Here is a 554,428-nt window from a genome sequence, read left to right as displayed (position 1 = left end):
ACTGAGCACTTCCCATGGACCATGTGCCAGGCTAAGCTCCAATATTCCATGTTATCCTCTCACAGTCCCCTCTTTTTTAGAGAAGAAACCGAAGCACAGAGAGGTGAAGACACTTGCTCAAGTTCATCTGCTATTAAGTGGTAGGGCTGGAACTAGAAGCTGGGTGGGCCTGACTCCAGAGCTCTCAGAGCACTGTCATCAGTAAGTGGTGGCACCAGAAGTTAGAGCTTGCGACTCCAGAGGGCACAGGGCTCTGTGGCCATGACCAGATTTTTAGAGCCGCCCAGAAGATTCAAATTCAACTCAACTTCCGGTTTCCAGGAAGCCGGGGGCAATGTTGGGCCCTGAACTCCTTCAGAACTTTCCAAGGGGTGACATGAGAGAATCCAGAGACCAGGTTCAAATCCCACTTCAGACAGAGCTTGAGTTTTCTCATCTGCAAGATGGGATCATAACTATTCCTTGTGTACTTAGTCTCTTAAAGTGTGAGACCAAGCGTTTCCCCAACATGCATGGGGCTCCCCAGCAGCCCCGTGAAGTGGGGATTATTATCCCCATTTTCCAGATGAGGAAACTGAGGTCCAGAGAGTTTAAGTAATTTATAGTGAATTGTAGAACTGGGTTGAAACATAGATCTATCTGATGACAGAACCTGCACTTAAAAAAAACAAAAAACCTATTGAAGTACAAACTCGCTAGGGAAACGCCTGGAAAGGGTGACTGGACAGTCTGATGAATTTCCACAAGTGAACATACCTTCGCTGAGGCCCCCCTGCCACTTTCTAATCACTGCTTCTCTGCAAAGGGAATCGCTACCCTGACTTCTAACACCATGGATTCATTTTGCCTATCTCCTCCCCTTTCTGATATAGACTCTGGGAGGAAGATAGTTTGGATTAATTCCTTACTTTCTTTGGTTCTGTAAATGGTTGATTGTTTTCGATCTTGTTCACTCACTTCGAATGTGAAGGTTCAGTTTTCATTCTCTCTCAGCCACTTGTCGCTGAGGAGCTACACTCTCAGCATCACTTAATGAACTCCAGCCCCATCTAAATGTGGACCTCTTTGGTGTTCAGGTCATTTTCTTAACTTTTATTGAATTATACATTTTTTAAAATCACACATCATAATATACAGGTCCCAGATATTCCCAAAGTGAACATACCTGTATATCCAGCACTCAGATGAGGGACTAGAAGCTTCTCAGCACCCAGCCAAATCCACAAAGTAACTGCAGTCCTATCTTCTATTACCATAGATCAGATTATTCTGTTGTTGCTTTCTTAACTCAATGGAGTAAAACATGAATGGATTCATTCAGTGTGTAATATGTTATATGCTCTTTTGTACCTAACTCCTTTCACTAAACATTGGGAGGTTCATCCAAGCTGTTGTGTTAACAATCATTTGTATGTTCTTATTTCCCTTAATTTCATTGGTGAGGGGCAGCCCCGATGGCCCAGCAGTTTAGCGCTGCCTTCACCCTGGAGTGTGATCGTGGAGACTCGGGATCGAGTCCCGCATCGGGCTCCCTGTGTGGAGCCTGCTTCTCCCTCTGCCTGTGTCTCTGCCTCTCTCTCTGTGTGTCTGTCATAAATAAATAAATAAATCTTAAAAAAGAAATTTCATTAGTGAGTATACCGTAATTATTCATTCTAACGTCAGGGGCATTCAGACTCTTTTCTGGTTTTGGCTATTCTGAATAATGCTTCTCTAAACATTCTAGTTTGTGTCTTTGGGGGAACATGTATATGTGTATCTCTGTTGGGTGTATGCCTAGGTTTGGAATTTCTGGACATTGAACATATGTGCATATTCAGCTTTAGAAGATAGTGTCACACAGTATTCTGTTATATTGTCAATCCACACCAGTTTGCACTCCCACCCACAGCTTGGGTGACATCCCATTGTTCCATCTTCACCACAGCACAGGCTTGTTATTGCCTGGATTGTTTCCAGTTGAGCCATTCTGGTGGATGGAAAATAGTACCTCAGGTGGTTTTACTGATACTAATGAAGCTGAGTCCTTTTCTAGATGTCCATATGTCTTTTGCTCATTTTTTAGTTGAATGCTATGTCCTTTTAAAAACAGTTTGGAAGAGTTGCTTGAGTAGTTCAGTTGGTTAAACATCTGACTCTTGATTTCAGCTCAGGTCATGACCTTAGGATTCATAGATCAAGCCCTGGGATGGGCTCTGTGCTCAGTGGGGAGTCTGCTGGGGATTCTCCCTCTTCCTCCGCACCTCACCCTGCTCACTTGTGTGTGTGCACAAATGTGCGTGCACATTCTCTCTCTCTCTCTCAAATTAATAAATAAATCTTTTGAAAAAATAATTTGGAAGCACCCGGCTTGCTCAGTCGGTAGAGCATATAACTTAGGGTTGTGAGTTCAAGCCCCATAATGGGTGTAGAAATTCCCAAAATCTTAAAAAAAAAAAAAAAAAAGATTTGTAGAAAATGTTTATATAGGGCAGCCCCGGTGGCGCAGCGGTTTAGCGCCGCCTGCAGCCCAGGGCATGATCCTGGAGACCCTGGATCGAATCCCACGTCAGGCTCCCTGCATGGAGCCTGCTTCTCCCTCTGCCTGTGTCTCTGCCTCTCTCTCTCTCTCTCTCTCTCTCTGCATCTCTATGAATAAATAAATAAAATTAAAAAAAAATCTTTAAAAAAAAAGAAAATGTTTATACATACTGAATATGAGTCATTTGATGGATATATTATTGGAAATATCTTCTAGTCTATGGCTTATCCTTTCTCTTTCTTAATAATATCTTCTGATGGACGGAGTGTTATGTTTTAAGGCAGTACAATTAATTTCTCTTTGTGGTTTCTAGGGGTTTTTTGTACCTTGTTTAAGAAATGATTGCCTACTCTAAAATCATAAGATAGACTCCCATGTTTTCTTCTAGAAACCTTGTTGTAGGGGATCCCTGGGTGGCGCAGCGGCGCAGCGGTTTAGCGCCTGCCTTTGGCCCAGGGCGCGATCCTGGAGACCTGGGATCGAGTCCCACGTCGGGCTCCCAGTGCGTGGAGCCTGCTTCTCCCTCTGCCTGTGTCTCTGCCTCTCTCTCTCTCTCACTGTGTGCCTATCATAAATTTAAAAAAAAAAAATTAAGAAACCTTGTTGTATTACCCTTCACATATAGGTCTGTGGTCCATCTTCAATTAATTTTTGTGTATGTATGAACAGAGTTTCTTCACTTCAATGCAGATTGCTTTATAATTTTTCCTTTATGAGTCTTATTTAAGGAATCTTTACCTAGCTCGAGGTCATGAAGATAGTAGGAAACTTTAGGGGTTGTTGTTGTTGTTGTTGTTTTTTTTTAAGGCTTTTTTTTTTTTTTTTTTTTTTAGTAATCTCTACACTCATGACCCCAAGATCAAGAGTTACATGCTCCACCAACTGAGCCAGCCACGTGCCTCGACTTTTCTTTTCTTTCTTTTTTTTTTTTTTGTTCTATTGTCTCTATGCCCAAGGTGGGGCTCGAACTCACAACCCCAAGTCAAGTGTCACATGCTCTTCTGACTGAGCCGGCCAGGCACCCCCTAACTTTAGTTTTTTAATAACAGTTTTATTGAGCTACAGTTCCTATACCATACAGTATACCTATTTAACATAGATAATTCTGTGATTTTTAGTATATTCAGAGTGTGTGACTGCTACCATAATCAATTTTCGAACATTTTTATCACCCCAGAAGAAACTCTACCCATTAGCAGTCATTCTCCATTCCTCACTACCCCCCAGCTGCCACTAATCTATTAGGCTGCCACTAATCTATTTCTGTCTCTACAGCTTCACCCATTTGGGCTGAACATTTCATATAAATGGAATCATGTAATATATGGCCTTTTGTTTGGTTTTTCTCACTTAGCACAGTGTTTTCAAGGTCTGTCCATGTTGTAACAGGTGTCAATACCTCATTCCTGTTATGGCTGAATAATATTCCATTATATGGATAGATCACTTCTGTTTATCCATGCATCAGTTGATGGAAAGAGTTTCCACTTTCTGGCTATTATGAATAATACTGCTGTGAACATTAATGTATAATTTTTTATGTGGACATCTATTTCACTTCTCTTGGGAGGATCCTCCATTCTTAATCCTCTACAGATTCAGTGACAACATGTCTATAAGGCCCTGGTATATATGGAATGTTTACACAGTGACAGCTGTTTATGGATTAGGTTACATAGTATGGGACACACCAATGTCACTGTTAATGAAAGACCCTGTTATCCTCACCCAGACGTTGAATCCCCAGCACATGCATGTCTGCCCACAGACACTGTGAAGGGATAAAAATGTTTAGACAAGGCCCCTTGCTTTTTGCAGGTCAAAGCACACATAGCTAGTGGCATAGCAGAGGGGAGCAGGGAAGGAATCAGGAGCCCTGGGGCATGCTTCTGCTAAGCTGCTAATTTGAGTATGACATTTCCTCAGTTTCCCTACTTAGAGAGTGGGCATAGGGCAGCCGGTGGTTGTGACTTTTATGTGGGGCTCACTTAGCTGCTTCTTGTTTCCCAGGCTGTGGTTCTGCCAATGATCCTGTGAGTGCTGAGGAGTCACCACTGCCCCTAGGGGCCCCTGTCCTAGATCTGTCCATCTGCCTCCCCCAGCATGGCGTCTGACACCCCCGAGTCCCTTATGGCCCTCTGCACCGACTTCTGCCTGCGCAACCTGGATGGCACGTTGGGCTACCTGCTGGAAAAGGAGACTCTGCGACTACATCCAGACATCTTCCTGCCCAGCGAGATCTGCGACCGGCTTGTCAATGAGTGAGCAGGCGGGGGGCTGGGGCACGGCCATGAGTCTTAGCTTGACAGAATGTGGAGGCTCTGAGACCGTCAAGTGCACTAGGCGGGGATGTGGCTATGGATACACATGTGTGACAGGGTGTGCATGCCCTTGGGTATCAGTGGGCGCAGGAGAACACTGGTATATTCATAACCATAAAGTTACATGTGTGCATGTTGGTATGTGTGTGGAGGGGTGTGCGTGTTTAGGAATGGGTATATACACACATGGGCATCTGCAGCACGGGGTGTGTTTGAGTATATAATTGCAAGTGCGCATTACATCTATGAGAGATCAGAGCCTTTGGCTCAGGTCATGAACCCAGGGTCTTGGGATTGAGCCCCACAATGGGCTCCCTTGCTCAGCAGGGAGCCTGCTTCTCATTCTCCCCCATCCTTCCCCCTGGCTCGTGCTCTCTCTCTCACTTGCTCTGCTCTCTCTCTCAAATAAATAAATGAAATTTTTTTAAAGAAAATTAAAAGCAACCTGCATAATAAACAAAGGAGTTCTGTGCTGATCCATATGTGTGTATATGCCTGTGTGTGTACTGATAACAAATAATGGATCCATGACCAGGAATCAAATCATTCAGAAAATCTTTGTGTGGACCCTCCAAGGGACTCCTCACTATTAGAGGGTCCTAGCAATAGGATACACTTTCACTCACCTCAGGAAGTTCAGTCTGGATGCCCAGAAAGGAAATTGTTAGAGCAAACAGTTGCATATAAAAGTGGGAACTTGTGGGGTGCCTGGCTGGCTCAGTTGGTGGAGCGTATGACTCTTGATCTTGGGGTTATGAGTTTGAGCTTCATGCTAGGGGTGGAGATTATTTAAAAATAAAATCTTTTTTTTTCTTAAGATTTATTTATTTATTTGAGAGAGAAAGAGCATGAGCAGGAGGGGCAGGAGAGAGAGAGAGAGAGACCAAGCAGACTCCTCACAGAGTACAGAGCCTGACAAGGGGCTCAATTAAGCTACCCAGGCACCCTCTATTTTATTTTGTTTTTTAAATATTTTATTTTTAGGGGTGCCTGGGTGGCTCAGTCGATTGAGCAGCTGACTCTTGATTTTGGCTCAGGTCATGATCTCAGGACTATGAACTTGAGCCCCACATTGGACTCCATGCTCAGCAAGAAGTCTGCTTCTCTCCCTCTCCCTCTGCCCCTCCCCTTGCTTGCTCACTTTCTCTCTAAAATGAATAAATAAATCTGAAAAACATAAATAAAATAAATCTGAAAAAGAAAAGAAAAAAAAGTGGGAACTTTTATGTGATCTAAGGACAGAGCCCAACTTGTAAGCATGTTCTGAGCATTTAAGGTGGATCAGGCACTTGCTTGGATGCTTTGCAGACCAGAGTTATGTCCATTTTACAAATGAAAAAACTAAAGTCTGGGGAAGTTCCATGACTTGTGTGAAGTTGCCCAGGTAATGAACAGCCAAGCCAGGATTTAGATTCCAGAATGTTTGACTCCAAAACCACCAGACCGAGATTCTTGCATCAACTGTCATCTCAAACAGGGTCTTATTGGGCGCTTGTCCTATACCCAGCTGGAAGTGTTAAACCCCTTGGCTTAATCTTCCTGTTAAAAAGGGTCCTGGGAGGGGCTGATCAAGGAAGCTGGTTTAAAGATGAGGAGTATGGACGTGTATGTTTGTAATAGATGTGTACAGTTTGAGGAAGAAGAGTTTAGGATTTGCTCTTGATTAGAGGTCCCTTCATCAACTTTGCTCTCCTCGTGCCTGGGGCCACTCTTCGTCTTACCTGCAGGGAGATCAGGATCCACTCAGGTACTGTTAGAAAGAGGGGTAGGGGATGGAGATGGAAGTTACTGACTAGTGATGAGGGAAGGTTTCAGAGATAGGAGGGCTGGTGCCGAGCCTTGAGGATGAGGGTCCCTGGGCCCTTCCCACTAGCCAGGCCTTCTTCCCTCCCAGGTACGTGGAGCTGGTCAATGCCGCCTGCAACTTTGAGCCGCATGAGAGCTTCTTCAGCCTTTTCTCTGACCCCCGAAGCACCCGCCTCACCCGGATCCATCTCCGAGAGGACCTGGTGCAGGACCAGGACCTGGAGGCCATCCGCAAGCAGGTGAGACCTGCGTCACCAGCTAGTGGGGATGGGCATGGGGAGGCCAGCCTGAGGCAGTCAGTGAGTCCGGGGCCGGGGCGCTCCCCTCCAGCACAAGAATTGGGCGCTCCCCTACCTTGTGCATGCCCTTCTGCGAGCCCACCTGTGGTCTGGGGCCAGGCCTGGAGGGTGGGGAGAGGCTGTGGCAATAACAGAGCTGTGCCTGCTGCTAGGACCTGGTAGAGCTGTACTTGACCAACTGCGAGAAGCTATCCGCCAAGAGTCTGCAGACGCTGAGGAGCTTTAGCCACACCCTGGTGTCCTTGAGCCTCTTCGGCTGTGCAAACATTTTCTACGAGGAGGAGAACCCAGGGGGCTGTGAAGACGAGTGCCTCGTCAACCCCACCTGCCAGGTGCTGGTCAAGGACTTTACCTTTGAGGGCTTTAGCCGCCTACGCTTCCTCAACTTGGGCCGCATGATCGATGGGGTCCCTGTGGAGTCCCTGCTACGGCCACTTAACTCCCTGGCTGCCTTGGACCTCTCGGGCATCCAGACGAGCGATGCGGCCTTCCTGACCCAGTGGAAAGACAGCCTGGTGTCCCTTGTACTCTACAACATGGACCTGTCAGACGACCACATCCGGGTCATCGTCCAGCTGCACAAGCTGCGGTGAGCTGCTGGCCCAGAGCTCACTGGGGTAGGGATGGAGAGGTGGGGGTTGGCAGTCCCAGGAGGCTTGGGAGCCCCTGGCTGGGCAGGAGTGGGCTTGGAAGATGCAGTCCCCTTCTTAAACCCAGTGTTTTGGCTGCATCAAGGCTGTTCAGGGCCTTAGGGTGCCAGCAGGTTCTCCCCCAGAATGCCCTGGAGCAGTTGTGGCATGGGCTGAAGGAGCAAGGGTCTCTGAGGCAGCCCCAACCTGTGTCCAGCTCCTGACCTGTGACCCCCACTCCAATCTCCAGACACCTGGACATCTCCCGAGACCGCCTCTCCAGCTACTACAAGTTCAAGCTGACTCGCAAGGTGCTGAGCCTCTTTGTGCAAAAGCTGGGGAACCTGATGTCCCTGGACATCTCTGGCCACATGATCCTGGAGAACTGCAGCATCTCTAAGATGGACGAAGAGGCAGGGCAGACTAGGTGGGGACCCACCTGCCATGGTTGCCAGCAGGGTGTCCAACAAGCATCCCTATGCCAGGTCCTATGCTGGGTGCTGGAGATAAAGAAATGAATCAGGCCCTGCCCTTTTGAGTCTGTATGAACTAGTAGGGATAGAGGAGCCATTATTAGGACCGCAGTAGGGGAGGCACAGGGCTGTGGGTTTGCCCTGAGGATCAGGATGGAGGAAGGAGGAATGACATCCAAGCTGTCCTGAAAGCTCCTGAGTTTGCCAGAGGAAAGGTATCCCAGCAGAAGGAACAGCATACACAAAGGCTGGAAGGTACAAGCTTAAGGAGTGACCAGGAAATTAGGATGCTCAGACTGGCTAGAGATGGGTGGTGACTGGATGGGCCAGCAGTATCTGCCATGTATTAGGTTTCACAGCAGATAGGTTACTTCCTGGCTTGTTTGGTTGAGAGATCTGATTTAAACCCATCCAGCTATAATTGGCTATAAGCCGTACCCCCAGCCATACTTTCACAGGGTTTGGTTGATTGGTGTGTCTCTTCATGATTGTTGGTTGAACTTTACATAAAGGTAATAATACATCCTCACTAGAATGGTACATAGTATTTTCCAAAGATGGCTGCAACAATATCTCCCATCCCACATGTTATACAATGTGACCTTGCTACCCTTCCATCAGGAGGTGTGGATCTATGTCCTCTGTCCTTAAAAAGCAGGAAAAAAAAAAAGATGAGGCAGGAAGGCCTAGAAGAGGGCCCCAAGTAAATGCTTAGTTACCCCCAAGGAGAAGCTCTCCTAAACCCAGGGCAGCCCCAGTCCATACGCCACTGACCCTGACACCCTCTTCCCCCAGCATTGAGCCTTCCAAGAGCAGCATCATGCCTTTCCGGGCCCTGAAGAGGCCACTGCAGTTCCTAGGGCTCTTCGAGACCTCTCTGTGCCGCCTCACACACATTCCCGCCTACAAAGTGAGAAAGGGAGTCGGGGAGGGGAGGCATAGGGAGCCCTGGGACCAGGGAAGGGGGCGGGATGGGGGCCCCAAGGTGTCTGCCCTGGACCTAGAGATGGAGCTGGCATCTGGGGATCCCCCAGTTAGCTTCTTCCTGGTGGTTTTGAGCATGTTCCATTTCCAGGTAAGTGGTGACAAAAACGAGGAGCAGGTGCTGAATGCCATAGAGGCCTATACGGAGCACAGGCCTGAGATTACCTCACGGGCCATCAACCTGCTTTTTGACATCGCGCGTATCGAACGTTGCAACCAGCTTCTTCGGGCCTTGAAGGTCAGCCTCAGCCCTGGGGGTCCTCGGTCTCCTGTCCATCCCCACTTGGCAGGTGTTGGACTTGGTTGAGCTGTGTGCCCAGAGCCCCCATCTCTTCTCTGCACCTCTTCCCCAGGACAGGAGCAGTCCTACCCCCCTGAACCCCAGGCCTGCAGGGCCTTATTCCAGCACTGTCTTTTTCCCAGAACTGTGGCCCTGCCCTAGTCTCTGCCCCCAGCCCTCACTTCTGCTCTCAGAGAACAGGATTGGGGAAAGCTGTACCCCAGAGGACCTCTCCAGGCCCACTTGCAGAGCCCTAGGCCTGGCCTTGCACAACTCTAACAGGACTTGCCAACCCAGGCCTACCCTGTCTTCATATAGCTGGTCATCACAGCCCTCAAGTGCCACAAGTATGACAAGAACATTCAAGTCACAGGCAGCGCTGCCCTCTTCTACCTGACCAATTCCGAGTACCGCTCAGAGCAGAGCATCAAGCTGCGCCGACAGGTCATCCAGGTGGTGCTGAATGGCATGGAATCCTACCAGGAGGTGACGGTGAGCCCCCTGCCCACTATGGCCCTGCATGCTCTGGCCCAGCCACCCCTCCTCCTGTTCACCCTGTGTCCCAGCCTCACAAACCTAGTCCCTCATGAGGCCATGCTTGTTCGAACCCTTTTTTGCCTGGCTCTGTACTGCCCCCACCCCCACCCCTCTTACCCACTGCTCACTCCCAGACTCTGGGACCTGACATTCAAGACCCTGTAACCTGGCCCCACCTGACCAGTCCCCACCTGACCAGTCCATTACCCACTGCCACCCTCCACTCAGGGACCCTGTTCCTCTGCTCAGGCTGACTCCTCAGCCCTTCTGCCCAGTAACGCTCTGCTGGGTGGGGGATTGTTTTCCAATAGCTGATTTTATTATAAAAGTGACAAAAATTTTTACCTTAGAAAATTTATAATTACATATATAAAGGAAAAAAAAAATCCCGCCACCCAGAGATAGCCACTATTGATGTTGGATACCTGTTGTTCTGGATTTAGCCTGTGCATGTTTATTTAGTAGATGGGGTCATTCTGCACTTACTGTTTGCATAACATAGATTTTTATTTCATCGTGTCTTATGACTGTGAACATCTCCCATTTCACAAACGTTTTTACAACAGAATTTTTAAAATAATATTTATTTTCTATTTTCAAAAGTAAGACACCTAATGCTGAGAAAACAAATTCAAGTACCATTGACCCTTGAACCACATGGGTTTCAACCGTGCGGGTCCACTTAGATGCAGATTTTTTTTTTTTAAGATTTTATTTATTTATGTATGGTGGGGGGAGAAAGAGCAGAGGAAGGAGCAAGGAAAGGGACAAGTGGACTCCATGCTGAGCACAGAACCCAATGCAGGGCTCATCCCTAGATTCCTGAGATTATGACCTGAGCAGAAATCAAGAGTCAGACGCTCAACCAACTGAGCCACAAAGGCTCCGCCTGAAAAAAAAAAAAAGATTTATTTTTTTACTTGAGAGAAATCAAGCAGGAGCAGAGGGAGGGGCATAGGAAGAGAGTGTGAGAAACTCTCAGGCAGGCTCTGCCCAGCACAGAATCCCATGCAGAGCTCTTGATCTCATGACCCTGAGATCATGACCAGAACTAAAATCGAGTTGGATGCTTAACCAACAGCCACCCAGGTGCCCCTGGATGCAGATTTTATTTGACAATACAGTACAATGCCAATGTATTTTCTCTTTCTTATGATTTTCTCACATTTTCTTTACTTTAGCTTACTTTTTTTTTTAATCTTTTTTTTTTTAATTTATTTATTTATGATAGTTACAGAGAGAGAGAGAGGCAGAGACACAGGCAGAGGGAGAAGCAGGCTCCATGCACCGGGAGCCCGATGTGGGATTCGATCCTGGGTCTCCAGGATCGTGCCCTGGGCCAAAGGCAGGCACCAAACCGCTGCACCACCCAGGGATCCCTACTTTAGCTTACTTTATTATAAGACTACAGTACATGATACATACAATACACAAAATATGCTAATTGGCCATTGATGCTTATCAGTAAGGGGTTCTTGAAGTCCACAGTAGGCTATTAGTGGTGAAGTTTTGGGGGGAGTCAGAAGTTACAAGCGGATTTTCAGCTGCAAGGGAGTGGGTGGGGAGGAGGCCAGTGCCCCAACTGTCAGGTTGTTCGAGGGTCAGCCGTAATATGAAAATGTGTTAACTACAGAGTGAGAGTTGTTCACAGTCCAGCTCGCCTCCCCCTCACAGCTGGGTCTAACCATTGTTTTCTAGTTGTTGTTGTCAGCAGAGTGTTCAGTATCCTCACCCAGGGAAGGCCGCTCTGGTGCCAACTGTGCGCTAGAGCTGGGAGGCAGTGGCCAAGCCCTATCCCCATTGGCCCAGGCTCCGGTTACTGAATCAGCCTGGGTGGTTGAATATTTAGGTTACTTTCTTATTATTTGCTATTTCAAATAAGGTTTTGCTGACTATACTCCATTGATTATCCTTCAAATACATGACTAAAAGTGGAATTGCCCAAGCAATGAATGGATAGGTGTATTTTTAAAGCATTTGGGATGTATTCTCGAATTAACCTCCAGCAAGGCTTTGGTAGAGATATATAGCCTCTGCAAGGATGAGAAGACCTGCTTTTCCAATGCCTTTAAACTCCAGGGTTTAGAGTAGCTATTTTCTACGTTGAGATTGATTTTATAACCAGGAAAAAGGGGTGTCTTTTTTGGGGAAAAAAATGCTAGTTGAAGACTCCCAAACAAAATAATAAACTCTGTCAGGGGCGCCTGGGTGGCTCAGTGGTTGAGCATCTGCCTTGGGCTCAAGTCATGATCCCAGGGGTCCTGGAATGGAGTTCTGCATTGGGCTCCCCGCAGGGAGCCTGCTTCTCCTTCTCCCTCCACCTGTGTCTCTGCCTCTCTCTCTCTCTCTCTCTCTCTCTCTGTGTCTCTCATGAATAAATAAATAAAATCTTTAAACCCTATCAGAGAAATGAAAATTAAAATAATGATAGATCACATTTCATTTCAAGAGACCAATGGTCCCCAATATTGACGGGAGTCCGTAGAGAGCACTTTTGCCTACTTCCCACTGGTAAGGTATGAACAACTGGCAGAATTTGCCAAAACTGTAAATGCATTTATCTTTGGGCCTATGTATTCCACAATTCAAATGTTTTTAGAGGAAAAATATATAATACATCCACCTTTTTAAATTAAAGAAAATTAGAGAAAACCAGAATGTTTTAGCAATAGGGACCTGGAAAAGTAACATACAGTCCATCCACACAGTGTGAAAAAATGTCCACTGTATATTGATAAGTGAAAAGTTTTGGACCAATATATATAATATCTTTTTTTTCCGTCTCCTCTCCCCCAAGTATATATTTGCATGTGCATAATAGAAAAATCTAGAAGAATGTGCACCAAACTTTTAACAGCCATTACTTCTAGGGAATAAAGTGAGAGACTTTAACTTTTCACTCAAATACTACTACTTGAACGTTTATAGTGAATAAGTATTAGCTCTTGTAATTTAAAATACATTTTTTTCTCAAATTAAAAAATATATATATATTTTGGGGAAAAAAGAGATAACTAAGGGTGATACATCTCTAAGTTACATAATTAGGGATGCCTGGGTGGCTCAGCGGTTGAGCGCCTCCCTTCTGCCCAGGGCATGATCCTGGAGTTGCGGAATTGAGTCCCACATCAGGCTCCCAGCATGGAGCCTGCTTCTCCCTCTGCCTGTGTCTCTGCCTCTCTCTGTGTGTGTCTCTCATGAATAAATAAATAAATAAATAAATAAATAAATAAATAAATAATTTTTAAAAGAAATAAATAAATTATAAATTATGTAATTAATAAAATACAATGATCTCCCCAAATCTAACAAGAAAGGATGGAAAGAAATTAAATTACAGGCAAATGCTCCGAGAATACTTGAAAAAAAATTTAAAAGCCCACAGACAACACCTGGGTGGCTCATCGGTTGAGCACCTGCCTTCAGCCCAGGGTGTGATCCTGGAGACCTGGGGTTGAGTCCCACATCGGGCTCCCTGCGTAGAGCCTGCTTCTCCCTCTGCCTGTGTCTCTGCCTCTCTCTCTGTATCTCTCATATATAAAATCTTTTAAAAAATTAAGTGGCTATTAGGTCTTGGATGATTTAAAAAAAAGAAAAGAAATCAAAGATGTCCAGCCGTGTTAGGCCTCCTACTCTGCCACTGGGACCGTAAACTGGTACAGCCACTTTGGTGAACAGTCTGGAGTTGTGGTCAAGTTGAAGACATGCACGCCATGTGACCCAGAAGCCCATGTGCATGGACACCAGGATGCATGCATGAGACATTGAAGTAGCCAAACACGGAAGCCCCCTCAGATGTCCATCAACAACAGGATGGATGAATAAATCGAAGCACCTTAATGCAGTGCCAAAATGAATGCTCTTCAGCTATTCAGAACAACATAGTTGATCTTGCAAACCTATGGTTGAACAACAATAAGCAAGATGCTAAAGAATCTTTCATACAGAATAGCAGGGAGAGTAGTTCTCTATAGTGGAAGATGGGCTGATGATGACTAGGAGGGGACCTATGGGGACTTCCAGGTGCTGGCAGTATTCTATTTTCCTGACCCAGGTAGTGGTTACCTGGTTACTGAAAAGCTTGTTAGCGTCATAAATGCTCGTAAAACTACACATTTGTGTTCTATGCCCTCTTATGTATGAAGATTATATTTCACTCTTTTTTTAATTTAAAAAAAAAAAAAGCCTTGGAGTCTCCTCTTCCAGAAAGCCTTCCTAGACCACCACAGTTCTGGGTGATCTCACATGCCTTGAGAGCACCCCATAAAGCCCAGCCCCCAGTCTGACCCTGACTGCTTCACTTGTGTCCCGGCCCAGGTCCAGCGGAACTGCTGCCTGACCCTCTGTAACTTCAGCATCCCCGAGGAGCTGGAGTTCCAGTACCGCCGGGTCAACGAGCTCCTGCTAAGCATCCTCAACCCCACGCGGCAGGATGAATCCATCCAGCGCATCGCTGTGCACCTGTGCAACGCCCTGGTCTGCCAGGTGGACAATGACCACAAGGAGGCTGTGGGGAAGATGGGCTTTGTCGTGGTGCGTGCCCTCGGGCTGCCCTGCCTCCCCTTTCTCCCTCCCTCCTAGCCAGCCTTTTCCAGAGCCCTCTACTGCATGCTGGATTTAGGCTAGACCAAAGAAAGACTCTCCTCACCTTGAACCTGATTTATGTCCCTAGAGATTTGCTCTGCCTAGAGCACACTGGCACCTTCTCCTGGCCACTCCAGCTGCCCATTGGGTCTCCCACCATCCAAGCCACTCCTGGCTCCTCAGACCAGGTCCCCTGTTAGGTCTTTCTCACTAAGTGTCTGTTTAATATTGGCCTCCCCAGTGGGTTGTGAGTTCTGGAGGGAAAGACACCATCTTTGTTCCTTCTCCCGTCACACCATCCCCAGCACTTCCTAGTGTGCGGCCTAGGATGCACAGTGGAGAGGTAAGTATTTGCTGAAGAACAGAAGGAAAGAATGAGGAAGGAGTATCTAGCCTCCTCCTTTTACTTTGTCACTGGACAGGCTGGAGCCCACAGAGGGGGGGGGCCCAGACCCAAAGCTACACGGGGAACCAGGGTGCAGCTGGGACTAGCACCCAGGCCTTCAGATGCTAGGGACCAAGTCTATGTGGTTTGTACCTCTTCAAACAGCTCCCCCAGACCAGATAAGGCAGATTTGGTCTCGTCAGGATGCATTAGCCAGGAGTAGAAGTGCTGACTCTCCTCTCTCCATCTTGGTTCTTGGGGGACACAGTAGCTCTTGAGCCAAGCCCTGCCTGTGTCCCCATTCCCCCCAGCAAGTTTTCTTCTTTGTCCACAGACCATGCTGAAGCTGATTCAGAAGAAGCTGCTGGACAAGATAGTAAGTCAAGTCTTCATGAAGCCACTCTGACCTTCCCTAGCCTGAGAAGGGGTGGTTTGCCCCTGGAGGATACCCATATTTTGTCAGGGGATGCCCTCATGGGTGCCAGGGGCCTGCACGGCCCTCCAGGTGAACCATGCTGAGCACCCCCCACCCTTCAGTGTGACCAGGTGATGGAGTTCTCCTGGAGTGCCCTGTGGAACATCACAGACGAGACACCTGACAACTGCGAGATGTTCCTCAATTTCAATGGCATGAAGCTATTCCTGGACTGCCTGAAGGTACTGCCCATCTCCAGTGGCAGCAGCCTCCTTAACCACCCACATGGCCACTCTTCTGTCCTTAGGCATCCTACCAGCCAGATCTATCAGCAACCCCTCTCCCCCTGGTTCCCACAGAAGGGCGGCAGGGGCCGACTTACAGGCCCACACCTCCTTAGAGCCCTCCCTCCAAGGGAAAACCCAGTCCCATCATTCTCTGCACCAATTTCTCAGACTGCCCACAGTCTGGCCGGGGTCCACTGGACAGCATTCTGACCAGTAGGACAGTCTTTTAAAACTCATCCTTGGGGCACCTGCCTGGCTCAATTGGTAGAACATGTGACTCTTGATCTCAGGGTCGTGAGTTCAAGCCCCACATTGGGCATAGAGCTTACTTTTTAAAAAATAAGGAGTAGCAATTCTAAAAATAAATAAAACTCGTTTTCTTACTTTAGTTTTTATAAATTTTCCCTTAAACTAATATTTTGAGTTTTTGGCAAAGAGAACCACATTTGTCCTAGTTGGAAGTTTATAGGTCAGATCTCGACTCAGCCTTTGATTTTGTAGCAAGGAGTCCTCACCATTTTAAGCCATATGGTATAGGGGATCCCTGGATGGCTCAGTGGTTTGGCGCCTGCCTTTGGCCCAGGGCGCGGAGTCCGTGTCGGGCTCCTGGCATGGAGCCTGCTTCTCCCTCTGCCTGTGTCTCTGCCTCTCTCTCTCTCTTTATGTCTATCATGAATAAATAAACCTTTAAAAAAAAATCCATATGGTATATACCCAGTGCTGTACTAGGTACACTAGAAGGTATGAGGGCAGGCTGTTGCTCCCCCTCTTTGTCTGGTTGGAATGGCCAGATACCCATAAGGTTTCTAGGTTAACAATACCAGAACTTCAAAACAAAAATCAAACCAGACACTAAGTGCTAATTGAAGTGGCCCCATTGGCTCTCATTTTGCCAGGAATTCCCAGAGAAGCAGGAACTGCATCGGAATATGCTAGGACTCTTGGGGAATGTGGCAGAGGTGAAGGAGCTGCGGCCTCAGCTAATGACTTCCCAATTTATCAGTGTCTTCAGGTGGGTATTTCTTTCCTTTCTCTTTTTGCCTTGGCTGCCAGGATGTTCAGGGCTCTGGTCTGTGTTCAGCTGCAGCAACTGCTCTCTGCCTAAGTTTCTGTTAGAAATGTCCCCTTGCGTCCAAGTCCCTGCTCCGCTGTGTTGAGTATACTTGGACCCAAGCTCGAGCTTGTAAATAAATGCTCGTGTGTTTGCAAAAAAAAAAAAAAAGAAAGAAAGAAATGTCCCCTTGTGTCTACATGTGGTTTCTTTCAAGCCTCCATAAATGATCCTCTTGTAGCTGTGTCTTCAGCGACCTCAGATCTTTAGAAGTCACTTGGGTATGGATAATAGAGAAATCAGTGATACCTCTGGCATCTGGTCTATAAGCTGGGGTCCAGCAGCTGGGGTCTGAAGAGGGACTTGGAGGGATTTTTCTCTCTTCTTGGCAGCAACCTGCTGGAGAGCAAGGCTGATGGGATCGAGGTTTCCTACAATGCCTGCGGCGTACTCTCCCACATCATGTTTGATGGGCCTGAGGCGTGGGGCATCTGTGAGCCCCAGCGAGAGGAGGTGGAGGAGCGCATGTGGGCAGCCATCCAGAGCTGGGATGTCAACTCTCGGAGAAACATCAATTACAGGTGCGGGGTGGTGTGTGGGCGGGGTCCATGGGGAGACAGGTCACTCATGCCCAACGAGGCCTGGGGAGAGCCTCCTGCCTTCCTTCTAGTCCCCTTTACAGCTCTCGCTGAGGCACAAAGCTCACGCACAGCACACAGCACACATCTTACCCATAAGGCTGGGCACGTCTTTCACACACATCAACACCTGTGTGGATGCAAAGTTTGCCATTGACAAACATTTGAGACATGTTTACCTGTGGGAAGAAAGAAGAGGAAAATACAAACACACTCTAGGAAACAGAACAGAAACCACTCATGAGCTCGTTCCCGGAAAGAATCTCTGCTCACAGTGTGGCGCCTCCCTTCCCAGCAGTTTCCCTCTACTCTGATTTAATTGTTTACAATGCAGCTAGTGTCAGGTCTTCTAGGGCATGGGTCTCTCTCCTTGTTCTATGACTGGGTCACTTTCTGGGTGCGGATGAGCCATCTTGTCCTGATTGACATTGACATTGAAAACCCATATTGGGAGAATTGGACCCCTGTGGCTTTGCTGATGCTCTGGTGACAGCTGTTCCCAAGGAAATGTGAAGGGGAATCACTGGCCCAGGGGCTTTGCACTTACATTTTTCAGGCTCAGACCATGACTCCAGATAGCCTGCAAAGGCCATTATAAGAAGTACAGTCACACTTCTGTTTCTCAGGGTACTTCTCTCTGTCTCCCCAAGAATGGGTCTCTCGTCCTTGCCAAGCTCCCCTATTTCTACACCACCTGATCTATGTCCCTCCTACCTCCCTTACATGCCCATGCTCCTGACCTCTCTCACTAGCGAGCTCCCTCTGTGGAGCCTGAAGGCCAGATGCCTCTGCCTCTGCTGCATCCTACTAGCCTGCTCATGGGTGGCCTGTGGAACCCTCCAGGGAGGAGAGCCCTCCAATAGGAGAAGATGCACTCCCCCACCCCCTGGCATTAGAAGTGACTTTGATCTCTCTTTCTACAGGTCCTTTGAGCCAATTCTTCGCCTCCTTCCCCAGGGCATCTCCCCTGTCAGCCAGCACTGGGCCACCTGGGCCCTGTACAACCTTGTGTCTGTCTACCGTGAGTACACACTTGCCCTTTGTTCAGACACAGGGATGCTCACCTGGTTGCGAGCCAACTTGTCCTCAGGGAGCTCATAACCCGGGTGAGGAGTTCTAAGAGAGGTGGCCCCGGTGTCTGTGCCTAGGAGCACAGCCCTCCCCTTTCCAGCATCTGTGGCATGTCCAGCATAATGGTGGGGCCTGCCTCATCACCAGAAGCAAGCCTAGCAGACCAGACAGCCCATCCAGAGTTCCCAGACAGCTTTCTTAATGCCGCCTGCTTCCACATAAGTGAATAGTCAAAAATCTCCAGGCCTTCTGGAAGACAGAGTAAGACCAACTCAAAGAACTAACCCCTGAGGAAACAGACTTCCAAGGGAACAGGAGAGGACTTTAAAACAATTCTAACTTTTTTTTTTTTAAGATTTTATTTATTTATTCGTGAGACACAGAGAGAGAGGCAGAGACACAGGCAGAGAGAGAAGCAGGTTTCCCGCAGGGAGCCTGATGCAAAACTCGATCCCGGGACTCCAGGATCACACCCTGAGCTGGGTCAGACACTCAACCGCCGAGCCACCCAGGCATCCCCAATTCTAACTTTATTCCTCAAAGAGCATCCCATCCTCCCATAGAAGAGCCTGAACCATCCTCTGCCAAGTGGCTCTGGCACGGAGAGAAAGAAGGTAGAGCACCAGGAGAGCTTGATGGCAGGACAGGTTTGACCATCGTTCTCTCTCCTACTGGTTATGTGAGGTTATTTAACCTCTCTGGGCCTCAGTTTCCTCCATAGAATGGGGACAGGATTAAGGCCTACCTCATAAGATTGATGTGAAAAGAAAACCAGCATAAAGCGCCCAGCCTGGGGCCTGGATCCTGCTCAGTCCCGTTAACTGGCAGAGTGAATCGGAGTGCGGGCTCTGGGGGCAGATACCTGGCTTCAAACCATGGCTCTCCCACTTGCTGTGTTACTTTAAGCAGGTTTCTCAACCTCTCTGTGCCTCAATTTCCTCATCTTTAAAATGGGATAAAAATGGGATTTCTGTCAAATAAGGTATGTAAAGTGATTGGAACAGTGCTTGACCCATACCAACTCTTCAATAAGCATTACCCTTTTTCATTACTACTTGAGGTTAGTGTTACCAGACTACCAGCACCAGACCTCAGAGAGGCACTGTTGTAGTATAGACAAAAGAGCCCTGAGCTGAGACTCCTTTGGACAAGCACCAAGAATGACTTTGGATGAATTGCTTCATCCCTTTGAACCTCAGTTCTTTCATCTGTAAAATGGAGAGCATAAAAGTAGCTCTGACTACATAGGGGCAGGGGTGGTGGTGTTCCACTGAAATGCCCATGTTCTCCATGGAGCATAAAGCCCTGGATCCTGAGCACTAGAATGTGCTTTATTTGTGTGAACCGTAAACCACCCAATAATAGGAAGGAATGCTGGTTCCAGCCTGGCTGGCCACCAGAATCACCTTGTAGTATATTGTTAAAAATACAGGGCAGCCCCAGTGGCCCAGTGGTTTAGCGCCGCCTTCAGCCCGGGGTGTGATCCTGGAGACCCAGGATCGAGTCCCGCGTCGGGCTCCCTGCACAAAGCCTGCTTCTCCCTCTGCCTGTCTCTCTCTCTCTTTCTCTCTGTCATGAATAAATAAATAAAATTAAAAAAAAAAACAAATAAATACAGGTTCCTGGGTCTGTTGATTCAGAATACTTGAGGGCAGGGCTTGGGAATCTGTATTTTTACAAAAACTTCTCAGAGGATAGAAGCCACTAGTATGGCTGTTACTTCCCTTGGGGTGAGCTGTGGAAAGAAAGAAATGTGGCTGCGTCCCAAAGTAGCCTTTTTCAAGGACTCACCCCTTGTTCCCCCAGTGGACCCAAGAATCCCAACAGACGGTTCCCTGGTGCAGCAGCGCCTTCACTGCCCTCCCCCAGGCCTGTGTATCCACCCCCCTACTCCCCTCTCCTCACCCCCACACACCCCCACCCCAGGGCATCCTTCACAGCAAGGGTGGGTTCTGGGCCACAGGCTGCTGGAAGACCAGCCTGATCCCCTGTCTGCCCCTCCCTGCAGCGGACAAGTACTGCCCCCTGCTGATCAAAGAAGGGGGGCTGCCCCTGCTGAGGGACATGATCAAGATGGCAACTGCTCGGCAGGAGACGAAGGAAATGGCCCGGTAAGAGACAGCCAGTTTTTCTGCTTGCAGCCTCAGTGTGGGGGAGTGGGGGCCACTCGGGCAACTCAGGGTGGAGTGTGGAGGTGGATAGTGTACTGCTTTCCAGCAGGGGCCTCCCTCAGTGTCATTTGGCCACAGTGTGGCCAGAAACTAGCTCACCCAGCTCCATGAGGAGCATCACTGCCCTCCTGTAAACTTCGTTTTCTCTTACTCCCAATGATTTCCATCCTCTCCCCCTGGCCCTTACCAAGTCAGCTCAAAATTCATCATTTTTGGCCAAAGACCTTCCAAAGAAAGAGAATACTGTGTGATAAAGTATATTCTAGAGAACTGGCGGGCGAAGGCAAATGGGTTTGCACAGGGCAGAGTTGCCAGGGCCAGCTGCTATGCGGTTTCACTCCCGTGCCTGAAACCCCATCATCCTTGATCTCGCACCAGTCCGGGTATGAGCAACTCTCAGGAATGCTGCATGTGGCATCAGCAGTAACAACCTTGCTTCCTCCAGGATCCATTCCAGAAGGGAGCACAGTTACATTGACCCCAGTTCTGAGCCCGGTGTAGAATCAGGAGTATCAGGAGCAGGGATCTGGGACTCAGAAGCACCCAAACAGGGACTCACTGGGCTGTGCAGCATCTGCCGTTTCTGCAGTTCCTTTAGCAAAAGGCGCTTCATAAACAATAATTGACAGATTCCTCTCAGTTTGAGAATGGTAAAAATGAGTGGTTCTCAAATGTAATCTCCCTGAAGAATCACCTGAAAAGATGTTAAAAATGCACAGGCCCATCCTAGATTTTCTTTCCCAGTAGATCTGGGATTGGGGCCTGGGAATATTCATTATCAACAGGGATCCCAGGAGATTTGAGAAGCTGGGTAAGACTGACCCGTAACCTACTCCAGTTCCTCTGAACATCTCTGTAAGACCTGAGACGTATCCCAGCTGGCCGGCTTGTCTGAATGAGGTTGTGACACCAAGGGGAGCTCAGAAGTCATTCCGCCCATCCCACTCCTGTACCACTCCGGGCACCCCTTACTTCCTAAAAGGCAGTAGGCACCTCTTTAGCACATGGAGGCTACAGTGAACACCACTCCTACCTCCAACCAACTCAAAGGCATAGCGTTGAGCCGGAAGGCCATCCGAGGTCCCAGGTGATACCTAACTGCAGTAGGGCAGTGGTTCTCAAGGGTCAGTCTGGAGGGGGCACAAGACTGTGGCTCTGAGCACCAGTGGTGGTTCCCAAGACCATGGTGCTGGGCCTGGCCTGGCCGCGTGGAGGGTGTCAGGAGCCCTATTGCTGGCATGGCTGCCCCAGCCCCACCCGGACCTCCTCAAGATCGGGATCTCTGGGCAAATCTGACATGCAGGCAGTTTGGAGATCACTAGTAGGCTGCCTGGGTAGGTAGGGGGAAAGTGAAGAAAGCAGGTGGTGCTCAAGAAAGGAGCAGAGAGGGTTGTGAAGGTCAAGCCTGAGCCATTTCAGGGGAGCCCCTAGCCAGAGATGCCCTGGGGCTGAGAGGTAAGGAAGGGGGTCCCAGGGAGGAAGGAGGGGAGCACAGGGGCCTGATAGTATTGGTGGCCACAGGTGCCATTTCCTAGGCACTGGGCAGGAATCTCCTCAGTCAGTGTCAGCATTACTGTGGACATTTGTTAGCAAACCCATTGGCCTCATCAGCCAGGAGGGGCCAGGCCCACCCGACCCAAGACTGCCCTCTGATCCTCTCTCTCCTGTGGTCTCCAGCAAGGTGATTGAGCACTGCAGTAACTTTAAAGAGGAGAACATGGACACGTCCAGATAGAGGCCTCTGCCCCTACGGCCACCACGGCTCTGGACCACAAGGCCAGGAGGAAGCTCTCAAGCAGCCCAGCTGGCAGACCCCCACCGGGGAGCCTCCCGCTGGATGAAGGGACACAGGGGGACTTTTGCACAACCGACGCTTTTCCTTAACATTAGTGAGATATATATATATTATATATATATATATTATATATATATATATATATAATTTTTTTTTGGTTAGGAAGTGTGAAGTTTTGTGTGTATGATTTCTGTACAAAAACAAAAGAAACACTCCTTGAGTCCCCGCAGCTTCCTCGGCCACCTCAAGCCCCAACTCCAAGCCTTCATTGCTGCCACTCACTCCTACTCCCCTCAGACTAAATGCCTCTAACGTTGTGAGTCTGGTCCTTTCCCAGTGACCTCAGACCCTGGCCTCGCTTCCCATTAGGAGAGGCAGAGGGCTTTTGACAGCCCACTCCAGCACCCCAACCCACCCGTCAAAGCCTGAGAACCCCATCTGGGCTCCTGGGTATGGCCGATGGGGTTTGGGATGAAAACCAGCCCCACTGGGCCTCCTGAATGCCTTGGTGCTCCCAGCCACGGGCCGTCTGGGGCAAGGAAGTGAGTGCCCAGGCCCAGGCAGCCCCAGCCCCAGAGGACCCTCAGGAGCGGGGCTCCCAGGGGCCCCGCCGTTCTCTGGTCAGGCCTGCCTGAGGCCACGCTGCTATGGAGGCTGCCTCCTGGTCTCCCACCAGGTCCCAGGCTACTGAAGGCCCCAGCCCAGGGCTGGTCAGAACTCAGGCAGATTCCACTGCCCCTTCTGCCAAACATATTCAGCACCCACCCCGGCCCTGGAAGCCAGCACCGCCAGGGCCAGGGGCTTGTTCCTCACTCCCCAGCCCTTCCCCTGCCCGCAGCACCCATGGTGCCCCAGCACCCCACCAGCAGAACTGAGCCGGCCTCATTTGCCATGCCCCCTCACCTTCCCCGCTGCCCGGAGGACCCCACACTTCTCTCAGGCAGGAGGTCCCCACTCCAGCTGGACCTGCAGCAACAGGCAGCTGCCTCCAGACCAGCACTGGGCACAGCCTGCAGTGGCCCCACGTGGCCCTTCTGAGCCCCTCTTCCCTGCCCCCAGGCTACCTTGGGAGCCTCTGTGCTGTGTTTCAGAGAAGTATGAGCTACAAATGTATCTTGAAATATCTTGTGGTCCTCCCTTGACGTAACTCCGAATTGCTTCTCTGGAGACAGGCAGTGGTGAGGAGGCCCCTCCAGAACAAGGCACTAGGGAAGCAAGGCCGACTCTGCAGGCACCCCCTCGGGGATGACCTCTCTTCCTTCTTCTTTCCCTGGGCCTGCTTTTGGACTCTCCTGGCATTTCTGCCTCGTGACAGAACAGGCTGGATGAGCAGTCCAAGGGAGAGACACCAGGCCTTCTCCCCTGAAGTCTGTCCCTGCCAGCCCCGGGAAGGGGGCGGCTGCCCTGTGCTTCCCAAGCTCGGCAGACAGGCCACATCTGCCCCTCCCCTCCGTGTTCACCTGGCGTGAGCCAGTGCCTGGGCAGAGCTCACATCGCGTTGCTTTACCACCTGGGGCCTGGGTAAATGTACTTTGGGATGTCACAGAAATACATTTTTGTGCAAAGTGGAAAGAGCAGTGTCTTTTTTGCAAAAGGGGTGGGGTCAGGAGAGGGGCTGGAGCCATTTCAAGCACTGGGCCTTGAAGGAGGGGACCTGCAATGGGGAGCATGCATCGGGTGGATTTGTGTGCCCAGCTTGGGGACAAGCGGCAGATGGGGCTGAACGACCTGCCTCCCCTCATTCTCTGCACTCTCCCGTGCCCCGACACTGGGATACAGCTGCAGCAGCCCCACAGGCCACCTGCCTGGGGTGGTGCAGTCTGATGGTAGACACAATGTTCTGTGTGAGCACGGAGCAGAGAGAGCACCTCCTGGGGCCGGTAGGAGTAGAGTGGGGCCCTAGGAGACAGAAGTTAGTTGGACAACTGTTTCTGTGAGGGAAGGGCACCTTCAGCCTGGTGGTAAGAGGCGTGGTGTCCCTGAGCAGGCAGGGAGGGCTTCTCTTGAGCCGAGACCTGTGAGCTGGAGCCAGTAAAAGAAGGCTGTCAGGGGGTGCCTGAGCCACTCAGTCGCTTGAGCGTCTGACTCTTGATTTTGGCTCAGGTCATGATCTTGGGGTCGAGGGATCAAGCTCCAGTGGGGAGTCTGCTTGAGATGCTCTCTCTCCCACTCCCTCTGCCCCTCCTCTCTAAAATTAATAAATAAATATTAAAAAAAAAAAAAGACAAAGCTTCCAGGCTGGCTATGGGTAAGCTGCGGAAGGAACACTGTCGACAGAGGGCTCAGCTAGAAGGGCTTTACAGGGAGAGCGGTTAAGCACCTCCCTGCAGCTGTAGCAGAGCAAAGGAATTAAGGCACAAGCAGGGAGAGATGGAGAAGTAGCTGGGAGGGTGGCTTTGCCCTCCAGGCTCCTGAGGTACTTCCAAGGCTGCACCCAATTGAGGAGAGCTGTTCCCCAAAGATGCCAGGTGTGTGTGCCTTGACCAAATTCTAGCCACGCTCCCCTGAGGCATCTTCTCAACTAGGCCACAAACTTGGCCTATAAGAGCCCTACTACGGGCTCTTACCGCAAGTGATTTTGTCCATCTCCCTCCCCTACATTAAAACAACCACTTGGGCACCTGGGGTGGCTCAGTGGTTGAGCGTCTGCCTTTGGCTCAGGGAGTGATCCCAGAGTCCCAGGATCAAGTCCTGCATCCGTTCCCCACAGGGAGCCTCCTTCTCCCTCTGCCTATGTCTTTGCCTCTCTCTCTGTGTTTCTCATGAATAAATAAAATCTTTAAAAAACAAATTTTACTGTTTGTCTTAGCCACCACCTGACCAGAGGCCCCCCCACACTACCCTGTCTCTGAGCATTTACTAGAAGGGGTTTACAATTGTGAATCCTTCCTCTGTCCTTTAAAAATGTATTTGTGGGGGATCCCTGGGTGGCGCAGCGGTTTGGCGCCTGCCTTTGGCCCAGGGCACGATCCTGGAGACCCGGGATCAAATCCCACGTCGGGCTCCCGGTGCATGGAGCCTGCTTCTCCCTCTGCCTGTGTCTCTGCCTCTCTCTCTCTCTGACTATCATAAATAAATAAAAAATTTAAAAAAAATGTATTTGTGTCTCCTACAACTCAGGAGACCCGAAAGCCATTCCTTCAAAGAGGAAGGATCCAGAAGGATCAGGCCTCTGTCTCCCAGTCCCTATGGGAGGACAGGCACCTAACTTCAATTACTGCCAGCTGGCACACACAGCTGGTCTACTCAGCATTACACTGACCAACCTTTGGTGATTTTTCACTTCTCTGAGACACTGCCGTTCCTTCCTGCTCCCTTTGTTTATGTATTTATTAGATTTTATTTATTTATTCATGAGAGACAGAAAGAGAGGCAGAGACATAGGCAGAGGGAGAAGCAGGCCCCCTGCAGGAAGCCCGATGTGGGACTCGATCCCCGCATCAGGGATCAAGCCTTAAGCGGAAGGCAGACGCTCAACGGCTGAACCACTGAGGCGTCCCTCCTGCTCCCTTTAAAATATCCATTCAGGGACGCCCAGGTGGCTCAGCAGTTAAGTGTCTGCCTTCTGGCTCAGGGCATGATCCTGGGGACCTGGGATCGAGTCCCACATCGAGCTCCCTGCGTGGAGCCTGCTTCTCCCTCTGCCTGTGTCTCTGCCTCTCTCTCTCTGTGTGTGTCTCTCATAATAAATGGATGAAATCTTTAAAAAAAAATAAAAATAAAACATCCATTCACTTCTGTACACATCAGAGTTGAACTCACTTTACACTGCAATAGCATATTACTGATTAGAATCTGTCCTTACCACTTTAGTGTCTGACTTTGTCTTTCAAACCAGCACAGGGCCTGACACGTGGAAGCTGCAGAATGATTTAAGTGTTTCCATTCAGCATACTAAGTCATCCATGGCAGTAACCAAGACTGAGTTACAAGTGACTCAACTCAAATACCTACCCAGGCTAGTCAAAAGTGGGAGGGAATTCATCAAGGGAATCTAGAGGTTAACATCAGCTTCAGGAATAGCTGGATCTAGGGGCCAAGGCAATGTTACTTACACTCTTGCTCCTTCTTTCACTGCTACTTATCTCTATAACTCTATAAGTTGGCTTCATCCTCTCCTACCACAGTCTCCCTCCACATAGTGTAAAAACAGTTGCCTATTGCCCTTAAATCCTATCCCTTATGCAAGAGATGTGAAATAATGCCCCTTTCTCTCTCAGCATTTATACAGTAATCTTATAGAATGATTCTGATTGGCCCTGCTGAGTTACATGTCCACCGCCTAGGACCAATCACTGGAGACACTGAAAGAGAAAAGCATTGAAAGAGTTTGGCCCTCTGAAGTCGTATGCCCACATCTTGTCTCCTCTTACTCTGTGGAGTGAGGGACACAGTTCCTCTAGAACCATATGGGATGGGGAAGAGTCAGTTAGTTCTCCAACAGATAAGGGGATGCTGAGCTGACAAAACAGATATCAGAAGAGTGTACTGGAGGGGCCCATCTGTTGGAGAAAGAAGGTGGATGTTGATATCAGTGGGAAGTGTGGGTGGAAAGGCAGTTCTGAACGGGGAATGCCTCGGGGACACAGTTGAAGGAGTGTGAACACTGAATGATGATGAGATTTTGTCTCAGAATAGCCCGAAGCCTCTGGCGGGCAAGTCCTTCTGGCAGGGTGAGGTGTCGGCGTATAGAGGGGGAGAGGACAGTCCCATACTCGACACTGACTGTACTTGGCATTATTTAATCCTCCCAGCCACCTTGGCGGGGGGGATGCTATCACCAGTCTTCACTATATAGACAGAAAACAGAGGTCCGAGTGGTTCAGTAACTGGCCCAAGCTCACACAGGTAGGAGCGGGCAGAGCTGGTATTTCTGACTCTGACTCCTCTTGGGCCCCTGGTACCCAGGATCTGCACCACGGACGACCACTTTGCTCTCATCCGGTTTGCAGTGTCAAAAAATGAATAGCAAGGAAGTATGGGTATCACCACAGAGCAACCGCGGGCGGGACCTGCCCCCGTAGAGATCTCAGTCATCGCATCCTTGAAAGCGGCGCAATTCCCCGACCTGCAGCCACAACCAGACACCTTGAACATGGAAGCGCCCAGGGGCCTGTACGCATGCGCGAGCCGTAAGGCTGGGGAGGGCGGGGCGAGAGCCCGAGGGGGCGGGGCCGACACTCGCGCCTGCTCCCCGGCTTTCGAAACTTACCTGCCTGGCGGGTGGGGGCTGGGGTTGGGGGAGTTACCCGCTGCGCGCGCGCCGGCCCCGCCCTCCACCTCTTCAGGCACCTGTTGGCTCGAGGGCTTCCTCGGGCGCAGCTGCCATCCAATAGACAGCCTCCCCGACCCAGTCAGGCCCCGCCCACTCCCTGGCTCCACCAATCCTCGGGCGGCCGCGTCCCCTCTCCCTCGGAGGGCCCGCCCCTCCAGGCGCCTCTTCCGGGTGGGGCCCGGGGCGGAGGAGATGGCGCCCTGGGCGCTCCTCAGTCCTGGGGTCCTGGTGCGGACCGGGCACACTGTGCTGACCTGGGGGATCACGCTGGTGCTCTTCTTGCACGATACCGGTGAGCCGGACCCCGCGCGACCCCGGACCCACCCGATCCCGCGTGATTTCCCAGACGTTTGGGTCTCCTGCTGAAAACCCCAGAAATCCTGGGAGTCACCCCATTTCCGCCAGCTCCTGAGCCTCCTCCCCATCTATCATTCCAAGAGCCACCTGTCTTCTGCCTAGTACCCAGTTCATCCCTAATTAGTCCCAGCATCTTCCTGATGCCGCCAGATGCCCTGTGCATCCCAGGACTCGTCCCGCGCCCACCAGAGCCGACGACCGACCGGAGCCCCCGTCCCCCCTGATCCCGGGACCCACCCGACCCTTCCCGGGAACTGACACCCAACCGTCCCCCCGTAAGATTCCAAGGATCTAGTAGATCAAGGACTGGCATCCGGCCCACTTCAGGGGCCACCAGCTGCCCTGGTCCAGGCTCCCTGTCCTGAACACCGAGGGGAGTGGCCATACTCACTTCTTGCCCCCAGGTTCTCATCCACCCCACTGACCCGACCCCGCTAACATCTTCCCCCTCTTCCCCCCTGCCAGGCTGCCTCCAACCCGAGTTCTCAGCCACCCTCCCTGCCTGCAAGGGTAGCCCCACTCCCCTCTCCTTGCTCCAGCCTCAGCTCCTGGACTGGGGGGTGTTGTCACTTTCCTCCCAAGACCTTCTCGAGCTTCTTCCACCATCTTCACCCTTCAGCCTAAAAACCTGCTCCATCTCTCCATCAAAAAGGACCCCCAACCCATCTTTCCTTCTCTGCTGCTTTTCACAATCAAGGGGCCCCAGAGTTGTCCACATTCTGTCATCTAACTGTCCTGTGCGTGCCCCTCACTCCTCACCCCCGCCCCCCCCCCCCAAATCCTGATTCACCCCCATGAGCTGGGCCTTCCCTGGCCTGGCCCTCCTCTGTCTCTATCTCATACACATATCAGACCTGGCTGGTCTCACCATCATGGAGCCAAGGCAGGGACCCCTCCTCCCTCTCCCCTACATCCAGTCAAGTCTGGCCCCTTCACCGCCTCACCCCTTATCTACCCATCTTTTTGTCTCCACTATTCCTGCCAGTATCCCTGTCTGGCTACCCTCCTCTCCCTCCTGGATAGGCACTCTGTCTCCAGGCTTCCCCCTGCTCCCCCATCCATCTTTTCTCCAGCAGCAGGAGGGTTTTAAGAAACAGATCTGACCCTATAACTTTCCATGGTTCCTATTGCCCTCCAGATAAAATGCAGATGAATTTTTTTTTTTTTTTTTTTTTTTTTGGCTGGGCCCAGACTTCTCCCTCCTGTACCCTATGCAGTGTCCACACTTGACCACTCATTAAACCCCATCTCCAAGCCTTTGCTCAGCCAGGGACACAGTCCCCACCTCCAACTACACCTCCTACACACAGCTTCCTCCTGTTTGGCTCTGGCCCCAGACTCACTCTCCTCCTCCGGCCTCTCCAGCGCTGCGGCAGTGGGAAGAGCAGGGAGAGCTGCTCCTGCCCCTCACCTTCCTGCTCCTCGTGCTGGGTTCCCTGCTGCTCTACCTGGCCGTGTCGCTCATGGACCCAGGCTATGTGAATGTCCAGCCCCAGCCCCAGGTAACTGGGGTGGGGGAGTGTGTGCCTGAACCCTCTCCCTCCCACCAACAGGACACCCAAGACTGCTGTGATGGTCTCATGGCAGGATCTGTGCAGAGCGCTTTTCTGGGGGCACCTCAGTGAATCCTCTTAGCAGCCCTAGAACCCCATCCCCTACATCCAATTACCATGAGGAAATCGCCAAGGCCCAGGGAGCAGATACAAGTGGCAGAGGTCACAGGGCTTCCCTGGGGCTTCCCTGGGACCGGAGCTCTCTGCCCCACCCTACCACTCCATTATGCAGGGGATGGTTTCCCACCCATGCATACCCAGAAATGAGCTAGTCCCCAAGGAAAACCTGTGCATCTGTCTCCCAAGGGGACCCCATCTTATGCCCCATCTCCTACTTTCAGGAGGAGGCCAAGGAGGAGCAGACAGCCATGGTTCCTCAAGCCATCCCCCTTCGGCGCTGCAGATACTGCCTGGTGCTGGTGGGTGCAGGGACCTTCACGGGAGGGCGTGGGGACTGGGCCAAGACTCCCTGACCTCCTGCCCCCGTGCCGTGGCCTCATCCAGGAAGGCCTCCAGATTGAGGCCCCAGCCTCATAACTTCATCACTTCTCTCAGTGTTGGGCCCGCAGGGGAGCTGGCATTGAGCACACCTCCCTCCCTGCCCACAGCAGCCCTTGCGGGCCCGGCACTGCCGGGAGTGCCGTCGCTGTGTGCGCCGCTACGACCACCACTGCCCCTGGATGGAGAACTGCGTGGGAGAACGCAACCACCCGCTCTTCGTGGCCTACCTGGCGCTGCAGCTGGTGGTGCTTCTGTGGGGCCTGTACCTGGCATGGTGGGTTCCCCTACTGCCCTGGGTTTGGGGGAGGGCCGCAGCAATGTGCCTGCAGGGTGGAGAGAGCCAGGACTCCCTCTTCTGTCCAGGGCCTCCAACCTTCTCCCAAGAGGCCTGCCCGCCGGGGCTCCCTGGGGCCGCCCTGCCCTCCCCCAGCCTGGGTCCCCATCTCTATCCTGCCCTGCAGGTCTGGCCTCCATTTCTTCCAGCCCTGGGGGCTATGGCTGCGGTCCAGCGGGCTGTTGTTTGCCACCTTCCTGCTGCTCTCCGTCTTCTCTTTGGTGGCCAGCCTGCTCCTCGCCTCACACCTCTACCTGGTGGCCAGTAACACCACCACCTGGGAGTTCATCTCCTCGCACCGCATTGCCTACCTCCGCCAGCGCCCCAGCAACCCCTTCGACCGCGGCCTGACCCGCAACCTGGCCCACTTCTTCTGCGGATGGCCCTCAGGGTCCTGGGAGGCCCTCTGGGCCGAGGGAGAGGAGGAGGAGGAGGGCGGCAGCCAGGCTGTTTAGGAGGGCGTGGGAGGGAAGGCCACCAACTTGTGCCTGAAAACCAAACGGGCTGCACCCAGCTGCGGTCAGCCCTCGGAAAGCCTGGGGTTCTTCACTCCTGCTCGCTCCTCCCAGGCCTCAGAGCAGAGCTGAACGACAGAACCCCTGCCTCAGTGGGCAGTTCTGCCTTCCAAAGGAAGAAGGGGAGGCAGGGGACCTGTGGGGGGCTCGGGCACAAGCAACCTGGGCTTGGAGGCCCCCCACACACCAGGATGCCTCCAGTGCACAGTTTTATAAGTTTAATAATCCATAAAGCGAGTCAAGTATTAAAAAAAATACCAAACCAAACTGCTCCTCACTGCCTGCCCTTTCTGGTCCAGGTCTCAGTGAAGGAGGGAGCTGGGGTGGGGGTGAGGGAGGAGGGGACATTCTGCCCAGTGACCAAGCAACACCCCCCACAGCAGCCCCGCCGCTGCCACCTCAAGGCCCGAGACCCACAGAGAACCTGTGAGGCCCGGGCCTCCAGAGCAGGGCAAGCAGCTGGGCGGACAGGGTGGACTCGCCAGAGAGGCCGTCAGGGCCCCAGGAATCCCTCTGACACAAAGTCGAAGTCCCGGAAGGCGGCCTGCTGGCGGGCAGTCAGGGGGCTGCAGGGGTCCGGCGGGGTCAGGGCCGGTGGTAGCCCCGTGAACTCGCCCTCGAAGTAACGCAGGTCCGTAGGGCCACACAGTGTGGGCAGGAAGGGGGGCCGGACGGTACGGGCGAGCAGGGCCTGCCAGTCGGTGGTCTGGGGGCGAGGGCAGAGCTGCCTGAGATGGCAGAACAGCAGCCCACGTGGCCCCGCGCCACCGCCCACCGTGCCAGGCACCCAGGACCACTCACCCTGAAGAAAGGCTGGGTCTTGATCTCTTCTGCATCCTGCTCACCTGCCCCCAGGCGCTGCTCCGGGCACTTCTGGAGGAGCTGGGCAAAAGGACAGAGGCCCATGGAGGGCGCTTTTGGGCCCATGCACTGCCCGCCTCCCCACGTACCCCAAGTGAGCTGGGCCACAGGGCCCCCAAGAGAATGGGTGGTGAAGGGGCAGCCCGCGAGCCACAGAGCGGCAGCCCAGCCCCACCCTGCCCCTGCCCCTGCCCCTGCCCCTGCCCCTGCAGTGATTACCTTCTGAATTAGCTCGAGACCTTGCACCGATAGAAAGTGGGGATATGGGGCATCGGCATTGACGATGCAGTCAAATACCTCCTCCTCAGTGTCCCCGGGGAATGGGCACTGCGGGGAACAGAGCTCAGCAGGGTGCATGAGCCACCCCCGCCCCGCCCCAGCCTGCAGGCCCCAGCAGCCTGGGGCTGGCACTCACCTCTCCCACCAACATCTCATAGAGCAGCACACCCAAACCCCACCAGTCCACGGCCCGTGTGTAGGCCTCCTGGGTCAGCACTTCTGGGGCCAGGAACTCTGGGGTGCCGCAGAAGGTGCTTGTCCGGTCCCCAAAGCCGATTCCTGCAAACCAGCACCCACACTGATGCCGGCCTGCTGCATCTCATGCACATCACCTCAGTGGGTGTAAGAATGAACAGCCAACCCTTATGACCTCAGGTACCGAACCCCACACCGAGCCCTGCCCCATGTCCTCAGAGGTGGGAGCGGTTTCTATGCCACCCGACAGGAAGAAGTGGAGCCCCAGGCAAGTTTCCATGCTAAGGTCATGAAGGAAATGGAGAATCCGGTACCCTCTTCCTTTTTTTTTTTAATTTTATTTATTTATTCATGAGAAACAGAAAGAGAGACATAGGCAGAGGGAGAAGCAGGCTCCTCACAGGGAACCCGATGTGGGATTTGATCCCTAGACCCTGGGATCAGGCCCTGAGCCAAAGGCAGAGGCTCAATCATTGAGCCACCCAGGAGTCCCTGATGCCCTCTTCCACTCTGAGTACAGTCTCTCCCTCTGGCTAAGGGCAAGCTGTGGCTCTCTAAGAGGCTCTAGGGCTGGGCAGCCCAGGTGGCCCAGGGGTTTAGCGCCACCTTTGGCCTAGGGTGTGATCCTGGAGACAGGGGATGGAGTCCCACATCGGACTCCCTGCATGGAGCCTGCTTCTCCCTCTGCCTATGTCTCTGCCTCTCTCTCTCTCACTCTCTCTATCTGTCTCTCTCATGAATAAATAAATAAATCTTAAAAAAAAAAAAAAAAAAAGAGGCTCTAGGGCTGAGAAGGAAAAGCCAGCATGTCCAGCTGGTTCCTAGAATGAAGGCTGGGGTGGGGGCCACTCACCAATGACCCTGCTGGCCTGTGCTGGGCAAGATCAGTGGACAGGGGATCCTGGACGGGAGGCACTCACCTTCCTTACAAAGCCCAAAGTCCGCAATCTTCAGGAAACCCTGGGCATCCAGCAGAAGGTTATCCAACTTTAGGTCCCTGAGGGTGCGGGGGCAGACCAAAGGGGCCCTGGAACATCACGGGGGAAGGCAGCTGCTGCCCCTTCACCTATGCCCCCAGCACCGCCAGGGCAAGTTACCTGTAAATGATTTTCTTCTCATGTAAGAACTGCAACCCGAGGATGACACAAGCCAGGTAGAACCTGTGGGTGGTGTCGGGGGAAGCTCAGGCCCAGGCCTGCGGGGGCAGGGCAGGGAGACACCAGGATGGCCATGGCCTGGGCATCTCTGGATGTCCCAGCCAGAGTCAGACTGGATGAGAGACCAAGGGGAGCCCACACCAGGGGTGGGGGTTGCAGAGAGTAGGTGCTTCTCCAGACAGTGGCCTACCCTTCGATTATGCCAGGAATGATGCCATGTGTTCTTACGCCTTACTCTCTCCCACATCCTCCCAGCCACCTGCAGCTGATGCTTCTCACATCTGTTTCTAAAAAAGAGGAACTGACTCTAGGGCAGTGAGGCCCCTGGGGTCACATAGCTAGTGGCAGACCCAGACTCCAGAGCCTGCATTCTGGTGGGCAAGATAAACTCCAGCTGCCAGTCACTTACTATACACTGGCTCCTGTGCTCAACAATTTACAAACATTGCATCCATCTTACCCAACAAAGCTGCGAAATAGTTATCAGCCCCATTCGCAGTGACGTAAACTGAGGCCCGAGGTTACAAAGCTGTGACAGTCTATGAGAGCTGCCAACCAGCATTTGAACCGAGGCTTCCTTGACTCCACATGCTCCTCTGCTGCCGGGTACCCTCAGGGAAGCAGGATGAAGGGAGCGGGCAGAGGCAACCAGGGAAGGCTTGCTAGAAGAGGCGGCAAGATAGATGGGAACGCACCGGGCATGGGGCTCAGGGAAGACATCCTCATGGATCTGCATCATGAGGTCACCACCAGGTGCAAACTCTGTCACAAAGCATGCGTGGCTGGAGGTCTGGAAGCAGGCGAGGAGGGAGAGCAGGAAGGGGTGCCCCGTGCGGCCCACGGCTTCCAGGATGCGTTTCTCGCAATACAGGCTGTGGTGGGGGGGAGGGGGCATTTGGAGGGAAGGGAAGACCTCTGCTGGCTGTGCCCTGCCACCCACACAACACCCTCGGCTCTCTGGGCCTTCAGTCAAAGTGCCAGGCACTTTGATGAGTGATGAGTTCTCTCTACAGTGAGAGTGATGATTTCTACGTATCAGGCAGAGAGAAGAGGGGACCTGCCCAAGGGCACATGGTTATCTGCAGGTGCTAAAGACAGAGCCCAGGACTGGCCGGCCCCAGAGGTCACCTCTTCAAAGCCCCAAGAGCACTCAGCTGCCTTCCGGTGCCACTGGCCAGGCCAGCCATCCGGGGTCCCAACCGGGGCCGGGTGCCCACTGGCCCGACTACACACCTCTCCATCTCGTCCCGGCTCAGCACCTCCTGCTTCTTGAGCGCTTTGATAGCGTAGTATTTCCCCGTGCCCTTGAATTGCACCAGGAGGACCTGGGCACCAGAGAGAGCTTGGGCTTCAGGCGGACAGCACAGGGCAGCTTCCCCCACCCCACTACCCCATGGATCACAGCATCCTCCCAGCTAAGGTGCTGGGGCCTCCTCACCCCCCCACACAGTTCCCCACCTCAGCCCACTACCTTCCCAAAGTGTCCCCGGCCCAGCACGGCCAAGCAGCGGAAGTCCTGAAGCCGGGGGGGTTTCCTGCAAGAGAGGCATAGGAAGACAAGAGATGCTCCAAACTCTCTGTGCCCAGCCCCGGGCTGTCCCCACCAATGAGGCTGCAAAGCCTGGGGATGGGGGTGGGGGTTCCTGGGACAGTGGTTTCCTAGAGTCTGGAAAGCAGCTGGAGCTCAATAATGTGGGTTTAGTGAGTAAGAATCTGAGAGCAAGGAATATCAGATGATGTCTGAATGGACACACAAACACCCAAGTGAGTAGATAGATGTCTCAAGCATAAAAGTGGGCCTGCCGGGGGTACCTGGCGGCTGAGGCTGGAGGAGACGACCCAAGTTGCGTCCTGGGCTCCATGTGGGGGCGTTTGGTGCGCTGTGAGGGCAGAGGGGCTCAGAGCAGAGCAGGGCTTCCTTCTGTCCCACCAGCCCTGCCACCCTTATCCGGGCAGCCCCCGGGCCTCAGCACCCCCTCACCGGTATCTCCTCGGAGGTTGGCTCCCGGGGCAGGTAGAGGCGTGGGGGCTTGGGCGGGGGCCTCATCTCTTCTCCCAAGGGGCTCTTCTTGGGTGGGACATTACTATGTGGAGAAAGTAGACACATGGCAGGGCACAGGCAGATGGAATAGCCATAGGGACAAACACACGGTGATGCCAGAGACAGACAGATGGAGGATCAGAGGGTGAATGACGGGAACAGAACAACACCAATTGCACCTGGAGAGAGGCAGATGTGGCAGAGAAGAGGGCGGCTGAGGCGGGGTGGCTCCTCACCTGGGCGAGGCAGGCTCGGCAGCTCCCCGGGGTGTGGCTGGAGTCTGGGGACATGCTTTGGGGGGGCTGATTGTGCTTGGGGAGCTGCAGGGGGGCAGCAGGCTCATGACCAAGCGTCCCCAGGCCGCCATGCTGAGATTCATCTGGGAAGCTCTCAGAAAGTCCTGACCTGGGACAAAAGGAGGACTCAGTCCTGGGGCCCCCAATAGCCCCTGCCCTGCCCCCTAACTGCACAGCCCTCTCCTGGCCACACCTCTGCGTTTAGAGAAAATGCGTTTCTGCCTCTGTAGCCGGGGCCTCCTCTCAATGACAGGGTCACAGAAGGTCACCTGCAGGGGGCAGAGGGCAGGGCTGGAGACAGGTCCCTTCCCATCCCACCTGCCATCAGGGTACCTCCCTGGTTCCCAGGATCTCGGCCTGAGCCCCCAGCATCAATGATGCAAGAGCCAGAGGGGTCCAGAGAAGAGAGGCACTTGTCCAGGGTCACAAATGAGGCCAGATAGTCTGGACCAAGATGTGGGCCTCTAGATTCCCATGCAGTCCCCAGACAAGGGCTGGGAACCCATAGTCCTGGAGCCCTGCTCCCTCGGGGCCCCAGTTTCCACTCCTACGTGTGGATGGATGAGTCACATTGTTTTGAAGGCCCTTCTAACTCCGACGGAGCTGGGGCCTGTCAGGTCAGAGGGCAGGGTCTGGGGCACCTGGGCAAAGAGCAGCCCCTGTGGCACCAGACTGATGGAGAGCTGGTGACAGGCATTGTCCAGGAAGTCCTCCAGCCGCAGGAAGGCCACGCCACACAGCTGCCGCCAGTCCCGCCAGCGCACCCCGATCTCCAGCTCCCGGGCCTACGTTGGGAGGGCCAGGTTGAGGAGTGGGGCATGGCACATGCCCCTACCTGGCCGGCCTTCCGCCCCCTGGCCTAAGGTCATGCCTGCCCACCCCAGGGCTCACCCGCTCCAGGGGGACAATAAACATCTGGTCCCAGGACTGCTTGGCCACCGGCGCCCAGCCAGTCTGGCCCACGCCACGATTGTCCACTTTCAGCACAGCCATCACCTCACCTGCCAGACCAGATAGGGGGCTCAGAGCCAGCAAGGAGCGGAGGTCCTTTGCTGCCCCCAGCTCCCTGCAGCCCCTACTCACTGGCCAGATCTCCTCCTCCACGCTGAGGCTTGGCCCTGCCCCGGAGCCAGCCCTGGGAGGGGCTCCCGGCCAGTGCAGCTGCCGGGGACCGTCCGGGGACAGCCTTCAGCAGCTGCTCACAGCCCAGGAGGCGGACCTCCAGTGTCCCTGCGGGGAGCACGCAAGAAACACTGTCAGTGCCATTCTCTCACTGCCACAGCCAGGTCCCCTGGGACCGCAGGAAACCTACTTTCTCTCAATGATGTCTGAACCGAGACCTTGCCCACATTAGTTGGGGTATTTAGCCAGGTGACAGGATATAAGGTGGCCCCAAGTAGCCAGACAACTTCTAGGCCTTTTTAGCAAGCCATACCCCTGCCCCGCCTTCCCTAACTTGTCTACTTGGCCAACTCCCAGAAGCCCTTCAAGGCTACATGTAGACACCACCTCCTCCAGGAAGCATTCCTTGATTCCTTCTCAGCTCTGCTCACAATGGGAGCTGGCCCGTCCAACCCTGAACCAGCTCTGAGCAGGAAGGTGCTGGGCTCTCTGGCTGGCACTGTGTCCCGGGTAGGAAGTTCAGGGTTTCCAAAGTCAGCATGCTTAAATTATTTGTTGATTACAATTCAGCTACAATTCAGACAAATTCAGCTCAGGGATAAGGAAGAACTTTCTAGTCCAGACTGCCCAGGACTGGTTACCAAAGGCCTCCAGGGCTGTGAGCTCCCCTAACACTGGCACTCTTCACATTGTCATCATGGTTTCTCTTTTTTTTTTTTTTTTTTTTTTTTTTTTTTTTTTTTAATTTTTATTTATTTATGATAGTCACAGAGAGAGAGAGAGGCAGAGACACAGGCAGAGGAAGAAGCAGGCTCCATGCACCGGGAGCCCGATGTGGGATTCGATCCCAGGTCTCCAGGATCGCACCCTGGGCCAAAGGCAGGCGCCAAACCGCTGCGCCACCCAGGGATCCCGGTTTCTCTTTTTTATAAATTTTTTTTTAATTTTTATTTATTTATGATAGTCACAGAGAGAGAGAGAGAGGCAGAGACACAGGCAGAGGGAGAAGCAGGCTCCATGCACCGGGAGCCCGACGTGGGATTCGATCCCGGGTCTCCAGGATCGCGCCCTGGGCCAAAGGCAGGCGCCAAACCGCTGCGCCACCCAGGGATCCCGGTTTCTCTTTTTGATAACAGCTTCACCAACATGTTTGGACGATGCCGGCACTGTGCCTAGCACATCACAGGCGACAACTCACTGAATTTCACAGCAACCCTACAAAGTAGGTGCTGTTATCATCCCCATTTGACAGAACATTAAGCTGAGTCCAGAGAGTGGAAGTCTGTTGCCCGTGTTCACAGAGCTAGAGGGTGGTGGGACCAGAATCAAAACTCTCCAAAGTCCTCCCCCTCTGTGTTTCAGGGTACCCTTTGCAAGAAAAGGGGAGCCCTGAGGTGAGAGGGACTCCTGGCTACCTGTCATGGCGGTGGGCTTCACAAGCACCCCTGAAGGCTGAGGGTTCCCAGACACGGCCGTCCGCAGCTCCCGGGCCACCCGGCCACGCAGAGGATGAGCAGGAGGTAGTCCCTCCAGCAGCTGCTCCAAGGCCAGTCGCAGCAGGTCCAGTTTCTGGGAGGACTCCTGGAGCTGGGCCTGGGCCTGCAGGGCAGATACGAGGAGGGGGCACAGGCCCGTGACACACAGGTTGGGGTTGGGGACAGCAGCTCGGACCACCTGGAGACACACACATGCCCTGGCCGCCACGAGGTCTAGACACAGTGGGCTCCCTGTTCCCACCCGGCACAGCCATCCCGCAGTGCGGAGGGCGCAGAGAGGGGCAGTGGTGAGAGGGCGTCACGGTCTGACCTCGGCCAGGGCCTTCCGGTCTTGAGTCCGCTGGCCACCCAGTAGCTTCACCACGTTCTTGGCACCCTCGGCCACAGCAGCCTCAATATGCAGCCGATGTCTTAGCTCCTCTGCCAGCAGCTCGGGACCTGGGAAGAGGCAGTCAGCTCTGAGGCCCATGCCCTGCTCTGCCCGGCCCGGCCCGGCCGGCCCCTCCCAGCTTCTCAAAGCCTCACCTGGTTCAGGGGACCCACTGGCTTCCAGGCTGCTGATCTTCATTCGCAGTAGAGCCACCTTCAGCTGGCTGTCCCGCAGCATCTGCTGGGCAGCTGCCAGGAGCTTCCTCTCCTGTGGGGTCATGAGGTATGCCCTCGTCGCACCCAGGCCAGCCCAGGGCCTCCCTGGTCAGACCAAGGCTGAAGCCAAGCCTCCCTCATCAGCCTAGGTCTGGGGCAGAGCCTCCTCCACCAGATGAGACAGGGCTGGGGTCAAACTTCTCCAATCATGTCAGAGCCAAGCTCCCCACATCATGCTGGGAGTTGGGGCTGGGAGTGGACCTTCCCTATTAGACCCAGAACAGGGCCTGGGGTTTCCCCATTAGACTGAGTTGTGCCTTCTCTGTTAAATTAGGGGTCCAAGCCATGCCTTCCCCACCAAGCTAAGATTTGGGGCTATGGCTCCTCTATCAGACTAATAGTTGAGACTATGTCTCCCTTAATAGGTCATTGGCTAGGTTGCATTCCCTACAGGGGCTGGGGCAGCACCTCCCCTACTAATCCGAGAGCCACATCTCTCCCCACAGACCCCGGGTGCCTTACCTTGGGCGTGCCGTTGGCATATGTATGCGTCATATTCTCTGCCCCCTGCTTCACCTTCAGTTCCACCTGCAGCTGTCTCTGGAGAGCCTCCAGGTGCCGAGCCCTGGGCTGCTCTGCAGGTGGCTGGGGTCCCGGGGCCACAGGTTCTGTGCAGTGTGGGGTACATGAAGCCCTTACCCAGAGCCAGGAGCCCCCTACTCTATGGCCTTGCTGTCTCCTCCCCTCCCCTCCTGGGCAGGGGGACACCTGAGAAGGCTATGAGATTGGTCAGGACCAAGGTTGAGAAGCTGGCTGGGTAGACCTCCCCAGCACCTCCTGTCCCCGAGGGCCCGAGGGTCCGCTCAGACTCCACACTCACCAGCCTGGCCAGGCCCAGGGCCGGGCAGCAGGATGCGTGCATGCAGCGCCCTCAGCTCTCCGTGAAGCTGCTCCAGGCGGCGATTGGAGGAGCGCAGGAGCTGCTGCACATGGCCCAGGTGGCGGCGGTCTGTGGCTACCCTCCGCAGGTTCTCTACACCCTCCTTGATTTTCAGCTCCTTCTGGATGGCACGGCGGATCGCCTCTTTCTCATCCTCTGGGGGCTGCTGGTTGGCCCCAGGCTGTGGAAGGGCAGAGCAATAATGGTCCCGTCCCCAGCCACCAGCGGCCTCGGGTGCCCACAGATGGAAGGAGAGGGAGGCACGCCCAGCAGCCAGGGTGGACACCCGGGGCTTGGGAGGCATCTCTGACTTTCCAGCTAGTATCCCCAGGCCAGATGCAAACCCCAAGACTAGGCATCCTGCCCACGCTCCTGTCCTCTGCCACTAGGGAGGAGGGAGAGGGAGAAATTGTCAACATTTACAGGCAACTCTTGAACAACATGGGTTTGAACTGCACAGGTCCACCTTATAAGCAAATTGTTTTCGATCATACAGTACAGGGCTGTAAATGTATTTTCTCTTCCTTATGATGTTCTTAATAACATTTCCCTTTTTCTAGCTTCCTTTATTGTAAGAACACAGTATAGAATACACATAACGTACAGAGTATGTGTTAGTCCACTGTTGATGTTATCGGTAAGGCTTTTGGTCACCGGTAGGCTACTGGTAGTTAAGGTCTGGGGGAGTCAAAAGTCATACGCAGATTTGCAACTCATGGCAGGTGGGGTGTGTCAGTGCCCCAGACCCCTGGGTTGTTCAGGGTCTGTCTCAGAACTTTGCAGACACTGGTCTGTGGATCCTCACGACAATCCCATGAGGTTGGTATAGTTATGATCCCCATTTTACAAATGGGGAAGCTGAGACACAGAGAGGTTAAGCAACGTGCCCAAAGTCACAACACCGAAGAGGGGATGCCACCTTCCTTCCCCCTTGCCAGTCACGCTTAATCAGGATGCTCTCTCCAAGACTGCGATTCTGAGATTTGGGGCCAAATTTGAGGCCAGAAAAGAGGCTAGGGAACCCCCCAAGGTCACACAGAGAGGGCAGCCAGAGGCCTGAGTAGGGGCCAGGGATGTTCCCTCAGGTAGCCAAGCAGAGACACGGAGAGGGGCTGAGGAGGTCTCCGGGGGCCATTCCCAGCTCAGCTACTGGGAGGAAGCAGAGGCTTTCTCACTATTTCACCCCAGGTGGGAGCAAGAAACAGAAAAATCTCTTTCTCAGAAGCTAACATTTCAAACCAACCAGTGCCAAAGCTGACCTCTGTCCAGAGTAACCCACAATGCCCCCGACCCCAAGGGCTCCTGAGGGACTTCCACCTTACCTCTCGGCTCTCCATCTCCTGAGCCCAGTGTTAAAGGTTGTCACCCCAGTCTCAGGGCCCCCCCCTACTCCAGGCCTCTGTTGGCCTGGTAGTCAGAGGGCAGGGGCGGGGCTCAGGAAATCCTTTGAGGGCCCTAGGCCAGAGGGCCAGAGCCAAAGGCCTGAGCAAACAAAGATCCCATGGAGCAGGGGGCCTGGCCACCGGGGTCCTGAGTCACCCAGCTGCGCTGCTGGGCGGAGGTTCACAGGAAATCGGAAAATGTGCACAAGCTGCTGCTGGAACAGGCGGAGGGACCTCCGGAAGAAGGGAGTGGGAGGGGGCAGATGCAGTGCTTAGGGCTGTCTAGGCCCTTGGGGTGGGGGCACTCGAGCCTTGTGGAGGACACTCCACCCTTGAGCATACCCCCACCTCCTGTCTGCTCTGGGCGGACATACACACCTCTCCCTTGCTGCTGCTCTACAGCTGGGACCCCACCCCATTCGCTCTGAGTAGACCTCCACCCCTCCCTCCCCAATAACAAACACACGGCTTTGGCTGCTGTGTCCACCAGCACCTACTGCCAGCACTGGCAGGATCCCAGCCTCCCTGCCATTTGGACTAGAACCCTGTGTACGCGAAGGTTCCCACCCAGGTGCTGGGCAAGGCCCTCCGGCCCGGCCAAACCCCACATGCCTTCGTGATCCGGGTAGGACCACCCCCCCAAGAGCCCAGGGACTGGTGCCCCCCTGGGCTCTCTTCTCCCTGCACACTCGGATTCCTCTCCACGCAGGACCGGCCCCAGTGCGCCCCAGCGCCCCCCTTTGCTTTCTAGGTCGATTCCCATCGGCCTTCCAGTCCTACCGGGAAGAGCCGATTTTAGGCAACTTTGGCGCCCATGCTGGTGGCCCTGACTGCTGGCCTGACCAGAGGCTCTGAGTCCCTAGGGGGTGATCTGGGGGCGTTTTCAGGGGACATGAACGACTCACCCCCGTGCTCAGGTCTGCCCTGCGAGGTGCAGCGAAGCCCGGGGCCGGGACTGAGAAGGGACCCGGGAGGGGATGCGGGTCGGACCTGGGGGTCGCGGCCGGGGCTCGGGGTGCCCGCGGCGTGCACGAGGCTCCCCGGCGCCCTGGGCCCGCGCCCGCAGCCCGGCCTCCGCGGGCGCCGTCCACCTGCCGCGGCGCCCCCTCCTCCATGGCGCCGCTCCGGCCGCTCGGCCCCTCCTCTCGCCCACTGCGGTTCCGGAAGCCCCGGCCCCTCCGCCAGGACTTTCAAACTTGAAACTTCCCGGGAAGCGGAGCCCGAGCCGCGGGATCGGGCGCCCCCTCCCGAGGCCGGCTGGCGCTCGCGGGCCCCGAGATGAGCGCCGCCTGTCGGCCGCCAGGGTCTGCGCCCGGGACCCCAGGGCTCCAGCCGACGCCCCGCTGGCTCCGGGGCCCCGCGTCCGTCCTGAGGCCGCAGTCCCCGGCCCGGGATAGAAGTGCGGGGAGGGACACCTCCCGGGCCGGGGTTCGCCAGCTGCCCAGGGGGTCGGGGGCGACAGCGCCGCCTGCCGGCCGCCGGACACTGCCCGTGGGGCCGGCTCAGCCCCTTCCTCCGAGCCGTGCCACCACCTGGTTCCCGCCCGCAGCCTTCTCCTCGTCTTAGATCCTTGGTGACAAGTGGGTTAATCCCAAACCCGTCACCCTCACGGAGTCTTGTCCCTGTCTAGAGTCACTACTATAAGAACGTCTGCAACTGAAAGAAAGTAAAGCCTCCCCCAAACCCTCCCAAATTACAAACCATGGATGAATAAACCAAACATCTCAGGCTCCGCCACTCAACCAGAGTGGAGCTTTCTGGGTCGGCCAGGGCTTCCCTTGTCCTCAAGAATCCACCCAAACAGAAGACACACACCGTAGGAAATAACCACTATTTCAGGAAAGCCGACCAGTGGGCGCCAACTGACCTGGCAGCGGCTTGCCTGTATAGGAATTCTGGTATCCTGTGCTAACTGGCACCCTGTGCCAGGACTTCACTGGAAGGAGCCTGGCCCAAGGCTCTGGAGGTGAGTGGGGATCAAACATGGAAGGTGGCCGATTTGATGACTCGGAACAGGTGCCTTCCTGTACTTTTACTGAAGGAAATCATGTCAGTTGCACTTTGCTCTGACCACCCTCCCTCCCCAGAGTGGAAAAGGTGATACTGACAAGCCATGACAGTCCTGGGTTGTCCCGCAATGGGAAATCAAGCAGATGACACCAACGTATGCAAGAGCAACTGGGTTCAGTGGGGGGCATGCCTAAATTTCATAATCAGAGGCATGTCCAGGTTGCCAAGGGCTTAGACAACAGCACATAGTAGGCTCTTTTAAATGGGGGTTGAGGGGAATCCCTGGGTGGCTCAGCGGTTTGGCACCTGCCTTCAGCCCAGGGCGTGATCCTGGAGTCTCGGGATTGAGTCCCACGTCGGGCTCCCTGCACGGAGCCTGCTTCTCCCTCGGCCTGTATCTCTGCCTCTCTCTGTGTGTCTCTCATGAATAAATCAAATCTTTAAAAAATAATAATAAAAATAAATGAGGGTTGTCATCAAGTTGTGTTGAGTTGAATGTTTAAGCATAATTTAGAGCAAAAAAAGACAATGTTTCTGACTGCTAGTCATAGGACTGAAGGAAAGGACAAAACAAGCTAGTAAAGCTCCTCTTTTCAGCATAATGTCTCTCTCCCATCCTGAGGATCATTTATCTACTACAGCCAAGAAAGCTGAATTATGTGAAAGAAGTCAAAATGATTTTCCAAGTTTGCTGTGTGTTCTACTGCTTCGCTGGTCAACAAAGGAAAGGAAGTCAGAAGTAGCAGAATCCATGAACCCCAGGCTGGGCAAACCCACAAGGAAACCAAATCCTAGGCTGATGGAGAAGCCTGACCAAATAGCTTCATCCTTTCTGATGGTACTTCATGAAACTGCTAATTCTTAAGAAAATTGAAGTTCCCTTCACATTCAGCATCCAGTGGGTAGTGAATGGTGCAAACAACTCTCCAGCTAACTGGCGGCTAAAACTGTATAAATATCAACTCAAAGAAATATAAAACTTCCTAGCAGGGCACATTAAAAAAAAAAAAAAAAAACACACACAAAACACTTTTTTTTCCTTTCTATACTTCCCTTCCTGGTATGGCAAACATCCGTCTATGTTTAGATTTGCTGCCCTTGGGTAGTAGGGAGTATGCAATATCACCAAGTAATCAAGCTGGCACACTCCCCATTCACTATTCTTGTTCTAACCACAAAACTGCAGTCTTTTCCCTCGGACCTATTAAAAAGTAAACTTCTAAAGTCTTCATGAACACAGCCACGTGTTCAAATGGGAATGCTGGGATTGTGTGTGTGGGGGGGTACTTTTTCCTAATGTAAGATGTCCTCTTTATTTTTTTTTTTTTTTAAGATTTTATGTATTTATTCATGAGAGACACACAGAGAGAGAAGCAGAGACAGGGGCAGAGGGAGAAGAGGGCTCCATGCAGGGAGCCTGACGTGGGACTCGTTGCCGGGACTCCGGGGTCACGCCCTGGGCTGAAGGCGGCAATAAACTGCTGAGCCATCCAGGGATCCCCAAGGTGTCCTCTTTAAACAATTGGAATGGCTCGTCATTCATCTCCTAAAGAACTTGTCTTGCTCTTCAGAAATCCTGAGTCTTCACCTTCTATAACAATTCTGCCTTTTCATAGCAACCTAACCAAAAAGGTCAAAAGCCAAACCTGTTTTCAGGACCAAGTGAAACCCTGAGACTAGTTGTCGAAAAGCAGTAATGGTAAAAACTACCAAATTAATTCAGAAATACAACTGAGTAGGAATCCTCTGAAGCCCAGAAGGCCCCCCCAAATCCATCACGTCAAAAACCCATACCTGTTGGCAGCCAGACAGCTAACACAGGTGAGAAAACAGGCCAGATATAAAGCCCATGTCAGTCAGAGACAGGCAAGATTCTGGGGACATTTAAAACTCTACATTGTACAGCCAGAGCTGGGAGAAACTGCAGGGCCTGTCACAGAGGTCAGGGAACAGTTAAGTCTTAGAAATCAGAACATGTTGGAGAAACAACCTCAACTGCAGGGATGGGTCTAAAAGAACATTCCTTTAGGTTTGAAATTAACTCTAAGGATAGATTACCAAATAGATACATTATCTATACATTGTCCCCTGTGCCCCTATTCATGTAGTTACTCCCTCATAAGCAGTTTGGCAGTTTTGGAAGATGCCCTCCTCCCAGAGAAACTACAGCAGCCGTTATTTGCCCTTTTCTTTTGAAATGTCCTTGTACCAAAGGAGCTTTAAGCCATTCATTTGGCACTTTCCAAAACACACTGCCCAAAGGCCAGCCTGAGAACTCTTGCAACTGGGTACAAAGCACACTTGCTACTCTGTAGCAAGTTCCAGGACACTGACATTGCCACCTTCCTGTCTCACAGCCCAGCACTCCTTTGCACGATTTGCAGGCACAGGGCAATCTAAAAGGTGATCTCAATAGTTAAGAGAAAATGATCTTTAAGAGCTATTTGAGTCATTTTCTCAAAAGTAAATGTACATCTTAAGAATGGATTAAAGAGGACCTAGGGACGCCTGGGTGGCTCAGCGATTGAATGCCTGCCTTCAGCCCAGGGCATGATCCTGGAGACCTGGGATCGAGTCCCACATCGGGCTTCATGCATGGAGCCTGCTTCTCTCCCTCTGGGTCTCTGCCTCTCTGTGTCTCTCATGAATAAAATTTATAAAAAAACAAACAGGACCTATAACTGATGGTCCTCCGATCTCACCAGCCCATAAATCAGATTTAGTAAGTAGTAACTTTGAGAAACAAAAATTACAGGCCTACTTAATGAGTAATAATTCAAGCAACCTGGCGGACCCCTGGGTGGCGCAGCAGTTTAGCGCCTGCCTTTGGCCCAGGGCGCAATCCTGGAGACCCGGGATCAAATCCCACATCGGGCTCCCGGTGCATGGAGCCTGCTTCTCCCTCTGCCTGTGTCTCTGCCTCTCTCTCTCTCTGTGTGTGACTATCATAAATAAAGTAAAAAAAAAAAAAAAAAAAGGTAAAGATAAACTTAAAAAAAAAATTCAAGCAACCAGAGGATTTTTGCTAGCCAAGAGTCCTTTAAATGTTGAGACTTCAATAGGAAAATATTCGATCCCTTCAGGAACCAACTACATTCCAAAGAAGTTTCTTTTCTGTGATCTTTATACCTACCCTTTCATAGACTTCTCCCTGCTACACTGAATGATTTGAAGAGCAGTTTCCCCCATTCCCCAGTCACTACTAATGCAAATCAGACAGAAAAACTACCTTATCTATATCCAAAGGCAAGTAACATGTCTCTAGGAAACAAGGAGAATGACCCCAGTCAAAAAAAATCTTTATGTTCCTTTATTGGAGCAAGATTCCTGACCGGTATACAGTGATGTATTACTAAACAAGACCTGTGCAGAAATTACATACTATCCATCTAGACAGGTTTTCATTACACTTTGCCTATCGATGGAATAGTTCCGTTTATAAAGTTTTATACATCAAAAAGCTTTGAATTTGACCAGGCTGTCCATTAATTCATCTCTGAAAAAGTTAAGTGGCATTTAATTTTAGCTACTATAATTTACAGCATTAAAAAGCTTATGCATTAGGTAGCTTCCCAAAATGGTATCCTATGCACAACGGCATTAAGTAGAGCAGGGCCCGTCATCTCACCCGGATTCACACAGACAGGCGTCGCGTGAGAGCTATATGCTAAATAGCTAGTACTTCGAGACAAAAGTACTCCTGAGTTTCTTACCACCAATACGGACTTCTTACTCTGAGAGTCTGTCTTCTCAGCCACATTTCATAGTGCCAACGAAGACACGCCAGTAACTGCCCTGTGTGTAACTTGGCATTAGAGCACCAGGTCTGTCTGATGGTGGTGGCAGGCACTATTATTATATCCAGGCAATAAAGGCCCGTTTTTAAAAATGCCAATTTGAGACACAAATCAAGGGCACAACATAATCAGAACTCAGTTTTGAGCAATCTGGTATCACAACTGATGTGGGAGAGTTCAGAAATTGATGGCAAACTACACCTACGATGGCTCCTGGCTTTGAAGGCATTAATACATTGATTCAGATCCCTTTCTCAGTCCACACAGCCCTGAGGTCACCCTGCAAAGTGCGTATCAAATAATACGGAGTCAGGGTGACAGAGTTTGACAATACGTTATACAAGTTAAACTTGGAAAATCATATTAAATACACCTGTTCTGAGAGAAAAGCATCAAATCCTTTGTGTACACATTTAGTTTTATTGTAACAAAGCAACTTGTACACTTTTAACGTTTAAAACTGAGCATCTTTCCTTTCCAGTGAAACAAAAAGAAAATTTAAAAATAAACAGGAACAAAATTACAATAGAGAATGTCAATTCCAAATAAGATCCTACAGGTTCTGCTGATTCTCCCATCGAGTGGCAGGGCTCAAGTCATCATTAGGAGAGTTTTATTTTAAAAGTGTCATCTTAAACTGCAAGGATGTCCGTTAAACATCACAATTAAACATGCCAAAGGAGAAGCCATGTTGTCAAAATGCCCACTTAACCCACCCAAACATCTCAAACCCACCCTTTGCTGACCTTCTATAACCCCATTTTTTTAAGTTTTTTTTCTTTTTTTAAACAAGAGAAAGTAGACAGGTACATGTTGGTAAATGCTAACTGTCCATATTCACATAGAGACACAGTGTAATCTCTGAGCCCAATATACAGAGAAAGGAGGAAAAAAGCTAGAATTCTATGCACTACTACACAGGGGCCTAGCACCCTCCAGCTTCCAGCAGAGCTAAGGGAGCAGAAGGTTTTTCTTTTTTCCCACAGAGCACGGTGGTGTTGATTCCATAAAGTTTTTGTTGAGACAGGAAGGAATAAAAATGAATTTGGAACAGAAAGGGGTAGAGATTCTTTTCCCGCTGTATTCTGCTCAAAGTATTTCCCCCCAAAATAAGTTGAGAACAATGGTATAAAGGGAGAGAAAAGAGACTTCAAAAAACAGGGCGAATGAGCACAAGAGGAGGGGGGGAAAAAAAGAGACGCAACTTGCTCCCAGGGACTGGAGAAAATTAAAAAAGGAAGGTTGGAATCCATCAGTGTTCCATTAGTCATCTTCTCCTTCATCCTCCTGTAAGAAAAAAAAAGTGGGCAGTCAATCTTCAGGGTTAAATCGAAGTCATTCCTCAACATTCACACAAACACAGACCTCCAGAGAACATACTGCCACATTACAGGGACATATATTACAAATCTATAAATCAGTATGGATCAAATCTCAACTGAAAGACACAGTGACATGGTCTCAGATAAATTAGTTACCTTTCAGCACTCACCAAATTCACAGACCTTTCACACCAAATACAAACCAAAAAACCAACCTATCCCAATCTATGAGAAATTTCATGTTTGTCCAAAACACACAAATCTGCTATTTAGATTTCTCAGAATTTGACCAGCTACACTGTCCATATCACCCTCATTAATTACTGGCCAGGGAATGACAAGATAGAGTACTAACCACAAAATCAGAAGTAATTATATTTAAATCATGGATACAAGAAGTTTACTAAAGTCCTCTTCAATTGTGGACAACAAAATAGCTTATCTCCGTTGATCAGTTCTATTACACAATAAATGTAACCCACAAAATAACAAAATTCTTTTGAGATGATCTCTTTTGGACTTAACCAAATTTTTTTTTACCTCTCCTTCCTCCCCCTCATCATCATCTTCATCTTCTTCACCTTCATCCTCATCTCCTTCTTCATCAATATCTTCCAATCCTTCTTCTTCTTCATCATCATCATCATCTTCTTCTCCTTCTCCTTCTTCATCATCCATATCAGGAACCTTAAAAACAAAACAAAACTTACCTTAGGAACTCATTTTCAAACAAAGGAGACAAGTACAACCTTGAATAAAAAGTACACTCTCAGGCAGCCCCGGTGGCTCAGCATTTAGCACCGCCTTCAGCCCAGGGCCTGATCCTGGAGACCCGGGATCGGGTTCCGCATTGGGCTCCCTGCATGGAGCCTGCTTCTCCCTCTGCCTGTGTCTCTGCCTTTCTCCCTCTGTGTGTCTCTCATGAATAAATAAATAAAATCTCAAAAAAAAAAAAAAAAAAAAAGCACACTCTCAACTTACCAAGTAGTACTGTAACGGATTTGGCCAAATATCATCTTTGATGACCTCTCCTAACTCATCTGCACCTGCATCAGAATGGTCAGTAAACCAGGTGAAGAAGCTCTCTGGTTCCTCGTGCTGTCTCTTCCTGCTGGCTTTATTCTGCGTTTGACTTGAACGTTTCGTCAAATCCTAAATGAAGACAGAACTTTTGACATAGGTTCTCCATAATACCTAGATTCCCTGTAACTTAAGATCTTAACCCAAAAACAGGGTGGAGTAACATTAATATGTTAGCTACGCTTGTTATCTAAAACAAGTTATAAAGGTAAGCAAAAGTTAAATCCTCGAATTCTAGGTCTTCAAAGACTTGTCAAAATTGTACAAGTTTTTCCTGAAAAAATATCATGTGAATTTGGCTTTTTTTTTTTTTTTACAAAATTAGTTCCACTTTGACAACCACCACCATAATGCAGTATAATAAGTTAAAATGGGTTTACCACTTAAATGAAGACATAAATGCAGTTTGGAAAGTAGCAAGTCATTTGAAAACCTCAGTCCCCAATATGAAAATCAAAAAAAATTTAGCCTTAAAGCCTTGCACTAATTTTTGATAGCTCCATGCATTGTATTTGGCATAAACACACTAGATTTTCATACATTTTAAGGATCTGTATTGAACATATAGATTACCAAAGCAGCGAGTATTGGTAAGTGGTTCAACTACACCAAAAATACACAAAATGATACCTTCACCCAACAATTCCTCAAATACCTTTCCAGATTTCCATTTGATTTCAGTGGACTTTGACGATGGATCACCACTCTCATTCAGATGAAATTCTTTGGAGAGAACTTTATTTTCGAAGTAAGGGTTTTCATCAAAATACTATAATAAAAGATTGAAGAACTAGAAATCAATACAAACAGCTCTTCCAACCAAGCTCCAATTCATTTCCACAGTGGCAAACAAGGAGTTACTGATACTTACAAAATCTATTCTGTAACCTGATTTAATATCTTCAAATTCTGTCACTTCGACTCTTGTCAAATAATGCAGCGCCTCTTCATCCTCCTCCCCAAGCAGTGCAGACACTAGACCAGCAAATTATAGGTCAAATGAGTATCACAAACAAAGATTAACAAACAATTCAGAGTGATGCCTTTAAAAACTTTTCCAAATTTAGTGAACATCTTTGATTTCATAAATCCATTAAGTGCGAACCAGATGGCTCAGTGTCAGAGCTGTCACTATCTTTTAACCAAGAAATCAAAGAGAATCCCAACTTAGAATAGTCTCTTCTAAAATAAAACATTAAATGAAAGCCTCCTTTCTCTGATTGTTTTAATTTCTGCACGTAACCAATATGTTGGACTAAGTCCTCGAGCCAAGTCCCTCCACTCTCTCCCATATCCTGGAATAATGCTCTGCCACAACATACCTTGTGGATGGTTGACAAATGTTGTTACCCAAAAATTGGGGATTTTGGCGATCAATTCCGACCTCTTCTGAAAAAATGGTTGGCGGAGTTTGTTATATTTCTGTTCTACTTTCAAAATCTCCTCACTGGCTTGTTCATTAAGTCTGAAGCAAATGAAAAACCATGTTGACAATGATGGTATTTGACAAATAAAAAAATTGCCAAAAACCCAAAATATTTACTTATTAGCTACAGCAGAGTACAAAGTACTTATTTATAATAACCAAACCCCCTAGATTTTTGTCGTTTGAGACTCAAGTCAAAACTCGGATGGCAAAAAACAAACAAAAAAACTTGGATGGCAACTTGATCTGCTTCACCAATAGACACCCTCAATAACTTACAGTTCTTAAAGTGCCCAAACTGAGTCTTTTGGTAACATTGTATATTTACCGCACCAACTCTTATCACCAGGCTAACTCCAATTGTTTCAACCTCAAGCAGATTAAGCTTACAAAAGAAAAAAAGTTGCTAATAAAGTAACAAAGTTATAACTCAAGTGGAAGCAACAGTAATGCCATAATGCTAAACTATCAGAAGTCCAGGCACTGCAATTCAGACAACTTGTAGCCTTTGAGAGCAAACCCAAGCTTTACAAGGTCGAGGTACCTTCTTCAAAGTTTTTAGTAAACATAAAAGTATTTCACAGAAAAATAACACTGAACTTTCAAAATATTTCCAACTAGGTTATAATCATCTCCACTTAGCCAGTGGATACAGATTTGACCATAGTTTCAATTACTACCAGACTGTAAGCTACATCTTAAAGTCTCCAAAGTAAACCACAAAAAACTTTACCTGTCTATTTCATTTTGTACTTCATCAATATGTTCAATTGCTTCTTGCTGTTCTTTTTCTGCAAGAAAAAGGTGTATAGGACTCAATACTAGTTAGAATATAAAATCAGTTTTCCTGACATTAACAGGGTGTGTGATGTGACGTACCAATAAAGCAGTTATTAAAAAAGAAACTGCCTACTACAAGGCAAGCTCTCCACGTGTTCATGCCTGTAGTTGACACATTACCTTTTAATTAAAAGACTTTTCACAGGTCATGCAATCTGCTAGGCTACTCAAAATATTTGCAGCACTTTTTGAAGAGTTCCCTTATGAGAAGAAGACCAGTAGTAAAGTTTCTATCACGAAAGATTAAGGAATAAGCCTTATTCAAAAATTCTTACTATTATTTGTCACCTTACACACCTGTAAGAGAGTGATGCCAGCTGTTAACTCCAGTACGGACACTAACCCAAGACCATAACAAAAACGAGAACACCACTTAGTCTCAGGAGTAGGATCACTTATTACGCAAAGTTGAAAATACTGCTCAGCATCACATACAATTAAGACATCAGACATGCCTGACAGGTAGGGCCCTCGGATCCGCCGACCATCCTAAACATAGGACCTTACCATCTCAGAATAAGAACCCTAATGATTCTACCCTGACCTTTCTCTCCCCTCCAACCCAATTTCAGGCGGGCTTATCTCGGATGCGGCCCCACACGATTCTGGAGCACGCTTACAGGAAGCAAGCATGAAGTCTGAAAACTATGAACCACAGAAGGCAGAGCAGGAAAAGGGGGTGTGCGATGGAAGAGGTACCCTTTTGTCCGGTGAAGACTGCAGAACCTACAAAGCTAAGTGGGCGTGAAGGGGCCCGATCGCGCGGCTCATTTCCGGTAACCATCCCGGGTTTTGCAGCCCCCCTGCCGGGGAAGCCTTTACGGCCAAGGCTGGGAGGCTTGCGGAGAGCCATTGTAAAGCCCCTCCGCCGCGCCGGCCGCCGCGCCAGGCTTCACAGCGCTCTGCCGCGACGGGGTGGCCACCCCACGTGGGAAGTGTGCCCGGGGCCGGGCAGAGCATCCTCCCGGGCCGCCCGGGCCCAGTGCGAGGCCGGCCGCGTGCTTCCCCGCGCCCCCACCCCGCCCCAGCTCCAGGCGGAGGGCCGCGCCGGGGCCGGCCTGCGGGTGCGGGTGCGGGGGCGCCGCCCGCAGGCCGGGCGCGAAGGGGGAGCCGCGCGGAGGCCCGGCCGCGGGGCCGCGTCCGGCCGCACCATGTGGCGGCGGCGGCGGCTGATGGGAGCGAGGCATCATGGCGGAGCACAATAAAGAGAGGCTTCTCGGGAGGGAGGGAGGGGGAGGAGAGCGAGGGAGGGGGGAGAGGAAGGGGGGGTCTCCTCCGCCCGCGCCGAACAGGCCGCAGCGCCCCCGCCTCGCAGCGCCGTCCGCCGCCGCGGCGCCACCCCGGCCCCGGCCCCGCGCGCACAAAAAAGGGCGCCGAGGCGCGCGCCGGCCCGTCCGCCCAGCGCCCCCCGCGCGCCCCGGGCCCCGCCGGCGGCCTGCGGGCCGGGCGGGCGGCGAAGATGGCGGCGCGGGCTGGCCCCCGCCTCGCCTGCTCCTCACCTGAGGTCTCGTCGGCCCCGTCGTGGTTGGAGTTGAGCTCCTTTTTACTGACTTTGGCCGCCGGCGCCGACATGGTGCTGCTCCGCGGTCGGGGGGGGAGCGGGGAGGGGGAGAGAAGGGAAGGCGAAGGGGGCGGGCAGCGGCTTCCCCTCACGCCACACGCGCGGGCGCTCGCTCGGTCCGGCCGCCTCCTCCCGGCGCTCGCTCGCTCGCTCGCTCTCCCTCCCCCCGGCTCGCGCGCGCTGCCCTCGCGGCCTGACGACGAGGGAGGGGCTGGGGCGGCGTGCCGGGCCCCGGCCCGGGCTCCTGCTTACGGAGGGGAGGCGGCGGCGGCGGGCAGGCGGCTCGGCTCCCTCACTCACGCTCCGCGGTCCAGCTCGCTGCTCGCTCTCCCCGAGCCGCCTCCTCCTCCACCTCCTCCTCACGGCGAGGGGCGGGCGGCAGGGCGCAGGCGCGCCAGGCCCCGCGCGCACGCCCCGCCCCCGGCCGGAGAGGCTCGCGCCGCCCCGCCATTGGCTGGAGCGCCGGGACGAGGGGGCGGAGCCGCGGCGAGGAGACACAGGGCCCGGCCGAGAGGCGGGAGGAAGGAACGCCGCGACGTACGGGGCCGGCCCCCCGCGCCGCGCTCCCCTCCCCCGCTCTCCCCTGCTCCGGCCCGACCCGGGACATGGATTTGCGCGCTACGGGCGCTCGGCGGCCCGAGGGGCGGGGCCTCGCCGAGCTGCGCGCAGGCCCCCGGCGGCGCGGGCGCGGGCGCGGGCGCGGGCGCGTCACGTGGTGGCGGAGCGGCTTCCTTCTCCGCGGGGTGGCTCGGCGCGCGGGGGAGTGGGGTGTTCCAGCCCCCCCCGGGGTGCAGGCCTGGTTGTCGCCTCGCTTCGCAGCGGGGCCCAGAAATACCCCCGCCCTGGGGTCGCTGCCCTCGGGTGCCCCACTGGCTGGGGCATCCCTCCTCGTGGGTGGAGGAAGCCGGCACCTCCATCCGATTTTCCGATGGGGAAGCTGCCCTTCGGACTCACTCAGGCTTGTTTGCAAACCCTGAAGCTGTCCAGTCCACTTACAAGGCCTTTCCCTGGCTTCCAGTCCAAACCCCGCCCAGACGGCTGTGTGCACTTGGGCAAGTCACCTTCCCTCTTTGTATCTATCTCTGTCGTGAAATTCTACAATTCGAGAAAAGGCTGACAAAGGGGAACATTGTATGAGTGGTGACTTTTAGGCAGAGCCGCCCCGAATTGTGGAGGATTGGAAGCCTTCTGAAGGCAGGGAGATGCCGCACTCACCCGCGGGTCTTGTTTGCCCAACTCGGTGCCTAACGCCTGCGAGAAACAGCACCGAGGGCTAAGCGCCCGCGCCAGCCCCAGCCATGGAAGTAGATCTCGCTGAGACCCGCAACTACCCGACCGCACAGGCGGTGTTACATTCGGTTCACCACGTCAGAGTCAGGACCTACAAGACCTGCTTTAGAAGCCAAGTCTCGAACCGCCAAGTAAAGTCAAGGCGTTTCTGATTAAATAATCTTTTCCAGGTAATGCAAATGCACCACTGTTGGGATCCCTGGGTGGCGCAGCGGTTTAGCCCCTGCCTTTGGCCCAGGGCGCGATCCTGGAGACCCGGGATCGAATCCCACTCGGGCTCCCGGTGCATGGAGCCTGCTTCTCCCTCTGCCTGTGTCTCTGCCTCTCTCTTTCTCTCTCTCTCTCTGTGTGACTATCATAAGTAAAAATTAAAAAAAAAAAAAATGCACCACTGTTCTTTCTACTCTCCATTCCAGAGCCCCAGCAGGTGGACCACAAAAAGCCTGGAATCTCTCCGCGGGCCTCCGTAAGAGAAGTTGGGGTTGGATTATTTGCTTTCTAGCACTCACATTTTACTATCAGCTCTTAAAGCTCAAGCAGTATCTTTAATGCTCAAGACAGTCCATTGGTAGGTGATCGATAATGATAAATGTTAAATAAATGGTATACAGTCCATGGGTAGAGAGAATACAAATGTCTTCTTGGGACTCTTCCCCCAAACCCAGAAATCCATCTAATCCTTTCCCTCCAAAGCTTATTCTCAGTTGAGCCCAGCTCAATCCCACACCCGTCTCAGTTGGGACAGGCTTTTAAAAGGAAGAATTAGGGCAGCCCGGGTGGCTCAACGGTTGGTTTAGCACTGCCTTCAGCCCAGGGCGTGATCCTGGAGACCCGGGATGGGTCCCACAACAGGCTCCCTGCATGGAGCCTGCTTCTCCCTCTGCCGGTGTCTCTGTGCCTCTGTCTCTCATGAATAAATAAAATCTTTAAAATAAAAGGAAGAATTATTAGCATCAGTGATAAGCAGGTAAATGTTTGACAACTATCTCCCAGGAGAGAACACACACACACACACACACACACACACACCAAAACCCCTTATTTGTAGCATTTGCAGATTTCAGTGGTGTATAAATACTCTCCCCGTGGCCAATTTCCCGCCACCACTGTGATGTCACCGAACGGCGCTGAATTAAAACACCAGGCTCTAGCACACTGCTGAAGCATGCACTGTGGGCCACAGACTGTGATAAAGTACATGTGATTTCTCACTTAATCCTCACAAAATACAAGGTAGGTATTAATATCCTCATCTCACAGCTAAATCCAACTTTTTTGATGTGAGTGGCAGAATCACAAATTCTACACCATGCTAGTGGATAACAAGACCCCTTCCCTAAGACCGTTTTTCCAGTTTTTGACATGACATTTGATATGAGGATTCAGTATACACCCAGACACAAAATAATACTTACCCCTACAAAGTGTGATGTGCCTCTTAATTTTCTACTCTATTTGATTTTCTTTAAATGCAGGTCTCACTCCACTAAACTGATTTTGTGACCCATTAATAGGATGAAAACAGTCTGAAAAACATGGTGTGGAGGACTGCTGTTTTCACACAAAGCCTGCTTATAGGCTGTGAGTATCAGTGACCCAGAGCATCTCGAAAGTACCTGTGTTTCCCACTCATCCACAGGGGCTCCAGGTCTCCTTCTCAACTTCCCAGCCCTTAGAGCCATCCTGCTCCTCTTCCTGACCTTTCCACCACAGTTTTCAAGATGAATGCAGGGAGCACACACTAGGAAGTGGAAGAGAAAGAGAAAGCAAAAGGGCAAGAGTTTCAGTAAACAAGGGAGTGGCATGGACACACCAAGAGATAATTCACCCATGGTGAATTAGTCACTGTGGTCTCCCCGTCTTTAACTCAAGGAGCTCTGCATTCCCTCCTTGGCCTCTCACCTCCCTCCAGGAATTCCTCCCTCTCTTCTCCTCAGCTTCCTTTGGAAGAAGAGAGCCATGCAGCTTAAAGATTGGAGGAGAGATGCAAGCATTCCCTACAACACAGCAGTATCCCAAGATGACCAGGAAATCTTGGCTAGGATGGCCTTCAAAACCTACCCCCCTCCGACGTCTCTGAGCCTCTTTTTTCTGATCTGTGAAATGGGATTATCCACAGCTTCTGTTTTGAGAGCTGATGTATATAGAAGTGCTTAGCATCATGCCTGGCTGACTGGTGCCGGGGGAGTGGCACGAGCTGTCATTTGGATTTAGATGGACCACCCTGGAAAAGTTTCTAATCCCTCCTGGTCCCGATGATTCTCCCAAGGATTTAAACAGAAGGCGGCAAGGAGGATTCATCCACATTTTACTGCTCACAGTGGGAAGAAATTTGCTCTCTATCAAGAGCATTATGAGCTGCTCAATGTCTCGAGTGTGTCATATCTATTTAAGCCATACAGCAAGACTAACAAATGGGTTCTGTTGAGCCCATCTTACAGAATAAGGAAGCACAAGTCATGTCACTTGTCCAAGAAGATCACACAGTCAACCAGAGCCAGGTTTTTTGTTTGTTTGTTTGTTTTTAGGATTTTATTTATTTATTCATGAGAGAGGCAGAGACACAGGCAGATGGAGAAGCAGGCTCCATGCAGGGAGCCCAACGTGGGACTTGATCCTGGATCTCCAGGATCAGGCCCTGGGCTGAAGGCGGCGCTAAACCGCTGACCCACAGGGGCTGCCCTAGAGCCAGGTTTTGAACCCTAGCTACCCAGCTTTACCACATGGCATCAGATCTTTTGCATCTCACTTGGAAGGGGATGGCCTGGGATCCATTCAAGTCAAACTTGCCACGTCACCCAGCAGACCCACAGGAGTGCTAGATGTGGACTCCTCATCCAGTGCTCCTTCCACAAGCGTGGCTGGATCTCAGCCATGTCAGCAAATTAGGAAGATTTATGGGCTCTGAGGCGCTCCGCTCTGCACTTAGGCAGCCTGCTGTCACATTTTCCTAAGGCAATGCTTTCCTGTCTTCTACTTATCTAGACCCAACTCCCTCGAAGGCATCACTGTATCCCCATTCCATCGGAGGGGCCTAATCATGCAAACAAACCAAACCACCTTGTGACTGTGTCTGGAAAACACAGCCCTCACCTCTAAGTTAACAGTTCACACAGGGGAAGGGGCAGATGTGAAACAGACGATTACAGTGCGATGAGGTTAAGGGCTGGGCTGGGGGCACTCCGGGCACCATACGGGCAGAAGGGAGTTCCTAATGCCCGGCAGCTGTGGCTCGAAGGAGAACGCCTGCCAGAAGTGACTTATCAGCAGAAGGCAGCAGAAGGAGAGGAGCGCAGGTAAGGAGACAAGAGTGACCCAGGCAGAGGCAAAGTGGGCTTCCCGGCCCTGAGGTGAGGGAGGGGAGAGCAGTGAAAGGTGCCAGAGGGAGCAGGGACCTGGAGAGGTGGGCAAGGGCCAGGTGGACGGCCGGGCAGTCTCTCAGTCGATACCTCGAGGGCAATGGGGAGGGAAGGAAGGGTTTTAAGCTGGAGTCATGTGATTGGCTTTGCTCGGGCTGGAAAGGGGGTGGGGGGGGAGGAAGCTGGAAGCAAGAGGAGTGGCAGTAATCCGGCCAGAGTTGTGGGCAGGCAGCAGCCACAGGAAGGAAGTGGATGGATAGGAGAGATCCTGAGGAGGTAGAACCATCAGGACTTGGGGATTTGTCTGGATGAGGAGAGGTGAAAGAGAAGAAAAGGGTCAGGCATCGCCCAGCCTCACACTGGCTGGTGACACTACTCACCAAGACAAGGAACCCAGGAGTGAGTTTGGGGGCTGGGAGACAACCCAGTTTAGGTGTTGGGTTGCGGGCAGGGATGAGCTCCCATGTGCTCCAGGTCTCTCAATTTCTCACTTCTAGTTTTTTCTTTACATCAGCCTAATCCACTCTTCCACCTTGTGCTGAAACCCTTCAGGGTATTTGGGGTCATATCTCCAAAGGCATTTGGCGGGAAAAAATCCCTTAATTCTCCAATAAAGTGTACCGCAGGAACATACCTCCCTTCGGCAAGTGCTGAGAGGTCGACGTCTCCTCCGGCTTGGGGGCCGGAGGCAGCCTCGGTTTCTTCGTTTGAGGTGCGAGCGAAGACTGGCGCTTGGGGGTCATGCTGTGAGGAAACCACGAAAGCGGGAGAGGGGCACGTCAGGAAGAAGCTCCGACTACTGGAGCTGCCCCAGGTGGCAGAGGTTTAAATCTAGGGAGCCGTGGCCGGGACGGGATATTTACATGACAGTGGGACACCCAACCCATCCCCTCCTCCAGCCCCATCCCTCTCTCCCACCCTCCAATCAAGATCAGCTTCTTTTAGTTGCTCTCGGCAGTTCCCTACAGGGCATTCTCTGCACGGGGTGGGCAGGAGGAGGTATTTCCTGAGGGAGAAGTTCTGTCCTCTCTAGGGCCCTCTCGGTAGTGACTGGAAACACCAGCTGTCTTTCCTAAATCCTCCAGATAGGCTGACTTGCCACCATTGGGAATTTCTCCACCAACCCCCTCCCCCTTTTCTTCTTTTCTTCGGCCTCTAGATTTAAACACACCGTTGCCTCACCTCCACCTGGAACGTTCTTCAGGGCCAGTTACCCTCACCCCCTTCTCCATGTTGGGCTAACTCCCAAACTTCTGTTCCTCTCTTGGAGACATAAATTAACATTGAAATACAGGATTACCAATCCAGAGTTGCAAAGGAAGAGGGAAAAACAGGAGGTAGCCGCCCACCCCCCTTTTAAAGATTTTATTTATTCATTCATGAGAGACGTAGAGAGAGGCAGGAACATAGGCAAAGGGAGAAGCAGCCTCCTTGCAGGGAGCCCGATGTGGGTGGGACTCTATCCCAGGACCCTGGAATCACACCCTGAGCCAAAGGCAGATGCTCAACCACTGAGCCACCCAGGCATCCAAGAACAGTAGGTACCCTTGAGAAGACTTTGAGCATTTCATTCTACACTCATTTTGGAAATAGAAAGTTGAGTTTGAAGAACCTTTAGAAGGCATCTTGTGTGTGGTGGGGGGGGAGGGGTGTCACAAACTTCAGTGCCCTTTGCAGTCTGTCAGGTAAGAACTATGAATAAGCAAGCAACTGGAGTTCACCACAGCTAGTGGAAGGCGGAGTGGTACACCACTCTGGAAAACTGTGGCAGTTCCACCAAAACTGAACTTGTGTTCAGCATTTCTGCTCCTGGTTATATTCTCAACAGAAATGCATTCTGAAATGTACTTTAATATGTGTGAATATATGTGTATAAGAATGTTCATAGATTCATAAAAGTAAAAATCTGAAAACAAAACTGAATACTTGAATGCATACATTGTGAAATATTCACACAATAGAATGTGATAAAGCAATGCGAATAAATGAACCACAACTACATGCCATGATGTGGTTATAGCCTACAAATGGAATGTTGATTGAAAGATACAAAATAGGATAGGCTGTGTGATTTCATTTGTATAAAGTCATAAACAGGCAAAACTGATCTATGCCAAGGAGGAGTCCAGAGTGTGATTAACCTAGCCTTGAGGAGAGATGTCATGTAAAGGGGGCCTAGGGGCCCCATGGAGTCCTCTTGATGCCTGGTTTCTGGATCTCAAGCTTCCTACACTACTGTGTCTGATTTGTGAAATCTGTGTTCCCAGGCCTCCTTCATTCCTTTCTTTCTTTTATTTATTTTTTTTTTTAAGATTTTAGGGGATCCCTGGGTGGCTCAGCGGTTTAGTGGTTGCCTTCAGCCCAGGGTGTGATCCTGGAGTCCTGGGATCGAGTCCCACATCAGGTTCCCTGCATGGAGCCTGCTTTTCCCTCTGCCTGTGTCTCCGCCTCTCTCTCTCTCTCTCTCTCTCTCTCTCTCTCTGCATCATGAATAAATAAATAAAATGTTTAAAAAAAAAGATTTTTTTAATTCATTTATGAAAGACACATGAAAGAGAGGTGGAGACGTAGGCAGAGGGAGAAGCAGGCTCCATCCAGGAAGCCCAATGTGGGACGCAATCCCGGGACTCCAGGATCATGCCCTGAGACAAAGGCAGAGGCCCAACCACTGAGCCACCAAGGCGTCCCTCATTTTTTTGTTTTTAAAGAAATATTTTATTTATTTGTGAGTGACAGAGAGAGGCAGAGACATAGGCAGAGGGAGAAGCAAGCTTCCTGTGGGGAGCCTGATGCGGGACGCTCGATCACACCCCAAGCCAAAGGTGGGGTGCTCAACCACTGAGCACCCAGGCATCCTGTCCCTGGTCTTTCTAAAGAGAAGTTAGGGGGATCCCTGGGTGGCTCAGCAGTTTAGCACCTGCCTTTGGCCCAGGGCGTGATCCTGGAGTCCTGGGATCTAGTCCTGCGTCGGGCTCCCGGCATGGAACCTGATTCTCCCTCCTCCTGTGTCTCTGCCTCTCTCTCTCTCTCTTTATGTCTATCATAAATAAATAAATAAATCTTAAAAAAAAAAAAATAAAGAGAAGTGAGGACAGCCTGGGTAGATCAATGGTTTAGCGCCACTTTCGGCCCAGGGCATGATCCTGGGGACCCAGGATCAGTCCCACGTTGAGCTCCCTGCATGGAGCCTGCTTCTCCCTCTGCCTGTGTCTCTACCTCTCTGTCTCTCTGTTTCTCATGAATAAATAAATAAGTCTTTAAAAATAAAGAGAAGTGAGAGGTATACTTTTTATGTGAACTCTGGATTTTCTTTTTTTCTTAAATTAGCAACTAATTAAAAATTTTAAAACATGGTTTGGGTCAGCCCTGGTGGCTCAGTGGTTTAGCGCTGCCTTCAGCCAAGGGCCTGATCCTGGAGACCCGGGATTGAGTACCACGTCAGGCTCCCTGCGTGGAGCCTGCTTCTCCCTCTGCTTGTGTCTCTGCCTCTCTCTCTCTCTTTCTGTGTGTGTCTCATGAATAAATAAAATATAAATAAATAAATAAATAAATAAATAAATAAATAAATAAATAAAACACAGTTTGTGGACTAAATCAAACATGTTGGCCAGGCCACTTTCGTTCTGCAAGTCATGAATTTTGTAACCTCTGAGATAGTGTAATGATTTTTCCATCTTTAAAAAACAGCTTGTTTTTTTCCCATCAATTAATTTCTTAAAATAAATCTTAGGCATACATCTATGATGTTAATATTGATAAAAAGCTCAGCTCTCTCTGGTAGAAGACCCCCACTCCCACCACTACATCTTGCTCCCCTCCAGCCCTCCATTCTTTGTCAGTTTCTGAGGACTTTGGGCTTCCTCTAAGACATTTTGAAAGTCACAGTATGTTGATTTTACAGATAAGCAAGCTAAGACCTGAAAGAAGTGATTTGCCTAAGGTTGTGAGGAGAATAACTGAGTTTTAGCCAGGACCAAGGTTTTGGGTTCATTTGATCACAGGGATGCACCTTTTTTTTTTTTTTTTTTTTATGATAGGCACACAGTGAGAGAGAGAGAGAGAGAGAGGCAGAGACACAGGCAGAGGGAGAAGCAGGCTCCATGCACCGGGAGCCTGACGTGGGATTCGATCCAGGGTCTCCAGGATCGCGCCCTGGGCCAAAGGCAGGCGCCAAACCGCTGCGCCACCCAGGGATCCCAGGGATGCACCTTTTAACCAGCTTCAGTCTTGCTGTTTATACCTGTAAATTAGGTGATAATGATGCCTGCGTCTTTGTTTTAGGATTTTCAATTTGAGGACAAAGGGTCATCTTTTCACTGTTTATACTGCAGAAGTTGTCCAAAAACAGAAAGGGGAAAAAAATGAAAACTCTTTTGATGAAACTGGGAGCCAGCTAAACCCCAAACCACAGAATAGGTGGCTGGCTGGCCAAAGCAGTGGAAAAGAAACAGGATATGTGCAAGAAGAAAGGACAGGCACCTTAGCTACAGATTTCTGGATGTATTAGAAAAGGACACTTCTGGAAGCTAGGGGCAAACTCGAAATCCCTTGCTTGTAGCAACCACAATGGGTGTACTGACAGGATGCTGCACTGGATGGGTTCCTAGAACAAAGAAGGGGCTAAATGAGAAGTAGCCCAGAGGTGCCTCATTCACTCTCTCAAATAAACAAAATCTAAGAAAAAAGAAAAAGGAAAGAAAGAAAGAAAGAAAGAAAGAAAGAAAGAAAGAAAGAAAGAAAGAAAGAAAGAAAAGAAAGAAAGAAAGGAAGGAAGGAAGAAAGAGGGACACCTGGGTGGTTCAGTGGTTGAGCATTTGCCTTTAGTTCAGGTCATGATCCCAGGATCTTGGGATCAAGTCCCACATGGGGCTCCCTGCATGGAGCCTGCTTCTCCCTCTGTCTGTGTCTCTGCCTCTCTGCCTCTTTTCTCTGTGTCTCTCATGAATAAATAAATAAAATCATTGAAAGAGGAAAGAAAGAAAGAAGAAAGAAAGAACGAAAGCAAGGAGAACTAACCTGGGAGAGGGTATGAGGAGAGGCGCTCTCCTTACTAGTGGCAGCTTAAACAGATAAAGCTCCTTCGGAGGGCAATGTAGCCATCAGAATATCTATGGAAAGTGCAAAAGTACCTACCTTTTTTTTTTTTTTTTTTAAGATTTTATTTATTTATTCATGAGAGACAGAGAGAGAGAGAGAGAGAGAGAGAGAGGCAGAGACAGGCAGAGAGAGAAGCAGGCTCCATGCAGGGACCCTGATGTGAGACTTGATCCCGGGACTCCAGGATCACACCCTGGGCCACAGGCAGGTGCTAAACCATTGAGCCAGCCATACTCTTGACCCAGAAATTCTCCTAGGAATTTGTCCTACAGATTCATTGTAGTGCAGAGAGATGGCACCTGTATGAAGCAATTCATTTACAACATTGTTTGTGTTTTTTTGTTGTTGTTGTTTTGGAAAGCCTGTGTGTTTGTGTACATTTAGCACCCTTACTATCAAGGAGTGTGGGGAGGGGCAGGAGGAGAGGGAGGGAGAGAATCTTAGGCTGGCTCTACACTCAAAACAGAGCACTACTGGATTTCAGGATCCTGAGATCATGATCTAAGCTGAAATCAAGAGTCCCTAACCTCTCTCTGTATGACTATCATAAATAAATAATTTTTAAAAATTTTTTTAAAATGGGGGGGGGAGATCCCTGGGTTTGGCGCCTGCCTTTCGCCCAGAGCGCGATCCTGGAGACCTGGGATCGAATCCCACGTCAGGCTCCCGGTGCATGGGGCTGGCTTCTCCCTCTGCCTATGTCTCTGCCTCTCTCTCTCTCTCTGTATGACTATCATAAATAAATAATTAAAAAAATTAAAAAAAAAAAAAAGAGTCCCTAACTTTACCTCCTGAACCACCCAAGCACCCCTCCTTTGCAACATTGTAAAAGCAAAGTATTGGAAACAACCTAACAGCTTCTTGAGGCTCCTGGGGACCAAAGGATATATCCAAACCATGGAATGCCTTAAACTTTCAAAGCAAATAGGGAACCATAGGGAACCAGAGCTGTGGCTAAGTGAAATAAGCAAAATCCTAAACCAACAGTTAGTATGTTACCATATATGTTAAGGGGGGGATAGAAAAAAAGTACAAGTTCATTTATTTGCCTGTATGCCTACAATACAGCCCTTGAAGGACTCCTATGGAGCCATAACCCGCCAACCTTGAGGAGGGGACTGGCTGGTGACAAATGAGAAGATAGAGAGGGCAGCCCCGGTGGCTCAGCAGTTTAGTGCCGCCTTCAGCCCGGGGTGTGATCTTAGAGTCCCAGGATCAAGTCCCAGGTCAGGCTCCCTGCGTGGAGCCTGCTTCTCCCTCTGCCTGTGTCTCTCCCTCTCTCTCTCATGAATATATAAAATCTTTAAAAAAAAAAAAAAAAAAAGACAGGGATAAGAGGGGAAATTCTTTACTTTTTAAAAAAAATTTTTGTACCTTCTGAATATACTATATATTTTTTTAAAAAGGGGGTACCTGGGTGCCTCACTCCGTTAAGCATCTGACTTTGGCTTGGATCATGAGCTCAGGGTCCTAAAATGTAGCCCTGAGTTGGGCTCTGAGCTCAGCGGGGGGCGGGGGGGGTGTGTCTGCTTGTTCCTCTCCCCCACCCCTTGGCTCCCCCACCCCCATTTGTGCACATGGTTGCTCTCTCTCTCTCTCTCTCTCTTTCTCAAACAAATGAAATCTTAAAAAATAAATAAATAACAGGAGCACCTGACTGAGTCAGTAGAGCAAGTGACTCTTAATCATGGGGTTCTGATTTTGAACCCCACGTTCAGTGTAGAGATTACTTAAAAACTAAATAAATAAAATATTAAAAAAAAAAAAAAAAAGAAACCACAACCACCAAAGATTACCTGAGTCACTTAGATCACCTAAATACAGCACCTACTTGGTACATGTCAGCTTACATTCAAACATACATGACCCCACCTTTCCTCTCATCTACAGCTTCCAAATTTTAATTTCCTGGATTTCTAGAGGTGTTACTAGGCAACCGTGCCACTCTGCCTCGTTCCAGGACAGCTGCAGGCAAGGTAGAGGAAAGGCAATGGCCTCCCTCCAACCCACCCAAAGGTTGACAGGCTCATGATGTTCTGTAACCCTGAGTCCAGGTTCCTTCTGGGAACCAGGAGTTTCCAAAATATCCAGAACTCCTTATTGTTTAGTCATCTGTGTGCACCACAGGATAGCTGTAAATAGCTACCATTTGTTGAGCATTAGCGGTATGAGAGGTATTCACTAAGCATTATCCTTTTGAACCCTCCATCATCCTGGCCAGGATAGTATCATGTCCTTATTTTGCAGATGGGAGAATCAAACCAAAATGAAGAATCAACACTCAAGGAATCTGGTCCCAAAATCAAGGGATAGAAGAGTCAGGATATGAACCTATGTCTTTACAACTCCTCTATACCACTTTTGACATTGCCACCCAGATCCTGATTGCTAGGTAAAGCCCAGAACACACCAAGACCTGTCTCTGAGACTCATAGAAACTCTATGTATATATCTTTTTTTTTTTTTTTTTTTTTTATTTATGATAGTCACAGAGAGAGAGAGAGAGAGAGGCAGAGACACAGGCAGAGGGAGAAGCAGGCCCCATGCACCAGGAGCCCGACGTGGGATTCGATCCCGGGTCTCCAGGATCATGCCCTGGGCCAAAGGCAGGCGCCAAACCGCTACGCCACCGAGGGATCCCGAGAGGTATATATCTATATCTATCTATCTATCTATCTATCTATCTATCTATCTATCTGTCTATCTATATTAGATACTCAGGAGAGTATCTCTGGTCATCTCCTGGGAGATTTTCCTTCATACTTCTCAGCACAGAGGAGGCACTTGGATTAAGACAATCTTTTTTCTTTTCTTTCTTCATTTTCTTTTCTTCTTTTCTTTTCTTTTCTTTTTTAAAGATTTTATTTATTTATTCATGACAAACACAGAAAGAGAGGCAGAGACACAGGCAAAGGGACAAGCAGGCTCCCCACAGGGAGTCCATTGTGGGACTTGATCCTGGGACCCCCAGAGCATGCCCTGGGCTGAAGGTAGGTGCTAAACCACTGAGCCACCCAGGGATCCCTCTCTCTGTGTTTCTCATAAATAAATAAAATATGTTTTTAAAATTTTATCATAATAGTATTTTTATTAAATTTTTAAAAATTAAAATAAGGTGAAGTTATACACCAAGATATAGCAACTACTATGACCTACCTAGATAACATTTATGTCACATAACATATATTCTTGTGCATTTTTTTTAAAATTATTTTTATTTATTTGTTTATGATAGACACAGAGAGAGAGAGAGAGGCAGAGACATAGGCAGAGGGAGAAGCAGGCTCCATGCACCGGGAGCCCGACGTGGGATTCGATCCCGGGTCTCCAGGATCGCGCCCTGGGCCAAAGGCAGGCGCCAAACCGCTGCGCCACCCAGGGATCCCTTCTTGTGCATTTTTTAAAAATATTTTATTTAGTTATTCATGAGAGACACACAGAGAGAGAGAGAGAGGCAGAGACACAGGCAGAGGGAGAAGTCCCACAGGCAGACGTGGGACTTGATCCCAGGGTTCCAGGATCACGCTCTGGGCTGAAGGCAGACGCTCAACCGCTGAGCCACCCAGGCGTCCCTTCTTGTGCATTTTTTAAAAAGATTTTATTTATTCATGAGAGACAGAGAGAGGCAGAGGCACAGGCAGAGGGAGAAGCAGGCTCCCTGCAAAGAACCCGATGTGGGACTCGATCCCAGGATCCAGGGATCATGACCTGAGCCAAAGCCAAATGCTCAACCGCTTAGCCACCCAGGTGTCCCTTGTGCACGTTTTTTATTTAGATTTCATGTTTTTTCTTTTTATTATTTTTTTAAGATTTTATGTATTTATTCATGAGGGACACACACACACACAGAGGCAGACACAGAGACACAGGCAGAGGGAGCCGGCTGTGAGACTCAGTGGGTCTCCAGGACCAGACCCTGGGCTGAGGCTGGCGCTAAACTGCTGAGCCACCCGGGCTGCCCCTAGATTTCATGTTTAGGTAATTTCTAAACCCAGTGTGGATCTCAAACTCACAACCCCAAGATCAAGAGTCTCATGTTCCACTGAATGAGCCAGCCAGGTGCCCCTAAATGTGCTATAATTTATTTAAATGTCAGCAATGGAAATTTAAGATGTGCTTACTATTTTGTCTTAAGTGAGTTGTAATGAACATCCTAGCAGCTAAATCTTGGCACACATACATGATTATTTCCTTAGAATACATTCCTAGAACTACAATTGCAGAGTGAAAAAGTATGAAAAATGATAAGAGCTTTCTTTTAAGAGTGATTGTATTTATTTATTTGACACACAGAGAAAGCACAAGCAGGGGGAGCAGCAGACAGATAGAGAGAGGGAGAACTAGGTTCCTTGCTGAACAGGGAGCCCAACTCATGCATGGCTCATGGCTCTATCCCAGGACTCTGGGATCATGACCTGAGCCAAAGGCAGATGCTCAACCAACTGAGCCAACAAGGCTCCCCTAATAAGAGTTTTTAATGTGTTGCCCAGTTGTCCAGTAGCTGGGCTTTGGTGTTTGTCTATTTCCCTGAACCCTGCCTCATTCTTTGAAGTTCAGATTTGGTAGGGGCAAAATTTTATTTCAGAGTTCGTATGTTTAGTGAGACAGAACAGTTTTTCTTATATACTTTTTTTTTAAGATTTTATTTATTTATTTATTCATGAGAGACACAGAAAGAGAGAGACAGAGAGACAGAGAGAGAAAGGCAGAGACCTAGACAGAGGGAGAAGCAGGCTCCATGCAGGGAGCCCGATGTGGGAATTGATCCCGGGATTCTAGAATCATGCCCTAAGCCAAAGGCAGATGCTCAACTGCTGAGCTACCCAGGCATCCCTTTTAGTGACTTTTTAATTCTGGGGAGGACTCACTGAAGTATTTTATTTTTATGTAATCAAGGCTCTCAATTTTGTATTTTTTTCTTGTCCTCCTCTTCCTTCCCCACTCCTCACCCTCCCCTAATTTTCCACCATCCCTTTCCCTCCTCTTCCTCTTCCTCTCCCCCTCCTCCTCCTCTTCCTCCTCCTCCTCCTCCTCCCCTTCCTCTCCTCCTTTTAATGGTTTCTGCCTTTGGAGATGCTAAGAGAGACCCCTCCATCCCAAGATATTGCAAATAACCACCTGTGTTTTCTTCTTTTTATCTTCCTTTTTAATGCTACAAGTTATAACCTATCTGAATATATTCTGGAGTATGATGTGAGGCAAAGATATAATTAGATTTTTTTTTCAAATGATTGATCAGTTGATCCAACACATTTTTCTTTCTATTCAATACATATCAAATCTCTCTCTCTCTCTCTTTTAATGAGAAACCTCCAGTTAAAAGTGATGATGGCAGGGGCACCTGGCTGGCTTAGTTGGCAGAGCATATTTTGACTTTTGATCTTGGGGTTATAATTTCAAGTTTCAGGTGAGGCATAGAGCCCACTTAAAAACAATTTTTTTAAGTTTTTAAAAAGTGATAGCAAACATAAAGATGGATATAATACATACCATCCCTGTCCAAATAACTTTAAAGTCCATAAAGCTTAATGTTACCTGAATAGCTATTTATGTGCCACATTTCTTTCAATAGAACTAATGCTACAATTTCCAATGTTGACAAAAGAAATACTGGAATTGCCATATTTAGAAGAAAATTTGTGAGATGCCTGGGTGGATCAGCGGTTAGGCAGCTGCCTTTGGCTCAGGTCGTGGTGATCCTGGGGTTTGGGATCAAGTCCCACATTGGGCTCCTGTGATGAGCCTGCTTCTTCCTCTGCCTGTATCTCTGACTCTCTCTCTCTCTCTCTCTCTGTGTGTGTGTGTGTCTCATGAATAAATAAATAAATCTTAAAAAAATAAAATTTGCTTATATAGAACCACATTCATTCATTCAATCAATATTTATTGAGTGTCTAATACATGCCAGGTACCGATGACAATAAGTTCTCTGACAAAAATACAGATAATAAGGTAAGACCTTCTTGGGGCATCTGGGTGGCTCAGTCAGTTAAACGTCTGACTTCAGCTCAGGTCATGATCCCACAGTTCTGGGATTGAGCCCTGCGTTGGACTCCCCATTCAATGGGGAGTCTACTTCTCCCTCTGCCCCTCCTCCCACTCATGTACTCGAGTTCTCTCTCTCAAATAAATAAATAAATATTTTAAAAAATAAGGTAAAGCCTTCTTAATGAACTAGCATTTGGACAAAGACCTCAAGGTACACAACCGGCATTGTGAGTATTAGGGGAATAACATTCTAGACAAGAAAACAAGAAGGTCTAAGCCCCAAGGCAGGAGCATGTTTCAGGAGAACCAAGGGAGTCAGGTTGTTGGAATGGTGTAAATGGTGGGAGATGGGCTTAGACAATGTTGGAGACTTGTGGGGCTTATGGGCTGTGTAGGGCTTGTGGGCTGTATCAGGGTCTCTGATACATTTTTCTATACTGGGTATACAAAATTCAAAGCTGATTAAGACATGCCTGTGTCCTGAGTATCCATAGTTCATGTCAGAAACTGTAATAGATATGAACAGAATTCTATACGATTAGAGAAAATGGAACAAATCAATCCATCGGCAGAAATTAAAGGTGAAGTTTAAGCTGGGTCAGTAAGAATGAATGGGTACCAAGGGATTTCTTTTCTTTCTTTCTTTTTTTTTTTTTTCTTTCTTTTTTCTTTTTAAAGAATCAGCTTTGGGATCCCTGGGTGGTGCAGCGGTTTAGCGCCTGCCTTTGGCCCAGGGTGCGATCCTGGAGACTCGAGATTGAATCCCACGTCGGGCTCCCGGTGCATGGAGCCTGCTTCTCCCTCTGCCTGTGTCTCTGCCTCTCTCTCTCTCTCTGTGACTATCATAAATAAATAAAAATTAAAAAATAAAAATCAGCTTTATTTTATTTAAATATTTTATTTATTTATTCATGAGAGACACAAAGAGAAAGAGGTAGAGACACAGGCAGAGGGAGAAGCAGGCTCCATGTAGAGAGCCCGATGTGGGACTCGATCCTGGGATTCCAGGATCATGCCCTGGGCCAAAAGCAGGTGCTCAACTGCTGAGCCACCCAGGTGTCCCTCAAGGGATTTCTTTTGGGGTAATGGAGATGTTTTAAAATTGATTGTGGAGCACCTGGGTGGCTCAATTGGTTGAAGGTGCAACTCTTGGTTTTGGCTTAGGTCATGATCTCAGGGTTGTGAGATCAAGCCCTGTGATGGGCTCTGTGCTCAGCCCAGAGTCTGGTTCTCCCTCTCCTCCTCCCCCTTGATTGTTCACTCTCTCTCTCTCTCTCTCTCTCAAATAAATAAATAAAATCTTATTTTTAAAAAAATTTTATTTATTTACGATAGTCACAGAGAGAGAGAGAGAGAGGCAGAGACACAGGCAGAGGGAGAAGCAGGCTCCATGCACCGGGACCCCGACGTGGGACTCGATCCCGGGTCTCCAGGATCGCACCCTGGGCCAAAGGCAGGCACCAAACCGCTGTGCCACCCAGGGATCCCCTAAAATCTTATTTTTAATTAATTATTTATTTATTCATGAGAGGCACACAGAGAGAGGCAGAGAGGCAGAGATATAGGCAGAGGGAGAGTCAGGCTCCCCACGGGGAGCGGGGATGTGGGACTTGATCCCAGGACCCCGGGATCACAACCTGAGTCCAAGGCAGACCACTGAGCCCACCCAGGCACCTCAATAAATAAAATCTTAAAAAAAAAAATAGTCTCTAAATTTTTTTTCTCCTAAATTTGTGGTGATTGATTGCACATTTCTTTCAATATACAGAAAATAATTGAATTGTACACTTTAAATGGCTGAATTGTATGGTATATGAACTAAATCTCAGTAAAGTGGTTAGAGTTTATTTATTTATTTATTTTTAAAGATTTTATTTATTCATTATATATATATATATATATATATATATAGAGAGAGAGAGAGAGAGAGAGAGAGAGGCAGAGACACAGGCGGAGGGAGAAGCAAGCTCCATTCAGGGAGCCCGATGTGGTACTGGATCTCGGGACTCCAGGATCACGCCCTGGTCCAAAGGCAGGCACTGAACCGCTGAGCCACCCAGGGATCCCCGAGTTTATTTATTTTTAAAGATTTTATTTATTTACTTAGAGGAGGAGGGGGAGAAGAGGGGAAGAAAAAAATCTCAAGTAGACTTGGAGCTAATTGTGGAGCCTGACATGGGGCTCCATCCCATGACCCTGAGATAGTGACCTGAGTCACGAGGTGTAACCAACTGAGCCACCCAGGAGTATTCCATCCCACTCTGAAATGTCACCTCTGAAATACATTAAACATATAGTTACATATATCAGGTTCTGGGCTTGCTATTCCATTGAATAAGGTATCTATGATTATTTCACTATCAATTCCATTTTCTTCATATTATTTTTCTTGGACTATCTCTCTCTCTGACTTAAAAGATTTATTTAAGAATAATTTACATGCCACATATTTCAGTCAATTGAAGCATACAATTCAATGATTCTTAGTAGGTTTACAAAACTGTAGAACCACAATCTGATTTTAGAATATTTTCATTACCTCTAAAAGAAACCTCATGCTCATTCCCACCCCCAGCCCTGGGAAACCACTAATCTACTTTCCATCTCTATAAATTTGTCTTTCCTGAGTATTTCATATACATAGAATCATACAACATGTTGTCTTTTACATCTGGCTTTACTTTGTCTATTTCTTACTATGTGGTGGGGCCTGGCTTCTTTCACTATTCCGTAATTTTAGGAAATTTATTGGGCATTCTTATGGGTTTATTCTTCCCAATGAACTGGAACAGAAGTCATGTTCACAATCCATTTTATAGATCAAAAGAGAGTACTCTGCTATATCCCAATGTAATCATTTATTTTGTCTCTGACTGAATCTTGACTCTAAAAATCAAATCCAGGGATCCCTGGGTGGCGCAGCGGTTTGGCGCCTGCCTTTGGCCCAGGGCGCGATCCTGGAGACCCGGGATCGAATCCCACGTCGGGCTCCCGGTGCATGGAGCCTGCTTCTCCCTCTGCCTGTGTCTCTGCCTCTCTCTCTCTCTGTGTATGACTATCATAAATAAATAAAATTTAAAAATCAAATCCATCTTTGGGCCCCTGACTGGCTCAGTTGGTAGAGCATGTGACTCTTGCTCTTGGGGTTATGAGTTTGAGCCCCACATTGGGTGTAGAGATTACCTGAAAAATAAAATCTTAAAAAAAATAAAATCCATCTTCATTTTTTAAAAAGATTTTATTTATTCATGAGAGACACAGAGAGGGAGAGGCAGAGAGACACAGGCAGAGGGAGAAGCAGGCTCCATGCAGGAAGCCCAATGAGGGACTGGACCCGGGATCACACCCTGAGCCAAAGGGAGACACTTAGCCACTGAGCCACCCAGGCATCCCTAAATAGTTTTTTTTTTTTTTTTTAAGATTTTATCTTTTTATCTGAGAGAGCGCACACATGCACAAGCAGGGGGAGTGGCAGGCAGAGGGAGAGGGAGAAACAGGCTGTCCACCAAGGGAAGAACCTGATGTGGGGCTCAATCCCAGGACCCTGAGATCAAGACCTGAGCTGAAGGCAGATGTCCAACTGACTGAGCCACCCAGGTGGCCCTTTTATTTATTTATTTTTATTTATTTATTTATTTTTTTAATTATTTATTCATAGAGACACAGATAGAGAGAGAGAGAGAGGCAGAGACACAGGCAGAGGGAGAAGCAGGCTCCACGCAACAAGCCTGACGTGGAACTCGATCCCGGGTCTCCAGGATCACACCCTGGGCTGCAGGCGGCGCTAAACCGCTGCGCCACCGGGGCTGCCCCAGGTGGCCCTTTTAAACAGTTTTTTATTTTTATTTTATTTTAAATATTTATTTATTTATTTATTTATTTATTTATTTATTTATTTATTCATGAGAGAGAGAGAGAGAGAGGCAGAGACACAGGCAGAGGGAGAAGCAGGCTCCATGCAGGGAGCCTGACGTGGGATTCGATCCCGGGTCTCCAAGATCAGGCCCTGGGCTGAAGTCGGCACTAAACCGCTGAGCCACCCAGGCTGCCCTTAAACAGTTTTTTAAAGATTATATTTATTGGGGCACCTGGGTGGTTAAGTTGATTGAGTGTCTGCCTTCGGCTCAGGTCATGATCCCGGGGATCCTGGGATGGAGTCCTGAGACAGGCTCTCTGCCCAGGGAGTCTGCTTCTCCCTCTCCCTCTGCCTGCCACTCCACTTATTTGTGGGCTTGCTCGCTTTCTCTAAGAAATAAATACATTTTATTAGATAAAGTATTGTTTATTTTTAAATTTTTATTTATTTATATATTTTAAAGATTTTATTTATTTATTCATGAGAGACACAGAGAGAAAGAGAGGCAGAGACACAGGCAGAGGAGAGGGAGAAGTAGGCTCCATGTAGGGAGCCCGACGCAGGACGCGGAACTGGATCCTCGGTCTCCAGGATCTTGCCCAGGGTTGAAGGCGGCACTAAACCACTGAGCCACCGGGGCTGCCCTTTATTTATATTTTTAAGATTTTATTTATTTTTTCATGAGAGACACAGAGAGAGGCAGAGACACAGGCAGAGGGAGAAGTAGGCTCCATGCAGGGAGTCTGATGTGGGACTCGATCCCAAGACCCCAGGATCATGCCTGGAACCAAAGGCAGATGCTCAACCACTGAGCCACCCAGGTGTCCCAGTATTATTTATTTTTAGATAAATAAAATGTATGTATTTATTAATATATTTTATTTATTTATTAGGGAGAGAGAGTGGGAGAGAGTGTGCAAGCAGGGTGACGAAGAAGCAGACTCCACACTGAGCACACAGCCCTACTTGGGGCTCGATCCTATGACCCTGACATCCTGACCTAAGTCAAAATAAAAAAATCAGACACTTAAGCAACTAAGCCACCCAGGCATCCCTATAGCTATTGTTTAGCCCTTTCAAAGTGCCAGATACACTTAACTTTCACAATGACCAGATACTGTATCATTATCCTCCCACTTCATGTGTGTTCATTTCAGGTGGGCACATGTTTATTAATGACCTGCCGTGGGTGAGCACTGACCTGGCACAGGTAAAGCTGAGGCGAAGGTGGCAATGGTTGCAGAGCGTGGTGAGCGGGAAAACACACATAGCAAAGCAGGAAACAAACAGTGAATGTGTAATCCTGAGCTAAGAAGGCTGCCAAGAAGTCAGCCAACCAGGGGTGAGATGGGGAATAATGAGGAAGGCCTTTTCAATCAAATCTTCAGGGAAGTTCAGTCTAAGAAGAAAATCTTCACTCTCAGACTTATAACATAAAAAAATAAAAAGGAGCCAACACTTCACAGAGCAGGGAGACAAGCATTCCAGGCAGAGGATCCTGGGGCACAAGGAGGGTCAGGAAAGGCAAGGGACTACACTGAAGAATCAGGATTTGAGGGACACCTGGGTGGCTCAGTTGTTTAAGCATCTGCTTGGCTCAGATCATGATCTCAGGGTCCTGGGATCAAACCCCTCCTCGGGCTCCCTGCTCAGGGGGGAGTCTGCTTCTCCTTTCTCTGCACCTCCCTCCACTCCCTGTGCTCTCTCTCTCTTAAATAATAAATAAAATCTTAAAAAAAAAAAAAAAGATATGGGACACTTGGATGGCTCAGCGGTTGATCATCTGCCTTTAGCTCAGGACATGATCCCGGAATCCGGGGATCGAGTCCCACATCGGGCTCCCTGCATGGAGCCTGCTTCTCCTCACTCTGCCTGTGTCTCTTCTTCCCTCTCTGTGTCTCTCATGAATAAATAAAATCTTTAAAAATAAATTAAAAAAAAAAAAAGATTTGATGAGGGCACCTGGGTGGCTCAGTAGGTTACACGTCTCCCTTAGGCTCAGGGCAAGATCTCTTGGTTCTGGAATCAAGCCCTGTGATGGGCTTCCTGCTCAGCGGGGAGTCTGCTTCTCCTTCTGTCTTTCTCCCCAGTTCATTCTCTCTCTCACTCTCTCAAATAAACAAACAAACAAACAAACAAACAAACAAATAAGGATTTGAAATGCTACTGCCAGATGCCCAATTTCCTGTCCATGACACTGTTTTTGTTTTTTTTGTTAAAGATTTTATTTATTTGACAGAGCATACACAAGCAGGGGGAGCAGGAGAAGGAGAAGCAGGCTCCCATTTGAGCAGGGAGGCTGATGTGGGGCTCAAGCCTAGGACCCTGGGATCATGACCTGAGATGAAGGCAGATGCTAACGGACTGAATTACCCAGGCGCGCCCCCTCCTCCATAGCGTTCTAATAACCAGCCATTAACTGGCCACATACTGGGGCTCACCTACAGCAGGTCCTAAGAAAAATCACCCTTGTTTGATCCTGGGAGGATGGACAATTGCTCAAGACTGGGGCTCAACCTACAGCTATATTTGCGAGTGTGGGAGGATTGATGGTTCTGGGCCTCAGCTGGGAAAGGGGGTGGGAGTTTTACCCTATTGTCCTTTCCTTCCTTCCTGTTCGTCAACTCCAGCTCTGACAAAGCTGTTTTAATGAGTTTATTAGGGCTCCTTTGTCTTCCAAGCACCCTTGAGCTGGGGGCTTCTCCAGGGTTGGGTGGGTTGGGGCCTGAGCTGGGTGGAGGCAAAGGCAGAGGGACAGAGAGAGGGCCAGCGAGCAAGGATTAAGTTCACCTCTCAAATATCACCTCCTCCAGGAGGCCATCCTTGTCTGCCCTGGATAAAATGTTTGTTCCCAGATGCTCCCCTCTGCTTCTCTGTTCTCTTCCTTTGCTTTATTCCTCTTTGGGCACATGGCTCATCATAGTAGATATCCAATAAATATTTGTTGAATAAAACAGTTATTTGTGTTCTTCCATATGAGAGAAATAGGGTTTGGCTCTTTCTTTCTTTCTTTCTTTCTTTCTTTCTTTCTTTCTTTCTTTTTCTTTCTTTCTAAGATTTTATTTATTTATTCATGAGATAGAGAGAGAGGCAGAGACACAGGCAGAGGGAGAAGCAGGCTCCATGCCGGGAGCCCGATGTGGGACTCAATCCTGGGACCCCATCTTGGGACTCCAGGATCACACCCTGGGCCTAAGGCAGGTGCTAAACTACTGAGCCACCCAGGGATCCTGGGTTTGGCTTTTTCTCACCATTTCCTTCCCACCCCACTCTTCATCTCTCCAGTGGCGACCACCTCCTCACCATAATGACCTGGTGCCTCTTCCAAGCACTTTTCACCCTGTCATCACTTATGTGTACACTTATGTGTCAATTCATAAAGTATAGATTCCAAGAAAGCAGGACCACTTGGTGGTGCTGCTTGCACTCAAGCACAGTGTCTCACACTCAGGAGGTGCTAGAAGATAATCATTTGCTAACTGAGTGAATGAACAAAGGGGTAGAGTGGCTGGTAAGGGCTGAGCTGGGAAGCCTGCCTGTGTGACTTTAAGGCAGTGGCCACTGCTCAGAACTCCATGGGATTTTTCCTCTTCTGAGTAGCTCTTACTTCGCTGATACCACCTTTACTCTAAGTGGTTCTGAAATTCCTCTTGAGTAAATAGATCTTAAACTTCAGAGCACCGAAACATGGCCAGGGAAATCCCAGAACCCACCTTAAAGATGATGATTTAGTGGGACTGTCCTGGGAAACCAGGTGTTTACACTCCATTCGTCATTCTGCAGCCGGGCATCTTCTTCAAATATGTAAATCCAATTAAGTCATTCTTTTCCTGAAACCCATCAGTGGTTTCTTGGTGTCCAAACTCCTTGTACCTTTTTTTTTTTTTTTTAAGGATTTTATTTATTTATTCATGAGAGACATAGAGAGGGAGGCAGAGACACAGGCAGAGGGAGAAGCAGGCTCCATGCAGGGAGCCCGACGTGGGACTTGATCCCGGGATTCTAGGATCACACCCTGAGCCTAAGGCAGATGCTTAACCACTGAGCCACCCAGGCATCCCTCCTTGTACCTTTAATATATGTAGATCCAGCCCGAATCCACCTGCCACACATCAAGGCACCAGGTTCTCTTTTCTTGGAGACTTTATTTTTTTTTTTTAAGATTTTATTGATTTATTTATTTTTTATTTATTTATTTATTTTTATTTATTTATGATAGTCACAGAGAGAGAGAGAGAGGCAGAGACACAGGCAGAGGGAGAAGCAGGCTCCATGCACCGGGAGCCCGATGTGGGATTCGATCCCGGGTCTCCAGGATCGTGCCCTGGGCCAAAGGCAGGCGTAAACCACTGCGCCACCCAGGGATCCCTGGAGACTTTAGTTGAAGAGCTATTCCTTCCACCTGGAAAACTTCTGTTCCCACTTCTGTTTTCATCTTTATGTTGTTTTTGCCTGGATGACTTCTTTTTCTTTAGACCTCAGCCTAGAAGCCCTCTCCTTGCAGAGGCCTTTCTTTCTTTCTTCTTTCTTTCTTTCTTTTTTTTTTTTTTTAAAGATTTTATTTATTTATTCATGATAGTCACACAGAGAGAGACAGAGAGGCAGAGACACAGGCAGAGGGAGAAGCAGGCTCCATGCACCGGGAGCCCGACGTGGGATTCGATCCCGGGTCTCCAGGATCGTGCCCCGGGCCAAAGGCAGGCGCCAAACCGCTGCGCCACCCAGGGGTCCCCTTTCTTTCTTTCTTTCTTTCTTTCTTTCTTTCTTTCTTTCTTTCTTTCTTTCTTTTTTTTTTTTTTTTAAAGATCTTATTTATTTATTCATGAGAGACACACAGAGAAAGGCAGTCATAGACAGAGGAAGAAGTGAGCTCCATGCTGGGAGCCTGATGCAGGACTAGATCTTGGGATTCCAGGATCACGCCCTGAGCCAAAGGCAAATGCTCAACCGCTGAGCCACTCGGGCATCCCATTAATTAATTAATTCTTGGCTAGCTCAGTCAGAGGAGCATGTGACCCTTGATTTCAGAGTCATGAGTTCCAACCCCATATTGGGTGTAGAGATTACTTAAATAAATAAACTTTAAAAATAATTGAGAAGGGTCACTTGCATGACTCAGTGGGTTAAGCGGCTGCCTTTGGCTCAGGTCATGATCCTGGGGTCCTGGGATGGATCCTTGCATCATGCTCCTAGCTCAGCAGGGAGTCTGCTCCTCCCTCTCCCTCTATGCACCCCCCCTTGTGTTCTCTCTTGATCACTCTCTCATATGAATAAATAAAATCTTAAAAAATAAAAATTAAGAATTATTAAGTACTGATAACATACTAGGTACTGCCTTGTGCACTTGCCCTTCCAGTGTTAACTCATTCAACAATATTTCAACTCCAATGAGATAGAACCTAATGCCCCAAGGGTGGGAGAGGGAAGGGAGAAAGAGAATCTCAAGAGACTCCTTACTGAGCGCAGAGCCTGATGTGGGGTTTGATCTCAGGACTTTAATATTTCGACCTGAACTAAAATCAAGAGTCTGTTGCTTAACTCACTGAGCCACCTAGGCACCCCAAGACACAGAATTATTTAAAGGAAGGAGCATGGGCTTTTCAATCAGGAAGTTCAGGGTGTTAATCCAATCTCTATCTCACCAGCTATGCATGACCCTGGGCAAGTCATAAGGTTCTCTGAGCCTTTGTTCTTTCTTACCTCTGTGAAATGTGGATCATAGTAATACTTGACCTATCACGATGTTGTGAGAATTCATGCGAAGTGTTTAATACATGATTAGAACTCTATACACTAGAAGTGTTATTATGTTTGTTGTTTCATCCTTGGTGCATAGTAAAGACCTTCATAGGTTGAGTTGGTTTTTTTTTTTTTTTTTTTGGTTGAGTTGTTTAATAAATAGAACTGAATGTGGGGGATCCCTGGGTGGCTCAGCGGTTTGGCGCCTGCCTTTGGCCCGTGGGCTTGATCCTGGAGTCCCGGGATCAAGTCCTGCATTGGGCTCCCGGCATGGAGCCTGCTTCTCCCTCTGCCTCTGTCTCTGCTTCTCTCTCTCTCTCTCTCTGTGTGTCTATCATAAATAAATAAAAAATAAATAAATAAATAAATCTTTAAAAAAATAAATAGAACTGAATGTTCCTGAAATAATTGCCAACAGCATTTTATTTATTTATTTTTTTTATTTTTTAATATTTTTTATTTATTTATGGTAGTCACAGAGAGAGAGAGAGAGAGAGGCAGAGACACAGGCAGAGGGAGAAGCAGGCTCCATGCACCAGGAGCCCGACGTGGGATTCGATCCCGGGTCTCCAGGATCGCGCCCTGGGCCAAAGGCAGGCGCTAAACCGCTGTGCCACCCAGGGATCCCGCCAACAGCATTTTAAAATGGGGATGCTTTTTTTTTTTTTTTTTTTTGACTCTTTGCAAGGGTCTCTTTTATTTATTTATATCATTTTATTTTTTTAAAGATTTTATCTATTTATTCATGAGAGAAACACAGATCGACACAGAGAGAGGCAGAGACACAGGCAGAAGGAGAAGCAGGCTCTATGCTGGGAGCCCATTGTGGGACTTGATCCCAGGTCTCCAGGATCATGCCCCCGGCTGAAGGTGGCGCTAAACTGCTGAGCCACCTGGGCTGCTGGCGAGGGTCTATTTGAATGTTTTCTGAACAGATATTTACTGAACTTTTTGTGCTGAAAGAAGTAGAGGTAGGAAGAAGGAAGCTTCCTGGAAATGGCCTGATAGTTTATCTGAGATTTAAGAGGGTCTCTGTCCTCCTATGAGGCTGAAAACCGTATTTACCAATGGTAAGGCATTCCATTAGTCTATGCTGTATGCCAGGCACAGTGCTGGACTCTGGAAGGTATCTGTGGTCACTATGCCAATGGAACTGACTCGCTGGGACAAAGACAGGGATTAATAGTACCTTGCTACTTAATTAAAAGTTTGAGGAGTCCTCCAAAGCAGAGAAATTCTGTCCCCTGACAACCAGTAACAGGGGTTTGGGATCTGGTCCCTTTAGCAATTAACACTTCCAAGGAGGCCTAAAAGTTAGAACAGGGAGGAGCATCCCAGAGGCTGGGCGGAGGAGTTTGAGTTGCTGTCAGGGTAACTGAGGATGGGCCAGAGTGCCTGCTGCTTCAGGATGAGGGCTGGATAAATACCACAGGACCACTGGCTACCCAAGTGCTCTTCTCTTTGCCCTCTCCACTCCTCATCCAGTGAGCTTTGCTCTTCCTCTCAGACTCCTCCTTTCTGGCACATGTCTCTGCTCCAGACTCTCCCACTCTGGATACATTACCCCAACTGTCCTGCTTGCCCAAGGTATAATACTCCCCCCACCATAGCTAAGCATAGTCTTATTCATTCATTCACTCATTATTTGTGGCCTTCTTTTTACAAATAAGCTACATAAAACTTGAATGACACAAAGAGAAAAAAGAAATGTATTTATTTTTTTAAAGATTATATTTATTTTTTATTTTTTTTAAATTTTTATTTATTTATGATAGTCACAGAGAGAGAGAGAGAGAGAGAGAGAGGCGCAGAGACACAGGCAGAGGGAGAAGCAGGCTCCATGCACCGGGAGCCCGATGTGGGATTCGATCCCGGGTCTCCAGGATCGCGCCCTGGGCCAAAGGCAGGCGCCAAACCGCTGCGCCACCCAGGGATCCCTATATTTATTTATTCATGAGAGACACAGAGAGTGAGAGAGGCAGAGACACAGGCAGAGGAAGAAGCAGGGTCCACGCAGGAGCGCGACATGGGACTCAATCCGGAGATTCCAGGATCAGGCCTTGGGCTGAAGGCAAGCACTAAACCACTGAGCCACCCAGGCGTCCTGAAAAAAGAAATTTAAATCACCCATAGGCAACTGCTATCAATATTTGGATTTACAGACCTAGGTTTTGTGAGAAATATATATTACAATGATATATATGATATATAATATCATAAATAAAAACAGGATACACTGTACATAAACTTCAGTTTGTAAAAACTTTAATATGCTGCACATTTTGCCACATTTAAATATCTATATATAACAATATATGGGGATCCCTGGGTGGCGCAGTGGTTTGGCGCCTGCCTTTGGCCCAGGGCGTGATCCTGGAGACCTGGGATCGAATCCCACGTCGGGCTCCCGGTGCATGGAGCCTGCTTCTCCCTCTGCCTGTGTCTCTGCCTCTCTCTCTCTCTCTCTGTGACTATCATAAAAAAAAAAAAAAAAAAAAAAAAAAAAAAAACAATATATGGCCACTTGAGATTCTATACCATGTGTCAGAAATACTCAATTAAAGGCCTACTATACATTGTTTCTTCAATATTTAGTGAACACCTGTGGTGTGGCACGACTTTGCTTGGAAATTTAGGCTGACTCCAAGATCCTACTATTATCATAGTAATGTTATTATAATATATCTCTATCCTGGGTCTCCAGGATCACACTCCACGCTGTAGGCGGCAATAAACCACTGATCCACCCAAGCTGCCCCGGATTTCTAGATTTAAGAGGACACTTAAAGGTCACATTCCCCTCCAGTTAGGTTTTACCAATTTACATTCACACCCACTTCCTGTGTTTAACTGCTCGATAGATAATGTCCATTACTTACTTTCTCTACTTCCTTCTTTCATTCTTAAACTCTGCAGGCTGACTTTTGTTTCCCCTACTCCACTGCAATTGTTCTCACTAAGGTCATCAGTTATCATCAAGAGTGCCAATTTCAGTGATTGATCTATTTTCTGGCCTTATCTTCATTGACCTGTTTGGGCCATTTAATACCTCCATCCACTCTTCTCTTCCTGAAATATTTACCTTCCTTGGTCAGGTAAAGCAGATCCAGTCTTACTAGCTTCATTTTACACTTAGGAAAGCAAGGCGGGAAGGAGGTACCCAGTCTACTAAAGAGGAGGTAGCACCGTGCTGAGCCTCTTGACTCCCAGTGCCTTGAACTTCTTTTTGAGTGTTATTATTATTAGGAATCCTTGGTGATGTTTGCAAAGTCTTTAGTGTTAAGAGGGCCTCACAAAGAGAATTTTTTCTGGTTCTACTTTCTTTTTTAAGAGATTTCTTTTTTTTTTTTAATTTTATTTTATTTATTCATGATAGACAGAGAGAGAGAGAGAGAGGGAGAGGGAGGCAGAGACACAGGCAGAGGGAGAAGCAGGCTCCATGCAGGGAGCCTGACGTGGGACTCGATCCCGGGACTCCAGGCCCAGGCCCTCGGCTGCAGGTGGCGCTAAACCGCTGAGCCACCGGGGCTGCCCTTTTAAGAGATTCCTATTGCATTTCATAGCCGCCCGTCCCCATTGCTGCTAATCTAATCAGTCTTCACTGCCTTGCCCGGAGCAGGGTCCTAAGGGGGCCTCGGTTGTGCTGTGGTGCAGATGGGCCCCTAACTGGGCAGGTTTCCATCGCTGAGTTCAGGGCTCCGGGACCTGGTGGGAGGATACCTGCCGAGAAGCCCTCAACCAAGCAGCAACCTGCGGGTTCTTGGGCAAATGTGTCGTGGGCTTTCCCGGGTGACCTGGGCAGTTACTTGTCGGAGCAGTAGCACCCTCATGTGATGTAGAGCAGTTGCTCCTTCCTAGAGTTTTTTTGAGGATTTATTAAGTTCAATATATACATGTCTCTGGGCTCTGCCTGACACGCGATAGGCAATAGCTGGTAGTTATTTAGGCCTTTGGTTTCGATCTAACAGGCATTTTTCTCTATGTGACTTCATTTGGGCCTTCCAATTATCCAACCAAACTCTACCTCCGCATATGGATATTTTAAATCACCATTCTATAGAGGCGGGGACTGAGAATCAGAGGGCGAGCACTTGGTACTAGAGGTGGCTGCAGCTGGGGCCGGCTCTCTTGAGAGCACCCAGCTTCTCGGCGGGCTCTGCAACCCCCCAGACCCCACAACTCGTCAGCCCGCCGCGGTCCTAGCCTCGCGTCCTGGCAGCCTCTCCTCCCCGTCTCTGCGTCTGGTCGCTCATCGCCATCTTTGAGCCTGGCACGGGGCCGCACTTCCGCTCTACGCTCCCCAAACCAGGGGTAGCCGCGCATGCCCAAGCATGCCCCTACTGGGATGAGGTATCCAAAACTGGCCATGCTTGTCTCATCCTGGCCAAGAATAATAATTTATCTCGTTCTCCAAAGTCTTGGAGGAGGCGATCTGACCAATTCAAAAATGGTGCGGAGAGCTTCACCTCCCCTTTCTTCCGCTCCGGAGGCGCAGGGACGAGGGTCACGTCGCGATGCGCAGACGCGGTAGGGCGGAGCTATCTCCATGGCAACCCGCGCTCAGCCCAGGCAGCTTTACCCCGCGGGAAGCGCGGGAGCCGAGGCGCTGGCTACAGGCGGGGCTGCGAGCGCCGAGGGGCCCGGGCGGTCAGGGCCGCTGCAGGACGAGACCCTGGGCGTGGCGTCTGTGCCCTCGCAGTGGAGGGGCGTCCAGGGCATCCGCCGGGAGACGGTGAGGGCCCGGACCCGGCTCGGGGCGTCGCGGGCGGGAGGGCGGAGGGTCCGCTCGCGGTCTCCGGGCGGCCAAGTGCTGGCGAGCCACCAGGTTATTCCTGTACTTTCACCCACAGAGGCTAACCCTTGCGGTATCCTCGTGCCAGTTGCCCCAGACTCTGAACAATCACCAAAGCAGTTTTTCTTCAAGACTTCTGAAGACCTCATGTTTCGAAGGATTTAGTGTGAACAGCAATGTTTAGGCATTTCCAACGGACTTTGCTTAAGAAAAAGACCAGATTGCATTTCGAGGTCGAGATAATCCGGTTTTCTAGCAGTTTAATCAATAGCACGCATGGCGGGGTGTTTTGAGGAGGTGAGGGGCAGAGCTCCTGGGCACAGGTCTTCTCCAGAGGGGTCTTCGTGCAGACTTTTTTTAAAAAGATTTTATTTATTCATGAGACACACACACACACACACACACACACACGCAGTGGGAGAAGCAGGCTCCATCCCGGGAGCCCGCCGTTGGACTCGATCCGGGCTCTCCAGGATCACACCCTGGGCTGAAGGCGCCGCTAAACCTCTGAGCCACCCAGGGATCCCCATTTTTTTTAGACTTTTTTTTTTTTAAAGATTTTATTTATTTATTCATGAGAGACACAGAGAGAGGAAGAGAGAAGCAGAGACAGGCAGAGGGAGAAGCAGTTTGTGCAGACTTTGAAGGCCTCCTGTGTGCCAAGGGCTTTTTTGGCACTGGGACCCCCTTCCTGGAGCTGACATGGGGCCATTTGCAGGGTACAGCCAATAGGCAACTTATGTAATAAGTAAATTATGCTGTGTGCTCCCTAGGAGGTGAATAGTGCTATGGACAAAAGCAAAAGAAGGGTGAGGGATTGAAAGGCTGAATTGGAGAGTGAAGGGGTGGGTGAGCCTCACTGAGAAGGTGACATTTAAGGAGTGAGTTAGTTAGTCAACAAGATACCTAAGGTTGAGCGGCCAGGCAGGGCAAACTGCAAGTGCAAAGGCCCTGGGGTTGGAGCCGATCTTGCATGTTTGAGAGGGCAGAGGGACTGGAGAAGAATGAGGGAAGGGGAAGTGGTCCCCACTGAGGTCAGAGAAGATAAACAGAGGCAGGTCAAGTAGGGCCTTGCAGATCATTGTAAGGATGTTGGCTTTTCCTCAGTGAAAATGGGTGCATTGTAGGGTGCAGCAAATTTACCTGTAGAGAACTCTTAGCTTGCCACCCGAGTGGCCGAGGAGAGCTGAGATCCTCACCAACACTTGTGAACTGTCCATGAAATCTTACTTGAAGACAGATTTCTTGCTTTGGGCCAACAGTCTGCATGCAGGATTTGATCTGGCTTCAAAGTATTCCCTACTTACCTGTGCTCCCTAGAAAGCACAAATGGGTATTTTAATTAAATCTGTCCATCCTTATCACAGGTAGATGTATACTTCACATTTACTGGCTTTTAAGAATACTTGAAATAGGGCAGCCCGGGTGGCTCAGCGGTTTAGTGCTGCCTTCGTTCGGCCCAGGGCCTGATCCTGGGGGCCTTGGATCGGGTCCCACGTCGGGCTCCCTGCCTCTCCCTCTGCCTTTGTCTCTGCCTCTCTCACTCTCTTGCTGTGTCTTTCATGAATAAGTGAATAAAATCTTTAAAAAAAAAAAAAAGAATACTTGAAGTAGCTCGTTTGCTGAAGACCCAGATTCTAGAAGACTTTAGGTTGGAAACCCTGATTCAGGCTAACTTTTTTTCTTACAGAGACTGAAATGCAGGCAGGTTCATTTTCTTGTGACTATAGTTTTAGCCTGTAGAGTTCTAAGAAGGAATTCGAACTCTTGAGTTGTAAGAGCTTTTATCTGTGAGGGTTGTTTCCTTGGACTGGCATCTCCGGTCCTATTAGAGATTTTTGATTAAGTTGTAAGAATGTTGCAAGGGTTGGGAGAAGAAGGTAAATTACTTTTTTTTTTTTAATTTTTATTTATTTATGATAGTCATACAGAGAGAGGGAGAGGCAGAGACACAGGCAGAGGGAAGCAGGCTCCATGCACTGGGAGCCCGACGTGGGATTCGATCCAGGGTCTCCCGGATCGCGCCCTGGGCCAAAGGCAGGCGCCAAACTGCTGCGCCACCCAGGGGTCCCGGTAAATTACTTTTTTTCCAAATTAACTTTTATCTCTTTGTAGAAGTTAATATGTTCAAAATTTTTTTTTAAAGGCAGAATTTTTATTTTTTATTTATTTTTAAATTTTTATTTATTTATGATAGTCACAGAGAGAGAGAGAGAGAGAGAGGCAGAGACACAGGCAGAGGGAGAAGCAGGCTCCATGCACCGGGAGCCCGACATGGGATTCGATCCCGGGTCTCCAGGATCGCGCCCTGGGCCAAAGGCAGGCGCTAAACCGCTGTGCCACCCAGGGATCCCCAGTGTGTTCAAAATTTAGAAAAAAAACGGATATGCAGAAAAAAGAAAAATCATCCCATTCCCCATTCAGTTTATACTTGTTCCAACTGTGTTGTCTGTTTTGCCCCATTAAAAAAACAAACAAACTTTCCATGTTAAAATTTTTTTTTGGTGGGAGGGATGCCTGGGTGGCTCAGGGGTTGAGCATCTGCCTTTGGCCCAGGGCATGATCCTGAGGTCCCAGGATCAAGTCCCACATCGGGCTCCCTGCATGGAGGAGCCTGCTTCTCTTTCAGCCTGTGTCTCTGCCCCCCCCCCCTTTCATGAAATAAATAAAATATTTTAAAAATTATTTTTTTTAAATAATTTCATTTTATTTAACTAGTCTCTTGATGGGTTGTTAGGCAATTTCGAATTTTTCTTTTTTTTTAAGATCATACTTATTTACTTTTTAAAAATATTTTATTTATTTATTCATGAGAGACACAGAGAAAGGCACCCCAGAGAAAGGCACCTCAGGCATCCCAGAGAAAGCCCAGTGTCTGGGATCAGGATTCTGATCCTGGGACCTGGGATCCCTGGGACCTGGGATCATGCCCAGAGCCAAAGGGAGACTCTCAACCACTGAGCCACCCAGGTGTCCCTCATACTTATTTATTTGAGAGAGCACAAACAGGGGAGAGGGGCAGAGAGAGAAGGAGCAGTAGACTCCCCACTGAGCAGGGAGCCAGATGAAGGGCTTGGTCTCACGACCCCTGGACCATGACCTGAGCCGAAGGCAGACACTTAACTAACCGAGCCAGGCGACCCTCGAATTTTCCTTTTATCAATAAACTCCATGATGAATGTTTTAGCTAATTTTTATTGAAAACAACTCTGTAAGCTAATTTTAAAATACAGTTCCTTAATTTTCTTAAAAGTCTTTTTGGAAAAGTTGACCATTGGTCTCTGTGTGGCCCATGTAGTGGTGCAATATTCGAATGTGCTTCCATGTTCCAGTGATGGGTTTTTTCTATTTTAATTTTTTTGAAATATTTTAATTATTTAGTCTACAGGTGAAGGGTGAAGGGGAGAGGGAGAAGGAGAGATAATCTCTAGCAGACTCCTCACTGATCATGGGGTTGTCCTCATGACCCCGAGATCAATGACCTGAGCGGAAATCAAGAATCAGACACACCTAACCAACTGAGCCATCCAGGCACTCCTTCTTTTAAAAATTTTTAAAAAAGATTTTATTTTTTAAGCTCTATACCTGATGTGGGGCTCGAACTTACAAGCCAGGTACCCCTTTTCTTTCTTTCTTTTTTTAAAAAAAAATTTTCCCCTTTTCTTTCTAAATATTAATCGTCTTTGGCCTGACTTGACTTTTCTTGTCATATTCTAATCTGTTCACAGAGGGATAGTGTCGTGGACTTGGTTTGAGCCGGGAATGCACACAGTCTTTAGGGCTTTGGGCCAGTCAGGTGATCTCTTCTTCTGTAAAGTGTGTCCTTGTGAGAGTACTTGATGAGGGGTTAAATGAGATCATGGGTGAGAAAGCAGTTTGAAAGCCTGGGGTTGCTCAGGTGGATGGTATAGGAGTGTCAGGCACCAGTCCAGCTGCCTGAGATGTAAGGTATGTAATTATCTCCTTGTTCATCCCGCTGTTTCTCAAACTTGGCTGACACTGGAATGTCCTGGAGACTCTTTTTTTTTTTTTTTTAATTATTATTTTTTTTTATTTATTTATGATAGTCACACAGAGAGAGAGAGAGAGAGAGAGAGAGGCAGAGACACAGGCAGAGGGAGAAGCAGGCTCCATGCACCGGGAGCCCGACGTGGGACTCGATCCCAGGTCTCCAGGATCGCGCCCTGGGCCAAAGGCAGTCGCCAAACCGCTGCGCCACCCAGGGATCCCCTGTCCTGGAGACTCTTGAAAAATATGGATGTTTGAGTCCTACCTTCAGTGATTCTGGCTTAATTGGTATATGGTGTAACTTAGGAATCTGATTTTATTAAAGCTTCTCAGGTCATTTTAAGGGTAGCAAAATTTGAGACTGCCAATTAAATGCATCTTTCTTTCCAAGAGCATTACTTTTCTGAAGCCTGATTCTGATCCTAGGAAAATGTGGGTGTGTTTTTTTACTAAAAAAAATTGTGGTGAGGTGCTTGGCTGGCTCAGCTGGTAAAGCACATGACTCTTGATCTCAGGGTTGTGAGTTCGAGCTCCATGCTGGGCATAGAGATTACTTAAAAATAAGTAAAATTGTGATAAGATTCATATAATAGAAATTTTACTATTTTATTTTATTTTTTTAAAGATTTTATTTATTTATTCATGAGAGAGAGAGAGAGAGAGAGGCAGAGACACAGGCAGAGGGAGAAGCAGGCTCCATTCAGGGAGCCTGATGTGGGACTTGATCCCTCGTCTCCAGTATCATGCCCTGGGCTGAAGTTGGCACTAAACCGCTGAGCCACCTGGGCTGCCCGAAATTTTACTATCATCTATCTATCTATCTATCTATCTATCTATCTATCTATCTATTTAATTCATCCATTCATGAAAGATAGACACAGGCAGAGGGAGAAGCAGGCACCATGCAGGGAGCCTGACGTGGGACTGGATCCTGGGTCTCCAGGATCATGCTCTGGGCCGAAGGCAGGTGCTAAACCACTGAGCCACGCAGGCTGCCCAAATTTTACTATTTAAAAAAAAAAGATTTTATTTTTTGGGGAAAGAGAGCGTGTGCATGCACGCACTTGCACGCTTGAGAGCATGAGTCTGAGCAGGAGGAGGGGCAGAGGGAGAAGCAAGTTCCCCACTGAGCAGGAAGCCCAATGCAGGGCTGGATCCCAGGACCCTGGGATCACGCCCTGAGCCAAAGGCAGACGCCTAACTCACTGAGCCACGCAGGTGCCCCAGAAATTTTACTGTTTTTACGTATACAATTGTCAATTACATTCAATGTTCAATGATCACCACCTATCTAGTTCCAGAACTTTTCCATCCATGGAATGCATTTTGGACATTTAGATCTTGTCTTCCGTGGACTGTGAGCTCCCAGAGGGTAGGAGAGTGGGTCTTGTGTACTTTTGCACCTCCCAAAGGCACCTGGGAAATACTGGATTGAATAATTTTCCTGTGTGCTGTCTTGTAGGATGCATCTCTCCTCTCCTGCTTTGAATTAAATTAGCTGCCTACCTGCGGGCTCTTCTTCCCACAGATGGGCTGCTGCTTTCTCATCTTGGTGGCTTCCGTAGCGTATGTCACCCCCTGCTGGAGGGTGTTTGTTTTAACCTGGAGTCTGGCCTCTTACAGATTTTCAAGGAGAATTAAATCTGTGGCTCTCTACCTTTGAGTTTGCTAGAGTGTAGGTACTAGATTTTTTTTTTTTCCCCCAAGGAGCATGAGAAAAGATTAAGAGGTTAAGATGACACCAAGATAGTCTGCAGTAATTGCAGCTCCAAGGTGGTCTAGCACGTCGGCAGCTCCCAGCGTCTATGGAAATGTCTGCTCTTTCCCTCCTCACATGGCTGGCTCCTGGCTCCACGTCAGCCTTTGAATAGCTGTTTTCTGCCCTGATATACTCAAGAGGCAAGTTCACCTGGACAGGAGGTTGTGCCTTGATGTTGGTTCCAGGCTCAGTTATTCTACACTCACGGAGGCATCCTGGGACAGTTGTCCATACTGCACTACGAAACTCCCTCAGCTCAACTTTGCATTCCTGCCTCACCTTGTCTGCTCATTTGCCATGAATTGTCCTCACACTCGGGTCCAGTTGAGGTGGTGCTCACATGTGGGCTTTATAGTGTGTGCATGGAGAGCTGCTGACCTAGGCCAGAATCTTCTTTTTTTTTTCTTTTTTTTTCAGAATCTTCTTTGCTCCTGTCACACCCGCCTTCTCCTTGGGTGTTCAGGACCTGATGGGGAAGGAGGTGAAGGAGGGAGGCCTTGGGGCTAACAGCAACCTGAAGAAAAGGGAGACTCTGGGGAGGACTAGTGGAAGTGGGTCTGCTGGAAGTGGCAAGGTGACAGCGACAAGCCATTCCCAACACAAGAACCCAGCAGCACCCCTCAGGTGGGCTTGACAGCATTCCTTAGCCTCTGGGGATGAGCCATGTGCTACCCCACCCCAAGTGAAGCCCCAGCCCCCAGAGTAGTGGAGATAGAAAGGGGGATAGATGTGAGCATGGTCTGTACTGGGTGAGGGTGAAGGGTGATGGATCTTGGGCTGTGGCCCTGGGAAGCATATAAACGGGTGAGGCCAACATGTGGGGGCTGAGTAACAGCACCGCCCCGCCCCCCCCGCTCCCCCCCCCCCCCCCCCCGCAGCATCAGCATTACCTGGGGGCTTGTTAGCACAGCACTCTCAGCCCCACTCCAGGAGGCTTGTGTTTTAGCAGGCTTCCAGGTGATTTTGGGGCCTGCTCATTGAGAGTGCAGATCTAGAATGGTCTTTGAGGTCTTTTCCACTCTGGAGTCAGATGTGCTGGCTGAGGCTAGTTGGGAGGATGAAGTGAGAAGAGGTGTGCTTCTGGTATTTGGTGGCGGTGGTTACTTCCCAGAGGAGTAGCAGGGGCCTCGACCTTCAAACACGTATTTTCTCTGTGGTGATGTATTTCCTCAATTAGAAGACACACCCCGATCCTCAGCCATTTTAACAGATCGTAAAAATTGATGTGTTTCATAAATGGCTTGTTTATTTTATTTTATTTTATTTTATTTTATTTTATTTATTTTATTATTTTTTAAAATATTTATTTATTTATGATAGACATAGAGAGAGAGAGAGAGAGAGGCAGAGACACAGGAGGAGGGAGAAGCAGGCTCCATGCCAGGAGCCCGACGTGGGACTCGATCCTGGGACTCCAGGATCGCGCCTTGGGTCAATGGCAGGCGCCAAACTGCTGAGCCACCCAGGGATCCCCATGACTTCTATATTTAATATAGTTTCTCCCCTGAAGAGCTACTATAAAATAGTTGGAATGTTGTTTTTTTTTTTTTTTTTTTTAAGATTTCATTTATTTATTCATGAGAGAAACAAAGAGGCAGAGACACAGGCAGAGGGAGAAGCAGGCTCCCTGTAAGGAGCCCGATGTGGAACTTGATCCCAGGACCCTGGGATCACGATCTGAGCCAAAAGCAGGCGCCCAACCTCTAAGCTCTAAGGCATCCCAGTTGGAATGTTTTATAATCAATATGTCCTAGAGTCAAGAATATGTATATGTTTTATCCTTTTCCTTGAGAGGGTGGGGGGAGGGGTAGAGGAAGAGAGAAAATTCTTTTTTTTTTTTTTTTTTGGAAGAGAGAAAATCTTAAGCAGCCTCCACATCCATCTCAGAACTCGCCGGGTGGGGTAGGGGGACAGCTTGATCTCACAACCCTGAGATCATGACCTCAGCTGAAATCAAGAGTCAGACACTTAATCAACTGAGCCACCCAGGCGCCCCATATCTATTTATCTCTACACCCTACGTGGGGCTCGAACTCATGACCTGGAAATCAGGAGTTGGCATGCTCTATTGACTGAGCCAGCCAGGGGTCCCTAGATGTTTTTATTATTTATTTATTTTTTTAAAGATTTTACTTCTTCATTCATGAGTGACACTGAGAGAGACAGAGACACAGGCAGAGGGAGAAGCAGGCTCTCTGTGGGGAGCCCGATGTGGGACTCAGTCCCAGGACCCTGGTATCATGACCTGAGCCAAAGGCAGATGCTCAACCGCTAAGCCACCCAGGTGTCCTGAATGTATGTTTTTAATAAGAAAGTGACTGTTCTACTCATGACTTTGAAGTTGTCCTGCTCCATGTTGGTATCCCCTGGAAGGGTTTCTCTGGCTGGCCGGTTTCTGAATAACCAAGTTGCCAGTGGCACTGGTCAGTCTTTGACCTCAAAGGCAGAGCCCAGTGTTCTGTCGGTGGGTGGTGGCCGGTCTCTAGGCCCAGTGGGGCCATTTCCTCTGTCAATGATGAGTGTTCTGAAACTGATCAGCCAGTCCTAGATGCCAGCCAGAGACCCCTTATTTCAGAAGTGAGGCCTTGATGGGTGGTGGTCTGGGGGTCAGGGAGCCTTCCCGGAGGTCAGTGTCGGACTCTGGTGGCAGATGACAGCAGTCAGCCACACCAGGCACTTCTCTTCAGGAGGCAGGGGAGTCTCCTGGGCTTCTCTGTGGCAGTGCAGGTGGTCCTGAGGAATCAGGCTTTGGGGCCCACTTTCTCTCAGCTCTGCTCTTGCCATCCCTGCCCTGAGGCCCCTCTCTGCTTGTCTCCTGGTCACACTGTGGCACTGGCTGAATGTCGGGGCCCAAGTTTCCAGGTTGCAGTTCCAAGCCTGTGCTGTCTAACTCGTAAAATCTTTGTCTCTTGTAAGGTTCCCAGAGAGACCTAGGTTAGGTCTCCTTCCCATCCAGTGGGCATGATGTTGGGGCATGTTTTTTGTGGCTTGGGTAGGAGTCCTGACATTCTAGGTGTCTTCAGACTCTCTTGGGGGCAGAAGAGCTGGGCTCCCACCCTGGGCTCTGCTCTCTGAGTCTCATTGCCTCCCTCTCTGAGGGGGGCTTCAGACTCCAAAGCATGGAGGAGCCTGGTCATCTTGGTTTGAGAATTGTTTCCCTGAGCCACGCCTCCCAGTGTGATTAAAGTCTGCCCTCCACCCCCCAGTAAAGTCTGGCCCCAGTACCTTTTTCCCTGCAGTACCTCTGCCTGGGAGATGTGGGAGGCAGGCTACAGCCCATCATCCCTAACACTCTCCTTCCTGGCCTTGTCGAGGCCTAGGAAGCAAGGACTCCCCCTTGGCCACAGCTCCTTTTCTGACATCTCAGATGGGAGTGTTGGTCCAGTCACACACTGCCTGGAATGAGAGGTACCATTGTATACAGGGTGGCCTTGGGCAAGCCCTTACCTTCTGGAGGCCTTGGAGCTCCATCCCCAGATAGTCTGGGCTAGTCAGGGTCAGGCCAGATACTTGGGTCTTTTTTTTTTTTTTTTTTTTTTAATATTTATTTATTCACGAGAGACAAAGAGAGGCAGAGACACAGGCAGAGGGTAGGAGAAAGAGGCTCCATGCAGAGGGCCCGATGTGGGACTCCCAGGAATCCTGGATCCTGCCCTGAGCCCAAGGCAGATGAGCCACCCAGGCGCCCTGAGATACTTGGATCTTGAACCATAGGAACCTACTTCTGTGTCCCAGAACTAAAAGAGTAATGGTGGTTTCCTTCCAGTTCACAGAAAAAAACATTGCTGGTGCAGTATCATTGGTTTTGAGTTTTCATTTTCTCCCTAATTTTCTCTAGTGTTTTGACATTTGTTACTTGCCTGAGTAAGCAAGCAGCAAAGAAGTATTAGTAGAGATAGCGGGGAACCTGAGTAGCTCAGTCGGTTGAACATCTATCTGCCTTTGGCTTGGGTCATGATCCCAGGGTCCTGGGATTGAGCCCCATGTGAGGCTCTCTGCTCAGCGGAGAGTCTGTTTCTCCCTCTCCTGCCTGCCCCACCCCACCCCCTTTGTGCTCTCTTACTCTCTGTAAAATAAATAAAATCTTAAAAAAAAAATACTAGTAGAGATAGCTAGAGAGGTGACAGCTCGCTGTCTCTTGTGGACATTTTTGCTTTACATTAGGACACTGGGTAACATTCTTTTAGAAACATTTTTCCGAGTTCATCTGACATGATTAGTGGCCAGGACGTGGGGCTATTTGGGTGTGAACACCGTGACCCAGAGACAGTTTGGTGTTGAGGGGGTCAGAGGACCTGGATCCAAGCCCTATTTATATGTTTATGCCATGTGAACTTGGACAAGTTATTTCTGTGTCTCAGTTGTCATGCAAAATAGAATTTCCTTCATGGGTGATTGTGAGCATGAATAAGATAGGTGAGAACTCTGGGGACAGTGCCTGAGTGAGTGCTTAGTGACCAACCATCTTACCATTCTCGTGGCTTCTGGAACTTTGATTTTCACCCAGTCTCTTAGAATTTTGGCTCAGCCTGTATACTTTCTTTTTTAAGATTTATTTATTTATTTATTTATTTATTTATTTATTTATTTATGATAGAGAGAGAGAGAGAGAGAGAGAGAGGCAGAGACACAGGCAGAGGGAGAAGCAGTCTCCATGCTGGGAGCCTGATGCGGGATTGGATCCCAGGACTCCAGGACCACACCCCGGGCCAAAGGCAGGCGCCAAACCGCTGAGCCACCCTGGGATCCCCTCAGCCTGTATACTTTCTGATCCCCATGCCCATCCATGAACTCCTCAATGTGCACACTCCACTGGTACTGCGGGGTTCCTCCAGTGCTGTGGCTTCAGGTCACGTCTCTGTTGGATGCTCTCCAGAGCCTCATGCCTTGTGACCAGTCTCGGGATCCTCGACGCCTCCACTGCTTTTATGTTCTCTTCTTCCAGAATCTGCCATCACATCCCGCTGTGGTCACACCTGCTCTCCGCTCCTCACTCTGCCTGAGCCGCCCAAGAGGCATGGCCCTGCTTTCAGCCACCCTGTGGCTCACACCTAGAGGTGTGGCTCTCAGACACGTCCTGGCCTTGCCTTTGCTCACATGCCACCCTCCTCACCCAGTGTAGCTGGGCACGCTGCCTGCTCCAGTCTGAGTGTGGGGCCTTTTCTACTGTAAGGTTTTGCTCTGGGCTCCCCACCCTCAGCCCCTGTCCCTGTCCGGGACCCTCTCCTGCAGCTCTCCACTTGTCCTTCACACCTCAGTTCAAGTGCCACTTCCCCAGAGGCCTCGCCAGCTGGTCCCTTCTCTCCCACACCTTCACTGCACTTAGCGCTGTAGGTAGTTGATGGGTTTTTCTTGTTTCTATATCCTAGGCCCCTGTGGAAGCTCCTTGGGCACAGGAATCTTGCATGTTTCTGTTTTCTGCTGTATCAATAGTACCCAGACAGTGCCTGGCAAGTGGATATTCAGTAAATAATTGTGTGTGTGTGTGTGTGTGTGTGTATGTGTATGTGTATGTGTAGCATAGTGGAGAAATATATAACATATATATAGTATATATTTATAACATAGTGTATATAGTGTATATATATTTAGAACATATATATAGTATATAGTATATACATGTAGTATATATATAACATTAATAGTATATATATAACATATAGTATTATGGTTTTAATGAAATGAGCTTGTGCCAAATACCACACAAAGTGCAGGGGATATAAAGAGAGATCAGACCAGGTTCTGAAGCTGGAGCAGCTCAGTTTAATGGGAGGTAGATAAGCAAAGAGAATTTTGTGGACTGTGAAGGGGAGCGTGGGTACAGATGTTTGATGTTCTAGCAAGACCTGCTCTCATGTGGGTTCAGCTCCCTTCCTTCAGGCTTACTAGCGCTGGCCTAGTGCCCAGCACTGCCCAAGATGGGGGCACAAGGGTCTGGGCCTCATCATTGCCTTGTGTGTTCAGGTGCCTGGTGAGGGGCCACATGAGCAGAGCCACTTGTAAGACAGAGATGTGTGGTAGAGGGCCCCTGTTTGGTAAATGATGGGTCGTGTCCGTAAGAGAGAGGCTGATCTGTTGTCTGTCCCTGTGCCCAGCTAAACAGGGGCAAGGGATTGGAGGCAGATGGCAGGGTGGAGAAAGAGGCAGCCGGGGAGAAGCCTGCCTTCTACCTACTAGCTCATTACAGACATACTCGCTTCTTTTTTTTTTTAATTTAATTTATTTATGATAGTCACAGAGAGAGAGAGAGAGAGAGAGAGAGAGAGAGGCAGAGACATAGGCAGAGGGAGAAGCAGGCTCCATGCACCGGGAGCCTGACGTGGGATTTGATCCCGGGTCTCCAGGATTGCACCCTGGGCCAAAGGCAGGCGCTAAACCGCTGAGCCACCCAGGGATCCCAACATACTCGCTTCTTTTGATCATGGGGGGCGGGAGGGATCTTGGACAGTGCCTGCCAAGATGCCATGGGGTAATTGTGCTGGTCGCCAGGTTTGAGGTGCTTCCATGTGCTGGTTGAGATGACCACTGCTGGCTCTAATGTTACATGATTCTTATTATTGTCAGTATCTTCAAAAGGGTGCTCTTAAAAAAAAGGGGGGGGGACACTTCTGCATCTGCTCCAAATAGTGTCATAGTGTTACCAAAAGTCATGAGTCAGGCTCTTACTGGGTCATGTTGGCTGACCCTGGACCACTCACTGTGACTCAGGGCGCATAGGAGGTTTGGGGAGGTCCTCTCCACCCACAGCACACAGATCGGGCTCATCCTTTGGAAAATGGGCCAATTACAAGAGGAAGGGGGCAGACAGGGTGACCAGAGGCCCAGGGGCCTGAAGGTAAGCGGCCGCATGGGAGGCAAGTGGGCGGGTGGGTGAGGCTGGGTAGTAACTGCTGGGTTGTGATCTTCTGCAGAAAAGTTGCCAGACGGCGAGCATTGCCACCGCGGAGGCGGCTGCCCAGACCTGGAAGCATGTGGATGCCGAGGTGCAGACGGAGGCTCCTGTGCCGGTTGGTGTGCTGCCCGCATCCCAGTACGACGGCCCCCGGCTTGCAGCCTTTCTTCGGAGGGTGGAGGCCATGGTTATTCGAGAGCTGAACAAGAACTGGCAGAGCCACGCTTTTGACGGCTTCGAGGTGAATTGGACTGAGCAGCAGCCGACGGTAGGGAATCGGCCAGTGCGGCCTGGAATAGCCCCTCACCTGTGCTGCTGCTCAATCCTCAGCCCTGTGTTAAAGTCCTTTTTTTAACCGCCCAGATATTGATAATAGTAATAATAGTAACAGCGTTTACTGAGCTCTTATATTTTGCCAGGTGTATAGTTTTTTTTGTTGTTGTTGTTTTAAAGATTTTATTTATTTCTTTGAGAGAGAGTGAGAGAGATCACAGAGGAAAAGTGAGAAGCAGACTCGCCACTAAGGGGAGGGCCTGATGTGGTGTTCAATCCCAGGACCTTGAGATCATGACCTGAGCCAAAGGCAGACACTCAACCCACTAAGCCACCCAGGTGCCCCAGCCAGGTGTATAGTTTTATAAGAGTAAGTCATCGAGGGGCACCTGGGTGGCTCAGTCGGTTAAGTGGCTGCCTTTGGCTCAGGTCATGATCCCAGGGTCCTGAGATCAAGCCCTGCATTGGGCTCCCTGCTCATTGGAGAGCCTATGGCTCCCCCAGGTTATGTGCATGCACTCTTTCTCTCTTGCTCTCTCTCTCTCTCTTTTTTTTTTTTTTTAAGATTTTTATTTATTCATTCATGAGAGTGACAGAGAGAGAGGCAGAGACACAGGCAGAGGGAGAAGCAGGCTCCATGCAGGGAGCCCCACGCAGAACTTGATCCCAGGACCCTGGGATCATGACCTGAGCTGAAGGCAGACGCTCAACCGCTGAGTCACCTGGGCATTCCTCTCTCTCTCTCTTTTTTAAGATTTTATTTATTTAATTGACAGAGAGATCGAGAGAGAGAGAGAGAGAACACAAGCAGGGGGAGCTGCAGGCTCTCCAACGAGCAGGGAGCCCAATGCAGGGCTCAATCCCAGGACCCTGGGGTCATGATCTGAGTCAAAGGCAGATGTTTAACTGACTGAGCCACCCAGGTGTCCCATCACTCTCTCTCTCTCTCTGTCTCAAATAAATAAATAAAATCTTAAAAAAAAAAAAAAGGGTAAGTCATCGAGGCTTCCCTGCTGTCAAGAAGTAGGTGCATGGTTACATCGGTCCACAGCTGGGAGGTACTGGTAGGTACAGGTGGAAGACTGAGCTGAAGTGACTTTTCCAGGATCACAGAGCTAGTCAGCAGTAGAGGCAGGATTTGAAACCAGGAAGTCTGTGGACCGAATTTTTTTTTTTTTTTGGACCGAATTTTCTCACCACTACTTGGCTGTGCCTCCCCATGCAGCGTACAGTGAGTGCTCTCTGTGTCATCTCATTCACTTCTCAGCCCTGGGATGATCTCTATTTTGTGTCAGGCCCAGAGAGGCTTAGTGACTTGTCTGTGGTCACACAGCTATCATGGGGCAAGCTGGGATGTGAGCCCTGGTCAGTATCACTACTTTGCTCCAGTGACCTCAGCGTCTCCAAGGCTCCATTCAGAGCTGTCACCCTGTCTACTCAGGTGTCCAGCCTCACTGACAGCCCAGGCTTTGGGATAAGGGAGCCTCTGAATGATTGGGGGGCTCTTGGCCCTGGCTTCATGGGCCTCAGCCTCTCCTGTGGACAGGCTGCTTGCTCAGTGCTACATGCCCTTGACCAACCCCAGAGCCTTAGTGTTCTGGGCCAAACTTTTTATTTTTTATTTTTTATTTTTTTTATTTATGATAGTCACACAGAGAGAGAGAGAGAGAGGCAGAGACACAGGCAGAGGGAGAAGCAGGCTCCATGCACCGGGAGCCCGACGTGGGATTCGATCCCGGGTCTCCAGGATCGCGCCCCGGGCCAAAGGCAGGCGCCAAACCGCTGCGCCACCCAGGGATCCCTGGGCCAAACTTTTTTTATACAATGCTTTCTTCCTCGGGAAACAGAGATGAGTAACTCTGTATTCAGAGGTTATAAGCCCTGCTCTAGCCCCTCCTCCTCCTCTGTCTTCTTTCCACCTAGTCATAGGAAGGCATGGGAGAGTCGATTTGTTTGAGGGAAATCCTCAACATCATTCTGGAAAGCAGTTGCTGAGGTCACACCCCATTGGGCCATCCTTGAATCTTTGTAAAGCTGAGCACAGGAAGGGCTCAGTGACCAGGTAAGATCTCAGCACATCCTTCATCCTTCGCTCCTTGCCTTCACTGATGCCCCACACCCCCCATTTTACAGTTGCATTTAGGGAGGTTAAGTTTCTGCTCTTTATTTGTAGCACTTCCCTCATTTCTATGGATTTTTTTTTTAATATTTTATTTATCCACTCATGAGAGAGACACAGAGGGAGAGAGAGGCAGAGACACAGGCAGAGGGAGAAGCAGGCTCCATGCAGGGAGCCCGATGTGGGACTCGATCCAGGGTCTCCAGGATCATGCCCCGGGCTGCAGGTGGCACTAAACTGCTGCGCCACCGGGGCTGCCCTTTTTTTTTTTTAATTTTATTTATCCACTCATGAGAGAGACACAGAGGGAGAGAGAGGCAGAGACACAGGCAGAGGGAGAAGCAGTATTTCTATGGATTAATTTGGTCCAAGCCTGTATTACTTTCTCCCCCTTTACAAAATATCTGTTTTCTGACTACAGAAGCAACATGTGTTCATTATAACAAACCCAGGCATTCCAGAGACACAGAGCATATACTGTGTGGACAGAGGGAGGGAACACGGTGTTCCCAGGCCTCAGCTGTTTCCTGTAGTACACGCTACACTAACACAGCATCCCATCATTACTAGTGTTTGTCATTGAGAACATTTCTTTGTTTTTTTTTTTAAGATTTTATTTATTCATGAGAGACACAGAGAGAGAGAGGCAGAGATACAGGCAGAGGGAGAAGCAGGCCTCCCGTAGGGAGCCTGATGTGGGACTCCATCCCGGAACTCCAGGATCATGCCCTGAACCAGAGGCAAGATACTCAACCGCTGAGCCACCCAGGCGTCCCAAGAACATTTCTTTTTTAAAGATTTTATTTATTATTTATTTGACAGGGAAAGAGAGAAAGAGAAGGGGCAGGGGGAGAGGGAGAAGCAGGCTCCCCATTGAGTAGGGAGCCCGACTTGGGGCTGATCACAGGCCATCATGACCTGAGCCGAAGGCAGACTCTTAACCATCTGAGCCACTCAGGTGCCCCAAGCACATTTTAAATAAAAAATGGAAAGCACTATACGTTTTCTTTATGACTTTTCTCACTTGCCAGAGCTTTCCATGTTAGTTCCTGTGCAGTGGCTGCGCTGTGTCCCACCGCAGACATGCCATCCTTCATCTCAGTCCCCTGTGGGACTCAGCGAGGTATCCTGTAGAAACAGGCGGACTGGTGGGCCATAGGGCAGCACCCTCTGAGTGGCAGCATGGTAGCTGCCTCACGGCCGTGCGTCTGAGCAGGGTTTGGAATGCCAGGCAGACCAGAGCCTACAAGTTGGCTATCGTATTAACAACGTCAGCGAATCTTTCTCTCTCGTTGCTTCTTTTGCATCAGTGTTGTATTGATTTCCTCAAAGCAGGGTTATTATTTTGGCCATTGGGGGTTTTTCTGTGTCTACTGTCTACTTCTGCTGTCACAGTGTTGGTCATGTCATTTCATGACTGTCCTTGGCACCACTGCAGTGGCTGTGGAAGGGCCGGCATGCTGCTCTCATAAAGAAACCATGATTTCAGATTTCTCAAAACAATGTGACAACCTTGGAGGGGCACTTAGAAATCGAAGATGAGGGAGTGATCACCCCAGGGGCTACCACCAGGACTTCTGACCTCCTGGCTCTGCTGGTTCCTTCCTCTTGTTTTGCACACATGTGTGGACAGCCGTGTGTCACGGTAACTGATCTTGGGGTCTTTTCTGGTTGGAAGCAAAGCCCGTTCTGTGTTGTCAGGTAGCTCCAGAGACTTCACACTTGTCCTTTTATTTATTTATTTTAAAGATTTTATTTTTATTTATTCATGAGAGACACAGAGACACAGGCAGAGGGAGAAGCAGGCTCCGTGCAGGGAGCCCGACGTGGGACTCGATCCCGGTTCTCCAGGATCACACCCTGGGCTGCAGGCGGCGCTAAACTGCTGTGCCACCCGGGCTGCCCACGCTTGTCCTTTTAAAATACCGCCTCCTGTTTCATCCGCACACTTTATTTTTTTGAGCTAAGTTTATCAAGGTGTGTTCTCTATGCGGGTCAGCTCACCGTTAGTGCTGTTCTGAGTCTTGGCAAACACACGGCCACCGTGTTGAAGGTGCGGAGCATCCCCATCTTCTACCTGTAGTCCCATCTTCAGATTTTCAGTTGTTCTGGTTGTTGCACTTATAAGTAGTGTTATGACAAACACTTTATTGGAACCAGAACCCAGATCAGGAAACCAAAGTAGGGGATCCTTGGGTGGCTCAGTGGTTTAGCACCTGCCTTCGGCCCAGGGCATGATCCCTGCCAAGGAGTCCCGGAATGGAGTCCCACGATCGAGTCCCACGTCGGGCTCCCCGCATGGAGCGTGCTCCTCCCTCTCTCTCTGCTTGTGTCTCTGCCTCTCTCTCTGTCTCTCTCATGAATAAATAAATAAAATCTTAAAAAAAAAAAAAAGGAAACCAAAAGTAGTGAGACCTCAAAGGTTTTCTTGAGTTCCTTCCACTTCCTACCCCACCATACAGCTTTTCTTCTTTTTTCTTTTCTTTTCTTTTCTTTTCTTTTCTTTTCTTTTCTTTTCTTTTTCCTTTTCTTTTCTTTTCTTTCTTTTCTTTTCTTTTCTTTTTTCTTTTCTTTTTTCTTTTCTTTTCTTTTTTTTCTTTTCTTTTTCTTTTCTTTCTTTCTCTTTTCCTTTCCTTTCCTTTCCTTTCAAGTTTTTTTAAATAATCTCTACACCTAGCATGGGGCTCAAACTCATGAGCCTGAAATCAAGAGTTGCATGCTCTGCTGTCTGAGCCAGCCAGGCGCCCCTGTACACAGGCTTGGTTTTAAATAACAGATTTATTGAGAGATCATTCACATCCCATATAATTCACCCATTTAAAGTTTACAGTTTGGGGTGCCTGGGTGGCGTGGTTGGTTAAGCATCTGCCTTTGGCTCAGACCATGATCTTGGGGTCCTGGGATTGAGCCCCGCATTGGGCTCCCTGCTCAGCAGGGAGTCTGCTTCTCCCTTTCCCTCTGCTCTGCCTCCTTCCGCATGTGCATGTGTGCTCCCTCTCTCTTTCTCTCAAGTATAAATTAAAAATCTTTAAAAAATAAAGTGTACAGTTCAATAAGTGTTTGTTTCTAGAGTTGTACGACACTGGCACAATTTTAGAACATTTTCATTACCCCCCAAAAGACAGCCCATATCCACTAGCAGTCACTTCTCATTTCCCTCCAAATCCCTGGGTGTCCCTCCTCCCTCTGTCTATAGATTGTCTAATGTGGATGTTTCACATAAATGGAGTTGTATACGAAGCAGTCTTGGTGACTGGCTTTTTCACTTGGCAGAATGTTTGGCGAGGCTGGTTGTGTCCTGGCTCTTTCCTTCCTGTAGCTCAGTAGCCCTTCCCCCACTGAGAGATGCATCGCATTGGTCAGCTGGTGGACATTCTGGCTGGTAGGAGTAACACTGTGAACATTTGTGTACAAGTTTCTGCGTGAGCAGTGTTTTCAGTTCTCTTGGCTGTGTACATAGGAGCGGAATTGCCGGGTCATATTAAAGATCTGTATTTCAGCTTTTGAAGAAACACCAGATTGTTTTCCCACGGTGGTCGTGCCATTCTGTCTTCTTGCTAGCAGTGAGTGACAGTTCCCACCATACAGCGTTTTATACTTTTTAGGTTCTTTCTATTGGATACTTCTTTTTTTTTTTTTTTTTTTTTTTTTTAATGATAGTCACAGAGAGAGAGAGAGAGAGAGAGGCAGAGACATAGGCAGAGGGAGAAGCAGGCTCCATGCACCGGGAGCCCGATGTGGGATTCGATCCTGGATCTCCAGGATCGCGCCCTGGGCCAAAGGCAGGCGCCAAACCGCTGCGCCACCCAGGGATCCCGGATACTTTCTTTATATGGGGTCATGAGGTCAAGGAGCAGTCAGCTTTTCACATGGGTTTTGATCTGTGCTGCAAATCCTGTCCCAGAAACCTTGGGCTGACCGCTCATGGTGGCCAGCATTGCCAGCCTGCTCTGAGCTGTGAAAGAAGATGCTAGACCTTTGTGTATAAAGGCCTGTGGCACCGAGTATAGTCACTTTGTTGTGAAGCCATCACTATCATCCAGTTCCAGAAGCTAAAGCTTTTATTGTTGTTTTGAATGGGGCGGAGGGGCAGAGGGAGGGGGAGGATCTTAAGCAGGGGTCATCCTTGAGTGCAGACCCCAACATGGCGCTCGGTCTCATAACCCTGAGATCATGTCCAAAGCTGAAAACGAGCCAGACCTTAACCCACCATGCCACCCACGTGCCTCAGAAGCCAAGCTTTTGAAATGGTCTGTAGAACAGGGTCTAACTCTGATCCACAACCTGGCATCTACCCTGGTTTATAAGATCTTTTCTTCTGGGTTTTTCGAAGTATCCTGTGAGGAGTGGTGTTCGTTTTTTATTGTTTTTTTTTTTTTAAGCTTTTTTTAGTGTATATTTTTAAGATTGTATTTATTTATTCATGAGAGACACACACACACACAGAGGGAGAGGCAGAGGGAGAAGCAGGCTCCATGCAGGGAGCCTGATGTGGGACCCCATCCCAGGTCTCCAGGACCACACCCTGGGCTGAAGGCGGCGCTAAACTGCTGTGCCACTGGGGCTGCCCGAGGAATGGTGTTTGGATGAAGCCTCCACATTTCCCTCCAGGACTGGGCAGTAGACTTTGATGGCTGGGAGGTCCAAGCCTATGTGTATTTTTTTTTAGGTGCCTACAAGGTAACCTGTTGGTTGGCTCTGGGCTCAGGGTTGGGGATTGTCTGTCTCTTGCAGGTGACCTGTCTGCACACCCTGGGTTACCCTCCAGCCCAAGGGCAAGGTCTGCATGTGACCAGTGTCTCTTGGAACACCACGGGGTCTGTGGTGGCCTGTGCTTATGGCCGGTGAGTGGCAGCAGGGGAGGCTGCAGGGCAGTGGAAGGTCTGGAGACTGGTCTAAGCCTCTTTCCCTGTCTTTTTGGTGAAGGGTTGACCTGGGGCTTGGCCGTTCTGGGGTCTTTTTTTCCTCAAGGCTGCCTGGGCACCAGGTTGGCTGGAAAGAGCCGAGGAGGGAGGGGCTTAGCATCCAGGAGTCCCGGTGCCCACCTGCCAGCACAGGGCAGTGAGCCCTGGGCCTGCCTCCTTTTCTGTATGAGCTTTTTCCTGATGTGCCAGGGCTCCCCCACCCTGCCGTGGTGTAGACCCATCCTTGGCTCCCTGGAACCCTTTTCTTGAGGTCATGGCCTTGAAGTGCCATGGAGATTCCTGTGCCACTTCAGTACCTGGTACAGTCTGGGTGTGGCAGGGACACAGAGGCTGATTTGTTTGGGGTGGGCTGGGGGAATGGTGGGTCAGGCGATAGGGGTAAGGGGGGGATGAGTCCTGGCCTCGAGGCAGAGCCAGCTCGGGCTCATTCCTGTGCAGGTTGGATGATGGGGACTGGAGCACCCTGAAGTCCTTCGTGTGTGCCTGGAACCTGGACAGGCGAGGCCTGAACCCCCAGCAGCCATCGGCAGTGGTGGAGGTGCCCAGCGCCGTCATGTGCCTGGCCTTCCACCCCACGCAGCCGTCCCATGTTGCAGGTGAGCCTTGAGCCTGCCTCACTCTGCTTCCTTCTGTGCAGAGGGTGGCCAGAGGTGAGCTCTCCACTGCGCCCTGAGCCCCCAGGCACGGCTAGAGCGAGTCTGCTGTGGGGGAGAGAGAGTGTGGAGAGAGAGTGTAGGTGGCCCTGATCCCTGGGCTCAGGTGAGGATGCTGAGCGGGCTGTGCCAGGTATGGCACTCGGAGGAGGAGCAGGAGGTGGGGAGGCTACAGAACTGGCAGAGGGTTGTCGTGGAGTCTTGTTGGGGTGTGGGCTGTGTAAGGGTATAGCCCAGTCAGGACCAGGGGCAGGGTGACGTGGGCACCCTCGGGGAGCGTCAGTGGTGATTGGGGCCACACATGTTGGGAAGAGGGGCTTGTCCTGGAGGGAGGAGCTGGGTACCGGGCCGAGATCAGCCTGGCAGCGGGAGAAGCTTCCTGGGGCGTGTGAGGCTTGCAGGGGGCTGGGGTGTGAGGCTGAGGCTGAGGGCCAAACCAACTTTCCTCAAGGTGGTTTTGGAGAAGTGGTTCCACATCTTGGCTCCGCAAGTGGGAAGAGAAGCCGGGGTGCAGGGTGTGAGTCAGCTCTTGGTCCCACAGGTGGGCTGTACAGTGGCGAGGTGCTGGTGTGGGACATGAGCCATCCTGAGGACCCGCTGCTCTGGCGAACGGGCCTGACAGACGACACACACACGGACCCCGTGTACCAGGTCAGAGCCGTGGGCTGCTGCTGGGGGGTTGGAGGAGGCCCCATCCCTTTCCCCCTGAGCTGGGCTGTGCTGTCACAGGCCTGCTTCTCGAGGCCAAGTAGGAGCGAGGGCGCCCGCCTGGCACAGCTGCGGCCGAAGGTCACCGGGGAGTTGGCGGCTGGACAGCTGCTTTCAGTATTCTCAGAGGCCCCAGGGCATGAGTCACATTCCGCCCCCTGGCTTGGCCCACCCCCAGGGCTCTGGGCCGCTCCGGCATGACCCCCTCACTCCAAGCTGCCACAAGAGGCACCCTGCTGTCCGGGCCTGCCCACTGTCCTGGCCTTCCCCGGGCTCAGGGAGGGACCTCTGCAGCCTGGGGACCGCCACTTGCCCCGGAGTGTGAGGTGGCTCCAGGCCTACCCCAGAATCCTCGTTTTCCTAGAAGGGGCAGGTGGGGCGGAGGGGGACCGTTGGGTCTGTTGGGAGGTGGGGGCAGGCTGGGAACAAGCAGCTTTCCCCCGACCTTGGACCTGCATCCTGTCGCCCCAGGTGGTTTGGCTTCCGGAGCCCCGGCACAGCCACCGCTTCCAGGTGTTGAGCGCGGCCACGGACGGGAAGGTGCTGCTCTGGCAGGGGCTCGGGGCAGGCCAGCTGCAGCTCACGGACGGCTTCGCACTGGTGGTGCAGCAGCTCCCCAGGAACACCAAGCTGAGGAAGGTATGTGAGGCCCCAGCTGCCGCCCCCAGAGGGCCTCGCCCCATGAGCAAGCCTCCGGTGGGCGGGGGCTGGAGGGGGCAGGCAGCTCCAGCACCGGAGCTACCGGTCGGTCGAGAATTTACTTCTTGACCTCCTTGGGCCACGGCGCCCATTTGAGTGACGGGCTCTTTGGGACTCTGGGCCTGGATTCCCTTGGCTCTGCCCTGCCGTTCATCTCTCCACAGCCTCCCCGGGGAGAGACCGAGGTGGGCGCCACGGCGGTGGCCTTCTCCAGCTTTGACCCCAGCCTTTTCGTTCTGGGCACGGAAGGCGGCTTCCCACTCAAGTGCTCCCTGGCGGCGGAAGAGGCCGCCCTCACGCGGAGGCCTAGCTCCGTGCCCCTGCGGGCGCCGGCACAGCTCATCTTCTCTCCCCACGGGGGTCCCATCTACTCTGTGAGCTGTTCCCCCTTCCACAGGTAGAGGAGGCCACCGGGCACCGGGAGGGCAAGGGGGTCCCACAGAATTGCTGAAAGGGCCTGCAGTCTGTCTTGGGCCCAGCTTTTCCCCATTTGAGTTCTTGTGCCCAGAGGGTGTTGGGCCCTCATTCCCTAAAGGGGTCCCTGGTTTGGGGGTCCAGGGAGGCCCAGTGGACCAAGACACCCAGCACTCACCCCCTTGCCTGGCTCTCTGCCTTGCATCCTGTCTAGGAACCTTTTCCTGAGCGCAGGGACGGACGGCCACATCCACCTGTACTCCATGTTGCAGGCCCAGCCCCTGGCATCCCTGCAGCTGTCCCACAAATACCTGTTTGCTGTGCGCTGGTCCCCAGTGCGCCCTTTGGTGTTTGCAGCCGCTTCTGGGGAAGGTAGGAAAGAGGACACCAGACTTTGATCCACTTGAGTGCCATGGGCCCTGCACATATCTGGAATTCTGAGCCGGGAGAGACGCACGGGGCTGGGAGGACTCCCTCGTGTGGGAAGGGTTGCTGAACCAGGCAGTAGCCTTACTTTGTGCTGTGGCCCATAGTTTCTCTTCCCAGGTGCACAGGGAACTTAGAAGAGGGGCAGAGGCTATTGGTTGGGGCCTCTTGGCCCATGAGTCTCTCATCTGCAGGTGATGTACAGCTGTTTGATCTCCAGAAAAGCTCCCAGAAACCCACAGTTTCAATCAAGCAAACCCAGAATGAAAGCCCTGTCTACTGTCTGGAATTTAATCACCAGCAGACTCAGCTTCTGGCTGCCGGCGACGCCGAGGGCACAGTAAAGGTATGGCAGCTGAGCACCGAGTTCACGGAACAAGGACCCCGGGAGACCGAGGACTTGGAGCAGCTGGCAGCTGAGGTGGCCACCTAAGTGACAGCAGGGCTCCGTGGGTGGAATGCCCCCAAATATGGGGGCAGGTGGGGTGAGGCCACACCTGTGCTGAGCTATGGATTTCTCGTAGAAGCTCAATGAAGACAACATGAACATATGGGGGGAAGAGTCCTTTATTTGTCTTTTACATGAAAACAAAATGGAGGGGGGAGAACAAGAAGGGAAATAGCCAGCTGTTTAGATTTCTCGAGTCGGAATGGGGCAGCTGGCTTCACAACAGGAATCTGGGTCCCCACAACCACAGGGCAAGTGCCACTGGACCGGAAGTGGCTTAGTGAAGCACCATTTCTACTAAGTCTTATCCCAAGCTAAGCAGACATAAGCTTACAGTGGGAGGTGACACTGGAATACTTGAGCACAGAGAGGAGGTGACATGCAGCAAGGTGACGGCGGGGCAGGCAGCGCAGGCCAGGCTAGGCTGGGAGCAGGATCAGTTCACAAAGAGCGAGCGGGTGAACTCCACGTAGTCGAAGGCAGTGGGGAGTTCGCGGCCCTTGCCATCCACGTAGGGCTTCATGTGGGAGACGCAGTAGTCGGCTTGTTCTCGAGTCAGGTTCTGGTAGGGAAGAGGCTGCGGTCAGCCCAACCCCACTGCCCTGGGGTGTTGGGGGACATGGGGAACACCTGAGCTCAGAGGCTGCAGCTGGTTCTGTGAGCTTGGATGGACAGGTCTGGGCTGAGTTTCAGTGGTAAATAGGGATAAGATGCCCCCAACACAGAAGTCAAAAGGGAGGTGCTGTTAATTTAGATTCTGGTCTGGCCCTGGGGCAACCTCAGGTTTTACTAAAGATTTTATTTATTTATTCATGAAAAACAGAGAGAGAGGCAGAGGGAGAAGCAGGCTCCATGCAGGGAGCCTGATGTGGGACTTGATCCTGGGACTCTAGGATCTCACCCTGGGCCAAAGGCAGGCGCTAAACCGCTGAGCCACCCGGGGATCCCAGGTTTTACTTTTCAAAGGAAACCTCCAGCCCCATCCCCAGGGCAGAGATGTGGAGCCCCAGACCTGATACAGCTCCTCCTTGGTCACGTAGGGCTTTCCCTCGGAGCTCAGGGCCCGGAAGGCGCTCTCAATCTCCTCACTGGATTTAACGTTCTCCGTTTCACGGCTGATCATGAAGGCCATGTACTCTTGCAGGGAGACGTGGCCATCCCTGGAGAGGGGCATGCGCAGTGAGCCAGGAGAATGCGGGAGGAGCTGGAGGCAGAGCCACTTCTACTACCCTCCCCTCTGGGTCACCTGTTTGGATCCACGGTGTCTAGGATTGCCTCGAACTCGGGGTCAGGCTCCCCTTCCTCCACCATGGGCAGGTCATAACCCAGGGAGCGCAGGCAGGACTTGAACTCCTGGTGGTTCAGCCGGCCTGACTTGTCCTTGTCGAAGTGTCTGCCGCACAAATGGAGGGCTGCTCAGCAGGGGCCCCGGGGCTGAGCCTGCTGAGTCCCCTGCCCTTTGGCCTGGGGAGGCCATACTCACTTGAACATCATGCTGAATTCTTTGAGGGCCTCCTCCGTCACTCCTGTTGTGTTCCTAAAAGAACAGGCAGGAGTCAACAGGTGGCTCATTCTGTTCCATCCCAGGAAAGTGACTGCCAGATCCTGGGGGTACCCGGGGTCAGGCAGCTGAGACCTCCTCCTCCATAGCCCGTGTTGCTTGACTGGGGCAGGTACCTGGCCTGGATCTGCTGCTCCAGGTTGTGCTGCATGCGCATGCCCAGCTGGTCGAGCTGGTCCCACTGTTGGGCCAGGCCCACGGTGCTGTGCTCTGTATACTTGTTATCCAGGATCAGGGCCTCCTCCATGGCAGCCCCCAGGTCCTCAATCTTCTTGAGCTGACTTCTCATGGCTCGAATCTCCTGGTGCTTGCGCTACAGATGGGGGAGCAAGGATGTAGGTGACAGGGACTCTTACCTCGGACAGCAGGCCCCAGAGCCTGTTTGAGAGGCCCTCCCAGCCTGTGGGGCTGTGTGGGATGGCGTGAGGTCAAATCCAACAGCCTCCATCACAAACCAGGGGCAGACTGCCAGGAAAACTTACACTAAACCAAAGGATCCTCTGTTTGCAAGTAAGACTGGGTAGCAATTGTCTGAGACAAAAGACCTTCTTTAAGATGATGGGGTCCTGTGCTGCTTTATGCTAAGGAGAAAAGGATACCTACCCAGCCTACTTCCTGCCTATCCTTAAACCAGTTAAACCAGGCAGGCCTGCTGAGGATGCTAGGATGGAGGGCCTCAAGCACACCCGGCAGGGAGCTGTAGGGGCACTTACTTTGGTAGCCTCAAGCTGGGATTCCAGGGTCCCGGATTCTTCCACCATGCAGGACCTAAACACAAGAGGACAGTGAGGCAAGAGGGCCTGGTCATGAGCTCAAAATCAACCATCCCCAGATAACCGTGACTTTTTATTTTTTAATTTACCAGGAAGCTATCTTTTCCGAAGTGGCCCTGGGAGCAAGGGAGGGCAGGTAGTATTTCTCCTGCTCCACAGACAGGACACTACTGCCCCAGGTGGTGTGCCACCTGTCCAAAGGCCCAACTGGGGGGCCAGGGCCAAGTCCCACACAGCCTCTCCCGGGCTAGGATCCTTTCTCATGTGGCTCCTTAGGCCCAAGCTACACCCTGAAAGGTGCCTGAGGAACCGAGCTGAGGTTCCTCCATGGGCCTGACAGCATGCCCGCCTGCTGCAGCCACTGGGGAGAAAGCTGCTCTGTACAACTCTGCCACCTGGACACCTTAGGGAGGAGAGGCTGACAAATGGAGAGCCAACCCCCAGAAAATTCCTGGAGTCTCCTGCAGGTTCCTGAGGAGGGAAGTCACATTCTAGGGTGGGACAGCCGTGGAGGAGATGCAGTCAGATGACCCCTCAGACAAAAAGCCGGGATGCTAAGAGATTATGACCAGATTTGGGTTTTGAAAGTGTTTCTACTGCCCAAAGAAGGGAGGTGACTGCAGTTAGGCCCCAGTTTCAGGCTCCATGAGACAGACAGGCCCAAGGCTCCCAGGGCCAAGTTCTGAAGAGCAGGGATGCCCCAGGGAGCCATCTTCCCAACGTTACAGTGTGACGTCACAGAAGGCCACCAGTGAACGAAGACAACAAACAAGTTGGGGTTACGTGCAGGGATGAGTCACACTGTGCGCATGTCTTGGGATTTTGGCCCAGCCTCCCCTGCACCCACATGGGCCCCTGCCTACCCCTGCAGCACCCTGCGAGCCAGGGCTAGCTATGAAATGTCCCCAAGTTCAAAGTGCTCGAGCAAGGCAAGGCACCAGCTTCCTCCTACCCCAGCAGATCAGACTCACAGTCACGCCATGTCCCCCCGGGAAAAGCCACACCCCTAGGACCCGGGGGCAGGAGGCTGGGTGCTGGTGCAGTGGGAGGAGGACACACCCCTCCTTCCCAAGCGGCCGAGGGCGGTGGGTTAGTCAGAAAGCGGAGCCGCCTGGGGAAGTCAAGAGTGCATTGGTAAAACCACAGTGAGATAAGAGAGAAATAAGAGGAGAAAAACCTTCCAGACAGATCATCCCCAACTTCATACTGATAGACACGAATGACCCGACGATACGCTATGCTAGTCAAAGAAAAGAAACCAAATGAATACACCGAAGGCACGGGCAGGCAAGAGCAGACCGAGACAGACACGCGCCACAAGGCCCAAGCTGGCAGTGCACAGGCGGGGCAACCTGGCGCCCAGGCAGAGGGACCTGGTGGGGCTGGGCCGCCGGCCACAGGGACGACAGGCGGCCTTGGGGCAGCTCACACTGGGACCAAGCAAGACGGGACGGGGCTAGGGAGGAGCCATGTGGGAAGGGGAGCATGGCACCCACGGAGACAAGACCAGATGGGCAGACACAGCCATGGGGCTGGGGAGGGGAGCGGAGGCCAGGTGGCTAATGAACTCAAGCTAGAAACTGCGACCCCCCTCAATCCCACCCCCTCTGCCTTCAGCACAGGTGGTGGCGGCAGCAGGTACCTGCTTCTCCCAGTACCGCACTCGGACACCCCAGCTACTGTCTGCAGAACCCCGGGAGCACTGGTCTAAGGCACTGGGGTCGCCCTTTCCCAACCATGGCTTTACATGGGCCTGGCAGAGGCCAAAGACTCTAGGAGGGGCCGCTCCCAGGACTGGACTGGGCAGGGCCGCCCTGCTTCTCCTGGGCTCCTCCAAAGCCTCATCTCTCCATCACTCAAGACCCCAGGCAGTGCTGCCTTCTATTAGGGCAAATGATGCTCTTCCCCTTCCCCTGGGAACACTGGGGTGTGGGGACCTGGGTAAAGGGTCATTCACAGCTGGAGACTCACTGCACCAGCTGAATCTCCTCCTTCATGACCATGACCTCCTAGGAGCTAAGTATGGTCCCACTGGACACACGGGGGAAAAGGCAGAAGAGAAGTCCAGAGAAATCCCAACGGCTGAACAAGCAGGGGGATTCTCAGAGGCTTTGGACTCCAGCCCTGGCCCTCTGGCTTGGTCACAGTCCCTACCTGAGAGAACCCATTGAATCTGAATAGGCAGGTGGGAGTGGCTCCCCTCCCCAGACCATAGGCTGTCAAGGACCGTGTGCTGTGTGCTGTGGGGCAAGGCACGCACTCCTCATAGGGGGGACAGGGACAGAGGTGGGGCAAGAGAGGGACAGGGGAGGTGTGCAGCCCGCCTGGGGCAGGAAGGTCCATCCTGGGATCCTCTGCAAGCCAGACCATAGAGGGACCGAGGGCAGGGGACAAGCACACGAGACACCACCACACCACGAGCCCGGAGAAACAAGAAGACAATATTAACCCATCGAGGAGATATGTTCTGTGCAGATGGGATCCAAGCAGCCGCAAGACAAGGTGGTGTCCAGACAGCAGCAGTCAGGAGGTGGGGGACAGAGAGAGACACGAGAAAAAAGAAAAACAAAACAAAGAAATCAGTACCCACGCTGAATCCCACTCTGCTCCGTGTGTCACCGAGATGCTGAACACGGACCGCCGGCCACGCCCAGTCCCCACCCAATCCAGGACACCTAGCACCCTCCACCTTCGGGAAAAGTACTTTTGAGAACTATGCCCACCCTCCAGGGCAACCCAGACCAGGGTGCGCCCTAACCCTTCTTTCCCTCTTGCAAGTGTGCCCGCCAGTTTCCTGCAGGGCGCCCCACCCCCTGGAGCCACAGTGGACACCTGGTTTCCTGTATCCACTGGTGGAAGGCGTTAGCATGCTGGGCGAACTCCTGGCGTAGCTTGTCATTCTCCTCCTGTCGCCGCTGCTCCTTTTGCAGCTCCAGCTCCCGCTCCTAGGGCCCAGAGGAGGCAAGGCTGTGTCACTAGGACCTGTCCTTCCCAGATGGACGTGGGAGGGGGACAGTCTGCCATTGGGATGACGGACCAGTGGCCCTATGATGTCAGTTTCTGGAAGCTAAGCGTGACCAGAAACCACCGCTTTGTGGGGCAGGGAGGACCGGGTGTTGATGTCAACCCAGAGGAGGAGCCTGAGAGACCCTCACCTCAGGGAGCTCAGAACCCTGTTTCCCAGCTGCTCACAACCGGCCCCCCGAGAACTCTGGTGAGAGGTGATAGAAAGTGAGTGATGGATAGTTCTGTGTAGGCTGCCAGCCGGCACCCGCTGTCACTTCTGGAAGAGACACTGCACCCCCTGCAGCCCCGCTGGCCCCGAGCTCCCAACAGACAGCCCCGGGCACCTTGATGATCTTCTGCAGGTTCCTCCACGTCTCCTCCAGGGCCTCCATGGTGAACCAGGTGTAGGGGTTAGAGGCCACACGGAAGCTCTTGATCTGGCGGTCCAGCTCAGCCAGCTGGCTGAAGTCGGCCTGGGCAGAGCTGAGGGATGAGCGGAAGGCGTCGTGGGCCTCACGCAGAGCTCTGATCTCCTCCAGGGAGTTGCAACGCACAGGATCAGTCAGATCCTCTTCGGCGTTTTCAAACCAGCTGTTGAAGGCCGATGCCTTTTTGGCGAAGGTCAGGAAGAGGTCTTCCACCTGAAAGCAGAGCAGCCTGAGTTAGCGCAGCCGCCAGTGCTGGAGGCCCGGGGGTGGGGGTGGACAAAGGATGGGAAAGGCAGGGGTAGTTTCTGGGGCATCTGGGTCAAGACGGGGTGCTCCCAACTCCACTTCTCAAAAGGCCTTTCTTCCCTCGTGACCCTTTCTTTCCCCTTGCTATAGATGAGCTCATCTGTCCTGGGTGCTTCGGAATGGCAGCCTCTCGGAGGAAAGGGGCCCTCTGCTGCTTGGTTCAGGCTGACCCCTGCCCCGTGCAGAACCTCCCTGCAGTTGGCCAGGGCGCACAGACAGGAGTTGGGTTTGCTGGCCCTGCACAGCGGGCTGGGTGAGCTCTTGCAGGGCCCACCCTTACCTTGCGGAAGTGACTCTGTGCCTCCAGCAGCTTCTTCTTGCGGGTGGCCGAGTTGGCCAGAAGCTGGCTCCATCTCTTCATGAGAGAGGCGTGCCGGGCTTCAATGGCCTTTGACTGAATGTGCTTGGCGGCCAGCAGCTGATCTTTGAGGGCAGTGATGTTGGCAATGCCCTCCTGCTGGAAGGCCTGTAGACCAGCGTCAAAAGTTTCCTGGAACAAAGAGCAGTACACTCATCTGTAGGGTCTCCAGGGAAGGTAGAACTCACCCTTTCTGGGAGCCACAGCTTGATGGCACCAGAGTCTGTTCAACCAGCTGCCCAAGCCAGACAGCCCAGAGTCCCTTCTCCTGACATCCTCCCGCCCCCTGCCCACCACAGACTGAGGTACGGGGCTCCCTACACATGCACACTCTCCCTACTGCCTCTCCCTAGAATGAACTCCTGCCTCCCACCCCCTGACCACCTGCAGTTAGCCCTTCACGATCTAGCTTAGATGCATCTTCTCTGGAAAGACCTTCCCCATCAACCACTGCTTGCTGGAATCCAAGTCAGACAGCTCTGGGTGTTAAGTCCACAGCACATTCTGCTGCACTCCACCCTCTGAGCACCTATCAGGCTGTAGCACTGGAAGGCTAAGCACAGGCTTAGTCTGGAAGCTGAGGACCAGAACTATCTTTCTCACTGCTGAGTCCTTAGGGCCTTTCTCAATGAAAGATGCCAACCACCGTTCGTCTACCAGGAGGTGCTATTTGCATACATTGTAGTCAATCAACAAAGAGACCACAACTGACCTGTTTGGTGAGGAGAGTCTGCACGGAGGACAGGTCTCGGCCATAATCGTCTGTCTTCAGGCTGTTTTCCTTCTCACCTAGGAAACCATGCAGGGGAAGCAAATCAGCCTTCTTGACACAGTGACGTGAATTAAGAAGATAAAAACCGAGGCATGCTACCACCTGGTTGATGTTTACATCCCGGGATTCCTAAGAGTGGGCTCTGACCCCCCCTAGCTGGCTCCTTTCTCCCTGCAGCCCAGGCCCCACTTCCAGCTCATCCTAGACATGCTTCAACTACCACTTATGTAACAGCAATCACCAGGGTCACAGGGTGAAATCAGAGTCCAGCTCCACCCCCCCTTGGGAGCAGGATTGTCCTGGACCTGGGCTTCTGGGCAGCGGCACCACTGGGGGTCTGCTGCTGTGCCATTTTGTTTGTGCTATGATGCTTATTACTTCTCCCAGGTATTAATGGTTTTTGTTTTGTTGACACTGGTGCCGGCCCAGTGCCGAGCACAATGGGGGCCCCTGTTCTTGGTCACAGGGACACAGCCTCTTGTTCTGAAATGCCCGCATTAGATCCATCTCTTCTCTGTAGAAGAAAACCAACTGCTTAGGAAACAGACGAGCTATGGCTCTGGAACAGTCTTCCTGGCCTGGGGAGGCAGAGAGACTGGGGCCTGGCTGGGTGGGGCAGCACTCACCGATCCAGGATTCCACTACATCAGCCTTCCAGTTGAACTGAAGGAAGGCCGAGTTCTCCTCAAGCTTGGCCTTCCTCTGGGCAGCAGCTTTCTCCAAGTCTGACACTTTGCCATTCAAGCCCTTCATCTTTGAAGAGATGTTCTCCTCGTGGTGATTGTTCTAGGCCACAAAGAGAAGGCACACTCTGGTCAGCCCCACCTCCTGCCATGCTAGCTAATCCAAGGCCTGCCTGCCTGGGAAGGTTCTCCAGTGCTAAAAGGCGGGCCCTGCACCCCCCACCCGCTGCCAGGGGGGTGGAGAACAGGTGGAGAACAGGGAGTAAAAGCCTTGAAAGGATGAGTGCCAACAGTTTCACTGACGGGAATGGATCCTAAGGAAGTAACAAGGAACGAGCAGGGATATCATGATGTGCTCATTAATACGTCTGATTGCAAAAAAAAAAAAAAAAAAAGAAGAAAACACATAGCTAAGACTTAATAAATAAAATGCTACGCATTCAAACAATGGCTCCTACATATAAGCAATAAAAACAGTTCAGAAAAAGTGGACCTGAAAATTCTTAAGCCCCAAACACTTGGATTTTGTCTCAACATAACTATATTTGAAAATACACACAAGTCAGCTTAGAATTCAGAGAGTACTAGAGGAAACAGACTGTTCCTGAAGGTAAAGCACTGGGCTCTCTGCTGGAAGGTGCAGAATATTCACAGACTGGTCACCGCACACGTGGAAAAGACAGAGACCGCGAGGCAGGGCTGTGTGTGCGTAGCGGTCATACACAGGCCTCATCTCTTCCTGTATGAGGTCTGGACTGGAAATTAGCTTCATGTTATCTTATCTGCCCATAAGGGCAGGGGGAAAAGCTCTCTAGTGAACATGAACTGGAACATACTGTTACCTGTTATGACCAACTCTCTGGTCTTGAAACCATGCTTATTAGAGCAAATCCTGTGACGAGAATCTTATCTACTAGTTATGTTTGCAACAGAAAATTATAATGGTTAAAATTTGCTTGTTCTGCGGTACTGAATATTTGTCACTGCACCTAAGTGATCAGCGGTGACTAACTTGGGGCCAAGGGCAGCACCATGTTTAGTCTGGAATGCCAACGTGCCAGTGACTTGACTTCATTGCTGGGGAGAAAGCCCCAAGACCCCTCCCCATCTGCTTTCTTGGTCAGGGGCCGTTTGAACAAAACGAACCTTGTGATATTATGACATTCATTTCCAGAACATCCTGGACAGCAGCCAGGCTTTGTTGAGCAATGTAAATTTGCGGAACAGAATCTATCCTGTGTAGGGGTGGCTCTACATGCAGAGTAGGGAAGGTTAGGCATGAAAGCCTTACTAGGGATCGATCCTTCTGGTGGTATTTTAAATTTTTCCTGTATTTTCAACTACCGTTGAGAGCTTATACTACCTGAGAAAGAAATTAAGACAACAGTTTTGTGGGGTTTCGCTGAAGAACAAGCTGGGATGCTTCCCTGCCTAAGGCAGAAAATTTAAGTGCTGCAAAGTAACTTTGTTGACTGGCTTTAGAAAGGGGGAGGCATCCAATTAATCACAATCTTTCTCTTCTTCAGAAATCTGGGAGTGGAACTGTTCCTGGTCTCCATGCAAATCTTTCTTGGGTGACTATTCCAGGAAGATGAATGCCAGCATGGGATGGGAGCACCCTACCAGCAGGCCAGGCTTACCTTCTTGATGAGGTCTTGTCCATTACTGCAGACGTCGTTCACACGATCCTTGTGCACAGTGAAGTCTGTCTCAAAAGCTTCATGTTTCTTCAGTAAGCCCTGGAGTGGAAGCAGAGAGGCCAGCAGCTGAGAGCCTGCATGTGCTGGCCAGTCAGGCAGCAGGGACAGAGGGCATTTAGGCTGTAAGGTGCCAGCCTTCAGACGCGCCCCAGTCTAGGCAGGGGCTATGACCATAGGGGCCAAAGTAGGTAAGTTATGACAAAGGTGGTAAAACCTGGATGCAGCAAGAGTAACTGGCAGGGGCCTGAGCTTGAGAAGGGCCGTCCAGGAAGAAGTTCTGAAGGTGCTAAGCTCTCACTAATCAACCACTACAGTGCCCTGCTTCCCCTCTCTAGGAGACCATACAGAAAACACCAAGCAAGCTTAAGACAAAGCCTAGCAGGTTTCCCCTGAGTACAGCTTCCAGGGGACCTTCCTAGTGGTCCTCTCCTCAGTACAGGAAGGCCCAGAAAGGCTTCCGTGTGGGCTTCCCGGGAAAGGGATCATGCAGAGGAGGGGAAATCTCTCCATCTAAGCCACATGAAGCACTTCAACCAGCCGAACAGGACACCCACTCCAAGAACATGGCTCAGAGGCTACCCAGGCTCTTGGGAATGCAGACTCTGTCTCCACAGCTGTTGGCCCAGATTTGGGAATATTTGACCACAAGGTGTGGCTCCTCCCAGCAACAGGGGAGGCTGTTCATCCAGCTGGTGGCCCCTGGCTGCTTGCAATCACTCCAACAGAATGCAGTGCGGACCATGTGGTGTGACATCTGAGGATAGGCCTCGAAGCTTCTGCTTCTGCCATTTTGAATGCTGCCTATGGAAGATGGGCAAGGCTGCTGGAGGCAGGAGGAGGGGAATAGAGTTGTGCTGTGACATCAGTGTGGTTCCCTTGGTCTGCTACTCTGCCTTGGCTCAGCAGGGCAAGTGGCCCCGCTCAAAAGCAGCACAGCCTCGAGGAATAAGACACCTGCTGCCGGAAGGGTCGTCAAGTAACCACAACTACCCTGTGTACTTAGGGCACGAGCTGAGGTGTGTCCCCCAAAATGACATCCTAACCCCTGCCACCTAACAAATGTGGAAGACACAAATATAATCAACTTAAGATGTTCAGATGAGGTCACTGGGGTGGGATCTAATCCAGGATGATATGTATCTTTCTAAGAGGGAACTCTAGGGATCCCTGGGTGGCGCAGCGGTTTGGCCCTGCCTTTGGCCCAGGGCGCGATCCTGGAGACCCGGGATCAAATCCCACATCAGGCTCCCGGTGCATGGAGCCTGCTTCTCCCTCTGCCTGTGTCTCTGCCTCTCTCTATCATAAATAAATACAAAAAAAAATTAAGAGGGAACTCTGGACACAGACTCGCCCGGAGAAAAAGTCGCAGGCAGACACACCCAGAGGCAAGAGCCATGAAGAGCAGAGGCAGAAACCACAATGATGCCGCCACAAGCCAAGGAATGCCAGGGAGAAGCTGGACAAGTCAGGAATGAGCCTTCCCTAGAAGTTTCAGAGAGCGAGGCCCTGCCTGTACCTTGATTACAGACTTGCAGCCTCCAGAACCAAAGGGCAGTAATTCCTGTTGTGGTACCTCCCACCCCCTACCCCCAGCGGAAGGTACATGGTGGCAGCAGCCCCTGGGCCCCAGGGCTGCCGGCTGCACCATGTTTGGCCAGAGGGGCACCGTCTCTGGCGTGAGATCTGGAAGACTGTGACCAACCAGGGAGACCGAGGCTGCCAGCTGGTAAACTAAGCAGCGGGGCTGTGCCAGTTTCTCTGACCTGGATAGCGGCAAGCGTGTCTCCATAATCCTCACTGGCTACCAGGGTCATCTTCTCATTAATCCAGGCTTCTTCTTCTTCCACATTGGCTACAAACTGCTGATACTCCAAGGACTCCTCTAGCCGCTGACCCCTAATTATAGGAGACAGGAAAAAAACAAACCAAAAGACCATTAATATTGTCAAACTTTAATTCCGATAGCTAACATGTGCTTAAAAATACTCCTGACAAGTATGGAAGTGATTGGTTCCATTGAGCCTTCTCTGTAATATGAAGCAGAGACAATGTTGTTCACACATGAAATTCCAGAACCATCTTCTGGGTTCAGATCCACATAACCGGACCAGCCTAGCATGGGCCTGTCAGGGTGGCTCTGAAGCAAGCCAACTGTGGTCCCTGCACACCCAGAAAAAGGGCCCAGGAGGCGACAGGAGGGCCTGGAAGCTGAGCCTGGCCACTCGTGCTACATCCACAAGCAGGACAAGTGCTCCCTCCCCTGGTCAGTCACCGAGCTGCCGCCAGCTGCTTCAGCTCCTTCCAGTGCTCCACGAACTGGGCCAGACGCTGCTGAATCTCCTCCTTGCCAATGGTATTGTCATCAGACAGCTTCTTCCCAGTGTCCAGGACACCCTGACAGGCAAGAAGGATTAGATTAACAGCTATCACCTGCTTCTAGAGGTGTCCAGGAAAAGGCCTCAGCACGGAACCCACAACTTCTTCTGGGTTTAGAACGAGGGATCATAGACACTGCAACTCACAGTGGAATGAATGAGAGCAAAGGGTTTCTCTGTATGTCATGTGGGCCCATTGGGTGCCCACTGCCCTCTCAGCTGGGAGAGACCCCCTCACCTGGATCGCTGGCTCATGGGCAGCCAGTTCCGCCTCCAGCCGCTTGTGTTTCTTCCTCAGGTTCTGAACTCCTGTAAGGTCTCGGCCATAGTCCTCTGAGCTCACCAGCAACTTTTTCTCCCTGGACAACACAGACAGACACCCTGCACCCCTGTGCTTTCGACTGGACAGGTTTGGTCATGAGTTGCGATGTCTCCAGACCCCATGACATCCTGCACCTACATCTACCAATCACTCCACAAAAATCCTTGTCAGTCTTCTGGAAAAGAAAAGCCTTTATTTCCCAGGGTATGCTGAAAAACGAGGAGGCGCTAGTGGTGTTGCCCTACCAACCCTACTTTACCAAATGTGCAGGCATCACACGTAAAAACACATAAAGATACAGAGAGAATTTTTTACGGAAGTGAGGAATAAGAGACAGGACTTTGTCCTTAAAAATGGGGTGTTTACAAAATGCTATGACAACTCTGACTGCAATGGAAGGGACGAAAAACAACTCTTCTTCCCTTGAGGACTGATCCTGCCTAGGACACCAGGCTATCTTTTCTAGATGGGCACTCGCTTATCTCCCTGGGGATCCCAGGGCAGGGTCTAGACAAAGTCTAGCTCCATCGTCATGTACTGCTACCATGTGGAGGCCATTGATGGCCCTATCACTGCAGACTCAGGCATCAGAGGAAGCCAAGGTGTCCCATGGTGAGCATGTGGCAGAGCAGGGACCCAGCCCAGCAGGTTCTGCTACACTTCCCTGTCTTGGAGAGAGCGAAACCTCACAGCCAAGCAGCCAGGGGCTCTGGACTCCCACTCAGCCTGTGGCTGCCAGTGCCTGCCATCAGAGGTTCAACAGGCATCCCAGAGGACCCAGAATGCAGAGCCCCTAGGATACATACTTGATCCAGGACTCCTCATCATCCATGTCCCGGAAGAACTGGTGTAGGCGATGGGATTCATTCAGCCTGGCTCGCCGGGAGGCCGCCATGTTCTTGATCTTCTGGAAACGACCATTGATGGTGTCCCGCTTATCCTTCACTTGGGAGGTGTCGAAGGCACTGCTGGTCATCAGGCTGTCTGCTTGGCTATTCAGGTCCTTCAGGCGATCCTGGGGCAGCAGGGGACACAACAGGAGGGATGAGAAACCTGGGTCTTCCCTGAGTATCTGCTTGCAAATATGAACTTTGAATTCTTCACTGACAGGTTGAATCTGCAAAGTGCTGATGTTCTCTCAAAGTGTAATATGTGGATCCCTGGAGTTCTGAGAGATCAAAATTATTTTTGTCATGACACATAGATCTTGTCTGCCTTTTTCATTGTGTGGGACATCTGCCCGTGGTACAACATCTGTGGTGGGGGTGCTGATGCCATAGTTCAAGACAGTGGCACATCATGCCAGCAGGAATCTGATTAATTCACTGGCACCCACCCTCTGTAAAAATGCTCTTTTGCTTAAGGACATCCTTATAGGGGATCCCTGGGTGGTGCAGTGGTTTGGCGCCTGCCTTTGGCCCAGGGCACGATCCTGGAGACCCGGGATCGAATCCCACGTCGGGCTCCCGGTGCATGGAGCCTGCTTCTCCCTCTGCCTGTGTCTCTGCCCCTCTCTCTCTCTCTTTCTCTCTCTCTCTCTCTGTGACTATCATAAATAAATAAAAATTTAAAAAAAAAAGGATATCCTTATAAAAGCAGAAGTTGTTAATTTTATTGAATATCCATCCTAAAGCACATGTTGACGTTAATACCCTGTGTGGCAAAATGGGAGATGCACAAAGCACTTCTGCTGCATACTCAAGTTCAGGGACAGTCCCGAGAAGCCTGTGTCATGAGCTGAACTCACCGCTTTTTCACAGGCTGTCCTCACTGAGAGAATAATGAGAAGACAAACTATGGTCATTCAAACTCCAATGTCTGACAATGACTTGCTCAGAATGAATAAAGTGAACCTGTCGCTTTCAGGAAGATAGTCTGTTGCTACTGGTAAAACATGAACTTTCAAGCAAAAAAAAAAAAAAAAAAAAATTCAGATTTCTGGAAGGAACTGCGTTTTCCATGGGGGTGACAGCTGCTCAGCTCAGTTTATGAAGATTTTCCTGTTGAGACTGGCTGTGATGTGGGAGCTCACACATAACAAAGGGTGCTAATGTTTAGAAGTCCCACATAATTCAATGTTTTCCAAATGATTTTGTAACATCATGCGTGGGGGGAAAAAAAATCCATGTCTAAGATGGACCAGTAGATTTTAATATTAAATGGTAAGAAAACTGGTAGAGTCTCAGAGTTCACTTTGCAACTAACCTTTAAGCAACTACCATGCACTGAGTCTGGTGTCAGAGTATCCACGATTATCTGAATGAAAATACTGCTCCCTTCTCTAACTCCCTGTGGGAGGCTGGGTTTTCATCACATCTGACACACTCCCACAGCCCAAATTCCGAAGCAGCTATGAGAATCCAGCTGTATTTTATTAAGCTAGATGTTAAAGAAATTTGCAAAATACAGCCAATGCCACTCTTACTATGTATTGTTTTGGTTTTGAAAAAATATAGCTATTGTTCATAAAAAGTGCTACTTTTGTTCATTTATAATGGGCTTACTATTACTTTCAGTAAATACAATTTTTCAGTTTTATTCTTAATTTTTCATTTGAAATAATTACAGACTCACAAGAAGTTGTAAAAATAGTCCAGCTCCTGTGTGCCCTTCATCCAGCCTCTCCCCACCATAGCAGCTTGCATAGCACACCAGCAAGACCAGGACATGGCCACTAGTGCATCTACAGACCTTACACAGATTTCACCAAATTCATGCACATCCATCCAGGTCTGCGTGGGTGTATGTAGTTCCACACAATTTTCCCCTACGTGTGGTTCACATAACCCAAATCAAGACACATTGTTCTGCGAGTACAAAGGGACTTGTCTATCCCTTCTTGGCTGCACACTGCCCCACCACCCAGCCCTGTGCCTGACTCCTGGCTACCACTGTTCTGTTCTCCATGTCTATCATTTTGTCATTTTGAGAATGACAAAAAGTCTTTGAGATTGTCTTTTAAAAATTTAACTTTTAAAATGTGATTTTTAAATAATGGTAAATACTGATAGATGAAACCCACATAAACAAACTCCTTCAGGGACCTTCAATAATAGCACAGGTTATAAAATGGCCCCGAGGCCACTATGTTTGAGAACGTGGCTGGAAGGGTGGGACACCACGCTCCTTCCCCAAATGCAGCAGGTTCCCTTGAGGAGTCAAGCACAGTTGTGTTCCAAGCAGGGCCTGGCCACCCCCTCTGATCACCTCATGGGCAGATATGTCTGCCTCTAGCAGTTGATGTTTCTTCAGCAAGTTGTTCACAGAAGCCAGGTCTTTGCCGTAGTCCTCAGATGCCAGAAGGGCCTCCACCTGGCAGTGAAACAGAAAAGGGAGAAGGTCATCATGTGGAGCATAGAGTATACGATGCACATTTGGTATTCTGGAAAATCCAGGAGGCCTGGTTGTTGGGCCGGGTCTTTGGCTAGCTGCAAACTTGTCAATCACAGTGACTCAGCCTGGATCAGCCCACGTGGCCTGAGCTCTCCTCCTTTCCTGTCAATCACATGCAGACTTAAAACAACTCAAGGCAGGTCCCAGCACCTTCACGGAGGTACAAACTGCACAGCAATCTGGCTCCGAGGAACCCCCAAGGAAAGAACTGGCAGCAGGGGCAAAGATTAACACATAAAGATGTTCAGTGCAGATGTGCCATGAAAAAGCTGGGATGGGAACACCTGAATGTCCAACAACATGGGAATGGTTAAATCATGGCATGACTACGATGAACTTACGCAGCTATTCAAAGGTTTAGGAAGAATTAGGATAATACGCCCAATACAGACTAATGAAAAATTACATTCTGAGCTCAGCTCTATAAAAATACGGCTACACTACTGTTGATGGAAATATGTGTAGGCTGGAGAGAAATATTAATAGTAGTCTCTAAAAATTTGTTTCTTTATGCTTTCTGTACTCCTGAATTTTCTACTAAATCTACTAAATATGGTTTCTTGACTTAACTGCTGTTTTGGTTTCTATCTGGGCATAGACTCATTAGAGCTGCCTGCCACACGGACCCTATCATCGTTTCCTATTTGCTTTCCCTATGGAGAGGAGGAAGCTACAGTCTAATCCCCATCTGTATGCTCTCTTCTCAAAACATCCATTCCCTCTACAAATAGACCTCTTACAGCATTAGACTCCTCTGCGGAAAGGAAGATTTCTGTGAAAAGGGGCATCAGGGGTGCCCTGATTTTTTTCATGGTTTGGGGCTTGCTGACTGTCCTGTTATCCCGAAGGACCAGAAATCCTCTGATGGTGGGAAGGAAAACCTGCCATTACCTCAGAAAGCCAGAAGTCAAAGTCCTTGATTCCAGTGTTGAAGTTCTGCTGCTTGTTGGCTTCTTTTAGTTTCTGGCTCTTTTCGGCTGACTTTTGCACCAGGAACTGCCACTGGTCAGCTAAGGCAGCCAGCCGGGCCTGGGGAAGAGAAGAGGGTGATCAGACATGGTGAAATCCATGAAGAGCCCCTTCTCCTAAAGCCAGATGATTCATGGTGAGAGCAAAAAGCCTCATGGGAATGGTTCTCACCAATACTCCCCATCTGTAATGTAAGCAGAAGTCTCCTAATCTGCTTACGTTTTTTAAAAGTTTTATTCATTAACTTGACAGAGAGTAAGAAAGCACAAACAGGGGAAAGGGCAGAGAAAGAGGGAGAAGCAGACTCCCCACTGAGCAGGGAGCCCGATGCGGAGCTCAATCCTGGGCCCCCAGGATCAGGACCTGAGCTGAAGGCAAACACTTAACCCACTGACCACCCAGATGTCCCAATCTGCTTACATCCTTATGGCCGTATGTCAAAGTCGTCATTACATTGACCATACCTTGACAGCATCCTCACTGCCAGCACAGGCCCCACGCTCGATGAGGGAGTTGCCCGTGTCGATGACCCCGCGGATCCGGTCAGCATTGGCATGCAGTTCCGCCTCAAAGGCCTGGTGCTTCTGGTGTTTGCTCTAAAATTCCAAAAGATGACCTTTCAAAACCAGGTCCTGTGAGGTTTCCTCTTTTTAGGAATGAGGGACTCTCAGAAGGAAGGGTAAGTGATGGGAAACTCAAAGAACAGGGACAAGTGTCAACACTGCTCATAGAAGGAAGTCACAGACTTTATGACGTATTTTAGGGATTGGTCCGCTGGGAGAATGAAGATAGACTGGCTCAGGAGCAGGTGAACGGAGTCAATTCTTCAATTGGCAGGACTAGCTACTTGGGAGTGGAGCCCAAGAATTACGTACTTTTTACTATTCTACGGTAAATGCCAGCCCCCAAGTGCAGTGTTTAACCTACTGGGACATCAATTTCTATCCACGACCTTCTCCCCCATGGACAGAAGATCTAACAGATACGACCCATCTGGCTCACTCATCATAGGAGGCCTAGATCGATCACTGCAGCTGCAAGCTGACCCTCTGTGGTGGGAGGAGACTTTACGGCTATCACAGACCTTGGCTTTGGCCACCTTCTCATTTAGTATCGGTCGTTAATCAAAACTCATGGATACTGTCAAAATCCAAGCTTAACTGCAGGTAGGAAATTATTTTTGCTAGGAAAAGACAGGCCTGCGAGATTGACAGGCTCCTGACACTAGGGCTGAAGGGGATTTTAAGAAACCACAAAGAAACAGGAGATACGGGAAACGCTACAAGACATGGTGCAAGGACACAGATATGGCATAATTCTGGGTGAGAAAGGCAGGGTTTTGGGGGAAAGTATTATTTGGTGGAGAAAGAACTAAAAGAAAAAAAAAAAAAAAAGAAAAACCAGTATGGTTGGGGAAGGATTCTGCATCAAATGTTTCATTTCAGGGGCAGCAGCTGTCAAAGGATGGAGCCGCTCGGCTTGAGGAGTGTGATGCTCACATCGAGAGTCCTCCTTCTGGGCTCCCCCCACTGGAGCCCAAGACAGGTCTCAAATATCCAAGTATCCTGAGCTAAGTCCAATTCCCCTCTTCTGTTTCTTGCTCTGATCACTCTTTGGTTCAAACCCCACCTATTCTGTTTCTTTATTTCTTCCATCTGTGAGCTACATTCTTACTGAGAAGTCCCCTTGACTCCCCCTGGAGTAACGACATCCTTTTTCCTTAACCCTGGTTCCCGTCAGATTTGGAACAGATCGTCTGCTTCTCGGAGGCAACTTAACTGTCCCTCTCCAGGGACCATCATCTCTGGATTGGGCACTCTGGGTGCATCATAAAACTCTCATGCCACACTAGACCCCTCCGTCCTCAGCCACCAGGAACTGTGAGCGCAAGTCCACACAGAAAAAGCCGACTGTTTCCATTTTTTAAAAGAAGCGCCTCTGGAAAGACAGCAATTAACTACAGCCCCCAAATCAAACATGGTACAGAACTTGCCTAAGTGACACATGGGGAAAGGGGAATGGGCGCAGGGCTGCAGGCTAATTACGACAGAGAAAGCCAAATCCCACAGGGACACTTGAATGGAGTGTGATGGGTCATTAGAAATGAGAAGCGTGGATGAGGAGACACGAGCTGACCGCATGTGGCCACAACAAGATCTATGCGAAGAACACAAACACTGGAGTGCATTTAACTAAAACTCTTTAAAAAAATTAGAAACTTACCAGCAGCTTGGAAAGCTACAAAAATAAATTAAAATAACAAGAGTTCAGTACACTGAGGTGAATGCACATATCAGCTATTAAACAGCAGCTCACTCTTCCCCTGGGAAGCTCAGCATATGGGGAGAGCTAATAGAGGGGGCTCTAGACTTTTCAGGGCAGACGTGGCTTCCACGAAGACCAGTGAGAAAAGTACTTTCTCATGTCTGATCATTTAGTGGTACTTTTCCACAAGTTCAGCTTCTTATAATAATTTTCACCGGCTTCAACATGGACACAAGGAAACGGTTTTCTACTAGGTAGAGCCCCCTTTAAAGATGCCTTCTTTACCGAATCCTACCCCATAACCGAGGCCGCCTCAGAGATGAGCAGCCAGCCACTCAGTTCAGCTCACCTGGATGTTGGTGGGGTCTTTGTACGACTCATCACTCGCAGTCTGTAATTTCTCACTGATCCAAGCCTCGATCTCATCCACGTCCCGGCTGAACTGCTGGAGGGTTTGTGATTCTCCCAGCTTCGATCTCTTCTCAATCATCTGAGCTTTTAGGCGTCGCCACCTGAGAAAGTGCAGCCAAACCTGAACGTGACCCTCCCTGAGAACAAGACGGGCTGGGCTCCCACTTGGGGCCATGAGCACACGCAGCACCCACCTGTCCAAAACCTCATTGCGCCGACTGCAGATGTCACCCTTGGCATAGTGGCCGGCAGCAATAAGTTGGTCAGCAAAGGACTGCAAGGCGGCAATCTTCTCCTCCTGTTGGCAAACAGAGGCGAGGGGCCAAGGTGGGCAGGTCAGCCCAGCCTTGCCCAGACCACAGGTCTCGTGAAGAGAGTGGTTATTCTGGGTGCCTGGGACCTAGCTGGTGGTGGGATCAGAATACACTGACACTTTAGAAGGGGGAGAGCAGAAGGCCAGAAGAAAGCTTGATTTCGACCACTGAGAGTAGAGTTTAACTCAAGAAGACTCCAGGTCACACTGGGGACAGGGGCTATGACACCAGGAGTTATCATACACAAAATCAAGCTGAATGGGAAAAAGGGGTTAGATTTTCTCTTTTCTTTTTTTAAAGATTTCATTTATTTATTCATGAGACACACAGAGAGGCAGAAACTCAGGCAGAGGGAGAAGCAGGCTTCATGCAGGGAGCACAATGTGGGACTTGATCCCGGAACTCCAGGATCACCCCCTGAGCCAAAGGCAGACACTCAACCACTGAGCCACCCAGGCGTCCCGAAGATTAGATTTTCAACAAAATGGGTTATAAATCAAAAAGGTTCCCATCTTCCTAAGTTGTTGGTGTTTATGCACTCTTTCTTTTTTTTTTTAAGATTTTATTTATTCATGAGAGACACAGAGAAAGAGGCAGAGATACAGGCAGAGGGAGAAGCAGGCTCCATGCAGGGAGCTTGATGTGGGACTCAATCCCTGGACTCTAGGATCATGCCCTGGGCTGAAGGCAGGCGCTAAACTACTGAGCCACCCAGGGATCCTTGCACTGTCTTTTCTTATCAACATGTTTACGTTCTTGCTTTGACCATAATTTTTTGCCATGTGGCATCTCCATTATTAAAACTCAGAAGTATCAGAACCTAGAATATTTAAAAAGTGTTCATATCCATATCATTTTCCCTAGTCCGCACAGGTACTTGATATGGGGGTGAAGGTGGCCGTTCTTCCTTTGCATGGTCAATGTCAAGTATTTTCATTTTAGGGAGCAGCGAAAGCTCCCTGAGTGAAGTCAGTGACTAGTTTTTATTCTCATTTCTGAGATAGAAAGGAGAAGCAAAAAAAAAAAAAAGAAAGGAGAAGCAGCCCAGAGAGTGTACCACCCATCTGGACCCAATGTACATGGAGACCTGATGGCAAAAGGGCCTCACCTGGACATTGATCGCTTTGTCAAAATCCTCGTGTTTTTTGATCAGAGCCTCCACGCTGTCCAGTGAGTCTCCTTTGTCCTCAGTATTCAGAAAGGCCTCCCGGGCGGCCATCCAGTTCTCAGCTTGTTCACAGTCCCGATGAAACAGCTAGAGAGAGGGAGGCAGGTGGGAATATGGGGCCACTGGCCATGACACTCATCAGAAAGCCTGTGGCAAACGGGAAGCGACATCCTCCACACATACCTGCAGTTCAAGGCACTGATCCAACATCATCCTACGCTGGGCCCAGGCCTTCTCCAGACCCGCACGCTCCCGATCTAGAATATCTAGTTTCTCTTTGACCTCTGGGCTGGCGTAGTGCCCATGAGCCAGCAGCTGCTGCCCAAACTGCTCAAAGGCCTGGAAAGTGCCAGCCCTGGCATCGATTTCTGTCCGGTGCTCCTGCCAAGAGGAGGGAAGGGGTTAGGTAACTGGCACTAAATGCCCACTGTCATGTCAACCACTGACTTGCAGCGAAGGGTGGTGCTGGCCACAGCGGGATGGTGATGGGGGATGAGGTCTTCCCAGCACAGCAGTGCAACTCCCCTTCTGCTGCTCAGCGGGCAGTCTACCCACCTGGTGCCGTTCCAGCAAAGCTTCTGCTCCGGTGACATCCTTGGCTAACTCGTCTGAGGACACCAACCCTCGTATTCCATTGATCCAAGACATGAGGTCCCTGGCAACCAGACCCACAAAGGAATAGTTATTACATTTCCTGGCAAGTAGGCTTTCTGTCCAGGAAAAGAGAACTGCACAGTTCTGGTCTCAAAAGATGATTTGGAGTCAGCTAGCTAATCTACAGGGTCAATTAGTTAATCCATTAACTAGTTAATCTACTAAATGGTTAGCTAGTTATAATCTACATCCCTGGGCAAAATATTTTAAAGTGTCTTGTTCATCTTAAATGTTCCTTTTCTTTTTTAAAGGTTTTATTTATTTATTCATGACAGACACACAGAGAGGGGGAGAGAGAGAGAGGCAGAGACACAGGCAGAGGGAGGAGGCGGCTTCATGCAGGGAGCCTGATGCAGGACTTGATCCCGGGTCTCCAGGATCAGGCCCTGGGCTGAAGGCGGCGCTAAACCGCTGAGCCACCCGGGCTGCCCGCGTCTTGTTCATCTTATTGAGAGGTTAAGAAAATTAAAAACAACAAAAACCAAACGTTCCTCAGAAGACAACGAACTAGGTTTGTAACTAAGGTCTTCTGACCCTACAGAACAGTAGGTTCTAACACAAACAACCGTGGTTAAGTTTTCCAGAACTTCAGATGAAATCACTCTTCCCTGTGCCTGCAGCTGTCCCAGGCCTCTGTATGCGCTGACCCCAGCCTCTTACTGACGTCTGCACATAAGGGTATAAAAATCAGTGTGTAAGGTCGCAGGCCCTATGCTGCTTTTGATAAAATATACCCGGAACAGGCAAATCCAGAGACCGAAGGCAGACTTGATGAGGAGAGGGGAATGGGCAGTGACTTCACATGGGTTGCAGGGTGTTTTTCTGTGGTGGTGAAAAGTTACACAACTACCACCTTTCTGTAATTAACACTGCAAACGTTCTAATTACAGATGAATTACATACTTTAAATTACGTAACGATTATGTTATTTGACCTTCACCTCAAAAAACGAAAACAAAAACAAAAGAACAAAACCCCACGAAAAACTCCTACTAGAGGCCTGGGAAGGTGAAGCACATCACTTGCCTAGTCTTATCCTACAGAGGAAATGCCAGGATCTCCCCCGCCCCCCGCCCCTCCTCTCTCTCTCTCTCTCTCTCTCTCTCTCTCTCACACACACACACACACACACACACACACACGTGGATCCTTTGTTAGCACAAAAGTGTGCTGCAAAGAAACACTGTCCTGAATGGGTGCCCTGGGTACCAAGTTCTAAATCACCCACTAGTGAAGTGCTATGCAGCCTTAAAAAAAAGACTGAGGTCCTAGGTCATGGGACATTCCGCCAGAAACCTGGCCTGGGCTGTTGAAAACTGTCAATGCTGTAAAAGACAATACACAGAGGATGGAGTGGTACTGTTCTATATATTAAGGAGACAACGTTACTTCTGCAATAGGAATTCTTAATTGGATCCTGGACCAAAAACCTGGGCTACTGAACACAATCTTAAGACAATTGGAAGAAACTCAATGGGAGCTGGATATAATACTGTTGCGTTGGTCTTGGATGTGAGGGTGGAGGACAGAAATGCCTGGCACAAGGAGGCACAGGCCCAAGTATTTAGGTAGAGGACCAACTATCTGCAACAGACTGACAGGTGGGTTAGCAACAAAGAAGTGTATCCTTGGAGGTAAAGCCAACTGGTGACTGCGGGTGAAGGTTGTCACTGTATTCATGGTTTCATCCTATTTTTCTACAGCAATGAAATGTCTCTAACTACAGTAAGTTTGTGAAAGAGACTAAGGTACAGCTCTAATGAGTGAGAGATATGCCTAAGGAAGAAACTGAATGCCATCTGGCAGGAAACGGGGGAGATGATGGACACATGCACGCCCATCCATGGACAGGGAAGAGCAGATTTATTTTTGACTAGCTGACATTTGGTAGCTGGGGATTTCACAGTGGCCATAGGTAATGGATGTGAACGACCATGCAAAGGCCTCTGGGTTTCATACCGGAAATCACTAAGGAAGCGTTGCAGGTCGTGGGAATCACCCAGCTTGGCCTTGCGCTGGTCTGCGCGCTTCCCCAGGCTGCTCCACGCCTGGTCCAACTCCGTGCACTTTTCCTGCAGGTCCTCGGCCGACTCCGGGTGGGACTGGATCAGGCGCTCGGCTGTTTCCCCCAGGGAGTTGACCTACAGGAGCAAGGCGGCGAGACAGCGAGTAAGGGAGCTGTGCTCTGCCAAGTGGAAGATTCTCTGCCCCAGGGCCAAAACGCCGATGGCACTATCACCTCTCACCTTGTCACCAAGAGCCGCGAGGTCCCTCTCAAAGCCCTCGTGCTTGCGCTGCAGAGCTTGTACGCTGGCCAGATCGTGGCCATAGTTGTCTGTGTTTAGGGCCTGATTCTTCTCCTCAATCCACTCTTTGGTTTCATCGGCATCTCTGAAGGGAGACACATAGGCGGTTAGCGACTGCTGAGCACAGCTACCCTGAACATAGGGTAAGCACAACAAAAATATTTAGCTGGCACTTGTACATTTGTCAGTGGCTACTACTAAAAGCTCCAACAAGTAAAAGAACACACATTCACTCACTCTTTACTGAGCAATCTACCCCATGACAGATATGGTCCCGGCTGCCAGAGCACAAATATCAACCAGATCTGAGTCAGCAAATCTAGGGACTGCCAAGGTCACCCCCTCTCCAGCCCCGTGCTCCTCCTTACCTGTGGAACCTCTGTACTTCATGGGCGCTGCCCAAGAGCTGGCTCCGCTCCTCGGCCAGCTGCTGCAGGGACCGCCAACGCTCGTTCAGCTCCTGCAGGAAGACAGCAGTCAGCTGGGCCGCATCCCTCTTCCACCACACCCATGCCAGACTCCCAACAAGGGGCAAAGGACCAAAGGGCTGGTGCTCAGCTTGCAAGGAAAGACTGGAGAGCACAATTTCCTGTCTCCAGCCTTTCCAGCTGAACAAATTAGTACAGACACTACAGCAGAGATCCAGAAGATAAGAACCTCGCCAAAGTTAGCCACATCTGATGGTGTGAACGCTCCATGAATACCTACCTGGAATCACCTCGGATGCTGCAGACACATGCAACCGACCTATCCTCACTCTCAACTCCTAGCTTGGTGCCCTCCACAGGGCAACTGCTTCGTAAATAACTACTATGTGGAGGCGTCTGACTTTGGCTCAGGTCCAGATCTCAGGGTCCTGGGACTGGCCAGGGTCGGACTCTCTGCTCAGTAGGGAGTCTGACTTTCCTTCTTCCTCTCTCTCTCTCCCGTGCTGGGTCTCTCAAATAAATGGATAAAATCTTAAACCAAAACAAAACAAAATAACTACTAGGTGGAAAAATCCCAGAGTCTACTACCCCAGAGCCCTGAGCCCAGCTGCACCCAAGACCATGGTAGGCCAAGGAGGGCCTGGTGCTCAAGGAGACAAAATGCCATGGGGACCAGAAAGAAGCCAAACCTCTCCTGTAAGGAGGCAAGAGAGGCATTCCCTGTCTTCTGGACCTTACACTTTGTGCAGCTCCCGATCCCACTAGAACTAAAGGGAAGGCTAACTTTACTGCTAAGACTTGCTGAGTTCCTGACCAGGAAAGCCAACCTCTCACCACCCTTCTACAAGAGTAGAGCTGACATTTTCCCCAGGATACCATTGGCCCCAGGAGAGTGACAAGTGCAACAGCTCATGTGACTACTCAGGACAAGAGCTCGGCTATAGAGTCAGGAGAAGGAAAACCGTGAGGGAAACTGGCCACAGTTTCTTACCTTGATGGAATTAAAGGTGGCCACGGTATGAACCATCAGACGAGCAGACTATGTAGGGGAGGGAAGCAGAAGAGCAACACTAATCAAGTGTCTGCCAATTAAAAGACAATTCTGAGAAGCAAGTGCCATTCATTTGGTCCCAATTGTCAACCAAAATTATCTTAGAGGGACACTGTCAAAATTCTGAGCAGAGCCACGAATAAAAGATCAACCACCAGGGGAAAGGCGAGAAACACCCAAGTGTACAATTTAATTAAGTTCACTCGGTGAAGAGTCAAGAGAGAGTAGTGACAACCACAATTAAAACAGCGGGCTGTGGGGAGCACCCGGCTGGTTTCATTGGTGAAGCACATGACTCTTGATCTCAGAGTTATATGTTCGAGCCCCATGTTGGGTGTAGAGATTACTTAAAAATAAAATCTTAAACCCCACCACCCCAAACCCAGCTGGCTGGACACTAAATATTAGTGTCTTCTTCCTATTCATACTATAGAACAGTCCAGAAAATACTCAATTTAACAAATGCTGGCAGCTGAGACTGTTTGAACAAAAATACCAGGAACTTATCTCTTTTTTAGCTACCAGCCTGCTCTTCTCTTTAACAGTGTCCCCCTTGAACTAAGGGCAACAGCCTCACCAGATGAGGGGGAAAATAAACCGACACAAAGACCAGTGAATTAGCTTTCTTCTCATCAATGCACAAATCAGACATCTCTTGGGATTGCAGAGCCTGTTCAGTTTTATCCAAAAGAAACCCCACATTGCAATACCTGTAAATCTTCAAATATGTTAGAAAAAGCAAGGGTCCTGCTGAGATGCAGGGAAATCAGGCTCATCAGATGCTCCTGTGACACGCCCAAGTGACATTTTCTACCGGTATGGGTGCGTACAGGGTTCAAAAACCAAACCCAATCTATATACTTATTAATTTCGTGACACTGGCATTTATGAAGCCATTTGAAATACACTTCTAAAAAGACATTTGTTACCAGAAAAACTCCACCAGGAGGTTAGAGAAGTAAGGATGTTGCCCACTCAAGCCACCAATGATCATAAGTTGCCATATAAGACCAATTAAGATTGAGAAGAAGGGAGAAAGCTGAATCAAGGGGAAAAGGCATGCTCCCCCCAATGAGAAGCCTCTTTAATGAGCAGAATAATGAGGGCCAAGGAAGGGTGAGGCCAGAAGCAAAGGACTCTAGTCAAGCACCCTCCCTGTGTCTGTCTGGAATAGTGTCTGCTGTAGTAGGTACATTTCTTTTTGTTCCTCTTTCTATATCTCTCTGCATGATCTGGTATCTTTGAGGAAACATTTCTTAGGCCACTGGGGAAGTGTCTAGGCAGAGGTCATTTTCTTCCTGTTCTATCCTCCGGGACTGCAATTCCATGGGTGGACCACACCTAACTACACAAGGCCACCTGTGCAAGGTTCATTCTGGCAGTGACGTGGGTATCATGCCATCTAATCAAACTCATTCTCAGCATTTGCATGTGAACACCTTACTTCTCTATATTAAGAATCATATTTTAACATGTGACAGAGTCAAAGAATGTAATGCCAGGGTCAAAGAAAGAAACCAGCCCAAACAACTCCAGAAATGACCAAAGACTCCCAACAAGCCTCTACAGTCAGAACAGACACATCAGAAAAACACATGAAATATTTCTATTCCTGAAAATCTTTGGAAACAGTATTGGCAAAGGAGTTCCTACCTTCCAAGGGGATGCAGTCTTGGAATCCGTGTCATCCTATTCAAAGGAAGAGGCAGAGATTAGGGAGCTGTGCAGTTCAAAACAACACAGCCCCCGCCCCACCCTCTCCTGTCCAAGGCTGCATCCCCAGAGCCATCCATCAGAGTGGCATCCCCTCTGGAATCCATATCTGCTGGCTCAGAGCACACCACAAGGCCACCTGAGGGAAATGAAGCCAACGATCAGGACAGGAAAACTCTAGTTTATGGAGTGGACAAAAAATGAAGAGAATGAGGAAATTTGGTAAGAAAATCACCAATTTTTGTCTCTGTTCTACTCATAGGATTCTTGGAAAAGGATAATAAAACAAACAGCTGTGGAGGGCAGCTCCGGTGGCGCAGTGGTTTAGCGCCGCCTGCAGCCCAGGGCGTGATCCTGGAGACCCTTGATCGAGTCCCACGTCAAGCTCTCCGTATGATGCCTGTTTCTCCCTCTGTCTGTGTCTCTGCCCCTCTCTCTCTGTCTCTATGAATAAATACAATTAAAAAAAAAAAAAAAACAGCCGTGGAAAAAGTTCTAGAAAACAGAAGAGAGGACACCTTTTTTTTTTTTTTTTTTTTTTTAATCTTTTGGAGAATGGCAAATAGAAACCAATTTCTGCTAATTCTTTTCCACAGGTTTTTTTTATATCTCAAGGTTTGGGAAGAGAAATCCTTAATAGGCTCGTGACTTATATTTTTCCCAACACCTACTTCTCCTCACATTCAAGTTCCGCACAGACTTACCCTGGGCATCATGCCATACACCTCCTATGAGGAGAGAGGGAACAAGTTTCATTATTAGAACCACTCAAAGTGACACTCATTAGTGTCAAACCCAGAGACAGAATTACAAAAAGAGAGACCACGGGCCAGGAGAACTTTTCAAGAGTCTAACAGACCAAGTGTTTATATGAAAAACCTTTTATTTATTTAAGAAACGGGTGAGTTTACTATTAATTAAGGGCCATATAAACAGTAACTAACTTTCACAATATTAAATGGACATATAGAGAAGACAGGAGCTTCTTTCCCCTGATATAGGAAGGTAAACAAAATGGAGATGGAGAGGACTTGACCACACCCAGCCCCCACCCCCAACCCCATGCTACAGGACATGGCATATTGGGCTAGCAAGGACACAGGAAGGAACCAAGTTCCTTTCTGCCAGTCACACAGCTTCAGTGTAAAATCCAGATACTCGCCTGCTGCTGTACTGCCTGCACCTCCTCAGCCATCAGACCTTCAGACTCCAGGTCTTCAGCCACCTTGTTAATGTCTTTCAGCCGTGACTCATTGGCCTTCAGATCCTTTAAAGCAAAGCCCATAATAACTAAGACTCCAAGAATAATTCAAAGAAGGTGGGCAAACAGATGCTTTGAACCAATAAATCCTGTCCAACAGGTATCCTATGAACTAGTTTATCTATTCCTCAGCAGTCACCTAAATCAAGAACTCCTGACTGTCACTATCAAGGAAGTAAAAAAAATAACAGGGCATTGGAGTCAGTCTGTCCCAAACTTGCTTAATTAACAACAGTTCATAAACCATTACTCTGTTGGAATGAAAATTTGCTTTCATCTTTCTTTGGAGAAAGGTTTTTAAAATTCTGAAATTCTAATGCCAGCCCCTGTGGAAGAAATAGCCCACCACCCATATTAACGGTTATAAACCTCTTAAAGTAGGAATGATAAACAAGATGTGGTTTATGCATGCAATGGAATTCTATTCGGCCATAAAACGTCATGGAGTCCTGAAAACCACCAGGGTAAGAATGAACTGGGAATAATGTTATGTTCCATGAAAGCAGTCAGTGGTAAAAAGTTACATTAATATAGGATTCCGTTTATATGAAATGTCCAGAATACATTAGTCCAGGACAAAAGCCGATCTCATGCTGCCAAGGGCCGGGAGTCCTGGGGAAGGACTAGCAGGTATGCAGCTTCCTTGTGACATAGGAAATGTATCAGATCCAGACAGAGATGCGCAGCACCATGCTGTGCTGAATGCTTCCAAACCACACACTTTAAAACGGTTAACTGGTGGGTGCCTGGTGGCTTAGTCAGTTAAGTGTCTGCCTTCAGCTCAGGTCATGATTGGGATTGAGCCCCACATCAGGCTCCCTGCTCAGTGGGGAGCCTGGTTCTCCTCTCCTTCTGCCTGCCGCTCCCCACTTGTGCTATCAAATAAATCTTTTAAAAAAAATTAAAATGGCGAAGTGTATGCCAACTTTACCCCAATTAAAAAAAATACCTTTACCTATTTTTGTATTTTAAGTTCAAAAAAGTTCTTCCAACAAAAAAGTTCTTCCAACGGCATCTATTTCCTTGGAGCCAAACTGATCAAAGTTCCAATTCAAGTCATTGAGAAATGGCCACCCAGCGGATGGAACACAATCTGTACCATATTTGTTCTAGTAAAGCACAGTCACAAGTCCAGAGAACCAAGTCTTTGGATGATTTTCCAGCTCAGACCAAGACCTCCCTCCCGTACCTTCTGAAAGTCATCGAACTTCTTCTGCAGCACTTCGACCTGCTCCAGGTCAGCGCCCACCTCCTCGCTGGTCAGAGCTGCCTCCTTCTCGTTGATCCACTGCTGCAGCTCGTTCGCCTCACGGAACAACATGAACCGCTTACAGCTCTTCTCCAACATGCCCTTGCGCTTCTCGCCCAGCTCCAGCAGAGAGTGATACCTGAAGTCATTGAAGAGGGTGACAAGAGGGGGCAGGCAGGCAGTTAGCTTCCTACAGGTGCTAACCTAAGGGCAAACCACTGGTGTCTCTGAGATGTGGATCCCATGAATGTGTAATGACGGTGCCCAGGCGACAAGGTGTCAGAACACAGATGAAGATGAAGCTCCTACAGGCCAGCACTACAGCCCCGAGGAGAAGTACACGCTTACTGTTCACCACTAGGTGGCTTAGACAGCCAGGCACACTCATCCCCGGGCCAGTTTTGCTCTGAGAACATCACAACCACAAATGACTGGAACCAAGCGTCTAGCATGGGGGTTCATGCGAGCACAGCTGAGAGACGAAATGAGTGTGCTGGGTACAAGGCATACAGAATTCCTCCTCCGCTCTCAGAACTCTCTGAGCCGACCTGGGTGGTAGGGGAAGGCATACCCAACTATACAGTAGCCTCGTCCAGGACATTAGCCTCCCTGAACGGTAGGGAAGTGATATTTATTTCTCAGAGAGTTTTGGCAACTTCAGAAGGAAAATCAGGTCGAGTACAGAGTATCTGCACCACTTCATTAGTTGGAAGATTTCTTAAGAACAATCAAAGAATTTTTGTGCTCTCAGGAACTAAAATACAGAATGCTGAACTACTTACTATCTTTGGAGATGTGAACATGACAAACTTAGTAAAAGTTAAAGGTTAAAGAAAATCCATCACCATCAAATCTAAGCTTCTCAGAATGAAATAAAGACAGCAACAAGGTATCAAGACTCAAAGCATTTGAAAGGGAGGAATTTCATTTCCTTCCTACCAAGGAACGCCAGGGACCCGGCCATCAGTTGGGGACTAAGAGTGGCTGGCCCACCACCAAAGCCAACAGAAGGGGAACCAACAACATTCTGAACACACAGCTGTGCGTGGAAGAGATAAGTGGCCATTGACTGACACAGCAACACCGACACCTCTTCCCTGGTGAGGGAAGCCAGCTGCACAGCAGCACAGTCCCCGCCCCCTCCCCCACCTCGTCTTTCTGGATGAACAAGTGCTCTCAATAGAAGTGGCAGAGGGAGAACCGACATGGGCACTTGGCAAGGCCGCCCGCCTACTCACAGTTCCTCCACCTGTTTCATACGCAGAGACACACTGCCGGCCTCCTTAGTTATGCGCGTCCTGCACGGGGGGGGCACAGCAAAAGCATGCACAAATTAGTGGGATTAATCCATAGGAAGAAGAGTGCAGCTCCGAGGCCAACAGGAGGCTGGATGCTTCAAGTGGGGGCAACTGAGGAGTCCTTGAAAAGCTCTCAGAAGCAGGCCGGGCCATGAAGGAAATCAGTAAAGAAACAGCCAGGAAAGTAAGTTAGAGTAGTTAGTTCACTATTGTTTTCCTGAAAAGTCTGCCAGGCTTAAGGCAGGCAATTTTCTTTGTACAGGTGACTCTGGTAACTTTGCAGAGCAAGGCCAGGGAAGGAAAGGCCTACCCCGAGAGCTAGTATGCCCTTCCAGCCACATACCGGGCCACCTGCTTTGCTCCCCCAGTTACGAGCCAGGCACAAAGCACTCTCCTGTCTCAGCAGTAACACAAAAGATTTGTAAGTGGACAAATAACTGATCTTTTCAGGGATCGCCAGGGTCACAAAAGTTCCATTACACTAAGGTCTAATGAGAACATATCTTTTGAGTGTTTTTTCAAGTGTCCAAAACTTTTGAGCTCATTAGCAGAGCAAGACATCCTACAGGAGGGACACAGGTCAATACAGGAGCTTAGCTAGGTAGGGGACAGAGGACAAAGCCATTTCATAAAAAATAACCTCCATCTCAGAGCAGAAAGCAGGAGAGAGCCACTCTCCCAATAGTCCTCTAAAAAGGGCAGAGCTGTAGGGGTGTGGAACCTCTAAAAATCAATCCCAGAGCATCTCCCCCAACTGAAGGACAATGGTTCAGAGAGTGATGTCTAGAAAATGCTGAAGAAAAGAAACTCACTTTAGTAGAACAACAAAATAAGGAAAATAAAGGTATTAATCCAGAGTTTTAGGTCCAAATGAAACACCATGGGTTAAAAAGGACTTGGGGAAAGTGTCTGGAAGAGGGTGTTCTGAGTTCACACGGGCACCAGAACAGTTGCTCTGAAGCCTCTGGACACTGCCTAAAGCTTGGCCTACGTGGGATGTGAAGTAAGCCCCGAGAGACACCTCGACCTTTGTGGTCACCAGCATGGCCCTTACTGGTGGTCAATCTGCTCCTGCCGCACAGCAATGCTGCCCTGCTCCTCCAGAAGGTTCTCTCGGGAAGCAGACTGGGCAGGGTCCAGCTTCTTCACATACGCGGCTGGCACGAAACCCTGACGGTCGTTCACTTCCACCTTCCACCAGTCCTGAGAAGACAAAGGGACAACTGAAACACGAGTTCCCTAGAAAGAGAGAAACCAAGGAGGCCTGTGCGTGTGCACACATACATGAGAGCTTTGGCCCTATTAGGAGAATCTCGTGACAGCGTCAAGGTCACTTTGCTCAAGGACTGAAGTGTCAGTCCTCTGTCACCTGCCAAGTAGAGAGCGTGTCACAAGGATGCCATAACGACACCCAACATGAAGGGCATTCCCTCTCTTCAGCAGACACCCCAGAACTGCACTATAGTGTGGCCATATGCCTCATGTGGCTATGTAAATTTAAATAAGTTACAATAAAATTAAATTTAAAAATTCAGTTAACCAGTCACACTTCTAGTGCTTAATAATTACTTGTGGTAACAGCTACTGCAGAGCCAGCACACACATAAAATGTCCACTAACACAGCAAGTTCCATGGGACAATGCTGTTGAGTAAACCAGAAATAAACTGGAAGGTGGTTTAGAGACAACAGAAAATACAAATCACAGGTTTTCTCAAATGCTAATGATCAGGGTAAACTGTGGGGTATAGAGTATAGGAATAACTGTTTTTAACAAGGCTGTGAACATCTCTCCAGCCTGAACAAGTATCTTTTGCAATCTCTCAGATAACGTGTGGAATACCATCCACCTCATCTCAAAGCCTCAAGGAAAGGTGGCTGATGAACCAGGAAGCATTTAACTTCCAGAGCCTACGGGGTGACATCGCAGCTATCTTCAACTAGATTAAGAACCAACAGCTTTAAGTTCCAGAAAAGCAGACTCTGGCTCTAGAGAGAAAGAACTCCACCTACAGGTGTATAATCATGAAAAAAAGTGACCCTTTAGAGTATGTGTCACCACACCACCTTTGGGTGTTCGGGAAGACGGACGGATTGCCTTCTCCATCACCCACAAAATGAACCTACATCAAGAGGGAGACTGCCTGGGCAACTCAAGTCTCCTCTCAAATTCTAACCCAGGCTCATTTCAGACACAATGGCCCACAGGCACACAACTGAACAAAACTGGTAGTGCTGACGGAAAGAGACACGTGACTGCTTCAGACGCCTTGCCTTGTTGGTGCTGTTGAGTAAAGTGAGAATGTCCCCTTTCTTCATGGTAACCTCTCGAGGGCTCTTCTCCTGATAGTCGTAGAGAGCCAAGACCAGCTCCTTCCCAGTCTCGTCATCCATGGGGGCCACTTGTTGCTAAAAATCCCAAGGAAGGGCAAACACAGTTAAAGGATGTCCATGGTGTGTCCCCTGACACAGGACAGACTCCCAATTTCAACAGCTGTACCAAATTTACCAAACACACGTTTATGAGAGTCCATCTCTGAAGCAACCAATAAAATTGATTCCCAAACTTTAGCTGTTCAGTCTTTATAAAAAATCTCATTTTGAATGGTTTATACATCTTGGTGTTACAAGACTTTGGTTTTCTTTTTTTAAAGATTTTATTTATTTATTCATGAGAGATACAGAGAAAGAGAGAGAGAGGCAGAGACACAGGCAGAGGGAGGAGCAGGGTCCATCCAGGGAGCCTCATGTGGGACTCAATCCCAGGACTCCAGGATCACTCCCTGGGCCAAAGGCAGGCACTAAACCACTGAGCCACCCAGGGATCCCCATGGCGTCACAAGACTTTGTAACGAGGCCACCAGAATATTGCCGATGGCCGTCACACCTGCCAGAAGTGCCTGAGCCTGGCAGCTTCCCCCGCCCCTGCTGTGGAACTGCTCAACTAAAGCCCAGCTCACCCGGCAGGACTGAGCCTGGTCCCGCAGGGCCTGGATGCTGCTGCCGTAGGCGCTGAGATCTGACATCAAAGCTTCATGTTTCTTCAGTAGAGCCTAAAACCAAAAATCACACACTCTGACGATGGCACAAGAAGCAAGGGCGCCCCAGCCACGACACCTCACTGACCTGCCACCCTCCTAAGATGTGGTTTAGTTACACGCTGATTTTCTCATCTCCCGTTCCACACACACACACTCAATCTCTCTCTCTCTAATATTATAATATCTTTTCTCCCTGCTCTCTGTGCCTCTGCTGGAAACAGAAAAGGAGACAGCACAGTATCACACACACAGTGAATCCACCACCCATCAGAAATAAACATCACCAGCAAACAAAAGCGTGTGGTGGACACTGCCCTCCGTGTGGAAGCTCCCTCCACCCTGCCACATGCAGGGCTTCAGCATTAACTACTGCCACCGCTGCCCAGGCTTTTCAGTTCTCCCCTCCTCCATCTCTTGGAGAGTCCTAGAAGCTGCATGTCAACACTCAAGTACTCTAGTTTCTGTGAAGACTGGTAAGCTAAGAGGTCCAGGAGCTATGCGTTGACCTTTATTGATTAAAACAGAAGAGCTTCACTCAAAAACACTAATTACTAGGGGGGGAAAAGAAAAGGTGATCACATACACAGGCGCACATACGCATGTGGAGAGAACAGGTGGACAAGAATGGCAAAATGCTCACGGTGGAAGGCAGTGACAGCTAGTATCCTCTCTGCTTCTGGCATGACTGCATTTCCACAGCAGGAAGCAAACACCGGGTTCTACAACGCCTTCATCAAACCGACAGTGCAGAGGCTGCACCTCCCACACCCAGGGCTCCAGTGAGAGCCCTGGCAGACTCCCCACACTCGCTCACCTCAGCGGAGTCCTCGTCCTTCCCGTAGTCAGTGCTGCCCACGATGGGCTCCTTCTCCCGCATCCAGGACTCTGCCTCGTTGGCGTCAGCAAAGTACTGCTGGGCCTGCAAGGAGTCTTCCAGGTCCTGCCGCCGCTGGGAGGCCTTGGACTTGAGGGACTCCCACTTCTGGTTCAGTTCGCTGAGCTTAGCCTTCACATCCTCAGCGGCAAAATGGCCTGGAAGGCGGGTGAGGGAAGGGAGGACAATGTTTAAGGGGGCTGCCTGTCGCCAGACAAAAAGGTCTTCCGTGTGTCCACGGCACCTGTGCTACACCACTGTGACAGGCCAGGCCCCTTCACGATCCTGTTTTAGCAGGAGCTTGTCCCAGCCTTTTAAGTGATTTGCTCAATTTTTGTCTCCTCAAGCCATGATCTCTACCCAGACTCTACAAAGCAGGTAATTCCAACCAGTACCAGGGACTGAACCATCAAGACATAATAAAAGCTTAACAGTGCCATCCCCAGTCCTCAGTCCCTGGGACATGCACCAGGCTGTTCCACACTGTCCTACTTGCTCTCACAACTATGTTAGAAGTAGGTGTTATTACCCACATCTCACAGGTAAGACACTCAGATCGAGAGAGCAGGGTTAGTCAAGGTTATAAAGTAAAAAAAAAAAAAAAAAGAGAACAGGGAAAACACTCAACCCCACAGCCCAATCTGACTTAAGTCCACACACTTTACCAAAGAAAGGACACAGGAAGAGTGATAGCACAGAGCCACTGCCCGATGACAACCGCTCACCTTCCTCCACCATGGCATTCCCCTTCTGTGTAACCGCCTTGATGCGGGGTTCATGCCCAGCAATTTCTGCTTGTAGGGCTTGGTGTTTCTTCAGCAGATTTTGGACTCCAATCAAATCTTTGCCTGAAAGCAGAAACCGCTCCCTGGTCATCCAAGCCATCAAGAGAGAAGTCAGTCCTGTCATTCTTAAGATTCTACTGGGGTTCAAGTTTAAGTTACACTTGACCTTGCTTGTTCTGATATGCACCTCTTTTATGGTCAAGGGTAGAGCCCATTCTCAGATGTGATTCTTATCTGATGAAAATAGACTAACCTCTGTTGGTGGACGCAGCGATGGGCTCTTTCTCCCTAATCCATGTCTCCTCATCCTCAACATCACGGAAGAGCTGCTGCAAGCGTAGAGAATCAGCCAGCTTCTGCTTTCGGGCAATCATGGGTTCTTTGAGAGCCTCATAGCGAGCCACAAGGGCTTCCTGCTTCTTCTTGATGTTTTCAGCATCAAAGTGGCCAGCATCCTGGAACTGGCGGGCCTGAATGGTGATGCCATCGATTCGATCCTGGGAACAGGAAAAGAGAGTCTTGAAAAGCATGGACCAGCCTTGGCATCAAGGTTCTGGACTGATCTTACCTCAAGGGTGGTTTGATCATATACAAATAAAAAGTAACACAGTTGTTTTCCCAGCCCAAAGAATATTTTTTCTTGCCATCTCTTTCTCTCATTTTGAGCTTCCAGAAAGCTCTGAGGAAAGAGTTTAATTGGAGAAGAATAGGGAACACACAGGACTACCTAAGAAAATCAACACCCTTTATCTCTCCAAAAATGAGGGATTACTTGCCACTCTTCACTTCTGTTTCCATACCACAAGCCTGACAACAGCCCCCAAGCCACACTCTACCTGGTGAGCAGCCACATCGGCCTCTAGCAGGGCATGCTTCTTCTGGAGGTTCTGGACATTGGTAAGGTCTTTGCCATAATCGTCTGAAGCCAAGTGACCTTCCACTTCATACAGCCATAGCTCAATATCCTCAACATTGCGGTTGAACTGCTGCTGCTGGTTCGCCTCACGAAGCTTTATCCCTGGGTCAAAGGAGCAGGTCTGATTTTCTACTTGTTAACACTATCCTTCTGCCAAGATTACTCACTAAACAATGGCATCTTAGTGAAGGACCATGAATCAGGATTGTAGTCCTGCTTCACCTCTATCACAAAAGTAAAGAACACAAGATGCTGACTTGAAAGTTCTACAAGAAGCATTCTAACCCACAGGAGAGGAACAGCTAATAATTACTGAATGCCCTCGGCTCTCAACTGAGCTTTTTCAGTGTTGGGGCCCAGTTCAGTCATGGCTGGCTAACTGAATCTCTCCCTTCTCACTCAGGCTCCCCCAGTTACCACATTTGCCACATTAGCAAAAGTATTGAGAATGTGAGGCAAGTAACTCCTGCATGGGAGATGAGCCTGCTCACCCAAGGTCTCCTGGTCCACCTTACTTAGGTGGTGTATGTCCCTACACTTAACTGGGAAGGGACATGGAATCCCCTAGCATTTCTCTCACAGTCCAGAGATACCTTCTCTTACCCTTCAGTTCAGTGGCTTCAAGCAATTTCTTCCACAAACTGATGACCTCGTTCATACGAGCTGCTACCTCATCTTTGGCATAGTGGTTGACATCAATCAGCTTTTGCCCTGCTTTCTCCAGGGCGTCAATGCGGCTCTGGTTGGCCGAGAGCTCAGCCTCAAAAGCCTGATGCTTCTGTACTTTTCCTTGTAGGTTGGATGGGTCCTGTCAATAAAAGGAAGAAGGGAGTTCTACCTCAAACCTCAGTATGTCAAACTACTCTGTGTTATCTTCTTACTTCTCTTTATTGGCAGGGGGGAGGGGTGGGTGGAAAACAGCCTACACTAAATAGTGTGATTTTGGAATTTCTTATTTCTTTCTTTAGCTACAATTTATCTGTGAGAACTGCCTTTAGCTTCCTAGCCAAACGCTACATGGCAATGCTGGCGGAACGTTACTTTATAAGCTTCATCTGTGGCGGTTTTCATCTTCTCATTGACCCAGCTCTTGAGCTCATCAGAGTCACGGAAAAATTGCTGCAGGTGGAAAGAGTCTGCCAGTTGGGCGCGACGACACATGGCTCTTTCATGAAGAGCGTTGCGGCGGCTCAGGAGCTGAAAGACAAGAAGCCACGTGAATCTCTGGCTCCTACTCCCCAGAGATTTCTGAATCAAGAGGCTACATGGCAACATGCATCCCAGAAGGGAGAGCTGGGGACAGAAGGGCAGGAGCATGGAGAACCTGGAAACGTACCGCATCTCGGCGGGTAGCCACGTCTTCCATGGCGTAGTGGTTGTTCTGAATCAGCTTGGTTGCAAATTCATCCAGTGCCTACGAGGGAAAGAGGGAAGATTAAGGGTTTCTCCTTGGTAAGCATGTGGCTGCACAGCTTGGCCTCCAGAGCAAAGTAACTGAACAGGTCACGAAACACTCGGAACCATAACACAGTTTTCCCCTTAATTTTTGAGTTTTTGCTTGACGTTATTAGTAAGAAACAACACTATCATGCTAGCTCCCTTCAAGACTGTAGATGATTTCATGACATACCTGGTATGATCAGACAGGGGTCAAAACAGGTTAGCAGCCTTCCAGTTCCTGCCTCTAAGAACTCTTTTCAAAGGGGAAAATACCTCTTCCATGAGCTCCAACTACTTTAACTTTTCAATTTTATTTTTTGAAGATTTTAAGTAATCTCCACATCCAAAGTGGGGCTTGAAATTACAACCCCAAGATCAAGAGTCACACAGTCCACTAACTAAGCAAACCAGGTGTCCTGAATTTTTTTTTTTTTTTTTTTTTCCCTGAATTCTTTAACTACTTTTAGTGAAAGGTAAATATCGTCACAGAGGTTGTCAGGAAAAGATCTCACCCTGTAAACTGGGGCAGGCCTCCTACCAGGCCATGCTCCCCCACCACCATGAGATCTGAAGCCCCCACGGAAGTGCCTCTTATGCAGATCCTGTCACATCTGCTCAGAAACCCTTCAGAAGAATAGACTCTGGGCTGAGTCTAAGGATCACCCAAAGGTACAACAAGAAGGGGTCTTACTGTAATTTTTTCCTCCTGGGCGCTGAGGGATTTCTCAAAGTCCTCGTGCTTCTTGAGGAGCGCCTCCACGCTATCCAGAGAGTCTCCCAAGTCCTCATTCAGCAGGAAGGCCTTGAGAAAGAAAGCAAAAGCACTCAGAGGGACACCCTAGTCCTTCATCTCTTAAGGCTTTCGGCAAGCAAAGCTTATGCTTGCCAAAGTGTGACAAGAAGAAAGGAGGAGCCTCATGTCCTTTTAGATTCACTTACAACTAATCTAACAATAGCATGAAGTGTTAAGTTCCAGACCCAAAACCAAACCAAACTCCAAAAACTCCTCTTTGGTAAGAAGTCATTCCACACCAACACACTCATCTCTAAACCGGGGGTCTGTCTTGTGGGTCTTGCAACCCCAGCAGCAGGAGGAAGGCCGGCAGAACTGCCAGGAGCTGCCCCGGCTCTTCACCCGATGCACAGCTGCAATGCTAATAATTTCCTGCCTGAAATAAGCAAGCCACCTGAGCAGCAGATCAAAGAGCAAGGAAGATGGGGTGAGTGGGTGAACGATACCTCCTGCTTGCTCATCCAGTTGTCCACCTGCTCCGTGTCGCGGTAGAAGAGCTGCAGGTCCATGCACTGCTCATACTGCTGCCGGCGCAGCTCCCACAGCTCCAGCAGGGCGGCCCTCTCCTCAGCCAGGATGCTCAGCTTGGAGGAGGGGGGAGACGAAGGACGTGAGGGGAGGGAGGGCAGATCTGACACCCTCAGGCAAACAGAAAGGCTGCCCTGGAATTTCTAATCCTCATACTAATCTTTGGGCTTGTTTTCTGGTTTGCAAAAGGGGACAAATTACAGTCACTTGTGTCAGCCAACTCATGGGAAACCACAAATATCCTGAGCAGCTGGTATGTTTATGCTACGTAGGAGAGGGAACCCTAATTAACCTGGAATTAATTTACTGCCACGTTATCAAATGATGTTAGGTCAAAATGCTAAGTAAACTTTAGGTAGAAGAAAAAGTACCTCTTTCTTTTTTTTTTATTTTTATTTTTTTAGAGAAGTCTTTTTTTTTTACTTTTTTAAAAATTTATTTATGATAGTCACAGAGAGAGAGAGAGAGAGAGAGAGAGAGAGAGAGGCAGGCAGAGACACAGGCAGAGGGAGAAGCAGGCTCCATGCACCGGGAGCCCGACGTGGGATTCGATCCCGGGTCTCCAGGATCGCTCCCTGGGCCAAAGGCAGGCGCCAAACCGCTGCACCACCCAGGGATCCCGAAAAAGTACCTCTTTCTAAAAGGTGAGGAGCAAAAATGGAGTTAAGGAGTCTCAGCTGAGACTGAGAAACGTCAACTCAGTGGATGTTCCATAAAATACATAACTTTTTAGGTTCCACAGTTGACAATAAAGTACGTCCTTGAAAAGTAGTCAACATGATGCTAAAACATCATTCTCTAACATTACTCAGGTTATCTGCATACTCAGATACTGTGGAACCTGTACACACTTCTATACATCATCTGAAAGCCATTTCCTCTTGGCTTCACCTATAATGCAGGACTCAACTCCCTGTGAAGTCCTAAGTAGGAAATGTCACAAACGTCCCAAATGAATGGAAACTTTTTTCTCTGATTAATCACCATACTACACACAGGTGTTCTTTTTCAGTCTCTCCAGAAGCCGCCCCCTCCCCCCCATCTTCCCGGCACAAGCTCTGTGTAAGCCGTTCACACACCAGAGTGAAAACAGCCTGGACGCTTGAGGATGGATACCAGCTTTCAGAGACTTTCAGTTGAAGAACCGCTCCCCTCTTACCTTCTCCCTCACTTCATCTGAGGCATAATGCCCAGCAGCAAGCAGGGCCTGTCCAGACTCATCTGCAGATTTAAAGCTGTCCTCGTGAGCATCAATCTCACCCTACAGGGAAAAAAGACAATTTATGCCCAGCAACTTATATAGGCTTAATGTGTTTTTGTGTGGAACTGTACTGATTGTAAAGATCCTGGGGAGAATTTTTCCACCTTTATAAAAGATCATGTGTAAGATAAGACATTCCCCTTTAGTCTTTCTTCAGTCTTTCAACAAAGCCAGAACGCCTTTTTTACAAATATATTACTCAACTTTTGTTTAGATGTATTCCCAAGCACATTATACTTTGAAACAATTATAAGTAGTTTTTTAAAATTATGTTTCTGTTACTAGTGTATTTGACATTCTATATTGACTTTTTCACAACTTCCACATTAAAACCTCTCAGAAGACTTTCAGCAATAATGATTTCTAAAATCCTGCTTCATGGTGTTTTCCAAAATTACTTAGTCATAAAAAAAACCTTTGAAAGGGATTAAAGGGGAAAGGAGAGAAAATGAGTGGGAAATACCAGAGAGGGTGACAACATGAGAGACTCCTAATTCTGGGAAACGAACAAGGGGTAGTGGAAGGGGAGGTAGGCGGGGGGATGGGGTGACTGGGTAATGGGCACTGGGGGGGGCACTTGCTGGGATGAGCACTCGGTGTTATACTATATGTTGGCAAATTGAACTCCAATAAAAAACATACCAAAAAAGAAAAAGCTCACAAAACCAGTTTTCTGTGGGACATGGTACGGAAAAAAACCCAGAATAAGGAATTTAATTACAATAAATATGACATTCAGCATTTCAACAAAGTTATTATTTAAGACAGTACATGACTGATGCGCAGAACAGCAGGGCTTCTCTCTTGCCAGGGCGTGGCCCTTCACTTGTATGGACCACTGTCTCCTGACACTTATCCAGCTTCACCACCTATGAGAAGCAGGCAGAACCAGTCTCCAAAGGCAAAGCCAACAACAATCCTGTGATAAGAGCCACCTGTGAATAATGTTTCAGCTACTCTGGCCATAAGGAAGAGTACTCCCCAAATGTGTTACAGGTTATTGCCTTTCCTTCGGGAAGATGTTGGAAACGCTACCTTGTGTTCTTGATGCCTGTCCAGCAAGGCTTCGGCGCCGGCCACATCATTGGCAAGCTCATCTGCATTGATAAGGGCTTTCATCTCAGTTACCCAGCTGGTAAGGTCACGGAAGTCAGCAAGGAAACGTTGAAGCCTGGGGAAAACCAAGATAAGTCATCAGATGTTGCCAGTGGAGAGCCCAGGATGAAAAATGCCTTCCTAAAGCTCCAAATTCTGTCCTCAGACCATGCCAATTCTATCCTGGGACACAGAGGCTTCTTCAGTTTGATTGTAAAGGAAAGCAAGAGAAGGCTGCAATCAATCCTTTAAAATCTAGGTTGTAAAAAAAAAAATAATAAAAAATAAAATAAAATAAAATCTAGGTTGTGTCCATCACCATAATTCTCCAATCTGGTCCCTTCTCTCCAACCTCCTGTTCATTCCCCAGTTCTAGCTCCAGTTAGTAATTAGCATTCTTTCATTTCCCAGTCCTTGATTTACTCAATTTTAATAGTATATTCATTGTGCTCTGATTGCTAAGGAGATTTCCACTTCTACTGGCCATAATGCACCAAAACAGGATGGAGGAATATTCATGAAGTCATAAATACTATGTACACACACACACACACACACTATAGACTGACCAATCTCCAAACAAATATAACATCGGTAGAAAAAGTCACCTGCATTTTCTTTCTTAGTACAGGAACCTGGCAGGTGTACAGCAGTGCTCTCAGTATGTAGAAGTGACCCCTAGGCCCGCCTTCCCTCTTCTCTAAGAGAGGTGCAACACCACCAGTTGCTGAGCTCCAGGAGATTATTCCCCACCTGTAGGAGTCATTGAGGCGGGCATGTCTCTCAGCTGCCAAAGTCCGGATCTGCTCCCAGTTGGCAATCAGCTCCTCTCGCTTCACTTGAATCTGTGCAGCACTCAGAGGGTGGGACTGCTGCAGGCGGTCGGCCTCGGCACACAGGGCTTTGACCTGGAAATGCACTCCATCAGACTGTGCTCATGCCCCTTGCTAACTTACTTATGGCACTGGCTGCTTTCAAAACCCACCTTGTCCTCCAAAGCAGCAAGATCTCTCTCCAAGCCTTCGTGCTTCCGCAGCAGAGCCTGAACACTTGCCAGGTCTCGGCCAAAATCGTCAGAGGCCATTAATTGCTCCTTTTCTTTAATCCAGCTGATGGTTTCATCCACATCCCTGTGGAATGGGAGGCAACAGTGCAGCCACTTATGACAACTGTCTGGAGCTGGGGAGGCTGCACCGGGCAAGGCCCCTGGCAGCTCCAGTACCTCCTTGGCATGTGCCATATACTCAACCAGGTCCCTCAGGTATGTGCCCACATCTAGCAGCCCTCTTTGGCTTGGTACCTGTTAAAGCGCTGAACCTCAGCAGCTCCGAAGAGCTTCCCCTGTCTCTGAAGGGCCAGTCCCTTCAGCCGCTGCCAGGCCGCATTTACTTCATCTTGCTTGGTCTTGATGGTCTCCTCCTCGGGGTGCTGCTCCTACATGAGGGAGAGTGGAGACTGACCTGGATCCTGAGCCCCTGGCTCCTCCAAGTCCCCACTTCAGTAAACCTTTATCTTTCTGAAGAAATACTGGTTTTATGTGTGAAATGAAGCAAAGCTTGTTCAAATCTAGCTTCTGGGGTGCCTGGGTGATTCAGTTAGTTAAGTGTCTGACTCCTGATTTTGGCTCAGGTCATGATCTGGGGTTCATGAGAGTGAACCTGCTTAAGATTCTCTCCCCGCTTGCTCTCACTTCCTCTAAAACAAATAAAACTGGCTTCCATTTCCTCTTAATAAAAAGAGGAGACACATGATCTATCCCTTGGAATATATGGTGAGGTCATAAAGCAGTGATGGGTATCAATACCAAAAACCTTTGTGCGGGCAGCCCCAGTGGCTCAGCGGTTTAGCGCCGCCTATAGCCCAGGGCCTGATCCTGGAGACCCAGGATCGAATCCCATGTCAGACTCCAAGCATGGAGCCTGCTTCTTCCTCTGTCTCTGCCTCTCTCTCTCTCTCTCTCCTCTCTGTGTATTCTCATGAATAAATAAATAAAATCTTTAAAGAAAAACAAAACAAAACAAAAAAAACCTTTGTGCTAACACGTCAGCTACAAGTGTGTGGTAGTCTCACAAATGCACCCATGTCTGTCCCAAGCACTGGAAAATCCATTATTTCCAACATTCATGAGCCTATCAAACCATTCCTGCCTATATACTTCATCTTGAAGTTTGCTCCTGACTTCAGACTGGAGCTAGGTCTTTAAAAGCCTCTTACCCCACCAGCCACATTTTGGTTTTAATAAAAATAACATGTAAGTAATAAATGAAGCATTTGAGGGTTCTGGGATCCATCTGTGAGATCTTAGGCTTGGCCTGACTGCTTTCTCAGCACAACCTCAGGATGCCCCAAGATTCTGGGGCAGAGTGAGGGGGCAAAGCACATCTCTCACTGTGGAAGGGTGAGGCGTTTCTGAGGAATGTTGGCTCTTCTTTCATCACTGGCCAGAAAGGGAACAAGTACCAGCCCTGAAGCAGATCCATAAATTTAAGATTTATTTCCCCCAAATCAAATTTCTCTGATAGCAATAATGCTAGTTCCTACTGCTTGACATCTCCGGAACCTCTGATCCCTACAGAGGAAGCTAAGGATAAAGAAGCAGAGTATGGAAGCAAGCATGAAGGCAATGGGAAAAGAGTGCACTTGCCCCTCTTAATGGCTCGGAGCCGCCAGTGGAGAGCCCATTCATTACAAGGTTCCCCAGACACCCAAGAGAGCAGTCAGGCGTCAGTGGGTGCCTGCCAACTGTAAGCAGCACTCAGCACCACACCCTCATCTGGGAACCCCTGACACCTGCCTGTGGCAACCCAATAAAAGCATCGCCAAGCCCCACCCGAAAGTGCGTGGAGGAAGCAGATGAAATGAACTCTGCCCTTCCTGCCTGTGGCCACAGGTTAGCAAGCAGTTTCTACTTTAAGAGTTACCAGCATGGCTGCCTTACTCAGATCTAAACAAAACTCTTAGACAGGCTTACCAAACCTTGCTCACTCAGAAATTAGGTAATATAATCAAAATCTTCTTCTGAAAACACCAGAAAGTTAATACTACGATCTGGGAAGAATCACACAGCACATTGCTACGTACCTGAATGAGCTTGGCAGCAAACTGATTAACTTCATTAACTCTTTCTTCATGGGCAGCCATATCTGTTTGAAACTCTTCAAATTTCTTCTGTAAAACCTCTACATGCTCCAGGTCTTGGCCCAGCTCCTCAGAAGTCACAATTGCTTCCTATTTGGGGACCATTACAGAGCCAGAGTCACCAACAAAACAACAGCTCCCAGAAACTCAGCATGAACAAGACCCATCGGGATGTGCCTCATTAGCTTTAGTGGATGCAGCTTCCTGTGTCATCTGATCTTAGCTCCCCTCCTTGTTAAAAGGCTGAGCTCATGTATTTTGGTGTGAAGACTCTGGGCTTCAGAATTATAGAAGAGCACACCCCGGAGAGCAGATGGAGCTAGAGCAATTCCACTATGTGCCTTCTGCAGCTCACACTGGCTCAAGGCTGGGCCTCAGTCTCACTAAGGTTTACTCCGCAAACCTTCCCCCTGGAAAGATACCTTGTCGTTGATCCAGTCCATCACATCCTCACACTCTCGCAAATACTGCACCAGCTTCTGGGCCTGCAGCAGTTTGACTCCCTTCTCTCGCATCTTCTCCAAAAGCAGCTCCCACTGGCGGTGCAGCTCCATTAAACGGGTCTGCAGATTAAAAATCAGCCCCCGAGATCACAACCATTTCTATGGGATCTGGCTCCTCCACAGACTTCCCACAAGTCAGAAACCCCACAAATCAGAGCTCAGAACAAGTCTTTTTTAAGATAATCCCCCTTTCCCCAAAGATATGCCCCAAACTGGGAGGAAACCAGAAGTCCGAGAATAGGAAACAGCATACACCTCACAGTAGTTTGGTAGGTCTTAAAGAACAAAATTACTGACCTCTGGCAGGTGGATTTTTTCCCAGTCTACTTCAGGGGACTTAAGATCAACTATTACCAATATTATATTATTTATAATTAATGTTCTTAGTAACTGAATCATTGAGTGGGATTCCTGGGTGGAAAGACAAGAGGAACTGACATGGAAACTGAGCAGAAATTACTGAAGGGGGGCAGCCCAGGTGGCTTGGTGGTTTAGTGCCGCCTTCAGCCCAGGGTGTGATCCTGGAGACCTGGGATCGAGTCCCATGTCGGGCTCCCTGCATGGAGCCGGTTTCTACCTCTGCCTGTGTCTCTGCCTCTCTCTGTCTCTCATGAATAAATAAATATAATCCTTTAAAAAAAAAAAAGGAAATTACTGAAGGGTACGTTCTGAATTTGTGGAGGGAAACAACAAAACGAGATCCTACAGGCATCGTGAATGCTAAGAAATAACGATGAGGGCCAAGTCAATAGGAACACCTTTGTATATAAGTAGAAGAGATGGGGTCCTGAAACATATCAGCGATCAGAAAGGATTCTTGGCAGAAAAGGTTCTGGAACTTCTATGAAAAAGCAGTTTGGGGAAAAAAAAAAAACAAAAACGGTACTTTGTGGTCCAACACATCTCAGGTTGGATTTATTTCAAACTTCATCCAAGTGGCAGCCCCAGACCCAACATACTTCCCAGCATCTTTGGGTTCCCATGGCACAGTCCTAGTAAGGACATGTAAACAACTGGAGGGAACCAATCATCAATTCAAGCTTCCGTAATGCTTTCTGGTATCTAACCCAATCTCAATGTGTTGATTATACCTACCGAAGATACTGGGAGTTTCTGTGTTAACACTGGGAGACAGAAGTAAAACCCACAACGAGGCTAAAGCACTCACAGAAGAGATCCGCCCATGGTTGAGATGCCCCTCCCAGCCAGCTAAAAACTTGAAAGCCACGGGACAGCCAACATGGGTGGATCCTCTTAGAAACAAGGGTGTATGTTCTACTTGAAAGGAGAAAACAACAGGGGGAAATAAATGCTCACACAATTCACTTCCATCACTGAAGGCTGCAAAAGCAGCCTGTCAATGGGAAGGAAGTGAAAGGCATTCCAAGGCAGGGGGGGGAGGAAGAGGCAAGCAGCAGCAACTCAATACTCCACCTACTCGGATGTGGGACCCAATGTGGGTGGCGGTGACTATGGGGCGCCACGCCGTCCGGTACGGTGTGAAAGTCTAAACCAGCAACAGACAGGTTATCCATGAAATAGAAGCAATCTTCACCTTTCACCCTCCGCCCCCACATTAACCTACCTGCCAAACACAGTTACTGAGTTATGGGGCCAGATCAAGCACCAGGATCACCACGGGAGCATGACAGTAAAGGTTAAATGAAAGTCCCGTGCTAAAATTAAAAAGACCACCAAAGGCTGACCAAAAACCTCACCCTCGAGTCCATTGTCAGTCTCCCACAAAGTTCATTTTCACACCCTCAGGTAAAGGACTAGGGCAAGGCCCACTCCAGTCCTGAGACAACCCTCTCATTTCTGGTGCATCTGATCTCGTAAACACAGCAGATTAGAGAGTCCAGTTTCCCAAGTGTAGTGCTGTTGGAGAGCATGAGGGAGCAAGCAGGCAGGTGCACTTGGGAAACGCACTGAAAGCTAACAGGGTGGAGATGAAATCCTGGCTCTGACTCAGGTGGATTTCTCAATAGGGGCATGAGCAAACAGCAGGAGCTTTCAGAGAAGCAGCTGGCAAAGAAAATAAGGAAAGCCAACAGGAATGAAGTATAGCTTGGAAAAAATAAAGTAATTGTAGACAAAGGCATGGACTGGAATTCCAATTGGCATCTACTAGCTGTGGAATTTGGATAAGTTACTCAAACTCCTCTGAGCTTCAGTTTTTTCCCTTCCATCCCGATTAGGGGTACCTAGCAAGCTTCCAGTGAAGATCAGACACTGCCTTATATCAAAGTGGCAAAGGGTTTGTACATAAATAGCTATTCAACAAACAGTGGCCAACAGTACTTTTAAAAGTTGCTTTAATAAGATCTTCAGGAGGGATCCCTGGGTGGCGCAGCGGTTTGGCACCTGCCTTTGGCCCAGGGCGCGATCCTGGAGACCCGGGATCGAATCCCACATTGGGCTTCCGGTGCATGGAGCCTGCTTCTCCCTCTGCCTGTGTCTCTGCCTCTCTCTCTTTCTCTCTCTGTGACTATCATAAATAAAAATCAAAAAAAAAAAAAAAAAGATCTTCAGGAGGAGGGTCGTTACTAACAGTTGAATGAAGTAAGTATTGGGTCTCCACCTCTTCAGGTTAATCACTAAAGTCAAATACATCATCTATTTCTCATGTTCCCCACCTGTAGCCTGGTTATACTACGATGGAGAAGCACCAGGCACTCTGGGAAAACAACTTCTATCTAACAAATACTAAGGCATGCTGCTTTCATTTAAGACTATATATAAAATAGGGAGAAATGAGCAGAGAGATATTTACATTTAATCAAAGAGACACATTACATATTTAATTGCAGAAACACGTTACATTACCCAAATGGGTTGACTATAATTAAATAGCTGGTTATGTGGCATTTGAAATTTACTCTTCTCTCCTACTCACAATCATTACTAGTAATAGTTAATTATTAATAATAAGCTTAGGGCTGATTGCAAGTCTTCAATATGAGACTGTGGAGTATCTTAGTACAAAAGAGAGACAAGTATTTATTGTTGAAAAACACCAGACCAGATCCTACAGGAATGAAAACCTCACAAGGATGTCAGGGAACAGCAGGGGATGGTAGGGACATTTCTAGCTAGGGCTTATGAATCTAGTTCATCTAACTCTCCACAATTGCCTTGACTGGTAAGGGACTGAAAAGGCCAGTCCCTCAAGGAAACGTGACCTTGGATGACAAAGAACAAGATATGTAGATAGGTATAAGGTAAATAAAAAATAGGTAAGAGCATCCGGTTGTGAGAAACTAAGTGTGCATACTTCATCCTGAAGAGGTTTGCTTTCCCTTGATACTTTGGTACTGGAAATGTTATCAGTGAACTGGCACCAAACAAGCCCAATCAAAGACTGTGAGGACAAGGACACCTGGGTGCTCAGTGGTTGGACATCTGCCTTCGGCTCAGGGCATGGTCCCGGATTCTGGGGATCAAGTCCCGCATTGGGCTCCCTGTGAGGAGCCTGCTTCTTGCTCTGCCTATATCTCTGCCTCTCTCTGTGTGTGTCTCTCATGAATAAATAAATCTTTTTTTTTTTTTTTGAATAAATAAATCTTAAAAAAAATACTGAGGACGCCTGTTTCAAAGTTGGCTTTATCAATCACTACAGCTGTGCCATAAGTCACTGCTCACAGCTGGACTTTTTTTTTTTTTTTAAGATTTTATTTATTCGTGAGAGACAGAGAGAGAGAGAGGCAGAGACATAAGCAGACTCCATGCAGGGAGCCCGATACAGGACTTGATCCCGGGACTCCAGGATCACGCACTGGGCTGAAGGTAGACGCTCAACCGCTGAGCCACCCAGGCGTCCCTTACACCTGGACCCTTAACTGGCATGGGAACTGGACCTCAGCAAACCACCTCCTAGGGCAAGCCACTGAGATCCAGACCTTGAATTTTCAACAGAGAATTTTATGGTATCTGTGATTAATCCTACTGATCTTTCTGTCCTGATCCCCGAACTCAGCAATTTCACTAATATGCTCTCCCCTCTACTATTTATGTAATCTTTAAAGTATAATCAAATTCTAATTTGTTCTACAAAAAGAGTATTCACTTCCCCACTGAGTAGACACATACTAGCTTACATTCATATTGAATCATCATATTACAAAGGCAAGATGTGGGTAACCCCTTTAGGAGACTTCACAAATTCTTTTAAAAAGCTAAAAAAGTGGAGTGCCTCGATGGCTCAGCTGGTTAAGCATCTGACTAGTAATTTCATCTCAGGTCATGATCTCATGGTTTGTGGGATCGAGCCCTGTATCACCCTCCATGCTCGGCAGACAGCCTACTTGAGGTTCTCTCCCCACCCCCCTCTAAAATAAGTAAAAATCTAAAAAAAAAAAAGAGGCTAGAAAAGTCTTTTTTTAGAAACCCTAACTGGCATTTAATCCACATTGGTTGGCCACCAACCAGATGGCCACCCATACCAGATGGCCTCCCATACCAGGTATTACTCCTACTCACCCTTATGGTTTCAGACGCAAAATGCCCTTCTGAGATCATCAGGTTTCCAGTTTCATCCAGTTTAACAATGGCTCCTGAGTTGGCCTGCACTTCAGCTTCGAAGGCCTGATGCTTCTGAAGCTTGCCCTGTTGGTGGACCATGAAGTGAGCCACAGCTGCAACCACACAGAATTCACCATTCAGATCCCCCAGGTCCCTTTATTCTCCCCTCTTGAATTCGCTCCCTCTAATTAGGGAGTTTCAGCATCCCTCCCATCCCCCCAACCTGCTTAATTATTTAATTACTCTGACCTCATCTATACCAGCTTTTTTTTTAAGATTTTATTTATTTATTCATGAGAGACACAGAGAGAGAGAGAGGCAGAGACACAGGTAGAGGGAGAAGCACATGCAGGGAGCCTGATGTGGGACTCGATCCCGGGACTCCAGGATCAGGCCCTGGGCTGAAGGTGGCGCTAAACCGCTGAGCCACCTGGGCTGCCCTATAACAACTTTCTGGAAGTGCAGCCACAGAGGACCAACAATTTTGCATTGTCTTACTTTACTGTCTGTCAAGAAATTAGCCTTTATGTGGACATCCAATCCTCTCTAGAAATACAGAGTCACAGCAACAATTTTCTTAGCATGTACAATTTGGGTAAAAATCTATCCACATCCACTCATTGTATGACACTTTGTTCTCTTCCTGGACTCTGGTATAGTAAGAACCATGTGCTCCACCTGCAAAAAAAAAGTGTTTCACTAAAATCAGTAAGATGGGATGCCTGGGTGGCTCAGCGGTTGAGCACCGCCTTCAGCCCAGGGCCTGATCCTGGAGACCCGGGATCGAGTCCCACGTCGGGCTCCCTGCATGGAGCCTGCTTCTCCCTCTGTCTGTGTCTCTGCCTCTCTCTCCCTGTGTCTCTCATGAATAAATAAATAAAATCTTAAAAAAAAAAAAAAATCAATAAGAAAAGCTTTGTCCTTTAAAAAAAAACAAAACAGCTTTACTGAGGCATAATTTATACCACAAAATTAACTTCAGTTACAATTCAACGATTTTTATAGACTTGCTGACTTACCAGTGAGTTGCTTAAAGAGACACCTAAATATAAATTCCCACCAGCAACACTGTTAGCATGCCTTTCTCGAAAACACCTACTCCAAGAGCTCAGCCCAGACCTTCACTGAATCATGCTGAAGGACCATGAATGGTTGCAAGCCAGTGGTTTGAAAACCATCAGCTTGAAGCATCCAAAAAAGATAAATACCTGCAAGATTTTACATACACCCTTAGTATGTATAAAACACACACCAAGGGCTTTTCAGAATAGTGAGTTAGTCCTGCTACTTACGTCTGATCTACGTTCTTCTTACTCAAGACATAATTAAATGACTGTAATTTGGGGACAAAAACATTTGAACTTGTTCTGGTAGAAATCTCAGGGAGATGAGACACACCTGCAAGTTGGTTGGGTCTTTATAATTCTCATCTGACGCGATCTGAAGTTTCTCCTGAATCCATTTCTCCAGCTCCTCAGCATCTCTCTGGAAAAACTGGAATCGATAGGAATCTTCAAGCTTCTGGCGCCTAAGGGTTGAGAGCTCCTTGAAGCGGTGGTATCTGTCTAGGACCTGCTGCCGCCTCTCCTGGATGTCCTCTGCTGTTTCCAGCACTTTGACCCCACTTGGGTCCATTTTCTGAAAAGACAGAAGGCCCTAAAATAAGCACCATAAGACCAAAGTGGATTTCATGGAATCAGCCTCTATGAAGGAAAGAATTACCAGATAGCCCTGGCAGACAAATCAAAGGAGAAGGTAGTCCATTCTGAGGCTAGAACAATGAGCCTAGATTCTATTCCTCTGTGAAAAATAGCCATCCACTCGCTGCAACACCTGCCTACATGGGTCCCTCAGAGGATGCCTAACCAACACCGCAGCCAAATTCAGCAGAAAAATACAACCAGGAGAACTAGAGTTTACAATTCTACAAGGGCTTTGAGGAGTCAAAGGAAATGCCAAATTGGTACTCAAATGACTGAAAAATCCATTCAAAAGTCCTTTCACCTGGTCTCTGCATTCCATTGCATGAAAATTAGAATTTCCTCTTACTTACATTAGTTTTTTTTTTTAATCTTTCTAGATCTCAAGCCCATTATTCAATGAAAAAAGGCAAATGATTACAAAATAACAGAGTCCTTAACGTGAATAACCAATAGAATTTACCTAGTCAGAGCCCCTGATTTCTCAGTTACTGGGAAATGTCAATCCTACAAGTATTCCTCAGGCTACTAGAGTGCCTGCGCAAAGAACAGGCTGTGTTTCCCGTGAATGTGCACCAAAGAACATTCACAGTGCAACTTAAAAAGTGTGGTGAGGGGATCCCTGGGTGGCGCAGCGGTTTGGCGCATGCCTTTGGCCCGGGGCATGATCCTGGAGACCCGGGATCGAATCCCACATCGGGCTCCCTGCATGGAGCCTGCTTCTCCCTCTGCCTGTGTCTCTGCCTCTCTCTCTCTGTGTGACTATCATGAATAAATAAATAAAATCTTAAAAAAAAAAAAAAAAAAAAGTGTGGTGAGGGCAGCCCGGGTGGCTCAGCGGTTTAGCGCCGCCTTCAGCCCAGGGTGTGATCCTGGAGACCCGGGATCGAGTCCCACACCAGGCTCCCTGCAGGGAGCCTGCTTCTCCCTCTGTGTCTTTGCCTCTCTTTCTCTCTCTCTCATGAATACATAAAATCTTTAAAAAAAAAAATAAAGACTCCAAGCTATTTACCCAGGCGTCTTTTGTATAGAATGCTCCGCCCTTCTTCTGCCTAGATAACTATTTATATCTCAATACCCAGCTGAAAGGAGTAAGCTGTACCATCCTGCCTCCTCCCCAAGCCATACTCAATGCTCCTTCCTTCCCTCCTCAGATATAATCACACTTTTCTGCAGATTTACAAAGCACTTGTATATACTTCCCACAGTATAATTAGACTGAGCAACCTAATCTTTGTATCTCCGATTTCTGGCATACACGGACCATTAAGAAATGTGTAAAAAAAAAAAAAAGGTGTATTGATCAGTGACCGAGTATAAGCTGAGTGCTGTAGCTGCTATGCAGAAGATCTGAATTCATTTGTAAAAGGGGTGGACAGAGCTCCATTATCCACCCAAGGTATATTTTACATATTGTCAATTTGGAATTCCACCCAGGTAAAAGCCAGATTCGTGACAAGAACTGCAAATGGAGAATGAAGCTCTACAACTAGGTGTCAACCTACTGAACAAATGGGAATTACTAATTAATCCTGGACTGAACACATGGCAGTGCATTTTGAGAAATGAGTTGGCCTTTTCACTCCAATAAGGTAGGCCCTTGGTGAAACAGAGCTCAAGAAGACAGTTCTCTTATCAATAGATAACTGTGTCTGAAAAAAAGTATTTTCTATCCTTAAAACCAAAAACTGAGGGTAACCTTAAAAAATTAAATGTCTGGGGACACCTGGGTGGCTCAGCCAATTAAGCATCTGAAGCTTGGTTTTGGCTCAGGTCATGATCTCAGGGTCATATTGACTCCCGGTCGGGCCCTGAGCTCAGCATGGAGTCTACTTGAGATTCTCTCTCTCTCTCTCTCTCTCTCTCTCTCTCTCTCTCTCTCTCTCCACAACCCCATCCTCCCCCCTGTCCCTCTCAAATAAATAAATCTTTTTTGGGTTGTTTTAGATTTTTAAAGATTAATTTTTTTTAAGATTACTTTTTTTAAAAACGTAAGCAACTATTCACAATGTAGTGGAGTTTCTGTAATAATACTTCATTACAACAGGGCAGTTCCGGTTCACATTGCTACCTAAGAATCTCGGCCTCTTTGGGTGAAGGCTGATTTCTGGCAGGAATTTTGACAAGAATCACTACCACCGCCAGCCATATCTACTAGAATGTAAACGTGACTTCACTCACTAGCCTGCATTGTCTGCTCCAGCCTTATCTCCTATCAAACTTCAACTTCAACCCCAACCCTGGCAGCAACTATTTCCCAGCTCAGAAAGTCCCCTTTGGCAAGAATATTCTCTTCCGCTCCCAGCTCCACCACTGAATACCATATAAACCCCTCCAAGTCTAAAGCAACTGCCTTGTCCTCTCTGCAGTTCTAACTCAGAAGTCTTCACTCCCTCCACGCTCCTCTTTAGAACACTGTCACATTCTGCCAGGTTTTCTCCCTGCCATTAAAAAATTCTTTTGTGGGCAGCCCGGGTGGGCTCAGCGGTTTAGCGCCGCCTTCAGCCCAGGGTGTGATCCTGGAGACCCAGGATCGAGTCCCACGTCAGGCTCCCTGCATGGAGCCTGCTCCTCCCTCTGCTTGTGTCTCTGCCTCTCTCTCTCTCTCCTCTCTGTGCTTTTCATGAATGAATAAAATCTTTTTAAAAAAAATTCTTTTGTAAATTTAGAGTTCCTAAGGGCCTATATAAAGAAGACCTTATCTTCCTCTTCCTCTCTGACCACAGAACTCAGTACAGTTAGAGTCAATTATATTCTGAAGTTGGAAACAGAGAAACTGCTGTCAGTTCGTTATTAAGTAGGCAGGAGACACAAGGCCATCTAATAACCACGTCACAGAGCCTACCTGGGGCAAGCTGGGATTCTCTGGTTCTTAAACTAGTGTGCCAGAACCAAAGATTCTGGACATGATAGCAGCTAGCATATTTTTTTTTTTTTAAGATTTTATTTATTTATTCATGAGAGACACAGGGAGAGGGAGAAGCAGGCTCCATGCAGGGAGCCCGACATGGGACTCCATCCCAGGTCTCCAGGATCAGGCCCCAGGTTAAAGGCGGCTCTAAACCACTGAGCCACCCGGGCTGCCCTGGCATATTCTTTATTAAAGGCTGTTTGCTTAATCATTATCTCTTATCTTTTCCATCACCACTTTGAAGGGAAGAAAGGGGAAGATGGATATATTATTCAAAAATTAAAAATTGGGCACCTGGCTGGCTCAGCCAGTGGAGCATATCACTCTCAGCGTCATGAATTTGAGTCCCACACTAGCTGTAGAGATTAAAGAACACTTAAAAAAAAAAAGTTTAAAAAAAAAAAAAAAGTTTTTTAGTTGATAAATAAAAATTGATTTTGTTTTTGTAAGACTAAGTCTTCAGTTAGTGAACAATCAGGGTTAAGAAATTACATACTTCCTTTGTTCTTATCCCTTGGGAAACCATTTAAGATGGAAAAACACCAGGAAATTGTGTCTAATTTGCTCCCTGACAAAATTTTCTTGCAAAGAAATTTGCCAAAGAAGATGCAGTTACATAGGAAACCACCACAGAGCACAGGAGTTTCTTCTACAGGATGCCTAAGTCCTTATATTAAATGCTTAGAGTGTCTGCCTCTTCATACACAGGATTCATTGCATTTCTAAAATCCTTTAGCTGCCACGGAGATTTCTAAGAAATCACATTGGGGAGCAGGCCCTTTATGACGGAGCCAAGAATCCCCAACATAATGTGGCAAGGGCACCGCCTCGGCAAGTCCCCCTGCTCGGGTCCTGCTTGTGGATTTGACCCTACCAATCCAGGGAGACAGTCCAGCGAGGCCCTGCTGAAATTAACCAACCTAAAAGGCCCTCTTTGTCACCCCAGTGAAGTAGAACAAGTCAATTCTATACCAAGTGCTTTGGTCAGGCAATAATGGACTTTTCTTTCCTGCAGATCAGCTGACGTCAGTAGGTGGGAGCTCTGCCAAGCCGCCACTGGCTGTCCCTGGGGAGCTGGGCATCTGAAAGTCATCAAAGCTCTCCCACTACTGTGGGCATTCAGGATCCTCATTAGCATGGTTACAGGAGGCTAAGATGATGAGTTAATAAGAGTTCCCCACCCCTAAACCTGAGAGGGAGCTGGCTCTAAGTTTATCTATAGAGGCTCCAGTTTCTTTGCTCCTAAGTGGGTCATCTCCATTGATTATGTTAAAAATAGGAAAACTGTCCACAGGACCAAGAACTACTGCCAGTGAAAGATGTGACAGCCTCTCACCCTAAAGTATGTGAGGCAGTTAGTGGAATTTCTTGGACTCTGCCTGTGTGCGCAACATTTCCCCTGCCCGGGCTGAGGCTGTAGGCTCCAAGAACTCCACCTCTGCCCTGAAATATGCAGCTGACTGATAGGGCAGACTCCACAGAGAATGTTCCAGGCTGTTCCTAGCCTTAATGGGATTAATGCCTTTTGAGAGCTAGAAAGGAAGACTTTGGGAAATGTACCATTAAAAATCAATCTCCAACCATGCTAGCCTATCTATTATTTCACTAACTGCCTAAAAACTCACAAAGGAACCAACTTCCTAGGACTGTTTATTTCCAAGTAGCCCATCAACTCTGATTTTGCCAATCAGGTCTCTGTGCAGAATAAAGGAGGGGAAATGAACAGCTAAATATATTCTCTGTATGTTTAAGGACAGCTTCCCATTGAAGATAACAAAGAAAAAGGTCGTATTTTTGCAAATATTTTTCAAGAAGACTAAAGATGCAGGCTATTTATAAATGCTGCAATGCAGCAGCCAAAATGTTAGCCACATCATTCAGCAAGTAACATGAATTGATCTCAGGGGATAAAACAGGAATTACAACTATGTCCTCTATTGTAATAAATAAAAAGAACTTGTCAGCGTTCTTACAATACTGCCAGATCTCTGGGAAGAAAGAGGGGAGGGGGCCTAAAAATATGAATCTTGGATAGAAAGTTCTAGTTTAATCCAAAGACATATCTGAGGGCAGCCCTGGTGGCTCAGTGGTTTAGTGCTGCCTGCAGCCCAGGGTGTGATCCTGGAGACCCGCATTCGGGCTCCTTGCATGGAGCCTGCTTCTCCCTCTGCCTGTGTCTCTGCTTCTCTCTCTCCTGTGTATTCTCATGAATAAGTAAATAAAATCTTAAAAAAAAAAAAAGACACATCTGATAATGACTCCTCATACATGACACAAATTCACACATATTATCAACTGAAAATGGATTCCTACAGAAAAGCCTAGACACTGATTAATAACCATCTTCTTGCAAATGCCAAGAGACAGCTGTCTGAGGCAGTTCTTGGTATTTAGGGAATTTTTAAATGCCTTGGCCTCACCTACAGAAGCTATCTGCCCTGCTGTGCAAGAGGATCTGTCTCTGACGGGCGGGAGAGGCAGGAGGTAAGGACTCTGCTGTTAGGCAACAGAAAACACTGCAGATAGAAACCGTTCTCAGACCAAAGGTCAGATGCTTCCAACACTGTGAACCTGGCACCTGCAGTGAGTTGTTTAGGGGCCCCTCGTGCAGATCTTGGGAGAGTGGAGGAATTCAACACAATTTCCCTGTGGAACCCCACAAGAGAACCCATTTGTAGTGAGGATGAAAGGAGTCACTGAGACAAAGCACTGGTTCTGCCACGGAATGTGCTGGATGCAAGAGGCATCTGGAAAACTACACAATGAACTCCAATTTCATCAGATACACTCTTTTGTGAGAAAAGGGATTTGGGGTGGGGGGACTAAGGGGATGAACAGATCATTTGGCTCTATGGAAAAATTCATACACATCGCTCAAAGCAAAAAATCAGAAAAAACATTCGTCAGACTTACTCTGGTTGCTTAGAGCTCAAAGGTGCAGAACTGCCAACGCAGGTTTTTTCCCTGGCTCAGAAAGCCAACCTATTACTAAATTTGACATGTGCAAAGCAGGAGAACTACATGTACAGATGTGGAAGGGCTTCTCTGGAGAACAAACCACCAAAGAATGGTTTAGCACCCATTAACATTTTATTTTTTAATTTTTTTAATTTTTATTTTTTTAATTTATGATAGTCACACAGAGAGAGAGAGAGAGAGAGGCAGAGACACAGGCAGAGGGAGAAGCAGGCTCCATGCACCGGGAGCCTGATGTGGGATTCGATCCCGGGTCTCCAGGATTGCACCCTGGGCCAAAGGCAGGCGCCAAACCGCTGTGCCACCCAGGGATCCCCCATTAACATTTTATACCAACTGATTCTTAGATCAAGCAAATGAACTCCAAACCAGCTTAGCTGCAGATTTTAGTGGCAGACTTGACGGTAAGTAGAGAGGTAAATAATACATAAGAGTTTTAACCATGAATAAAAACAAGTATTTTTGCTTATGTGGATCTGCATGTCAGCCTTCAGACTGATTAATTCATTTCAACTCATAAGCACGTTTCTGCAGAGGTGAGCAGGGACTTAGCTTTCAGAAAGCAAAGGATTCATACTGCATTGCATCAAAATCCAGAAATGCAGAGCAATGTTGAGAAAACTTACTTCTGAATGCTTCCCAAATACTATGTTGCTGCTACTTACCTCTTAACCTGTAAAATTCAGATGAGAGGTATTTAAGTTCAAAATATTGTTACTGACATTCAAAACAGGAAAAGGTTATAACATGGCCCATTTTTATAAACCTCAACAATTCACCACTCTGATTTATAAAAGGGCTTGCCTTGGATTTATCACCCATAATCGCTAGAAATTTGCAAAGTTTATATTTCTCCTTACAGGATATCAAGACATTAATTTTAAGCATTTTTCTTTTTGAAAAAGTTCCAGTTTGGCAAACATTCAAAAACTGTTCAAATAAAACATACATAGTGAGCTTTTGTTTCATCAAAGAAAATGCAAGCTCCATTTCATTACAAGGATTGTGGCAGAAGAAAATCAATCAATGGAAATAGGAAACAAACCCAAGTTTATGGTATTTGTCAAATTTAAAAATACTATTTTTATGACACATTTTCAGATTATTTTTTCCAAATAGCTAAGATAATCTGTTTAGTCCCTTGGTTCCTAAGAACCAAGAAACCATCAATAAAAAAAGCCAGCAAACACTACATGCAAACACCAGTAGGTAAGAAGAAATTAATACATTCATGCCTGAAAGAGAGGAAGTAAAAAACAGGAGGCTTTGGAAATTTTAGAATAAATTTACTAAGACTTCTGTTCATGTAACACCAAAAAGCAATAGAAAAAAAAAAACCCAACCCTAGCCAATTGGCTTAAAAGAAAAAGTCATGCAGGCAGGGTTTTTCCCCCCTCTCTTTGGATCATTCCACCTCTCTGCCAGAAATGTGTCTTCACTGCAAGCCAGGCAAAACCAAAAGGCAACCCCTTTTCCTGCATGCTGGTCAAATACCTGGACTCTGCGTTTACGAAACGATGACAACATGATGGAAGAATGTGGAGTCTAAAGAGGGAGGGGGAAGAGCAAAATAACAAGCTTCTAAGGGCAAACTGAACAAAATAATTTCAAAATGAAGAAAACAGACCATTAGGGATATGTGAATACAAGTAAAAACCAAATTCCCGGTGTTCTTCTGGAAACTTCCTTGTTCTGTAGAGCTTCTGAATCCCACCAGGGATTTAAAACATGGAAAGAGAACCAAAGTTCTCTGGTCCCTCAGCAGTTCCTATTCATCTAGATGAGCTGCCTTGGCCAGGTTATACCCTCTTTGGATATCAGTTTCCCCACTTTTCAAATAAAGAACACTGAATATGCTTTCTAACACTAAACATGCCTTCCCCAGATCCACAGTCCAATAAATTGAGACTCCCAGGACTAGTGGATTCCTAAATCCCCTTCCATTCAGTAATAAAATAGCATGATCCCATGGGGCAGCCCGGGGGGGGGGGGGGGGGGGCTCAGCGGTTTGGCGCCGCCTTCAGCCTAGGGTGTGGTCCTGGAGTCCCGGGATCCGGCCCAGGGATCGGGTCCCATGTTGGGCTACCTGCGTGGAGCTTGCTTCTCCCTCTGCCTATGTCTCTCTGCCTCTCTCTCTCTCTCTCTCTCTCATGAATGAATAAAATCTTTAAAAGAAAATAGCATGCTCCCATGACATCATAAGAAACAATAAAGAACTCAAGCCATAAAGATCTGACTTCAGCCTCATTTACTGGTACACTTCCTGTTTAAAACTCATACAAGAAGGATATGCAAAAAAGGTGGAAGGAAGGGAGGTAACAAGCAAAGCTGCTCTGGGGGCTGGACTGGTCCGTGGCCCCAAGTGGTGGGCTCTGTGCTCCTGCCTGCATTCCCTCGTCCTCGGGCATTCCCAGAGTCAGCACTTGCCATTAGGGCGGTGCATTCTTCTACCTACTCTGACCACAGCTGCAGCAGCCCAGACCGCATAGCGAGCGGAGTCCTTGCATAGCCCACGGAGGATTGATTACGAGGCCGGCCTCATGCCCACTATCCTTTGTGCGAGTTCAGCAATGACAGGACCGTGAACTGCTCCTGCCCTATGCTGCTCAGGATCTGTAGTCGGCCCCTCCCTTTGGGATGAACGCAGGTAAGGAAAAAAAATAGAGCAAATTCTAACCCAGGGAACCAAAAGATCTATATTTAAAAACCAGCTCTTGCCACCTTAAACCTGTTCATCAGATTATTTGACAAGCCTGTGACATATCCGATTTCTCCATTGCTAGATCGCTGTAAAACCCACTGCCAAGACCAAAAGCATCGGAGGATGTTACTCAGCTGATGGATGATTATTCTAAGAACTGCTTCACACCTGTCCAGCATCAGGCAAATCCTCCTTGCGAGGCTCCTCTCTCCGCAGAGGTCCCTAGATAACAGCTAACACACTTTGAGGTTCCCTTTGGAGTAATTACTGGCCCAGATACTAAAAAAGGCTCATTGTTAATCTCCTGCAGAGGCCTTACTGCAACACTTTTTACCCCCCTCTGCCACATTTTTAAACTTTGACTTCAATTTGACCTTTGAAAAACCTAAGACATTAGCTGCAATAAAAGGGAAAATAGACTAGTTTAGGAGGTGGAACCTTGGCTCAACAGCTTCATACAGCTGAGTGTTCCCACTGCTGTTCTTAAGATTTTCTGTTTCCTGGCTGCAAGACACCCCCACCCTTCCATCTTTGATACATTCTTTTTTTACTTAGGTCCAATTGCTATGACTCCGCAATTTCGCCACACATTATTAAAATACTTCAGATGGTCTCGCTTCTATGCTTCCCTAACAGCCATGATGGTTAAGTTTTTCTAAAATACCATGATGAAGACAGAACAAAGGGCCTACGTATTTTAGAATCTGTTATATAAAGGAGATTCGACAAGGTGTTGTGTCAATTCAATCGTCTCAATCCAGTTTTCTGGGCTACTGAGGCCTTTAACTTAAAATGTGTGCAACCCTTAACCTCAACAAGCCCCTTAAATTTAAAATATTTGGTCCCGATCCATCAAAGAGACTCTTAACGGCAATTTTCTGTAGGAAGCATCTTTACCGAATTCGCAGGGCTAGCTTTCAAACAAAAGGCTGCTCTATCATCCAACAGCGGCGTGGCTGTAGAATTTTTGACAAATAATATGATGTCCTCGAATCGAAAAGCCCCCGGTCTCGGTGGGGCTGGGGCTGGGGCGGGGGCGGGGGTGGGGTTGGGGGGGACAACTCGTAAGCTATCAAGTTACTGATTCGAGTCTCCTACAAAGCAAGCGCCGCATCTGTTATTTACAAGCAAATCACAACTGAGTAGGAAAGAAATGTTTATTACGAGGAAGGAAAAGGACAAGGCCAGTATCGGATCCCTCTGCGTCTAGGCAGAAGAGCAAGAATCGCCACACGGGATGAAATTAAGGTCAAAGAGCCCTCTCCTCTCTGCGCTCGGCTCTTCCTCCCTCGAGGGCTGGGCCGGCACTGCCGGGGGACGGGGACGAGGAGCTGCAGAAGCCGCTGCCCCCCGAGGCGAGGCGCCGGGGCGCCGAGGGAGCGCCCTGCAGGGAGGGGGTGGGTACGATCCGGTCGGGGGCCCCCGCCCACCTGCCGCAGCCCGACGGGGCAGGGCGGGGCCGCAGCCGGGCTCGGGGGTGCGGAGCAGGACGCACCCCGCGGCCTCGTCAATGACATTCCAGCGGCCGGGCCGGGCCGGGCGGCTCCCCCACCGCCCACGCTCCACGGCTGGGTGCGCGCCCGCGAGAGGAGCGGCGAGGCCGGCCGGGCTCACCTGTCCGCGCGCCGGCCCCGCCCCGCCCCGCCCCGCCCGCGGGCTGCGCGGCTCCCCGCCCAGGGGTCGACGGCCCTCGGGCCCCGCTCCCTCCCCGAGCTCCCCTGCTCCCCCTTCTCACCGGCTCCCGCGGGGTGAGGGCAGTGGCTGCTCCGGGCTGGGGGCTGCTGAGCACCGACGCGCCTCCGCGGCCTCTCGCCTCGCCGTTCGCTCCGCAGCGGGTAGTGGCGGCGACGCGCGCGCCTCGCTTCCTTTATAGGCGGTCGGGCGCGAGCGCGGGGGCAGAGCCGGGGCGCGGCGCGAGGGGCGGGGGCGAGCGCCGGCCGAGCTGAGGGGGCGGAGCTCCCGCCGCCTCGCTTCCCGATCGCGCGACGGAGAGGACCGAGCGCTCCCGGAAGGAGCCGAAGCGCGGCTGCGGGGGAAGAGCCGAGTCCGGGGAGCGCGGCGGGAGGATGGGAAAAAAGGGCGCGCGCCGGGGGTTGGGGGGCGGTGGCGCAGTAGAGCCGCTGCCTCCGCGCGGGTGGGCCGAGCTGCGGCAGCCGCCCGGCCCTCCCCGCACCTCGGATCCTCCAATCCCGCCCCTCCCCGCCCTGCGGAGAATCTTGTGCACCCCACCCCGCCCCTCCGCCCCTGGGAGCCCTTCCAGGACTGCAGCGAAGGGCGGGGCTGGGCGGACGCCGCAGTCTGGCTGGGGATGCTGCGCACCCAGAGCGGTAAAACGCCCGGTCCTAAAGGGTGAGGTCACCCCCAGGCTTTTCATCCTCCTGCCCTCTTTCCCTAAGAGATGGCTGGGGCCGGGACCCAAGTCAGCCTATTCTGCTGGGGGCTGGGGTCTAGAAACCCAGGATGACTTGGGGGTCCAGGATTGAGGTGGTAGTAGCAAAAGGCCAAATCCAATCCCCTCAAAATAAAGACTAATTCGGAGTTGAAATCTATCATTTGGGATTTGGAGAGTTCATTATTTCTTATATTCTTACAGTAAAAGCTTTCTGACAGGGTTGCCGGTGAAATAGGATGCGTTAGTCGTATTTTATAAACAAGACATTAAAGTTCTTCAGGCCGCAATTAATTGAGCTTTCCTTGTGTACCACGCGCTGTGCTAAGCATTTCATGTGTAACCCTTTTTTTTTTTTTTTAATCTGTGCAATAATTTTACGAGGTAGGTATTATTTCTCCATTTTACAAATGAGCACTCTAACATGGAAGCTGGGTCTCTTGCCCTAGGTTAGGCAGCTAGCAAAAAGAAAAGCTAGGATCTGGATCCAGTCAGAACCTTATCTTAAACAGTATGCTCTGCTGCCTTCCCCTAGGAAGGGAGACACTGCAATGGTGGACTCTGGGATGCTGGGGAAAGAAAAAAAAAAAGAACTTCTGGAGTTTCTGTACCTTACAGTCTTAGCAGTTTCAGGGCCTGGCTCTAAACTCTGCAGTGTAGCCCAAAGCCCTCTGTCGGGAAGCCCTTTCCCCACCCCCGCTCCTGCGACAGCTGGGCCGCAGCCATTGGGAGTAACACCCAGATCATTCCTGTGCAGTCAGGCAGACCAGGAACTCTGCAGCTCTGAAGGCCTCGGCCTCCTGGTTACCAAGCAGCCCTGGTACAGTGCACCAGAACTTGGGCCAAGGCCCAGCCCTGGCTTCCTGGTCCTCTGCAGTTTGGCTTCTTCCCCTGTGCCTGGGATCCGCAATCTGGTTCCTAAGCTGCCCTGGCTGTAGCTCTGATAAGAAAAATTCTCTTATTCCCTCAACCCATCAGAGTGCAGAGAACAGAAGAGGAGTGGCCACACCCCAGCTTTGCAGAATCTAGAGGAAAAACGAAGGCATTTCCTACAATCTTCTGTAACTGGGTAACTCCTCCCTGGGATGTGCGTTTCTGGAACAGTTGATGATATCGACAGCCTCTTCTGCACCAGGGAGCAGCAAAATGTTTAATCATATATTCAGCTCTGGATACAAAATGGCTTACACAATTATAGGTCTCCAAAATTTCTAAGATCTGCTCTAGCAGGGAATGGGTCTCAAGGGTCTGGGCAGGGACTGTAAAAAGGGAAGATTTTTCTTTTAAATCACTACTACAGCCTCCTGGTGAAATGGGGTTTTTTTTTTGCTTTTACCAGATGCAAAACAGATTTGGAGCTTTGGTATTGGTACAGAAACTAAAATCTTATTCGTTGATCCTTTGTCTGATCTGAGACATGGCCAAAACCCATTATCTCTCGCCCTCTATGCTTCCTTCCCACTCACTCACCCACCCCATTCTGCACTTGGCACTGGAAATGAGAGGTTGAAAAAGCCCTTCTTCGTGTGTTCTGTTGTGTGCCTACCTCACCTCCCACCAATTTCACTGTATGCCTAACGCTCTGCTAGGTGTAGGGAGCGATGACGAAGCAGATAATGGCCCTCTTTGTTTTGGGAGAGAAACTCAGTCAGGAAAAAAAAAAAAAAAAAAGCACAGGACAGTGTTGCAATGAACGCCCAGTTCCCCATGTCTTCCTGAACAGCAGGGGGTGGGACTGAATTCCAAGGTTTTTTCTATTCTCTGGTTCTCTGAAGGTTTGATATGCACCCTAAACTTAGGCATACTTTTTCAAGTTCAAGAGGTCAACTGATGGAAATGCACCAAACTGTAATGATGTTTTCACTTGTTCCAGCCATGGAAAATTACTTGCCAGCTCTCCCTGGAGAATCTCCCTCTCCTTCTCCCCTTCTCCCTTTCTCCCTCTTGCTCCACGTGCACAGCAGTTAACAAGCACCAAGCTCTTCCACTGTTTTTCTCCCCATAAAGGACTTGATTGAGAAGTTACTCTGGCAAGGGGACTGTACTTCTTCCCAGATGACCTTTTGCAGTGTCAGAGCTGGCAAGGAACACAGTAACTGGATGAACCCCAAGGACGTTATGCTAAGTGAAATAAACTAGACACAAAAGCACAAATATTGCACCATTCCACTTACCTGACATCTCCAGAAGAGTTGAATTTATAGAGACAAAGTAGAGCAGGGCTTGGCAGGGGGGCTGGGGTGAGAGGAGGATGGGCAGTGAGAATTTAATGGGGACAGGGTTTCAGCTTTGCAAGAGGAAAAAGTTCTGGACAATGGATGGTGGTGATGGCTGTACAACGTGAATGTACTTAATGCCGTAGAACCGGATACTTAAAAATGACTGAAATGGTAACATTTGAGTGATGTATATTTTATCACAATTAATAAACAAAGCATGGGTACCTGGCTGGCTCAGTTGGTGGAGCAGGCATCATGAGTTTGAGCTACTCGTTGAGTGTAGAGATTACTTGAAAATAATTAAATAAATAGGGAACCTGGTTGAGCATCTGCCTTTGGCTCAGGTCATGTCTGGGATGGAGTACTGCATTGGGCTCCCTGCAGGGAGCCTGCTTCTCCCTCTGCCTAGGTCTCTGCCTCTCTCTCTGTGTCTCTCATGAATAAATAAATAAAATCTTAATAAATAATAAAGAAACATTTCCTCCCATAAAAAAAAAAAAAAAAGAATGCTGAGGCACCTGGGTGACTCAGTCGGTTAAGCAGCCAACTTTTGATTTCTCTTTAGTTCATGATCTCTCACTGTGTCAGGCTCCTGTGCTGGTCTCAGAGCCTGCTTGGAATTCTCTCTCCCTCTGCCTCTTCTTCATTACTCTCTCTTAAAAAAATAAAATAAAATAAAATAAAGGAATGCTAATAAGTGTAAAAAAAAACCTCAACAACTAGCCACCAAGTGAAAAATGGTTATGATTCATAAGTTCAACAGACCATATCAGGGATATAGTTCACAATGATGGACTTGAGAAGTATTGGGGATGTTACCGAGTAACAGCAGGTTACAGAACAACTTAAACAAAGACTCGGGTACCAAGTCTATCTCCTTTAATAACTATGTTTGTGGGGATCCCTGGGTGGCTCAGTGGTTTGGCACTTGCTTTCGGGTCAGGGAGTGATCTGGGGTCCCAGAATCAAGTCCCACATTGGCCTCCCTGCATGGAGCCTGCTTCTCCCTCTGTGTTTCTGCCTCTCTCTCTCTCTCTGTCTCTCTCTCTCTTTGTGTGGGTCTTTCATGAATAAATTTTTTTTTTTTTAAAAAGAGCTATGTTTGTGTAAGAGTGTATATAATTGAAGAAATGTTCATACTGGGTTTAGAATAAAGGGATTTTTTGGACATTTTACTCTCATTTTTAAAAAAATCTCTGGGGATCCCTGGGTGGCGCAGCGGTTTAGCACCTGCCTTTGGCCCAGGGCACGATCCTGGAGACCCGGGATCGAATCCCACGTTGGGCTCCTGGTGCATGGAGCCTGCTTCTCCCTCTGCCTATGTCTCTGCCTCTCTCTCTCTCCCTCTCTCTCTCGTGACTATCATAAATAAATAAAAATTAAAAAAAATCTCTGAATAGCTTTAAGTATCTGGATCAAATACTATTTCCTTTTTTTAAAATATTTTATTTATTATTTTTTATTTATTTATTTCACACCCCAACTCTTTCTTAGGATCCTGCAGAAAAAACTCTCAGGGAAAGGCTGACCTACATGAAATGGATCTATCTTCCAAGCTCCCATAACTTTTAGCTCAAACCATGGAGCACTCCCAGTATGTAAATTACACTCTCCATGAATTAAAATTCTATCTACTTACCTATTTCACTTTAAGTAGGAAGCATTCTGCAAAACCCATTTAGTCAACTTTCCCTCTTTATAGCTGATGGCTTCAAGGTAACAGGCAGAAGGAGAAGCAGGCTCCATGCAGGGAGCCGGGCGTGGACTCAATCCCGGGTCTCCAGGATCATGCCCTGGACCGAAGGTGGTGCTAAACCACTGAGCCACCCAGGCTGCCCTGTTAACTAGAATTTAAATAAAAGTTCAAAAACAAAACAAAAAAAAGAATAAGAATATTCATTTTTATGACCACAGTACAATGATAAAAGTCAGGAAGTTAATCTTGAGGAATACTATTACCTTTTTTTAAAGATTTTATTTATTTATTTGACAGAGAGAGAAAGAGAGAGAGCACAAGCAGGGGGAGCGACAGGCAGAGAGAGAGGGAGAAGCAGGCTCCCCGTACAGCAGAGCCTGATGCAGGGCTCCATCCCAAGACCCTGGGATCATGCATGACCTGAGCCAAAGGCAGAAGCTTAACCAACTGAGCTACCCAGGCACCCCTATTATCTAACTGACAAACCTTATTCAAGTTTTAGCGGTTGTCAGGATGCCTGGGTAGGTGGGGCTTGAACTCACAACCCTGAGACCAAGTCACATGCTCTACTGACTGAGCCAGTAGGGTGCCCCTAAATTTCTCTCTCTTTTAAAGATTTTATTTGAGAGAGAGTGACTGGGATGCCTGAGTGGCTCAGTAGTTGAGTGTCTGCCTTCTGCTCAGGGCGTGGTCCCTTGCATGGAGCCTGGTTCTTCTCCCACAGCCTATGTCTCTGCCTCTATCTCTGCCTCTCTCTGTGTCTCTCATGAATAAATAAATAAAATCTTTTAAAAAAAAAAGTGAGCAAGAGAAAGTACACAAGCAGGGGGAGGGGCAGAGAGAGAGAGGGAGAAGCAGACTTCCCCACTGAGCAGGGAGCCCAACACAACAGGACAAAACATGACAGGACATGACTCGGGCAAAATCCCAGGACCCCAAGATCATGACCAGAGCCGAAGACAGATGCTTAACTCACTGAGCCACCCAGGCACCCCCTAAATTTTCTTTATAATGGATATTATTGTAAATTCAACACTATTCTTATCTGCTTTCTAGAGGAACACAGGAAGTCTAGTGTCAGGAATTCATTTGGTGGTACAGCACAAGGGGAAGTGAGAGGCCAGGCCTGATAAGGAACCTGTATGGAGCTCTGTGGCTCGTCTGTCCTGGCAATGATAGAAGACATCCAAACTTAGTTAGGTCATTGCTTTCATCACAGGAAGCTTGAGGAGTAGGGGAAGGAATGCTCCAAAAACAACTGCATTCTTCTACCCAAGGGATATGTAGGGTTTCTCTCCTGCTGGAATTTTCAACTCATCATCAAACTTGCTTTCATTGCTTTCAAATGATGTAGGACAATGATATAACAAAAATATGTGCACTCAGCCTGAGAAATGAGGTCAAGCTTGAAAGGAAGCAAGCAGGCAAGTGAGTACTTGAATTTAAAAACTGGATGCAGGGATCCCTGGGTGGCTCAGTGGTTTGGCGCCTGCGTTTGGCCCAGGGTGCGATCCTGGAGTCCCGGGATCGAGTCCCGCGTCGGGCTCCCGGCGTGGAGCCTGCTTCTCCCTCTGCCTGTGTCTCTGCCTCTCTCTCTATGTCTATCATGAATAAATAAATATTAAAAAAAATATAAAAAACTGGATGCAAAACAAAACTGGATGCAGACCTTAGTATTACACTTTAAGGAATCTGATGCTGCTAGCCATCAGGGGTGCATCTATCTATCAGCCAGCAATCATTAACTCTCAAGGCAACACTATCAGCGAGTATCAAAAACCTGGTTTCCCCAGTGCTCTCCTTTCTTGGTTTACCATTGGAGAACCTATTAGTAATTCTAGGCATCGAGTGACATGTGCAAGACTGTGAAACATGTCCAGGGAAAGAACACTGAAATATCAGGAGAGCTGTTTTTTTATGGAGTGGTTCAAAGTCGAACAGATCTCAGGGATCAGTTTGTCCAGTGATTTTTCGCATTTCATTTTTGGAAGGACTTTCTTTTTTTTTAAAAGATTTATTTTTATTTATTTATTTATGATAGACATAGAGAGAGAGAGAGGCAGAGACACAGGCAGAGGGAGAAGCAGGCTCCATGCCAGGAGTCTGATGCGGGACTCGATCCCGGGATTCCAGGATCGCGCCCTGGGCCAAAGGCAGGCGCAAAACCGCTGAGCCACCCAGGGATCCCCTTGGAGGGACTTCCTCATAAGTAATCTAACATAGAACCACTATCTAAACGGCAGATAAGGCAAAAAACGCTTTGGGATCCCAGGGTTCCCTTAGTGCCCCAAATAAAGCTCTGCAAATGTAAGCTACAAACTCCAGTAGGCCCTGTGCACCTCAGGTGATCACAGATTTTCATAGTTCCATTCCAGCAGATGGCAGCAGTATCATGAGGGAAGGGATGCCTTTTTTTTTTTTTTTTTTTTTTTAAGATTTATTTATTTATGATAAACAGAGAGAGAGAGACACACACACACACACAGGAGGAGGGAGAAGCAGGCTCCATGCCGGGAGCCTGACGCGGGACTCGATCCCGGGACTCCAGGATCACGCCCTGAGCCAAAGGCAGGTGTTAAACCGCTGAGCCACCCAGGGATCCCCAGAAGGGATGCCTTTTGAAAATCTGCACAAAGCCTCCATCTGTCAACCCTGACTATGGGGCTGGGCACCAAACACTCAGCATCCTAAAGTCAGGACTTCCCAACCTGTTCCTGGTCATAATACGTAGAAAATGATGGCATGTGCAAAGCACAGGCAAGAGAGGAAGTGCAAATGGCAACTGGTCTTGAAGGCTATGGCCTCTGCAGGTCCTTAGGCTAAAGGGATCTATGCTGACACATCTGCTGGGAAGCTCTGACCTAAGGCATTGCTACAAAGCACCTGAGGCTCAGAGGAGGTGAATGAGCTACCCAAGGCCACAAAACCTAAGTGTGAATTGCACAAGTCTACTGACACCTTCCCCAGAGTTCATTCTGTTGCATCCATATGAAAAGACTTCAGTCCTTTTTCATTGCTGCTAGATAAAACAAGGTCAGTTATTGGTACATAATTCCAGAAAAGGAATGACAGAAAAACAAGTTTTCCCAAGGCGAAGGTCAAGAAGACAAAATAGGGAGAAACACATACTATTCTAGAGCTAGGTTTGTACACAATTGTAACCCCAGTGATGTACACAGCTCACAATATAGGAAATTGGTTACATCAGCCAACTAGATACCAGCAATGAGTTTTTAAAAATCAAGCTTTATTATTTGTTTTTTTTTTTTTTTTTGCACCAGAGTCAACAATTCATAGAATGTGTCACTTCAAAACACCCGATAGTACCGGGGAATACCCTTGCCCTCCCCGCCCAAAACACAACCCCACAGACGACATGTAGTACAGAGTAGATCCATGGCTGTTGTCTATGGTACAAAAGACAATGAGCCTTTCCAAAAACAAATCTCAATTCTTAACTGAACAGCCAAGCTCTGAATTTCTATAGTGGCTTTAGTGAGGCCAATCTATCATCACTCTTTACTCAGGTCATGTCAACAATTTTAAAGCAGTTCCCAATTCCTCCCAAACACCTTTAACCCCTGAATCATTGCATATAGATTCTTGGCTCATGTGTAATGTTGCAAGCCCGTTACAGCCCATCTTCATTCAAATTAAAGAATAAACAACCCCCCCCCCGCCCCACACCTGTCCTGGTTCATGCATCCCTAGTCATCCAGGGACCAAATCCCAAATTAATAGGACCAACAGTGCTTCCTGTTCAACGTAACATGTATTAACAGTCCCAGTCGCTAAACTATCTCTGATGCAATTTGGGACTTAATCCATGTCTATATCAGGCATTTCCTCTGAATTTATCATTACTTCACAAGCTGAGAAAGGCAAAACCACCATAACCCAGACTTACGTGTAAGGATTTGAGCCTCAACTATTAACACTTGTACTCTGAACAGGGGGCAGCATGGGCTGAGGGAGAGGATGGAGTACAAGTGGTGGGCTCACTTCAGCTCAGAGGGAAATGGTTAAGGTACTATGTACTTTCTGAAAGACACTAGACACAAAGGAAATGAATGATGAGACCAAGCACTAAATCACTCTTCTCACCACATTTGCAGAAATGAGAAGAGCCGATGCCATTTACTCTGCCATGCAGACCCCCTTAAGGAGTATCTGGCCTTCAAAGAGACCCCCTGGATTCTGGGACTCCCGAAAAGTGTCCTCTCCTAGTTGCAAGGTACAAACATATAAAAGCATATACTGGTGCATTTCTAAATCTGACTTCTCCCAAACACAGCTGTTTTCAGTTGCTTTATTTCTGTCCCTCTGAAACAGCACGGTGATGGTGGGCCATGGAGTGCCATCAGGAACGCCAAAAGGAGGAAGTCAGAAAGCCCTTGGGGACAGGAATCTCCTGGCGCTGCAAACATTTCTAGTCAGGGAAAGATGGAGAAAACAAGAATGATTTTCTGGTAACGCTCCTTCCAGCATTTGACATTTTTTTTTTTTTTTTTTTATGATAGTCACAGAGAGAGAGAAAGAGAGAGGCAGAGAAAAAGGCAGAGGGAGAAGCAGGCTCCATGCACCGGGAGCCCGACGTGGGATTCGATCCCGGGTCTCCAGGATCGCGCCCTGGGCCAAAGGCAGGCACCAAACCACTGCGCCACCCAGGGATCCCCAGCATTTAACATTTGAATTTTTTTTTTTAATTTTTATTTATTTATGACAGTCACAGAGAGAGAGAGAGAAGCAGAGACACAGGCAGAGGGAGAAGCAGGCTCCATGCACCGGGAGCCCGACGTGGGACTCGATCCCGGGTCTCCAGGATCGCGCCCCGGGCCAAAGGCAGGTGCCAAACCGCTGCGCCACCCAGGGATCCCTACATTTGGAAGAAGCTTTGAGGGACAGCAAGCTGAAGTCATAGGAACCGTGGCTACCATTGGGAAGAGTGGGACCAACCGCAACACAGGACACTTCTGCCTGCATGTGAACCGCAGTGGTGGACAGAGGCAATGCTGCCTGTGATGTGGGTCCCCTGCCCCATCTCCCACAGCCCGGTCCCATCCTTCACGGCTGCCTTCTGCCCACTTGGGCTCCTGGAAAGTGGAAGTTAGTGGGCTGTCCCAGCAGACCCAGCAGACTTCTAGGCTACTGGTCAACCTCACCTCCCTATAGAGGTTTCTAGCACTGGGAAATAGGGAAGGAGTCTGGCTGTAAGTGGAGTCTGTTCTCACGGAAAAATGGGAGCAAATGTCCCAGTTCCCCTGAGTGGAGACCTAAGAAAGCAGCTCCACCAGCAAGCAAGACATGTATTAGTGACACCAGAGTCATTAAGTATACTTTATTCACCCCTAGGACAGCTTCCCCTCCGGCAGCATAGACGGCGGTGTGCATGAGGATGAAATGCCACCCCTGACAGCAAAGGGAAATCACAGGCAAAAAAAGTAGGGTTGAAAAAAGTCAAGATAGGGGCACCTGGCTGGCTCAGTTGCAAGAGCAGGTGACTCTTGATCTCAGGGATGGGAGTTTGAGCCCCACATCAGGTAGAGATGACTTATATAAATCAAATTACAAACTCAAGAGGAAGAGATGCAATCTGAGCCCAGAAGTCCACGACTTGTCAGACACAGGCACCCTCGAGGTCAACCACAACTCAGCACTTGCTGGTCTAAGGACATATTACCTCTAAGAACTGCTTGAGGCGTATGAAGGAACCCATTTGTCCTGAGCTTGTGATGGCTTCAATCCTGCAGGGAGAGGAAGAAGACACACAAATCACAACTGTGATTCCTACCTCCCTCCTGGAGAGGAGTTCGGGACGCTGCTGATCCAGAGGAAGGATTAGGTGGAATGACTCGAAGAGATGACTTCTGGGCTCAGGATGCTGTCATTCGTCCAAATGATCTCAGCTGCCTACTCAAACCAGGAGATAAAGGAGAACAGAGGACATTCCTTTCCAAGGTCTTTGCAGGCAGGCAGGATGGGTGCTGCTAAAACCTCTCCCTCGGCTGAAATGCCAGTGTGTTGAAAGGAATGAGAAGGGCACCTAAAGGCAAACACCATGGGTCAAGCCAACTGGTTTGTTTGTAAATCAGTTTCTCCAACTGATTTATTTTATTTTATTTTATTTTTTTTCCAACTGATTTATTAAGGGAGTTTTAACTCCTTGGTTAATTCATGATTGCGTGTGGTCACCATTCCAGATCAGCTGAGGGAGTTTGGAAAATAGTTAAATGTCAGGTATCTGAATCCAGGATCTTCCTAATTTAGCTTTTTCATTTAGCTAATAGTATTTAAGATACTCTCACTACAATTCTAAAATCAAAGAGAAGGATGAGAGATGTCACACTTGATATAGGTGCATTTAGCTGAGTCAAACCCAGCATGTAACTGCACCCAAGGGCATCTGACACTGTATGTTTCACCCACTGAATCCCATGCTGTCTATTCAATAAGCCACATACCTGGGGAAGTAGTCTTCTTTGATGAGAAGGATCATCTTCCAGAACTGTACCTGGTACTGCTTCATGAGGGCATTCCCACACACCTACAGGGAAGGACAGGCATGGTCAGAGCAGAGGATGCACATTTATACACATGCCAGAGATCTGTAAAGCACATCGGCTCTTTGCTTTTCACTCCTACCAAGAATTTCAGCCACAATACCACTTAGCACCTTACCTAAGCAAGGGAATAAATGGAAAGATCCAACTTTTTTCTGAAGCATTTCTCTGTATATGACAATATCTCCATTAAATCAACCACCAAGAAACCAAGTATTTTAGCAAACTAGAAAATATGAATCAAACTTTATTATTATTCTTTGATTCTACTGAATGGAAACTTTTCTAAAGTAATGGTGTTCCTCCCAACCATAGTAAGCAGAGCATATAGAACATCACCATGTTCTCAAGTTTATTCATGATCTCTGCTCACATCCTGTGACTTCAGGAACTCTAAGATGAATGGAAATGTTTGGCATTCTAGGCTCAATGGCCCACATCCATTACAGTATGTGCACCAGGGCTTTAATTTTTAAGAAATGTCTCCTTTCCACAGAAACCCTTACCGTCACCCCTATAGTGGTGGCCCCTCATAGGCAGACAGAACTATAAGGAATCTTCTGGATAAGGGAGAAACCTGACCCAAGCTGGCTGATCATATTTGCTCTGCCAGGTATGAGGGATCACAAAGATGGGACGGTAGTCCCACTACACTGGGCAACCACACTGAGGCAGAGGGCTATAGCCCAGGATGACTATCTGCTCCACTGTGCACAGAGAACCAGAGAAAGCTGGCCTATGGAGCAAGAATGAGGCATCCCTGCAGGAAGGGCACAGGAAGGGCACAGGAAGGACTATGTGGCCCCAGAGAGACTCTTGGTGCCTGGTAACATTCTAGTTCCTGATTCCAGGCCCACATGAGAGTCAACTACACATCCTGCCTTTGGTTCTGGGAGTCACTTCTCTATCCCTAAAACAAACGTCCCTTTTTGCTTGTGCTGGAATGTATGGTTTTTTTCTTTGTTACAATGAGAAGACAAGCACACAGAGAAGGAAAGCACAGTAGGAAGAAAAACCAAAAGCTAGGTGTGTCTTTAGCATTTGGGAAAAAAAAATGTGTGACACTGAATCCTAATGCTGTTCACCATCAGCCTGTCTCTATATTGCTTCCTGATTCAGGTCACACCATGGCCAAAGGCTGCTTCAACCACTGTCTCGTGTGATAACTGCATTACTTACCTCCAAGAAGTCAAAGAGGAGGGTGGCTGTCACATCTGACAGGGGCTCCATGTTTAAGATTTGTGCCAACCAGCGCCAACCATGACTTAAGCCATGAGGATGAATCTGGGAGGGGAGACACTTGGTCATGATTTGATCATTGGATCTAGGGATCTAAACCCCCAAAGTTAATCTCCAGCCATTACTAAGTGACATGAACTCCTAGATCATTGAAATCAAGCACATACCATAGGGGAGAACGAGAAACATCACAAGATGAACAAATCCTGTCTTCAAATGTCCCAACATGATGGAACCCACACATTCTTTGTAGGAACCCCTAGTCGACATCTGGCAATTTCGGTTTCAGGGATTCTATCAGTTACCCATATAGACATTTTATTTATTATTCTAGGTACTTTAGCATAGAACCTGGAACACAGCAGGTACATGATAAAAATTTGGATTCAATCAACTAACAATCCCTTCTCTTTAGGTCTCCTCTTTAGGTTAATTTCTCCATGTCTCCAATCTGTATCCTTTGTGAAAAGCACTGGGCTGGTGGCTTTGTTACTGACTGTGTGTCACCATAGCTTACTGAGACTCCATCTGCTCATCTGTGACAGGAGGCACCAACCAGGTCTAAAATGACACTGAGTTGGGGCACCTGGCTGGCTCAATCAATGGAGCATGAGACTCTTGATCTCAGGGTCATGAGCCCCATTCTGGGCCCAGAACTTAAATAATAATAATAATAATAATAATAATAATAATAATAATAATACCGTATCATTTAGATCACTCTTCTAATAGAATCTTCTACTTTTAATGACTGGTTCTCAACAGACTGTCATCTGGTAAACCCTCTTACAAACACACTTCTTTTTTCTTTTTTTTTAAAGATTTTACTTATTTGAGAGAGAGAGCATGAACAGGGAGGGAGAGGTAGAGGGAGAAGCAGACTCCCCACTGAGCAGGGAGCCCAATGTGGGGCTTGATCCCAAGACCCTAGGATCATGACCTGAGATGAAGGAGACGCTTAACCTACTGAGCCCCCAGGTGCCCCAAACCCACTTCTTTAAAGACTCAACTGAGGGGACCTGGGTGGCTCAGTGGTTGAGTGACTACTTTTGGCTCAGGTTGTGATCCCGGGATCCTGGGATCGAGTCTAGCATCAGGCTCCCCAAGGGGAGCCTGCTTCTCTTTCTGCCTATGTCTCTGCCTCTCTCTCTGTGTCTCTCGTGAATAAATAAATACAATCTTTTTAAAAAGTAAAAAAATTTTTTAAATAATAATATAATTTTTTAAAAAGATTGTATTTATTTATTTACGAGAGAGAGAGAAGGGCAAAGACATAGAGGGAGAAGCAGGCTCCATGCAGGAAGCCCGATGTGGGACTTGATCCCAAGGCTTTGGGATCACACCCTAAGCCAAAGGCAGACGCTCAACCACTGAGCCACCCAGGCATCACCCCAGAATAATAATAATAAAGGCTCAACTGGGTCAATCCCTGAACAAATAGCTCTGCTGGTCCAAAAGTTTCCTAATACTCAACATCAACTACTCTAAAGCACACCTACAAAACAGTAATACACACTAAGTTTTCATGTAATGACTGCCCTGGCAGCAAGAAGGGCAATAGTTCTCGTGGACAGGATACACAAATATGGTCCGACCTCTCACTATTGATAGCAGGTCTTTTCTACTACCTCTTGTCGGCTTCCATATGGCCATCGGAGCTGGATAATGGCAGCATAGAGTCGGATCATCCCAGACATGCGTTTTAGAAAGTTGTCCTGCTGTTCCACTTTGGAGTCCTTCACTTGGTAGCCAAGCATCCTGTGTGGGAAGAAAAATTCAATGTGACAAGGCCAAAGTGAGCATAACAAATCACTGACTTTTTATGGCTAAAAGGAACAATCTAGTACTATCACATTTAGCATTATTATTATTTTTATAAAGTAGGCTCCATGCCCAATATGGGGCTTGAACTCACCACACCTCATGATTGAGAGTTGCATAATCTACCGACTGAGCCAACCACATGTCTCTATTTTTTCTTTTTAAAGTAAGCTCTAGGGATCCCTGGGTGGCTCAGCGGTTTGGCACCTGCCTTCGGTCCAGGGCATGATCCTGGAGACCCGAGATCAGGTCCCACATCAGGCTCCCTGCGTGGAGCCTGCTTCTCCCTCTGCCTGTGTCTCTGCCTCTCTCTGTGTGTGTATCTCTTATTAATAAGTGAATAAAATCTTTAAAAAATAAAATAAAATAAAAATAAAGTAGGCTCTAGGGACACCTGGGTGGCTCAGTGGTTGAGCATCTGCTTCTGGCTCAGGTCGTGATCCTGGAGTCCTGGGATCGAGTTCCACATCGGGCCCCCTTTGTGGAGCCTGCTTCTCCCTCTGCCTGTCTCTGCCTCTCTCTGTGTGTGTCTCTCATGAATAAATAAATAAAATCTTAAAAAAAAAAAAGTAGTTTTACGCAGTGGCAATATCATAGCCAATGAGGTTTATCCGAGGTGCGATTATTGCTAATTGAAAAAAAAAAAAAGTAAGCTCTAGGCCCAATGTAGGGCTCAAATTCACAACCCCAAGATCAAGAGTCACATGCTCTATCGACTGAGCCAGCCAAGCGCCCCTTTTTAGCATTATTCTTACTACATGATTACATATCATTATCTCTGCACAATAGTTTATTTACAAAGTACACAAATCAACTATCACATCTGTGCATCACGTAGGCCCTGCAAGGTAAACTCATAGGACTTTATTTATTTATTTATTTATTTATTTATTTATTTTAATTTATTTATTTTTTTCATAGGACTTTTTAAAAAAGATTTCATTTATTTTCTCAAGAGAGAAAGAAAAAAAATGAGCAGTGGGAGGGGCAGAAGGAAAGAGAGAAGCAGATTCCCTGCTGAGCAGGAAGCCTGACGAAGGATTTGATCCCAGGACCTGAGATCATGACCTGAGCTGAAGGCAGATGTTTAACCAACTGAGCCACTGAGGCACCATCAAAAGGATTTTTTTCTTAAATATTTTATTTTTAAGCAATCTCTGTACCAATATGGGGCTCAAGCTCCCAACCCCAAAATCAAGAGTCATACACTCTACTGATGGAGCCAGCCAGGCACCCCAAACTTACAGGACTGATGGATATCATTACCCTCATTGGCAAACAAGGAAAATGATGCTCAAAGAGCTTAAGTGATTGACCCATTTTGCAAATCATTAAATGATGAAGCAGGGCAAAATCCTAAAACTCCTGGATTCTAAATCCAGTATTTTTTTCCCTAAATGATATTGATTATTGCACCTGAATCCACAAATTCCCAAAGCAGCAAGTTTGCATGAAAGACATTAGATTCTCTGACAGAACATTCCAGGTACATAACGAGGAGCTGTGAAAGGAGAGAGAATGAACCCCAGTTCTCCTCCCCCCCTTAAGATTATTTATTTATTTTAGAGAGAGAAACTGAGAGAGAATAATGTTCAAGCAAGAGGGAGGGGAGAGGGAGAGAACCTCAAGCAGACTCGGTGCCCAGTGTAGAGCCCAACGCAGGGCTCAATCCCACAACTGTGAGTTCATGACCTGAGGCAAAACCAAAAATCAGATGCTTAACCAACTGTACCACCCAGATGCCCCCAAACCCCAGTTCTATTTGTAATTCATCCAGCTCCTGAGGAGAGTGAGTGAGGAGAAAAAGGACCTTACCTTTGATAGTCTTCCAATGCCATTCCCTCCTTGAAAGCTGGGTAGAAGGGAACGGAGTAGGGACACTTCCTGTGGAGGTGAGCAAGGATGAGGTCGCCCACTCTGGGATGCAGCTCCCAGATTCCGGATGCCACAACTGCTATGGGGAATGCTGCTTCATGGTGAGAGGCCACCTCCTCCTCTCCTTGTTTCTGGGGGGCAGAAACATCACCATTTTAGTTACTATGGAGAGGAGCTTAAAGGCTGCATACCAGCCTCTCCCCATACCTGAAAACGTTTCTCACCACAAATTTCTCTGCCAGCTTGTACTGGACAAAGTCCAGGCCCTGTGGGTTCAGGGTGACTGACACAGAATGCCCACCACATTGAACGGGTTTTCCAGAGAGCAGGCTGTGGATCTTGTCAAAGATCTCCTTCAGCTTTGAGCCTGGGTATGACAGAGATAAAGTCAGTTAAAACACTCAACTGCAGACCACTCTGTTTCTCATCACTGCAATAAAGCCTCTTCAAAAAACCTATGGTGCAAACAAACAAACAAACAAACAACACAAACCTATGGTGCTATGCAGCACCCACAAGGTCAGAACCTAAAGAAAAATACCATTGTGGAAAATTCTATGACACACCAATAAAACGCATTGTAGCCTATGGTGCAGAAGTACATAAGACGTGGTACTATTTCAAAGGAATTCCTTGTTTGGGAATGAATAAACTGACACACCAAACAAGAGGGGAACAGTATGGAGGCAACTGTGGAATGGCTACAGATGCCATGGGCTGTGGCTGATATCTCTAATAGGAGTCATTTGCATCTCTGGGAAAAACCTCCCAGAGGTTTCTTCCCAGCTTTCAGTGACTCCCCCTTCTCTGGGACCTGCCTCTCCCCATCCTCAGACACACAGAAGAGGGCTCCTGGTGACTCTATTTGTATTCCAGATCCTGTGTGCCCCAGCCTTGCGCTGGCAACAGTTTGATGAAGAGTGACCAGCTGAGCCAATCAGCCACCTGACTGAGTCACCTCCTGTAAGTGGCTGGCCTGGCAACACACGTGCTCATAAACACTAGGGCTCTGCACCTGCCAGGTGAACCAAAGAACAGTAGTCTACCTAATAAGATCAGAGATGTGTAGAGGCAAGATGAGAGAAAAGGATCCTAAGGTTTTTAGCTCGTTCTACTCTCATTCTTGCCAGCGGGTTCTGAAAAACATCCCTTTAGCTTTAGAATAAATGTCTCTCTTTTTTTTTTTTAAGCCTAAGTGGATCTAAATTGGTCTCCATTACTCAAACCTTACTGAGATACCAAAATAGTAGCTCCCACTCCTGCTACGTCACATTTCAGTACTACTTTAACTGATGGTTTCAAATTCCCTATCAGCTCCTTTCTCTGTGCCTTTCTGGTTAGAAAAGTCAGCTCCCAAACCTCTGCCTGGCACAGCCTCCCACATCCCATATGCCACACCAGCACCAGAGAGATTTAGATTCTGCTCCAAATCTAACCACTCATGGATGTCTACTTTTCAAGAGGCAAGAATTAGACCATCTCTTTCTCTGTACTCAGTATGTACTGAGCACTGACTCTCGAGCATGTCTGCATCTGGTTTTTCAAAGACTTAACAGTGATGGTGTAGACAAAGGGAATAAGGTCAGGAAATATGCAGAAAAGTGAAGAAGAGCAAAACCAGAGCCTGATCAGATGCGAAGAATGAAACAGAGAAAGCAGTCGAGGGGAGGAATCCCAACTTCCCGCAAAGGTGCCTGAGCCAACAGTTGTTCTACTGGTTTCTGAGAGCAAAACAGAGGGAAAAGCAGGCATAAAGACGACAAGGGGCTCCGATCTGCATACCTTCAACACGAGGTAGGAGAGAGATGCCAGGCAGAGGTGCCCCCGGGCAGCCCAAGTGAGGGGCCCTGAAATTCAGAGGAAGAATGCTCCAGAGAGAGACAGGACAGCCAAGGGCACAGAGGCAGCATCTGAAAGCCTGGGGCTAGGTGACCTGGGAATAGATGGTGAAAGCAGACTCCTGGGCAACACCAGGAGTGTTAGGGTGGGGGCGGGGGACCCAGGAACCCACAAAGGAGAACTGAGGGGGTGAGTATCAGGAAAACCTGGAAATTCATGTTGCCATGGAAGCCAAAGGAGAGTTCATCAAGAAACGAATAATCAGGGATCCCTGGGTGGCGCAGCGGTTTAGCTCCTGCCTTTGAGGGATCCCTGGGTGGCGCAGCGGTTTAGCGCCTGCCTTTGACCCAGGGCGCGATCCTGGAGACCCGGGATCGAATCCCACGTCAGGCTCCCGGTGCATGGAGCCTGCTTCTCTCTCTGCCTGTGTCTCTGCCTCTCTCTCTCTGTGTCTATCATGAATAAATAAATAAAATCTTTAAAAAAAAAAAAAAAAAAGGAAACGAATAATCACCAGCACCAAAGGGAAATGTGAGGAAGGCTAGAAGAGGCAGATAGAACCAAAAAAATGTATTTTAGGATGTAACTCAAGCATGTTTAAAGGGAAAGAAGCCTGTAAAAGGGAGTCAATTTGCAGAGACCAGGTGATAAGCGATGAGGCAAGTCTTTTTTTTTTTTTTTTTTTTTATGATAGTCACAGAGAGAGAGAGAGAGAGGCAGAGACATAGGCAGAGGGAGAAACAGGCTCCATACACCGGGAGCCCGACGTGGGACTCGATCCCGGGTCTCCAGGATCACGCCCTGGGCCAAAGGCAGGCGCTAAACCACTGCGCCACCCAGGGATCCCCTGAGGCAAGTCTTGAAGGGGAAAGGAGGGTGGACAACAAAGGCAGAGGGAGAAGGGGAAGTGTGCCAAGGCCACCTCCTCCCTCCACACACAGAAGAAGAGGTACCACTGTGTATGGCTGGAAGGGGCTGGCACCTAAGGATCCCACCCCCGGCATCTAGATGTTCCTCACAAAAGAGGAAACAAATAAGGCTGTCTGTGGTCAGCTGAGGGGTCAGGACTGGGGACAAGCTGGAGGAGAGCAGTGAAGGAGTGGCATGGCTGTCAGGTCAACCTCACCCCCACTGTCGTTGCTAGCAAAGGAAATGGCACTTTCAAGTCTAAAAGTCTAAAAAGTCAAGTTGCTAAGTATTTATTTATCTATACCTTGCCCTGCTCTAGGGAGAACTTCAGGCAGCAGAATGATATGTAAGTTCTGTCATAGTACCTCTCATGGGCAAGAACTACAACTTGTCTACACTTTCTAGGCAACAAGTGAATCAGGGGAACAGGGACCCATGCTAAGTCTGAGCAGCTTTTCAGATGTTCGTGCTCACCAGCCACTGGGCAGCACGGCTTGGAACCTGGAGCTCTATAAAAATGAATCACTGTTTCTGAAGGAGAGAAAGAAGGGTCTTTCTTCTGTCTGGGTCTCACTCTCTAAAGCTCAGTCTCTGGAGAGAAAAGGAAGATGTTCTAAAGTATTAAAAGGAAGATGTTCTAAAGTATTAAAGCAGCGATCCCTGGGTAGCTCAGGGATCATTCTGACGACCCAAGACTCTGCGTCTCCAAAGGCAGCCCAAATATCCTCAAAAGAGTGGAGGAACAAGAGAAACAAGCTTATCACTATGCCATCATCAAGTTCCCCGACTACTGAGTCAGCCATGAAGAAAATAGAAGACAACAACACACTTGTGTTCATTGTGGATGTCAAGGCCAATAAGCACCAGATCGAACAGGCTGTGAAGAAGCTCTATGACATTGATGTGGCCAAGGTCAACACCTTGATCAGGCCTAATGGAGAAAAGAAAGCATATGTTCGACTGGCTCCTGGCTATGATGCTTTGGATGTTGCCAACAAAATTGGGATCATCTAAACTGAGTCCAGCCGGCTATAAATTTAAATATAAAGTTTTTCACCATTAAAAAAAAACAAAAAACAAATAAAGTAATAAGGTAGATTTTGAGCTCGGACAAGCTAATGTTACAGGATGAAAGCAAAAAGTGTGAGTCACATCCCAGGTTCCCTGAGTGATGTTTTCAGCAGTGATTTTCAACATCAGGTAGGAGCCTTCGTAAATAACTGACTGCTAATATGCAGCTTATTTATAAAAGTGAGTCAACAAACACATAAGGATTACCTGTGATGAAGAAGAAACAAAAAGTAAGACATAATTTATACATGCCTGATCCATTGTCACTTGTCTGCACTGACTCTATCTACAGGAACCCTACAGACGGGTGGATTTGGAGCCTTAAAAAAATAACAAAATGAAGCGAAGGGTCATGTTCTTAACTCCTCTGACCAACCTGCAATGGTGGAGATCTGGCTCACTGGGATGGTGGCAGCCTTCTGGAGGTCCATCTTTATCTTTTTGGCCTGCCAGGAGAGAACAGTGGGAGGGCAGGCAGTGTTTGGAAGAGCCAAGTAGGTGCCAGTAGGATTAGGGAATGGGACACACTATTGATGTTCCTTTGGGACAGGAGGCTGTTCAGAGCACTACCAGGCCCAGAGTGTTGCCAATGACCTACAGCGCCCCCTACCTGACTATCTTTGCTGTTGGTCAGTTCCTCAAAGGCCAGCACACACTGATTTGAAGCTTCCTGTAGCTGCTGGTACCACTGCATTGTACTGTCTTGTACCTTCACCTGGAGGTCTGAGGAAGAAAAGAGAGGCTTTTGTAATAGCTAGTATTCAATTGACACTTTCTAAAACTTTATTTATATCTCTTTTTTTAAAGATTTTATTTATTCATGAGAGACACATGGCGGGGGGGGGGCGGCAGAGAGAGAAGCAGGCTCCGGGCAGGGAGCCCGATGTGGGACTTGATCCCGGTTCTCCAGGATCATGCCCCAGGCTGAAGGCGGCACCAAACCGCTGAGCCACTGGGGCTGCCCTATTTACTTATTTATTGAAATAATCTCTACCCCCCAAAATGGGCTCGAATCCATGACCTGGAGATTAAGAGCTGCACGCTCTTCCGCTCTTCTGACGGAGCCAGCCTGGTGCTCCTTCACTGAACACTTAACACCAACCAGGCACTGTTCTCAACAGCTGATACATATTTAAACAAATTGTTTCCTTTCACCTTCTGGGTCAAAGGATGGTATCCCCACCAACATCTACCTTCATTCTGTTTCCCTCCTGGGCCCTGGTTGGGAGCTGGGGTCTCTCTGGGGGCCTCTGGCCCCTGCTGCATCTTTGACTCTTGCTGCTTTTCTTGGGCCGCCTCCTCATCTTGCCTCCTCTTGTCTTCACAGGCCCTGGCAATCTCCTGCTGCAAGCTTGTAAGGAGGTCCCGCATTTCCTGCAGGGCTCTCTCTGCCACAGCCTGGTCCTCTGCTGTGGGAAAGCCATTCTGTGAGGGTGACAGAGGCAGAGCTTAGTGTCTGTTCTCCAGACACCCGTGAAGCCAAATCACAGCTCATATAAGTCAGCGGTAAGTCTAGATAAAAATGATACTGTGTTTTAACCTGCATTCTGTATGTTAATAATGATTTTTTTAAAGATTTTATTTATTTGGGATCCCTGGGTGGCGCAGCGGTTTGGCGCCTGCCTTTGGCCCAGGGCGCGATCCTGGAGATCCGGGATCGAATCCCACGTCGGGCTCCCTGCATGGAGCCTGCTTCTCCTTCTGCCTATGTCTCTGCCTCTCTCTCTCTCACTGTGTGCCTATCATAAATAAATAAAAATTAAAAAAAAAAAAAAGATTTTATTTATTTATTCGCAAGGGATACAGAGAGGCAGAGACACAGGCAGAGGGAGAAGCAGGCTCCATGCAGGGAGCCCGATGTGGTACTTGATCCCAGGACTCCAGGATCATGCCATGAGCCCAAAGCAGATGCTCAATCACTGAGCCACCCAGGAGTCCTTGTTAATAATGATTTTAAACTTAGTTTCAAATTTACAAGACAATTCTACTTCTCCCTTTACAGCTGCCTGTCCTGTCCTTTGCTCAACTTTCTGTTAGTGGGATGAAGATAGAGTGATTTATTTATCCTTTTTCCCATAGATCGTAAAAGCCCTCTCTGCACCAAGGACATTAAATTTTGGTCTGCTGTATATGTTACAAATATGTTTCCTAAGTTATAATGTGTCTTTAAGTTTTATGTACTTACATCTATTAAACCTTCCCATTTTGACTTCTGCCTTCATTGTTATGCTGACACAGGGCCTCCACACCTTAATATAATTCAAATATTTGCCTACATTTGTTTTCACTAAACACGATTTATTTGTTTGTCTCTTCATTTTTATACATTCGAGATTATGGAATTTGATGAAAGAATGCTACAAATTTAATCTTCACTTTTATGGTTCTAATTAATATTTTTAAGATTTTTTTTATATGACACAGAGAGAGAGAGGGAGAGTGTACACACTGAAGCAGGGGGAGTGAAAAGCAGAGGGAGAGGGAGAAGCACGCTTCCCGCTGAGCAGAGAGCCAGATGTGGAGCTTGATCCCAGGACGTTAGGATCATGACCTGAGCCGAAGACAGATCTCTGAGCAACAGAACCACCCATATGCCCCTAATTCATCTTTTCTCCACTGATCTGACACTTTTTTTTTTTTTAAGATTTTATTTATTTGAGAGAAATAGAGCACTCATGAGCACCGTGAGGGGCAAGGGGAAAAGCAGACTCCCCACTGAGCAGGGAGACTGATATGGGACTCAATCCCTGGACCCTGAGATCTGAGATCATGACCAGAGCCAAAAGCAGATGCTTAACTGACTGAGCCACCCAGCCCCTGAAATGATACCTTTATAATACATTAAATTATCTACAAAAAACATGTCCCTTTCTGGGCTGGTCATTCTATTCCACTGATCTTGCTGCCTGTACCTAATAAGCAGAAATCACTTTAACTGTAGTGTTAGAAAATGTTTTTATGTTCGATCATACCAGTCCCATCACGAGATTTCTTTGTGAAAAGTCCAACTTTTTTTTTTTTTTTTAAGATTTATTCACGAGAGACAGAGAGAGAGAAGGGGGCAGAGACACAGGCAGGGGAAGAAGCAGGCTCCATGCAGGAGCCCAATGCGGGACTTGATCCTAGGACCCCAGGATCACACCCTGAGCTGAAAGCTGACGCTCAAACTGCTGAGCCACCCAGGTATCCCTGACAGCTTACTTTAATGAAGCTTCAGAAACACAGTAAATCCTTCCACTTATTCTAGTCTTTTTTTATAAATTCAATAAAATTTTACACTTTTTAAAATGTCAATCACTTCTATTTCATGCTAGTTTATTTCTAAGCATTTTTTAGTCCACCATATTTTTAACTTTTTTTTGTCAGAATACTTTAAATTTTTGCACTTAAAGAGCACCTGGGTGGCTCACTGGTTGAGCGTCTACCTTTGGCTCAGGTCAGGATCCCAGGGTCCCAAGATAGAGTCTCACACTGGGCTTCCCACAGGGAGCCTACTTCTCCGTCTGTTTCTGCCTCTCTCTACTGGGTCTCTCGTGAATAAAAAAATAAAATCTTAAAAAAAAAAAAATTTTTGTCATATCACCTAATCTCATAAGAAAACCTAATAGTTCCCAGCTTTTCACTCTTGGCTTTCTAGGTAGACAATCATATTGTCATCAGATGACATTTCCTCATTTAAAGATTTCTACTGTAATTTGTTTTGTTACCTTGTATTCGCTAAAACTTCTGTTAACTTTAAACAACAGGAACAATGTAGTATCTTTCTTTCCTTACTTTAACAACATATCTAAAATGTAGTCTTTTTTATTTTTTAAGATTTTATTTATTTATTCATGAGAGACACAGAGAGAGAGACAGAGAGACAGAGACATAGGCAGAGGGAGAAGCAGGCTCCATATAGGGAGCCCGATGTGGGACTCAATCCTGGAACTCCGGGATCACGCCCTGAGCCAAAGGCAGACGCTCACCTGCTGAGCCACCCAGGCGTCCCTAAAATGTAGTCTGAAATGGATAAGTACTTTGTCATGTTCATGAGCAACACATTTATATTTTTAATTTACTGTAAGTTTTTTTTTTTTAATCTGGAAAGGATGTTGAATTTCAGCATATACTTTTACAGCATCTGATGAGATAAACACATAACTTGGCTCCATTAATCTATAAGTGAAATGAATTTCATGAAAAGATTTCATAACAACTGAACCACCTGTTCAATATCCTTTAAATAGTACCTCTTTGGTTATAGCACATTACTCTTTGAGGCACTGATAAATTTCATTTACTTATCTTTTATTTAGAACTGCTCTTTTTTTTTTTTTTTTTAAAGATTTTATTTATTCATGAGAGACACAGAGAGAAAAAGAGGCAGAGACACAGGCAGAAGGAGAAGCATGCTCCATGCGGGGAGCCTGACGTGGGACTCGATCCCCGGTCTCCAGGATCACGCCCTGGGCCGAAGGCAGGCACTAAACCACTGAGCCTCCCAGGGATCCCCTAGAACTGCTCTTAAATAAGAATGTATATAAGCCAGAGTGATGTGCCCATTTCTTTTAGCTGCTGTTTTGCTAGAATATGATTACCAGGGGCGCCTGGGTAGTGTAATTGGTTAAGCATCCACCTCTTCGTTTAAGCTCAGGTCGTGGACTTAGGGTCGTAAGATTGAGTCCTGTGTCAGGCTGCATAATCAGCAGAGTCTGTTTGAGTTTTTCTCTCCCTCTCTCTCTGCCCCTCCTGTTCATGCTCTCTAAAATAAATAAATCTTAAAACAAACAAACAAACAAAAGAATCTACCAGGATTATAAAATGAATCAAGGAGCTTTGTATCATTTTGTATATTCTGTCCTATAAATTTGTAGTTTTGCCTGTTAAATCAATGAGTCTTCTTGTTGATTTGTGGATTTTATTATTTTAAAAGATTTTATTTTTAAGTAATCTCTACCCCCACCATGGGGCTCAAACTCACAACCCTGACATCAAGAGTAGCACACTCCACCACTGACTCAGTCAGCTGTTCCCACGAGGCCTCCCATTTTATTTTATTTTTAAAGATTTTATTTATTTATTTACAATAGACATAGAGAGAGAGGCAGAGACACAGGCAGAGGGAGAAGCAGGCTTCATGCAGGGAGCCTGACGCGGGACTCGATCCCAGGACTTTAGGATTGCGCCCTGGGCCAAAGGCAGGCGCTAAACCGCTGAGCCACCCAGGGATCCCCTGAGGCCTCCCATTTTAAACCATCTTGTCCAAGGTAGGAAGGGAACAACAACAAAATTCTTCAGGAAATTCACAATAAATTTCCCCTTTTGTATATTAAAATATATTATTATAAAGCTATAGCAATTAAAAAGGAATTACTCTGGTAGGAGAATAAAAATTTATATCATGGAAACAGAAAGGAATATTGAGACAGAGTTTGTAGGGACGCCTGGGTGGCTTGCAGTTGAGCATTTGCCTTCAGCTCAGGGTGTGATCCTGGAGTTCTGGGATGGAGTCCCACATCGGGCTCCCTGTATGGAGCCTGCTTCTCCCTCTGCCTGTGTCTCTGCCTCTCTCTTTCTGTGTCTCTCATGAATAAATAAATAAAATCTTAAAAAAAAAAAAAAAAAGAAAGAAAGAAAGAGCTCCTAGAATCTACTGACTCTACTGAGCCTGCCAGGTGCCCCCCTAGTTGACATTTTTATGAATTGTACGTTCTCACCCTCAGTTCATATTTCTATTCAAGTTGTTTTAAAAAACCAGTTAATACATGTTCTAAATATTAAGAACCGTTTTAAAAATTATTTTTAAGGTTTTTTTTTTAAAGATTTTATTTATTTATTCATGAGAGACACAGAGAAAGAGGCAGAGACATAGGCAGAGAGAGAAGCAGACTCCATGCAGGGAGCCAAACGTGGGACTTGATCCCAGATCCCGGGATCATGCCCTGAGCTAAAGGCAGACACTCAACCACTGAGCCACCCAGGCATCCCTAAATATTAAGAACTTCAACCATTTCTCATATTTGAAGCAGAAGTTTATTTTTTTAAGATTTTTTATTTATTCATTTGAGACAGAGAGAGAGAGAGAGAGCATGAGCACGGGGGAGAGGGAGAGGGAGAAGCAAAATTCCTGCTGAGCTGGGAGCCCAATACGGGGCTCAATCCCAGGACCCGGAGATCATGACCTGAGCCAAAGGTCAGGCTCTGACCTTCTTAACCATCTTCTTCTTAACCATCTGAGCCACCAGGTGCCCCAAAAGTTTATTTTTATAGCTGATCATTCCCTTTGAATTTACTTTATAGCTTTTGTTTACCTTTCCTTTTATAAAATCTCAAACCTACACAGAATTAGAACAGCATAATGAACCTTTATGCAACCATTCTCCAGCTTGAGCAAGAATCAACACATGGCAGTCTTGTTTTATCTCTCCTTCCAGCTGCATGCCCTCCCCCAATGGTTTTACAATAGATCTTAGATATATTACTTCATCTGGAAGATACTTTAGTATGGATCTCTAAAGATAAAACTCTTTGCTAACATAACCAGAATACTAATATCACACCTAAAAAACTGATAATTTAATATGACCAAATATCCAGTCAGTGCTCAAATTTTTTTTAAGATTAATTTGAGAGCAGCCCCGGTGGCTTAGTGGTTTAGTGCTGCCTTCAGCCCGGGGCATGATCCTGGGGACCCAGGGATCCCTGGGTGGAGCCTGCTTTTCCCTCTGCCTGTGTCTCTGCCTCTCTCTCTCTCTCTGTGTCTCTCATGAATAAATTAAATCTTAAAAAAAAAAAAAAAAAAAAGATTTATTTGAAAGAGAAAGAGAACACATGCACAATCAGCTAGAGGGGCAGAGAGACAAGCAGACTCGCCACTGAGCACATATCCCTGAGATAAAGACCTGAGCTGAAGTCAGACACCTAAGCGACTAAGTCACCCAGGCGCTCTTGTCTAAAACTTTTTTAACGGCTGGAACATTAACATCTATACAAGGCTCAACCTTTTGGTTTATGTCTTGTAATTAAGTCTTTTAATCTCAAGGTTCTACATCCTTTATGTTTTTTTCCTTGCCATTAATTATCAAAGAGTATGGATCATTTGTTCTATAAAATTTCCTATGTTCTGAAAAACTCCAGAATGCAATTGCTAACCCTAACCCTGTGGTATATTCTATTAGGTTTCTTTATTACCTGTATTTTCTGTGAACTGTGGAAGGACAGTGCCTTCTAACAGAACTTTCTGTAGTGCTAGAAATGTTCCACATTTATGATCTGCAATATAGTAGCCATTAGCCATATGTAGTTGTTGAGGATTTAAAATATGGCTTCTGTGACTGAAGAACTGAATTTTAATTTCAAAAATTTTTAGGGACACCTGGGTGGTTCAGCGGTTGCACATCTGCCTTCAGCACAGGGAGTGATCCTGATCTGGGGATTGAGTTCCACATCAGGCTTCCTGTGAGAAGCCTGCTTCTCCCTCTGCCTGTGTCTGCCTCTTTCTCTGTGTCTCTCATGAATAAATAAATAAAAATCTTTTTAAAAATTAAAATTAAAAAAAAATTTTTTAATTAGGGGTACTTGGTTGGCTCAGTCTGTAGAGCATGACGCTTGATCTCAGGGTCATGAGTTTAAGCCCCATGTTGGGCATGGGGCCTACTGAACTGGTACAAGTTTGGGGTAAGAATCAAGACCTTAAAGGGGACACCTGGATGGTTCAGTTGGCTAAGCATCTGCCTTTGGCTCAAATCATCTCAGGGTCCTGGGATTGAGCCCTGCATCGGGCTCACTGCTCTGCAGGGAGTCTATTTCTCCCTCTCCCTCTGCCCCTGCCCCCTGCTCGTCTGCCTGCTCTCTCTATCAAATGAATGAATAAAATCTTTAAAAATAAAATAAAAAGAACCTTAAATTTTTTTGAGCAAGAATTCTGTTTTTAGGAGTTTTTCTCAAAGAAATACAAGTAAGACATATATAAAATGGTATCACTACAGCATTATGCATGGTAGTGAAAATACAGAAACTTTAATATTCAATAGTAGGTATGTTTTTTTTTCTGATCGATTTTGGTATGATTATATGTGGGAGGTATCCTATTCTGACAAGTTCATCAAATACTTACTAAATATCTACTATGTGTCATGGCAATACTGCTCTAATTAAAAACATCAAAATATTTTTAATGGTTATACTAATTATGTGTTCAAAATATAACATTAACAGAAAAAAAGCAATGTGCATTCCTGTGAGGTTTTAACTTTTACCATAGCATAGCAGGAGTTCAATAAAATATTACTCAATTTCACAATCAGAATAAACAATTATTTGTTTAACCTAACACTGGAAACTCGATATGTAGGAGTCCAACTTGGGGTGAGGATAACTGCCCCCCACCACTCCTTATCAGGGAAGAAAGATGAAATGCTAACGAATGATTATCTGAGGTCCCTCCAAAGACTCCTTACCTCAGAAGTGGCCCGAATGATTCCCGAGACAAGGCTGCACAGCTGGTTGCCTCGGGTCCGGAAGGCAGACAGGTCAAACTTCAGCGTGTCTCTGTGCTGCTCAGAGGTGTCCAGCTGCTGGTTGAGGTGCAGCACCTCCTCCTGCAGGGCATAGAGGCTCCGCAGGCGGATCTGGCCTTCTTCCTTCCGCAGCCGCTCCTGCTCCACCTGCTTCAGGCGCTGTTGCTCGGCCTCCCGCAGCTTCAGGTTGAGAATCTGCAGGAAGGGCTGTCCAGTTACCTTTCTCTGAGGCACCTCTCGGCCTTCTCTTTCTGTCTCCCCTGAGCCCTACATGGGCTACATATTTTTACAGATGGACCCCGAACAGAAAGAGGGCAGCCCAAGGTGAGTCACACAGAGGTGAGATTTGGGCCAGGTCCTCCATACCCGTCTGCCAAAACCCCACTTTGGGAGGGTTAAAACTAGACATGGAAAGGCCCACATGGATTCTCCCAGGCTCTGACCTTTGCTCTGTGACGATGCTCAGCTTTTAGCTTCTCTTGGTGCCCCAGGGCCTCCCTGGAACTGCACGAAAAATGGCAGGGAAGAGCAGTCAGGCATGCCCCATAAAATTGTCTTACCCTCCCTCTCCTTTTTTTTTTTTTTTTTTAAACAAGCATTTCTTTTTAGAAAGACTTTTTTTTCTTTTTAAATTTTTATTTATTTATGATAGTCACAGAGAGAGAAAGAGAGAGAGGCAGAGACATAGGCAGAGGGAGAAGCAGGCTTCATGCACTGGAGAAGCAGGCTCCATGCACTGGGAGCCCGATGTGGGATTCGATCCCGGGTCTCCAGGATCGCGCCCTGGGCCAAAGGCAGGCGCCAAACCGCTGCGCCACCTAGGGATCCCTACCCTCCCTCTCCTAAAAGCCTCCCTCTCTTTGTGATACATGGGTCGACTTTCCAGGGGTGGTCATTTTTCTAGGTTATAAGCTTCACTGGCTATTTTATTTTGAGATTTAAGGCCTCAGAAGAAGTCCAACCCTTTTTCCTTCAGGTCTAATGCAGCCAAGCACACTGATGATCCCGCTCACCTCTTCTCCATCACTTCCCTTAAGTCCTGGAATTCTTTATGCTGTTTCAGTTCCTTCCGTTCATCGAAGCGCTTCAGTTGTTCAGATGCCATCTCAGAGAGGGCTCGCACCTTCCTCTCCTGCTCCTCTTGCCACTGCCTCAGGCCCTCCTGAAAAGGATCAGCACCTGCTCTCTGGAGCTCCATTAGCACCTTGCTCACTTACCTGTGGAGAATAACCTCCTGGCAGCCTTTAGCTCCAGAGATACCCAAAGGCATGTAACCACCTGCTTACTTCTCAGAAACTATGCTCGAGTTGCACCTCCCCTTTGGGTAGATGTTTAAACTCGGCTGTTTTAGGAAACTCTTCCAATTTGCCCCATTCGGTTCATGTCATTCTAATGTCAGCTGAGAACAGACAGGTATTTACCAACATGGTGTCAAACAGCCCTGTGCTTTTAGGCCTCCATCCTGTGCATTCTAATGAGGGTTTCTGACGAACCAACAGAAATCCTCACTCTAACTCCATAAACGTGCTATGCACATTCCCACGTTACTCTTTTCTATACCTTATCATTTCTGCCTACATCTCCTCCCCACCTCAGCTTAGTCTCCTTCCTATATTCCGAAAGGTATCAGGTTTTCCATTTATTATTCATGAGAGTATTCTCATATGGTTTTTAAGGGCGATGTGACATTTTAACTACCAAAATTTATTTATTTATCATTATTATTATTATTTTTAACTACCAAAATTTAAAGTATACACATCCTTTGACACTAGTTTAATTTTAGGAATTTATCCTGAGGAAATATTTGCATGGGTGTGCAAAGATATATGTATAAGGATGCTCACAGCAGGCCTTTTGATGATGGCAATAAATTTAAAACAATTTCAATTAACTGGAGATTGACTAAACATATTACAGTGAGTCAGACTCAAGAATACCTTGCAACCTTTAAACAGGATGAGATGCTATATATACTGGCATGAAGATATGGCAAAATATATTGTTAAGACATTACATTATTCTATTTTAGAGCTTCCAGTACAAGAAGGCAAAGCGAACACAAGCATATATAACCTCTCCTCCGAGCCTCTGTTTAAATACGACTTGGGAAGGAGAAAAAGACTCAACCACAGAGAGTCCCTGGGATCATCAGCAAGGGAAAAACTTATAATATGCTTCTGGAAGATAGAAAGTTTCTGTAGAGGAATGTGGACTGACAGAGCAGAACTAAGAAAATGTGATGATGCATGCATGCATGCACACACACACACAAGAAGACTAACCCTCTCAGGGAGAAAGCCAACAACCTACTAGAACCTCAAAGAGGCCCGGGACTGGGAAATGTCACATCTGAAATCAGGTGAGGTTCATGGGGCTGAAAACAGAAACATCAGCTGAATGTTTGTGGACAAAATAGTCAATTCTTACTCCCACCCCCAAATCATGAGATCAGAACAGCCAACAGCCAGGGACGTGTGCTGTAATGATTTTTTTTAAAACATCTTTTCATATGCTTCATTGTCTGTATTGGTAAAGTACCTTTATCTTTTGCCCATTTCATATTTGATTTTTCTTTTCACTGTTGTATATTGGGTAATGATTTGAAAAGAGATCTGCACATTCTCTGACACCTTCCCATCTTCTCCACTTCACCTTGAGTAGGACTTTATGACTGTGTTGACCAAGAGAATGTGGGAAAGAGAAATTATGTTACGTGACTTCCAAGAGTAGGTTACAAAAGGCCACACTGGTTGCCCATTATTTCTTAAGATGCTTGCTCTTGGAATCCAACCTCCAAGCTACGAGGAAGCCCCACCATGTAGAGAGGGTAGATGTTCCAGCCAGCAGCTAACTTCAATTGCTACCTAGGTGACCAAGGAAGCCTTTGAAAGAACTCCAGCCCCTTCGCCACAACTGCACAGCCCCCAAGTGAGAACCACCTAGTTGAGCACATCGACCTCCAGAAACATGAAAGACAGTAATGAAATGCTACTAGCAGTTGTAAGCAACAAGTTTGGGGGTGATTTGTTACACAGCTCATATATACTCCCAGGCAAAAAACAGAGTTTTTCCCTGCAAGAAAATGAATAAACTGTCCAGAAACAACCCTGGATAAGCTAGCATGGAGTCTGGTATTTCAGAACAATACCCTAGGAATTCTGACACTCAGGCAGTCCAAAAGCATTAATAATCTTGTTCCTGACTATGCACCTTGAAGCTTTGGTCCAACCACTGACAAATAAAGGTCATTAGCTATTTGAGGAAACGCTATACCCTAAGAAAATCAAAGTGAACAAGTGGAAAATAATGAATCTAGAGGAGGCAGATATTTCAAGGAACATGATTAAATCTGAAAACAAACAAAACAAAACTCCAGGATGATATGAGAATAAAATGCGCTGAAAAAGAAACAAGTGGAGAATAAAAAAAAAAGCTTGTGAAAACTAGACATATTTTTTTAAATTTTTTTTTTATTTATTTATGATAGTCACACAGAGAGAGAGAGAGAGGCAGAGACACAGGCAGAGGGAGAAGCAGGCTCCATGCACCGGGAGCCCGATGTGGGATTCGATCCCGGGTCTCCAGGATCGCGCCCTGGGCCAAAGGCAGGCGCCAAACCGCCGCGCCACCCAGGGATCCCGAAAACTAGACATATTTTTAAAGTAGATATATACATAGTTTTTCTTTCTTTTTTTTTTTTTTTAATACATACTTTTTCAAATAACAATGGAGGGGGATGCCAGTAAAAGCTCCATCATTTGAAACACTACTAGCAGGCAGCCCCGGTGGTGCAGTGGTTTAGCAACGCCTGCAGCCCAGGGCGTGATCCTGGAGACACGGGATCAAGTCCCACGTCAGGCTCCCTGCATGGAGCCCGCTTCTCCCTCTGCCTGTGTCTTGCCTCTCTCTCTCTCTCTCTCTCTCTCTCTGAATGAATAAATAAATAAATAAATCTTAAAAAAAAACAAAACACTGCTAGCCTTTAGTAAATAGGCAAAAATGATGGCAATAAATTTAAAACAGGCCTCCATCCTGTGCACTCTAATGAGGGTTAATTTATATAACAAAATAACATTGGTTTGTTGTTAAATTTATGAATTAGATGTTCTGATTTCTGTTGTATTAATTGTGCTTTCTCAAAAGACCTAGGAATTAAAATCCTTCTAATCTTTTTCAGAAAAGCATGAAAAAATCATAAAGTCAAATATATCATTAAATCTATTCTTTCTTGGGATCCCTGGGTGGCACAGCAGTTTGGCACCTGCCTTTGGCCCAGGGCACGATCCTGGAGACCCGGGATCAAATCCCACATCAGGGTCCCGGTGCATGGAGCCTGCTTCTCCCTCTGCCTATGTCTCTGCCTCTCTCTCTCTCTGACTATCATAAAAAAAAAAAAACAAAAAACAAACTATTCTTTCTTTAAGAGGCTATTAAGAGGGCAGCCCTGGTAGCCCAGCGGTTTAGCGTCGCCTTCGGCCCAGGGTGTGATCCTGGAGACCTGGGGTCGGGTCCTACACCAGGTTCCCTGCATGGAGCCTGTTTCTCCCTCTGCCTGTGTCTCTGCCTGCCTCTCTCTCTCTCTCTCGGAGCCTGTTTCTCCCTCTGCCTGTGTCTCTGCCTCTCTCTCTCATGCTCTCATGAATAAATAAGTAAAATCTTAAAAAAAAAAAAAAGAGGCTATTAAGATCCATCTTCTCAGTATAAGCTTATTTGACAACCCCAAATCATCTTTAAATTCTGGAAAAGTAAATGGAAGCCAGGAAAGCCTAGGTAATTTTATCAAAATCATATGTAAAATAGAAAAGCTAGGATTTGAACCCAGATCTCCCTTCAGAGAGCTCACTTGTGACTGCTACATTACACTATCTCCCCAAATAAATCAGGAGCTACTAGCATGAGGCACACAATGATTAGTGTGAGGTGGACATCCTTAATGCCCGCAAAACTGCATTTAAATATGGCTCCCTCAGTCAAGCCTGCCTTACTACTTCATGGGTCACTTACTGTTCCTCTCATCCTATGTACCAGCTCATACATTCGGATGCAGCCTTCCACCTTGATCCCCCGGGAGGACTGAAGTACCATAGGTTCTGTATACTGGGACTTATGTTTGCCCTATATAGACAAAAAAAAAAAAAAAAAAAGGAAAAATTAAGCATTCACAATGGTAAACTTGGTGCTATCCCTTTCAGATGAAAACTACATCCCTACTTACAGACAATAATTATAAGAACAACAATTTAGATTAGAACCAGTGTGCTTTTCATGATGTTGATCTTGTTCTAATTGTTTTCCTTAGTAAAAGAAATAATTAGTAAGTTATATTTATATAACAATATACAAACCAATAAATGGTTTGTTGCTTTGGACAGTTTTTTTGTTTTGCTTTGTGTTTTGGTTTTGTTTTGATTTACCCAGCAAAATTTCCCCCTTTCTTCTGGTAAGTGTCCAGTTGTGCTAAGGTGGTTTGGATGGAGCAATCCCAGTCCAAATCCTCAATTCTTCTACCCTCCTCCATCATGGGTAACATCTGACCAGCCTACCAGTCAAAGTACTCTATCCTCCTGTGCCCCAGCATCTACTTCAAGAATGAGGCTTATGATCCAAGGTAGGCCAGACTCCGTCTCTGAACTTTTCTGATGGAGTTACCTGGAAAGGCTTAATACTTCTAGGGATGTTAATCTAAGATGTGTGTCTAGGGTTACTAATGGCCATCATGCCACAAGGAGTCATGTGAAAAATGAAACCAAAAAGAGATAAACAGAATTGAGAGGAGAGGCAAAGCCCCGTATTTGGGTCACTGGATCAAGTCAGAAATAGTGTAAAGCAGAGACAAAAAGCAGATTGCCTGGATTAAACCAATTATGAATGCACTCACAGACTTCATGGTTATATGAGCTAATTATTCCTTTTTCTCCTCTTGTTTTGCTTAAGCTAGTTTACTATTATTTTTTAAAGACTTTATCTATTTACTTGACAGAGTGAGACAGCATAAGCAAGGGGGGAGCAGCAGAGGGAGAGGGAGAAGCAGGCTCCTTGCTGAACAGGGAACCCAACACAGAGCTCAATCCCAGGACCCTGGGATCAAGACCTGAGCCAAAAGCAGATACTTAACCAACTGAACCACTAAGCACTCCTGCTTAAGCTAGTTTAAACTGGGTTACTTGGGCAGCCCCAGTGGCGTAGCGGTTTAGCGCCGCCTGCAGCCCGGGGTGTGATCCTGGAGACCTGGGATCGAGTCCCGCATCGGGCTTCCTGCATCGAGCCTACTTCTCCCTCTGCCTGTGTCTCTGCCTCTCTCTTTGCTCTCTCTGAATGAATGAATAAATAAATCTTAAATAAACAAACAAACAAACTGGGTTACTAAAGGGAAGCCTGGGTGGCTCAGGGTTGAATGTCTGCCTTTGACAATGGGAGTGATCCCAGGGTCCCAGGATCAAGTCCCACATCGGACTTCTGGCATGGGGCCTGCTTCTCCCTCTGCCTGTATCTCTGCCGCCCCTCAGCCTCTCTCTGTGTCTCTCATAAATAAATAAAAAATCTTTAACAAAAAACTGGGTTACTAAAACAATAATTAAAAAATAAACTAGGTTTCTGCTAAACACCAAAAAGTCCTAAATGACACAATAATCTATTATATGAATCCATCCAAAACTTTATTTAAACTTCAAGAATGGGTGTGCCTGGGTTAGCTCAGCCAGTTAACTGTTCGACACTTGATTTTAACTCAGATCATGATCTCAGGGTCCTGGGAAGGAGCCAAATGTCAGCTCCACGCTCAATGGGGAGGCTGTTTGAGGAGTCTCTCTCTCTCTCCCTCTGCCTCTCCACCTGCCTCATGCTCTCTCTCTCTCAAATAAATCAATCTTTAAATAATAAAAATAAATAAATAGGGGCTCCTAAGTGGTTCAGTCAGTTAAGAAGTCTGGAGAGGACCTCAGCAGTTTGGCACAGTACCAAATTTCCATATGAAGAAGTTGAGGCCTAAGGAGAGGAAGAGGCCTGCCCATAGGCAGGCCACAATATTGGCAGAATCAGAACCGAGAAACATTTTTTTTTTTTAATTTTATTTATTTATGATAGTCACAGAGAGAGAGAGAGAGAGAGAGAGAGAGAGGCAGAGACATAGGCAGAGGGAGAAGCAGGCTCCATGCACTGGGAGCCCGATGTGGGATTCGATCCCGGGTCTCCAGGATCGCGCCCTGGGCCAAAGGCAGGCGCCAAACCGCTGCGCCACCCAGGGATCCCCCCGAGAAGCACTTTTTTAGAAAAAACAAATTTTTCTTATTTTAAAATAATCCAAAAAATAAATAAATAAAAAATAAAATAAAATAAAATAATCCTAATTCTGGGATGCCTGGGTGGCTCAGTGGTTAAGCATCTGCCTTTGGCTTAGGGTGTGATCCTGGAGTGGTTGGATCAAGTCCCACACTGGGCTCCCTGCATGGAGCCTGCTTCTCCCTCTGCCTGTTGTCTCTGCTTTTCTCTCTCTCTCTCTCTCTGTGTCGGTCATGAATAAATAAATAAAATCTTTAAAAAAATAATAAAATAAAATAACCCTAATTCACAGGAAGTCACAAATACAACATGTACAGGGAAGTTTGTGCACTCTTCACCTAGTCTCCCCAATATTAAAATTCAGGAATACAGTAAAATATTATAAGAACAGAGGCACCTGGGTAGCTCAGTCATTAGGTGTCTGCCTTCAGCTCAGGTCATGATCCCGGGGTCCTGAGATCAAGCCCAGCATCAGGCTCCCTGCTCATCAGGGAGTCTGATTCTCCCTTCTCTCCTCCCGCCCACCTCATGTTTTCTCTCTCTCAAATAAATAAACAAACAAAAACGTTTTAAAAAATATATTAAGTACGGTAAACTGATGTTGCTACAAGCCACAGAACTACTTCAGATTTCACCAGTTGTACGAGAACCCATTTGTGTATGTGTATCGTTCTATGCAAGTTTATTTCATGTGTAGATTTCTGTGACTATCAGCACAATCAAGGTACAGAACTGTCCCATCACCATAAAGCTTCCTAAACCCCACCTATCTTTTTCTTTTTCTTTTTTTTTTTATGATAGTCACAGAGAGAGAGAGGCAGAGACACAGGCAGAGGGAGAAGCAGGCTCCATGCACCAGGAGCCCGATGTGGAACTCGATCCTGGGTCTCCAGGATCGCGCCCTGGGTCAAAGGCAGGCGCTAAACCGCTGCGCCACCCAGGGATCCTCAACCCCACCTATCTTCATGCCTCTAATCTGTTCTCTTTAACACTCTTATTTTAAGAATGTTAAATAGATGGAATCATACAGTATATTCTTGTATATTTGTAAATACGCAAACTACTTCTGGAAGTATACCCCCATCCCCACCCCAGAAAAAGAGAAAGAAAAGAACAGAACACCACTAGTAACAATTTAACTGTTTTCAAGTGGGAGAAAAAAAGGCAGGCACAAAATAGTCAAAAAGAGGGTAAAAACGCTTTTTTTTTTAAAACAAATTACAGTTTTTGTTTTAAAATTACAGAACCATGATAAGGTACATACATCTTGAGATCAGGTATGAAATTTACTGTAAGCCTCCAGCAGCCAATACAAAAAGGGAAACCTCGTGAGTTAAACTCCTGCAATGTTCATGAGAAAAAAAAAAAACCCAACTGCTCACGAAATTAATAATTATTCTTGCTACTGAGAACAGAGGGGAATCTTTCTCTCACTCTTCGTAAAGAGAACACTGCATGAAAAAAAGAGAGAGAGAGAGAACGCTGCATGATGTAGTGAATGGCGTCCCCACAACAGCTATAAGAAAGAGCCACCACTATCTTCCCCAGGGTAAGGTCACTGTCATCTGACAATGTTAAACACTTCAACTTTTTTTTTAAGATTTTTAAGTAATCACTATGCTCAACATGGGGCTCAAGCTCATGGTCCTGAGAGCAAGAGTTGCATGCTCCACAGCATGAGCCTGCCAGGGGCCCTTTAAACACTTCAACTTTTCAGCCACCACTGACTCCTGTCTTAAGCTGATCACAAACCTTACCTCTGCTCCATCTGGTGTTACTGAGGAGGTTGGTGAGAAGGTGGGGGTTCTGACAGGAGATTTGGGACCAGATGAAGGCTGGCCAAGGGTTAAGGTGGATCTGGAGGATACTGCGGTCTCAGAGGAAAGTGGGTTCTCTTGCGTGTGGCATAAGACATGGTCTACCACCCATCCAGAGTAGGAAGACAGCTTGGGAAGAGACATACATTCTTCCAAAACATCCTAGAGAGAAGAGGGTGAAGTTGAACTTATACATCAATTGATCTAAGCAATCAAAAATAATTTTGTCCTTACAATCCACTACCTGCCTTACTGGTAATCTAAGAAGCCCTGAATAAAATACATACATACATACCAAAAACCCAATCTAATTGTACTAACAATCAGAGATGAAGAAAAAGCGGTTTCTTTTTTTTTTTTTTTTTTAAGATTTTATTTATTTATTCATGATAGTCACAGAGAGAGAGAGGCAGAGACACAAGCAGAGGGAGAAGCAGGCTCCATGCACCGGGAGCCCGATGCGGGACTCGATCCCGGGTCTCCAGGATCGCGCCCTGGGCCAAAGGCAGGCGCCAAACCGCTGCGCCACCCAGGGATCCCGAAAAAGCGGTTTCTTGATAATGACCCTGACTACTATCCTTTTAGAGCATCAGACTAAATAACTCTAACCACAGAAAAAGGAACAACACACAAAGATGGTCATTAAAGCATATTTGAAAGCAATCTAAAACATCAGAACAGAAAAGGACACAGGAAATTTTGACATAAGCTACAGCATACACAATCAGGGGGACGTTAGTCGATTAAAACTACTGAATGTGAGGGCACCTGGGTGGCTTACTCGGTTAAACATCTGATCCTTGATCTCAGCTCAGATCTTGATCTCAGCCCCATGTTTAAAAAAAAAAAAAGTGGGGGGATCCCTGGGTGGCTCAGAGGTTTAGCGCCTGCCTTTGGCAGGGGGGGTGATCCTGGAGTCCCGGGATCAGGTCCCACGTCGGGCTCCCTGCATGGAGCCTGCTTCTCCTTCTGCCTGTGTCTCTGCCTCTCTCTCTCTCTCTCTCTCTCTATGTCTATCATGAATGAAAAAAAAAATTTTACAAAATAAAAAAAAATTTTTAAAAAGTGGGGATCCCTGGTGGCTCAGTGGTTTGGTGCCTGCCTTCGGCCCAGGGCGTGACCCTGGAGTCCCGGGATCAAGTCCTGCATCGGGCCCCCGGCATGGAGCCTGCTTCTCCCTCTGCCTGTGTCTCTGCCTCTCTCTCTCTGTCTCTCATGGATAAATAAATAAAATCTTAAAAAAAAAAAAAAAAAAAGTACTGAGTGTGAATTCTATGTAATACCATACTTCAGATTCAATTTTTCTCAGTTTTATTGAAAAATAGTTGACATACATCACTGTAAAAGTTTAAAGTGACAGCATGAAAAAAAAAATAAAGTGATAGCATGATGGGTTGATTTACATATATATGTATATATTTTTAAAGATTTTATTTATTTATTCATGAGAGACACAGAGAGAGAGGCAGAGACATAGAGGGAGAATCAGGCTCCTCGCAGGGGAGCCCCATGTGGGACTCGATCCCCGGACGGGGAATCACTACCTGAGCGGAAGGCAGACACCCAACCGCCGAGCCACCCAGGTGTCCCACAAATGGGATTTATAATAGAAAGACTACAAAACAAGTTCTAAGCACTCTTTAATATGTGTGTGGACAACTTATTCAACTCTACCAGTTAATTATTACCTCTGTGTAAATGCCATACAGCGATTCAAACCAGAGAAGCTTATAACATTTCATCGCAAAGTACACAGCAATTCTGGCTGAGAACTTTAATAAATACCAGGAAAATATTACCAGGAAATATGGAAAAATGGTACAATACTGATTAAGAGCACTATTAAAAGTTAATAGTGAGGGCAGCCCCGGGGGTGCAGCAGTTTAGTGCCGCCTGCAGCCTAGGGCGTGATCCTGGAGACCCAGTATGGAGTCCCACGGCAGGCTCTCTGCATGGAGCCTGCTTCTCCCTCTGCCTGTGTCTCTGCCTGTCGCTCTCTGTGTGTCTCTATGAATAAATAAATAAATAAACAAACAAATAAATATTAATAGTGATTAAAAGCACTGAATTTGGAACCAGCCTTTCTTTTTTTTTTAAATTTTTTTTTTTATTTATTTATGATAGTCACAGAGAGAGAGAGAGAGAGGCAGAGACACAGGCAGAGGGAGAAGCAGGCTCCATGCACCAGGAGCCCGATGTGGGATTCGATCCCGGGTCTCCAGGATCACGCCCTGAGCCAAAGGCAGGCGCCAAACCGCTGCGCCACCCAGGGATCCCTGGAACCAGCCTTTCTTAGCTTAAGTTCCATCCTGACGTTCCACTTACCTGTATAACCATGAGCAAGTTTACCTAACTTCATCACTGCCTAAACTTCATCATTTCTTTTATTTTTTTATTTTTTTATTAATTTTTATTTATTTATGATAGTCACACACACACACAGAGAGAGAGAGAGAGAGAGGCAGAGACACAGGCAGAGGGAGAAGCAGGCTCCATGCACCGGGAGCCCGACGCAGGACTCGATCCCGGGTCTCCAGGATCGCGCCCTGGGCCAAAGGCAGGCGCCGAACCGCTGCGCCACCCAGGGATCCCCATTTCTTTTATTTTTTAAAGATTTTATTTATTGGGGCACCTGGGTGGCTCAGGCAGTTGAGCGTCTGCCTTTGGCTCAGGTCATAATCTCAGGGTAGTAGGACCAAGCTCCACATCAGACTCCCTGCTCCACGGGGAGTCTGCTTCTCCCCCTCCCTTTGCCTCTGCCTGCCAGTCCCCATGCTTGTGTGCTCTGTCAAATGAATTTATTTATTTATTTACTTTTTTGTCAAATGAATTTTTAAAAATTTTTGGAAAAAAAAAGATTTTATTTATTTATTTATTTATTTAAGAGAGAGAGAGAGAGAGAGATAGCGAGAGAGAACATAAGCAGAGGGGAGAGGGAGAAGCAGGCTCCCCACTGAGCAGGGACCCCAACGAGGGGCTTACTCCCAGGACTCTGAGACCATGACCTGAAGCCAAAGGCAGACCCTTAACGGACTGAGCCACCCAAGTGCCCTGCTTCATCACTTCTAAAAAGGAATAATAAAGGATCCACCTTGAAACAGTTGAGGAGGATTAAACGATAATAGATATAAAGGGCTTAAAAATCCTAGCACATAATAACTACTCAAAAATTGCAAGTTATGGGGCAGCCTGGGTGGCTCAGCTGTTTAGCGCCGTCTTTGGCCCAGGGCATGATCCTGGAGACCCGGAATTGAGTCCCACGTCGAGCTCCTTAAGTGGAGCCTGCTTCTGCCTGTGCCTGTGCCTCTCTCTCTCTCTCTCTCTGTCTCTCATGAATAAATAAATAAATAAAATATTTTTTTAAAAAATTGCAAGTTATTATTTTACCTAGATCAGTGGTTCTACAGCAGGATCAATTTTACCCCCCGGGGGAAAGCTGGCAATGTCTGGAGACATTTTTCATTGTCACAACTGGGAGGATGCTATTGGCACCTAGTCAGTGGAGGTCAGGGATGCTGCTAAACATCCTCCAATGCAATACAGCAATAGCAGCCCCTCACAAAAAAGAATTCTTCGACTCACCCCAAAATGTCAATAGTGCTGCAGCGAGAGATACTGATCTAGATCGTAGGTACACATTGCATGTGCAATTAACAGATATTCAAACCAAATCTGGACACAGAAACATACAGGTTGTATGCATACTTTATAAATGAGACTCATTTTCAAGACACAATAGAAATAATGTTGAGACAACACCCTTTTTGTCATTCCTTACACCAAAATATACTCCAGGGCTAAAGTTTCAAATGTTAAAAATAAAACTATACATCCAAAAAAAACACCATAAACAGAAAAAATTTCAACTGACAAACCAGAAAAAATATATGTAATACGTATCACAGATAAAAAGCTATTGTTATCCCTAATACATAGAGAACTTGTAAAATTTGGGGGGAAGAAAAACTTCAATAGAAAAATGAACAGGGCAGCCCTGGTGGCGCAGCGGTTTGGTGCCGCCTGCAGCCTGGGGCGTGATCCTGGAGACCCGGGATCAAGTCCCATGTCGGACTCCCTGCATGAAGCCTGCTTCTCCCTCTCCCTGTGTCTCTCCCTCTCTCTCTCTCTCTCTCTCTCTATGAATAAATAAATAAAATCTTAAAAAAAAAGAAAAATGAACAAAAGACAAAAACTGTCAATTCACAAATAAAGATAAAATTGGCTCCCGAATACATGAGAAAAACATTCAATCTGAATAAAAAAAAGAAAGGCATTGTAAAACCACCCTGAGATCTCATTCTCAGCTATTAGAGAAGCAAAAATTAAAAGCATTAAAATACATTCTGTTGACAAGGCTGCGGGCAAGAAGGCACCATCAGCATTGATTGGAAGCCAATTTGATGCATTATGTGGGGAGTCATCTTATGTTTACCTGTTGACCCAATAATTTCAATTCTCAGTTTATCCTGAAGACATACTTCCCACACAATGAAAACACACACACAAGGTTACAAGGAATGGATTAAAATTCACTGAATAAAGCAGGAACTCAGGAGTACATCATGATATAAAATATTCGTTAAACATGGGAGAAAAGAAAGCCCTTCCTCACAGCAAACTAGCAGAACTTTGCCAACTAGCAAATGCAGAAGGAATGGGAGATATTGGGCAGCCCAGGGGGCTCAGAAGTTTAGCGCCACCTTCAACCCAGGGCGTTAGCCTGGAGACCCCGGATCGAGTCCTGCTTCGGGCTCCCGCATGGAGCCTGCTTCTCCCTCTGCCTGTGTCTCTGCATCTCTCTCTCTGTCTCTCATGAATAAATAAATAGAATCTTAAAAAAAAAAAAAAAAAAGGAATGGTAGATATTAAAGAAACATTGGGTGGCTCAGTAGGTTAAGTGCCTGCCTTCCGCTTAGGTCATGATCTCAGGGTGCTGGGATGGAGTCCCACTTGTGTGCTCCTGGCTCAGCCGGGAGCCTGCTTTTCCCTTTTCTCCCTCTGTGTGCTCCTGGCTCAGCCGGGAGCCTGCTTTTCCCTCTCCCTCTGCGGCTGCTACTGCCTGCTGTATCTCAGATAAACAACAATAAAACCTTTAAAAGAAAGAGAGGCCATTCAGTTACCTCACAGGGGTAGGTGATTCAGGCAGAAATAATGAATGACAATGGTGGAGGTTTGACGAGGAAAAGGATATCGGTGTAATCTTGGATTACCTCCCCACAAGATACTAATCAGTTACATAAAGAAAAATGATGCATTTTTAGCACAGCTATCTGGGAGGTAACAATGTGACCAAGTGATCAAGGTTGCAACATACGTGTGCTTCCTGATATGGCTGAGAACAAAGCATCATTTCTGTGGTATTCCTGCCAAAAATGCATAGCGTGAGTCTACACCAGACAGACCCATGTTGGGATTCATCCCACGGAATACAAGGTATGCATTCCCTAAAACGGTCAGAGATGTAAGAGACGGGGAAATGCTTTAGAGGCGTTCCATATGTCAGTCTAAAGAGACAGGACAACATCCTATCTGTAACTGATTATCAGCAACTCCGGTACAGCAGCTATGCCTTTGCCTTGCCGACAGCCCTGGGATCCAGTGCTTGCCTTTGCATTCCTAGGTACCGTGACCACGCCCCCATTAAACTTCCCAAGTCTGCACAGTGTCCTCTAAAATCTTGGTCCTTTCCACAGGTTAGGTGCCATTAATCGTTCATCGCTAAATCTGGATCTCCCAGCACAAAAGACGTGTGGTAAATAACTGACCCTGAGCGGGTTGTTTTGACAACGTGACGGAGGCGCCAAACTCTGGCTGAAGGGGGCTCCGCAGCCTTTAGGGGGGAGAGGACCTCTGAAATAAGGGGAGCTCCCTGAAAGGGTAGAAAAGGCAGGAGAGGGCAGAAACCCTAGGACAGGAAGACGCACACACGGGAGTCAGGAAACAAATGCTGGTTGTTAAAAAGAATGCACGTGTTCCCGGCGCAGGACATGCCAGGGGCTAGGGAACAGCAGGGTCCCGTGGCCAGGAGCCAGAAGGGCACCGCCCACTCCGGGGGCCCCCCGCTCACCTCCCCCCGCAGCAGCCAATTGCGGTGGTAGCACAGGCGACCTTTGTCGGAACTGCGCAGCGCCTGCAGGGTCTCCCAGCAGCGACCCTCGGACGGCATGCCCCACCCGAGGGAGCTCTTCAGAGTCTCCGCTTATGACAAAACAGGACCTCGAATCAGCCGCCCGGAAACGGGCCCTCGCTTCCGCTTCCGGGGCGCGCGCACACAGCTACGCGGCTCGACCCCGCCCCCAACGGCTGCGTGGCCCCGCCTCCGCCGCCGATCCCGGCTGCCTGCGCGGTTGCGCTTGCGCGCTGGGCGTAGTCCTCGAGGCTAGTTTTCTTGCTTGGAGCTGGGAACCGGATCTTCTGAAGGCTGGAGCGTCCGGATTGCAGAAAACCCAGTATGTTTTGACGAGGTTGTGGAAAAATTGGAACATTGCTAGTGGGTTCCAAAGTGGGGCAGCTCCTGTGGAAGACAGTCTGTTCCTCAGCTTAGCGTTACCATTGATCCAGCACTAAGTGTGTGTATACCCTAGAGGAATGAAACCTGCATCCACACAAAAACTCCTAGAATGCGCCTAGCAGGATTACTCATAGTAGCTAAAAAGTGGAAACACAAGTGTCCTAAATAAAATAGGGTGATGAATAAAATAGGGTGTATTCGGACAATGGAGTATTATTTGGCCATAAGATGAAGTGCGAATGCAGACTACGCGACATGGATGGATCTTGGAAAACATTATTCTAAGTGAAAGCACTGGTATGTGTGAGCTCATTTTTTGCTAAATGTCCAGAATCACAAACATATCCTTAAAAACTTTGTTAGTATAGGGGATCCCTGGGTGGCTCAGCGGTTTGGCGCCTGCCTTTGGCCCACGGCGTGATCCTGGAGACCGGAGATCGAATCCCACGTCGGGCTCCCGGTGCATGGAGCCTGCTTCTCCCTCTGCCTGTGTCTCTGCCTCTCTCTCTCTCTCTCTGTGTGTGACTATCATAAATAAGTAAAAATTAAAAAAAAAATAAAGTCTTTAAACAAGAATTTTAAAAAATAAGATCTTTTTAAAGAGAAAAACCAACTAACATTTTAAGAATAGTAGTATGTACACATCTTATCTTCCTCCATCCTATCCATCCCACCTGACACTGAGCAGTGTGTTTCCTCCAGGCATCTCACGAGATTATGATGTGAAAAAGGTGCACAAGGAAGGAAGAACTGACCTGGGCTAAAATGAAATGAGGAGGCTTGGTCCCAGGCACCAAGTACTTGTTTACTGGCTCTCCTGAAGCATTTTCTTTGATTATTTTTAGAAAAGGGAAGGGGTGGTTAAAGGAAATCATCCAATGGAGACTTAAATATTGATTATAAAAGCTTTTTGTAAAACAGCACACAAATTTCCAGAATAAATGCATTCCAAAGATACAAACCTGGCAAAGAGAAACAAAAATCATTGAGATTGGGGTTACACTTTTAAAAGACCACTGGACATGAGCCCTGCAGTGTCTGTTGTGACACACTGGGGGGAAAGTGGCCTCAAGGAAACTCGGACATGAGGTTTCCGCTGGGCGTGGAGGAGGGCCTTGGTGCAAACACCATACCATGAAATAAAACAGCAAGTGAACATGCTCACAGCCCAGGAAGGGTGGTAAGGAGCTCTGGCTAATAGCTCCTGCTGGTTCAGGTGAAAGAAAACCCGAGAGAGAGATTCCTCAAAAGGAGAGCTGGGAGGGAACTGGAAGAAAAAGTCCAAATCATTTTCTCAGGAAAGGAAGGAGCAAAGTCACGGTGAATTAAAATCTGGTACCCTAAGATTAGTAGATTTAAGGCATGTCAAGGTAATCAAAAATTTTCCATTAGGTGACTGTCAGGAGAAAACTAAATCATTCTGGTTTCGTTCCTCACACCCCCGCTCCCCCCACTGTTTTAGGGACTTTGCTGGAGCCAGTAGCTCAGACAAGATCCTGCACACACTTCATCAGTGGAACAGAGGGAAGCAACAGGCTTTCCAGCTGTGGCTCAGCCCCTCAGTTCCCATGGCATCAATCCAGGCTCTTGGCCCAAGATCGGCTGCCTTAGGCAGGAGGAGACCGGGAGCGGATGGGAGAGCTGGTCAAGTAGGTAGTGTAGGGACTGTCCCCGAACACGTTGGCATAGGATGACTTGAGGAACTGGACATAGTTCTGCATGCTGCGATTGGTGCTCTCCGACTGTTCCAGGCGATCTTTGAGGTCTTGTAGCCGGCTTTGGTAGCGACGGTCAGCCTGAGAAGAACAAGAGTGTGGGCCAAGTGTGCAAAATGTCCAGAACAGACAGATCCCTACAGACTTGATCCGTGTTTGTTGGGGGCTGAGGGCAAGAGAATGGGAGTGACTGCTTATGGGTATGAGATTTCCTTCTGAAAACATTCTAAACTTAGATTGTGATGATAATGGCATACCTCCATGAATATACTAAAAACCATTGAATTGTACACTGTAAATGAGTGAATTTTACAATATGTAAATGATATCTTAATAAAGGGGTTAAGAAAAAAAGGGATCTGCCTGGAATATCCTGAAGGGATGGGGAAGTGATTTAAGAAAGATAAAACCATGTCATATTCATAAAAACCACCATGAAACACCTTGCCCTACAGGCCCTAGGAAGCTAAAATCTCAATCCACTCCTTTCTCTTCTACCCCCTACCCTCCAGCCTGAACTCACATCGTCCCGGCTCCGCCGCAGCTGGCTGAGTTCAGTTTTGGTCCTGCTCAACTGGGTCTCAAGGTCCAGAATTTTGTTCTGGGCAGCTCGCTCCTTGGACACTGCATGCTCCTTGGTTTGCTCCACCTGCCCAGAAGGCACACAGGTGGGGCTGGCTTACTTGACATGGGGAATACCTGGCAGAGAAGCCTGGGCCACTTCCACTCTGGTCTCACAGACAGGACTTGCACATCGCTGTGGATACCTCCCTGGAGCCTCAGGACAGGAACTAACTATGGGGATTTCTGGGATTCACTTTACCTGCCCTTTCTCCACACCCCATGAGTCATCACCTGAGCTGTGGTAAACCTGGCTGAGTCTCACACAGGCTGCAACTGAATAAGCCATCATGAATAAAGTGCCAAATCCTTTAGTATAATTGCTCATTTGATCCTTAGGATGAATTCATGAGGCAGGTGCCACTACTGTGTGCCCATTTTTTTAGATGGGGATATAGGCTCAGAGAGGTCAAATGATTTGCCCAAGGTCACAGAGCTCATTAGTAATGGAATCAAGACTGACCTGCCTTCTAGCATCTTCAATGGCGCTCTCCAGCTGCCTGGCCAAACTCCCACATTCTCGTGTTTTCTCCTCTAGCCGTAGCTGGGACTGGTGGATTGCCTCCTCCCTCTTGGCAATCACCTGTAGGAACTCGATATTCTGGGCACTGGTGGCCTCCAGTTTCCTAGGTGAAAACACTTAATCAGACCCTGCTCATACCCCTGCCTGTCCTGTTCCACCCCACCAGGGGGCTGCCAGTCAGCCCTGGACCAGGGCTCTCATCACGCCAAGAGTCTCCAAGGAACCACAGGAATAAGTCAAAGAAACCTGCTGATCAGCAAAATGGCAGGGAGCTGAGCAGCCAGAACAGCCGGTTAGAGGCCTGTGTGAAGAGTGGGTGGGCAAACACAGGCCCAGCATGCCTGTTGGCACACGTAACATGGCACCTTGCAGCTGAGGAAGGTGGGTGCCACCATTATCCCCACTTTACAGATGAAGAAACTGAGGCACTAGGAGCAGAAGTCATTGGCCCGAGCTCAGCACAGCTGGCGGTCTGTCACCAAAACCCATGCCCTCAGCTTCTGCTTGCAGTTGCCCCCCCAGCAAAGGGACTTCAGCTGGACCTCTCTACCACTGATGTGACCCACCACAGGGCTGCTGTGAGCATTCCGAGATGCACACACAGTCCCCAGTGAGCTTCTAGAATACATTCCAGTTGAAAGCTCTGTAAGTCCTGCTGAGTCTAGCTGCATTAATGGAGCCAAGGACACCTGCTAGCCCAAGTTCCCATATACAGGCTTGCATGAGCCACCTGGGCAGTCACAGCATTCCAGGGCCCCAGGACTTTCATCTCTGAACTCGAGGCTCTACCCATCATTTTAGAGATGCCAAAAGCTCCGGAGGAGGACAGTCAGGAGACTAGGTCACAGCTTTGCCAGTTACCAGCTATGTCACCTTGAGCAAGTCACTTCACCTCTCCATGCTCAGTTTCCTCATATTTAAAATTGGGATAATAGTAGGGGCACCTGGCTGACTCAGTCAGTAGAGCATCTTGGGCATCTTGGGGTCACGAGTTCAAGCCCCGTGTTCAACATGGAGCCTACCTAAAAATTGCAATAATAGCAACTAATATACACTATACAGTGCATTTTTCTTTTCTTTTTTTAAGATTTTATTTATTTATTCATGAGAGAGAGAGAGAGAGAGGCAGAGACACAGCCAGAGGGAGAAGCAGGCTCCATGCAGAGAGCCCAACGTGGGACTTGATCCCGGGTCCCCAGAATCAGGCCCTGGGCTGAAGGCAGCACTAAACCGCTGAGCCAACCGGGCTGCCCCCAGTGCATTTTTCTATGCCAGATAATGTGTTAAGGCCTTTGAGGAAGGCCTCATGGAAGACTTACAATAACCTCATGAGCTAGATTGTTAACCCTACCTTGATCCTTTTCTCAAGATGAGTAAAACAGAGGTTCAAAAGGGTTCAAGGATTTGCTCAAGATCACAATACAGGTTAAGTGGCCAAGTGGGGACCCAAGGCCAGGACCCAAGCCCAGGGCTTCTGATTCTAAAAGCTACTCTTGACCTGATTGCCTCCGATAATCCATAGGTAACAGAAGCATCAGATCAGAAAGGTTCTTAGGGAAGGAGGATCAGAAATGAAGAGTGATTTGGGAGGCAGGGATGCCCCCTCACCACCACATCCTGATCCTGCTGGTTTGCTGGGTAAAGTGTGCCTTTCTGATAGGTGTAGACTGTGGATGGTCTGAACTTGACCAAACTGTTCTGGAGCATCCCCCAGTCGAGAGACTGCCTTCCTCTCTCCCCCAATGCTTACCACTGCGATGGAAACAGCTTTTCCTCTGAGGTCTGCCCTGTACCTTCCAGGACCTTGAGTCCCTCAAACACTTCTGCACAGTAAGCCCAGAGCAGCTAAGTGGCTGAAAGTCTCAGGTCCTAGGAAGAGGACAGAGATGGGACCAAGTGCCTCTAACCTCTCCAGTTCATCCACCTTCAGACTCAGCTGTTTATTTTCCTTCTGTGAAGCCTGATGTTTCTCTCTTGCCATCTCCAGCTTGTCCCCCTGATGTTCGATCTAAAATGACAGGAACACAGACTGGTTTATGAAGGAACTTCCTGGTGCAGCCCTCCCTTCCCCCTAGGACCTGTCATCCACACCCAGGAGAGGGGCATGCTGCCCTCAACAGGCATCCAAGTCTCAACGCACAACCTGGAGGAGAGAGGAGAGGTAGGACAGGTTAGGCCCAGCTCCTGTGAAGGCTTTCCCCACACGAAGAGAAGTCAGGTTTCATCCCAATGAACCACGGTGACGATTTCTTGATCAGGAGAGGCCACTCAATAGGATCCAGGGCAGACAGAAGACAGAAGCAGATGGCGGGCTTAACTGGCCCACATGACCAGGCCACGGAGCTTTACCAACTACATTGTTGACACCGCTGATTTCATTCTCCCTTTGATGAGGGACAAGTGCAGGTGAGGCAACAGGAAACCTAGCAAGTCTTTCAGGCTGGCGAGTTTGAGAAGTTATCCAGAGAGCTGCCATATGCAGAAGTCTCAGATGGCAGCCTCAAAAGGCCCTCAGAATGCTCAGGCTCAAGACAGGGCAGGCAACTTAAGAGGACTGAGAACATGGGCTTGGAAAGCAGATGGAGCTAGCTGGGTTCCAAGCCCTGTTCATTAAGTATCAGCTCTGTGACCTCAGGAAATTGTATCTCTATGCCTTGGGCTGCTTTTAGGAAAATGGAGAAAATAGTATCTATGCCTCACAAAGTTCTTGGGAGAATTACATGAGAGAATACTGGAGTACAAAGTCTGTGCTCACAAAAACACAGATACGTTTATTGTTACAAGGCAGTAGGTCAAGAGTGGAGAAGGGCCTGGCCCAAGGTCCCACTACAAAGGAGAGGCACAGACCAGAGGCAGGATTCCAGTAACCAAGAGGCAGTCTGCTTCTAGGGGGAAGGAGCCCTCTTTCAGGTCAGAACCTCAGGCCATGGATCTGGTAAGAGTAGGGAAAGGCAGCTCAAGCAAGAGAAAGTTGGGGAAAAGAACACTTCTGGCTGGGTGTCTCTGCTGGAGGCGTGGCCCAGCACAGCAGGAGAGCCTGAAGAGCAGAGGCAGTTAGAGACTTGGAGCTTCCGGGGGCAGGGCAACACAGCAGAGTGACGACTCCTATAACTACAATCACTTTGTGCAAACACAAGGCATTTGGCACACCAGACTTTTATTTCACAGCACTGATGATAGCTCACTCCTTTCAGAAAGCGGCAGCCAAGAAAAAGGAAGTGGTCCTCCCTTGGGGGGTATGTGCAGCTCATCTTGGTAAGCGGGCCCCTGCTCGCGCCAGTTCGTGGGACCCTTTCTGCCAGTCCCTTACCCGGCTGCGCAGGTCTGATATGATGGCTGTAAGGTCGATGTTCTTCCTCTCATAGCCCTGCAGCTGGTCTTGGCACTCTGCCAGCTTAGCCTCTGTGATCTTCAGGATGTCAGGCAGCTGCTGCAGGTCAGCCAGCTGGGACTGGAACTGCCTACGGGCCTGCAGTGGGAGAGAAAAGCCCACCCTTGGGAAGAGTCCCCCTGCTGGTGGGGCTAGCCAGAGTCCTTTGGAGTTAGGGCAGGGTCACCCTTGGTCCCCAGAAGAGGATCCTGTGAGAACACTGAGGGTGTCCAGCTGTTCTCTGAGGGACACACTTGACCTTAACTTGCCCTCAAGCCTGCCACTCCTTTAATCACTTAAGAATAATGACTGTTACATAGCAAACACCAGGACCCAGGCACTATGCTAAGGGCTCTCTCAATTAATTCATGCAACAACCTATAAATTAGATGCTGTTGTCCCAATATAAGGACTCTAAGGATCATAAGAGCAAAGCCACTTCCCTAAGGTTGCTCAGCTAGAAACTGATAGAGCCAGGATTAAGGTCCAGTCTAACTCCAAAGCCCCTAGGAAGGCAATCTTAATGCTACAGGTCAGAGGAGAAGGTTAGAACTCTCTGACTTAGTCCATCCTGTATTAACAAGGAGGCTAGGGACAGGATGGGGATGGGGGACTTGCCCAAGGCTATGCAACAGATTAGTGACTCAGCCCTTCTCCTAGGTTAATATTAAGATGAAATGATCCCTTTGCTCTAGAATAAGGCTGTCTGGGGAAAGAGGAAAGGGAGAGGAGGCACATCTTTGGGTTGACCCAGAATGAAATAGGCATGCCTAAGACCTGGCAGATTTGAACATTTGAATTCACTTGGATGCTTGAAGCAGGAGAGATTATTTTAAGGGAACTGAAGAAAGAAGAAAACCAGGAGGAAACGGGATAGAACAGCAGCTCAAGAGAGAGAAGGCACGTACAGGGAAGCGTGGACCAGCCCAGCAATGAGAAAACTCGTTAATCTTTCTGGTCTAAATCAGGGAGGCTCACAGGCAACCAAGGGGGACAGACATGGGCCTGTGTGGGTGAAGAAAGCAAGCAAGGAGAGCGGTACCGCTTCGATCTCTTTGTTCATCTCGTCTTTAAGGATCTTGTTCTCTTTGTCACAGCGTTCTAGCTGGGCAGCCACTTCATCAGCCTCCAATCTGGTCTTCATCACCTAGGGGGCAGCAAAGCACTGAGCTGAGTTTCGGTGAAAAACACCTTTGATGGCCAGCTCACCCTGGGAGAGGCTTCATGATTAACATCCCGGTCCACCACCTACCTGACTCTTATAGTTGTCAATCATCCCTTCGTAGTTCTTAACTGATGCCTTCAGCTGCTGTACCTCAATGTGCGCCTGATTGAGCTTGTCCTCCATCGGGGCGAAGCTAGCCTGGAAGGGGTGGCTAGTGAGTAACCCCCAGGAAGGTTCCCAGAGCAGGCAGCCATCCTACTCTCACTCCCAGGGGCCAAAGGAAGCCCTGCTACTCAAACCCACACTAGCAGATTTCCTAAGGGAGGTACCAGGGCAACTAATGAATGGGGAGCTTAGAGCCACCAAACTCCCACACAGTTGAAAATGCACCTGTAACTTTTGACTCCCCCAAAACTTAACTACGAACAACTTACTGTTGACCAGAAGCCTTACCAACAAAATAAACACATATTTTGTATGCTACATATGTATTATATACTGTAATCTTACAATAAAGTAAGATAAAGCAAATAAAATGTTAGGATAATCATAAGAAAAATACATTTAGGGACACCTGGGTGGCTTGGTGGTTGAGCATCTGCCTTTGGCTCAGGTCATGATCCCTGGGTCCTGGGATTGAGTCCCACATCAGTCCCTTCAGGGAACCTGCTTCTCTCCCTGCCTGTGTCTCTGCCTTTCTCTGTGTGTCTCTCATGAATAAATAAATAAAATCTTAAAAAAAAAAAAAAAAAGAAAAATACACTTACAATACTAAACTGTATTTATCAAAAAAATTCCATATATAAGTGGACCCACACAATTCAAACCTATGTGTTCAAGGGTCAACTGTAGATGCAAATAAGCAATTCCTGTGTTTTCTTGTCCTTACTACAAAAGTTATACATAATCGTTAAAGAAAATGGAGGTTGAGCAGCCCCAGTGGCTTAGTGGTTTAGCACTGCCTTCAGCCCGGGGTGTGATCTGGGAGACCCGGGATCGAGTCCCACATCAGGCTCCCTGCATGGAGCCTGCTTCTCCCTCTGCCTGTCTCTGCCTCTGTGTGTGTGTGTCTCTCGTGAATAAATAAATAAAATCTTAAAAAAAGAAAAAAAGAAAATGGAGGTAAAGGGTCCCTGGGTGGCTCAGTCAGTTAAGTGTCTGACTCTAGGTTTCAGCTCAGGTCAAAATCTCACAGTTGTGAGATGAAGCCCTGAGTCGGGCTCTGTGGGGAGAAGCCTGCTTGGGATTTTCTCCCTCTCCCTTTGTCCCTCCCCCTGGCTGTTCTAAAATAAATAAATAAATATTTAAAAAACAGGGTGTGTGTCTGGGTAGCTCAGTCAGTTAAGCATCTGACTCTTGGTTTCAGCTCCGGTCATGGTCTCAGGTTCATGAGATGGAGCCCCATATGGGGCTCCCCATTCATCAGGGAGTCCGTCTGCTTCTCTCCCTCTCTCTCTGTCCCTCTCCCTGCTCCTCTCTCAAATCAATAAATCTTTAAAAAGAAAAAAAAAAAAAAAAAAGAAAAGAAAATGGAGGTAAGACCACAAACAACCAATCATGATGCATGATGCCTTGCTTTATTGCTGTCTGTAGCTGAGAAGATACTTTATTATTTTTTTCAACAGGAATGAGATTATATTGTATTTACTGCTTTGAAACATGCTTTTTCATGTAACCATTATTGTGACCTACTTCTCAAGTCAACAAATGTTCTCCTACAACCTAAATGTTCACCTTTTGTAGAAGGGACAAAAGGAATCATAGTATCTCAATACAAAAAAACAATATGCAATCATTTGAAAGAGATAAAGCTATAAAACAAAAACCTGACCTAAAAAAAATAAAACCTGACTTAAAAAGATATCCATGAAAGATGGCTGAATGAGAAAAGCAAGCAAGCTGCAGAATAATGGGTGTGTATGTGTTTGAATATCTTTATTAGTATTGGGGGGGGACTGGAAAAATGTGCATCTACAGTAAACAAAGAACATCACTTCTGTATCAGATTTCTGTAACGTTTTCAACTTTTACTAGAGAACATCATCAACAACATTATAGACAATACATTTCTATAAACATCATTTTTTTAAAGATTTTATTTATTTATTCATGAGAGACATAGAAAGAGAGAGAGAGGCAGACTCCATGCCAGGAGCCTGATGTGGGAGTCGATCCCGGGACTCCAGGGCCGCACTCTGGGCCAAAGGCAGGCGCTAAACCGCTGAGCCACCCAGGGATCCCCAAACATCATTTTTTAAAAACATTTAAATTATCTGTACACTCAACGAGGAGCTTGAATTCACAACCCCAAGAGTTTCATGCTCTCCTGATTGAGCCAGCCAGGTGCCCCTACAAACATCATTTTGCATGGCCACACTATATGACCCTCCACAGACACAAGTGCTGTAACTAATCCCCTAAACACCTGTTAGGCTTAGAGGCTGCCTTTCACTTCCCAGCAACCCCACTAAAACAAAATGAGGTGGCAACCCTCCCACCAGAGTAGCTCCATTGAGAAGGACAAATACCAAGTGTCCCCGAGGAGACAGGGAGCAACTGTTGCCTCTTGCACACACCTGATGAGAGAGTATAAATTTGTATAACTGCCCTATTTTATGGTAACCTCTACCAAAGCTGAACTTATACTCGCCATCCAATGACCAGGCAATTCTACCTCAAGGTATTTAACTTATAAAAATACCCCAAATAGGTGCACTCAAAGATGTACGAAGATGCTATACAACTCAAATGTCGATTGACCAGAGGGATAAATATAGTATGGTGTACTCCTACAACGGCTGACCAAACAGCCTGAAGAACGAGACCTGCTACACAGCATGGATCATTCACAGACATAATGCTGAATGAAAGCCAGGCATGAAAGTCAAAAACAGGCAAGCTAATCTGTGGTGAGAGAAGTCAAGATAACAGTCACCTCTCCCATGGATATTTGTAAGCGGATGAGGTCACCGGGATGCTAGTAAGGTTTGGATCAGGGTGACTGATGATGGACAAAATGTGTTCACTTTATGAATATTCTAGAATGTGTATACCTTTCCATATGTCATACTTCCCTTAAAAATCAATCTCAATTAACAGATAAATCAGTAAGCAAAGATAAACCTGGGGGCACCCGACTGGCTCAGTTGGTAGAACATGTAACTTGATCTCAGGGTTGGGAGTTCAAGCCCCATGTTGGGTATAGAAATTACTTAAAAATAAAGTATTTTTAGGGATCCCTAGGTGGCGCAGCGGTTTGGCGCCTGCCTTCGGCCTAGGGCGCGATCCTGGAGACCCGGGATCGAATCCCACATCGGGCTCCCAGTGCATGGAGCCTGCTTCTCCCTCTGCCTGTGTCTCTGCCTCTCTCTCTCTCTCTCTCTCTCTGTGACTATCATAAATAAATAAAAATTAAAAAAAAAAATAAAGTATTTTTAAAAATAAACACATAAACCTAGATTTGACGGTCAAGTTCAATTAAAAAGGTCCAACCTGGCTCCTGAAACATGAACCCTGAATCCAGTGCCTCTCGTCCCTATTGTGCTAGGAGGGTACACATCAAGTAGTTAAGAGCTGGAGCTTCAGAATATGACTGGGCTATAAATCCTAACTAGCTCTAACACTTCCAGGGCAAAATCTTGGCAACAAACCTGACCCCCCTCTAAGCCTGTCTCCCCTTATTCTATAAACTAGAGACAACCATTCCACTATTGGGAGGTTGGGAGGTGAGGGGAATGGATGTTTATGGAGGGGGCAGTAGCTTCCCAGGAGTCAGTGCCCACCTCCAGTCAAGTATGTTTCACCCACATGTGCTGAGTGTGCGTGTTAAGCATGTCACACACATTACCATGTTCTCACCAGAGTCTCCTTTCCTCTCGCTAAGAAAATCACAGTGACAAAGGATAAACCGTCTAGCCAGGGGTCTGTAGCTAGTGAAAGGTAGTCAGAACTTGAATCCAGGCCTTTCTTTTCAAGATTTTATTTATTTACTTGAGAGAGAAGCAGACTCCGCACTGAGTAGAGAGCCCAATGTGGAGCTCAATCCCAGGAACCCGAGATCATGACCTGAGCTGAAGACAGATGCCTAACCAGCTGAGCCACCCAGGTGCCCCAAATCCAGGCCTTTCTGACTCTAGTGCACACCATCCTAATCATGTCGCTGCCTCCAGGTCCTCTGAAGAGCCTTGAATCATCTGTGGGGCCCCATCTGGAGTGCCCCACCAGGGATCCTGCTGCCCTCCATTCATGGTGTGGGCCCACTCTCATTACAGACCTTCAGCCTCTCGTTCTCTAGCTTGAACGCGGAATACTCGGCAGTCTGCCGATGTAGTCTCTCCACCAGGCTGTCTCGGTCTTCCCGCATCTTCTCCTCCAATGTTTGTTGTTGGTTTACGAGATCTGTCACCCGGCTAGAAGGCCGCAGAGTGAAAGCAGACAAAGGGAAGCAATTACGTGGGTTCTGAGAAGCCCAGGTCTTTGTGTGGAGTGGGGCCAAGTGTCCCTCCCTAGTGCCCTGTCTGCTCCCCAGTCTCCACTCCCTTGCTCTGCCCTGGCATTGCTGCTGTGGCATTCCCACAAACCTCCTCTTCTTTTTTTTTTTTTTTTAATTTTTTATTTTACTTTATTTATGATAGGCACACAGTGAGAGAGAGAGAGGCAGAGACACAGGCAGAGGGAGAAGCAAGCTCCATGCACCAGGAGCCCGACGTGGGATTCGATCCCGGGTCTCCAGGATCGCGCCCTGGGCCAAAGGCAGGGGCTAAACCGCTGCGCCACCCAGGGATCCCCAAACCCCCTCTTCTAACAGCCTCTAGATTTGTCTCCCATACCACTCCCTCCAGAAAGAAGCCTTTGTTTTCTAATCCTCCTACGAGGCCAAGACACTCCCTGAAGACAAGAACCAGAGACAGGGTCCCTTCCCAACTCTTCATGGCACCCCATGGATCTCTTAGCCCAGCAGGTCTTGAAGTTAGGACAGAACTCCCAGGCTGGGTGGTCAGGGACACCCCCAGACATTCCTCTCCCTTGTTCACATGTGTGAGCATTTACCTAGCACAGGACAGAAAAAATGCAGCGAATGTATACAGCACAGAGGGAAAGACGCTAAGTGTCCACCTGCCCTCACTCCCTTCCCTCCCTACCAGTCACTCAGCAGGGCTGTAATCCAGCAACCGAGACTGTGGTCTCACAGGAACATTTGGGCTCTCAGATGCTTGCTTTATCTTGACCACAGACCCAATACAGAAACTTTACACAGTGTGTGCTCTCAGGAATGATCAATTACAGTTCATTTAGCAAATATTTGCTAAGCACAGAGTAGTAGGCCCAAGCAAACACATCATGTTGTTCTACCCGGCAAACTTCTCCTCACCCTTAAAAACCCAGTTCAGATGTCCTTCCTTAGAGCATCCCTTCCCCAATTCCTCGTCTGTTCCATGTATCCTTCTGCCCTCATTATCTCCTACCAGTCAGAGAACCCCAAGAGGATAGCTCCTGGCAGGGGGCCCAACACATAGCAGGTTCTCAGAATGTTTGCTAAATTAAGTAGAATACAGCAAAATCAAGAGACACTTTCTCAGCTAACTCCCCCATGATCAGTCCACAGCCCTGGGAGTCCACATCTCTGTAGTCTGGGGTTCTCTCCTGGAGTCCGGGGCTAACTCCAAGAGGGTAGGGGATGCATTTGTCTTGTCACTGCTGTGACCCTGAAGGCCAGCACACAGCCTGGTATAGAACAGATGCTCAATAAATATTTTTCAAATGAACGAATACAGGATTATAGATGACACTGAGAATATCTGGTCACTGGTAGCTAGTGATGAGAAAGGTTTGAGTTCCGTCCCCTACAACGAGGCCACTTTTGCCCCCTACTCTGACCTACCAACTGCTAGGCAAAACAGCTGCTGTCACTGGGCAGACAATAGAGAGAAGACATGGCATTTCCAGTGGCTCCTGGACCTCTGTGAGCAGAGAAGCCCAGCCCCTCCACATTGACGGCCAGGGCTGCCACACCTCAGCCCAATGCAGCCCCTGACGGGTGAGACTACACAGCAGCTGTGAGGGTGCTGGGACCCGCCTTGTATGCCCTTTTCCCTCAATAGCCCACGTGCCCTCCTCTAAACACACGTACTCGTTCAGGACGATAATTTCCAACTCGAGGTCTCCCTTGTCTTTCACAACTTGATTGTAGCGGCTCCTCCATGATTCCAGAGTGGATAAAGCTTCAGCGACATAAAGATCCTGGGAACATGGGACCACAGGACCCGTCAGCCCCGTGATGGGTCAGCACTGAGGCCGAGGGAGCGGGGGGGCTGGGCTCACCTGGATGACTCCTCACCCCCACAGTCCCTTTCCAGAGACACCAAGGGTGACTGAGCCCAGCTGTTAGCTTCTACATTTCTAGCAATAACATGCACTTTACTTGGAAATCCTTCTTAACTATCATTCCCACACGATATTGACTAAAATGTCCCCTTCAGGGTCTCCAGCCAGCCGCCCACCCTGCTTTCATCCTTTTACCATTTACTCACCCACTGCCGCCCCTCGCCCCAGGACATTTGCCCTTTCTACCATCACCAACCCTCCGATCACAGCCAGCTCACAGCCAGTGGCTACCGCCTAGCCAGCACTGCCTAGCCAGCACTGATACCTCTACCCTCTTCGCCTTCCACCCCCATCCCAACCCCGTGGCCACCCTCAGGGAAGGCCCGCCACCTTGTCAGCAAGTTGCACATGCAGCTGCTCCGCATACTCCTCACTCTTCTCAGCTCGTTCCTTCTGGGCTCGGATGGCCTTCTTTAAGGTTTCTTTGTCTCGGTCTCCCTTTTGCTTTAATTCCTTCAGCTGCTCCATGATGGCCTCCACTTCTGCCTTGTGCTGGTTCCCACTGCGCTCCAGGTTCTTGGAGGGGAGGGCCAGAAGCAGGGGATGGCGGGGAGAGAAGAGTGGTGGGGAGCGAGGGGAAAGAGGACCAGCAAAAAGAGAGGATGGTGGAGAAGGAAAGAGAAAATGGGTCACCAACTGTGTGGGGGCTTAGGGCTCTCCAAATGCAGGCCAGGGATAGGGGCCATTCCCAGCTCCCCATGGCACCTCTCCAGATCACTAAACCCATCGAGTCTTAATGCTAGGACAGGACTCTTCTGGAATCCTTCCTTCAACTTCCAACACTGTGGTCAGAAGAATCTCTCAGTCACTTGGCAGAGCCTGACCTCAGAGGGTCCCTGGCTCACACAGGCAAGCAGCATTTGAGACCATTCCCTCCCCAGGGGTAGGCCTGAGGGCCTAAGGGATTAATTGATTGGCCCTGGGTCATGACACTGAACCCAGTCACTGCAGGGAAGGGTACCCAGGGCCTCTAGGGTCCACTGCTCTTGCCTCTGTCCCAGAATCTCTCTGAAGCAGGAGCTCATTGGCAGCAAGTACCCCGTAAACCTTTGGGGCCAAGCCTTCCTGAGTGTGGCTCACGGCCCTGGGACTGCCATGCCCTGCCCTTCCTTCCCCACCAGTGGGGCCAGCAGGTACCTTGATCTGCATGCATAGGCGACTGTTCTCTGCCTCTTTGCACCGGAGCTGTGCCTGCAAATGCCCACGCATGGACTCCATGGATTTAGAAAGCTCGGATGCTGTCTTCGCTTGAGCCTTTGTGGAGAGATGGAGAAAGTGACAGAGCCAGCATTTGAACCCCTGTTTCCAATTCCAATGTACACTCTATACACTAAGCTCTACTGGCTCATTAGGAAGAGTAACTGTCAGGGATGGTACCTTCTCACATTGTATTTCCTGGAGTAGCTCTTCTACCTCCTTGTCCTTGTCTTGCAGTAGTAACAGCAGGCGCTAGAGAGAACATACACTGTCATGAGCCCCCAGGGAAGGGCAAAGAAGCCAGGCGGGGGGTGGGGGTGGGGGGGTTGGGGTGGGGACAGCAACTCCTATGGTGCCTGGCCACCAGGGCCCAAGGTCCCAAATACACTGGCCCATGCCACAGAGATCCTAGCAGGAAGCACTCAGCATCTGCATTAAAAATTTTTTAAGACTTTATTTATTTATTCATGAGAGACAGACAGAGAGAGAGAGAGGCAGAGACACAGGCAGAGGGAGAAGCAGGATCCATGCAGGGAGCCTGACGTGGGACTCGATCCCAAGTCTCCAGGGTGTGAACTGAAGGCAGTGCTAAATCGCTGAGCCCCCCGGGCTTCCCTGTATTAAATATTTAAGATGACAAGCAGGTATTGATTTTACAATGTATTTTTTTAATTTTTAATTTATTTATGATAGTCACATAGAGAGAGAGACAGAGACACAGGCAGAGGGAGAAGCAGGCTCCATGCACTGGGAGCCCGACGTGGGATTCGATCCCGGGTCTCCAGGATTGCGCCCTGGGCCAAAGGCAGGCGCTAAACTGCTGTGCCACCCAGGGTTCCCTGATTTTGCAATTTAAAATAATGTTAGGGACGCCTGGGTGGCTCAGTCCGTTAAGCGTTCAAGTCTCGATCTCAGCTCAAGTCTTGATCTCAGCGTTGTGAGTTCAAGCCCCATGTTGGGCTCCATGCTGTGGAGCCTACTTAATAAATAATAATAATTTAAAAATAAATAGATAAAGGCGCCCAGGTGGCTCAGGCAGTTAAACATCTGACTCTTGCTTTCAGCTCAGGTCATGATTTCAGGGTCATGAAAAGGAGACTGGAGTCAGGCTCCCCCCTCAGTGGGAAGTCTACTTCAAGATTCGCTCCCTCTGCCCCTCCCCCAACTCATGTGTGCCCCCTTTCCCCGTCATAAATAAATAAATAAATCTCCTCCTCTCTCAAACAAATACATCTTAAAAATAAACAAATAAGTAAAATAATGTTAGCTGTGGAAAACAATGAAAAACAAAAAACATGCTAAAGAATCTCTATAATTAATTCCCCAGCCAAAGACAAATGGCTAATATGCATTAAAAAGTCTTATGCATTTTGTTCCATAACCTTCAATCCCACAACATTTACCATACTGTGCTTAAATCTTCTATATCTTTTGAAAAGGCAGCTTAAAGTTTTAACTTACTGATGTTCATAATTTGATTCCCAGCCTCTCAAACTGAGGAGATAGACTTAGGCATCATCCCCTTCACTGCCAAATCTCCCATCATGATGTTCTGAGAGGCATTAAGGACCAAGGGCCAAACCCTTGGAGACTCACGAGGGCATTCATACCTAAAATGCTCCAAAAGGCTTTGGAGTTAACTCAGTGAACTTTTTGTACAGGTCAGCCAGTCATTTCCCAATTTATCTGGCCTCAGATCACTGCCTACTTTTGTGTCTGGCACCCATTAACATTGTGAGGAACTTAGGGTTCCATGGACCAGACTTTGGAGTATGCCGCCTTGGGAGTGATTTCTAGAAGTGGAACTGTTGAGTCAAAGTCTTTTGAATCCATAATACAAATATGGTTAATTCAAGCAACAGACTCTGATGGTTAGTAAATCCAGCAGCAGCAGTTCTTATGTTGTGTTCAGTGTCGTAGTTCAAGCTAGACAAGCCCAGCGGAGCAGGCAGGATAGGGGACATCAGCCCATTTTACAGATCATGAAACTAAGGCGCAAAGAATTATCAGAGCCAGGCTCCAGCACTACTGCATTGGGCCAGCCCCTCTGCGCACTGTCGCCTATAAGCCACTAGAGCCGGCAGGGGGCGCTGTGTTACCGCTTTCTCTGAGTCCGCCTCCGCCAGCCGTTTTAGTAGAGCTCCTTGTTGCTCCATCAGCCTTTCGGAATCCTTCAAGGGAAGACAGACAGAACCAGGGGTTAAGCAATGAACCCAGATGTCTACATCCTCCGGATTCTCTTTCTTTTCCAAAATTTATATTTCCAATTATAGGAGTCATAAATAAATTGCAATCATTATAAAATATTCAGTGAACCAGTAATGCTAAAGTTCCCTCATCCACCTCCAAACCCCACTTTACTGTTATTAGTTTGATTAGGGTCCTGCCCATCCTCTCTCTATGCATTTATATATAGATACACCTAGAGAAATAGCACCTTTTACAGGTCGGGGAGCGGGGAGGAGAAGGATCTATGGGTGATCTTACCAAAATGATAACATATTGTATTTCTGTGCTACTACTTGAATTTTTTAGAAACAGCTCTATTGAGGGGCACCTGGCTGGCTCAGTGTGGGTGGAATGAGTGACTCTTGATCTTGGGGTTGTGAGTTTGAGCCCCACGTTGGGTGTAGATATGACTTAAAAATTTTTTTTTAATCTTAAAAACAAACAAATAAACAGGCATGCCTGGGTGGCTCAGTCAGTTAAGCGTCTGCATTCAGCTCAGGTCATGATCTCAGGGTCCTGGGATGGAGACCCAAGGCAGGCTTCCTGCTCAGCGGGGAGTCTGCTTCTCCCTCTCCTTCTGCCTCTCCCCCCTGCTTATGTTCTCTCTCAAATAAATAAAATCTAAAAAACAAACAAATAAATAAACAAACAAACAAACAAGGGCCCCAGGTGGCTCAGTCGGTTAGGTGTCTGCCTTTGGTTCAGGTCATGATCTCTGGGTTCTGAGATAGAGCCCCACATAGGGCTCCCTTCTCAGTGGGAAATCTGTTTCTTCCTCTCCCTCATGTTCTATCTCTCTCCCAAATAAATAAATAAGAATCTTTATTTTTATTTTTTTTAAAGATTTTATTTTATTTATTCATAGAGACAGAGAGAGAGAGAGAGGCAGAGACACAGGCAGAGGGAGAAAGCAGGCACCACACAGAGAGCCTGACGTGGGACTCGATCCCGGGTCTCCAGGATCATGCCCTGGGCCGCAGGCGGCGCTAAACCGCTGCGCCACCGGGGCTGCCCTAAATAAGAATCTTTAAAAAACAAACAGCTTTATTGAGATAAAAATTCGGATACTATGCACAACTCAATGGTTTTTGGCATATTACATTATTAATGTTTTAAATTGTGGTAAAACATTCATAACATAAACCTTGCCAGGGGTACCTGGAAGGCTGAGTCAGTTAAGTATCTGCCTTTGGCCCAGGTCATGATCCCAGGATCCTGGTATGGGGCTCCCTGCTTACCTGAGTCTGCCTCTCCCTCTGTCCTCCTCGCTGCCCCTCTGTGCTTGCATGTTTTCTTTCTTTCTCTCTCTCTCTCTCTCTTTCTCTCTCTCTCTTTTTCTCAAATAAATAAATAAAATCATTAAAAAAAAAAAAAAAGCAGAACATAAATCTTGCCATTTGAACCATTTTTAAGTGTAAATCTCAGTGGCATATAGTACATTCACAATATTGTGCAACCATCACTACTTGCTCGTTCCAGAACATTTTCAACATCCCAAAGGAAAGCCTGTAACTGTTAAAGCAATCTCCATGTCCCCCTCCTCCAGCCACCAGTAATCCCTAAATGCCTTCTCTCTAACATGCCATTGCATTTTTAACCTCTCCCTATGCATAACCTCCGGGTGATGAGGCTGCTCCCAGGTTGCACAACTGCAAACACTGTAGCAATGGACAGGCATGTACAGTGTCTCTTTAGGGTTGATACCAAGAGGAGGAATGCCTGGGCCAGGTTTGTGAGCTGAAATGACCTACAAAGTGCCTGCACAGATTTGCATTGCCACAGGCAGGACAGGAGGGCCCTGGGCAGCAGGCTAGTCTTTGCCAGCAGGACTCCTGCTGTTTTAGCTTGCATTTTTCTAATTATTCATATGTTTATCAGTCACTGACTTCCCTCTTCCCCCAAATGTCTACTCATACCCGTCTTCCCAGTAGACCGTGTCTGTGAACCTTCTCTAGTCTTCTCTAGAGGGGGGCTTGCCCTCCCTTTTCTTCCCAGGCTCACAGGTTCCCTTCACAAGCCAGGACAGGACTGGGAGAGGAGACAAGCCAGCATCGTGGTTTCTCCAACAACAGGAAGAGGCACAGAACACAGGATGAAAGCTTAGGACTGATGCTGCTCTCACTACCCTTTATGCCATGTCTTCTGAACTTCCAGGGGGACACCACACAAACAGTCTCACCAAATCCCCCATTTTAAGGAGCCATGCACCACACCCATTCTACAGAAGAGATGGAGGCTGGGAGAAGTGAGGTGAGCTGTGTGAGATCACCAACTGGAAATGGCAGAGGTGGGCCCTAAGCCAACTGACTCCACAGCCAGGGCAAACTCCCATCCACTGAGCCTCCCTAGCAAGCACTGAGATTGAGGCGAGGGGGCTCCCCTCCCAAGTGGACATGGGCAGGAAGAGACGAGAGTCTGGACTGAACAGGGAGCATCTGCTGTGGGTGGGAAGTCCTCCCTGCTGGCTGACCCTTCATCTCCAATGAGAGATTCTGGGATCCGAGGACAGTAGATGCTAAGAAGTCTGGGACTGGGACCCCCCAGGAAACCTTTTTCTACCCTGTTTTTTCCTTGGTTTTGGCTCAGGTCATGATCTCAGGGTCAAGAGATCGAGCCCAGTGTCGGGCTCCACACTCAGTGTGGAGTCCACTTGAGATTTTCACTCTCTCCCTCTCCTTCTGCCCCTCCCCTGCTCCCTCTCTCAAATAAATAAATAAATAGATCTTTTAAAAAAATATTGAGGGCAAAAAGAAAACTCTGAAGAATACATGTGGAACAAAATTATTTATGTAAGATTTGGAAGCAGGCTAAATAATACTATCTGTTACTCAAGGATGTATATGTAAATAATAAAAATGATAAGATTGGAGATAAAGGATCCCTCTGATAAGCTTATCACCAAAGGAGACAACACAAGGAGGATTTAACTACATGGATAAGATTTTGTTAAGAAAGCCAGCCAGTGACCACACCACTTTATATTACTCTTATTTTTAAAATATTTTTTTGTTCACTTGAGAGAGAGCAAGAGCACAAGCAGTGGGGGAAGGTCAGAGGGACAGGGAGAAGCAGACTCCCTGCTGAGTAGGGAGCCTGACACAGGGCTCAACCCCAGGGTCCTGAGACCATGACCTAAGCCGAAGGCAGACATTTAACCAAGTGGGGCACCCAGGTGCCCCACATCTTACTTATTTTAAATACTAATTTCTGGGGGGTCCGTGGGTGGCTCAGTCAGTGGAACATGCGACTTAATCTCAGAGTTGTGAGTTCAAGCCCCAAACTGGGTATAGAGCCCACTTCAAAATTAATTAATTAATTATTAATAATTAAACTGATAAGAACAGATACTACACTTGAGCTTAGGCAAAAGGCCAAGAAACAATTAAAATATTAAATAATTTTTAAAAATCCAAACCAGAAGCTGATAATACTAAAAAAGTAAAATAAACTGGGGCACCTGGGTGGCTCAGTTGGTGAAGCCTCTGCCTTCAGCTTGGGTCATGATCCTGGGATCAAGCCCTGTATCAGGCTCCCTGGTCAGTGGGGAGTCTGTTTTTCTCTCTCCTTCTGCCCTGCACAATCTCTCTCTCAGTGTCAATCTCTCTAATAAATAAATAAAATCTTAAAACAAAAACAAAACCGGGATGCCTGGGTGGCTCAGCTATTGAGCATCTGCCTTTGGCTCACAGTGTGATCCGGGAGTCATGGGATCGAGTTCCATATGGGGCTACCTGCATGGAGCCTGCTTCTCCCTCTGCCTATGTGTCTGCCTCTCTTTCTGTGTCTCTCATGAATAAACAAATAAAATATTTTTTAAAAATGGGGGATCCCTGGGTGACTCAGCGGTTTAGCGCCTGTCTTTGACCCAAGGCGCGATCCTGGAGTCCCGGGATAGAGTCCTGCGTCGGGCTCCCGTCATGGAGCCTGCTTCTCCCTCTGCTTGTGTCTCTGCCCCTCTCTCTCTCTCTCTCTCTCTCTCTCTCTATATATATATATATATATCATGAATAAATAAATAAAATCTTTAAAAAATAATAAAAAACAAAAATAAAAACAAAAAACAACCAAACCATACTACAGTTCCTCTTTTGTTTGAACCCAACAGGGAGACAGCTGTTGATACCCAACAGTTTTTCCAGAATCATTTCCTAATATGGAATATTGTTAGGAACCATCTTTAAAGAACACCAAGTGCAACCCTACAGCTGGTGTCCCCTAGCCCTGAACCAAGGGCCCGGCGCCTCCCTGACACCTCAGCAACTCCTGATGCCATCAGCTCCAGCTTCAATGACCACAGCAGCACCCATGTGCCGGGTGTCCAGCACTTCCCGGGAAGACTGTGGCACATATTCCCATGGCCCTCGCAATGTAGGTGCGGAGCGCACTTTCTTATCACAGATGAAGTCCCGAGGTTCCAAGTGGACGGGCCTGTGGTGCTGCAGGGGTTCAGAGGGAGGGAGGGAGGGCAGGCAGCTGTGGCCAGGAGCTAGGAGCTCACTCACCTCTTTGCAGTGCTGTTCCCGCAGCAGGTCTCGGAGGGTGCGGTTGGTCTCTTCAAATGTGCTCAGCTTCTGCAGGAGAAGTTCCTTCTGCCTCGTCAAGGTGTTGATGTCCGTGCAGGTCATTTGTTTCTCCTGGAAGACAGCAAACAGTCTTACAGGATATAGGGGGAGAAGGGGAGAGACGGTGGGGTGGGGGAAGGGGGAGAAAGGAGGAGGCAGTGGAGGGAGGCCCCTCTTAAGAGGCACGGGTGCCAGGAAGCCAGGGTAAGAAACCCTGGGCCGTGTTAACAGGGCCAGAGCAGTCGAGGGCAGGCTTCCTGGAGGAGGTAGGACCTGGAAGGATGGGGGCAGGAGCTGGGTGGGCTGAGAGCAGCAAGTGGGGGAAGGGCTGGGGAGCTCTGTGTGGGCAAGTACAGTGAGGCAGGCTTCCTGGAGGAAGTGGAGGAGGACAACACCTGGTGGCCAATACTTGCAGGAATCAAACTGTGCCTGACACTTGCAGGAATCAAGACTTAAGCCTTGACTCACTATGATCCCAGGAGACCCATGATGAGGTCTCCTCAGAGACCCTGGCCACTAGGGGTCATCCTCGAGGATCAGGCCCCAGAAGTGAGAGTGGGGGTGGGGGGCTGAGGAGTTCAGTGTGCCCTCCCCTGGCCCAGAGATGTCATAAAGTCAGCCTGATGACTGCGTAAAGACCCCTCCCCAGCTTGCAATTTGCCCACCCCCGGGCCCAGTCCCAGGCTGGGTGGTTCTGCCCACCACCTACCGTCTTCAGCTTCCCGATAGTATCCTTCAAAGCCATGACTTGCTTGGCAGCAGCAGCTCCATCCATTTCAGCCTCTACCAGCTTGGACATGAGGCACTCCTTCTCCTGCTGGAGGTGTTTCTTCTGAAGCCTGGGGCCAGAGAGAATAGTGCTCTGTGAGCTCTCCCAGGCCCCGGGCCCACCCAGAGCTCTGAAGCTCGCCTCACAATGCCCTGCGAGGCTCATCTCCTGGTCAGGGAACAGTGGGGGAGGGGGAGGGATGGCTCCTAGAGGGCTACCTGGGCACCAGAGCAGGGCCTTCACCTCGGGTAACGTTATGCCATCCGTGGCCTTGCTGGCCTCTCGGCCACTAGCATTACCCCTGTCCCTTGCCATCGCCCCAGCCTCGTACCCATCACCTTCAGATCTGCTTTTGATCCATCTCATCTGCTCTTCACACTGGAGCCCAATCTGGCCCCACCACTCTTGGCTTTGAAAACCCTTCCCCGGCTGCTCAATGCAAACTTCACAAAGCGACCTCTGAGAGTGGCCCTTGCCAGCCTCCACGGCCCCCCTGCCCTCTGCCCACCCCTCTCCTGGCACTGGCCTGCTTTCCATCCTTCAGTCGCAAACTGCTTCCCTGGGACCTTCACGGGAGATCCCTGAATGCCTCCTTCCCTGGGACTCCCAGCTATCTCCTGACCATCCTGCAGGGCTTTCCTTAAATGTCGTTTTTTCAAGAAAGGCTTCCCCACCCCCACTGTACCCTGTGGGGTCCTTGTCCCCTCCCCCGCAACACCCAGCGTAAATCACGAGCGCCAACAAGTAACTAGCTTGCGACGTTGAACGGCTGCAAGTCTGGGCCATGCTGTGACTGGGGGACAGCGCCTGGGCCTGCCTCCATTTCCAGAGCCTGGGACAGGGGCAGGCCAGTGGGAACATCCTCCGGGGCAGGGCCACCTTACATGGTGAAGTCCTTCTCCTCCTTGATGCGCTCGATGTTGTGCCTTAGCACTGTGTTCTCATGCTCAGTCTCGGCCAGCTCGTGGGCCACCTCCTCCAGCTCTTCCTTTCGCTCCTCCAGGAATCTTTTGGCCATCTGGCGCTCACCCTTCTGCATCTTGACCTGTGCAGGAGCACGCAGGCAGGGGCCACTGAGGGGAGGCTCCTCCTCTGCCGCATTGCTAGGTGCATTGCTTTGGACCAGATAAGGGCACCTCTGATTGACCAGATACATAGGTATTTAGGTCCTGTTGGGCACAATCGGAGTTAATCATCACAGAGATGAGGGGCAGACACCATTCATCTCATTTCCTTGTTACTGAGAAAACCGAGTACTGAGAGCCTAAGTGACTTGGGGCCAGAGCCAGGATACAAACCATGTTTCGGCTGGCACACCACAGGAGAGGGGTCACAAAAAGGCCTGCGTTCTGCGGGCTTTGGAGAAAAGTGCTGTGGCCAGGCAGCCAGCCCTAGGTTCTCCAGGTGGGCCTGGTAGCCCCAAATGCAGGGTGAGGAATTAAAGAAACAGGCCACATTAGCAGTCAAGACCTGGATTTCAAGCCAGCTCTGCCACACTCCCGGCTGGGGGCCATGGACTTCCAGGTTGTTTCTAATACCATTGTTAGATCCTGTCCAAAGACACAGCCCGCTAACTGAGGACAAACTTTCTCCACCTCTTTAGGACTTTGTTCTCCTTCTAAACTATTATGTCAAATGGGAAACAGAGGTCCCAGTGTCCCAGCCACTTCATCTCCAAAATGGGGACAATACCACCACCAGTTTCATTTATTGTTGTGACATGTCAGACCAGGGCATCCATACAGAGCACCAGGAGGGGTCAGGCCAGGTCCGGGCTAGGTGCTCCCTGTAGAGGGAGCCCGGGTTGCCCAGGGTACCTCCTCAGAGGCATCTAAAGCCCCAGGAGGCTGCTGAGAAGGATGGGAGGACCCACAGGCGGCAGCCTGAAGGAAGCACTCCACCAGGAACCGAGCTGGGTGGTCCATCACATCCTCAGGGCACTAGCTATTCCAGCCCCCCACCTCCCTCACCTCAGACTTGAGACAACCAACCGCATTCATTAGACTGTCAATCTTCTTATCATAACGGTTCATTTTACAGTGACCCGAGTCGTCATCTTCTGTGGAGAGGTCACTTAACCGCATCACCGAGACCAGCTTTTCTGAAGATGGTGGCGTGATCTCCAGACAATGAGGTGGATTCTGATGCAGAGGAGGGAGAGACATGTGAATTCATGAGGCAAGGCCACAAGCTTTGGTTCCAGCATACCTGCTTGTCCGCTGGAGACAGGAAGAACTAAACCGCTGAGGGCCAACCACAGGGACCCAGGACGGACAGCACATCGGGCCCTCTTGATGAAATATTACCTTCCCCATCTCAAGATTCTCTACCAAGAAATAAGCTTGTATTTCAGTGTCAATTTTAAAATAAAGGATAGAACAGACGGGCAAAAGTAGTAATAATACCCCAAGTTGGCAAAGGTTTGGGCAATAGATATTTTCCTATACCAAGGGTAGAAGGGAAATGTGTCAAAAGTCTTTGAAATGAATATGAATGCATGACAGTGGATAGTTGAAAGTAACACAAATCTGCTATAAAAGGTATTTTAGGGACAAGTGGGTAAATTTGAACATGGAGCAGATATATAATAATAAAGTTTTTAGGACTAATCACTGTTATTTTGGTCATATAGAAAAATATTAGAAATGGGACGCCTGGGTGGCTCAGCAGTTGAGTGGTTGCCTTTGGCTCAGGGCATGATCCTGGGGTCCCAGGACTGAGTCCTGCATTGGACTCCCTGCGTGGAGCCTGCTTCTCCCTCTGCCTGTGTCTCTGCCTCTCTGTGTGTGTCTCTCATGAATAAATAAATAAATAATCTTAGGGGATCCCTGGGTGGCTCAGCGGTTTAGCGTCTGCCTTTGGCCCAGGGCGCGATCCTGGAGTCCCAGGATCGAGTCCCACGTCAGGCTCCCGGCATGAGCCTGCTTCTCCCTCCTCCTGTGTCTCTGCCTCTCTCTCTATGTCTATCATAAATAAATAAATATTTTTTTTTTAAATCTTAAAAAAGGGATCCCTGGGTGGCGCAGCGGTTTGGCGCCTGCCTTTGGCCCAGGGCGTGATCCTGGAGACCCGGGATCGAGTCCCACGTCGGGCTCCCGGTGCATGGAGCCTGCTTCTCCCTCTGCCTGTGTCTCTGCCTCTCTCTCTGTGTGTGACTATCATTAATAAAATAAATAAAAATTAGATCATCTTTAAAAAAAAAATAAAATAAAATAAAATAAAATAAAATAAAATAAAATCTTAAAAAAATAGAAAAATATTAGAAATGCATCCTGAACAATTTAGGGATCAAAGGGTATGAGGTCTGGAATATATTTAAATATATCAACATAAAAATACATTTTTTAAATAAAATGCATGTGCTCCAATGAAAAGTTTATGGAAAGCTGTATAACACTTTGCTTGTAAGATTCCAGATAGAAAGTTAACACAGCCTGGGAGCCAGGGTTTCCATGGGTTTTTGATATGTTGAACATGACTCAGTCTATTCTGTTGCATTAAGTAATTGCTATTTCTCACTTTCCGTACAGTTCTGTGCTCCTTTTAAGCTTAAAAAACCTTCCAGTTTCCAGGGGAAGAAGAATAAAAGAAGTATTCAGTAAAAGAGTAACTCTCATGCCAAACAAGTAGGACATACAGGGTACGATTTTAAAACTGCATGTGCCCTTCGTCCTGGCAATTCTATTTCTACAGACTTATCAAGAATACCTACGAATATGAATGAATATTTAAAACCAAGGCAAGGATAGATACAGATGACAAGATAGTATTAGTTAAATACATCATAGTACAGGGTCATCTGGGTAGCTGTCAGTTAAGTGTCTACCTGGGCTCAGGTCATGATCCCAGGGTCCTGGGATCAAGTCCCACATTGGACACCCTGCTCAGTGGGGAGTTTGCTTCTCCCTTTTCCTCTGCCTCTCTCCCCTGCTCATGCTTGCTCTCTCTCAAATAAATAAAATCTTAAAAATAAATAAATACATCACAGTACAAATACACAATGGAATACTGCCTTAAAAAAATAACATGCAGTATAAATATAGCCAAATATATTTTAAAAGAATATGATGAAAAATAAATAAATAAAATTTAAAAAGAATACAATAAGTAAAATATGATCTCATTGTTACAAAAATCAAAATAAGGAGTCTCTTCACAAGAAAAGATCAGGTAGGCTTCCACCTAGAAGTTCCAGAGCTCTTCTCAGAGTGATGGGATGACGGGTGTCTTTTACTTTCTTCCTTGTGGTTTGGATTTTCTAATTTTTCAACAGTAACTATACACTACTTTTTTAAGACAAAAAGTTTGCAATATTTAAAAGGATGATAATAGAACAAAATATAGTATGATGACAATATTTGAAAACCCAAAACTATGCATAGGAAAAAGTGTGACACTAAATATACCAAAATATTAGCAGTTTCAGGAGGGTGGTTCCCCTGGGGAGTGGCAATGATAGCCATCAGGGGAGCACTTGGGTAGCTCAGTGGTTGAGCGCCTGCCTCCCCAGAGGGGAGCTTCTGGGGAAGCTGGTGATGATGGGGTTTCTTAAGTGAGGTAGTAGTTACACAGGTGTATTCTGTTTATAAATATTCATCAATCGGGCAGCCCTGGTGGCGCAGCGGTTTAGCACCGCCTGCAGCTCAAGGTGTGATCCTGGAGACCGGGGATCAAGTCCCACATCAGGCTCCTTGCATAGCATGGAGCCTGCTTCTCCCTCTGCCTGTGTCTCTGCATCTCTCTCTCTCTCTGTGTCTCTCATGAATAAATAAAATCTTCTAAACAATAAATAAATAAATAAATAAATATTCATCAATCAAGCAATACACTTTTTATGTGTGTATTTTCCTAGCTTTTCATAAAACGTTTTTGAAACTTAATAGCAGCCACATTAGAGTGGTAAGGTTACAGGTGATGGTCTACTTGTCTGTATTTTCAACATTCCGTAATAAAAATAGATCACTTTTATTTTTTTTTAAAGATTTTTTTATTTATTTATTCATGAGAGACACACACAGAGAGAGAGAGAGAGAGAGGCAGAGACACAGGCAGAGGGAGAAGTAGGCTCCACGCAGGGAGCCTGACACGGGACTCGATCCCAGGTCTCCAGGATGGCTTTGGGCTGAAGGCAGCACTAAACCGCTGAGCCATCTGGGCTGCCCTAGATCACTTTTAATAATAGGGTAGAGAGGGGGATCCCTGGGTGGCTCAGCAGTTCAGTGCCTGCCTTTGGCCCAGGGCATGATCCTGGAGTCCCGGGATCGAGTCCCCGGTCGGGCTCCTAGTATGGAGCCTGCTTCTCCCTCCTCCTGTGTCTCTGCCTCTCTCTATGTATATCATGAATAAATAAATAAAATCTTTTAAAAATATAATAATAATAATAGGGTAGAGAAAAATCCCAGATCTCTTTTCTCCCCACGATGATCAATCTTCTATACCAGAAGGGGTTTTAAAAAATCAAACAAAAGGGATGCCTGAGTGGCTCGGAGGTTGGGCGGCTGCCTTTGGCTCAGGGCATGATCCCGGATTCCCGGGTTCGTGTCCCACATCAGGCTCACTGCATGGAGCCTGCTTCTCCTTCTGCCTGTGTCTCTGCCTCTCTCTTTCTGTGTCTCTCATGAACAAATAAATAAAAATCTTAAAAAAAAAAAATCAGGGATCCCTGGGTGGCGCAGCGGTTTGGCGCCTGCCTTTGGCCCAGGGTGCGATCCTGGAGACCCGGGATCGAATCCCACGTCAGGCTCCCGGTGCATGGAGCCTGCTTCTCCCTCTGCCTGTGTCTCTGCCTCTCTCTCTCTCTCTCTCTCTCTCTGTGTGACTATCATAAATAAATTTAAAAAAATTAAAAAATAAAATAAAAAATAAAAAATAAATCAAACAAGAATCTCCACATGTACATAGCAGCTTCTGGGGTCCATGTCCAGCTCACTCAATATTTCCTCCTTGTAGGGTCTCTCTCCCTTGTCCAAAATGGAAAGGGCCAGCGTAGCCTTTTCCCAGAAACATAAAACACCACTGAGAAGAGGGAAAGGCACTGGCTTAAGAGGGCAGAATGAAATACAGCTGCTATTTGAGAAATAAGTCACTTCTCTGGGCTCCTCCATTTCTAGAATTATGTGGCTCCAGGACTGAAAGTGGACATTGAGCTTTCCAAGGGGTACCACAGCTCCTAGCAACCTAGGTCAACAGGGACATCAATTTCCATAGTGGTATCTTCAATGTATACTTCAAAGCTACTAAGTCTTTTCTGTTTTTTTAAAAAGCATATTTTTAAAGATTTTTTAATGTAATCTCTACCACTAATGTGGAGCGTGAATTTAAGACCCCAAGATCAAGAGTCACACACTCCACCAACTGAGCCAGCCAAGTGCCCCTCAAAAGCATTTTTAATTGTATGCTTGCTTTAATGAAATTCAAGCAGACCATAAAAAAATAAATCATTAAAGCCCCCTACACCCCAGAAGTAATCACTACTTATTACTTCTTGTATATCTTTCCAGAAAGTGTTATGCATAAACAAACACATGTATATACACATAGATACAGATGTCCTTTTTATTTTATTTCTTTTTTCTTTTTTTGAAGTAATTTCTATGCCCAAACTCATAATAACTCCACGATTAAGAGTAGCATGCTCTTCAGACTATGCCAGCCAAATGCCCCACAGATGTTCTTTTTTGCACAAATAGGGCCAAACTCTACATGATGTGTGGCTCCGTGCTTCATTATCATATATAAATATCTACCTTTGGTTGTATAGATGTACATTGTATGGATGTATCATAATTCACCAGTACCCTCCTAATAAACATTTGGGTTTTTCCAGTTTTTCTCTCTTACAAATATCTTTATACATGATCCCTGTACTCTTCTGTGGTTTTTTAAGGATAATTTCCTAAGTATAAAACTACAGAATCAGGGATCCCTGGGCGGCGCAGCAGTTTAGCGCCTGCCTTTGGCTCAGGGTGCGATCCTGGAGACCCGGGATCGAATCCCACGTCGGGCTCCCGGTGCATGGAGCCTGCTTCTCCCTCTGCCTATGTCTCTGCCTCTCTCTCTCTCTCTGTGACTACCATAAATAAATAAAAATTAAAAAAAAAAAAAAAAAAAAAACAAAAAACTACAGAATCAGGGATCCCTGGGTGGCTCAGCAGTTTAGTAGTGTCTGCCTTTGGCCCAGGGCGTGATCCTGGGGTCCTGGGATTGGGTCCCGCATCAAACTCCCTGCATGGAGCCTGCTTCTCCCTCTGCCTGTGTCTCTGCCTTTCTCTCTCTCTCTGTGTCTCTCATGAATAAATAAAATCTTAAAAACAAACAAACAAACAAACAAAAAACAGCCTACAGAATCAATTCCTACACATAAAATGATAGCATCCCTGGGTGCCTGGCTGGTTTGGTCAGGGAAACATATAACTTTTGATCTCAGGGGTTGTGTGCTCAAACCCCAAGTGGGGTATAGAGATGACTTGAACATTTAAAAATCTGAAAAAAAAAAATTTAAAAACAACTATAGCATCAATGTTTAGATAAATGCTCTAGAGCCATTAAATGGTTTCACCATCCTCTCCAGTCTAATAAGGTTTGCTGATTTTTCATATGCTTGCCAACAGGAGATACCAATGAGCTTTCCAATTACATTCATTCAACAAAAATTAGGGCTTATGTTTGTTTCCAAAATATAGCTGTTTTTTGGGCAGCTCGGGTGGCTCAGCAGTTTAGCATCACCTTTAGCCCAGGACGTGATCCTGGGAACCCGGGATCGAGTCCCACATCAGGCTCCCTGCACGGAGCCTGCTTCTCCCTCTGCCTGTGTCTCTGCCTCTCTCTCTCTCTCTCTCTCTCTCTGTCTCTCGTGAATAAATAAAATCATTTAAAAAATTAAATAAAAAAATAAAAAATAAAATATAGCTATTTTTCATTTACATTTCAGTGATTATTAGGGAGGTACATGTGAAAAATGGCAGACAGCATTTTAATTCCAATCTTTTATATGTATTTATATATATATATGTACGTGTATACACATATATGTGTGTGTGTGTGTGTGTAGTACTGTGTCCGTACACACACACACACACACACACATACACACACACACACACTGGTCAGAACACTTTTCACTTATTCCCTAGAATACCCCGTACTCCCTTTGTCTCTTAGGTAAAACTGGTAAATCAGGGAGTCACACTTGTGAAGTAGGACTTCAGAGTAATTTTATTTTTTATTTCTAATTTTAAAAGTAATCAACTATCGGCAAAAGACTGAATGTTTTGGAATGGACCAGGCATCATCATCTCAAAGCAGCCTCAGGTCCTTTTTACTTGTCCCGATAATGAGATCTTTGTCTAAAATGCAGCCAAAACGTCTTGTCTCATCGCTAAGGTTTCTCATTGTAATTGACTAGAAGGTAACCCTAAGGAAGGTACACCTGCCAGTCTGTAGCTGTCACCCCAGCGCCTGGCAGCATCTGGCACAAGTCTCTAGAAACATAAGCTACAAGAATCACTGCATGGATGGATGGATGGATGGATAGACAAGCAAAACATGTTGAGGCATAGCTAAAAAAAAAAAGGACAGTTATTCTCTTGGCACTTTGACTACTAATATGGAAGGCAAGAGATTAATTCCAAAAGTGGTTTTGATGACGTCTCTTACAGGGACTACCTCAAAAGAGGTGGTGTTTTCTTAGATATGCACCTGGTCTATATCTGTTTGGTTACGCTTCAGATACTATCACAGTTACATGGGAAAAGACATGTGGCTCCGCACATACAGATCAGAGGCCAAGGGTACATCCTCTAGAATGAGGCCTCCCTCAGCCCTGACTCCAAATCTGCTACTTTCTCTAGGACTTCATCTCTCTGAACCTTGGTTTCCTCATCTGTCCGTGAGGAGAGCAAGAACCACCACATCACAGTGTTGTAAGGACTCAAAAACATTCGTGTACTTCCAGGGTTGAGTCAGACACTCAGTAAACAGGACCTACTGGGACGTCTCTAAGAGCTACAGCCGACCCTGAATCATACCGAGTTTGAGGCCTGCTAGAACCTGACCAGTCCGAGAAGAAAAGCCTGAACAAGAATGAGCCTACCTCCCACTTGCATCCCACATGCCGGGCGGATGATTTTCCAGGGGGCATCCAAGGTACCTTGGTTTTCACCCGGACACTCCGCCGCACATTCACGGTGTCCCCTTTCATTCCGCGCTTATGAGATTTCTGTGGAAAGGGACAAACCCAGGGTCACTTCCCCACACAGCTGGCCGTGGTCTCACTCCGGTGGCATCCACTTCCAACTCTGCAGGGGAGTCTCTTCTGACTAAGGCTACTGCTGCCATTTCTGGATGACAGTGCTGCCTGCCTTCCAACCAGGCAGCTGACCACTGAAAGCAAGTACATTTGTCTCCCAAACCTTTGGAGTTTGAAGCACGAGGAGGCCGTGCTGGGCAGTGTCACCCTGCTCCACAGCCTTCACCTCGCCCGACCGGCATGCTCCTACCTGGCTGTTGGTTGCTGATGGTTTCGGGAGTTTTTTTATGTGGACGTGGACGGGAGTGTTTTCATCCACATGAACATGTAAGGGGGGAGTTGAAGAGCGGTCCTTCATGGTTCGCTTCTGGCAGGCAGGGAAGGATAACACAAAAAAGGTTGATCTGTGGATGAGTAAACTGGCATGAAAAACAGAGCTCACAGCCTCTGGGGGCCACTGAAAGCCTAGCCACCAAGCGAGCAGGACAGCTACCAACTATGGGCATGCAGGCAGGAATCAAGGCAGCAGTGCCATTCAGCAGATGCCCGTAGAGATCCCAGCCGAAGACTACCTGGAAGATCTAGGTCTGCTCAAGAGAGGGGTCTGCAAGACCTGCGGGTTCCACCAAAGAGCCTGAACCCAAGCCCCAGGGTCCTCAGAGCTGACTCTCCTTCCCAGCCTGCTGGAAGGCATAGCTCCTCTGGAGATTTAGTGAGCACAGCTGGAAAGCAGAGGAATCCTTCTGCCCCAGAATCTGAGCTGGGCATGCAGATTAGCATAGGAGACACACAAAATGGTTAGAGTGCAGACTAAATCAGGCAGTAGGCAGGTAAAAGATGGGGAAAACGGACAGCTAAAGGAAGCACTGAGATAAGAAGGTTGTAGAGATTCAGAAGAGAGTACAAGCAGGGCAGAACCCCAGCTACACAGCCCTTGCCCACCATCTGCAACTATACCCTCCCCATTCTTTAACTTTTATCGTCTTCTTTTTTTGGGAAAATGTGTTCTCAGGACTTCTGGAATTTGAAAGAATTAGGTTAAGACAACTTCCTCACACCCAGCAGCCGTACCGCAGGCAAAAAACAAAATAAAAACAAAACAAAAAAAACCAATCAGCAGGATATGCACGAAAGCACCTAGCAGAGCACTGGGCCACAGCGGTGCCAGCAGGGAAAGGCAGCCCCTGGAAAAGGTGTACAAAAGCATTTCTGGTGGGGCCACAGACCGGAGGGCTGCTCCGTGTGCACGTCACCTACCGTCACAGTCACACTGGGTGCGCCACAAGGTGTCCTCAAGACCTTTTTCTGCGTGAGACTTGTTACTCCGTTCTTCCCACACGATGGAAACCTGCACCCAGGCACAAGAACCAGATTATAAGCAGAAAACTAGGGCTCTTCTATTTCTTAGATCTCCCGAAATTACACACAAGTTCACGGCTAGGAGAACCAGTCTGGAATCACTTGGCTCCCTTTACTGGGCCACCGAACACACATGGTGTGCCCAGCAGGGGGATGGAAACAGGGGGTGATGGGCATTCGCAGAGCTGGCCTCTTAACCTCTGCCGTCGCATCACACGTATTGTGACCTTTTGCTGAAAAGCCTAGCAGTCATCTGGTCTGTCAGGTGACAAAAAAGCAGGCAGCAGGGGAGCAACAGGCAAGGTATTAGTTTGGCCAAGTGTGAAAGTGCCCAGGACTGCACCTGGAGCAGAGGTGGCCCTGGAGAAATGCTCTGTGACAGACATAAAAAGAGCAGCAGGCCCAGGAACAAAGTCCCTATGACTCAAATTCATAAAATTAATAGTCAAATCTTCAAGTCAGATGATGGAAAGTTACTATGTCCCCAAATATTCTACTTGCTACCCTTTAAAATCCTGGGAAGCAGGGTTATTTTTGTTTTGGAGTTTTTTTTTTTTTTTTTTAAATACTATGTGTAATTCATCACATTCATACATAAATAGCCCCCATCACCAGATTTGCAAATACAACAAAAGTTTAATCTCCAACGTTTGGCAGCAAAGCATCCAAGAATTCCATGATGGAAAGGGACTTGGAAAATTCATTTGATCCATCCCGCTACCTCCAGACACCCTCCAGATAGGACTTCACCCTCCCCACAAATCCTTAGGGGAGAATAACGCAACCTAAAAATGCAACCTAAATAAAAATGCTCGAGCACTTTCGCATGCATCCTGCTGTAGGTGTATCACACTTTGATGAAAAAATATATTTACTGCTCCCTACTCATCATTTTAGGTGAGGAATACCAAGTCTGAGTAGACAGGTTTTTTGTTTTTGTTCCCTGGCCCCTCACTTAAAAGCCAACAGATCTGGGAAATCTGTCTCCCCTTGTGGGCTTGCCATCAAATCACCTGGACTGCATTAACACCTTGTTAACTGCCACCTCCACCTCCTACATTGGGGTTATTTATTTACATGTAGCTTCCTTTCAAAAAGGACCTGGGGAGGGAGGGCTGGGATTGCCAGTGAAAACTTTCTTCCTCCTTCCCTTTAAAAAATGACTTCAACGTTTTGATCCAGACCTTCAATACACAGAATGGGGAACCTGAAATGAGAAGCCTCCAGAGAGCCTGGCCTGGGGGTCCCTGGCCACCTTTCCCTGCCCTTCTGCAGAGGCGCCCCCCACATTGGCAGTACCTGGGGGAGCCGCCTGAGGATGAGGCAGACATGGCTTAGGCATCAAAGCCGCAAAGGTGGGCAATTGGGTCAGCAGGCTCTGCTCAGGGGGACCCAGAGGGGCTTGTCAATGAGAATCTCAGGGGCCCGGCATCAAACGTCCTCTCTGAGGGGAGGAGGGTGGAAGCTTTGGGGGTGGCAGTTGGATGAAAACTTGGGAGGTGCTCCTCTACTGTCCAAGTCGCACAGCAACTGTCCTGCCAAAGTGGAGGGAGATAGGAGAGGCTGAGCGACATGCGGGCCGGGCCGGCGGGTTGGTGGCCGGTGGGTGGGTGGGGAGCACAGAGGGAGCTCCCCTCCCCGGGGAGGGCGGAGAGCGAACTTGGGGGGCAAGGACCACCACGCCCAGGCCCCGCCCAGGAGCGAAGGTGGGTGGGCCGCCAGAGGGAAAACCTGAGGTGCTGGCAGGCGAGCTTGGAGGGCGGGCACAGCTAGGCCCCCAAGTGGGCCCTAAAGGGCCGAACCCAGCGCAGGGAGCTGGAGGGATATTCGGGGCGGGGCCGGGGCAACAGTCTCCTAGGAGAGGGGCGTTCCCGGGAGAACAGAAACCCGGAGAGGACCAGGAGTATTTGAAGGCGGGAGGGGCGGCGGCTGCAAGGGGAAGGGGCGCGGCCGCAACTGGGTACCCCCGACCGCTGCGGGAAAATCCTCCCAGGCGCAGCAGCCGGCGGCCGCTGGGATCCAGGGTCCGAGCTGGAGCGGGTCGGCCGCGGGGTGGTGCGCGGGCGGGGGGCACCCCCCTCGCCCCGGTGAGGCCCCCGGACGGGTGATCCCGCTGCCCGGGTCGGCCGCGGGGTGGGGCAGCAACTGCCCGGCCGAGGGCCGCAGCGAGGGAGACGCGGCCGGGGCGACGCCCACCGGCGGGCGGGGGCCGCGGGGCCAGTCTGGTCGGCGGGGAGGAGGGACGACCACCCACCAGCGGGCAGGAGGAAGCCAGGTGCTGCCCATAGAGAGAGGGTGAGGCCCGGCCGGGGGGCGGCAGAGGAGTGAGTCGAGTCCGGCCGGAGGCCAGGTCAGGGGGAGGGGCCGGCCCGCCCGTTAGCCCGAGCAGGAGGAGGCCCGCGCCGGGGGGCGGGGCAGGGGCCACATTCCGACGGGAGCCGGACGAGCGCGCCCGGAGCTGGAGGCGGGGGCCGGGGGCGGCGGGGGCCGGGGGCCGGGGCCGGCGGGGGCCGTGCCGCCCGTGGGGACCGGGCCCGCCGGTGGCCGCAGAGCGCCCAGAGCGCCCGGGGTCCCGCCTGCCGGCGGCCTCTCACCAGGAGCGACACGGCTGCGCCCAGAAACGTCTCCTTATGAAGTCGTTGAAGTCGGAGGCCGGGGTCGTGCCATGGAGACGCCGCGGCGGATGCAGTCCGGCTCCCGCGGCGACTCCTCCCCGCTTCCGCCTCCTTTTCCGACACCCGGTCGGCAGCTCGCCCATTGGCCAGTTCAAACCCCCCCGGGAGCCTCTCGGGTTTCGCCATTTAGGCCCGGCCCCCCGCGTCACAGAGACGCCCCGCCCCGCCCGGAGCCCCGCCCACAGCCCCGCCCACGCCCAGGCCACGCGTCCCGTCGCCGTGGAGACGCGCGACGCCACCGGAGGGCCTGGCCTCGGCTCGCCCCGCCGTTCAAGGCCCCGCTGACCCTGCGCCATTTTTACCCGATCGTGGTTCTCCTCGAGTTCCCTAACTCGAAGGAGCGCTAAGACTCTATCCTGGGCCCGCTGATGCGTGTTAGGAACCTGGGTTTCAGGCGGGGGGACAAGGAACCCATGTGTGGCTGGAGCTACGCGCTGCTTCTGGAAATCCAGCCCTGCCGACACCTCACGCACACTCTCCCTCTTCCACAGCGCCTCCTTGTCCCGCCCCTCACCGCCCCCCAGCACCCCGGGTGCCGCCGTGGGTTACAGACCTACTTTGATGAGGTTCCCGCTGGGCCGCCATCTTCTCAACTATGCTTCTCTGTCGACCAATCAAGGGGGGCTGTCACGTGGCTGCTCCCCGCGCCGCCCTGGATTCTGGGCGCTTTTAACATCCTCAGGCCAACCTGGCCCCAATCCCTCGGCGTCCTCGTGTCCATGACTCTCCCCTGCGCCTCAGCCATGTACCCACAGGGCCACACAACTGGTCCACGTGAAATCTCAAATTCCAGCTTCCCACCCACTACCCCCTCCACATAGTGCCTGCTTTTCTGGCTTCGCTTTCATCGGCTAAGGCTCACCACATCCATTCCCCCGTGTTAGAGGGCCTTCCCCGTCCGTTCATTTTCTCCCTGAGGTTCTGCAAGGATGATACCCACACATCATTGCCTCCACCTTCACCTGAGCCCTCACCACCACTTAGAATTGTTCCACTTGTCCCTCCATCCGTCTCCCCAAGTGGCTTCTCCAGACCTCTGCCTCTTACCGTATTCCAACTCTCCTTTTTCATAGAGAAAAAAAAAAAAAAAAAAAGCCATCAAGTAGAATTCCCTCTACCTTCTCCCTAGTCACCCTCAGCTTTAACTTCTCCCATCCTTTAATTCTCCCTTCAAAGGAAGAGATATACTTCTTGCTGCTCAAAGTAACCTTCTTGCTGCCACACCCAGGTTAAATACCTGCGGAAACATGTCTTGCTACTCCCAGCACAGAACTGATCATTTCTCAGTACTCCCACATCCACTGAACCAATATTAAGTTCCTACTATGTGCTAAACCCAGTTCCAGAGGCACTAGACCAACACACACTACCTAGTCTCTGAGGAGCCCACCGCAAATCTCTCTGACCTGACCAGATAACAGGGCTAAGGCTTTGCCCCACCCACCCACAAAGGATTTTGCCTATGTAGTTTTGTCCTCTCTTCACCATCTGAAGAGGGTCATTGCCTGCCAGTGCAGTTCTTTGGGGATTTTGTGATGGAGAATGTGTGAATGGACAGAATTGAGAGGTCAACACACACACACACACACACACACACACAGTGCTGGGTGACAGGAAGAAGCAGGAAAAGTTCTTCAGAAAATAGGAGAGGGTGAGGTGGCCGAAGGGACCTTGCAGTGTGTGGAAGATATGGGATGGAGAAGAAAAGGGGACTATTTTAAAGGATCGCAGTGGTCTGGGTATCTATTCCTTGAGAAATGCAAGAAAAGAACTTGAGTTATTTTGATATTATTTTGGATTGCTGGATGATATCTTCTGAATGCAAACCACTTTGAGCCTGGCTAGGATTGGCCACTTTTTTAAAAGAGCAATGCCCAGCACTGACAAGAACATTGGGGAAAAAGCAGTCTCATTGTTGCTGGTAGGATTAAAAATTGATGTAATCTGGGGCGCCTGGGTGTCTCAGCCAGTTAGGCATCTGTCTTGGGCTCAGGTCATGATCCCAGGATCTTGGGATCGAGCCCTACATGTGGCTCCCTGCTCTGCAGAGAACTGCTCCCTCTCCCTCTTCAGCTCCCCCTGCTTATACACTCTCTCTCAAATAAAATCTTTTTTAAAAAATTGATGTATATGGGATTCCTGGGTGGCGCAGCGGTTTAGCGCCTGCCTTTGGCCCAGGGCGTGATCCTGGAGACCCGGGATCGAATCCCACATCGGGCTCCCGGTGCATGGAGCCTGCTTCTCCCTCTGCCTGTGTCTCTGCCTCTCTCTCTCTCTCTCTCTGTGTGACTATCATAAATAAATAAAAAATTTAAAAAAAAAATTGATGTATGGGATGCCTGGGTGGCTCAGCGGTTAAGTATCTGCCTTCAGCCCACGGCGTGATCCTGGAGTCCCAGGATTGAGTCCCACATTAGGCTCCCTGCATAGAGCCTGCTTCTCCCTCTGCCTGTGTCTCTGCCTCTGTGTGTGTGTGTCTCATGAATAAATAAATAAAATCTTTAAAATTTTTTGAGATAATCTTTTGACAGAACAACTGGACATTATATTTTGATAAATCTTTGGGACGCCTGGGTGGCTTAGCAGTGGAGCATCTGCTCAGCTCAGGGCATGATCCTGGGATGTGGGATCGAGTCCCACATCAGCCTCATTGTGGGGAGCCTGCTTCTCCCTCTTCCTATGTCTCTGCCTCTCTCTGTCTCTCATGAATAAATAAAATGTTAAAAAAAAAAGAATCTTAGAAAATAATGAAAAAACACATAAATAGAAAAGAAAATCTTAAAGACCAATAACTTCTTAGACCAGTTGTTTATATATATGTGGGTATGTGTATATATAATTTTTTTAAAGATTTTATTTTGAAGCAATCTCTACACTCAATGTGTAAGAGTAAAGCTCAAAGTCACAATCCTCCCCCCCAAAAAATAAAATAAAAAATTCACGACCCCAAGATCAAGAGTCATGTGCTGTACCAACTGAACCATCAGGCTCCCCTAGGAATGAATTTTAACATAAGGAAGTAGGCAAATATTTAGACATTAAAGAGGAATTTCCTTTCAGCCTTTTTTCCCCCTCAGTTGTCTTTAGACTGACCCCTCCTTACCTTCTCAAGAGGTTGAGAAACTCAGGGAAAGGCGAAAGAGGTGTCCCTTGGGCTTGCTTGTAGCCCAGGCAAAAAAAAAGGGCTCCTCATGGCTCAGGAAGTCTTATTGGGGTTGGAGCAAGAGCCAATTAGTAATACACAATATGCATTTGTACAGTGCACACCCTGTGTATATTATTTCTCTCTAGAGGCTGGTGCAAGGATGAGTAGCACAGTGCAGTTACAAATAGAGTAGTCAGAAGAAAACAATCAGTGATTCCTTTGACATCAGTCTCAGCAACATTTTTCTCAATATGTCTCCCAAGCAGGGGAAACACAGGTAAAAATTAACTCTTGGAACTACTCCAAAATAAAAAAGCTTTTGCACAGTGGAAAACAAAAAAGAGAGAGAGAGAGAGAGAAGACACTAACAACAACAACAAAAAAAGACAAACTAGGGGATCCCTGGGTGGCTCAGAGGTTTAGCGCCTGCCTTCGGCCCAGGGCGTGATCCTGGAGTCCCAGGATTGAGTCCCACATCAGGCTCCCTGTGAGGAGCCTTGCTTCTCCCTCTGCCTATGTCTCTGCCTCTTTCTGTCTCTGTCTTTCATGAATAAATAAATAAATCTTATAAAAAAAAAAAGACAAACTCTGAATGGGAAAAGATATTTGCAAATGATATACCCAATGAGGGGTTAATATCCAAAAATATAAAGAACTCATACCATTCAACACCAAAAAATCAAAATAAGTGAATTAAAAGATAGGCAGAGGATCTAAATAGACATTTTCCCAAAGAAGACATACATATGGCCCACAAACACGTGAAAAGATGCTCAACATCACTCATCATCAGGGAAATGTAAATTAAAATATTAGTGAGGGGTGCCTGGGTGGCTCATCGCTCGGCACCCAGTGCAGTCAGCTTGGGATTTTCTCCCTCTGCTCTTCCTACCACCACCCTACCTTGCCCACCTTGACTCACAATAAACAAACAAACAAACAAACAAACAAAATCTCAAAACCTCAATGAGATGTCACATATGTCAGGACGTAGTTACCAAAAAGACAAGAAATAAGTGTTGGTGAGGGTGTGAGAAAAAAGGAAACTTCATACACTGTTCCTGGGAAAGTAAATTGGTGCAGCCACTATAGAAAACAGTGTAGAGGTTCCTTAAAAAATTAAAAATAGGGGCCCATGGTTGGCTCAATTGGTAAAGCATGCAGCTCTTAATCTCAGGGTTGTAATTTTAAGCCCTATATTGTGGGTAATTACTTAAAATCTTTTGGGACACTTGGGTGGCTCAGTGATTGAGCATCTACCTTTGGCTCAGGTCATGATCCTGGAATCCCGAGATCGAGTCCCACATCAGGCTCCCTGCGTGGAGCCTGCTTCTCTCCCTGCCTGTGTCTCTGCCTCTCTCTCTGTCTCTTGAATAAATAAAAATCTTAAAAAAACAAAACAAAAAAAAAAAAAAAAAACACCCTAATCTCTATACCTAACATGGGGCTTGAACATACAACCCCAAGATCAAGATTTGCATGCTCTACTGACAGAGCCAGCCAGGCATCCCGATAATGTATAAGAATTTTTGCAAAGCAATATGTTTATTGTCAGGAAAAAATTAACAGATTACAAACTTGCTGAAGATAATCATGAGGTATTGGCAGAAAAAACAGGTTGAGGTTGTAAACTGTAAAGTGCAAGGCTTGTGCAAGTGTTTGGGAGGCTGGGGAGAAATCTATCTAGAAATTCATAGGGAAGGGGTACCTGGGGGGCTCAGTGGTTGAGCATCTCAGGTCGTGACCCCACATCAGGTTCCCAGCAGGGAGCCTGCTTTTCCTTCTGCTTATGTCTCTGCCTCTCTCTGTGCATCTCTCATGAATAAATGAATAAAATCTTTAAAAAAAGAAAGATTAGGGCCCGGCGCGGGAGGGAGCGCAGCACCGCGGGCAGCGAGCGAGATGCAGCTCCGAGGCTTCCTCCTCCTCGCCCTCCCCACCCTGCTGGCGCTCCCCGCCGCGGTGGCCAAAAAGAAAGACAAAGTGACAAAGGGCGGCCCCGGGGAGCGAGTGCGCGGAGTGGACCTGGGGGCCCTGCACCCCCAGCAGCAAGGACTGCGGCGTGGGTTTCCGCGAGGGTACCCGCGGGGCCCAGACCCAGCGCATCCGGTGCCGGGTGCCTTGCAACTGAAGAAGGAGTTCGGAGCGGACTGCAAGTACGAGTTTGAGAACTGGGGGGCGTGTGACAGGGGCTCGGGCACCAAAGCCCGCCAAGGCACCCTCAAGAAGGCGCGGTACAATGCCCAGTGCCAGGAGACCATCCGCGCGACCAAGCCCTGCACCCCCAAGACCAAAGCCAAGGCCAAAGCCAAGAAAGGGAAGGGAAAGGACTAGCAGCCAGGTCTGGATGCCCAGGAGCCCGGGGCCGGTGCCCTCCCTCCCGCAGGCCCAGGATCTAACTACCAGTGCCTTTTGTCTCCTCCTTAGCTTTATCAATCATACCCTGCTTCTTCCCTTTCATTCCTCCACCAGCACCCCCAAGTGTCCCCGACGGGGAGGGACAGGGGATTGTGGACAGCTTGAGCCTCCTGCCCCAGAGGGATGTGATTCCAGGTACCCCCTTTTGTTCTTCCCCACAAAGATGCCATTACTAAGAAATAAATAAACTGTCGTTTTTTGTTTTTCCCAATAAAAGCTTTTCCTTTAATATAAAAAAAAAGAAGAAGAAAGATTAGATAGATAGATAGATAGATAGATAGATAGATAGATAAATTCTTAGAGAAGGAGTGCTGGGTGGCTCAGTCAGTTAAGTATCTGCCTTTGGCTCAGGTCACCATCTCAGAATCCTAGGATCAAGTCCCATGTCCATCAGGCTCCTTGCTCAGGAGGGAGTCTGCTTCTCCCTCCCCCTATACCTCTCCCTCCTGCTTGTGCGCTCTCTCTCAAATAAACAAGTAAAATCTTTTAAAAAATGAAATTCATAGAGGATCCCTGGGTGTCTCAGTGGTTTCATGCCTGGCTTTGGCCCAGGGCCAATCCTGGAGTCCCGGGATCAAGTCCCAGGATCGAGTCCCGCGATCGAGTCCCATGTCGGGCTCCAGGCATGGAGCCTGCTTCTCCTTCTGCCTGTGTCTCTGTCTCTCTCTCTCTATGTCTATCATAAATAAATAAAAAAAAAAAATCTTTTTTAAAAAATGAAATTCATAGAGAAAAGAATGCAAGTTTCTGGTAGAGGGTGTTTCTTAGGTCCCTCTTGTATATTCTCTGTGGTACTTTTGAAAAAAATTCTAATTGTGAACTGTATTTTCAAAAGGGGATATGTGATGCATATCTGTTTGCTAAGGCTGCTATAACAAAATACAACAAACTGAGTGACCTGAACAACAGAAATGTACTGTCTGACAATTTTGAGGCGAGACATCTGAGATCTGTGAGTAAGGCACAGCTCCCTCTAAAGGCACTAGGGAAGGATCTGTCCTGAGCCTCTCTGCTGGCTTCTGGTAGGTTCCTCGGTAGCAGAACTCCCATCCAGATGGGATATTCTCCCTGTGTGCATGTCTGGAGCCAACTTTCCCCTTTTTATAAGGACACCAGTTATACTGAATTAGAGGCCTACTCTACTCTGATATGACCTATCTTTACTACTTATATGTATAATGACCCTATTTCCAAATAAGGTCATATTCTGGGGGGGCTAGGAGTTCGGACTTCAACATATGAACTTTTGGGGGACACAATTCAACCCATAACAGAGTGCTCATATTCAGTTTAAAGATGTAATAAAAAAATTAAAATAAAAAAAATAAAGATGTAATAATAGGGGCACCTGGGTGGCTCAGTGGTTGAGTGTCTGTCTTTGGCTCAGGTCATGATCCTGGGGTCCTGGAATCGAGTCCCACTTCAGGCTCCCTGCATGGAGTCTGCTTCTCCCTCTGCCTGTGTCTTCACCTCTCTCTCTCTCTCTGTGTCCCTCACGAATAAATAAATAAATAATATTTTTTATTTTATTTTTATTTTATTTTAATTTTTTTAAGGTTTATTTATTTATGATAGAGAGAGAGAGAGAGGCCAAGAGGAGGGAGAAGCAGGCTCCATGCAGGGAGCCCAACATGGGACTTGATCCCAGGACTCCAGGATTGCGCCCTGGGCTGAAGGCAGGCGCTAAACCGCTGAGCCACCCAGGGATCCCTAAAATATTTTTTAAAAAGTGTAATAAAATAGAGATTAATGGAGCTATCACTCAGCCTAGGAAATAAGAAATAAGGGGACACCTGACTGGCTCAGTCCGTAGGGTGTGTGACTCTTGATCTCAGGGTTGTGAGTTTGAGCCCCGTGTTGGATATAGAGATTACTTCAAAATAAAATGAAAAAATAAAATCTTTTTAAAAAGAAGAGATTGGGGGCACCTGGGTGGCTCAGTGGTTGAGCATCAGCCTTCCGCTCAGGGCATGATCCCAAAGTCTGGGGATCAAGTCCCACATCAGGCTCCCCTCAGGGAGTCTGCTTCTCCCTCTGCCGATGTCTCTGCCTCTCTCTATGTCTCTCATGAGTAAATAAATAAAATCTTTAAAAAAAAAAAAAAAGGAAAGATTAAAAAATTTTTTAGGGGCATCTAGCTGGCTCAGTCAGTAGAGCTTGTGACTCTTGATCTCAGGGTTGTGAGGTTTTTTTTTTTTTTTTTTTTTTTAGGGTTGTGAGTTTGAGCTCCATGTTGAGTGTAGAGATTACTTCAAAATAAAATAGAATCTTAAAAAAAAAAAAAAGAAGATATTAAATTTTTTTCAGGGGTGCCCAGCTGGCTCAGTCAGTAGAGCATGTGACTGATTTTTGATATCAGGGTCATGAGTTCAAGGCCCACGTTGTGCGTGGAGCCTACTTAAACATTTTTTTTTCTTGGGCAGCCCAGGTGGCTCAGCGGTTTAGCGCCGCCTTCTGCCCAGGGCGTGATCCTGGAGTCCCAGGTTAGAGTCCCGCGTCGTGCTCCCTGCAAGGAGCCTGCATCTCCCTCTGCCTGTGTCTCTGCCTCTCTATCACTCTCTCTCTCTCTGTGTCATGAATAAATAAATAAAATCTAAAAAAAGAGTCGCTTTAAACAAATTTTTTTTCTTAAAACCAGAATACACCATCTCAAAATGTTAACACTGACAATTTTATTTTCCTCGTTCTGTTTTCCCAAATTTCAGCAATGAGTGTGGGATTCTGTTGTTTGTTAGAAAGAAGCACAGGTAGAGGAGGAGCTAGCCAGCAGTTCCAGCTCTGAGCCCCAATCTTGTGAGCAGCTAACAGCAGAGTGATGCCCCTCAGTACCCCTGCCCCACCCCCTGGCTCAGGCTCCAGCCTCTCCATTTGCCCAAGGGCCTGATTATCTGTTTTTCCCATCCAGGAACACCTCCTCCAGGGCCCTGATGCAACTGCCCCAGCACTTCCCTGGGGAGAAGGAATCTGGGCTCCAGAGTGGGCCTGGCTTTTTCTTTCAAGTTGTGGATGGAACTGGTAAAGAAAATTTTTCCAGGCCTTAGCAAGGCTTGGCTCCTATTAGACCCTTTGTGCAGACCCTCCCTGGCCCTGGGCGTTTGAGACTGGACGGACTCTGCACTCACTGAGAGTCCTGGCTCTGCAGCTGCCCAAACCAGGGGTTCCCAACATGGGGTCCCCGCATCTACAACATCAGCACCACCAGGGAACTTGGTAGAGGTGCAAATCTTTAGACCTCACCCTGGACCTACTGAGCCAGAAACCCTGGGATGGGGCTCAGCAACCTGTGTTTTAGCAAGTTCTCCAGATGATTCAGACGTACTTGAAAGTTTGGGACCATCCAAACTTTAGTCCCCAGGCCATCAGGGAGGGGCCTTGGAGGGCAAATCTAGTCATGCCTAGTTTTGCAGAGGAGAAAACTGAAGGATTTTACTGCAAGGAGAAGCACTTGGCTCACGTGGCACAATTAAGTGATAGAGGTGAAACTGGAAGTTAGATTATCTGTTTCCAGGGCGACCCACTCCCTTCTGACTCAGGCAGACCTCCCAAGTCCACCCTTATCCACTCTGTCACTGTCTGGAGGGTCACTGTGATGCCAGCAACCATCAGCTCAGTGTTCCCTCTGTGCCAGGCAGCAAGCTCACCTGCAGGAGAGAGCTCAGTGAAGCCTAACAATGTCCAGTCAGCTTGGCATCAGTGCTGACCCCATTTTACAGAGCAGAAAACTGAGGCTAGAGAAGGCTCAGGACACTTGCCCAAGGTCATAGAAAGGACAGAGACAACTCAAACCAGCTTTCTCTGCCCGGGGTGGGGGGGTGTCCATGCTGGGGCTAGCAGAAGCACCGGGGCTTGCAGAGACTGCCACCATCCAGGGAGGGCTCTCTTCCTTAGCATCTACAAGTCAGCTGAGAAACCAGAAGGGAGACAGAAATCCTCCTTGAATAGGCAAAACAGTTGGGAAACAGCCAATGCCCCAAAGCTACTGCCATTTACTCAGAGGAAAGCCCCTTGTCTCTTGGTTTGCAAACAAATGTACCAACTTTGGGGGGTGGGCAGAGCAAATTAGAAGCCGTCCACAAGAGGGAGGTGCCGGAGACACGGTTCCTGCCCACCGGCCCCCATCCTCACTCTCTTCCTTTCTCTGTTACCAGTGTGTCTCCCAAGCAGGGGAGGTGCCTCAGGCGAGGCTTCCCAACTGGGCACACAAAGAAACCCAGAGTATTTGCGCAGCATCTGATTAACCGGGAGAGTATTGGGAGATACTTGGAAGACTTGATGAAAACTTTCTAACACCTGCTTCCTAATACATTAGGATTAGAAACCATAGTGTAACATATTAGGGAAGGTATTAAAGTTCAGATTTGTATAAAACCTCCAAATAAAACATTATACCCATTATAAAGCAGACACAAGAGGCCACATACTACATGAGTCCAACTGTTGGACAGTTTGAAGCAACACAGCCATGAGGACAGAAAACGGATCTGTGGTTTCCAGGGGCTGGTGTGGGGGAATTCGTGGAATATGTTCCATATCGTCATTGTTGCAGTGGTGACAGGGCTGTTTACGTTTGTCAAAAATCATCAAAGTCCAGGCGCCTGGGTGGCTCAGAGGTTGAGCGGCTGCCTTAGGCTCAGGGCATGATCCTGGGTGGGGAATGGAGTCCTGCATAGGGCTCCCTGCAGGGAGCTTGCTTCTTTCTCCCTCTGCCTGTATCTCTGCCTCTCTCCCTCCCTCTCTCTCTCTCTCTCTCTCTGTGTGTGTGTGTCTCTCATGAATAAATAAATAAATCTTTAAAAAAGAATCATCACGGATCCCTGGGTGGCGCAACGGTTTAGCGCCTGCCTTTGGCCCAGGGCGCGATCCTGGAGACCCGGGATCGAATCCCACATCGGGCTCCTGGTGCATGGAGCCTGCTTCTCCCTTTGCCTATGTCTCTGCCTCTCTCTCTCTCTCTGTGTGTGTGTGACTATCATAAATAAATAAAAATTTTAAAAATAAAAATAAATAAATAAATAAATAAATAATCATCAAAGCCAGTTTCTCTGTGTGTTTAATTTAGAGGGAGTTTCCAGAGCTGGCAATTACTCTGAAATGACCTGGGGTGGTTTTGCTCAGAAAGTCAGGCCTCACCCACAACCTACTGAAGCAGAACCCAGTTGGGGAGAAGCAGGAGGGGGCAGTAATGTGTATTTTAATAAGCTTGCCAGGTGAGGGAGGGGGTTGTGCGCTGTGTGGTTTGGGGCCAGGGCTCTTGGGTCAGGACAAGATTCTCAGCCTCTGTCTTCAGCCCAGATCTGAACCTTGAATCCCAGGCTCATACATCCAACAACCTGACATCTGCACCTGGATCCTGCCCACCCGCCCCCAGCCAGCCCTCACCCCATAGTCTTCTCCATTCCTCCCGGGCCCCAAACTTCGACATCATCCTCATTTCCTCTCTTTTGCTTGTCTGTTGTTTACTTTTTATTTCACAGCTTAACACTTGTGTCCATCTGGACTGGGAGGGGGATAAGGAAAATGTGGAACCCAAAGATCTATTGTGAGAGAATGAAGACCACAGGACATTCATTGCAGGCAGATGGGGAGATAAAGCACAAGCCAATTTATTAGCATGTCCGCGGACAGCACTGGACACTTTGCTGATCTTGCCATTCTTGGATCCAAAGCACTCCATGGCTTCTGTGTCCTCTTTCACTTTGCCCAAGACCATGGGCTCACCCTCCAGCCACTTGGGCTTGGCAGCACAGATGAAAAACTGGGTACCATTTGTGTTGGGCTCAGCATGGGCCATGGATGAGGTGCCAGGACCTGTGTGCTTCAGGATAAAATTCTCATCATCGAACTTCTCCCTGTAGATGCTGCCAGTGCCATCATGGTGTGTGACGTCACTGCCCTGGCACAGAAATCCCCGAATCCTTCTGGGGAGCAGGAGCCAAATCCTTCTGCCCCCAGTTCTCAGAGCATGCAAGTTTTCTGCTGTCTCGGAAAATTTGTATACAAACAGCTGGAAGGAGGTGTAGCCCAACAGCTCAAGAACGTGGTGGGGTTGGGGCATCTGGTGGCTCAGTCAGTTAAGTGTCTGCCTTCGGCTCAGGTCATGATCTCAGAGTCCTGGGGTAGAGCCCTGCGTTGGGCTCCCTGCTCAGCAGGGAGTCTGCTTCTCCCTCTCCCTTTGCCCCTCTCCCTACTCATGCACGTGCTCTCTCTCAAATAAATACAACCTAAAAAATAAAATACAGTGGGGTTGACCATGGCTAGGCAGCACAAGAAAGCTCTGGCTGGTGGTGTCAGCATCTGCAAAACCTCCTATCCTGCTCTAGAAATTTTGCTGGCTCTCCTTCTCACTGCCTCACTGCTAGTGAACACCCTGGTAGGAGGCATCACTGTGTCACACCTGGATTATTACAATGGGCTCTAACTTGTCTCCTTGTTTCTCCCCTGGACCAACCTGCAGTTTAGTCTCAGTACAGTAGCCAGGCTCATCATGTTAAAGTAAGTTCGACCATGTCATTTCTTGGCCTCAAACCCTTTAGGGGCTCCCTGTTGCTGAGTAAAAGCCAGAATGACCTCTAAGGTCCTCCTTGCTCTGGCCCCAACCATGGCTCCATCACCTCCAGGCCCTCCAGGCCTTGCTCACTCTGCTCCAGTCACACTGGCCTCCTTGCCGTCTTTTGAACCTGCCAGTCCTGCTCCTGCCTGAGGACTTTTGCTTTTCTGTTCCCTTGGTCTGGAATGGGCTTCCTTCAGATATCCCCACAGCTTGTCCCCTCACCTCTGAATCTTTGTTCAGATGTTAACTTCTCAGACCATACTTGATGATGTCTCCTCCCTTGTTTTACTCTACAGCACCTGCCACACTAATATTTACTCATTGGGGCAGCCCCGGGTGGCTCAGTAGTTTAGTGCCATCTTCAGCCCAGGTTGTGATCCTGGAGACCTGGGATCGAGTCCTTGTATGGAGCCTGCTTCTCCCTCTGTGTTTCTGCCTCTCTCTCTATCTCTCTCTCTCTCTGTGTGTGTGTGTCTCATGAATAAATAAATACAATCTTTAAAAAAATATTTACTCATATATTTATGTCTATTTTCTTCCTACAATGTCAACCACACCAGGTCAGGGATCTTTGGGGGCACTTTCATTCAGTACTGTATCCCTGATGCCTAAACCTGGCCCATAGGAACAGGGCTCAATAAATGACTGTTTCAATGAACGAAGGTGACACCTGAAGCTTGGAGAGAAGGGACTTGCTCAAGGTCATAGCCATCTGGAATTAAATGGCTTTCACTCTCTGAATTAACACAGCACCTCCCCCACCCCCACCTCCCCCAGCCCCCCAAAAGTTTTGACCCTTCTCACAGCCATGACATGTCCCGGGACCAAAGCCAGGACAACTGGACCTCATCCCCAGGACAGAACCAAGGGCTAGCCCAGCCTCTGGAGGTGCCTGTCCAACTCGGCCTGGGCTTATATAACCAAGTCAAGGGGCTGACATGGCAGAGTGGGCTCCTCTGAGGAAGGAAACCTAGACATGCCAGGGCCACAGTCTTGTGCTGGTGGAAGCCCAGGCAGCCACAGCCAAGGCGAGGAGCCAGCTCCCTACCCCTCCAGCTGCCTGAGTGCAAGCACTGGAGACAATTGCTGGGCTCAGAAGCCTGACCCTATGGACGGGTGATGGAGAGGAAGGCCAGCAGTTCCCAAGCAGGAGAGCAGAAGATGGTGCAGCTGCTGTAGGTAGTGCAGCAGCACTGGGGGCAGATTCCAAAGGCCCCAGGCTCCCTTCCGCTCCCTTCTGCCTCGCGGGCCCCACACCAGGCAGAGGGTGCCCTGGCCCCCACGAAGACCATGTTCTGCTTTCTTTCGCCCTCTGGTGGCTACATGGGTTAGGGCCAGAGGGGAGTCTTGGATCTATAATACCCGACCCCCCGGGATGGAGCAGAGCCAGAGGGACAGAGGAGAGAAGAAGGCAGAGGGAGAAGGGAGCAGAGACCTCGACACAGCCTGGAAGGGGAGAGAAAACTGAGGCGCACGGGGCTGGGGCCCTCACCTAGAGCTCATCCCAGGGCTAGGGGTGGAGGCCGTGCTGCGCGCAAGCGAAGATTCAAAGGGGAGGGGGCTTGGCAGCCCTGAGTCTGGGCTCACCCTGCCAGGCAAGGTGAGGCTGGTGATGCCTAGGACAGTCCCAAAGGGTGAGCATTCACTGTGGGCTGGGCTCTGGGCCAGACTATACTATACCCATCCGGCCCATGACATGCTTCTCTCCCACGTCCACATCACCACCAAGCCGACTAAGACCCAGGGAGGGATGGGATCCACCCAAAGTCACCTAGCAAGGAGGTGGTGATGCCAGGCTGCCCGCCCCTCTCTGTCTTGCCAACTGGTCATCTGTAGATCAGGAGCCCTTCCTTCCCAGACCTTGTGACACACACAGAGGCTCATCCAGGAGTTAAAAATATAAAGTGCAAATACCAGCTGGCTTTTATTGAGGGCCTATTATGTGCTGGGCATTAGGTCTGCAAGGGTCCTCCTCCCCCCTCCCTGCACATCCCACTGGCCAGGGGAGAGGATGGGTCCCAGCAGGTGAGACCCAGGTATTGACTGGGGAGGGGCTGAGGTGGAGGTAGAAGGTGATGGAGAGGCCCCAGCAGTTGGGTCCATGGGGAGGACAGGGATCCAGGTGTCTATCCAGCTTGAAACTGAAGGCTGGGGAGCCCCCCCTTCCCTTGACCCCAGGCCCTGAGTTAGGCTGGGCAGGGTGAGAGGGCCTGAGAGCCCTGCCCTTTCTCTACATGACCTTCAGGGAGGGGAGCCATCTCTGAGTGGTTTCTCCCGATGTGAGACGGGGCCAGAGGGCAGAGTAGCTGTGCCTAAGGTGACAGTTGGGTCTCTATGGGGCCTGTGGCTCCTGGCGGCGGTTCTTAGCACCATCTCCAACTCTGCTCCCTGGCCAGCTGCAGCCTGCTCCTGGACACTTCTCTGGAGTCACCTGGACCTGGTGGGACAGAAGAGGCAAGAGGACAGGAATAGAAAGAACTAGAGTCGGATATCCAGAGGCAGAGAGAGAAAAAGACACAGAGAAGGTCAGAGACAGAGATAGAGAGCTTGAGGTAGAGACAATGCAGGGAGCCAGAGACAGGCAAGGAGAGCCAGAGGGGGGAGGAGAGAAGGCAGGGGGAGAAGGGAACACAGAGACCCCGACACAGCCTGGAAGGGGAGAGAAAACCAAGGCACATGGGGCTTGCACCCTCACCTAGAGCTCATCCCGGGGCTGAGGGTGGAGGCTGTGCCCACTGCTGCCAGCCAGGTCCAGGCGGGGGCCACGCAGGGTCTTGTGAGAGCCACTCCAGCTGATGATGCGGCCGCTGTCATCGTCCCAGGGCGAGGATGTTTCCGTGTCGCTGAGCCACTCAGCGTCCCCTGCGTAGTGGGTGGGCGCCGCGAGCAAGGGCCGTGCGGAGAAGGCACGCAGGTCCCGAGGCCAGAAGTGTGCCTTGTACTGCTCACTGTGAGGCAGAAAGAAGGCTCAGGAGGGCTGAGGTGGGTCTCCTCCAGCCACACTGCACGCCTGCCTGGAGCTGGGCATCTCACCTGCCTGCAGCACCTCCCTGCCTTCCCCCTCAAGACCTCACAGCAAATGCAAGGAGCAGAGTCTCTACTCCTCTCATTTAACAGATGGAGAAACTGAGGCTCAGAACATGGAAGTGGCTTGATTAAGAACCACATGGGCATAAAAAAAAAAAAAAAAAAAAAAAACACGGGCAGCACAGAATGGACACCTAGGTTGGTCTAACTCCGGGGCCAGGAGGGCTATGCCTCCATGACCTTGAGGAAGTGACTCAGCCTCCATCTCCCCAGATGCTCAGCAAGGGGACTTAATGCTTGAGACTGGGCTCCTGGGATGAGCTGACCCTGCCCGGCCCCCATCTGACACTCACTTGGGGTGCTGGTCAAACATGATGGGCAGGAACTCGTCCACAGGCAGCATTCGGTGCAGCGGCTGGGAGGCCAGCAACTTGCGAGCACCCGCCAGGCTCAAGACGTATGCCAGGGTCCAGTAGGAGTACCCAGCCACCACCAGGTGTGGCAGCCCCTCCACAGCTGCCTCCTCTTCAGGGTTCACCTGTTTGCGACCGAGGTAGCTACCGTGACACCAAGGGAAAACCAGAGTCACTGCAGGTCCCAGGGTGTCAGAGGACCCCTTCCCCAATCACATCCCACAGGCCAGGCTCAGGGGAAGGACTGGGCAGGGCCCCAGCAGGAGGCAGAGCCCCAGAGGCCTCCCCTCTCTTCCCTCCAACCCCCCAGAGCCGCAGGCTGCCTACATTAGGTCCCATGGCAGTTTCTCTGCCTCCACTTCTTCCATCAGCCGCTCCAGTCGCCCCCTGAAGTTGCTCTCAAAGCGCACGTCATCCTCAAACACCAAGATGCGGGCCAGGCGCCTGGCAACCACCTGTGGTACGGGGATGGGGGGGTGTGGGGGGGGACACAACACAGGGGGATGGCTCTTTATTTTTTTTTTTTTTAAGATTTTATTTATTTATTCATGAGAGACACAGAGAGAGAGAGGCAGAGACACAGGCAGAGAGAGAAGCAGGCTCCATGCAGGGAGCCCGATGTGGGACTCAATCCCTGGACTCTGGGACACTTAAGTAGAGCTTCTGGGCAGAGTAAAACAGTGGGGGCAAAGGCCCTGGAGCAGACAGGAGCTGTGTGTTCTGGGGTGGGAAGAAGAGGCCTGGGGCTTGGCCCAGAAGCCTCAGCTCAGGGTTGGGGGGGGTTGTGAGTGCCTGTGAGAGGTCACTGCCTGGACCCTGCTGGAGGGATCAGGGGACTGGCCCTCCAAGGGGCGGGCGCCCCTCCAGGAGGCAGCACCCAGACCCACTCCTTGTTTTATGTTCTACTGTAGCTAAAATATATGCACGTGAGCTTATATTGCTGTTTATCTTCTACTGTCTTTGAACAGATAGAAGGATGCCTTTCATTTCAGTTTACTGAGCTGATTTCTTTTTTTTTTTTTAAGATTTTATGAATTTATGCATGAGAGACACAGAAAGAGAGAGAGGCAGAGACATAGGCAGAGGGAGAAGCAGGCTCCATGCAGGGAGTCCGATGTGGGACTCGATTCCAGGACCCCATGATCATGCCCTGAGCACTTAAGTGTCCCTGATGGTGAGGCCCAGCCTAACCCCACCCCAGGCCAGGAATCCAGGCTAATCCACACTCTAGGATAGCCTGAACATTTCTCCTCTATGGGCAAGCTTGGTTCTTCCCTGGTTTTTGTGACCTGCTCTGGTCCCTGAGCCCCAAAAGAGCCAGAGAGGCCTTTTTATTGTTCACCTCTAGTCTCAGAGCAGAAGATCTCCTAGAGTACAGGATGAGCTCTGTAGAGACTACAAAATGAATATGGTATAGGGTTGAACACACAGGAAGTTTAAAGCTGCTGGCGCTGGTGGCGCAGCGGTTTGGCACCCCCTGCAGCCTGGGGTGTGATCCTGGAGACCCGGGATCAAGTCCCCCATATCGGGCCCCCTGCATGGAGCCTGCTTCTGCCTCTGTCTGTGTCTCTGCCTCTCTCTCTCTGTGTCTATGAATAAATAAATAAATAAATAAATAATCTTTTTTTTAAAAAAAAAAAAAAAGAAAAGCTCACATTAAAAAAAAATAAAGCTGCTGGCTGGGATGCTCGGGTGGCTCAGATAATTAAGCGTCTGCCTTCGGCTTGGGTCACGATCCCAGAGTCCTGGGATCGAGCCCCACATCGGGCTCCCTGTTTAGTGGGGAGTCTCCTCCCTCCCTCTGCTCCTCCCCCTACTCATGCTCTCTCACTCACTCTCTCACAGAAGTAAACACAGTCTTTAATATATATAGAACCTGGGTGGCTCAGTGGTTGAGCATCTATCTGCCTTTGGCTCAGGTCATGATCCCGGGGTTCTGGGATAGAGTCCCACATTGGGCTCCCCACAAGGAGCCTGCTTCTCCCTCTGCCTATATCTTTGCTTCTCCCTGTGTCTCTCATGAATAAATAAAATCTTTTTTAAAAATTTTAAAAAGCTGCTGGCTAGGTCTTCATTAATATATTCATTTACCCATTGGCTCCCTTGGGCACTGAGCACAGAGCAGTGAATGGGGTGGCCTCTGCTCTCCCTCTGGTAGGGGGGTTCTGGGGGCCAAAGGGGCGAGGTCCTCACCTCTTCCCAGATGGAGTAGTGGCTGAGGAAGCAGCCCACCTCGCCCTTGGTCAGTGTGCGGCCCGAGTAGGGGTCCTGGTAGCCAGGGAGGAGGTCTACACCGAGGCTCCTCATGAGGCTGCTGTTGAGTGTCCTGAAGGAAACAGGTATCATGGGGCTAGGGGTGACTGCCAGCGACCCACCCAGGGGCTCCAGGCCTATGCCTGTTGGGGGCAGTCACACTGGAGTATTGTTGGAAGGTGTGAGCTTTGTTACGGTTTCATGCGGCCTGAAGACACTGGGGACAACTGGGGGAACCAGAGCCACCGGAGGCAGGGGTGTACGCCCAGGGAGAGAATAGGAGCATGGGGACATGGGCAGCCGTCTGAGGGGCATGCTCCCCAGAAAGAATGTGGGGGACATGGCACATGCTTCCAAGAAAAGGATGGACATCCTGCCGTCAACAGGGCTGAGGTCACAAGCGGCCAATAGCCATGGGCAAGTGTAGCCCTGTGACTTCTGGCTCCCCAGGTTTACCTGACTGCCACCCTCACCCATCCGGGACCTAAGTCCAAGACAGAGAAGAGTAAGCCCAATAATAGTAAAGAAATAAAGACACCTAACCTCTGGAATGCTTACTATGTGTCAGGCCCTGGCTAAATCCTCATGGAGCCCTTCTAAGTCCTAAGAGGAAGGCACAAGTATCTGCCACTCGCACAGCAGGGCTGGGAGGTGGCAGTGACTCATCAGAGGTCACCCAGCTGGTAAGTGGCAGAGCTGGAATGCAAGCCTCAGGGCTTCAGATGCCAGTGGCCTTAACCACTGTGCTCTCCTCCCTCTGGTAGGCCAATGAGGGGCCATCCTGTCCTGTTTCAATCTGCCCTGGGACTCTCTAAGACAGAATTACCCAGGCCCTGTTTGAGCACCTCCTGGGAGCACCAAACTCACTCAACTCATTTGTCTGCTTTCCCCATTCCTAGGGGGCTCCAGTGGACCATGCTGCTCCCCCAGCTGCCCAGGGCCCCGCCCCAGGGAGCCTCACCGGCCATCCACAGCATCCACCACCCGCCCAGACACCTCCATCTCCCAGAGTGAGCTTAGCATGCGCTCACGGCGGTCGGGCCGGCGGGCCAGGCTGATGACGAACACCTGGGGGAGGAGACAGGGAAGGTAGGTGCAGGAGGAGTGGGCATCTTAGGAGGGGAGAGCCCACCTACCTCCTGACCCCAAACATGTGAGCTGAGGGAACCTACCTCATCAAACCCCATCTTGCTGGGTCTCTTTGGGGGCCGGGACACATGAGCTGAGGCCCACATTGGGGGCCCATCCACTGCAGAGGGAAGTGCCCACCAGTCAGGAATCCCTACTGGCTCTCGTCAGCAGTGACCCTAGAGTCCTAGCATCCCCCTCCAACACCCAGAAGGAAGGGGCCCTCAGAGATCACAGAATCCACCTGCCTCTATCGCAGAGATGGGGACACTGAGGCTCAGTGGGGGGAAAGGACTTGCCCAGAGTCAGGAAATCAGTTAGAGGTGAGGCTGGGACCCCAAGCCCACTGCCTAGTCAGGTCCGGGGCCTGGGAGAAGGGGCGCAGGGGGCAGCTGGGAACAGTGGCAGCAGGCTAGCACCCTGGCCCTCACCTAGCGCTTCCAAGATCAGGTGGATGAAGTTGACCTTCTCGTCCTCCAGCCCCTGGTGGGGTTTCACAGGCACATTCATGTACCCGTAACGGTGCTCATTGCACACATGGATCGTAACCCCTGTGGAGAGAGGCCCAGGGAGTGCTGGAGTAAGGGGCAGGGCTCTTGGAACCCAAGGCAGGTGTCCTCTCTGGGACTCAGCGTTCCGGCTATGGGGTTGGACAGAGAATGGGCTCGATTCAAACAATATCTAAGGGGCCTTTCTGCCGAGATGGTTTATTCATTCAACAGATGTGCCTAGAGCAACAACTGGGTGCTGGAGAAGGGTGGTGAGTAAGACAGAGCCCCGTCCCTGGAGGATCACGGGAAGGGAGGAGCAAGCAAACTCCCACCTGCCATTCCTGCCCCCCCTCCTGTCTGAACTCAGCACCATCACCCACTGTGAGCAACTCCACACCCTCTCCCACCTCTCTGTGCTGCCCTCCACCCACCAGCCAGAGTGGCCTTTTCTATTTCTTCAATATTTGTCCACTTTATTGTCATTAGTTCTCTCCCCTTTATCTCCTATAGACTGTGAACTCTCGAGCAATAGGCATGCAGTATCTACTTAAAAGTCAAGCCCATGCCCAGCATGGAGCACAGGGCCTGATCCAGAGCAGGGCCTCAGTAGCTGGGTGCTTGGAAGCCTGAAAGATGGAGTCGAAACTCCACTGATAAAATTCCTTCAAATTGCTGGCCAGGTTCCAGAGGCTGACACCCGAAGAAGTGGTAGCAATGAAAAAAACAAAAAAAACAACAAAAAAAAAAACAAGGGAACACTTCTCATGGACTCTCCATGCGTTTGTTTCCCATTCACTCACCTTTTGCACTTGATACGATTTTTTTTTTTTTTTTGTCTTGCACATCTGCAGCAGACTTCACCAATACCTCTTGCACAAAAAAACTAATTACAACACTTTCCCCTCTGGCCACTGTAGGCACGCTGCTTGCTCAGGTGCGACACTTCTGAAATACATCGTTACTTCTCATTCTCCCTGAATTAGCCTGTTCAGTCCTCCCAAGATCCTCTTCCCAACACTGGGGGTCTCTATCTCACTCTTATCTCTATTCCTCAGGACTTAGATTTAGCCAGCCCCGCCCAGCCCAACCCAAACACTTTCTAGTAATTTTCTTTCTTTCTTTCATTTTTTTTTTTTTAGTAATTTTCATCTTAAAAATAACACCAACACCAGAGTGTTCTTTTCAGTGTGCAAAGCCAATTGCTCTGATGGCTGGCCCAATGTTCTCAGGCTAAAGACCAGAAGCTTGCTGGCCAGCTCCACATAGGCTGGCTCCTGCCTACCTTTCCTGCTTCAGTCTGTGCCACACCTCGCTTCCCTCACTTACTGTGTCCCTATCACTTGCCTTCTTATGTTCCGAGACCACAGGGCCTTTGTACCTGCTGGTCCTGTTGCCTAAAATGCTCTTTCTTGCTCTTGTTAGTGCTTTCCCATACTTCAGGTCTCAGCCTCAAAGTTCACACCATCCAAGAAGCCTTCCCTGACAGATCTACTCTGGTCTAAGCTCCCTTAGCATCTGGAATGAAGAAGCATTTCTTCCTATCATGGTTGTGATTGGACACTGATTTGTGTGATCCTTGTACTGACTGGACTGGAAGTTCCAGGAAGGCAGAAACCACCTGAGTTTACTCACCACTGTCTTCTCAGTGCCTGGCACATGGTAGATGTTCCATAAATATTTGCCAAATACATTAAGGAATACATTAAAGTGCCATGACGGAGAGCCAGAAGAAGGGCATTTAGCTTTCCGGGGTAGTAGGCTCAAGAAAAGCTATGACCCAGACAAGCAAGAGTTTCACAGGATGGACTGGAAACTGAGGAAGGGTATGCAAAGCAGAGGGAACAGCATGTGCAAAGACCTAGAAACCCTCAGGAATGCTCATGGAGAGCTTGTCCTCACCAACAGCCTGGCAGGCATAAGCGAAGACGATGATATCATCGAAGGGCCAGCTGTAGTTGGGATGCGGGGGGTAGAAGGCGAGCTGGGCTGCCCCCTCAGTCCGCAGGGATACCAAGAAGGTGGAATGGACCATGGGGACTTGGAAGCAGCCCCGGCGCTGGCGATTCTTGGTGGGGAAGTAGTCGGCGGTGCGGCGGTAGTAACCCTGGGGAAAGGGGTTGCTCTGAACTATGATGGCGCCCCTCTGTCCCCAGAACACTGCTCCCCTGCGATAACCCGCACCCCAAGGTTTCCATCCTCAGCCTTACCTGGGGGGTTATCCCACACCAGAAATTGGAGTAGTAAGTCTGAGAGTCCAGCATTGGGGCCACCACAGGCAGCCCCTGGTCTATCAGAAGCCTCAGTGTCTGGTTGTTGGTCAGAATGTTGTCTGTATCTGCAAACTTTTGGGAAGGGGTTGTCACAGATGCCAGCCTTGTCTGGGCTGTACCCCCAAGAAGTCACTGAGTGGGATCCCTCTAGATGGTCAGAGATCCCACATGTATCCTGGGATCCAATGGGGTTCTGTTAGAAAGTTCTAACCCATAAACCAGTAGGTCTGTTTCTGGACCAAGGATCTAGTCTGGAGCACTGGCCCTGCGATCAGGACCAGAGAGTAGACTCGAGTTGCTGATCTAAGAGCTTGATTCTAGATCTGACTTAGGGAGTAAAGCCAAAGACCTACTCTGAGTTCTAGTCTGGGGAACCAAGCTCAGTTTATACTCTGGGCTCTAGCCCAGGAACTTAGGCTCAGTATTCAACCTGCAATCTGTCTCAGGGATCCAGGCTTCATAGCTAATCTGAGCTCAAGCATAGGGATCTAAGCTCAATATCAGTCTGGATTCTGACCCAGTTTGCTAGCTGAAGAGTCCAGCCTACAGGCAGTTAAGTCACACTGAGATTTCTGTCAGGGACAGATACCACCTATGAGAAACCTCATCCTAGCCAGGCTTTCTTACCAGGATATAATCAGCCCCCCAGTCCCTGGCAAAGGTCAGGGCTTCCTGTTTCAACTCCATCAGAAACTGGTGCCTTTCTTTGGTCCAATGCTTGGGACCCTCTTCATCTGGGTAGGACCTGAGAGGGTAAAGAGATGAGAAGTTCCCAGGGGGCAGGTGCATGTGGTCCCCCTCTCTGCAGGGCAGCGGACAGAGCCCTGGGCTGGAGGTGGTGGTTCAGGGCTGCAGCTGTTGCCCACTTTCCCAAGAACCTTTCCCCTCAATCTCCACCTGGGCTCCCCCTCGGGCCTCCAGACCACAGTTGCATAGTCATCACCCACAGCAGCTAGCCACTCCTGCAGCATCTCCGTGGTGTTGTCTGTGTTGTGGTCTGTGGCACACCTGGGGACATGGGAGGAAGAAGGGTGAGGGGGAGGTGCACAGCCACAAAAGGGCCAAACCCCAAGGTGGCCTTGACCCCTGGAGCACCAACCCCTGTGAGGCTGGACATTTGGGTGCTGCAGGGGAGGGAGGTGTGCTACAAAGTTAGGCAAGCACCGGGGGCCCAGTCACAAGTCCCGTCCATCTCTAGGCTTCACTTTCTCCCTCCGTAAGTATAAGGTGGGCTGAGACAGCAGAACATGAATGCACGTGAAAGACAAAGTCCCTCAGCTTTGAGGAACACACCAGCCACGCACCCTGGACACCTTCCTTCCTTGCCAGGACACCACAGGTCAGTCCCTTCCCCTCTCCGAGTCAGGACTGGACCGAAGAGATGCTGTTTGCCTCTGCCTGAAAGTTGTAATAAGGACCAAACCCTACTCGAAACATCCCTGAGAAGTGCTGATGGGCCTGAGCTCTGCTGCCACAGAGCAGACCCGCTCCTCTGCAGAAGGGGCTCCCAAGACAGAGGGCGGGTGCAGAGGGCTTAGCCAAGATCCCAAGTTCTAGGTGATACTGCCCCTTTAAGCCAATTCCCCAGAAGTGAAGACTAACTACGTGTCAAGTCTTGTAGGGGTGGGAACTAACTAACTCCCAAACTGTGGTAATTGTGGGCAGCCTCCCCAGGCCACGGCTCAGGCCAGGGCTCAGGCCACGGCTCAGGCCACGGCTCCACCCCCCGCCCAACTTTGGTGTGTTGTGGGGGTTAGTTTGTCAATCCTCTCAATTTATCCCCAGCCTCAGCCTGGGACTCCTCCCTGTTCTGGCTCCCACAGACCAGGGCCTCTGATCCCAGCGTACCCTGTGGGGACACCCAGCAGGGAGGCTCTAGGGGAGGGGCTCTGCCCTTGGCTGGCAGGACCCTGACCTTCCACAGGGAGGCTGGAAACAGCCCAGAGAAGGAAGAGCAGGTCTGACCCCCTCTGCAGAGAAGCATGGAGCCAGACAGCACACTCACCTGCTCCCCGGAACCCCCAGTTCTGCTGATCTCTGCCACGTGGGGACCCAGGGCACGCCAGCTGCTCGGCCTGCTGCCCTCCAGCTAGGTCAAGGCAACCAGAGGGCCCAGGGGGAAGGAGGGGGTCTTCGGCTTGGGCTCTGAGGCTAGGGCAAGAGGACCCGACTTAAAGCCAGAGGAGGTCCCCAGAGAAGGAGTAAGAGCCGGGGTGAGTGTTCCGGCGTCAACCTAAGGCCTCGGAGGTCACCCTGCAGGCCCTACAGGGCCTGTCTGCCGGGGGAGGGGCCCGTCTGGGTGGTGTCTGGACTGAGCGGATGGGGCCATCGGGGGCGGCGTTCTCCGTGGGGCCGGGGGTACACGCCCAGGGGGTGCCAGTGCGCGGTGTCTCTCACCAGAGGGCCAGCCTGGCCCGGGGGTAGTCCAGCCGCTCCAGCGCGCCCAGGTAGTGGGGCAGCGAGTGCTCGGCATTGCGGGCCAGGATGGTAAGGACCACGGCGGGCAGCGGCGGCTCCACGGCGCCCGCAGCCGGGAGCCACGGCCCCAGCAGGAGCAGCAGCCGGAGCAGCCGCGCGGCGGGGGCGACAGGCATGGCTGGCGCTCGGGCGGCGGCCGCGGCTGCCCCCGGGGCTCGGGCCCGGCGGAGGGGAGTGGGTGGCGCGGCCCGGCCGGGGCGGGGCCTGGGGCCGGGGCGGGGCCGGGGGCGGGGCCGGGGCGGCGGGCGTCGGCAGGGGCAGCGCACCCCGGAGGCCGAGGACCCTCCCCTCCTGTCCCCCCTCCACCCGCTCCGCGCGGCAGAGGGCGGCTGGGCCCGGGGCCCCGAGACCCTCCCGACGCGTGACCCCGGGGCAGGCCCCTCCCGGCTGGGCGCGGGCGGTGGGGAGGGGGGACCGGAGGGTCAGTCGGGGGGACGGCATCCGAGCCGCGGCGGCGGCTGAGAACGCTCCACTCTGAAGCCCGGTGCATTCATCCCCCGGAATCCGGCTCCGCGGAGCGTCCGGTGCCCTCGAGTCCGGTCGCCCGGCCAGCATCCGACCCTCGGGCGGGACCGACCCGCCGCAGCCCTGCGGGGCTCCCGGCCCCCGCCCCGCCCCGCCCCGCCCCGCCCCGCCTCGCCCCGGGGCGCCCTCTGGCGGACCCACGCGAAACTTCGCAGACCTGCGCGGCGACGCCCGGCCGGGGGGCGGGGCGGGAGTCCCGGGGTCCCCCCGACCTGAGTGCTGCATCCCGCGGCGCCTCGAGCTGGGCGTCCTCCGCGCGTCGACGTCGTCGCCTCTGCCGCCAGCGCCCGCGCGGCTCCGGCCCTTTAAGAGAGCAAATCCAACCTTGAGGCTGAGTGCAGACCCGGGGGGCAGCAAGAGCCAGCCCGGTCCAAAGCCGGAGGTATGGCCTCCCAGGCGGCAGAATCTGGGTCCTGAGGCCCCTGCTGAAATGTGAACGGCAGGAAAGGGAAGGGCCTACAGGCGGGCTCCAGCTCCGGATCTGCTGTGATCACAGGCCACTTTCCCTGAGCCTCTGATCCTCATCTGGATGGGTTTGCAGGGATGCCTTGAGAGAGTGAATACCTTGAAGCTTCTCTCTGCATGGAGCCTGATCCCGGGAAGAGTTGCCGGGGCTGGAAGATAGGAAAGCAGAGGAAGCCAGGCTCCCCTTCCATTCACCCACCCACCGGGAGGCCTACTTTCCTATGGCAGCTTGGGATCTCCCTTCAGGCTCTTCCCAGGGTCAGAGAAGAAGACGGCTGAGCCTGTGCCCACTATCTCTGCTGGGAGGGGAGGGGTGGGGAACCAGCAAGGAATGGACTTGCCTGGTGACGCCACAGCCTGTAGCGGCATCAAACCCAGGAATCCTGGTCTTCAGCGTGGCTCCCAAGCTTCCACTGGGCCCCAGTCAAAGCTTCTAGGTGGCTAGTGGCCCTGCAATGAAAGGCCTGAGGCCCCATAGAAGAGTCCCTTCCCTGGCATGGTAGCCTCTGCCCAGAAGGCTCTCGCAGCCCCAGAATGGGGATTCCCTTTCTAAAGTGAAGCAGTGTGCCCCACCTTACCCATCCCAGAGTCATCCCAGCACCTCTGCCCATCCTATTGGTGCTTCCAAATTTTTCTCTGGCCTCAAGTCCTCTTCCTCCTCCTTCTCCTTCCTTGAATGCCTCCCGCTGTCCCCTTCCTCCTTCCCCATGCCATCCAGGGATCGATCCATCCTGTCACTGCCTCCCTTGCCTGCAGGTTCTCCCATCATCCCTGCCTGGGAAAACCCTATAACCATCTTGGCTTTTGGCACGGTGGGGCTACTGCAGACTCAGAACTTCCACTCTCAGCTGGACTCTCACCAGGCCCCACGGTCCAGTTTTCCTATGCCCTGCCCCCTCTCCTCTGTGGCATTTCATAGCTTCTGAAGCTCCCATGCTACTTTTTGGAGAAAAGAGAAGCCCTCACCTGGGACCTCTCGTTTCCAGCCTACAAACCTCCATCCCTGGCCCCCAAGTCTGCCCCAGTTCTCCTGCCTGGTACAGTGGAAGAGGCACCACCCTTCCTCACGGTCAAATGGTCCCTAAGCTCCAAATGCCATCCCTTTGCCCTTCCTGGACCATCAGAAGCCCCCTCTCCTCTGGGTGCTCCTTTTAACCTTCCTTTTTTTTTTTTTTTTTTTTTAAGATTTTATTTATTTATTCATGAGAGACACAGAGAGGCAGAGACACAGGCAGAGGGAGAAGCAGTCTCCATGCAGGATCATGCCCTGGGCTGAATGCGGTGCTTAACTGCTGAGCCACCGGGGCTGCACTCCTTTTGACCTTCCAAAGGACTTAAATCTCCCCCAGCTTAAAATACGAAAACACCAAGCTGCCTGCTGGCCCCCCAGCCGCAGCCTTATCTGTCTCTCCCTCCAAACATCTGGAATGGGGATGTGTGCTTTGCTTTATTGAGACCTTCCTTCATCTCCCTTCATGGCTTGACACACACCAAGGCTGCTCTAGCCAGACTGCTCCTGCCAACACCAGGATCCTCCTGGTCACCCCCCCTCAATGGACATTGCCTCCTCATCCAAGAGGGCTCGCTTTCAGCAGCAGAGCACATGGGCCACTCTCTTTCTAGAAAACTGACATGTGTCTCCACTGCCCATTTGGACGCAGATTCCAACAGTTTTTTGTTTTTTTTTTTTTAAGTAAACTCTCCACCCAGCGGGGGGTCAGCCTCATCACCCTCAGATCAGGAGTCACATGCTCTACTGACTGAGCCAGCCAGGCACCCGAAAATTCCACCTGTTCAAAACAGAACCCCAACCTTTCCCCCAAACATGCTCCCCGTAAAGTGGCCTCCCCAATCTAACAAACGGCACCTTGGCCACCTGGCCCCTTGAGCTAGACAGCTGGGGGTCACTGAGGACATGTCCCTCTTTCAACCCACTGCATCACCTTATCCTGGCAGGCCCACCTCCTCCGCATCTCTGGCACATGGACACCTCTTGCTTCTGCACTGCTACTTGCCTGGATCAGGGCACCAGCTTTGCTCACCCGGCCCACAGGTTCTCCCAGAGATCTGCTCCCCAAGCTTTCTCCCTGGAAACCATTCTGCACTCAGCCACCCTTTCTTTTTTTTTTTTTTTTTTTTCAGCCACCCTTTCTAAACGCCTGGGGCCAATATCCTTCAGGGACTGCCTGCTGCTGTCACCGTAGGGTTCAAACCCCTCCAGGAGCACCGAGGCCCTGCATGGTCTGCATGATGTTTCTCCAATGCCTCTGACTCCCCACCACCCCCAACCAATCTGATGCTCAAGCTGATTTGGGCGAGGTACAGTTTCCTGAACACTCTGTGCTTTAGGATTGTCCCATATCCTCGCCCCCACCACCCCTGTTTCTTCCCTCTGCCTGAACTGGTCTTTCTGGCCAACTCCCACAGGCCCTCCAGTCTCAGTCTAAACTTCCTTCTTCTGGAAAGCCTTCTGCATGTCATGTCTGGGGGACATACCCTTGACGTGGCATCCTATATAATCCCATTCATTCAGCAAGTATTTATTGAGCACATGCTCACTAAATGTGCAGCTGGAAGGTGCACAAGACAGTATCTGCTTCTAGGGTGCTCACATCCCGGTGAGGGGACACATACTGATAAATTAATAAATAGCTTCAAAGAAGGGTAAATGCTATGAATGGCATAAAACCAGTTAATAAGAACAGAGAGTAGCTGAGAGTGTGAGGCACCGTTGAGTAGAAGAGTCAGTGAAGGGATCCCTGGGTGGCTCAGCAGTTTGGCGCCTGCCTTTGGCCCAGGGCACGATCCTGGAGTCCCGGGATTGAGTCCCATATCAGGCTCCCTGCATGGAGCCTGCTTCTCCCTCTGCCTATGTCTCTGCCCCCCTCTCTCTGTGTGTGTGTGTGTGTGTGTGTGTCTATCATGAATAAATAAATAAATAAATCTTAAGGAAAAAAAAAAAAAGAAGAGTCAGTGAAGCTATTTCAGGGCACAAGGGGAGCCAGCCAAGAGTAGTACTGGGGGAAGAATGTTCCACTGGAGGGACCAGGTCAGGCCAAGGTCTCGCGGTGGGTGAGGGGTGGAACAGGCAGGGAGGCCAGTGGTTAGAGCCCAGGGAGCTAGGGGAGTGTGGGAAGAAGTGGGGATCACCTAGGGCCGTGAGGCTGCGACAGGATTTTGGATGTTTTTTAAATGCAATAGAAACACACTAGAGGGGGTAAGCAGAGAAGTGAAGTGATTTGTCCTAAAAGGATTGCTCTGGCTGCCACATGGAGGGTGGACTGTGGGGGCAAGGATGGAAACAGGAGAGCCCCTTCAGGCTTGTGGGATTACATGTGGGAGACAGAGCAAGGAATCGAGGTGATGGGCTTTGCAGCTAGACTGCCTGGTGGGCTAGTTACTGAGTGGGAAAGATCTGGGAAGAAGCTGGTGGAATGTGACTCAAGGTTTGTCTGGACCTTATTTTGAGCTGCCTTTTAGACTCCCAGGTGAGGGGACACCTGAGTGGCTTAGTGGTTAAGTGCCTGCCTTCACTCGGGGCGTGATCCTGGAGTTTCAGGATTGAGTCCCACGTTGGGCTCCCTGCATGGAGCCTGCTCCTTTCTCTGTGTCTCTCATGAATAAATAAATGAAATCTTAAAAAAAAAAAAAGACTCCCAGGTGGGAAGATCACATGCCACAGCCGCCTGGCTGTAAGCTCTGAGGCAGGGACCCATCCACCTCATTTACCATTTTATCCCCAGCCCTAGAGCAGGGCCAGCAGGACATAGGGTGGGCTCTCAATAGAAGTATGGGGGGTGGGAGATAACTATGGTGGACTGATCATACACCTGTACTGCCACTTCCACTCATTTTTTGCTCCAAAATACAAAAATAGGACATCCTCTACAAAGGTAATATTGGGCCAAATTCACAGAAACACTAAAGCAGTGGTTGTCAGAGTATGGTCCCTGGACCAGCCAGCATCAGCCTCACCTGGAAATTGTTAGAAATGCAAATTCCTAGGCCCCTCCCCACACCTACTGAATCAGAAACTGGGAGTGGAGGTTAAACCAAGAAGGCTTCCAGGTGATTTTGATGTAGGCTGAAGTTTGAAGCAGCTGTTCTAAGGGGCCTATGGCTTCATTCTCCACATAATGTAGATTATACGCCTGGGAAAAAATGATGGTCTGGGCCCATCTGGCTGAACAGGTTCAAACCACCCTGAACCAACATCTAACTAGGCTCTGGGTCATCCTCACCCCACCCAAAACAGCATCTTCACTCCTGTCCCTCAGCCACTGTGGTTCTAGCCAGAGCCAGGTGGTGGCGCCAGCGCCTCAAGCTTTGGTCTGGCATTGGGACCCAGAGACCCCGGAAGAATTGTCCCCCTCCCCTGCACCTTCTTCCCCACTGGGAGCCTCTGCTCTGAGGCCTGCTCACTGGCAAAGTCTTTGCGGGATGGCTTTCAATAGGGAGAGAGGCACTGAGGCTGGCACACCCCAGGGAGGGGCCAACCCCCTCTCCCTGGGGGTTAGGAAGGTGGGCTAGAGAAGCCCCCTTGGTCAGAAAGAAATTAGGGGTGTCTGGACTGTGGGGCTTGGGAGTCAGAAGCCCAGACAGGCGGCTCTGGCCACTGGACTCTGGCTATACCCTTATTAACCCTCTGTCTACCCTACCCAACCTCATGTGAGGTCTCAGGTACTGCTTCCCTGCCAATGGGTGGGGGCAGCCTAGAGGTACCCTGGGGCCCAGACAGAGCCCCAAGGTTGGGGGTCCTCACAGCCTGGCAGCCAAGCAAGCTAAGAACAGGGGCGCACAGCGGAGAGAATGCATGGATGGAGCTCTTACCAGCTGCCAGCTTCATGACTCCTGGGTTGGGGGCTCTCTGGGCCCCTGTCCTGCTTTGTGGTCAAGGGAGCCCAGCATCTTGGCCAGAGGAAGAGCCCATGCCCTGCTCCTGGTCCTGGGTGCAGCTCGGCAGATGGGAGTCCAGGAGACCCGCCTGGGTTCCTTCCTAGCTCAGATTCCAAGCCCGGTTCCAAGAAGACCCAGGACTGAGTGCAAGCTTGACCCCCATCGGCTCCCCTGCTCCTCATCTTTCCTCTTTGTGGGGAGACTGAGACCCCTTGCCCAGCTGGAATCACTCTGCCCATTCTGCTTAGACCTAGCATACCTTGGCCTTGGCTCTAGGAATCTGCCCACACCCCCTCGCCTCCAGGGGTCCCACCCAACACCCACACTGTCTCCAGAGGACCACCCTCTCCCTCTTGGCCATGCCCTCGTCTCCCAGGACCCCAGATGTAGAGCTACCCTCCTCTGAGGCTCTGCCTCAGTCCTCAGGAAGCTGGGGCCAGGCCAGCTGTTTTCCCCAGGCAGCCAGCTGTTTTGCCCATCAGGAAGAAGTCCTGGCTCCTCTGCTAAAATCCTTGCTGTGGCTGTGGCTGCAGCGTGGCAGCCCTGCTGGGCCTGGGCCTGGGAGCTGTTAACTCCTCTGGGCCCAGCTCCTTCCTACATCATGCCCTTGCCTGGCCCCTGGGAGTAGCCTATTGAGAGACTTCCAGAGACCCCAAGAAGACCAAGCATTGCTCTCCCCACCCCCCCAATTGCTAACCTGACACCCCCTCCCCTCAACAGAGCCTAGTCCTCAGGTGACCCCAGGTGAGAGGGGTTCAAAGGGACAAATGAGAGCCCCCTTCAGAATAATAGTAGTAGTAGCTATCAAGAACATCCTGCTGAGTGCCAGGCATTGTGCTAAGTGCTTTAAATGTGGTATCTGATTTAATTTTGCAACTGTGCCCATGAAGTAGGGAAGATTTTCATTTCATAGATGAGGAAACAGAGGCATGGCAAGTCTAAGTTGCTTGCTCAAGCCCGCACAGAACTGAGCTGCCTGTCATTCCTTGGCAAGCCCTGGTGGTTCCCCGATTCCGAGTTGGTGGTGGTGGTGCTATTTCAGTTTCCCCCAGCTCCTTGCTCCCCACCCCCACTTTCTTTTCCTGGTCTGAGCATCCGTAGTAGGGCCATCTGTGAAATGGAATAACTGGACGCCCGGGTGGCTCAGCGGTTGAGCATCTGCCTTCAGTCTGGGACATGATCCTGGGGTCCTGGGATCAGGTCCCACATCAGGCTCCCTGCAGGGAGCCTGCTTCTCTCTCTGCCTATGTCTCTGTCTCTCTCTGTGTCTCTCATGAATAAATAAATAAAATACTAAAAAAAAAAAAAAAAAGAAATGGGATAACTGATGGGTGGAGTTAATACCACCAGCTCCCGGAGCAGTGCCAGGCTCTGTGTCCTGTACCTTCCAAGTATTCATTAGCAGATCATTCCTCTCGGTGGCTGTGGGTCAACCTGGGCTAAAATCCCGGCTTTGCTGTTTCCAGCAGCCTGGCTTGGGGCAAGTGACTTGACATCCTAGTCTCCATGTCCAAAGCTGGGGAATGGGTGTCAGAACAATATTCTGCATCCTTGATTTTGTTGTAAAAAGGATGAGATCATGCAGGTGAGGTGGCTGGCCCAGTACCCAACACGGAGAATTTGGGTGGAATGTTACCCCTTACTAACCTCATTCTGGAAGGGTCTGAGTGGCCCATCCAGCACCATGCACCCCCACACCCAGCACGGAGCTGGCACACAGGAGGGCTCTGTTGCTACTTGTGAATCAATGAACTCTGGTCCGTGGAACTTCCATGGGGACGGCAGGCCGAAAGAGGGATACAACATGCCCAAGATCACAATGACTAGGGTAGAGCTGTGGGGATCCCAAGGCATCCAGCTCTTAACTCCTGCACCCCTTGTGGCCTTCCCTCCTGAGGCAGGAACCTGGTCTGGTGGGAAGGGGAGGAGGGACAAGGAATAGGGACGATCCCAGAGCTGAGACGGCCCAGAAGGTGACTGGGCCACGGCTGGGTGGGATCTCAGGGTCTGGGAACGACCCCTCAGGATGCAGTGACCCGTGCTCTCCCCTTTTGTCCTCTCCCCCCTGCCCACCATGGGTCAGCTCCCTGGTCCCAGCCTAGACATCTGGAACTGGGGCAGACAAAGGACTTCGAAGAGGGACAATAGCCTTCTGTCCATTTTCAGAAGCTGGGCCGGGCCTGGCCAGGGCTGGGGGCCGGAGCCCCGGCGAGGCGGTGCCAGGCCCCCCGCGGGCAGCGGACAATGTTGGCAGTGATGGAGAGGAGGCATTTCAAAGCGTTTTGTTCCTGCTGACCCCCTCCCCTCCACATCTCGCCCGGCTCGGGGTGAGGCCCCAGCCCCACCCCCAGCCACCCAGGCCCCTGCTCCTGGCGGCTAGGGGACCGGCCACATTCTTGACCTCAGGGGAAAAGTTTAGACTCTTTGCGGGCTGGGCAACAATAACGGTGTCACAGAACTGATTTAGGAGCGGCACTTACCATCACAAAGCAGCAGACAAAGAGCCAGGGCTGAGAACGCGCCGCGCCGGGCTTCTGAGCCTACTCTTCCAAGCAGGGCCACCACTTCTCTCCCTGGCTCTGCCTGGGAGGGACTGGGTGCCAGGGCCTGACCCTGCGCTCCCCAGAGGAGGGCCAGAGCTGGGGAGAGGGGGCAAAGGAGAAGTGATGGGGATCCCACTGTGGAGGAGGTGGGGGGTGCTGAGAGCCACTTTCTGCTTAGCCACCAATTTGCCATGTGACCCTGGGCAAATCTTTCTTCACTCTGGGCCTCAGTTTCCTTGTCTTATTACAATAAGGAGGCTAACCCTAAAGGCCCAAAGCATGAGGCTCTGAGCTTGCAAACAGAGGGATTTCCATAATGATGATGATGACAATATAGTGATAGTGAGAAGTATTTACCCCTTTAATTCTGGGCACTTCGCAGGTGCCAGGTACTGTAATCACTAACCTCTTTCTGGCCTTCGTCTTTTTTTTTTTTTTTTTTTTTAAGTAACAGAGACCACTCAGCGCCATCCTCTCCGTCTTGCTCTCCCAAAGGAAGAGAAGGACAATTATCTATGACAAATGGCAGTTGCAGAAGCAACACCACGAGCTGGCATCACACTCAGGAGGGAATACTGCGCCCTCCTCATGGTTTCTGAGGCTCTAGATGTTCAGAGAAACTTCACCAGTAACAAACTATAGAAATGATCCCTGAAAATACAGTCTTGTCATTCCCTTTGATCACTTTGATCATATCACTCTCAGCAACCTCACAAAGCAGGTATATCATGAACTCCAGTTGACAGTTGATAACTGAGGCTCAGAGAAGGTAAGTCACTTGTCCAGGGCCACACAGCTTGGAGTCTGTGGAGCTGAGACAAGACAGGGCTGGCTCACTTCTGATTACACTGCAGTGAGAAGGAGAGAGGCAAAGAGGCAGCTGGACCCTGGGGAGTTCTGGGTGGGAGGGCTTCTCCTCCTGGCCAGAAGGCTATGAATAAATAAATGTCTGATTACCCCCAGGGGGAATTCTACCCTTGGAGCAGGTGCTTTTAAAAAACGAGATTGATTCTTGTCTGTGAACAGAGGTTGGCCTGGGCAGACACCCAGATGCAGGGGATTGGACAAAATGACCTCTAGTGGAGACCTCCTAGGAATTAGAAGCAGGATAGAACATTTAAGGGAGCCAGGCAATGGGTTCTAATCCCCGCTCTGATTTTTCCTGGTAGTATGTCCATGATGGACAAGTTACTGCAATACTCTGTGCCTCAGTTTTCCAACCTGTAAAACCGAACTCACCTTGTAGGAGTGTGGTGACCATTCTGTAAGCTACACAGAAGGCCTTAGATGGCACCTGGCTCAGTGAGGGCTGCCCATTGCTATCAGCAAGATCCTTGCAGCCACGTCCAATGGCCAGAACATCTCTAGGTCAGCCTTCCTTTCCAGGAAATGGTTGTATTTTGATTACAGTATAAGGGACTATGGTCAGACACCGAGAGCAAAGGGGGCCCTGTTCTCTGGGACCTGTAAGGCAAAGACCAACCGTGGCTTCTCAGGGGCAGTCAGGGGCTGCCCAGCCCTGGGCATGGTACCCCGCCCTGGGAGAGGACAGGAAAGGAAGGGGGCCCTGCGGGGTGCTGTTCAGAGTCTGTCCCTCTCCACTATTTAACTCCAGAGGGACCAAAGTATATGTGGAATGCAAAGGAGAGGTGGCCAAGCGTGCGGCACCCATAATGTCAACAGGTACTGCCCTCAGTCTGGTAAGGGAGCCCGGTGGGTCTGAGTCCCAGCTCTGCCAACTTGCTGTGTCATGCAGGAAGAGTTGCTGCCCCTTTCTGAGTTCATTCCAAGAGTCTTTTAGGATCTAAAGTGTCCAAAGGAGACTATCACAGGAGCCTCTGATTCCACAAGTCTAATAAAAAATTGGTTTGGAGCCCAAGAGACCTGCTCCCCAGACTCCAGCCCGTCCTGTCTCCCCTCAACCTCAGACTTCACCTCCAGCTTCTCTAACCATCCTTCCTCTTGGCTCCTTTCACCCAAGTACTAGCGACACGTACCACAGACGGAGGGTGAGACAGCATAGTGGAAAATGTCATAGATTCCTGGGGGCTGAGGGGTGATACCAGCCTCCCCATCCCTCACCATCTGGCTGTGGGGCCAGAGGAGAACTCACCTGGGCAGAGCATCTTGGGGTCCCCTCAGCCCTGGGAGGCAGATGGCACTGCTGGGGCTGTCTCTGGCACAAGGTAACTTCTCAGGCAGTTCCTGCTGCTGGAAGGGCTGGTCAAGCAGGCCCTCAGGTGCCAGACCTTCCTTCCCAGGCACAGATTTTCCTGGCATCTGCCTGGCAGGAAGGGCACCAGCTGGGGGGTTGGGCAGTGGGACCAGGAAAGATTCGGGTGAAGGTGTGTCCTAGAGGGCTTGTCCACAGCCCCTAAACCCACTTACTTTCTGGATGCTGGGTGCCAGGGAGCCAGGAAGCCAGGGTCCCTCAGGAGCCAGGAGAGGCAAAGATGAGCCCAGGCCCCTGCCCATCCTGCCCCCCCACCCCTACCCCCAAACAGGCCAGCCTGGCCCAGGCTGAGGTGTTTGCTTTTCCTGTCTTTACACTGACTCCATTCAGAGAGGACTTTCTCCACCCCCGGCCACTGGCCAGCAAGCCAGGGCACCAGGGAGAGAGATCACCGCCCCCACCCTCCCGCCTTTGCAACCCCCAAATGCCATCTTCATTTCAGGGAAATGGCATCTTCCAGGACTTTCTAGTTTTCAAAGGGGGGTGCTGCTGAAGTAGGGGTGGCGGGGGAGAAGGGGCCCCCCAAAGGAGAAGAGGGAAAGAGGGAAACCACATGGAGGAGTGGGTGGCAGGAAAAGAGGGACATGAAGTGAGGCCGGGAAAGAGAAGAGGAACAGAGGACCATGGAAGGGGACTGGCAGAGCAAAGGGCTCCTCAGGGAGGAGGCCCCAGGCAGAGGTGGGGTGGGGAGGGGCACAGTATGGGGAGCCACAGGCAGAGACTGGTCCCGGAAGGCAGGGAGAGCCTTTACAGGCTGAGCCAGGGCCTCATGCCTGGCTCTCTGCCACCAAAGTGGACAGGGCCTGAGGCAGATCCTGAAGCTGGGAGCTCCTGACTCCCACCTGAAATCCCTGTGACAGGAGCCCGAGCAAGGCTGTGACCTGGTCTGGGGCCAGGGGAAGGAGGAGGGTGAAAAGTTTCCCCAAGTCAGAAGGCCAGGGGGGAGGCATCTCAGGGGGTCCTGCTCTTTGCTCTCTCTGACTGTCACATTGGTACATAAAGAGGGTAAAAAGGTCAGCTGTGGCCTTTCAGGTCTGTGGGAAAAACTCTGCCCACTTCCCTAATGCATATTTATTGGTGTGAGCGGCTGGGGTGGGAGGAAGCCCCCACCCCACCAGCCTCCCAGCCAGGCCAGGTTAGCACTAAGAAGGCTCCGTGTGTCACCGAAATCCTACTCTTTGTCTCCAGATTGGCTCCAGAGTCCTCCCCCTTCCCTCCTCCCTTTGGCTCCCCCCACCCTCCTTTGGGGTTGCCAAGCAACTGTGGAAGGGTAGCTGAGATATTTTCTTTATTACAAGCAAAAGCAAGACAGCATCATGGCCCCAGGAGGGGAGCAGGGTGGGGGCTGGGGAGAGGGCGTCCCGTGCTCTGGGGGGAACCTTACTACCTTGGTGTGCTTTGGGCTTGGACAGTGGGGAGACTCAGAGCCCTAGGGAAGGTAGAGGATGGAAGGGAGTGGTGGGGTAGGCAGGCACAAAGACACTGATCGGGTCTACATCATGCTGAAAGAAGCAGTGCCAAGGGGCAACCCCCTGCGAGCTCCTCACCTATCACCCACCAGCTCTACATTCAGGCCAAATCATTTCCCTCCTCTGGGTCTAGTTTTCCTCCTTGACAAAACGGGGATAATGATGTGTACTATTATCTCATTTAATGCTCACGTCAACCCCAAGAGACATTTATTTTTCCCATTTTACTGGTTAGGAAACTGCTCAGAGACAGCAAGTGACTTGCCAAGCAAGCAGGTAAATGACAGGGGAGACAGTTCAGCCCAAACTCCTTTGTTATTTGTTTAATTTTTTTAAAGTAAGCTCTATGCCCAATGTGGGGCTCAAACTCACGACCTCCAGATCGAGTTGTATGATCTACCGACTGAGCCAGTCAGGCACCCCCCTGGCCAACTCTTTTTATAAAAAACATTTCTGGGGATCCCTGGGTGGCGCAGCGGTTTGGCGCCTGCCTTTGGCCCAGGGTGCGATCCTGGAGACCCGGGATCGAGTCCCACGTCGGGCTCCCGGTGCATGGAGCCTGCTTCTCCCTCTGCCTGTGTCTCTGCCTCTCTCTCTGTGTGTGACATAAATAAATAAATAAAAAGAAGCTGCTTCTTTAAAAAAAAAAATAAATAAATAAATAAAAATAAAAAACATTTCTATTTGTATGTGACACTGTGGCATTAGTTTCAGGTGTACAACATAGTGACTCAACATCTCTATAGTTATACTATGCCCACCACAAACGCAGCTACCACCTGCCACCATCCAACGCTATACAATATCATAGACTGTATTCCCTATGCTGCCTTTTATTCCTGCAACTTACTCATTTGTAACTGGAAGCTCTACCTCCCACACTCCTTCACCCATTTTGCCCATCCCCCACCTGCCTCCCCTCTACCCAACTCTTTATTTTTATCTGTTTATTTATTTTTAAGACTTATTCACTTTTATTTTGGAAAGAGAGCACAGATGCAAGTGCGGGAGGGACAACAGAAGGAGGAGAGAGAATCTCAAGCAGACTCCCTACTGAGTGTGAAGCCCCACATAGGGTTCTACCTCATGATCCATGAGATCATGACCTGAGCCGAAACCAAGAGTCAGACACTCAACTGACTGAGCCACCCAGGCGCCCCTACCCAGCTCTTTACTGAGGTGTAATTCACACACCATGCGATCATCCATTTAAGATGTACAATTTAATGGTTTTTTGTATGTTCACAGAGTTGCACAACCATCACCATAATCAATTTTGAACATTTTCATCATCTCCAAAAGAATCCCTCTGCCCATTAGCCTTCACTTCCCATTCCTTCCCAACTCCCCTTCCCTTCCATTCTGGGCAACCACTAATCTGCTTTTTATATCTATAGATTTGCCTAATCTGGATATTTCTATAAATGGAATCAGACAATATGTCTCAGGTGAACTCTTTACTTCCAATGAATGGCTCCAAGCTCACTGGGTGCTGGGGTGACAGAGAATCAGGTATCATGGTGGCATGGTTAACAATGTGGACTTTGCTGTTAGACGGACTGAAGTCTAAAACCTGGCTCTGCCACTCAGTAGCTCTGTACCTGGGGGAAGTGGCTTCCTCTCTCTGGGCTTCAGGTTCCTGATCTGTAAAATGGGGTGAGGGATGGCATTTCTCACAATGCTGTAGGGATCACGAAAAGTGCTCAGCCCAATGCCAGTACTAACTAGCTGTTGGTAGTTGTTGACTAGATTACATTGATCCATGCATCCATCTATTTATACCTTTACCTGGGGCATTTACTAAAGTTTAGCACCTTCTAAGACTCAGGCATTGTTTTAGGTGCCGGGGATTTAGCAATGAGCAGGACATGATCCTTACCCACACTGAGCTCACATCCTAGTGGACAAGTAAGACAGCCAGTGAAGGGTGCAGCCTCGGTGGCGCAGGGGTTTGGCGCTGCCTGCAGCCTGGGGTGTGATCCTGGAGACCCGAGATCAAGTCCCACATCGGACTCCCTGCATGGAGCCTACTTCTCCCTCTGCCTGTGTCTCTGCCTCTCTCTCTGTGTCTATGAATAAATAAAAAAAAAAAAAAAAAAAAAGACAGCCGGTGAAGGAGAGGCTTTCAGAGTGATAGTTGTGATGAAGACAAGAGCACAGGGGATGGGATGAAGCACCCCAGGTGGGTAGAGGTGGCTTCTTTTTGGAAAGCTTCCCTGCCCTGTCATCTCCTGGACAGGAATCTTTTTTTTTCCTTCAATGTAGGCACTATGCCCAATGTGGGGCCTGAACTCATGACCCTGGGATCAAAAGTTGCATGTTCTACCAACGGAGCCAACCAGGAACATCATTTTTTCTAAACTGAAACATCCTGTGCAGGGTACAAGCATTCTTAGGGTCCCCTCTGGGTGGGGGAGGTGGCCTGGCTTTGTTATCTTCTGAGAGTGGGGACAGGTCAGGTTGTCAATTCATTTATGAAGGCAAGCCACTTGATCATCACCACTAAGAACCCCGGCTGCTCTTCCAGAACTGTACAGGCAGGACCTGGCGAACAGGGGACAGGACTCCAGGTTTGGAAATATCCTGCACAGAGGTACAACCTGACTGACCTGTCACCAGGCTGCTCCTTAGGCACTTGCCTGCTCTGCTCCAGGTCTGGGGCCTGCTTCTGAACTACAGAGTCCAGGCTGCAGCGTGAAGCCTCTTAAAGCCTCCTTCGCCGAGGCCCACCCACAGCAATATGTCCTGTTCTGCATCTAGAACCTCAGCTCATTGGCTCCATTCATGTATCCAGGTGATCTTTTCATATCACTTTCTTTTTTTATTATTATTACTTTCATCCAAATGTCCCAACATCTGTTTTATTATCTGTCTGTCCATCCACCTATTTAATTATTACTCTAATAAAGCATCCACTCAGTCATTCATTCAACAGTTTACTGAGCAGGTCATTTGTGCTGGGCACAGTGTTTGGTAAAATGACAGTCCTGGGGGCATAGTGCATGCTTAATCGACAGTGTGGTGCTCGCTTTGGCAGCACATATACTAAAAATCGAGTGTGGACAACTTTGGACAGGAGGGACAACCTCCTTCCTGAGTGCTGGTCTAATAAGGGAAAAGGTAGAGTCGAAGTTAGAACACCTGAATGCAAGCATTCGGGGCTGAGCCTGAACATGTATCCTTGTTGTGTCTGTCTGTGTTAGAAGGCGATGATAAAATCTTACTGCAAGCAAATGCAAGGTGTTTGGACCCTTCCAACACCACAGCCATCTGTAGGGAGGCAGGACAGGTATAATGGCCCCATTTCACAGAGGCAATAACTAGTTCATTTCAGTCTATTGGAAATCACTTGCTCAAGGTAATGCTGCCTCTACCAGAAGATTCCTCAGGTCCTGTTGGAATGAATCGCTTGGTCTTCTATAATCCCCAATAATTCTGCTATTATTTCAGCTAAAGAGTTTTTCTGTGGCTCTGCTCCTTTCTTGGAGTCTGGCTGGCTATTTGTGTGTCTGTCTACTTGTCTACTGGATGGATACTTCTGGAGAGGCAACAGCAGATGGCTCATCTTTCTCTTTGCCCTCTCCCCAGCCTCCAGCACACAGGGTACACCTCAGATACTCATAAATGTTATTCATTGTCAGGGAACCCGCCTGAGGTCACCTGCCTGTAAGAGCAGGTTTGAGACCCTGCTCTGCCATCTACTAATCCCAGGCCACCACCAGCTGTCACCTGCAGTAGTAGCTCAATGGATCTCCTGTCATCCAGCTAGTCCCATCCCCTGCCCCACCCCCATTCTCTACACAACAGCCCCAGCAAACCTTTAAAAATGTAAATCTGAACTTGTCAGACCTTCCAGGACCCCCACTGTGTTAAGGATAAAATCACAAATCCTCCCAATGTCTTACAGGGCCCAGCGGGGTCAACCCCAGCTTTATCTGGCACTTCCTCTTCCTCTCCAAGCTCCAGCCACACCAAATCTCTTCCCTTCCCACTCTCCCAGTTCTTTCTTGCCTGTTAGCTTTGGGGTATGCCATTCCCTCTGCCTGGAACAGTGCCTGCCTCAGTGACTGTCCGCCTTCACCTCATGCCCTATTCCCCTAGGACTGGGGTCTCCTCCCCCGCTGGTCTGCCTTTGGGGACACTGCCCACTGCTGAAACCCTGACCAGCACACAGTAGGCATTCCAGAAATATCTTTTTAATGACTTGCGTGATAAGACCCTGCTTAGGTCTCAGTTTCCCAGAGGATGAGGATGAGGCCAATTGACCCTTCTCTGCCCAGGACTAATGGCTTTAAATAGCTCTGACATACTCTGGAGGTGGAAAATGTAGATTAGATTGTAGAGTGTGGCTTTAGGCCCCGGTAGTTCTGCACGGGTGCAGAGACCACTCTGGCCAGCTTCATCAAGGTTGTTTTCCTGCCAGGCTGGACTGGGGCTGGGACCAGGTTTTTAAGAAGATACAGGTGTTTCTGGGTCTCACCACTCTGTATGTGCATTTTCACAAGTCCTCTCAGTATCTCTGCTGAATAAAGGATGGAAACCACTGTGCAGTGAGTTCCACAGCCCTGGGTCCCAGTTCTGGCTCCATTGCCTGCCAGCTAGCAGCTAGGGACTTCACTGCCACCACTCAGTTTCTTCATCTGTAAAGTGGGGCCGCTACTAGTACCGACTTCTCAGGGTCATTGTGAGCAGTCCACAGGCTACCTTAAAAATGTTTAGTGCTTGGCACATCAAGCATTTATTGCAGCCATTATTATTAGCAGATGGTTCATTCCCAGGAGTTGGGATCTTGTTAGTTAGCAGTGCTCCCTCTCTATGAAACCTGGACTTCAAGTACTACTTCCCAGAAGCCATATTTTTTCAACTTTTTGTAAGAAACTCCAAGAAGTTTATGTGGTTCATGTTTAAGCCACTGGTGGATGTTAGCGGACATTCAATGATGGGTGGTGGTGGTAGGGCACTGTCCTAGGCTCCAGAGGCAGGAATATTAATAGGATCCACTTCTTGTCTGGTGAGAACAGACAAGCTGATAATTACAATCCAGTGGGGGCATGTGTTGAGATGGCCCACAAACTGTGAGGAGAGGAGAGGATTTCAGGGTGGGGGCAGCGGTCCTTTGAGTGGAGAGCCCCAGAGTGGATGGAAGAGGGGAGGATGTATGGGTGGAATGGCCACATACTCCCCCACCAGGGTGTGAAATTCACTGGGAAAGACAGGTTGAGCTCTCCGGGTGATAAACTGGTATATAATCCCCCAGCTGATAGAGAACCTCCCCCGAGCCAGACCTGGCTGGGCTGGAGGTAGGGGGCACATCAGCCCTCCTGAACCAGTGGGCTGTCCAGTGGAAGAGACAAGACAAGCATTAATAGCATCCACGCCCCTCTCACCCTCCCTCTGCTCCCCCCCTCCTACACCCTCCCTTGCCAGAGTTGAGGTATCCAGGAACCTGCAGGAGGTACCCTGGGAATCAAGCCCCTGTCCTAGGTCTGGGGAGAGAGCAGTCTCCAGATCTCTAGTGGGGGTGTGGTCTCTGAAGATGGCATCTTCAACCTTGGGGGTTGGGACTGCGTGCCCTCCTCCTTTATCCTTTAGCAGAGCCTTTTAAGGGGGTGACCCTCTGACCTCCAGACTGTTCCCCCTCACCCTCCAGCCAGAAGTCCCTAGGGCAGCAGCTTAAGGAAGGAGGGCTCCGCAGGCCTCAGGTTGAGCTGCAGATGGAAGGCCATCGTTGGGCCTGAAAAGACTCTGGGGTCCCCTGGGCACTCCTGGGGAGCTCGATCAAGGCCAGGGTGCCTGAGTCAGGTCCATGGGAGTGCAGCGCCGAGAGGCGGGTGCCTGGCTGGCCCAGGACAAGGGAGGGGGCGAAGGGCGAAGGGTTCAGCCGAGGGAGCAGGCGGGGCATGGGGAGTCTAGGGCTCGGGATGGGGGTGGGAGGGTGAGGGGTCCGGCCGATGCAGGGGAGGGGGCGCCCCTGGGGAGGGGCACGCTATGTCTTTAAGAGCTGCCTGAGCGCAGGTTGCAGCTGCCTGGCCGGCCCGAGAGACAGCGGAGATTCATTACCCGCCGACACAATGACCATTGATGGCCCCGTGGCGTTATTCAAATCCAGTACCAATTGCAGCCGAGCCCCTTTCTCCGCGCCAGGCCCGTATTGTTGGAGCGGCCCACTAAAAGCCCGCCCCGGCCCCGAGCCGCCAGAGGCGCCCGCTCGGGTTCAGCCCTGCGCCTCGCCAGCCTGCCGGCTCCCAGCCCGGCTCCCAGCCCGGCTCCCCGGGCGCTGCAGGTGACCCGGCGGCGCATTCCAGCGCTCCCCGCCGTCCCGGCCACCGCCGCCACAGCCACCGCCACCGCCGGCGCCCCGCTCGCGACTCAGCCACCGGGAAGCGGAGAGCGCCGGAGCCGGTGCGTGCGCGGGGCCGGGCGGGGGCGGGGACCTCACGAGGCCAGCAGCCCGCACCCCGGGCTCGGAAACGCGCCCCGGCCTCCGGCCCCTGCTTTCCGGATTCCCGGCGAGCCCGGGGAGCCCAGGCTGGGGGCGGGGAGAGGGGAGTTGGGGTTCCCCGGGCCTGACAGGGGAGATTCCCCCGACTCAGGGCGGCGCAGAGACCCAACGCGGGCTACTCTAGGGACCCCGGGCCGCGATCGAAGGAGACGCACGCCAGGGGCGATGGGGATCCCCACGCAGGGTCGGGATCCGCGTGCCTGCTCGTCCACCTTACCGCGGGATGGGCCGCGACCGCTGAGCGTCTGCGAGGTAGTGGGACGCGCAGCTCCGGAGATCTCCTGGTCCGGCGCTTTTAAGGAGCCAAGCGGAACCCCGCACGCAGGAGACTGGGGCCCCGAACTCGGGGGCTTTGCCACTGATTGTCCAAACGCAATTCTTGTACGAGTCTGCGGCCAACCGAGAATTGTGGCTGGACATCTGTGGCTGAGCTCCGGGCGCAACAGGGGCGGAAGCCGCAGGGACAGAGCTCGGCGCAAGCGAGACCCCTCGGGGAGGCGGCTGGTTAGCCCCAGCGCGAGGATCGCTGCCCCAGCCGGGCGCGCAAAGGAGGGACGCCGGTCCCTGCCACCAGCGCCGCCATCCTCATCCTCGTCGTCGTCGTCCTCCTTCTCCTCCTCCTCTGCGGGTGACCAGTCCTGGCTGGCGGGGGGCCTCCAGTCGATCGCGTCGTTTTTCCCTTTTTCAAATTTCGGCCGGGAACGAAGCTGGCACGCCGCGGCTGGGCACGATTGTGGTCCGGGGAGCCCGCCCTCGGCCCGAGCCTCAGCAAGTCAGGGGCGAAAGAAGATGCCGGCGGAATGGGCTCGCTAATTCGTTTAGAATTGGTTTTAACCTAGCCCCCACAAATACCCCCCCCCAAACAAAAAAGCCTAAACTGACCCTTAAATCCCAAATAAACCGACCCCTCCCGGCAGCCCCATCCAGGCGGACCGATGGGCTGAGCCTCCTCCAGCGGCTCCAGGAGTCAGGAATCGGAGAAGCGTCGGGAATTATGCGCTCCAGCCGGGCAATCGCCTCGGCTTTGGAAACAACTTGGACAAACGAATCCTTTTCATTAAAGACAAATCTTCGGAGATAGTGGGGTTTACTTATTCGTTTATTTCCTCCAAAGCGAGGGTTCAGGAGTTGCGGGGCGGGGGGGAGGGGGCAGTTGGGCGTTGTTGAGGCTGAGCCCAAGTCACCTGTTCCTGACCCTTGTCCCACTGGGGACTGAAAATGACCTGAAATGTCACCAAGCAGGGAGGGTTTGGGCCAGTTTCAGCATCCCTCTCCCCAGAGAACCCAGTTTTCTTGGTGTAGCCTCCTGCCCTACCTCTCCGCATTAATTGGGGGTGCCCTGGCAGAAGGGATATCCCACATCTACTCTCCCTCTTCCCACTGCAGACGGGAAAGGAATCCTATCATCCAGTTTCCAGGACCTGGAATCCCAGGTGGGACAATGGGCCACTCCAGTGGAGCTGGAGGCAGGGAGGGACCTCCAGGTTACAGCAATCAGTGAGATCATAGGGGGCCATTTCAAATCCCTTGCTCTGTTCCCTAACATGGAGACCATGACCTCAGTACTGAGCACGGGCTGGTCATAAGCCTTTCTAGACAGCACTTGGACTCCAACACTGGTCTTAATTTGCACTCAGACCAGTTCCTACCCAGAACCCCAACATGGCTCGCCCCTACCTGCACATACCCAGAAAGTCTCTACCCACACAATGCTGGAGAAAAGCTCAGAAGCCAGAGGTCATGTGTCCTCTAGGCCTTCAGACTGATGTGCACACACATCCCCTCTACCCCCAACACTGCTGAGACAACTATTTGGCACTTTCATCTCCATAGGAGACAGATTCCACCTTAAATTACTGACATTTAATGAAAAGCAATGTTTGGGGTGGGATAATGTTAATGCCCTAATTTTTTTTTTTTTGAGGTTTCCCTCCAGCAACACTTTTTCTCCAGGTCACAGGAAAGGAGGTTTAAGCAGTCTTCTATGCCATCCCTATTCTGGTTTCTGGGGCTGCTGGCTGCAGCTGGTAGGACAAAGCCTGGCCTTGGACAGACAAGTAGAGAAGTGTCCTGGGACCCAGATTGGTCAGCACGGACTGGCTCTGCCATCCCCTTCTCCAGATGGCCCTATTAGACCATCTCTCCCAGACAGTTTCTGTGGTCTGGTTTTTAACCCCTGCCCTCTTTTTGGGTGAAGGGCAGCTCTGGAAGCCCTAGGCTGAGGGCAGAGAGGTTGGATCAGGGACCTTGGCTCAGGGGATGTGGGGTGCCACTGGTTTCTAAAGATGAAGCTCCAGGCAAAGCTAGTAAACAACCTAGTCTTTTATTTGCCTAAGGCCAGCTGTTGCAGGCACTGAGGCCCCAGGACTTCCAGAAGGGATGGAGGGAGGAGGGGCAAACCATCCTGCCTACCAGGTGCTGTCTGCCCCTATTCTGCTTCCTGCAGGAGGTGGAAAGAAGATAAAGTCTACGTTTGTGCCATCAAATATAATGTTTCCTTCAGATACTATAAATATTTAGTTGCTGTTGAGGAGGAAACTGAGGCACTCTGCCCCCCCCCCCCCCAGCCTCTTATGTGCCAGTCCGAGGTTTTTGCCTGTTCCTCTCCAGAATGAGCTGCAGGCAGCCTTTTGCTGGGGGAGGGTCTTAGGAGCCCATCTGGTGGCCTGTGGGGGGGGGGGGCAGGCCAGCCAGGGTCAAGGGCTGGGGATGGGGAGCAGGAGGAGGGGTGTGGTTGGAAGAGCAGCTGCTGGGAGGGGGGAGTTAACACTGAATAGGGGACCCCAGCTGGGGTTCCATAATGATATCAGTGGGGGACAGCCAGAGCCCTCTGCTGTCTAGATGGGGAAACTGAGGCAGAGAATCCTCTTATCCTTGAGAGGGGAGGGGCCTTCCCCATCAGCTATTCCAGTCCATTCATCTTCCCCAAGAAGACACCACAGCCCAGGAGCTGGAGTGCCTTGTCAGTGGTCAGTGTTCAGCCTGACACACAAGGAGTGGAAGGCAGCTGGGTCACCTGGCCACGGGGTCCCCTCCTGTTGTGACAAACCAGAGGGGCACCCTCCCCCACCTCAGCTGCTGGGGAGGGAGGCAGGGCTGAGCCTGTCCGCCTCTACTCACGTGCCTGAGAAAGGCTCATTTTTAGCACCTGGCCTCTTTTCCCTGCCTGGAGGGAGCTCAGGGGACAGAGCAGGGAAGAAAGCAGCCAAGGGGGACAGGGAGACCTGGAAGCAGGGCCCCAGGGGATGTCTGATTGTGCTCGTCTCCCCACCCCAAGGGAGCCCGAGCACCGAGTGGGGCCCTCAGCCGCCATGCAGTGTGGATATGAAGAGGATGCTGTCCTGGTCCTGCAGCTGGTAGTCCAGCTCGCCCTGGTCCAGGAGAGAAAGGACGAGATTGTCAGTGGTTTCTCCTCAGCTGTCGGGTGGGGAAGAGGGGGCCTGGCCGCTTTGGAAGAGAAGGAAAAAAATCTACCAGAAACATGGGTGCCCTACACACAAACCTGTAAATCTTCAGGATGGAGGAGAGTGAACCACTTCCTCCAGCTACCCGTTCCTCTCTGGGGTAGAAAACTTGAGTGGCCTCAGTTTGGAGGCCAAGCAGGACAGAGGACTAGCCAGCCACCCCCACTGGGCCTGACGAAAGACCCAAGGCTGTTCTGGGGAAGCAGCGAGGGGAGGGACATTCCCTGAGGTACTGACCAGCAGTTCCCAGTCGGCATCGTTAACCAGCACCAGAATTCCTGGTCGCCTGTGGGAAAGAGGGTGTAAGGAGCAGGGCGTGAAGGGCAGGAGGTGGCAGGGATAGAAAGGCTAAGACACTTGGGCTGGGGAACAGTGTGGTGGGAGCTGTTCCTCCTGAGATTCTGATTAAAGATCATCCAGAAGTGGAGGAGACACTAAGTTTAAAGGAACCCAGGCCAGACAGTCGTAGCCTTTAGTATGATAAGGAAAACAGGTGCAAATTCCAGCACCACCTCCCAGACCTCGGGCAACTCATTTTGTTTCTCTGAGCATCAGTTTTCTCTCTGAAAATGGCACAAATTACACAGCCTTCATCCCAGGTCTGTGCCAGTATGAGACAGGATGATGTGTATCAGGTACCTGCCTGCCTGCATCTATCCTGGTAAGCACTGGTAGCAACATATTTTCCCAGAGGGCTCACCACACTCTCCTAGGCTTTCCACAGGCTCGTCCTGGACAGGCTATCTTGGCTCTTTGGAATCAGGGAAAGCTGCCAGTGGCCTCAAGCACCCACATGCCCAAGAGCAGCTCTGCCTAGTGGTAAGGCAAGGGAGGTTGACATTTGGATGGGTATCTGCCTGGTCCCTGCTGGCAGTAGCCCAAAGAGCACTACTGTTCATGGGGATGGCTTCCATGACCTGAGCCAGGGGTTGGATGGCAGCCTTAGCTCCCAGGGTCTGCTGGTGACCTCTGCGTCAAGGGGGTGATAACTGGGTCCCACAGTGCCTTGTCCACCTCTTTTACACATTAGGTTGGCCTTCTTGTAGAAGCAGAGTGACTTCTCGGGCCATGGAATGTGGCTCTTTTCCCAGGAGGCCAGACTAGGTCTGGGACAAAAGCTTTGGGCCAGGGGTAGAGCTAGCTTTGGAGTGAGCACAAATATGCACGTGTGTGTGCACGATGTGTGTGTGTACCTGTGTGTGTATACACATGCGCACAGTGACTCCCCAGAATTCTAGACTTGTGCACTCCAACACGGTATCTATGAGCCATATTCACATTTCCAGAGCTCAACAGACTCCTATGTTTAGCAGCTACTATATTAGCACAGATACACATTTCCATCATCATAGAAAGTTCTACGGGACAACAGAAGTCCCATATTGTTGAGGGATGAAAGGGACCATAGGCAGCATCTTTTTCTCAGTGCTTCCTGTGTGGAGAGAGTAGCTGGAGCCCAGAGACGGAGGAAGGATAAAGGGGCGAACAGGACCCTGAGAAGGCTGTGAGTGAACCCAAGGATAGGGGCTCAAACCTTCTCCCCACCCCACCCCCTGCCCGCCTCAGGGAAGGGAAGAAAGGGACTCACACGCTGTCTCCCTGGATGAACAACTCTGGCCGCTCTTTTAGCAAATTCTTCTTGATCCAGACAAGGAGACTCCGGATGTCCCCTGGAGAGGAAGGCACAGAACAAGCTGCCGTCAGACCCCAATGATGCCTGGCCCCCAGAGCCTTGCCTGGATCAGAAGGAAGGGAACATGGGGCACAGGCGGCCTCTTTCAGACCAGGCTGTCGTCGCCTCTGGACTTGCAGTTTCCCAAAGTGAGGAAGTGGGTTAGGGAGCCGGCACCTTTCCAGAGAGGCCCTCGGAGAAAGTGGCACTGCTCAAGGCTTATAGAGGCAATGGGCCTCCACACAGACTGCAGAAGGAACCCACATATGTGGGAGGGTGGGAGACAGATCCCCACCACAGGCTCTGGGAGACAGTCTGAAGCTAAAACAGACAGGCTTCTGAAGGACCCTGAAGGACCCCCGCCACTCTTCTCTCTTGAGCCCATCCCAGACGATGGGGAGGACTCAGCTTTGCTCTCAGAGGGGTCTGCATATATTTCCCTTTGTGAGGGAAGAAAAACAATTGCTGAGCCGATAACATCAGTTAATTTCCTCTGGCAGAGGGAGAGAAGGATCCTTCACCAGCCAGAGCTACTGACAGATTGCTGCCCCACTACCCCCACCTTCACAGAGCCCCCCAGGCCGGGGACAGCCACCCTAAAGAGGCAAGAGGTTCAGGATCAAAAGGGCCTCTCCTGCTCAAGCTTAGACACTGGGATCTGCCACTCCGTGGTTCTTGGACAGCCACTGAGCTCTGTGCAGACCACATGGAGGCTGAGCCACCTGTCCCTGGGTCACCTCTCCTTTCCTAGGATCAGGGTCCTAGGCCACAGCATACTGAAATCTGGCTCTAGAAACTCCTCAAAGCCTATGGCTCCCAACCATCCACTCCTCCAACAGACTGTCTCCCAAGGCGGCAGGAGTTCCTACTCTCCCTGAGGCCACTTGAGGACAGAAGGCCCAGGGGAGTCAGTAGGAGCTTGGGGCTGCCTACCTCTATCCTGACTTCATCTCTCAGAGGGGTCCGCTGTCCTGGGCCCACACCTGAGACAAGGCTCAGGGGCAAAGCTGAAGAAAGGCCTAGGCAGTGCTTTGGTTTCTCTGTGCAGTGACAGCCTTGGCATGTAAGTAAGGGAAAGGCTGCTTGGACAAGCAGCTCCGCTCTGCCCTAGTCTCGGTCCAGCAGTGTACCTCAATCACAGAACCAGCTTTGGGCAGGGTTTGAAGGCATTCTCCCTGACCTGTATGCCACCCTCCTGAAAGGCAGGCAGGCTGCACCCGGGATGGACTCGCTCATTATGCTCCATGCCAACTTCCCTGGATCATCCGCCAGCAGAGCACAGGGCCATGGGCAAAGTGTCCAATATCTGAGGCTGCTGCCTTTCAACTGGAATTCCTGCTTTTAAACAAAGCAGATCGGATCTGCAGATCATGGCTCCTGGAGTAGGCAGGGGATGGGTGTTGCCTCCAACTAGCAGCAGTCCGTTTGGACTTCTGGCTGGGTTCCTCCCTTAGGCCTGGTTTCAGAGGTTCTCCCTTGGCCTCCATCTTGGCACTGTCTGGTGGGCCGCCAGCCCATATATCTTGTGGCCGCTCGATACAGCCGCTGCGGTCTGACACATCCATCAGCCAGCCGTGGCAGGCGAGGTTGTGCCTGTGTGTGTGTGTGTGTGTGTGTGTGTGTGTGTAGGAGCTGAGAGGCACTGGGCAGTGCCTGGCCGAGGGTCACCAGCTGCACCTCCACAACCCTGGCTGGCCTGTACAGAACCAGGACCCAGTTGGGTTAACGGTCCGGGGTCTCTCCAAAAGAAGGAGTCTTCTGTTCCACTTTGGATAGGCTGGGGGGTGGGGGGAGGGCTACTGGTCATGTCAGGGTCATCCAAGTGATGGCACCATCATGGAGTCCCAGGAGGGTGGACTAGGGGGTGAGCCTGCTGTTGGTCCAGGCTCATTTATCATGATGCTCCTCTTGGCTGAGGTCACTCCCTCCCTCCTCTGTGCCCCCCAGGCCTGCCCACATTCTTGATAGCCTGTTTCCATGGTGAGGTCGCCGTATTGTTCCCCCATGCCTGGATTTGGGGGTGGGGAGAGGTGGAACTTGCTGCTCCCTTCTCAGGGAGGCCTGCAAGGGCCACTCGGCCTGGCCTGAAACACACCCCCAGGGACATCTTGCTAGGCTTGCTGGGGCCCAGACAATATGCAAATAGCCTCCAAGCCAGATGGTCGGCTTCCAAACACGCCCAGGGGAGGAGAAGGGTTAAGCAGAGTCAGGGACTGGTGGCTCTGGGGAATCACCCGTCCACCTTCCCTCTCTATGTCCTCCTGCCTTCCCACTTTCACTGAGGGTGGTTTCCCTCCTGGGATCCCATGCAGTCATTCACAAGACAAATATTTATTGAGCAACTACTACGTGCCAGGTGCTAGGAAGACGGTGGACACAGAGCCTACCCTCATGGGGTTAACAGGCCGGCAGGGGGGATGGCTGCTATTTATTTCATTAGTTGTGATACATGCTATCTCCTTCATGCAGGGGCAGGAAAATTTTTCTGAAGATGTTCACGTTGATGTCAAGGCCTGAGGTATGAATAGGGCAGAATGGGGAAGCGTCCTAGGCAGAAGGAACATACACGAAGGCCTGAGGCAGGATGGAATTGGCAGGTTCAAGGTAAAAGAACAGAGAAGCCAAGAAGATTAGCAGAAGAGGAGGCCAGAGCAGTCGTCAAGGGGCCAGATCATGCAGGGCATGCTGGGGCCTTGAGATGGGTCTGTTCTGGAAGAGGCCTCTCCTTCCTCATGAACCCCAAGCGTGCTCCATGGATACAGAACCCACACTGCCTTGGCCAGTGCTCCATGTTTCTCTGGCCACACACGTTACCAAGAGCCAGCTCAAATGCACGGCATGACCATTATGCACTGGAGTGTTCTGAGGACCTGCTGCTGGGCACAGCACACAGCACAGAACCTTCCACCAGAACCCGCCTGAGATGTTTGCTGTACATGTGGACAACTTCAGAAGGGACAAGAGGCTAAGAACAGAGATAGTCCTGGTTCTGAGTTTGAGCCATCACTTTCTGTTCCTATTACCCTGGCTATGGGATTCTCTAAGCCTCAAACATCTTTCTGTGGCAAGTGGGAATGGTTAGAACACTTCACAGGGTTGTTGCGAGGATCAAATACCATGATCCATATGAAGCTCCTGGCACATTTGTGCTGTAATTGTTCTGTGACCCACAGGAAAAACCTGTACCCTTTGCTCTGTCCCAATGTCCCGAGCTTCTACATGCTCTGCTCAGGCCCCTGGCACCCTGGGATGTGCTTGGACAGCCTGGCAGGTGGAGTACAGTCAAGTACTCATCAGATAGCGCTGGGACTGGCTGGGGCTTTCTGTGGGATTCATTCCCTTGCCATCAAACGTGAGAGACAATGAGGGAATGTGGGGAGGAGGGCCTTGGGAATGGCGAGGCGGCCCTACACACTGGCCTTCCCTCCATTTTATTATTTTTAAAAATAGTTGTTGTTGTTGTTGTTGTTTTTTAAAGTAAACTCTATATCCAATGTGGAGCTTGAACTCACAAACCAAGATCAAGAGTTGCCTGCTTCACGGATAGAAGCAGTCAGTTGCCCCATTTCCCCCATTTTAGATGTTCAGACCCCCAATGTGTTCTCGGGACAAGGCAGGCAGGCAGGAATCACAGTCTGAGGCTGTGGAGGCCAGAATGCCAGCGCTGGATGAGCATCCAATACAAGGTCTCCAGAGGGAAACCTGGGGAAGAGCAGTAGTGGGAGCCACTGCTCTATGGCGGGGTGGTTAAGAGTTGGAGGTTCTAGAGAGAGACCCTGGACTGCTGCTAGATGCCCTGGGTAGGAAGTCACCTGGCTTCTCAGTGTCAGTGTCAGCCTCTGACAAATGAGGACAGCAATCTAAACCCCAAAGCACTGCCATGAGGGTTCAAGCATAAAGTAGCAGCAGGCCCTTGTGGAGTGTCCAACACAGAGGACAATGTCCATTTGCCCACAGGGACTCAGGGCTCCTTATCCTCTGGCTGCCAGATCCCTCTCTTGCAGGCTGCTGGCAAAGGGGCATCATGCACACCACTCAATGATGAGCACCTACAAAAGCTCCCACTAGGACTGCTTGCCCTGGTAGACTGCCCTTGTCTGGGGACACTAACCAACCCACTTGGCAGGGCCACTGGTGTCCATCCTAGCTTCTTGGGCTGAAAGAGCACAATCATGAGGTCTTATCTGATAATGAACTGCCAAATGCAACAGACCCACATCCAGCCTCTCTTTGATCACCTCTAGGGAGAACTTTTCTCCTAACTAGTAATCTGTCTTTCTGACACCCTCCCCCATGAGCCTGGTTGGTCCATGGGGACCACACGAACAAAAGTGGCCCTTCTTCCCCACGCCACTAGGATCAGGGAGGGCTGGATCCCCTAAGTCTTCTCCTCTATGAGGTTAAACCGCTCCAGTTCCCACCAAGTCCACCAGGCTCCAGGCTCTTCTGGGAGCCCACCCCAGGCCTTAGTTGAAAAGGGAGAAGAAAGAGCAGGGATGGGGGAGTAAAGGAGAAGAGAGGGTAGAGGGAACATCAGAGGGTCTATTTACAAGTGAATGGGGGTAAGAATGGAGCAGTTTGTGGGCTAAACTGGCCTCAGAAGGAGGTTTACAGATGTGCAGGGGACGCTCCTCATTGTTTAATTAAGCAGAAAGTGGATCTTTTCAAAAGCAATTTTGCACAGGGACTGGGAGGGACTGGGGGAGAGGAGGGCGGTGGGGAGGGGATCAGCAAACAGGCCCCAGAGCAGAGAAAGGAACAGCTGGCCTCAGAGAGGCTGTGAAATGCATGCTAAGCAGTTTAAAGCGCCGGGAGCTCCCTCCAGCTCCCTGGCCGGCCACCCTGTAATACAAAGGCAGGGCAGAGGAAGGGCAGGGAAAGGTGAGGCCTAGTGTCTCCTCCTAAGGACCAGGGCAGGTAAGGCCCTGCCTTTGTATTATGGGGAGGGGACAGTCTGTCTTCCCTGACATTTTAAGTTTGCTCCAGGGGACTAACCAACCAAGGGCTGGGAGCCTTGCATTGAAGAGACCCTTGATGCATAAAAGCCAGCCCCCAGTGACAATATCTGAAACTGATGGCTTCTACCAACCTCTGACAATCAAGGAGATGACCTGTTCCATGGAATTGGCTGTTAGAATATTCCCTTCTATAAGCATACCTTCTGGCCAACACAACCTGATGTCTAGAATTGTGTGCTTAACTCTTCCAAACTGCGGATGTCCAATGGATAACCAGCTCCGTAAACACTAAATCTAGCCCAATCTCCCATTTCACAGATGGGAAAAGAAAGGCCCACAGAAGTTAAGTGATCTGCAAACTCACACTGCCAGGGCTCCTCTTACAGGCTCACCCCATTTGGCCTTGCCCATCTTCTTTTCCCAAGTTGGCTGGTTTGAAAGCTCTCCCCTGGCCCAGGACCCAGGGCCTTGGAGTCCCCTTGTTTGTGAGACTTGTCACAATCCATAATCTTATGGTTGCCATTTTCTCCACTGGAGTCTCCAGGACCTGCTTGGCCAAGTGGCAACCCCTGGGCTGGGAAGGCTGCCAGTTGACAGAGCTGGGCACAGGCTGGGGGGAAGAGTGAGACTCTGCCGGCAGCACCCGCTGGGCTCCTGTGTGCCAGGGTAATGTCTGGCAGCTGCCAGCCGGCTCTGAGGCTGCGGTGCGACCTATGCCTCTGGGCGCAGCAGGGCAAAAATAGGAACCAGGAGTGGAGATCTACAGCCAAGGGCACAAAGACTAGGTCAAGGGGCCATTTCAGCTTCTCTCCCCTGTTTGCTTTTCTGTCATCCCAGAGAGGGTAGGGTAGGACCCAACTTACCTGCTAAGCAGTGAATGGAGGCTGAGAGATTGAACACCTGGGTCTTAGCCCCACTCCCTATTTATCTAACTCTGGACAGGTCAACATCTCTCTCTCGCTCTCTGACGTTTGGTTTCCTTGGTCATATATAATATATACTGGGGTCATTACAAAAATCAAAATAAGTAGCTGTTAAAAGCATGAGCGAATGGGATGCCTGCGTGGCTCAGTGGTTGGGCACCTGCCTTCCACTCAAGTCATGATCCTGGAATCGGGGATCAAGTCCTGCATTGGGCTCCCTGCAGGGAACCTGCTTATCCCTCTGCCTGTGTCTCTGACTCTCTCTCATGAATAAATAAAAAATCTTAAAAAAAAGCATTAGCAAATGAACAAATGAATAAATGAACAAATAAGTGAATGAAAAGTGTAAAACCCAGAAAAAACACTGCAGGTGTGAGAGTCATGTGGGTGACTCAGGGAATTTGTGGCACCATGCAAGGATTTTGGAGACCCTGGAATATGGTTCTAAATCCCAGCTCTGCCATTCATTCATTTATAAGATTTATTTATTTACTCATGATAGACACAGAGAGAGACAGAGAGAGAGGCAGAGACACAGGCAGAGGGAGAAGCAGGCTCCATGCAGGGAGCCCGATGCAGGACTCAATCCCGGGTCTCCAGGATCACGCCGTGGGCTGAAGGTGGGCACTAAACCGTTGAGCCACCCAGGGATCCCCAGTTCTGCCATTTAAATAACCATATGGTGTGGACTGAAACCCTTGACACCTCTGAGTTTGGGTTTCCAGTTTTTAAGAAGGGAGCTATATTGGGAGTCACCACCTAAGTATCTGTGACAATTATTTGTATGACCAACCAGGGTTGTGCCTACCATGCTCAACTCAGCCTGTGGCTCTCGTCACACCGGATTTTCTTCAGTTCCTGGACTTAGGTGAGGCTTTTGACCAAGATGCCCTCCCAAGAGCTAGTCCCTCTGCCTGAACTGGACCCCTGCACCTGTGCTCTCCTTCCCAACTTACCAGGCTAGCTGCTGCTACTTCTTTTTTTTTTTTTTTTACCCTTCAGGCCTTCACCTCAAACTTAGCTCTGTAGAGGCCTTCCCTCACCATCCGCTCTCCTTCAAAGTACCTGTTTGCTCTCCTTATGCTAATGCCCACCACCTGTACGGTTTGCATTAGGTTTTTTCCTGGTTTACAACCTGCCTCTGCTTCTTTTTTTTTTTTTTTTTTTTAATTTATTTATTCATGATAGTCACACGGAGAGAGAGAGAGAGGCAGAGACACAGGCAGAGGGAGAAGCAGGCTCCAAGCACCGGGAGCCCGATGTGGGATTCGATCCCGGGTCTCCAGGATGGCGCCCTGGGCCAAAGGCAGGAGCCAAACCGCTGCGCCACCCAGGGATCCCCTGCCTCTGCTTCTGATAAGCTACATGTCGGGCAAGAACCACATGCTTTGCTCACCACCGAATACCCAGCTACTAGTACAGTGCCTGATATAAAGGAGGCACTCAGAACAAGATATGCCAGCCACAAGCACAAAGTGCTTACTTCCAGCTCTGGCACATGGTAACTCCTCAGCCAAGGGACAAATGAAGGGGACTGAAATCACTAAACCTGGGGACTTCTGTGCCATGCTAATGCAGGTGAAATGAATCATAACTCGTGAGACTTTACTAACTTCCTGGCCAGGTCTTTAAGGCTGAATCTTTGAGAGGCTTCTGAGAGCCCCTTGTTCCCTCCCAAGGCTGTGTGGCCATCTGTCAAACTAAGAAACAGTCACCTTTATTTTCATGGGTCTTCCCTCACCGGGGACACTCTGTTCCCCAGTCCTCATGCCCACTCCCAGTTCAAGGATGGCAGTGTCCTGGACTTTGGTAAGTGTCCCCCAGCCTCTGAAGGTGGCACATAGATCGACCCTGTGCCACTGCTCTCCAATCCAAAGGAGGGTCAGGGACGGCCTTGGCAGACAGTGAACTTGGGCAACTGTTTGATTCCTAGCAAATGTGTGCACACTTCCAGAAAAAACCTGTCAGACCTCATGACCATTTCTCAACTGCCTGCTTCCCTAAACCTCATTCTCCTGCCTCCTCATACGATTGATTTCCCTCACCTCAAGAACTATCTCAGCCCTAGGTGGAGATGGGCTTACATGTCTGTTCTGCCCTTGGGAGGATCCATTGCTAGAGCTGCAGAACAGCTCTAGGGTTGTGATGCCCAGGCTTCTGTCTCTAGGCTATGGGGGATATTTACCCAGCTGGGCTCCTGCAGGCTACCTCTTCAACAACCCCCTCCTCGGGTGAAGGCAGGGCCTGGCTCATATTTGCGTGTCTCTCCAGTGCCTGGTACACAGTCTGACACACAAGAGGTGCTCAGTATATACTAGTGAAAGGAAAATGAACCAGTGCTTGAATGGACAAATGGAAAAAAAACCCACTGTCTCCCTTAGTCAAGTTCCCCCATCCCACCTCCTTTCTGGCTGGATACTTTTCACCTCAGCTAATCCTCTCACAGTGTTAGCCCATCCACACTGTTCCATTCTCGATGAAACCAAACCCCTTCATGAGGACACCTCTCTGCTGCTATCGGAGAACAATGGAGATGCATGCTATAGCTTTTAGCACATAGGGATTTATGCTTTACCTCACATGTAAGAATGCTAAAGCTCAGAGAGGTGAGACCCCTGGCCCGAGGTTCTTTTTTCTTTTAAGATTTTATTTATTCATTTGACAGAGAGCACAAGCAGGGGGAACAGCAGAGGGAGAGGGAGAACCACTGAGCAAGGAGCCTGACTCAGGGCTTGATCCCAAGACCCTGGGATCATGACCTGAGCTGAAGGGAGATGCTTAACAATTGAACCACCCAGGCGCCTCTGACTTGAGGTTCTAAGGAGATCCAAACTCAAGTCTGTCTGAATACAGAACCTGCATCTGTAAGGACTAAATTATGCTACCTCCCTCTTGCACAGCTGGCTCATCTCAGGGGAGGGGAAGGGAGAAGGGTACTCTGGTGATGTCTCTTCCTTACTCTCCTCCCTACTACTGGCCAGGGAAATCCTACCCATTCTTGGACAGGACTGAGTGAACCCTTAGACTCCTCTTCCATGCCCCACCCAGAGAGGGGCTCAGAAAACTCATACTCACAGGGCTCCTCCTGTCCAGGCAAGGTGACCTGATGTTTCTTTACGCCATCAAACAGGAGCTCTGCACCGCCTCTGCAAAGGAGGGCCAGAGAAAGATAGCCAGGTGAGCTCCTGCAAAAATCTAGCCAAAACTGAAAACTGAGGAGGGAGTTGATATTAGAAGCCCAAGAGAAGCACAGACCAAGGCTCAGGGACATCAGTGGGGTACCAGTGTGTGACTGATTCTCAAATGTGACTTCCTGACGTGGTCAACGAGGATGTAAATAATTTCCATCAATCAAGCGCCTAAATTTGCAGGCTCTCATATTTACTCCTCTGCTTTCTCAAGAGGCAGCTCAGCATATGGGTGCAGAGCACAAGCTTTGGAGCTGATGCCCCATGATGGAAACCACATTTCACCTCTGCCTGATGCCCAGACCATTGGCACGTGACTTCATGTTCTCAAGCCTCAATTTTTCCATCAACAGAAGTGTTGACAAGCCACCATCAGACAGAGACCCTGCATTGTTGAGGGGTTTCCTCTGGCCAGGGGATGGTCTGAAATGCCCCCTGCTTGTGCCACACACTCCTGGCCTGGTAGGCACACCACAGTGCTAGAGGCTGAGATCCACTGGGCTTAGCAATAACTTTGTCATTTACAAAAACATTCTTCACCTCATTTCACCCACAGGGCATCCCAGGTAAGGAGGAAGGGAGGCAAACGTTATTAGTTCCACCTGATGGAGAAGCAGGCTGAGGCCTGGAGAGGTTAAGTGACTTGTCCAAGGTCACACAGGCAGTGGCTGAAGTAGGATCTAAATTCCAGTTGGTTTCTGCTCAGCCCCAGCAGCCTTGGCAGAAAGAAAGCAAGGCTCCCCAAGGTCAGAAAGCCCCTTGAGGGCAGATCTTGGTTCATTTCTGTGTGCCAGCACCTGGCCAAGGGAAAGCTGGGACAGCAGAGCTGCTTGGAGCCACGTCCAGAAGCTGGGGCTTATGATGCAGACACCAGGGCTCTTTCAATGCCTCACAATGCTTCTTCCTCTGGGTCTCCTGATTCCCATCTCAGACTTCACGTGGATCTTAACTGAGAAGGCCTTAACAGACTTTTGATGGATGTGAGTCTTCCCACCCCACCACCCTTTCCCAATTTCAGAGAACAGAGATGTCCTGAGACAGTCCACTGGGAGGCAAAGGCAAGGCAAGCATTGTCATGGGGGAAACATGGGGCGACTGTCATCCAAACAAGGTCACGCTTTGTTGATGCAGAAATGTGGAGGGGGAGAAGAGGCCCATCTGTGGCCGCGCGCACGGCCATTTCAGCTGCAAGCCTGCACAGAGCCTCCATTTATCCCCTTCCAAGAGCTTCGTTCTCTCCTGGGTGGGGGCTGGCACATGCAGCAGCTGGGGTGGGGGAGGGTGACAGGCAAGGGGGCTCAGGAGTTGGGGGTCAGAGAAGAGGGGTGGGAATTGGAGGCCCTGGGACCCAGGCAAACACCCAAGAACAGCCAAACCTGGTGGTGCCAGGCTCAGAGGCCAAAGCTGTTTTTTCCTTTGGAAGCGGATCAAGAGAGAAGCAGTCTGGCTCAGAGTGACCTCTCACCACTGGGTTCACTGGCCCCCAAGAGAGGGGTTGGCACTTCTACTGCCAGCACATCTGGAGGGGAGGAAGGTGAATGCCCAGCCTCTGGAGAGATTCAGGGAGGTGGGCAAGTGGACTGTGTTGGCCCAGAAGAGAACCAAAGCCAAACTTTCTGCAGGGTTTGCTCTTCAAACTCAGTTAAGGAGTCACATCTGAAGATACTTCATCTTCCCTTCACCCCCTAATTCCCGACAGGAATGTTTGTTGGTACCAGTGGCTGCTACAGACGCTCCCCAAACCGCCTGCACTGTTTCCAGCTTATCTCCATCTGTTTGTCTCATACAATTTTTGTTTTATTTCCCTTTTACCTGCTAGAGTATAAGCTCTGCCTAAAACAGAGTCTGGCAAAAAGTAGGCACTCAAGGAATATTTGCCAAATGAATGAAAATGCCCATTTCTCCTTCTTCTCTGAACTCAATGGCACTACCTCCCTTTGCCAACACCTTCTAGACTCAGAAGAAGGAAAAGGGGTGAGGGAGAAGGAATCTCACACCTGGACCGCAGGGACATACAACACATCTCTACTGCGTACTTTGAATCTTGTATGATCTGAGAAAATTAGCTGCTAAGGACGGTTCTGGAGGCAAGACAAAGGATGGCAGAACTGGTTTCTGACAAGAGAGTACAAGATGTGAGAGGTCTTCTAGAGTTTATCAAAGTTGGTGGGACTCACAGGACCACATCTGCTCCAGGGAAAGAGGCAAAAATCCTACCTGGACTCTTTAAGGACCAGAGTGGCACTCAGGAACAAAAGGGAGAGAATGATGGGTAAGGAGATTTCTTTGCAAATTTGATCAGGTTCACAATGAGGGGTGAAGGAAGTCCACTAAGAAATGTAGGTAACGAAAGACAGGCCAGGGGTCAAAACATGCACTGAGACAAAGAGAGAAGGAATCTGGGTTTGGCATCATCTTAGACATTCTTGCTTCCTGAAAAGCCACTATTCTCATTGGATACTGTGGTGGTTAGAGGAGGTATTAGGAGATGGGGAGATGGGACAGGAATGTCGTGGGGCTCACTCTTACTCTGGGGGGCAAAGGAGGCTGAAGCTAGAGATGTTTAGACTAGAAAAGGGGTAATTAAGCTAGTCTGTAAGCTCTGGAAAGCAGGGGCCATATTTTCCTCATATGACTTCCCTACTGCTGCCAGCATAGTACTCAGCAGAGACATTTCTGATGAACAAATACCTTGTTTGACTCAGTGAGAATGAAAGGTAAGCTGACTGCAGATAAACCTGTACACCAGCAGCCTGCAGCTTCTCCCTTTTCAGCTCTGCTGAAGCCAGTCAAAGCAGCAGGAATTGGCCTAGAACCTTTAAGCTCCAGGGGGTGGGGTAGGGTGGGTGTATAGCTGAGCCAAGGGTCCGTGAAGCAAAATAGTCAGGAGGCCAGACCAGTATTGTTCTAATTGGACCCATGGGGCCAGACAATATTGTCAATTAAAATGCAGTTAACATTCATGAGACTACCCCCTTCTTCTAAGGGGCAGAAACACTGAACACTGGAGGGACATGGACAGAGTTCTATTTATCTTTGTATCCTCAGTGCCTGGCTCACTGCCTGGCACATGATAGGCACTCAATAAATGGCTACTGAATGGACTAGCCAATAAAGGGAAAACATGAAAGAAACTGAGGGCATCCAATGGAAGGAAAGGCATTTATGGGTAGAGGTTTTAGATGATTATTTCAGACCTTCCCTTTCATATAAGCCTTGGCTTGTTCATCTTCACACACACATCTAGTCCTGGCTCTTCCCATGTGACTGGAAATTATACCACCCATTCTTGGTCTCAGTTCCTTTGCCTTCTCTCCAGGCTCTGCAGTTTCTCTCATCTCTGAAATTACATGACAAATCTGTTTGTAGGGGATGGATAGGAGCTTGAGGAAGCTTCCTCCCTGATCTAGGTTTCTTCAGCTACTGGTGTGTGTGGCCCAATCCTGCTCCCCTTGTCTTGTGAATGCTGTACTGGCAACTTAGCCTCCTCCACTGTGCTTTTTATTCATCCCCGTTACCTCCACCTGACTCAAGACTTGCAGAAGGCAATCAGCAAGTTTACTGAAGGTCCTCAAAGGGCTTCAGGTCTGTTTTAACACCCCCACGTCTTGAAAAGAGAAGGAGTCCCGTCTTGGCTACACATCCCATGAGAAACAAGGCTCCAGGGACCGTATAAGCGGAAACTGCTGCCCGAAGGAAGAAATCTGGGGGTGAAGGATGGTCCTTCTCGGGTTCTAGAAGCTCAGATGCCAGACACACGGCCCTGTCCAAAACGAGATTAGCAAGGAAGGTAAGGAAGTCGCCAGCGCCAGCTAACCGTCACGGCTTTTGGATCCAGCAGGGTACAGGGCGCTGAGGAGTGCCCAGAGAGCGCTCCACGCCCGGACTTGCGCCTCTATTCCCGGACATACGGTCTTGTCGCCGGGAGACCGAACCTCTCACACACTCCGAGGCGGGTGGCGCCGCTCTGGGAAGGCGCTTGTGGGCCTCGGCGACTCGGCCGTGACAGGGCCTAGAGCAGAGGGAGGGGAGCTCCGGGCCCGACGACTTCAATCCATCCCCACGGCGCCCCAGCTCTGTGACTCACCCGAACTCCACCTCCACTGACAAGGGCGCCGCCATGTTGAGGTAGCCGAACTCACAGGAAATTCCCCTCAACTTCCGGCGCTTCCGCCCCACTTCCGGTTGCCGCGGACGGAAGAGGCGGTGCCCAGGGAGCCATCCCTCCTCAGCTATTGGAGGAAGGCCGGGAGCGAGGAGCCGAGGGGAGGTCACGGCGCTGTTGGAGGCTCTAGGCTTGGTCTTCGGGTGCGTTTTAGGGACGGGGCTCAGGGGGCTGGGGGCGGGGGGAGGTGGGGCAGCGGCTCTTGGGAGCTACGGCGCGAGCGCGGGAGGCGGGAGGGCGTCCTCGCGCAGTACCTGTGAACCACGTTATTGGTTATCTTGGAAAAAGTTACGAATCTCTTCGTAAACCCGCACACCATTTGGGTGAGCCCGTCGGTTCGTCTCGGCTTGATTTGAATTATAAGTGACTGCAAATCTATTTCCAGCCCAGCAGTCGCTCCTGAGCTATTGAGCCCCTATCCAGCGGCCCCTTTGGTTATTGATTTGGGTTTTACTCTTTGAACAGATAATTTATCGCACGATCTCTGTGCACCAGGCATCTTGGTCGGTGCTTCCCGTGCAGTGGTGAACGGGATGGGTAAGGTTCCTGCCTTTAGGGCGCTCACACAGTCTAGTGGGCCAAGCTAGTTGTAATCAAATAAGCAGAACAACCATAAATACAAAATGCGAAACCGAAAGAAGTGATCTGAAGTTACAGGAGTTTCGAAAACAAACTGGGCTGTTCCCTTAGCTGTGCTCTCAAGCCTGAGTACAGTAGGTGGATGTGATGGGGAGAGAAATCTCCGGGAGCATTCCAGTGAGGAGAACAGAAGATGCAGAGCCTCTGGGTGGGAGACTCTGCGGGAGCACCCCAGGAGAAGAAGGTGGAAGTTGGGGAACAGAGGGCCTGATAAAAGATGAGGGTAGAAAGGGGGCAGGGGCCAAATCATACCTTGGGAGCCGGGTAAGAACTTCAGTCTGTCCTAAGCGTAGGGGGAGACTTTTGCAAGGTTTGCGGAGGGGGTGACATTTCAACTGTGTTTTAAAATAACCTTCCAGGTATCTGGGTGGCTCAGTGGTTGAGCATCTGCCTTTGGCTCAGTTTGTAATCCCCAGGTCCTGGGATCAAGTCCTGAATCAGGCTCCCTGCAAGAGTCTGCTTCTCCCTCTGTCTACATCTCTGCCTTTCTCTGTGTCTCTCATGAATAAATAAATCTTTAAAAATTAAATAAATAAATAAATAAATAAATAAATAAATAAATAAATAAAATCCTTACTGGGGCATCTGGGTGGCTCAGTTGGTTGAGCAACAGGTTAATTTTAGCTCAAGTTGTTTTGTCAGGGTCCTGAGATCAGGCTCCAAGCTCAGTGGGTGTCTGCTTGAGATTCTCTCTCCCTCTCCCTGTGCCCTCTCCATTCTTGCACGAACACTCTCAAATAAATAAATCTAAGAAAAAAAAAACAAAACCAAAGAGAACCCTAAAAAGGTAAAGTATCCTTACTTGCTGCAGTGTGAATGATTTGAAGGGGATCAAGGAAGAAAATGGGAGACCACTGGAGCCTGTTACAAAAGCTCCAGAGAAATGGAGTAAAGCAGATGTTCCAGACTTTCTTTTTCTTTTCTTTTTTTTTTAAAGATTTTATATATTCATGAAAGACCAAGGCAGAGAGAGAAGCAGGCTCCACACAGGAAGCCCGATGCTGGACTCGATCCCAGGTCTCCAGGATCACACCCTGGGCCAAAGGCGGCGCTAAACCGCTGAGCCACTCAGGCTGCCCTCCCAGACTGTCTAAACCACACTTCCAAATTGAACTCAGCATTGGTAGCGTATGGTGGGGTAGCCTGATAGTCGGTGGTGGAATGCCAGAATGATTAAGAGCTAGTTCAGGGTGCCTGCTTGGCATAGTAAGTTAGGCTCTTGATTTTTTGGCTTGGGCCATGACCTCAGGGTTCTGAGAATGAATTCTGGGTCAGGCTCTGCACTCAGTGAAGAGTCTTCTTGAGACTCTCCCTTTTCCTCTGCCCCTTCCCCAGCTCATTTTCTTTCTCTTTCTAAAACAAGTAAAATCTAAAAGAAGGAAAAGAGAGAAAAAGAGCCAGGAATTCAACTGCCATCTTTATATCCAGGTCCCACCACTTCCTACTTGTTTATTTTAATATAGTTTTCTTTTATAAATCTTATTTATTTTTTAAATTTTATTTATTCATGAGAGACAGAGAGAGAGAGAGACAGAGGCAGAGACATAGGCAGAGGGAGAAGCAGGCTCCATGCTGGGAAACCAATGTGGGATTTGGTCCTGGGACTCCAGGATCACACCCTGAGCCAAAAGCAGTTCAACTGCTGAGCCACCCAGGTGTCCCCTAGCTGTTTTCTTTAAGTAAGTCCCTTAAGTTACATGTTTGTGCCTCAGTTTCCTCTGTAAAATGGGGATAACAACAACAAACCCCTAACTCATAGGGTTGTAGCCAGAACTGAATGAGTTCTTGGCACAGTGCCTCCTTCCCTAAAATGGGCCCTCTCCTGTGTTTCCCGTTTCAAGGATACCATTGCCATCCACTGAAACACTCAAGCAAGAAGTTTGACATTGTTCTTCATTCTGTCCCATATTCAAATAGTCACTGATTTGGATTCATCTCTCATTTAAGCTAATTTTGCAACCCTCAAAATCTTCCACCACCACCACTACTCTCTGGTCCCCGTACCTGCTTCCTCTCTGCTTGCCTGCCCCCTACATCCCTCACTCTGGCCTTGGCTTCATTGTGCAGTCTGTCTCTGGATAGCCCTGAGCCATTTCAATGTATTAGGCACTGTTCCAGGACCCTGGCAAAGTGAAGACAAATGAGACACAGCCCTGGTCGTCACAGAACACAAAGGAATCCTGGGGCAAATGGAAAGGCCCCACATTTACCCTGCTGTGTGGGTTGGTCACTTCCCCTCTCTGGAACTCAGTTTCCCCCATCAATAAAGAAGGTTGGGGACCAAATGATCTATGGTCCTTCCAGCAATATTCTAAAATTCTGCTAGACCCAGCTCCTCCAGGGCAGAAATCTTGCCTGATTCATCTTTGATCCTTGGCTTGTAGTAGAGGAGTTTTACTTGCTAAATGCTTGCTGAATGAGTGAGTGAGTGAGTGAACACACGTCACTCCCCCCCCCCCCACTCAAAGTCATTCACTGGCTTCTCTTTGCCAACAAGATAAGGGCTTTCCCAGAAAGTATTCAGAGCCCCTGAGCATCTGATCTCGACTGGCCTCTATGAATTGAATATCCTCTCACCTGGGGAACTGCCCCCTCCTGGGGCTGGAACCTGAGAGCAAGGGAGCATGGTTTCCTCCATCTGACATTTAATGAGCATCTATTAAGTGCCAGCCCAGTGCTGGTGCTGGGAACAAGACAGCAAATAAAACCAACAGGTCCCTGCCTTTCTTCTGATACTGTTGGAGAAGACACAGATGTAAAAATGGACCACACAGTGTGATCAGTAATATAAAGGGGGAACATGGGGCCCTGTGGGGGCTGGAGGAGCCCCCTAATCCAGCCCTGGGATTAGGGAAAGCTTCCCAGAAGTCACACCTCAGCCCAAATCCAAAGGAACAGTGGGAGGGAGAGGGCACCTAGGCAGCCGGGAGGAGGCATCTTCCCACATCTCAACAGGCAGGGGTTCTTGTCTTCTTGCATGGTCCCAAAGATTGGGAGCTTGCTTCTGGGTAAATCAGCCCATTCTGTGAATGCCTGGGTCTCAGAACGTCCTTCCTTCTGACCCCAAGCCTACCCCCCTCTCAACATCTTAATTAGTAACAATATTAGTGTAACATATTCAAAGTGTATTTATGGAACGCCCACCTTACACCTGACAGGTGCTTTACATGCACTATCTGATTGCCCACAGGGACTACTGTTATCCCCACCGTCCAAATGAGAAAACTGAGGCTCAGAACCAGTGGTTTGCTCATGGCCCCTGTGTTGGGCCTCAACCTCAGGTAGTACCTTCAGCATCACTGACCCTGGTGGCCTCCCATTGGATCAGGCTCACCCAAACACCTTCCCCCGGGATCCACACAGAAGAGGGGCTTGGGCCCCATCCCCAGTCCCCTCAAGCAGGCCGGCCAGCCCAGGCGTCGGCCTCCAGCCCCTCAGAAGCAACTAGGGAAACAATGGCAGGGTCGGCGGGGGAGGCGAGGGCGCGGGTGCCCCCCTGCCTGCCGCCCTTTGTCTTCCCGCCTGCTCCCCTCGTGCGCCCCGGGAGGCTGGGAGGCGCCTCGCGCAGGCTTCCTCCTCCCATTCTTGTGCTAATTGGGTGTCAAGCTGAGATCAGTGAGAAAGAAATCCGCCCCGGCTCGGGTTAAACTGCCGCCAAAGACGAGGGCTGAGCCCAGAATATCATTAGGCTGGGAGGAAGCAGGGCCCCCCTCCTCGGGGGGAGGGGCCGTCCACGCATTCAGGCCCCTTTGAAAGTCACTTGGTCACCCCCTCCCTTGCTGCCACTGCTTCAATGGGCCTCTCGGAGGTATTTAACCTTCTTCCCAGGGATTGAAAGTGATACGCCAAGCACCGGCCTGGTCAGCCACTTGCCTGTCCTGAGGGCGGTAGGACCTCCGGGGATGCTCAAGGCAGGCTCCTTCCATTCCAGCCTTCCCCCGGCACTGTTGCAGATAGGAACACTGAGGCTCTGGGAAGGGGGTTTGCATCCCAGCCCTGCCATTCACAGGCTCTGTGGTCCTCCACAAGACTGCTTCCCTGAGCCTCAGATTTCTTATCTGTGGAGTGGGGATGAAAATAGTAGCAGCTTTGCGTTATGGATTTAACGAACCCAAGTGCTTGGGTTCATTCAGCAAAGCACGTTGCAAAGATGCAAAGCGCCTGGCACATAGGAGGGGCTCCATCCGTGGTGGCCATTAGCAAGTCTAAGGCAGTGGGTCTGACCCAATGCCGGGACCTCATAGCATAGCTCCTGGTCTCTGGAAGTGTGCAAGTACAAGTGCTCTCAAAGGACTAATTTTTCATCTGGCTTCAGCTCTCCTCCATCCCCAACCTGCACTCCCTGCAGCCTCACTGCTTGCTGTAATCTGTCCCACTCACCCTGTATTTCCAGGCCTTTACATTTTTCTGCTACTCTTGTCCCTCCAATTCTTGGATAACTCTTTGTTGAAAAGCCTCTCTGACCAGGAAACATGACCACCAGGGCACTGGGTTAGTAGCTGCAGCTAACCACACACTCTCTGCTTCTTTACTCACTAGCTCCCAGTTCCCTGACTCCAGATGGTCGCTCCCGAGATCTGTCTTGCTCACTAAGCACCACCTCTGCCCCCTGCCCCCAGCCCCATGTAGGCCTTTAGAATCAGCTCCATAGATGAACTTGACACAGTACTTTGTAAACTGAAACACCATATAAACGTCAGGAATGTCCAATAAACAACAGCTATCGTTAACCTCACAAGCACATATTGAGCATCTACTCCATAATGACTCACACAGCGGTGCTTGAGGATGACCAGAGGCAGATACTAGAGCTCCCAAGGCCCTTCAGGGGTAGGGGGAACAGTGTGGAAGTGGTCAACTCAGGCCTAGTCTGGGGTCTTGACACCTGAATATATATCTTCTTTTTTTTTAAATCTTGTAACTGCTACATACTGAGCAGATAGCAGCACCAGACTGCGTGTTTAGAGATCTCCAGGCACAATGCATGTTCACAGCTATCCGAGATCTCCATTTACAGAAGAAACTGAGGCTTAGCCTGGTGAATGGACTTGAATACATCTGTTCAAGCTGGAGCTTTTAACTGCCACGGTATACTGCCTTTTGGTAGTTGTGTCGAACCTCAAGGAAGGATGCCCCTCCGCCCAAGTCGGGGGTGGGGTGGGCACTAGCCCATTGGAAAGCACTCACTCCCTGCGAAGGATTAAAGACACAAAGCCTTGCTGTCAGTCAGGTCCAGCACCTTAGAAGTCTGACCCTGGGCCCTCAAAGTCCCGCCATGGGGCGCTCTGGCCTGGGTACCTGCCTGGGCCAGATCTCAGCCCCTCCTTCCCACTTTTGTTGGAGGCTGAGCGCTCAGAGCCAAGATAGGATTCTCCAAGCTCTGAATGCCCTCTGCTGGCCACACTGGGACACTGCAGCCGTGACTGTCTCCCTCCGCCTTAAACCCCTTCAGCACCTCTCCAAGGGCTCTACTCCAGCTCTGCCTCCCACTGGCCCCCAAGAGCAGCATCAGACTCCTCTATCTGAATCAAAGTCACTCCCCCAGGGGGCATCCTAAATCTCATCCCGGCCCCCTCCAACTGGGCCTTCAGCTGCAGGCCTAGGGTGGGGCCCACAGTTGGCTCCACAGGCATGGGTGGAATGGAAGCTCTTTCGGCTTTGCCTTGGCCTGCTGCACCAGGAGGCAGTGGGGCAGCAGGAAGCAACAGGGGCTCCGGTTTGCATTCTAGCCCCTCTCCCCCCACTCCCCTGCTGTGTGACCTTGGCAAGTGACAGACCCTGGGGAAGCTTACATAGCGAAGATAACTGCCATAGGCTGGGTTGGATCCCTTTCCCAACAGGCTGTGCGTTTCCAGCCTGGGTGTGACTCCAGCGATGGGGCCTAGGAGACAGCTGGCTCTCCACGGGCACTGCTGGTGCCTCAGCCCCGGGAACATCACTGAGCTTTTCTGGACTCTGCCAGAGTTGGTCAGGCAGCCCTGCTCTGGCTCACACAGCCCCAGAACCCTGGTGATATGTACCCCAGGCAAAGGGAACAGCACTCTCAAGCATCTGGAGATGGGATCTGCCCCTGGGTCAGGGTTTTCTCCCTCAAAAGCTCTGAAGGGCCCTTTCCTCAAAATGTGTACCTGTATTCTCTGAATCCTCCTGACTCAGATGGGGAGACTGAGTCACTTGCCCTAGCCCACAAACTCAGAAGTGATACAGCTGCTTTGGACTTTCGAGTTCATGCTATTTAAATACCTTGTGAACTCACTGAGGGCATCTTACCTGCTGGATCCCTAAGTCTGAACAAGTAAATGGGCTGGAGGGGCAGGAGGTGGGGCCCGAGCAGGTGGGGTGAGCTCAGGTGGCATGCACACAGGGTAGGCTAGGGGGAGTCAAGGCAGTTTATTGGCCCCTGAGCGATGCCCCCCTCCCCACCCCTTCTCTCATAGCCAGCCCAGGACTGAGATGGAGAAAGAAACATGGACAGACCTACAAGGAGAAAGGTCCCGCCCAAGAGGTGGCCAGGCAGCCACCTAGGAGAGGAGGATGGTGGTGGGGCACTCAGTCCAGGCTGCCTGCTGCAGGTCGGGGTCCTCCTCCTATGGTCCTGGAGGTGCAGGCAATCTTGAGTGACACTGGAAAAGCTCTGGGGCCAGTATCCTCATTGCCACCTGATCAATAGCCGCTGTAGGCCCTGCCCACACTGCTGCCTTCCTGAGTCTGGGGGCTTTGGGCCTCGTCCCTTTTACAAGCTCCCTGCTCTCTGGGGAGTACTTGGCGACGCTCCACCTGCCCCTGCCCTGACCCAAGACATCATCCTGAGGGACCCAGTCTGTCTCAGCCTGGGGCCTGGTGGCCCCACCTGGCCTTGAAGACATTAACATGGACTTGAGGCTTTCACAGAAAGCCTCATGAGGGGCAGGAGGAGGCGGCAGTGAGTCACTTGGCAGTTTTGAGGGGAAGGGGGTCAGCACCTCGGGGTGGAGGTGCTGGGCCCTGCTTGCTTTGGTCTAGCATTGCCCATGACCCCTCTGGGGTGGGAGCTGGGGCTCTGGATCCAGCACCCGCTGGCCCTTAGAGGGAGTCAGGGCAAATCACAGCTTCTCCTCGCCCGCCTGGATGCGGGCGTAGGCCTTCTGGTCCAGCGGGACGTAGCGGCCCTTCCGGGCATCCAGGTAAAACAGTGGGTCTCTCACAACTGCCGGGTTAAAACCTTCCTTCCGAAGCTCCATCTTCTGTAGCTTGAAGGTCCCTGAGGGAGCAGAGAGGATGAGTCAGAGGGTACAGGGCAGGGGGCCTGAAGTTGGAGGGATGGAGGAGGCGGAGGGCTGGGGAGAGCATGGGAATGGGCACAGAGCACAGCGGAGCACAGCCCTTGCTTTGCAAAGGCAGCTCCAGCTGTTGTATTACTACTGCTGCTCAGAGCAGCCCTGGCGCAAGGGCGGGAGGGCGTGGTAGCACTACTTGCCTTCTTGCAGCTAGGGAAACTGAGAATCAAAGAAGGGAAAAGATCCACACACCCTGAATGACAGCAGAGGGAGGGCCTGAGAACCTCCAGGCACAGGCATGAGCTCATCTAATGTGCACACGAATCCCAGAGGCAGGTGCTCCACCATATTCTATGGGTTCTACAGTGCACATGTTTTTGGTTTCTAACATATGTCAAATAGTTTCAACAGCAATGTCTTCTCAGTCATAAGTCACAGAAGTGGCCAGCCCCGGTGGCGCAGCAGTTTAGCACCCCGCCTGCAGCCTGGGATGTGATCCTGAAGACCTGGGATGGAGTCCCACGTTGGGCTCCCTGCATAGAGCCTGTTTCTCCCTCTCCCTGTGTCTCTGCCTCTCTCTCTCTCTGAATAAGTAAATAAATCTTTAAAAAAAAAGTCATAGAAGTTACACAAGTCTTGGTCACTGGCATCATCCCACTGGAGAGATGAGAAGACTGGCGTGGGGAGGCACATACCTGTGTCAATGCCACACAGCTAATAAGTGCAGGAGCTGGGATTTGAACCCTGGTATGAGAGATTGCTAGAAATGGCCAGGTTCCTTCCTTACCTGGACACACACTCCACTGCCTTGTGGCTTGGCCATTTCTCTCAACAAGAGCTAGAGTCTTTCTCACCCTCCACCTGAATCTAACTGGCCTTGTGACTTGCTTTGACCAAAAGAACATGGGAGTTCTGAGAGTTGAGGCCTTGGAGGCCCTGCAGCTTCCACTCCAGGAGCGGGGGGTGCCTGGCACCAGTGTAGTCTCTGAAGGGTGAGGAGCCACCAGAGTAGAGAGGAAACATCCCAGGAATGCCCCCTGGACTGGCACTATCCAATACGATAGCCACTGGCCATATGGGCCTATATACATGTAATTGAAATGAAGAAAAATGTCAACTTCGCTTCCTCAGTCAACTGGTCCCAGTTCAAATGCTCAGTGGTTACGTGGGGCTAGAGGCTGCAGTGTTGGTCAGCATGCACATAGGACATCGTCATCATTGCAGACAGCTCTGCTGGACAGTGCTGCAGAAGCAACCAGTGGGGAGCCAGACAAGCGAGTAAGGACACTCTAGCCCTTCCAGCCCTAGCTGAGTCACAAGTGATGGCAGTTGATCCATCAACAGAAGAACCGCTCAGCTGAACTTAACCCCAATTGCTGACCCACAAGCAAGGGGGAAAAAAAAAAGGCTGCCTTAAGGGACGTTTGTTCTGGAGCAAAGCCTCTGAAACATGCTGGCTTCCCTGCCTCTCCTACACAGAGAAGTCAGCTGTCACCCAAACCTCAGGAGCTCCCAGCCTCAATCATGAGCCTGGCACCAGTGTCCCCATTAGACCCGCTTCAGGGGCTCCCAGGAGCCTATCACCTGACAGGGGCTAACATGACCAGTACAAGGGAGATGGCCCAAGGCTGAGCAGTTAGTGAGCCTGACATAGTCCAGGCCCTCCCCAGCCCAGAGTCTTCCCCACTTGGCCTCTCTGCCCCACCTGACACTGCTGCCCACAGCTTGGCTCCAGCTTTGGGGGCCTCCTTTCCTTCCCCTTGTGCCCAAGTAGCCTTCTGGCTTAGGGACCAGCCCGGAATGCCTCCCCTGTAAAGCCTACCCTTTCATTCAGGTCTCATCTCAAAGATCACCTCCTCAGGGGAGCCTCCCAGGCACCCCATGCCCCCTTTGCTTTTCTGTCAGTTCAGTTTGTATTCTGTTCTTTGCCCTTGGAATGCCTTGTCCTGTGCTGCCTCTCCTACTGCTACAGAGAAACTCCAAGATGGCAAAGGTCCCATCAGAACTTGTCACTTCTATCCCTAAAAGGCCTAGCATGGAGCCTGGCAGGCACACAATAGTTACTCAGTAAACATTCGTACCACTAATGGATATTTGAACCTTCTGTCTCTGACGGCTCGACCCACTTGCTTGTATACAGAGAGGTGTGTTTACCAATGACGCAGCAATGCTGTGGGAGAAGGGCAAGGGACAGCCCCCCAGGATCTCTCCAAAGGAACCAAGAAGGGGCACAGGCCTGGAACCCATGAGCTGGAGCAAGGGAGGGGACACACCTGTTTGTTTTGTTTTGTTTTAAAGATTTCATTTATTTATTTGAGAGAGAGTGTGAGCATGAGTGTGTGTGTGGGGGGAGGATATGGGTAGAAGGAGAGAGAGAAGCAGGCTCCCCGCTGAGCAGGGAGCCCGACGCGGGAGGCTCAATCCCAGGACCCCGGGATCATGACCTGAGCCAAAGGCAGACACTTAACTGACTGAGCCACCCTGGAGCCCTGGAAACATACCTGTTTTGTGCAGCTCAGGAAGGAAGCGCAGGAAGATGGGGCGGGCGTACAGGGGAAGCTCCTTCTCTAAGAGCTGTGCAAAGTGCTCCAGGTCACAGCTGCCAGCAGAGTTGGCCACAGCAGCCATTCCAGCCCGGCCCTCAGTTCCTGGGGGTGGCAGCATGGAAGTGAGGTGGCAGTGACCCCTGGCAGTGCCTCCCATACACACCTGGCACCTCCCAGTGCCCCATAGGTACCTGGCACCTCGACACCATACACTGCCACATCGGTCATGTCCAGCAGGCGGCTGAGTGTGCCCTCCACCTCTGTGGTGGATACATTCTCCCCTTTCCAGCGGAAGGTGTCTCCTGTGCGGTCTCGGAAGTACAGGTAGCCCAGCTCATCCATCACCAGCACATCACCTGGGGGGGGGCGGTGCATATGAGCAGGGCTTGGGCCAGTTGACCATGTGGGATCCCAGGATCTCTTGACAAGGAGGGCTGGAACTGGGGCAGTCTGGGCAGTATTCTCTAAAGGTGGGAGAGGGCCCCTTCATTTCTCTCCACCCTGCCCACCTCAAAGGGGCTAGTGCCCACCCACCAGTGAGGTAGGCCTGGTCCCCCTTTTGGAAAACGTCCTTGGCGATCTTCTTATTGCTGGCACCCTGGTTCAGATAGCCATCAAAGCGCCGCAGGGGGTCCTGCTGGATGATGCGGCCCACTAGCTGGCCTGGCTCACCTGGGAGCAGAGAAAGAGGGGCACCTTTACCCTGGTGGCCTCCTCTACCAGTTCCCCACCCCAAATTCACCCTGAATCTTGATCTGACTTTTGGTCACAGTGCTTCCCACAGAAATGCTATGGGCTCTGGTGCAGAAGCCCTGAGGGCAGGGAGCTTCTCCTGGTGGGTCTGATGGGCACAAAGGCACTCAGTAATGTCTGGAGAGCAGATGGAGAGATGAACAATACGAAAAGGTGGCCAAGCTCTGTGTAGTCAGCCTGACTAAAGCCAGCACTCATTGGTCCCTTGGCTCTGCTCAAAGAGCCGTACGTTCTTCAGCATGCATGATCCCCGGAGCAACCCCAGGATGCAGTGTTGCCATCAGCCTCACTTGCAGATGAGGGGACTCAGGCACAGAGCTAAGGAACTGAGCTAGGATCAATCCCAGGGTCCTTCACACAACAGTGACTCAATGGACTGACAGAGGGGATGAGGAATGGAAGGATGAATGGACGAAGAAATAAATGACTTGTGGCCCTAAAAGAAGAGCCAAGTGACGGCCAATGGTTAGAAAAGGGCTCCCCACTCAGCTCAGTCCCATCTCCTCCCAGGCCAAACTCTCCTGCTCTGACTCCACTTCCAACCCTGGGACAGACCTGGCTGGCAGGGAAGGCAGACACCATTGGGCCCCCGGATCAGTTCCATGGTGTCCTCGTTGACTCGTACCAGCCGGATGGGGTACACAAAGGACAGGATGCGGCTGTTGAAGCCACAGGCCCCCACCTGCAAAGGCCAAGACTTGGGCCTGGGCTCTCCCGCCACCGGCCTGAGGCTGGACAATGGTGGGGAGCCTGGTGCCCACACTCCCACAACTGCCCTGCCCCAACCAGACAGCAGGGTCTCCAGTGCCCACACTCCTAGCCGGACCTGCCCACCCTCCACAGCCCCGCTGCCCACCTGGCTGTCGAAGTTGCCCACACTGCAGTTACATTCAGTGGCCCCGTAGAACTCAGCCACTTGGGGGATGTGGAAACGGCTAGAAAAGTCGGTCCAGATGGACTGGCGGAGGCCGTTGCCAAGTGCCATGCGCACCCGATGCTGGTGTTCCGCCTCCCGGGGCGGCTGGTTCAGGAGGTAGCGGCACAGCTCGCCGATGTACTGCACAATCTGGGGGTGGACTTGGTGTGAGGGTGGCCCTCGGCTGCTCCCTCCTGCCCTCCCAATCCCGTGGACCTCAGTCTCCCCATCAGAACAACAGGAATGTTGCTCCCAAATGAGTGACGGGCTTCAGCTGCCAGACAGATGTCCCCCTGTGGGACTGGCAGGTCCCGAGGGGTTGGGCGGCTCATCCTCTGCCCTTCTCACTTACTGTGCAGTTGTACTTGATACAGTCGTCCCAGAACCGGGAGGCTGAGAACTTCTTCCGGATCACCACTGTCATGCCATGGAGCAGGCACTGCCCTATTCCCACGATGTTCCCTAAAGGTGGAGGGCTGGGCCGTGAAGGTCAGGGAGCCGGGAGATCCCTCCTTCCAGAGCTTCCTCTTGCCCAGCCCACCTCCTCAAAGGCCCTTCCTCAGTCCCTCCTTCCTGTCCTGTTCCTCCAACACTAACTAATCACACCTCTCCCCTCATCAGACACCTCCCATAGTTCCCTGCTGCCTCCCCAGTGTGGGATCGAGTGTATGCTCCTCAGACTGTCCCTGGGGGCCCTAGAGCTGGCCCCAAGCTCTTGCTCCTGTACCTGTAATGCTGCCATTCAGCTAGAGGGGGACCAAGCTAGCACTCCTGGCTTCTGCACCTCACATCTGCCTGACTTGGGAGCATCTCCTCCAGAAAGCCTTCCTGACCATCACTGGGCTCTTCTCTTGAGCTGAGCTCCTACTCCCTACCTGTCTTCATACTCACCATGCCATCTCTTATATTAGTCAGGTGAGTTCCCATCCTTCACCCTGCCCTAAACCCACACCTGACTCTAAGCACCTTGAGGGCAGGAACTATAATTATTCCATCTCTGTGTTTCTGTTCCTAAGCAGCAAGGCTGTGCATACCTGTGGAAATGAACTGGCTGGTCAGATTAGCCTGGGTGCCCTGTGGGACACAGCTGCACACATTGTGAGGCTGGTGTGGCCATCTTGGTTCAGAGGTCCAGTCAATGGCCACATCTGAGTTTGAACCCACATTTGACTCCAAAATTCATGTGTTTCTACCCACAAGATGCTGCCTGCCAAGAGGGGTGGGGTTCCTGAGGCCCAGGGGCACCAGAGGCTGAGAAAATGGGCCCAGTGTTACCTGCTGAGTGGTAGAGGGGCAGGCAGTCATAGACAATGTCATCGGGCCGCATCCGGAATCCATAGTACACCAGGGCAGCCATGCGGTAATACCTGGGAGGGCACAGAGAGAGTGCTTTGCAGGCCTCTGGGGAGGCAGGAGGAGGGCCTCCCAGGCCCTGCCACCCATCCCCAGCACCCACTACCCCCCAACCCCCGGCACTTGCCCCTTACCTGCTATGTACCACGATGGCAGCTTTGGGCAGCCCTGTGGTACCCGATGTGTAGATGTAGAAGAGCTTATCTAGAGAAAACAGACACATAAGTGGCTGTGAGAAAAGACAGCACAGGGCTGGGAAGACACTGGCTGCAGGGAGTAGGGTGCACAGAGAGCTTCTCCACTACAGATCATTTCTTTACCCCACCCTGATCCTAGATCAGGGACTGTCACGTTAGTTTCTTTCTTTTCTTTTTTTTTTTTTAATATTTTATTTATTTATTCATGAGAACACACAGAGAGAGAGAGGCAGAGACACAGGCAGAGAGAGAAGCAGGCTCCATGCAGGGAGAGCCCGACGTCTGGAGCCTGGGTCTCCAGGATCATACCCTGGGCTGAAGGCGGCGCTAAACTGCTGAGCCACCCGGGCTGCCCTGTCACGTTAGTTTCTATAGAGACTTGGGCCCACCAGGCTGGAGGGGGACCCTAGGTCCTAGGGCAGGAACATCATGTAAAACTGCATGTCATGCATCAACCATCTCATGCCCCCTGGATACCTGCTTATGCCAGCCCTTGGCTGGGTACCATGAAGACACCAGGCTGACCCAGCCAGAGACCCCGCCCTCAGGTAGCTTACAAAAGCACCCAGGAGGGGCGCCTAGGTAGCTCAGTAGATTAACTGTGCCTTCAGCTCAGGTCATGATCTCAGGGTCCTGGGATTGAGCCCCACATTGGGCTCCCCACTCAGTGGGAAGCCTGTTTCTCCCTCTCCCTCTACCTGCTGCTTCCCCTACTTATGCTCTCTCACTCTTTGCCAAATAAAATCTTAAAAAAAAAAAAAGTACCCGGGAGACAAAATTCACATATGACAGAGATAAAATGACCACGATGCCAACAAAGACTGGTCCCTGAGCATTTCCTGTCACACCCGAGCTTTCCACTGTCTCATTTTCAATCCTCAAAGCCACTCCATAAAATCGGTTCCGTTACCACCCTCATTGTTATGACTGTGGGAACCGCGGTTCAGAGAGAGGACAGCTCAGGTGCTCAGGGTCACAAGGGAAGCAGTGGGCTGAGGCATGAACTCAGTGCCAGCTCTGAGCCTCTGGGTGGTGTAGCAAACTGGGGGCTCCCCAGAGCAGAGTGGAGCGGAGGAGAGGCTACAGGGTTGGAAGGCTGCCTGGAGGAAGGGATGGGGAGGCAGGGCAGCCTAGTGCAGAGAGAGGATCGCAGGCTGACAGGGGCTGGTACCGAATAGGTGCGGAGTTAATATTTAGAGGGTCTAGCCCCTGGCCCAACCCCAGCTGAAATTCAGACCCAGTGGTTTCCTAGGATCCATGTGACCCTGTACATGATGGATGGCAATGAAGGCTGGTTCACCAAGCTAAAGAATCAGGTTTTCTGGACTCCTGAGTTGCTGGCACCATGTCTTGCATCTTCATATACATCAGCTATACATCAGCCTTCAGAGTGACCCCATGGTCACTATACTCATCTTCCCAGTTGGAAAAAGGGAGGTGACAGGACTCACTCCAGGTCACATACCAAGTCTGCAGAAGAACCCAGGCCTCTGGCTCTGGGGCCAGTGTTCTGTCCTGGGCCCATCTGAGAACCCCTCTGTGGGGTGGGAGGCCCACCTGTGAAGCCCTTGTCAGGACGACTGGGCAGGTGCTTGGGGGCATCTTCCAGGAGGGGGTCCAGGTGCTCCGTGCTGGCGGGCAGGGTGCTGGGCTCCCAGGGGCCAGAGCAGAAGAGGCTGAGCGAGGGGTCCAGGCTGGCTTGGATTTCAAAGATGGCTGCAGGGGAGACAGGGCCAATTAGCAGACAGACCAGGAACCTCATGTCCCCAGGACCTCTGCTTGTGTCAGAGCTGGCGTGTTGTCAAGGGGAGACCAGCTGTGTGTAGGGAAGAAGATGACTGAAGCACCTCAGCTCCCTAGTTGCTGGCTAAGTACACGGCAGATTCCTTGCATGCGCTCTCCTGCTCACACAGCCCAGGAGGTAGGTACCAACAGAGACAGGCTCCAAGAATGGGAAGGCCTGCTCACAGCTAGAATGTGCTGGAGCTGGGACTCCAAGCTGGCTCTCTCACATGCCAAGGTCTGCGCCCTTCCACACTGTACCATGCACATCTGTGGGGGACCGTTAGAAGGAAGGTGTGGAGTACCAGAGGTCAGCAGCCCCCAGCTTCTTCAGGTCCCCCCATGCACTATAGCTGTCTGGATGCTCACCTATGCTGGGCATAGGCCAGTCCTAGACCCCTCAGCTCTACTTCAGCCTCCCTCTGGATCTGTCCAACCCTCTCCCCTCTCCCTTGGGGATCCTTCCTCTTCCCTTCTCCATATGTCAGTAACCTTCCCTGGCCATCATCCCAGGATGAAATCCTGCTTTGGTGTGACCTTTTTTTTTTTTTTAATTTATTTATGATAGTCACACAGAGAGAGAGAGAGAGAGACAGAGACACAGGCAGAGAGAGAAGCAGGCTCCATGCACCGGGAGCCCGACGTGGGATTCGATCCCGGGTCTCCAGGATCGCGCCCTGGGCCAAAGGCAGGCGCCAAACCGCTGCGCCACCCAGGGATCCCTGGTGTGACCTTAAGTGAGCTCCTCACACCACTCTGAATGTCAGTCTCCTCATCTGTAAAGCCAAGATGGACATCCCTACCTCACCTGGCTTTATGAAGATTAGGGCTGCTTTTGTAAGGCACCAAGCTCTGTACTCAGTCAGTGCTCAATGTGGCAGCTAATAAAACATAAGCTCTGCAGGAGAGCAGAGGATACATTTTTTTTAAAGATTATTTATTCATGAGAGATACAGAGAGAGAGAGAGAGAGAGAGGCAGAGACACAGGTAGAGGGAGAAGCAGGCTCCATGCAGGGAGAGCCCGACGTCTGGAGCCTGGGTCTCTGGGATCATACCCTCGGCTGAAGGTGGCGCTAAACCGCTAAGCCACCCGGGCTGCCCAGAGGATACATTCTTGTTCTCATTCTATAGATGAAGCAAATGAGGCCTAATTAGTCACAAGAATCGCTACCACTGCATCTGTGGGCTCACCTAGCATCAGGCACTGTTAGTACTTCTGGTGAAGTATCATCTTGAAAACAATATGTGGTAGGTACTACAGTGAGGAAACTGAGTCACAGACATTTCTAGTCTTAGTCAGGATCTCCAGCTTACAAGCAACAGAGCCCAGGCCATCTGATACCAGGCTTAACCCCTGAGCCACACACAGTTTCCCCCAGGCCTGGAGAGGGGCTGTGGTCTGTGCAAGACCCTGTGGGACCTCTTGCTTGACCCCACAGCCCTGGGACTCACCTGGGGCCATCTCACTGCCAAAGATGAGGACCCGGGCCTGGGAGGTGGTCAAGCAGTGGCACAGGGCGTCCCGTCGGAGGTTAGTGTTGATGAGGGCCGCCTCCACGCCCAGCTTGGCCATGCCCAGCCACAGGCCCACAAACTCATTGCGGTTCTCCATGAAGAGGGCAGCTACATCACCCGAGGCCAGGCCCCGAGCCTGCAGAAAGTTGGCCACGCTGCTTGAGTAATCATCCAGCTGGCGGAAGGTCCAGTGGGTGTCTGTGCCCTCAAAGATCAAGGCTGTCTTGTCTGGGTGGCGCTGTACCATAGAAGCAAACAAAATAGGCACTGTCCGCTGCTCCCGCAGGTACCGCCGGACCTTTGCCTTGACCTTCAGGAGTACCATGCCGCCACTACATGGAAACAAGAAAGGGAGCTGTGACTGCTGGGGTTGGGAGTGGGTGGTCCCAATACCCTGGTCCAGGTTGCCATCCCACAGGCCTGAGACTCCCGAGCCTGATCACTTGTAACACTCCCCTTTCCCAGCACCTGGGCGCCAGGCACCATGCCAGGCACCGACCCACTGATGCTGCACAGTAACTCCAGGGACTCGGGCGATAACTCCCTCCTCAGTACACGGGAGGAAAGGAGGCTCTGCAGGACCACAGCTCACCCGGAGTTCACAAGCTGAGATTAGGTCCCTGGTCCTGTCTGGCATCAGGGTTCAACGCCCAGGACTCAAGAAGCTCTGCTTTGAGTCTGCTGCTCTGTCAGAGCTTTCATGACTCTCAGGCCCAAGCCAAAAGTCTCAACTCATTTGAGATCCCCCACAGCCCTGTACTGCACCTCTTCGGACCCCTACCACAGTAAATAAGGGATAAGTTTGAGATTTGTTCAATCACCCTCCCTGTGAACCTATTGAGGGTAGGGCTCCATCTGTTTACCACCTGGTCCCTGGGGCCTCACTTAGTCCTGGGCCCAGAGCTTCACTAAATGCAGAGCTATTTGGCAATATCTCCCTCTCCTGCCCTGCCCCTGCCCCATCTGACCTTTGAAAGTTTCTAGCTCCCTGAGTTCTATGCCTATTCAGATGTTGTGCCCTCTGGTTGGAATACCCTGCTCCCATCACCTGGAGGCGCCTCTTGAATACAGCTTTTTGTCCTCCAGGAGGCCTTCTCTGATTCCCCAAGGTCCTGGCCTGAAGCCATCTCTCCCTGCCCCATACTCCCACAGCTTCCTGCTACCACCCTTCCTGCAGTGGCCACTCAGAACCTCCTTTTACAATCAATTCAGATGACAAGTGCTGAGCTGCCTGTTTTGAGTGTGGGTCACTGTGCTGAGCCATGGGACACCACCTGTAAGCAAGACTGCCAGGGGCTCTGCCCGCACAGTTTTGTTAGTTTAGGGATTTACTGTATCTCCTTCTTATCTCCCTGACCAGTCTAAGCTGGGCCCAAGACTAGGTCTGCCTTGTTCCTCCTGAGCTCCAGAGTCAGCCTGACGCCTGGCTCAGGGTAGGTAGCAGCAGGTGTTTCTGGTACAGAAGAGCCTGTGAACCATACCTGACTTTCTTTGGGGAGTAGGTTCCCCAGATATCTGATTCAGGGCCCTGCTCTGAACTCTGTGCCCTTTCAGACTTATGGACAGGGTCCTTCCCACAGGGTTCCTCTTCATTCTCTTACAAGCCATAGCATGGCCTCAAGACCCTTTGCAGATGTCTTCTTCACACACCTGGTGTTCAGTGTACATTCTGGGCCCCTAAATCTGCCCTAAGCTCAACAGCACCAAGTTAGGGAGATCCCCTAGGACAACACTTTCACCTTGGAGGTGGAGATACCAGGTACCACTGCCAGGGGAAGGGGGTAGAGCAGAGGCTGCTCCTCTGGGGACCAGGGGACCCTCTGCTCACAGAACTTTGGTCTGGAGAGATTTTGGGAAGTAGGAGACCCTAGGATGGGCTAGACCAGATACTCACAAGATATCACGCCTTATGGTCTTGACGAAGATGCGGACAAAACGCCAGCCTCCAGACCCCAGGTAGAGAAACAGCAGGGAGAACCCCACCTGGGTCCAAGGCAGTTTCAGCACCAGTTTGGAGAACAGCAGCACCCCCACCAGAGACGCCCCGAGCAGCATTGTGGTCTGTGGGCACAGTATAGTCAGTGGAGCCAAATGTCTATGTCCCTTACCTCCTAGCCCAGGCAGCCACTATGATCCCAGGGATCAACCCATAGTGAGGCTTAGCCATGCTGAGTAGGTAGCTGAGGATGGGGTCCCTTTCCAGGGCTGTTTTGAAGGGAAAGGCTAGAGGGGAGGAACTTGAGATGAGGAGTTCCATGGCTAAGAGGCAGAGGCCGGGTTCTAGCCCCTTAGTCCCATCTCCTCCTCTAACTACCCCCATCACCTTGGGTAAATTCCTTTCCTACTTTAGGCTTTAGTCTCCCCCTCTGTGTTAGGGGTATAGTGAGAATTGCTCTCGGAAGCCCTTCCAGCCCAAACAGGACGGTCCACTTTCCTGATATCCAGGATCTCTAAGCAATATGGCTTGGAGGGGGATATTAACTTAAGTGTCTCTGGTTTGACTCCTCATCCAAAGACCCAAGGAGGTTCTCTGGATGACCAGGCCAAGCCACAACACCCAAAAGGGCAGCTTCCTGGTAAGGGGCCTGGCTCAGTCCCAGCCCACAAACCCGGATAGTGCCATGTCTCTGCTGGCCCACAGAGGGCGACAGAGCAAACAGGTTAGAGCTTGGAGGTGCCTGAGAGGTGACCGCCTTGAGGGGAAAGGTGATTAAGGGAGCAGGAGGGCCCTGAAGTCACCCCGAACAAATACAGTTGGCAAGCCATTGAGATGACTCTGTGGGGACTGGCCTATAGGGGAAGGGGAATGGCTTGACTAGACGGAGATTAGGAAGGACTCTTAGTCTCTACTCCTGGCGTTGTAGGTACTTGCTCAAGAGGCAGCAGATGGGACTCAGTTTTCTTTCAGGGCTCTATTCCTGGGGAGGAGGCGAAGGTCATGGCTATAAGGGAGCCTGACAGTCTCCAAGCCAGGATGGAGACATGGTCTGGACCACAGGGAGCTCTTACAGACCATCTCCTCCCTTCTCCACATGAAAAGCAAAAACAAGGAGGGAGACAAAATCAGCGCTCCCATATCCAATGCCGAGATCTCTAAGGTCCTCAGACCTCTGGGCTCCCAGAGCCGGCCAGGACAGAGAACAGGAACCCGTCCCGGAAGGCTGGGGGATGGGACGAGAAGGGAAGGGGATGCCGACAGCCCTCGGGCCCCCGTCCCAGGTCACTGCGAACCGCCTTCGCTTCCGAGCAGCCAGGGCAGCAGAGCGCCCGGCCAGGACTTAGAGCAGCAGGGCGCGCCCCTCACCCCGGCCCGCCCCACCACCTCCCCAGGACTCAGCCGGGCACATTCCCTGCCCGGGACCCACTGGCCTGGCCTATGCTCACCCGGTGTTGGCCCCGCCGCGCGGCGCCCAGTCCAGATGCGGCCTGGCTGCGGCAGCGTAGAGGGGAGCGCGGGGGGCATCAGCCGCCCCTGGGCGCGCAGACCCAGGTCTCAGCAGAGCTTCGCCGGCTCCGCGCCCTGCATGGCCCGGCCGCCCGGCCAGCCCCGCCCGCAGCCCGGCCCCGCCCGCCCGCGGCGCTCCTCCCCCGCCCGCCTTCTGCAACCCAAACCGGCTGCGCGAGGCCACAGCACCGCCTCTCGCGCCTTCCCCGCGGCGGAAGAGCCGCAGAGACCTCGGCACCGCGCAGCCCCAACGCGCCCGACGCCTGCCGGCCCAGCCCGCCCTGCGCGCGCGAGGGCCTCGGGCGGCGCCCCGCGCGGCACGCTGGGAGTTGTAGTCCGCGCCGCGCAGCCCCGCCCACCGCGGAGACCCCGGGGTGGGAAGGAGAGCCGCGGGCTGGGGTTGGGCCCAGAGCCGGCAATCCCATGGCTTTCGCACGTGGTGGGGAGCACCCCCGCCCGCAGCGTGGGCGGAGAATCCGGAGAACGCGAGCAGAGATGGGCAGAGCTCCAAAAAGGCTAACGCTACACCTAGAAGAACGCTAAAAGGGTGGTGTAGACACAGAGGTGAACTGGGAGTTTCAAGTAGCTGGCTCTGTGGCGCAATGGATAGCGCATTGGACTTCTAGCCGATCGGGGTGTGGTGATTCAAAGGTTGTGGGTTCGAGTCCCACCAGAGTCGAATTTTGATAGCTCCTCCCTCACTTTCATGGGGATATTTTACAGCCTCCAGTACCTTCACATGGTTCAGAAAATTTGCAGACTTGAGGCTGGCACCTGTGCATCTGGGACGGCAGTAAACGTGACGTCAGGTTCCTGCCCAGGAATCCTTCCTTTCTCATCCCTGGTATCTTGTAAGCACTGTGGCACACCTAGTGGTACAAAGGGCATGGAGCTGAGGATCTGTACCTAACTGGCCTCTGATCGCTCTGACCTTGCAGCAAATCAACTAACTTCTAAGCCTACGACTGTATTTGTCTTGCTACCTGCCACGTCCTTGGCCATTGGCCAGCTCCCCAGCCTTGTGTGGCTCTGGGCCTCTGAAAACTTGGTTCCTTGATAATTAAACACGTTGGACATCCACAATTGCCACTTATCTTTTTTTTTTTTTTTTTAGATTTTATTTATTTATTTGAGAGAATGTGAGCGGGGGAGGAACAAAGGGAGAGGGGCCAGCAGACACTCTGTGCTCAGTGTGGACCCTAAGGTGGAGTTCCATCTCACAAACCTGAGATCATGACCTGAGTGGAAATCAAGAGGCACAACTGACTGAACCACCCAGGAGCCCCACCACTTATCCTTAAATACATCCCCTAATTCCTTAGTCCAGTGGGAAGTCCTTAAAGGGGAGGGGCGGGGCAGTTTTCAGGGTCTAGTCCTTGGGATTAAAAATGAAATTTTCATCTGAGAAGTACTTGGCAGAGTATAAAGTGCATCCTTTTGGGGAACCTAGGTAAGTTAAAGCTCTACCTCCCCCATGGCTATTATATTCAGGAGGCAGTGTGGGGCAGAAGTGATGGGCATGGGCATTGGCATCCAACACATATGGATCACCTTCTCAGCTGGAAGTTCAAAGTCTCCACTTTTTCTTATATATAAAAATGAGAACATACTATAAGATTGAGTTAGCATTTGACATATTTATTATTGTAGTTTATAAGGTCACTGACCACAAAGTACATGCAAAATCTAGACATGAAGATTCTTCCTGATTATGTCCACAGGGCTTATCTTGATAAATGTGTGTTGAATGAATGACAGGGAGAGTGAATTGGAGGCTCTGACTTGATCCACACCAGGATCCATCAATATAAACATGATCATTTCCACATCATCTGCTGAGGTTATATGTAATGTGGACAAAGGAGAGTTTAGAAGATGGTAAAAAAAAAAAAAAAAAAAAAAAAGATGGTGCTTGTGGCCAGCTCCGCAGCTCTCCTCAGCCCAGCCTGGTCACAACCATGAAGCCAGGGTGGCACTCCACCTAGACCCTGGGCCTGGCCTGAGGGGGAGATGGGAGGGGACATAGCAGTAACAAGATTGTCCTTAAGTTGCTTTCAGTCTAGTTGGACACAGAGAGACTAGTGGAGATTAGATCATTAAATGGTTTGCCCCCCAAGTGCTCTCCATATGTGTAGTGGATATGCACTATACATTATTATGACTTGGCTTCTTTGCTTTTCAGTCAAGGACATCTGGGTTATACTCCTAGCCCCACCTGAGGCACTGGGCAAATCACTTCTTATGGCCTTGGTGTCCTCATTTTTTTTTTTTTTAAGATTTTATTTTAAAGCAATCCCTAAACCAAATGTGGGGTTCAAACTCAACCCCAGGATCAAGAGTCCCATGCCCTACAGACTGAGCCAGCCAGGCGCCCCTTCCCATGTCCTTATTATAGAATGGGAATACAGTCATCATGGTCCCTGCCTCCTAGAGCTTGGTACAGACTCAACGAGATGATGTGGGTCAAGCTCTCAGCACAGGGCGGGCACATCAAAGGCCCTCAGCTCCTGTAACTGTTCAACTCCAAGAGGGCAGGGATATAGCTGTCTCTTATCACTGTGGAATCCCCAGTGTTTGGCCAACACTCAGAGGTATTTGTGAAATAACTGGAGACTAGTGGGCCTGTGCATCAGGATTCATGGACAGGGGAGGGCCATGTGGTGGGAAATGGGATGGGAAAGGCCTTTGTGTGATAAGCTGAGGAATTTATCCTGGGGGCAGGAGGAGCCCCTGGGGGTTCCTAAGGGCAGGAGCTGGGTACTATCATTTGTGGGACAGGCTGAGCTTAGGCTGACCTCATACTGGGTTCCTTTCCACTGACATGACCCCTATCTGCCTTGCATTAGGGAATTAACATCAGTTCTTAAACCTCCAGACTTGCCAGATAAGAGACCAACATTTGGACTCACTTGAAGGCACTAAAGATCCCCAGGGGACTGAAGTGGTTTGGCCCCTGGCACGCAGTGGACACTTATCCCATAGATACTTGGTTACATTGGCATTAGGACCTCTGAACTATAAAAGTCCTCTCACTCTGGGTGTGTGCAAAATAAATACCTCTGGCTTCATTGTGTACATGGTGACTTCAGAGGCCTCAAAGGGCCTTCCTGGCAAATGACAGCTTCTACTTCCTTTTTTTTTTTTTTTTTAACAGCTTCTCCTTCTAATGCTTACTTTGTGCAAAACCACTACACGTGCATAACGTCCCTGCTGTAGGATAGGTAGGTACTCTCCCCATTTTACAGCCTTCCCAGAGGCTCAAAGGGGTGACAGTACTGCAAGGGTAGAGTGCTGGTCAGTGGCAGGTCCAGGTCTCTCTGTCCTCAGACCCTGTAACTCCAAATGTTGCTCTGAAGCCAGCTACATATGGCTTTTTTTTTTTTAATTTTTATTTATTTATGATAGTCACAGAGAGAGAGAGAGAGGCGCAGAGACACAGGCAGAGGGAGAAGCAGGCTCCATGCACCGGGAGCCCGATGTGGGATTCGATCCCGGGTCTCCAGGATCGCGCCCTGGGCCAAAGGCAGGCGCCAAACCGCTGTGCCACCCAGGGATCCCTACATATGGCTTTTATCAGGCCTAGGGAAGGGAGCTTTCTCTGAGCTATCAGGAGAGGATTCAAGACCCGTGCATCACAGAACAAGCTCCACCACAGCCCAGCTATGTGACTTGAGGATGCTCCCCAATCTTGATACCCTCATGAAGTGAGGTTGTCGTGGGGTTCTCTGCTTCGGCCTTAGCATTCGTTCTTTCAACTAATGGAGCAGCAAGCCTCTACTATGTGCCAAGCACCGTTCCCATGAGTGAGGGAAAAGAAGAGGTACTTGCTCTTCTGGGGCTGACACAGACCTCATAAATAAATGAACAAATAATTTAATTTCAGAGTGATAAATTCCAGAAAGAAAATAAGGTGACATGGTGCAGCAAGGGGGAGGGCACTTCTTCAAGTGGGTGGCCAGGGAAGGCCTCTCCAAGGAGATGCCTTCACATTTGAGCACAAATGTGAGTGACAAGTAGTTGACCACGTGACGACCTGGGGACAGAATGCTATTCCTAAAGACATGAAGAAGGACAACATAGTTTATTGAGATGAAGAATGGAAGTTTCTAGGTAGAAGTTGGCAAAGCCTTATGGGCTGTGTTAAGAACTAAGGAAGTGGTAGCTATTGCCAGTATAACTTTTTTTCCAATCATGACTTGGTGGCAAAAATGCCACCCCAAGGGCTGGAGACCAGACTCCATTCCCAGCTAATCATGATCCCCAATGCCCATCTCTCCAATGCTGTAAAGGCTCAGGATTATTCAGGCACAAAGTGGCTGAGGCAGGTGAACTCTCTAACTGGTCAGAGACCTTTTCCCCTCAAACTTGGCACTGTTGACTTTTACTGACATGGGGGACATGGGGGTAGGGGTTCCTGGACTCTGGAAAGCTGTGGAAATCTGACAGATCTGGAAAGGTGGTCCATACTGCAAAGATGAATTAGGTCTGGAAAGCTCACCCCAACCCCCTCCTCTTTCTGCAGAAATTCAAAGAGCTCAGGACAAGGCTTCCTTTCCTTCCCAAGGCCCTGGTTCTGAGGTAGGCCTCCAGCCTCCCACCTCCATCCCTGAGGGCCCTGGACTGGGATGTCGTTGGCACAAGGAAGGCAGAGGCACTGGTGTGGCAGTGGGGCAGGTTTCAGACATCCCCTGGTTCGAGTCCCAGCTCTGCTCCCATTGCCTTGTTAGTAAAATACAAGTAATAATACATCTTTCTTTGGGTTGTTGGAGGCATCAATGCAATAATGCATCTCAATGGCTTAGGCACATAGTACAGCTATAAACTATAGCCCTTATTATCGATAGAGAAACTGAGGCATAGGAAACACAACCATAAAGTCTTGTGGCCTGTGTTCTGGTTACTTCAGGCAATTCCTTGCCCATCTCTGGCCCTTAGTTGTCCTACCCACATAATGAGGAGCTGGCCTCTCAAAACTAAATGCTCTGCCATATTTAATTTTTTTTAAAGATTTTATTTATTTATTCATAGAGACAGAGAGAGAGAGAGGCAGAGAAACAGGCAGAGGGAGAAGCAGGCTCCATGCAGAGAGCCCGACCTGGGACTCGATCCAGGGTCTCCAGGATCACACCCTGGGCTGCAGGCGGCGCTAAACCACTGTGCCACCGGGGCTGCCCTAATTTTTTTTTTTTTTTAAAGATTTTATTTATTTGAGATTGTGGAGGGAAAGGAAGAGAGAGAAACAAACTCCACTGAGCAAGGAGCCAGATGCGGGACTCAATCACAGGACCCTGAGAATGTGACCTGAGCCAAAGGCAGACACTTAACCAACTGAGCCACCCAGGTGCCCCAAGGCTCTGCCATCTTCAGAGTGTTTCTGGTTTTAAATCCCAAGACAGGGCCAGCCACTCTTGCAATGATACTTTAACCCTACCTGTCCCCACTCCTTGGCCCCGAACCAAAGAAAATGCCTGGGTGAGACTCCAAAATGAACCAGCTGCCTCACTGCTGCCTTTTCACCTGTGAACACAATAGAGATAATTTCTTTCTGTCCCTGAGGCCCTTTCTCTGAAGCCCTTCTTCTGAACATCACCTCATGAAATGCTCACAGTAACCCTAGGAAGTGGGTGTGGGTTCTGTTCCCTTTTTACCCATGATGAAATAGGCTGAGAGAGGGGGACAAACTTGCCCTAAGTCCCTCTGCTGAAAAACAACGGAGGAATTAGGAACTTGAATCCCAGTGTGTCTGACTTCAGACCATAGGAAAGAGGATAAGCAGCTAAAGCTTAGGCTGGAGGGGATGTCTGCCCTTCGTGCTCAGAGGCCCAAGGCTGCCAGAGCCACGGACAGCCCTGGGCAAAGGCAGGAGAAGCTGACACTTGGGCTGATGGCAGACTTTATTCAGACAGTAGAGACTCACTTGCCTCTTCTCAGGTCTTTGGAACTGGTATAGCCCTTACTCCTGAAGGACACCCGGACTAGCACCCAGAAAACCCTGGTTGGCAGGGAGGGGTCCAGAACAGAGGTAGTGGGCCTGAGATACCCCAACACCAGGCTGGATTACTGATTCTCGCTCACATCTGGTTGGCTTTGGGTGGCTCCTGGCTCTCCTGGGAGCCCCACTGCACTGTCTGCTCCCTCCCAGGGGGTCCTCAAAGCCACTTGGCAGTGGTTATGACAAATTATGACAAATGATGTCCAAGGGTCAGTGCTGAAAGAAAAGGAACAAAGGTAATGGTGAGAGAGTCCTTTGCCCCAGGGGAAGTGGGGGTGGTGGGGTGGGCAGTGGCTCAGGGCCTAGGCCAGGCCCCTGACATGCACGTGGGGGCATCTGTGATGCCCAGCTCCTCCCGGAGAGCTCTCAGGGGCTGCTCCCAGCGCCGCTCGTAGTACAGGTTGAGGACACATGGCGCTCTGTGCCCATTCTGAACTGCCCACGGGATCAGCTCTGAAATCAGCACTTGCAGACTCCTGCAAGACAGCAGAAGATAAAGAAGATATAAGGTCCCAGGGCCAGGCACGCTCTGCACCCAGAAACTGGTGTGCATTTTCCCAGTTAGTCCTCACTACCCTTAAAAAGAAAGGAGTTACTATTCCCATTAGCAGATGAGGAAACTGAAACTCAGGGAGGTTAAGATTTTGTGCCCAGAGCCACACAGTTTGAATACGCTAAAGCCCAAATCGTAATCAAAGGCTACCTAACTCCAGAAACTAACACTGGGGTGCCACCCAACCCTCTCAATTCCATGGGGGAACTCCCAACACTGAGGCCTGCCCCAAGAGACCCTAGAGTCCTATGAAACACCCAGGCTTCATTCATTGCCCTGGGGACACTGCGCCGGGCCAGTTTCACCCTTCTGCTCCATTATTTCTACCCTGGCTTTCTGGAGAACCACTGGGGCTACTCAGGAAGGCTGCATGCTTGTCCCATTTCCTGGAGCCTGGCTCCTCTGAGCCTTCCCTCAACCCCTTGCCACTAGAGAACTTACTGGGCACTGAGCCGGATTGGTCCAAAGAGAGCACCCAGGATGCACATGGGCAGGTGGGTCTGGACAGCCTCAAACCACTTCACAGTGATCTCCCCTGGGGGGGCAAGAATAGGGTGGGAGGTGAGAAGGGCCCAGGAGGAGAGCCATGGTGCTCCTGGCAGAGCAGAACAAAGCATCTGTGCCTCCTTGATCTCTATCGAGGTTAGCTGTGGCCAGTCCTGGCCCATGTGGGGATGTGAAGCACCTGGCTTGGGATGAAGGGGAGGGCATGAAAAAGAGCACAAGGAGGTAAGGGCTGGGAAGGAAGCTTGGGATCTGAATATAGAGGACTCCAAATTTGAGGCTATCAAGTCCAGGGCGGTTCCTGCAGGCCTCAGGGAGTTGTGGCCGGTTTCAGAGCCTGCAGCCCTGGTGTTTGGGTGCTGCTACATCAGCTTAGGAAACACAGAGGTAGTGGGATGGAGAGGGGATGTGTGGCACAGATGCTACCAAGATGTTCAGAAAGCAGAAAATGAGGCACTGAGCTGCCCCATCCCACCCAGCCCCACTCTCAAGGCAGCTGGGGCTAGCACTCACCGAGGAGGTTGGTGGGCATCCCCAGCAAGGTGTGGAGTATGTCGTGAACCTCCCGGTACCGCTGAATCACATATGCTAGCTCTTCGTCGTCCACGAATCGGGTGGGTGCTCGGGTATCTGGGGAGACCCTCTAACAACCATGAGCCTCCCCTAGATCTCTTCCCAACTGTTCCCAAGGCCAAACTGGCCAGCATCTCTTTGATTGTCAACCACTCCCACCAGACTCATAACCACCAAAAATCTCTGGGGACTGTTTCTGTCTACTCCTGCCCACAGGGAAGTCCTCAGGCAGGGAATAGAGGCACTGACACCCCTATGGCCTACCCCAACTCACACACAGTGTCAAAGCCTGTTGGAATTTATGGCAAAGAAGCTCCTGGTGGTTGGGGAAGTGATAATTGTTTAAGGGGTAAGAGTTTGGGAACCCTGGGTGGCGCAGCGGTGTAGCGCCTGCCTTTGGCCCAGGGCGTGATCCTGGAGACTCGGGATCGAATCCCACGTCGGGCTCCCGGTGCATGGAGCCTGCTTCTCCCTCTGCCTATGTCTCTGCCTCTCTCTCTCTCTCCCTCTCTCTCTCTGTGACTATCATAAATAAATAAAAATTAAAAAAAAAAAGGGGTAAGAGTTTGTTTTAAAAGGTGGAAAAGCTCTGGAGGTTGGTTTCACAACAGTGTGGATATATTTAACACCACTGAATTGTCCACTTAGAAATGGTTAAGATGAGGGACACCTGGGTGGCTCAGTGGTTGAGCGTCTGCCTTTGGCTCAGGGTGTGATCCTGGAGTCCTGGGATCAAGTCCCATATCGGGCTCCATGCATAGAGCCTGCTTCTCCCTCTGCCTGTGTCTTTGACTCTCTGTGTCTCTCATGAATAAATCAATAAAATCTTAAAAAAAAAAAAAGAAAGAAAGAAAGAAGAAAAGAAAAGAAAAGAAAGAAATGGTTAAGATGATAATTCTTTTTTTTTTTTTAAAGTAAACTCTACCCCCAACATAGGGCTAGAACTCACAACCCTGAGATTAAGAGTCACACACTTTCAACTGGGCCACCCAGACACCCCCGAGAGGGCAATTCTTATGTTATTTTACCTTTTTTTTTTTTTAAGATTTTATTTATTTATTTATGATAGACACACACTGAGAGAGAGAGACACAGGTAGAGGGATAAGGAGGCTCCATGCAGGGAGCCTGATGCAGGACTTGATCCCGGGACACTGGGATCATGCCCTGAGCTAAAGGCAGACTTTCAACCGCTGAGCCACCCAGGTGTCCCACCTTATGTTTTTTTTAACCACAATTAGAAATAAAATGGGGAGAAAAAGAAAAAAATGAAGCTTCCAAGGCCCAATACTTTCTTTTTTAAAGATTTAATTTGGCGGTGGGGGGTGTGCCTGGGTGGCTCAGTTGGTTAACTGTGCCTTCCGCTCAGGGCATGATGTCAGAGTTCTGGGATTGAGCCCTGTGTTGGGCTCCCTGCTCATGGGGAAACCTGCTTCTCCTTCTCCCTCTCCCCCTCCCACTGTGCGTTCTCGTTCTCTCTCTCTCTCTCTCTCTCTCTCGTGCACATGCAGGGGAGGGGCAGAGGGAGAGTCCCAAGCAGACTCTGCTGAGTGTAGAACCCAACTTGGGGCTCAATCTCATGACCCTGAGATCACAACCTGAGCCAAAAACAAGAGTTGGATGCTTAACTGACTGTACCACACAGATGCCCCTAATTTTTTTGTTTTTTAAGTAATCTCGGGACGCCTGGGTGGTTCAACGGTTGAGCGTCTGCCTTTGGCTCAGGGCATGATCCCGGGGTTCAGGTATCAAGTCCTTCATTGGGCTCTCTACATGGAGCCTGCTTCTCTCTCTGCCTATGTCTCTGCCTCTCTGTGTGTGACCCTCATGAATAAATAAATAAATAATCTTAAAAAAAAAAAAAACAATCTCTATACCTAGCGTGGGGCTAGAACTCATAACCTCAAGATCAAGAGTCATGTGTTCCACTGACTGAGCCCACCAGGCACCCCAGCCCCCATCCTTCACATGAGCTGCTCTCTGCCTAGGGTGCTCTCCCCCACCAGCCACAGCTTCACATGCGCAATTTCTACCTGTCCTTTATGATTCACCTAAGTGTCCCCCCTGCAGGGAGGCTGTTGACTGATCAGGTCCACACTACAACCTCTTGTAGCATCCTATACCTTGTATTGTGATGTGTAGTACCACGTGCCTCTCTTCTAGACCTGAACTTTCCAGTATGGCAGCCATGCACTGCGTGTGGCTACCAAGCCTTGAAATGTGACAGTTCCAACTTAGATGTATTATAGGTATAAAATACACACTTGGTTTCAAAGACTTGGTGAGAAGAAAACAATGTGAAATTTCAGTAATTTAGAAATACTACCTGTTGAAATGATAATATTTTGGGAACATTGGGTTAAATACAATATGCTATTAAAATTCCACCTGTTTCTTTTTGCTTTTGCTGGAGTGGCTAGCAGCAGATTGGAAGTCACCTGGCTTGTGTTCTCTTTCTGTGATTGGTGCTGTAGTGACCTCTCAGCTGCACATGGCTGCTGGCTGCTTTGCTCACTGTTGTATCTCCAGGGCCTGGATGAATTCACGTCTCATGAATACCTGACTAAAAGGCCAGCTCCTGGTGCTTTCCTGGCCCCAGGCAGAGGTGAGAACTGACTCCCTCTGATTCACCCTGCCTGAGTCCTCAGTAGTACTCATGAAGAATGGGAGCAGCCTAGTGTTCCTGTTCCCAGAGCAGGGGCTCAGCCTATCCAGAGGCCAAAGGATTTGATGTCTTCATTGCTTTGGGGCTGCTGGCTCAGTGCCTTAGTCTGTGTCTGGGATCTCACAGGGGCCCGGTTCCTAACTTCTTCCTAGGAGTTCTACAAGCCGTATAAAGCAGAGGGTGATCACAGTGATAGCAATTATATTTATTCAGTACGTACTATGAGCCAGCACTGTATGAGTTTCTTTACATGTATCATCATAGTGCATCCTCACAACCATCTGGGGGTAGGTGCTCTATGAGCCTCAGGTAATGGTAAGAAAAATGAGGTTCAGAGAAGTTATGTAACTTGCCCAATATCAGCTAATCAAGTAGCTGAATCAGGACTTGAAACAAAGTCTACTAGATTTCAAAGCCAGTAGCATTAATATCCATAAGCCATGTCACTGCCCTGGAAGATAAACATTAGGTCCCCTTACCTCAGATAAGGAATATGAGGCTCAGAGAGGTCAAATGATTTGCCCAGGGCCATAAAGCTGGGAAGAGAGGTAGGATTCTAATTCAGGCTACTTTTTTTTTTTTTTTTTTTTAAAGATTTTATTTATTTATTCATGAGAGACAGAGAGAGAGGCAGAGACATAGGCAGAGAGAGAAGCAGGCTCCATGCAGGGAGCCCAATGTGGGACTTGATCCCAGGACTCCAGGATCACACCCTGGGCCAAAGGCAGGTGCTCAATTGCTGAGCCACCCAGGCATCCCTAGTACAGGCTACTCTTAACTCCAGAGCCAATGCCCATAATCTCGATGCCATGAGATGACCATGCCCCTTACCAATGACAGCCTCAGGGAGGGTAGCCTCACCTTGAACTTTGATCTAAATCTCTTCTGGAACAAAGGTGTTCCTTCACATTCTGTGGGCTGTTGGTTTCAGTGCTCTAAAGTGTCACAATCTCTAGGGCTATTATCACAACTAGGGCTGAGACTGGGCAGGGTGCCCAGGGAGGCCCTGGCAGTCCCATCCTCTCCACAGCAACAAGATGAAAGGCACTGGGGACTTTAAGGTGATCCCTCCCTGAGTGGCATTTGGGGAAGGCCACCCTGGTGGGTTTCCCACTGATGAAGTAAATTGCTTCCTGGTGAAATATGAGATGGTAGAAAATGGGGCAGGAACAAGTGTCAGGAGAGTATGTGGAGCAGATTATCATCTCAGGGACAATAACCTTCTAGAGCAGTAGTTTCTCAGCTGTCCACCACGGGATATTTGCAATATCTGCAGAGATTTATGGCTGTCATAACTTAGCGGGGGTGCTAACTGGCATCTATGTATACAGGCCAAGGATCCTGCTAAACATCCTGGAAAGCACGGGGTAGCTCCTACAAAAAAAGAGTTATCTGTTCCTGGGGCACCTGAATGGCTCAGTTGGTCAAGTATCTGCCTTCAGCTCAGGTCATAATCTCAGGGTACTGGGATCAAGCCCCACATTGGGCTCCCTGTTCAGCAGGGAGTCTGCTTCTCCCTCTCCCTTTCCCCTCAACTTGTGCTCTCTCAAATAAAAAGAAAAAAAAAATCATCTGGCCACAAAAGTCAATTGTGGTGAGGCTGAGAAGCCTAGTTCTAGAGCAACCTGCTAGAGCACCACTTGACAGAGGTGCTTTGATGGGATGTGTATACACTAGGATGCAGTGGTTGGGACAAGGAAGGTGACCCAGATCCTAAGGTCTTTTTATTGATCAGGTCATGTTACTATCCTTTTTTTTTTTTTTTTAAGACTTTATTTATTCGAGAGACAGAGAGAGAGAGAGAGAGGCAGAGACACAGACAAAGGGAGAAGCAGGTGTCATGCAGGGAGCCTGACACAGGACTCCACCCGGGTCTCCAGGATCACACCCTGGACTGAAGGCAGCGCTAAACCGCTGAGCCACCCAGGCTGCCCCTCATGTTACTATCCTACTTGAAACCCTTAATGTAAAAAAAAAAAAAAAAAAGAAAAGAAAAAAAGAAACTTAATGTTTTCCTATTGCTCCTGTTGTAAAATGCAGACTTCTTCCTGTGGCTGGAAGGGTCTGGGCCAGTTCTCCCACCTGCTGGCTGCCTCTCCTCTACTCAATTCCTAGATGGCCACTTCAGCAAATTTTACTTTCTTTTTTTTATTTTAAAGATTTTATTTATTTATTTATTCATTCATTCATTCATTCATTCATTCATTCATGAAAGACACAGAGAAAGAGGCAGAGACATAAGCAGAAGGAGAAGCAGGCTCCCTGTGGGAAGCCCGATGTGGGACTTGATCCCAGGACCCCAGGATCACAACCTGAGCCAAAGGTAGGTGTTCAACACTGAGCTGCACAGATGCCCCAGTTTTCCTTTTCTTAAACACATTGGACCTTGCACTTGCCAATGCCTCTGCTCCTCCTATCTTTCCTCAGGGCTGGCTCCTCCTCATCCAGGTCTCTTCAGAAGGCCTCCTGTGACCTCCCTGTCAGAAGTGGCCACCTCCAACCCCACCTCCTTGTCCTCTCTAATGATGTTGTTCTTACAGCACCGCCAGCTAGAATGGAAACTCCACAAAGGCAGGCTCTTTGCTGGTTTCATTCACTGTATCTCAATTACTGAGAACAGTGTTGTACATTCCAGATAGTCAATAAATATTTGACCTGAATTTTTATATGAAATTTCTTCTTCTTCTTAACCTACTCATTTTCTTCCCCAAACCAGAATATTAGCACCCACAAGAGCAGGACTTTGTACACTGTCTAGTTCACCATTATATCCCCAGCACCTGGGGTAATGGATGGCACACAGCAGATCTTGAACAAATGAATGAGTTCCACAGCAGTTGGGACTCTCCCTACAAGGTCCTGTCCTCCCTGCATGGGGCAGAGAGTGCCACAACTTGTCATACCCTGGGGGAAGCCCTATCTCTAGAACAGGGGGACATGATACAACAGTTAAGAGCATGATCAAGGAGCGCCTGGCTGGTTCAGTTGGTGGAGCATGCAACTTTTGATCTTGGGGTTATGAGTTCAAGTCCCACATTGGGTATAGACAGACTTAATAATAAAATCTTAAAAAAAAAAAAGCATGATCTGAATATGAATACTGCCTCCATTCATACTGGCTATATGAAATCATCAAGTTGCTTAAGTGCTCTGAGCCTTGATTTCTTCATCTATTAGAGAGGATAATAATAGGACCTACTTGACAGGATGGGTCAAGGATGAACTCTCCTGTTGGGAGGGTTTGGCAAGATCAGGTATGAGCCTGGCATCTGACATCTAATAAGTGACTTTTAAATACTGGCCAGTATTATCACTCAGAGTTCCTGGCCCATTTGCCCATCTCATAGAACACGACAAAGCCTTGGCATAGGAGACAAAAAGCACACCTGCCCACAGTGGCCACACAGGACTCCTCTTTCCTCAGGACGTCACTCCCATGCCCTTCTCTGCCTTTCCTAGTGATTGCCACATGTGCAGAAGCTGGAAACTCACATTCACATCCAGGAAACGGAGATACTCTTGGCCAAGGGAGCCCTCAGGCAGACTACGGAGCTTGTCCAGGTCAAGGGTGGACAGTGAGATCCGGGGCCGCTTTCTGTGAGGCAGAAGGCAGGACTTAGGTACTGAGAGAGCAGAAGCAAAGGCAGGTGAGAGGTCCAGCTAGGGCAAAGGTGTGAGAGGTGAAGGGGCAGAGAATAGGGCCACAAATCCGACTTTAGCACCTGCTTCTGGCCAGGACGGTGGCAGGGACTGAGGAGCCTACCAATAGCTAAGGTCATGGTTCCTGCCTGCAGTGGCATAATATAGGAAGCAAGCCTCAGGTGTGATCAGTATACTCACAAAGAACATTGCAGGGGTGGGGGTTAGAGCTAGCCTGTTACGGGAGCTTAGGGAAGGCAGAGGGCCCTGTGGCGGGAACTGGGCTGATGCCACCACATTGCACTACCTGCTGGTCATCATAATATATATGTGAATGGCACCTATGGAGTTGGGCAGTGCCCAGCATGTGCAACCCTCCATGGCCAGGGCATCAAGAAGAGTTCCCTAGAGAAACACAATGCAACTCCAGAGGGATCAGGATCCTCAGAGTGTCTCCAATTCCCCAGGCACAGTTGGGACCTACTGTAGGATCTCGGCACCCTCTGGATCCTTCCTCATCTGGTCCCTGAGGAACTTCAGGGCATAGTATCCTGTGGTCTCCCCTAGGACTGCGACCATGTCTGAAAGGAAAGAAATGGGGACAAATGAAGGATATGATCTCAGGTAGGTTACTGGACCTGTCTCCTACATGATAAGCTACAATACTATCTATCTCTTAGTTATGAGGATTCATGTTATACATTTAGCAAATCACCTGGCACACAGGAAGCATTCAATATATGTACCTATAGCATTATCATTGTTATTAATCTAATAGGCTGAGGTGGCTCTGATTAGCACAGTGCTCTAAAGAGTTTATAAATCACTTTTACACCCATTATTGCAACAGAATATCATGCCTCCATTGATTACAAGCTTTGGCATCAAAATGTTAGGTTTGGGTTCAGTTGCAATCACCATCTAAGTGAACTTGTAGAAATGCTTCACATTTCCAAGCCTCAGGCTCCTAATTTATGAAATGTGGAGAACACCATTCTTACAGGGTTAATGTGAAAAATCAAGAACACTACACATATAAAACATTTAGTGCAGTGAGCAACCAGCATTAAGTGCTCAGTGAGCACTCAGTAAGCTGAGCAATCAGTATTAACATTTCTATTAGTAGGAGTAATAGTACTTTCCAGACTTAGAACCCTAAGATGTTCTAGTCACACATCCAGCCAACATTTATTGAGCATCTACTATGTGCCAGGCACATTGTAAAATACTGATGATATAGTAGAACAGGGCAGTCAGGGTGTCTGCCCTCATAAGCTTTAATTTTTAGTGGGATGTTATAATTTGGTGTATATTATACCAAACTCTGCAAATCATCTATTTACTCCACAGGTTCTTTTTTTCTTTTAAGATTTGGTTTGAGGGCACCTGGGTGGCTCAGTGGTTGAGGGTCTGTCTGCCTTTGGCTCAAGTTGTGATCTTGGGATCCCGGCATCGAGTCCTGCATCGGGCTCCCCATAGGGAGCCTGCTCTTCCCTCTGCCTGTGTCTCTGCCTCTCATGAACAAGACAGAGGAGGGGGGGGGGTAGGTGCAGAGGGAGAGAAACAAGCAGACTCCCAGCTGAGCAGGGACCCCCCACGTGGGGCTCGATTCCAGGACCCCGGGATCATGACCTAAGCCGAAGGCAGACGCTTAACGGACTGAGGCACCCAGGCGCCCCTAGTCCGCAGGTCCTCAAGGTGGCTGGATGACAGACTCTTCTGGTAGTTTATTTCCCTCCCCGAGCTCGGGATGATTTGGCTGGAGCTCAGGGTGGGACCCAAGCAGCTGCATTGTTGTGAACCTTGCGCGTGATGATGGGATGCAGCCAGGTTTGGGAACCCGGACCCAGTTTCCTCTCCGGTTACCACCAGGGGACGGGCAGAGAGAGGTCAGCACCTGCCAGGCTCCCCCCGCAAGGGTGCGTGCCGACCTCCCGCTGTCCTGCAGGAGCGCCGGCGCGGGCGGCCTTACCGTGCCGGTACGGGTTATAGAGAGCCATTCCGGCCGAGCCGGCAGCCAGCAGCGCCTTCTGCAGCGGGGAGGTGGGGAGGTGGCCCGGGTAGAGCAGGCCGGCGCCATGGCGCGCGCCTCGGAGCCACACATCTGCGGGGAAAGACGAAGGCGGTGGTCAGAGGAGCCTGGCTCGCCAGGCTTCCCTCCCGCCTCCTCACTTGCCTGCAGCTGGCCCTCGGCGGCCGCCGAGCGCGCGGAGAGGGCGTAGGGCCGAGCGCAGCAGCGTCGCCATTGGCAGCAGGCCCCCGCCGGCCGCGGGAGAGTGAGCGCGGAGGGCGGACGCCGCGAACCTCTCCGGCCGCGGAGCTCCAGGAACGGCCTTTGAAGGAGAAAAATCGTAGCACGGGCAGAAGGCCTAATCGCTAGGTATGAGAGGGAAACCCAGGCGACCTGTCTATCACCTGCTTCCACCGAAGCAAAACTCTCCCCATTTCCCTTCACTTCCGGCAAGGGTCCCCAGGTGAGCCCCGCTAGCTTGGGGTTCAGCGCCGGACCCCAATTCTCTCTCCCCTGCGCGTTTTCCCGGAGGCCAATAAGACGTGAACCTCTTCCGGCTGCGAAACATGGCGGCGCTCATGCTCCGGACCTCATTTAGGGTGGGACCGTACGGCACTTCCGTTCAAGAGCAGCTGTTCCGCCAGCCAGCGCCGCGGGCTTTGAGCATGGGGTCCTGCGCCCTGGCGCGGCTGCAGGGGCTCTTCGCGGTCTACAAACCCCCGGGGCTAAAGTGGAAGCACCTGCGGGACACCGTGGAGCTGCAGCTTCTGAAGGGTGAGTGCCTGGAACCAGACCCACGATCCCGCTCCTCCGCTTCTCCCGGGAGTCCACCTCCGCCTCTCATCCTTCCGGCAAAGTGAAGTCATGTGACCCAGGCTCCTGGGCAGAGCTTATTCTGCACACCGTTACTCCTCACATTCCCCTGCGTTCAGATGGCCAAATAGTGTCCATTATCCTAAGTCGTAGAGTCGGAATTTGAACCCAGGCCTGTCTCTGAGCTGCTATCCTATACGTCGTGGGTTTTGTCTTCTACGTCTGCACACCTCCCCGTCCCCCCCCCCCCCAGGTGTTTGGACAGAATTGACCTCATGCCCTTTACCTTTGTGTACTCAGGTGTCAATGCTGGGAAGCCTCCTGCCCCTGAACAGCGTGTTCGTTTCCTGCTAGGACCCGTAGGAAGCGATGAAGAGAAGGAGCTTACCCTCACAGCCACCAGTGTGCCCACCCTCACCAACCATCCCCTGGGTAAGGGGGCCTGGGTGTCACCTCCCAGGCAGTCTCTGCGCAGAATCCGTGTCCCAGTCGGTACTCAGACTCCCGTCCCAGATCCCTTGATGGGCCGCAGTGGGGATGAAGTATTTGACCAGGAGTCGCCAAATTTTCTGGAAAGGTCCAGATAGCAAATGCTTTAGGTTTTGCAGGCCCAGTTCTGCCATTGCAGTGCAGAGAACCTGTAGGTAGTATGGAATGCAATGAACCTGACTGTGTTCCAATAAAGCTTTAGTTATGGAAAGTGACATTTGAGTTTCATATACTTTTCGTATGTCACAAAATATTATTCTCTTGATTCTTTTGGAACCACTGAAATATGAAAAAAAAATTTAACTCATGGGCTTAAACAGGCTTGAGGATTTGGCCTGTGGACTGTAGTTTTCTGACACCTTTTAACTATTCTGGGACTCCAGTTGGGAGATGAGACCTTCAGGTAGAAGTCCTAAGGCAGATGTTTCGGGTTCTTGGGAAAGGGTGATTTTTTTTTTCATTAAATATTTAATTTATTTATTCACGAGAGACACACACAGAGAGGCAGAGACATAGGCAGAGGGAGAGGCAGGCTCCCTGCGGGGAACAGGATGTCTGACTCTATCTGAGGACCCCCAGGATCATGACCTAAGCCAAAGGCAGACAGCCATTAAGCCACCCAGGTGCCCTGAAAGAGTGATTTTTTTTTTTTTTTTTTTTTTTTTAGTCAACAAAGCTACCCAAGAATGGAACTAGTGATAATGAGTTCTTTGTCACTAGACAGTATTAGGAAGACTGATAGACTTGATCAGAAACCACTAAAACCCCTTTGGCAGTGATATTTAGTGACTTTACAGTGTAGCAATAACAAGTATGTACTGAGGATCTCTTCTATACTAGATACTGTGTTAAGCTCTCGCCAAGTACCATTTCATTAAATTTTCACCACAACCCTGTGAAGTGAGTCCTGTTCTCATTTCACAAATGCTCAATGTTGACATTAAGTAACCTAGCCTATATTCAGTAGGCTCTTAACCATCCTGTATCCTTCCCCTAAGTACCTCTTGTTCTGTAGAAGTGTATGTGCTTCTGGCTCATTCCTTCATGCAGTTTTTTTTTTTTTTTTTTTTAACAGCATTATTGAGATATACACAAAAACACACATTTTTATTTTTTTATTTTTAAAACCCACATTTTTTAAAAAAAGATTTTATTCATTTATTTGAGAGAGAGCACATGTGCATGTGTGGAGCCCAAAGCAGGGCTCAATCCCAGGACCTTGAGATCATGACTCCGGGTGAAACTAAGAGTCAGGTGCTCAACTAAGCCACCCAGCCCGCCCCCCACATGTTTTACTGTATATATTTTTAATGAGTTATTCATTCTTTCAGTAGTTACTTTCTGAGCACCTAGTGAATTCTGGGCTCTGGGGGTAGAACTAGGGACCCAGGCCCCACCTTCAGGAACTTACCACCTCCATTTTCTTACCGGAGTGGCAGACTCTTCTGCCACAGCTGAGTAGGAAAGTTGAGTCCCAGTGTTAAGTCCAGTCCAGTCAAAACCTCTCACAGGGGGAATGATGATAGGGAGATTAACAAGCCCTTTTTCTGGGCCCAGGGAGCTGAGGAAATGGTTCTGGGCCCCAGATTCCATGGTAGGAAGCAAGAGTCCAACCTGATCCTGGTTTGGGGTCCATGAGGCTACGTCCTAGGAATGAAGCAATTGTGCAGGCTGAAATCATCCTGGAGGCTGGATTCATTGAGGAAAGGGACCTTGTTTGTTTCTTTCTAGTCTGCGGACCAGCATTCACCAGCCTGAAGGTTGGTGTGGGACACCGTCTGGATGCCCAGGCGTCTGGGGTGCTTGGTAAGTGATGTAGTGAGCCTAGGGTGCAGTGATACAGGGTTGGGGGAAGACTGGGGAGCAACGATGAACCCAGGCCACTTCCAGCCTGACAGCCGTTTCCCACTGCTGTCCTCCTTCGCTGATTCCTGCCCCAAGTCTTATCAGCTGGTGGAATGGGGGGAATGTCCTAATTGCCCACTTTGTGCATATGTTTTCATTAGATAGATAGTTTATGATTTTATGAAGAAAAGAAGGCTCCAGGAGCTTAGCTGACTTGTTCGGTGTTATGTGGCTGGTGAGTGACCCTGGTCCAGGGAGCAAAAGCTTTCACTTGTGTGGGGTAGCCAAGAGCATGACTCTGGCCCTACTGGCCAGGATCTGAATGTCTTTGGAGCTGGACACAAAAGCCCTGAGTCATGAACCATCTGTGTCCCCAGGGCAGGCGGTGGCCACATCCTCCATGCGCGGTAGTCACAATCCCCTTGTCTCATTTCCTGGGCACAGGCAGGCAGACATGATCTCATGCTCCCTCTCCCTGTCCTCCCTCTCCAGGAGTGAATGGAGGTTCATTCTCTGCTTTATTCAGAGGGAGAAACAGGCAGGAATGGCCACAGTGCCCCTTTATCGGGCCCTTCCTTTGTTCTGACTTCTTTCTGTGTATTGCCTCAATCTTCAAAACAGCCACAGGGATCAGAAGTATTTTGTATCCCCATTTTACTGATGGGGGAGCTTGAGGCCCAAGGAGGCTATTGGACAAGCTTAGAGCCACCCCAGATTTGAGTGTAGGTCTATGTGACTGGGCCAGTGGTCTCTTTCTTTTGAGTGCATCAGAAAGAACCCCCTGGGGCGCTCACGAAGTATCCGAGGCCCCTCCCCTCCATGAGTCAGAGTCAGTACAAATGGGTGGGCCCAGAAACCTGCATTTTTTGTAACATCAGAGGTGGAAGTATTCTGGTGGTGGTTGTAGGACTTGGAGATCTCAGGGAAATGGGGAGGGGGAACTAGGTGTGAGATCAGCCTGGGTGTCTTCCAGTACTCGGCGTGGGACATGGACGCAGGCTCCTCACCAGCATGTACAATGCTCACCTCACCAAGGTATGGGGGTGCTGGGGACAGCTCATTTAGCCCTTGGTCCTTTCCCTGGGGGTCACTGGTGAGAGTCAAGCTGAGAGGACTCCGTGGGGGAACACCTAGGCCATTAGCCAGTGTTGTTTCATGGCCATGTGCTGGGGGAGACTGTGTGAATAGCATGGTAATAACTTCCAGCTTTCTTTACTGCGTACCAGCCACTGTGCACTGAGCATTGCACGTGGACTCCTTGTAGATGCCTCACAACCCACCTTCCAGATGAGACCACTGAGGCACAGAGAAGGGATATCATTTGCCCAGAGTTGTGCAGCCTGTAAGGAATGGAGCTGTGATTTGAACCTGGATCTGTCTGACACCAGAGCCTGATCATGATGCCACTCCTCTCTCCCCCCAAGACTGAGAAGTGGCTGTCACCATCCACGCATCAGGGAGCTTGCATCTGGGCTGGGGCCATAGGGTCTGGTACCATGAGTGGGGACAGAGGTGCTGCATTAGAGAGCCTCCATTTCTAGTGGTTAAGAGCACAGATTCTGGAGCAAGTTGGCTTTATTTATTTATTTTTAATTGTTTTTTCTTTTTTTAAAGATTTTATTTATTTATTCATGAGAGACAGAGAGAGAGAGAGGCAGAGGGAGAAGCGGGCTCCATGCAGGGAGCGCGACATGGGACTCGATCCCAGGTCTCCAGGATCAGGCCCTGGACTGAAGGCGGCACTAAACCGCTGAGCCACCTGGGCTGCCCGCCAGTTGGCTTTAGTTTGAAACAATTCCCTGTCCTGCCAGCTGTAGGTCCCTGTGTGGATTATTTAGCATCTGGGTTCCTCCATTTCCTCATCTGTAAAATGGGAGAGATGATAGTACCTCCTGTATAGGGTTACTCTGAAGATTGTTAGCTAACTCCATGCAACATACTTAGCACAGTCACTGGCACATGGTAAATGCTCAATAAATTACTGCTGTTGCCATCATCTCTTCCTTGTGGCAGAGGCCATTAGCTGCACAGATCATATTTGGAGGCTGGAGAAAAGTCAACAGGGTGCACTGGGAGGAGTTGTCAGGCTAGAGAGGAGATCAGAGGCATGGGGCGGTTGTGGTAGGGCTGTCACTGCCCTTTGTGGGCAAGTGCCTGCTGTCATAGGGAAGTCTGGTGCCCTTCCCTGGGAGCGCAGTAGGGTGGCTGGGTGGGGGCTGAGTGCCTGGCTCCCTAACGGGAGACCGGAGGACCCTGCCCCACCTGCAGACTGTCTAGCAGGTTATGGGGGAGGGGGTGTAAGGTGACACGCCTCCCTTCTCAGTGCTGAGGGAGAGCAGTGACACTAACCACATCTTCCCTTTCCTATCCCCATAGGATTACACAATACGTGGCCTCCTGGGCAAAGCCACAGATGACTTCTGTGAGGATGGGCAGCTGGTGGAGAAGTCAACATATGGTGAGAGCCCACAGGAGCCTAGGGCAATGGGAGTAGCTATGATTGCCTTTGCATTTGCTCTCCCTTGATTCCTTACCCCTACACAGGCCACACAGCCCTCAGTGACTTTAGCACAGTAAGTTTGAGCTGGCTACTGGAGGGCTTTGGGCATGTCACTCTGTCTTCCAGGTACAAATGCCCTGTGCTTCCCCTGTGCCTCCCCACCTAGCATAAATGTCACCTCAGGGAAGCTCCTCTCACCCACAGATGAATTACATGGACTCTCAGAACAGTAATCAACTAATGCTTAGTAATTTTTTTTTTTTTTTAATTTACTTCTTTGAGAGAGAGAGAGAGAGCGAGCAAGCCACGCTGCATGGGGAGGGGCAGAGGCAGAGGGGGAGAATTTCAAGCCAACTCTTGTTGAGCGTGGAGCCTGATTCAGGGCTCAATCCCACAACTCCAAGATTGTGACCTGAACCAAAATCAACAGTCCAATGCTCAACCAACTGAGCCACCTAGGCACCCCATGATTAGTGATTATTTAATATCTGTCTTCCCACCACACTGTCATGAGAGTAAGGACCATGTCATTCCACTCCTGTAGTTCCATACAGTGCAGAGCCTGGGACATGGAAGTGCTTGTTGGTTGGGTAGAAAGATGGAAAGGTGGATGGGTGGGTGGGTAAGTGGGTGGATGTATAGTTGGATGGCTTATTCTTCACTTCTTACCCTATGTTCTAACACTTTCTATAAGATCTATTACATTTTCTTATTTGACTGATGTTTTGGGGCACTGACCATGTTCCAGGCTCTTGGAGAGGGGAGATACAATGAATCGGATGGGGTCCCTAATTTCAGTGAACTCAATCTAGCAGGGAGAGCAAACACACACCTCTGCATCTTCTGGAGAGGATTGTAAATGTGGCAGAATAACACTATATATCTGTACATGTGGGTGTGTCGGCATACAAAACATGTCTAAAGACAGTTACCAAGTTGACACTTCTGGTAGGGAGGAAGCCAGAATTTGGAGGAGGGGTGATGCTTGTTAATGCTGATTTAAATTTCCTTCTTTCTTCCTTTTTTTTTTTTTTTTTTTAAGATTGATTGATTGATTGATTGATTGATTGATTGATTTTATTTCAACAAGAGTGCATGCACATGTGTGCAGGGAGAAGGGGCAGAGGGAGAAGATATTAAGTAGGCTCCGTGCTGAGTGCAGAGCCCAATGGAGGGCTGGGTCCCATGACCCTGAGGTCATGACCTGAGCTGAAATCAAGAGTCAGATGCTGTGGCACCTGTGTGGCTCAGTGGTTGAGCATCTACCTTTGACTCAAGTCATGATCCTGGGGTCCTGGGATCAAATCCCGCATTGGGCTTCCCACAGGGAACCTGCTTCTCCCTCTGCCTATGTCTCTACCTCTGTGTCTCATAAATAATAAAATCTTAAAAAAAAAAAAAAAAAAGGTCAGATGCTTCACGCACTGAGCTACCCAGGTGCCCCCTAATCTAAATTTCTTAAGAAGAGTACTTACATAGATCCTCTTCCTCTGCCACTTCCTCCTGTGTGTGTGTGTGTGTATACATGCTCTCTCTCTCTCTCAAATAAATATAATAAGTCTTTAAAAAATAAATTTCTAGGGCAGCCCTGGTGGCGCAGTGGTTTAGCGCCGCCTGCAGCCCAGGGCGTGGTCCTGGGGAGTCTGGATCCAGTCCCACGTCAGGCTCCCTACTTCTCCCTCTGCCTGTGTCTCTGTCTCTCTCTCTCTCTCTGTCTCTATGAATAAATAAATAAAATCTTTTAAAAAAAAATTCTTGGGGATCCCTGGGTGGCTCAGTGGTTTAGTGCCTGCCTTTGGCCCAGGGTGTGATCCTGGAGTCCCAGGATCAAGTCCCACATCAGGCTGCATGGAGCCTGCTTCTCCCTCTGCCTGTGTCTCTGCCTCTCCTTCTCTCTCTGTGACTATCATAAATAAAAAAAAAAAAAAAAAAAAAAACAAATTGGGGCTCAAGGGACTTGGCTTAGAATATTGGAGAAGTCAGGGCACCTGGGTGGCTTAGTGGTTGAGCATCTGCCTTCAGCTCAGGGCGTGATCCTGGGCTCAGGGATCGAGTCCCACTTTGGGTTCCCTGAAGGGAGTCTGCTTCTTTCTCTGCCTATGTCTCTGCCCCTCTCTCTCTGTCTCTCATGAATAAATAAATAAAATAAAATATTTTTAAAAAATATATATTGGATAAGTCTTTTTTTTTTTAATATTTTTTTTCAATTTTTATTTATTTATGATAGTCACAGAGAGAGAGAGAGAGAGAGAGAGAGAGAGAGAGGCAGAGACACAGGCCGAGGGAGAAGCAGGCTCCATGCACCGGGAGCCCGATGTGGGATTCGATCCCGGGTCTCCAGGATCGCGCCCTGGGCCAAAGGCAGGCGCCAAACCGCTGCGCCACCCAGGGATCCCTATATTGGATAAGTCTTATGATGGCTTTGAGTTTCCAAAAGAAACTTGTTGGGCAGCCCGGGTGGTTCAGCAGTTTAGTGCCGCCTTTGGCCCAGGGTGTGATCCTGGAGACCCGAGATCGAGTCCCACGTCAGGCTCCCTGCATGGAGGCTGCTTCTCCCTCTGCCTGTGTCTCTGCCTTCCTCTGTCTGTCTATCTGTCTCTCTCTCTGTCTCTCATGGATAAATAAATAATCTTAGAAAAAGAAACTTGTTAACTTGGAGTCTGTGAGCCCCTTAATAATGTCCTCACAAAGTTAAGTTCAGGCATAACTTTCTGAGAAGAGGTCCTGGCTTTTGTAAGATTCTCAAAGGACTCTCCCCCCCCCCCTAAATGGGAACTCTGGGACTCCTCTGACTTCCAAGGATAGAGCTGGGTTGAAGGAAGGGAATTTGCCAGTTTGTTGCGGCCCTTCCTCAGCAGGTGCTTGTGTGCTGACTGTCCCCTGGCTTTTCCAGACCATGTGACTAGAGAGAAGCTGGACCGAATCCTGGCCCTGATCCAGGGCTCCCATCAGAAGGCCCTGGTGATGTAAGTGGGGCCCAATCCACACTTTCCTGAAAGGGGCCCTTGAGGAGGTGCAGCAAGAGTGAGAAGTGCCTGCTGGGCTCCATGTAGGCTCTGCCCATCCTGGGGCAGATTCCATGGATCTTTTTAGAGCCTAAAAGCAGACATGAACCACTTCTACCTTTCACAGCCCACAGAAGTGTTTCTTTGTGCCAGACCAGCCCCTGGGGAGACCAGGGGGGAGCAAGAAGCCCCCGCTAGCGTCAGTGGGAGCATATGATTTAGTGGAGAGGAAAGCCAGGAACCCACATCCCAGGACATAGAGGCAGGGTGTAGCAGCAGGCAGTATGTGCGTGGAAGCTGGGGGAACTACGCAGAGGAGGGCAGAGCCTGCTTTGAGGGATTGGAGGGGACAGAGAAGAAGGGGGCTGGAGGAACAGGAAAGATGGAAGGCTCTTTATGAGTGGGTCAGGGCCAGGGGTAAACAGGCCCAGCTCCCCATCCCACACCAACCCCCTTCTGACCCCCAGGTACTCCAACCTGGACTTGCAGACCCAAGAGGCCTATGATATGGCTGTGAGAGGCTTAATCCGGCCCATGGATAAGTCCCCGATGCTGGTAACGGGCATCCGATGCCTCTACTTTGCACCTCCGGAATTCCTCATGGGTAAGTTGCCCCAGGAAGTTGGAGCAGTGTGGGGCTCCTGGGTTTGGGGAGTCACTGTGGAGTGCCCTTGCAGAGGCCAGCACATGCTAGCCCTGACTTCTGCTGGGTAATGCACCAGGGTCCACCTTCCTTCTCAGCCCTGGACTGGACTCGGCCCATCACATGGCACCCAGATCAAATGCTGTCCTGTTTGCTGCCAAGTCACCCTTTGAAGCTAGACCTCAGTGAGCAAGTTATACTTAACTGTTCATTTCCAGAGCCTCCAAGTGTTTCAAGTTGCAGTGGGCTGCAGTGGGCATCCTCACCACCACCACCCCCAGTCCCACCCAGCTCAGCCCCTCCCTCCTTTCTTCTCTGTCTTAGTTACTTGAGTATTGACCAGGACTCTCCCAATAATAAGCACCTTATGTACCTTGTATCTTAAATTCTTCACAACCTCCCATTTTACAGCTGAGCATAGCAGGTCTTAGACCCGGGCAACCTTCTGGGAGTTAACCTGCCCAGAAAGCAAACTCTGATTCTGCAGTTCTGGGTGGGGCCCAAAATTCTGCACGTATGATAAACTTTCAGGGTTGGCCCTTGGGCTACACTTTGAATAGCAAAGCCTAAGGTTATCACACAGCCAAGAGGTATCATGGGTGTGGATTTGGATCAGAAGATACCAGAGGTTGTGCTCCCAACCTTCAGATCTCTTGTTGTGTGTCCCTGGCAGAGGTGCAGTGCATGCATGAGACACAGAAGCAGCTGAGAAGGCTGGTGCATGAGATCGGCCTGGAGCTGAAGACCACTGCTGTCTGCTCCCAAGTACGGCGTACACGTGATGGCTTTTTCACTCTGGACGATGCCCTCCTGAGGACCCAGTGGGACTTACACAGCATCCAGGATGCCATCCAGGCTGCTGCTCCCCGGGTGGCAGCGCAGCTGGAGAAGAGCTTGAGGCCAGGGCATCCAGCAGCTTCCATGTCCAGGCCGGCTCTGGGACTCCAGAGGGCCTAGCTCTGGCTCAGGGCTAGAGAGCTGTTCAGGGCATTGAAAGGCCAGGTGGCTGGCAGGGCAGTGAATGGATAAGATAAGAATTATTGGCAAGCTGGAATTGATAACTGTGCAGAAAGCAAGAGTAGGGGAAACTTTTCTACATATGACATAGAACTCTGAAGTTGTAAGAAAAAAGATCCAACAGATTTGACCCAATTGGGGTCAAAGGAAAAATTTCTTTATGGAGGAAAAGATGATAAACAAATGGTAAGACAGGTAAAAATATGTATGATATGTTTAAGAATGACTATCCAAGGGCACCTGGGTGGCTCAGTCAGTTAAGTGTTTGCCTTTGGCTCAGGTCATGATCTCAGGGTTCTGAGATTGAGCCTGCATGGGGCTCCCTGCTCAGCGGGGAGACTGCTTCTTCCTCTTCTCCTCCCTCCACCCCCGCTCATGTGTGCGCTCACTCTCAAATAAATAAATAAAATCTTTCTTAGAAAAAGAATGAGAATCTGTAATATATAAAGAGCTCTTATAAAACAGTAAGAAAATTGGGCAAATGACATGAATTTGTGTGTGTGTGTGTGTGTGTGTGTGTAAATTCAAATGGCCAATAAACCAGAAATGATGCTTACCCTCTCTAATAATAAAAGACATACAGTAGAAAATCATACGATTTTTCCTGCCTTTCTAAACAATTAATAAAATATCCAGTATGGGTGATGATATGAGAAAATGGGCAACCTGTGCTATTGGTAGGAAGGTGTACAACTTTGTAACCTTTCAGGAATAACTTGGTAGTATGTGTCAAAATTAAAAATACTCTGACTCAGTAGTTACAGTTTCAGGAATCTCTTCTGGCATAAGTTGCAGACAGTTACAGGTACTTAGATTCTCATAGCTGCAATGTAATAGTAACAAATAGGAAACGTCATTACCATCCATCAGTAAAGGACTGGTTAAGTAAACAGGGCATACAGAGTCAAAGACTCTATCCTAGGGGAGCCTGGCTGGCTCAGTCTGTAGAGCATACAACTCTTGATCTTGGGGTTGTAAATTGGGTGTAGGAATTACTTAAATAAAAACGTTCTTTTCCGGCAGCCCTGGTGGCTCAGCGGTTTAGCGCCACTTTGAGCCCAGGGCGTGATCCTGGAGACCCGGGATGGACTCCCACGTCGGGCTCTCTGCTTGGAGCCTGCTTCTCCCTCTGCCTGTGTCTCTGCCTCTCCCTCTCTCCTTGTGTCTCTCATGAATGAATAAAATCTATAAAAAGAAAAGACAAACAGAAAAAAGGAAAGTTCTTTTCCAATACTCAGGAAAATTATCAAAAACCAATTATTTTTTCTGCCAATTTGATTTTCCTAGGCTTTGGACATCTTGATCCCTTGTGGATGGTTTTGTTTTGTTTTGTTTTGTTTTGTTTGTTTGGGCCTGACTCTATCCACGTGGATCTCTTCCCTCTCAATATTATTCCCCTAATAATATTTTAGTCTCTATCCACTAAGTGGAAGTATTCCCACTTAGAACATTTGGGCTAGAAGGAGCAACTTAGCATCTGGCTAAGGTTCCAATTTCGGGGGGATGCCTGGGTGGCTTAGTGGTTGAGCATCTGCCTTTGGCTCAGGTCGTGATCCTGGGGTCCTGGGATCAAGTCCCACATTGGTCTCCCCACAGGCAGCCTGCTTCTGTCTCTGCCTAGGTCTCTGCCTCTCCCTCTGTGTCTCTCATGAATAAATAAAATATTTTTTAAAAAACTGTTCAAAGGTTCAAATCTGGGCCCCAAGGGGAGGCAGTGCATATTTCTCATGCGTGCTGTCACCCTGGGAGAGGAGGCCCCAGCCACTGCAGCCCCCTCACCCTCACAAGGGGGCATTGCACAGTTCAGAGCAGTGCTGAGCAGGTGTGGCTCTGCTGGCTTCTGGCTGCGGGGCCTCAGAAGCTCAGCTTCCTTATACATAACATGAGAATTGTGATCTTGCCTACCTGGTGGGCTTGTAACAAATGAAGTCATGGTGAGGTTCTTGCCCTGGTGCCTGACATGTAAGACTTGCTCTGTGAGTGAGCCGCCTGCTCGCTATGGCTACTTTCTTCTGAACAGTGACCTAAAAGAATTGTCACAGAGTCAGAGGCCTTCTCTCCATCCCTCCTATTTATCTGGCATAAACATCAGCTAGGAATTTGACAAACACACCTCGGCCAGATGATCAAGGTCAACAGCAACAGTGATAAGTTGTGTTGCTGGTAATGTCCTCTTGATAAGATGTAATGAAAATGACACTTTACCTCTGTGGTCTTCTTCCTAGTAATCCATAGCCGCAGTCTTATGAGAAAGACATGGGTCAGGTTCAGGTAATGAGGCATCCTACAAAATACCTGACCAGTACTTCTCAAAACTATCAAGGTCGTTAAAAGCAGTGAAGTCTGAGAAACCACTACAGCCAAGAAGAACCTAAGGAGACATGATGAGTAGATATATTGGGATCCTGGAACAGAAAAAGAGGACTTTAGGTAAAAATAAAAGAAATCTAAATAATTTCTGGGCATTAGTAAATAGTAATGTATCAATATTGGTTTGTTAATTTTTTAAGTTTATTTGAGAAAGAGAATGAGCACAACTGGAGGGGAGGGGCAGAGGGAGAGGCAGACTCCCCACTGAGCAGGGCGCCCAACATAGAATTCGATCCCAGGACCCCAGGATCATGACCCGAACTGAAGGCAGATGCTCAACTGACTGAGCTACCCAGGCACCCTGGTTTGTTTTGTAACAAATACATTACTGTAAAATGTTAATAGTACAATAGTGTGGCAAACTAGTGCTGAATGTATGGGAATTCTCTGTACTATCATCTTGATTTTTCTGCAAACAACTGTTGTAAAAAAAAAAAGTCTACAAAAAAAAAAAAGAAAGAGATCGAGGTGCCAGTTAAGCATCCAACCCTTAATCCAACCCTTACCAAGCTCAGGTAACAGTCACAACGGTCATGAGAGTGAGCCATGTGTCAGGCTCTGCACTGAATGGGGAGTCAGTTTGAGGATTCTCTCTCTCTCCCTCTTCCTCTGCCCCTCCTTAACTCCCCTCAGTTGTGCACTTTCTTTCTCTGGGTGTCAAATAAACAAATCTTAAAAAAAAAAAAAAACTGGAGAGACTTTTGAGAATCCAGATTTTTTTTTTTTTTTTTTTTTTTTGGAGTTGAGAATCCAGATTGATTCTAACCCCAAACTTTGGATTCTGACTTAGTGGATCTGGAGTGAGGCCTGGAAATCTGCATTTTAGCAAGTCCCTAAGAATTCTGATACCAGAAGTGTAAAAAACAGGGGCCCCCAGGAGCCAGCTAAGCATTGTCATTCCCCTCTGGTCTTCAGGAACCACATTAATGGCTACTTGAGGCCCATTTGAGAAGAGAGTAGCCAACAGCCATGAATGACAGGGTATGGTGTGCTAGTTAGTAAGGTTACTCTATCAGAGTATCACAAACCAAGTGGCTTCAACAGTGAAAAGCTATTGTTGGGACGCCTGGGTGGCTCAGCAGTTGAGTGTCTGCCTTCAGTTGATTTTATTGTGGCCTGATCTCAGGATCCTGGATTGAGTCCCACATCGAGCTCCTTGCAGGGAGTCTGCTTTTCCCTCTGCTCTCTCTGTGTGTGTCTCTCATGAATAAATAAATAAAATCTTTTTTTTTAAAGATTTTATTTATCCATTCATGAGTACACAGAGAGAGAGAGAGAGGCAGAGACACAGGCAGAGGGAGAAGCAGGCTCCACGCAGGGAGCCCGATGTGGGACTTGATCCCGGGTCTCCAGGATCACGCCCTGGGCCAAAGGCAGGCACCAAACCGCTGAGCCACCCAGAAATCCCATAAATAAATAAAATCTTAAAAAAAAAAAAAAAAAAAAAAAAGGGAAAGCTATTGTCTTGCAACAGGCCAAACGTAAAAGGCTAGAGATCCAAGATCAGGGTGTCAGCAGGGTCAATTCTTTTTGAGGGATGTGAGGAAGTAAGTGTGCCAAGCTTCTCTCCTGGCTTCTGCTGATTTGCTGACAATTTTTGGTGTTCCTTGGTTTGTAGAAGCATTGCTCAAATCTCTGCCTTCAGGTTCACATGGCTTTTTCCCCCATATACATGCCTGTGTCCAAACTTCCCCTTTCATAAGGACACTGTTCAGATTAGGAACCTGCTGTACTCAGTATTACCTCTTCTTAACTAATTACATCTGTAATGACCCTATTTAAAAAAAAATCAGATTCTGAGGTACTAGGGATTAGGACTTCCATATGAGAATTGTGTAGGGACACAATTTGACCCACAACACATGGTTAGACATTCATGTGGGCTGGCTCAGTGCTCCTCAGAGCACTATTGTCATATGGCCAGAAGATTCCCCCAAGGTCAGGGCATGCTCCATACTCCCCTCCACATCTGCTGCAGATTGCCTGGGGCAAGTGTCATGCTATGGTTAGTCCATGCTCCCTTAGGAGCTCTTCGCTAGGAGTAGTAGGGGTCAGAGCTGCTCACAGACTTCTGTGCCAGCCTGGGGTAGCGGGGAGGGCTCAGGGCCCCAGTGTATCTAGAGGGTGGCGACCCAGAGTCAGGAAATCCAGCTGTCCCCTCCGGGGCCTCTCTCCAGTACTTTACCAAGCATCTCCCCTTCCCTTCCCCAACTAAAAATTTAAACTTTTTACTTAATGACACTGTATATAAGAAGTCTATCTCGATCTCATTCTAGGATTTACAAAATTTGGGTAGTTGGTCTTAGATTACAAAACAAATATGGTGTGCCTGCGGGGCACAGTTGGTAAAGCGTCCAACTCTTTGTTTCAGCTTGGGTTGTGACCTCAGGGTTGTGAAATCAGGCCCCACATCGGGCTCCCCACTCAGAGCGCAGTCTAAGACTCACTCCCTCTGTCCCTTCCCACTGCTTGCTCTTGGGTTCTCTCTCTCTCAAATAAATAAATAAATAAATAAATAAATAAATAAATAAATAAATAAAACAGAAATATATCTCTAGGAGTCTGTTGAGATGAGGACTTTGTCTACCGCATTCAGTAGAGCCACACCATGTGCTCCTAGGATGAGACATGTGTTTGTCAAGGCTCTTCAGAGAAACAGAACCAACAGGAAGTGCATATACAAAGAGAGATTTATTTGAAGAAATTTGATCATGTGGGGCACCTGGTTGGCTAAGTTGGTAGAGTGTGTGATTTTTGATCTCAGAGTAGTGAGGTGGAGCCCCAATTCGGCATAGAGATCCTATAAATAACCAAACAAACAAACAAACTTAAAAATTGTATTTACTGATATTATTGTGGAGCCTGGCAAGTTCAAAATCTTCAGGGTAGGGCAGCAGGCGGCAGGCTGAAGACCAAGGGGAGAGTTGATATTGCAGCTCGAGTCCCAAAAGAGTCCAGAAACAGAATTCCCTTTTTTGTGGGGGATTCAGTTTCAGATTTTTGCTTTTTCTTTTTTCTTCTTTTAAGGCCTGCAATTGATTGAATAAGCCCCACCCACTCTGCAAAGAGTAACCAGATAAATCTACAGATACTAGTGTTTGACTAAGTATCTGAATACTTGCCCCAAACTTCATCACAACAGGATGTATCTCTTTTTCATTTAGGAACACTATGCATACTCCCTATGCAGGCTGAAATGGTCCAAGAGGTGCTGTGGGATTGACCATCTGGGTTTGAATCCCAGCCCTACCTTTCCTCTGTGCATGAACTGAGCCAGTAACTCCACGTGAGTGAGTCTTGTTTTCCTCCATCTGTTGGGTAGAAGTGATGACAATGGTGCCTGTCTCGTGGAGGAATAAGATGAGCCAGGATGAGCCAGATGAGTAAATGCCTCCAGAGAGTTTTCTTTGTGCCAGGCCCTGGGCTAAGAGCAGTAACAGATCTGATCTCATTTAATCCTCAAACAGGCCTAGGGTTTAGGCACTATGGCTATCCCTGTTTTACAGAAAAGGAAACTGAGGGCAAATGACACCTTAAAGACACCCAGCAAGGGAGTTCAGAGCCAGGGATCAGATCTTTGGTGTCCAGAGTGACCATTCCTAACCACTATGCATCCTGCCTCTCTGCTAGAGCTATTGCTGCTTTTGTGCTAGTGGCTTACTAACTAGTCCCAGGCCTGGCACACAGTAGGTGCTTAGTAACTGCGTTTAAGGAATTCAATACCTGTTATGATATTGAGATATAATAAGAAATACAAATTTTGGTCTTCCTCCCCAGCTTCTGGCCAGAGCACCTAAAACCTCTATGATTTCCTAAGTGATAAAGGTGAAAGGAACACCTTTTGGGTTTTGTTTGTGTGTTTGTTTTTTAAAGGTTTTATAATTGGGACGCCTGGGTGGCTCAGTGCTTGAGCATCTGCCTTAGGCTCAGGGCGTGATCCCGGGGTCCTGGGATCAACATAGGTCCAAGCCTATGTCTCTGTCTCTCTCTTTCTGTGTCTCTCATGAATAAATAAATAAAATCTTTTAAAAAATTAAAAAATAAAGATTTTATAATCGCTTCTCAGTTTTTTGGCTAAGATCAAGTTTTTTTTTTTAAGATTATTTATTTATTCATGAGAGAGAGAGAGAGAGAGAGTGGCAGAGACACAGGCAGAGGGAGAAGCAGGCTCCATGCAGGGAGCCTGATGTGACAGGACTCCAGGATCACACGCTGGGCCAAAGGCAGGCGCTAAACCGCTGAGCCACCCAGGGATCCCCTCAAGTGTTTTTTTAATAAAGATTTTATTTACTTATTTGAGAGAGAGTGAGAACACGAGTGGGGGAAAGGCAGAGGGAGAAGGAGAAACAGGTTCCCCACTGAGCAGGGAACCGGATGTGGAGCTCAAACCTAGGACCCTGAGATCATGACCTGAGCTGAAGGCAGATGCTTGACTGTCTGAGCCACCCAGGCAGCCTGAAAAGAACACCTTTTGCTATTCATAATAAGGCCCCACTTCAACCACACCTGCCTACTAATGGGAACTTTGTAAAAAATCCCTAAATGATGTGGTTCAGAGAGTTTCCATGTTAGGGAACACATCTAGGTGCCAGGCAGGTGGTGTACCCGGAGAGGACATGGAAGCTTCGTGCGCCTTCCCACACACCTTGCCCTGTGAGGCCCTTCCATTTGGCAGTTCCTGAGTTGTATGCTTTATAGCAAACTGGTCAATATAAATAAGTGTTTCTCTGGATTTCATGAGCTGTTCAAGCAAATTATGAAACTTGATGAGGGGGTCATGAGAACTCCCGATTTATATCCAGTCGGTCTGCAGTACAGGTGACAACCTAAGACTCATGATGAGCGTCTGAAGTGCAGGCAGTCTTGGGGGATGGAGCCCTGAACCCATGGCTTTGGTATTAACTCCAGTCAGTTAGTATCAGCACTGAGTTACATTGTAGGAAACCAGTCCTTGCCCACCGAGAATTGCTTCATATAGAAACCACCACACATTTGGTGTCAGTAGTATTACATGCAGAGAGGAAACGGGTTTTTCTTTTACTTGTATATGAATTCTGTATGTGTGTGTTGATATGAGTATATGAATAACCCAAATGGTTAATTTTTTAACAAAGTAGAATGATAATATACGTGGTGTGTAACAACTTGCTTCTTTCATGTGTAATGGAGCAGGGCCATTTCTCCCTGTCTGTGCACCAGGTACTGGTGCTCCTTCCTCCAGACCTCATATGGGTGGCCAGAGGTACAGGAAGGCCCCGACCTTCTCCCGCCTTGGGCTGTTCCTGTCTATAGAACACATAGCAGGGCAGCCCGGGTGGCTCAGCGGTTTAACGCCTGCCTTCAGCCCAGGGCGTGACCCTGGAGACCCTGGATCGAGTCCCACCTCGGGCTCCCTGGAGGGAGCCTGCTTCTCTCTCTGCCTGTGTCTCTGCCTCTCTCTCTCTCTTTGTGTGTGTGTCTCTCATGAATACATAAATAAAATCTCTAAAAAAAAAAAAAAAGAGAACACGTTGCTGCCGGCAGGACGGGGGAGCTTTCCCAAAGGCCTGGGTTCCAGCCACTTTATTGAGAATTCAATTAACAGATATTTATTTAGTGCCCACTATTTTCCTGGTCCTGTTGTAGGCACCAGAAACACAGCAGTAAACAAGACAGCCCAAACATCAAGTAGAGATAGGGCAGCTTGAGAAGAGGTCATTAGAATAAAGAGCCAAGGAGGTCAGGAACGGAGCCAGGGAAATTATCTGGAGGAAGAAGCCTTTGAGGCCAAGGGAATAGCCAGTGCGGGTCAAAGAGTATCTGACTTATCAGGGGACAATAGGTCCTACACGGAGATGCAATATCCAGATTGGCTTGACGGCGTCTGAATAAGAATCACCTTGAGGACCTTTGCACCTGATGTGAGTGTCCTGTGTTGTCAGAAAACAGGACCTGGACTTTTTGCTTCATAATCTGCTGGATGGAAGATCCACCTAGGTTTTGTCATCTGTGCATTTTCTCAAACCTTCACAGGGTTAAGAGCCAGGGTGACCAGGATTTGTTCCTTCAGAGGAATCCGGCCCTTCTGGGCCTCTCTTCTGGCACTCACACCAATAACTTCAAAAGAATGTAGAAGCAGGCTGCCCACAATGCCTTCTTGAAAAACTAAGCTGATGCCATCACTGTAAATTACTCCCAGGGCCCAGTGTCCAGCCCTGGGGCCTGGCCATGTTTTGGGATCAGCAAGCCAAGTGATTTGAAAAGAAAAGTGATATTAATAAGAGCAGCTAGCATTGGGGTACCTGGGTTGCTCAGTGGTTTGGCGCCTGCCTTCAGCCCAGGGCATGATCCCCGGGTTCTGGGATCGAGTTCTGCATCAGGCTCCTTGCATGGAGCCTGCTTCTCCCTCTGCCTTTGTCTCTGCCTCTCTCTGTCTGTCAAGAATAAAAAATAAAATAAATAAAAAAAAAAAGCAGCTAGCATTTATTGTGGGCATCTGCCGAGCCGGGCTCTGGGCTGAGAATTTCACATTTACCCTCTCCCATGCTCCCATAATCATCCTGGTATGAAGGATACCATGATTGAAGTGCTTGGGTGACTCAGTCGGTTAGGCATCTCCCTTCAGCTCAGGTCATGATCTCAGGGTCCTGGGATTGAGCCCCATGTTGGGCTCCCTGCTCAGCGGGGAGTCTGCTTCTTCCTCTCCCTCTGCCTGAAGCGCACCCTGCTTGTGCTCTCTCTCCCTGTCAAATAAATAAATAAAATATTTTTTAATAAAATCTTAAAAAAAAATAAAAGATACAAGTGTTTCTTTCTTTTTTTTAAAGATTTTATTTATTTATTCATGAGAGACAGAGAGGCAGAGACACAGAGGGAGAAGCAGGCTCCATGCAGGGAGCCCAACATGGGACTCGATCCCGGGTCTCCAGGATCACACCCTGGGCTGAAGGCAGGCACTAAACCGCTGAGCCACCCGGACTGCCCAACACTTGTATCTTTTAAAAAAGAAAAAAAGATACCATGATTGGGGCGCCTGGGTGGCTCAGTGGGTTACGCCTCCAACTCTTGGTTTCTGCTCAGGTCATGATCTCAGGGTCATTAGACTGAACCCCACATGGGGCTCCACACTTAGCATGGAATCTGCTTGGGATTCTCTCTCCCTCTCTCTCTGCGCCTCCTCGACACATACCTACTCGCTCTCTAAATAAATAAATAAATAAATAAATAAATAAATAAATAAATAAATAAAATCTTTAAAAGAAAAAGAAAGATACCATGATCATCCTCATTTTATGGGTGAGGAAGTTAGCAGGGAGAAACACTCTGCCCAGGAGACAGCATCTATGTCTCAACAGGACCCTGCTGTCTCCCTGACTCCTGAGCAGGTAGTTGCTCCAGAGATCAGCTTAACCTGCATGTCAACTGCCTCTCTGATCTCAGTCACCTGGATCTGTGGATATACTGAGCCTCAGAACCAGCCTCTGCACCAACCCTGCTTTCTTGAGCCACATTCACTGCCCCAGGTAGCCTCTCTTCTTTCTGTTTAGCAGCTCCAGGCTTCCACCTACCACGCCCTCTTCCTGGCCCCACCCTCACACCAAAATTCTCAGGGAATTTGATCCCCATATTATAGGTGGGGAAACTGAGTCGGTACAGGCGAGACAGCCAGTCTAGGGTAGACTCAATATTTGAACTGGATAGTCTGGCTCCAGAGCCTGTGCTCTTTATTTGTTTAAAAAAAATTATTTTTTAAAGATTTTATTTATTTGAGAGAGAGAGACAGAGACAGAAAGAGTCAGAGCAAGCACAAGCCAGGGAGGAGATAGAGAAATGGACTTTGCCGTGAGCGGGGAGCCTGATGCAGGGCCCGATCCTAGGACCCCGAGATCATGACCTGAGCCAAAGGGAGACACTTAACCGACTGAGCCACCCAGGTTTCCCCAGAGCCTGTGCTCTTAATCCTTCTTTAACCATGGCCCCTGTCTTGACCTTGGCCCAACCTAGACCCAACCCAACTGTGCCCTGGATAGGTTTCCAAGTAGATTTTTCCTCCTGAGACTTTGAGCCAGAGGACGTATGCATAACCTAATCTTATCTAAGAGTTGTGGCCCTGTTAGATAGGAAGCAAATGAAAATATATGTTTCTGCATGTAGAAAATTCAGAATAAAGTCAAGTAAGGCTTGGATTTGCTGGATCCAATCCCAAACTGAGGAAACCTGACCAGAGGGTATATGCAAATTTCTGCTGGCTGGAAAAATTAGATAAATGGGACCCAGGTACATGGGCTGTCCCACCACCCCCTTTGGAGTCCTATTGGCACAGAGATAATCAAGAGGACTCAGTGTAGCCCATCATGATCTTGAAATTGCAGGGGACTGGAGAACCCTAACTCACGACCAAACTGTTAGGTCAATATGCAGTCTCATTTAGCTGGGAAAACCACCAAATCCCTGAGGATGATAAAATATTTTCCTTAGGAGGTATCTTTAACCCTGAAAAGGCTAGAACTTAACAGTGATTGTTAAATTGTGCCAAATATGTTAGCAACGTGAGATCTGTCAGTTGAGTTTTCAGTTGCATTATTGAGTTCATTATTTCAAGAAAGAGACTCTAGGGCAGCCCTGGTGGTGCAGCAGTTTAGCGCCGCCTGCAGCCCGGGGTGTGACCTTGGGGATCTGGGATCCAGTCCCGTGTCAGGCTCCCTGCATGGAGCCTGCTTCTCCCTCTGCCTGTGTCTCTGCCTCTCTGTTTGTGTCTCTATGAATAAATAAATAAAATCTTAAAAAATAATAATAATAAATTTAAAAAAAGAAACTATTCTTCAAGAATGTGCAACAGCATGCACTTACTATGCATAAGATGTGTTCTTAAAAATACCAGCATCCTCATCAACAAACCTACAGGCCTTTGCATTTGTCAGTTGCCTGCCTGGGTGCAGCCCTGCCCCATGTGTTGGGGCGGGCCTTTGGTGGTAGAAGGTCCAGGGTGTGAACTCCAACTCACACTGGGTATTTTGACCTCTGTGAAGCCAGTCCACCCACAATAAAAATGGGGATTCATTCAGTCTTTCCCCCATGTACTTCTGTGGGCCAGCCACCACTCTAGCACTAGTGCTGGTGTCAAAGAACCAGCAAACAGCAGCAAGTGTACATGGTGAGAGGAGCAGGTGGGGAAATAATGGGAGAAATGAGTGATTGAAAGGAACCAGGCAGGGGTGCCAGGGTGACTCAGTTGGTTAAGCGTCCACCTTAAACTCAGGTCATGATCTCAGGGTCCTGGGATTGAGCCCTGTGCCTAGTAGGGCTCCTGGCTCAGTGGGGGGTCTGCTTCTCCCTCTGCCCCCACCATGCTTGCACAGCATGCATGTGCTCGCTCTCTCTCTCTGAAATAAATAAATAAATAAATAAATATTCAATTTTATTTATTTATTTATGATAGTCACACACAGAGAGAGAGAGAGAGAGGCAGAGACATAGGCAGAGGGAGAAGTAGGCTCCATGCACCGGGAGCCCGACGTGGGATTCGATCCAGGGTCTCCAGGATCGCGCCCTGGGCCAAAGGCAGGCACCAAACCGCTGCGCCACCCAGGGATCCCATAAATAAATAATCTTAAAAAAATAAAATCAATGAGCAGAAATCTGTTCCATTTCTGTACATTAATAACAAAGCAGCAGTAAAAGAAATCGAAATCGATCCCATTATAAAACAATAAGATACCTAGGAATAAACCTAACTAAAGATGTAAAGATCTGTACTCTGAAAACTATAGAACCCCTAAGAAAGAAATTGAAGAGGACACACAATTCCATGCTTATGGATTGGAAGAACAAACATTGTTAAAATGTCCATATTAATCCCAAAGTAATCTACACATTTAATGTAATCCCTATCAAAATACCACCAGCGTTCTTCACAGAGCTAGCACAAACCTAAAATTAGTATAGAGCCACAAAAGACCCCAAATAGCCAAAGCAATCTTGAAAAAGAGAATCAGGCTGGTGGCATCACAATTCTGGATTTCAAGGTATATCACAAAGCTGTAGTCATGAAGACCGTGTAGTATTGGCACAAAAACAGACACATAGATCAATGGAACAGAATAGAGAACCCAGAAATGGACTCTTAACTATATGGTCAAGTAATCTTCGACAAAGCAAGAAAGAATATCCACTGGAAAAAAGACAGTCTCTTCAACAAATGATGTTGGGAAATTGGACAGCCACATGCAGGAAAATGAAACTGGACCACTTTCTTACACCATACACAAAAATAAATTCAAGATGGATGAAAGACCGAAATGTGAGACAGGAATCCATCAAAGCCCTACACGAGAACACAGGCAGTGACCTCTTTGACCTCGGCCATGGCAACTTCTTACTAGACACAGTGCCAGAGGCAAGGAAAACAAAAGCAAAAATGAACTATTGGGTCTTCGTCAAGATTAAAAGCTTCTGCACAGTGAAGGAAACAATTAAAAAAACTAAAAGGCAGCCTATGGAATAGGAGAAGATATCTGCAAATGACATATCTGATAAGGGGTTAGTATCCAAAATCTATAAAGAACTTACCAAACCCAACACCCCAAAAGCAAATAATCAAGTTTAAAAATGGGCAGAAGACATGAATAGACATTTTTCCGAAGAAGACATCCAGATGGCTAACAGACAAATGAAAAGATGCTTAATTAACATCACTCATCATCAGGGAAATACAAATCCAAACCACAATGAGATACCATCTCACACCTGTCAGAATGGCTAAAATTAACAACACAAGAAACAATAGGTGTTGGTGAGGGTCTGGAGAAAGGGGAACTCTCTCACATTGTTGGTGGGAATGCAAACTGGTGCAGCCATTCTGGAAAACAGTGTGGAGGTTCCTCAAAAAGTTAAAAATAGGGATGCCTGGTGGCTCAGCGAATGAGCGTCTGCCTTTGGTTCAGGGCATGATCCCAGAGTCCCAGGATCAGGCTCCTCGCATGAAGCCTGCTTCTCCCTCTGCCTATGTCTCTGCCTCTCTCTGTGTGTCTCTCATGAATAAATAAATAAATACAATCTTTAAAAAAAAAGTTAAAAATAGAACTGCTCTACGATTCAGCAATTGCACTGCTGGGTATTCACCCAAAGGATACAAAAAGACAGATTCGAAGGGATACATGCACCCTGACGTCTATAGCAGCATTATCAAAAATAGCCAAACTATGAAGAAAGCCCAAGTGTCTATCAACTGATGAAAGATAAAGAAAATGTGGCATACACACACACACACACACACACACACTGAAATATATATTGTATATATATGTATAATGGAATTTTGTGTACACATATATATACACACACACAATGGAATATATATAATATATATAATATATACACACACATATATACACAATGGAATATATATAGTATACACACATACACAATGGAATATTATTAAGCCATCAAAAAGAATGAAATCTTGCCATTCATCATGTTGTAGATGGAGCTAGAGTGTATTATGCTAAGTGAAATAAGTCAGAGAAAGAGAAATACCATATGACTTCACTTATGTGGAATTTAAGAAAGAAAACAGATGGAAATATGGGGAAGGCAAAAAAATAGGAGAGAGGAAAACAAGGCATAAGTGACTTTTTAAAAAAAGATTTTATTTATCTATTCATGAGAGACACACACAGAGAGAGAGAGAGAGGCAGAGACACAGGCAGAGGGAGAAGCAGGCTCCATGCAAGGAGCCTGATGCAGAACTCGATCCCAGAACCCGGGGATCATGCCCTGGGCTGAAGGCAGGCGCTAAACCACTGAGCCACCCAGGGGTCCCCCCATAAGTGACTTTTTTTTTTTTAGAAGATTTTATTTATTTATTCATGAGAGACACACACACACACAGAGATGCAGAGACACAGGCAGAGGGAGAAGCAGGCTCCATGCAGGGAGCCTGATGTGGGACTCGATCCCCAGTCTCCAGGATCACAGCTTGGGAGGCAGGCGGCGCTAAACCGCTGTGCCACCGGGGCTGCCCCCATAAGTGACTTTTTAAAAAAGATTTTATTTATTTCTGAGAGACACAGAGAGAGTCAGAGACATTGGCAGAAGGAGAAGCAGGCTCCCTGCTGGGTGCCCGATGTTGGACTCAATCCCAGGACCCTGGGATCACAACCCAAGCTGAAGGCAGATGCTCAACCACTGATCCATCCAGGTGTCCCCATAAGTGACTCTTAATGATAGAGAACAAACCGAAGGTCTGAGGAGGGAGGTGGGTGGGGGATGTGCTAGATGGGGGTTGGGTATTAAGGAGAGCACTTGTGATGAGCACTGGTTGTTTTTTTTTTTTTTAATTTTTATTTATTATTTATGATAGTCACACACACACAGAGAGAGAGAGAGAGAGAGGCAGAGACACAGGCAGAGGGAGAAGCAGGCTCCATGCACTGGGAGCCCGACGTGGGATTCGATCCCGGGTCTCCAGGATCGCGCCCTGGGCCAAAGGCAGGCGCCAAACCGCTGCGCCACCCAGGGATCCCCGAGCACTGGTTGTTATATGTAGATAATGAATCAGTGAAGTCTACTCCAGAAACCAATATTGCACTATATATTCACTTAAAATTTTAAAAACCCCAAAATACAAAATTGGAGCCAGTCTTCTCAAACCCTGCTGCTGATTTATCAATTACATTTATGTGGCATTCTAAAACATTTCAACAATCTTCATAGCATCTTCACCAAAAGTAGATTCCATCTCAAGAAATCACTTTCTTTGCTCATTCGTAAGAAGCACCTCCTCATCTGTTCAAGTTTTATCATGACATTGCAGCAAGTCAGTCCCATTTTTCAGTCTTCACTTCTAATTGTTGTTCCCTTGCTATTCCCACCTCATCTGCAGTGGCTTCCTCCACTATAGTTTTGACCCCTCAACGCCATCCATGAGGGTTGGAATCAACTTCTTCCAAATTCCCATTAATGTTCATATTTCGACTTCTTCCCATGAATCACAAATGTTCTTTTTTCTCCTCCCTAAGGAACATAAAGATTTTTTTTTAAGATTTTATTTATTTATTCATGAGAATACACAGAGAGGGGGGAGAGAGAGAGAGAGAGAGAGTCTGAGACACAGGCATAGGGAGAAGCAGGCTCCATGTAGGGAGCCCGACGTGGGACTGGATCCAGGGTCTCCAGGATCACGCTCTGGGCTGTAGGCGGCGCTAAACCGCTGCACCACCCGGGCTGCCCCATAAAGATGTTTTTATTTAAACTTTTCCGGAGCACAGAGAAAAAAAGGAAATTATCCCAAATATATATTTTTTCAGTTTCTTTTTTTTTTTTTTTTAAAGATTTTATTTATTTATTCATAGAGACACAGCTAGAGAGAGAGACAGAGACACAGGCAGAGGGAGAAGCAGGCTCCATGCAGGGAGCCCGATGTGGGACTCGATCCCGGGGTCTCCAGGATCACACCCTGGGCTGCAGGCGGCGCTAAACCGCTGCGCCACTGGGGCTGCCCATTTTTTCAGTTTCGTTGCATAAATGTCCTTAATAAAACCTTTCCAGAAGGTTTTCAATTTATTTTGTCCAGATCCATTAGAGGAATCATAATCTATGACAGCTATAGTGTTATAAAATATTTTTCTTTTTTTTCTTTTTCTACTTCTTTTTTTTTTTTAAGATTTTCTTTATTTATTCATGAGAGACAGAGAGAGAGAGAGACAGAGAGAGAGAGAGGCAGAGACTCAGGCAGAGTGAGAAGCAGGCTCCATGTAGGGAGCCCGATGTGGGACTCCATCCCGGGATTCCAGGATTATGCCCTGGGCCAAAGGCAGGCGCCCAACCACTGAGCCACCCAGGTGTCCCAACACACACATTTATCAATTAAGTTCTCTATCTTATATGGGCAAGGCTCATGGTGCCCCAAAACAACTACAACAGTACCATCAAAAATCCCTGATCACAGATCACCATGACAAACAATAATAGTGAAAAATTTGAAATATTGCAAGAATTACCAAAGTGTGACACAGAGACAAAAAGTGAGCAAATGCTATTGGAAAAAGGGTGCCACAAACCTTCAATTTACAGGGATCCCTGGGTGGCGCAGCGGTTTGGCGCCTGCCTTTGGCCCAGGGCGCGATCCTGGAGACCCGGGATCGAATCCCACGTCGGGCTTCCGATGCATGGAGCCTGCTTCTCTCTCTGTGTCTCTGCCCCTCTCTCTCTCTCTCTGTGACTATCATGAATAAATAAATAAAATCTTAAAAAAAAAAAAAAAAAAAAAAAAAAAAACCTTCAATTTACAGAAAACACAATATCTGCAAAGTACAATAAAGTGATATGAGATGCCACGAGGTATGCCTGTACTTGTGCACCAGACCCCCTACCTTCTCTCCTCACCCAAGGTCATCAGCCCCCATTCTCCCTCTCTTGTGCTTCATGATTTCCTCTTTTTCTTTTTCTTTTTTTTAAGATTTTATTTATTTATTCATGCGAGACAAAGAGAAAGAGAGAGAGAGAGGCAGAGACACAGGCAGAGGGAGAAGCAGGCTCCATGCAGGGAGCCCGATGTGGGACTTGATCCCGGGACTCTAGGATCAGGTCCTGGGCTGAAAGCGGGGACTCAACTGCTGAGCCACCCAGGGATTCCCCCCAGATTTCCTCTATTTCACTTGATCATTTCCATCGGCACACAAACATGCTGCTCTATCTCCTCTTAAAGACAAACAAGCAAAAGAGACAACAGCAGTTCCTCTAAAAATTAAACCTAGAATTATCATAGGATTCTGCAGTTTCACTTCTGGACATACACCCTAAAGACTTGAAAGCAAAGATGCAAACAGATATTTGCACACCCATGTATGTCACAGCATACACAGGCAGCCAAAATGGAAACAAAGCATGTGTCTACGGAAGGGTGAGGACACAAACAAAATGTGGTCCATCCACACAATGAAATATTATTCAAGCATTAGAAAGGAAGGCAGTTCTGGCACCTGCTACAACATAACTGAACCTTGAGGATTATGCTAATTGACATAAGCTTCTGGAAGACAAACACTATATGATTCCACTTGTTTTCAGTCCCCAGAGTCATGGAGTTCACAGAGCCAGAGAAGAGCACAGTGGTGCCAGGGGCGACGGGGTGGGGGTGGATGGGGAGTTAGCGTTTAAGGGGGACAGAATTTCAGTTTTGCAAGAGGAGAGCTCTGGAGATGAATCGTGGTGGTGGTTGCAAACAGTACAATGCCACTGAACTACACATAAAAAAGTGTTAAAATAGTCAATTTTATGTATATTTTACACCTCTCCCCAAATTCCCAAACAGAAAAACAAACATTAATTCTTGACCTCATGTCTTCTTTCTCCAGTTACTTGGTTTCTTTAAGAGCAAACTCCTGGAAAGAGTGCCGTCTCTGGTGATTGTCCCCAGTTCTCATCCTGTGCCCCCCAGAGTCCCTCTAATCAGACTTTTGGTCTCCACTGCTCTTGAGAAATTGCTCTTGCCAAGGTCACAGTGAGCTCCTGGCTACACACATCAGCTTCAGGGGCCTTCCCCTGAGCTTCCTCCTCCCTCCCTGGTTCCCTTTTTGCTTTTTTTTGGCTGGATCCCCCTCCCCTGAACTCTCCTCATTGGTGCCCCCAACCTCCTTCCAGCTTTTTTCTTGGCCCACAGCCTCCTAGGTGATGTCCCTCAGCAATCACATGGCTGTCTAAACCAGGGGATGCAACAGGGTGGGTGCGCCCATTTATGTGTCTTGCCTGACCTTCCCAGGAGTTCCATCCCCAAATACCTGTTGTCCCGCCTCTTGGCCTCTCAAACCTCACAGAGCCCAAACCCAGCTCCTTATCTTCCCAGACTTCCTCATTCCAGGGAGTACAACTCCACCCTTCCAGTCACTGGGCCCAGATCCCAGCAGGCCCCCTTTCCCACACACCCCATACTTCATTCATTAGCAAATGCAGCTGGCTGTGCCTTCAACATGCTGTTGTTTCCAGAATCTGAGCACTTAGAGCCATTTCACTTAGGTCCACTCTTATAACCCTTCCACCTAGTGGAGAGAGGGATTTTGTAAAAATGCAGGTTAGGAGCACCTGGGTGGCTCAGTAGTTGAGCAGTTGAGCGTTTGCCTTTGGCTCAGGTCATGATCCTGGGGTCCTGGGATCTAGCCCTGCATCGGGCTCCCCAAGGAGCCTACTTCTCCCTGTGCCTATTTCTCTGCCTCTATGTGTCTCTCATGAATAAATAAATAAAATCTTTTTAAAAAATGCAAGTTAGTCTTATTTTTCTGCTCAGAGCTTTTCCCTGCTCACCCAGAACAGAAGCCAAAAAGTCCTGACAGTGGTAGCTTCTAAGGCCTTCACTCTCTGCTCCCCACCCCTGTCCCTGCCCCTTTGCATTGTTTGCCTTGCTGAGTTCACACTGGCTTCTCCACTGTTCCTCAAACCCTCCTGTCTCAGGGTCTTCTCCACTTGCTGGTCCCCGTGGGCGTCCACAGGGTACCCCCTCTCCCTTCCTGTGGGTCTCCACTCCACTGACACCTTCCTGCCCTGTTCATAAAACTGCCCCAGAAGTCCGGCTGGCTCAGTGGGCAGAACAGGTGACTCTTGATCTCAGAGTTGTGTAAGCCCCACATTGGGTGTAGAGATTATTTAAAAATTAACAATTTTAGGGGCACCTAAGTGGCTTAATTGGTTAAGGGGCCAGTCTTGATTTTGGCTCAGATCATGATCTCAGGGTGCTGGGATTGAGCCCATCGTTGAGCTCTGCATTCAGCAGGGGCAGAAGTGGAGGGGGCTGTCTGTTCAAGGATCCTCTCTCCCCTGCCCTCCCCCTGATCTCTCTCTCTCTCTCTGAAATAAATGTCTTTTTTTTATTTTTATTTTTTAAAGATTTTATTTGTGCATGAGAGACACACAGAGAGAGGCAGAGACATAGGCAGAGGGAGAAGCAGGCTCCCTGCAGGCAGTCCGATGCAGGACTTGATCCCCAGACTTTGGGATCACGCCCTGAGCCAAAAGCAGACGCTCAATCGCTGAGCCACCTAGGCGTCCCCCCCCCCATTTTTTTTTTAATAAACATTTGGGACACCGAGGTGGTTCAGTGGTTGAGTGGCTGCCTTCGGCTCAGGGGTCCTGGGTCCTGGGTTCGAGTCCCACACTGGGCTCCCTGTGAGGACTCTGCTTCTCCCTCTGTCTATGTCTCTGTCTCTCTCTGTGTCTCTTGTGAATAATAAAAACAACAACAACAACAACAACAACAACAACAACAAAACAACAAAAACCTGCCCCAGAATAGGCCCCTTCCTGGGCTCAGGACCTAAATTCGAATTCATTCAATATGTCTTTGGGGGAGGAGGGGAAGGAGACCCAAATATTATAAACTTTAGGTCCCATCTATTTTCCCTGATTTATTCTTCTCCCTGGTACTTATCACCATCTGAAAGGATGGTTTGTCTTTTATTTGCTTTATTGTCTTCTCCCAGCCTTAAAATGTAAGCTCCACAAGGGCTGGAATATTTGCTTTCCTACTATTTCCTACTATTTCCTACTATTGCATCCCCAGAGTTTAGAGCAGTGCCTGAAAAAATTCTTGTTGAATGACTGAAGGTATGAATGAATGAATATTCATGCCGAGATAACCAAGGCTTTCAAGGTAAGAGTTTTCTCTTACAGCCCCCCCCCCACAGCCCTCTCCCTTTTCCCCTCTCTCTTCAGGGTGCTCCCTCTCTTATTCCTTCCTGTCCAGACCTCTTCTCCCCACCCCTCCCCAGATTTCGCTGCCCCAGATTGCAGCCTCATTAAAGGTCCCACTTTGAGTTAGAAGGACCCTGCATTCCTGGGGACCAGTAATATACTTAGGATACACAAATGTATTATCATAGTAATGAGCTGACAAAATGGCCAATGTCTTTAGAGTCATTAAACCCACCTTTACAGCTATGATCACTTGTGAAGTGGCCACAGCAGGTTTTATTTTACCTCCATTATAGGTGAGGAGACATAGACCTGGCAAAGTTCCTGCCAACCCAGCCTCCTGCATCTGTCTATATAGTAAGGCCTGCTGAGCTTCCTCTGTTTGGCCACAGATCAAAAAGCAAACAAAAAACCACTTCCAGCACCGTATCAACAACATCTCAATCTCTTCTGCAATATCTTGTCAGTCCTTAAAGAACCCCCTCCTTTGAGCACTGTAGCAAGAAGGGTGGGACGCTGGAGATGATGGACTGGATAGCAGGAGGGACTCACATTAGTCACAGGAGAGAAGTTCCCGTCTGGAGGTGGAGGGGGGAGGTTGACTTCCAGAGACAAGCATCAGGTGGGTGGCCAGGGTGTGACGGCATGGTGGCTGGGCTGTCTAGGGGCGCCTTCCAGCCCCCTTGTGCTCTGCAATGCAGCCCATGGTCAAAGCGACTCCCCACCAAGTGCTCTTTCACGTGGTCCCTGCTGCCAACCCCTATAGGCACTTCTTCAGCCCCTGATAAGTCAGAAGCAAGAGCCCTAAGATGGCAAGACAGGCAGAGCTGCTCCCTGGGAAACCAGCCCGGCAGGTCTGCTGGTGCCAGGGTGGAGGGTGGGGCTGCAGGTCAGCTCTAGGCAAGTCACAGAGCTAACAAACATGGGGATCTGTGAGAGGGCCAGATAAAACCTCACCTTAGCTGGAGCTGGATCTGGCTCTTCAGGGCCAGGGACTCTAGATGGGTTTGAATGTGGCTGTTTGGAGGCAGGGTTTGAGCGTACTTTATTATTGTGGGTTAGAAGCAATTTCACCAACCAGCAAGGAACACTTACCAGAGAGGTCATATACCATGAACATCTGGGAAACTTGTTTAAAAAGTACAGGCCTGCCCCAGGCCTACAAAATCAGAATCCCTAGGGTGGAGTTAGAGACCAAAATCTTTATTTTTAAAAGCCCTTTCAGGTAATTGTGATAATCAAAGGTTTGGAAATTATTACCTGGACTTTAAAGAGCACGTTTTTGGAAACTTCTCCTCTGGGTCTACTGGTTACCTGTGTTACCTTGGGAAAGTGACTTAACCTCTCTGAGTTTCATTAGCCTCATCTGGAAAATGGAAATAAGTGAATACCTCTTAGGAATCTGTGCAAACACATGCAATAGTCATGCCAAGCACAAGGGTCACTGGGAATAGAGCAAAGCTTCCTGCTCAGAGGAATTAGGAGAGAGGGGGGCGAGGCTAAGGCCAAGGCCAAGGTGGTTCATTTTTGGCCACTGGCCTGGCCTCAAGAGCAGGGCTTGGGCAGATACAACTTATAAGAAGCACAGCAGAGATTTGTGGTTAAGAACTTGAGCTTAAGGGCTCAGAGATTTCTGGGTTCAAGTTCTAACTCCTCCTTTTATGAATGCATGACTTTGGGTGAGAGATTCACGGGAGGCTGGGAATCTGCTGGGGAGGCAGAATAGTATCCTGTTGGCTGGGTTCTGGGGTCCCACAGCACAGCTGCTAATTGGACCTGTGACCTGGAGCAGGCTACTCCACCCTGTGACCTGCAGTTTGGAAATGGGGAGACTCCACCTAACGTGCTCTGTGGTTGGGAGGTGCCAATGGGATAGTGCCTGTGACATGCTTGTCTCACTGCCTGACTGCCATGTTTCGTAAAGGGTAGCTGTTACCACCATCAACCCCTTGTCTGGGGAAACCTCCAGCGTGTGACTGGTTTGAGTGTGTGGTTGTCACCTTTCACCTCATTTTCAGTCCCTGTCCACCTGACACAGAGCTTTCATCACAATGCCCCCAGGGCGTCGGGGTTGGGGGCCTGTGGGCACCCTTCTCCCACCGTAGTGGGGCCCTGGACCCCTGGCCTTCCTCACCTCTCCCTCCCCAAAGTGTCCACTTCTGAGAAGAGCTCAAGTGGGGTGCTATTTGGTGACATTGTCTCTGTGAGGGCAGGCTGTCCAGAAATTAACCTTTCAATCCCCAGAGATGATGGGAATACAGGCTGTGTTGTGTTAGTGCTGTAGGTGCTGCATGATAAATATTTCCGAGTAAGGTTTACACTAGATGTGCTCAAACAACCTAGGTCTATGTCAGAGGAACCCTTGGCGGCCAAGGAGGCACACCCTGAGCACCTGTCACTGTCCACATCTCACAACCGGTTGGCTTCTTACCATCTGTGGTGGGAGCTGGGGTCACTCCGGCCTCCTGGAAGGGGTGCTGCCAGAGAGAACCCCACTTCTGTGTGGGGTGTGTTGAGGATCTGGTCTCTAGCCAGTGGCTCAGCAGGCCCAGACCATCTCACCAAGGCCTTCCTAGGGATTGCTACCTCCCAACCCCCCCACCCCCAAGTTTGGGAGCATCTCTGGGCAGACACTGCCCCCTTGAGGCCTCCGCCTGCCATGATACTGGGCTGAGCTGACGCCACATAAAAAGACATGGATCCAGATGATGCTTTCCTTTCCAGGGTCGTCCTTGGTCTCTGGAGTTCTGGACAGTGTATTCTTCTCAGCCTGAGAACCTGGAATCTGCCCTACTGCCATTTGTTGCCTTCCAGAAGGAACGCAACTCGGAGCAACTGCCAGGACAAAGTACATATAGACACAAGAGGTCTTGGGACTCTAGGCTTTCTGTAATTTGTAAAGAGGCGAGGGTCCAGGGAAAAATGATTTCTAGTAATATTTAGAATTAAGGTTAAGGATACGTTTTTTAATTTTTCTTTTAAAAAAAGATTTTTTTTATTTATTTATTTATTTTTTTTTTTTTGAGAGAGAGAGAGAGAGAGAAGGAGCTGGCGGAGGGGCAGAGGGAGAGGGAGAAGCAGACCCCCTGTTGAGCAGGGAGCCTGATGACGTGGGACTCCTTCCCAGGACCCTGAGGTCATGACCTGAGCAGAAGGCAGACGCTTAACAGCGTGAGCCAGCCAGATGCCCCTGAGGATAAGTTTAGAATCAAGCAAAAATAAGTAGTAGAGAGTTAAGGGTAAAGGGGAGGAATAAAACAAAGCAAAGAAAGGATTAATTACAGGAAGGTCTGGATTACTTGGCTGGACTGAGAACAGAGAGACTCAGCAGGTGGAGGTGTGGGGATGTGGGTTCTTTGGCTGAACCACCCAGTATGATAGCATTGCTGTTGCAGAGAAAAACATGAGAAAAGAAAAAACACCAAGAATCCTTCCACATTGAATAAGCATTATTACAATTGTGGTGCATTCCCTGTTGTTTTTTCCTATGTGTCTTCTTTTATTTTTATTTTTATTTTTTTTAGGGAAGGAGAGGGAGAGAGTCTTAAGCACGATCCTCACTGGAAAGCCCAACACAGGGCTCAATCTCAGGGCTCTGAGATCATGACCTGACCTGAAATCAAGAGTCAGATTCTTAAGTGACTGAGCCACTCGGGCGCCCCTTATTTTCATTTTCTTAAAGTTTTATTTATTTAAATCATCTTTATACTCCATGTGGGGCTCAAACTCGTGACTCTGAGATCAAGATCAAGAGTTGTGTGCTGAGCCAGCCAGGTTGCCCCCTATGTGTCTTCTTTTAATGTCTTCATTGGAGTTAATGTCCTTATTGGGTTTTTTCACTTCATAAGAATTAAATCATAAACCATGTGAATTACAGAAAATAAAAACTGTATCCATCTCCCTGCAAAAAAAGATCAGCCCCAAACGCAGAGCTGGGGTCCGACTGTGTCTGGGACAGAGTCCCATCTGTACCAAGAGTCCGACTAAATAGTCAGCAAATCATCTCTAATTGCTGTCCAAGCCGACTGAGTCCTCAGCGCCCGTCCTGGGCCCGCTAAGATCTCGGCTTGGGGCCTCTGTCAATGTCATTTCCCCTGCTGGAATCCTGGCCCACATTCTTGTCTGGCTGACTCCCAGTACAAGCATGAGTGTCTCTACCCCAGGACATTCCCCCAGTGTCCCAAAATGGTTAGGTGCTGCTCACATATGCTCCTGTAACCCATAACAGCCTTTGACCAAACTATTGTCATCATTTCTTAGATCCCTGACTTCTGCTGGCAGGCGAACACTGTGTGGCAGAGACCCAGAGGCCATGGCTCGACAGCTCCTGGCACTGAGAGACTCAGCATGGACAGAGCAAGGCGAGTCAGCTGTCTGTGTGGAGAAAACTCCTCCTGGGGGCTCCCCCAACCCTGAGCCTGGCTGCTTACCTCTCCTCCTCTTCCTCCTCCACTGGAAGATGATGTTGGTTGCCCAGGAAGCTGAAAGGGAAAGGTCAGGTGAGGTGACAGCTGTGTAGTATCTCACATGTGAGAGGCTCAGAAAGCCTGTCCCAGTCCTGCATCCATATCCAGTTAGATCCAGCAGCCCTCTCTCATGACCTAAAAGGATGGGATCAGGGTCGCATTCAATTAGGCAAATACTGAGTATGTGTGAGGTGCAGGTGGCAAAGGTATCACTAGAGATGAATCTGACAATCTTGTCCTCAGAGGGCACCCAGTCTGGGAAGAAATCCCAAGAAGGCCTCATGGTGTAGGGTTCAGGTTGGAAGGCCAGGGTCTAGAGCCAGACAGACCTGACCTCTTGTTCCCACTTGGCCACTGTGTGACTTTGACAGATTGCTTCCCCTCACTGAGCCTGTCTCCTCTTCTACAGAAGGAGGATGATGATAGAACCTATGTGGTTAGGTGGTTGTGAAAACCTTGGACATGGGCACATGGGTGGCTTAGTGGTTGAGTGTCTGTCTGCCTTTGGCTCAGGTCACGCTTCTCCCTCTGCCTATGTTTCTGCCTCTCTCTGTGTGTCTCTCATGAATAAATCTTAAAAAAAAAAGAAAAAAGAAAACTCGTAGACATTAGGATGCAAAAGTATAGGAAATGGTGAGAAGTGCCCCCAAATGAGAATGCACTCTGGCTCTCATAGTCAACAAAGGCATACAGATACAACCAAGTACGTGACATCTGGAATGGGCCGGAGTGTGTACATGGGTCAGGCTAGCCCCTGAGGAGCACGAATGGGGCACTGGGTCCTGTGCGGCTGTCCAAGTCCTGGAAGCATGCTTCGGAGCTAGGCCCTTGGGGCTCAGATGGCAGCGAGTCCCCACCAAATATTCATATGCTCACCCTCATTTTCCGGTCCCAGCCTTCCTTAGTGGGTTTGGGCCATGTGGCTAGTTCTGGACAACTGTCTGTGAGCAGGAGTGAAGGCTGCTCATTGGGCCAAGTCAATTCAGACTTGATGTGTCTTCTCCTTTTCTCTTCTCCATGCCTTGGATTCCAGCAGTGAAGCCCTACGATGCAGGGGGGCTACCAGATCCTCATCAGACTTGCAGATTCGAGGGTTGTTTGTTGAGGCAGCTAATGCTAACTGCCACACTGCATACAGTACTACTGTTATTTCTGCTTATAGAGGCCAAGTCAGTGGCCTGTGGTCACACAGCTCATAAATGGACAGAGCTGGAACCCACACCCAGGCCTGACTCACACGGCCAGTTTTTAAAAACCATGCTTACTTCACCTCATGACGGCCTGTTGTGAAGCGCTGCTATCACACCTAAGATTTTAAGATGTCCAGCAGGGACAGCCGGATGAGCAGCTGGGACAGTCAGAACACTTTTTTTTTTTTTTTTAAATTTATGATAGACACAGAGAGAGAGAGAGAGGCAGAGACACAGGCAGAGGGAGAAGCAGGCTCCATGCACCAGGAGCCCGACGTGGAATTCGATCCCGGGTCTCCAGGATCGCGCCCTGGGCCAAAGGCAGGCACCAAACCGCTGCGCCACCCAGGGATCCCCAGTCAGAACACTTGGCTGGCTCAGTGTGAAATCCTGCCCCCTGGGTTGCACTGAGCACTTGCAGCACCAGTTTCACTTCTGCCAGTGCTGGTGGTTCAGAAGCAACACACAAGGGAGTCCCTTGCTTGGTGGAAGACTGCAGCCGGGGACTGGGGCCCTCATTATGCAGATGGATGCACAAGGGAAGAATTCCTTCTGTGCCACTGTTTCATACTAGGCTCCTACCCGCTTGTCCCTCAATCCAGAAAGGCAGCAATGCAAACCATAAGCTTCAGAATTAGACTTATGCTTGAATCCCTGCTCTGCCACTTACTGGCTGTGTGACCGTGGGTAAGTCACTTTGCTTCTCTGAGCCTCCACCTCCCCATCTGGGGATGGGGACAGCAATACTCATTCCTCACAGGATGGACTCGGGCATTAGAGAGAACAGATATAAGGTTCTCAGCACAGTGCTTGTACATGTTGGCTTGTTATGATCCAAGGGGGGCTGGCTCTCTTTCTCCCGGGGAAAATCAGGGGGCTATCGGAGGAGAGGGACTCCATGTACAGATTCACACCAAGATTGCTTGTATGTTTATTTACAAACGGCAGACATACACACATGTACCTATCACCAGAACATTTCAGGAAATGTGGAGCAGGTAATAGTGCTTCCACACCATCTGCCTCTTCTCCAGGCTCCCTCCTGACTCAGATTGAATTCTCTAGAAAACGGCTTCTGAAACTTTCTCACTGGGAAGCCTGTGGGTGTGCTGGCTGGGCTCTCACTGCCTTTCATGTTCAAATCCACCTGTCCCATCAGGCTGTGGACAAAGGACTGTGAGCCTTGGTTCAGTCGTTCATTTCCAGGCCAAATTCTGGATACAACTCTTTGGTGGTGACACCTCGGATCATGGCTGAAAGAAAAGAAGGAAGAAGGGATGCACATCCTGAGGAGGAAAGGGGGAGACGGGCCAAAGGCCTGACACCTACCCAGGACCCACTCCTGAACCTTCTTTCTGCTCCCATAGTTGGTTGAGATACCCTCCTGCTATTCTCTCCAGACTTCACAACCATGGGCCCTGCTGGGCCACCCCAAACTAGACTCACTGAACCCTCACCCCACTTTGCAGAGGAGTCAAACAAAGCTCCCCTGGACTCCACACAGAGCAGCTAGAGCCACCTGCTGAAAATGTAAATTTATATTTACACTGTACCTGAGGACTGCTGAAAACCCTCAGTCTTTAGCCTGGCCCATGGGCCATGCCCTGGCCATTTGGTGATGCCATTCCTCCTCCTCCCTCAAAGACTCTTTCTTCCTCCCAAGGGAAGGGATGGCCTCCCAAGAGAAGGGTTTCCTGAGAGGCCTTCCCTGACGACCTTAGCTCATTCCTAACTGCCACCCTGTTTATACCTCAATATTCTTCTCCATCTTTGTTTCTATCATAGCACTTGGCACATTTTATAATTCCTCTGCTTATGTTCCTTTACTCATTGACCACCTCCCTCCCCCCCGCAATACCAAAACATAAGTCACATGAGAACAGGGTCCTTTAAGGGTCTGGTTCATTGGAGTGCCCCATGCCGTGCAGTAGCACAGGGCAGGTGCTCAGCAAATATCGCCTGAACAAATGAGAGAAGATAGGCTGCCCTATCCTCTCTCTCCAGGTCCTGTGACCAGAAAGACAGGTCTCAAGCTGGGTTATATCTCACAAGAGTTTATGCCCTTAATCACTAGGCTACAGTCCCCTGGTCTTCCTTTCTCCTCAGGGCCTGATCATCCTCCTTTGTCTGTATCTCCCTCCTTCTGTTGTCTCCTTTCCTTCCCTGGGATCCATTCCCCACTGGAACAGAGAAGCCCTTCCTGCCACAGACTCCTGGATGCTGACAGGCAATTCCACAAGACGTGCTAAACTCCTGCAGTGACCTGGTGGACATCCTGGCCCTGCACCCTGTCCCAAAGAGTCACCAGTTGCTGAACGCTGGAGTGCTCACTGACCTCAGCCAGGTAATGGACTGAGGCTACCCATGCATTTCCTTACTTCCCAAGTGGCCTGTCCTAGCCAGCACAGACACCTTTGTGTGTGTGTCTTGTGTCTTGGCCAAGCCCTCTGAATAGTCAGACTGTGTTCTAGGAGGAACAAAATACTCCTTTAAGTCACAGAGTCACCCTCCTGTGACTTTCTGCCTCTGTGGCAAGTCAGCCATTTGAGGTAAGGGTGGTATCTCCATCAGTCTGAGTAGGGACCTAGAAGACCAGGAACCGTAGCCCTCAATCTAGCAGGTAGAGGAGTTCGTGCTCAAATCTGCCTGGGGCTCTGAAGCAGGCTCCACGTTTAGGGAAAAAACCCTAGGGACTCCTGTAAGAGCTGTACAGCTGCTTCGGGCATTTGAGCAGTGGGCCAGCTGAGAAGGATGGGAAGGCTGGCAAGTTAGAGGGCCCAGGAGCAAAATCCAAACACCTGGGGAAATGGAACCTCCTTCCCTCTGAGCCCTCGCTGGTCCTCTGGGGTCCTGCTGCTCACCTAGTTTGCCTAGCAGCATCTGGCCTATATCCTTGATGTCGTTATATTCATGGAGCTGGGAGATGTGGTCCTCCAGTTCATCCACACTGTAGCCTCTGGGGTAAGAGATGGAGAGAAAGAGAGAGAGGGGATCTTTAAGAAAGCTGAGGAGGATCCAAGGTTCAGAGACTAACAAGGCATCTTTTTTTTTTTTTTTTTTTTTTTTTTTTTTTTTAACAAGGCATCTATTTAACAAATGTTCACTAAGGGCCTACTAGGGGCCAAGACAGACTCTGCCCTCAGGAAGCCTACAGTAGAGCAGGGAATGTGCCTAGCCCCTCACTCCTGGCAAATGTCCCTATGCCCTTGGGGGGCAGCTCCCAGCCACACTGGCACTATGCAACCAAGGGCACAGCTGAGGGATTCACTGATGGGCACATGAGTGGCTAGTCAGATCCCTTCATGTGTGAAATGCACAAAGCTTGCTCAGTCTGTGCCATGTGACTATAGCAAGGGGCATGAGAAAATCCAGAAGTTGTGGAAGTGCCAGCTTCCCCCAGGCACAGAAAAGCCCACCTGTAGAGAATGGAGTCCCACGTGAGTGTGAGCGGGGAGCAGAGGCAGAGAGGGACTGTGAGAGTGATAATCTCTCTGTTCTGACAGCTTTCCACTTCCTAGTTCCCGCTCCTCCCAGGCCTGACCATACCCTATCCAAGATGGATTGCTGAGAGGGGCTGGATATAACAGCAGGGCACCATCCTGGTTTCACGCTAAGCTAGCATGGCTAGGTTTCAGTTACTGGGCTCTGGTCAAAAGCTATCTCGAGCATGTTGAGGAGCCCAGTGAGACTTACTCAGATATTAATTGGGTGATCTCCTTGTCCAGCAGATCCCTCTTCTCCTTCAGTTTCTGAATGTCAAGGCGCAGAGAATCCTTGCTGGCCCCATCAGCCTGGCCAGACTTGGGAGATGGCCGCTGGGTGGCACACAAAGTCATTAGCCAGACGGACCCATTATCCACAATTCAGAACCTACAAGTTTGCCCTCAACAGCCACTCAACCTGCTTCTGCTTGGTGACAGACAGCCCCCACCCACTAATGAGATTACATTTCCCAGCTTCCCTTGGAATTAGATGTAGCCCTCTAAGTTCTGGCAAGGGGAAGTTAATCTGAAATCATGTGTGTAACATCTGGGAGTCATTCTTCCAGGGAGAGGGCATGCTTTTCTCTGGCCTTCCTTCCTCCTTCCTGCTGGCTAGAATGTGGATGTAATGATAGAGTTGAACAGTATCTTGGGTGACAAGGTAGAATCGAAGCTGAAAGTGTGGTGAACCAAGATAGAGGCCTGGGTCCCGGAGGACTATTTAGGTCACCATTATTGGGGGCTTTCTTTCACTCCTGCCCAAGCCCAATCCTAACTAAAGGGCTCACTCTGGCCCCTAATCTGACCCTAGATAATCTACTAGGGTCATGTCTACTTCTCGGATTCTCTTCTCAAGTCTATGATGTCGCTGGGCTTATGATTTTATTGGATAACAAAACCATTCTCTAGGGCTGCAGTTCATCTGCCCTCTTTGTCTCTAGAAGCTACAAGGGCCAGGGCTTGGTACACTGGCTAATCTTTAGGAAATATGTGTTGGATCTGAAGAAGAGGCCAAGGAAGATATGGTTCCTATTCTTAGGGCAGGGGTTGTTAATCAGTGAGTTGACAGTGAATAAGCCCTATCTGCTAGACACTGGCAAAGGCTCCAGGAATTCAACGATGGACAAGACATCAAGCCTGGCCCCTGCCTTCTGGGAACGCATATAAAACACCCAGTAATTATGGTTTTCCTCCAGATATCTTCATTTAAAATTCTACTCACACTTCATCAGGAAGGCCCTCGCTGACCACTCCGTCTAAAATGGTCACTCCTCACTGGCTTACTATTCTTTTGTCCTGATATTTTAAAACATCTATCACCACCTGACATATACATTTCATTGATAATATGTTGTTGGCCTCATGCCACTGGAGTATGAACTCCATGAGGGCAGGGACTGTGTTTTGTTCACTGTGCCCCAACAGTGCCTGGCACACGGGAGGCACTCAATAAAAAGGTGTCCAGTGAATGAATGAATGACAAATAATTAATCAACTAACAACAAGTCTGAAAAGTGCTTTTTAGGTGAAGTACAGTGTGCTAAGGGAGTGTCTAATTGAGCAACTGGACCGAGTCAGAAGTGGGGGTGAGTGAGGCTCCTCTCAGGGATTCTCAACCCGGAAGGATGAGCAGGCATCACCTTGCTAAAAAGCTGCAAGGAAGTATTCCAGAAGCGCACAGTATATTCAAATGGCAAAGGCAGGAGAGCGCACGCGCGTCTGGGGGAATGAGAGTGGTTTTTGTGTGGGGTGGTGGGTGAGGGAGGAGATCAGGGTGCTCCCGGCAAGGAGGAGAGACAGAGCCTACTGGGGGAGCCTGGGGTACCACAGGCAAAGGCCAGGACACTGCTTCTCCTTTGAATCTTGGTGGGCAGGAGGAAAAGAAGGCAGAAGGACTGAGAAATGACCCGGAGTTCCTCAGCAGAACAAGATGTGCTGGGGGAAGACTTGAAGGGGGCTGGGGATGGAGAGGAGGGCTGGGAGCAGCACTGACTTCACACTGCGGAGGGAGAGAAAGGGGTGGGGGTCACAGGCATACTCACAGGGGATTGGAAGGCCCCGCGGCAACTTTGGGAAAGTCCTGGTTGAGTCCTGGAGAGGAATCCGAAGACAAAAGGCTGATTGAACCTAGAGTCAGTCCGCTCTGAGAGGAGAGGGTTACGTGGGGGTGTGGGAGGTAAGGAGTTGGGGAGGGGCAGATACGGTCCGAGATGAGGGCAGGGAGTGTGGGGGGCTAGATGGGGGTCTCTGGAAGTGATCTCTGGGACCAGAGTCTGAGGCCCGGCAATGGGGAGTCAGGAAAGGGACTGTGAAGGGATGCGCTTTCGCCCTGCTATCCGCTCCTCGCCCACCTCCGGAGCCCTGGGGTCCGGGGCCCCCGTCTCGGGGGAGTATGCAGTGCAGAAGGGTCCAGGGCGGGGCGGGAGAGCGGCCCCTCTGGCCCACCAGGTACTCGGAATCTTAGGACGGAGACGGCGACGGCTGGGTGGCTAGATGCGCGCGCAACCTGCAAAGCCAGGTCCCGCCCCCGCCCCGAAGTGGGCGGGGCCAGAGGCTGCGCGCGCAGCTTTCATTGTCACTCCACCCGCTCGCGGCAACCTGACCACGCCCATTCCCCCCCGTTCATCTTTCTCACCAGCCAATAGAATTGGAGCATTGAGGCCACGCCCACCAGCTGCTACCTAGAAACTCTAGGGTCCCTCCCTTTCTGGCTCAGTCGCACACCGGCGCGGTGACTGCCGGAAGTGATGCCGCGGTGGTTGCCGGGATCGCGGTGATGTGGCCACCCCCCTTACCCCTCCCCGTCCCGGGATGTCGGAAGAAACCCGACAGAGCAAATTGGCTGCGGCCAAGAAAAAGGTAAAACGTGCCGGGTCGCGGCTCCCTGACCCAGCCAAAGGCCCCTCGGACGGCCGGGCCGTGGCCAGAATCTTTGCTGCCCCTGAGGCACACGGGGCTAGCCCCGTGACGCCCCTTGGCGCCCCCCACCCCAAGTCGTCTCAGCCAGTCCCGCCCCCCGGCTGCCCAGCCCCCGCCCTCGCCCGCCGCCCCCGGTGACTTTGGGCTGGTGACTCCCCGGGCTCCCTGCTCCAGGTTTGGCCCTAGCCTTCTGCCACCCAGAAGCGGAGGACCTGGGCTCTCCAGGCCGGTCCCGGTGTCCAGGGACCTCGGTCCCAGCCCTGCTTTCCCCTCCCCCACCGCGGAGCGGCGACTCGGGCGTTGGTAGGGAGGAGGGGAATGTAGTTACGTCACAATCCCCCTCGGAACTGTCATTAGCGCCAGGAGCCCCGGTGTTTGGTCTTACTACCCAGTCTCCCAGTGTTTTCATACCCTTTCCGGTTTCTCCGGTCGCGGCGCAAATTTCCAGCTTGAAGGGGACTGGGGACTATGGGACCTAGGTGGGAGAGGTTTCAGGAGCCCTTACTCTAGACTGTACCCCATCCTTAAACATTGACTACACCAGTGATCATGGAACATTGATAACACCTTGGTGACAATGGGGAGAGTGTGTTTTCTTTGGTATGGTTTCCTTTTAGGTTTCTACTGTCCAGAAAGACTTTCACATATTAAATCTGAATTCTCTACCTCACATTTTAATTCCTTATGATTCTGGACCAGAGTCCCCCCCGCCTCCCCCCCATCAATCAGTGCTCTTTGGAGTGAGATCTGCTTATCCTCTGTGGAACTGATCTCTGGAACCTGAACTTCATAGGTGGGAATCTTCCCCAAATCATCGTCTCAACATGGAGTGTTCTGAGGGCCACAGGATAATATAGAACTGAAGCATCAATTGTGCTTGATTCTTTTGAGAAAGAAAAATCCTTTTATAGTAATGTACTAGGGATGACATTTGTGTAGATTTGTAAGATTATGATAGACTTCTCTCTGAAATGGTGCTTGGATTGTCCTCTTTCTGTTAGGTTTCCACATTCACTAGGTGTGTGCCTTTACTGCCTTCTGCCATCAGGATACGTTGATATAAAAGTTTGATAAATACCAATGTGCAGCTTTAACAGATTTGTAGGAAAGGACTCTAAAGTCAGATTACTCAGATGTTATTTTTCCCACCTTTTCCACCTCCACCTCTGGTTTTGCCTCTTGGCACCTGCTGATTTCATGGCATAACCCCAGAACTCGGAGTCAGAAGACTAAGTTTAAATTCCATTATTGCCTAAGTTTAAATTCCATTATTGCCTTTTCTTTTCTTAGTCATGTTATCAGTCTATTTCTGCAGTCACTGAGAATTACAACACCTTGTAGGGCTGTTGGTGGCATTAAGTCAGATGGCGAGTATGGGAGTATATTGTAAACTACAAAGTTGGACATGAATACAGGGGTTTATAGTTCTCATGAGCCCCACTGATTTTCCTTTCTGTAGTTGAGGGAGTATCAGCAGAAGAACAGCCCTGGTGTAGGAGCAAAGAAGAAAAGGAAGATTAAAAATGGCAGTAGCCCTGAGACTACCACTTCCAATGATTGTCACTCTCCTGAGGATGTGAGTACTGGCTGGCCAGGTTCCTGGGGCCAGGGGTGTTTGAGGGGCAGTAGAGGGTGGTGGTTGATACTGTGGAGGAGATGTCAGGTACGGATTTGAATCCTACCTCTCCCTCTGCTGGGAATATGCCCCATCAATAAAGTTGGGGTAATAATGTCTTAACACTGGTGACACTGGAATGAGATGGTTGATTTTTTTTGTTTCTTTTAAGGGTTTATTTATTTGAGAGAGAGCAGGGGGAGGGGCAAAGGAAGAGGGAGAGAGAATCCTCAAGCAGACTCCCTGCTGAGCACGGAGCCTGATGTCTGGCTGGATCCCATGACTCTGAGATCATGACCTGAGCCGGAAGAACTCAGGAGTCGGACACTTAACCAACTAAGCTGTCCAGATGCCCCATTGATGTTGTTTTTATATTAATCCCTTAGGGCCTGGTGTGGGATAAGCATTCAGTCAAGGGTAGTCCTATTTGACATACTGACCTGGTGACTTTCCTCATCCCTGGCTTCAGGGGGGAAGCCAGGCAGTGAGAATAGCCATCTGCCATCACACTGTCCCTATAGGAAGCACCAAAAGAGACCCAGGGTGTAGCAAGGAGACCAAGCATTTGGGTTAGGTGACAGTGAATTTTGAGTCCATCTTTGCCACCAGTTTGCTGGGCGACCTCAGGAAAATCACTTCCTCCCCTGGGCCCAGTTTCCTCTTCTGTAAGATGATATTGTTGGAGCAGATCAGTGTCTTTCAGACTTCTAGCTGGAGCTCCCTTTGTTCAAGCGAACCCTCCATGGAAGTCTGGTTTTTAAAATGGAGTTGCAAGCCTGTCAGATTTGTCCCCAGCACCCGGGTCTGAGGAGAGGGTCTGATGAATGTATTAAAATAACACCTGCATTGGGCTGGTGATCGCGTTCTCGGTCTCATTCAGGGGACTTTTCCATCTGGGTACATTGATTTCTGCCTCCAGCACGGCAGCAGGTGGCTGTTTGGGAAGGCAGCACAGGCCATGGATTTGTTGCCCTCTCTCTTCTCCAGCATTTCATCTTCCTGAACCCACTTCTTCCTTCCCTGACTCTCTCACCTCTCTCTAAGCCACTCTTCTCTCTCCCCTTGCCCTTGTTTCTCCCTTCTCGCCTCCTGTAGATTCAGGATATTCTGAAGGTGCTGGTGTCCGACCTTAACCGCTCCAATGGGGTAGCGCTCCCCCCATTGGACAAGTGGAAGGTGAGGCAGTGCCGAACCCCCTCTCTGGCTTGCTCTCTCCCAGCTGTGCATGCCCCAAGGCTTCTCTGGTTTGGGGGAATACTTTGCCTCTGGCTTATTTTATGTTGCTGTCATTAACCCTCAGCCTGTTCATGTCTGCTTTTTTTTTCACCTGCTTGGTTGATTGGGTTTTTTTCCTTCCCCCACATCTTTTATCATTTTGAAGAAGATGTGAGACACATTTTGAAGTTTAAAGGTAACTTGGGAAAGCTTCCAGAGCAGGTGTGTGGGATTTGGCTTTTTCTAGCCTTGGGTATGAATACCCAGTGGCGCGTCAGATTTGGATTAAATAAAAGCAAACCTTCACACTTGCCCTTTGGGCACCTGTCCCCCAAAAGATGAATAGACTGCATAGCAGTTTGTCCTTTTTTTGAATCGGATTAGTTCATTTTGGTTGGAGAGTAGGTAGTGTAGGGTTAAGACAAAGGGAGTGTATGTTATAGTTACAAGGACTGAGGTTATTTTTTCAGAGGAATTAACTGGAAAGCATGTGAAGTTAACCAAACATGAGTGACCAGGACATCCCGCCTGCCCCTATTCTCAAAAATCAGTTCAACACTGGGCTGTGTGTTCAATGGGTCCTTGCTAGGAGAGGCAGTTGGCTAGGTGCTCAAGAAAAAGAGGTAAACCAGGTTGAATGCATACTTAGGGAGGCAGAGACCCTGCTGCAAGAAGCAAGGTAAGATGTGGCAACATTCCAGGTGCTTAACTGAGGGTAAGGTTGGTTCTAAATGAACTCGAGACTGATGGGAAGATTAGAGGCGGGTAGCATTCATCCATATGGAGAGTGGGGGAAAGGGAATCCCAGGCAGCCGGAGGGTGGAATGCAGGTAACAGTTTGCATTATGATCTCACAGAGTATCTCCCAGAAAGGCAGGGAGCCTGGGTGGGTTCTCTGGACATGACATTGGTACTTCCTCCTGGGACACTGGCCAGGCCAGGGGCGTAGGGCTGAAACGCAGCCACGTCCAGTTAGAGATGGGCATGGAGAGAGAGCAGGGGACAGAGCCCTGCGTGCTGGTGTTAGAGGCTTTCACTCCCAGGGACTGCTCACGCCTGGGTGATCGGGTCTGTCTAGGTGCTGTGACTGACTCATCGTGTGGGCTCAGAGGAGCTGCTGAGAGGCACAGGGAGGAGGGGAACCTAGGCCTGGGGCAGTCCTGAAGCTCGTATTTGCGCTGAGTTCTAGGATTCTGTGCCCGCTGCCCGCATCCCTCTATTGTCCTGGAAAGGAAAACCCAGATTACTCTTGTGGGTTTTTTTTTTTTTAATTTATTTATTCATGACAGAGAGAGAGAGAGAGAGAGGCAGAGACATAGGCAGAGGGAGAAGCAGGCTCCATGCAGGAAGCCCGATGTGGGACTCGATCCGGGACTCCAGGTTCATGCCCTGGGTGGAAGGTGGTGCTAAACTGCTGAGCCACCCAGGGATCCCATCTCTTGTGGTTTTTAGATCCAATCTTCTATCAGTGATTGTTTCCCACTTAAGTTTTCTGTCCTGGCAATGCTGGCTTGTGGTTGCAGGATCCTGGACAGAGAGCTGATAGCATTTCCAGAAGTGGGGAATCATGAAGAAATAAAAAAAATATTAACAGTGCATTTGGAGGAGTGGCGAGTGATTTTTTTAAATACCCCCCTACTTTTGCTGTAAGACCTAAAATTGTGAAATATCTTGGTTGGTCACAAAATCGTCATTATAGATATAGATATATATATTTAAATCTTCAGGTAATCACTTTTTTCTTTTCTGAACGTCATTGTATCTAGTGCTAGGGATCAGGGGGATCTCAAGATGCCAGGAGGCACCCAGAGCTTGCAGGGCCCAGGGCTGGAAGTGCCCTACCTCCCCCAAAGTCTCATGCCTCAGCCAGCTGCTGAGCCTCTGCTCTTATCTAGGATTCTGTTGAACAGGTTGTCAAGACAACGCCAGGTTCCAGGGTCAAAGGTCACAGCATGGACAGTAAACATGCAAATTGCTCAGATTCATCCTCAGCTCCCTGGGCTCTGCGGCACTTGCTCTGAGGAGGGCAGCAGATGCCTCCAGAAAGCAGCGAGCCCTGGGCTGAGAGAGAGAGAGACAGACAGACAGGCACACGTGTGGCCTCTTCCTCCCGCTCCTGGCCTCACTGGCCAGGCCTTGGCTCCCTAGTGCTCCCCTCTTCAAACTTGAGCTTATCAGCCATCTTCCCCATCTCTCCACTCATCTTTACTCATCATCAGACATTAGATCTGTAGAGCCAGGTGCTTGGACTGAGTGTGTCAGACCTGAGCCTGGAAGGAGGCTGGGTAGGGCCCTGGTCAAGCAAGTGGGTTCAGGTGGGGAAAAGGGAGCAGTTTCTCTGTGGCTCCTTGTGTCCCATTCCAGGATCGTTCTCCAGGATACCAAGAGTCAGAGGGCAGGCATCTTACCTCTGGTTTCTCAGGTTGGTTCCTGGTTGGTAGGTGTTTTGGAGCTAGGAGGTTGGGGTGTGGGTGTAGTAGCCATGTTTTTCTTTTCACCTGCAGGAGTAGGGTGAGGCTTCTAGTTGGGTAACTTCCTTCCCAGGAAAGGCCTGAATTGAACAAATACAGCCAGGAGTTGGAAGGAGGAGGGGGGAAGGGAAAAGAGAGCAGAGAGGAAGGAGGCAAAGAGTGGAACTGACCACATCTCCTTCAGTACCACCACCCTCTGCCTGGCAGGGGCCCAGGGGGGTGTCACCCTGGCATTCCAGAAGAACAGGGCCTGCCTTCTCCCTGACTGGGCACCCTGTCTTCCACCTGCTGTGGCTGCCACAGGTCAGAGCATGGTACTGTCTCTTGCTGAGCTCTACGGAGAACAAGGCCCTCATGTGTTCATGAGGGAGGTCTTGCAGACCTTGCTTTGAGCTTTGGCCATCCAGAAGGCTGCAGGCGGCCCTCGGCTTGGGTGAGTCATAGCCGCACTCCAGAGTGGCTCCCAGCATGTGTGACTGTCACTCTGACCACAGCAATGCCTGTCCTGCCTGCTCTGCATCCCTGCGTCCATGGCAGCAAGGCACCTTCTTACCTGCATGGCCCCTAACCCCCTGCCTGCTCTGTTCTGTGACAGGCGCCCAAAGACCGCGCCGCTCCTGCTGCACCAACTGTTGATGACACCGTGTCACCTGGCGGTGTCCCTTCCCCCTGTGCTAGTCTCCCTCGTGTCACCAGCATGACATCAAATCAGGTTTGTGCCTCCTCCCCCTTTGCCGCCCCCACTGTATGTTCACCCCCTCCTCTTCCTCAGAGGACTGTACCTGCTTTGGGTCCTCTTCCCATTCTTCAGGTAGCTTGGTTCCTAGAGCAGAGTGCCCTTCTGGAGGACTGAGGTGGGGGAAGCCAAGACCAGGTCTTTCCCTGAAGTTTGGGAAGTTGGCAGGTTATCAGAATGAGCTTGCCTCCCCCTGCCCCTGGGTGGTCTTACCAGCAATTGAGTGACCACCTCATGTGTTTCTTCCTGAACAGAACCATGATGCAGAAAATGGTCCTATCCTCATAGATGATAGCAAGTGAGTATCTCCCATGAGGGCAGTGGTCCCTGGGCCCAGGCGTTGGGGCAGGCCTCTGCCTGAGACCCCCTCTTTCCCGCTGGGCCTCCTGAACCCCTGACTTTCATGTTCATCCCCAGATGTCTGTCCTCTACCGAGAGCCTGCGACAGCTTTCTCAGCAGCTCAATGGTCTTGTGTCCGAGGTACCCCAGAACTTGAAACCCAAAGTGGGAGGGAAATGGGGAGGGAGAATATGACAGAAAGAAACTGAGGCAGAGATTTCCCAAGAGGGAGGGAAGAGCTCAGGAGTAGCCAGCTCACTGGGTAATGTTTGCCTGACTCCTCTCCCCTTTGAAGTCTTCCCTTTGAAGCTCCCCCAGGTAAAGGGGTCCGACCTTGAGGCTGCTTACATCATTTGACCTCTCTGCAGAAAGTGCATAATGAGAGCTGCCCAGGAGGGGATGGATGATGACGGGGGGCTAAGAACCAGGAGGAGTGGCACAAAGGAGGGGTTAGTTAGGCAGAAAAGTTTGCAGCTGATGGGCAGGATGAGGAGTCAGAGGGCTTAGGTACTGGGGCGGGCAGAGTGCGCCTCCATGTGAGCCCTTTCGTGTCTCCTAGTCTTCATCCTACATCAATGGGGAGGGCCTGGCATCTTCTGCTAACATAAAGGATCTAGAGGTAAGTGGCACTAGACCATGGTCTCAGGACCCTGCAGGCCAGCCCCCATCTCCTCCCACAGCGGGGGCTGGGTGCCCCGCTGCCAGCCCAGACAGCCCCCAACCCTAATGACTGCTCTCTCTACCTCTCCCCAACCCTCGTCCAACTCCTCCTCCTCCTCCTCCTCTGCATGCGCCTCAGAGCCGGTACCAAGAGCTATCACTAGCCCTGGACTCCAGCAATCTAACAAACAAACAACTCAGTAGCAAGATAGAGGAATTGGTAAGAGTCCAGTGGGGTCCCCTGATTCCACACTGCCAATCTGGGGCTCCAGTTTTTCCCTGGGGCTCTGAAGAAAGGGGCTGGGGGACCCTGGTGCTAAGGGAGAATGGGGTGTCGGGGGGTTTGAGTCTCAGGTGGAGGGACCCCAGAGCATGCGGCATGGCTCTCTGTGGCTGCCTTCTTTGCCTCCTTCTGTTCTCCGGACACCCCTGCTTGAGTCCTTTCCATACTTGCCCCAGGGCTGTAGCCTCTGGAGGAAGCACTGGCTTGGCTGGTGTGCTCCTGCCCTGACCCAACCCCTAATTTGCTCCATCTTTGAACTTGGATGAGTCACCTTTCCTCTCTGGGCTTCAGTCTCCTGAGGAGGTAGAATTAGAGGTGTCCAAGGTCCCCTTTAGCTCAGAGAATCAGGTCCTTCTCATTCCTGTATCCCTGCTATTAAGAACAGAACCTGGCCTGTGGGTACTTAGGCCCAGGGTGCTCAGTAAATACTTGTTGAATGAAAGCACCCTTCCAAATCACGAGCTACCAGAAGGGTAGTCTCTTGCTTCTCAACTCCTGTTTCTGGAGGTTTATCCCTGTCCTTTCACAAGGACTCTCATCTGTGTAGCTGTGAGCAAAACTACCCAAGACCCAAAGTCTTTTCTTGGGAGCTTGAGGAGACTCTATCAGTTCGTGTCCACATGAAGTTTCCCCTTTGAAACCCATTCCTGGCCCCTGCCCATCCCTCAGTCTTGGTGTGCAGAGGGCAGTGAAAGGGAATAGACCGAGTTACCTCTCTTTGGCTCTCCCCACAGAAACAACAGAACCAGGAAACTCTGGATCAACTGGAAAAAGTAACATGATATCTTTTGTCTGCTGATTATGTGGCAGAGGCGTTTGGGGAGGATTCAGATGTAGAGGCCCATTCTCATCTTGGTCTGCTCCCAGCCTGGAGGAATAAAAGGCCCCCTTGTGTCCCCCACCCCTTCCCTACCCCTGCCCTCCTCCCACTACCTGCCACCACGCCCCCCTCTCCCCCAGTCTGGCCACATTGTTGGGCCTATCCTGCTCCACTGATGGCATATTTTGGGATCACGTCCTTTGCTGTTTCATCTCTGCCCCCTTCCAGTCAAGGATGTTGTGTCCTCCTTCCTGCAGGAGAAGAAGGAGTTTGAACAGAAGCTTGCAAAGGAGCAGGGGTCTCTAAGGGAGCAGCTGCAGGTGTGTGGAGCTGGGATCTCCCTCCTGCCCCCAGGAAATGCTTCCATCCCCTCTCTTCAGCACCCCTTTACCTTCTTTCCCAAAGGTTCACATTCAGACCATAGGGATTCTGGTGTCTGAGAAGACCGAATTACAGACAGCCCTGGTCCACACACAGCAGGCAGCCAGGCAGAAAGCAGGTGGGAGTCTAGACATCCTCCCACCCCATAGCCTGGCACGTTGGCAGGCCTTTGGTGGGATTCCTTCCTGGGCTCCTCTTTGAACTCTGTCATTCCAGGAGAGTCTGAAGATCTTGCTAGTCGCCTGCAGTCTTCCCGCCAGCGTGTCAGTGAGCTGGAGCGCACATTGTCTGCTGTCTCCACACAGCAGAAGCAGGTGGACAGGGTGAGCCAAGCTTCTGACCCACCTGGCTGGAGGTGCAGCTTCCCCGACAGGGGAAGGGGAAAGGTCCCTTCCACACAGTGGAGTGTCTTCCTGCCCACAAGGCAGCATGGGCTGTTTCTTGCTGCTTTAAAGTTTTGAGGTGGTTAGAAGCAACCAGGGCTGAGCTGACTGTCTTGGGGGACTTAGCAGTTGGGGCTGCTTTCTGGACTGAGCACTGAATGTAGAGTCCAGACCCTGAGAGACAGCCCTGCCCCCTTCACTGGCTGTGGGTCTTGGCTGAGTACAGAACAGTCTTTTTCGTATGTTACCATTTGTATAGGAAGGGAAGTATGTGTGTAATACAAGGTGTGTGAAAGGAATTATAAAAACCCAGGGAGAGGAACAGATCACCTCTGTACAGTCTGAGTGGTGGGCCGTATGAACAGATCATTCAAAAAAGGGACAGAGGATCACAATGCAAATTTAATTCCACTCCTTATCCCTGCTTCCCCAACCCAGGGAGAAAATGTAGGTGAAGAATCAGACGGACTGGATGTTTAATTCTAGCTTTCCGATGGGGATTTTAGGCAAACGACTGAATCTGTGATATTCTGTGTTGTTCACCTGTAAAAACAGACACAATCGTGCCTACCCCATGTGGTGGTCGCAAAGCTTGAATGTGATTGTTAGCATGGCAGCTGCTGACATGCTCTGTGAAGGGTCAGGAGTGTTCTGACGCTACTAGTAGTTGATAGCAGTGCCACTGTCTGGGCCTCTGCTGGCCAGCTCTGAATCTCTCCCACCCTTACCGAGTTCTAGTCCACGGCACATGACAACTTGGGCTTGGACATGGCTTTGAACAAAGTGTCAAGTGTGGCTAGGGTGGGTGAAGAAGTGTGGCTGCATCTTCTGCTGCCCAGCCCATGCCTGACCCTGCCTTTCTGTGTCTGCAGCACAACAAGGACTTAACCAAAGAGCGAGACACCCTCAAGCTGGAGTTATATAAGAACAAGTAGGACAGCGGGGCTGGCAAGTGGGAGGGCTACAGGGGAAGGGGGGCACCGCATACGGCTTAGAACACGCACAGAGCTGGACTCCAGGCCCAGCTGTGCCGCCAGCACAGGCTGTGGCCTTGGGCCTCGCGAGTCTTCTCTCTGGCCTGCTCGTTGGGCTTCATGTTCCCCGGGGGCCCCTTCCGACTGTTCTGTGGCCCCGTGGCAAGTGTGGTGGGTTGATCACCAGAGTACTCCTTTCTGTTCTGTACTCATACCTACCTTTGCTCTCTCTGGCCATAGCAAAAACAATGAGGACCTGAAGCAGCAGAACTCAGAACTGGAGGAGAAGCTTCAGGTGATGGTGAGAGAGAAGGCAGCCATGCAGCTCGGGATGGAGGAGCTACAAAAGAAGCTGGAGATGTCGGAGCTCCTGCTGCAGCAGGTGAGGCCGAAGCCCCAGGGAGTCTGGGTCCCATCTGTCTGGGGACGTGGTCTCCCGGGATTGTGATGGCCAGCCGTTAGCCAGAAGCTGGAATATTTGGGTCCTTGTTCTGGCCCTGCTATAGAATCCTGCTGCAGATGTTGATCAAAATCTACAAATTGGAGCCCTGTGCAGCAATGTGGACTCAGAATCTCAGGGATGGGGCTTTTTAAATTTTTGTTTTTTAAAGCATCTTGGTTGCAAACCATTGTTCTACAGTTGACAGTCACAAGGCTAGCCCATGAGTCCCCATCTGCTTCCTCTTGGAGGTGGGGCCACCAGGTCATCAGGGTACCTGGGCCAAAGAGCTCCCCTCCATCAGTGTTTATTCACACAGCGATAATCTGCCTTCAGGTCACTTCCTTCAGTGGGGTTCTTCCCTCCCAATCAACACAGGAAAAATTTCATCTCTTTCCTGAGACCTTTAGATACTCGGAGGGGGTGTGTTTGTAGATTCCTTGGCCCTCCCTCAGGTTTTCCCAAGCTCCACAGCCCCAGCTGTTTCTCACATGGTCTGTCACCCTCCTGACGGCTTTTTTCCTGCATGGGACCAATTGGTTAAGGCTCCTCTTCTGGTCAATCCCCCCAGAGTGAAACATGAGTCTCCAAATTTGGTCTGTCCTGGGCAGCAGATAGGGCTCTCTACCCATCTCCCTCACCATCTCCCCATCCATTCAGCAGGTGTTGACTGAACATGGCCTCCGCCTGTTCCTAGGCTGGGTAGTCTAACAAATAGCCTGGTAGAGAGAGGAAGTGAGGGCTTGAGGTTGCTCTGAAGTTAATGGACACCCGCACTCTGGGACCTGACCACCCCATTTCTGGGACCAGGGCCAGTTTGTAGCCACCCTCACTATAGCCAGTAAAGAACCTGGAAGAGAATACACACCAGGTTGGCAGGACTGGGAGCTAGAGGAGCACTTACAATGAGTATTTAGTTAACAGAAAGCCTGTGGACCCAATACTAACGTAATGTAAAGGTAGAGATCTGTATCAATGCCAAATTGTACGTTATCCCAGCTCAGATCCTTTTGGGGTGGGGTGCATTACTGCAACAGCCTGGGCTCCCCACATCTAACCTTCTCCTTTTCCATTCTCCAGTTTTCTAGTCAATCCAAAAGCCCTGACAGCAGCCAGGAGTTACACCAGGCCCTGGAAGAGCGGACACAGCTGGAGGCCCACGTCGGGGAGGTGAGGCCTTGCAGAGAGCAGGGGGTGTGGAAGGATGGCCCTAGGTGCTTAGAAGCTGGTTAGGCCCAGCAGCAGCCCCTGCTAACATCTGTGCCCCTTTTTGTAGCTGAGAGATTTACTAAAGCAACTGCAGCTGGAGAGAGACCAGTATGCAGAGACTCTGAAGGAGGAGAATGCCATTTGGCAGCAGAAGATGCAGCAGATGTCTGAACAGGTGAGATGTGACCTTCAGCGCCCCCACCTTAGGCTGCTTGATCTTTCTGGACATCAGTAAAAGGGGAATCCTATCACTTGGTATGCAGCCAGAGGTGGCTGTGCAATTTTTATAGGTGGGAATAGAGAGGGCAATGGTCTTACTTCCCCCCACCCATGTACCCATCCCCCCTGTGATTTGGGCAGATGCACAGATTGAGGGAAGAGAAGGAGCACAGCATGAGTCAGGTGCAGGAGTTGGAGGCCAACTTGGCTGAACTGAAGAACCAGATAGGTAAGCTGAGGCAGGAGGATCTGGGAGCAGGATTGGTGCCAGAGGGCTGGTGAGGATGCCTTCAAATGCCCTAAGGATGTGGGTGGATGGAAGGGGACTGTGGCCCAGGGAAAGAGGTCCGTACTAGGAGTTGGCCAGGTTGGGCAGTGTGCCCGCTGGCAACCACTCCGAATTGTCCTGAGCATAAAAATATTAAAAACTCTTTTCAAAAGTGTCTTGAAAGAGTGCATATCCCCTGAGGGTGAGGGATTGTGAGCCAGGAAGCCAAGGTTTGGGGCGAGGAGGCCCAGTTAGGAGCTGTGGATCAAGAAGAGGGCTTTTTTGAAGGCACAGAGGTGAGAGGCCCCTAGCGTGTGTCCCCCTCCCCCTGCTCCCCACAGTGGTGCCCCCAGCCCAGGAGCCCCCAGCCAGGCCCTTGGAGGAGGAGCAGCAGCGGCTGCATGCCGAGACTGAACAACTACAGAAGGAGCTGGAGAGCCTGGCCGAGCAGGTGCAGGCCCAAGTGAAAGACAACGAAGGTTTGAGTCGCCTGAACCGGGAGCAGGAGCAGCGGCTGCTGGAGCTGGAGCGGGCAGCCGAGTGCTGGGGGGAGCAGGCAGAGGAACGCAAGCAGATTCTGGAGAGCATGCAGAGCGATCGCACCACCATCAGCCGTGCGCTCTCCCAGAACCGCGAGCTCAAGGAGCAGCTGGTTGAGCTGCAGAACGGCTTCGTCAAGCTGGTGTGTAGCCCTTCTCCTCCTAGCCAAGTCTTTTGGTGCTGGGCAAGACAGTTAACCCCTCTAGGCCTTTGTCTCCCCACGTGTAAATGGGGGAAGGGTGTATGCACCCAATGTGAAAATGGTGCCCTTGAAGGCACCCTGTGAGCCGGAGAGCCCTGCTGAGATGAGTGGGGCAGAGGTGGTGAGGACACCTGCCTCCACTCTTCCCTGCACTGTGGGAGGTAGACTCCATGTTCTGGGGTGGCCACTGACTCCTCTTCTCTCTCCAGTCCAACGAGAACATGGAGATTACTACCGCACTGCAGTCGGAGCAGCATGTCAAGAAGGAGCTGGCCAAGAAGCTGGGCCAGCTGCAGGAGAAGCTGGGAGAGCTAAAGGAGATGGTAACTTACCCCCCACACCAGCTGAGGAAGCCTGGAGGACAAACCTACCTGCTCGGAGGGTGGGAGGTTGCCCAGGATGGTGCAGCTTCAGCCTGTGGGGGGACACCTGACTCCAGAGTCCTTCCAATCCTGCCTGTGGTGCAGGCCCCTTGTCACTCCCAGCTGTCTGACTCTACAGAGTGGGTATCCCTGGGCTGAAGGTCCTCGTCCTGGCTAGAGAGCTCAGGCCCCTAACGAGGTCAAGAGATGGTGCACCTCGGGTGGCTTCTCAGATTCAGCCCTGGATGCTACCCCCAGCTCCACCAGTCACTAGTCGCTTCTCATCTCTCAGCCTCAGGTGTCCTCAGAGATATTAGCATTTTGCTCACAGAGGTGTCAAGGATTATTATTTTTTAAGATTTTACTTATTCATGAGAGACACAGAGAGAGAGGCAGAGACACAGGCAGAGGGAGAAGTAGGCTCCATGCAGGAAGCCCGATGTGGGACTCGATCCTGAGTCTCCAGGATCAGGCCCCGGGCTGAAGGGGCCGCTAAACCGCTGAGCCACCCGGGCTGCCCAGGTGTCAAGAATTAAATGAGAAGCATGCCTGTAGTGTGAGGCATTCAGGGCGCACTCAGATGTCCATGGGCGCACTTTGCTTTTCCACTAAAGTGAAAATAGAAGGTGGTCATGAGGCATGAGGAAGGGTAAGGGAAGTGTGGGTCCCTGGATATAGGGGCAGTCACTGAAGTCCTAGAGCGAGGAAGCCAGGGGCCTGGGCGGGCCGCAGAGCCTCCCGCTTTCCTCTCAGCACGGGTGCCAGCCTTAGTCCCTGGGTCTTCCCACAGGTGGAGCTGAAGAGCCAGGAGGCTCAGAATCTACAGCAGCAGCGGGACCAGTACATGAGCCACCTGCAGCAGTATATGGCCGCCTACCAGCAGCTGGCTTCCGACAAGGAGCTGCTGCACAAGCAGGTGCTGCTGCAGACTCAGCTCATGGACCGGCTGCAGCATGAGGAAGTTCAGGGCAAGGTGGCGGCCGAGAAAGCCCTCCAAGAGTTACAGGAGACCCAGGTGAAGGGAGTTCGAGTACTGGGCCCCGAGGGGAGGGCCTGCTACCCGCATCCCTTCTCACTCTTTCCTGGTCCCTCAGGGACGCCTGGAATCTGCCACCCAGCAGAACCAGCAGCTCCAGGCCCAGCTGAGCCTCATGGCTATGCCTGGGGAAGGTGAGTAGGAGAGTGTCCAGGGGAAGAGGACAGAGCCCGAGGAGGAGGGGTGACTTTGAGCAGCACAGAATCAAGTGTGACGGGACCTGTAGGACAGTGAATTCTTCTCTGGGGATGCACTGGCCCCAAGCTTTGTTCCCTGGCCCGCTTTACCTCCCCTGTTGGGTTGTCTGAGGACCCTCCATCTGCCCTGACAGGAGATGGATTGGACAGTGAGGAGAAGGAAGAGGAGGCTGCCCAGCCAAAGCTGAGCATGCCAGAGAACCTGGAGAGCCGAGAGGCCGTGGTGAGCAGACCCCCGCTGCCCCTTCCTCGTCCCACCTTCCCGCTTCCCTCTGTGGTAACCCCCTCCCAGGGGCACCCTCCTTTCTTCTTGGTTCCCTCCCTCAACCTGTCTCAACCCTCAAACCCATGGGACCCAGCGGTCAGCCTCGGCACCATCCTTGAAGCGCAGATGTGCCCACGAAGGCCAGGAGAGGAGGAGCTTCTCTCTGCCTTCCTGCCACCTGGTCACCCTGAGTATCCCCCACAAGAGCACACACACATGTCTCACCTGCAGGTGGCATTTTTTAACTCGGCCTTAGCCAGTGCTGAGGAGGAGCAGGCACGGCTGCGCGGGCAGCTGAAGAAGCAGAAGCTGCGCTGCCAGCGTCTGGCTCACCTGGTGGCCCCAGGCCAGCAGGTGCAGGAGGAGGCCGCAGCCCCCAGTGGTGACAGTGTGCCTGGGGAGACCCACCAGGCCCTTCAGGTGGCCATGGACAAGCTGCAGGTGAGCCAATCGCTGGCCAGCCCTGGAAGGGTGGGGCCACCAGGGCGGGCTGCCTGACCCTGACCCTGCTGCTCTGGCCACAGGGCCGCTTCCTGGAGCTCATGCAGGAGAAAGTGGAGCTGAAGGAGCGGGTGGAGGAGCTGGAGCATTGCTGCATCCAGCTTTCTGGAGAGACAGACACTATTGGTGAGTGGGAGGGCCAGCACCCGGGGGTGGGGGGAGCCCTGTGATGGGTCCAAGAGCCTGAGCGGCAGCCCGTGTACCCACAGGAGAATACATCGCCCTGTACCAGAATCAGAGGGCAGTGCTGAAGGAACGGCACCGGGAGAAGGAGGAGTACATTAGCCGTCTGGCTCAAGACAAAGAAAACATGAAGGTAGGGGCCCTGAGCATCGCTGGGAGTGGTACAGGGCAGGGGTGGAACTCGGGGGTGCTCAGCACCTCTCCTTCCAGATGAAGCTGCTGGAGCTACAGAAACTGGTGCTATGCCTAGTGAGCGAGCGCAATGAACGGCAGGGCAAGCTCCTGGCAGCTGCCCAGGACCCCGCAGCAGAGCCTGCTACAGCACCCCCAGCCCAAGAGCTTGGTGCTGCCAATGGCCAGGGTGGTGAGTAGAGCCCTCAGGGTGGGTGGGGCGGGGAGAGCTCGCACAGCACTCAGAGCCCTGTTTCTTTCTCTCTCCCTGACCCACAAAGATCTTCGAGAGGTGAGCCTGGCTGACAATGATAATGTGGCACCTCCTCAGGGAGAGGCCCTACCAGGCCACAGTGCCCCTGAGAACCCCACTGCACAGCAGATCATGCAGCTTCTGCAGGAGATGCAGAATCCCCAGCCATACCTAAGTTTAAGCAAGAATCCCTGCGTCCCCTTCTTCTACCGGGCTGATGACAATGACGAGGTGAAGATCCTGGTGATCTAAGAGCCTGACACCAGCAAGCAAAACCTGGAGAAGTGGGGCCGGGGGCTCTGCTCCCACCCTGTCCCTGCCACCCTATCATTCCTTCCCAGTTACCCTTTTATCCCTAAACTAGCAAGATAAGACCCCTGAGAGGGGTGTGAAAAGCCTCCTAATTGGGGGAGACAAATAGGTGCAGACCTCTTGCCACCTTGGCAAGGGCTGTGTCTTTATCTGGACTACTCATCGTTCCAGAAAAACAAAGAGCCAGAGGCTCAATAAAAACATAGTTTATTTAGAGGGCTCCCTTTCTTGGGGGGCAGGGGCTCCCTGGTGGCCTCCTCACCCCCACCAAGCAGTCCTTCAGAGGGGCTCAGGCATCCTCTATTCAGAGGCACTTTGGGGAACAAGTGCTCCCCCTGTCCAGCTCAATGACTGGGCAGCACTCTCCCAGGCCTTAGGACAGTTGGGGCTAACCCAGGCCAGGCAAAGGCATAAGCTGGTGGGGGGGGGGCTCCCTCCCCAGTGTATATACTGTACCTGTGTAACATTTTGTATATTCTGGGGATAGGGCAGCCCCCTGTATCATAGCAGAGGTTGGAACTGGCAAATGGGGAGGAAGTTCTATTAAATATTTGGGGATGAGGAAACTTATTTATTGATAGCATAGGACAGAGGAAGGAGGCGGGGACGGGGTTCCGCCCAGGTGACTCACAACTTCTGTTTGCTTTTTATTTCGGAATAAATGGATTTAGCCATACTGTTTAGCCTTGTGTGTGCCTGTTTCCAGTCACTGGCCCCTAGGTCCTGGAGTCTGCACTGTGGGCATTGAACAGGGAGCAGATCCTGCCAGCAGAGGGCAGACTTCTGGATTGTGCAAAGCCCCAGTGTCTCTGAGCCTGCCTAGCAAACAGAGCTGTTGGAGATGATCCAGGCCTGTCACCCCCATGCTGCTTGGGGAAGCCTGGGGGATCCCAGGGCCCCTGCCATGCATGGGACTCTAAGGAGCACTCCTGTCTTAATGGTCCAGAGGCTCAGAGCCTGATCTAATCCTGGGTTGGGGAAAGCAGGGTCCTCGCACCAAGAGTGCTGCCTTCCAGTTCAGGCACTTTGCCCTCTCATCACCCTGGCCCTCTGGTGGCCTGTTGTCCTTCCCCTGCACAGTGCGTGCCAGGGGCCCCCAATCCTCCTTCTGGGCTGAGTTGGTGCCCCTGCCCCCTAGTGGGCAGAGCAGGCTTCCCAGAAAGATAACCCATGAACCCGCAGGTGCTTTCCCAGTAGGCCCTGGAAAGGACAGGACCTCTCTTCGCCACTCATCCCAACACCCTAGCAATGGTGGGGCCCTTCCCCACCGCTTCATCCCAAGGTTGAAGCCTTCCCCTTCCCCTGAACTCCACAAAAACACAAGCCAGCAGAGGACAGTCTCCCATCGTCCAGAAATGGGTTTTATTCTCAGCCAAGAGACAGCAAGACTGGTGGCAGAGGACCACACAGCTGCCAGTACAGCGCCCCCCTGTGCTCGAGCGGGGGAGGGACGGAAGAGTGGCCGTCCACAGGCCGGGCATGACAGGGAGGCTCATCGGAGGTGGCACACTTTGGAGAGGGGGATGTCAGGGTGACAGTGTTCCCCTGTAGTTGGACCACAAGACTCCTCAAGGACAGCGTGGTGATTGGTTCCCAACACTAGAGGCGAGGCTGTGGCAGCCATATATGTATGTATGTGTGTGTGTGTGTGTGTGTGTATTTATAGTTATTTATAGAATGGGATAGGAGCAATACCACAGAGGGGCACAAGTTTTCACCAATATCACGCCTGGATGTGTCAGCTCACCACTACAACAGACTAAGTCACAGATGAACGGGGAGGCTTTGGGGCTGGGGAGCCACTGTCAAGTCACAGAACAGCCGTCCAGGCAGGCTTGGAAAGGGAGGTCTCCGAGGAATAGAGGGATCTGGTTAGAGGTCGAAGGGGGGCCTGGGGCTCTCAGGACGGGACGGACTTGCCTGACCCGATCGGCTGGCAGTTGGAGAGAAAGCAAAAAGAGAACGGAGAGAAGGAGGAAGAGAACTGGTAAGGCAAGGGCAGCCAAGCCCGGTGGGGTAGGAGGGGAGGACAGGGGGCGAAAACAAAGCTGAGGGTGTGGGCAAGGGTTCTGGAATGGAGGAGAGAGAAAGGGAAGGTAGGAGGAACTGGAGGTGGGTGGGGGCCACAGCTTCCCAGGGGTCTTGGATGGAGGCCGGGGCGGCCCTCCCTCTGCCACGCACGCCGGTCTCTCATACACCACCAGGCAGTGCACCCACAGCTCCAGGCACATGCTCGGCCCCTCTGCCTTCCCTCTTTTCTGGCCCCCATGTCTTCCAATGTACTGGCCCAGGACCAGCCCTAGTCTCGGAATGTGGGTCCTGACGCCCCATGCCACAGCCACCAGTCCTCGTGGAGAGAGACAGGAGAAAGAACAGTGTTTGAACCAGGAGGGCAAAGCTAAAAGGATGGCTGGAGGGGGCACCTGGAGGCCCCTCTGGGTGGGCAGAAAGCCCGGAGTCCTCAGAAGGGACCCTGGGGAGGCAGGGAGGTCAGGCAAGCCGGATGCCAGCGGCCACAGGCTTATAAGTCTAAGAGGGGAGCCTCAGCTGGCCGGGGGACCACAGGTCGCGTAGGTGAGGCTGGGCCCTTCCTGCTGGGGAAAAGCAGAAGAGCGAGAGTCAGCGGCAGGGACAGAGTGGCAGGTGGGTTGCTGGGCGCATGTGCGGCCCAACCAGGGTGGGACTCAGAAAGCTGATTTGCCTAGATTGGTGGACACTGTCGTCCCCTTGGCTGAAAAGTGTAGGTCACCCCAGGAGCACCAGGCCTAGGCCCGGGAGCCTGAGGGCTGGCTTATGGTGCTTCATCTGGGGCAGAGGACACTGTCGTTTGTAGTGCCGTCACAAGCATGACCATACCAGGAGGGAGAGGAACAGGCTGCGTGATCCTACCTCGCCCGTACACTGTGGACAGGGCCCTCCAGCTTTCAGAAATCAGCAAACCAGAGCCTTCGCCCCAAATTGCTGCTCAACTGCTGGCACCATAGAGGAGGTGGGGCTGTGACCTCCTCTGCCCTATCATGGCCTCGGTTCCCAGAGCTCCTGAGCTGGGAGCTGGCTGCCCTGCCCCGACAGCTTGGCTCAGGTTGGACAATGAGTGTGGCACCCCCAGGACAAAGTTCCAAGCCTGGCTGGCTGAGTTCAGCCCCACGCACAACCCCCTCCAAGGTTCCTGCCTCTACACCATAAACCATGAGCCCTCTGTCCTCTCTGATGGCTCCAGAGAGCACCTGTGTCTGCCAGCTCGGGCGCGGAGCCTGTCCCAAGAGCTCCCCAGGCTCAGCCATGGAGGTCTTGAGCAGTGGCACTGAGTCCCGAGGCTCGCTGAGAGGGAGGTGAGAGAGCCAGCTGGCAGCGAGGACAGAAAGAGGAAAGAATAAGTCTGGAGCTGCAGAAGGGAGAGGGAGGGGAGCCTGGCTCTGAGGTCCCAGGTGCGCCCCCCAGTGTGGAGCTGGTGCAGCGGCGGGGGGCGGGGGGCAGACACACTGTTCATGCAGCAGGCAGAGAGGCATGTATGCACCTACCGTGGCTGACGCTCCTCAGGGGTCACTGATAGTGATTCTGAAAGACAGCACGAGATCAACATGGCAGTTCACACGCACAGACAGGGCAGGCCTGGGGGGTGGGGGTCACGCACACGCACACGCCCGGGCGTGCACACACATGCTGGGAGGCCCCACGGCCCCGCATGCACACACTGACACACATGCCCACAGACAACACGCATACACCTCCCCCACCTCCCGCTGCCCAGCACCCTCACTGGCTGGCACGTGCAGCACGGATCGGGGCATGCAGCCACTCGGCACATTGAAGCACACGCGTGGGCTGAGTCACGACACAGAAGCTCGCCCATACACAGGAGGCATTTGCACCAGCTCCCTGCACATTCGTGCCTGGAGTGCTCAGAGGGCCACCTGCAATGCTCCATAAGGGACAGGACTTGCTTTCTCAGGGTCCAGCTGTCATTTCTCTGCCCGAGAACCTTCCATGGCTCCCTAGTCCCCATAGCATTGAGTCCCAAGAATTTTTAAGGTTCTGCAGCCTGCCCCCACTGTACCCACGGCAACCTTTTCTTATTCTTCCTCATTCTATCTGCACTCTTCTCTGGCCAGCGGCTCTCCTCAATGCATCCCAAGCTAAACCTTTGCCTTCATTGCTGCTCCATACCGACGCCCCTGACTCCTCATCACCTGAGTCTTATCTCAATCAGCCCCCAGACCTCCCCTAGGTCAATCTGTCTTGAAGCATCCCAGACTGTTCTCTTCCCTGAGGCAAGGCGGTGACTTGCCAAGCATTTCCTGTATGTTAGTGAGACTGGAGTTAGAGCAGGTGCCAAATCTTCCTCTTCCCATATGTCACACCTGGGCATGTCAAATACCCTTAAGAATCTCGACTCACAAGAGAAGTTAGCAAAGTGCTCCTATAGCCACATCTGCAGTTTGTGGCTACAGTCTGAACTGTAGAACTGCAGACAGTTCTACAGTCACTGTCTCCCTTGATCCTCACACCAACCCTGGGAGAAAGGCAGAATGTTAAATATCATGTGGTAGAAGGGAAACTAAGGCCCTGGAAGAGAAAGTGACTTGCCGAAAGCCCAGGGTGAACCAGAACATCTGGACTCCAATCCCGCACTCTCGACCAACTACCATGCTGCCTGCTTTACCCCATCTGCTTTGGTCATCAGATCACCATGGAAGCAAGTCCCATCTCTGCTTCATTTGGGGTCCATGGAGGCTAGACCCAAGAAGGCGAGGCCCTACCCTCCAGGCATGTGGAAACACAAGTGGTTGCTACTGATCTGATGTGCTTCTCCTCAAAGAATGTGGCCACTGGAAACAGGGATCAGAATGAGCTTCCTTGAAAAATGGTCATGAGTCAAGAAGGCAAATCCAAGGGACGATGTAGAATCCTTTTCCTTGGAAATCTCCGGGAAAATGGGGCAGCCTTCACCCACTCCTGCCTCCATACCCACCATGTTGGTTCAGGCCAGGTTGGGCCAGAGGCAGGGCAAAAGAAGAAAGCCATTAGACTGCCCCATGGCTCCCAGTCCCCTTTCCCAGCTGTTCCATGTCCTAGCCCGTGCCTGGATGCCATTCTTACACTCACACTTGTGTGCACGCCCACACACACATCACACACCTTGCTGGTCAGTCACAGCCTGGCCTCTGTTCCTGTGGGCCAGAGGCCAGATGCCCCCTGGGACAGCTCAGAGAGTCAGGACTCAGAGCAGCCCTGAGTGTAAGTGAACAAATTCCACATCTGGAGAGGATCCGGGTTCAGATCCCCGGACCTGAGGTAGGTCACCAGGGACTGGGAGAGAGAAGTTGAGGGCAGAATGGAGAAGGGAGGAGAGGGAGGAGTGCGAGGAGAAAGGAGGAATGCAACGGGTGGAGGAGAGAAGTGAAGAGGGAGGGAAGCGCCATGCAAGTGCTAGAAAGAAGGGGGCAGGTGGGATGAGTCCCATGGCCCCCTTCCCAGAAACGACCACCTCCGGGACTCAGCGCCCCCTGGAGGGCCAGGCTCCGCCAGCCCTCGGCCACACCTCCCGTGGCTCCAGCGTCCACGTCCGCGTCCTAGCGCCCTGGATGGAGAGGGCGGGCTCTGGCCCTCCCTTCCTCCCGGCTACGCCCGCCCGGTGGTCTCTCCCGCCGCATTCAGCCCCTACTCACCTGGGGACCCCGGGCGGGGCGCGGTTGGGGCGCGAGGGCACCTGGGGGGGAGGACCGAAGGGGTCAGGGGAAGCCCCCGGCCTGGAGGGCACGGGGGGCGCCCCCCCCAGGGCGGACCCAGCAGGCGGAGGCCCAGGAGCAGGGCCCCGCGACCCGGGCCGGGCTGGGGGCACGGCGGGGGCTCGGCGCTGCGGCGTGGGGCTGGACGTGGGTGACCTGCGGACGACAGGGCGCGGAAAACAAGGAGGGAGGAGATGAGTAGCTCCGCCCCATCCTGAGGCCCCGCCCCAGCCCAGCGCCGGTCACGCCCATGCGCGGAAGCCCCGCCTCGCCGCGCCCTACTCGTTCCGGGAGGTTAAGCCCCGCCTCGGGCGGCTCCGAAGTTCCAGCTCCACCCAGCCCCGCAGCCAGCGCTTCACGGCAAGCCCCGCCCCGCGTCAAGCCCCGCCCATCTCTAAGCCCCGCCCCCTGCTCCAGGTGGGAGCCGTTCCGGTGACGCGGGCGCGCCACTGCCCGGTCCCGGCCCACCTCCCGCGGGCCCCGGGTTGGGGGGCTTTGGGGCCGTGGGGGCCGGCCCTGGTACCTGCGTCCGGCCGGTACGCTCTGCACCTGCAGCCAGGAGTCGTCCACGGGCGGGGGCATGGGCGTGCTGACGGTGGTCGTGTTGATATCGCCGATGATGCTGAGCGCCTCCTTCAGTGCGTGGTACATGCGCAGCATCTCGTCGCGCCGTTGCGCCTGCTCCGCCGACTCCTCCATCAGTGTGTTCTGGTCCCCGCACGAGTACAGGTTGGCGAGCAGCTCCGAGAAGATGAATTCCTTCGTCTGCGGGCGCGCCAAGAGAGGAGGGGCTAGGACCTGACGCCTGTGCCAGTCTGGCCGCCTTGGGGGACCGTGCGCTGGACTGGGAGCTCGGTGGTCCTGGCTTTGCCACTCAGAGATCTCCCCCGCTTTCCCGTCTCCATGCTTGCCCTTTTCTCAGATGGTCCAGAGGGGAAAACTGACCTGTCCAAGGTCATAGATACGGGAGGGCACTCAGGGCCTACCATGCAACCAGCACACCTAGTTATTCAGCATTGTTTCAACCTCAGTTTCCTCATCTGTAAAATGGGATAGTTATAACCCCTTCCAAGGACTTGCACAATCCACGGGGCCAAAATAAGGTAGATGGCATTTTAAAAATTCCCAAGCCCTTGAGTAGCAGATGTAAATACATGCCTGGATTGGGTGAAATCTGAGTCTCTATGTGTAGGTGGTGGGCTCCTTTATGCTCTACAGGTGCTACCTGGCGCAGGCCCCGGGATATTCATGGGGAGGCACTGAGGTTTTTACACCATAGGTCTGTGTCTCACTTATTCGTTATTTAAATATATGTTGAGCACCTACTCCTACTATGTGCCAGGCACTGTGCTGCTCTGCACTTTATATTCCCTTAATTCTCAACTCCATTATTATCCATATTTTTACATAGAGGGAAACAGAGGCTCAGGAAGGGTAGTTTACTGAAAGTCAAACAGAATTTGTGGCAAAGCCAGGATTGAAATACAGTTCTAATTCCCTGGGGGCCATGCTTTTTCACTAAGCCATGGGTGGTAGTGGTTCTGCAGGGCGCGCATTTCAAAACATGGTCAGGGAGTACTCAAAAGGTGTGATTCCTAGTCCCTTTTGGGAAATATTTAAGCATGTTTGGAACAACTTGAGTATGTGAATCTACAAAATAATATATAAAGCTCACATTATATTTCTTTTTGGATAGCTCTAGTGTGGACCTATACCTACCTCTCTAGACCTGATCCCAAGGGACTGGTCTGTGCCTCCCCCAGGCCAATCTGGCCACTCCCTCCCTGGTCCCAAAAGAGCACCCACTGCCCACGAAGTGTTGCACCCACATTGTTGATCATGAGGTGCATGATGGTCTTCGGCATGAGGTCACGCACGGTCTTGTTCACGATGGCCATGTATGAGTCTACCAGGTTCCGGATGGTCTCCACCTGCCGCTCTAGCTGTGGGTCCATGGAGTGCATGAAGCTGTCTGAGCCATTCTCCTCTGTTTCGCTGGCCTGCCGTTGAGAATAGAGGGCATCAGAGTGACTGGGCCCTCGTAGCCAGGTTCCAGCCACTCCCAGGGTCTCAGCCCCTTGAAGGGTGCCTGGAGAACTGAGTACAGAGAGCAAAGGGCCTGAACACACAGACACTGGCTCCTCCAAACGTTCTGTGTCTGCACTCTGCCCACCCCAGTGTCTCTAAGGCACCCAAACCCTTGTTCAGCCTTATCTCCACTCTCAACTTGGTGCCTAGAATTTGCCTCAGTCTCCCAGTCTCTCAATTAGCAAAGACCTTTCCAAGGCCCCTTCCTGATTCTAAAATTCTTTTTTTTTCTTGTTAAAAAGATTTTATTTATTCATGAGAAAGACAGAGAGAGGTAGAGACATAGGCAGTGGGAGAAGCAGGTTCCCTGGGGGTAGCCTGATGTGGGACTCGATCCAGGGACTCTGGGATCACACCCTGAGCCTAAGGCCGATGCTCAACCACTGAGCCACCCAGGTGCCACCCCCTTCCTGATTCTAAAGACCTGGCCAGAGCTGCTGCCAGGCTGGAGACACCTGGAAGAAGGTGAGAGAGGGGCACACTCACTTTCTCCTTGTCCTGGGAGGCCCACACCAAAGCCATAGAGGCCACGACACCAGCATTGCCACCACCGCCGCCGCCGCCACCAGCAAGCACAGCCAAAGCAGACACACACACAGAAAGGAAAAGATGAGTGAACCCAGGGCACTTGACCCCAACCCTAAGGCAACTGTAGACATCACCACAGTGAAGGAGAGAAGGGAAATGAAGGTAGCCACAAAACCCCCTGAACTATTCTACGAAGAGAATGAAGGAATTGCCATCTGTGGTCGAGGAGGCTCACAAAAAACTGGCTTTGGAGGACAGGAGGAAGGCTGAACTCTGATCCCACCCCAGTACAGGTAAGGGGGAGGATCTGTGCTATTTCTGAGCCCTGATGACATGACTTGGCATCGCTGAGGATAGTGATTCAGGGCCCCCTATTAGAAGTAACTTGCCCCCCTCCCTGCCCTTCCACTCACCCCAACGCGTTCAGGATATACGCCAGCCCGCAGGAAAGAGGCCTTCCAGCTATCCACCTCCTCTTGCGTCTCACAGGCCAGTTCCAGCTGCCGATAATCCTTGTAGACATTCCTGCAAGGTGGGGCAGGCGGCGAGGGGAGAAGGCTCGGAGACCCACTCACCCAGGTGATTAAGGGCATGCACAGACTGGGGACATCACACCTGGGGCCCAGTCCTGGCTTCCTCATTTCCCAGCTGTGTGACCCTGGGCATGTCCCCTCACCTCCCAAGCTTGTTTCCTTGCCTGGAAGATGGATTAATAAAAACAATTCCTGCCTCCCTGGGTCACTGTAAGGATTCAGTGAAAAAAAAAAGGTAAAATGCTCTATTAAAAAGATACTAAAAAGGAGAAAGGGGACTGAGATCTCATACGAGGGGCATCCCTGACTGTGCACCCTCCATTGGCTCCCTCCTTGGCTCTCTGGGGACCTCCCTGATGGCAGCTATACTGAACCCTCGGTCAGCCCTGGCTTGAGAGGTGAGAGGCCTGGTACTGTCACCAACCCTGCTGGACACTGAGCAACAAGGGGATCCGGCCTGATGGGCCCTTTGTCCCCCATGCTTAGCAGGGTGTCTTAGGCAGAGCAGGCGCTTACCAAGTGATTGACTGAATATTTGTCAAAGGAATGACTCTCGCTGTGGGGCTTGGAGCAGGTCCCTCTCCTTTCTGCTCAGGAAAGGTGGTTTGGGGCTTGCAGTCTGGGGACCCACCTCTGCTCAGTGTTAAAGAGGGCAAAGATGTGCTTGCTTGACATGAAACCTTTCTCCACGTCCCGTAGCTTCAGATTGTCCACGGAGAGCATGTATTTCTTCTCTTTCTCCTGTGGATAGAGGTGGGAGTGATGGGTGAGGTCGGTGCCATGCCTCATATCCTAAGAGTGTTCCATGCAGAGGTTTGGGGCAGTGGGGGAGCAGGGCTCTGGAGCCCCAGGGCGGCCCTGGGTTTCTGGGCACCCATGCCCCCTGCACAGCATAGGTGCTGTCTGAAAAAAGCCTGGCCACGGAGCCCTGGACCTGCTGAGCACCTCTGGTTCCCAGTGGCTTTCAAGCCATTCCCACCACCTCTGCATACATGCCAGAGCCCAAGAGGGCAGGGTGGCGAGACGGAGGGTGGATCCTACTCCCCCCCAAGCAAGCCCTGGATGCTGTCCAGGCCAGCCCTAGCCAGGGACCCCTCACTCAAGCTTCTCTCGCCCCCGGCCTGGCCAATGGGACCTGCTTTAGCTAAGTTGCTGATTTCATTTCCTGACTATAGAGACAAGAAGGGGGGCCACCAGCACCAGCAGCTTCAAAGGGCTGGCTCAGCCCACACCCTCTCCTCGCCCCACCCCCCAGGCGCCCATGTGTTAGCAATCAGGCGCACAGCACAAGCCTGGAGATGGTATGTCTCTGTGTGCAGCATGTGTGTAGTTGTGTGTGTAAACACATGCCAGCTGGAGCACGTACCATATCACCACTGTGATGTGAGCCCACGTGTCTGTGTTGCGTAGGTGTGTGTGTGGGCATGTGTGTGCCTGGGGAGGTGCCTAGCATGGCCATGTGTTTGTGTGAGCAGGCCTGTGTGTCAAGGCGGATGTGTGCACAGTTTCATAGATGTATGTGGCAGCTGTAAATATCTGTGTTTGTATGGAGTGTGCCTGTGGGGAACACTGTGGGCTTGCACGTTCACGTGCATATGGTTTGCTGAATAGGTTGAATGCGTTTGGTTTATTTGTAGTCATCTGGGAGGAGTAATATGTATCTGTGGATGGGCATGTGGGGGCCAGGCCTCCGTGCACACTAATGTGTGCCTGCTGTGGGCCGACATTTGTCTGTAGCTGTCCAAGGGAGGCTCGGGGGTTCTGCAGAGAAGGTACTCCAGGAGGGGGCTCTGGGAGGAGGAACCCCTGGTACCCCACGTGCCCACACCACAGGACCCATGCCGTGGCCGGGGAATGTCTGTGTGGATCTCAGGGACTCAGGGCTTGGGCATGAGCCTCATCCAGGATCTCAGGTCGGGGATGGATTTAGGGGGACCCTGCTCCCCGGTCCTGGCACCATCCTGCCCACCTCCTTCTGCCCTCCACACCCGCCTGGCCCGTCCAGCCACATAAAGCCTTCTTTATGCCAGGCGGGTGGCCGGGAGCCCCAGAGGGCGGCTGGGGGAGGAGAGAAGGAAGTTGCACACGCGGCCAGGGAACATCTGGAAGCGTTCGAGGGAGGCCCCGCCACCACCCGCCCAGTGCTCTGGGGTTGGACTCTAGGTAGGAGCGGCCTCCTCCCCCCACCCCTCCCTTCCTGCCGGCCGGCCCCCTCCCCAGGCCCCTCCTTCCCAGCCACAGCTCCCGCTCACCCCTGCCACGTCAAAGGAGGCAGAAGGGGAGTCGGGAGCAGAGAGGGGACCACGGGCTGGCTGGGCTGGGGCTGGGGGCCTTGGGTCTCCAGGAGATGGGGCCGAAGCTCTCACCCGACGGACAGACACAGCTGCCTGGAAGGACCAGAGGACACCTCCACTCCGTCTACCCAGTGTTTAGACTATCTGTTCAGGACTCCCAAATTGTACAGTAGTCTGCACATTGGTTAGGCTGGGCTGGGTTAGACCCTCGGCGCCGCCGCTGGAGAGCTGGACTGACCCCCACCCGCCATCCCAGAACCGGAACCCGGAGATGGGGCAGGGGGCTGCTGGGGGGTGCAGCGGGTGCTGGGAGGAGGTGTAGAGGGAGGGGGGCACCGTGCTGTGAGACGGGATGGGGATGCTGATGGGTGGCAGAGGGAGACCGAGAAGATGGGGGGGTTCAATGAGGACTACGGATATGGGGAGCCGCCTGTCTGCCCAGAGGGCCGCCCATGTCCCAAAGACTAGAGGGCTGGCAGCTGGGGAGAGAGGGGGACAGATCATCCTCCCTGCAGCCCAGACCACCTCCATGTCCGCAAGCTGTTCTAGTGCAAAAATCCGCTCACATGCAACACACACACACACATACGCACTCAATTCGACATGCACACCTCCGCCACTCAGGCACATACATTCCCACACCCAAACTAATATCACACATTCATGCCGCAAGCACACTTGCACATCTCAAGGCCACAGGCTTGTGCACACATACATACCCTCACAACGGAACAAGAGCTCTCTCCCATCCTTACATCCCAAGCACACGCATGTTCTCAGATGCTCCACATGCACACTCTCCCTCCTCCAGCCCATTTGCTACATACAGCTTCACTTACACGCCGAGAAAGGGCACACATGGTCTTCCCCCAACCACACCTAGATGCTTATAGCCCAAACACTCTCCTGCACCACCACCCCTCCCGCCACACATATCATCCATCAGCCTCACACACCCCACCCCCCAGCACTTACTACCCACCCCTACTGCACCCCTCACATGCTCAGCACAGTTCCCACACACAACCCAACTCAAATGTACATACAAAGCTCAGAAAGAACCCACCACTCAAGGACGGGGTCCCTCTTGGATACTTTCTCCCACAGGGCAGCCCTCAGCCCCAGTTCACACTGTCCCCTGGCCCAACACATAAGGAGCCCCAACTTAAGAGCACCAGGAGTCCTAGGGCCAGTAATCAGTGCCCCCAGCCCATGAGGGGGTCTAGGCAGCCTGCCTGAGCGACAGAGCAGGAAGCGACACCCCCCCCACGTCACGCCACCTCACACTCCAACCCTTCCAGGGGCCCCATGCTCGGGGAGAGGCCAGGGTTGGGGTAATGAGGTCCAGATGGCTTGGCGCCCCCGCCAGTGACGACGGAAGGCCCAGCCCAAGATGAGGAGGAGGGGGCCTTGCCCAGGGCGACTTGGAGGAGGCAGGGATCAAGGAGGGAGCTCAGAGACCAAAATCACAGCTCCCACCCCAGCCCCACTTCCCCACTGAGAGCTCCCTCTCCTCCGAAAGCTTCCTCAGGAAGAAGGTCCCCTCCCCCACTGGGTGGCCAGCTGGAGTTCATTACCACAAGTCTCCCCCCCAAAGCCCCAAGCCCTCCCTGTTCTCTCTGGTCACCTCTGGAATCCAGATGTGGAAGCCAAATAGACTCATTTTTAAAGGAGACCAGCAGCAAGGGAGGGAGGTGGCAGGCATTCTGTGAGCCCATGTGGGCAGGGAGGGGTTTTGTGTGGAGCCTCTGCAGGGCCCCATCACTCCTGGCCCCTTGGCCTGGAGGCCCTCAGGGCATCTTTCTTGTGCCCGTGGGGTCTGGGGGACTGGGGTGCAGGGGTTAATAGGGTGTCTGGCAGCTGGACATATGTGTGTGTCATAGGTCTGTGGGGGCCACAAGGGAGGCGGCACACCCCAGAGCAGGAAAACAGGAAGGCCACAAGGCTGGCGGGGTCAGGGAGGGGCACCCGGCGCCCCTGCCTACCCTCCCCAGGGCACTTGGCCCCAAGCTCCCTGATTCTGCCAAGGCACCTTCTCTTTCCCGCCTGGATGAGCTCTCAGGATTGTCTGCCTCTGATCCTTGCGGGCCACCTCTATTCAAGGGGCTTTAATGGGATTAAAAAAAAAAAAACTTTGTTTGTTGGGTGGCCCAATCTACTCCAAGCCCTTGGAGTAGTGTCTGAGCCTGAATCTGGCCCCAGCCAAACCCTTTGATGACCAGTGGCCCTTTACTCACCTCGTCATCCTTGTACCAGGACAGATTCTCAGCAGTCAGGACAAACCAGTACTCCTTGGAGCCCCCCTTCATGATGCCAATATTGTTGATGGTCAGCCAGCCCTTCCGGATGACCTGGAGGGTGAGAGGGCAGGAGGTCAGTGGGGAGAGGCCAGGACTCTCCCTGGAGGATGGGGTAGGCAAAGAGAAACACTCAAAAGCCCACCCCTCCTCCAGCTCTTGGAAGCCTGGCTGGGCAGGGAGGGTGTGGGCCAGACCTGCCCTGTTTTGAACCACAAGTAACAGACTGGAAGACAGAGGAAGGCATAGGTCAGCTCAGGATAGAGAGCCTTCTGATAGTCAGAGCCATCTGAGTAGGGGACTGGTAGCCTTGGTAGGGGATGAGCTCCCCACCGCTAAAAGTATGCAAGTAGAGTGTAGGGAGCCAACTGGGCAATGTCTTTTCAGCTTAAGATCCACTTAATTCTAAGACTTGTTTCTGATCTCAGTGACTATGTAAGTGCTGCTGCTGTCTCTGCCTAGAAAGCACTTCCCTCCTGTTGGCCTGCCGAACTCCTCCATACCCTCTGGGTATCAGCTCAAAAGTCACATTCTCAGGCAGGCACTCCCTGACCCCCAGTATAAGTCAGGACCCTCATTGTCGTCTTACTGTCTTTTACAACTCCCTTAAGTCTTCTCCTATGACAATGACTGAGGTTTCAAGATTGTGTGTCATGTGTATGTCTGTGTGTGTCTGTGTGTGAGAAAGAGCGAGAGAGAGTGAGCGATTATCTGTTGATGTCAGACTGCCTTGCTAAATTATGAACTCTTTTGCCTGCTCACTGGCATATCCCAGCGCCTTGCAGTGTGCCTGGCAACCAGTAAGTGATCGATAAATGTTTGTGGCATGAAAACATGAATGGTTCTGAGGGTCTTTGGCCTCAGGCCCTGAATGGGAGCAGGGTGGTAGGGCTTGGGAACAGGGTGAAAGGCTGAGCATGAATTGAACAGGCCCTTCCTCCCAGAGGACCCCAGAGAAATAGGCAAAGATCTGTTTTCCAGCAGGAAGCAGCTGTCCCCAAGACCATCCTGAGCCATCACCACAAACAAGGCCTGTAGATTCTACTCCAAGGGCAAGGCCACTAACTAGACCCTGGGGGTGGGCCAAACTGAGGAGGAGGGAACTCTCTCTTCTCCTTCCCCTAGCCCTGACCTCCCTGGCTTCTCTAAGCATCCAGAGAAGAGCCAAGGAGCCTGGGGCTGGCAGGAAAGCCTGCTTCTGAGGCCTCCTGGAACCCTCCTCGACCCTCTGGCTTCCCCAGGAACCTTGCAGAGAACCCAAGTGACATAGTGGATCAGTAGCTGAGTAGCTACCTTAGCCATTAACAGAAACAAGGTAGCCAGGTGCTCTGTGGTGCCTCTCCTACCCTGTCCAGGTCCGATAAGGACCTTAGTGTCTTGTCACTATCTTTGGAACTGAGTCCAAATGCCATGCCCTGGCACTCCCTACCCCAGTATCTCATGAGCAGACCTTGTCACTCTACTCCCTGCTCTGACCTGCAGGCTTTGTCCTCTCTTGGCCACCCCCAGCTCTGCTAAACCCCCTTGCAGAGCTCCTGCACCAGAAACCTCCTGCCCCTCCAACTCCCATCCTGCTGGGGCCTGATGGCAGGCTCAGGTCTCCAGGGGGCAGGGCCAGAATCTGACTCCTGTCTGGCAGCCTGTGCAGTGTAGGCACCACCGAGTGTTTGCTGAACTCAGATATTACACTCATTGATGCCTTAGTTCTACTGAGCACCTGCTCTATGCCAGGCACTAGGCTGTAGGGCTGAAGACTTGCTGATGGACAAGAGAGACCCAACCCTTCCCCTCATGGGGTTTGAGAGGGAAATAGGTATGAACCCAATAATCACACAAACACCTAGATTGTCATAAAGAAACTATGGCCTCTGGAAGATTCCAGACCATGGCTTGTGGGTACAGGTGGGGGTAAGAAGTGGTGTTTCAGCAGAAATCTGAAGGACAGAATGGGCAAGGAGGGACTTGTCTCTTGACATTCATTTATCTCTTTACTCAACTTTCCAGTAGAGATGGCTATCTTAAAAACATATTTCTCTTCCATCCATCCATCCATCCATCCATTCATGCATGCATCCATCCATCCAACAGATATTTGAGGAGCACCCACTGAGTGCCAGGCCCCTGCCAGCCATTTGTGCCCGCCCAGCCCAAATGGTCTACCTCTGACTGAAGTAGAAGCTTAGCTCATGCGCACTAATGGACAGGTTGATGGGACTCTGAATGGCCAGGCCTTGCCTCTGGACTGAGAGCATGTGTGGGCACCCATGTGCTGGTATGTGCAAGCAGCTCAAGCCAAAGAGTGCCCTTTTGCCCCCTGGGCATCCCCACTACTAATGGGTCCCCTCCTCCCCTTCGCTATACAAGCCAAGAGCCCCAGTCCTGGTACTCACCAGAATCTCATCCTGCAAAGAGGTAACCATAGCAACCACGAGAAGCATCGGGAGAGAGGAGAGAGGGTTACTGAGGCAGAGTGGGAGGCTTGTGGCTGGCAGCTGATAGGATCCCTGGCCCCTGTGAGACCCTTCCCCTCGGGGGAGGGGGCTCTCAGAGCTTGGCGTCCATCCGGCACCCTCCATCCCTCCGGCTGGGGCACTGGGGTTCACTCACCTGGTTCCCTGAAGCCTTCTTCTTGTTCATCTGGTTGCTCCTCTGCTGAGCACTAAGAAGAAGAGAAGGAAGAGTCTCAGAACTTCTCCTCTCAAGAGGCCTAGCTTCAATGCCACTGCTCAGTGGGCACCAGACCCAGAGGGTTAACCCAACAGGCCTGGGTCCTACACACACACACACACACACACACACACTAGAGGTGTCACTTCTTAGCCTAGGGAGCACTCACTTGGCAAAGCCTATGAAGTCCTCATGATTGGTATTCATGTACGCCAGCTCAATATCGATGAGGAGCATAACCTTTGAGGATATGCAGGTCAACAGGCAAGTGGAAAAAATATGACAGGGTTTTAAAAATGCATGAAAGGCTGGAAGAAACATACTTATAGCATATATAGAACCCATAATATATCAATCAATGCATCAGTAATAGTACCCATAATAAATAAAGAGTTCCTATGAGTAAATAAATGACAGACACAAAAACACAAATCAAAATAGCCAAAGAACATGAATGGGTGGGGATCCCTGGGTGGCGCAGCGGTTTGGCGCCTGCCTTTGGCCCAGGGCGTGATCCTGGAGACCCGGGATCGAATCCCACATCAGGCTCCCAGTGCATGGAGCCTGCTTCTCCCTCTGCCTGTGTCTCTGCCTCTCTCTCTCTCTCTCTCTCTCTCTCTCTCTGTGACTATCATAAAAAAAAAAAAAAAAGAACATGAATGGGTAATTCATAGAGGTAACACATGTAATCAATAAGTCTATGTAAAAGAATGCTCACCCTCATAACTAAAGAATGAGACCCTTTTATAACCTATCAAATTAATAATAAATATTGGTAATGACCAGTGTGGGCATTGTGGGAAGATGGATTCTCATATACTGTTGGTGGAAGTACAAGTTAGGATCACCTTCTTGGAGGGTAATTTGGCAATATTGAACAATATTAAAATGCACATATTCACATCTAGAGATAGATACATAGACTCACAAAGTGAGCAATGATATATGTATATCAGGGTGTTCAGTGTGGTGTAGTTTGTAAAGGAGAAAAATTTTCAACAAGCCAATGACCATCAGAAGGTGAAATAGATTATTGGATCCTCTGAACAATAAAGCTCTCTATAGCTGTTCAAAAGAATGAAGACAATTTCTAGGTTCTGGCATTGGAAAATCCCAGGATGAGTGATGGGATTTGTAACTGAGTTCTGACCAGAGTGACATGCCTGACGCACACTGCTGAGTTTCGACCCAAGCGCCACTGCTTTCCATAATAAACCTGTGCTCACTAAGTCTCCAGTTCATCAGATGAAGTGGTCTGCCTCCTGGGAGTGGTGAAGACACAATGAAATGAGGCAGATCACATGTCTGACATGTAATGGGCACTCAACAGATGTTAGCTACTACAATTATCTTTAGAGGAAAAAGACAAGACACACAGCAGGACTGCAGTTACTGAAGATTAAGATGGAATCTGGAATGTGTATATGCCTAGGGGGAAAATGCCTTGGGGCACCTGGGTGGTTCAGTGCGTTAAGCATCTGCCTTAGGCTCAGGTCATGATCCCAGGGTCCTGGGACTGAGCCCTCTCATCAAACTCCCTGCTCAGTGGGGAGTCTGCTTGTCCCTCTCCCTCTGCCCTCCTCCCCAACTTGTGCTCTCTCTCACTCTCTCTCTCAAATAAATAGATAAGATCTCTCTTTTTTAAAAAAAGATTGTACTTATTTTTGAGAGAGATTGTGAGCGGGGCTGAAGATTTTATTAAGTATTTATCACTTTCGTAATTAAAGAGATCAGTGAGGATTCAAAACTTACAATAAAGATGTGAATGACTGGGGCGGCAGCACCGTGGTGGAGAAAGGGCGTGTGAGGATGGAGGCTAGGAATTGGAAGCCAGAAGCAGGTATAGATAGAAAGGTGACAGAGAGTTGGACAAGTAAGGAGGACTCGTCCATGAGCCTGGAAGGGGCCTGCTCATCTCTGCTCCTCCCAGCTCAGAGGTGGCATTGAGTGACTATGTTTGTGATTGAATGAATGAATATCTGATAAACTATTGAAATGAAATGAAAGCATATACAGGCAATAGAATAGTGTTCAGGTATTCCTTAGAAAGGAAGGGAATTCAGAAGGGGCACCTACGACCCAATGTTCATAGCAGCAATGTCCACAGTAGCCAAACCATGGAAAAAGCCCAGATGTCCACTGACAGATGAATGGATAAATAAGATGTGGCATAGGGCAGCCCCGGTGGCGCAGCAGTTTAGTGCCACCTGTAGCCCAGGGCGTGATCCTGGAGACCCCGGATCGAGTCCCGTATCGGGCTTCCTGCATGAAGCCCGCTTCTCCCTCTGCCTGTGTCTCTGCCTCTCTCTCTCTCTCTCTGAATGAATAAATAAATAAATCTTAAAAAAAAGTTTAAAAAAATAAGATGTGATATATATATATATATGATAAATATTATGATGGAATATTATTCAGCCATCAAAAAACCGAAACCTTGACATTTGTAATGACATAGATGGAACTAGAGGGTATTATTCTGAGTGAAATAAGTCAATCAGAGAAAGACAATGATCACGTGATTTCACTTGTGTGGAATTTAAGAATCAAAACAGAGGAGCATAGGTCAAGGGAGGGAAATATAAAACAAGACAAAATCAGAGAGGGAGACAAACCATAAGAGACTCTTAATCATAGAAAACAAATTGAGGGTGGCTGGAGGAGGGTAGCGGGATGGTGTAACTGGGTGATGGGCATTAAGGAGGGCACATGACGTACTGAGCATTGGAACTGATGAATCACTGACCTCTACCTCTGAAACCAATAATACGCTATATGTTAATTAATTGAGGTTAAATTTTTTTTTAAAGAAGTGAATTCTGACACCTGGCATAGATGGACCTTGCGAAAATTATGCTAAGTGTTTTTTTTTATGCTAAGTGTTATAAGCCAGACACAAAAAGACCATGGTTATAGGATTCCACTTATACGAGGTTCCTAGAGTTGTTAAATTCGTAGGAACACAAAGTAGAATGGTGGTTGCCAGGGGCTGGGGGAAGGCAGGGGCTGGAGAGTCACTGATTAATGGCACAGAGCTTCATCTGAGGAATATTAAAAGGTTCTGGAGACAACAGATGGGGGGGTATGACAGATGGGGATGACGGTGGCACAACAGTGTGAATGTGCTTTATACCACTGACCCGCTCATTGAGAGGTGGTCAAGGTGGTATGTTTTACGTTGTACATATTTTCCCACAGTAAAAAAAAGAGAGAGAAGCAGAGAGTGTGAGGCCAGAAAGCGTGAGGGAGACAAAGACAGAAGAGGCAAAATGGGAAGGAGAGGGAGGAGGGCCCAGGGGCAGGAGGGGCTGTGGACTCACCTGCTCCTTGGTGCGACCCTCACGCTCCCGGATGTGGGTGGTCACGATGCGCTCCATCTCCTCCCGCAGCCGGGGGTACTGCTGCAGCTGGGGAGGGGCGGGAGGGGAGAGAGCCACGTACACAGGGGGCACTGGCGGGGAGCTCCTCCACCCCACCAGAATCCGGGGATCCAGGGGCGTGGCGTGGGAGGCACACACAGAAGGCCCGGGATGAGGGGAAGAGAGGCCTGGGGTCCCCAGGAAGCTGAAGGCACCAAGCCACGGCCACCCTCTCCCCCAAGTGTGGGTTCCAAATGACAACTCGAGGGTCTTTCCGGTTCTAGGCCCTCGTCCCTGGCCTACTTGGGCAGCTTTGGGGGGAGGGCAGTGAGTTCCCATGGGCAGAAGTGCCACGGGGCTTGGCCTCCTCTTTCACCTCGGTAGTGGCCTCTTGGAAACAGACTATTCGACTGAGGCCTCTGTTTGGGGGCCCGTCAGCCCCCAAAGATTTCGCTGACCCCAGAGCTATGCCTTGTCCTCTCAAAGGCTTGGAGGGACAGTCAGGTGGGGAATCAGGCAGAGAACAGCCTTGAGATTCCTATCCAGGAAGAATCCGGGGAGGGCAGGGCCCGAGGTGCCAGCTGGCCTCCTGAGTCAGGCTGGGGACAGGCAATGGTCCTTGTCAGAGCTGAGGGAGGGGGCAGGGGGAAGCCAGCAGGCACATACAGGACATGCAGGAGCCACAGGCAAGCATGCGAGGGCACAGGGCAGGGGGCATGCGGAGTGGGGTGCCAGCAGCATGAGCAGTACCCCGCGGGGGCCTGGCTGGACCCCGGGCCCTCTTGGTAGAATCCACGCGATTTTGCCTCCCTTTGCATGCCCCGGCCTGGCACCATCATCCCCAGCAACATCTGCCCAGCCAACCTGTCTCTACCCCGCTCCTTTGGAGTAGGAGCTCACCGGTACCCACGTCCCTCCAATTTTTATCAACTGAGGCCCAAGGGGAAGTTACTCTAAAACCTCCTCCCTCTGTGAACTCTGCCCTCAGCTCAATGGGATTCTGGACAAATCTCACATTGCTTCATTCTCCTGCAGGACTGTTGGATGCCACCTCCTCCAGAAAGTCTAGCCTAACTACCCCAAGAACTGGGTTAGGGGCCTCTCTATGCTCCCCCCACACCCAACAACTGGATTGTCATTGCCCTGAGGGCAGGAGCAGAGCCAGGCACATGCCTGGGGCTCAGAGAGGGCAGGTTGAAGGAATGAGAGAATGAATGAAGGGTGGATGTCTTTGCCTTCCTCTTCAGGGTGAGTGGACATCAGCCCTTCTGGTTCATGAACAAGCTCCTCTTCAGGGAGGGGGCCTCATTGAGCTGATGATGGGGAGTCCACTCACAGGAGTCCTGCTGGGCTGCCCTCACCACTTGGTGGTGGTCACATGGGACCCAGGTCGGGCAAATCTTGAACCAGTCCCATCCCTCTTCCCATGCCTGGGTGGGGCCCCTCAGGTAAATCTCCCTATGCAGGAAGAGACCTGGAGGTTAGTGTGCCTGGGTCACAGGTGGTGATCCTGAGGGCAAGATGGAGGCCAAGGAGATGGGGCGGGGTCGGGAGAGGCAGCAGGATGGGGAGGAAAGTGGTGCCCTGGATGCCCAGGAGAGGTAGATGTGAGAGATGGCTCATCGTCCCCCTCCACCCCGACCATCCCATGGCTATGCCAAGGTGTGGCTGACGTGGCCAAGCAAAGAGGATCTGGAGGAGAGATAGCCCGAGACCAGGGCCTTCAGAACAAACACTAGCCAGACGGGTCTGGCGGACTCGCTGCCCCATGAGGCCTAAGGAGGGGCTCCCACTCCTTAGTTGCCAACTTGGGACAGAGATTCAGGACTGAGTCACTTCCTCTGAGGTGGTCCCAAGTGCTTCCTCCCAGGGCAGGGCTGTGGCAGGGGGGTGGAGGGATGGGGAGAGGTGGGCAAAGAGGGAACAGGGAGCAATTTGCCAAAGAGCATGACCAATTCTCCCACTAACCGCCTGTATGTTACATGTGTCAAGTTTTCCACGTGTCACACATGACAGGGCAGCCTCAGCCTCTTTGAGAAGTTCTGTTCCCTTTGAGCATCTTTTTCCATTCTGGCTGTCTCTGAGCATTTCCAGGACTTTTAGCCAGTTTTTAAAATGGAACATTTCTCTCCCAGTCCTTGGCTGAGCGGGGCAGTCAGCTCGGAGCCCGTGAGTTAGTGGCCAAGGATGCGGGCCTGGGCTTGTTTCAAAGCCAGCCCCTGCCCTGCTGACTCTCCTTAGGAAAGTGACTGCCAGCTTCTGCGAGCCTCGGTTTCTCCGTGTGTGAAATGGGGCAGTAACAGCACCTTCCCTCTTAGGGTTGTCAGGAAGATTGAGCAGCACATCCCATGGGCGTCATTAAACTCCAGATTTCATCCAGAGAGGAAAGTTGTAATCCCAGCAGGCCTGGGAAGAGTTAGAATTGACTATTTAGAAGCTTCCGGCAGGGGTACCTTACTAAATTTAGACTTGGGAAAGAAAAAAATAAAGAAGATGGGTGGATTTTTGTCATGTAAAGAAAAAATAATAATTACTGTTCATTAAATAAATCAAAAGGCAACATTATTTAAAAAATAATTTATAAGCTTTCCTTTTCGTTAATTAAGATTCCTGCTGACAAAATCTACAGACTCACTGTAAGGCTAAAATTTGCAAAGCAGGGCAGCCCAGGTGGCTCAGCGGTTTAGCGCCCCCTTCATCCCAGAGCGTGATCCTGGAGACCGGGATTGAGTCCCACGTCAGGCTCCCTACATGGAGCCTGCTTCTCCCTCTGCCTGTGTCTGTTCCTCTGTCTCTCTCTGTGTCTCTCATGAATAAATAAATAAAATCTTAAAATTAAAATAAAATAAAATTTGCAAAGTAGAAATGGAAAAATTCCTATTTTCCTTGCCCTCTTTTAAAAGAATGGTTAGCAATTTGGTGGCTATGACTTTGGAATTTTGTTATTTATATATATTATTTCTTCCCCCCAAATACTATATTGTCTTCTGAAACCTGCTTTTTTTCAACAGTACATTGTGGAGGGACATGTGAATGGAAATAAATATACCTTGCCCTTTTAATGGCTATAGTCTGCCATTGGCTGCATGATATTTTACATAATCGATTCCCTCTTGATGGATATCTGGGGTTATTTCCAAAATTTCACCATTTACTATATTTACTGCTTTCCTTTGGAATGCAATTCAGTAGAGTGTTTCACAGCTTTTAAATGTTTGTATCTAGTAATCAGTTTTCTAGGAATCTATCCCAAGGGGAAAAAATCCTAAAGAAAGAAAAATAGACATTTATATAGGAAGAGGTTCAGGGGCACCTGGCTGGCTCAGTTGGTTAAGCGTGTGACTCTCAATCCCGGATTATGAGTTAAAGGCCCATGTTGTTCGTAGAGATTACTTAAAAAAAAAAAAAAAAAGAGGGGGATCCCTGGGTGGCTCAGTGGTTTAGCGCCACCTTCGGCCCAGAGTGTGATCCTGGAGTTCTAGGATCGAGTCCCACACCGGGCTCCCTGCATGGAGCTGGCTTCTTCCTCTGCCGGTGTCTCAGCCTCTCTCTCTCTCTGTGTCTTTCATGAATAAATAAATAAAATCTTTAAAAAAAAAGATGTTCATTGCCATATTATTTATAATATTGAAAAAACTGGAGACAATTTAAATGTTCACCAATCGGGGTGCCTGGGTGGCACAGTGGTTTAAGTGTTAGACTCTTGGATTTGGCTCAGGTCCTGATCTCAGGGTTGTGAGATTGAGCCCTGCATCAGGCTCCACGCTGAGCTTGGAGTCTGCGTGAGATCCTTTCTCTCTCTCTGCCCCTCCTGCTCATGCTCTCTCTTTCTAAAATAAATAAATAAATCTTTTTAAAAAATAAAGGGGCGTCTGGGTGGCTCAGTTCGTTAAGCATCTACCTTCGGCTCAGGTCATGACCCCAGAGACCTGGGATGGAGTCCCATATCAGGCTCCCTGCTTTGTGAGGAGCCTGCTTCTCCCTCTCCTTTTGCCTGCCACTCCCCCTGTTTGTGCTCTCTTTCTCTTTGTCAAATAAATACAATCTTTTAAAAAATAAATAAAATAAAAATTAAATGTTCACCAATAGAAAAGCTGTTATGTAAACCATGATAAATCTGTTTGGTAGAATATTATGCAACCACTAAAATAGATTTATGTAGACTATGTAATATACCCCACCAAAACATGTGTTACTAAAAGAAAAAGCAGGATACTAATATATTCACAGTGTGACTACCTAACAGAGTAAATAAATCTATGTGTAGAAAAAAAAAATTGGAGGGGGTGTCTGGGTGGCTCAGTTAGTTAAACATCCAACTCGTGATTTCGGCTCAGGTCATGGTCTCTGGGTCACAGATCTAGCCCTGTGTCAGGCTCCACACTCAGTAGGGAGTCTGTTTGGGATTTTCTCTCTCCCTTTCCCTCTGCCCTCTACTCCCTCAAAATAAAGAAATAAATCTTTAAAAAAAAAAAAAAAGATTTGGAGGACAAATTGGTAAAAACTTTTTGGAGGGCAATCTTGGGGAAGTAGGGAAATTACCAAAATTGTGAATGTTCATTTCCACTGACTGGCCATTCTCTGTCTAGGAATTTGCCCTAAAGAAACCACAGGATACGTACTATAAATACATCTGTAAGGATGTTCACTGCAGCACTATTTGTAGAAGAAAAGAAGCTTGAAACAATCAAAATGTCAATAGGATCTTGAATATATAGATACCACCTTCTTACAGTGGAATACGACTCAGCGGTTCAAGGGTGGATCTTCCTGTAGTTACATACAAGGATTCCATGACACACTGCTTGGTAAAAAAGAGTTCTGGAATCAATGAGTATAGTATGATCCTATTTAGGTTAAAATTGCTGTGTATTTGTAATTAGTTAGAAAGTTAGTAGTCCTTATCTTTAGGGTTGTACAATTATAGGGACTTGCTTTCTCTGTGCTATTTGAGTATTTTTATGACAATCATGTATGATCAGAACAAAATCAATACTGATAATTTTATTTTTTAAAAAGGAGTGTCAGGGTGTCCCTGGGTGGCGCAGCGGTTTGGCGCCTGCCTTTGGCCCAGGGCGCGATCCTGGAGACCCGGGATCGAATCCCACATCGGGCTTCCGGTGCATGGAGCCTGCTTCTCCCTCTGCCTGTGTCTCTGCCTCTCTCTCTCTCCCTCTGTGACTATCATAAATAAATAAAAAAAAAAAATTAAAAAAAATAAAAAAAATAAAAAGGAGTGTCAGGGATCCCTGGGTGGCGCAGCTGTTTGGCGCCTGCCTTTGGCCCAGGGCGCGATCCTGGAGACCCGGGATCGAATCCCATGTCTGGCTCCCGGTGCATGGAGCCTGCCTCTCCCTCTGCCTGTGTCTCTGCCTCTCTCTCTCTCACTGCGTGCCTATCATAAAAAAATAAATAAATAAATAAAATAAAAATAAAAAGGAGTGTCAGGGTAGCCCTGGTGGCGCAGCGGTTTAGCGCCGCCTGCAGCCCCGGGTGTGATCCTGGAGACCCGGGATCGAGTCCCATGTCAGGCTCCCTGCATGGAGCCTGCTTCTCCCTCTGCCTGTGTCTCTGCCTCTCTCTCACTCTCTCTGAATGAATAAATAAATAAATCTTTTAAAAAATAAACAAATAAGAAAATAAATAAAAAGGAGTGTTGCTTGCAAGACACATACCAAAATCTCGATAGTGGCTCCCTGGAAAGGGAGGGTTGTTGCCCTCTTTTTAAGCTTTGGCATTTACTAAATTTTAAAAATCGAGACTGTGGGGCAGCCCGTGTGGTTCAGCAGTTTGGTGCCGCATTGAGCCCAGGGCGTGATCCTGGAGACCCAGGATCGAGTCCCACATCAGGCTCCCTACATGGAGCCTGCTTCTCCCTCTGCCTGTGTCTCTGCCTCTCTCTCTGTATGTCTCTCATGAATAAATAAATAAAATATTAAAATAAATAAAAAAATAAAAATCGAGACTATATATATGTATATATATGTACACAGAGTTTTATAATGAAAAGCTAAAATTTAAATAAATTTAATTATATCTTGTCTTCTTTTGTAAAGAGATTTGAGGCAGCTTCAAATAAATTCAGTAGGGGTGTCTGAGTGGCTCAGTTGGTATAGCACCTGCCTTCAGCTCAGGTCATGATCCCAGGAAAGTGGGATCGAGCCCTGCATCAGCCTCCCTGCTCAGGAGGGAGTCTGTTTCTTTCTCTCTCCCTGTCTCTCCAATCCTGCTCGTGCTCTCTCTCTCTCTCAAATAAATAAAATATTAAAAAAAAAAAATAAACTCAGTAATTTTTAAAGTTTAACAAAAGTAAGATTGTGTTGCTTAGTATTCACAGTGCAGTAGGACCATGACTCAGATGTCACGATAAATACTATGCAGTGGGGAGTCCAGCCCAGATCTTATTCCACCTGGAAAAGGCATGGAGTGGATGCTAATTTACTTACTGTCCACATTAGGCATAAAAGTGGGCAAAATGAGACAGGATAACGAAAGGGGTGCACATGACTCACGAAACCCGTGAAACTAAACATGAAGTTGAGGCAGAAGTGCCCCCACCTCCCAGCATAGGGAGATTTTTCAAGTATAGGCAAGGCTGGGCTCTTCCTGAGATTCTGATTCACCTTGCTGGATAGGGGCATCTGAATCCTAGGAAGGCCCCCCAAGGCAACTGATTCTCCTGCACTCCCCTGGGAAGAACTGCCTTCAGAAGATCTGGCTAAAAATCCTCACAATGCCCAAAAGTAGACAAATAGGAAGAAGGCATTTAAAAGTTCACAGACCCAAAAGAGGCTGATCCTGTTAAATGCATATGGATTACTATAAAGTGAGTAATCCAATATGCTTTTAGGCAAATTGGTTTTGAGGAACTGGGATAGCTTCCCCCCCACCCCAGGAGGCCGGGATCCCAGATCTATTCCCTCAGTTTCCCTAAATCTGAATCCTGCTCCTCTCTTCTCTTCTGAGACTCAGTTTATTCATCTGTAAAATGGGGTTAACACTACCCACTTCTTAGGATTGTTGGGGAGGCTTAAGTCAGATAACAAGGATGAGCACTGAGCTTAGTGCTTGGCACCTAATAGGTGTTCAATCAACATCAGCCATCCCCTTCTCATCATTGTCACCATTGTCATTCTTGTCGGTGAAAAGGATGCTTGGGTTGGAGTAAAGTCTTGTAGCGGAGCTGGGAGCCTAAAAGGATGGTAAGTATAAGCAGACTGAGGGTTTTAAGCTATCAGGAAAACTAAGGGCCCGGAATCACCCGGCCAGCACAGGCGTCTGGGTCCCCGTGGGCAGCCGAGAGGCTGCCTGGCCTGCTCAGCAGATGGTTCTGCCCACGGGAGTCCATGGCCAGAAGGAAGGGATGGCCAGGCCCAGCCCCGCCCTGGCGGCCCTCATACCTTTTCGCTACACTTTCTGATGGTGGCCGTGAGCTCACTGACTACCATATCCACACACTTGATACTGGGCTCTTTGAGCTTCTGCACCTGCTTTTTCACTGTGGCTTCAAAAGCGAGGTCAGGTGTGAAGAGGCCCGTCCTGCACCCAGGGAGAAGGAGGGGATGGGAGGAGGAGCAGCCATGGGCAGGTGGGGAGAAGGAGGGGAGTGAAAGCCAAGCAGAGCCAGGATTCAGGAGTGGAGGATGGCACGGGCATGGGGGAAGAGAGAGAGACACCGACACAGAGAAAGAGAGAGAGAACAGAAGACAATGTGAGTGTGGAACCGGCCCTCCCTACCGCCACCCAGGGTCGGCACCTCCCAGGTGCTGCCAAATATCCCCCAGGGCTCTGTGGGTATGGGGCAGGGGGCTTCTGAGGGACAAAGCCTCTGCTCCATACAAGGCCACTTACTGAGTTCAGATTGTCTCCCCAGGGCTTGCCCCCCAGCCCCTCCTCAGCTACACTGAGCCGGCCTTCTCTGTCTTTTCCAATGCTGTCTTTGTCACAGCCTTGGGTCCTCCTAAGGGGCTGACCCAAGCCAGGACCCCACCCACCCATTCTCTTCAATTCAAGGTTTGCCAGCACCTTCTGCATCCACTTCATCCTGACTCCAAAGCCTAGCAGAATTCCCTATCTCCACCAGGATTGCTGCACCCAGCTGCCCAGGCTATGCACTGCACAACTCCAGGGGCTCCATTTGCATAGACCCTGGTGCAGATGATGCCTCCTGGAGTTGCTGTGTAGCTGCCTGACCTCCACTCTCCACCATCCTGTTCTACTCCTGCCCTTTTCTTTCTCCTCAAGGGGCATCCTTTGCCTCTCCTCCAAATGGTCTGGAGGAACTCAGCTGGGAAAGACAGAAAAAGAGAAAAGGAAAGACAGAAAGAGTGGAGGTGGTGGTAGAGAGGGGCCAGGGCAGCAGTGGGGAGAGGAAAGGGAGGGAGGCTGAGGGCGGAATCAAATACTAGATTTGGAGTCCAAAGCCTTGGCTTCAAGTAACAGCTCTGCCACCTGCTAGCTCATATGACCTTGGACAAGTCACTCAATTGCCTAAGCCTCAGTTTCCCTCTTGTGGCTTGGGCGCCATCCTCCCTGGCCTGCCCTCCTTGGGTGGTTCTTGTGAGGCTCAGATGACAGAACAGATGGAAGAGGACTCTGTCCCTGGAAGGTTGGATATGGATGGAAGGGAAGGGAAGGGTCTTGAGTGAGGGTCCTAAGTGAGGCTGAGGTGAGAATGGAGAGGATGAAAGACAGTGGGGAGTCAGGGTACCTGCTAGACCTGGGTCCTCTGCACCCCTCTAGCCATCCAGACCCCCAGAGCAACACCCAAGAAGGCCCTGTATCTCACCTGTCTGCAGGGCCAAGGTGTTCCCTCCCTGGAACCTCCAAAGAGGACTCCCAAAGCTGGAAGGGGGCTCAGGGCCCCTCAAGGCCTATCCTCCCTGAGCTGGAGGAGCTCTTAGTGGGCTCTCAGGACATCCATCATCACACCTGTCTTATCAATGTCTAATCCCTTGCGCCTGGGGGCCAGGGGGTGGGTAAAGCCCCTTCAGAGAGGCCCCCTGTCTGGGTCTGGGGTGGCCTGCCTCCCCCACCCCGCTGAGGTCTGTACATGCTACCGAGGAGGCAGTGGGGGGTGTGGGGAAAGAGCGCCTGGCAGCAGTGCAGGATGGGGACAGAGGTGGGGGGGCTGGCCCGGGCCACCGGGTTACCTTCTTGGTGCACTGTCTAACCGTGCTGATTAGTTCCGAGATAACCATGTCCACACACTTGAGACACGGTTCTCGGATCTTCTTCACCTGCTTTTTCACAATGGTCTCAAAAGCCATGTCTGGGGTAAAGAGCCCCGTTCTGAACGCCCGGAGCGGGAGAAGGGCACAGTGTCACAGGCCAGCTCCTACCAGGAGTGCTAGGCCAGGGCCCACCCGACCCCCTGATTTCTCCTTGGGGTCCTCCCGCTATTACCCCTCTCTGGGCTTCAGTGTCCTCATCTGTAAAATGGGCGGGAGGGATTCTAATGGAGGACATTGAATTGATGCTCTTTGGGGCAAGGCAAGGTCTGCTTATAATTATGTATGTCCTGCTTCCTCTGAAGATTCTGTTCACACAAAAGGTTCTCTGGCCAGAAATGGTACGAAAACTGCCAAACTGGGTTCTCTTTAAGAGCCTCTCTGGGAATAAAACATTTTATTTTAAGACTAAGAGAGAAGATTTTTTTCTGTGTCGTGGCCAGTACAGTTATCAGTTTGTAAATTCCATGCCAAACCTTGGAATTGAATCTGTATAAAAGCAGGGACATTTTGGTCTCGTTCACTCCCTGGCACATAGCAGGTGCTTTAAATGTTCTTGTTACATGAACAATGTAGATCTGGGTCCTTGAAGGGGGCTAAGCTTTTGTCTTTTTTCCAATCCCTCTTCCTGTTTCAAAGGCCATGGGGTTGGCTGGAAGGAGGGAGGTGGTGTGGAGTGAGACCCACTTTGGCCTAATGAGACTATGGGAGGGTCTGGAAGGTTGAAAGACCCTGTTTCATCATAAAAGGACACAGGCCAATGACTAAATGCTCCATCCCAGGCCCTCCCCAGTGGTTTTGGCAGCTTTGTGCAGCTACCTGGATAGGACTGGAGGAAACTGTCTCATCCTGTGGATGGGCAGGGGGCCCAAGCCCAGAGGATGCTTCCCCAGCCTCCTATGTCACCTATGTCCTGGGCTCTGCCCAGCTGGTCCAGCCTCCAGGCCCTGCTCCCAGGGACAGCAAAGGAGGACAGCAAGCCTCTCATCCACCTCCCCCAGCTCGGGCTTGTCTGAGCTGGGAGCCAGAAAGGGTGGAGAGGATGGGGGACCAGGGCTCTTGGTCCTTCCTGAGGGCGGCTCACTTTATCACTCCCTGTGCCTTGGCATGAGACCCCCTCTGCCTTCCAGGGCTCAGCCCCTTTCCCCGGTCCCAATACGTGCCTAATGCCATGGATGTTCTTGATGGCGTAGCTGATCTCTCTCCGGAGCTCCTTCTCATCAAACTCCATCTGTGCAGGAGAGCAAGAGGCAGCTGGTCAGGCCTTCCTGCTCCCTAGAAGGCCAAGACAGAGGCCCCACTCCCTATCGGCATCAGGTCAGCAAAGGTTCATGTGGAAGTCCTGGAGGGCAGGGTGGGTAGTCCTAAGCTCCCCCACTCTGCCCCTGGGGAGACTGTCCTACCTTGACTAGCTCAAAGGGGAAGCGCTCATGGAAGATCCGGTTGATGCGGGCTCCCCCTGACAGTTCATAGGTGTCAATCTGGTCCCCGGAGCCCTCAATGCGCTTCTCAAAGTCCACAGCAAACTGCTGGACCATCCTGGGGAATGGAGAGAGTGGGATGGCGTGAGGGGGCTGCAGCAGCCTTGTGCAGGGAGCCCTGGGTGGAGGGAGCCCTGAGAGAGCCCGGTGCAGAGGGGCAGCTCAGTGCTGGGGTGTCAGGAGTTGGGGCGGGCCTCACTGCAGCAGGGCCTTGGTCTTGCGTGCTGGGTCATCAGGTCGGAAGTTCTTGTACTCCTCCACCTCCTTCTCAATGGACAGTAGCTGGCTCTGCAGCCTGTTCCGGAGCCCCGGCAGTGTGTCCCGGATGTGGTTGGTCAGTTGCTGAGGGGGGAGGGGAGGCGGATGAGACAGGGGTTAAAGCCATGGTCACAAATGGAGATGCCCACAGGGCCAAGCAGAGACCAGAGTGCCATGGGACCTGCGGATGTGGTGAGATTGAGAGATGTAGAAGGCAGCCACGATCCAGCCCACCAGGATCGAGGAGGAGAGCTGCCAAGGCCAGGGCTTGGAATACAGTAGGTGTATTAACTGAATTTGTGAGTGAACAATACAATTTTCTTCTTTCTTTCTTTCTTTCTTTCTTTCTTTCTTTCTTTCTTTCTTTCTTTCTTTCTTTCTTTTTATTTCTTCCTTTGTTTTTTAAAGATTTTATTTTTACATAACCTCTACCCCCAATGTGGGGCTCAAGCTTATAACCCGGAGATCAAGAGTGTATGCTTTACTGACAGAGCCTGCCAGGTGCCCCACATTGCAATTTTCAATAGAAACCAGAAGTCTAGGGATCCCTGAGTGGCGCAGCGGTTTGGCGCCTGCCTTTGGCCCAGGGCGCGATCCTGGAGACCCGGGATCGAATCCCACGTCGGGCTCCCGGTGCATGGAGCCTGCTTCTCCCTCTTCCTGTGTGTCTCTGCCTCTCTCTCTGTGTGACTATCATAAATAAATTAAAATTAAAAAAATAAAATAAAACAAACAGACTCTCTTAACAGTCTGTTTAAAAAAAAAAAAAAAAAAAAAAAAAGAAACCAGAAGTCTAGATTTTTATTTGAAATTACCGGATTTTTGACTAATGGACTATTTTTAGACACCATGAGGGCCAAATAAAATGTGTCTGGGGCAAGGATGGCCAAAGGGCAACCCTCTGAGTTTAGACCTCTGGTACGGTAATTCTCAAGTTCTGGGGCTCACTCTGGCTAGGTCCTCGCACACAGTATCTCCCTGAAGTTGCACAATGATCTTATGAAGCAGGGTCTTATCACCAACATCACCATTTTACAGATGCAAAAATAGAGGTTCAGAGAGCTGGTGTGTCAGGTCTGTGGCTTCCAGAGTCCCCGGTTCTGCCCCTACACCACACTGCCTTCCCCACTGCTTCTCTTCCATCATCACACACACATACACACATGGCTCAGTTCTGAAAGCCCCATTCCAGATGGAGAAACATCTTAGGGAAGCCTCTGGGATTGCCTGTTCCTGTCTCCAGATGAGCCTCTCCCCACTTCAGAAGGAAGCAAGGCCTTCAGCCAAGTACACTCTAATAATGGCTCCCAAACCCAAGCCCTTGTCAGTGCAAGGTCTGGATCCTCACTCCCTTCTGAGGGGCTACAGGACTCCCTTCCTAGGCCCCTGTCAGGGAAAAGTCAGTGAAGCTCTGCTGCTACCTTGCTGTGGGGCTGCGGGCAAGTTGCTTTGTGTTCTGGGTCTCTGTTCATCTGCATGATGAGGACACTAACCCCTGTTGGTCACCTTCACAAAACACATTTAAATATACCTGTCCCCACGCTGCTTTCCCCAGGCCTGAGTTCCTTACCTGGTTGAGGACCTTCTGTAGGTAGGGTGTGCCCATGCGGTCCGCCAAGTGGCGGTAGGATGGGTGGGAGAGAAAGAACTTGCGTTCAGCAGCCAAGGCAGCTGAGATGTCCTTCTTGCCATCAATGTCCTTCTGGCTTCGGTTTACCACCCCTATGTAGCCTGTGGAAGGGGGCCGAAGTCAGGGGCAACCAGCCTCGCACAGGGTGGGGTGAAGAAGGGCAGGTGGAGTGGGTCGGAGAGCCTACCTACCTCTGCGCAGGGGAAGGAGCTTATTCTCTAGCACATCTCGGGCATCTGTGCCCTCATCCATCAGATCTAGCTTGGTGATGACCCCGATGGTGCGCTGACCTAGGGGACAGCAGGAGAGGGTCACCTACATCTGCACATGCTCTCCTCACAAGGGAGACCACATGCACTCCACCTGCTTCCCACATCTCCCTACCCACACCCTCCCTCACCCACTACCTGCCTCTGCTCTCCAGCCTCATTTAAAGAATTTTTTTAATTCCTGGGAGACACACAGAGAGGCAGAGGCATAGGCAGAGGGAGAAGCAAGCTCCCTGAGGGGAGCCTGATGCGGAACTCGATTCAGGGGCCCTGGGATCACGACCTGAACCAAAGGCAGACACTCAACCACTGAGCCACTAGGGTGCCCCTCTCCCACCTCATTTATTCTTCCCAGAGGGGCTCCTCCTGGAGCTGAGAATAGAGCCCCAGGGCCTTGTACTTCTGCTGCCCTTAGGAACCTACCCTGGGGGTCCACCTCCTTGGCAACCTTGAGAGCATCAGAGTTGGCCAGGTCGGAGTTGGCGGGGGACACAGCCAGGATGAGGCAGTTCTCTTTGGTGACGAACTGCATAAGCATGTCCCGGATCTGGAACTCGATGTCAGGAGGTTGGTCCCCCACTGGGACCTTGGTCATTCCGGGTAGGTCCACCAGTGTCAGATTCAGGACTGGACAGGGTGGCGAGAGGGCGGGCTCAAGGCGAGGGGCGTGGCCGTGGGGCGGGCGGATTAGGGTCTTGGGAGCGTGGCGGCAGGTGCACGGGATTAGGGAAACGCGGGACGAAAGCGGCGGGGGGGGGGGTGGGGGCGTGTAGGGCACTAGAGGCGTGGCCAGAGGTGGGCGGAGTCGTGGCAGGGTGGAGCTTGGGGTAGGATGGGCGGGGGGGGGGGCGGGGGTCGCCCTGGGGGCGGATCTAAGACCGGGAGCCCGAAGGCCTGGGGCGGGGACACGACTCCTCACCCTGAGGCGAGTAGACGCGGAGGTTGATGGGCACCGGCGAGATGCCCTTGTTGGTGCCAGTGACCCGGTCGGTCTCAGCCTCGATCTCCAGGCGTACCTCCTCGAAGTCAGTGAATTTCTTCCCCTTGCAGTGCAGGAATTCGGCATATTCTGTCCCAGAAGGGGACGTGGGGAAGAGTGGGGGAGGGTAAGCATTCTAACCCCAACCCACCTAGGTCCCATCTTCCCCTGGAAATAGACCCACACACACCCCGAAACACTGCCTTCTCCCCACTCCCTCCCCACAACAACGCCATGTCTTCGTTATGCATTTTATCCCCACTGTCCAGAAGGGGAATCAGTGCCAAAGTCCTAGAAGCAAGCAAGTTCAGCGGCTAGGCCAGACCTCTCCTTGGGGATAAGGTGGGGACGCTGGAGAGGCCGGGTCGAGTGCTGGTCCAGAGAGCGCATACCTGTGGTGGCATTGACCAGCTGCAGGACCAGGGGCCGTCGGGTGACAATGCCTGACCCTCGGGGCAGGAAGTCCCTGCAAAGAGTTGGGAGTGAGAGTAGCAATGAGTCAAGGCCTGAATGGGCTCCCTGTGTCCTGGGGGCACACATCCTGCCACTGGGAGCTCCAACTCTCTCCCAAAGTGCCCACCACACCTTAGCTCAAGGGTTTCATGTCACTCAGGAGAGATGGCAGCTGAGAAAAGTGGACAAGACCTCCCCCAGATACCCTGGGTCACAGATTTATGCATATGAGCTGCCAGGAGACCAGACCAGTAACCCCCAGATCTCTCTCAGGTATGCCCTGTGTTGTCAACCAACAAGAAGTCCCTCTGCCAACCTAGTCACTGCCATTCAACTGTGGCACGGAGTGCCCCACATGCCCAAGTGGCCAGTGGCCACAGAGTGGATCTCAAGGAAACAGAGCAGCACCTTTTCCCCTTCCTTCCTCTGTGGGGGAAGGGCAGCATCTCACTTCCCCTTGGGGGAGGGCCCATCTGGCTGGGGTTGAGGATGAGGGGGGATGGGGGAAGGAGGAGGCAAGGAAAAGAATTCATGCTCAAGTGCCTACTGCACGCCAGGCTCTTTGTGGCCAATATCTCATGAACTCCACACAATAGCCTAGTGAGGTAGGTGCTATTATTCCCATTTTGCAGATGACATTGAGGCTCAGAGGTGTTCAGACTCCGGATGCAGATCTGTTTGACTCTGCTGTGAGAGCTCCTTGCGCTTCAATGCCTTGCAGACCCATACTTTGAAGGATGGGATCTGAGGGGTCTCCGAGTCACTGCCCCAGACCTGATGTCTATACCCCAGATATCTGCTGGTGCCAGTGTCAACCTCAGCAGTCCTTTCGGCTAGCTCTTGTGGGTGCTGATTCTCGTCCTGTCAGCTCTTCTCATATCCACTCCCACCCTCGGCCCCACCCAGGCCAGCGCAAGCATGGGGGCAGAGGTCTCTTCAGGGACCAGACTGTCAGAACTGCAGTCATGGGATCCCCAGGACACAGGAAAAGGCGGAGCAGGTTACAGCCTGAGGGATCCAGTTGGCCACCGCATTCACGGAGAGGCACATGGAGGCCTAAGAAAGGGAAAGGACACATTCAAGCTCCTACAGGACTTGGACAGAGCTCCAGAAGAAACCAGGTCTCCTACCCCCAGCCTAGAGCCTGACCTGAGCCACATAGCTTCCTGCACCCCCACCCCCACTCCCTACTCCCCGGCCGGAAGGTCCCAGGAACAACAGAATAGGCCCAGGCTGCTGGGTTCCAGGCCTCCTCTTGGGCCTTGGGGAGACTTCTTCCTGCCCGGTAGTTCCTCTGGGGGAGATTAGAAGCTAATAGGGCGGAGCCAGCCACTTCAATGGGGAAGGAGAAGGATGACATATCCTGCAGTTATTCATCATTTCCAGGTGCTAGGCAAGCACTTTTCATTTTTGCAACACTGAGCCTCAGAAGGGTGGGGCCAGTGTCTTTCTGCCCACCATAGTGTCCCATTGTCTGGCCCAAGGCTTAGCACACAAGGGGCACTTAATAAATGCTGACTGAATCCCCTGGTCCTCAATGCTCAATAACAGTGCTCAATAAAGAAATTATCCTGTTACAGATGAAGTAACTGAGGCTCCTTGATGAAGTGACTCATCCAAGGTCACCCGGATGGGAGTGTCAGAGCTCGGATTCAAATCCAAGGGTCTGTTGGACCCCAAAGCCTGGGAAGTTCCCTGTCAAACTCAGCTCCTCCTTCAACCCAAAACACCAGACTTGGCTTTTTATGTAATTCAATTACATTCAGTCTAGGACATATTTGGGAGCAGCTGCTCTGTGCCAGGCCCTGTGCTGGGCCCTGGGGATGTGAGATGATGAGTCAGACAGCTCCCTACCCAGAGGAGGAGCTCACAGTGTGGTGGGAGAGACAGACAAGTAAACAGATAATGCAATGCAGTGTGACATGTGTTGGAACGGAGATGCACCAGGCAGCACAGAGAAGGAGGGGATTAACGGGGCGGTGGGGGGTGGGGAGGTGTTCTTGTCTCTCCCATCCATTACTCCTTTGGGGGGTGACCCTCTAGTATTTGGGAACCCCCAGGGCTGTGGAGATAGGACATCTGTCCTCACAGAGGCTGGGCTGGCTTGGGGGCCCGGGGTCCACCCTTTCCCCCACCAGCTTCTCACCCAGCAATACCATGGCAACAGCAATTGCCATGGAAACTACAGGAGGGGCTGGAAAGGATGGGACTCCCCACAGAAAGCCCCCTACGCAGAGACATGGACCTTCCCTGGAGCTTTTCCCTGAGAGGCCTCCCCTGCACAGATGGGCCCACTCGGCCCTGGCAGACCTGCAAGGTTGGCGGTCAATGAGGTGCTGCATGGAGAGGTACAGGGAGCCCAGGGCCCAGCTGGAGGGGTGGTCAGGGGTCTGGGCCAGGCTTCACCAAGTCACTGCCTCCCCAGGGTTACTTAAAGGACAAGCAGCTTATGAGAAGCAGAGATTAGAGGGGCAGGGCTATGTGTGGGAGTAGAGCCCCTCCTCAGACCAGGAGCTCTTGGGGCCAGGGTGTGGATGGGGGTGGCAGGGTGGGGAGAGGCCCCATCTCTGTCCTGGCCCAGGTTCTCAGAGTAAGACCCTCATGTAGCCTGCAAGGACAGCTTATTAAACTGTGTGTTACTCAGATATGCTGGGTGAGGATCTAGTGGGGCTGGGGTGGGAGAGAGGGAATATGGATTTTAATAGTCATTTTTGGGGGCACCTGGGTGGCTCAGTGGTTGAGTGTCTGCCTTTGGCTCAGGTTGTGATCTTGAGGTCCTGGGATCTAGTCCCGCATCAGGCTCTCCTCAGGGAGCCTGCTTCTCTCTCTGCCTGTGTCTCTGCTTCTCTCTGTGTGTCTCTCATGAATAAATAAATAAAATATTTAAAAATAAATAAATAAACAGTCATTTTCATGTTTCCTTTCAAGTTTAGTGGTCAGGAGCCAATGCCAGGCAGAGGCCCTGGTTTCGAATCCCGCCTTGGCCATTCTGCGATCTGGACAAGGCTCTTTACTCTCTGTGCCTCAAAACCTTCAGCCTCTAAATCAGCATCATAGAAACTGGGCATCATCTGCTACCACACGTGGGCTGCAAGGTCCATGGAAGCTCTTCATGCAAAGAGCTTAGGCCGGGCCTGCTACATAGAGGGTGCTCAGCAGCCCCAAGGGGCTGCCCAGGGGCTACCTATTCTCAACCCCCTCTCTAGGAGAGTTCCCAAATTTCAGCAAGGAATGCAAGATCCCACAGAGCCCTCTGGCCGCCTCCTCCAAGCACTGACTGGGGTCTCAGGATTCTGACCACAGAATGTTAGGTGTAAATGCAAATATTAGATGCCTGCTGAGGAGGAGAAGCTTTCAGAGACCATGTCATCCTTCTACCATTGTCTAGAGGAGGTGGGGGACGGAGGCCCAGAGAGGCACCAGGAGCTGTGACGGAAGAAGTGGCTAAAAGGGGACCAGGGACTCACACCCTGGGCAGGCAGCAAAGAGCACTAGCTGGTTCACACGTCCAGACTGAGGTCCTTGCTCCCTGCTGGCTTCCCATGCTCACCACAGGCCAGGCAAGGAGTAGGTGCTCAGGTAACCCTCACAGGAGCAAGCATAGCTGAACAGCTCATGGCTCCTGCCCTCCACCTGGACCCACGGTCCCCGGCACTCTGTTATAGCGGGGGTTAGGGCCTGATCTGGCCTCCAGCCAGTGCCACCATGTACCTCCCACCCGGCTCCTGTGTAGGCTGAGGGAGGACAGAGAAAAGTGTGCTGGGCCCACCAGCCCTGGGAGCCATGTGGGAGGGGTGCATGGTGGCATGCCAGCTCTCCCTACTCATTCTGGACAGATGGTGGTATCCCGAAGAGGCTTTGCCTTGCCATCTGCAGAGGCACCTTCAAACCTGAGGCACAGGGAGGGTGAAGTAAACACCTCTGAGGACCTCCAGGCACCACATGCTTCCTGTGTGAATTGGCACTGTCACATCCAGAGGGGTCTGGAGGAAAGACATCAGAGGTCCGAGGAGACCCTCCTCTACTCCACTCTAAGACCTGAGATCTGGGGCCAGAACTCAGGGAAGCTGCTTTCCAGGTCCTGTTGAATACAAACCACACCAGAAAGCAGCATGCTCTGGCTAATGCATACCCAGAGGCCGTCTTCCTCCCAGGTCTCCTCTTTCCCAGGCTCTGATGTCACACACGCCCAGTGTTGAATATCAGAGCTGCCACGTAGGAGCTGTGTGGCTCTGAACAAGTGACCATACCTCTCTGAGCCTCAGTTTCCACATCGGTAAAATGGGTTGCTGTGAGGCTCATCTAACTTGATGCCCGAAGAAATGGTAGCTATTATGATTACAAATAATATGACTTGCTGAGTAAGCTGAGGACCCAGGCTGGGCTCCCACCAAATGTGCAGCAGGGAGGGAGCTGGAAGGTGGGTCTCCTGGGGGCCGGCCGGAAGAGTGGGCTGGTGGGCCAGACATTTCCAGCCAAATCTTGCCCCTGAAAGCAGAAGGCAAGGGGGAGGCGGGGAGGCTGGGAGGTGCCCTCTGAAGCACGGAGCTGGAGTGGAGGCCAAGGAGGGGGTGGGCCAATAAATACAGTTGGGAGGAGGTGAGGGTGACTTCAAGCAACAAGTCTCTCTCTGTTCCTGCTGCCCCAGGAGGCCCCAGGCATCATGCAGCCCGTGAAATTCCAGCTAAGGTCTGAACATTTCAGGGCAGTCCTGGCCTGGTTTCCCCTGATGCTCTGATGCCCTGAGAGCAGGGACTGGGCTGGTCCTGTTTACCAGTGTCCTCTGGAGTCAGCAGGGCAGGTAGCTGGCACTCAGGGCAACCCTGCTGGCCTAAAGAGTGTTACCCAATGTCATAGAGCAAGTTGGTCACGGGGTAGGATGGGCACCCAGGGCTCTGGACTCTGAGTGCAAACTCTCTCCTCAGCAACTGTTTTCCCTACTAAAGAAAAGCTATGGGGACACCCGGGTGTCTCTGTGGTTGAGCGTCTGCCTTTGGTTCAGGTCATGATCCTGGGGTCCAGGGATCGAGTCCCGCATCAGATTCCCCACAGGGAGCCTGCTTCTCCCTCTGCCAGTGTCTCTGCCTCTCTCTCTCTCTCTATGTCTCTCATGAGTAAATGAATAAAATCTTAAAAAAAAAAAAAAGAAAAGCTATGATTTTTCCTTCCTCCTTATCCTTCCCTCCTTTCTTCCTTTTTTCCCTCCCTCCCTTGCCAGTGTTGATGACTTTATATTTTCAAGATGGAAATGGATGTCTCTTTTGCCTCCGACTTACAAAAAATCATGTTCTCCCTTTGAAAAAAAATTCAGAAAATACACAAAATGTTTAAAAAATAAAAAGCAATCATCATCCCAACACCTGGGGACCACCCTTGTAAACATTTTATTATTTACAATAATGACCACGGCAAACACAGAGGGCTCGCTGACTGCTAGTCAGAGGCTCTGCCGGGTGCTTGAAAATCTGCATCATGACAAGGCTTCTTTCTGGGGTGAGGGAAGTGTTTTAAAATTAGACTATGATGGTGGTTGCACAACTCTGTAAATATACTAAAAATCATTGAGTTGTGTACTAAAAACAGGTGAATTTTATGGCATGTAAATTATACCTCAATAAAGCCTGTTTAAGAAATCTGCAACCTAAAAAAAAAAATTAAAAAATTAAAAAATTAAAAAAAAAAAAAAAGAAATCTGCAACCTGGGGCACCCGGGCATCCTGGCTCAGTCGTTGAGCGTCTGTCTGCCTTTGGCTCAGGTCATGATCCTGGGGTCCTGGGATGGAGTCCCACATCGGGCTCCTCGTAGGGAGCCTGCTTCTCCCTCTGCCTGTGTCTCTGCACCCCCTCGCCCCGTCTCTCAGGAATAAATAAAATCTTTAAAAAAAAAGAAAGAAATCTGCATCGTCTTTTTTTTTTTTAAGATTTTATTTTTTAAGTAACCTCTCCACCCAAGGTGGGGCTTGAACTCATGACCTCGAGATCAAGAGTCACATGCTCCACTGACTGAGCCTGCCAGGTCCCTCCCCGCATCCTCTTGATTGATACTCACATGGCCATGTGAGGCAGATGTGATGAGAGATGGCCCAAAGCCCCCTCACATGTACACACACACAAGGGGCTCCAGTCTACACTGTAGTGGCTCTGTTTGCCTAATAGCTCATCAAGGGCATTTCCCAAGTCATTCAATACTGAGCTACATCTGGATCCTTATTTATTACCACCAGTAGCTCGATGCAAGAGTATCTCAGCTCCATCACTAAATTATTTCCCTGCTCAGAGCCTCAGTTTCCTCATTAGTGAAATGGGACACAGTCCAACAGCTCCTTCCCAGGGCTGCTGAAGGAATGAATGCCCTAAGAACCTGGCTGTGGAAGGACCTAACAGGGTGCCCATTGGTGGTACCATGAGCCACCTGCGCACTCCTGTGCCAGGTGCCTTGTGTGTGCTAGTGAGCATTGCGTTCCTTCAAATTTGGGACTCAGGGATCCCTGGGTGGCGCAGCGGTTTGGCGCCTGCCTTTGGCCCAGGGCGCGATCCTGGACACCCGGGATCGAATCCCACATCGGGCTCCCGGTGCATGGAGCCTGCTTCTCCCTCTGCCTGTGTCTCTGCCTCTCTCTCTCTCTGTGACCATCATAAATCAATAAATAATTTTAAAAAAATTTGGGACTCAGGTCAGAGGTGAATGTGCATTCACCTGCTGAGATATTTCTCCCCATCCTGCCTAGTGGCCTCACTTCCCCATACTCAGACCAGATGCATCTGACAGGAGTGATAAAAGAGGAGGCATTAATAAACAGCTAAAACGTTCATAGGAACCGTGGTTGGGGCTGCTGTCTGCTGAGAACCCTCAACCTAAGGGGGTTCTCTCTTAGAACCACCTCTCTCTTCCTCTGCAGCCCCTCATCCTGGGAGAAAACTGAGCCCCAGCCCCTACACTGAGGGTCAGGTCATAGGGGGAGAGGGTGGTCAAGGAAGGCATCCTGGAGGAAGTGTTGACCGATATGAGACTCAGAGGATGAGCTGGTGAAGGAGGAAGACGAGGGCATGGTGAACATGAGGACACCATATGCCAGGAGAGTGAGGAGGGGCATTTTTCCATGCATGGGGAGGAAGACACAGAGGGGAGGCTGGTCCCAGAGCCTTCGGCTAGGACAGTGGGAAGATGCCATTTAGGAGACTGCCTTGAACACCTTCCAAGGCCAACAGTCCTTTTTCCTGGTGCCTAGCAGCTGTTCCAAGTTGTTAGAACCACTGTCCCCACACAGCTCTGGTTCCTTAGCCAGATTTCAGTCCAGGTTGGGGTAAGAGTCCAGAGCGACAACCAAGGCGAGCAGAGGGGTGTGATATATACACACATGGTGGGGATGAAGAGAGCAGACACTGACACGGAGGCGGGGGACTGGTACATGTTCCTGTCCTGCCTCTGATTCCATTGCTGCAGGACTTCAGACAGATCCCTACCCTCTCTGAGCCATCTTGCCATGTGGAAACCAGGAATGATAGTCTGCTCCTCCAACTAACAGGAAAATAATCAGCACTGCCCTCGGACATGGGGACTCAGGGCCCCCGCCCCATGTTTAAGAGGTCCTTCTTTGGATCTCCAGAGCAAGGGGTCCCCAGGGGCCAAGGGTCAGTGTCCAGCTGGAGCCTATGCACCCCTCCTAAGCCACACTGAGTGCTCTGGAATTCCCTCTCCCACTCAAGCTCTCTTCTGGGGTCTGCCCCGCCAAGGTCAGGGAGATCCTTTCTGGCACCCTGGATGGAGCTCAGATGAGAGGGTCTGGTGTCTGCATGTGAACCCAGGGGGCCCCTTGTGGTTACAGGACACAGTGAAAAGGGACAGAGTCAGCCTGAGGGGATGGGTTCCACATCCCGTCACAGAATCCCGAGGAGTCTGAAATTCTCCATGCAAACCCAGTCTGCCAGGTTGTTATGAAAGCATGTTTGTCAAGGTGGGAGGGCCGAATGCATTGTGTTCAGCGATCCCCTGGCTTGATTTATAACTGGAATATCCAGACATATGGCTCGTGGGCCTCCATTTCTGCTCTTATTTCATACCTGATAACACTGTGCCCTAGATGGGTCCCCTCCAGGCCACCCCCCACCTCCCCACCAGCCACCCCCCCTCGCATCCCCTCCCCTGAGGTTCTGACCCTGTGACCTCAGCTAAGGTCGTTGGGGGGGAAACTCGATTCCATTGGAGCCTGGATCAGATGCTGTCTGCCAGAGTCACCTTTCATTCCCGACTCCTTGGGGCCACTGAATGGGGTGGGGGTTTGGTGAAGATGTTCTCCAGCCTGGGTTGAGCGCACGAGCCTAGCTGTAGATGTGTGTTGGGCATGTGGCAGGTCCTGCTCTGAGCACAGGGTGGCTGCCTGGCAGTGCGTTGGCTCCTGGGTGCGGGTGGCGGCTGAGGGGCCACCTGTGCCTCCCCACCTTCCTGGTCTTACTGGGGCCTCTGCTCCTCACTCGGTGACACTGCCGTTTGTCTGGGTTCTCAAACCCATCGGGCTCTTTTCCTTCTTGGGCCTTTGCTCAGACAGGACCTTCCACCTGGAATATGTTCGCTCCTTTGCTTGACTGGGTCCCTTTTTTGCTCAGGTCCAGTCTCAAATGCTACCTCCTCAGGGGGCCTTCTCTGGCCTCAGTGATGATGCCGCTCTTCAATAGAAGGCTCCCCCGTGCCCTTCTTCAACTACATGACAAAAGAGCCCTTTGTGTGATTTAGTGTCTGTCTGTCTTGCTCAGCTGTGAGCCCCCTGAGAGCAGGGATCAGTCCTGCTTGCTCACAGCTGTATCTGCAGCGCCTGGCACCTTGCACACCAGGCAAATGTCCCTCCTCTCTGCCTTCTCCCGTCATTGAGTTTCAACCTACAATGTCTTAGATAGCCCCTAATCCTCCTTGGCCTCAGTCTCCAAATCTGGGAATTGCAACCACTAAGATGTGTCCCAAAGTGTTCAGAGGATGAGGCGAGCTTAGTAATGAGGAGTGGGCTGTCCCCTACTGGAGGGTCTGGTGTTGAGCATAAGAGGGGTTCTCAGAGGCAGAGACCGGCACCAGGGCTGTGCTGGGAGGAGAACATAGAGGAAGTGGCGAGGAGGTTGGCAGGAGGCAGGGAGCCTGAGCAGGGGTAGGCAGAGTCACTAGGGAAACCCAAAACCTTGCCTCTCAGGCCGCCCCTTGGGCTCTGGGCAGAGGCCTCCTGCCCCTACCCGCACCCGAGCCGGCCTCCCAGCCTGTCCCTCTGTGCAAGCAGAACAGAACTGCCACGTCCTCTATGCTAGGCCTTACCTGGAGTGTTTCGTGGGTGTTATCTCAACACTCAGCACAATCCCATGAGAGAGGTGCTATTATAACCCCCATTTTATAGATGAGGAACTAGGAGCTGAGCAGGGTTTATGAAACACGCCCAAGGTCATTTGGCTTATAAGTGGCAGAGCTGAGCTACAAACCCAGGTCCAATTCCAGAGCTCGAGTTCTCACCCCCTCTGCTGAATCCCCACTGGCTTTCGCCTCCCCAGGAGTCAAGCAGGCAGGGAGGGCAGGTGCTATGCATTTGTCAGCCTACCTGGCACCAGAGTGAGCGGAGGGGAGTGGAGGCTGAGAGCCTGTCCAGGGCAACTTATTCTTGGTTCTGGACAGGTGTCGCAAGGAGGGGGCATGCAGCCAGGGGCAGACAAAGGATGGCCTAGGGCAGCAGGCACCTGCTCACAAAATGCTAGGGTGACCTGAGACCCTGCACACACTCCTCTGTCTACACTTACCCTGAGATGATCTCATCTACTCCCATGGGTATAAATCCCACCTCTATGTGATGGAGACTTACACTTCCAGCCTGCCTTCCCCTGAGCTTCCAGCTTGCATCACCACACTGCCCACCTTACACTTCAGACTCAACATGCTCAGAATCCACCTCCTGAGCCTACCCCCGCCCCCCACACCTGCTCCTCTTGTCCTCCAATAATGGCACCAACACCCACCCAGAATCAAAGACACTGGCGTCATCCTAGAGTCCTCTCTCCCCACCCTGCACATACCATCTACCGCCAAGTCTTGTGGGACTTTCCTCCAAAATATACCTTGAACTCCACTGTTCTTCTCCCCCTCTATGTGGAAGCCCTGGCCCAGCCACCCCCCCATCAGCCGGCACCTGCTCCCTGGGGCAGCCTCCTCACCTGCAGCCCCCACCCAAGTGCTGGAATCAGCTCAAGTCCCTCCACTACTTCAGAGCTTCCGGCAGTAAGGAAAGGAAACCCAACTCCTCTTCAGAGCCTAAGGGCCTTCTAGATCCAACCCCTGCCTACCTCTCTGATGCTATGTTGCCCTGGTGTACCAAACACCAGCCACAGTGGCTCCTTTCTGTTCTTTGAACTTTTTTTTTTTTTAATTTTTATTTATTTATGATAGTCACAGAGAGAGAGAGAGAGAGAGAAGCAGAGACATAAGCAGAGGGAGAAGCAGGCTCCATGCACCGGGAGCCCGACGTGGGATTCGATCCCGGGTCTCCAGGATCGCGCCCTGGGCCAAAGGCTGGCGCCAAACCGCTGCGCCACCCAGGGATCCCCTTTCTGTTCTTTGTTACTGCCCCAGGGCCTTTGCATTCACTGTTCCCCCAGCCTAGAATACTTCTCAGTCCCATGGCTTCTCATCTCAGATGCTACCCTCTCCTAGAAAGGGACCTCCTTTCTTTCTGACCTCCCTGTGCAAAGCAGGCCTTCTCCCTCTCAGAGGACTGGCCACATTCCCTCATTGTCATCTTCATATATGTGCTCCTGTGTTTACTATTTCAGTCTCCTCCTCTGGAATGCACAGCTATTGTCTTTTCTACCCTAGAATCTCTAGTGCTGTGACACTGTCGACAATCCACAGATGTCTGAATGACTAAATGAATTAACCTCAGTTTCCTGTTCTGTAAAAGGGGGATGAAGAAGTAGTATTGAACCAGACAAGTCCTAGCAAGTCCGGCAGCTGCTGTGCCACTTCCACTGCAGAGCTGACACCAGGGCCGCCTGGGGGTGCCCAGGAGCCCACGCTGGCCTGGGGCAGCCTCTGCTCCCTCCGGTTTATTTTCCACTTCCTCTCCATGGGGGGCTGGCTCCTGGGAAGCCCCAGGAGGCAGAGCAGCTGTTTCCATGCTCACCGGTCTGGGGACCCAGCCCTAGGCAGAGAGCTCAGGAGCCTATGAGGGAGCAGTGGGGCTGGTGAGGGGCACTACTGAATTCCCTCCTAAGGCCCCAGCCATGGCCTCCTCACTAACTTTCATGAGGATCAAATAATGCTTTCCCACCCATCCCTCCACCTCAGGCCAAGTCCTCCTCACTGGCCCTGGGCCCACACCTGGACACCTCTCACATCCTCCAGCAGAGCCACTGTCAGAGGGCCACGAGGCACAAGGGACGAGAGGACCCAGGCCTCTGGGGGCACAGTCCACATCTTGCTCCACTCACCAAACTAACAGGGGCCCAGGCTAGCTGTGGCTGGGCTGGCCTGCTGTGTTGTCTACTTACTGGCACCTCTCTTGGCTGGACAAGGAAACTCCAGGAAGACAGGGGCCAGGTCTGCACTGGCACACATAGGGCCCCAAGCCTAAATGACCATCCACAGCTCCCTCCCACATGTTTACAAAGGGGCGTTTACACCCATGAACTCCTTGGAGCCCCATGCCACCCTCTCAGGCAGGTAGGGCAGCAAGGGTCAGCGTTCCCATCCCACAGATTTGGAGGACGGCGGCACATGCACCTGTGTGTTCCTGTGCCCAGCTCAGGGCCCGGCTCTCATGGGCTCTCAAGATTAGGGTTAGGAACCTGGGCTTTGGAATCGAATAGATGTTGTCCTTCTTGGGTAGGGGGACATCTAACCTCAGGGGTCTGTCTCCTCAGCTGCAGGATGGGCATCATAGCACCTGCCTCAGGGGGCTGCTGTGAGCCACCCGACAGAGAATGGTGTAGGGCACATGAGAAGGAGAAGGGCTCAGCAGAGGGGGGCTGAGGTCACCTGCCCCCTCCCTGACCCTATGCCTCCTGCCCAGAGCACACAGCCTGGAAAAAGCAGGTATTCAACACATGTTCAATGGATCGAAGGTAGGAATAAGGTTTCTACACTGTCAAGTGCTGCATTTCCATGGGTGCCTTTTAAAACACTAGGGCCTCTGGGCTTTTCTGTCTCCAGAGGCCCCCACCCTACCCCCTCCCCCTGACTGCTGGGCCACAGGGAAGGGCCCCATCTGTGTATGTCTTGCCTGTTTATGTCTGCAGCTCTGGGGGTCACGTGAGCAGGAGAGGGGCTCTGTGGGAGCCCGTCCCCAAGAGACAAACGGCCTCCCCCGCTGCTGATCAGTTGGGCCCAGCCACCCCCACGGTGGCTTCCCAACATCCCCCAGATACGCCGCTCTTGCCGGAACCCTTCCCTCCAGCCCCAGGGTTGGCACTGGGCTTCCCAGGTCATTTGAGGGGCAGGAACAACCATCCAGTGCAACTCTCCTTCCTAGAGGCGGACACACAGGCTCAGAGAGGGCAAGTGATTCACCTGAGGCTTCACAGCAGAGCCTGGCTTGGATCCAGAGTGTTCCCCTGGGAGGCAGGGGCCTCTGCTTCCCTCCCTCACCTGCCAGTTGCTTCCTTAGCGGAGAAGGTCACGGGGAGAAAGCTAGGATGTCTGAAGAAGGTGAGGGAGGGAGATGCCAGGGTGGAGAGGCCAGTGTCACTGCCTCCTCCCTGTCTGCCCAACCCCCTCCCCGAGAGCCTCCTCTTCTCCAGCACCGAAAGGCCATCCTTGCCTCCATTTTCTCTGGGGATCCCGGGAGGGGAGGGTCACGACCCCACCTGCCCCCCTAAACCCAGGACCTTTTGTCTCTGCGGCTGCCCCCCGCTCCTTGCCACCTGGCCTCCCAGCGCCCTGTAGGATCAGAGGCAGGAGGGGGATTAGGTCGTGCAAATGGCTCCCCCCTCCCCGCCATCCTGCTTCCCGGTCTTAGTCATCTCTGCCCTCTGCCGCCTTCTCCCTCCATTACGATCCCTCTGCCAGGCCCGGGGCGTGCGACGGCTGCGGGACCCCCACCCGGGGGCGGCGGCGGAGCCAGCGGCCGGCGGCGCGCAGGGGGAGCAGAAGCGGTCCCGCCGCCACCCCCCTCCGGCCCTGCAGCACCCCAGCCCCCCTCCCCTCCAACGCCGCGCTGCGCACGGATGGCGGCGGGAGCTGCAGAGGTGTGTGCGAGGGGGGCGGCTGTGCCTGGTCCTCGAGGCCCGGGGACTGTCCTCTCCCAGGGACACAGCTAGGGAGGGGGGCCTCGTGCGGGAGGGAGCTGTCTCCCGCGGAGCCCCGGGCTGGGGAGCACTGCCCTTGGTGCTGCCCGCTCCGGGGGCCGCGGGAGCCGAAGGGAGGCGCTGAGTAATGCAGGCCCCCTCGGTGCCCATACTGGGGGGGGGGGACCCCTTGGCAGTGTCTCTCCGCGGAGCGCCGTCTTCCCTAAGGATGTGGCGGAGGAGGGGGGCGTGATACCGTGGCCCGTGGCTTGACGACGTCTGCGGACAAGCGGGGGGCGCTGCCGCCGCTAAGGGGCTCTCGGGGCTGGGGGGGGCGCCCTCCGTCTGGCTGGAGGAGGGGGGCGCGCGGTCCGCGGGGGCAGCGCCAAGGGCTGCGAGGTCGCGGCGCCGTCGGGGCTGGGGGCGGAGGCCCGGGGACCCGGGCGGGGGCAGTTCGCGCTCCGGGGCGCGCCGCTCCTACCTGCCTACGAAATTCTCGAGCACCGAGCTCTTGCCGGCGCTCTGGCCGCCCACCACCGCGATCTGCGGTAGGTCGAGGTCCGCGTTCTGGCCGATAGCGGAGAAGGCGTCCTGCAGCCGGTTGACTAGCGGGATGAGATCCTCCATGCCGCGGTTGCCCATGGCTGCGGCGGGCCCCGCGGGCTGCGATCCGGCCGCGGCTCCGACTCCCGGCTCCGGTTCCCGGCTCCGGCTCCTCTGCTGCAGCCGCGCGCTCCGAGTGCCTGCGCGCGGCCCCCCCCGCCCCTCCAGGAGCCGAGCGGAGCTCTGCGCCCGGCTACCGCCAGAGGGCGCCCTCAGCGCTGCAGGCTGGCTGCCGTGCGCAGGTGCCGCCTGTGGCATTATGGGGATTGTAGTTTTCTCCGCCTGCGGCTTTTGGGGCGCTTGAGCCGTGTCTGGGGAGCTCTGATGCTGCACCGTAGCCATCATTGTTGGAAATGAGCAAGGTCTCGCCCCTAGTCCCAGGCCTCTTGGATAATGGTCATGGCTGTCTCACTCCATCTTAAGATGAGGAAACTGAGGTTTGGAGAGAGATGGGTCTCCTTCAAGGTCACAGTCTCCGGACCTGGAGTTCCACTCTGCCTCACTGCCTTCTACTCTAGGTTCTGACACTAATTCATGGCGGCATGCCCCTTCCCACCATTAGGCCTCAGTTTCCTTGTTTCTAGAAGGAGACAGAACATTAATTCAACAAATATTTATTGAGCACCTACTATAAGCCAGTCCCTGTTGTAGGCAGAGGAGTTACAGTAGTGACCAAGACTGACAATGTCTCTACCCTCAGATCTCACATTGGGTTGGTGGAGACAGATAGGAAATGAAAAACAGGTAAACGAAAGACTAAAAATGAAAATAGTGTACACTAACAGTGATGGAAGAAGTAAACAGGGTGTGAAGAGAGGTACTTACGTAGGTGCAAAACGTCCACTTAGCCTGGGAGGAGTTGGGTGGTTCTCTGAGGAGGTGATATTTGAGAAGAGACCTAGAAGATGAGAAGGAGCCAGGCCTGACCCTTGGAAGGCCTTCTTGGGAGCGTTGGGACTTCTTGTCCTAGAGTGTCAGTCTTTGTCCCAATCCATCAGGGTAGTGGTAAAACTGGGACTCAAATCCAGGACTCTTATAGCCCTACCCTGTGTATCCCTTTCACATGGAGAGGCCGTGGGCCCCAGCCCTAGCCTTCCACCTTTGATTTGGAGGAACCTAATTTGGACTGCCCACAAGGAGTCTAGGAAAGAAAAGCCAGCCTATCCTGTGCTGTTAGGCACCAGCAGGTCACCCTGCTGTGAATCTAGGTGGTGGGGAAGCATTTCTGGGAGAGCAGTGGCCCGGCAAACAGAGATTGCATTCACTCACCTGTTTAATGCATATTAACTGAGCCAGGCACTATGCTAGAGCCCAGAGCAGTGAGCAAAATGGACAAAGTCCTTTCCCATATGTGGCTTATACCCCTATGTGGAAAAAGAAACAAAGCACCAATAACCCAATAGATATGACTCTGTCAGATGGTGATGGGTGCTTTGGAAAGCAAGAAAGCTTGGGAAGGCTAAGCGGGCAGGGGGGTGGGTGGATAGTGCTGTTCTTTGTTTAGAGTGGTGAGAGTAGGATTCTGGTAAAAATGTGAGCAGAGATCTGAAGGAAGTGACCCATATGGACATCTGGGGGTGGGGGGATTTTCCAGACAGGCAGAGGAGAATGAGCAGGTCCTGTCCTAGGAGGGATTTAGTCAAGCTAGGTGATCCAGGTCCCTACCCATCTCTGAGCCTCAGTTATCTAATCTGGGTAATGGGGATAATCAAAGATTAGAATCCCTGTGAGGGGCGTGGCACTGGCTTGGTGCTCACGGGAATTTGATTAAACCAACTAATTGAGCCTGTTTCTCCCTCTGCCTATGTCCCTGCCTTTCTCTCTCTCTCTGTCTCTATGAATAAATAAAATAAAATCTTTTAAAAAATAAATAAATAAACCAACTGATTGAGCCCTCCAGGCAGCTGGAGTATTAGCTACACACAACACCCATCCTGAGCAGCTGCTTAGGGCCAGGCCCTTTATTATGCTCTGAGAACCAGAGAGGGCAGAGATGAAGCCTGGTGTGGAGCCATTAATTTGGGGAAGGGGTGCAGTTTGCCGATGTCTGCCCAGAAGGGTGCCATCACGGCTCGTTGTTTTTCCTAGTTACAGTAGTGAAACTTACTGTAAAAGTCAGACTTTACACTGTGTTTGAAAGCTTCTGGTTATCCTCCCACCCACAGATAACCACTATTTATAGCTTATATGGTGTTTATTCTCTGGATTTTCCTATATATATATTCATTTTGTTTCATCTTGTTTTTATAGAATGGGATCATACTATAGGTCTGGTACTGCTTATCACTGATGCCAGAACAGCAGCTTGGACATCACCTGGAGTTTGTCAGAAGCATGGAATCTCGGGCCCTGCTCACGGTCTGCTGGATCACAAACCTGCACTTAACCAAGAGCCCCAGGACATTCCTACGCACATCAAAGTTGAAGGAGCTCTTATATATATTATTATATAAAACTTGAGAGGTGGTGGGAGCTGGGGGAGGGGTTTAACAAAGTCATTCTACAATTTACCTGGAAAAAATTTTTTACACAATTGGGAATTGGCAAGAAATGTTTTGTAAAGCATGATAATGGTGGGAGCTTGTGCTATCAGGCATTAAAATACATTCCCAAACTGTAATAGTCACACCAAGTGGTAGGTTGCATCATGGGAAGGGATGGGTAGATTCCTGGAGCAGAAACAGGTCTGAATGCAGATCTACATGAGTATGAGAGTTTATTACATGAAAAAGGTGCCACTCAGATTAGAGGCAAGAAAGAGGCCTCCAGGTGATGCTACAGCGTCAGACTTCATATCAGATGCAAAGAGATGGTGCCTCTCTTCTCCCTCTGAACATAGTCCACTGGGGGGCTTTGCCAGCAAGGGATTGGTTAAAAGCAATTAACATGAGGCTAGCCCTGAACAGTATCCCCCAAGGAGTTACCAGCCATTGTCTTGTCTGGTCTTCAAGGAGTCAACACAAAGTCTTATACATTTTTTAAAATGTTCAACTCCCTCCCCATGAAAACATCATCTAAACCGATACCGTAAATTAGAAAAAAGGAAAGAAAGTGAACCTCCTCCATGAGCTCACTACACACGTATATTTATTTTTTCCAAAATTAGGATCATGGGCAGCCCAGGTGGCTCAGTGGTTTAGCGCCGCCTTCAGCCCAGGACGTGATCCTGGAGACCCAGGATCAGGTCCCACATCAGGCTCCCTGCATGGTGCCTGCTTCTCCCTCTCCCTCTGCCTGTGTCTCTGCCTCTCTCTCCTTCTGTGTCTCTCATGAATAAATAAAAAATAAAATATTAAAAAAAAACAAAAAACAAAATTGGGATCATAATTATGTATGCAATTTTGTAACTTGCTGATTTCACTTCACATCATATTGTGGGTGTTTACATAGTCTTTGAAAGCATAATTCCTGATGGCTGTGTGCTACTCCATAAGAAGAAAACACCATGATTTCCTTAGCTGTTCTCCTAAAGTTGATTACTTTCCGGATAGCTATTACAAATAATGGTCCCATGAATGGCGTGCTGGCTTTAAAAAGTCTCCTGATTCTTTTCTTGGGCAAGTTTCCTACAAGAGGGGTTGCCAGGTCAAAGGGCAGAGCACATTCAAGAGGTTTTGTTTTTTTTTTAAGATTTTATTTATTTATTCATGAGAGACACACAGAGAGAGAGAGAGAGAGAGAGGCAGAGACATAGGCAGAGGGAGAAGCAGGCTCCTTGCCGGGAGCCCCATGCGGGACTCTATCCTACGACCCCAGGATCACACCCTTAGCCAAAGGCAGACACTCAACCACTGAGCCACCTAGGTGTCCCTCAAGAGTTTTGATAGAGCATTTACAGATTGCTTTTCAGAAAGATGAACTAATACAGAATCACCAGCATGAGCATTATTTTTAGTTTTGTTTTTTTACTTCAGCAATTTGAATGCAGATCTACGTTACACATTACACAGCGCTATGCATTATGTAATATTATCCTCACACCCACCCAGGGAAGGAGCATTCATTGTATAGAGGAAGAAACCGGCTCAGAGAGGACTCCTGCCTGCATCTGGGTGGCCTAGCCAGAAAGTAGTGGAGTCGGGATTCAACTTCTGCTAGCACCGGGACCAAGGTGTCAGTGGGCTTGGATCTTGGCTCCGTCTTGGTTCTCACCAGAGTGAGTTTTCTATTTTTCTATTTTTAAAAAAAGATATTATTTATTCATGAGAGACATAGAGAGAAGCAGAGACCCAGGCAGAAGAAGAGTCCAGTACCCCGGGATCATGACCTGAGCCAAAGGCAGACGTTCAACCACTGAGTCACCCTAGGCGCCCCCAGAGTGAGTTTTCTAATCCCGGGAGATGGGCTGTTGTCATAGACTTTCCTAGCGCTCCCTGCCCTTCAGGGATAAAGCCCAAGGCCAGGCCTTCAAAGCTCCCACGGTGCAGCCTGCCCTTCTACCCAAGGGCACCACGTCCTGAGGACTCCGGCCCCTGCCTCGTGCTGCGGCCACGCCGAGCCACTTTCGAGCCGCTAGATCCAGGCGGAATTAGGCATCTGTGCCGCTGCCGCCCGGAGCTGCAGCGGAGCGGGTCCCGAACTTTAGCGCAGCGCTTGTCACACGACTGCAGGGATTGGTTGACACTCATCTCCGCGGCCGAGCGCGCTGGGCGGCCTCCAACCTGCGAGCCTCTAGCGCCACTGCGCGCTGCGGCCGCGCACAATCTGCGCTTAATGCAGAAGGAGCTGATTGCCCCGGGCGGTTAAATTTATGGACCGGTTTAGGTAACAGAAAAAGGGAAAGGGATTGCTACTTAGTAACCGCGGGTTGTTAGGCTCACGTGGGGGCCAAGCACGGGGACGCCAAGATGTGCGGCCGAGGGGTAATTAGAGTCTTTGAGGGCCGGGTAATTTCAGGGTCCGGATGAACGCGGTTTTCACCTTGCACTCAGCCCTCCTCGCCCCCTCCCGAGTCAACTCGAAGAAGCACCTGGAGACGGACCTCCCCACCCCCTTCTGCCCGCTGTGCCCGTCACCCTCTCGCCGGGCCAGTCCTCGAACGTGCAGCGGCCGCCTGCACGGCCCCTCCCACCCCAGCCCCGCGCGAGGCCTCCGGATCGCGGGACAGTGGCAGCCGCGGGGAGGTCGGTTGGGGTCGGTCCTTCTCGAAGTTGCCCGCGATGTCCCCGCCAGCCGACAGACCCCTCCGGGAGAGAGACGGACCTCGGGCTCGGAGCCGCCGGTTCCAGGGGCGGAGGACGCGGGGCGGAGGGTCTGCGCTGCCGACGGCCCCCTCTCAGCCCACGGTCGCGCCCGCCGCAGCCGAGGCGCCGGGTAAGCGGGGGCGGTCCCCGCAGCGGGACCCGAGCGCAGGGCGGCGGGCGGCGCCGGGTCCTCCGCTCCTCCAGAGGGCGCTGCGGCGGCCGGGTCCGCAGGCCGTTCTAAGTGGCCAAGCCCCCGCGGAACCGCGAGCTCCGGCCGCCCTGCCCGCTCGCCAGTGGGGGCGGGGCGATTGCGGGGGGGTTCGGGGAAGCGAGGTGCGCGGGCCCCGCGCGCCTGGTGGACGCGTGCAAGGCTCAGAGGCCGGCTGGCTGGAGGCTGCGGGCGTCGCGGGCAGGTGGGGTAACCGGATTTGACGTGGGTTGCTGGCTGGATCTGCAGAGGAAGGGGTTAGCGGAGTGGGGGGCGGAAGCCTGCCTCCCACTTTGTTCCGAGGCCAAAGCGAAAGATTGGGGTTCTGTTATTGACGCAAAATAGGCACGAGGGAGGGGTGTGGTGTGGAGAGGGGCTGGCATAGTGTTGGCGCGAGAAAGGCTGGGGGTGGGGGGAGGTGCGCTTGGGTCTGACGCCCCTGGAAGGACCCAGCCAGGGGAGTCGAGATGGTGGGCCAGGTTGGGGGGGACTTTTGGCAAGATTTGCGGAGAGCGGCGGGAGGAGGGGTATTGAAAGCATGAGGGTGCAAATGCTGCAGGCTCTTGGCAGGACTGGGGTGTGACCGTGAAGCTCAGCGGGCCGGTGTTTGAAGGCCATGGGTGGGCCTGGATGGGCACAGAGGCAGGTGTCGTGGCTTACCCCATGTCCTTCCTTCAGCCACCATGTTCAACCAGCAGCAGCAGCTCCAGCAGCTCCAGCAGCAGCAACTCCTGCAGCTCCAGCAGCTGCTCCAACAATCTCCACCGCAAGCCCCGCTGCCCATGGCCGCAGCCGTCAGCCGGTGAGTTACCCTCCCGAGGGGGGGTGGTTTCAGCCCTGTCACTCAGGCCCCTGGCGTGGAGACCCCGTCCCAGCCCTTTCTCCCAGGGACATCCCTGTTTTTCAGTCTTGAAAGCCATTAATTCTCACCTTAAGAGGTTCCTCTGCAGTAGAGAGGGGCTGAGAATGGAGGTGAAGGAAGGGGGGGGGTCTGACTCTCCCAAAGCCCTCTGATACCCTCTCCCAACACACAGGGGGCTTCCCCAGCAGCAGACACAGCAGCAGCTTCTGAATCTCCAAGGTGCCAACTCTGCCTCCCTCCTCAACGGGTCTGTGCTACAGAGAGCTTTGCTTTTGCAGCAGTTGCAAGGTAGGCCTCTTCTGACTTCTTAGTGGCGTGCCCTAGCATCCCCATTTGCACTAAATCCCACCAAGTCCACACACCAACTCTGAGAGGGAGCTACTCTTGGCGTCCTAGTTTGCAGACAAGGATTCTGAGGCTCCAGGAAGTGGAGTCCCAAAGTTGTCTCAGTTGGACGCAGGTCTGATTGCAGAGGTGTGCCCTTGGCCACGGTGCTGGCTCTGCAGGCAACACTCAGCATAGCTCGTTCTCATTCAGATTAGATGAGATGATGGATGAAAAGATCTCTTCGGACCACCCTCTGCCACATCCCATGCGACAGATAAGGAAGCCGAGGTCCAGAGCTGGGTCTGGACCAAGTCCTTGCCCTGGGTCACTCAGCTATATGAAGGCCTGAGCCTTCTGACCCCTGCATGTCTGAGTAGGTGCCTCTAGCCCTGTGTAGCTTGTGTCCTTGTCTGTTTCCCTACGTGGAGAGCAGCTTCTCAGCTCTTCCTTCAAAGATGCTGTTCCAGATACTTATGGCTCATGTGCAGACCCAGCCCTTCCCACGTGGTAGCTGTGGCTTGCTGCGTGGTCCTTCTGGGCAGTGCACTGTCCTGAGACCTTTACAAACACAATTCCTTGACTCTGCTGATAACCCTGGGGGTAGCTGAGAGACACACTCATGATCCCATTTTATAGATGAAAAAACTGAGGCTCAGAGAAGAATCATGTGTTCACAGTCACACAGGGAGTAGGTGTGGATTAGAAAGAGAGTTAGAGCCCAGGTCTGGCTACAGAGCTGTGTTCTTACATACTAGCCTGTCCTGCCATCCAGCAGAGTACACTGCCAAGTCAGAGGATGCGATGGCTGTCACTCTTAGGCCTGCCATATGGGCGTGGAAGGTCCTGGAGTGAGTTGATTTACAAATGATCAATGGATAGGTGGAGAGAGAAAACCACACTCAGGGACCCACAATATATACATATGTATTTCCCCTTTTTTTTCTCATTTTAAAAGTCACACTTTTCAAAGAAAAGTGAAAACAAAAAAACTTTTTTAAGAGAATAAGGAAACCCACATTGTTATAGACTCCCCTCCTAGAGGAAACAACAACAACACTTGTCAGGGTTTTGGTGCATTTTCTCCATTTTTTTCTAGGCTCAAAGTTGGGAATTTGTATATGATTGTGGTTGGTTATTGACATGTAAGTGAAAGGCTGAACCTTACTTCTTTTTCATGGAATAGAATGGCATGATCATTTACCAGATGATTTGAGCATCTCCGTAAAAGTTATTTTTTAACGGCTGTTTGTATTCTACTGGAGGGCAAGCACTCATGTACCAAAACTCAGCTGCTTCTTTTTTCTTTATTTTCTTTTTCTTTTTTCTCTGTTTTAAATAACATGGGGATGAATATCCTGTTTGAGACTATTTCCTTAGAATGTATTCCCAAAAGTAGAATAGCTGGGTTGGGGGAATGGATGTTTTATGGCTCTTGATAAGTATTGCCAACTTGCTTTCCCAAAGGACTGGACCAGTTTGCAATGCCACCAGCCACGTATGACAGTGCCGGTCTCACCATGCCCACGGCAACACTGGGTATTATATACTTTTTTATATATACATGTATATACATATGATTTACTAACTTGGTTGGCAAAAAAAGCTGTATCATTAATGTTTTAGTTTACATTTCTTGGAGTGCTAGTTCAGTTTTTTTGTCTGTTAAACATTCGTATTTCTTTTTGTGACTCGTCCATGTCCTTTGTCCATTTTTCTTTTAGATCTTTTAGATCTCTTGATCTTTTTAAAGAGCCGGTTGGCATTCTCTCTGCACATATATGTACATGTATTTGTTTTAAGTTAATGCTAACTGAACACTTACGGTATACCAGGCACACTTGTATATCTCCTTGAATCCTCATAAAACAGTGAGGCAAGCGCTATTATTATCCCATTGTACAGATGAAGAAACTGAGGCTAAGAAGGAGGAATTGATTTGCTCACAGAGCTTTGGTTATAGAACCTGAACTAGCTGTTAGAGCTAGTCCTCTGATCCATGTCCTCAACCCCTGTGCTTCCTGTCCCAGCTTTGGGGCAAGGATTTGAACTGTCTTTTATGGCTCAAATACTTCCTGAGCAGTGGGCCTCGGAGCTAGATGAGGTGCCTGCCCTTATAGGAGTTCCCACTGTGGTTGGGTGGTGGGGAGTGGGAAACAGACAAGGAAAAAATTGTGCAGCTAGTCCTAGAACAGCTGGGGCCTCTGGAGACACAGAGAGGATCTGAGAAGGCCTCTCAGAGGATAAACACCTGAAGGGAGATCTGAAGGATGACCAGGAGATAGTGGGGGGCAGAATAGCCGGGGCAGAAGGAACAGCATATGCAAAGACCTGGAGGCAGGAAGAAATGAGGCTTGTTGAGGGATGCACAGAAGCATATAGCTGGAGTGTAGTGGATGCATGTGTGGGGAAATGGGCAAGAAAGGAAGCCTGGGAGGAGGGCAGGGCCAGACCCCTGCACGGTGAGGAATGGGCTCCTTTCCAAGCAGCAGGGAGGTATGGAAGGATTTAGGCAGGTGGAGAGGGGTGGAGGCAGAATGAGCAGAGACCCTGGGCAAGCTGCACCTCTGCTTTGTGCCTGTTTTGTTATTGGTAGAGACATAATACCTATGCTATGCTGATGGTAGCTGGGTCGAATGACTGAGGTTGTGCATGGGAAATGCTTAGCAAGTGCCTGGTTCCCAGTAGATTTTTTTTTTTTTTAAGATTTATTTATTTATTCATGAGAGACACAGAGAGAAAGGCAGAGACATAGGCAGAGGGAGAAGCAGGCTCTTTGCAGGAACCCGATGTGGGACTCAATCCCGGACCCCGGGGTCATGACCTGAGCCAAAGGCAGCCGCCCAACTGCTGAACCATCCCTCCAGTAGATTTTTGATGAGGGTGGGGTGAAGGGGGATGGGAGAGTATCTTCTTATTCCAGGGACCAGTCAATCAACTCGCTGGTTCTCCCTATGGGTACTGTGCTGGGTCTTTCACATATCTTAAGGTGTACCCTAAAGCATACCCCAGAGGGTGAGTGAGGTTGCAGGGGAGGCTGACCAGGGAGGCATCTGGAGGGGGAAAAGCAGTGTCCCTCTCCTCAGCTGGAGCAGAAAACCAGCCCTAAAGTCCCCTCACCGCCAGTGCCTAAGGTGGGAGTGGGCCTCTGGTGCTCATCTCTCTTCTCTGGCTGTTGTCGTGTGGGAAATGTCCCTGTCAAAGTCATCTGTGTGTTGTTTCCATGATGCTTTGGGGCACTGACACCTGACCCCGGCCTCTACCATGTGACCCCATTGTAATCCCTCTTCTCCCCTCTTCCTGCCCACAGGTAACCTCCGTGGCTACGGCCTGGCAACCCCAACCCTGACGGCCCCCAGCCTCACACCCCCTCAGCTGACCACCCCAAATCTACAGCAGTTTTTTCCCCAGGCAACTCGGCAATCCTTGCTGGGTCCCCCTCCTGTCGGGGTCCCCATGAACCCCTCCCAGATCAACCTTTCAGGGCGGACTCCCCAGAAACAGGCCCGCACTCCCTCATCCACTACTCCCAATCGCAAGGTGAGTGGCAGTGGGGTACAGCGGATGGGGATGGGGTAGGAGGTCATACCTGGGTATCAGCCCAGTTCTACCCACGTGGCTCACACTGGCCTTTAGGCAGGTCACATCCCTTTTTGTCCTCAGTTTCCCCATCTGTAAAAAGAGGGGGGTAAATTGACCTTGTCTAGTGTTTCCCAAATTTCAAATATTCTTGCATTGACTTTTGCCATGTCCAGATACCACCAGTACCATTATTTACCTAATATTTCTCTCTTTGTAAACACCTGGAGATAAAAATGACACAGGACACTATATTAGTTTTAGGTGTCCTGTGGTGGTTCTCTGTAAATCCACGCTGCCCTGTAGAAAGAAAATATGAGCCATATACGGAATTTAAATGTCTCTCTCTAGTCATCACATCAACAAAGTAAAAAGAAACTGAAGAAACTGGTGAAATCAATTTTACTAACAGATTTTAGTTAACTCAATATGTAAAAAATATATATGTATTATCATTTCAACTTTTATTCAATATTTTAAAAAATGGTCGGGGCATTTTACATTCCTTTTTCTTTTGTAGCAAGTCTTCAAAATCTGATATCTCAATTTGGCTTGCTATGTTTGGAGAACTCAAAAGCCTGAGCCACCTAGCTTTAAATGAATTAGGTTCTTGTCGGTTACATTTATTTCACAAAGAAACATTATGTCACTACCTGAAATGTTAAAAAAAAAAAAAAAAAGTCTAAGTTAATTGTTGTAGGTGGAAGTAAAAGAAAGGTAATTGGGTAAAACAATGTTACAAAACCCTAAACTCTACATGTTGCCATCCTAAGGTTCTGGAGCTGCACCCCTAGCTCCTTGTGCCTTGCCCAGTGTGGGTGTGGGTGTGGGTGTGGGTGTGGGTGTGGGTGTGTGGGTATGTGAAAGGTGCCTCTCTCTGTCATAAGCTGAGAGAAGCGAGGAGATTTGCCTGGGGATAACTTCCTTTCAGGGACTGTCCTGTGCCCGAGTGTCCTGACAGCTCCTCACACACAGCACGCTCCTGGGAGCATTCTGGGCAAGGCTGGCGCCCCCCTTCTCAGGTTCTGAGGCCAGCTCACACCTGGAGGTGAGGCATTTCCCTCCAGAGAGGGGTCCCGGCCTCCAGCCTGCCAGTTGGGCCTGTCTTCACATGTTCTTCTTGTCTAGTGCTCCTGCCACTCATTTGACATCTGTGTAAACTGAGGGTCAGGGAGTGGTGTCGAGACAGACCCAGTCCCCAGGCCTCCTGACTTACAGGCCAGCAGTGCTCCTGTCATGCAGGGTGAGAGCCAGGTCGTTTCTGAAGGGCATGGAGTGCTGATGTGGTGCCCGTTTCCACTGGGAGCAGGTTCCTTCAGCTTAGGAGGAGGGAGCAGGGGCTAATTGGAGCCCAGGACCAACCGGAGTCGTGCATTTATTTAACAAACATCTCTAAGTCCTGTAGGGGCTTCTGTTGTAGATGGTGCATCTAGCCTGACCCTCCCGGATGTCTTAGGCTGAGGAGGGTAGTGACAATGGCGAGACATTAATGCAAATAATGTTCCCGCCAATTATTTAAGACTGAAATATTCCATAAAGAGGAAGCCCAAATTCCTTTGGGAACCTGTATTCTGGGGTCAGGAGGGCTTCTTGCAAGAAGTGCCTTTGAGGCTCTGGGTGAAGGCCTGGGATGGGAAGAGGCCTAGGATTTGGGGGAACCAGAGAGAAGACCAGTGTGGATACCGAGAGGGTGAAGGGGAGAGTGAGGAGGTGGCTTGGGGTGGGGGCGGGGGGACAGAGGTCCAATTGGATGGTGGGTGGGGGAGGTGGTTTTGGGCTTGGGTGAGGAAGGAGTACTCTAGAGTCAGAGGAGTCATAGGAGGATTTTAGCCTGAAAGACAAAAGACATGATCAGGTTTGCATTTTAGATGGATTCTTCTGGCTGCTTCATGGAGAAGTCACTTGGGGAGTCAGGAGGGGCCCTCTGTGTCCCCCAAATCTGGGTTAACAGCCATGCAGCTGGATGGACCTGCCTAGACATGATTCCTGGGGTGCTTAGGATCATCTCTGGGCAGCTCTGGGCCCACCAGAGTCCCCAGGTCCCTTCATCCCCTAGGAGACTGTCACAGCTACTCTTGAGCCAAGGTATACTTAAGGTTATACTTAACTGGGCAGCAGATGTCAAAACTAGTTTCTGAAAGGAAGCAGGATTCTTATTCTCAGACAATGCCTGTGGAAGATGAGTCAGACCCCCCAGAGGGGTCTGAGGAAGCTGTCGCGCCCCAAGCAGACACACCAGAAGGTAAGACAGGGAGGCTGCTGGCCCTTTGGAGAGGATACAGGTTGGGGCATGTGGGTGCAGGGTCGGTGTTGGAGGCAGACCTGGGAGGCGGGGCCCTTGGGGGGAGGGGGAGCCCAGGCCCCATCTCTCGGAGCTAGTTTGTACTCTTCGTGGCATCGGCAGTCACTCATCTGCCCTCCATTCCAGACCAGGATTCCCCACCCTGCCCAGATGGCATTGCTAAGGAGAAACACACTGTAGCACCTGCTCCCGAGTCTTGTGAGGCATCTGAGCCACCAGCTAAGAGGTCAAAGAGGTAAACCATGCTGAAAACCCCCCCAGGGCCCAGGTGCCTCGTACTCTCATTCTTGCAAAGGCTGGGGGTGGGTGTAGGTGGGGTCAGGACCCTTCACGGAGCTGGAGTAAGGAAAGGGCCTTGATGTCTGGCTTGAAGGAAGGTCAGACCCAATTCTGCATCTCACTGGAGTCTCCAACCGGAGAGTCTCCAATGTTTTCTCTGGCACTGAGCCACCTGGAGGCAGGCTAGGTGGGCGGGTCAGAAAGGTGAACATGTGCATCTGGGACCTCAGAATGGGCAGAGGATGGGAGACTTTACAGGGCCTTGGATACATATTAGCAGATGTGGGAGGTGGTGGGTGAGTGATCCTCCCAACTTATTTAGGTACACTGGGGCTGGCAGAGCTGCGGGGGCTTGCCCCAATGCCCAGCTTGTACGTGCTAAAACTAGGATGGAACTGGGTCTTGGCCCTTTTTGAGGAGCCCCTGGGGCCAACGGGGAGATACTGGAAGATATCTTTGGATCCTTCCTAGCTCAGAGTTGCCCACGGAGAAGGGGCTTCCGGGGCAGCCGCAGGCCCGCACCACAGCCCCGAAGCAGACACAGACACCCGAGCTGCTGCCTGAGCTGCCAGAAGCCCGAGTTCTGCCACGATTCCAGCCCCGGGTTCTGCAGATCCAGGCCCAGGTGCAGCCGCAGACGCCGCCACAGGTGCCTCCCGTGGACATGCCAGTGCAGCGCCTCCTGCAGAAGCAGGTGCAGACACAGACCTCTCCAGACCATGTGGGGCCGCGGCAGGTGCTGAAGGAGGCAGAGCCGCAAAAACAGGTGCAGCCACAGGCACATTCCCAGCCCCTGGTGCAGAAGCAGCCACAGCTGCAGAAGCAGGCACAGACGCAGACGTATCCTCAGGTCCAGCCTCCGGAGCAGCCACTGAGACAACCTCCAGGGCAGCTGCCAGTGCAGGCACCTGACCCCACTGAGGGACAGCCTCAGGCCCCGCTACAGGTGTCAGTACCAGCATTGGAGCAAGCCCCGGTTCCGGTTCATTCCACAGAGCTGGAGACGCCTCCTGATAAGGGAGATAGTGGAGCTGGTCAGTGAACACTGGTTCCCGGTTGCCTGGGGATGGGACAGCTCTGCCAGGACCCTTTGATCCTCCCCCTGGTGCTGTCCAGTCCTGACCATGGTTCGGGGCTGTCCCCACCAAAGGCTTCAGGATCCTGGCTGTGGGGAGAGAAGGTGGCTATCAGCCCCACCCAGGTCCCTCTGGACCCTGGTGGGAGATGGACCCATCTTTCATTTCAGGCCTGGAGGAGGCCTCGCCAGAGCCAGAGGGCGCCCAGGACAGCATGGAGAGTCAGGACGAGTTGACCAGTGGCCTGGATGTGGGAGAATGTGAAAAAAGGGCAAGAGAGATGCTAGGGGTGGGTAGACATGCTCCTGGGACTGCACGGGTACTGTGGGGCCCAGTGGTGGGATGGCCTTCCCGCCCCCACCCCTAGGCCCCCTTGTGTGCCCCACCCCCACCCCCACCACTGGGGCCCGTCGGCAGAGCAGACTGGGTTTGACCATTGCTGTGTTGCCTTCACACACCTTTGCTCTGAAGAATCAGAGGTGCTTTTGGTGACATGTCCCTTCCAACCTGTTCATCCCCAGACTATAGCCTTGGTCCCCTCCCGAGGTAAAGTGTTCTAGGGGTAAAGCACAGAGCAAAAGCCTGTGCATGCAGTTCAGGTTCCAGCTCTATCTCATAGTGCAACTGTGGTCAAACTCACCCCCTTCTTTGTACCTCGGTTTCTCCATCTGTCACGGGAGGATGGGATGGGGTGGTCTTTACAGTTGGGTGGGCTTAGGCTTGAGTCCTGGCTGTAGTACACCCTAGCTCTGTGAGCCTGGGCAGTCAGCTACCAGCTCGGCACCTCAGTTTCCCCATCTGCGAAGGGGGCTGTTGGGAGGGTCTGGTGAGATGCTGCTTCCGGATGCTTGGCACAGGGGCTGGCCGACCATAGGTACCAGCTGGTGGTAGCTCTGCCCCTGCCTCTGCTGCAGGTGTGGGGTGCCGGGGGCTCCCTGAAGGTCACCATCCTGCAGAGCAGTGACAGCCGGGCCTTCAGCACTGTCCCCCTCACACCCGTGCCTCGCGTTGGCGAATCCACATCTGCCACCCCTGCCACTGCCAGCACACCCTCTAAGCAGACCCTCCAGTTCTTCTGCTACCTCTGTAAGGCCAACTGTAGCAGTCAGCAGGTACTGCCGGCCAGGTCCCGGGAAGGGGAGTCCAGTGGGCAGAGTGGGGGTGTCTATAGGGTGTGCCCGGGCCTGGCTGCCGTGCCTTAGTGGCCCTGAGGGCCCTGTGAGCACCATTCATGAAAGCCATGCATGCATCTGTTCTGAAAACATTTCCTGGCTAGCCAAGAAGTTAGGATCTTAGAGTCCAGCAGACAGGTCTAATTCAGCCCTGACTAGGTGTGTAGAAGCCAGATGGCGAGTTCCACTCCTTATGCCTCTGTTTCCTCATGCATCAGATGAAGAAACATTTAGAACCCACCTTGCTGGGAGGTTCTGACGATTCAGTGACTTGACATTGAAATCACGAGCCCCTAGGCCCAGCCCAGAGCGAGTGTAGCCTTACCAACAGCGTTATGCTCCTAATATTATGACCATTTGCTGTTGCTGCCTGTGTCATCCTGAGCATAGCCGTGGGGTCTGGAGGTCATGTCCTTGTCCCTGAGGAGCCCACACAGTGTCCAGGAGGAGCAGCAGAAGCTCTGGCTGCTGTGTGCTCACTGGCCCCCAGAGGGCTGTAAGAAGCATGGCCTCAGCGGCAGTGGGGTGACCATGAAGCTGCAGGCCTGTCCTCTGGGCCCTGTGCTCGCCCACTGTTCTGGGGCTCACTCTTCATCCCGCTGCAGGAGTTCCAGGACCACATGTCGGGAGCCCAGCACCAGCAGCGGCTCGGGGAGATCCAGCACATGAGCCAAGCCTGCCTCCTGTCCCTGCTGCCCGTGCCCCGGGATGTCCTGGAGAGAGAGGATGAGTGAGTGGGGGGATCTCTGAGGCATCGTACTGGGGGGTAGACAGTCTCGTGGGCCAGGCAAAAGCTGAAAGGGGCCCTGAGTCCAACATCTGCAAGGTCTGCCTTTGGGTCAAGTGTTGCTTTCTGCCAGAGGCCTCTTTACACCACTAACTGTTTATACCTTTGGACCTCAGTTTTCCTCATCTGTAAAACGGCTTGGTGAAGTGCAAGAATTCATGAACTAGATAGTCTCTTAAGGTTCCATCGAGGCAGGAACAGTGTGACTACCCACATGGGAAGGAAGTGGTTTGTGGCACAGACCCCTACTTCCCTGGCATATGTGTTAACTCCAATCAGGGGGCTGGATCTTATGGCCTGATATTACAGCTACCCTGTATTTCCCCCTTTCATTGTCATAGGGGCTTCATTGATCCTATTTATGACCCTCCTGGAGTCCAGGACTAGCTCTTGGGCTAGGGGTGCTGATGGAAGCTGGAAGACCTTTCACCAGCAGTCACAGGTGCCTACAGGGAGGGGAGAAGCAGGTTGGCACTGCCTTGGGCTGTGCTGGGGGGCATGGGCTCCATCTTACAGGATAGCTGCCCCTCAGCATCAGGTCTCCTAATTGTTCTGGAGAATATAGAAACAGCTTTGATGTGCAATCTCCCAACTTTAGAATGCTAGCAGCTAGTTTGGAATCAGAACGAAGCAGGGCCTAGGGAGGCTGAATCAAACCCCTTCATGGGGCTGGACGGGCCTGGAGGCAGTGGGGTGGGGACTCTGCCTGTGTGCTCACAGAGGGTCACAGCTTGGAGCTCCCTGCTTGCACGGCCTGGGTGGCCTGGGTAACGGAGTGCTCCCTCCAGAGGCAGCAGTGTCTCTTAGGTGGTTCTCACTTTGAGAAGAACTTTGTGACATGGTGGTGTAGCACGTTCTTGAGCTTTAAACCTCCCCCTGCTCAAGGACCTAGGAATTACACTTAGGTGAAGAGATCATAAATACAGAAGAAAGATGACTCCCAAGGATGTTCCTTACAGAGTAACATTATGGTAAAAAAATTTTAATTGGATGCTGTCTAAAATCTCCATACCTGTGGGATTAGTTAGATCAGGCTTGTCTGCTTGATGGAACAGCTCACAAATAGGGCAATATGAGGTAGTTCATGAGACTATGGAAGCTCAGTTGTGCAAAGACAGATCTTGTGACAAAAGAAAAGTCGAGGGATCCCTAGGTGGCTCAGCGGTTTAGCGCCTGCCTTTGGCCCAGGGCGCGATCCTGGAGACCCGGGATCGAATCCCACGTCCGGCTCCCGGTGCATGGAGCCTGCTTCTCCCTCTGCCTGTGTCTCTGCCTCTCTCTCTCTCTCTGTGACTATCATAAATAAATAAAAATTAAAAAAAAAAAAAAAAAGAAAAGTCGAAGAATGTAGCCCATCCTGCGAACAGGCTTTAGGTGTAGGACATTCACTGAACCGTCTCCTGATGACGTCTTCCTATGAAGCCTGACTGGGGCCCCCGAGGCCACACAGAACATGGCAGTCCTACAGATAAGCTTCCTTCATGCAACGCAGTCAGAAGCTCGGGGCTGATGCCGTGCCCAGCCCAGGGCTCTAGGATAGAGTCCTGGCCTCCCAGAGCTCATCACAGTCCAGTGGGAGCAGGGATGGGATCGGGTCCTCCCTGTCCGTTGTAGCAAATGCTGTGGTGGTGGCCCCTTAGGGCACCAGAGGGTGGTAGGGGATGTGGGGGATAGGAGGGGGTAGGTCCAGGGCAGGGCAGGAACAGCTCCAGGAATGACCAGGCATCTACATTGAAGGATAAAGAGGACTTTCCAAGGCCAGGTATGCTCAGTGCTGTTACTGTCCTGCTGGCCTCCTGGTATCCCAAATGCTTCCAAAAATCTCTTCCCCTGCCAGCCTTCCTTGGTTATTATCCTGGTGTAAGCATTCTTCCAGATGCATCTCTGAACCATTCAACAATGAGTTTCTAAAAAAACATCCCATTGACATTGTACTGTATTACACTTATGGAGCATTTGGGAGAGCGGCTGTTTTCCCAACAAGAGCAGTGTCACACTATACTTGTTTTGATTGTCGCCATTCAGAGAGCCCCCGCCGAGGCGCTGGTGTAACACCTGCCAGGTCTACTACATGGGAGACCTGATCCAGCACCGCAGGACGCAGGACCACAAGGTATGAGGGCTGGCAAGCTGCGAGGGTGCCCACAGGGGCTGTCTCCCAGCCCACGGTTGGGGGGTGCAGTAAATGGCAGGCTTTGTCTCTGCAAGGCTATCACTCCTAAGCATGGCTTCTCAGGGCTTCAGTGTCTCCATCTGTCCAATCAGGCAAGGTACCATCTCACCCTGCCAGTCAGCCAGAGTTCATGGGGGTCCTCCTTGGCAGCCACTCTCTCTCCCTGCCCTATGTCCGTCCTCTGTTGCCATCTGCCATCCCATCTCATAGCCCAAGGGGTGGGCAGGGGGAGTACGTGCCCACATTCTGGTAAAGGAGTGGAGCACAGCCAGCTGATTACAAATGTGGTGGCCTGTAGGTGGGATATGAGGTGTCAGGGCACAGCTGGGATGCACCTGGGGACACCATCTGCCACCCACTTGGCCTGCCCTCCTTTCCACAGATTGCCAAGCAATCCCTGCGACCTTTCTGCACTGTTTGCAACCGCTATTTCAAGACCCCCCGCAAGTTTGTGGAGCACGTGAAGTCCCAGGGGCACAAGGACAAAGCCAAGGAGGTAACCCAACCCAGCTCCCTTGGAGGACATAGGCCTAGAGAGGCACAGAGCCTTGGCCAAGGCCACACAGTGAATTGAGGTTTATCCCAGCCTATACTCCAAGACGTCTGGAGGGATTGGGACTCTCAGGGGTGTGGTAGAGGTGGGTGGGGTGGCACCTCAGCTGCCCAAAGCTGACCTGAGCCCTGGCCCACTCCCCTGGGCAGCTGAAGACACTCGAGAAGGAGATAGCCGGTCAAGATGAGGACCACTTCATCACAGTGGATGCCGTGGGCTGCTTTGAGGGTGATGAAGAGGAGGAGGAGGAGGAGGATGAAGAAGAGATCGAGGTTGAGGAGGAATTCTGCAAGCAGGTGCTTGGGGGCAGAAGGGGTGTGGGAGGCAGACTGGAGGCTGGACTCCCAGCTCAGAGGGACCTCACCCCATCTCTTTGGGGTCAGGGGGCACTGTGCTAGCATTTGTAGGCACAAATGCATGACATGATTTAGTATGAATAGGATTGTATCCCATATGACCAAGTGTAAATGCACATCATGAGGATGGCAGGACGGCCAGCAACATGTGAGAGCCTCGAAACCTGGCTGAAATTTTGATGTCAAGGAAGGGAAAGGGCTTCTTAGGCCAATAAGGGCTTGGGGGTAGCTATGTGGGGTACACAGGAACAGTCAGTGCCAGATGAGGATGATGAAGATAGTAGCAGTCAACACTTTTTTTTTTTTTTTTTAAGATTTTATTTTTTTATTAGAGACACACAGAGAGAGAGCAAGAGAGGCAGAGACACAGGCAGAGGGAGAAGCAGGCGCCATGCAGGGAGCCTGACGTGGGACTCCATCCCGGGTCTCCAGGATCACACCCAGGGCTGAAGGCAGCACTTAACGGCTAAGCCACTGGGGCTGCTCCAGTCAACACCTTTTGAGCGTTTGTTATACACCAGGAGTGTACCAAGCACTTTCCTGGCTGAATCTCACCAACTTGGGTGCCAGGATGTGACTCCAAAGCCTGTGCTCATAAGGTCCCAGCTCTACTGCCTCCAATGAGCGAGGAGCTGGAGGAGCTTGGATTCTTTTCGTTTAAGAAATGAAAAGCAGGGATCCCTGGGTGGCGCAGCGGTTTGGCACCTGCCTTTGGCCCAGGGCGCGATCCTGGAGACCCGGGATCGAATCCCACGTCGGGCTCCCGGTGCATGGAGCCTGCTTCTCCCTCTGCCTGTGTCTCTGCCTCTCTCTCTCTCTCACACTGCGTGCCTATCATAAATAAAAATAAATAAATAAATTAAACAAACAAACAAACAAAAAAAGAAATGAAAAGCAGCTGCTCTGAGCCAGGCACTGTGCTAGCTGTGGGGATATGTGGGGATCAAGCCCCTGCCCTCCTGGGGCTTGCCCATTGCAGTCCAGAGTGGTGAGGGGCAGCCAAAGGGGCCATTGTGGATGGGCTGTGGGTGGTGGGGTGCAAGGGTGGCCTTCAGCCCCAAGCAGGCCCCACCTGCATCTGGGAGGAGTTTGGGGGAACCTTAGAACCAAGGCCCACACTTGTGTATTTTCAGGTGAGGTCCAGAGATATATCCATAGAGGAGTGGAAAGGCTCAGAGACCTATAACCCAAACACCGCATACGGTAAGACCCTAGCCCTGACCCCACCTGCAGAAGCAGAGGTCCTCGGGCCCAGCCCCCAGGGCCCAGCCACAGCATCATGGCCGGGCAGCCTCTCCCCTTGTCCTCTTCTCTCCTACCTGGAGGCCGAGTGAGCAAATGGGCTCCTAGAGAGAGTGGGATGCCAGGTTGGCATGGGGATGGGTGCACAAACTCTGCAACCCCACAGGCGTGGACTTCCTGGTGCCCGTAATGGGGTACATTTGCCGCATCTGCCACAAGTTCTACCACAGCAACTCGGGAGCACAGCTCTCCCACTGCAAGTCCTTGGCCCACTTCGAGAACCTGCAGGTGAGCTGGGCCTCCTGCCCCACTCACCCATCCTAGCTGATGAGTGCAGCCAGCAGCCAGCACCCCCACCCCCCCATCCTTGTGCCTAGCCTCAGCCCATGGGCACACCCCCCAACAAGAGGGCCTCCCCCCAGAGGGAATCTGAGCAGGGGTGGGGCCCAGCCCTTTCTGCTATTGTTCTGTGATGTGGGCCAGGCCCCAGGAGGCTGAGTGTATCACAAGGGTCACACACACATATAAGGTCACATGGCATGCCCAATGCAGTCTCAGTCAAGCCGGGGAGGCAGCTGCCAGCAGGGCGTGTTACCAGGTGGGGAGGAAGCCCTGCCTCATCTGCACCTTCTGTGTCCAGAAATACAAGAAGGCCAAGAACCCCAGCCCTACCAGCAGGCCCGTGAGCCGCCGGTGTGCGATCAACGCCCGGAACGCTTTGACTGCTCTGTTCACTTCTGGTGGCCGTGCACCCAGCCAGCCCTGCAGCCAGGATACAGCTAAAACCCCCAGCAAGGTGACAGCCCAACCCCCTTCGCCCCCACTTCCCCGGCGCTCAACCCGCCTCAAAACTTGATAGAGGGCATGCCTCCTGCCCACCCTGTTTGGGTCTAGGTCTGCTATGCTTTTTAGAGTCTGTGTGGAAATTCTGATGTGGTTGGTGTTTTTACTGAAAATCAAATAAAAGAAGGTAGTTTGGCCACATAATGCCCACCAGCCCTTCTGTCTGGGTGGACGGCGGGAGGGAGTACCCCAGCCAGCTCTCAGCCAGCACCCACCCTCTTTAGGCATGGTGTGGTGGCTGAGCTGGAAGGCCATAGGCCGGCTCCCTAAACAGGGCTTGTGGGGTCACAAGGTGCTCTCTCATAGCCTGTTTCCCTCTTAATGGGGTGATCAGGGCTAGGAAAACCTTTACCTTCAACCAGATCTCATTTAATCCTCACAGGGACCCTAGGGAGCAGGTCTTATTATGATCCCCAAATTATAGGTGGAGAAACTGAGGCCTAGTAAGATCAAGTGACTTACTTGCTGGAGGCCATATATCTGGTGAGTGACCAGGATTTGCCCTAGGCCAGACCTCTGGGCCCCTCCGCTGGCCTCTCTCCATTTGGACCCCATGGAAGCTGAAAGGCAGGAGTGGGGGGCCTCCCTGACCTCTGGTTCTGAGTCTGTGGTTCAATAGCAGGGGCCCGCCCTTCTTGTCAGGCAACCCAAAGAAGAATCAGCAGCAAATGGGGCCCAGGAGTTGGTTCTTTGGTTCTGGTATTTCCCCCATCTGAAAAAACCCTTAGAGGTAGACAACCTGACCAACCCTGTTATTGGCCAACTAGGAGGACTGAGGCCAGGAGCAAGAGGATGATGCCCAAGGTTACACAGCATGAATATGTATTGCCTGTCTTAAAGAAAAAAGGCCCTAGGACCCAGAGAAGCTGAGTGTGTCTACAGGGTCACATAGCACATCCGATGCTCTTGGCTGGGCTGGGCAATCACCTGCTGTCCAGGATGGCACCGGGCGCGGAGGAAGCCCTGCCTCACCTTTTTCTTGTGTGTCCAGAAATACAAGAAGGCTGAGAACCCCTATCAGCAGGCCCATGATTGCCAGCACATGATCAGTGCCTAGAATGCCCCCACTGCCCTATTCCCCTCTGGTGGCCAGTGGGGTCCTCAGTCCAGGATACAGAGGAGAGGCACAGTGGTGTTGGAGACCCGTTTAATGTGGACGCTCAAGGCCTGGGCAGAGTGAAGAGTGCCCCAGAACTGGGCAGGCAGGCAAGGTGGGTGGGTCGAGGGCCCACACCTGACCCCAGGAGGGGATGTCGGATGTTGGGGGCTGGCCCAGGCATGCCAAGGGGAGTACCAGAAGGGTGTCCAAGGCAGGCAGACCCACTGGGGGACCTGTAGGCCAGCCCCTGAGCAGGTGTTGAAGCCAGGTGGTGAGTGCCTAGGCCAGAGCCTAGCCCAGGGAGGCAGGGTTGGAGCTGGCTGGGAGCTCCCAAAACCTAAGGACTGGCATCAGGAGGGGCCTCCCCAAGCTGCTGCTGGAACTCAAGGCGTGTCTGCCGGTTGGACTCAAGCAGCTCCTGGAGGCGGGCATGGAGGTGGTCATTCTTCTCCTCTAGGTGGTCTAGACAGGAGTTGATCTGGTCCAACATGGAGTTGATGGCAGCATATTCTGGGAGGAAAGGAAAAGAGAGCCAAGGTCCCATGTCTCCTCAGCGTTCACAGATACCCTCCCCCACACTGTTCTCCAGTGAGACAAAAGGGCTTTGGCCAAGTCTGTACTCCTTTCTGACCCTCTGTGTCACCATCTGGAAAATGGGTGGAAAAAAAAAAGAAAAAGAAAAAGAAAGAAAGAAAATGGGTGGATACCACAAGTGAAAGGCTTTGGAGAAATAATACCTTGTTTCTAGGATTAGGGTAGTCAGGGGGAGGTCAGCCAGGCAGTATCCTACCAGGATGCCTACCAGGTGCCTAGTCTCCTCTCTACTTCCTTCATCAGCTGCCTAGAGGCCAGAGCCCACCTTCAAGCCCACCTAGAGGCCAGAGCCCACCTCTGTCCCCCTGCAGGCCCTACTCTCCAGCTCCTCTGAAGCTCCCCTTGCCCTGAGGAAAAAGCACCACCTAGATTCCCAGGCCCCACCCCCTCCAGCCCCACCTTCCACTCCCTTTCCTTTCTTGTCACCCACCTCTGCCCACCTCTGGTCCCCTGAACATGCTGTTGCCTCTGCCTGCAATGCCTTCTTCCTTCCCCTCTCATCCTTCTAGTCTCAGCGTGGATGCTGCCACAGGGAGCTTTCCCAATGCCCCAGATGGGATCACCCTTCTAGTCCCGATCCCCTTGCCCTCCACACACCTCCACAACCTCTGGCTTGTCTGATGTGAGTGTGTGCTGCTCTGTCTCCCCCACCAGACTACAGAGCTCATGAGACGGGGAATGTTCTTGTGTTCACTGCTCTCCCCGATGCCTTCACTGTCACATAAGCACTAGTTGAATGAATGGATAGATGCATGGATGAGTGAATGAAGCCTCTGACTTTCTAGCCTTTCTGCATTTGCTCACCTGTCTCTGCCACTCAGAATGCCTCAACCACAACAGCTATTCAAGGACCAGCTCAAAAACGCCTCCTCTTCTAAGAAGCCTTCCCTGGTCTCCACCAGAAACCATCACTCCCTCCTCCATGGCCACTCCTGACCTGCCTCTCAGCAGCACAGTGTCCCTTAGGATCCAAGGTCTGGGCCCATGCCCACTGCGGACCCAGTTCTGAGCCAGCCCATGACTCAGATATACTCAGCTGCCAGTCTGGGACAAAGGGGAAGTGGCTGGCAGTGTTTGGAAAAAGTCAGGGCTGGAGGAGTGTATCTGGGATATGCGTGCAAGTGTGTCTGCATTCTGGGGGAAGAGCACCACCGCCCAGAGCTGGCACACCTCTCCAAGGACAGTCTTGGCAAGTCCCTGCTGGATATTAGAGTCCAACCCCCTTGTGGTACAGATGGGAACAGAGGCCCAAGAAGGAAGGGACCCACCCAGGATCCTCCAGCTGGTTGGTGGCATAGCCAAGATTCAGAAGGAGCAGGGGCACTTGGGTTTTGGTCCCAGCCTCTGCTCCACCCCAGCAAGTTACTGGATCTTTTGGGAAGGCAATGAGGCCTGGGATGTTGTAAGGATTCCAGTATATTAAGAACTCAGACAGGGTCTGGCCACAGCAAGTACTTAGTAAATGGTCATTACTATCAACACTCACATTCTGTGTGCAGAATGGGGGAGGCGGGTGGTGTCTCCACACCACTGGGGCCAGGCTTTATCTGTGCCAAGGGCACTTCCCAGTGTTAAGCCTTTGCCTTCTGCCTGGGACAGCCACCTCCCCACTGCACTAAGTCCTGTGAATCTGCTAGCATCCCCTCAGTGTGACACGTGAGCGGCTTTTCCCGATTGCTCCCACTGCAGGCTTACTTACACACATCTGGCTGCTGTTCACCTGCAGTGCCCAGGGCAAACCAGCCAGCCTGCCACTTACCACCCTGTGGAAGGTCCTCTACCTCTTTATTAAAAGCAGACCCCGGGTGATCAAATTGTGATAGATGCACAACTCTGAATATCCTAAAGCCCACTGACATGTACGATTTAAATGGATAAATTGTATAGTATGTGAATTATAGCTCAATAAAGCTGTTACCCAAACAAAACAAAAAGCGGACTCCATACTTATCTCACGTTTACTAAGTCCTGCTCTCCCACTTGAGAAACCAATCTTTATTTTACTAAAGAGAATAATAACCACTCACCAAAGAACATTTGTATGCTTCGAACCTATTAGCTATTTTCCATTTGTTTTTTTCTTCATTTAATCCTGACACATTGCAACGCAGGAGATACTACTCATTATTCTTGTTTTACAGATGGGGAAACTGAGGCTTCCCAAGGTGAGAGGGGAGCTGATGGTTCTCCCTCCACCTCCATTCCCACCCCCCCCACCCCACCCCTGCAGTGCTGTGCAGGCAACAGGCTGCGCTGTAAGCAGGTCACAGGCGCCAAGGCTCCAGGGCGCACCGGCCAAGGTGGCTGGGGAAGCTGACGCAGCAGGCCTGTCGCCCACCCAGACAGCCCCTCCGGCTAAGCCAACACGGCCCCCCGCCCCCCGCCAGGAGCCTCCGTGTGCACACGGACGACACGGACTGGCTGGAGCAAATGTCTAAAGGGCGAGTGAACCTCAAGTGGCCTCAGTTTCCCCAACTGTAAAACGGGGCCGGTTGCCCGCAGTCCCTCAATGCTGCGGTTTCCAGGGACCCACTCCCGGGTGCTCGCCCTGAGCCCCCGGGCCGGCGCCTGCAGCCGCAACCCACCCAGGGGCGAGGGGGGAGAGGCTTCTGCGGTCCCCTCCAAGCCCCCCGCCTGGCCCCGGCCCCCCTCCCCAGGAGGGCAACCCTGAGAAAGCAAAGGTCGCTTCGGTAGTCCCCCCGGGTCACCTGCTTCCCCGAAGCCGTCGTCCTCGCCTTCCGCGCCCGCCTCCACCGGCAAGCCCAGGTCCCCGTTGGGGCCCGACATTGCGGGCTCGGGCGCCGCGAGGGCCGCGCGACGACGGAACGCGGCGACAGGCCCGCGGACGGCCGGCGCCGGGCGGAAGGTGGAGGCGCGGGATGGAACGCGGCGCCGGAAGAGTCGAAGCGCGGGCGGAGCGCGGCAGGGCGGCCGGGGCCCCGCCCCGAAGGCCGGAGCCGCATGGCGCGAGCCCCGCCCCGCCCCGCCCCGCCCCCAGGGCTCCGCCCCCGGCAGCGGCCAGACCACGCCCCCACGCCCCAGGGCCCGCCCACTTCCTGCCTCACAGTCGCGCTCCGCCCCCGAGCCCCGCCCCTCTCCCGGCCGCGGGGCGGGGCCATCCCGACTGCCCGCCCCGAAGCTTAGGCTGGACGCCTGGGCTCGCCGCTGGGGCCCGCGAACCCCGCAGAAGCGCGGGGCAGCCTGGCGCCCCCGCTCCGCCCGTCCTGCAGCTGGGGACCTGCGAGTCGGCGAGCCGGCGCCTCCACGTGGCTTTGGAAGAGAAAAATCTGTAAAATTTTTCTTTCTTAGAAATTTATTTCCCCCCCCCCCCAAAAAAAATTTATTTCCTAGTTCTGGGCAGCCCCGGTGGCTCAGGGGTTTAGTGCGCCGTCAGCCCAGGGCGCGATCCTGGAGACCCGGAATCGAGTCCCACGTCGGGCTCCCTGCATGGAGCCTGCTTCTCCCTCTGCCTGTGTCTCTGCCTCTCTCTCTCTCTCTCTGTCTCTCTGTGTCTCTCATGAATAAGCAAATAAAAACTTAAAAAAAGAAAAAGAAATTTATTTCCTAGTTCTGCAGAGATGGTTGTATTAGATGTTCTCTATCATTTAATAATATACTTGTGGACTAAAAGATATAAGTGCTGTATAAAATCAGCCAATTATGTTACACTAGCATATCTGCCTTTATTGTGTTTGTCATTAGCCTGAATAGAAAGGCCTTTAAAATTGATTTTTTTTTTTAGAAAGCATTTGAATGCATTTTGTTTGGTATTGTGTTTATTCAATAAAGTAATTAGTGCTAAGTGTGAACTGAGACGCGTGGCTTTGGAAGACTTAGGTTCACGGCCTCGGTGAGAGTCATAGTCTGTGTTGGCCCAGAGATGTGCGTGGCTTCAGGATAAGGCTGGCCCAGCTGCCATCACCCTCCACCCCTTTTGCCAGCTGAGAAAGGGAGGCCTGCCCAGAGTCACCCACCAAGCCACTATCACTCCTGAGCTGGACCCAGAGGTATCATCCTGGCCAGGGGTCCAGCTGAGTCAGGCTTACTCATGGGACTCCTGTAGCTGCCCGCAGGCCCCATGGCTACAGCAGTCGTTGCTGGTCTCACACTGGTGGTTTCTGTGGTCAGGACATCCTTAGGATAGGGATCAGACTTGGGTATGTCCCCAACCGCTTGGCGTTCCATCTGTCACCCCTACCTTGGCCGGGCACCAGCTATCAGCTGTTGGGTGCCAGGGTCACTGCATTCCATTGTGGCACAGCCCTGGCGGCCCAGGAGCCCAAGCCCACAATGTCCGGCCCCAGTGGGGACCTGGGTATGTCCCAAATGATGACAACAGGGAAGGATCCTCTGTGTCCTAAGGAAGGTGGAAGTGAGGTGGAGTCCACAGCCTACAGTCAGAGCCACCACTGACTTGCATACTGGCAGCCCTACCTTCTCCCCCCCTCCCCCCAACCAGGTGGGTGAGTGGAGGTGAGGCCTACATTGAACCAGTGAGCAGGATTGAGAAAGAGGTCTGGGCATCTGCCTTTGGCTGATGGGTTGGAGGCCTTCCTTAAGACCACAGCATTTCACCAACCAAGAGAGCAAAGCGCGGTGTGTCCTGACTGGCACAGAAACACCTGTATCCTCATGTGGCACGCAGGTCTGCAGAGACAGGGCAGAAATACAGGTCATCTATGTGGACGTGCTGACATAATCCAAACACTTTTATCCCTTTAAGTTTGAGACATCCAAACAAAAACTGAGGCATGTGGTTTTCTCCTAAATGTGAAATCACATGTGGGATCACAGGACCTGACTCTGTATCTAAACCAGGGGACAAACTTGCAGGCTCCAGGGCAAGGGGATGGGCAAACAAACCCTCAGAAAGTCACGTAGTTTTTCAGAAACATGCCTAGGCATGCACAGATACGCATACCACAGGGACACAGCAGATAGATGCGAATGCTCATGCACAGAGCCTGCACAGGGATGCATGATGCACACATCCACCTGTCTGAGTGCCCAGCTGCCCTCGGGCATGCTCCTAGTTGGTTAAATGCTATGGTCCCAAGGAGGGCCTCTCCCTCTGGTCACCTCACTCCCTCACTCAGGGCCCATAAGCCAAACCACAGGACAAAACAGCCACCTACTCCATCCAGCCCTGATGGGGGAAGAGAGTATGCCTTGCTGCTACCCTGCCTCTTGAGTCCTCGTTCACCTGTCTCCCCATCTCATTAGCCTTGCCATGATTCCCTCTCCAAATCCAATGTAGTAGTCTGCCCCCAAAGATATCTGGATCCTAATCCTTGGAACCTGGGAACAGTACCTTATTTGGAAAAAAAAAAAAAAAAGAGCCTGTACAGATGTGATTACATGAAGTATTTTGAGATGAGGAGATTACCCTGGATTATCCAGGTGGGCCCTAAATGCAACCATAAGCGTCCCAGTAAAGAGAGAGGCCAAGGGAAATTTGACTACAAACAAGAAATAAGGCCATGTGAGGACCTCAGCAGAGAGAGATATTTGGAGATACCATGCTGCTATCTTTGAAGAAGGAAGAAAGAACCCCAGGGCAATGATGGGGATTCTCCCCAAGAACCTCTGGAAGAAGCACAACCCTGCTGACACTTTGATTTTAGCTATGAAAGTGATTTCAGACCTCTGGCCTCCAGAACTATAAAAGAATAAATGTGTATTGTCATAAGATGCCAGTGTGTGATAATTTATTATAGTAGCAATAGGAAACTAATAAAACCCAGTGACCCCGGGAAGAAACACAAAGCCCATTTGTCTCCTAAGAGTTTGATCCTGGAAGACCCAGCACACCCAGGTGGTGCCAGGTGCTGCATGGCTTGGGCCAAGGCAAAGAAACTGTCTCTGTTTCCCGAAGTGGAGCTCAAGCACCAGGCATGCTGGGTGCTGGGGACAGCTCCCACTCCCTTTGCCAGCTAGTGGTGCTCTAGCCAATAGTCCCTTGGGTGCCCTTCTCAGTGGGGGCCTTTCTGGGGTTGGGTAGAGCCTCCATCCTTCCTCCCTCAGCCCACACTGCAGCAAGCTGGTCTCTTCCGGGAACCTGACCCCCAACCTTCTTCTTTTCTTCTTCTTTTTCTTCTTCTTCTTCTCCTTCTTTCTTCTTCTCCTTCTCCTTCTCCTTCTTTCTCCTTTTTTAAAAGACTTTACTTATTTATTTGACAAAGCATGAAAGCACAAGCACGGGGAGCAGCAGGCAGAGGGTGAGGGAGAAGCAGGCTCCCTTTGGAGCAGGGAGCACAATATGGAGCTCAGTCTCAGGACCCTGGGATCATGACCTGAGCCAAAAGCAGATGCTTAGTGGACGGAGCCACCCGGGTGCCCCCTGACCCAGACTTCTAATTGGTAGGCCTGGATCTCAGGCCTATCCTGCCCCCTCAGGGCTGAGGATAGGACAGCTAGAGCTCCAGTATCCCCCCACTACCCCACCCTCCCCCACACCCCCAAGCCTGCCCAAGGGTAAGTGTGCAAGCTGAGGGGTGGATAAGCCTGGGTTTCTTTGGAACCTCAACCCTCCGGCCCCTGACCTTGCAAGGGGAGAAGAGGCCAGGAGGGAGTTTCAAATGTGTGGTGTTGTATGATGCAGTTCAAGTAGTGTGATGCAGACACAGAGGGGTGGACAGGGGCTGGTCAGGCTCCAGACACAGGCCCAGCCAAGTGGTGGGTATAGGCCTAGAACCCTCAAGTCTTCTGGATTCTGGATTCCTGGCAGCATATTCTCTTCCTTGCCTCCCCTGTCCCTGTCCCTGGTGATCCAGAGATCATCATCACAGAGGAGAGATGTAGGTGAGGGACAGCACTCAGAATGGGATCAGCGTGGACACTACCACCCACCAGTGGGCCCACATGGGGCTGGCAGAGGGAAAGGGGACCACCTCCGGTGACCCTCTGTCCCTGGCACAGCCTCAAGCTGGGCATGCTTCTGCCCCACCCACTGTGCACCCCTCTTACCCTGGCTGAGATCTTCCCCCATCTACAGGGTCCTGGTGAAGTGTGGGTGATAGCACCTCAGCCCCCTCAAATGCTTTCAGCTCCCTGGCCCTAGCTAGGCCCCTGCCATAGGACCTGCAGCAGGTAGCTGAACGTGGATGTGAGATGTGACCCATCAATGTGTTAAGAGGCAGAGGTGAGTGAGGGTTATTGCTGGTCTGGGTCTGGGCCTGGAGTTGGGAGCTGGATGTGTTCAGTCAAAGCTGAACTCTGCTTCTGTGGCCTCCATCCCTCTCTGGGGACCACGATCTCTGGGAGTGATGCTAATAGGAGCCCTCCTTTGCTCTTCTCCCTCTCAGATAGCCCGGGGGTCAAGGAGCACAGATTGGGAACCAGGTGGCATGTGTTTATTTAGCAAGCAAGGAAGAAGAGTTCCATCAGAAGGACAGCCTGGAGAGCAGCTGGTGGGCTATGTGGTAAGAAGGGTCTCATGGCTCTCTCGGTGTCCGGGTTGGTGGGGACAGCTGGGTGATGTCCTGGTCAGAGGTTGGTGTGAGGGCGACCGGGTGGAGAGAGACAGGGAGCACCTGAAAGGGAGTCAGGGGAATCAAGAGGGCAGCAGTGCTGGTCAGGGGGGACAAAGGCAGGCCTGGGACTCCCTCCCACCAGCACTCTGGCCCCCATCAAGCCCTCCTGAGCCATACTCACCGCGTTCTCATTCACTCATCAATGCACTGGTCTGTAGGGGACAGAGTGGTCAGCATGGGCAGGGGGGTTGGAGTGTGGTTCCCTGACCTACAGGGCCCCTGTTCTTCCTTTGGGCCACCCTGGGCCCCAGCCTGGCCCAGCCACAGAAGATCTGGGGGTCCCCTTCCGGGATAGTACAGCAGAGGGCTGGCTGATGGGGGCGGGGAACTGGGAGAGAGACCTGAGGACGTGCAGACCTGAGTGACACTTCTCCAAAGGAGGCAGGTGAAGCCCAGCCACATGCCTGCTTGGGCATCAGGCCTTCTGCCAGCTTACCTGCTAAGTCTCGACAGCCCCTCAGCCTTGGGCCCCACTGCCTGAAGACAGGGGGCCTCCCAAGTCAATGGTGAGCAAGCCCCAGGGCAAAGTGGGAGCTAGCCCAGGACAAGCAGAGGGAGGTGGAGGGAGCCAGGCAAGGAGACAGGAAACCTGGACCCTGGCTATCTGTCAGGGAGGAGCACTTGGGGCCCACGTTGCCGGGTGCCCCACAGACCCCTGGGTACAGCAGACTCTTCCTGAACCCAAAGTGGCTCCCAGGGACTCCAGTGACTGCTGCTGGGGCCCGAGTCTCCCCCTCTCCCCACTTCCCCTTCTCTTCAACTTAGCCAATGATTACCAATGGGGACAGGGAAGATGATGTGGTCTTCCGTGAGGCCTATGGATTTGGCAAACCTGATGAATTCCTTCTTCAGTTCCAGGGGCAGCTCCTTCGTCCTCCCTGTAGTCAAGATGGCCGGTAAGTGGCAGGTGAATGCTCCAAAAATATCATTGAACACATGAAGGGCCTTAGACCCCTTCCTCATGATGGAGGTGGGGGGGTGGTATCTGTGGAGAGATCTCTCTCCCATTTCCCAAGGGCTGTGGGGCGGGGAGCAGGTGGGATGGGCTTATCTTACTCCCCCACAAGCATGAGCAGGCCGGGCCCCAGAGGCCATAGTGGGGACCTACCATAGAGGGTGATCTTGAAGTACTCCTGGCTTTTGTAGACTTTCCGGAAGTACACCAAGGCATACTGGTTGTAGTTGGTGGCCACCACTTGCACCAGGTAGCTCTGTACTCCAGGGTAAACTGCAGGGGGGAGGATGGTAAGGGATCAGCCCATCCCAGCCCGGTGGAGGGACCTATTTCTCCCTAACCCTAACCCCCACACCCCCTGGCCGGGCGGTGTCTGTGCAGATCGCCAGGAAGGTCTGTGCCCCTGGAGACCCACCCTGCTCAGGACTCACGCTGAATGTCGCCCAGGCTGAACTGGCCAGGCTGGAAACTTGGGACAAAATCTCTGTTCCAGTAGTCACAGCGCTCATTCCTGTGGAAGCAAGAGATGGGTGGTAAGATGGTGACAGCCTGGCAGTGCTTGGCTTCGGCTCAGGTCACTATCTCAGGATCCTGGGATTGAGCCCCACATCAGGCTCTGCACTCAGCACCAAGTCGGCTTGATATTCTCTCTCCATCTCCCCTTGCCCCTGCCCTTGGTCACGGGTGCACACACATGGGCATGTGTACACACTCTCTCTGTCTCTCTCTCAATAAATACATACGATCTTTTTTTTTTTTTAAAGGGTGTCAGCCCCTTGTGCCACAAGAGGCCTGCACCCCACCCTACTCCGATGGGTCTGGCTCTTCCCCACTGAGCCTATCCCAGCTTGTCCCTGCCTGCTCTGTCCTGAGCCACCTGACTCTCCTGGCACCTACTGTCCTTCCTCCTTTAGGGCTGTTTCCCCTCAGTGGCCTCCCCTCCATCCTGTCTCCCCAACCCCAGGCATTTGTCCCTTACTCTCATCTTGTGGCTTCCTGCTATAAGCTCTCCTGGGGGATTCACTCTCCAAGGCTCCAGTCGGCTTGATGCCAAGGGACTCCCTTAGCTCTTGGGCCAACTCTGACGTCTCACCTGCGTCTCATCTGGTCCCCTGGCATCCCAGAGCTGATCTCCCCAAACTTGCCCTTCTTCTGTTCCCAGAACCACAAATGCCCTAGCCCCATCCCCCAAGCGCTAGAGCCAGAAAGCCATAGGAGCTGGGTAATCCTCAGTTCCCTCTCTGGGTCCTAATCTGTGCCTGATTCCCCCCTACCCCAGTCATCTCCCACCTGTAACTGGCCAGCCTCCCAGTTGCATCCTCTCATCCCTCTCCCTGTGGCAGCCAGACCTGTTCCTCACCGGACCCCTTTGGTACCGGTGCCTAAAGACCCTGCCACTGTGTCCAACGCCCCCGTCTAGGCTGCTCCTTGGCCCCTGCTCAGGGCAGCTACTTGATGGCATCCTGAAGAAGCAGCTCTGGCAGGCCCTGTCCAGCAGCCGCTGCCACAGATGTTCCCGGCCTCCTTTTGAGGCATGTTGATTCCTCAAGGCCTAGCCTAGAGACCACCTCCCTGGAAGCCCTTGACGAAGCCCTCGGTGGGATTCCAGGCTGGATCCAGGGGCCCTCCCCTCCACTCTAGGACACCCCTGCTCTCTCTGTCTCATTGCCCTGTGACTGTCTGTGTCCATCCCCAGGACTATCGGTGTGTCTGTGCTGAAGGGACCGATAGGCATGGATCTAGAGAATGAAGGAAGGAATAAATGGAGGGGGATCCAGTTCCAAGCAGTAGGATGACCTTTCAGTTTAGGTCACTCCTTGGTACGACATCGGTCTGTCCCTTGGACCCCCAGGGCGGCCCCCACCCCAGGGCCCTTGTGCCCCCCCAGGAGGCGGTGGCTCTCACCTGAGTAGGGTGGAGGTGACATTGTAGCTCTGGTCATCTTTCAGCTCATAGGTGGTGGTATACATCTTAAGCTGGCCATGTCCTTCTTTCTTTAATATATTCCCTGCTATGCCGATGACGTACCATTTCCCCTGGAACTACAGTGGGTGGGGATGACAGGCAGGCGGAGCCCAGGAACAGCCCCTGGAAGCCCTACTGCTCCGTCCCTGCAGACAGCTCTGGGCAGCCTGGCCAAGGGTCCCTCTAACTGGGCAGCAGGGACCCTGACTGGCCACACAGGCCTGTGGTGATGAAGGCTGCGGGAGCCGGAGGCTACCAGGCCAAGAGGGAGCCCAGAGTCTGGTAGGGATGGGGTGACCCTCGGCGAGTGGCCAGCTGACCTCCCTGATCCTGTTTCTTCATCATGCAGAGAGCCTGAAGCTTTTCCACCTCACTGGACTGTGGGGATTATGGAAGGGAGTGTGGACCTGGGAAGTTCTGCCCTAGTGACCCTTTTGTTGGCGAAGTTGGGGTGGGGATGGGGGCATGAGATGTGCCTTCCATCAGGGGACCCAAGGGCAGGCTGGGCTGAAGCCTGAGCCCATCCTGCCCTGACACGCTCTGCCTCTCCTCCCCTCTGTTATACTCTGCCCTGGGCCTCCCTGCAGCAGGCTGCCCCTCCAGCCCCCTTACCTGGTCATGCTGGAAGTCAGGCTGCAGTGGCACCTTGAGCGGAGGCGGGGCTGGGATCAGACTTGGGGTGGAGTCCTGGGTCTGGACCTGCAAGGACCCCAGCAAGGCAAGGCCCAGCCACAGGAGAACTTGGGTCATGACTTTAGGGCTTAGGAAGCTGGTGTGCCAGATAGCAGCTGAAGAAGAGAAACTAGTGAGAAGGTTGCCCCAGGGGCCCTTATTTATGGTCCCCTAGTCAGTTGCTCATTCCGGGGTGGGGCGATTTATCCTTTGCTAATCCAGAAAGGGTGAAGCAATGGCCAGCAACTCAGGCTGAAACATTTGGCAAGCTCTGACCCTTTCCCTGAGGTCAAGATTATGCAAGATGAGGGGGAGAAAGGCCAGGGAGGGGGGCAGGGATTCCCCAGAGCTCCACACCTCCGCAAGCACAAGGACGCCTTTGTGTGGGATCTGTGGTCTCCAGTCTGGACAAGCTGTCATCCCTGACCAGCCCAAGCCCAGAGTGGGGTAAGTGTGGGGTAAGGCGGGGAGAGGCCCCCTCCCCACACCTGATGAAAGCAGAGAATGCTTCACAGCAACAGAGTACCTGCTACTTCTTGGTTTCCCTCCAGAAACAGGGAGACAGCTGTAAGTACACCTTACCGGCAAGGAAGGGAAGGATGGAGTGTGCCCCACACTCCTGGAGCCCAGATCCTGGCTCTCCCAGGGACCCCACACCAGACCCTGGCCCAGGGTGAAATGTCCCTCTCCCTGCGAAGGCCCCCTGTTCCATGCCCCACTGTCAGGGCTGGACCCAGACCTCAGCTGACACCTGAGGGCTTGGCCCCTCCTGTGGGCCCAGTGGACAGAGACCCCAAGCTGGGCGTGCCAGCCGCAAATGAGACAGCTTGATAAAGCAGAGCTCTGAGGCTGCGATGCCAGCTCCATTTTGCTGGGAAGACCATGAAGGACATGCCCTGGACTGGATGAAACGTGCCGGGGGGCTAGGGCCCAAAGGGAGGGCTCTCTACCCTGTTACTCTGGACCCCAGGTACTCTGGGGTCACAGTGATGGCAAGGACTCATCCTCATCCTTGAGAGAGCAGGTATCAACCATCTGCCATCTCTGGTCAGCCTTGGACTCTGGAGCCCAGGGGCCCAGGCCTAGGCCCCCAGAACTGTTTCTGCCATGGCTGATCTCAGCTTTGTCCTGGAGGGAAGCAGTTTCCTCATGGGGGCCTGGTGGTCTATTGGAGGCAGTGAAGGGGCCCGGCCCCTGGGCAGTGTCCCCTAGAAGTCAGCAGGAGGCCTCACTGGCCTCAGGTGACCTCTGGGACCTCATTACTCCTCCACCTGCTACAGGGGAACCGGCTCCTCTAGTCTGGGCTTTGGGTGGTGGGTCCTGAGGGAAGGAGACTCTGGGAGTCCTGAGATGAGGGGTGAGGGTAGCGTCTACCTCCCCAAACGCCAGGAAGGCCCCCAGAGGATCCCCGCCCTCTCAGGCCTGTCAGGGTGATGAAAGAGCAGGAGGAAATGTGCAAACTTTTGGGGTAATGATGCTGCCACCAAAGGCCACATACTCTCTGAAGGCACCAGTGGCCACCCCTGACCCCTCTCATCCCCACTCACAGCCCCAGGAGCTCCACTCCTGCTCCTTCTTTGACCTTTAAAGGTATCTTTGGGTTTGCAGTGGCTGCTGGATATGAGGGAGGTCAAGCCCCAGAGACTTTTCACTAGGGGAGGGGCAGTGCCTCTCTGTCACTGGATGGAATATTCTAGACTTGAAAAGTCATGAGGTAGAGTGGCCAATGCTCCTTTGGTCTGAATCCATACCCCTGCTCCCCAGGGTATGAAGTGGGGAGGAGGGGTTAGGGCCAGGTCTGCAGCCTGAGCAAACCAGGGCCAGGTGCAAGCAGGGGGAAGGCCCGGCTCCAGAGGCGCCTGGTGGGACCCTGAGTCCCCTAGCTGTTGCCCGCCCTTGCCCACCCTTGCCCACCCCACCCCTCCCACAGGCACAAATGGATTCACTTATGTTAACAGCCCCATGTTGGCAAGCCAAGACCTAACATCGCCTAACCCAACTGCAGTTTTGGCTCCGATGTACCCCGCCCCATGTAACCATTCCACATGGAATTTCTGGAACAGCACCCTGGAATTTACTGAGAGACCCCTTCTGTTACCCTAAGGAGGGTGACCTTGCCTAACACAATGGATTCTTTGATAATAATTTCCTTCTTTCTGTTGCCTCTCTACCTTCAAGAAACCTTTCCTTTTCTACAGCTCAACAAAGCTCCTCTCTATTTGCTAGATGGGATGCTGCCTGTATGAGTCATTCAATAAATCCAATTTGATGTTGTAAATTAGCTGAATTTGCGTTGTTTAACAGAGGCCAGGCACACACACAGGGCATCTCTATACAAGGCTGTCTCAGAGTTTGTAAGCAAATCTGGTCTTCTCTTTGTGGTGGCTCCAGGCCTATCGCAGGCCCACTGGTCTTATCTGTCTGTTCTTATCTCTGTGTGGTCCCACCTCAGCTGACACCTGGTGACAGCCACCTCATCACCCCTTCCTTCCCTATCTGCCTCTTCCCCCTGTTGGCCCAGCCCGGGAGCCGAGGGAGAAGTAAGAGGGGGACGAGGCTGTGTCCACGGATATGAGGCTCAGCAGGGTGCAGTGTCCCAGCCATACTCTGGGGATCCAAGGACGGTCATATGACCACGGCTGGGGCAGAGAGGTCAGGCCAAGCTGTGGCTGATCCCAGCCAACAAGATGTGGGCGCTGAGCTGGTTGGAGCTGAGGGGAGGGGATTGGCTGGGTGTGCCCACTGCCCTGGGCCTGAGGAAGGGAGGAGTCCTACAGGGCTGTGGGGAAGAGGGTCAGCTCCAGATGGCACACCCACCTCACAAGCTGAGACTTGGCACTCAGACGAATGGGTAAGCACCATGGTGTGAACCTTCTGTGTGGACTCTGGCCAACTCCAAGGGCTCCATGGTAGACAGAGCCCTGAAGGCCACATTGTCCACTCATGTGAGTCCACAAGTCACACAGAAGCCTTGGGCCCAAGTCCCTCCTGGGAGAAGCTAGGGCTGGGCCTTCCAAGTCCTGCTGTGGGTCTCTGCAGCAATGGCAGGGACTGTGGCAGGAAGTCGGGACAACTCCCCCACTGTTCCCGCAGGCGGCTCTCCCTGACCCACATGCCCGAGAGCAGAGGCTCCTGGGGACTGCATGGCCTCCGTGGAAGAACAGGCCCCACCTTTGTCTAATCACACAAAATGTACTCTGGCAGTTTTTACATCTGAGGAATCCTGTCTAACCTCCTGGACAGGTTTCTAGAAGTTTGTGAGCAGTGTCTGGTCCAGCCCATAGCTGGGGCAAAAGCAACCCTCTCTCACCTGCTTGAAGGCTGGGATGGACATCCCCAGGAAGGGGGTCACTAGGCTTCTCAGAGCCAGGACCACACCTAGGAGGAGCGGCCAAGCGAGATGCCCCCAGGAGACCAGTCACAGTAGCAGAAACTCTTGGGGTCCAGAGATGAGCCCTCCTTGGCCACTGCAGGTCGGAACACCCCGGAAGGGGAAGGCCTGCTCCTCCATAGCCTTGGCTTAAGTTTCTAGTTTGCAGAAGCAGCTTTCTAGCTCCCAGGCCCCGTCTGTCATGCTAGGACTCACCAAGCAGCCTCAAGGATCTCCTTGCTCCTGCCCCTTCCACCTGGTGGGGACCTTGCTTATGGAAAAGCTCTGAAAGGCAACCCCTCTCTACACCTCCCAAAAACAACTGCTGGGTTCCTCTAGCTGCTGCCCACCCTGCGGAGGTGGGAGTCCTTTGGGCCCTCTGGGCAAGGGCAGCAGGCCCTGCCATTCGAGGTCTCGGCCCAAGGCTGCCTCCTCAGTCTGCCCCTCAGGTACCTGGCCCAAGCATGCCTCCTAGCTGGTGCTCCTGCCTTTCACTCCAGGACCTGGACTCCCATGCAGCCTAGAGGGTCCATGATCACCACAGTGGGGACTGGAGGCCACTGCTCTGGGCAGGGTCTACAGTGGGCACCAGGCATCTAGCAGGTGGTAGATAGACACTGGACTCCCGTAGAGCTGGGCAGGACGCACCTCTGCCTGGCAGGGTCCTGGCGCTGGGTGAGACCCTGCTCCTCCTTGCTCTGCACCCTTCCTTCCTGGGCTGAAGCCCTGGGAGCCCCAGGAAAGGGCGTCTCTACCTTGGCCATTCCTGCCTCCCCACCCCCCCTTGCTCCCTGCACACCCCGGGCCCTTGGTTGGGCCTCTGTTGGACACCATCCAGGATGGCTCTCTTAAAAGGATGTTTCTCAGGGACACCTGGGTGGCTCAGTGGTTGAGCATCTGCCTTTGGCTCAGGTTGTGATCCTGGGGTCCTGGGATCAAGCCCCGTATCAGGCTCTCTGCAGGGAGCCTGCTTCTCCCTCTGCCTCTGTCTCTGACTCTCTCTGTGTTTCTCATGAATAAATAAATAAAACCTTAAAAAAAAAAAAGAAATAGGGATCCCTGGGTGGCGCAGCGGTTTGGCGCCTGCCTTTGGCCCAGGGCGCGATCCTGGAGACCCGGGATCGAATCCCACATCAGGCTCCCGGTGCATGGAGCCTGCTTCTCCCTCTGCCTGTGTCTCTGCCTCTCTCTCTCTCTCTCTCTGTGACTATCATAAATAAATAAAAAAATTAAAAAATATATATATAAAAAAAAAATAAAAATTAAAAATAATAATAAAAAAAAAAGAAATAAGAAAAAAAGGCTGGTTCTCCTTTGTACCCTGAGAGCCCGAGATGCATGAGAAAGTGCTCAGGTTCTGGAAGGGGGAAAAGAAAACAAATGTCTGAGAGGTACCTAGCTCTGACGAAGTCCTCCCAGGAGCTCAGGGGGTAGGGACTGCAGCCCTTCGGCCCCTCCGCATTCATCCTGGGCCCCTCCGCATTCATCCCAGGTGGAGGAAGGCCAGGGTCACTGTGGCTCCTCCTCACTCCTTGAGCTTATTTCATATGGGGTGGGGTCTGTGGCTGAGCCTTTTCCTCTGGGGGAGGGGGTCACGAGCAAAGCTGTGACAGGGAAATGACAAGGTTGGCCCCAAAGAAGAGCGTGTCCAGCCTCATACAGGGAAGGGGTCGACTTGGGCCAGTGGAGTGGGGTGAGGGGCCAGGGGGCTGGTGCAGGTTTGGAGGAAATGCCAAGAACATGGGAACCCTCTGTGGCAGCCAGAGCACACAGGGCACAGGTCTGGGTGCCTCTCTCTGGGCCCAGGGTCCTTCGGGTCTTGGGTGGGCACTGGTCTCCCCCCCCCCGCCCAGGTCAGTGCAGCTGTGAGTGTCCCTCCTGAATTGCTCAGCCGAGTCTGCCGGGACTGGAGTGTTCTCGGCCCGAACCCCTTGGGCCCCTGGTACTAGACTGAATGCTTGTGTCATACCACCCCCATCCATTTGTATGTTGAAATCTTTTTTTTTTTTTTTTTTAAGATTTTACTTATTTATTCATGAGACACAGAGAAAGAGAGGCAGAGACACAGGCAGAGGGAGAAGCAGGCTCCATGCAGGGAGCCCGAAGTGGGACACAATCCGGTGTCTCCAGGATCACACCCCAGGCTGAAGGGGGCACTAAATCGCTGAGCCACCTGGGCTGCCCTGTATGTTGAAATCTAATCCTCAGTGTAGTAGTATTTGGAGGGGGGTTCCTTTGGTAGGTGATTAGATAATGAGAGTGGAGCTCTGGTGAATGGGATTAGTGCCTTTATAAGAGGCCCCAGAGAGGTCCCTCACCCCTTCTACCATGTGCAGTAAGAAGGCAGCCAGATCCATGAATCAGGAATCCAGTGCTCACCAGACACTGAATCTGTCTGCAACTTGACCTTGGACTCCCCAGCCAGGCTCCAGAGCTGTGAGAGATAAATTAAAACTTTTTTTTGCCTTTCTCTCTCCTGGCCGTTTTGGCAGCTGCTCTTGGTTGGGGCCATCCCTCATTTAAGGCAGGAGGATGGTGGCTGTGAAGAAGATGAAAAAGTCATTGGAGTCAATTAACTCTAGCCTCCAACTCATTATGCAAAGTGGAAAGTATATGCTGGGGTACAAGCAGATTCTGAAAATGATCAGACATGGCAAAGCGATGCGGGTCATCCTCGCCAACAACTGCCCAGCCTTGAGGAAATCTGACATAGAATACTATACCATGTTGGCCAAAACTGGTGTCCATCACTACAGTGGCAATAATATTAAATTGGGCACAGCATGTGGGAAATACAACAGAGTATGCACACTGGCTACCATTGACCCGGGTGATTGTGATACTACTAAAAGCGTGCCATAACAGATGGGTGAAAAGTAAGTCATGCAAAATTTTTCTTTAATAAAACTGACCAGAGCTTGTTCTAAAGGAAAAAAAAATTTTTTTTTTCTTTTTTTTTAATTTTTGAGTATAGGGGATCCCTGGGTGGCTCAACGGTTTGGTGCCTGCCTTTGGCCCAGGGTGCGATCCTGGAGTCCCAGGATCGAGTCCCACATCAGGCTCCCGGCATGGAGCCTGCTTCTCCTTCCTCCTGTGTCTCTGCCTCTCTCTCTCTCTCTCTCATAAATAAATAAATAAATAAATAAATAAATAAATCTTTAAAAAATAAAATAAAATTTGAGTATAATTGACACACAATGTTACATTAGTTTCAGGTGTACAACATAGTGATTGGACTAAGTATGCTATGCCCCCCGCAAGCATACTTGCTTGGAGATACTGCTGCTGTGCAATATCAAGGACTATATTCCCTATGATGCACGTGAGAGATAAATTTCTGTTGTTTCTAAGCTACCAAATCTGCAGTATTCTCTTAGGACCGAGATAGCTACCACCCCACACTGCTGGATCTCCACGTCCTGGGCTGACTCCCCCACCCCACCCCTGGAGAGCCCTGTCTTGGGCTACCTTTTCCTCCACATCCTTAAGTCCCCTGCTCAGCTATACCCCTGATCTCTCCACAGCACCCTCTCTGAACAGTGAATTTCCTACTTTTAGCTATCTTCTGACTAGGCTGATTATTTCCCAAACCATCAAATTATTGCAACAAATCACCACAAACTTTTTGTCTTAAATGAACACATTCTGAAGGCCAGAAGTAAAAAATCAGAAGTTCTCTGTGCCAAAATCAAGGTATGGGCAAGGCCACACTCCCTCCTGATGTTCCAGGAGACTGTTCCTCGCCTCTTCCAGCTTCTGGTGGCTGCTGGCATTCCTTGGCTGTGGCTCCACTGTTCCAAACTCTGTCTTTGCATCCCCTTCTCCCCTGTGTATCTCACTTGCTTCTTTATTTTTTTTAATTTTTGTTTATTTATGATAGTCACAGAGAGAGAGAGAGAGAGAGAGAGAGAGAGAGAGAGAGAGAGAGGGAGAAGCAGGCTCCATGCACCGGGAGCCCGACGTGGGATTTGATCTCGGGTCTCCAGGATCGCGCCAAAACCGCTGCGCCACCCAGGGATCCCTCACTTGCTTCTTTAAAGAGCACACGTGTGATGACACACTGGGCCCACCTGGAAAATCTGGGATGACTTTCTCCCATCCAAGTTCCAACTCATTTGGAATAAGAGGTGAAGGACAGAAAATGAGAGAAGCAAAAGAAGGGAAAAACCAATCATTAGTTTTGAATGCTTGTCTTCTACTATTAAAATATTGGTCAGTTGTGAAAATAATTTTCTTCTTCTCTTGAACATTTGAAAACCGAATGCACTCTGTGTCAGATTACGAATCAGGAATTAGAATACTGCCAATCTTCAAAAGAGGAAAAAAATCTGGGCCATAGAAAGAAAAAAAATAGCTTTATTTGCTTTTGAAGAGAATAATGTACACATTTAATTTTTTAAAAAATATTTTATTTGAGAGAGAGAGAGCACAAGCAGGGAGAGGGGCAGAGGGAGAGGGAGAAGCAGACTCTCTGTGGAGCAGGGAGCCCCATGTAGGACTCAATCCCAGGACCCTGGGATCATGATCTGAGGCAAAGGCAGATGCTTAACCAACTGAGCTACCCAGGTGCCCCTGTACACATTTAATTTATACACTTTGAAAATCGGATGTTAGCACATTAACCATTAAGGCATTTTGAAAAAGTAGTAATAAAGAAAAAAAATCTTTATTTTAATCACAGCTGCAAAAACTTTTTTTCCAAATAAAGGTACATTTACAGGTTCCAGGAATTAGAAAATGATTATATCGTTTGTGGGGGGTGCAGTTTTCAATCTGCCAAAGTCCCCTTGACCCACTCAGACCCTTTCTTCTCACACTCCAGGCCCTATCTGTTGTGTGCCTCATACCACATATCTGCTTACAAAGGGACTTGGGTTCACTGGTCCTGAGCAGTCTGGCCTGTGTGCGCAGCTGCAGTTGAGCTGCTAAAAGAGCTCCTCATCTCGCCAGCAGAGGGGCTTCAGAGCTCTGCTTTGTCCCACACAGGGCTTCTGGGTGCCCTGGAAGGTGCTGTGGTTGCAATGCGGGAGCCCGGCCTTCTTCTGGTGTCTCCTTCTTGTGCTGCCTCACAATGCTCCCCTTCCTGCATGGCTAAGGGCTCCCACGAAGTCCCAAGTGTACACCAAGTGTTTTCTTGAGGGGGCGTGTGCCGTATTAGGAGCAGTGGGAAGTAGGTCTCCCAGAGGGCCTTGGGGTCCTTCCCCTCCCTGACTGGAGCCTCTCCCCTTCTATCTATGAATTATCCCTACTAGGAGCGGAGTGAGGAGGGAGCTGCTTCTCCAGCTCCTGCCGAGAGAGGCCTATTTTAAAGTCGTGGGGAAGATGGAGGGCTGACTCTGACCTTGGAGATTATGGACTAGAGTTAGACTATTGCCAAGAAAAGTGAAGGCAGCTGGCTGGCTCAGCTGCTGCTGAAGAGAGAAGAGAGGGGGCAGTGGCCCAAGAGAGGCTGCTGCTCCAAGTAGGCAAGGAGGGGTGACCAGTCTTCTTTCTGTTGTCTCTCTGCAACCCAAGTGGGCCTTGATCAGGATCTATTTGTGTGTGTGTGTGTGTGTGTTGTTTTTAAAAGATTTTATTTATTGGAGAGAGAGAGAGAGAGTGCGTGTGCATGCATGCACACAGAATCAGGGGTGAAGGCAGAGGGAGAAACAGACTATCCACTGAGCAGGGAGCCTTACTCGCAGGATCCCAACCCCATGATCCCGGAGATCATAACTGGAGCCGAAGGCAGATGCTCAACCATCTGAGCCCTTATCCAGGTGCCTCGAGTAGGATCTATTTGAAAAGCAATCATAGCTGAACAGGAGCCTGGACATTTTGAAGAGCGCTCTCTCTGCCAGACAACCAGATGTAGCTGAAGCCAAAGCTGAATACCTGGCTAGGTTCACAACAAACAATGGACACGCCTAGTCTCAAGTGTGTGCTTTATTTATTTATTTATTTATTTATTTATTTATTTATTTTTAAGATTTTTTATTTATTTACGACAGACACAGAGACAGAGAGAGAGAGAGGCAGAGACACAGACAGAGGGAGAAGCAAGCCCCGTGCAGGGAGCCTGACATGGGACTTGATCCCTGGTCTCCAGGATCATGCCCCGGGCGGAAAGTGGCACTAAACCTCTGGGCCACCGGGGCTCCCCTATTTATTTATTTTTTTAAATATTTTATTTATTTATGAGGGACACAGAGAGAGAGAGGCAGAGACACAGGCAGAGGGAGAAGCAGGCTCCATGCAGGAAGCCTGACGTGGGACTCAATCCTGGGACTCCAGGATCACACCCTGATGGCAGCACTAAACCGCTGAGCCACCCGGGCTGCCCAAGTGTGCGCTTTAGAATAGAGAAAGGCTGCAAAGTCATGAGAAAAGTGTCCTGAGCAAAAGTTTAGAAAAGAAAACATGGAATACAAAGAAAATAGAATGAGAACATGAAGACAAGAAATTAATAGAAACCAAGTTACAATAGGAATATCAAAGTAAAAAAAAAACTGAGGTTCCCTGCGCATTAAGTAAGGCTCCTTGTTCATTGCTGCCCAGAAACAGGAGGCCCCTGGCTGCAATGAATCAAGAAAGAAACAGTGTAGGGACAGAGGGCAGTGAGACTGCCCTAATATCCTGCCTAATCTTGACCAAAAGGACCGAAGGAAAATTCTGCCAGGTATTTTGGTGGAGGTGCTGGTCGCTGAGTTTCCATTCCATAGTTGGCAAAGGTGGAGCAGCTGCCAGGCACGCAAAAAAAGAGGAGTCTCTAAGGCACAAGACTCTCTAGCCTCTAGTCTGTCCCCATTCATTTTTCCATTAAATCCTTACACATCTCAATGCAGGAGATACTGCTCATTATTCTTGTTTTATAGATGGGGAAACAGGTTGGAAAAGGTGGAAAACAGCTGATGGTTCTCCCCCCCCCACCCCCACCCCCTGCAGTGCTGTGCAGGCAACAGGCTGCGCTGTAAGCAGGTCACAGGCGCCAAGGCTCCAGGGCGCACCGGCCAAGGTGGCTGGGGAAGCTGACGCAGCAGGCCTGTCGCCCACCCAGACAGCCCCTCCGGCTAAGCCAACACGGCCCCCCGCCCCCCGCCAGGAGCCTCCGTGTGCACACGGACGACACGGACTGGCTGGAGCAAATGTCTAAAGGGCGAGTGAACCTCAAGTGGCCTCAGTTTCCCCAACTGTAAAACGGGGCCGGTTGCCCGCAGTCCCTCAATGCTGCGGTTTCCAGGGACCCACTCCCGGGTGCTCGCCCTGAGCCCCCGGGCCGGCGCCTGCAGCCGCAACCCACCCAGGGGCGAGGGGGGAGAGGCTTCTGCGGTCCCCTCCAAGCCCCCCGCCTGGCCCCGGCCCCCATCCCCAGGAGGGCAACCCTGAGAAAGCAAAGGTCGCTTCGGTAGTCCCCCCGGGTCACCTGCTTCTCCGAAGCCGTCGTCCTCGCCTTCCGCGCCCGCCTCCACCGGCAAGCCCAGGTCCCCGACATTGCGGGCCCTCCGCGACGAGGGAACGCGGCGACCGTCGAGGGGACAGCGGGCGCGGGGCGGAAGGCGGAGCGGCTGGAAGGCGCGCTGGGCGCGGGGAAACCGCCTCCCGGCCCCGGGTCGGCCCGACAGTAACCCCGCCCGCACCCCGTCAGGCCCCGCCCGCCACGCCCCGAGCTCTCGCACGTCCCGCGGCGCCCAGCGAGCCGAGCTCCGTCGCCGCCCCGCGGTGTCACTCCTCTACCCGCCCACGACCTGGCCGGTCCTTGGATCTCCGCCTTTCCCGGAATCCCGCTCCTCTGCCGGCCTTCGGGCGGAGCCATCCGGGGCTGCCCGCCGAGAAGCCCAGGTGTGGGGGGCCTGGGCCGTCAGCCACGGCGAGCGAGCCCCGCAGAGGGGCGGGGACAGCCTGGCACCTGCCCTCGGCCCGTCCTGCGGCGGGGACCTGCGCCTCCGCGTGGGCGAAATCTGAGACACGTGGTCACTAAGGCCCCCTTGTGTGCATGGAAAATTTTATGGTTCGGGACACAGAAGAAACAGTGCAGCGGCGCGGGAGGGCAGAAAGAGCCCTAGTCCTGGCCCCAGGCTGGGCCGGCGGTCCCGCGGCTCTCCCGGACCCATGCTGGGACCCTTTCCCAGCCATTCTGAAGGGCTCAGTCTCTTTCCATTGGGTGCATGAGGTAGAAGTTAATAAACACACATTCCGGACGACGCTGAGACCCAAAGTCCACACGGCGGGTTCCTGCCCTGGGCCCCGGGTCACCACCGAGAGCGGTTACATCGCGTGTTCAGAAGCCGGGCATTTAGCGACTCCCAGATATCCCAGAGTGTTTCTGTGGCTCTGACGAGTGCGGGGAAACTGGGCGCCCGGGACGCACGCCCGGTCCCTCCGGGGCTGTTCTTCCCCCCTCGGCGTCACTGTCACCCCTGGCAACCCCCCGGCGACGGAGCCCCGCCCCTTTAAGGGGAGCCTCTCCCCGGCGGTCTTCGTTTCGCGCGCCCGCCTGCGGCTCCGGCGGAGCGAACATGGCCCAGGTCGCGCGGGCGCTGTGGCCGGTCCGGTACGCTCTGGCCTGGAGGCTGGGCGGTCGCCTCCCGCCCGGACTCCCCGCGCACAGTCGGGCCGGCTTCGCGGGAGCGGCAGGAGGCCGGGGCCCCGCTGCCACCGCCCGCAAGGGGAGCCCGCGGCTGCTGGGAGCGGCGGCGCTGGCCCTGGGGGGCGTCCTGGGGCTGTACCACACCGCGCGGTGGCACCTGCGCGCCCAGCACCTCCGCGCCCAGTGCCCCGCCGCGCAGGTAAGGCCGGGCCGCGCCGAGCCGCGGGCTGCGCTCAGCGCCGAACTCGGGACTTCTGGTGGGGTCGGGTATCCCCTCTTCCGTCCGTCCGTGACCTTGGGCAAGGGACTTGGTTTTAGGTCTCTGAGCACTTAGCGTCCTCATCTGTGCAATGGGGTCGCCGTTGATGCCAGCTAGCTAGTATTGCTGTCTTTGTCTTAAGGTGGTTTTCTTTTCTTTTCTTTTTAAGATTTTATTTATTTATTTATTTATTTATTTATGAGAGAGAGAGAGAGAGAGAGAGAGAGAGAGAGAGAGAGAGAAGCAGGCTTCGTGCAGGGAGCCCGACACGGGACTCGATCTCGAGTCCCCAGGATCAAGCCCTGGGCCAAAGGCGGGCGCTAAACCCCTGAGCCACCCAGGGATCCCCTTAAGGTGGTTTTCTATCGTGTTTTCAGACCTTTTTAATGGAAAGATTTGGAGGTTACAAGAAAGGGAAAGAAAGCCTCCTTCAGAGTTCATTACTTTCTAAACATTTTGTCTTTTGGAAAGTAATAAACATTCCCTAAACCCTCCCACTATCTTCGCATCATAAGGTTATGCATTCGTTTATTAGTGTTAATATTTTTAGGGAACACACGACCCCTGGATTCTCTGGATTCTAGGCCCTGAGACAGAGAACCGATGACCCCTAGATTACAGGCCCTGAGACAGAGAGTGGCAAGGAGGTGTCCACTAGCTGGATGGTGGTCCAGGTGCCCTTGCAGCCCTCCATACACAGCACCAAAATGACCACCATCCACCCACAGGTGCCCCTTCCCTGGGCCCAGAGCAATAGGGTGGTAGGAGGGGAGTGGGATTCTCTGTATCTCCCTGCCCACCACCATGGTCCAGCTTCAGTGTCCCATCTGAACAGTGAGGGAGGGGGACTGCTGCTGTGGCATGCATGCATGCATTTATTATTTATTTGTTTGTTTATTTATTTATTTATTTATTTATTTATTTATATTATTTATTTGAGAGAGAAAGAAAGCATCAGTAGGGAGAGGGGCAGAGGGAGAAGCAGGCTCCCCGCTGAGCAGGGAACCCAATGTGGGGCTTGATCCCAGGACCCTGGAATCATGACCAGAGCTGAAGACAGATGCTTAACCAACTGAGCCACCCAGGGACCCCTGTTGTGGCTTTTTTTTTTTTTTTTTTTTTTTATGATAGTCACAGAGAGAGAGAGAGAGGCAGAGACACAGGCAGAGGGAGAAGCAGGCTCCATGCACTGGGAGCCCGACGTGGGATTCGATCCCGGGTCTCCAGGATCGTGCCCTGGGCCAAAGGCAGGCACCAAACCGCTGCGCCACCCAGGGATCCCCCGGTTGTGGCTTTTAAACATGAATATGTAGCAAGCTTACCTGGGGCTTACCTGCTGAACTCACAGATCCAGGCCCAAGGCCCACGTACAACCCTCCCCACCTTGGAGATTTGAGGTAGACCCTGCTCCGGCAAATGCTGGGCTCTGTCCCCTTACCCAGACGTCCCTTGGGTGGAGGGAGTGGGGTGGGTCCTCCAAGTTGAAACAATTGCCCTGCATCTTGAGTGGCACACTGGAGATGTATGATATGGTCTTGGGACAGTAGATGAGGAGAGGGATGCCTGGGTGGCTCAGTGGTTAAGCGTCTGCCTTTGCTTATAGAATTCTGGGATCGAGTCCCGCATCGGGCTCCTGCATTGAAGCCTGCTTCTCCTCCCTCTACCTGTGTCTCTACCTCTCTCTGTTGTCTCTCATAAATAAATAAATAAAATCTTTTAAAAGGGAAAAAAAAAAAAAAGGAGGAGAGGTGTCTGATGTTGAACAGAGACCGGAAGATTCATCCATCTTACCATATACTTCCTGCCTGAGGGGGGTGTGGTATGAGCTCTCTGCCACCTACCCCACCCCCCTCACCATTCCTTCTGAGGGTCTCAAGGTCATCCTCAGAGACTCCCTTGGGAGAAGTTTGCTTAAGGGTGGGGGCCTGGGCACCAGGCTTCAGATGCCCCCCTCCCTCTGCTCCCCACCCAGCTCTCCCTGTCCAGTCGCCTGCAGCTGACCCTGTACCAGTACAAAACATGCCCCTTCTGCAGCAAGGTCCGTGCCTTCCTCGATTTCCACGCCCTGCCCTACCAGGTGGTGGAAGTGAACCCCGTGCGCAGGGCCGAGATCAAGTTCTCCTCCTACAGAAAGGTGCCCATCCTGCTGGCCCAGGAAGGAGAGAGCTTGGTGAGCCTCAGGGAGCAACCCCCTGTGTCCTGGCTTGTCCTGGGGTACCCCCGAGTCAGGCCCTGCTCTGCAACTCTAGAAGAATGTGGACTCTTTGGGCCTCGCTGAGGATTATGAACCAGCTGGGCCTAAGGGAGGCAGAGCATCACAGAGGTCAACAGTGTAAGCTCTGAAATCAGGGCGGCCTGGGCTCAAGGTGGGGCTCTGCCTCTCCCTGGTTACATGACTTGGGGCCAGTCACTTAGCCTCTCTGAGCTTGCTTCTTCGTTAATTAACAGAGGACCATAGTGCTTGGCTCCTAGGGTGTAGCTTCTAGAGTCCACCCTGCCCCTCAGTGCCTGGGAGGGCAGGCAGGTGAGTGGGCAGGGCCCAGACGTTAGGTCCTCCCTAAACCCTCCTTCCCATTAGCCACACTTGGGTCTCCCTTACTCAGGATGGGTCTGAGGGGGTGGGCAGGGACTAGGCTCAGTGGGCATCAATTTTGGGGGGATGAACCCCCAGGGATGGACAAACAATGCCAGGGTTCCACCCAATCAATTTCCTTGAATGCCTGGTGTTTATTTTTAAAGAACCCCGATGATCCTGCTGGTGGCCAGGCAACCCCTGCCCACTCCCCCAATTTAAACCAACCTCTTGTCCTCCAGCAACAACTGAACGATTCCTCTGTCATCATCAGTGCTCTCAAGACCTACCTGGTGTCGGGGTAAGGAGCCCCTCAGAGGCCCAGGCTGGCACTACATTTTGTCCCTTTTATCCCCTGGGAAGCCTTGCCTGGGTCCCTCCGGGGAAGCAGGGTGGGGCTGCTGCAGGATTGTTTCTACTCTGAGAGCCCCCTTCTCTCCTCTGTACATCTTGCTCTGTCAGGGAAGTGCTTCTGGTATTTGCCCCAAGCCCCGCTTGCTGCAGGACCTCCTCTGGCACCACCAGAGGGCAGAAAGCTTCTGTTGGCTTGGTCCTGGTTCTGCCCCAGAGCTGGTCCGGTCAGGGTAGATATCTACCCTGAGCCGGTGACAGCTCAGCCTCCCAGAGGAGGACCTAGTTGGGGTGAGACTCTGGATGTCTCCCAAAGGCAGCCCCTGGAAGACATTATCACCTACTATCCACCCATGAAGGCTGTGAACGACCAGGGAAAGGAAGTGACTGAATTCTGCAACAAGTATTGGCTCATGCTAGATGAGAAAGAGGCCCAGCACCTGTATGGTGGGAAGGAGGCGAGGACGTAAGTGAGGCTGGGGCAGGTCCCAGGAGGTGGCGGGATCAGGGTCTTCCCGGGTAGGGGTGGGAGTGGGGACAGACTGAGCGAGACACTGTGAGCAGGAAACAGTGTGGGAAGGAAGACCAGGAGACCCCTGGGACCACAGCCCCTTAAGGAACTCCTGCTCAGGCCTCAGCTTCCCGTCCATACCCTGCATGGTGTAGACAGTGCACCTGCTCCCACACCTCCCAGGCCCTGGCTTGACAGCCCACCTGGCCTGTCCTCTGTCCCCCTCTCTGTCCTCCCGCCTTGTCCACAGGGAGGAGATGAAGTGGCGGCAGTGGGCAGATGACTGGCTGGTGCACCTGATCTCTCCCAACGTGTACCGCACTCCTGCTGAGGCCCTGGCTTCCTTTGACTACATTGTCAGGGAGGGCAAGTTCGGGGCAGTGGAAGGTGCCGTGGCCAAGTACATGGGTGCAGCTGCCATGTACTTCATCAGCAAGCGGCTCAAGAGCAGGTGATGGTGCCTGTGTGCGTGTGCGTGTGTGTACGCGCCTGGGGGCCCACTGTCCCTGAGCCCCTCATATAAGCTGAGCCAGGACTCAAAGTCAGAACTCCCAGTTGCCTCCACCACCCCAGGGGAAGCAGACTGGCCTAGATGCCTGCTTTATGCCTTTTTCTGCTCTTTTCTCTGTGTCGGGTCTCTTGTCCATTGGTCTTGGCCTCCCCGTCTGGGGCAGATGATAACTGATTTTTGCAGTGCCCCTCAGGGGAGCAGCCCTGGCTCCCTAGCCTTCCTGTTTTCCCAACCTGGGCTGAGGGTTGGAGTTCCCCTGATGGACTTTTCCCTCTACACCTAGGCATCACCTCCAGGATGACGTTCGTGAGGACCTCTATGAGGCTGCCGACAAGTGGGTGGCAGCCGTGGGCAAAGACCGACCCTTCATGGGGGGCCAGAAGCCAAACCTGGCTGATCTGGTGAGTGTGGTGGTGGCAGGGGGTGCCCAGACTTGAGGGACCTGTTTGGGCGGAGGAAGCCCACATGTAGGCAATACCTATATCTCACAGCATTCCCACTCTGGAGGCACCTGGCTCCACACAAGGAACTGTCTTGCTTCACATAACTGACAGGTTCAGGGTGGGGGTGGAGGGTTGGCTTCAGGCCCAGCTGGATCTAGAGGCTCAAGGGATATTACCAGGGCTCAGCCTCACCTGTTGCATCTCAACCCCTTGGAGTTGGCTTTAGCCTGAGGCAGACCTGGGTCCCATGCTCCATGCTTACACCCCACAAAAGTCTGGGGACACTGTCTTGTTGGCCTGGCTTCAATGCCAAGCCTTGAAGCAATTCTTCAAGTCAGGGTGGAATATATTGATTGCCAGGTCCAAATCTTAGAGCTGGGTGGTGGGGTCCCCGATCCTCAAATCTCAGGACCTAAGAGTGGGGTCAGACATTTTTCCAAAGGAAATTCTGGAGGTGGGGTTTGTTGCCCAGATAGGGAGTGTGGGTGCAGGGTAGGCAAAAACCTATAGAAATCCCACACTCTTCACCCAAAGCCCCAGTGAGCCCTCTCAGAGAGGAGGGTGATGGGCCCCAGGGCACACAGCTGGTGGAGGACAAGGCAGTGTGGACACCCACTCTGTACCCACCCGCAGGCAGTGTATGGTGTGCTGCGTGTGATGGAGGGCCTGGAGGCCTTCGATGACCTGATGCGTCATACCCGCATCCAGCCCTGGTACCTGCGTGTGGAGAAGGCCATTGCTGAGGCCCCCCAGTGACCCGAGTGTCCTCAGGGAAGCAGCAGAAGAAACACCGGCTGCCGGAGACCAGGACTGCTGGGTCAGCACTTGGTGCTGTGCTGTGGTGGAGGGTGGGGGTGGGGGTGGGGGTGGGCGTGATCATTCTGCCTCTTGCCCACCCCCAGCCCTCCAGCCCCCTCGATTCTCACACCAGACATATCCCCTGAGGGCCACAGGAGGCTACTCCTCAGCCCAGGTGGCTGACCCACCCCTGCCCCTATCCGGGGCCTCCCTGCTCTTCAGCTCTTCTCTGGGACTCTCAGGGGCTGCTCTGTCCACAGAGGAAGCGGGAACAGTCTGGCTTTAGAAGATTTCATCCCTGGCTCCTCCTGGTTCCTGCCCTTCCCAGGTTCCCCTGGGACTGCGTGTCACGTTTGCAATAAAGTAAGGTTTGCTGCTGCCTTGGTGGTGGTGGTGTTGTCCTGGGGGTTTGTGCCGGAGTGCTGCGTGTGATGCCTACTGGGTGTCAGGCCTGGGGTGAAGGACTTTGGAGGCTTTGTGTCACATAGACCTTGGGACACCAGGATAAGCAGCCAAGAGGCTTGAGATGTGCCAGGGTGCAGGTCCAGTTCTGCCCCTCACTTACTGTGGGACTCTGGGCAGTGACACCCTCTCTGAGCCTCCATGTCCTCATCTGTCAAATGGGCATAATGATAGCCTCCACCTCAAGGGGAAATTGCAAGGGTTTGAATAAGAGAAGGACGCCCCTCTCGGAGCAGGGCCTAGAGTGGCTTCAGTCCCAGCCCTGGGACAGGGGTAGGGGGCCCTGGGACAGGGGTCTATAGGGAAAAGCCAGCTCTGGGAGCCAGGGGGGCAATAAGTAGAGTCCCATTCTGAGCAGAGCGCCCTGGTCAGGGGGTGCCATTCCCCTGGTTCTGGTAGATGAAGAACGCAGTGGTCTCCAGAGGCCTGACAGGTGGCCAGTGGACCAAACTACTCACTGGGCTCTCCGACTCCCCCAGACCTCTCAGGAGAGTCTGATAATTTTCTTTTCTTTCTTTCTTTCTTTCTTTCTTTTTAAGATTTTATTTATTTATTTGACAGAGAGAGAGCACAAATCACAGGAGGGGCCAAAGCAGGTTCCCTGTGGGGCTCGATCTTGGGACTCTGGGATCATGATCTGAGCTGAAGGCTGACACTTAACCAACTGAGCCACCCGGACACCCATATTCTCTTCATTTTTTTAAAACCTGAAAATAATTAATGTCCCTTGTGATGGCAAACACTCAGATAAGGTAGAGGGATGGTGAGTACTCTGGAGGCAGATAGCCTAATGTTTGGAAGCAGCTGCCTCAGTTTCTCTTGCAGAAACAGTCTGCCATCTGTTCTCATACCCATCGTGGGCTTCTGTCTGCGTCAGCACATGTCACGCCAGCTCTGTCACAGCTTCAGAGGGCTCCTCTGTATGGATGCGCTGTAGCCCACCAGCCAGGCCAGGGGGAGCACCAACCTGGTCCCCTTCCTGTCTCCCTGGGAGTGTCTCTCCTGTGGGAGGAAGCAGCCAGGGCCTGAGGCCACATCAGTCTGTGGCATGAGGAGCCACGGAGGCCACCTCCAAGAGCCACCCTTGTGTCCAGACACGGTCCCCCTGAGTCAGGCCTTAAGTCCTGAAAGGCCTTTGTTCCAGGGACCTGGCATGGCCTGTGGATCCCAGAGCCTCCCTCCGCCAGATAGGAACTGGGCCAGCAGCGCTATGGGTCCCCCAGGGAGGGCCTTCCCTGCATCCCTGTGCCCCTTCCCTTCTCTTTGCAGATACCTGTTCGTGACCCCGTGGCCAGGGGAGGGTCTCACCACCCTGTGCTCCCTGCCCCTCTTGCTCCGACCAGTGATCATGTCTCCCAGCCTGGCTTTCCCGCCAAGGCCTGGTCTGGCTAAAGAGGCTTGGGTGCAGGCCAGGCCCCAGTCATCTACCTTCTCCCTATTTTCACAGACTGAGAGATTTTTTCCGTCTCTGCATCTTGCAGAGGAGAATCCATTGGTGGCAGAGCCATGCTGGAGATAGGGACCTGACTCCTGACTGGGGCTTTTACCCTGTGCTGCTGCAGGCAGAAAGGCACATGCCTGCACCCTCCACACCCACCTCCACTGAATGGTCACCCTAATGAATAGTCCAGGGACTATACTAGCTAGACCTGTCCCCAATGGCTGGGGCTGGAGAAACTTTTTTCACTGAGCATCCCCCTCCTCCATCCCTGGTGACAATCCTGCCTGAGTTTTCCCAAATGTTCCTTGGCCAGCCCCTGGGTGTATTTCCCCCCCTAACCACTAGAGGGCAGCGGAGGATGCGAAACAAGGCCTCATGCTGTCACCTTGTGACCAACTTCAGAATTGCATCTTGTCGACAATGTTATCCAGGGACTCTATTTGCTCATCTGTAAAATGGGTTTAGCAGATAAGGATCCGAAAATAGGCAGGCAGGAAAAGCCACACCTCTCAGGGGAAAGGGCCCCAAGCCAAGAGCCTCTGCCGCATTGTGGTCACGCTCAGATCAAGGCATGTGCTCTCTGGCCTTGATGGCAGCAGAAGGCCTGAGGTAGGAACCCTGCCACTACCTTACCCATCCCTGGGTAAGCCCTTGGAAGTCAGTTAACCTTCGTGGAGCTGCTGTGGTCAGAGATGGAAAGCCTGCAGAGAGTCAATGGGCACAGTTGACATGTATGGGCATTTTATGCAGCCAGTGGGGTCTGCTAGCTCGGAACACGCTCCCTGCTCTGTTCCCACCCGGGGTCCTCAAGCTCATGGTCAAGAGCTCCAGGAAGTAAGAAGAGAGGAGTCGTGAGAACAGCAAGATCTTTCTGCCCTGGGAGTCAGGGAGGTCTCCCTGGGGAGGGTAAGCCACAGCTGGGGCTCCAAGATTCGGGAAGATTCTCGTTTGCTTTTCTGTTAGGTTGTTAAAATTTAAAATTTCACTTGATTGTGCAAATGATTAGGTATTGTACATGAACAAAACTCAGATAATCAAAAAGATGATACCAATAGTTTACAGTCCCACCAAACTAGAGGTATGACCACTTAAAAATTGGGGGGAGGGGACACCTGGGTGCCTCAGTGGTTGAGCTTCTTCCTTTGGCTCAGGGCATGATCCAGGATCAAGTCCCACATCCGGCTCCCTGAATGGAGCCTGCTTCTCCCTCTGCCTGTGTCTCTGCCTCTCTGTGTCTCTCATGAATAAATAAATAAAATCTTTTTTAAAAATTGGGGGAATATAGCCTTCTAGATTAATTTTTATGTAGTTTACATATAGGTGCATGTGTGTGTGTATGCAGACATAAATAGGTATAAATATAATTCATATTTTATAAAAGAAATATGTCCATTACAGGGGGCCCATTTTATGGCAAACATTGTTTTATTTATTTTATTTATTTATTTATTTATTTATTTATTTATTTATTTATTTATATATTTATTTATCTATTTATGATAGTCACACACAGAGAGAGAGAGAGAGAGGCAGAGACACAGGCAGAGGGAGAAGCAGGCTCCACGCAGGGAGCCCGACGTGGGACTCGATCCCGGGACTCCAGGATCATGCCCTGGGCCGAAGGCAAGCGCTAAACTGCTGAGCCACCCAGGGATCCCCAAATTTTTCCTTTTTTCAAGTAAAAATTTGGATTGTGAACATATTCCAGATCAGCAACTGTTTTCTCTCTCTGTGTTTTTTTTTTTTTTTAATTTGAGAGGGAAAGAAGGAACAGGGGTAGAGGGAGAAGGAGAAGCAGACTCCCTGCCAAGCAGGGAGCACGACACAGGGCTCGATCCCAGGACTCCAGGATGATGACCTGAGCTGAAGGCAAATGCCCAACCGACTAAGCCACCTGGACGCCCCTCCCATACCAGTCCTGATGACTGTGTGGTGTTCCACAGTAGCCAAGTTCCATCGGATGACTGTTCCCTAATTTACTTCACCAGTCAAATGGGATTTTGCCGGGCAGAAGTGTCTAATGAAGAACAGGGTTTGCAGCGGGGGAGTGGTGTGGTGGATTGAATAATGACCCCAATATGTTCAGGTCTTACGCCCTGGAGCCTGTGACTGTCAGCTCATGGGGTCAAGGGCATTTGTAGATGTGATTAAATTAATGATTTTGGGATAAAAGGATTTTCCTGGATTGCTAAGGTAGGCCCTAAATGTAACATAATCATAATCCCTTATCAGAGGAAGGTGTGACTCCAGAAGAGATGAGAAGCTGTGCCTGGGGAGATTCGAGAAGGGGCCACGAGCTGAGGAATGATGACACCCCCAGAACCCTTAGGGACAAGGAGACGGCCTCTCCTTAGGGGTCTCCAGAAAGAACCCACCCCGCGCACACCTTGATCTCAGCCCAGTAAAATTGAGTTTGGACTTTCAGCCTCCATCATTGGCAGAGAATAGATTTGTTTTGTCTCAAGACGCCACACTTGTGGCACTTTGGAACAGCAGCCATAGGACATGAATACACATGATCCAAGCCAGTGTGGTGGCGTGGGGGGGAGGTGGAGAATCAGCCACAGGGGGTCTAGAGGCCTCTGGTAAGTCCCTTGCCTGGGCTGCCAGTTTCCTCCTCTGGAAAATGAGGGGTGAGGCTAGACTGGAGCAGAGTGGGTGCTCGCCCTGGTGGGCAAGAGTGGATCCAGCCCCCCCTCTCAGCAGCATCCACAGCTGTTGTGGGGAGATAAGGGGTGGTGTTGATGGGCCACGGCAAGTGGCCAAAAGAGGTGGCTGGTGGCAACCCCGGCCAGCTGCTGTTCCAGGAAACTGCAAGCAGGAGGCCCCCATCTGTCTGAGGACAGGCCTCTGGCCCTCTCTGGCCTCAGTTTACCCATCCTTGGTTTGGAAGGTAAAACCAAGGGGAGGGGCCTTGGTCCCTGCCCCATTGCATCCCTCCTGCCCTCCCTTCCTAGCCAGCCCTGACCAGTCTTTCCAGCCACCGTGACCAGCCCTTGCTGGCCTGCTCCAGCTTCCTCATTAGCCCAGAGGGCAGGGACCAAGGTCCACACCTGGGCTGCTGAGCTGAGCACACAGGTGCTCCCCTCTCCCTTCCCGTACATTCCAACTTGCTCAGACCAGTACGATCGGGACTGTGGGTGGCCCAGCTGGGAGCCAAGGTTGAGAACATGGCTTCAGAGTCAACAAAGCTGGTTTGAATCTCAGTTCAACATTTACTTAGCCTTTGTATGAACCCGGACAAGTCCCTTCCCCTTCTGAGCTGTCAGGAAGGTACTGTGCCCATCTTGATCGTAAGGAAACTGAGGCCCAGAGAGGCAGATTTGCCTAAGATCACACAGCGAGGTGCCAGGATTCAAGCACAGGCCTGCCCAATGCTTCCCAGGCTGTCTGTGGCCTCCTGACCCAGGAGAGTAGCCAGGGACTGGATGCCACCTGCCTAAGATGAGGCAAAGAGCACTTGCTCCTGGGTGTAAGTCCCCACAGGTGGGTGGAACATGTTCCTTGCCTCCTGGGCCTCCTGACAGGCAGCCCTAGCAAACCCCAGGGGTCTGCTGCCCTGCATGTGAGGCCCTGTCACCTACTCATGGTGAGGCCCTGGCCAAGTCACTTTTTTCCCAGACTTAGTTTTTTTTTTTTTTTTTTTTTTTTTTTGAGATTTTATCTATTTATTCATGAAAGACACAGAGAGAGAGGCAGAGACACAGGCAGAGGGAGAAGCAGGCTCCATGCAGGGAGCCCGATGTGGGACTCGATCCCAGGACCTCACCCTGAGGGATCATGCCCTGAGCCAAAGGCAGACACCTAACCACTGAGCAACCCAGGCATCCCAGACTTAGTTTCTTCATCTGTAAAATGGGGTCATGGCCATTGTAATACCTCCTCGAATCTCTGAGGGCTAAGCTAAGTCCTGTGTGTGCCATGGCCCAGCTGGTGCCCTCAGGATTAGAGATGGGAGGGCTTAGCTTCAGGAAGGAGGCATGAAGAGGAGTTGCCAGATCTTGCAGCACAAATGGCTCCCCCCGTCCCCCAGGTTGGATATCTTCAGGTGCCAGAGATCCCAGACATGTGCAAACCTCCTCGCATCAGAGGCTGGATTGACAAGCACTGAGGGTGAAATTGCTGTGTGTGTAGAATCCTGGATGGGGAAGGGGAGCTGGTTTTTAAGGACCAGTTATTTCAATTTCCTGTCTCATTTCAATGTTTTCTTTTCTTTTTTTTTTTTTTTAATTCATGAGAGAAAGAGAGAGAGGCAGAGACACAGGCAGAGAGAGAAGCAGGCTCAATGCAGGGAGCCCGATGTGAGACTCGATCCTGGGTCTCCAGGATCACGTCCTGAGCCGAAGGCGGTGCTAAACCGCTGAGCCACCCAGGTGTCCCATCATTTCAATATTCTTTGTAAAAAAAATTATTTTTTAGATTATAGTTGACACAGAATGTTACTTTTCATTCCAACTTGTTAAAAAATAATTTATGGCTAACATTTTTTTTTTTAAGATTCTCTTTATTTGAGAGCAAGCAAGAGAGAGTATGTGGGCCCAGGGAAGGGACAAGCAGACGCGTGCTGAGCTCAGAGCCTGACATAGGGCTCCATCCCACAACACTAGGATCATGACCTAAGCTGAAATCATGAGTTGGACACTTAACTGAGCTACCCGGGCACCCCACATTTTTTTGAAGATTTTATTTTTAGGGGCACCTGGGTGGCTCAGTCAGTTAAGCATCTGCCTTTGGCTCAGGTCATGATCCCGAGTCCTGAGATCAAGCCCAACATGGAGCCCTGCTCAGCAGGGAGCCTGCTTCTCCCTCTCCTTCTGGCTTGTGCTCTCCCTCCCTTTCTCTCTCTCTCTCTAATAAGTAAATAAAGTCTTTAAAAGAAATTTATTTTTAAGGAATTTGTACACCCAACGTGGGGTCTGAATTCATTACACTGAGATCAAGAGTCACAGGCTCCATCCACCAGCCAGCCAGGTGCTCCTCACTCCAACTTTCTTTCTTCCTTTCTTTCTTTCTTTCTTTCTTTCTTTCTTTCTTTCTTTCTTTCTTTCTTTCTTCTTTCTTTCTATTAAAGATTTTATTTATTTATTCATGAGAGACAGAGAGAGAAAGAGGCAGAGACACAGGCAGAGGGAGAAGCAGGCTCCATGCAGGGAGCCTGACGTGGGATTCGATCCCGGGACTCCAGGATCATGCCCTGGGCCGAAGGCAGGCGCCAAACCGCTGAGCCACCCAGGGATCCCCTCACTCCAACTTTCTAACAACACTTCCAGGCAAGCCTTACTCTCTTGATCTAATGGACATGGGCTCAGAGAGGAGGTGTGACTTGCCCAAGGCCACCCCTCTGCCACCGTGGGGCAGGGATTTCCACTGTCCTGGTGTCTGTCCGTGGGAAGTCAGACAGGCTCTCTGCAGCTCCCACATCCCCCGTTCCCCAGACTGCTCCAGGCTCTCCAGCCATAATCTCACAGTAGGCGGGTGGCTGGATGCCATCCACACAGACCTGGGTACCTGGGGCGGGCCGGGGGTGGTGGTGGTGCCCACAGTGCTTGGGCTTCCTGGTGGAGCAGTAGGGGTCTGCTGGCCCCTGACAGGGTGCTCCTGGGGCTTCAGTGCCAGCCACCTACTCAGATGGGCCAGGAGCCAGGCTGGAGCCCGGCCCCTCCTAGGTCACCATTCCCTGCATACCCCACCTGCAAAGTGCCAGCTGGAGGCAAACCCCAACCCAGGGGAGGCTCTTCTCAGCCCAGATGGAAGAAGTTCAGAGCTAACCGTGTGTGTATGTGTGTGTGTGTGTGTGTGTGTGTGTGTGTGTTTCCTATTGCTGCTGTAACAAGTCAGCACAGGATAGAGCCTTAACCAGTACAAAATTATTATCTTACAGTTCTGGAGGTCAGAAGCCCGACATGTGTCTTACTAGGCTAAAATCAGTACATCAGCAGGGCCGTGTTCCTCTTGGAGACTCTCCGTGAAGATTCCATTCCTCATCTCTTCCAGCTCCTAGGGGCCACCGACATTCCTGGACTCGTGGCCCCTTCCTCCATCTTCAGAGCCCGTGACCGTGGGCTGAGTCCTTTCTGTGCCTTCTCCCTGGCCCTCCCATTGAAGGACCCATGTGATTCCGTGGGGCCCACAGGGATAATCCAGGATAATCTCCCTATTTTAAGGTCAGCTGATTAGCAAACTTGATTGCCCCATGCCTCGTAACCTAGGTCACAGGTTCTGGGGATTAGGCCAGGGATGTCTTTGGGAGGGGGTGTGACTCTGCCTACCATACTATGGGACATTTGGTTGGGAGAGCAGGTTCAGAGTAAAGGGGATCCACTTACCAAGACCCAATCATTGGGAAATGGTTTCTGCCTGTTACCCTGGCAATGAACAACTGAAGCAGGTGGCATATTAGTTTCCCCAGGGCTGCTATTAACGAAGCATCACAAACTTAGATGACCCCAAACAACAAAAATTCATTCTCTCATAGTTCATTCAGGAGGCCCAGAGTCTGGAATTCAGGTTCTGGCAGCTGTTGGGTCCTTCTGGACAGGCGGAAGAAGAAACTACTTCCCGCTCTCCTGGCTTCAGGTGGCCCCCTGCAATCCCCGGTGTTTCTTGGCTTGGAGGTGCCTGTCCTGTGATCACGTGGCCTCTTCCGTGTCCCTCTCCTCTGGGCTTGTCTGTCCAAAGTCCCCTGTTCTAGGACACCACTCATTGGTCTTGGGGCTCACTGTAATCCAGTGTGACCTCATTTTAACTCGATTACATCCGCATGAGCCCTATTTCCAAGTGAAGCAACATTCTGAGGTTCCCAGGGGACAGGAGTTTTGGGGGGGATGTAATTTGACCCAGGACAAGTGGTATATACCACTCTCAAACCTGGGCACACTTCTGTGCCTCCCTACAGTCTCTGGATGCCACACCCCCTCCTGAGTTCCCCCAGCTGCTTCCTAGTCTGCTGCTGCCCTGACCCATGGTGCCTGGGGCCATGAGGAGACAAAGGGTGGATAGTTTTTTAATGAAAACGGCATCTGCACTGTCTTAAGTGCTGAAGAGAATGCCACAAACGCATTCCCTGCCTCAGAGGCCTCATCCCCTCCTGGGAAGACAGAACAAACCGAGCATGCCAGGGGGCCCCTTCAAGACTCTGAGTGTGCAAGTGTGTAACAGTGAGGCTGGGAGGGGGGCAGCCAGCGAATGGACAGCACAGCAGCGTCTGCAGGTGCTTCAGGGGTAGGGAGTGGTCAGCTCCCCCCAGGACAGACTTCAGAGAAGGACCACCAGGCTCCGGTGACCTGGGCAGAGCACCCCAAATCCTACAAGCACCCACTTTAAAGAGGCAGTGCCTCCAAGAAGCCCGGAGAGGGAAGCTTTCTCATTTTCTGATGGCAAACGTGGATTCATCTTCTAACACGCAAAGCCCCCCAACCCAACAAGCCCATATCAGAAAATCCATGGCTCTGTCATCAGCTTTGAAAACAACTTTATTAGAAGGCTGTTTTTTAAATGACAACTTCCAATCCTTTCTTAATTTGCTTTTTCACAAATTCCAGTTATCGCTAGATTTATATATAACAATTTTTGCATTGATCTTTGCATCCTATTTGAATTGTCCTCACCAGGCCATTCTGGTGGAATGGAAGTGCGACCCTGAGAGTCGCAAGTTGACCAGCATTGCTGAGCAGGGGTCGTGGTGGCAGGAAAGGAGGGAGCCCGATTCACAGGCAGGAGGGCGGTGCTAGCCGCCCTCTCCTCTCCTCCCCACCCCAATCTCACAGTGATAGGACCCTTGGCACTTGTGCTAAAGGATGAAACAGATCCTCCGAGCCCAAGAAATGATGTGGACCTCCATCTTTGATGGAATTGAGATTTCTGCCACTCTTCCTGCTGCTGGTCAAACCCTCAGACCCTAAGGCTTCCTGGGTGTGAACCCTGTCCCAACCTGCCCACAGTCATCTCCCCCTGGCCAGGGCCCCTCCCGATCTGACCTTTTTTTTATCTGTCGCCAGTTCTGAGGAATTTCTTTGGACAGACTTGACGTCAGTGTGGCCAGTGGTGGGAAAGGTCACTCCCACAGCCCCTCCTTCCTCTCCCCACCCGGCCTGGAGGGTGTAGGGAAGGTACAATCAACCACAAACATAAATATGAATACAAAATGAACTTGAAAATGACAGGCTATTAATTAAACAAATCTATAAAAATAGTTAGGACATAACTCTGTTCAAATAAATATGAAATAAATAGGCTCCAAGCAGTGACACCCTGCATCAGTGGAATGTGAGGCTGGTCCCACTCTGCCCCGATTGGGATCCAACAGGAATCCCCAGGGGCTCGGAAACAGACTTTAATGCCATCAGCCAGGCTCTCAACCCCCTTTGTCTCCCTCTGGAAGCACAGAATTTGCACATTTGTCCAGCTTGTCCTTCTGAACAAAACCCTTTGCCCAACGGTACATAATTAAGGCCTTGAACACCTTCTCCTCTCATTGGGGTGTGCAGACACTGGGCAGCAGCTCCCTTCCAGGAACTATGTGATGGCCCCCTGCTCTCATTCCAGAGCGGGCACGGGGAGCTGGTTCTGAGCTGGTGCCAGTGCTGACAGTCTGGGGCCAGCTCAGAGCACCAGGACAACCCTGGCAGCAGGAGGAGCAAGGCCCTCCACATTGCAGAGGCCAGTACTCGCCTTCCGTGAAGCCATGCACTGGGTCGCCAGGCAGCCAATGGCGGGGCTTGGCCTTGCCCCCAGCATGCACACACACATCCAGGTGCCCATCTGTTGGTGAGCTCAGAGGCCAACAGCAGGGCTCAGAGGAGGATGAGCAAGAAGCCAGACTCCTCCCTCTCCCCGGCACAACCTAGCCAAAGGTGACACCATAGGCCAGAAGTCAAGGTGTGAGGCCCCCATGGACCGAGGGGAGGGGAGCAAGCGGTAACATGAGGAGGGGGCTGGCAGCCTTCCTCCTACCATATCAACACAGCAGCAAGGAAGGAAGCAAGGTGGGCATGGGGTAGATGCCCAGCAGGCCAGAGAGCAGGGCTTGCGGCCGGTGGTCTGGCTGCCAGAGGGAAGAACTAAGCCGGCTCTGGGCCCTGCTATCTGGCAGGCACCTCAGGAAAGGTCTGGAGCTTGCGTGCCTGTGCCCATGTCCTGCTGGCCCCGGGAACGGACGTGGTGGTCGGCCAGAGTCAGCAGGACATACCCGGTGGGCCTGCCAGGCCCTGCCCCACTCCCTTGCGGGCACATCCCAGGCTTTTCACAGCTTGGCTTCTGTCAGCTTAGTGTTGGCACATTCACAGAATGGATGGCTACACATCCCGGGGCTGCAGACCCAGGATCTGGGAGTCCGCCGAGCAAGCGCAGCTGCCCCCCGTCCCGTCACCGAGACTGCACACCCAGGGTGATCTTCAGGTTCTCATAGACCACGTAGCTGATGCTCACAGCTGGGATCACCTTCATGAAGTTAGGGGCCAGCCCCCGGTACAGGCCAAAGGCCCCCTCGGTTCGCAGGATCTGTCTGAAGAGGCTGCTCATGGTCACCTCTGGAGCGCCCTCAATGGAGGCTGTAGTGAGAGAGGCACCATCAGGGGTCTGCCAGTTCTGCCCTGGAGCCCAACCTGCCCGGGGACACAGGCCCCTGGGGACTGGCCCAGAACCAGCATTACCTTGGGCCTGCATCCGGGTCCTGACCAGGGCCAGTGGGTAGCTGGCCAGCTGGCCACAGGTGCTGGACATAGTGCCACAGGCCAGGAGCACAAACACGCCAGGGTCTGCACTGTTTACCGCATAGCGCTGTAGCCAGGCGTTCTTGAGCGTCTGGAGGGGACAGGGGGACAGGGGTGAGCCAAAATGCCTGTGAGGCCCAGAAAGAGCCTATGAGGCAATAAGAGACAGGGGTCTGGGAGTGGGGACACACAGTTACTGAATCCGCTCAGGAGGCATTTCCTTATCACATGGCATCCTCGAGGCTACTGTAACCTGACTCGCTTGGCCTGCCTGCCCTTTGTTTCTGCTGTCACTGGGGATTCCTGGATGGGACAGGGGGTGGGGATGAGGCAGGGGCAACACCCACTTCCCCACCCGGAGTCTGACTGCTGTGGTTTCAAGTCTGCTGGGGGCCCAGTGAGCAACCCTGGCCAGAATCAGTCTGGTTATCTGTCCACTTGAGTCCCTGTCGGTGGAGAACCTGGGCGGTCCCAGGGACAGGGAATGTGACAGGAGACCCCTACAATCAACAGAGGAGTCTGGAAGGAGACACTGTTCCCTGCTGCAGCTATCCCCCATGTCTATCAGGAGGTGAGAGCAGGTGGGGGGCCTGGCTAGGAGGAGTTTCTGGGTCTCTGCTGCTGGGTCAAGGGGCCTGAGCCACCAGAGCCTCACCTCATAGACGGCTAGGTCTATCCCAGCGTAGGGGATGATCCCCAGCATGTTTGGAACGTAGCCTTTGTAGAAGGCGGCCATTCCCTCTCTGGCTAGGATCTTCCTGGCACAGTCCAGCATGCCCGAGTACTGGCCTGTCTTGCGCAGGGCCATTCGGGTCTTCAGAACCTGGAGGACCCAAAAGAGCAATGGTAGTGTGAGCACGGCCCACTCCCCACCCTCAGCCCCAAGCGCACTGACCACTCTAGGACCGAGGGGGCCCTCACCTCCATTGGGTAGATGCTACTCTGAGCGATGGCCCCAGCCAGGGACCCTGCCACAAGTCTCTCGTGAATCCTCAGAGTCTCCTGGTCACTCCCCACAAGACGCTTGATCTAGAACAGAGAGCACAAGAACTGATATAGCCCAGAGACCAGCACAGCTGCTCCTGCTCCACCGTTCCTCCCAGAGCCAAAACCTGGTGCCTCTGGAACAGCCGTCACTGCCCAAAAATAGAAGTAACTGGCCCACAGTGGAGCTGGCAGCAGAGTGGGGGCCTGTCCCAGCTTCCTGCCTCACCCTGCTGACCCCTCAGTACAGTGACTGGCTCCACGTTCCAGGGCATCAGCAGGGCAGAGGGAGGCTCAGGAAGCAGCTAACGACTGACGACTCTCCCGGGGAAGCTGGGTCCTTACCTGCTCGTAGGCCATGAATTTGATGGCTGATTCAGGGGCAATTTTGAGGACGTTGATGCCATTTCCCCGCCAGAGAGATTTGGCCCCGCCTTCTCGAATCATCTGGGTGAACCCACCCACAATGCACATGTTGTTGCTGCGGGAGGCATGGACCTAAGGAGGGAAGGACAAGCGGTGAGAAAATCCTGCAGCCAGAGGGATGCCATCAGGGCACAGAGAACCTCTACTACAGGCCAACACAACAAGGTCAGCAGGCAGCTCTCTCCTCTCGGTGTCCTAAAGGGTAACTGGGCACTGGGAGAATTAACCATGGCTACCCTGGTTCTTCATGGCACCTGCCGCATGACAATCACCTCCACGACCACTACTTTAAAAAAAAAAATTTGTTCAACTGAGCCTTTAACTATGGAAAGTTTCAGACACGTACAAAAGTGCACAGTATTGGGGATCCCTGGGTGGCTCAGCGGTTTAGCGCCTGCCTTCGGCCCAGGGTGTGATCCTGGAGTCCCGGGATCAAGTCCCACGTTGGGCTCCCTGCATGGAGCCTGCTTTTCCCTCTGCCTGTGTCTCTGCCTCTCTCTCCCTCTCTCTGTGTATCTCATGAATAAATAAATAAATAAAATCTTAAAAAAAAAAAAAAGTGCACAGTATTATATATTGGGCTCTCGGGAACCCATAATCAGCTCTGATAATCATAAAACCATGGCCCATGGAAGACTGCACGCTGCCCCCACCTCTGCTGGATCAATTTAAGGCACATCCCAGGTACTGTGAGTCCATCCATGGACAACTTTTCATCTCTCCAGCATTCCTGGGAATTCAGTTAGGAAAAACAAACTGATGAAGCAATTTGTTCAAGCCTCTTGGTTTCTGCAGAGGAACGGAAATCCTGGCATTGAAGTGACTTGCCCAAGGTCACACAGCTGTGGGGTGGGACCTGGTCAGGTTCTAAAGCTCTTCTCCCCAAACCATTACGCTGCCTCTCCACTTCTGATGAGAAGGGAGCTCATTTAACAGGCTTCCCACCAATGCCAGCTCAGGAGGGCAAGGCGGGGAGGAAAGGATGTCACCTTTTTTTTCCTTTTCTTTTCAAAAAAAATTTTAGGTAGTTACCACATAATGTGATCTTGGTTTCTGGAGTAGAACTCAGCAATTCATCACTTACACATAACACCCAGTGCTCATCACAAGAGGATGAGCTCGAAACACAAAGCTAGCACCTACGCCAAGAGGCGTGTGTGTGTGACCAGCCGTGTTCAGGCGACACTGAAGTCCGACAGGGCATCCTTGTGTAGGCCAATTTCGCAAGCCTGTCCCTGACGTGCACCTAGCTTATCTCTGCCCTGTGGACGTGGAGTTGGGCATCTGGCCAAAGTAAAGGTGTCTGGGCCAGGCGGGGGTCTGCTCGCACTTATCCCATGCGCCTGCACAAGATGTACACAAGGCAACAGGTTCCTGCCACACCTGGTTCTCACTGGCTTTACCTGTCTACACTTCAGCCCTGGCTGAATGTGACCCCTGGCTTTTGTACCCCGGATAAAATGAAATAAGCTCTGTGCAAAGGTACCCCAGACCTGGATCTTATGTTGCCCTTGTATGAACAATGATTCCAATCTAATTCACTGGGGTTAGAAAAGTATGAGCCCCAAGAGCACAAGACACAGGAGGAAGAGATCAACCTACTGAGGACCCCTGGGGTGGAAAGCCAGTGGTCTGAGGCCTGTTTTCCTACATACCTGCATGAGCACCTTGAGCCTGTCCAAGGGCGCCGTGCAAGTTCTGGATACAGCCCCCGCCCCGCCTCCAGCCACGAGGTGTCTCCACCACATCCCCGTCTGCCTCTCCTCCACTGTGAATTCATCAGGGACTGTCAGATTCTCACCCACATCAAAGATCTGCAAAGGAAGACCAGCAAAGATAAAACAAACAGGCTCCTGACGTTTGCAGCCAAGCTGCTGGCAGACAGCTCAGTTCATAACCTTCCACCATCTAGAATGGCCAGGCCCCTGGGCTTCTTACACCTTCTTACGGTGTAAGAAGGCCCAGGGGAGGGAGACTGGCATGCCCCTTCTCGTTTATCTGTGAAGGTGGCATAGCTCTGGTCCCTGCCCAAGCCCTGAAGAGACCCAGGGAGAGAATCTGAGAGCCTCGGGAGAGAAGAAAGTGGTTATACAACCATTTGGATGGCCTTGCAGATACCTGCCCACGGCTCCTGCAAGAACGGCTTACAAAGGCATTTCAGTTGAGGATCACCAGACCGCCTGTACTGCAAGGGTCAAGTCAGGGGTAAAGATTCTGAAACCCAATGTGTAACCAGATCACGCTGGCAGAACATTGCACAAGGCCTCGGCAAATATCAGAGCGCTGCGATGCCTATGTAACAGCCACTCTCCTGGGCAGCATTCCGCCTGGCCAGAGCCAGCTCTGCTCCAAAGCGTGGGGCACACAGTACTGGATTTCAGCTAGCTGGAGAACCAGGCATGCCCTGAGGGTAGGCCCTGCCCTGGGCACTGTGGGAGACAGACCAGAGGCGCTCCCCTGGCCTCCCCTCCCAGAGTGGAGAGTCTGGGGTGGCTAAGATTGCAAATAGGGTGGGTGTACCCCGAATGAAGGGGCTCAGAGGTGGGGAGTCAACATGGCCATGACCAGGGAGGTGTGGATGTGTCTTTCTGTTTTTGTTTTGTTTTGTTTTAAAGATTTATTTATTTATGATAGACATAGAGAGAGAGGGGGGGGCAGAGACACCGGAGGAGGGAGAAGCAGGCTCCATGCCGGGACCCCAGGATTGCGCCCTGGGCCAAAGGCAGGCGCTGAGCCACCCAGGGATCCCCAGATGTGTCTTTCTGAACAGCAGCACTGACGGGGTGAAAAAGCAGCATGTACAGGACCACAGGGACATTTTCTTTTGACAGAAAGGACACCCAAAATGGGGTGGTGGGGGAAGAAACTTAATGGCTCTACTATTTGCTGTCTGTGGAGTGCCCCGGCTGCCCAGGGCGCACACGGGCTTTGGGAGAACAAGCAGGATTGGGGCAGGGGTGTTTGGAGTAGACCCTGAAGAACAGGCAGCGGGAGGGCATCCTTGGCAGATGGAGGCCTGCATCTGGGAAATGGTTAGGCTGCTCAGGTTGGCTGGTGTGTGGGATTGTGGTGGTGGTGGGTACATGTGGAGGGCTCTGCGGGGCTGGTGGAGTTGTGGACAGCCTTTTATTGAAGGAGGCAAGCTGAAAACCCTATGTGCATCTCCATGGATGCCGTAGGACTGGACCCGCCTTCGTGTCCCAGGGCACAGGACTCACCGTGGAATGCTTCCAGTACAGGATGATCTCGGGGATGTTTTCCACGGGATGGAGGAGGTGGTAGTCTCTCCATTCATTCCAGTCAATAGTCATTGTGCCATTCTTATCCATGCTGTAGGACAAACATATGGTTGGTTGCCCGGGGGGAAGACAGGCCGGTGGGTCAGCTGCACATTCCCCCTCCCCGCAAGCTAAGGGCAGGCGCTGGGCCACCGAGGAGACCATGGGCAGTGTCTCTGTCCCAGTGAAGAGGTGAGGTGGCTCTACTTTGCACAAAAACGGGAATTTAATGGCCCACAAGAACCCCACTCAGATCAGGCACAGAGGTCAAGAAGGGAGGGAGTCACCGGGGTGACACGGATACTTACTAGGTGACAGGGCCCCAGAAGTGGCCCGTTCGTATTCTGACAGACAGACAAAGGAGGATGCAGAGGAGAGAGGAGAAACACAGATAAGTGCTCTGAGCAGATGTTAGTGAAGCAGGCACACAACCACAGCATGATGCCCGGGGATGCCCCGGGGATCTGGAAAGGTGCACGTGGGAGAAGAAGCCGCTCCTAAGGCCAATCTGCATGATTTCCTGGTGGGGACACTATGTTTTCCCCTGGGACCAGGGCTCCCCCCATGAGCTGTCTCCAGGCAACACATCTGATTACAGGGTGGAGGAAGGTCAGCATTCTCAGGAAGCCCACCCTAAATGGGGTGCTGCCCCCGGAGCCCCTTCCTCACTAGGCAGAGAGGGTGCTCCTTGCTGGCCTTTCACCCTCTTGAAATCTCCCCAACTAGTCTCTTCTCTTCACGGGTCACTGGTGAGTGGGCATGCTTCCAGGCGATTTGTGACCCTGGCCTGGAAGCTGGGGAGCGGCTGCTCTTGGGGATGGGCTACCTTTCCATCACGTCAAACCAGCTGAAGCCAAAGTTCAGAGAAACTGGGTCAATACAGTGAAGGGCACCACAGAGTTTGGTCCAAGAAACTCTCTTTCATCACATGTTTGTTAAACCAAAAACAGAAGCTGACTAGGCTCTCACCTCTTGAGAATCTTTTCCGCCTGCTGTTCGGATATCTTTACTCCTAGGTCCCGCAGGGACTGCATGATCTCCTGAGCATCGATTCGTCCTGTAACAACAAAGGCTTCATCTAGGGGCCAGGCCCTTGAGAGGCCTGAGACCCGGGCGGCCGTGGGCTCTGGAGGGAACACTTACCATCATTCTTCTTGTCCAAACTCTTGAATACCAGCCTCAGCTTCTTCTCGTGATCTTGTAGATAATGGACAAACTCTTCAAAGTCGAGCTGCCCATCGAGGTCTTTGTCTCCAGCTTGCACGATTTTCTATAAAACAGAAATTGAGGTTTCTTTCTTTAGCATGTACCCCAGCTTTTCCTTGTCCCTCATGGTGCCTCGTTCCCCAGGACACAACTGTGCTAACCCAAGGACCGAGGTGGTGGCTCTGAGGACCTGAGAGGCTTGCTCTGCTCTATTCCCAAAGCTACCACTTGGATCCCCGAAGGCCATCCAGAACCCAAGTGAGAGCCCACCTTGCTTCCCTCACGAGCAAAGAGGAGAAAGGCACCCCCAGGAGGAGCCCTTCAGATAGAAACCAGTGCTGGCCAGCTTGGCACTTTCTCAGTCCAAGTATCCTGAAGACTAGCTTGCACAACCAAGGTCAGTTGTGTGGCTCCCCTGCAGCACTGTCCCTGGCACCAGGCCTCAGCCCGCAGGCTCTCTGCCCAAATGTGGGGACGGCCTTGGACGCTCCCGATTCCATGAGGAATGCTGTATCTTGCTCTTTTTATCCCTAGAAGTGGCACCAGCCCAAGAACCAATAGGTGACCAGGGTAAAAAGGTATGGGGGCTGAGCTAGCTCCTGCCAATGCCTGCAAGGCAGAAACACTGCCAGAGAACCCTGGTAAGAGCCAAGGGGGACTATTCTTGGGCATGGACATGGGCTTGATGGCACTGCTGGCCTCTGACTCCTGGGGAACCAGATGACATGGCCGACCTCAGCCCACTCAACCAGGCACTGAAAAGCAGGACAGCTCTTCTTAGCAGTCCTGACCCAAGAAGGCTTGAAGAGACCCCTTGAACAGAACTCTGTGCCTGTCCTCAAAAGTGAGCTTTGTTCAGCAGCCGCAGTTTTACACGCTCAGCCCTGGAAATTCTGCCTATAAGGAGGGAGCAGCCCTTGGCCTGTGCCACAGGGCCTGCTAAAAGCTTTACCTCTGGTAACCTGCTGAATCCTCTCAAGCAGCTCTAGGAGGCAGGTACTGTTATTTCCCCCATTGTACAGAGAAGGAAACAAGCTCAGAGAAGTTAAGTAATTTATCCAAGGTTGCACAGCTAGGGAAGTTGTGGGTAGGATTCAAGCTGGGCCTGTCAGACTCTACCTCCCTGGATATCCTGCTGCCACCCTAAAAGTTAATCTCAAGAAGGTGGGTGACACACATGAGTCACTGCAACCCAACAACACCCCAAAACCTGGATGGAGACTCTCCTAAGGAAAATGGGGATAGTCTTCCTGCATTGCCCAATTCTCTCAGTGAGAACCACGTTCACTAGTCACAAACCAGTATGGCTTTAAAAGTCTCTGAGCCAGAGGGTTTGGAAATTGATGGACCACTGGCTGGCTGGTGCTCTCCAATGACTACAATCATGGTCACTCTCTGAACCACCTGATGGCCCTTTGTGACTGCTCGGCCACTAAGGGTGCAAGGAGGAGGCCTGGACAGACACCATGTCACTTAACATGATCCAAAGAACAACGCCAGGGGTGTGGCTGGAATGTGAGATAGGCTGGCACATATTTTATCTGTTATCTGGAGTTAACTTCCTGCAGACATTTGTGCTCTCAGCCAAGAATGGTACAAATTACATATAGGGTTATCATTCTAGATTTATAGCAGGAGTGGAAATAGAATCTCGGAGGCGAAAGCTAGGCACTGAGCTTTTTGGTATCCAAGCTGCTCTGCCACCAACACAATCCACGTGTCTTAATGGGGTGGGTGCCTTGTAATATAGAAAACCCAAGGATGTGTTCATTGCAGCTGATTTCAAGATATTCTCAAAAACCTTGCTTCTGCCTCAGAACCACTAGATCTACTTTCTTCTTCCTAGGATACGCTAATCACCATCCCTGGCACACCATCTAACCCCCACTGCCATCATGAGCACTGGAGGACAGCATGAAATCTGATTAACAGAAAAGTCAGAGGAGGCCCTTTTAGGAGGCGAGGAGGCCCTTTTAGGAGGCAAGGAGTCCCTCACAGGCTCTGGAGCCATTTCCCCATCTTTAAAATGTGATTTCTGCTGCCTCTCTGCTCCCAAGGGAAGCTAGGAAGGTTCCCCTCCCCAAGGCACAGCCAGGCCAGCTCCAGCCTCTGCAGCTCCAGTTAACTCCTGGCCTCCAACAGGAGCTTCTCTGCCTCTTCCTCCCCCAGCTCTGAGAAATGGTCCCACAGCAGCCCTGTGCTTCTCTGGAACGCCCACCACTCCACCCCATCCCCGGCTCCCAGCCAAAGAACTCCTTTCCATCTCCCACAGGTACCTTCCCCGTAATTCCAGCCTGCCTTCCTTGGAAGTCATAAGAAAGCCAGTCATTCCCGTGACATGACATAACCCTTTCCCGGCTACAGCCACGTGACAACTGGGGAAAGAACTTGCACATTTCCGTCATTCTTGCCCCGTGGCGGGTGTGCGGGGGGGGGGGGGGGGGGGGCACAGTTCGCGCATGCGCACCCCTACCACCACTCATGCATGTGCTCAGCCGGCCCCGACCCGGCTCCCCGCCGCCGCTCCAGACCTGCTTCCACTGGCGGTAGGTGGAGAACTCCTGGGAGGGGATGAAGACGCTGAGTTTGAAGATGGACTTCAGCTCGGCGGGAAGCCCCTTGGACTCGAAGTACTGGAACTCGCTCTGGGTCTCCCCGATGAGCGGCACATAGAGGCAGAGGCAGAGCATGCTGACCGGGGCTCGGGCGCGCCGCCGCCGGGAGCCAGGGAATGCTGCCCGGGCCGCACACCGCTTCAGATAAGCCGGGGCGCAGCTGTCATTGGCTGCTCGGGCCCTGCCCTTTTACTTAATTGCGTAAAGCCGGCCCAGGGGAAGTCCTGCCCACAGCCAATGAGCACCGGCCCCCGCCTCCAGCGCCAGCGCCAGCGGAGGGGTGTAAAGATCAGGGCTGACGTCACCCGCGCCCCGAGTTAACTCTTCGGAAGCAGGCCGAGAGAGAACGAACTTTCACCCTTCGTTGCCAACCCCTCCAGATGAACAAATACCCCTCAGCATATTTTTCCACAAGGTCCCCAAACGCGTCACACCGTGGTTTTCTCCCCTTGGTAAATCATTCCCGGCAGAAAAATAAGTGGATGTACAGACTGAGTCGATGCTCGCTGGAGAGGGGCCCAGTTTAGCTGTGAGGGTAGAAGCTGGGGAGCCGGGTGCCCAGCCTTCCTGGCAGTAGCTCCAAGGCGGGCTCATTCATCCGCAGGGCAGTTGCCCCTGAACCGACTGAGCCCTGGACTCTGCCTGCCTGGGCCAGCCGCCTTCCAGCTGGCTCCAGTGGCCTTCTTTGGGCCATTCTGTGATGTGAGCACTTCAGCAGAAACCCATTCCCCTGGGGTTTCCCGTGAGGGTCCTGCAAGGACCCTCGCAAAGGTGGTTGTGCTGAGGGCCTCCCGAGGAGATGGGGTCAGCCAGGCCCTCACAGAAGACTCCAGACAGCCTTCAGAGCCCACTCTCAGAACAGCTGAAAGTTCGGTATACTCCTAGCTTTCTGGCCTAGGTCTGTGTTAATCAAGAAGTTTTAAATTTTGAATTGATTAAAATTAAATGAAATTAAAAATTCAGTTCCTGAGTTGTGTGACCACGTTTCAGGTACTCCATAGCCACATGGACTCTGAGCATTTCTATCACACAGGAAGTTCTACTGGGCAACACAGCTCCAGAACACCCCTTTTAAGTGAGGATGAGAGAAAATCTCAGGTCCTGGAAATTCAGGATTGGGTCCTCATTTACTTTTTTAAAAGATTTTATTTATTTATTCATGAGAGACAGAGAGAGAGGTAGAGGGGAGAGAGAGGCAGAGACACAGGCAGAGGGAGAAGCAGGCTCCATGCAGGGAGCCCGATGTGGGACCGGATCCTGGGTTTCCAGGATCGGGCCCTGGGCTGAAGGCAGCGCTAAACCACTGACCCACCCGGGCTGCCCTGTGTCCTCATTTAAAGGTGATCCTGGGACACCTGGGAGGCTCAGCAGTTGGCTCAGGGCATGATCCCGGGTCTCTGGGATTGAGTCCCACATCGAGTTCCCTGCATGAAGCCTGCTTCTTTCTCTGCCTGTGTCTCTGCCTCTCTCATGAATAAATAAAATATTTATTTTTTTTTAATTTTTATTTATTTATGATAGTCACAGAGAGAGAGAGAGAGAGAGAGAGGCAGAGACACAGGCAGAGGGAGAAGCAGGCTCCATGCACCGGGAGCCCGACGTGGGATTCGATCCCGGGTCTCCAGGATTGAGCCCTGGGCCAAAGGCAGGCGCTAAACTGCTGCGCCACCCAGGGATCCCTCTCATGAATAAATAAAATATTTAAAAAACAACTAAATAAAGGTGATCCTCTCCTGGCCAGCCTACCATCTCCACGTCACCTCTTGCCCACAAAAAGTGTCAAAGAGATTCAGAGTCTGCTGCGGAGGCAGACTGCGTCACAAAGATGTTCCTTCTATATAGTGTACCAGTTCCTAATATAGACTAAATCTCACTACTGGGATGGATAAAAATGGATGGTTATAATTTGGAAATAACCAAAGTAAAAGGAATTTTATAATTCACTAAAGAGCTTTTTTGTTAAAAACTAGAAAAAATTATTTTAAAATAAGATGTTGGGGCGCCTGGCTGGCTCAGTCGGAAGAGTAGGTGACTTGATCTCGGGATTGTGAGTTCGAGCCCCATGTTGGGTGTAAAGATTAAATAAATAAAACTTTAAAAATATAAAATGAGATGTTGATACTTACATACAGTATTATGAAACATGTTAATACCTTACATGACATTTCAGCCCTTCTAAAAGAGATGTGATGGGGGCAGCCCTGGTGGTGCAGCGGTTTAGTGCCACCTGCAGTCCAAGGCGTGATCCTGGAGACCCTGGATCAAGTCCCATGTCAGGCTCTCTGCATGGTGCCTGTTTCTCCCTCTGCCTGTGTCTCTGCCTCCCTCTCTCTCTCTCTGTGCGTGTCTCTATGAATAAATAAATAAAGTCTTTAAAAAAAAATTAAAAGAGATGTGATGGGCAGCCCCGGTGGCTCAGTGGTTTAGCGCCACCTTCAGCCCAGGGCGTGATCCTGGAGACCCCGGATCAAGTCCCATGTCAGGCTCCCTACATGGAGCCTGCTTCTCCCTCTGCCTATGTCTCTGTGCCTCTCTCTCTCTCTCTCTGTGTGTCTCTCATGAATGGATAAATAAAATCTTTAAAATAAAATAAAATAAAATAAAATAAAAAATAAAATAAAATAAAATAAAATAAAATTAGATGTGATGATGAGTCTATAAAGACAGGTCTTGGACTACACTGGGGAGGATTCGATGAGGAATCTAGAGGCGGCAGCTTAGATTATCCAGATTTCTGCTCAGCCTCCACCCAAGTCCATGACACTCATCTATCTCTTCAACTGCCCCATCCAGAATTTCTGGTTCAGGGGTATTTTCATATATAACTTATCTCTGCTACTGGGGTTCTTGAAGGCAGAGGCTATTGGCTTTGAACCTTTGTATCTTGACTTGGGTCATGGAGGGTGCTGATACAAACAGCTTCTGAATGAGTGAAGCCAGTGGCAGCCCTTTAAGACTCCGGGAAACAAACATGACCACTCTTGATGAAGACTTAAAGTGTGTTCTGAGCGTCTGCAGTTGTCAGGGTATTTTATCCACCTCAAGAGGATCACATACTATTTTTATTTTAAAGGAGGTTCACATTTATAAGGGCACCTGGCTGGCTCAGTGGGTAGAGCATGCGACTCTTGATCTCGGGGTCGTTAATTCGAGCCACATGTTGGGTAGAGAGAGTACCTAGCTAAATTTTGAAATGGTGATCTTCCTTTGTTAAATTATTCATGTTTGCCTCTGAAACAAAAATAAGTTAGAAATGTTGAAATATCTCATTTCAGTGATGACTGCAGTCATTCCAATACAATAGGACAAATATTTTGACTGAAAAAAATAAGTTGTTCAACTTGGAGATGTTCATTTCCTAATAAACTATTTTTCAAATAATTATGGTAACTGTACCACTGAATTTTTCTTTGTGTACTATTGAGTTTTCTGAACCATTTATAGAACAAATGTAAGAAGAGTAGATAATAACAAATAAAAGTAAAACCTATATTCTATACTTTGGGGAAAACTTTATAAAGTATTATCAGATAAGAGCAACTGTTTTCCGGGGGGGGGGGGGGAACAAGGTGAAATCCTGATTATAACAAAGCTCATTACTCCACAGACCAATGGCATCATGGGGTCAGGAAATGTCCTCTGACAAGCTCTGCATGTGCAATCAAATGTTATTTTACAATGCTAACGTTAATTCCATTCCAACGTTAATTCTAAAGGTTCAAACTTATTTTTATTGTGCAACTGTGATGGAATCTAACAGAATGTCTTCATTGGGCAAATGTGAATTGCTATTTGCTTATTTATTTAAACCACTCCTCCTGAGTCTCATAGGTCATGCAGAATTCCACTTTCAAACAGAAACTGGAAATTCTGCCCAAGTGAACCAATCTCTAGGCACCTGGGATCCATGGTAAGTGCTGTATCCCTGGGGTTATAGACAGCAGGGGCTCCTGGGGTTGCCCCTTAATCTCCGAGATGAGCAAAAGGACTTAGGAGAGGTGACCTGGTTTGCCCAAGCCCAGTGCCTGTTTGCAGCAGGGCTGAGCCTCACCCAGGACCCAGCTCTTGTTACATCCACATAAGACGGCACCCAAACCTGACACTGCCAAAAATATTTTAGAATTCAGTTTCCAAAAAAGCCCATACGCCTGATACTGAGAATTACAGTAAGCCATACTTCATATTAAAAGGTGGCAGGTGTGTGGGAAAGGTGTGACCTGAGCAAGTTCAGGCTTAGGCTTAGCTAAGAAACGACACAAAAGCTGATGTGGGTTACAGCTTCTGAAAGCGCACAGGAGAAATAAAATAGGAAAGATTAAATCAAGGTTGTGTTCAGTTCCTCACGATTCACACCAGTGCATGGCGTCACGTGTTGTCCCTCTCCTTGTCCTGTTGTGTACCATTCTTTTCTGCTCTTTTTACTTATTCTGATTTTGTGACCCAGATCTACTTTCGCTGGTCTCTTCTGATGTCCATTCCTGTAACAACCAGCACACAAAACCAATGACAGCAACTCCAGATCCCTGAGGATCTAATGGTTATCAGGTTGCATTTCATCCGTAATGTAGAAGTTCCTCTCCTGAGCATCTCAGCATCTTGTCCCCCTCAAATCTGCCAATACCACAAGTTGTCCCTGGTTCTACCACTCTGGTTCATGCCCCAGGACAGGCACTTCCTGTTAAGTGCTGAATACCTTGAGTAAGAACAGGGCAGGTAGAGTACCTTCGGGACTGTAGCATTAGGTCATAAGGTATCTCCCCCCTCCTCTGCAATGACTCAGACCAAGCCAAAAATATTAATATGCGAAGAAGCCCTGCCAGCATCCGGCTCTTCTAGCCGCACCCACCCATACGGCTCTCGAACCTCATTTGCTGCTGTGGCCAGAGTGTCATTTGATGATCAGGTTGCCATGACAGCCCAGTGTAGCAGGTTTCCAATGAAACCTGCCTACACTTGCCAATTAGACACACAATGAGCAAAATTCTCTGAGCTTCTGAGAAGACGGCCCCTTGGGATTTGCAAGCTTGAATGCTGCTGAGGGCACCTCCCACTCCACACTAATGGCTTTCTTCTCCAACTGCAGATTAACTGTAAGACAAAGATAAAGGGGAGAACTGGAACAGTTCCTAGAATAAAAAAGCCTGCAGGAACCTGACTCCCTGGCAGACATATTTCAACGGAGGAAGTGAGAGCAAAACAAAGTAGTGCGGCTGGGGAACTGAGGAGCTAAGGACCAGGGGGCAACGTGTCTATAAGGTTTCTGCAGTCTTCTCAGGGAGACAGTCAGTGAGGTAGGTCCCCTCGGCCAGTGATCACAAACCCCAGACCCCACCTTTCGAAGTCACTGGAGCTGGTGGGCGAGGCCACGCTCTGTAGAAACATGCTCTTCCAACTGTCAGTTGATCCACAGAAATGCTCCTGCTATTCCCAGGTCCCAGTTTGTCGGCTTTTAAAGAGTCCACACTGCCCAGGTGTGCTTGTTCTCTTGCTTCAAACCAAAGAGGCTGATCTGTCTTTCTCCTGGGGCTGTCCCCGCCCCCACCCCCTGCCAGCTGATCCACATCTCTCTTTCCTGGGGAGAGTGGGTTAGTGAAAGGTCTGGGTCTCCGTCTCAGCCCCATGGCCCCTGACTGGCAGGCCAGGAGTGAAGCTGTTCAGAACATGAAGTCCTGATGCCAGGACACCCTGGGGAGGAGCGGGGGGGAGGAAGGCTGGCGAGAGGTGACGGGATGAGTTTGGAAAATGGTTCAGTTTATTTATTTTATTTATTTACTTATTTTTTAATTTTATTTATTCACGAGAGACACAGAAAGAGGCAGAGGGAGAAGCAGGCTCACAGGGAGCCCGATGTGGGACTCGATCCTGGGACTCCAGGACCACGCCCTGGGCCAAAGGCAGGCGCTAAACCCCTGAGCCACCCAGGGATTCCCAAATGGTGCAGTTTAATGATTAAAGTCCAAAGCAGGTGAATTTAAAAGGGAGCCAGCCAATCCCTTGATCCCTTGCCCGTAAGGCCAACAGATCTGGAAATAAAAAAGCTCACAAAGGAGAGTGCCATTGCCATTTCTGAGCTCACCCCAAGATGACAGAAAGATAGAAAGTGACAGGGCTCGAAGCACACCTCAGGCGAACACAGACTCTGAGATCCTTGCCGACCAGGACGAGCCCAGGGGGAACTGAGGCTTCTCTGCCAAGCTCACGCCTAAATGCCCACAGAAGCTGTTGGCATCAAGAGTACCTCCCACTCAGCCAAGGAAAATGGAACACTGAATTATTTGATGTAGCAATTCAATTCAAGCAACATTTCTGGGGTAATCTACAATGTGCCAGACATGGGGCAGAACCTCTTTCCCTCTTCTAGTTGATTTTTATCATGACAAATGAGAACAGATTCAAAATAACCAAAACTCAGGAGGTCAGCAAGGTTGCCCCTAGTGCTGGCAGGAGAAATCCCAGGCGAACTGCGCTTTCTGTTCTAATCCTGAGAACACAACCGTATATTAAAATTGCTTAAGGGTAGTGAGGCCAAGTACAGGGCCAAAGTTCCACACAGATTCAGGTGAAATCTCATCTCTACTCCCCATAACTGTTTAATCCTGGGCAAATGACTCAACCTTTCTGCACCTGTTCTCTCATCCATGAAATGGGGGTGCTACCACTTACCTTGGCTTTTGTGAAGATGATCTGAGATAACCCACACTCAGAGCATGAGATGAATGGAAGGCTCTGGCACTCAGCAGACCCGCAGACCCTCGAGGGGCACCGGCCTCAGTACCTTGAGATTCCAGCCTTTCCACCGACTCCTCCTCCCACTCCCTTCCTTGCAGACCCAAGGCAAGGGGTCTGACCTTAGGGATGCAGGACAGGCTGGCCCTCCCCAGCTCCAGGCAGTTGGGTTCAACTTTGAAGATCCTCCCTGCATTGTTCAGACAGGCTAAGACATAAGACACACTGTAATAGTTTGTCTCTTCCTTTCAAATGGCTTTCTGGGGCCAAACAGAAAAATCCTAAGGTAAATCCTCTATTGCCTTCAACCTTCCTTCCCCAAATCGCCACACTGAAGCAGTCATGGCAGGCTGATAAAGCTCTTACTGTGGCCACAGGAAGATTCTAGACTGAAGACTTGGGCTTCTTCATTGTCTAATATTCTCCCCAGCCTCCAATACCAAACTGATTGATTTCTAAGTCCTTGCTTCCTCCCCACACTCCAGTTTTTTTCCAGGAAACCGATCCTAGACCAGCCCCTAGAGTAGGAGGTCTTCTTGAGGTTGCCATTACCTTAGGAAAATGCTCTGCAGGTCCGACCACCAGCAAAATGGTGGGTCTCTTTTCCGTGGCCTCAGCCTTTCCGTCCTGTTTCCCCAAAAAGCTTGACATCTGGTCTCCCCGAGCTGGAGCCAGGGTGCCTGTGACTTCATTATCCTTCCCCTCTCTGGAGCCTTGGCACCCAGCCCTAGGGAGAAAGCTAGACAGAAAATGCCACAGCATCTGCAACATCACGGCTTCCTCTCAATGTCGCGGACGGTGACTGTTCACTTTTGAGGAGGGATGTGACCACAATACCAAGGATCTCTGGCTACACGGTTGCTTGGAAGACTAGCCTGGGGAGTTGTAAGGCTGGACGCTCTGCATGCAGTGGCTGTTTCCTGCTTTTTCAAATTTGCTAGCACTGCTGTCCTGCCTGACCAGAGAAGTAGCTCACTCTCAGCGCCGCCGCTGGGTTGCTGGCAATGAGAGCAGCTGGAGCTTCTTCAATAAAAACTCACTTTTGCAGGTGGACGGTGATCAATTGTGTGGCTTTTTTCAAAAAGGAAAAAGCAATACCCCGGCTGATCTCTCCTGGCGGCAGAAGCAACTTGGAGCTCCCAAATATTCAGCAGTCCTCGCTCCACTAATGATCATCACACTAGCGAGGACCAGAGTACCCCTACCGCATTCTCACTGCAGCAGGGCGCGGCCAATCACCTCTGCCGACACTACCCAGTTCATTATCCCAACCGGCAGCGCCCCTCCAATCACAGGCGGCCGATTCCCTGCATGCATGCGGCCGGCAGCTCTGCAGGGAGGTGCTGATGGCGAGCTCCAGGCTCCGAGCGAGCCTCCCACCTCGCAGAGTCCTCCCTGCGCTGGCGCCCGCCCGCAGGACCCCAACTTCCTTCTCCCCGCCTGCTCGTTTCCGGGACGACATTCACCATCAAGGTTAACATGATCGACAGGCCCTGGCAACACTTCCTAACACATCTAGCAACATTTTTCTTTGCTCCCTTATCCCATTCTCTCCAACGGAGCGGAAAACAATACCCGCCATACCGGCTACTTACTCTCCCCGTGTCTTCCTCTACGCCATGAGCTGCTTGGGGACAGGAACCAAGTCACTCATGTTTCTACCGGTAGTACCCACAACCAGCACAGATGAAGTCTGCAGACTGGGATTGCGTCTATGATGATGAATAAAAGGGAATTAATCTTTGGTTATCTGTTTCTTAATTTGCTAGCTGCAGTGACCAATATCCTTCCAAAAGTCACCGTTTGATATGGTGTTCACAATCATTATTTTATTTATTTTTTTTAAATTTTTTAAAATTTATTTATGATAGTCACACAGAGAGAGAGAGAGGCAGAGACACAGGCAGAGGGAGAAGCAGGCTCCATGCACCAGGAGCCCGACGTGGGATTCGATCCCGGGTCTCCAGGATTGTGCCCTGGGCCAAAGGCAGGCGCCAAACCGCTGCGCCACCCAGGGATCCCACAATCATTATTTTAAAAACACAAATATGGGGGGCACCTGGGTGGCATAGTCGGTTGAACGTCTGACTCTTGGTTTCTATATTCACGGTGATCTCAGAGTCATGAGATAGGGCCCGGCAACAGGCTCCTTGCTCAGCTAAATAAATCTTAATAAAAAAAATGATAATAATAAATAAAATAAAATAAAATAAAATAAAATAAAAACACAAGTATGAGGGACGCCTGGGTGGCTCAGCGGTTGAGCGTCTGCCTTCGGCCCAGGGCGGGATCCTGGAGACCTGGGATCGAGTCCCACATCGGGCTCCCTGCATGGAGCCTGCTTCTCCCTCTGCCTGTGTCTCTGCCTCTCTCTGAATAAATAAATAAATAAATCTTTAAAAAAAAAAAAAAAGAATAAGGTATCTCTACCTACTGTTAGGAATGACTTGAAGGTATCTTTTTATTTTATTTTTTTTATCTTTTTATTTTTATTTTAAAATTTTATTTATTTATTCATGAGAGACACAGAGAGACGCAGAGACAAAGGCAGAAAGAGAAGCAGGCTCCATGCAGGGAACCTAATGTCCCAGGTCCGTGGGATCATGCCCCGAGCCAAAGGCAGACGCTCAACCGCTGAGCCACCCAGGCGTCCCTAAAATTATCTTTTGAAATGAGAAAAGCAAGATACAGAAGAAAAGAGATGATATACTGCCATTACATTTCAGCGTACATGTGACAAGTAACTCTGGAAAGACACACTAAAAATAGAAGAGATGGTTTAGGGCACTTGGGGGCTTGAGGGGAGAAAGGCAGGTAGGAGATTTCTTTTTAATGAATAGCCTTAGATCTTGTGAAACTGAATCATACGCCTTTTATGACCAGGTAAGCATACATATGTACATACATACAATTACTTAAAAGATCCCAGGTTTAAATCCTGGCCATCCCTTACTGGTAGTGTGAATGATCTTGGGCAGTTACTTTAGTATCTGTATGTGCAAAATGGGCATAGTAAAAGAACTGTATTGTTACTTCATAGAATTGGTCAAAAACTAAATTAGATAAGATACATAAAGCTCTTACAACAGTACATACTAGGGGCTCCGGGGTGGCTCAGTCAGTTGAGTGTCTGACTTGTGGTTTTGGCTCAGATCATGGTCTCATGGGTTGTGGGATCAAGCATGGCTCCATGTTCAGTGGGGAGTCTGCTGGAAGACTCTCTCCCTCTGCCCCTCCCCTCCCTAAAATAAATAAATAAACCTTTTTAAAAAAACAGTACATGCTAGCTCTTTTATTTTTTAAAACATTTTAGGGATCCCTGGGTTTGGCGCCTGCCTTTGACCCAGGGCGCGATCCTGGAAACCCGGGATCGAATCCCACATCGGGCTCCCGGTGCATGGAGCCTGCTTCTCCCTCTGCCTGTGTCTCTGCCTCTCTCTCTCTCTGTGACTATCATAAATAAATAAATTAATTAATTAAAAAAAAAGATTCTCTCTCCCTTTCCTCTGTCCCAGCCACTCATGCTCTCTCTCTCTCTCAAATAAATAAATAAATAATAAAAAAAATTTTAAGTAATGTCTATACCCAAATGGGGCTTGAACTCAACCCAGAGATCAAGAGTCACGTGCTCTACCAACTGAGCCAACTAGGCACCCCCATACCAGCTATTTCATTATCATCTAGAAAATGACTGTGAGTTCATGCAATTAAGTAGTTTTAATAGCAAAGAAGAGTCAGCCCAGAGTCCAAAATCCTATACAAGTAATCCTTTGAAGATGGATCTTGTTTTTAGGCACTGAAGGTCTGGTGAATTGCACATGGCAGTGTTATGGACTCCCATCTGCAAACACAAGAGAAATCTCTAATGTAGTAGATTACTAGCATTTCATTTAATGGACTCTTCCACTCCACAGAACTGAGTAAAAACTTAGGGGTTTCCAGCCAAGATGGAATAACAGGGACTGATTCACCTTTTAGCCCATAAGCAACAAAATACAGTGACTCCTGAGAAATCCATGCAAATGAGACAAGCCCTGCAACCGCCCCAGATTCCTGGCTGCAGTTTCCAGGCTACAGTCTAGGAAGTGGGTACCCAGGCAGAGCCCAGCAGTCTCCCCATGCTGAAGGCAGGGATCTGGAGGATCAGGGAGGCCAAGGAGCCAGAGGAGGAACAAATATCAGGGAGGAAGGAACTGAATAGATAGCAAGCTCTGGGGAGCTGCTGAGGGCCCCCTAGAGTCATGATGCTTGCATACAAGGAAACTGCCTGAGGGTGGGAAAAGAACCATCAAAGGCATCCTGTTTCCACCAGCTAGTGGAAAACCTCATAATATAGGGAGGTTCAGGGATGCCTGCCTGGGTGGCTCAGTGGTTGAGCATCTGCCTTTGGCTCAGGTCCTGATTATAGGATCCTGAGATAGAGTCCCAAATCAGGCTCCTTGTAGGGAGTCTGCTTCTCTCTCTGCCTGTGTCTCTGCCTCTCTCTCTGTGTCTCTCATGAATAAATAAAACCTTAAAAAAAATAATAAAAAAAATAGGGAGGTTCAGGAAGGGTATGCAGAGTACTTTGCCTAGTAGTGGGGCAAAAGTGGCCCTAGGCTAAATGTTATTCTGGCACCAAGAATAAAGCTTTAAGCTTATTTTTATTATTTTTAAAGATTTTATTTATTTATTCATGAGAGACACATACAGAGAGAGGCAGAGACACAGGCAGAGGGAGAAGCAGGCTCCATGCAGGGAGCCCGATGTGGGACTTGATCCTGGGACTCCAGGATCACTCCCTGAGCCAAAGGCAGATGCTCAACAGGTGAGCCATCCAGGCAACCCAAAAATAAAGCTTTAAACAGCAAGCCCTGTAGGGTCAAATAGTTTCCAAATAACTGCATCCTAGAATAAAGCTCAAGAATATTCATAGGAGGAGTGCCTGAGTGGCTCAGTCAGTTAAGCACCTGCCTTCGGCTCAGGTCATGATCCCAGGGTCCTGGGATGGAGCCCCATGTGCATGTCTAGCTCCCAGATCAGTGGGGTATCTGCTTCTCCTTCTCCCTCTGCTGGTGTTTTTTTTTTTTTTTTAATTTTTATTTATTTATGATAGTCACAGAGAGAGAGAGAGAGGCAGAGACACAGGCAGAGGGAGAAGCAGGCTCCATGCACCGGGAGCCCGACGTGGGATTCGATCCCGGGTCTCCAGGATCGCGCCCTGGGCCAAAGGCAGGCGCCAAACCGCTGCGCCACCCAGGGATCCCTCTGCTGGTGTTTATACACATGTGCACTCTCTTTCTCTTCATGATTGCTCTCCCTCTCTTAAATAAAAAATAAAAAGAATATTTGTAGGACTATGAGAATATCTAGCACCCAGCAAGATAAAATCCAATTAAAAAAAAAAAAAAAACAGGAATGCAAAGAAGCAGGAAATGACCCATAATGAGAAATCAGTTGAAACTGACCCAGAGGGAGGCTTGGGTGGCTCAGCAGGCCACCTGGGTGGGACAACCACTAACATGCTAATATGAACTGGAGTTCATGAGGGTAGGGACAGAACATTTAAAGAAATAATGGCTAGATTTCTACCCCCAACAAATTCAACAAATTCATTGAATACTACAAATCTACAGATCCAAGAAACGTAACAAACCCTCAACATAAGAAATATAAAACAAACTACACTCAAACCTATCAAATTAAATTTCTGAAAACCAGTGATAAAGTGGAATATCTTAAAATCTGATAGAGAAAAAAGACCCAAACATACAGTGGAACAAAGATAAGAATGACGGGGTACTTCCCATCAGAAACTGTTAACTTAGAAAAACACCTTCCACAAGGAAGGAAAAATAAAAACTTTCAGGCTTATGAAAGCTGAAAGAACTTATCACCAGTAGATTTGCATTACATGACATGCTAAAGGAGTTATTCAAGTAGAAGGAAAATCTAGATTTATACAAAGGAATGATGAGCACCAGAAATGGTAACTGTGTAGGAAAATATAAAGGATTCTTTCTTTGTTATTCAAATCTCTTTGATCCCAGGACCCCAGGATCATAATCTGAGCCAAAGGGAGACACTTAACCCACTGAGTCACCCAGGCGTCCTTAAAAGATAGTACCAAAGTGAAAGTAAAACAATGTATTGTGGGTTTATGACATATGTAGAAATAAAAATGTATGAGAACCACAGTACAAAAGCTGGGAGAATAGAAACAAAAGTACATTTGGTCCTTAAACAATGCAGAAGGTTGAGGCATCAATCCCTGAACAGTCAAAAATCCACTTTTGATTCTCTCAAAACTTAATAGCCTACTGTTGACCAGAAGCCTTAATGATAACATCAATAGTCGATTAACATATATTTTCTATGTTCATCTGCTTTTGGCTCAGGTTGTGATCCCAGGGTCCTGGGATCGAGACCTGCATCAGGCTCTCCCTGTGGGAAGCCTGCTTCTCCCTCTGCCTATATCTTTGACTCTCTCTGTGTGTCTCTCATAAATAAATAAATAAAATCTTTTTTTTTTTTTTTTAAGATTTTATTTATTCATGAGAGACACAGAGAGAATGGCAGAGACACAGGCAGAGGGAGAAGCAGGCTTCATGCAGGGAGCCCGATGTGGGACTTGATCCCGGGGCTCCAGGATCACACCCTGGGCTGAAGGCAGGCGCCAAACCGCTGAGCCACCCTGGGATCCCAATAAATAAAATCTTAAATAAATAAATGATTTTATTTATTTGAGAGAGACAGAGAGAGAGAGAGCATGAGCAGAGAGAAGGAGAAGCAAACTCCTTGCAGAGCAGGGAGCCCGATGTGGGGCTTGATCCCAGGACCTAGATCGTGACCTGAACCAAAAAAAAAGACGCTTAACCAACTGGGCCACCCAGGCGCCCCTGTATTTTTTTCCCCCAAGAAATCCACATAGAGAAGTGGACCTGCACAATTCAAGCTCATGTTGTTCAGGGGTCAACTGTATACTAAGATTCTTAAACTATTTAATATAGTACCAGTTAAAGTAGGCTGTGATAAGTTAAAGTTGCATGTATATTATAATCTCTAAAGCTACCATAAGAGAGAGAGTTGGCTCATAAGCCAACAAAAGAGACAAAATGGAATCACAGATCATACTCAATTGACCCAAAAGAAGGCAGAAAGAAAGGGAAGAATAGATGACACACACAGAAGACAAATAGTAAAAAAAAAAAAAACCAAATAGCAAGATGGTAGATTCAAACCAAACCATATCAGTAACAGTAGGTACAGGTAGTCTAAACATCCCATTTAAAAGGTAGAGAATGTTAGATTGGATTAAACAGGCAAGATCTAGCCTATGTTACCTATAAGAAACACATGTTTTTGTAGCACATTATAGAGCCTCAAAAATACATGAAGCAAAACCAACAAAACTTCATGGAAAAGGAGACAAAATTATAGTCAGAGATCTTAACATCCTTCTTTGAATAACTGGTAGAACAAGAAGACAGAAAACCAATAAGGACACAGAAGACTTGGGCAACATTATCACCTTGACCTAACTGGCACTTCTAAAGCACTCTCTACATTAAGACTAGAATACATATTCTCTCCAAGTACACACATAACAGATTCTGGCTCACAAAACCAGTCTCACTAAATTTAAAAGGATTCAACTTGTACAGAGTACGTTCTTTGACCACAATGCAATTAAATTAGAAATCAATGATAGAAAGATACCTGGAAAATACCTATATGTTTGGAAACTAAATAACCCAACTCTAAATGATCCACGTGTCAAAGAAGAAATCAAAAGAGAAATTAGAGAAGTATTTTGAATGGTGTGAAAGCAGAACACATGAGAAGTTGTGGGACACAGCCAAAGCAATACTTAGAAGGGAAAGCCCATATTAGAAAAGAAAGGCCTCCAAGCAATGCCCTCAACTTCCCCTTCCCCTTCAAGAAAATAGAAAAGAACAAAGTAAACCCAGACTGAGCAGAAGAAAGGAAATAATCGAGGCAAGGGAGTGACCAAGCCTTATCTTAAAATCTGCACTGAAGACCCAGATCAGTGAAAACTTGCTCATACTTTGTCAATATTGTTATTTTGAAGCACCTTCTTTTTTATCTTTGATTCCCTTGTGGGTTAATGCAGTACCTCTCTTTTTCTTATATCACATCATCACTGAAACCAGTGGTTTTCTGGAGAACCATTAAACTTCTTTTGGGTTACAAGCAATTCCTATAATATAATTCTACTTCCTCGGGTATAAGAGGCCGCCGGTAGCCAGACACCAGGCTGGCAAGTGTAACCCTCCAGTAGCTGTTGCTTGTATGCATCAACAGAACCTGGTTAACAAGGCTAACCACCAGAAGTTACCCACTCTCGCAAGAAGCCAGGAAACAGACTTGCTGGATAAAACAAGACTCTAATGGAATGGCTGCCCAGCAGGAGCCCATTCCAAATTCTCCTGAGGAATTGCCCGGGGTGCAAAAGCCCTGGAGCAGCCAACAAAAGGAAAACTGGAGATTCCTGAGGAGTCTCATAACACGGCAGAGAGATTTCCCATGACTGACTCCAAGGCAATGTTTCATGTCTCATGTCTACCAGTTTAACTACCTATGACCTATCTGAGAATTATTACCATTCAGAAGAGCTGTAGTCAGAGGGAAGACTATTAACACTTTTTTTTAGATTTTATTTATTTATGAGATTGAGAGAGAAAGGGAACCTCAAGTGGATTCCAAGCTGAGGACAGAGCCCAATGCAGGACTCAATCCCACAGCCCTGAGATCATGACCTGAGCCAAAGCTGAAACCAAGGGCAGCCCCGGTGGTGCAGCAGTTTAGCGCCGCCTGCAGCCCAGGGTGTGATCCTGGAGACCAGGGATCAAGTCCCACGTCGGGCTCCCTGCATGGAGCCTGCTTCTCCCTCTGCCTGTGTCTCTGCCTCTCTCTCTCTCTGAATGAATAAATAAATGAATGAATGAATGAATGAATGAATACATGAATGAATAAATAAAATCTTTAAAAAATGATGAATGAATAAATCTTTTTTTTTAAACTTCCCATTTGCATTTTTTTTTTTTAAGATTTATTTATTTATGATAGACATAGACAGAGAGAGAGGCAGAGACACAGGCAGAGGGAGAAGCAGGCTCCATGCACCGGGAGCCTGATGTGGGATTCGATCCCGGGTCTCCAGGATTGCGCCCTGGGCCAAAGGCAGGCGCCAAACCGCTGTGCCACCCAGGGATCCCCCTAAATAAAATCTTAAAAAAAAAAAAAAGATCAAAGCTGAAACCAAGAGTTGGATGCTTAGCCCACGAAGCCACCCAAGCGCCCCAACACTTTTTTTTTTTTAACTGAAAAATTAAGCCAGACTTTGACAGAAAGCCACACTGATTTGCTTTGAAATGAGGTCTGGCTTGGCCAAGTAGGTTACATGGAGGCAAGGAGACAAAGCGAGGCACACCAGTTGGCACCAATGAAACCAAGGCATCGAAGATGACGATTCTGCAATGAAGAAGGTGAAATCCCCTAGTTTATTTCCATTTTAGGAAACAGAACTAAAAAAAATCTAGCTTTGGCAAAAAGTCCCTGAAGGAAACTCCTTTGACTGTGGGAAAGAGAAGTGCACTTTGGAGAAAACTCTTGGGAGGGCTTCTGTCAACTCCTGGTGAACAGCCAGTCCCCACCAAGGTTCAAGGTCAATGCCTACTAAGATGTCTTTTCCTTTTCTCTAAAAGAAAGTTAGGGACATATAAAATTAACCCAATTTAGAATTGGGATGTGTAGAATTTTGAGATGTGACACGTAAGTTAGGCACTACGCCATGTAGAAACATGCATGATTTTGTGTGTGTGCTCTTAGAAGAGTAGGATTCTCCTTCAAATCAGATGTGTGCCAAATGTTAAGGGGGAGGGGAGAATGAGGTATTGAGGCCAGCAGGTAAAAACTCCATCAGGGCAGCCCCGGTGGTGCAGCAGTTTAGCACCGCCTGCAGCCCAGGGTGTGATCCTGGAGACCCTGGATCGAGTCCCACGTCAGGCTCTCTGTGTGATGCCTACTTCTCCCTCTGCTTGTGTCTCTGCCTCTCTCTCTCTCTGTCTCTATGAATAAATAAATAAAATCTTAAAAAAAAAAAAAAACTCCATCAGTTAAAATGATCAGAAATTTCTCAACCAATCCAAAATTGGCTCAGTGGGAGCCACACCCACTGTCATACATTGATCCTAATTCTGCAGCCAACTTACCCTTATTCACACTTTCCCTTCTCCACCTCAAAAAGGCAAACCAGCAGATTTATTATTAAAGCAACACTAAGTGTTGATCTCAAGGGGCACCTGGGTGGCTCAGTGGTTGAGCCTTTAGCTCAGGGCGTGATCCCGGGGTCTGGGATCAAGTCCCACATCGGGCTTCCACACAGAGCCTGCTTCTCCCTCAGCCTATGTCTCTGACTCACTCTCTCTCTCTATGTGTCTCATGAGTAAATAAATAAAATCTTTAAAAAAAAAAAAAAAGAAAACTGATTTCAGGATTACAGTCTAAAACTGAGATCAAATGAACAGTGCAAAAAATCATTTTCCCCAGCTGCTTGTTCTGTACTGAGCGGACTGCAGGGAACAGCCAGGGAAAGAGTGTGAAACCCACCCAACCACTGCCTTCAGCAAACACGCACCAGAGATCCCGTTGGGGTGCGAAGGGCAGACTTGAGAATTCCGTGTAAGCATCATGGTTTCTATCTTTTTAGCTATAGATTTATTAGATGCCATCTTTACTTCTTATACAGATTTTAATCTTTTAGAAAAGACTCTAGCAAAAGAATACACCCCTGATGTGATGAAAAAAAGAATAGCCGTATCCACAAATGCATCGCTAAGGGGTGCTCCAGGGACCTTACCTTACTCCCCCTAGTGAGTCTGCAGGTCCCTGGACAAGTCGTTTTAGCCTCTCTGGGCTGCCAAGTGGGGAGACTGAACTGGACAAACCTTGGAAAACTTTTGCATTCTAACATCATATGGATTCAGACTCAGCTTGCAGTAATAACCAAAAGCGACAAGCATTTTGCGCATGAAGGAGGTGGGGGGGCAACAGATGAATGAGGTGGGTGCTGTGGCTGGCTGGTTTTAACCGACTATTTAGTTGTGTCACGCCTAGGGCCAAGATTTCACAGCTTGTGCTCATTCTAAACCCTCCTCTGCCGGCCCCTCCTATTCACCACTGGCTTTCAATGGTTTTTGAGTTTTCCCACACAATATAGGTGGTTTTGTGTTTTGGTAAGAAGAGTCACGGCAGACTCCAGCCAAGGGGGGAGGGTTGGAGAGAAGGTACAAGGCCAGGGGTTGACCAGAACAGCCTGAAAGACTTCACAGAGCAATACCAGGAACAGGGACAGCCACCATCTCGTTTCCCCTTTGGCCCTAGAAAATGAGTCATGACTCACCTCCCTTTCAAGCTTCCTGGCCCACAGTGTAAAGCAGATAAGAAGCTCCTTGGGCTCTACCTTTGTTATTCATTTATTTAAAGAAAGGTGCACCAAACTTCTTGTTTGGTTTTCTTTAGGTATTGTGTTGAGTCTTTTCTATTCCGTATTTAGGAAGACCATACCATATCATTTTAGTCACTGCTTCCTGAGCACCATCGGGGTCCTGCAATGCTGAGCTGGTCTTTTACATGGTTGGTCACTGTCATAAACTGTGAAAATAAAAGTTGCAAAGTCTTCGGGGCTGGTGAAGTATCTGCAGCTGTAGAAGCAAGGAGGCAGGGTTTGCTGAACTAAACGGCAGTCAGAATCCTGGGCTCTGCTACTGCCTTTGCCTCCAACCAGCCTGACTTCTATGCCCCCAGTCCCGCTTCTGCAAAATAACAAGGCTGGTGAGCTCATCTCTGAAGGTTTGAAGTCAGCTCCACTTGAAGCTTCCATTTTCACAACTTCCAAGTAAACTTCCAATCTGAGAAAAGGCCATCCATGGTTCATAAAAATAGGCAACAGGCTTGTGAGAGCCCAAAAGCACCCAGTTCTGTCCAGGGAAACATTTGGGCCAAAGACATCCTTTTTTTTTTTTTTTTTAATTAAGATTTTATTTATTTGTTTTAGAGAGAAAGAAAGAGAATGAGGGGAGGTGCAGAGGGAGAGGAACAAGTGGACTCCTCGCTGGAGCACAGAGCCCACCTGGGGGCTGGATCTCAGGACCCTGAGGATCACGACTTGAGCTAAAATCAAGAGTCTGGACAATTAACCATCTGAGCCGCCCAGGTGCCCTGAGCCAAAGACATCCTTCAGTGTAGATTGACTCTACCCCTTCGGTAACTTTTTAGAGATTTCCTGCTAGCAGGGTTTGTTTCTATCTTCCTAATGTCTGTAGGGCCCAAACTTTCCACAGCCCACACCTGTCCTCCCAAACTGCTGGCCCTCCCAGACCGCACCACCCGGGTGCTACACAAACTTTATTACTGAGGTCCATCCACCAGATGTTCTTCCTTCTTCACCTAAGCCACCTGGGAAAAACCAATTCTGGGCATCTCATTTTCAAAGACTCTGTGTGCCAAAAAGCCACTTTGTGCCAAATACCTAGATGTCAAGACGCTGTGCCAGGCTCTTTACATACTTTGTCTAATTTAATCTCACAACCACCTTACGAAGCAGGTATTCATAATGCCATGTTTCTAATAAGGAGACTGAGGTGTGGAGAGGTTGAGTAACATGCTCAAGGTCACATGGCTGGCAAGCAGCAGAAATAGTATTTGAATCCAGATTTATACCACAGATCCTGTACTGGGTACAGGATCTTTTATTGTCATTGCTGTTGTTGTTTTTAAGTTTATTTAAGTAATCTCTATATCCAGTGTGGGGCTCAAACTTATGAGCCCAAGATCAAGAGTCACATGCTCTTCCAACTGAGCTAACCAGGTGCCCCTGTACTGGGTTTCTGAAAACAGTTTTACTGAGATAAAACCCCACGCACCCTACAAATCACCCCTTTATACAATTCGATGGTTTTTCACAGATCTGTGCGATCATCACCATAGTCCAGTGTAGAACATCTTCTCACCTCCAAAGAACCCCTAACCCTTTAGTTATCACCTTATCTCTACCTCTCCCCTCCCAGGTTTAGGCAACCACTAGTCTACTTTGTCTCTTTAGCTTTTCCTATTCTGGACTTCCATATAAATGGGTCGTGTAATACATGCTCTTTGTGACTGGCTTCTTTGACTTAGCATATTTCCAAGGGAAGACTGTCCTCCTAGCATATCCTGCCTCAGATGAGGGACCCCAAAAGGTATGGACAGCATATCATGTGAGCAATGCATGATGAACCCTGTTTTGGGCAGCAGCAGAAATTATTTTATAGACAGCTGTTTTCAGATACTTAGAGAGCCTTTGGATCACTTGGGTAGCATCTACGGATATAAGCAGACTGTCTGACATGAAAGCTCCCCACACTAGGTGTGAAGCTGGCCTATGGTGACCAGTGACCCTTTCAAGACTAAATTCTTTGATTCTGGGCAGTTCTGGTGGCACAGCGGTTTAGCGCCACCTGCAGCCCAGGGCGTGATCCTGGGGACCCTGGATCGAGTCCCACGTCGGGCTGCCTGCATGGAGCCTGCTTCCCCCTCTGCCTATGTCTCTGCTTCTCTCTCTCTCTCTCTCTGAATAAATAAATAAATCTTTAAAAAATAAATAAATAAATAAATAAATAAATAAATAAATAAATAAATTCTTTGATTCTGCCAAATTCATATAAGAAATGGCTATACATGAAAAGTCTGCCCGGCCTTAGTTTAATGAGACTGGTCCTATACAGTTTTGTTCATTAGATTCATCCTGGAGGTGTGCTCAGTAGGACTGGAAATGAATAGTAGCAAAAGTTTTTGTTTCTCTCAATCCCTGGTGGTCTCTGTGAGGCTTCAACAATTAATGACTCTTCGAGCATCAAAGGAATTCATTCAGCTGAAGCTCCAGATGAGGCCCACTCTGGTATATTCCCAACTATCATTTGGTTTTAGGATTGGGGTACCTGATTGTACCTTTCCAAATATCAATTAATTTATTTTATTTTTTAAGATTTTATTTATTTATTCATTCAAGAGAGACACAGACATAGGCAGAGGGAAAAGCAGGCTCCTCGCAGGGAACCCGATGCAGGACTCGATCCCAGGACCCAGGGATCATGAGCTGAGCCAAAGGCAGATGCTCAACCATTGAGCCACCAGGTGCTCCGCAAATATCAATTAATTTTAAAAAGCCTTCTAGTTGACTTGATAATTACTTCAAACTAGGAACCAATTTCACAACAAAACACAATTAATTAGTTTAATATATGAATTTAATCTGTGGAATAGCATTTTTCTTTTTCAAGTGGGCCATTATATTTTACAAAGTGTTGTCTATCCTTTTTTTTTAAATAAAAAGGCTCTTTATTTTGCAGATGATCTTACCTGAGTCTGGCTATTTAGGTAAATACCTTCCCCACAAATGGCCAATCATTTAAAAAGTATAGAGTTCAACAGCACTGTCTGATTAAGCAGTACCACCTGATATCTTCTATTCATTCATTTTAAGTCAACAGAGATTGCCTCCCGTACACTGCTCAGGTCAAGGAGAGAATTAGGGCAGGGCGGATTCTCATTCTTTGATAATCTCCAGACAATCTTGAAATCTATTTTGGGAATAACAGATGTGGGTCTAACTGGATCTTTCTCAAAGTTCTTTCCAAAGCCTGAGTTGGAACTCTCTGTGTGTCCCTCAGAAACAACTGGTATAGTTATGGAGGAGTGGAGCAGGAATCAGAAGACAGTTCAGTTGCTTCTCTGGTGTAATTCCTAGGAGGCCAAATGAGTTTTGAGGTTGTTTCACTGTCTTTCCAGACCTCTGTAAAATGGGGTGAAAACACTGCCTTGCTGCCTTCTCATAGTTATGGTGGAGTTCCAACTCAATGGCACATGTGCAAGTCTCTGAACTCGACCATCTTCTAGAAGCTTCACCTGCATTAAACACCAGTCTGGTAAGGGCCCAAGAGCCGCAGCTAAGGGGACAACTGTTTACATGTCACACAGCTTGCATTCTTTCTGTAATTGGCTCCCTGGGTTCTACCCTAGGTTTTAAATTTTGTTTTAAAACAAAGATTGCGTTTGGTCACATGAAACTGCCTTAAATAGGCAATCTATAATTAGCTCCAGCTGAAGCTTCAACTCCCAGAGTCACTACCGGTGTCGTCATCTCTTTTCTTTCTTTAATAAGCTCTGCCCCTCTTCGGTCCTAGGACGGGCTTCTGGTTAACATGCCCTGGCCGGCTGCCATGAGTTTCTCTGCCCACATCCATTTTAAGTCATTTTTCCTCAACCGTCCCAATTTCTTCTGAAATAAAGGCAGGTGACCCAAACTGCTGGTTCATGTCTAAAGAAAACTTGACTTGACCCATTGTAGGCTAGCCAGAGGCTTTATGTGGTCACAAGGCCTGGGTTGGCCTGGGTTCACACCACACACTGATAAGCACTCACAGGGGATTCCTGCGCAAACCCTAACATCTAGGACTGGTCCTCTGGGTCTCATGATGCAGCTACCAAAGCGTGATGTTGTGTTTTTCAATGCCTATTCCCACAGCAGATGACCCATTTCAAACCGAAGGCCCCCCACATTCTCTTTTGGTTTTGTTAGTTCTGCAAAACTACAGCACTGTTTTTTCTGTATGTAGCTAATACTGATAGAATTTCAACAGGAAGTGGGGGGGGGTTCGTGAGAGAGGGTGTCTTCCTGTGGCCCAGTTATTGACAAAAAGTCAGGTTCTCTAATACTTCAACCATTTGCCACAGGACTAACTTGTATATAAATGAATAAAATAGATCATTCCCAATTTCTCTCAAGCTGTACACTAATTTTACTTATATAAAACCCAAAAAAGTTGTAGAAATAGAGTCCATACTAAATCCACACACCAAAAGAATGATAAAGAAGGGGCAGCCCCGGTGGCACAGAAGTTTAGCTGCCGCCTGCAGCCCAGGGCATGATCCTGGAGACCCTGGATGAGTCCCACGTCAGGCTCTCTACATGGAGCCTGTTTCTCCCTCTGCCTGTGTCTCTGCCTCTCTCTCTCTCTGCATCTCTATGAATAAATACATAAGAAATCTTAAAAAAAAAAAAAGAATGATAAAGAATTGTTTCACATCACACAACTGAGATTAGTCAAAGATTTCAGCCAATGTGACCCCAAGGGGAAAAGCTCCTTTTAGTTAATTAAAGTTTTAACACTGGAAATCAAAATGATCACTCCCTCCTTATTTCCCTTACAGATTTACTGGCCAAAAAAAGGGATTAACATTAATATCAGATGTATCATGAATCACAGTTGAGGCACAAAGTACGTACAAATATTGAATAAAGCCAGATGCCCTCAATGTGCCTGGGTAGGTTCACAAAAGCAGAAAGGTTCACCTAGGCTCACACTTCACCAAACTCCTAAAGCACAGACCCTGAGTTTAGCCATCCCATCTTTCCAGGCAATTTATTCATCAGATATGCATGGAAAAATATCTAGGGGCGCCAGGGTGGCTCAGATAGCTAAGAGTCTGCCTTTAGGCTCAGGTTGTGATCTCCAGTCCTGGGACAAGCCCTGCATTGCTCCGGGCTCAGAAGGGAATCTGCTTCTCCAGAGGATTCTTCCCCGTTTGTGCTTTCTCAACTGACTAAATAAAATATTTAAAAAATCTAGCTCATTGTATAAAAATGGAGGGAAAATAAAAATCTCAAACTTGTCTCCAAGCCTCTTAGACTTGGCCAAAAATTCTATCTTGCATAGTTTTACTCTCGGTCTTCTAGGCTGATCCTAAGTAGGTTAATTTTTTTTTTTTTTTAAGATTTTATTTACTTAAGAGACAGAACACCGGAGAGAGAGCAAGCACAAGTGGGGGGCAGAGAGAGAAGGATAAGCAGGCTCCCGACTCAGCAGGCTCAATCTCAGATCCTTGAGGATCATGACCTGAGCCAAAGACAGATGCTTAACCAACTATGCCACCCAGGCACCCAGGTTAAATACTTTAGATGTTGATCCAATACCCTGTAGCCAGAAGTTAAAAACACCTTAGATATACCCACCTGACCAACAAATGGGTTTAAAGTCACTGGTGTTTTATCAGATTTTTTTCATACTTGGCTATAAGAGATTCTCTAATTGTTGTATGTACAAATGGACCAAACAAACGAAAAGAGAAACAGGTTACCAGGTAAAGTACTCGGAAGTTCTATCCCACGTTGGAAATCAGATTAAGTCATAATAAATGAAATACTTGGGAAGAGTATCTGCAGCTACCAAGCCAGGGTGGGAAATACCAGGAGAGATAGAAGGGGAAGTGACAAGCCTCTGCTTGAGGTTCTTCTGAAGAAAGAACAGCACTTTTCTGGCAGGCCTAGATGGCCATTCTTGGTCCTCCCATTCCTCTTAGCCAAAGCCCGTTCCAGAATAGGAGTAAAAGTATCCCCTTCTCGGTGTGCAACGCTTTCACTTTTAGGAAGAATTTTCCTCCTTCCCCTCGAGATCACCATTCCATCTTCCGGATAACCATGTCAAATGAGGATGAACCTAAACCATGAGAACTGTCAAGTGTTGAGTCTTCACCAGCCTCCTCACAGATCTGCCTGAAACCCCAGTTCCCATTTTTTCTACTCCCACATGCTTCTAAGAGGAACCAGATCAGGGCCCGCGGCTGGCAAAGAATCGAGAGGGGAGGGGGGGGGCCGCCGGAGGATGGATGAAATAGTCAATGCAGCGGAGGGGAGGGCATCAAGCTTAGCTTGGAGGTCAGGAGGTGACAAAAGGCGACCGCCGAGACCTGGCCTCCTACTTGGAGAGAAGGCCGAGCAAAAAGGGCTATCTGCCCACCAGACAGCCCCCAGAGGGCCCACCTGTGCCTACAGAGGGCCTTTCCCCCTAGTCCAAGCGCCCACAGAGCTCAAAAAGGAGCTCCACTCCCACGAGCACACACACGGCGCGTCCCACCCAGCCCAAGAGGCCGTCCACCAGCCCCGCCGCCACGCTCCACGGTGCTGCTCAAGGAGCCGGGCCGCTCAGACCTGTCACCCCGACCGCCGGAGGAGCTGGGGCGCGAAGGGACCCCTCCCAGCCCGCGCCGACTGAGCGCGCCGCCTACCCGGAGCTCGCCCTCCGTGCGGTGCAGTCCCAGGCGCCGCAGCCCCACGGCCAAGTCGTTGACACACAGGCCGCCGTCGCGGTTGACGTCGAGAGTCTGGAAGAGGCTCCACAGGCGCAGCTGGTGGTCCGGGCCCCCGCAGACGGCGCCGCCGCACGGGTCCACGGACGCCGGAGACGAGGCGGACGACGAGGAGGCGGCGGCGGCGGCGTCCGGCGGCGGGGAAGCCACGCAGCGGCACAACACACTGCTCACCATCGGGCGCGAGGCAGGGGCGCCCGGCGCGGGGCGGGGGAGGCTGGCCGGCGGGGAGAACGCGGAAGACACGCGGGAGTCCCCAGACAGGAGCGCGGGTTGAGAGAAGCCGGCAAGCGGGCGGGAGGGGCCGCTTCCGGGAGCCCGGCCCCGCCCCGCCCCGCCGCGCCGCGCGCCGCCTCGCTGGCCACGCCCCCAAGCGCGCCACCGGCCAATCACAGGCCCGGGCCGCCCCCCGGCGGGGCGGGGCCTTCCCGAGGACAGGCCACGCCGCCGACTGCCTGGATCAGGGGAGGAGGCGGGGCGATCCCTGCTCAGCCTGCGGTCGATTCAAACTGAAGGAGGCAGGGATTGGCTGAGCTGGGCTAGAGAGAGCAAATCACGCCGCGATAGGCAGAAGTTCTGTGATTGGCAGGCGGAAGGCCCCGTGTCCAATTTCCATCGAGAACGCTGCTTAGGCTAAGGAATCCTGAGGAGACATCGTAGTCTCCGGTGGGAAATAGGATTTGTGTGAGGACCAACTGGGAGCTGCGGCTACGAAGCAGAATTTGCCCCCGTGAGTAGGATTAAAATTAATTGGCCAGTGGTTCGAGGCCGAAAGTACTAGGAGGCCGGGTTTTGGCACTCTAACTCCCTAAACCACCAATAAAACAGCTGAATTTAACGGCGTAATAGTCGTAATGCTGACGATTGAGGGACAGAACGATTTTCCAATGGAAGTGAGTAAAGGCAGGTGGGCGGAGCGCTCTGTAGCGACAGACACACGTTTAGGCCAATGACCAGGCCAATTTGGTAAGTAGGCGTGCTCTCCAGTTGAGCGACAGATCAAAGGAACCAGTGATCGGCGTGACGTCTGAGCCCCAACCAATCAGGAGGGCGGGTTCCCCTGAAGACGCTCTGGGAGGCGGGAAGAGGGGAAGTGGGCGGATCTCCGCACACCCCGGCGGAAGAGGCAGATTCAGGAAGCCATTACGCAGCTGGCTGGCAGCGGCCGGGCCGGTCGGGGCTGGGCCCTACGCACTTTGCGTAGCGAAGGGGGTTACCAAAGGCCTGGTGCTTGGCCTTGGGCAAGCCCGGCCTCTCCCCTGTAGGGGGGGGTGTGTGAGGGGCCAGGCTGGGGAAGAAGGGAAGGGGAATTGGGGCAGTTGAGGGGATTATAATTTCTTTAAAAAGGGGGGGTGGGGAGAGGCCATGGCTGTCCCAGCCAAGAAGAGGAAGATGAACTTCTCTGAGCGAGAGGTTGAGATCATCGTGGAGGAGCTGGAACTAAAGAAACACCTGCTGGTGAACCACTTCAACGCCGGGGTCCCTCTGGCTGCCAAGAGTGCGGCCTGGCATGGCATCTTGAGAAGGGTCAACGCTGTGGCCACCTGCCGCAGGGAGTTGCCTGAGGTCAAGAAGAAGTGGTCTGACCTCAAGACCGAGGTCCGTCGCAAGGTGGCCCAGGTCCGGGCAGCGGTGGAGGGTGGCGAGGCCCCAGGGCCCACTGAGGAGGATGGAGCCGGTGGGCCTGGGACAGGTGGTGGCAGTGGCAGCGGTGGCCCAGCTGTAGCCCCCGTCCTGCTCACCCCCATGCAACAGCGCATCTGCAACCTGCTGGGTGAGGCCACCATCATCAGCTTGCCCAGTACCACAGAGATCCACCCCGTGGCCCTCGGACCCACAGCCACTGCAGCTGCAGCCACGGTCACCCTGACACAGAGTGAGTGACCTCTCCCACCCAGTCTGTCGTGCATAAATGGGAAGGGCCAGCCAAGAGCTGGGGCAGCCTGGGGAAGGTTGGCTGCCAAGGGTCAAAGGTCAGATGGGAGACTCTGAAGACCATGAGGCCTTCCAAGAGCTCCCCAGACAGAAGTGATCCTGTACTCTTTGGGACTTCCTCAGCACGCAGTCTGGACTTCTGAGGAGCTGGATTGCTCTCAACCGTTTTGCCACCATTCCTGTCCATGACTGACTGAACTCTGTGATCCTTGAAGACAGAGACCATGTCTGGATCCTCCCCCCTCCCCCCCCCATCACAGGTCCTGGCCCTTAGTGGCAGTCAGGACATATCTGTCAAATGAATAGATAGACGGGAATGATAATACCCAAGTGAGACATCGATTCTGGACAAAGACATTCTGGGTTTTCAATGCGGGGAGCATTCATCAGGCACTGCCCAGAAAACTCACGATTCCTAGTGTTAATCTATTCGTTCCTTCAGTCCTCAAACACTAGATCTTATTCCTTCCACGTCAGACCCTGTGCTTGGCACCAGGATTACCCTGGTGTTTAAAATACAGGCCAAACTGTATTCTAGTAGGACAGATAAGACACACCCATGAACAACTGTACTGTCGGTCAGGAGAACCTAAGGACTCAGAAGAGGAAGGGGCTTCCTGTGGGGGTGGGGACTCACAGCTGATGTTGGCATGGTAGGGTAGAGAAAGTTGTCCTTTCCCACAAGCCAGGAGGCCTAAACAGCCCACCCAGAATTCCTTTCAAAGGTTCTCAGTTATGAATGACAGTGGTTTTGTTGGACTTCTTAGTTCAGATAAGGGTTTGTACCAGTAACTGTTAACTGCTAGTTTGTGCTGGGCTGTGACCTGTATCAGCCGGTGATTCTCAGTGGGGTTTGGGGGAATTGGGTGTATGTGTGAGTACCATCCCCATGCAGTCATGTTTCCTAAGGATATCAAGGTGGGAAAGAGGATCAAACACTGGTCTAAGTCAGTTGCTATTCTAGAACTAGAAGGACAAGGTGATGGAGTAGGTGGGAGGCATTTATTGGGCACTTAAGCAACTGCTGTCCCGCTCCCACCTCCTTTTCTGCTTGGCTGTAAAAGAAGGAGGGAGGTAGGAGGACTAGTGTGGTTACCAACAGTTCAGGTAGAGTCCCATCCAAACTGGCTACTGTGTGCCAGCCCTGCAGGGAGCATGTGGCCCTGCCTTTGTTAGCTGGAGGCATACCAGTGAAGTGGTTACCCGCAAGTTGGACTCTGGTGTTAGGGAGACCTGGGTTTATTTCCTGGACCTGCTGAATAAACTGTGTGACCTTAGGCAAGTCACTCCATGTTTTTGAGTCTGTTGCCTCGTCTCCCAAGATGAACATGACAGTACCTGCCTCTTGGTGTCTTGTGAGGATTCGTTGAGCTAACAAGTGCAAAGGGCTTAGCACAGTACCGAGCACATAGTGGGTGCCCTAAATTTTTTGCTAGTATTGTCATTAGCTTTGCTTTTGCCAGATCTGGTACTGGCCCTTTGGTTACCAAGTAGATTCTAAATGCTTTAGACTCCAGACTTATATGAGAAGAGCTCTAAAGCCAGAGGAGACCTGAATTCCCCTGAATAGGGATTAATGGCCTCCTGCCAACCCCATTTGGCCAGCTTCATTCCTTCCAGAAGGTGACCTGCCATTGCCTTTGGTGTTTCTTCCCCACAGTCCCCACGGAGACCACCTATCACACACTCGAGGAGGGAGTGGTGGAGTACTGCACGGCAGAGGCCCCTCCACCCTTGCCAGCCGAGGCCCCCGTAGAGATGATGGCCCAGCACGCCGACACCTCAGTCAAACCCCAAGCACTCAAGAGCCGCATAGCCCTCAACTCAGCCAAGCTGATCCAGGAGCAGCGGGTCACCAATCTGCATGTGAAGGAGATCGCCCAGCACCTGGAGCAGCAGAATGACCTGCTACAGATGATCCGCCGCTCCCAGGAGGTGCAGGCCTGTGCCCAGGAGCGCCAGGCCCAGGCCATGGAGGGCACCCAGGCAGCGCTGAGCGTCCTCATCCAGGTCCTCCGACCCATGATCAAAGATTTCCGGCGCTACCTGCAGAGCAACACGCCCAACCCCACGCCTGCCTCTGAGCCTGGACAGGTGGCCCAGAATGGGCAGCCCGACAATATCATCCAATGAGGGCAGGGATTGCGCCAGCTTTCTGCTATGATTGGATGACACCACTGTGGTCTTGTAAGTGGGTTCCATGACTGGCCTTAGGCTAGGGCTGGTCACATGGCCAGCTCTCTCTTTGACAGACTGTTAGGAATCCACTGTTTCTCAGAAGTGAGGGAGACTGAGCAGAACTTGTGCTCCTGGGAGCTGAACTGCCTTACCCCTACCATTTGAGCTGCCTTGCTGAGAGCTTGCAGATTGGTTAGGTGGGGTTTGGGTACTGGTGATACAACACGTGGTGTCGAGCCAGGGCTTGTAAAAGGACACAATGGGAGGGGAGGTTCTCACTGGTGGCCTTCTCATAGCTTGGGGTGGGGGGGGGGTGCCCGGAGGGTCTGTGCTGAAATGCTGCCCCACCCCGCAGTGTCATCCTTTTGAATGAGATAATGTCAGTGGTGCTGGCATGGGCACAATATCTTCTTCCTCCCTTGGGAGGCAGAGTGACTGGGCCTGAGGAGGAAGCTCCACCCTGTTCTCCTTCCCACTGTGCCTCCATTCTCAGGGGACTTTAGTCAATCTGTGCTCTCTCCACACCCCACCCCACTCCGGGCGTAGCAGGGACCCCTGTTATGCCCCCAGGCTGCCTCTGCATTACACCCAGGATGCAGTCCATGGGGCTCAGGAGTGCTAGGTGTGCTGGGGACAGCCTGGCCACCAGCCAGTCTTCCCTGCATCCTCAGGCAGCCCTTCCGTGGTTGGTCCTGACAGCTTTTTGACTCAGGGCAAGATTCCGGCTTTAGGTGCAGTAAATTTGAGAGAGAACGGACCAATGTGGAAATTCATTGCTCCCCTGCAGTGGTTCTGAGGTGACCAATTGGCTTCTTCCAGAAGCTTGCTTCAAGCCAGTTGTATTTATTCTATACACTTATCCCTCCTTGGAAGGGGCAGGCAGCTCTGGCCACAGCCTCCATCCTGTCCTTACTGGCTGCATGATTCTGAAACTCAGTGTGGGGGGAGAAAGAAAAAGAAAAGTATGCGTGTAGGGGGAAAGGGCATCAGGCCCTAGATTCCCTCTCACATTATTCAGCACCTTGTGTTCTTGCGAGACCCCAACTGGCTGCCAAGGTGAATCTAAAGGCCTGATCAGCCCTGAACATTTGAGGGGGAGAGCCAAAGCTGACCCAAGAAGTGGGATCTTTACTTTCGCGCTCGGGAAAGAGCAGACTGACCTCGGAGCACCAAAGGAGGTAGTGTTCCTTGTCCCATCTTGATGCTCTTGCCCCTTTTGTGGGGAGTTTACCGAGATGGCACTTGCTTGGTTCATTTCCAGAATTGCCCTTGATCACTGAGACCCTTACATCTTCCCCAATCATTCTCCAGGATTGCCATTTTGCTGCCGATGCCTTGGCTACATGTGACCAGTGGTAACACCTCAAGGCTCCAGATCTCAGCTAAACAATGAAGGTGTTGCCCTTCTGGGCAACTTATGCTTAGAATGCTCACTTCACTGTTGCAATCACAGGAAGATGCCCCCAAAGACAGTTGGGAGGTGACTGCGGAACACCAGCCTCTCTAGAGGGCAGGTGTGGCGCCAACTACTGAGCAATGGAGAGGAATCAGACTGGGGAGGGGGGTGGGTGACAGAAGGAAGCTCAGTGGAGCCAGAAAGCTACAGCCTCCATGGAGCCGGATGGCCCTGGCAGGGAATCTATGAGGCTTTCCTGAGGCTTTGCCACTTGGTTTAGTTTTTCTTTGGGGTTGGCAATCTGAGCCAATATTGCATCTGTTCCAATTGGTATAAAGAGGAGGCCTGGATCACTTAAACTGACTGTTCCTTTCCAGGTCATAATTTTAAATTAAAAATATATCACTTTTTTTACACATATCTGTGTCTTTATTGATTATATATAGAAGAGATAGGGGCTGGCAGAGAGAAGGGACTGGCACACGATGGCCCCCAGGTCAAATCTGGCCCACCACCTGTCTTTGTAAATAAAGTCTTATTGGAACACAGTCACCCCCATTCATTTACTTAAAGTCTGTGGCTGTTTTTGTGCTACAGTAGCAGAGTTGAGTAACTGTGGCAGAGACCTCTGGCCCACAAAACCAAAGGTATTTACTCTGGCCCTTTACAGAAAAGCCTGCCTGTCCCTTGCTGAGAGCAATGTTCCAAACTCTAGATGAGAATTACCTGGGCTGTCTGATAAACGTACCTCAAACCTGACCCCCCTAAAACCTAGAAGAGACTCCTGGAGGGAGAGCTCTAAGAATCTGCTTTGTAAGCAAGCTCTCTGGGTAATTCTGGTATTTCCTGAAAGTTACAAATTTTGGCTTAGAGGCTAGAAAGACTTAAACTCGGCTAGAATCATGGAATCACAGATTCATGCCCCATAGAGGGCTGATTCTCTGGAGTTGCTGTTGATAAGTCCTGCCAAGCAAAGATTCTCACTTAAAATTGGCCTTCATTCTGGAGATTGGAGGGATCCCAACCTTCCTGAACATAGTTTTTGTTTGTT

At 50.4% G+C, this 554,428-nt stretch overlaps 23 protein-coding genes, 10 long non-coding RNA genes, 2 other non-coding genes and 4 pseudogenes across 134 annotated transcripts in view; 19 read left to right on the top strand and 20 right to left on the bottom strand.

The window, feature by feature from the left end:
* The window catches only part of ZER1 (zyg-11 related cell cycle regulator), a 30,723-nt gene extending 6,904 nt beyond the window's left edge, over nt 1-23,819 (top strand). For 2 of the 4 annotated variants that reach the window (XM_077850939.1, XM_077850940.1), the window contains exons 2-16: nt 4,532-4,782; nt 6,737-6,887; nt 7,100-7,536; nt 7,827-8,003; nt 8,845-8,959; nt 9,125-9,271; nt 9,632-9,805; nt 14,168-14,383; nt 15,154-15,195; nt 15,357-15,476; nt 16,418-16,533; nt 16,965-17,153; nt 18,134-18,231; nt 20,290-20,392; nt 22,130-23,819. In XM_077850939.1, coding sequence (XP_077707065.1) covers nt 4,625-4,782; nt 6,737-6,887; nt 7,100-7,536; nt 7,827-8,003; nt 8,845-8,959; nt 9,125-9,271; nt 9,632-9,805; nt 14,168-14,383; nt 15,154-15,195; nt 15,357-15,476; nt 16,418-16,533; nt 16,965-17,153; nt 18,134-18,231; nt 20,290-20,392; nt 22,130-22,187 — 2,301 coding nt within the window. In that variant the 5' untranslated portion in view covers nt 4,532-4,624 and the 3' untranslated portion in view covers nt 22,188-23,819. The remainder of the gene's footprint in view (nt 1-4,531; nt 4,783-6,736; nt 6,888-7,099; nt 7,537-7,826; nt 8,004-8,844; nt 8,960-9,124; nt 9,272-9,631; nt 9,806-14,167; nt 14,384-15,153; nt 15,196-15,356; nt 15,477-16,417; nt 16,534-16,964; nt 17,154-18,133; nt 18,232-20,289; nt 20,393-22,129) is intronic. The other 2 variants (XM_077850941.1, XM_077850942.1) reach the window with 2 other exon arrangements.
* Nucleotides 23,820-27,653: 3,834 nt separating this feature from the next.
* Nucleotides 27,654-31,049, top strand: ZDHHC12 (zDHHC palmitoyltransferase 12). 4 transcript variants are annotated; one of them, XM_077850936.1, is made up of 5 exons: nt 27,654-27,814; nt 29,245-29,381; nt 29,774-29,851; nt 30,044-30,207; nt 30,395-31,049. In XM_077850936.1, exons 1-5 carry the CDS (start codon nt 27,715-27,717, stop codon nt 30,720-30,722), a joined length of 807 nt encoding a protein of 268 aa, XP_077707062.1. In that variant the 5' UTR covers nt 27,654-27,714; the 3' UTR covers nt 30,723-31,049. The 4 variants fall into 4 exon arrangements, with proteins under 4 accessions (XP_077707062.1, XP_077707064.1, XP_077707061.1 ...); XM_077850938.1 differs by having other exon boundaries at nt 30,041-30,207; nt 30,417-31,049; XM_077850935.1 differs by having other exon boundaries at nt 30,041-30,207.
* A 91-nt stretch (nt 31,050-31,140) lies between these two features.
* On the bottom strand, nt 31,141-42,561 carry PKN3 (protein kinase N3). Of its 2 annotated transcripts, none has more exons than XM_077850932.1 (22): nt 42,042-42,561; nt 39,695-39,935; nt 39,337-39,482; nt 38,755-38,866; nt 38,540-38,667; nt 38,149-38,332; nt 36,695-36,841; nt 36,503-36,612; nt 36,253-36,396; nt 35,805-35,880; nt 35,552-35,720; nt 35,256-35,358; nt 35,087-35,154; nt 34,746-34,809; nt 34,508-34,599; nt 33,970-34,146; nt 33,215-33,277; nt 33,038-33,114; nt 32,059-32,201; nt 31,863-31,970; nt 31,584-31,664; nt 31,141-31,488 (listed from the first exon to the last, which is right to left on the bottom strand). In XM_077850932.1, the coding sequence occupies exons 1-22, from the start codon at nt 42,249-42,251 to the stop codon at nt 31,276-31,278; spliced, it is 2,856 nt and encodes a 951-aa protein (XP_077707058.1). In that variant the 5' UTR covers nt 42,252-42,561; the 3' UTR covers nt 31,141-31,275. The 2 variants fall into 2 exon arrangements, with proteins under 2 accessions (XP_077707058.1, XP_077707059.1); XM_077850933.1 differs by lacking the exon at nt 42,042-42,561 and adding an exon at nt 41,077-41,513.
* A 4,779-nt stretch (nt 42,562-47,340) lies between these two features.
* Nucleotides 47,341-53,552, bottom strand: SET (SET nuclear proto-oncogene). 2 transcript variants are annotated; one of them, XM_077850931.1, is made up of 8 exons: nt 53,111-53,552; nt 51,505-51,562; nt 50,668-50,810; nt 50,217-50,320; nt 50,001-50,114; nt 49,247-49,417; nt 48,806-48,952; nt 47,341-48,230 (listed from the first exon to the last, which is right to left on the bottom strand). In XM_077850931.1, exons 1-8 carry the CDS (start codon nt 53,181-53,183, stop codon nt 48,207-48,209), a joined length of 834 nt encoding a protein of 277 aa, XP_077707057.1. In that variant the 5' UTR covers nt 53,184-53,552; the 3' UTR covers nt 47,341-48,206. The 2 variants fall into 2 exon arrangements, with proteins under 2 accessions (XP_077707057.1, XP_077707056.1); XM_077850930.1 differs by lacking the exon at nt 53,111-53,552 and adding an exon at nt 52,311-52,479.
* Nucleotides 53,553-80,283: 26,731 nt separating this feature from the next.
* LOC144285621 (uncharacterized) lies at nt 80,284-83,009 on the bottom strand. Its single transcript, XR_013353875.1, has 2 exons — nt 81,381-83,009; nt 80,284-80,605 (listed from the first exon to the last, which is right to left on the bottom strand). It is a non-coding gene; the product is annotated as an uncharacterized LOC144285621 (long non-coding RNA).
* Nucleotides 83,010-83,032: 23 nt separating this feature from the next.
* DYNC2I2 (dynein 2 intermediate chain 2) lies at nt 83,033-106,720 on the top strand. 4 transcript variants are annotated; one of them, XM_077850926.1, is made up of 9 exons: nt 83,033-83,233; nt 95,972-96,193; nt 103,079-103,188; nt 103,708-103,865; nt 104,464-104,573; nt 105,102-105,269; nt 105,494-105,726; nt 105,958-106,115; nt 106,364-106,720. In XM_077850926.1, the coding sequence occupies exons 1-9, from the start codon at nt 83,048-83,050 to the stop codon at nt 106,600-106,602; spliced, it is 1,584 nt and encodes a 527-aa protein (XP_077707052.1). In that variant the 5' UTR covers nt 83,033-83,047; the 3' UTR covers nt 106,603-106,720. The 4 variants fall into 4 exon arrangements, with proteins under 4 accessions (XP_077707052.1, XP_077707051.1, XP_077707055.1 ...); XM_077850925.1 differs by having other exon boundaries at nt 95,972-96,220; XM_077850928.1 differs by lacking the exon at nt 83,033-83,233 and adding an exon at nt 83,555-83,590 and having other exon boundaries at nt 95,972-96,220.
* Nucleotides 106,719-165,404, bottom strand: SPTAN1 (spectrin alpha, non-erythrocytic 1). 12 transcript variants are annotated; one of them, XM_077850913.1, is made up of 58 exons: nt 165,357-165,404; nt 157,674-157,913; nt 156,234-156,359; nt 151,674-151,814; nt 151,195-151,341; nt 149,414-149,547; nt 149,099-149,243; nt 148,867-149,021; nt 148,054-148,189; nt 146,917-147,018; nt 145,676-145,813; nt 145,128-145,238; nt 144,333-144,410; nt 144,038-144,193; nt 143,600-143,804; nt 142,917-143,098; nt 142,334-142,577; nt 142,021-142,143; nt 141,236-141,453; nt 140,341-140,433; nt 139,655-139,789; nt 138,436-138,584; nt 137,322-137,381; nt 136,024-136,222; nt 134,736-134,840; nt 134,278-134,301; nt 133,514-133,549; nt 131,801-131,848; nt 130,750-130,841; nt 130,322-130,466; nt 130,035-130,216; nt 127,977-128,076; nt 127,605-127,802; nt 127,362-127,508; nt 126,134-126,237; nt 125,878-126,040; nt 125,487-125,501; nt 123,728-123,859; nt 123,186-123,323; nt 122,109-122,213; nt 119,708-119,916; nt 118,818-118,938; nt 118,477-118,598; nt 117,968-118,100; nt 116,145-116,243; nt 114,448-114,607; nt 113,762-113,838; nt 112,972-113,181; nt 112,302-112,598; nt 111,784-111,896; nt 111,401-111,418; nt 110,129-110,191; nt 108,892-108,946; nt 108,295-108,491; nt 108,101-108,154; nt 107,864-108,010; nt 107,630-107,777; nt 106,719-107,179 (listed from the first exon to the last, which is right to left on the bottom strand). In XM_077850913.1, exons 1-58 carry the CDS (start codon nt 165,387-165,389, stop codon nt 107,054-107,056), a joined length of 7,533 nt encoding a protein of 2,510 aa, XP_077707039.1. In that variant the 5' UTR covers nt 165,390-165,404; the 3' UTR covers nt 106,719-107,053. The 12 variants fall into 12 exon arrangements, with proteins under 12 accessions (XP_077707039.1, XP_077707042.1, XP_077707040.1 ...); XM_077850916.1 differs by lacking the exon at nt 110,129-110,191; XM_077850914.1 differs by lacking the exon at nt 125,487-125,501.
* Nucleotides 165,405-166,109: 705 nt separating this feature from the next.
* On the top strand, nt 166,110-166,931 carry LOC144285620 (uncharacterized). Its single transcript, XR_013353874.1, has 2 exons — nt 166,110-166,509; nt 166,646-166,931. It is a non-coding gene; the product is annotated as an uncharacterized LOC144285620 (long non-coding RNA).
* A 9,162-nt stretch (nt 166,932-176,093) lies between these two features.
* GLE1 (GLE1 RNA export mediator) lies at nt 176,094-212,023 on the bottom strand. Of its 3 annotated transcripts, none has more exons than XR_013353873.1 (16): nt 211,848-212,023; nt 205,721-205,942; nt 201,690-201,800; nt 197,696-197,844; nt 197,126-197,186; nt 196,623-196,877; nt 189,375-189,606; nt 188,792-188,904; nt 188,558-188,627; nt 184,587-184,729; nt 184,303-184,493; nt 182,295-182,424; nt 180,607-180,711; nt 179,329-179,411; nt 178,659-178,910; nt 176,094-177,296 (listed from the first exon to the last, which is right to left on the bottom strand). XR_013353873.1 is itself a non-coding variant. In XM_077850910.1 (16 exons), exons 1-16 carry the CDS (start codon nt 211,944-211,946, stop codon nt 177,228-177,230), a joined length of 2,097 nt encoding a protein of 698 aa, XP_077707036.1. In that variant the 5' UTR covers nt 211,947-212,021; the 3' UTR covers nt 176,094-177,227. The 3 variants fall into 3 exon arrangements, 2 of the variants coding, with proteins under 2 accessions (XP_077707036.1, XP_077707037.1); XM_077850910.1 differs by lacking the exon at nt 178,659-178,910 and adding an exon at nt 178,548-178,611 and having other exon boundaries at nt 211,848-212,021; XM_077850911.1 differs by lacking the exons at nt 178,659-178,910; nt 201,690-201,800 and adding an exon at nt 178,548-178,611.
* LOC144287255 (U4 spliceosomal RNA) lies at nt 183,059-183,135 on the top strand (annotated as a pseudogene).
* A 1,159-nt stretch (nt 212,024-213,182) lies between the features above and the next one.
* On the bottom strand, nt 213,183-248,712 carry ODF2 (outer dense fiber of sperm tails 2). Of its 20 annotated transcripts, none has more exons than XM_077850895.1 (22): nt 248,661-248,679; nt 246,732-246,967; nt 245,331-245,421; nt 244,324-244,440; nt 243,918-244,043; nt 236,797-236,967; nt 235,711-235,871; nt 234,767-234,896; nt 233,998-234,129; nt 229,366-229,437; nt 227,447-227,518; nt 227,207-227,323; nt 226,400-226,585; nt 225,816-225,925; nt 223,959-224,094; nt 219,773-219,883; nt 219,563-219,667; nt 218,461-218,619; nt 217,058-217,158; nt 215,091-215,253; nt 214,530-214,655; nt 213,183-214,087 (listed from the first exon to the last, which is right to left on the bottom strand). In XM_077850895.1, exons 2-22 carry the CDS (start codon nt 246,761-246,763, stop codon nt 213,899-213,901), a joined length of 2,607 nt encoding a protein of 868 aa, XP_077707021.1. In that variant the 5' UTR covers nt 246,764-246,967; nt 248,661-248,679; the 3' UTR covers nt 213,183-213,898. The 20 variants fall into 20 exon arrangements, with proteins under 20 accessions (XP_077707021.1, XP_077707019.1, XP_077707020.1 ...); XM_077850893.1 differs by lacking the exon at nt 248,661-248,679 and adding an exon at nt 248,027-248,166; XM_077850894.1 differs by lacking the exon at nt 248,661-248,679 and adding an exon at nt 247,687-247,837.
* On the bottom strand, nt 232,775-232,878 carry LOC144287358 (U2 spliceosomal RNA; annotated as a pseudogene).
* A 4,402-nt stretch (nt 248,713-253,114) lies between the features above and the next one.
* On the top strand, nt 253,115-253,886 carry LOC144285231 (midkine pseudogene; annotated as a pseudogene).
* An 8,234-nt stretch (nt 253,887-262,120) lies between these two features.
* CERCAM (cerebral endothelial cell adhesion molecule) lies at nt 262,121-272,416 on the bottom strand. Of its 4 annotated transcripts, XM_077850879.1 has the most exons (15): nt 272,200-272,416; nt 271,808-271,953; nt 271,107-271,200; nt 270,700-270,810; nt 270,430-270,547; nt 269,740-269,874; nt 269,432-269,636; nt 267,473-267,592; nt 267,086-267,162; nt 266,875-266,981; nt 265,854-265,986; nt 263,988-264,115; nt 263,601-263,804; nt 262,916-263,168; nt 262,121-262,657 (listed from the first exon to the last, which is right to left on the bottom strand). In XM_077850879.1, exons 1-14 carry the CDS (start codon nt 272,394-272,396, stop codon nt 262,916-262,918), a joined length of 2,028 nt encoding a protein of 675 aa, XP_077707005.1. In that variant the 5' UTR covers nt 272,397-272,416; the 3' UTR covers nt 262,121-262,657. The 4 variants fall into 4 exon arrangements, with proteins under 4 accessions (XP_077707005.1, XP_077707006.1, XP_077707008.1 ...); XM_077850880.1 differs by lacking the exon at nt 271,107-271,200 and having other exon boundaries at nt 271,808-271,891; nt 272,200-272,415; XM_077850882.1 differs by lacking the exon at nt 271,808-271,953 and having other exon boundaries at nt 272,200-272,314.
* Nucleotides 272,417-272,484: 68 nt separating this feature from the next.
* On the bottom strand, nt 272,485-284,177 carry LOC144285609 (uncharacterized). Its single transcript, XM_077850886.1, has 4 exons — nt 283,098-284,177; nt 282,823-282,989; nt 273,370-273,419; nt 272,485-273,108 (listed from the first exon to the last, which is right to left on the bottom strand). Exons 1-4 carry the CDS (start codon nt 283,182-283,184, stop codon nt 272,771-272,773), a joined length of 642 nt encoding a protein of 213 aa, XP_077707012.1. The 5' UTR covers nt 283,185-284,177; the 3' UTR covers nt 272,485-272,770.
* On the bottom strand, nt 281,166-281,376 carry LOC144287366 (small nucleolar RNA U3). Its single transcript, XR_013355203.1, has one exon. It is a non-coding gene; the product is annotated as a small nucleolar RNA U3 (small nucleolar RNA).
* Nucleotides 284,178-290,450: 6,273 nt separating the features above from the next.
* Nucleotides 290,451-291,993, top strand: LOC144285611 (uncharacterized). Its single transcript, XR_013353872.1, has 2 exons — nt 290,451-290,813; nt 291,831-291,993. It is a non-coding gene; the product is annotated as an uncharacterized LOC144285611 (long non-coding RNA).
* Nucleotides 291,994-293,217: 1,224 nt separating this feature from the next.
* On the bottom strand, nt 293,218-309,358 carry URM1 (ubiquitin related modifier 1). 2 transcript variants are annotated; one of them, XM_077850887.1, is made up of 5 exons: nt 309,206-309,352; nt 305,006-305,076; nt 295,966-296,047; nt 294,615-294,663; nt 293,218-294,284 (listed from the first exon to the last, which is right to left on the bottom strand). In XM_077850887.1, the coding sequence occupies exons 1-5, from the start codon at nt 309,238-309,240 to the stop codon at nt 294,216-294,218; spliced, it is 306 nt and encodes a 101-aa protein (XP_077707013.1). In that variant the 5' UTR covers nt 309,241-309,352; the 3' UTR covers nt 293,218-294,215. The 2 variants fall into 2 exon arrangements, with proteins under 2 accessions (XP_077707013.1, XP_077707014.1); XM_077850888.1 differs by having other exon boundaries at nt 294,282-294,360; nt 309,206-309,358.
* Nucleotides 309,359-316,293: 6,935 nt separating this feature from the next.
* SLC27A4 (solute carrier family 27 member 4) lies at nt 316,294-329,797 on the bottom strand. 2 transcript variants are annotated; one of them, XM_077850885.1, is made up of 14 exons: nt 329,626-329,797; nt 329,114-329,264; nt 328,136-328,302; nt 326,179-326,573; nt 324,501-324,659; nt 322,881-322,950; nt 322,669-322,760; nt 321,746-321,855; nt 321,334-321,543; nt 321,033-321,159; nt 320,259-320,396; nt 319,916-320,080; nt 319,680-319,826; nt 316,294-317,162 (listed from the first exon to the last, which is right to left on the bottom strand). In XM_077850885.1, exons 3-14 carry the CDS (start codon nt 328,294-328,296, stop codon nt 317,005-317,007), a joined length of 1,932 nt encoding a protein of 643 aa, XP_077707011.1. In that variant the 5' UTR covers nt 328,297-328,302; nt 329,114-329,264; nt 329,626-329,797; the 3' UTR covers nt 316,294-317,004. The 2 variants fall into 2 exon arrangements, with proteins under 2 accessions (XP_077707011.1, XP_077707010.1); XM_077850884.1 differs by lacking the exon at nt 329,114-329,264 and having other exon boundaries at nt 329,626-329,796.
* A 206-nt stretch (nt 329,798-330,003) lies between these two features.
* Nucleotides 330,004-330,769, top strand: LOC144285230 (uncharacterized). The gene is made up of 2 exons (XR_013353581.1): nt 330,004-330,250; nt 330,410-330,769. It is a non-coding gene; the product is annotated as an uncharacterized LOC144285230 (long non-coding RNA).
* On the top strand, nt 330,275-330,365 carry TRNAR-UCU (transfer RNA arginine (anticodon UCU)). The gene is given in 2 exon segments: nt 330,275-330,311; nt 330,330-330,365. It is a non-coding gene; the product is annotated as a tRNA-Arg (tRNA).
* A 3,907-nt stretch (nt 330,770-334,676) lies between the features above and the next one.
* COQ4 (coenzyme Q4) lies at nt 334,677-346,472 on the bottom strand. The gene is made up of 7 exons (XM_077850878.1): nt 345,788-346,472; nt 345,584-345,715; nt 344,096-344,192; nt 343,465-343,567; nt 337,249-337,378; nt 336,673-336,766; nt 334,677-336,154 (listed from the first exon to the last, which is right to left on the bottom strand). Exons 1-7 carry the CDS (start codon nt 345,855-345,857, stop codon nt 335,974-335,976), a joined length of 807 nt encoding a protein of 268 aa, XP_077707004.1. The 5' UTR covers nt 345,858-346,472; the 3' UTR covers nt 334,677-335,973.
* On the top strand, nt 345,837-356,361 carry TRUB2 (TruB pseudouridine synthase family member 2). The gene is made up of 9 exons (XM_077850877.1): nt 345,837-345,991; nt 346,221-346,396; nt 346,736-346,867; nt 348,656-348,730; nt 349,743-349,804; nt 351,146-351,227; nt 354,163-354,235; nt 354,742-354,878; nt 355,591-356,361. The coding sequence occupies exons 2-9, from the start codon at nt 346,288-346,290 to the stop codon at nt 355,872-355,874; spliced, it is 954 nt and encodes a 317-aa protein (XP_077707003.1). The 5' UTR covers nt 345,837-345,991; nt 346,221-346,287; the 3' UTR covers nt 355,875-356,361.
* Nucleotides 356,362-356,662: 301 nt separating this feature from the next.
* Nucleotides 356,663-358,926, bottom strand: LOC144285605 (uncharacterized). The gene is made up of 3 exons (XR_013353870.1): nt 358,048-358,926; nt 357,840-357,958; nt 356,663-357,119 (listed from the first exon to the last, which is right to left on the bottom strand). It is a non-coding gene; the product is annotated as an uncharacterized LOC144285605 (long non-coding RNA).
* A 23,602-nt stretch (nt 358,927-382,528) lies between these two features.
* Nucleotides 382,529-387,715, bottom strand: SWI5 (SWI5 homologous recombination repair protein). Its single transcript, XM_077850488.1, has 6 exons — nt 387,688-387,715; nt 387,455-387,562; nt 387,146-387,246; nt 385,315-385,436; nt 384,483-384,577; nt 382,529-382,874 (listed from the first exon to the last, which is right to left on the bottom strand). The coding sequence occupies exons 1-6, from the start codon at nt 387,713-387,715 to the stop codon at nt 382,810-382,812; spliced, it is 519 nt and encodes a 172-aa protein (XP_077706614.1). The 3' UTR covers nt 382,529-382,809.
* Nucleotides 387,716-387,803: 88 nt separating this feature from the next.
* On the top strand, nt 387,804-404,733 carry GOLGA2 (golgin A2). Of its 2 annotated transcripts, XM_077850844.1 has the most exons (27): nt 387,804-387,962; nt 389,482-389,598; nt 390,733-390,813; nt 393,919-394,035; nt 394,314-394,357; nt 394,477-394,540; nt 394,959-395,018; nt 395,199-395,279; nt 396,077-396,115; nt 396,420-396,482; nt 396,568-396,661; nt 396,760-396,866; nt 397,799-397,857; nt 398,141-398,282; nt 399,420-399,509; nt 399,616-399,723; nt 399,909-399,996; nt 400,377-400,717; nt 400,987-401,100; nt 401,930-402,154; nt 402,234-402,309; nt 402,507-402,595; nt 402,869-403,078; nt 403,162-403,264; nt 403,348-403,454; nt 403,532-403,685; nt 403,774-404,733. In XM_077850844.1, exons 1-27 carry the CDS (start codon nt 387,915-387,917, stop codon nt 403,995-403,997), a joined length of 3,045 nt encoding a protein of 1,014 aa, XP_077706970.1. In that variant the 5' UTR covers nt 387,804-387,914; the 3' UTR covers nt 403,998-404,733. The 2 variants fall into 2 exon arrangements, with proteins under 2 accessions (XP_077706970.1, XP_077706971.1); XM_077850845.1 differs by lacking the exons at nt 387,804-387,962; nt 389,482-389,598; nt 390,733-390,813 and adding an exon at nt 393,667-393,756.
* LOC144285601 (uncharacterized) lies at nt 392,118-396,257 on the bottom strand. Its single transcript, XR_013353866.1, has 5 exons — nt 396,055-396,257; nt 394,106-394,205; nt 393,261-393,403; nt 392,695-392,913; nt 392,118-392,391 (listed from the first exon to the last, which is right to left on the bottom strand). It is a non-coding gene; the product is annotated as an uncharacterized LOC144285601 (long non-coding RNA).
* Nucleotides 404,734-405,390: 657 nt separating the features above from the next.
* On the bottom strand, nt 405,391-451,847 carry DNM1 (dynamin 1). 23 transcript variants are annotated; one of them, XR_013353861.1, is made up of 23 exons: nt 451,576-451,846; nt 437,789-437,862; nt 437,337-437,486; nt 436,841-437,044; nt 436,340-436,438; nt 436,089-436,249; nt 434,460-434,602; nt 434,183-434,318; nt 433,943-434,010; nt 430,950-431,088; nt 423,511-423,597; nt 420,363-420,433; nt 420,134-420,185; nt 419,917-419,928; nt 417,467-417,580; nt 413,567-413,676; nt 412,816-412,927; nt 412,361-412,372; nt 411,616-411,786; nt 410,336-410,551; nt 409,727-409,942; nt 407,579-407,615; nt 405,391-406,651 (listed from the first exon to the last, which is right to left on the bottom strand). XR_013353861.1 is itself a non-coding variant. In XM_077850859.1 (23 exons), the coding sequence occupies exons 1-22, from the start codon at nt 451,734-451,736 to the stop codon at nt 407,594-407,596; spliced, it is 2,556 nt and encodes an 851-aa protein (XP_077706985.1). In that variant the 5' UTR covers nt 451,737-451,847; the 3' UTR covers nt 405,391-405,990; nt 407,579-407,593. The 23 variants fall into 23 exon arrangements, 16 of the variants coding, with proteins under 16 accessions (XP_077706985.1, XP_077706984.1, XP_077706983.1 ...); XR_013353860.1 differs by having other exon boundaries at nt 405,391-406,648; XR_013353863.1 differs by having other exon boundaries at nt 405,391-405,990.
* Nucleotides 450,189-454,323, top strand: LOC144285602 (uncharacterized). Of its 2 annotated transcripts, XR_013353869.1 has the most exons (3): nt 450,189-450,516; nt 450,877-451,055; nt 453,948-454,323. It is a non-coding gene; the product is annotated as an uncharacterized LOC144285602 (long non-coding RNA). The 2 variants fall into 2 exon arrangements; XR_013353868.1 differs by lacking the exon at nt 450,189-450,516 and having other exon boundaries at nt 450,531-451,055.
* Nucleotides 454,324-456,788: 2,465 nt separating this feature from the next.
* On the top strand, nt 456,789-476,263 carry CIZ1 (CDKN1A interacting zinc finger protein 1). Of its 12 annotated transcripts, none has more exons than XM_077850871.1 (19): nt 456,792-457,010; nt 457,767-457,890; nt 458,123-458,238; nt 459,742-459,813; nt 461,585-461,814; nt 464,002-464,095; nt 464,282-464,390; nt 464,906-465,200; nt 465,285-465,468; nt 465,681-465,799; nt 466,425-466,622; nt 467,288-467,412; nt 469,495-469,582; nt 470,025-470,138; nt 470,345-470,491; nt 471,685-471,754; nt 471,960-472,081; nt 472,434-472,589; nt 475,115-476,263. In XM_077850871.1, exons 1-19 carry the CDS (start codon nt 456,857-456,859, stop codon nt 475,205-475,207), a joined length of 2,610 nt encoding a protein of 869 aa, XP_077706997.1. In that variant the 5' UTR covers nt 456,792-456,856; the 3' UTR covers nt 475,208-476,263. The 12 variants fall into 12 exon arrangements, with proteins under 12 accessions (XP_077706999.1, XP_077706998.1, XP_077706991.1 ...); XM_077850869.1 differs by adding an exon at nt 473,061-473,119 and having other exon boundaries at nt 464,906-465,468; nt 475,151-476,263; XM_077850870.1 differs by adding an exon at nt 473,061-473,119 and having other exon boundaries at nt 464,906-465,468.
* On the bottom strand, nt 473,767-477,225 carry BBLN (bublin coiled coil protein). The gene is made up of 2 exons (XM_077850876.1): nt 477,038-477,225; nt 473,767-474,245 (listed from the first exon to the last, which is right to left on the bottom strand). The coding sequence occupies exons 1-2, from the start codon at nt 477,114-477,116 to the stop codon at nt 474,073-474,075; spliced, it is 252 nt and encodes an 83-aa protein (XP_077707002.1). The 5' UTR covers nt 477,117-477,225; the 3' UTR covers nt 473,767-474,072.
* A 4,439-nt stretch (nt 477,226-481,664) lies between these two features.
* On the bottom strand, nt 481,665-496,340 carry LCN2 (lipocalin 2). 3 transcript variants are annotated; one of them, XM_077850842.1, is made up of 7 exons: nt 496,226-496,340; nt 485,394-485,569; nt 484,722-484,858; nt 483,248-483,327; nt 482,970-483,089; nt 482,638-482,739; nt 481,665-481,861 (listed from the first exon to the last, which is right to left on the bottom strand). In XM_077850842.1, exons 2-7 carry the CDS (start codon nt 485,529-485,531, stop codon nt 481,815-481,817), a joined length of 624 nt encoding a protein of 207 aa, XP_077706968.1. In that variant the 5' UTR covers nt 485,532-485,569; nt 496,226-496,340; the 3' UTR covers nt 481,665-481,814. The 3 variants fall into 3 exon arrangements, with proteins under 3 accessions (XP_077706968.1, XP_077706969.1, XP_077706967.1); XM_077850843.1 differs by lacking the exon at nt 496,226-496,340 and adding an exon at nt 488,271-488,294; XM_077850841.1 differs by lacking the exon at nt 496,226-496,340 and adding an exon at nt 481,983-482,013.
* Nucleotides 482,626-483,579, top strand: LOC144285593 (uncharacterized). The gene is made up of 2 exons (XR_013353858.1): nt 482,626-482,757; nt 483,198-483,579. It is a non-coding gene; the product is annotated as an uncharacterized LOC144285593 (long non-coding RNA).
* On the top strand, nt 485,038-487,731 carry LOC144285592 (uncharacterized). Its single transcript, XR_013353857.1, has 2 exons — nt 485,038-486,020; nt 487,384-487,731. It is a non-coding gene; the product is annotated as an uncharacterized LOC144285592 (long non-coding RNA).
* LOC144285591 (large ribosomal subunit protein eL30 pseudogene) lies at nt 491,296-491,734 on the top strand (annotated as a pseudogene).
* A 943-nt stretch (nt 496,341-497,283) lies between the features above and the next one.
* Nucleotides 497,284-503,214, top strand: PTGES2 (prostaglandin E synthase 2). Of its 3 annotated transcripts, XR_013353855.1 has the most exons (8): nt 497,284-497,588; nt 499,621-499,818; nt 500,463-500,521; nt 500,888-501,037; nt 501,333-501,533; nt 501,877-501,994; nt 502,670-502,853; nt 503,095-503,214. XR_013353855.1 is itself a non-coding variant. In XM_077850838.1 (7 exons), exons 1-7 carry the CDS (start codon nt 497,319-497,321, stop codon nt 502,790-502,792), a joined length of 1,119 nt encoding a protein of 372 aa, XP_077706964.1. In that variant the 5' UTR covers nt 497,284-497,318; the 3' UTR covers nt 502,793-503,214. The 3 variants fall into 3 exon arrangements, 2 of the variants coding, with proteins under 2 accessions (XP_077706964.1, XP_077706965.1); XM_077850838.1 differs by having other exon boundaries at nt 502,670-503,214; XM_077850839.1 differs by having other exon boundaries at nt 497,296-497,588; nt 499,726-499,818; nt 502,670-503,214.
* Nucleotides 503,215-512,191: 8,977 nt separating this feature from the next.
* SLC25A25 (solute carrier family 25 member 25) lies at nt 512,192-548,064 on the bottom strand. Of its 13 annotated transcripts, XM_077850829.1 has the most exons (12): nt 531,278-531,394; nt 530,235-530,421; nt 520,279-520,405; nt 520,105-520,192; nt 519,444-519,479; nt 519,076-519,187; nt 517,513-517,671; nt 515,777-515,929; nt 515,369-515,476; nt 515,103-515,270; nt 514,388-514,538; nt 512,192-514,285 (listed from the first exon to the last, which is right to left on the bottom strand). In XM_077850829.1, the coding sequence occupies exons 2-12, from the start codon at nt 530,331-530,333 to the stop codon at nt 514,101-514,103; spliced, it is 1,386 nt and encodes a 461-aa protein (XP_077706955.1). In that variant the 5' UTR covers nt 530,334-530,421; nt 531,278-531,394; the 3' UTR covers nt 512,192-514,100. The 13 variants fall into 13 exon arrangements, with proteins under 13 accessions (XP_077706955.1, XP_077706956.1, XP_077706957.1 ...); XM_077850830.1 differs by lacking the exons at nt 530,235-530,421; nt 531,278-531,394 and adding an exon at nt 548,043-548,064; XM_077850831.1 differs by lacking the exons at nt 530,235-530,421; nt 531,278-531,394 and adding an exon at nt 547,788-548,060.
* LOC144285588 (uncharacterized) lies at nt 526,802-531,426 on the top strand. Its single transcript, XR_013353854.1, has 2 exons — nt 526,802-526,866; nt 530,731-531,426. It is a non-coding gene; the product is annotated as an uncharacterized LOC144285588 (long non-coding RNA).
* Nucleotides 548,065-548,852: 788 nt separating the features above from the next.
* NAIF1 (nuclear apoptosis inducing factor 1) lies at nt 548,853-553,795 on the top strand. Its single transcript, XM_077850837.1, has 2 exons — nt 548,853-549,744; nt 551,464-553,795. Exons 1-2 carry the CDS (start codon nt 549,234-549,236, stop codon nt 551,934-551,936), a joined length of 984 nt encoding a protein of 327 aa, XP_077706963.1. The 5' UTR covers nt 548,853-549,233; the 3' UTR covers nt 551,937-553,795.
* Nucleotides 553,796-554,428: the final 633 nt, after the last annotated feature.

Source organism: Canis aureus, chromosome 16 (genome assembly GCF_053574225.1).
Source record: "Canis aureus isolate CA01 chromosome 16, VMU_Caureus_v.1.0, whole genome shotgun sequence".
Taxonomy (NCBI): domain Eukaryota; kingdom Metazoa; phylum Chordata; class Mammalia; order Carnivora; family Canidae; genus Canis; species Canis aureus.
Note: the sequence above shows the minus strand (reverse complement) of the source record. Positions and strands in the feature narration are given on the sequence as shown.

Bases quoted from the DNA above. Each gene is read 5' to 3' on its own strand.
- SLC25A25 (XM_077850831.1), bottom strand. From the start codon at position 548,045: ATGGTGAGCAGTGTGTTGTGCCGCTGCGTGGCTTCCCCGCCGCCGGAC. The intron at 519,188-519,443 runs GTAAGTATCCGT...TTTGTCCTACAG, and splicing joins TTCTGGGGCCCTGTCACCTA to CATGGATAAGAATGGCACAA. The intron at 517,672-519,075 runs GTGAGTCCTGTG...CTTCCTTTGCAG, and splicing joins TGTACTGGAAGCATTCCACG to ATCTTTGATGTGGGTGAGAA.
- SLC27A4 (XM_077850885.1), bottom strand. From the start codon at position 328,296: ATGCTGCTCGGGGCGTCTCTGGTGGGGGTGCTGCTGTTCTCCAAACTG. The intron at 321,856-322,668 runs GTAACACTGGGC...CTCCACCTTTAG, and splicing joins GCCCCTCTACCACTCAGCAG to GGAACATCGTGGGAATAGGG. The intron at 320,397-321,032 runs GTCTGTCCCAGG...CTCTGCTCCCAG, and splicing joins CTGCCTTCCCTGCCAGCCAG to GTGAGCCAGGCCAGCTAGTG.
- SPTAN1 (XM_077850913.1), bottom strand. From the start codon at position 165,389: ATGTTGTCATCGTTTCGTAAACGCAGAGTCCAG. The intron at 145,239-145,675 runs GTATCGTTCACC...TTCTTTCTCAAG, and splicing joins ACTGGATGAGCAAGCAGGAG to GCCTTCCTGCTGAATGAGGA. The intron at 108,155-108,294 runs GTACCTGCCCCA...CTGTTCTTTTAG, and splicing joins GAGCAGCAGATCCAGGCCAG to GAACACAACAGGAGTGACGG.
- ZDHHC12 (XM_077850935.1), top strand. From the start codon at position 27,715: ATGGCGCCCTGGGCGCTCCTCAGTCCTGGGGTCCTGGTGCGGACCGGG. The intron at 27,815-29,244 runs GTGAGCCGGACC...CGGCCTCTCCAG, and splicing joins GCTCTTCTTGCACGATACCG to CGCTGCGGCAGTGGGAAGAG. The intron at 29,382-29,773 runs GTAACTGGGGTG...TCCTACTTTCAG, and splicing joins ATGTCCAGCCCCAGCCCCAG to GAGGAGGCCAAGGAGGAGCA.
- NAIF1 (XM_077850837.1), top strand. From the start codon at position 549,234: ATGGCTGTCCCAGCCAAGAAGAGGAAGATGAACTTCTCTGAGCGAGAG. The intron at 549,745-551,463 runs GTGAGTGACCTC...TCTTCCCCACAG, and splicing joins CACGGTCACCCTGACACAGA to TCCCCACGGAGACCACCTAT.
- CIZ1 (XM_077850864.1), top strand. From the start codon at position 456,857: ATGTCCCCGCCAGCCGACAGACCCCTCCGGGAGAGAGACGGACCTCGG. The intron at 457,011-457,766 runs GTAAGCGGGGGC...TCCTTCCTTCAG, and splicing joins CGCCGCAGCCGAGGCGCCGG to CCACCATGTTCAACCAGCAG. The intron at 461,815-464,001 runs GTGAGTGGCAGT...GAAAGGAAGCAG, and splicing joins CCACTACTCCCAATCGCAAG to GATTCTTATTCTCAGACAAT.
- URM1 (XM_077850887.1), bottom strand. From the start codon at position 309,240: ATGGCGGCGCCCTTGTCAGTGGAGGTGGAGTTCGG. The intron at 305,077-309,205 runs GTGAGTCACAGA...CCTCCTTTGCAG, and splicing joins TCAGTGGAGGTGGAGTTCGG to AGGCGGTGCAGAGCTCCTGT. The intron at 294,285-294,614 runs GTCAGTACCTCA...CTCCTGGACCAG, and splicing joins ATGCCGACTGGGAACTGCTG to GGCGAGCTGGACTACCAGCT.
- COQ4 (XM_077850878.1), bottom strand. From the start codon at position 345,857: ATGGCGACGCTGCTGCGCTCGGCCCTACGCCCTCTCCGCGCGCTCGGC. The intron at 343,568-344,095 runs GTAGGTCCCAAC...TCTGCCTCACAG, and splicing joins GAGGGTGCCGAGATCCTACA to AAAGCGGCCCCGGATCTCAC. The intron at 337,379-343,464 runs GTGAGTTTCCAG...CATGGTTGTTAG, and splicing joins TCCGTTTCCTGGATGTGAAT to AGGGTCTCCCCAGATACCCG.
- GLE1 (XM_077850910.1), bottom strand. From the start codon at position 211,946: ATGCCGTCCGAGGGTCGCTGCTGGGAGACCCTGCAGGCGCTGCGCAGT. The intron at 188,905-189,374 runs GTAGATGTTGGT...TTTCTTCCTCAG, and splicing joins AGGAGGGAAACAGAATGAAG to ACCTCCAGGTGAAGGTACAA. The intron at 179,412-180,606 runs GTAAGTAATGCA...CCTTCCCTGTAG, and splicing joins TCCTCTTTGACTTCTTGGAG to GTGTGTGGGAATGCCCTCAT.
- DNM1 (XM_077850847.1), bottom strand. From the start codon at position 451,736: ATGGGCAACCGCGGCATGGAGGATCTCATCCCGCTAGTCAACCGGCTG. The intron at 432,841-433,942 runs GCACGTATTGGG...CCGGGCGTTCAG, and splicing joins AAGAACATCCATGGCATTAG to AACGGGGCTCTTTACCCCAG. The intron at 406,652-409,726 runs GTGAGTAGGGGC...GCTTTTCCCCAG, and splicing joins GCCCCGCCCGGGGTCCCCAG to CAGGAAGGGCCCAGCCTCAC.
- BBLN (XM_077850876.1), bottom strand. From the start codon at position 477,116: ATGTCGGGCCCCAACGGGGACCTGGGCTTGCCGGTGGAGGCGGGCGCG. The intron at 474,246-477,037 runs GTGACCCGGGGG...CTTTCCTCCCAG, and splicing joins CGACGGCTTCGGGGAAGCAG to AATATGCTGCCATCAACTCC.
- PKN3 (XM_077850932.1), bottom strand. From the start codon at position 42,251: ATGGAGGAGGGGGCGCCGCGGCAGGTGGACGGCGCCCGCGGAGGCCGG. The intron at 39,483-39,694 runs GTGAGTGTGGAG...CACACTGCACAG, and splicing joins CCCTGGGCCTGGCCAGGCTG to AACCTGTGGCCCCGGGACCC. The intron at 33,278-33,969 runs GTGCGTTCCCAT...CACCACCCACAG, and splicing joins TTCCCTGAGCCCCATGCCCG to GTTCTACCTGGCTTGTGTCA.
- DYNC2I2 (XM_077850925.1), top strand. From the start codon at position 83,048: ATGGCAACCCGCGCTCAGCCCAGGCAGCTTTACCCCGCGGGAAGCGCG. The intron at 96,221-103,078 runs GTAGGGAATCGG...TGTCTCTTGCAG, and splicing joins GGACTGAGCAGCAGCCGACG to GTGACCTGTCTGCACACCCT. The intron at 105,727-105,957 runs GTAGAGGAGGCC...CATCCTGTCTAG, and splicing joins AGCTGTTCCCCCTTCCACAG to GAACCTTTTCCTGAGCGCAG.
- TRUB2 (XM_077850877.1), top strand. From the start codon at position 346,288: ATGGGGTCCTGCGCCCTGGCGCGGCTGCAGGGGCTCTTCGCGGTCTAC. The intron at 346,397-346,735 runs GTGAGTGCCTGG...TTGTGTACTCAG, and splicing joins GGAGCTGCAGCTTCTGAAGG to GTGTCAATGCTGGGAAGCCT. The intron at 351,228-354,162 runs GTGAGAGCCCAC...TGGCTTTTCCAG, and splicing joins GGTGGAGAAGTCAACATATG to ACCATGTGACTAGAGAGAAG.
- ODF2 (XM_077850889.1), bottom strand. From the start codon at position 248,190: ATGGGCGAGCTGCCGACCGGGTGTCGGAAAAGGAGGCGGAAGCGGGGA. The intron at 244,441-245,330 runs GTAGGTGACGTG...CCTGCCTGCCAG, and splicing joins CACCCAGTGTGACTGTGACG to AAGCGAACCATGAAGGACCG. The intron at 244,044-244,323 runs GTAGGAGCATGC...CCCTTTCCACAG, and splicing joins CATCAGCAACCAACAGCCAG to AAATCTCATAAGCGCGGAAT.
- SWI5 (XM_077850488.1), bottom strand. From the start codon at position 387,715: ATGGGCGTGGTCAGGTTGCCGCGAGCGG. The intron at 387,563-387,687 runs GTGGAGTGACAA...CTCCGTCCTAAG, and splicing joins GGTCAGGTTGCCGCGAGCGG to ATTCCGAGTACCTGGTGGGC. The intron at 387,247-387,454 runs GTGGGCGAGGAG...CTCTCCTCTCAG, and splicing joins CGGACCCCAGGGCTCCGGAG to AGCGGACTGACTCTAGGTTC.
- LCN2 (XM_077850842.1), bottom strand. From the start codon at position 485,531: ATGACCCAAGTTCTCCTGTGGCTGGGCCTTGCCTTGCTGGGGTCCTTG. The intron at 484,859-485,393 runs GTAAGGGGGCTG...CACCCACTGTAG, and splicing joins CTGACTTCCAGCATGACCAG to TTCCAGGGGAAATGGTACGT. The intron at 483,090-483,247 runs GTGAGTCCTGAG...TCCCCCCTGCAG, and splicing joins CAGCCTGGGCGACATTCAGC to TTTACCCTGGAGTACAGAGC.
- GOLGA2 (XM_077850844.1), top strand. From the start codon at position 387,915: ATGTCGGAAGAAACCCGACAGAGCAAATTGGCTGCGGCCAAGAAAAAG. The intron at 396,483-396,567 runs GTGTGTGGAGCT...TCTTTCCCAAAG, and splicing joins CTCTAAGGGAGCAGCTGCAG to GTTCACATTCAGACCATAGG. The intron at 396,867-397,798 runs GTGAGCCAAGCT...CTGTGTCTGCAG, and splicing joins AGCAGAAGCAGGTGGACAGG to CACAACAAGGACTTAACCAA.
- SET (XM_077850930.1), bottom strand. From the start codon at position 52,464: ATGGCTCTCCGCAAGCCTCCCAGCCTTGGCCGTAAAGGCTTCCCCGGC. The intron at 50,811-51,504 runs GTAAAGTTTTTT...CATTTGCTTCAG, and splicing joins GTACAAAATGAAATAGACAG to ACTTAATGAACAAGCCAGTG. The intron at 49,418-50,000 runs GTATTTGAGGAA...GTCTTCATTTAG, and splicing joins TCAAATGGAAATCTGGAAAG to GATTTGACGAAACGTTCAAG.
- PTGES2 (XM_077850838.1), top strand. From the start codon at position 497,319: ATGGCCCAGGTCGCGCGGGCGCTGTGGCCGGTCCGGTACGCTCTGGCC. The intron at 501,038-501,332 runs GTAAGTGAGGCT...CCTTGTCCACAG, and splicing joins GGTGGGAAGGAGGCGAGGAC to GGAGGAGATGAAGTGGCGGC. The intron at 501,995-502,669 runs GTGAGTGTGGTG...ACCCACCCGCAG, and splicing joins AGCCAAACCTGGCTGATCTG to GCAGTGTATGGTGTGCTGCG.
- LOC144285609 (XM_077850886.1), bottom strand. From the start codon at position 283,184: ATGGGCAGGGGCCTGGGCTCATCTTTGCCTCTCCTGGCTCCTGAGGGA. The intron at 273,420-282,822 runs GTGAGTTCTCCT...CCTATCTTCCAG, and splicing joins CCCCAAGATGCTCTGCCCAG to CCCCGGCAACTCTTCCCGGG. The intron at 273,109-273,369 runs GTATTCACTCTC...GCTCTCTTAAAG, and splicing joins ATGCAGAGAGAAGCTTCAAG to GGCCGGAGCCGCGCGGGCGC.
- CERCAM (XM_077850879.1), bottom strand. From the start codon at position 272,396: ATGCCTGTCGCCCCCGCCGCGCGGCTGCTCCGGCTGCTGCTCCTGCTG. The intron at 270,811-271,106 runs GTGCGTGGCTGG...CCATGTCCCCAG, and splicing joins AAGGAAGGAAGGTGTCCAGG to GTGTGCCACAGACCACAACA. The intron at 265,987-266,874 runs GTGAGGCTCCCT...TGTTTCCTTCAG, and splicing joins GTGGATGCTGTGGATGGCCG to GACACTCAACAGCAGCCTCA.